General features: G+C 41.5%; 6 protein-coding genes, 2 long non-coding RNA genes and 2 other non-coding genes across 27 annotated transcripts; 2 read left to right on the forward strand and 8 right to left on the reverse strand.

Annotated features, from left to right (window-relative positions):
- Window positions 1-34,116: 34,116 nt before the first annotated feature.
- On the forward strand, window positions 34,117-36,206 carry LOC127531420 (uncharacterized). Of its 2 annotated transcripts, XR_007938542.1 has the most exons (3): window positions 34,117-34,468; window positions 35,197-35,305; window positions 35,465-36,206. It is a non-coding gene; the product is annotated as an uncharacterized LOC127531420 (long non-coding RNA). The 2 variants fall into 2 exon arrangements; XR_007938543.1 differs by having other exon boundaries at window positions 34,117-35,305.
- A 32,358-nt stretch (window positions 36,207-68,564) lies between these two features.
- On the reverse strand, window positions 68,565-125,554 carry znf438 (zinc finger protein 438). Its single transcript, XM_022192199.2, has 4 exons — window positions 125,431-125,554; window positions 93,880-93,975; window positions 72,430-74,205; window positions 68,565-72,322 (listed from the first exon to the last, which is right to left on the reverse strand). Exons 3-4 carry the CDS (start codon window positions 74,175-74,177, stop codon window positions 71,734-71,736), a joined length of 2,337 nt encoding a protein of 778 aa, XP_022047891.1. The 5' UTR covers window positions 74,178-74,205; window positions 93,880-93,975; window positions 125,431-125,554; the 3' UTR covers window positions 68,565-71,733.
- An 11,233-nt stretch (window positions 125,555-136,787) lies between these two features.
- LOC127531422 (uncharacterized) lies at window positions 136,788-144,740 on the reverse strand. 2 transcript variants are annotated; one of them, XR_007938549.1, is made up of 3 exons: window positions 144,620-144,740; window positions 143,415-143,592; window positions 136,788-140,879 (listed from the first exon to the last, which is right to left on the reverse strand). It is a non-coding gene; the product is annotated as an uncharacterized LOC127531422 (long non-coding RNA). The 2 variants fall into 2 exon arrangements; XR_007938548.1 differs by lacking the exon at window positions 144,620-144,740 and having other exon boundaries at window positions 143,415-143,663.
- Window positions 143,655-195,805, forward strand: zeb1b (zinc finger E-box binding homeobox 1b). Of its 2 annotated transcripts, none has more exons than XM_022192197.2 (8): window positions 143,655-143,772; window positions 179,771-179,926; window positions 185,299-185,460; window positions 186,450-186,652; window positions 186,970-187,075; window positions 187,514-189,216; window positions 190,725-190,905; window positions 191,662-195,805. In XM_022192197.2, exons 1-8 carry the CDS (start codon window positions 143,715-143,717, stop codon window positions 192,381-192,383), a joined length of 3,291 nt encoding a protein of 1,096 aa, XP_022047889.1. In that variant the 5' UTR covers window positions 143,655-143,714; the 3' UTR covers window positions 192,384-195,805. The 2 variants fall into 2 exon arrangements, with proteins under 2 accessions (XP_022047889.1, XP_051796776.1); XM_051940816.1 differs by lacking the exon at window positions 143,655-143,772 and adding an exon at window positions 144,533-144,859.
- Window positions 195,806-223,697: 27,892 nt separating this feature from the next.
- On the reverse strand, window positions 223,698-303,826 carry arhgap12b (Rho GTPase activating protein 12b). Of its 9 annotated transcripts, none has more exons than XM_022192187.2 (19): window positions 303,667-303,826; window positions 299,820-300,572; window positions 243,025-243,297; window positions 240,158-240,298; window positions 239,893-239,973; window positions 239,247-239,369; window positions 235,880-235,954; window positions 235,449-235,510; window positions 234,177-234,258; window positions 233,857-233,979; window positions 231,528-231,632; window positions 231,341-231,439; window positions 230,923-231,025; window positions 230,691-230,810; window positions 229,663-229,761; window positions 227,663-227,740; window positions 227,379-227,513; window positions 227,059-227,164; window positions 223,698-225,280 (listed from the first exon to the last, which is right to left on the reverse strand). In XM_022192187.2, the coding sequence occupies exons 2-19, from the start codon at window positions 300,495-300,497 to the stop codon at window positions 225,106-225,108; spliced, it is 2,658 nt and encodes an 885-aa protein (XP_022047879.2). In that variant the 5' UTR covers window positions 300,498-300,572; window positions 303,667-303,826; the 3' UTR covers window positions 223,698-225,105. The 9 variants fall into 9 exon arrangements, with proteins under 9 accessions (XP_022047879.2, XP_022047877.2, XP_022047884.1 ...); XM_022192185.2 differs by having other exon boundaries at window positions 240,158-240,313; XM_022192192.2 differs by lacking the exon at window positions 233,857-233,979 and having other exon boundaries at window positions 231,528-231,629.
- Window positions 303,827-306,829: 3,003 nt separating this feature from the next.
- LOC110949889 (kinesin-1 heavy chain) lies at window positions 306,830-341,766 on the reverse strand. The gene is given in 29 exon segments (XM_051940825.1): window positions 306,830-307,722; window positions 307,913-308,027; window positions 312,548-312,761; window positions 313,416-313,519; window positions 314,512-314,590; window positions 317,606-317,666; window positions 317,763-317,864; window positions 319,504-319,613; window positions 319,701-319,757; window positions 321,012-321,125; window positions 321,316-321,504; window positions 324,016-324,159; window positions 324,251-324,457; window positions 325,248-325,316; window positions 327,886-328,090; window positions 329,354-329,400; window positions 329,402-329,497; window positions 331,609-331,615; window positions 331,911-332,056; window positions 333,405-333,509; window positions 333,975-334,099; window positions 335,744-335,818; window positions 335,821-335,830; window positions 337,721-337,776; window positions 337,866-337,914; window positions 338,015-338,119; window positions 338,225-338,298; window positions 338,416-338,503; window positions 341,534-341,766. Coding segments are annotated over 29 exon segments (2,883 nt in total). The 5' UTR covers window positions 341,660-341,766; the 3' UTR covers window positions 306,830-307,718.
- On the reverse strand, window positions 340,928-340,999 carry trnaa-ugc (transfer RNA alanine (anticodon UGC)). The gene has a single exon. It is a non-coding gene; the product is annotated as a tRNA-Ala (tRNA).
- Window positions 341,767-344,324: 2,558 nt separating the features above from the next.
- Window positions 344,325-344,396, reverse strand: trnaa-ugc (transfer RNA alanine (anticodon UGC)). The gene has a single exon. It is a non-coding gene; the product is annotated as a tRNA-Ala (tRNA).
- Window positions 344,397-352,095: 7,699 nt separating this feature from the next.
- On the reverse strand, window positions 352,096-399,636 carry gfod1 (glucose-fructose oxidoreductase domain containing 1). The gene is made up of 3 exons (XM_022192183.2): window positions 398,816-399,636; window positions 359,514-359,707; window positions 352,096-359,248 (listed from the first exon to the last, which is right to left on the reverse strand). Exons 1-3 carry the CDS (start codon window positions 399,066-399,068, stop codon window positions 358,508-358,510), a joined length of 1,188 nt encoding a protein of 395 aa, XP_022047875.1. The 5' UTR covers window positions 399,069-399,636; the 3' UTR covers window positions 352,096-358,507.
- An 8,213-nt stretch (window positions 399,637-407,849) lies between these two features.
- Window positions 407,850-483,668, reverse strand: slc12a7b (solute carrier family 12 member 7b). 7 transcript variants are annotated; one of them, XM_022192178.2, is made up of 26 exons: window positions 483,332-483,668; window positions 435,622-435,716; window positions 434,714-434,845; window positions 432,889-433,035; window positions 429,796-429,850; window positions 429,315-429,445; window positions 428,774-429,015; window positions 428,378-428,589; window positions 427,012-427,176; window positions 426,786-426,884; window positions 426,432-426,489; window positions 425,537-425,711; window positions 425,324-425,442; window positions 425,046-425,144; window positions 424,483-424,602; window positions 423,958-424,062; window positions 423,162-423,330; window positions 422,229-422,424; window positions 421,830-421,999; window positions 421,491-421,622; window positions 420,972-421,079; window positions 420,420-420,536; window positions 417,625-417,800; window positions 416,810-416,824; window positions 414,179-414,312; window positions 407,850-410,614 (listed from the first exon to the last, which is right to left on the reverse strand). In XM_022192178.2, exons 1-26 carry the CDS (start codon window positions 483,558-483,560, stop codon window positions 410,523-410,525), a joined length of 3,492 nt encoding a protein of 1,163 aa, XP_022047870.1. In that variant the 5' UTR covers window positions 483,561-483,668; the 3' UTR covers window positions 407,850-410,522. The 7 variants fall into 7 exon arrangements, with proteins under 7 accessions (XP_022047870.1, XP_022047872.1, XP_051796774.1 ...); XM_022192180.2 differs by lacking the exon at window positions 483,332-483,668 and adding an exon at window positions 463,548-463,948; XM_051940814.1 differs by lacking the exon at window positions 483,332-483,668 and adding an exon at window positions 447,673-447,943.
- Window positions 483,669-503,875: the final 20,207 nt, after the last annotated feature.

A 503,875-nucleotide genomic window follows, 5' to 3' on the forward strand; every position in this document is an offset into this window, starting at 1 on the left:
TCCATATGGAGACCATACAGAGCTAAAGTTACTGCTTCTCATAGGAGTCACTGACAGAGGTGTTAATAACAGGCTGACATGAACTTAGTCTCTGAATTAACACCAGAAGTAAAGCACTGGCTTCTTTTAAGAACATACACTACCAGTGAAAAGTTTGGACACACCTTCTCATTAAATGGTTTTTCTATATTTTCATAACCATTTACATTGTAGATTCTCACTGAAGGCATCAAAGCTATGAATGAACACATGGAAAATAAGTTATAGAATGTTTTACATTTCAGATTCTTCTAAACAGCCAGCCTTTGCTTTGATCACTGCTTTGCACACTCTTGGCATTCTCTGGATGAGCTTCATGAGGTAGAACCTGAAATAGTTTTCCAACAGTTTTGAAGGAGTTCCAGAGATGCTGAGCACTTGTTGGCCCTTTTGCCTTCACTCTGCAGTCCATCCCAAACTGTCTGGACTGGGTTTAGGTCAGGTGACTGTGGAGGCTAGGTCATCTGATGCAGCACCCCATCATCTACTTCTAGGTCAAATAGCCCTTACACACCTGGATGTGTGCTTGGGGTCATTGTCCTGTTGAAAAATAAATAATGGTCCAACCGGATGGGATGGTATGTCATTGCAGGATGCTGTGCTAGCCATGCCGGTTCCGTGTTACTTCGGTTTAGAATAAATCTTCAACAGTTTCACCGGCAAAGCACCCCACACCATCACACCTCCTCCTCCATGCTTGACAGTGTGAGCCATGCATGTAGAGACCATCCGTTCACCTTTTCTACTTTGCACAAAGACATGGTGGGTGGAACCAAAGGTCTCAGATTTGGTTTCATCAGACAAAAGCGCAGATTTCCACTAGTGTAATGTCCATTCCTGGTGCTTCTTGGCCCAAACAAATCACTTCTACTTGTTGCTTTTCCTTAGTAGTTGTAGGATCCACCAGCCATTATCAACAGTGAAACAGAACCAGGACAGGGTTTTGTTTATTCCAGCACCTATAGCTCTGGAGTCCTAGCACCTCTGCAGCCTCAGGACAGAGACGGGCTCCCCTTTTGATCAGCGAAGCAAGAGGGACTCCAGGACACCACGGCAGATGTGGGACATGTCTGGCATGGGGGCGCGAAGCACCGAGTCAGCAGGAAGCGAGGCCGAGAGCTGAATTGAAAGGATTCCCGCCAATACAGACCTCCAAGATGTGTACTGGACCTGTCTTAGCAAGAGACTGGCTCAAAACCCCCAAGTACCACCAAACCTCCAAGTAACCAAAGTGATGGCAATAAAAATTCTGACTGATTCCTGAACCAGAGAAGGGAAGAAGCTCAGAAACTTGGAGGACCATTTCAAAGACATTCCGTTTACTGAATAAGGAACTCTGGACTCACATCTGAACTAACAAAGACAATCATCCCACAATTCTGGACTCAATTCCTTTATATGTACATTCATTTCACAGAACAAATGAACTTTTCAATAACCTCCTGTTAGAAAATGACTTTTTTTTCTCTCTTAAAGCCTATTTTGGGTGAGAACTATACAGAAAATCAACTGATGAAGTCACAAAAATGTAATCAATTTTGTGAGTAGATCAAATTTTTCAAAATCAAATTAACAACAAAAAAAAAACAACCTGACCTGATGTCATTTTTGGATTTAGCGGTACAAAATGGTCCTAATTCAGTTGAAAAAAAACCTAGACAACTTGCAAAAAAATAAATTTGTAACCCAGTGTTATCATTCATGAATTATAAATGACACGTCTTGTTTCAGTCTAATAAACTGGTCAACAATGATCATATTACTCCTAAGAAACATCTGTCTTACAGCACCTGTTGAAAGTTTGGAAACACTTCCTTGTTTAAGATTTTTATTTTTTACTATTTCCGTCAGTGTAGAATAAGACTGAAGACATCAACATTATGACATAACACCTGTGGAATTATCTGGCAAGAAAAACAAAGCTAAATCTGTTTCCTATTGTAGGTTCCTCAGAGCTTTGTCTTGCTGACAGCTTTAACACTGATGTCAATGCGTTAACCAGCTTCACGAGGTTGTCACCTAGAATGATTTCCTGTCAATCGGTGAGTCTTGTCAGAATGAACTGGAGGAGTTTCTTGCCTTCTGAATGGGACCTTCATTGGGTTGTGCTGAGGTAGTATTGGTATGCAGCAAACAGCAATAGACTATTCAATATTATGGCAAGAACCTCTCAGCAAAACAGTCCATTATTACTTTAAAACACTTTGAAAAACTGTGCAAATTTCTAAAACCATAAAACACTTGTTTGAAAGTGGCTCTCATATGGTCAGCCTCAGGACCAAGAGTTCCCTCTTCTGCAGGACGACTTTATTAGAGCTACAGCCTCAACTGTGGAGGGAGACTGTATGAATCAGGGCTCCATGGTGGAAGTGCTGGAAAGAAACTGCTGCTGAGAGAGACCAAGAACAAGAAGAGAACTGCTTGGGTCCAGAAACACAAGGAATAGACGTTGGACCAGCAGAAACTTTGACTTTGATCTGATGAGTCCTGATGTGAGCTTTATGGTCGTTGTTGCTTTGTGTTTGTGAGACCTGGAGAAGGTGATCTGGGGCCTATTTCACGAAGCAGGTTTTACAAACTCTGAGTTTAATCCTCAACTCTGAGCTGATCTACTCTGAGACAGGAAACTCTGAGTTTTCGGTTTCACAACGGCTGATTTGAGTTGGTTTAATCAACTCGGAGTAGTTTCACTCAGAGTTAAGCGCGTGCACCGCAACTCTGAAAAGACAGCATCAATGGAGCCCCGATTCGACGAGTCACCATGGCAACGGGGAAGCGAAAGGCTGCGTTTTTGAACTGGAAGTTTTTAACGCGCTCATATGGCAAGTTTGAACACGTTTTTAGAAAGAAGTGCAACACCGCTGCAGCTGCAAAAGAGAGGGAGAGCGTGGAGAACATTGCTGCCCGGGTCAATGCGTAAGTTTAAATGTAGTCCTTTGTATTCGTAATAATATTACAGGGAAAAACTGTCTGAATCGTAGAATATTGAGTTATTTCATTTAGGTGAAATCTCGCGGGGGAGAAGTGCACGTGGCAGCAGCTTAAGATGAAATATAAAAACATTGTTCAAACAGGTCAGACCTCGGCATTATCTCATGGAGGTACTTCATGTTGATCATGTTTTACATTGTAAAGTAGCCTAAATATTAAGTGGCTGTTTGACTGTGCAGTTGTTTTATCCACACATAGCCTAAATGTCTGCATCCATATCATGTCCTGTTAAATAATTAAGCCTATTTAAACTAACATAGACTTCTGCTCAGCCAACAGAAAGAAAGCAGATGCCTGTAAAACGGGTGGTATAAAAGGTCATGGATGCATATATATATATATATATATATATATATATATATATATATATATACATATACATATGATTATTTAGTTCTCTTTTGTGTCTTTTTTTGTCTTTTGGCCCCTTCACACCACAGACCTTGTAACTGTAAGTAGGCGACACTCCAAAGATTTATCCAAATGGTAGTTTAAATGTACTGAAACATTTCACTGATCTAGGATGAAGAGGATGAAACTGTGTCTGCTGCCTTTACAGAGGGGGATTCAGAAAGGCATACAGAGGTATGTTACTGATAGTTCTCTTCTCATTCACATTTTGGGTGGAATATAGAGTGTGACATTTAGCCTACACTGAAGTATTGCACATTCTCATCCTTTTTAACAGAGAATGGCTGGACAGCAGCAGGATGGTCCCTCAGCTTCCACTGCACAGACTGACACAGTGAGATGGATGTTCAGGAAACACCAGAGCTTCATTCTGTGGAATTCATGTGCAACTGTATAATTTAATGTCCTCTATGTATTCCCAGTTATCAGTAAAACGGATTTACAAACTGCATTTGCTGAAAAAAAAAAAAAAAAAAAAAAAAAAACAGATTAGGAGGGCAGATCTGGAAATTGAAATACTGGAGCACAAGTTAGAGGTTGGTGATGGTCACAGGTGAATTATGTTAACTACTGGAAAATTAACTGAACTATCTCTTTGATTTGTAGGAAATAAAGAAGACCAAATGAAATGTGTATCATGTCTTTATTTGCTGTGGTGGTGATGATGGGGACTTAAACTCTAAAGTGATTATTGCATACGGTGTCTCTGACTGCTCTGCTGTCCTGGATAGCTGCAGGTGGATGGGCTCATCATCTGGGTCTTCAGTTTGTAGGGCAGGGTGTTGCTCTCCTCTAATAGTGGTAATATTATGAAGAACAACACATGCCACAGTAATATCACAGGCCCTCTCAGGGGTCACCCTGAGGAGATGTAGGCTCTGGAAACGGGCTTTCAGCAGGCCTATGGTCATCTCCACCCGGGCTCTGGTCCTGCAGTGAGTCCGGTTGAAGTTCTGTTGGGGGCCTGGTTCAGGGTCAGGGTATGAGGTCATCAGCCTGGGTTGGCATGGTAACCCCTGTCACCCAGCAGAAGGCCATCAAAGTCTCCTGTAATGTATAGTGGATACATCAGAGTATATTAAAGGAGGGAGACAAGAGAATTCTATTGTGAAAATCTTTAGGCTGCTGACCATGCTGCAGTCTGTTGCTCAGGTTAGACTCTCCATAAATCCTGGAGTCATGAACAGACCCAGGTCACTTGGCCTCCACATTAGAAATGATGTATGCAGCATCATAGGCGTCAGTTTAGGGGGAGACGGTGGGGACGTGTCCCCCCCACTTTTTGTCAGGGGTCATTTTGTCTCCAACACATTCAAATTCTTCACATGTAAGCCGTTGTAAACCCAGTTATTTTCAGTAGTATAGAAAATTCCGATGCTCCTGGACGCACCATCCGCACTCCGCCGAGAGTTACACAGACACGCAGCACACCTTCGTGAGGTTAAAAAACAAACAAAAAAAAAAACGCGCAGATGCTAAATTTGCGCCCGTGCCAAGTGGAAGCTCCGACCAGAGGCGTGCAGGAACAAAATTTCGGCCCGGGAGAATTAGTACTATAGGGGCCCACAGACCCCTATGCCTGCATGTACTGATAGCTCAAGAGCTTGAGCCTCCACCTTTGGTTTGGTGGTTGTGAGTTTGAGCCCAGCTTGTGGCATTTTACCGCCGTTCTTTGACATTTTCTCAAAGTGCTGTGGTCTCCATACCCCCCACTTTTAAAAACAAACTGACGCCCTTGTGCAGCATCACATATGATCTGGACAGTGCAGAGAATGACAGATGTTGAACTATGATGCAGTCTTTAACATTTAGAAACAGTAGTCAGTCTACCTGTAGCCTACCTGCACATTTATGCTGTGAATGGACTTCCTATTCATGAAGTGAGGGAGCTGTGATGGGGATGTGTGTGCATCTATGCAGCCAATCACACTGGGAAATCCTAAAAGAAATTAAAATGACTAATCCCAGTATGAGGCTGCAGCACAATGTCATGAACAGAATATGATTTAAAATGAATTTAACAGATCTCTACATCATTCACCTGCAATCCTGTGGAGCTCCTCCTTGATGCTCTGACAGGTTTATGTCCAGGAAAACCACAATGATGGTAAAAGTCGTTTCAGAGCCCGGAAAACTTTTCTGACTGTCCTGCATACAGTTGCCTTACTCTGCATCGCCGACATTATATAAAAACTTTCATTTGCAAAGAACCGCAGCGCAACACACAATATCTGCTGGATGTGAGAGCATGACTGTGGTTGGCAATGTAAATGTAAGGACGGATTAGGTTGTTTATGTAGATTATGGACTTAAAACGGTTACGAAACGGTACCGCTCAAACCGATAATTGTCCGGAAATGCGAGAACATTTATGCTCGGTCTGATAACAATCTACCAACGAATATTTAATTATCTGTGCAGTAATGCTGCTCCATTATCCACTGGATCGTTAATAAAAGCTGTTCTACGCCAAAACTCGCTCGCTTACTGACTGAATGAATGAGGAAATGAAACAGCGTGTGTGGCTGAAAGAGGGCGGAGACGGAGAGAAACTCGAGGTTTTCTCAGATAAACCTGCTGGCGAGCAGGTTAGAGTCATAGAGTCTGTTACTGCGGTAACTGACCGAGAGTTGAAGTTACCCCTCTTTGTGAAACAGGCTCGAGTTACCCCGCATTCCCTGGTTAGAGTTACCTTGCTTCATGAAACGGAAAACTCTGAGTTTCCCTCATTTCAGGGTTAACAAACTCAGAGTTTTCACTAAACCTGCTTCGTGAAATAGGCCCCAAATCTGCATGTGTGGTTCCCCAAATGAAGAATGGAGGAGCTGTGAAGGTGTGAAGAGATTTATTCACAACTCAGCACAACATTTAACCTGCATGGCTACTACAACATCCTGCAGTGATTCAGTCTGGTTCATGTTCAGTGGGACCAACAGTCTTTTTGTTTGTTTGTTTTTTTGCAGAACACTGAACCAGTGCCTTGAGGTTCTGTAAGGGTTGTCTGAAGAAGGAGCAGATTGATAGATTGCTGCATCACATGACCTGGCCTCCATAATCAGCCACCTCAACCTAACAGAGGTGATTTTTCGAGGAGTGGAGTCACAGAATGAAGAAAAAGCAGCCAACAAATGCTCAGCATATGTGAATGAGTATTCAAGACTGTTGGAGAAGCTCCAGGTGACAACATTATGGAGCTGGTTGGAAAATGAAAACTTTTAAAGCTGTTATCAAAGCAAAAGGAGGCTACAGTGAAGAATTCAACATTTGAAACATGTCTTGTTGTTTACTCTTTTTTGCTGTCCACATAAACTCACAGGTGTTGTTTGATAGTTTTGTTCCATTCAGTTCTGATACGCACTGCAGTAATACTAATGACAAACTCTGTGTCCAGACTTTTAACTAATACTGTAAGCAGCAGGTTTCAGCTGCAAAGCAAAATACTGACAAATTTGTTGATTTTATGTTTTATAATCCAATTATTTATTCATAAAACTGAGACAACAAAAACTGAAAATGAAAAAAATATATATCACAGTTTCACAGAGCATCTCCGAGTGTTTGTTCTAACAACAGTCCACAAGATACTTGATCCTTTCGGGGCTCAGCAAGGCCCGAATTCTCCCTGAGTGGCTTCTATAAAAAACACTAAGGAGCCTGCATGTTGGCATTTGTCTCCTACTTAGTGACTCCAGTGTGTGCATCTTGGTTGGTGTGAGAATTTTGCTCTGAAATTTGGATGGAGGTTCAAAGCAGCAGTCTGGCTCACATTATTCCTCCATCCAGGCTGAAGAAGGCTAACTGCTGCTTGAAGAATCTGACAATCACTGAATCAATCCAAAGTATCTGAGCCTCTTAGAGGAGCTCCCCCACCCTGCTCTTCACCATTAGGTGTGTGTGTGTGTGTGTGTGTGTGTGTGTGTGTGTGTGTGTGTGTGTGTGTGTGTGTGTGTGTGTGTGTTCTTGTACTTGCTACATTGTGAGGACCATTTTCTGCATTTAACTATCAAAGTGAGGACATTTTTACAAAGTGAGGACATTTTGGCCGGTCCTCACTTTGAAACAGCCATGTTTGAGGGTGAAGACTTGTTTTTAGAGAAAGGGTATGAATTGAGGTTTGGTTAGGGTTAGGGTAAGGATTAAGTTTAGGCAATCAGTTGTGATAGTTAAGGTTAGGGTAAGGCTCTAGAAAATGCATTACGCTTATGGATGTCCTCACTAAGATAGAAGTACAAACATGTGTGTGTGTGTGTGTGTGTGTGTGTGTGTGTGTGTGTGTGTGTGTGTGTGTGTGTGTGTGTGTGTGTGTGTGTGTGTGTGTGTGTGTGTGTGTGTGTGTTCTAGCTTTTGCTACATTGTGGGGGACCAAATGTCCCCACAACGGTAGGAAAACCGAAAACTATGTCACTTGTGGGGACCTCATTTCGGGCCCCACAAGTTTAAACAGTGTTTTCTTGGCCATGTTGTTGTTACTGAAAAAAGTAAAAATGCAAAACGTTTCTTTAGGGTTAGCCATTGTTTTGGTTAGGGTTAGGGTTTGGTTAAGGTTAGGGTTAGGGTTAGGGGTTAGATATGAATGGGAGTCAATGGCAAGTCCCCACAATGATAGAAAAACATAATATGTGCGTGTGTGTGTGTCTGTCTCCAAATCGAAGCCTTTGGACCAGAGTCAAGAGACTGCCCTCCCACCGCCACCTGGCATCATTAGAGACTCTGATCCTCTAATCAGCACCAACAAATACTGCTCCTTCCTCCTCCTGCTCCTCCATCCGTTCTCCCCTCAGCCCCTCCATCCTGCGGCCCAACCTCGGGCCTGGCAGCCTCCTGTGGAAAGTTTACCAGTTGATGGGTTATTTTGGAGAGGGGTGGAGGTGGGTGCTGCTAACCAGGTGGGTGATGATGAGAGCGGGCCTGACTGCATGCTGGGAGCTGCTGGAGGATTTAGAGAAGGGGAGCAGTTTACCAAAACTGCAGCGCCGCTCCACTGACATGCACAGCAATTGTGGTTGTTTTCCACTGAGCAGCTCACTGCAGAAGTTATTTTCTGCTGGACTTGTAAGCCAGAGGTGGATTTCTGGGTTTGTAAAGCAGGAAGAGGTTGCTTGTGTCATGAAGAAAACATGCTTGGGTCAGAGCTGAAAGGGGCTTGACATCAAACATTATATGGGGAAAAATAAGAGGAGGGTCAGGTGTATAATTTGAGACGCAAAGGGATCCAAACACAAACACAAAGCGGCGTAACCAAGAGGAGAGAATGACTCAGCCTCAGGACTGTTGTGCTCTCCAAAACCCAGAGCTGGGGAAACAAAAACAGTGACTCCTCTCCTCTCTTTAGTTCAGCTCCAAATGGTGATGTGAGGTATCCTGCTCCAACTGCTCAGCCTCACTGCACAGACTGATGGGAGACAAGCTGAAAACTCAGGACAGCACATTGCCATCACAGTTTACCCTCAGGTGACAAACAGGCTCATTTATATCCCCCTTCTGACCCCCATACAGACACGAACTGTAGAGAGCTGCAGTGTGCAAACAGCTGGCTGCTGTCTGAAGCGTAATTAGTGGTTAATAAAACAGGCTAATAAGGACTTACCTTCAATAGTGAACAGCTAAATGAAATTAGTGTGAGAGGAGGAGAGCATCAGCAATCTGGCAGACTGATAAAATGTTCAACCTTCACCTGTCCTCCAAAACTGCTTGAACTTTTTATTTAAAGCACTGGAAATAACATGTTTGCTTTGGCAGAAAGAAAACTAGAATACTCCTGAATGTTGCGGAGTTGTTGTATAACGCTACATTCAGTGTATAACATTGAAATAAAACCCACAAACAGGTTTCATTTCATCCTCTCGTTTACTTTTTTAGCCGCTCTGCTGCCACAGTTGGATGGTAGCTTATTGGTCAGCCATCTTGATCCAGAGTGAAATATAATAATTTTGCACTCATATACTTTTATACAGACATTTATTGTCAGAGAATGAGTATTAGTGTCTTCTGTGATCCCCTGTAGAGGCACCAGCAGCTGGATATTTGTGGTTTTGATTGAAAGGCCTCAACAAAACAACATTCCCATCCGCAGCCACTAGCCTCATGCTAATACGCTGAGCAAAGGACTTTTTGAGAAATGTAGTTCACTTCATCTGGATGAAACATGTCTGTGCAACATGAAGTTAAAGAAGCTGACAGCAGGTCAGTCTGACTGTAGCTTCATCTATCTCCAGAATGGTCTGACTGAACACTACAGGGGGATACATGTTCTGTCATGTTTGTAATTCTTCGAACCAATCGTGAGCATGTAGGTATCCCTGCCAAACAGGGGAATTATTCTACATGCAGGGAGATGAGAATATTACATTGAAAGAGCAAGCATGACTGCCTGAATATATGATCCAAATGTTCATCAAAACCAAACATTTTCATTGTTGGTTGATTTTCTTTTACAGCTAGCTGTATTTTTCTGTAGCAAAGGAGATTTTAAAAACATTAACTTCTAGATAGTGTAAGGGACAGAGAAAGTTGCCTGAAATCTAGTTGTCAGGGTGATCAGAACTGAAGTCTTTATTATCTATATATTCTCTGGTGTGATAAAGAGCTCACAGATAAGTCCTGATAAGTCCTCAGCGGTGGATTTGTACTAGGATCACAATGTGATCAACAGCAGGCAGCTATTGCAATGTTGTTGTCATAGTTACAGTGATGCCGTGCCGCTATCTCGCAATGATACAGAAATCTTTAACAAATCTGTGGATCCAGACTATAAGCCACATCACTGCCTCTAATCAGGTTGTCCTTGTGTCTTTCCTGACCTTCCCTGAAAATTTCATCCAAATTCATTATTCCCTTTTTGAGTAATGATGAGATCAGTCAGAAAGGCAGATTAACAGGTGGAAGGACAAACGTACGTATAATTATTACTCCAACACGTTTCTTGGTGGAGTAATAATGATACGCAGGTACAGATAACATGTCAATAAAGTGTCTTGTCCAGAGATATTCTGAGATGATGTCTGTAAGATGTCTTTGCAATGGGCTGAATGAACTTTTAAAGTGCACAAAAGACACAGATGCAACAGTATAAATTGCTTTGGCCGTCTCAGCAATCAGATGCTGACACATACATGTGTTACCATGGTTACAATATAAACAATGACAACTGACTCATTATAAGATCCTGAACTGTTCACATTCTATAGGATAGATTAGTTTAATGCAGCTTTTTAAAAATGTAATCCTGTTTAAGTTTTAGTTAATCTTATTTTAGTTGATTTATTTGTTTTTCATTTTTTAAATATTTATTTAATAATTTTGCCTTTTAATATTTTACTGGTATTGATATCCAAGTGATTTGATTTGTGTTCCAACATCTGTTACTGTCTTACTTGACTAAATTATAAGCGAGGCCTCCAGACCTCAGTGTGCCCTGAGTCTAAAAACAGTTGAATTAATTAATGAATGAAAACATGACTGAAACACCTTTCCTGTAGACACAGCTTCAGTCCTGTGTTTCCAACAGATCCTCACAAAATCATAAGAACTGAAACTGATTTTAATAAAATCCCTGTTAGCTATGAACACATTCTGTTGTAGTAACCTGCAGGCTCTCAAAATACCCAAGAGAAACCTTTGTGACTATTCAACACTTCAGATATTTTTCAAACAATATAAATATAGATTTATACATAGACTATAGCAGCATTAAACTACAGTGCAATACTTTCTGTTAACATATGGTAACAATCCCAGCTTCATAAACAGTGTAGTGAAGCTGCTCTCTGTCAGGCTCATGCATGCAGCTAATGGGTGGTCGTGATAGTTTTGCAGGTACCGTACATAATACAGCTGTTGCAAACAGAGAAACAGTATGACACAAACAGAGCATTACATATAAATTTAAATTCACTTATTGTGTGGCTGGCACATCTATAACTACTCTACAGTGTATAGTTCATCATGTTCTGATTAGAGCAACAATCAGACTACTTAATGTTCTCATGATGACTGTCTATAAAAGTTACATCAACTTTATTGACTGTAAAGGTATCAAATGACATCCCATCTTTCAGTTTGTGCACCCGGTGCAGTTCTCTGAAACATATACAGTAAGTCCAACATAAACCTGATCCTGTCCACTCCATGCTGTCCCCGCTGACCCCGTCCTGTTCTGTGTTCAGCTCTACCTGGGTCTTCCTCACAGCCTGATCACTGCTGTGATTTATCCTCAGTAATGAAGGCCAGAACACATGAATATATATTTAAACCTGTAAACTCCCACCACCCATAAAAATGATTAAATTCCCTATTTTGGTTACCTCCATGCCCTCCCACCACAACTGGGTTTGATTTGTCAGTGCAAACCAGATGCAGGTGATGTTCCACACTCACTTCCAGGGAGGCAGTAAATCAAAACCAGGACAGGTCTGAATCTGATGAGCTCTGCGGTGAACCTGATACCCACTCAGGTCTTGGCTGGGACCTGTGGACATACCTACAGCTCAGAACTGTACTTTCCTCAGGGGACTGCACAGTGCCGTTTTCAACCTGAACTCAGTGTTACAGCTCAGAGTTGTTTTATTACCACCTAGTAAGCACTAATTCAGCCAGGGATGCAAAATGATGCAAGCCAAAGCAATCCGCTGAGTGTGGGTAGCTTTCATCGCATTTCCATTTACCAGATAGCTGTGATCCTGCGCTGTCAGCTTTAAAAAGCTTATCAGCTGCAAAGGCACAGGAGCAGTGTTGGACTTGAGACACAGAAAATTAAGATGTTACTCAATTTAATAGTACTGAAGGTTCTTTTTGGGAGCAGTTTATTTGATTCTTGAAATGGAGAATTGGGGGGGGGGGGGCTTTTTTAGCTTCCAAATTTTAGAATGAGTTTATGTTCCTGCCTTTTTCTTTTTAAAATCAGAACAGCAAATAACATTATTACCAAGAGACAGACGGACTGTTTCTGATTTTAACCTTTAAAGCTGCATTCGTCCGCATATGTGTTAGGGCAATGGATCCCATTACTATGTGTAATGTGAAAGGTGTAGCTCATAGTAACAACTCACAGAGAATCATTGCAGACTCTGCAGCTCTGCTCAGGTTTGTGGAGCATTTTTACATCTTTCAGCTCACCGAATGTCAGGAATAAAGGACTAAAGGAACCACTTCCTGTAGTCCTATAGAAGAAGGTTTGGAAGCCAATCATGATCCATTGCACAACCTAAATAAATTTCCTACACACACACACACACACACACACACACACACACACACACACACACACACACACACACACACTATAGCATATCAGACAGATTCTTTTTTTGAAGCATGAAGTATTTTTATATGTTTTAAAACATGCCTGGAGGGTGTTTTTAATGTGTTCTGCTCACCTCTCTCTAAATGGAGACATCCTGTTTCACATGATGGTGTCACCCACAAATCAAACTGCTCACAGGATCAGGAATCTGGCCAGTATCAGCATCCTCAGGTACAGATCATTTTTAAAGCTTTTTTTGTGTGTGTTTCTGACACATTTTGCTCATTGATGTGTTTGTCATTAAAGCTGTCTATTAGTGGTAATTAGATGTTTGCCCTGACAAACATGTGATCATACTTGATGTACTGTAAATGTTCTGCTACAGTGTTATGAAGAGAATAAGTCATGGGGATACAGTTCCACAACATGTCAGTCAGTAGAAAAGCTGTTTAATGAGAAATGACACAGAGAACTCCTCAGGCAATAGAAGCAATAGCATACCCCAAATTAACATAAGTATCATTCCAGTTGTTGAGCCCGCTCACCTCTTTATTGGTATTTTTAAGTCAGGATAAACCTGAGGAATGGAACAACCATTAAAACAAACAATGATTCTGTTTGCTCTGGCAGAGAGCAGCATTTCACAGGGAGAGAGAAGAAAAAGAGAAGAAAAAGAGGGGAAAGAAAACAACCGCGGCTGCTTTTCTGGCAGGGTTGTGAGATGCGGTGGTAGGGAGCCGAGAGCAGCGTCTCGTGCCAGCACATCCACATGTCATCTCTGTTTAGACACACCTTGGAGAATGTGACCTCTTTCCATGCCTGGCCTGGCAAGAGGTCCACAGTGGATGGAGGAAAAGCCCCGGATTGTGGTGAACCTGTGCCAGAAAGCTGCCTCCCACTGTGTGCATGCATGCATGTGTGCTCTCATGACTCACTACATGCATGTAGGTGTGCATTTGCGTGCGAGTTTGTAGCTCATTGACGTTGGCTCAGGCTCACTGGCTCCGTTACTTATGTGGGATCCACTGGTGGGCCTCGTCAGCATCACCACCATCATCTCAGCTAAAAAATCCCTCCTGTCTGCCAATGGAGACTCTCAGCATCTGAGCAGTTTTGTTTGCGGACAGAGTGGGCGTGAGTCAACACATGATACCACTCAGGGCCAAGTGGTTCAATAAGGCTGAGCAAATCCCACTTTACAGCAGCTACTACATGATGGAGGAAACATGGACCCAACTGCTTCACACACAAACCTTTATTATAGATTGGAAATGAATTCATTTGAACATCACAAGGAAGTGATCAGTTCTACTTCCACTCCTCTTTGTGAGGATCTCCAGCTCTCTGAGGTTGAAGACTTCCCCACCGTCACTCCGGCCTTCAGTTCCTCCACAGATCCTTCATGGATTCAGGTCTGGACTCTGGTTGGGCTGCTCCATATTATAATAGCTGTATTGTTTTCTGTGACCATTTCTTCATTACACTGGCTTTGTGTTTCTTCTTGGAAGGTCCAGTGTTGTCCAAGGACAATTTGTTAATATTTAAGCATTTCCAAGTGTTTTGGTCAAATAAATAATTCTCTGTAAATCAAAATTTATCTGCATATTGTGCCTTAAAAAAGAATAGGTCAAATCCAAACCGTGTTTCTGCCTCTCGGAGTTTATATCCTACGTGTCTCTCTATAAGTTGAGTTCCGAATCACTTTGTCTCTTTTCCTCCTTCGTTTTCTTTCAGTCTTCAATCATTTATTTAGTCTCTCTTTGATTATGTCTCTCCTGTTGCACCCTGAGTGTCTCCCTCCCCTCTGTCTCCCCATCGCTTCATTCGCTGTCTGAAAATATAAAAACTCTTTTCATAAAGCCGACAGAGCATCAAGCAGTCCTTGTACACCGTGAATATGGGATATAAGAAGTGGAGGTACTCTGACACTAAATCACAAAGCAGCTGATCAGTTGGATGGTTAAAAATATGTAAAAATTATTCACTTAGGGCTCATAGCTAACCATCTCTGCAGTCTTTCATTTAACCTTGATTAAGATGTTCAATGTGTTTCGACTAAGCTCTTATGCTTTCATGAGTGTAAAACCTATTTGAGAATTTAAGGTTTTAGTCACCGCCCAGCCATAGCCCTGACACCGACGGTAAAACATGGCTAAATCATGTCAGATATTAACCATCACAACAGTGTATTTAAGATGGCAGCTTTGCAGCGAGGGAGCACCCTGGCATCCCGAGGCTGTGGGGAGACAGAGGGGGTGGAGGTGTGGAATAGACAGGCATTCACCTGAGTACAGGAGGGATAAGCAAGCCGGCAGCCACACAAAGTACAGACACAGCAGAATCCTTCTCCCTGCCCACCATTTGGCCTCCGGCAGCGAAGGATAACTGAATTACAGTAGCAGCAAAAAGCTAATCTCACTTCCTCTGTGGGGGTCGCATGTGCACTTGTACACCGGTCTGTGGGGTGTTGTGAGCGTTCGTTTGTCAGTCTGTGTACATTTGTTCAGGCTCAGCGTGACTTTTGGAAAGCATGTTTTCCTGACAGTGAGAGTGTATGTTTACTAGATGAAGATGAAGGCTCACATCCAGCTGTCCTGCAGGGAGCAGAAGGTGAGGAGTAATGGAGGTGAGGTGCATGTAAGTGTGTGTGTGTGTGTGTGTGTGTGTGTGTGTGTGTGTGTGTGTGTGTGTGTGTGTGTGTGTGTGTGTGTGTGTGTGTGTAGCTTGTTTACATATTCTGTGTATGTGTCCACATGTTAAAGCAGCCCTGCAGCTGTCACTCAGCTTGACGAGCTGTCAGCTAACAGTCTGAGTCTGTTGGCATTTGTAAAGGCTCCATAGATTCTCAGGAAACAGATGGAAAACACCAGCAATCTGGAAAAAAAAAAAAAAAGATATGTGGTGTTCATTTGCGTTGCTGTCTTTGTCTCATTGAGCTGTTGATTAGACCGACACGTTCCTGTTTGAAGCAGCCGCCTCAATGACCAGAAATGGACCAAAATGTCCCAGTTCATAGCTGTTTGGTCTAACAAGCAGGGATCAGAATGAAAAGTCTTCTACTCTGCCAGCTGCTTCCTGAGTCTCTGCATTTGAGCTAAATGCTAATGTCAGCATGCTAACTTAAACAATGACAAAAGGTCATTTTCCATTGCTGCTGTTTTAGGTCAGGCCAACCTTTGTTCCAACCACTGGAACCACCCCATAGAAACTGTTCAACGACATTTTCATTTGGGGAAAAACACCTGCTGCAGGGTAGGTGTTTCTAAAAAACTGCTGTGTGGGTGTGAATGCTGATTGGTTTTAGTCAGAGAGGACCACAATCCCTGTTTTTTCTGCTCCCTTTACATCTCCTAAACATCACCAACAATGTAAAGCTCATCATATAATCTAACATAGCAAACTTTCATTGTTCTGTTTCCTTCATGGTCCACTCATTAATGTTGCTGTTGAAGCTGTCTGATAATCCACCACAATAGAAACAGAAGGGCTGAAAGGGCCCATTACAGGGTCCTGAATTCCTGCAGTGGAAAACTACACAATGTTAGCATGCAGCTGTATAGCAGATATATTATCTATGCTAACTGTCAAAGATTACTGTGTGACTTTATAGTCATAGTCATAAACTGAGACAAACTAATATGAACCTCTGTGCAAAATTCCACAGCATTCAAAAGCTGACCATCTGTATATAAAGTGAAAATGACACAAAGGACAACAACCTCCAAAAGAAAAGAAAAAGCGTCCTGAAGTGTCAGATGTACTTTTCAGTAGTGGAATAACCAGAGGCTGTAAGTCCTTCCTTTGAACAAATTTAAAGTTTTTTGAACCACCTCAGGCTAAGCTAACATGACTAGCAAGGCTAAAAAAGAGGGTGTCTGGAAAGCTACGACGACACGACCCTGTTCATACCACAAAGTATGTTTAGAAAGTTCTAATTTACTTAACAAATACACGACCAGCCAAATGTTTGGACACACCTTCTCATTCAATGCTTTTTATTTATTTGTATTATTTTCTGCATTGTAGATAATTACTGAAGATTAACATTTTTTGTTTACAATTTAATTCCATCTGTATTCTTTTATAGTTTTGATGTCTTCAGTATTAATCTATCATGTATAAAATAATTCAATAAAAACCATTGAATGATGAGGTGTGTCCAAACTTTTGACTGGTAGTGTGTGATTCAGAGGCAACCAGAAAATATGACGTTATCTAAAAAAAAAAAAAAAAACTCACAGGGAGGATGCTGGGGTCTGTAGATGGGCGCACAAAAGGCGTGTCAGCAGTTTTGTCCATTTGTTTTGTTTCATTTGAGCTAAAAGCTTGTGATTAAGCTCCAAACGACTAAAATACTGAAAATGATGGATCTCTCATTGTGCTTGTTTATTGTGTCAGCATATGCACATCATCATGTGATTGCAAGGCTTTTATTCTGATCAATCAGAAAATTAAAAGTAATTAAAACAGAGGTATTTTGACTGACTCTGTGTAGTTATGCAGTTCCTCATTAATCAGAAAGTAAAATTAGGCACCAAACAATAACTATCCTCTGTATGATCTTACATGTTTATCGTTATTCAACATCTGAAGTCCAGCTGCAGCTTTTTCTTTATGAGGTCGTTGTAACACAAGAGAACACAAATAAATACACAAGGTTTAGTAAAGTGCAGCATTTACTGTTTGTCTGGAGCATTTTGTTCCGTGATGTGGCCTCATAACGCAGTCTTTGGGGTTGTTCAGTGAATAAGTTATATACATACTTAGACCTCTTGGTTTATTACAAAGCAGAACTAAAGCAAAACATTGTGGAAGTGTCTCATGCTGCCAGAGGCACATTGTGGCTGGATAAAGATTTTACGCAGGGACCTTCTGCACTAACATCCTGCGGGTCAAATGCAGCAGTTGATTTGGAAAAGTTGCATACTGGAGCTGTAACAAACAGGCAGACCTTTCATCACCCTCCCTGGGCATCCAGTCTCACCTTGGAGCCCAAACAGCCTGTTTCCCATCTTCCTCTGGCAGCATGTTCAGAACCGGCTGACCGGGTTAGGCTGGAGCCCAGGTTTCCTTCCAAGCGCCTCAAAAGCATAGCGTGAGTGTGTCGTTCCACCACAGCCTCGCTTAGTTTTATCTCCAGTGTGTGATGTGGTTGTGATGCTGATGTGGAGCTCTCTGTGTTCTCCCCACACAGTGAGCTCGTGTTTGTCTACGCCTGAATGCTTTCTTGTGTGTGTTTACATTTGTGTGAACACTGTAAGCTGTGATGTTTGCTGCTAAATGTCAGCAGCTGGCAGATGTTGGACGCAGTGAGCATCTCCTGCATTCCAAACCATCTGACTGGCACAGAGACAGTTCACCGATGATTTGACTCTGACCAGCGGAAATTATACTGTTTTAGCAGGAATGTGACTGCAGTTGCAAAAAGGTCTAGTAAGAAACTATTTCTGAATAAATGACTGCTTTAAAATCGATTCATCCATTATCTATACACAGCCTAATCACATTAGGGTTGCGAGGAGGCTGGAGTCTATCCCAGCTGACTTAGAGTGATAGCAGGGGACACCTCTATGTGCAGTCTCACAGGACTGCACATAGAGACAAACAATCACACTCACATTCACACCTATGGAAAATTTAGAGTTACCAATTAACGTCAGCATGTTTTTGGATTGTGGGAGGAAGCTGGAGAACCTGGAGAAAACCCACGCATGCACAGGGAGAACATGCAAACTCCATGCAGAAAGATCCCAGGAAGGCTGCAACCAGGGATCTTTTAGCTATGAGGCAAAAGTGCTAACCACCACTGTACAGCTCCTCATTTAACATGCCAAAGCCAATCTACTTCATGGGGGAACTCCGCTACTCAGCTGGTGAGTTAGTAGAATGTGTTCTGTGATTGGAAGCTTTTTGGAGTCAGAGAAAAGCTCTGAAATGATACATTTACAACAGGTTCCAGTGTGGAACATGTAGAACAGTTTAGGATCATGAAGTTTAAAACTACAGTTTGTCTATAAACTGGCCATGTGTTGGGCAGCACAGGGTAAATAGTAAATAGACTTCAAGTGTAGAAATATGGTTCCAATCTTTTTTTTCTGTGGAAAAAGTCAAGCATCAAAAAGTAGTTCTGCCTTCTTTATCAGAAATATACACTACCATTCAAAAGATTGGGGTCACTTAGAGATGTCCTTATTTTGAAGAGGAAAGCAGTTTTTCAATGAAGATAACATTAAATTAATCAGAAATCCAGTCTAGACATTATTAATGTGGTAAGTGACTGTTCTAGCTGCAAACGGCTGATTTTTAATGGAATATCTCTATAGGGGTACAGAGGAACATTTCCAGCAACCATCACTCCTGTGTTCTAATGCTACATTGTGTTAGCTAATAGTGTTGAAAGGCCCATTGATGATTAGAAAACCCTTGTGCAGTTATGTTAGCACATGAACAAAAGTGTGAGTTTTCATGGAAAACATGAAATTGTCTGGATGACCCCAAACTGACCGTTAGTGTGTATTTATGGCCATGTCAGAATTGGGCGGTGGGAATGTTTGATAATTTTTTCTTCAAAATTCCTTCAACTCATGATGGTTGCACATTTTCTTCAAGTGCTCTTTGGTATGATGCAGAATTCATAGTTGAATCTATGACTACAAGCTGCACTGATGCAAACACAACTCACTACATTTACACTTTCAGCCTTCACAGCTGGTCTGAGGCTTTTCTTCAGTTAAGTTGCCAAATATGTCTGCTGTTCCTGTGGTGAACCCACTCTATCTTCAACTCACCTGTCCAGGGCATATTTATATAAAGCCTATGTGCTTGGCCAGGATGTTTACTGATAAACTGTAGTTTTCCAGTGAACATATTGCAAAGGCTTTCTTCTAGGCCAAATTAATACATAGTCCCTCTGATTCCAGATGCAGGTTTTTGTCACCAACAGTTGAAACTATTCGCAGAATCTGAAAAGAAATGCAGCAGTTGTTAGAGATTTTCTTTGCATCAAACTGTCTGCTCTTGGGTCAGTTCTGCGCAAACCGTGTGTCTTCTGTGAGTTAGCAGTTAGGTGACCTTGTACTTGTGAACTTGCTGGGCAGATTTTTTTTCTTCAGATCGTGATCACACTGAACAGATTGCGTTTACACCTGCTGAGGTCTCATTACAATGTGAGCTAAGCCACCTCCAAATGCAGTTTGACTCGTCTGATCTCAATGCAACATACGCTTCCCCTTATCTGACACATATCACATGATAATACAGGAAAGAGCTGAGGGTGGACCAGAACTGAAAGGTGCAGATAAGCTGGGCTCAGTCTCACATTACTGGCAGAACCTGACAGGTTACAAGAATATGCTGTTAAACCTCTATTATGGTGCCATTCTGGACTCTCAGTGCTCTTACTAACGCAGGTTGCTGTTGTGTTAAGCTGTTAGTAAAACATGCTAATGTAGCATCAGCACTGTGAGCCTCTAATGGGATGCAAAAGAGCCACGTTCACTTACTGCAGACGAGACGCTTTCTGTCCTTGTGTGTCCAGCAAAAATATTTCCTTACACAGCTTTTAAAGCATGTAACACACACACACACACACACACACACACACACACACACACACACACACACACACACACACACACACACACACACACACACACACACACACACACACACACATGCAGACACTGTGACCTCCACTTTCCTCATCAGTGGGATCAGACTGTTTATCGTATGGTTCTATCTGAGTCACACTTGTTTGCTCTGCTGGTCATTTGGACGCAGCAGCAGAACTCCAATCTGTTCAACCTGTTCTCGAGCCAGGAGGTTAAAAAAAATGTCTCCAGGTCAACACTCTCTGCTCTAAAGGTCTAACTTGTAATGAAAAAATGAAAGTTAGAGGCATAAAAGACAAAACATATGCTTTCAGTCAGCTAACCTTTAGCTAAACTATGACTTTAAAAAAGCAGTAATAACGAGTTGTGCGTTATTTAAAGAGGAAATGTTTCTAGTTTTGTGCCATAAAGTATATCGCTTTGTGTTATTAAAATCTGTCACCCAGCAGATGATATCACATGCATATAAAAGTAATAAATATTTATGATGACCTGATGTTACTTTCTGCAGCTGTACTGCATCCATTCAAATCAATAAGCACTAACTACAGCTCAGAGCTCTTTTATTCACATCATAGTGGAGTGTTCCTTTATTTTCCTTTGATTTTTATGCTACATCTTTGCAATCTAATTTTATTCATTTATTTCTTTTTAGATAAACAGTTTTCTACATTGGCGGTTGCCTCCTCACTGGTTGATAGTGGGCGCAGAGTGCAGCTCACAGAAGCTTTCTGTGGATTTCAAACAACCAGACTGAAGGCAGTGAAATCACCAAAGGAAGCGAGAGCTAAATCCTGCGCGATAAAAACGTCCTCTTAATCTTACCTTGAAAGCCACGACAGAGGGGAGCCTCCCCTCGGAAAGAAAAACAGGCGGATTATTTCCATTTGAAAGAACATGCCAAATTACACAAACGTGTTTTCAGCCGCTCTTTTCAAAAGTGGCAACAGATGGAGGCCAGTCGGCGTTGTGAGCAGGTTGGAGTTGACGGTCCACCGCCGCTACGTTTCCTGTGTGTGCTGGTGTTTATCAGCACACACAGGTAGTCCAAGAAGCCATTATACAGAGCACAGATCTTATTCAAGCATACACCAAAAGAGATGCTGCCCAGGTGTGTGCTGTCTTTCACTGATTTTTTTCTCTTGTTGTGAATAAATACAGACTATGGACTTAAAATGTAGCAGCTGCTGCATAACTTATCTCTACAGGAGTTTGGAACAAAGTGCAGTGAGTGATTAGACAACTGAGGAAGGAAGTTGGGAGCAAGGTGAGAGCTGGAGGAGATAAATGAAAGCTGGAGGTTTATTTTAGCTGCTGTCAGATGGCCAAAACACGAGCTTTGGAGAGCTCAGGTGCACAACTGACTGAGATGTTTTTCAAAGCAAGAACCCTGCAAAAGTTTGGATAAAGTCCATATTCTGCCTATTTTTTTAGTAAGTAGAAGTAAGCACGACCACAGCCTTTCTCTTCATGCAAACACATGCTACTTTTGATTTGTGTTTGTACTTAAATCACAGCTTGCAAAAGCTTTGTTGTGACCAGCTGAGAGTCTTCATCTTTGCAGTTCTCTTTGAGGCATGTTCAAAATTTCCTCAATGTTTTCATTGATGTTCAGATCACGACCATTCCGAAAGTTGCACATCGTCTTTGTTGCCTTAGTTGACGGTAAATTTTAAGATCCATTTTGAACTCAGTCCTGCTGTTGAAGCCTCTTTTCAACTTCACTCTCTTACCTGACTACATGTTGTTTGCATCCAGAATTTGTTGATATTTAGCAACATCCATCTTCCCTTTTATTTATGTAAATCTTTTCTGTCTGTGGTTGCAACACACCCTGAAGCAAAGATTTCCACCTCCATGTTTAACATGTTCTTCCTTAGTTCATTATAGACCCCTTTCACATGACGTATGCATACTTAATTAGGCAGCTGCGTGTGTAGACCCAGTTCAAAACAAAGCCTGTTTACCTGGCCAAGGCGAGATATTGCAAGCACATATTACACTAAATATGCCTTCTTGTTGTGCTGTCGGCTGTCAGAATCGTAATAAAGCAGATGATATGGCAGCTGTGACAGCGACCAGGTGGAACTTGCTTTGTTACCACGGCTAAACGTTTGGTTTACTTAATACTGATTTCCGCGTTCTCCGGAGCAGTCGTTACGTTGATATTAAAGTTCCTGCTGATATACCGGAGAAGCCCTGAGCCCGTTAGCAGGACAGTGCAGTATGTCAAAGTCGTGCCTGATAACGCATTGAAGGATTACTTTAATACCCAACATGCCGAACCAGGCCAGCAGCAACAGGACAGCACACCATCTGCTGCATCCAAACAGCAAGAGGCCGTGTCCGGCAGGCAGCAGGAGGTGGCTGTCGGCGGCGGCAGCCCCAAAAAACAGCCGCCACCGCCTTCTCAAAGCGAGCCAATTGATGCGGCCAAAGCCGAGACGTGCAATTTCCTAAACGCTATCTTTCTGTTCTTGTTCAGGGAACTCCGAGACACCCCGGTCGTCAGACACTGGCTCACCCATTAAATTAAAGTGGAATGTGGAGGAGCTCCTGCACCGGGTCTGCGCACGCATACCTTGTTGTGTTAGTAAACACTGCAAGGGGTCTATTAAGACATACATTTTGGTAAATGTTCCCAAAGAGCTCAGTTTTACCTTCATCTGTCTACAGCACTTGTTTCCAAACCATTCTGATGACTCTTCCTGTACAGTCTGTCCCTGATCTTGTCTTGACCTCCAGGATTCCTCTGCAAATTGCAATAGGTGATAATGTTGGGTCTCTCCTCTAAGCCTCACCTACCAGACCAGCATGTGATGCAAACATGCAAAGATAGTTGAGCTGAGAATCAACAATAATTTGTGGCTTCACCTGGGACGTGATCCCTGCTCTTCTAATTGGAAGTCCCTTGAACATAGCCAGGAAGGGGTGCAGAAGTGTAGTTTCCTCTCAGTCCACTTGATTTGCAATATGCTGAAAGGTTAGATTGGATTTTTTTTTGCCCAATGACACCATAAAAAATACTTTCACTGCAGTCTTTTCAACAAAATCATGAAAAGTCTGCAAACATCATGTCGTCAGTCCAGAAAGTGAAAATGATAGGAGACTGGCTTCTACAGGACAGTGATCTACAGCAAACCCCAGAATTCACCATCAGACACTCCTGAAACCACAACCTGAAGGTTTTGTAGTGGCCGTCATAGTCCCAGCCTGAACATCCCTGAAATCTGTAGCTCTAAAAAGGATTTGTTTGTAACAACCTTAAAATATATCAGAACTTGAGTTGCTCTCCTCTGAATCGTGCCAAAAAATTAGAAGTCAGAAACAGAAGGACTTAGCTCACCACAAAAGTGTTTGCAGGCTGTAGTATCCGACTCAAGAGGCTGCTCAAATATTTGCATTTTGAACAATTACCACTGCAATTTTTCTTCTACTGTTTTTAACTTCTGGGAAATTAAAGTGTGATGATTCTAGTGCAATAAAACAAAACCCTGTGTTTGAAGAAAATTAGTTTTCTTTAAATTTTATCTACTCATTTTCACTTCAAAAATATACTAAACAAATTTGTGTGACGAGGTAAAATTTTGCACAAAACTGCTTTAATTGGCACAACATTTTGATTTAGAATTTGTCTACTTTTTGATGAAAATGTTTAATTTGGTCACATGTAATTGTATTAAATTTCCAAAAAGTCAGCGCATTTGAGTAGAATCAATGAAAAGTCAGTTTAATTTGTGCATTTTTACTATAGTCTATTATAAGCTTTTTGCTGCACTCATGATTAATGTCATCCTTCTCTTGCATGTACACCCCCTGTCAAAAGTTTTGAGACAGTTTCTCATTCAAATGAATGAGAACCCGTCTCAAAACTTTTGACAGGGGGTGTATATTAGTATGTTGAAGCCTCTGTGCTGGACTGCTGCCTGCACTTGAACCCTGCTCGGCCTCTCTGACTGCTCTTCCTCCCTTTTACTGATTGGATTTTCCTCTTGCTCTGTGCTCCAATCAAGCTGTGCCTGTCATTACTGCAACTTGGCCAAACTGTCACTCTGCAGGGCTGTGATTTAGTGTGAGGAGCTCCTTTGTACCTGCTGCGGTGTTTCTGGTACCTACACAGTGTATCTGTCTCTATGAAACCTTGTCAACTGCTCCAGAATCATTGTGCTACATGTAGGAGATGCTGGAGGCTGGATCAGGTTCAGGGTTTTGTTCCAAGAACATTTTGCTCAACTACTGTTAAGCACTAAAAAAGACATCTGGTCTTTTGTGCTACTTTTGCTTGTAGCTTTTGTTTGGACAGTAACTTCAGACTTCCAGTCCAGCACCAAGTCATATCACTTGCAGAAATTCTCAGATGACACGGCCATAGTAGGCTGAGTGGAGAACGGGGGGCAGGATGAATACGGGAACCGGGTGAGACGGTTTGTGCAATGATGCAAGAACCACCTGCAGCAGAATGTGACAAAGACCAAGGATATGGCGGTGGACTTCATGACAAGTCTCCACCCTCTCCTGTCTGTGTCAAGGGGATTGATGTGGAGATTGTCCAGACTTACAAGTACCTGGGAGTAGGTAGTACAATTGTTTTTAACTATCACTTTATATCCTACTCTATGTTCTGTGTTGTCTTAATGTTTCCCCATTTCTTGAATATCCATGCTGCTGTAGCAACTGAATTTCCCTCCAATGATTAATAAAGTCAGTCTAAGTCTAAGTCTAAGTGCAGGTTTTTTATTTTTCAAAATCAAATCCAATCAAATTAAATCAAATCAAGCTTTATTGGCATCATATCAAATGAGATAGCGTTCCTCCAGTATCCAAAGACCAGATCAGCAGTTTAGTATTCTGACTGCTTGTGGAAGGAAGTTGTTTATCAGTCTGGTGGTTCTTCCTTTGATGTTCCTGAAACGTTTGCTGCAGCAATTCAAAGAGTTTATGGAGAGGGTATGAGGAGTGCCTAACAATATTCAGTACCCTGCTCCTGCAAGGGTTCTGGAAAAGTTCTTGAACAGAGCCCTCTCAGCTCCCCTGACTATCCTCTGCAGGCCTTTTCTGTCGGACATACTGCAGCAGGAGTACCATGTTGAGATGCAGTATGTCAGGACACTCTCGGTCACACCTCTGTAGAAAGTCCTAAGGATGGTGGTGAGGAGAAAGGCTTGTTTCACTCTCCTCGGGAAATGTAGCCTCTGCTGGGACCGTTTTAAGATCACTGAAGTGTTCATATTGCAGTTCAGGTCCTGCGAGATCTGCAATCCAAGGAAGTTGATGTCCTCCACTCTCTCCACTGTGCAACCACTGATGCTGAGGGGAGCATGCTCAGGTCATGACAGGGGAAAGTCAATGATCATCTCCTTGGTTTTGTCCATGCTGAGCAGCAGGTTGCTCTCTCTGCACCAGCCCTACAGGTGTTTCACTTCATCCCTGTACATTGATTCCTCGTTCCCCCAAATGAGTACCACTATGGTGTCGTCAGCGAACTTTATGATCTGGATTCCCGCATGTGTGGCTGCACAGTCATGTGTTAGCAGTGTAAACAACAGTGGACTGAGCACAAAGCCTTGAGGAGATCCAGTGCTCAGCGTGATGGTGCTGGAAAAGTTCTTTCTGACCTGGACAGACTGGGGCCTCTCTGTTAGAAACTCCAGGACCCAGAGACATGTGGTGGTATCCAGGTCGAGTAGGAGGAGTTTCTCCATTAGTCTCTGGGAGATGATGGTATTTAACGCTGAGGTGAAATCAATGCATAGGATTCTGACATATGTGTCTTTATGGTCCAGATGAGTGATGACAGAGTGCAAGGTGGTGGATATTGCGTCCTTTGTGGAGTGGATGGGAAGGGGGTCAAGGGATGCAGGGAGGCTGAATGTGATGTGTGGTTTGATGAGTCGTTCAAAACACTTCCTCACAATTGTGGTCAGTGTGATGGGGCGATAGTCACTGAGCCAGGACACAACTGATTTCTTTGCCACTGGAACTATGGTGGATGTTTTGAAGCATCTGGGGACAATGGTCTGACTGAGGGAGATGTTAAAGTCAGTCAGTACATCTGCCAGCTCGCCAGCGCAGACTCTGAGCACACATCCTGGGCTGCTGTCCAGACCTGTCGCTTGTCGTGGGTGAACCCGAGTTAGCGTCCTCTGTGTGTCTGCTGCCTTGATGGCAAAAGCTGGTCTGACAGATGGAGGAGAAGGATTAGCCCTCTCTCTGGTTGTTGGGTTTGATGCTTCAAAGCGTGCAAAGAAGCTGCTGAGCCTGTCTGGAAGAGAAGCGTCATCGTCAACCCCCTGCCTGGTCTTGTAGTCCGTCAACACTTGGACTCTCTGCCACATCCGTCTGGCGTTTCCTGTGTCACAGAGGTGTGCCTGAATTTTCTCTGTGGAGGTGCCTTTAGCAGCCTTGATCCCTTTTGAGAGTGCAGACCTGGCTGAGTGAAGAGCAGTCTTTAAACTGGTGGGGTTAAAATCCCCTGCAACCACTACAAAGCTATCTGGGTGTTCAGTCAGAACAACATCACTGATGGCGTCATGCAGCCCTCCAAGTGCCTCGTTAGCATTAGCTTTAGCATTAGCACTCTCTTCTTCTTCTTTTTCTTTCGGCTTTTCCCTTCAGGGGTCGCCACAGTGAATCAATTGCCTCCATCTAACCATGTCTTCTGCATCCTCTTCTCTCACACCAACTACCTTCATGTCCTCTTTAACTACATCCATAAACCTCCTCTTTGGTTTTCCTCTAGGCCTCCTGCTTGGCAGTGGGAAACTCAGCATCCTTCTACCAATATATTCACTCTCTCTCCTCTGGACATGTCCGAACTATCTCAGTCTGGCCTCTCTGACTTTATCTCCAAAGCCTATAACATGTGCTGTCCCTCTGATGTACTCATTCCTGATCCTATCCATCCTGGTCACTCCCAGAGAGAACCTCAGCATCTTCAGTTCTGCTACCTCCAGCTCTGCCTCCTGTCTTTTCCTCAGGGACACTGTCTCCAGACCAAACAACATGGCTGGTCTCACCACAGTTTTGCAAACCTTTCCTTTCATTTTAGCTGAAACTCTTCTATCACACATCACACCTGACATTTTTCTCCAGCCGTTCCATCCTGCCTGTACACGCTTTTTCACCTCTTTTCCACACTCTCCATTGCTCTGGACTGTTGACCCTAAGTACTTAAAATCCTCCACCTTCTTGATCTCTTCTCCCTGTAATCTCACTCTTCCACTTGGGTCCCTCTCATTCACACACAGATACTCCGTCTTGCTGCGGCTAACCTTCATTCCTCTCCTTTCCAGAGCAAACCTCCATGCCTCTAGCTTCTCCTCCACCTGTTCCCTGCTCTCACTACAGATCACAATGTCATCTGCAAACATCATAGTCCATGGAGACTCCTGTCTAACCTCGTCTGTCATCCTGTCTATCACCATAGCAAACAAGAAGGGGCTCAGAGCTGATCCCTGATGTAGTCCCACCTCCACCTTGAACTCCTCTGTTACTCCTACAGCACACCTCACCACTGTCTTACAGTCCTCATACATGTCCTGCACCACTCTAACATACTTCTCTGCCACTCCAGACTTCCTCATACAAAACCACAGTTCCTCTCTGGGCACCCTGTCATAAGCTTTCTCCAGATCTACAAAGACACAATGCAGCTCCTTCTGACCATCTCTGTACTTCTCTATCAACATCTTCAAAGCAAATATTGCATCTGTTGTATTCTTTCTTGGCATGAAACCATACTGCTGCTTACAGAGGTTCACCTCTGCCCTTAGTCTAGCTTCAACTACTCTTTCCCATAGCTTCATTGTGTGGCTCATCAGCTTTATTCCTCTGTAGTTGCCACAACTCTGCACATCTCCCTTGTTCTTAAAGATGGGCACCAGCACACTTCTCCTCCATTCCTCGGGCATCTTCTCATTATCTAAGATCCTGTTGAACAACCCAGTCAGAAGCTCTACTGCTACCTCTCCGAGACACTTCCATACCTCCACAGGTATATCATCAGGACCAAGTGCCTTTCCACTCTTCCACGGAGGGCATTGAAAAGGATCTTCAATGCCCTCCTCACTTCATCCTTACTAATCTTTGCTACTTCCTGGTCCACAAAAGTCACCTCATCTACTCTTCGTTCTCTCTCATTTTCCTTATTCATCAACTCTTCAAAGTACTCTTTCCATCTTCCCATCACACTATTGGCACCTGTCAACACACTTCCATCCTTATCCTTTATCACTCTAACCTGCTGCACGTCCTTCCCATCTCTGTCTCTCTGCCTTGCCAACCTGTACAGATCAGTCTCTCCCCCTTACTGTCCAACCTAGCATACAAGTCATCGTAAGCCCCTTGTTTGGCCTTTGCCACCTCTACTTTCACCTTACGCTGCATCTCCCTGTACTCCTGTCTACTGTCTTCAGTCCTCTCAATGTCCCACTTCTTCTTAGCTAACCTCTTTCTCTGGATCCAGTCCTGCACCTCCTCATTCCACCACCAAGTCTCCTGATCTCCTTTCCTTACAGATGACACACCAAGTACTCTCCGACCTGTCTGCCTGATCACATTTGCTGTAGTTGTCCAGTCATCTGGAAGCACCTCCTGACCATCCAAAGCCTGTCTCAACTCTTTCCTGAAAGTCATACAACACTCTTCCTTTTTCAGCTTCCACCATTTGGTCCTCTGCTCTGCCTTTGACTTCCTCATCTTCTTCACCAACAGGGTCATCCTACACACCACCGTCCTATGCTGTCTGGTTACACTCTCACCTACCACTACTTTGCAGTCACTGATCTCTTTCAGATTACACCGTCTACACAAGATGTAGTCTACCTGTGTGCTCCTACCTCCACTCTTATAGGTCACCCTATGTTCCTGCCTCTTCTGGAAGAAAGTATTCACTACAGCCATTTCCATCCTTTTTGCAAAGTCAACCACCATCTGTCTTTCTGCATTCCTCTCCTGGATACCAAACCTGCCCATGACCTCCTCATCATCTCTGTTTCCTGCACCAACATGTCCATTGAAGTCTGCACCAATGACAACTCTCTCACTTCTAGGGATACTCTGCATCACTTCATCAAGGTCCAACCAGAATTTCTCCTTCTCCTCCAACTCACATCCTACCTGTGGAGCATACCCACTAGCAACATTGAACATCACACCTTCAATTTCTAGCTTCAGGCTCATCACTCGATCTGACACTCTTCTTACCTCCAGGACATTCCTAACAAACTCCTCCTTCACGATAATTCCTACTCCATTTCTCTTCCTATCTACACCATGATAGAACAACTTGAACCCTGCTCCTAGACTTCTAGCTTTACTACCTTTCCACCTGGTCTCCTGGACACACAGTATGTCCACCTTCCTCCTCTGCATCATGTCAACCAACTCTCTACCTTTTCCTGTCATAGTTCCAACATTCAAAGTCCCTACTCTCAGTCCTAGACTCTTGGTGTTCCTCTTCTCTCTCTTCCTACGAGCACACCTTCCTCCCCTCCTTCTTCGACCAACAGTCGTCCATTTTCCACCGGCACCCTGTAGGTCGACAGCATCAATAGCGGTCGTTGTTAACCCGGGCCTCGACCGATCCGGTATGGAAGTCATACATTTGATTCGCATGTTTGATTTGGCTAAAGTTTTACGTTGGATGCCCTTCCTGCCACAACCCTCTGTATTTATCCGGGCTTGGGACTGGCACAATAAGACACTGGCTTGTGTCCCCTTGCGGCTACATTCTTTAGCATTAGCACTTTGAGCTATGTAAACAGCAGCTACCATCACGATGGTGAATTCCCTCGGCAGGTAGAATGGCCAGGATTTCACAATGAGGAATTCCGCCAACTGAGAGCAGTGTTTAGAGGCTAACGTGGCATTAACACACCAGTCCTTCTTGATACAGATGCACAGGCCCCCGTCTTGGCTCTTGCCAGAGCTAGCAGCCTCTCTGTCCGCCCGATGTCATCCCCTCCGGCTGAATGGGATGTTCTCATGGAGCCATGTTTCAGTGAAAGCAAACACACAGCAGTCTTTCCACTGTCTGCGGGTTTCTCTCAGCAAACGTAGCTTGTCCAGCTTGTTGTCCAGGGAGCAGACATTGGAGAGTAGGAGCGACGGTACAGCTGATCTGGAGGGGTTAGCCTTTAGTCTTGGCTCTTTCCCCTGTTTTGTTTATGTTCAAACCGCTTTCGCTTCCTCCTCTATTAAGTAACTGCCAGCGTAGACTCCGATAATATTCCGTGCTGGAGTAGTATGTCCAAATCACAGCCAAGAGTCTCAATTTTAGCAACATTCATTGCCCTGATGTTCAGCAAAGTCTCTCAGCTGTAAGGTTTGTGGAATGTGTTGGACAGGCAAGATACTCTAAACTGTCACTCTTGCTGTCTCCTGGAGGGGCTGGTGTGTCCATGTGGGCTGCCATCTCTTTTGTTTTTTGTTTTTTTATTCTATTGTTGTAAAATTGATCAGGTATGTAAGTTTACATCTTCCAGTTAGAAGTCCTCGTTTCGTTTTTGACTTCATCCATCCACCACCCACTGCGATCTGTTACCTCCTTTGGTGACCTGTGCTGATTATTGTTGTTCTTCCAAAAACCTATGACTCATTAATAAGTTCAACTTTGACCATCTGCTTGTTCATATGTTGCTTCTCTTCTCCCTCAACGAGCTGGGTCAGAACACTTTCCCAGGCTATTGCTGTTGCATCTTTAATCTAAGTTACTATAGTTACAGGTTGTAGCTGAACAGCCATGTTTCACTATTTCAGTTTCTACCATACTGGAATAGCTCATGGACACAGAGTACATGTAGCTCTGTTCAGTCTTCTCTTTGTTACTTGGGAACAGCTGTCTTTTCCACACTCACTGTTCTGAGCAGAGCACACTATGATTTATAGCAGTTTTCTGAGCCTGTATCCACTGCAGAGCTCTGCTCTTACACAACCTTGTGTTCACTCACTTGTTCACTAAAATAGTGTCAACTTGACGTAATGTAACACAATCTACCACTGTCCTGCATGGCTGGCTTACAGAATATGGACACTACAGACAAAGAAAATTATAATGTTTATTTTATGAATAATATGTAAGATACAGACTCAGTGGGCAACAGAAAATCATGATCACCACATCTACAGTCCTCAGTACTTTATATTAGCAGGCATACTGTTAGAGTAAAAGTACCCTAATGCTATGCCTGCTCTAGTGATTTGTCTAAACTAACCACATTGCTTTTTCACCAAAAAATATTCTTCATATTCACCATTTTTATTTCTTGAGAAATTAGTCTTGCACTAAAGGCTAACTTCTCATTCACACATACTGTGTTCTTCTGGCTTAGCAAGGCCGATCCCTCTTTGCACCTTCTGGTTTTAATTATTGCAGACACTCACAGTTCCCTCTCCTTCGCCCTCGATCCATTCTCCTCAGCGTCTCAGATGAAGGGTAGTAATCAAGAACTGGGTGGCAGACAAGAGGCCATTTACTCAGGTGAGGAGCAGAGAGATGTGCGCCACTTCAGGAGATGCAAAGCCTAGCCCAAGGGTGCCACTCAATCATCCCCAATCAGGAAAACCCCCGAGAGGTCTCAGAGAAACATACAGAACCCCTGCTTTTGTCTGATATGCTATCTTTCTTTTTTCCCCCCAGAATATGAGACATGGAAGAAAGCAGCCAAGGTGAAATGCACCTTTTCAGTTAAAAGAATTTTATTCACAAAGCTTGTTTTCAGTATTTCCAACAGAGCGGCCCCTGGGCCACAGCAGCAGCATCAGGCCATGCTGATGAAGATACAATCCAAGGGGGGCTCCTCTCTCCTTCTTCTTCTCACTGTGGCATCTGCCAGCAGAGGGAAGAAGAAGAAAGGAAAAAATACAAGCGTTGAAGTAGATTCCTCTGTGAATAAAGCAGCCTCTGAATCCAATCTCAGTGAAAAGAGACGGAGTCAGCACGAAGATGGTGCCATAAAGAGGCAGGTACAAGCAGATGAATCAGGAAGAGGAGAAGCCTTAGGTTGGAGAGATCAAAGATAGTGTTGAAAAGAAGGAGAAGAAGGAGACGCTGTTGAATTATTTTGGAGGTGTTTGAGGGGTATTTTCCATCTAGCGTGTCTAACCTCAGAGGGGCATGTTCTGCCAGCTCTCACCGCATGCAACAGAGACTTTAGCACACGCATGCACACACACACGCACACACGCACACACACACACACACACACACACACACACACACACACACACACACACACACACACACACACACACACACACACACACACACACAGAGAGAGAAAGAGAGAGAGAGAGAGAGAAATGCGCTTTAGCTTCTCGGTCTTATTTGCATCATTCTTCGGGGAGACTTTACCTTTGTCTTTGCAGCAAGTCAAATTTCCTGGATCGGAGAAGAGCCTTTTTTGATATGCACTCTTTTTGGCTGACGTTACTCAGCGTTACAACAAATAGTCAAATCAAATCAAAGCAGCCTGCACAGTGACAGTGGGATGGGAGAAGGGTTGGCTGTCTCTATTTAATCTATTGTCAATGAGAAATGAGGCACATCTGAACCCTAAGAGATCCATGGTGACCATATGACTGTACACAGCACCTATGGCCTGGAGAAGATCCAGCCATCATGATCTTCTGTGTGTGTGTGTGTGTGTGTGTGTGTGTGTGTGTGTGTGTGTGTGTGTGTGTGTGTGTGTGTGTGTGTCTGTATTTGTCCAACTGTTTGTCTCAACTGTGTTAGTATTAAGGTTAGAATTAGGTTACGGTGCTTGTGGATAGGTGAGGGTTTTAGAATAAATCATGTCAATGATATCTTCACAAAAATAGCAGACGTGTGTGTGTGTGTGTGTGTGTGTGTGTGTGTGTGTGTGTGTGTGTGTGTGTGTGTGTGTGTGTGTGTGTGTGTGTGTGTGTGCAGACAGATTAGCTGTAACAGCTGTCTCCTGTGGATTGCTCTGGGGAAAAACTGACCTTCTGCCTTCCAGGTGATCTCAACAAAGTGCAATTTTGTTATCCGTTCCCTCTGAGATGTGATTGCTTTATGTGCATTTGTGCAACCTTTCTTTGCGTAACTTACCACAATCACAGATGTTATTAGCAATCATAGAGCATAACATCTCACCCAAGTAACAGCCTCAGTTGGAAGATAAGAACAGCACTGTGCTACCTGAACTATACAGTCTACATGTACATGTACATAATACTGTGTAATGTACATGCAGACAGAAAATTTGTCATTTTTTTTGTCTGTTTGTTTTCCCATTTTGCCATTCTTACCACACACTACTGTTGAAAAGTTTTTGGTTACTTAGAAATGTACTTATTTTTGAAAGAAAAGCAGTTTTTTTCACTGAAGATAAAATAAAAGCAATCATAAATAAAGTCATATATATATATATATATATATATATATATATATATATATATATATATATATATATATATATATGGCATGCCGTTTAGGAAATTATATATATAATGAAAGTCGATATATATATAATGAAACTTGATATATATATAATGAAACTTGATATATATATAATGAAACTTGATATATATATAATGAAAGTCGATATATATATAATGAAACTTGATATATATATAATGAAAGTCGATATATATATAATGAAACTTGATATATATATAATGAAACTTGATATATATATAATGAAAGTCGATATATATATAATGAAACTTGATATATATATAATGAAAGTTGATATATATATATATCAACTTTCATTATATATATATCGACTTTCATTATATATATATATCAACTTTCATTATATATATATCTCGACTTTCATTATATATATATATATATCGACTTTCATTATATATATATATCGACTTTCACTATATATATATCAACTTTCATTATATATATATCAAGTTTCATTATATATATATATCAACTTTCATTATATATATATCAAGTTTCATTATATATATATCGACTTTCATTATATATATATATCAACTTTCATTATATATATATCAAATCTTTTTTTCCTACCGAGCCCCGGAAGGGACATGTCCGTATGGCGAAGCGACAACGAAGGACACTCACCCGGACGAGAATTTTATTGAGTTTTATTTTAAAATCGGCCTGAAACACACAGACATTCAAGCAGTGCGATGCGCTAAGAGTCTGCCATGCAGACCAGCGATCCTGATAATGGTAAGTTTTATTTCTCCAACATCCTGCTGTTATCCTACTATGAATACGCTAGCTACAACAGTCCCACATCAGTATTATGAACGTTCCGCCAGCTAACGCGGTCCGGACACCGGATCAGTGATTAGAGGTTGGCGTTCAACTATTGTTTGCCAGCCAGTTAGCCGCTGGTAAGCTAACAAGCTATGAAACAACTCCTTATAAAACCGGAGGAAAGCAGCAGCAATATTTCAGTCCAAGACCTGTATTCAGAACCTCCCACGCTGTTACACAATGACCCATTAATCATATTACTGAACTATATGGTTATCATTGAAATTTCCCTTGAAGAACCAGTGAACTCTTTGCGAACACATTTTAATTTATGTGTTGATTATGTTTCGTATCAGTAATACAAGTCTAAAAAACTGATTGAAATGATCAAGTTAACACAATGAAGTAAAGAGTACTGGTAATCTGCAGCTATTTTCATAATTTCAAGGTGAAATTCTGATGTGTGATTTTCTAGCTTTGCAGATGTGGAAATCCAATGCACTGATTTCTTATACACAGATGCTTTTGGTGTTTTTTGTTGTAAAATAAAACAAGGCATTTATCACTGTTGGAAATTATTACAGGTATTATTTGTAACACTTTCTAACATTGTATGGACAAAGCAATAAATCAGTTAATGGATAAAATCATTTGTATTACAGATGCTATCAACAGCATGTCTTGTTCATTTTATTTAGTTGTCGGCCTTGGATGATGAGGTCCAGTTACCAGGAGCACTAGTCTGCAGCTTACTGGTTCCGTCCTGCAGCTCCTCCACGCCGTCCTCCTCTCTACAGACCAAATCAAGTAAGATCTGTTTAGACTATGCAGACATCAACATGATCAGTATGTTATCTTTTGACCCATCCTAAAATCACAAAATAGAACATTTACTTTAAGTTAACTGTGTTTATGAAAATAGAAAATAATTACTGACAACTAGTACTTTTTGGTGCTTTTATGCAGGAAAAGGGAACCAGGAAGCTGCTGTGGATCCTCTGCAGTATCTGGAGAGGTCAGAGGAACGGTTCTTGGAACAGATCGGAAGACACCAAGACGTGACCTCTGCCATGCTCCAGAACATCCAGAAGATGAATGAAAACCTTGGTTGCACTGATGGGACGCATGGTGTCGGTGCTGGAGCAACTGTCCCAGAATTAAACTGCATTGTTGACTATTGGCTTTTCTAGAAAATAAATCTTTTTTAGTACTTCACCTGTTTTGTATTTTACTCATGCACTTTGGATGAATGAACAGAAATTTGTGATGAGAGATGCAAATTTTGTCTATAATCTACAGAGACTTTATTCAGTGTTCAGTGCACACTTTTGTTACACACATTTTGACAGATAAGCAGTTGTGCTTTTCAAGCAGATTTTAGTCAGAAACATCAGTAGCATACGTTGTTGTTTTTTTACTGTTACACCAATCTAGGTAGATAAACTGCACTACTGCAGCAGACATATTATTGAAATGTGCTTCTATTATGTGTCTACATACACTGCTCACAAATAGTTATTCAACTTTTGGGTGAAATTGATGGAAAATATAAAAAGTGCATGCTGTAGTGATATATCATAAAAGTAGGGTATTTAACTAGAAACATGCAATAGTGATTTCCTCATCTCAAAAAAAATTATTGAATCAAAAGCTAACAACAGTGGAGGGTATGTCACAATAAAAATGTCTCAGTTTGGACAGAACAGCAGCCTTCAGCTGAAATCCAGTACAATTGTGTCCCACCAGTGGCGTGATCATGGATGTGTCCAGGCAGCAGCTGACCTCTGCCTCGTAATTAGCCTTAAGACCAACTATAAAGATAAACATAGATATTATCATTATCATCAACATATGGTGCATGTGTTTAACCTTTAAGCTATGTAGGGATGCAAATGTAGTCGAAGCTAAGTAGCTAAGCTAATGCTAACACGTTCAGTGTTCAGAATCAAAACATCTCTAAAAATTACCTGTTTTCTCAAACGTAGTCGCCATTCCCTGTGACAACCATGAAGACAGATAGATAATCACAGAAGAGCTCATCTGAAGAGCAAATGTCCAATAAGGTTCCTGTTTTTGTTTGCCATGTCCTTCCAGGGCTCAGTAGGAAAAAGTCTGAATATATGGAATGAAACTTTGAATAGATGGAATGAAAATCTGAACATTCTATATTCCGACTTTCATTATATATATATCAAGTTTCATTATATATATATCAACTTTCATTATATATATATATCAACTTTCATTATATATATATCAATTTTCATTATATATATATCAAGTTTCATTATATATATATCGACTTTCATTATATATATATCAACTTTCATTATATATATATATATATCAACTTTCATTATATATATATCAACTTTCATTATATATATATCAACTTTCATTATATATATATATCAACTTTCATTATATATATATCAATTTTCATTATATATATATCAAGTTTCATTATATATATATCGAGTTTCATTATATATATATCAAGTTTCATTATATATATATCGAGTTTCATTATATATATATCAAGTTTCATTATATATATAATTTCCTAAACGGCATGCCATATATATATATATATATATATATATAAAGTTCAGTGTCTTGATGAATGGTCAGTTTTTATACTTCCAAAGACTTGGACAGCTTTTCCAACAAACACTCTCTGGTGTTTCTCTTGGGTTTTTTTTTTACAGAATTGGTTCACTGTGGAGTCACAATCGACCACATTGCTGACAACTCAGAAAGTTCCTGGAACATACATCTTACAGTTGTGTTACCTCCAGTTCCAGGAACCTGTCTCCAAATCAAGTGAGAACCTCTCATGAAACCTGTGACAGTGGTTCTGCACATAACTATAAATAAATATACACACATGAATTTGCGTTACTTTGCATCTTCTATGTTACTTAAGTTCCTTCAGTGAAAAGGGATCCTACATTCACACATAGGAACACAAGTTCACAATCACAGAAGTCGAATCTTTCCACTGTTGCAGTCTGATTTTAGTACATTTTCTGGCTGCTTTTTTGGAATAAGCAGTATCCAACCCTGACAGAAACTACCGTCTTTGTGAAAACACGAAGATCTTCAAGGTAGCAGCCTCTTTTTGCTGTAGACAAACCTGTACAATGCTCTCTTCACTCACCTTAGTCATTTAAGCCAACAGTCGTTATTCGCAAGGAATGTAAGACATTTGTGGTATTAGTGTCATACTTCCTGTCGAATTTAATATTTGAGATTGCAAACTGCTGATGAATTATGAGGAATTGAATATGCTTTGTAAATACATTCTTAATGCAACAACTGATTGTATTTTGGTGTCTGTACTAACTCGGGAAACTGTGTTCCAGCTGGGATCTGACTGTGATTTGCCACCACATGGTGTCTCTGTGGTGCAGCCTGGAAAGGTGGGAAACAGAGAAATGCAACTGTAACCGAACCGGTTACATCAAACAGAACACAGCGGGTTAACTGCATGAAAATGCACTTATCTTAAAGCTGTGACAAAAGAAAAAGCAGGGGATAGAGGTGCTTTGTTTTTGACTCATGTGTGATTTGGGAACTGGATCTTGTTTCCCAGCCTGGTAGAAAACAGGTGCTACTGCCAGTTGTTCTTTTGTCCCATTACGCCTCTCACAGATTGAAAGTGGAGCCAGCACCTGTTAACATTCCTCAGTGGTTGTGAAAGGAACAGAAATGAGAGGAAAAAAATACAGTGTGGTGAAATACAAATGTTTCACACAAGCAGCGACATTCCACAAATCTAATTAAAGGGAAGTCATTAGAAACTGATCTTTTTTAACCATGGAGCTGATAAAACTGACTTTGTTTGTGGTTACAAGAATTTAAAGTAACTAAATTTTAAAAATCTTTCTCTAGTTAATGAATCTCAACAGGAATTGGTCTTGATTGGCTTGCCTGGATAAATCCAAATCCGTCCGGTTTGCTACACTCTCAGAGAAAAGACGTCACACAGTGAGGTTAGCAGATTCCAGCTAATCAGAATCCAACAGCGTGATTTTTTACCTGCTTAAACTTTTTGCAAAAGCTCTCTCAAAAGTTACAATTTTGACAAAGCTGTTTTCATCATGAAAGAATATTTTGAACTAAATAAAAAGTAAGAACAAAACCGTCTCCACAGTCAGGATCCCAGTTGCCTGTGTTACTGTTTGGGGATACTGAGGGCGGGATGGGTCCTGGGTGTTGCTCAGCTCTGCTCTGGCCACAGCTGTGCACGGCTGTCGAGAGGCTCTGATGTCATGTATAATGGGAGTCCGCAGGGATGCAGGAATGGAGGGATGAGGGAAGAGTGAGGGCCGAAACCAGATCCCTGTGCTGCGCTTTGCTGTGCTTCTCAGACTGCGGGCCGAAGGTTAATGTGGAGCCACCTGCTGCATGCATACTGCACATCTGATACTGTCCCACAAACAGAGAGGACACAACGTGCACAGACACTAAGTTGAAGTTGATTTCGTTACATTTTGCATACATTAAATGGCAGTTGAATGGAGCTGCTGAGCGTGCTGGTGTGTTTCTGCATGTGTGAGTAGAGGGGGAAACATGAGGAAGGAAGGAGGCTGACAGTTATGGTGACTTAATACCACTTGATATTTCATGGCTGGGGGAATGTGGCGGCACTCCCTGCTTTATAGAGCTGGCCTGGATTATTTAGTTGGATGGAGTCCTGTGCAGAGGAACAGCTGAATGATGTCATACATGCACACTCATACACAGACATACACAAGCGCTTTTTTTATGCAGTCAAGCAGTGGACTCAGAGTTGTTCTGGTTCGCTCTGCAGAGTGGGATGCTGGGTAATTGGGAAGGTGAGCAGAGAGAAGGTGGGCGGGGTTTGCTAATAAGAGTCTGGGTTGATTTGTTGGGGGGAGGTGGTGGGACGCTGAAGAGCAGATGTGTATCTGGAGAGCAAGATGAGAGACTGAGGTGGGTGTTTTTCAGAGGGCTCTCAGTTTGCTGGTAAACTGACCTCACAGGGCATATGACTGTGCAGATGTGTGTGTGTGTGTGTGTGTGTGTGTGTGTGTGTGTGTGTGTGTGTGTGTGTGTGTGTGTGTGTGTGTGTGTGTGTGTGTGTGTGTGTGTGTGTGTGTGTGTGTACATGCATCCATATGCATATTTGTTTGTGCATGCATGTTCCATCTGCCCGAATTAATGTCTGGTTTCACTCTTAATGGATAGAATCAGGTTCTTCCCTGCTCCCCGCTGCTCACAGAGAAGCGTGTTAGCATGCGAGGCCCTCTCTTCTCTCCTCCTTATAAGAACCTAAATATGGAAACAGTGATTGGAAATTGTTTAGACAACCTGAAATGGTTTATCCCGGGGCTGTGCACAGCTCACAGATCAAAGCAGAGGAAACATGAATCATACAGAGTTTCTGTACGGAAACAAACCTTTCGCCTTTCTTCCTTTTGACATACGCACTGGCACAAATAAGAAAGAATGTTAAGGAAAACAAAGAAAAAGAGGCAAAGACATAAGAGAAAAGGCTGCCTCTCTGAGTTCACTGGTAATGACTTCTTTGTTTGATGCTTGACATCATGTTGCCTGCAACTTCACTCCCACCAGTAAATTGTCTCGCATTAATAAAGAGCACACCGTCACCCACTGCCAAAGAGGATCTCAGGAGTTGAAACTCTTCAGAGATACCAGTCATTTCTTTCTAAACTCTTCACCTCTCTGTCTTTCTTTTCCTCCTCCTCACAAAGATCAGCTCCACAGCTCTCATGGGCAGCAGCATCTATCACAGCTTCTCCCTCCTTGGCTCAGCGATAACTGATCCACCGTCTGAAGAGCGTCACTCTCCTTATGTCATCTCCGCTTACTCTCTCCGGGGATGGGCCAGGAGAAATTGTGCACAGTGCCGATGACAAACTGCCAAATGACAAGCCCTCGTAGACAATTCTCGCTGGCCAAACTGTCTGAGAAATTGCCAAAATCTTTCTTTACTTCCCTCTCTGGTAACTTAGAGGGCTCCAAAGAAAACCTTTTCTTCTCTTACGTCTCTCTGTCACCTCTCTAGCAATAGTGATGTGGTCCCCTGCAAAGCCACCCAGGTCTGGACTCAGTCTGTCTGATCTCTACCTGCCAGGTTTTCAGTTTGATTTGCTGCAGTGTTCTTTATATTTTCACTCATTAAGAAGGAGGAGGAGGGAAAAGGGACAAGAGTGATCAAGGGAATTTAAATTTGTGCACAAAAAAGCCTGAATGGAAATGCCGGGAATTAAAAAAATATGTATATCTGAAAAAAAAATCGACAACAGCTTTTACAAATGGCAAATGTGTTGGTATGACCGTAAAAACAAAGTGCAATGGAAGCAGGTTTAGCCAACAAAAAAAATCATGCATATGATCGCACCTCCACGTTTACTTGCACTCTCTTCTTCAGCAGTTATTTAGTGGAACCTGACTGGAGAGTTAGCGCCATGAACTGTAACTGAAGTAGCTCCAAATTCTTACATTGCTGTTTGGATATAAGCATTAAACAGCCTCTTTCTGAAAGATCTTCTGGAGATTCTAATGCAAATTTGGTGCAAATTTGGATTAGAATTGAGCCAAGACTACATGAAATAAAAACATGCTGAGTGTGAAGTGAAAACCGTCCTCTGTTGTCCTTTTCCTAATTTTTCCTCCTCTTTGGTTTTAAAGCCTTTCTGATGAGCACATCGTTTACATCCAAGTCATTTCTATCCACTTGCATCTTTGACTTTTTCTCTCCTCTCCCTCCGTCAGACAGACAGGAGTGGCTGACTCACCGGTTTCAGGGAAGTGAAGCTACGCTGATGTCATCTTGACAGACAGTCCAGTAAACACAGCAGGGATGGCGTCAGACTTCGAACGCATCACTCTCAGCTGACAGAGGTGCGAGGTGATGTCAGCGTGTGATGAAATCATGATGCGGGCACATCATCCAGCATGTGATGTCAGCACAGCCCCGACATGACTGAATTTTTATTGAAAATAGGGTGAAGCTTGAACTTGACTCAGGGTCGGAAACCGGGTGTAAAGCAAAGAAGATCCTGGATTACTAAAATATTCCTCCTCTAAACTACACCACTGTCTTACACTGTATCCCAAAAGTTTGTTCTCCCCAGAAAAACAAAGCTCAAACACTGAATATGCAATGTAATCAATTTATTCACAACCAGTATTTCCCCCTTTCATGTTGATCACGACTTTCAGTCTTTCATGCATGGAGTGTACGAGCCCTAGAGTTGAGCTATTTCATGGTGGGTAGTGGTGGACTGGTAAAGATGCAGCTGTTCAGGACTTCCTAACAGTTCTCAATTGGGTTGAGGTCAAGGGAGTTTGGTGACCATTCCTCCTTACAGCTAGGTAGATCATAAATGCCAACTCTGAATGTCTGTTAAACATTTTCCGTTCAGTCACAGGCTCCAATTTTTTTCCTCCTGACCAAATGTAGAACCTTTTCTAGAATGTTGTTGGTATAAAATTGTGCATTAACACAACAGTGGTACCTTCAGGCACAATATGCAGCTCTGAGACACCGAAAGCGGACATAGCCCGCAATAGCTTTCTTCAGATCCCACCGCAGATTCTCGACTGGGTTTAAGTCTGGAGACTAGCATAACAGCTTGTTAACAGCTCTAAAACAGAGTTATACAGTTGTGCTGAAACTGCCAACCAATCAACAGCCATACTGAAACATCTTTGCTACAGAGTTGCTTGTGTTAATAGCAATGTCAGTTTCAGTCCTTCTGTGGTCAGTGGTTGCTTTGGTTTGTTACATAGAACATCTTGTAAGACTGAATCCATGTTTTTGAGACGGTCACTGCAGTTTCTAGGTACTGATACTGAGCTGTTATGTTTTATGCTTATTTCTCTCATGATGTACCTACCAGTATATACACACGTGGACAAAATTGTTGGTACCCCTCAGTTAAAGAAGGAAAAACCCACATTTCTCACTGAAATCACTTGAAACTCACAAAAGTAACAATAAATAAAAATTTATTGAAAATTAAATAATCAAAATCAGCCATTACTTTTGAATTGTTGATTAACATAATTATTTAAAAAAACAAACTAATGAAATAGGGCTGGACAAAAATGATGGTACCCATAACTTAATATTTTGTTGCACAACCTTTTGAGGCAATCACTGCAATTAAACGATTTCTGTATTTGTCAATGAGCGTTCTGCAGCTGTCAACAGGTATTTTGGCCCACTCCTCATGAGCAAACAGCTCCAGTTGTCTCAGGTTTGATGGGTGTCTTCTCCAAATGGCATGTTTCAGCTCCTTCCACATATGTTCAATGGGATTCAGATCTGGGCTCATAGAAGGCCACTTTAGAATAGTCCAACGCTTTTCTCTCAGCCATTCTTGGGTGTTTTTGGCTGTGTGTTTTGGATGGTTGTCCTGTTGGAAGACCCATGACCTGCGACTGAGACCAAGCTTTCTGACACTAGGCAGCACATTTCTCTCCAGAATGCCTTGATAGTCTTCAGATTTCATCGTACCTTGCACACTTTCAAGACACCCTGTGCCAGATGCAGCAAAGCAGCCCCAAAACATTACTGAGCCTCCTCCATGTTTCACCGTAGGGACAGTGTTCTTTTCTTCGTATGCTTGGTTTTTGAGTCTATGAACATAGAGTTGATGTGCCTTACCAAAAAGCTCCAGTTTGGTCTCATCTGTCCAAAGGACATTCTCCCAGAAGCTTTGTGGCTTGTCAACATGCATTTTTGCAAATTCCAGTCTGGCTTTTTATGACTTTTTTTCAGCAGTGGTGTCCTCCTTGGTCGTCTCCCATGAAGTCCACTTTGGCTCAAACAACGACGAATGGTGCGATCTGACACTGATGTACCTTGGCCTTGGAGTTCACCTTTAATTTCTTTGGAGGTTGCTCTGGGCTCTTTGGATACAATTCCAACGATCCGTCTCTTCAATTTGTCATCAATTTTCCTCTTGCGGCCACGTCCAGGGAGGTTGGCTACTGTCCCGTGGGTCTTGAACTTCTGAATAATATGAGCCACTGTTGTCACAGGAACTTCAAGCTGTTTAGAGATGGTCTTATAGCCTTTACCTTTAAGATGTTTGTCTATCATTTTTTTTCGGATGTCCTGGGACAATTCTCTCCTTCGCTTTCTGTTGTCCATGTTCAGTGTGGTACACACCTTTTCACCAAACAGCAGGGTGACTACTTGTCTCCCTTTAAATAGGCAGACTGACTGATTATGAGTTTGGAAACACCTGTGATGTCAATTAAATGACACACCTGAGTTAATCATGTCACTCTGGTCAAATAGTTTTCAATCTTTTATAGAGGTACCATCATTTTTGTCCAGGCCTGTTTCATTAGTTTGTTTTTTTTAATAATTATGTTAACCAACAATTCAAAAGTGATGGCTGTTTTTGATTATTTAATTTTCAATAAATTTTTATTTATTGTTACTTTTGTGAGTTTCAAGTGATTTCAGTGAGAATTGTGGGTTTTTCCTTCTTTAACTGAGGGGTACCAACAATTTTGTCCACGTGTGTAAAACAACATACAAGACATACTTGATTTTCAGCAGAGAGGATCCTTAAACAGCTGAAGCATCCACACATTATTTTATGTTCACAACATTTTATATATTTGCTTTCAATTTGATCCACAATGTGAAAAGAATTTATGAACGACATACAGTTTTTTTAATTAATGAATATATATTTAAGTAAACCCAGTGAGTACAAAAGGAAAACCAACATTTGTGTATTCCAGTTTTATATGTGTAAGACTTCTGTAACGGGCACAGAGACGATACACTTGTTAACTTCTCTTTCCTTGAGTTCATTGTAGGAATTAACATATCCTTCATATCCTTGTGCACTGAGGTTCATTTCCAGATCACAGACAAGAGTATGTAAAATACGTGTGCTTTATTAATAATATTTCCACCACTTTACCTTGCACTGGGCGGCCCTTTCTGATGGAACTGAAGCAGTTATGACAGCCTTCAAGCACTGGGTCACGTTTTACTGCCACCTGTGTAAAAAAATTCTGTAAGGAATACTTTTCCATACTTAAAAATTATAAAAGTTGTTTCTGGGGTAAAAATTGTCTACTTTCTGATGGAAGCATCATATTTTATCTCAATTGTATGCTTACATCATTTTTGTGGCCATTTATGGCAAAAAAACAGGCAAAAAATGATGATTTTCGGTGACAAAAAATTTTGTACTTTGATATGGAAGCAGTAAATCCTGTGTTAATGCTTCTTTGATAAGGTATTTTAAGGTCCCTTTCCCTTGCTCATGTTGTGTGCTTTAATTTGGAACCCACTTTTAAGGCTTGCAGGTATTCCAAGGTGTTTTTCAGTACCTGTGTTTACAGAGGGTGCAGTGACAAAATCGTTTGCTATATTTCAAGTTTAAGGTAAGAACTTACCATATATTTCATATTATTGGAAGGACTATAACAGTTATATGCAAGTGTTATATACCATTTGATTCTCTAGGACCTGGCAAAAATGATGATGTGCAGCAACAAATATTTTATTAAGTCAGCTAAGAGCACACAAGCAAAATACTAACCCACCCTGTTGAAATTCTTGATTTGTAAAAAAATTATTGATCCTCGTTAAAAAAAACTCACACTTGGGCAATTTTGACCATACAGCTTCAAAAATCAATCCCAGTATACTTTAAAATGTTGTGCAGATGTTGATTACATTATTTTGTTGATTTTGATGCTCAGAAACAAGTGTTAGTTTTTTTAACATGGAATTTTACATCTTTTTTTAAATTTCCGCCTGGCAAATTTTGGGGTATTATGGTGTTTTGTATTCCTTTTGTTACTTTCTCACTGCCTGACTCTACTAAATATAGTTAAGAAATCTTTGTTAAAGGGGAACTTCGGTTTTTTTCAACCTGGGGTCTGTTTTCATATGTCATACAAAATCACATAAAATGCTCATGCTATACCAGGAGGCACTGGCAGATCTGAGAGAGTGACTGATGATTAGTAAATATACACACGTGGACAAAATTGTTGGTACCCCTCAGTTAAAGAAGGAAAAACCCACAATTCTCACTGAAATCACTTGAAACTCACAAAAGTAACAATAAATAAAATTTATTGAAAATTAAATAATCAAAAACAGCCATTACTTTTGAATTGTTGATTAACATAATTATTTAAAAAAACAAACTAATGAAACAGGCCTGGACAAAAATGATGGTACCTCTATAAAAGATTGAAAACTATTTGACCAGAGTGACATGATTAACTCAGGTGTGTCATTTAATTGACATCACAGGTGTTTCCAAACTCATAATCAGTCAGTCTGCCTATTTAAAGGGAGACAAGTAGTCACCCTGCTGTTTGGTGAAAAGGTGTGTACCACACTGAACATGGACAACAGAAAGCGAAGGAGAGAATTGTCCCAGGACATCCGAAAAAAAATGATAGACAAACATCTTAAAGGTAAAGGCTATAAGACCATCTCTAAACAGCTTGAAGTTCCTGTGACAACAGTGGCTCATATTATTCAGAAGTTCAAGACCCACGGGACAGTAGCCAACCTCCCTGGACGTGGCCGCAAGAGGAAAATTGATGACAAATTGAAGAGACGGATCGTTGGAATTGTATCCAAAGAGCCCAGAGCAACCTCCAAAGAAATTAAAGGTGAACTCCAAGGCCAAGGTACATCAGTGTCAGATCGCACCATTCGTCGTTGTTTGAGCCAAAGTGGACTTCATGGGAGACGACCAAGGAGGACACCACTGCTGAAAAAAACTCATAAAAAAGCGAGACTGGAATTTGCAAAAATGCATATTGACAAGCCACAAAGCTTCTGGGAGAATGTCCTTTGGACAGATGAGACCAAACTGGAGCTTTTTGGTAAGGCACATCAACTCTATGTTCATAGACTCAAAAACCAAGCGTACGAAGAAAAGAACACTGTCCCAACGGTGAAACATGGAGGAGGCTCAGTAATGTTTTGGGGCTGCTTTGCTGCATCTGGCACAGGGTGTCTTGAAAGTGTGCAAGGTACGATGAAATCTGAAGACTATCAAGGCATTCTGGAGAGAAATGTGCTGCCTAGTGTCAGAAAGCTTGGTCTCAGTCGCAGGTCATGGGTCTTCCAACAGGACAACGATCCAAAACACACAGCCAAAAACACCCAAGAATGGCTGAGAGAAAAGCGTTGGACTATTCTAAAGTGGCCTTCTATGAGCCCAGATCTGAATCCCATTGAACATATGTGGAAGGAGCTGAAACATGCCATTTGGAGAAGACACCCATCAAACCTGAGACAACTGGAGCTGTTTGCTCATGAGGAGTGGGCCAAAATACCTGTTGACAGCTGCAGAACGCTCATTGACAAATACAGAAATCGTTTAATTGCAGTGATTGCCTCAAAAGGTTGTGCAACAAAATATTAAGTTATGGGTACCATCATTTTTGTCCAGCCCTATTTCATTAGTTTGTTTTTTTAAATAATTATGTTAATCAACAATTCAAAAAGTGATGGCTGATTTTGATTATTCAATTTTCAATAAATTTTTATTTATTGTTACTTTTGTGAGTTTCAAGTGATTTCAGTGAGAATTGTGGGTTTTTCCTTCTTTAACTGAGGGGTACCAACAATTTTGTCCACGTGTGTATATGTCCTTTGTATGGACTCTTTAAGATGTTCAGTCAGTAAATGGTATAGTTAAAGCAACGTTTTCCATGTATTCACAACACAGTACTTATAAATGTCAGGAATATGAATGCTAATGTTTTTGTCAATTTCTGCCTGAAGTGTCTGAGAAAAAATGGCTGTAGCTCAAAAGTGGTTAGAGATTTTGCATTTCTGATTTCAAATCAGAATTCCTGAGAAAATTTTATAATAGAAAATATATGTTTTAAATTTCCAACGGAAAGTCGAAAAAATGGTCATTTTGGCAGCGAAATGTGACTCAAAGCTTGAACCCTGTCTTATGTCTCTCTGTTCTAAACCAGCAGACTGAGTAGACAAAAACAGAGTCGCAACACGAGGCTGCAGGTCGACCACTGCTTCAATCAGTTAGTTTGTTTGTGCCACTGTGTGACTTTTGAAGGTACACTTAAACTGATATTGATTCTTTTAGCCGGGCCTTTTTTGGGGGGTGGTTAAAATAGGTTTTGCAGCTGACCTTGTCCACAGCAGTTCACTGCTGAACTCCTGTGCTGGTGAACCTTTCTGCTTCTCCAAACTGCTCACCACCATCTATTGAGGGTGATACACTGACCATGGATAAATACCTCATGCTAGCCCACTTCATAGAAACCTTTGGCTTCACTGTTTTCCAATAAACACGCTAAACTATATTTACTGGTGGGAATCCAGTGAGTCATCATGTCTTTGTCATTGAACTAGTGACTCCCTTTGATAAAACACTACAAGAGCACTAAACTTACAAATAGAAATAAAAGATAATGTGTACAAGATGCACATATTTACAGTAGTTGTTTAGAAGCAGTCTGAGGATCAGCTACATGAAGCAGCACCTTCCACTAAAGGTAAATGAATCAAATATGGCTGCTGTGTGAATAAGGTGAGTAGGTGAACAGAGCTCCCCTGCTTTGTACTTACTGCCAAACTCAGGCTGCACCTCACAGATGAGCTGCACCTCAGACCATATCGTGTGTCGCTTTAAATATACCTCTGCGGATGGTTCATTTCATGGTCACTTGAACATACAAGGCATGCAGGATTTAGCGCCTGATTGTGTCACTTCCCGTGTTGCTCAACTGAAGCAGGTTGAGCTCTAACCGGCTTAGCGTGGAGAAGAATTTTCCCTTTGTCTCCTCACGGCCAGCAGCTCGGTGTGGCTGAGCCTTTCAGAGTCTCGGTCCTGACCCTGGGCAGGTGTGCAGGCCTCCCCCACCCCGTTGCACTCCACAGTCACACACTCATTGACACACCTACTACACACGCTCGCCGTACGTACTCACAGACGTACTCAAGTTGCTCTGAAATGAGAGACTGGCAAAAGATCTATCAACAGGAAAATCACGAGGTAATGACATACTTAACTCCCTGGTGTGTGTGCATATGTGCTCCTATGAGTGTGCTGGCACATCCATGTGTGCACTCAGTCACTCTTGCATGTGCACAAAATGCAGCAGGGGCAACCCCCTCCCTCCCAGCCACTCGGCAACTTTTGCCTCGCCTCATTTGCTTCATGGTGAAGGAGCTGATTAAATATTTAAAGTATGGAGTACTTTCCCTTGGCATCAGGTGTAACTCACTCCTGTAATCTCAGATAGCCTGGTGCACGGTGCAATAATTATAGTCGAGTTAACAGTGTGAGGCGGAGAGGGTCTACGACAGGCAGGGCTTTGTTGTTTATGTCTGCTTACAAGTGTATAAGTCTGTTCCTGCTTTCACTTGCTCCCGTATTCAGGCATGGAGCATTTTTGCATCCATTCTTGTAAGAGTTATGATACTGTTTTGTTTCCAGAGCTGTGAGGGTGTAATGGTTGTGTGAACATTAGGATAAGGTGTGAACATTAGGATAAGGTTAGATTCTCTACATCTTTATTCCAACGTAAATATGAGTTGCTTCATTAAAATCAAAGAAAGGTCATTGTAGTGGTGTTTGCTAAATGACAGCAAACATGTACACTACCGTTCAGATGTTTGGGGTCACTTAGAAATGTCCTTATTTTTGGAAGAAAAGCATTTTTTCAATGAAAATAACATTAAATTAATCAGAAATACAGTGTAGACGTAGTTAAAGTGGTAAATGACTGTTCTAGGAAATGACTGATTTTAACGGAATATCTCCATAGGGGTACAGAGGAACATTTCCAGCAACCATCACTCCTGTGTTCTAATGCTACATTGTGTTAGCTAATGGTGTTGAAAGGCTCACTGATGATTAGAAAACTCTTGTGCAGTTATGTTAGCACATGGATAAAAGTGTGAGTTTTCATGAAAAACATGAAATTGTCTGGGTGACCCCAAACCTTTGAACGGCAGTGTACGTCGAAGCATTTTGAAGTCAAAAACACTGATGGACAAATGAAATGCAACATGATCTGGCTACAGAAATTGTCAATGAATATCTCACTCTTAAATAAGCCTCCAGCCTGTAGTTCTACAAGTGAGAGAGTCATTTAAAAAGTGGCTTGCATGATGTTCTATCCAGCCTGCAGGGGGAGGTTAAAGGAGCTGTTAGAGTGGTGACCTGATGGACTGAGCTCACTCAAAAGGCAGCGCAAATAGCTCAGGACAAACACTAAGACATTTTTCACAACCTTGCACCCAAAACACTGTACTTGCTAACTGATCTAAGAAGCATTTGAAATGAGTTCATGATCAAAAATAAACCTCTTATAAAAGGTGCATAAATAGAAAGTGGGAGATGATTTGTCCTTCTGAATCTCTTTCTGAATCCACTGGATGATAAGGAAAATGTATCATAATGTATGCATATCATAGGAAAGTTATCTTTGGAAGATTTCCTGACATTTACCGGATGCTGGTCACTTTTTAAAAATGTAATAATAACAGCAGAGAAAATCTTACACACATGGAAAAACAGTGAAAACACTAGAAGACCCAGGTGAGGTGCAGTGTTACATAAAAATACTTTTACTAAACTTTTAGCCTGTGCTGTGAAGCCTCGTGGACAGCCTCTTTTAATCTGTGAAAACAATGCTCTTCCAACTGTGCAGCGCAACCCAAGAGCCTTTAGAAGAAGAACAATAGATGGCAGTGTTATGCACCTCCAAATGTCTGAGCCTAAGCTATGCTGAACAGACAATTCAGCAGCTGTAAGAAAGTCACAGTGGGCGGCTGGTTGAACATCAAAGCATGCAGCCACAAAGATACAGTGAAGAGGATATATGCCTAAACGTCTGTTTTGTACAAGGAATGAATTGTGACTTTAATCCATTTAGGTGCGAACCTCCTCCAAAAAGATCCCTTGAATGTAAGATGAGTAATAAAGCATAAGGAGCCACATCCATGCTTTACCTTAATCCCACACACTCTCATTTTTGTCACTAATCTGACAGATTTACACCCTTTTATTACCTGAATATGCCGCCCTCTACATATTTCACCTCTTGGAGAATCCTATTTGAAAATGTTTAAGTTGTAGGAGCATTTCTTCATGGTTTCTGAGAACACGTTATCGCAGACAACAGCTGAATAGACTCTGAGGGAAAAGGTGAAATGCAACCTCAAGTAACAGCAAAGGCATGTTAACTTTTAGGTAACGCCAGCTGTTGAAGTGCAGTCCTAAATAAAGTTTCTTGGATCCAGTTATTATTCCATCAGGAACTGAAATGTAAGCTCCATAATTACAGTATCCGTCAGAGGAGCTAATATTGTAAATTTGAGAAAGACGACAGTAATAACCTGCTAATGTATGAGCCATACTGGCTTTATACTCACAGGGACCAAAATAAAGGAGAGTGACGAATGGTGGTTGTTCCTGTCATGTTCATAGATGTATTCATGCAGGCATTTCAGTTTAAACGCAACTCAGTTTCCATTACAAACACGGATCGTCCATCTCTGCTGTTGCTGTTCTGCCTTCTGCTTTGTTAATCTGTACTGTTGCCAAGGATATTTATGAGTTTTTGGCTAGTGATGCATTCAAATAAACAAACTCCCTCACTGTTTCCACAGCAGGGAAAGTGCAGCTCCGCAGTGTACTGTAATGATCAATGAGGGCTTCAGTGTCTGACTAAACGCAGGGCCTTGTCATCCTGAGCTGTGTTGCGAGAGCCCTCCACAACCCGTGTGGTCACATTTGGAAACACTCTGATTCCTTACATGTGTCTATGGAGGTGTGAATTGACAAACTGTGATTCTTGTTGGCTCTACCGCTGTAGCTTTTATCTTGTGGATTGATGAACTGATTTTAAGAGAATGAATCTGCTGAGCTGAGACACTTCGGTGATGTAAGTGTTTGACTCCGGATCTTTCCAGCGGGAACAACGAAGTAGCTTTGCTTCATCACTTTAGTTTCACCCTCACTTTTGCATCGCCTCAGATGCACTCAGAGGTGGTTTTTCACATGTGCTTCGAGAAAGATGATAGAAAATCTCCCCGGTTGTATTGAGTGGGCGGAGGTGAGTTTTCGTGAAACGGCTATGTGAGAGGTGCTTGTTTTCCCTCAAGTCTCCAGGGGATTCCCCTCTCATCTCTCTGCTGTAAACCAGCATCACCGCACCACTGATGGACGTCTCTGTTTGGCAGGTGCTCATATACTTGGCGCCTACTGTTGCCCACAGCGATGAGGCTGTCAGGGCAGAATGCCTTCCAAGAGTGCAGGGGAACATTATATTTCACATTATCTCAGAACAATAGGTCATTTCCTGCTTGCTGCAGGCCAGAGAGGCTGATCAGAGGCTGCCAAGCTCCAGGAAGGGAGCACAGACTGCAGGAGAGGTTGGCGTCGAAAGGGGGAGAACTGTATGAAGTTGATGAATTGTTAGGTAGGTGGTTCCAGAGTAGGTACAAGCTGAACTAACCTGCCAGTTAGTGTGAGCTAGAACAGCCGCAGAGTGTATTTCAGGTATGATTTGAGCAGAAACAGCTGTCCAAAACTTTGCTGCCAGATTTATTTAGTTATTTATTTAGTTTGGCCACACTGGTGTGCAGGTGGGGGCTCTGTCGATAGCCATGTCTTTCTGTTGGTTGGTCAGCCCAGACTAACATGTTCAATAGCTCATAAACTGGCATGAATAATCAAACTTGCATGGTGCCCAGAGGCTGAATCCTAATCTCTTTAGTGATCCTCTGACTTTCCCTCTCGTGCCACTAACAGGTCAAAGTAACCCTGACATTTGCAATGTTTGGTGAAATATCTCAGCAGCTATTGATGGATTGCCATGACGTTTATGTCCCCCCCAGGATGGAGAATATGGGTATGGACCAAAACTAAACTAATGGGCTATCGGCCACATACACTGTATACAAAATGGATGAAGCCTCCAGGTCTGAAAAGTGAAGCCAGTGCAGAAGTGCCATAAAGCTGCATTTTTTTTCTAACAGAAAAAAGTCAGATTGTAAAGAAATCTATAAGAAAACAAGCCTACTTCTCTTTTAATTTGTAACTTCAGTAAACATTTTCATATTGAGTTTATGGTCTCAATGGCAATTTTCAAGACTTTTTAAATACAGTATGATGTTCATTTTGTAAATTATAGTCCAATTTAGAGTAAAGGAGATGTTTAAAGAGGATACATTTTAGGGCTGGACTACCTTGTGATTGACAGATTGCTACCATTATGCCATCTGTGCCATCTTTCACTTCTCACTCTCTTCTGAAAGGTTAAATTCCAGACTTGAGGCCTCAGAGGAGTTTGTCCACAAACCTGTGGTTGACATCCCAACTTCAATGTTCACATGTTATAACATAACATGTCTATACACAGCCTATGATTGGCCACAGCTATAGTTTGTGTTAGCAGATACTATCACTCTAACATGCTAAATTTGAACATACTAAGTAATACCTATTAACATTAAGCTCCTAACACTGCTGTATGTGAGTACAGCCTCACAGAGCTGCCTTGGTCTTGCTTTACACTGGACTCTTAGGAGTCTGTTAACCTACTGCAATCATTTTTGGACTGACTGAGCAAGTTGGTAAATCTCACATATTTCAACACTCTGTAATTACATGAAAAACAACTTGGAGGTCAGTTAGGGTCACCAGCTCACCCTCATTCCCACCCAGATCCATCCACCCATTTAGTGCAGGCGCCAAATGCTTCGTAACCTCTGGAAATACCTTTCACTGAGTGTTCTCTCTCCCCTTTCTTTGGGTTGCATAACTGCTCTTGTGTTGTATTATTGAAACGTTTGGCTCTGATTAGTGCAGCAGATGAAACGCTAAATGCTAATGTGTGATTTCCCAGGGGGCCGCCCGGCTTCATGGGTTGCAGGTGTTTGCAGGGGAGGAGGAGGGCTTTTAAAGCGCATCAATGCCAATTACACCCTGCATTGTTTGTATTTTATGTTACTCATCGGGGCAGGTAAACACTCCAGGTTTGCTTCTGAAGTATTTTTGAGGTGCCTGCAGATGCCAGTTGGTATTGAACCCCTCCTCCTCCCCTCTTGCCCATGAGGTGTGTGAGCTATTTAAAATCAGTCAGGCATTAAATATGAGAAATGTAGGGAGCACCAGAACCTCTCCTTGGCTGTGCTCTTGTGAATCACATGGTATTGATTATTTTGATGGACACAAACCCTCCCACATATCAGCCCCAGGTCACAGATGTGCTGTTTTCTTCTCAATAAGGTCTGTGATACCTGAGCAAGTATTTCAACAGCTGAGCCTCGCAGGTCTAAGGTGATTGTGCTTTGCATTGATGTTGAAAGAAGTTTTCACAGTTCTGGCTCAGGAGGAGCACTGAAGTCTTCCAGCTGGATAATATCCTGTGAGCAAACTCAGCTCCCTTCAGGACCATGCATCCAGGGCCCAAGGTGAGTAACTCTCTTTTACTGTCCCGTTTCACTCTGCCACTCCTTTTTTTTTTCAAACCCCCTCCATCTCCATCCTTCTGGGATGGACTGTTCTTTTTTTCTGCTGTGCTGAGCAGGCAGGCAGCCGCGCTGAGCCTCCCGGCTTCCCTTCTCTTCTCCTTCATTTAATTTTTTTCTACAGTACATCGCCGCAGATTTATCACCTTGTGCCGTTTTCCTCCCGAAAGCATCAGAAAAGCAGGGGAATTATTCCTAGGTCCTGACAGGGGGGCCTGAGGGTGGTGGGGGCAGTGAGGGGGGCTGTTGTGAAGAAAGAAGGGAAGGAAAGTGGATGCTTTAGACAGGGTCTGAAAAATGTGACTCATGTAAACGCTGCCGAGGAGAAAAAGGGGGATGAGGATAATTGATTCTGACGACCTGAGTCGGATGGCAGTCTTCCCCAAAGGGGAGACGGTGAGCGGATCCCAGCCAGAGTCCCCATCGTGGGGGGAAGGGACAGAGGATGAGGTGGAGGTGTTGAGAATATCTCTCTGTGTTTCATACGCACATAGCCAACTCACTCACTACATTATCCAACGCATGCTCCCCCTTTTAAAGCTTTGGACAAAATGCATTGAATCCAGACATCTCCTTAAATTGAGTCAATCTTTAGTTAACAGCATAATGCATTACATATGCATGAGCTAATTAACCTATCAAATCAGTGATGGAAATTTCCCCATTTGTCTCCTTCTTGTCTTAATTGCTGGTGGGAGAGAAAGGAAACAATGGGAGGATGATGGGCCTCAGCTCTTAAATCAAAATCTCTCTTTTCCTTACAAACACAATTCTTTGCAGAAGAACCCTCTTCCTCTTATTAGTCCACGCCCACGGATCCGCGGAGCCAGACTAAATAAATTAATTACAGATCCAGATTCCTGCTTACTTGCTAACCTTGTTAGCTTTGTGCTCCAGCAAACAGAAACCTCCTTGTTTGAGTGCGTGTGTCAGGAATGTTTGTATTGATGATGGTTATATCTGTGTGTGTGTGTGTGCGTGTGTGCGTGCGTGCGTGCGCGTGCGTGCGCGTGTGTGCGTGTGTGTGTGTGCGCACGTGCGCGCGTGTGCTCATATAAAGGGTCCGTTCGTCCTCCAGTGGGCCTGATTCATTTAACCTTATGTGTAAGAATGCTCAGTAAATGTAGGTTACTGCTCAGGCAGACGTAATTCCCCAAGGCAAAGAGCGGCATTAGCATGCGGTTATTTCACCACATTCCCCGGAGCTAAGATGACTCCAGAAAGATGCTCTCTGTCTCGTTTGAATTCTGTTGGACACCCACACACACACACACATAGACACACACACACCACACACTCAGGTAGCAGAAATAGAAGCTGAAGTGAGAGTGAGGAATGAGGACAGGACAGGGGTAAAATAGGCCCATCATGATAGAATAAAGGCAACTTTATGAGATCATGGCTGGATGTTGGAGTGAGCTGCACTGGACTGTGTTTACTCATTGATCACAGAGACAGGATGGAATCACACTTTAATCCTGACAGATCTAAGCGTTTACACTGAGTGTGTGGAGGCCTAGAGACTCTGAGTTACATGAGAAGAGAGCAGAGGATTGGAACAGATGGCAGGGGTCCCCCTGGGCGAACGGCGCCTACCCCACTGAACACTGGGAGCTCTTGACCATCTGGACCAAAAGGCAACGAGCAGCATCCCTGTAGCGGATTCCCATCGCAGTGACATGGAAAAGGAGAGGCGGCTCACTTGGAGCAATGTCACCAACACAGTGTCCATCGGCTCCATGTGAGGATAAGGCAGAGTGACCACACCAACCCATTGATCTGATTGTGTTGTTGCCTTGAACAGATAATAATGAAGTGCATGCTGGGTCAAAGGTTGAATGAAAATACATTGTCCACTCTTTCCTGTTCTACCCTTCAACATTTCACAACAGATGATGATTGTTCTAGAGTCTGTGTTGCATTTTCATGTCCAGTCTTGGAGAGAATAGTCCTGTAAAGGCCGTCGGGAGTGAGAAGGGTGGAGAGCTCTTTAAAACTCTGAGCTGTCCATCCTTCCGTGTAAGCACATGCTGGAATGAAGTGTTCAGAGTTGGAGTAGTTGGTTGAACATGCTTCTCTGGCAGAAATAATGTCTCTCCCACAAATCAAAAGCATATTTTTGATTTGGCTCGATTAACTGTGCACTCATGTCTCATGCTGAAGAGCCTGAAACTATTGGATCCAGACTGGTAATGGAACTGGAGAGCAGGGCATGTACTGTTTTCAGTTAAGGTGTTTGATGCGAACCAGTTATTGAAGTCTCAGCACACAAATCTGATCTTCATATGAAGGCTTTAGTCTTAAAGCTGGAGTATGCAATGTATTTCCCAAGCATTTTTTGGTCCATTTTTTAAAAGTCAAAAATGGTCTCTAATCTGACAGCAATCAGTCAATCAATCAAGTGCTCTAATAGTACAATGAAAAGAAAAAAAATTAAAGCCTGCCTGGGTGTCTGCCTGCACCACAAAATCACATCCTTTTTATTTTTCCCTTTCATAGTTTGTACTGTTGCATGCTGTATGAATACAGCTGTGATATGCTATTTTGCCAGAATTCTGAGCCTCAAGCTTTGACCATGTTGCATATGTAACGTCTCTTCCACTGCACAGAGGATCAGGGGTTAGATGGACAGAAAAGCATGCTGGCTTGCAGACATCCTGACATTTTCAGCATAATGCATTTGACACTATGTATTGAAACATACGTGATCTTCCACTGGCATACTGTGTAATATTAACCTGGCAATAGCCAGATTAATAATTGTGTAGTACTTGATAGTACTCCACAATATCAATCTGGGACCGCTCCATGTAAATCCGTTCGGAGGAAAGAGGCACGGATTGGACAATGCAACAGTATGTCCCGCCTCTGACAGGTTTGTTTTTAGCCAATCGCGGGATCTTCACAACGAGCGGAGCCAATTGGTAGATTAAACTCCTACCAAAACCCGTAGGTAAAAAAGCACAAACATCTTTACCATCCAGAAATGCGCAAAGCGCCTCTCGTTGTTCTTCCTTCAAAGAAGCGATAGGAGATTCAGCTAAAACTGACTTAATAGCAGCATCTACACGATCGTTGTCCTCCGTTGCCATGTTTGTTTTGATCTACTGGCGCTTGGTGTCGTCTTCACACCCGAATATCCCACCCCACACACGAATACTGCTGCGTGATTGGCCCGTGCTAACTTGGCTCTGTCCAAACAGTGAATGCGGGAGCGGAGCAAGAAGGTTTCTTGAGAGATTTGTGAACTCACAAATATCGCGAGAAATCAACTTGCTGGCAAGGTTAGTGTAATATGGTTATTGAGAATCAGAAAAATGTTGCCACATCCTCCAGTAAATCTACAAATCATGTACTGCTGAGCATGGCACATGATTGTGTTGTTTATTTATTCATTTTATGTCTATGTTCGCTTTGAATGAGATATTTTGTAAATGTTGTCTATTTGTGTGTTTTGAAACATAAAGTAGTTTTAATTTGCAGCACTCCACTGCCAACTGACACTCTCACTTGGATAGTTATCCATCAGCTGTACTGAGACAGTGAGTGTTAATGTATTTTGGAATCAGTCCTGAAGGGAGCTGGTAGGATTTTTTTCATTACTTGCTTTGAAAATCCAGTTTATTCTTGTTGGTTTCTACAACCCTGCATGCTCGAGACTGAAACGTTTCTAGCTTCACTTTATGTATTTTGTATTTTCATTGTTTTTGACCATAATTACATGTATGAAGAGGGCCTAGAGACCAGCAAAAGAGCAGCTCATCCCCTTGTTTCTTTTCTTTCTCCATACATCAGAGAGTGTCTCTCCAATGGAAAGCCTGTTGTGATGTCAAAACAGGATAAATTCTTCTTTCTGCATGCTCTGCTCTCTATCACTCACCTTACAGAATAGCGCTGCGTCTCCAGCCTTCATCCTGAAAGGGTGAGGACAGCAACAGCTTAGTTGGATTTAAAGCTACAGATGCTGAAACAGAGCTGAAACCAGTCATATTAGAATTAATCATCTGTTTTTCACTCTGCATCACTCTCACTATACTTGATATGCTCTTCTACATATTTTTGAGTTTCCTACTAGCTATATATGTAGTATATTTATTGCCAGAGCCATACATCATAACAGTAAACTATGAATCAGTTTCAATGTTAGCTCCTACTTTGTATGTATCATCTGTCTTATGCATGTATCAAATTGTGTGGTTTATGCTCCCTGTTCCCCTCCCCCTCTCTTCCTCCCCCTCTCTTCCTCTCTTCCTCTACCTCTCTATCTCTTCTGTCCCTCTAACCTGCCCGGCCAGCAGCAGATGGGTCCCTCCACATAAAGAGCCGGGTTCTGCTCAAGGATTTTTTTCCTTGTTAAAAGGGTGTTTTCCTTGCCACTGTCACCTTAGGGCTGCTCTGGGGGTCAGGCATGTGGGTTCTGTAAAGCGTCTTGAGACAATTTGACTGTAATTGGCACTAAATAAATAAACAAATTTGAATTGAATTGTTCAGCATTTTGACCTGAAACTGGCAACACACTTTCTGAGGACATGTGAAACTTATGTTAAGTTTGGTATAATATGGGCCCTTTCATGGCTCCTAAAGGGTCCAGTCCACTAGAAGAGTCTCAAGCAAAATGTAAAAGTCAAGGAAAATCTGATTCACCAGGTCAGGGACGTTTTTGTTTTGTATGCATTTGCTTTCTCTTGTGTACCATGTTTGCGTAATAACCATTGGTTGGAAGATGCTACTCTAAAGTTAATTCTGTTATAGTTATCTAGAAAATTTGGAAACCAGGTCTCTTAGATGACCTTCTTCTACAACTCTGTCAGATCAGGAGGACGGACAAATGAATAAAATGGTGCTTACGTCTTCTCATTCTTTGGCAGCGTCAACAGAGTTTGTGCCAAATGACATTCAAAAGCATCTCCTACGATGATGTCACTGTTCTCCTCTAAGGAAGGCCTGGCAACATGAAGACTGTGGCTTTGTGTGATGGTTGCAGTTAGTGGTTGTCTCATAACACATTTAATTTTTAAAAAATTGTCAATCATCAAAAATATTGTGACATTCATCAAAAATAGTTGAATGAGTCACACCGAAAGAGGGGGGATTTGATATACTGCATAAACTTATCAAAATCTGTTTGTCAGACATAGAATTAGAATTTGGAAAATGTTTTTGCATACAGCTGCTCCAACAGGTGTATGTAATATTAAAGAATGAAGTGAATCATCAGCCCATTTCAAGCCTATGATTACTTGTCTGAGGTTCCCTGGAAGGTTCTGTAAAAATAAAGATATCATCACACTATTAGCTCCACATGCACTTTCTAAAAATACATCAACCCCACATTGGTAACAACAACGCTCCATAATGTGGAATTTGAAACAAAGTTTGATCAATTTGGGGATCCTGCTGTCTAATTCCAGTGGCAGCCCCGCATCACTTTCCTTGGCAAAAACACAGAATGTGAATTCCAATCAGCCCAAACAGCACAGAGTGTTGCAGTGATGTACCTGCGCCTGCTTATCCTCCTGAGGTGTCTCCTTCCCTGCTCCATTTAGAGCCACAGCCCAGCTCGGATCGATGCCTTTCTCCAGTCACTCGTCATCAATTATTCACCTGATCAGCACTGCTGCTCATTAGATGACTAATCTGGGTGGGTGAGGAGAGACGGGATGCTTTGAAACCTGAGACCGAGAGGCAGCAGGGAAGGGAAGGGCGGATCACATCTCCTGATCGAGAGGGAGATGGAGGGAGAGTTCATAGATGTGGGATTACCGATTTGTACATCTAAGTCCTGACATCCAGGAGAGTTTATAAATCTTTGATGAAACCATAGAATCACTTTGATGAATGTGCACATGTATCACCAACACAGTGCACGTGCTGACAGAAGCTTCATGGACGTTAGTGTATTAAGATAGACTGGAGAGAGCATCGACACCGAAAAGTGAGAAAGTAGGAGTGGAGCGTATGCTGGCCAAAAGATTGCATGCTGCACTCACATTACACCCCACCTAAGTTGTTCACAAGAACATCTGTGGTCAGTGTGGGTCACATTTTTACTGTTCGATAAATCTTCCTCAGCAGTCTCCCAGCGACGCCAGTTTTGTTATTCCAAGTCTCCCTGAGTGTTTAGTGGCCTTTTCCCACCCTGTTTGCTCTGCACATGAGGGTCAAATAAAAGAGACGGACAGGTAAACCCACCCAGTAAGTGTGTTTCTTGTGACACAAGTGAATCAACAACGCTCCACGACTGTTTTAATACAGGTTTAAAATATAGTGCAGCTGTTTGTCCCTCATCTTTCTTGCTCAATCTCAGCACTTCCAGGATGTCGGTGGTGTTTCAGGGGTGCAGCTCAAAGACCCAGAGAAGGAAAAGAACAAGAGAAAGAAAGAAAGAGAGCAGCCCCCAGTTCTCCTTCTTTCCCACTGATCATGTACAAGTGAGGTGGGGGAGGGGGGCGTCTTTGATCTCCCCTGTCCCCCTGAGAGCCACAGTGAGGTGGGAGTGCAGTGTGATGGCTGTGCTACACGTTAGCTCTGATTAAAGGGAAATATGCATCACTGTATAGTGCTTTCCTTTTTATCTGCGCCTGCGATGTGGTGCGATGGCGACGCTAGTTGGGCCCCGATATATACCAAAGTCGCAGTTTTATCTGTGTTCCACAAGAGCTGAAAGCCACCTGAAGTTGAGTCACTCTCATTTGAAACCTCTGAGTGCCTGTAAAGTAGTTGGAAGAAGCTGAGCTGGTGGAAGCCTAACGGATGTTGTTTTGTGTCGGAGAGCGAGTGTTGCTTGTTTGAGTAGCAGCAGAAAACACAGAGATGCACTTTAACCTTTGATTCAGGGTCATGTGCCTCCAAATCTATTAGAGCTGAGGACCTGCATTCCACACTGGTGTGGCAATGACTAGCAGGGCTGGGCCTGCAACACAGCACAGAGCGCTGCCTCCTGACAACATGGAAACTAACAAAAAGTGCAGTGCTGTGGGGTGGACCCTTCTGCTGTGTGTGAATTTATAAATCCATCTTGCAAAGCAGAAAGAGACAGGCAGAAGGGGGGACGGAGATCAGTGCTGATGTTATCTTCATTTATTAATGATGAAGCCATCACAAGACACAGCCATTGTTTCTGTGCTCCTCTCAGAACATGTCAACCTCACCTTTCTCTGAACCTCCTTTCTTTCCTTCACCAGTCGTCTTCAACCCACGTTTTCCTGTCATGCTGCATTTTTAATCTAGTTTTTGTAATGTTTAATGTGTTTTATAATTATATGCAGTCTATTTAGCAAAAGAGACAGTGTGACATGCATGAAAGACCACAAGGTAGAAACATTTGCAAACATGTATATGTAGGTCTGAGTATGTTATGATGCTGAAGCAGACAGATGGAAGGTCGGTTGGAGGAGGAGGAGCACTGAGGTGAGGCATATGTAGGCTCCTACAGGCCCTTTGGTTAACCCACTTTACTTGACCCTTCCATACAAATGCACACACCTTTCCAGAGTAAAATATCAATTAATCCCATTCTGTGGACGTCTTCTGATGAGTGCACTGTGACTGTACCCTCCTCCTGTCTGCCTCAGACCTACACTCAGTCTGTTGTTTGTTCTGCACTACACGCCTGCAGGGTCTAAGTGTGCACGTGGCTTCATTCTGTGCTTTTGACTACAGCTGTAAACATGAGCTAATGAATTGCTAGATAGAAAACAAAAAGAAAAAGTATTTGTTTTAGTGTTTTTATTGAGTGCAGCTTTTTAAATTTTTGAAACATGTCGGCCTATGGTTTCTACAGTGACTTGGTGGTTAGCACTTTCACCTTGTGGCTAGAAGATCTCTGGTTCGAGTCCCAGCCTTCCTGGGATCTTTCTGCATGGAGTTTGCATGTTCTCTCTGTGCATGTGTGGGTTTTCTCTGGGCACTCCAGCTTCCTCCCACAGTCCAAAAACATGCTGAGTTTAACTGGTGATTCTAACTTGTCCGTAGGTGTGAGTGTGATTGTTTGCCTCTATACACACATGGACAAAATTGTTGGTACCCCTCAGTTAAAGAAGGAAAAACCCACAATTCTCACTGAAATCACTTGAAACTCACAAAAGTAACAATAAATAAAAATTTATTGAAAATTAAATAATCAAAATCAGCCATCACTTTTGAATCGTTGATTAACATAATTATTTAAATAAAACAAACTAATGAAATAGGGCTGGACAAAAATGATGGTACCCATAACTTAATATTTTGTTGCACAACCTTTTGAGGCAATCACTGCAATTAAACGATTTCTGTATTTGTCAATGAGCGTTCCGCAGCTGTCAACAGGTATTTTGGCCCACTCCTCATGAGCAAACAGCTCCAGTTGTCTCAGGTTTGATGGGTGTCTTCTCCAAATGGCATGTTTCAGCTCCTTCCACATATGTTCAATGGGATTCAGATCTGGGCTCATAGAAGGCCACTTTAGAATAGTCCAACGCTTTTCTCTCAGCCATTCTTGGGTGTTTTTGGCTGTGTGTTTTGGATGGTTGTCCTGTTGGAAGACCCATGACCTGCGACTGAGACCAAGCTTTCTGACACTAGGCAGCACATTTCTCTCCAGAATGCCTTGATAGTCTTCAGATTTCATCGTACCTTGCACACTTTCAAGACACCCTGTGCCAGATGCAGCAAAGCAGCCCCAAAACATTACTGAGCCTCCTCCATGTTTCACCGTAGGGACAGTGTTCTTTTCTTCGTATGCTTGCTTTTTGAGTCTATGAACATAGAGTTGATGTGCCTTACCAAAAAGCTCCAGTTTGGTCTCATCTGTCCAAAGGACATTCTCCCAGAAGCTTTGTGGCTTGTCAACATGCATTTTTGCAAATTCCAGTCTGGCTTTTTTATGAGTTTTTTTCAGCAGTGGTGTCCTCCTTGGTCGTCTCCCATGAAGTCCACTTTGGCTCAAACAACGACGAATGGTGCGATCTGACACTGATGTACCTTGGCCTTGGAGTTCACCTTTAATTTCTTTGGAGGTTGCTCTGGGCTCTTTGGATACAATTCCAACGATCCGTCTCTTCAATTTGTCATCAATTTTCCTCTTGCGGCCACGTCCAGGGAGGTTGGCTACTGTCCCGTGGGTCTTGAACTTCTGAATAATATGAGCCACTGTTGTCACAGGAACTTCAAGCTGTTTAGAGATGGTCTTATAGCCTTTACCTTTAAGATGTTTGTCTATAATTTTTTTTCGGATGTCCTGGGACAATTCTCTCCTTCGCTTTCTGTTGTCCGTGTTCAGTGTGGTACACACCTTTTCACCAAACAGCAGGGTGACTACTTGTCTCCCTTTAAATAGGCAGACTGACTGATTATGAGTTTGGAAACACCTGTGATGTCAATTAAATGACACACCTGAGTTAATCATGTCACTCTGGTCAAATAGTTTTCAATCTTTTATAGAGGTACCATCATTTTTGTCCAGGCCTGTTTCATTAGTTTGTTTTTTAAATAATTATGTTAATCAACAATTCAAAAGTAATGGCTGTTTTTGATTATTTAATTTTCAATAAATTTTTATTTATTGTTACTTTTGTGAGTTTCAAGTGATTTCAGTGAGAATTGTGGGTTTTTCCTTCTTTAACTGAGGGGTACCAACAATTTTGTCCATGTGTGTATAGAGGCAAACAATCACACTCACACCTACGGACAAGTTAGAATCACCAGTTAAACTCAGCATGTTTTTGGACTGTGGGAGGAAGCTGGAGTGCCCAGAGAAAACCCACACATGCACAGAGAGAACATGCAAACTCCATGCAGAAAGATCCCAGGAAGGCTGGGACTCGAACCAGAGATCTTCTAGCCACAAGGTGAAAGTGCTAACCACCAAGTCACTGTAGAAACCATAGGCCGACATGTTTCAAAAATTTAAAAAGCTGCGCTCAATAAAACACTAAAACAAATACTTTTTCTTTTTGTTTTCTATCTAGCAATTCATTAGCTCATGTTTACAGCTGTAGTCAAAAGCACAGAATGAAGCCACGTGCACACTTAACTGGTGATTCTAACTTGTCCGTAGGTGTGAGTGTGATTGTTTGCCTCTATACACACATGGACAAAATTGTTGGTACCCCTCAGTTAAAGAAGGAAAAACCCACAATTCTCACTGAAATCACTTGAAACTCACAAAAGTAACAATAAATAAAAATTTATTGAAAATTAAATAATCAAAAACAGCCATTACTTTTGAATTGTTGATTAACATAATTATTTAAAAAAACAAACTAATGAAACAGGCCTGGACAAAAATGATGGTACCTCTATAAAAGATTGAAAACTATTTGACCAGAGTGACATGATTAACTCAGGTGTGTCATTTAATTGACATCACAGGTGTTTCCAAACTCATAATCAGTCAGTCTGCCTATTTAAAGGGAGACAAGTAGTCACCCTGCTGTTTGGTGAAAAGGTGTGTACCACACTGAACACGGACAACAGAAAGCGAAGGAGAGAATTGTCCCAGGACATCCGAAAAAAAATTATAGACAAACATCTTAAAGGTAAAGGCTATAAGACCATCTCTAAACAGCTTGAAGTTCCTGTGACAACAGTGGCTCATATTATTCAGAAGTTCAAGACCCACGGGACAGTAGCCAACCTCCCTGGACGTGGCTGCAAGAGGAAAATTGATGACAAATTGAAGAGACGGATCGTTCGAATTGTATCCAAAGAGCCCAGAGCAACCTCCAAAGAAATTAAAGGTGAACTCCAAGGCCAAGGTACATCAGTGTCAGATCGCACCATTCGTCGTTGTTTGAGCCAAAGTGGACTTCATGGGAGACGACCAAGGAGGACACCACTGCTGAAAAAAACTCATAAAAAAGCCAGACTGGAATTTGCAAAAATGCATGTTGACAAGCCACAAAGCTTCTGGGAGAATGTCCTTTGGACAGATGAGACCAAACTGGAGCTTTTTGGTAAGGCACATCAACTCTATGTTCATAGACTCAAAAAGCAAGCATACGAAGAAAAGAACACTGTCCCTACGGTGAAACATGGAGGAGGCTCAGTAATGTTTTGGGGCTGCTTTGCTGCATCTGGCACAGGGTGTCTTGAAAGTGTGCAAGGTACGATGAAATCTGAAGACTATCAAGGCATTCTGGAGAGAAATGTGCTGCCTAGTGTCAGAAAGCTTGGTCTCAGTCGCAGGTCATGGGTCTTCCAACAGGACAACCATCCAAAACACACAGCCAAAAACACCCAAGAATGGCTGAGAGAAAAGCGTTGGACTATTCTAAAGTGGCCTTCTATGAGCCCAGATCTGAATCCCATTGAACATATGTGGAAGGAGCTGAAACATGCCATTTGGAGAAGACACCCATCAAACCTGAGACAACTGGAGCTGTTTGCTCATGAGGAGTGGGCCAAAATACCTGTTGACAGCTGCGGAACGCTCATTGACAAATACAGAAATCGTTTAATTGCAGTGATTGCCTCAAAAGGTTGTGCAACAAAATATTAAGTTATGGGTACCATCATTTTTGTCCAGCCCTATTTCATTAGTTTGTTTTATTTAAATAATTATGTTAATCAACGATTCAAAAGTGATGGCTGATTTTGATTATTTAATTTTCAATAAATTTTATTTATTGTTACTTTTGTGAGTTTCAAGTGATTTCAGTGAGAATTGTGGGTTTTTCCTTCTTTAACTGAGGGGTACCAACAATTTTGTCCACGTGTGTATGTAGCCCTGTGACAGACTGGTGACCTGTCCAGGGTGTCCTCTGCCTTTGCTTTCAGTCAGCTGGGATAGACTCCAGCCACCAAGCGACCCTGATGAGGATTAAGCAGCATATAGATAATGAATGGATGGATTTTTCAATTTCATTCAGCTATTTCTGAAACAGGTGCAACAAACAGTCTTGTGACAAATTTTCAGGGACTTCTTTACCTGAGCTGGGCTGAACTGCAGGCTGTGTTTTAAAAAGATATACATGGTGGGCCATCAGTTTTAATACATAGGAAAAATAAACATTTTATGTTGGACAACCGTTTTATTTATGTGTTTCTATATGATTACCATTGTTTTGAAAACACATATGATGAACTTGCATTAGCACAGTTGAAGTTCTGCTTGTAATGGCGTTAGTGATGCATCCCTTGAGAGGATTTATGTCTCGTATCTTCTCCTGATACACCATGACCTTCAAGTGCCCCCAAAGACAGCGTCAAACGCATCTTCTAAGGTATCTGAAACATGAAAAAATATGTTATACATTTTCCTATGTATGGAAACTTATGGCCCACCCTGTAGATAATGATGAATGGATGAATGGATGGCGGTTTATGACCACATACCTGTAAAATTATTGACATTCCCACCAGCCTCAGCTGTATTTTCTGTTTAGTGTTGATCAGATATTAGCATGCCAACATATTTAACGAAGACAGTCAACTTGCCTTCTAAAATGTCATCTAACAACTACGTTTAGTGAGATTATTGAGGTCGATACAAAGAAAAGAAACTTTAAGTGTAAAAACAGTTAAAATAAAGAGTGATTTTGAAATTTGTCTTCTTGACCAGAATTTGCAGGAAAAAAATGATGTGGGGACGCTTCTCAGCAGCAGGCCCTGGAAGGTTGGTAAAGGAAGAGTGGAACATGAATTCTGAAAAACATCGCCAAAACATGGAGGATAATCTGACCCAAGCATACAGCAAAAGCTCCACAAAAAGGGTTCAAAGACAACAAGGTCAAAGTTCTGGAGTGACCACGTCAACACCCAGATCTCAATCCAATCGAGAATTTGTGGCTGGACTTGAAAGTGCTGTTCTCTCCCAATCCCCAAACAGCTGAGCTGTTTTACAAGGAAGAATGAAGAAGAATCGATGCACACGGCGAACTGAGAAATATCCACACAGAATCAGTGCTGTGATTGCAGTCAAATGTGCATCTACTAAATACTGACCTGAAATGGGTGAATATTTATGCATTGACTTTAACTTTTAGATATTTGACATGATCTTGTAAAAAATTGTCTTCATTTAGATATTAGAGTTTTTTTTTTTGCAAATTCTTGTCAAATAAGCCAGATGATATTTACTATGATTTCATGTATAAAAGCAACAAAAGGATGAAACATCCAAGGGTGCTGAACACTTTTTATAGGCATTGTACACTGACAGTCATTAAAAACTTTGAGACCATATTTTTCAACATAATTTTTATTTTGAAGCCCGAAACTGGATTTTCTTCATATGAATCATTTGTTTAGCATATTGGCATACAGAAACAAAAATCTAAAGTTTCAAGAATGATTTCAAAATAAAGAATTTCACAAAAGAAAACGGCACCTGCCAAACACAAAGTCACAACAGTCAATACCGAGTATGGCCTCCATTTGCTTCGATGCAGGCAGCAATCCGTCGGCGCATGCTTTGGACCAGGCTTCTGATTGTGGGTTGGGAACAGCCCATACGCCTGGCTACATCACTGTAGCTCAAACCGGCCTCCACCATACCCAGTGCCCGGAGACGTTGTTCATGTGATAGACGCGGCATGATGCTGTTCACTGGACTAACAATGGTGGCCTTTTTTGGGCCTTTATATCGGCCTTCAAAACCCATTCTCAAATTGTGCAGATACTCACTGAGTATTGCTTGGTGTGTATTTGGTTCACTTTTGCAAAGTGACCAACCCATGTGCAATGAATCATGACAAAATGACAACTCATCATTATCTCAACTACCAGGGCACTAGATCATCAGTAAATCCACAATGAATAATTACAACCCCCCTACAAGTAGAATTCTGCGTACATTTCTACCTCAAAGTTTCTATTGACTGTCAGTATACATTGTTGTTTACCTTGAGGCCAGGATGCCACTTCTTCTACCAACTAAACATCGGAGCAACGTAATTTTTAAAAATCTATCAACTCAAAAAATTTGTTCATAATTGTTGCAATTAGGCGCACACACACAGAGAGCACTTAAAAATCCTTTCAAATAACATACTAAAGAAACATGTTTTCCCCTTTGGAGGGAAGAGTCACTACAAATCAATGCAAAATTGTTCTTGATGATCTTAATCATACGATGAAACATTTCTATCCTCATGGGAGTGCTCTCTTCTAGGATGACAATGTCCCCATCCACAGGACACGGGGAGTCAGTGTGGTTTGATGAGAATCATACGTATGGCCTTAGTCACCATGCCTGAACCTAACTGAACACCTGGCAGCATTCTCCACCTTCTATCCCAGATGACTTAGGGTGAAAGCAGGAGACACCTGGACAGGTCTATCACAGGGCTACATATAGGGACAAACAGTCACACTCACATTCACACTTATGGAAAATTTAGAATCACCAATTAACCTGAACAGGTTTTTGGACTGTGGGAGGAAGCTGGAGAACCTGGAGCAAACCCACACTTGCACAGGAGAACATGCAAACCCCAGAAAGATACCAGGATGGCCAGGACATGAACCTGGGATTTTCTAGCTGTAAGGTGACCGTGCTGACCACCAAGGCACTGTGCAGTCCATGTTTAAATGCAACTGTCCCAAAGAAACATTACAATCACAGTCTCTTGAACAAAGCATATCTTTATTCTCTTAAACATCAGGTTCTTCAGGTACATAAACAGTCACAAGCACGAACACTTTCAGTCTTTTTTTTTTTCTTTTTTGGACACAGTCAACATACCAAGTGAGCCAAACACATTATATCACCTAATGTGGGATTTTTCACTTTCCGACTTGTGCTGACAGTCATGTTTGTTTCTCATGTAGCTGAGGAAAGAAGAGACTGACCCTTAATTCTGTCACTTCCTGGTTTGTGTTGAGGGCTTGAAAACGAAGGACAACTCACTGATGAACACTCAGACCTCAGTGAACGGTACAGGGTCACTGCATCTCAAATCATCACTTTTTTCCAGCTCGGCCATCTCTGATTTGCGCCAGACTTTAACAGAACAAAATATTGATATTTATAAAAGTGTTTGTGAAACTGTAGCTTGAAATATCAAACCTACTACCAGCGTGTTTTTGTGGTACAATTTATTTATTTGGATGAAACAGTGCATATAATGAATGCACAATCTCATACTAGTTTACACAAGGTTGCAGGAAGTACGTCGGATTTAACAAAAGGCTAATTTCCATTAGCTGTCCCACATGTAATTTCTCATCCCTGCTTAATCAGTTATGAAAGTTGAATGAAAATAGCTTTGATTTCTGTGATTATGCTTTTTTTAAAAAAAAATCTGATTTTTTTGTGTTATTGTGACATGCAGCTACATATGGTTCAGAAAACACAATTTGTTTCAGTTTGAAAAAAAAAATTCTGACAAATCAGAGATAGCGGAGCAGAAAATTCCCGATGATTTGAAATGGAATAACCCTGAAGTGTACTGTAGCTGCCTCACTCAGACATGTACACACCAGTGCTTTGTCCTTCATCCACAATCCCACGTTTTGTGTCAGACACATAAGGACAGCTCTACATGGCTTTTGTTGCCAGTGTTGGCAATGATATATGCATCTGGTTGTCCTCCTCCACCGTGATAGAACAAAGCAGCTGATTCACTAGTTACTCTATGTAAATATATATATATATATATATATATATTCTCAATATATCTATACATTCTATCTATAGAATAAGTCTATATAGCATATATATACTTTTGGTAGGTTTTTTTTTTAAACATTCAGGTACATTCACTTGACCCTGTGATTTTTTTTCTTCATATGAAAAGATAAACACAGACAAATGTTAACCAAGCTACTTGCCATTTTGTAATGGCCTCCCAATCAAGAAACAAGACAGTAAGCATCCCTCAAAATCAGAAGAAGCAAATGTAACAAATGTCTCAGTGCCGGTTCTTTAGGGACCAATCACAAGCATAAACATACTAAAAGACCTCTTTATTAATCTAGAGTATAAAATAGCATATTTTTCTGGACTTGACAACAGTTTATATTAACTCTAGTCAGAGCCTGGGTGCACACAATTCCACAGGTGCATTACATGAGCTGGCAACAACAGGTAGGCAATTCAATGGTTTTAACTGCGTATTTACTAAATCAACAAACGGTATTCTGTCAGTGGTTTAAAAAGCTTAAATGCAAAACTCACTTCTACAATCACTAGTGTGAATAGACCCTTGGCATGTCACAGAATACACATGTTGGCATTAATCAACAAGTCAACAGGATAGAACCTGGCCTACAGAGGACCATACTGATGATAAGCCACATTACGCATGAACACCTATTTTTTCAGAAGGCCACAAGGATGTCACTTGGGTGCTGGTTACAAAAGTGTTCCTTCAGTGGTCCAAGTTGAAACAGGACCCTGATACTGCCCCTTAATCGGACTGTGAGGTGGAAGCGTAAATCATAACTGAAAAGTTAGATTTTCTGCTATATGAGCAGTATTATATCAGAGGATTGTACAGATATTGACTTGTAATGTTCCAAGATCTGTGGATCAGCTGTCAGCCTCTGTAAATGTAGATGTTGTACTCCTATTCATATTTCTCAGTACTTTCAAGATTCATTCCACCCTAATTGAACATTTTATCGTTTTCATACAGAGGCATCTAGCCATGCAGATTTGGTAGTTTCAGTGAGGATGACATCTTTGTACTTTCAAACACCATCTCCATAAACATAGGTGAATGGAACTTGTTTGTGCCACTAAATTACAATTTGTCTGACTGAGGGCATTTGTCGCACCTCATCGCTCTGCTATTTAATCAAGGCTTAAAATGCCCCTATAAATAATAATCCATTTGATTCCTCTGGATAATCCACAGAGGGAATGCCTGGATGTACCAAGAATTAAATAGGTGTCAAAAGCACAAATATGTCTCATGAATGAAGTGAAAATATTGTTCCTCTAACACCCAAGCTTAGCTGACAAAGCTCATTAGACCAGACAGCTTTATTTTCACTCTTCAGTAACTTTTTGTTCAAAGAAATTGCATACAGTGGTGAATAAAATGCAGCAATGAATAAACAGTAATAAAGAAGAGAGAAAAAATGGAGAGATGCTCTAGGCGCTCTTGTGGCTTAAAATTAACTTGTAGTTACAGCAGTTCACCACTAATCCTGTACGTAGTCACTGTCACCAAGGTTCTGGCCTCTACCTATTCCACCTGGAAAAGTGAAAGTTTCATCACTGTTACTGCATTCACAGATGATGCATTTTTAAACTTTAAAAATGTATTTTTTTATGGAGTTCTGCTCCCACAACAAGCACATAAAACCAAATTGCCTCCATGGCTAAACAGACTAAAGGGTGAAATGACCCTTTAACAGTTTTACTGTGTCAGTTAGGTTATAAATTATCCTTAATAACATTTAAATAAGCAGTAGAAAAAAATAATCATCTAATTTCTGACAGGATATTAAATACATAGCTCCAAACAAAATGAAATCCAAAAACAAAACAGTGCAATCAAAGTAACATGACAAATTATACTGTTTATAAAACTGGATTCTCTGACCTAGTGAGAATATCTCCTATGACTTTTAACACAAAGGCCAATTTTCATCATTTGTTTGACATTTTGTTCTTCTTTCTTTTCTCTTTTGGATCAAGTTCAATGTCTCAACTGGTGAAATATGAAACGAGTGCTAAAAGACATAAGAGAAACTCTCTATCCCTGTGCTGCTGATTGTTAGGACTGAGTGTATATGAGGAGGAGCCACAGTGAAGGACTCCATGCCCATCCAAGGGCTAGGCTGGCTAGTGTGGGCTTGGAGCTGGAGTGTCCAGATCCCGGTCTGTCTCACCTTCTTCATGGCCGGTGTAGGAGCTCAGGGCATCCCACAGAAGGCCGGGCTGCTCACAGTGGTGGTGACTTCTCCAGTGCTCCAAAACCACCTCTTTAGTGTCCAACACCTCGCTGCAAAGCACACAGTTAAAGGCTGTACCTGCTGCAAGGACCCCGAAGCCTCCACTGCTATCTGGAGATGAGAGGATGCTGCTATCCTCCCCCTCCCTTCCACAGCGGTGGGACATGATGTGCCTCTTCAGCTTGGAGAAGGAAAAGAACTCTTCATCACAACTGCCGCACTTCACCAGATTACGTTTCTCGTTTAACTGTCGCCAATAGTGGGCAGCATGCTTCACGAGCTCGTTCTCAGCCTCACGGCCCCCTCGTAAGGGTTGGCTGTCGTGAAGTCGAATGTGGACCTCCTCCCCGTGCACATACAGCAAATGCATCTTCATGTCGGCAAAGGTGGGAGTGATGGCCTGGCAGCGGCCACATTTAATTTGCAACTCCACAGGATCTTCTCGATCTTGTTCATCAGATGGCTCTGGTGAGTTCGGCCTAGTGAGGAAAATAAGAAATAAAAATTATTGATAACTTGCTATGACTGTTTGGATACAGTTGTTAGGTAGTTGTAAGCTAGTTATCACAATCCATAATAGTCTCACCCCTCCACAGACAGGTCATCCTCATGATGGCTGATTGATGGCTCCACGGTCAACACCACCTTGTGGACCTCTCTCAGATGACTGAAATACACCCCCACATATCCAAAGGCCTTCTCGCAGAACTCACAGCATAAAGACCGACGTGGTCTTACCTCAGAGTGGTGAAGCTTCATGTGGGTGCTCAAGCTGCCTGAGTGAGCGTATGCTTTGCGGCACACGGGGCAAATGTAGGGCCGACTGTTGGTGTGGCTGTTCATGTGGCTCTGGAGGTGATGTTTGAACTGGAAACAGCGGTTGCAGGTGGGGCAACGGTGGAGCGGTCGGCTTCCTATGAACACTCTTGAGTGGGAGCCACCTCTCAGGTGGAGGGTTACAGGGGCTGGCTGGTCCAGGGCCTTGGTTGTGGCAGTAGTAGGAAGCTGACGACCAAGCATAAGTTCCTGCTCTTGGCCATCTGGGGTAATAGCAGGCATACTAACCAGCTGGGGAACTGTCTCCATAACCAACATGGGCTTGGGTCGGATGCTGCGGTACTTCTTTGAAATATCAACTTCCTTTTGTTTGGAACCTGGAACAACGGCTGGTGGTTTCTCAGGAACCCTTCTACGGAAGAAAGACAAGGACCTCTTCTTTCGGGCCTCAAAGGCTAAGATGTCTTCCATTGTCTTTCTCTTCCTTCCTCTCTTCTTGCCAGGTGGTTTCTGGTGGATTCCCAGAACAGGCATGAGTGTGGTCTTGGCCGGGGGCTGTAAAGTGGATTTTTGCACCTGGTTGTTACTCAAGGCTGCAGCTGTCTCGAGAGTCTTGGACGTAGCATCTAAAGGGCTGGTGAGTCCTGGCTGGCTGGAGGAACTTTTTTTCTCTGGGGACAAATTGTTGGGCTTGGCAGCTGGGATGAGGGTGGTCTTCATTTTAGAGTAGGGCAGGATGGGAAGTTTCCCCTTAGGTGGAGATGGGATAATCTGGATTGCTTTACTGAAGATAGCTGGGGACAGGACAGTGATACTACTCTGGGGTTGGGCTGCAGCTGGTTTTGACTGGCACAGCCTCACTGTAGTTCTATTTTCCTCGGGAGATTTACCTGGAGAGCTTTTAACAGCAGCAGGGGGATACTGAAGGTTCTGAATAAGGCCAGTTGTAGCAGTTTGCTCACAGCCATCTGGCACTCGCTCCAACTGAGAACCCTGATAGAGGACAGCATTGTCTGGTAGAAGCGCAGTGACTGAGATGTCAGAGGAGGCTGGGTCAATGACAATTACCTGCTCTGAAGGGTCCTCTTTGGGCCCGGGGGATTCCTTTGTGTGCTTGGTCTCTTGAGGTTTCTTCTTCATTGACGCTGATGCTTGACTCACCAATGACTTGGTCTGCGCTGTCACCGAAACCTTAGGGGCTGTTTTCACCCTGACGGCGAGTGGTGGAGATTTGACCTTATCTGTGGTCCCCTTGCTTCTCACTGGCTGGTACCTGGGAATGGGTAACTTCAGGTTTTTCTGGACTGAATGGGCTTGCTGTTGTGGTGTCTGGGAGGAGACTGAAGGGGGCAGTGCCACCAGCGAGAATGTGCCATCTTGACCTGCTATTTGCATCAGTGCATAGTTTTGGGTGGGCACGATGATTGATTTGGGGCTGGAGGCGGTGGTAGCCTCAGGGAGGGCACACTGAGGCTGGCAGGACATTACTGCAGGGGAGGGGGACGGCACCACAGCCGGGGCCTTAGGGGCAATACTCCGGAACTGAAGGCTCTTCATCTGATAGGCTGGACTCACTTTCTACCAACTGAAACACAAGCACAAAATAAACATGTATATCAGTGATGGCACAGAGGCTACTCAACCTTTTCCTGTTTAACATAACCCTTAAAACCCTAACCTTCAAGCTTCAAGTTTCCATGTCAACATAGCACATTGTGTTTGTCTGCAGGGCTAAAGCTGTGCAATCTAACATATTTAATAACTGAGATAGCTACATGAGTTGTTGCTCTTGTTTGAAGCTGCCAAGATCATTAATATAAATGTGACCTCTTTGCACAAAGTCTGCTTTTATATGGTGCCATTATTCCACAACTCAGGCAGGACAGAGGCAGACATACACTGTCAAAGATACAGGCATTTTCACAAGTGTGACAAGCTGTCCTATTACCCATATCTCTCTGGTCCCAAACAGCAGACTGTCTCTCCCTCAGGCTAAGAACAGACTGCCCCCTTTGATATAGGCTCAGCATGCAGCCGTGGTACATGCTGAGGATCTGCAGGGTGCTCCTTGTAGCCCCCTCACTTCCTGGAAGGATCAGGCAGTAGAGCGTGAAAGCTGCCCAATGGCAGGATCTTTACCAGATGAAGAGGGACTCCCCTCTCATCTCCCCTTCCACTGACCAGCACTGCGGCTGGCTGAAGGCAGCGAGGATGCCCCTGATAGAAGCCCTGGATTTACTTTATCATCCCTTGTTCACAAATAACATTTCATGGTTGCCTAGTGGGAACGAGGCTTTTCCACACTGGGTTTCGCCTTTCTGACTGTGTTGATACAAAATACTGCTGAACTCTATGGGGAAACTATAACCTCAGAGTGAGGTTTTAAACAAGTCTTTATTATCTCAATCTACCGTACAGTTTCCATCTATCAATCAAAAGCCACAGGTATGGCTTTAAAAACAAAGGCAAAATTCCCTTCATTTATATCAATACTGTATCTTTATATCAAAAGGAGGGAAAGATTACAGAGGAATGCTTCAAAGGGCCTAATTGTAAACAGACCCCGAGTTTTGAATTTCACTTTATGACCTGACTTTCAATAGCAGCGTTTGATGCAGGCAACGTTCCAACTCCACTGCAATACTAATCAGCACAAAGTGCAACAATCTGGAGGTGTTGCAAAAGGAAAATATTCAACAAAATCATTTCTCTATACAAAAAACCTCCTCTGTATTCACTTTCAAAGCAAGGAGCTTTATACATTCAAGAGAAGAGAGGAAAAGGGAAAAACTGCAAAGGGCATATTGTTTAACAGCTGGAAGTGTTTCTGTGCGGAGAGATTATTTATACAGTACCCCTACCGCATTACGACTCCATAAAACTGGAGATATTCCTCCTCTGTGTGGATAGTTGATTCCAGTTTGACTGTGACTTTGGCTCAACACAGAGTGGAATAAAATTGTGGGTGCCTCTGGCTGTTTAATGCAGGTATAGAAAGTGGCAGGATGGGGTTGTCAGTGCAGTCAGTGTAGAGGAAGAAGCACTGAGCAAACATATAGCCTGCCCTTACAATTTTTCTCATTAACCCTCTAAACCCCAAACCATCCTGGCAGGTTTAAAATGCATGTTATCTTCAAAAACTTACCACAATTACAGAAGCAGAAAGAATGGTCAAATTTTCAACTTCTTGAACTAATTACCTGTGGCAGACAGTGTAACCAACTGCAAGCTTAAAATTGGCATATTTAGTCAAAGTAATCAATTTTTCTACATCTTACACTGAACAAAAATATAAACGCAACACTTTTGTTTTTGCTCCCATTTTTTATGAGATGAACTCAAAGATCTAAAACTTTTTCCACATACAAAATATCACCATTTCTCTAAAATATTGTTCACAAATCTGTCTAAATCTGTGATAGTGAGCACTTCTCCTTTGCTGAGATAATCCATCCCACCTCACAGGTGTTCCATATCAAGATGCTGATTAGACACCATGATTAGTGCACAGGTGTGCCTTAGACTGCCCACAATAAAAGGCCACTCTGAAAGGTGCAGTTTTATCACACAGCACAATGCCACAGATGTGGCAAGATTTGAGGGAGCGTGCAATTGGCATGCTGACAGCAGGAATGTCAACCAGAGCTGTTGCTCGTGTATTGAATGTTCATTTCTCTACCATAAGCCGTCTCCAAAGGCGTTTCAGAGAATTTGGCAGTACATTCAACCAGCCTCACAACCACAGACCACGTGTAACCACACCAGCCCAGGACCTCCACATCCAGCATGTTCACCTCCAAGATGGTCTGAGACCAGCCACTTGGACAGCTCCTGAAACAATGGGTTTGCATAACCAAAGAATTTCTGCACAAACTGTCAGAAACCGTCACAGGGAAGCTCATCTGCAAGCTCGTCGCCCTCATTGGGGTCTCCACCTGACTCCAGTTTGTCGTCGTAACCGACTTGAGTGGGAAAATGCTCACATTCGATGGCGTCTGGCACGTTGGAGAGGTGTTCTCTTCACGGATGAATCCCGGTTTACACTGTTCAGGGCAGATGGCAGACAGCGTGTGTGGCGTCGTGTGGGTGAGCGGTTTTCTGATGTCAGTGTTGTGGATGGAGTGGCCTATGGTGGCGGTGGGGTTATGGTATGGGCAGGCGTCTGTTATGGACGAAGAACACAGGTGCATTTTATTGATGGCATTTTGAATGCACAGAGATAACGTGACGAGATCCTGAGGCCCATTGTTGTGCCATACATCCAAGAACATCACCTCATGTTGCAGCAGGATAATGCACGGCCCCATGTTGCAAGGATCTGTACACAATTCTTGGAAGCTGAAAACGTCTCAGTTCTTGCATGGCCAGCATACTCACCAGACATGTCACCCATTGAGCATGTTTGGGATGCTCTGGATCGGCGTATACGACACCATGTACCAGTTCCCATCAATATCCAGCAACTTCGCACAGCCATTGAAGAGGAGTGGACCCCCCCCCCCCCCCCCCCCGAATAAAACAAAACTGCACCTTTCAGAGTGGCCTTTTATTGTGGACAGTCTCAGGCACACCTGTGCACTAATCACGGTGTCTAATCAGCATCTTGATATGGCACACCTGTGAGGTGGGATGGATTATCTCAGCAAAGGAGAAATGCTCACTATCACAGATTTAGACAGATTTGTGAACAATATTTTAGAGAAATGGTGATATCGTGTATGTGGAAAAAGTTTCAGATCTTTGAGTTCATCTCATAAAAAATGGGAGCAAAAACAAAAGTGTTGCATTTATATTTTTGTTGAGTGTATATAAAAAAATTGAACATGGAGTCAAGAGCAATCCAATTTCAATCAAGATTCAGGGACATTTTTTAACTTCAGGCCATGTTTACACAGAGCAGATACAGGTCTAGAAACAAACTGGAAACGTGTAGTAAAATATCTCGGCACATGGTGCCTCTATTGTGTTTACAGTATGGTAAAGTCCAAAAGAAACTTTTAGAACAAATATTTTAAGAAATTAAAATTTCATTTATTTCTTTGTGCAAAATAATTGTTATACTGCACCGAGAGCTGTCTTTACTCCCAGCCATGGTTGTGCTGTTTCCATAGACTATACTTTGCAGTGAAACACAAATCCACAGTGAGTGAAAATCTGAAAAAATGTGACAGGAACAAACAATACACAAACACAGCTTGAGGCTCACAGAGTTACATGCAAATATATTAAACAAGATGAAAGCATTTAATTTGCCCATATTTGTTGTTTAAATCTTGTGGTGTTCTGGATTGGCAGTATTTTTACAACACTCTGTACACCGATGTGTTCACACAAACAGACCGACACCACGATGACAAGCATGTGGCAGGAGGAAGTAGTGAGGGAAAGGAACAGGAGGAGGTCGACAGCAGATTAAAATACTTTGTCGCATAGGATTTCATAATGATGACAAATCAACTTGTTTTTGTAAAATGATTTATCCTTGGGCATATGTAGCCATGTACAAAAAGGAGAATCGTTAATAACCCATGAGGAGCAAAAGAAAATGCTTTACAAGCAGTAACCTTCACTTTCTATAATAATAATAACTTTATTTGTACAGCACCTGTCAGAAGAACATTCACAAAGTGCTTTGACAGGTAGAACACAGTGATAAAAGAGAAATAAAAGAGAACTTTACATTAAGGCAAGTCTATAAAAGTGGGTTTAAATCAGTGATTTAGAAGAATCTACTGAATGGGCGAGCCTTATCTCCTCAGGCAGGTCATTCCAAAGCCGTGGGGTCCTGATGGAGAAGTCAAGGTCATCCTTGACTTCTCCATCAGGATCCATCAGGATTTTAGCCTCAACTTTGGAACAACTAGGAGGGACCCACCCAGGGATCTAAGGCTGCGTGAGGGGACGTACGGGGTTAGCATGTCTAAAATATAGCCAGCGGCAAGGCCCTGGTAAGCTTTAAAAGTGATCATTATCACTTAAAAAAAAATCATTATCACTGATAATGAAATTTATCTGTGAAGTAATTTTTTCTTGCTTTCTTTTCTGGTCCTACGTCATTGAAAGATGTAAACAGGATCACAAGTCTTAAGCCAGCTAGCAGCTCCGTAACATGCTCACAATGACAAGAGTATTAATCAAAAGTTCATCCTGTAATGTTTATCACAGACGTTATTAGAATTTAGCATCCTAGCATAGCAACGCTCACTTATCAGCCCCAAACACAAAGCACAGGGCTGACAGGAATATCATTTGTTTTGCTAGTAGTTGGTCAACTTTAAGTATTGGACACATTAAGGTTTGACCAGTAGAGGGAGCTAAATAAAAAGTCAGAAGATCACAAAAGTTATGACAATTCATCTTCGTGTAACAATGAAAAAGTGTAACACACTCAATCGTAGTAAAACATTATACAGTGGCCACTCTATATGAAATATCTGGGGATCACCAAAGTGATTAGGATTCATCATTCAGAAACAATTAATGTCTGAAGACAATGTTGTTCAGACAAAGTCAGTTGATATTTTTCACAAGTTAACAGGTTGAACTTCCGTTGCCACAACACAAAAAGTGAGTAAGTGGGATAAACAACGTTATTAAGATTCATTCTCTGAGGACAGTGAAAGTGCACAAAGTGAATTTTGTCCAATCTGAAGAATAGTTTCATCGAAGGTGCCTATGGTAAACAACAGGTCAGGCAATTACCAAAGTCAGTTGTATCCATCCTTTGAAGACAAAAAATAGCTGCTAAGATATTACAATTAGAACAAAATTGGTTGACTGACTGACTCGTCAACATTTCCATCCTTACACCACAACGTAAGAGCAGCTGAAAGGTAATCGGGATAAGAAATGCACAGGCAAACCTTTTGGATGGAACAAAACTGCCTTGAGCCCAGACTACTGCCCTGTTGTAAAGCAAACCATTTCAGAACTATGACAAAAGCATTCAGTTATCACAGACTGCTCAGATTGTCACACTCCGATTATAAGACAGCTAAACAATAGGCAGAAAAAGCTTCTAAGAAAAACTGTATCTGTAACTGATTCTTCAACATCTGGTATTTTCAGTACAGACAAGCATGGATCTTCAGAGGCCCTACAGTCTCCACATGCACTCTGAGCTGTACCACAGCAAGCATGCTGATACAACAGGTGAGTGTCGGTGATGATGACATGGCCTCAGGCCACGTTTAGTTCTTCACTACAGTGACTGGATCAGTGACATAGTTTCCTTCACTGGTGTAGGTCAAGCAATATTAATATTTGAAAAAACACTCTGGGCTACTTTCATATCTCCCTGTGTTTCGGCTCTCCTTCCCCTTCCATCCTGTCTTTACATTATTCCTCTGTGTGTGTGTGTGTGTGTGTGTGTGTGTGTCTCTGCTCTTTTCGTACTTTGATTCACATTTTGGGATGCTCCTCTTGGCGTGTGCCTCTGTCTGCATAACTAACAATATGACAACTCTCTCCGTATGCAGTTTACCCACATGGGAGAGGGTAGAGCAAAATAAGGAAATATATGAGAGAAGAAAGTGGAGCAGGCAATGGTCTGCTCACTTGTTGATGTAGCAGTAGTGGTCAACTTGCCCTGTAATCATTCTCTAGTCTCCTCAGGTGGTTCAAGCACTAACAGAAAAGAAACACAGTGGAAAAAAGCCAGAGTCACAAATACTTATGAGCCAAACCTGTAAACCTTTGTCAGTTATCGATGATCTGAAAACAGCTGGGAGGACAGAAGAGACACTACAGTCAAAGGCAGACATAAACCCAAAGATAGAATTATATTTGGACACTAACTTCATATTGACTTCCTCCATTATGCATTTTGAATATATTTAAAACAAGAATTTGAGTTCACTTAGTAGCTACACGAGGAGTTTGTCCGCCATCCATTAAAAAACAACAAAATGTTGCAGTGGTTAAAAAAGTTACAATTTTTCTTTAGATAAAGAACTATGAGAGAGGTCAATGCCATTTTGAGTATTTGTCAAAGTCACACAAACGAATGCCCTTTACAGAAAGATTTCAGACCCCTTCACATACTGCTTGATACACGTAAAGAGCATGGCTACCACAATGTTTTATCCATTATGCTATTAGGCACCATAATAAGTCGCACCTGGTTTATGTGTGATGTAGTTTGTGGAGTTCATGCCAAACACATATTTAACTATAAAATTGTAGTTTAGCACAAAAAACAAACAAAAAATAGTACTTGACACATATCCCTTACTTGACATTTCACAAGGAAGTGAGATTTGTGACTGCAGACATCATACTAAGAACTGAAAAGCCAACTCTAGGTATGCTGCTGTAAGTCTTTTACTTAGTCTTACAATCTGTCTATCCATTCCACCATAAGGGTCTAATTGACTAAATGACAAGTGGTCAGAGCAGTTCTTTGTCACCTTCCGGGCAAAGGTCTTTCTTGTGCGATTATGGAATCTGCCTTGATAGTGAGCTCTCTTTCCTCCTCCCTAAACTCTAGGAAAAACACTGACTAAACTGTGGATCTTAACTTATACTCCCCTTGGAATATTCAAAGCTTTAGAATTGTTTTTCTGCCCTTGCCAAGATAAATTCATCAGCAGAATTTGACTTCAAAGATCTATAGAGACACAAGAATGTCCTGACTACATGTCGAGTCAATTAAACTTGCTTCCAATAAGGGATTAGAAGGGGCAGAATCCCTAGGACATTAAATCAAAATTGGGACACTTCAATACAGCTCAAATCAGAGTGGCACAACAAATGATCTAAATACTAGAGGTCGACTGACATGGGTTATTCAGGGCTGGATACTTGTGGGTAATCAAAGAGACCAGCAACTGATATTTGGAAACAATATGCAATAAAAATAAAAATCCTACTGTCACCATTTAGCACAACACAAACTTTGTTGTAATGCCTTTATTTATGTTTCTCTTTCTTTAGTAAAAGGGAATTTTTTAATGTTTATCCTCAATCAGATAGAACTATGGAGAGGACATTGCTCAAGACCACTGAGTGGTGATCACAGATAGAAAGTCAGTTGCATCATAGCCAAAGTAGCACACTTTAACTTCAAGGAATCTTTTTTTAAAAAAAACAAAAACAAAACAGTATTGATAATCAAGACAAATGGTAAGTATCCAATTAGAAAATCTGCCTGGTTATCAAGTCGTCAATCCCTAGTAAACGCTTTGACTTTTATCTAATTAGAAAAGACATGTTTGCTTTGTAATTATGGGTGGTTGTAGACAAATGGGCAAAAAGTTTATGTAACTATTTTAAAGTAAAAGTCTGAATACTTTCCAAACACACTGCAATTCCCCAACACAAATTGATCAACATGGCTTAGAGAACAGTTACCTGAAAAATTTTGTAAGTAAAAACCTGTCATTTTAAATGTCACCATGACCTGCTACGACCATGTCTTAACTTGGAAAGAATAACCCAACAAGGCTAGTGGAGAAATACACAGGGAGGCCACAGATGCTACTCAATCTGCTGCTGGATTTGAAACGCCAACCACTCTAATCTGAGTGGGGTCAGAGATCAGGGCTAGGGTGCAAAAGTCTGGTTTCTGAAGAGAATGTAAGAGACTGAGGAGGAAAAAGAAGAAAAAGGGTGCTTGTGTGTGTAGAGAGGGAGTGATCCACAGAGACAGATTATCAGGTAAAGCCAGAGGGGTGAGAGGTGAGAATCTGCTGTTTATGCTAGAAACAGGTCAGGGTTGAGCAGGAGGGCAGTGTGGGGATGGGCCAGGCATCCACCTGGAATGGAATGGAATGGTATGAAGCGAACTGCAGAAGCTACACTCACACACACACACACACATACACACACAAAAACTTTCAAACCTGGAGCTGGGTCACATGATGAGGCGATCCAGCCAAGACTGATAGGCTGACCAGTCAAAACAACCTACCTATTGTTAGTCAGTAATGCAATTTAGTGTGAGGTGAAAGCGCCGCTCTGTGAAATGTCAAAACACGGTGAGCAGCGTGTTTGGGTAGCATCCCTGGTGCATTCTCTGATTCCGCTTTGCCTCGCTTTTAGCCAAGTACTGTTTAAACTGCAGAGTCCAGCAGTTTGTTTCCCTTATATGCAGACAGTGGCCTGGACCCAAATACAAAACAACCAAGGCAGTTTTTCATAAAGCTAAACTGAAAACACATTCTCATGTGAAAATGTAGCAAACAATAAGAAAAGTGAGGTTGTTTCTTTTTCTCATGTATTTAGTTAAAAAAAAAAAACATATCTAAAGTGTTTTGACGAAAGCAGAGCAGAGTAGTGTGAGGTTTGTTATCTTCCTTGTAGGTGAGAGCAACGCTCATCTGGGACTCACAGATAGAGCCTGGAGAGGGAGGGGGTCTGGAATGAAGTGTCTGTGTGTGTATGTGGGAGGGAGGGCTAAAAACCCAGCAGAGGCCAAGCTCCCCCAGGTTTTACCCCAGATGAAAGGCCAGAATCTGGGCTAGATAAGAGGGCAGATCACGGGGGGTCGGGGCCAGCCGGCTGTGAGAAGCCATGTCCAGCGGCCATCTTTCACCGGCCTCCTCCCTCTTGCTCACTCTTACACTCTTCCAAACACATATACACAGCATGTGGGATTAGTAAATGTGAGAGAGGCAGTTAAAAAGGTAAGAATTTTCTCTCTGGGCTTTTTTTAGCCATTTATTAAAACACAATAAAGGAACACACTGTGAATCTTGCAGTCCAAGAGGAAATTAGATCATTCCAATTTTTTCTTCATGAGTGAATTTAAGAGTTATCTGAGCTCGATTGCTTCTTCCTGCATGCATGCTAACTGCTCATCTTTGCTCTTCATCTTAAGGTGGATGTGTATATAAATGTGCGTGTGCATTCGTGTGTGTGTGTGTGTCTGCATGCAGGGGACTTAGGGTCTGGAGTGAAAGCGGTCATGGGGAAAATGAAATCAGTGTTTGCAGAGGTCCTTGTTTCATCCCAGAGTGCTACTGAATGAGAGACCTAAGGAGTGCACACACACACACACACACACACACACACACACACACACACACACACACACACACACACACACACACACACACACACACACACACACACACACACACACACACGAGAAAATTACATCACTATATGGTATTCACTGCATGCACAAAAATACACACACAGAGGCACACACACAACCATATGTCATCCACTGTCACCTGAGCAAATCAATGCAGGGGAGAAATCCATTCCAATTAGGATCCAGCTGCTCTGTCCTGCATGTGGATGTAGATTAATCAATATAGAAATCCCACTGCTAACCTGCTATTCCTTGTATAGAATGAATCTGAGACTCTGGATGTTTTGCTTTTATTGACTTACATCTTAAGAATAAGGAAATAAATATACTAATGACTTTGATTTGTATCTAAACTATTTTCAAGGGAAAATATTCCAAAGCAAGGCAAAAAAACATTCACTTCATAGCCAGTGGTCACTACAGAGAAGCAGGACCCTCAATAAAAACCGAGGCTCTGCCCTTTGAAGGCAGGATGCTGTAAACCCCCGACAACCGTCGACCTCTGACCTGATGTCCAACAAGGCCATGTGTCATCCCCTGGAAAGCTGTAACATCCTCAATCATCCGTGTTCACAGATGAACCAAATGAACACATGACCCCCCCATTCCCCCCACCACACACACACACACACACACACACACACACACACACACACACACACACACACACACACACACACACACACACACACACACACACACACACACACACACACACACACACACACACACACACACACAGTCACGTGCACACAGATGACATGGCTGCCGGCTCAGAGCTGAGTGGCGTCGATGTGGAGTGGAGGTGACAGCAGTGTGTCCGAGTGTGTGCAGGCGGGTATGGGTGTGTGTTCAAGGTCTCAAGTGTTAATGCACCTCCCCACCACCACCACCCACCACCCCACACCCCCACCACCATGTTAGCCATCCAGACTTTGCTCAACACTAAACCTTTACCTGACCTTTCCCTCAGCTGTGACATTTGGACCCTTCTGAATAGGTCAAACAGCACTAAAGAGTGGTGGAAAAATGGAGCGGAGCTGGAGGAGAAAAAGAAACGAGCAATGAGAGCTGTCAAAATTCAGAGTGAGGAGATGACAAGGAGTGTTTCTAGACACTGATAAGACAGAAAAACTTGAATGATTGAAATTTCCACAATTCTAACTTGTTGCAGGAGGAGCTAGTTTGGACCCTTTTAGCTGTTAAGTTTGCCATTTGTGACTGAAGTCTTTGGTTATATGCAGCAACAGGGCATCATTCAGGGAAAGGCTTGGCAATTTAAAATGCTCAACTGCTGCATTGAAGTCTGTGAAAAAGTACTTGCAGTGACAGATACTTTGTTTCATAAATGTGCAGAGTCACTGATGTCAGGAAGTTGCTGTGAGCTCATTTTGCCTAGCGACCAACAGGAACAGGGTGGGAAATGACGACACTTTGGTATGATGGTACAGGAGGAGATAACAGACAAAAACAAGGATACTAGTGGATGTGTGACAGGACGTTGTCTTCTGTGTCAGTGCGGAAGCAGATAAACATGTGTTGAACTCAAAAATAAGGATTGTAAGATGGGCCAGGAAACAAACATGGACTTAACAGGCAATATGTGTCCTTCTTTATGCCGACACCTCTGTACACACAAGAACACTAGATGGCCACCTACAAGGTTACTGTGAAACTAGATACTTAATAGCTCTTTCTATTTCCTTTGCTGCATTTTAATACACAACTTATACAAAATGGTATTCCGGGAAATAAAATAATGAGTATTGACCAGGGTTTCCTCTACATGTAATTGATTGTGGCGCACCGCCACGGCAAAATAAAAGCCGCCACACCTTCAGAATAATGTTTTTTTTACCTTGTTTTTATGTTGTTTTATGTTTATATTAATGACGATTATTGTATTAAATGTGATTTCGGCACAAAACGTGGTGTTTTTCGTGAAATGTGAGGCTACGCTGCAAATAGCCTACCCTTATTTTGAAAAACCAACACCAGAACACCGGAGTCACTGCCTGGCACCTGCCTCTTCAACTGCTGCACGCGAAATGCGAAGAGAGTAGAGACAACAGTCCGACGTGGAGGGAGAGAAAAGGGTGAAAGAAAGGTACGTAAACTAGGTTGTATTTGATACAGTTTTTTTTCAAACCAGTGAAAACGAAATATAGATGGATTAGGCTACAGAAAAAATCCTGAGTCGTGATAAATGTGTTATTCATTGTTTAATATAGGATACGCATTATCATTATTTCAGAGAGATTCTTATTTTTATTTTTATTTTATTTTTGTACCAATGACACTTGTTAAAGAGAGATTAATCTAGGCCTAATAAAGCATGTCGAGTCTTTGGTTATACAGTAGAGAGATAATATTTTGTTGTAGATTATTTTTTAACTGTAAAATTAAATTTTCTGTTGATAGAGGAAACCCGTTACGTTTCAGATAGACATTTTGAACAGCACAACATAACGTTAGCGTAGGTCATGCCCAGGTAATTTTCTGCCATGACTCTTTTCTGGTCACATTTTCAGATGAGTATATTAAACTATTTTCTCAAGAAGAGAAAGGTTCCAGAGGAAGAGACTCAGGTAACCTTACAAGCTCAATGTTCTTGAGACTTTTGTCATGATGCAATTCCCTCAAGTCAATAGAAATGATAATGAGGAGACAGAAGGGCACAGCTGTATACAGTTCTGCTACAGCCTTTTACTTTTTGCCTCTTTGTTTACTGTTGTTGCCACAGCACTAGGATAAAGCAAAGGCACAAGCTCTGTGGCACTGGCAGATTGACGCCTCTTCTAGATGCTGCTTTAATTTGTCATTGTGTTTGTTGTTACTGCAAAATAGTCTTTTCAGTTATTATTTTCAATTAATGTACTGGAAACCTGATAATAAATAATGTATTTAGAAAAACATTCAGTTTGAAATAGTCATATTTCACATTTCAAAATTTGTCGTCGTCACCCCCCCCCGTCTTCCACTCGGGCAGACCTCCCCCACAGTTTAAAAAAATCCTGGAGGAAACCCTGTTGACCTTAAGACTTACAGGCGGCTTAGAACTAGGAATGTCTCAATCCTAACCCTTAAATTGGGATCTGGACCCATTGTGCCAATCTTTGACTTAATTGTTTCGACATGAACCTAAGCCTGATCCTTTATTTACATCTGCTGTCACACAGACGTAATTTAAAAAAAAAACAATTCCTAATGCATATAGCTGTGTCTATTTATGTTATAACCGATTCATTTATATTACAAATTGAGTACAATGGACATTTAGCCTGTGTTGACATCACTATTTTGGGCCATGAACACATTATATGGGCCACAAAGGCAGCTGTAACATATGCCACAGGGATACAAAATGCGATGCTGGGTAATCTCAGCTGGATTTAAACATATGTATGTTGGCTGAAGGTCATGAAGTGTCACAGAATGTCATGGTCTTGGGGTTACCCTGTTGAGTTCATAGCTTTTGAAAATGTCAAAGAATGACATAATTTAAATGGCCAATTTCCTGTTGTGTTTTGGGCATAGATGCCAATTACATTTTTGTGTGACGTGACGAGTTACACATGCCAAATTTCATAGTTCTACGTGACACGTACTGGCTGCAGTTCCTGTTTGAAATTTTCCAGGTGGCACTATTGAGCCATTTTGTCACATACATGTGCAATTCCCCTACAATATAAAATTGTTCGCCAGTTCTGATGTCTGTGGCAATTTTGGCGAGTGTTTGAGCATTTCTAACCCTGACAAAAGTACTCTGTCACGGCAACGATTCGCTGCCACGGCAACAGCGTTTTATGGATCATCAAAATCTTCACACTGTGGCATCGTCAAGGCGTGAAGACTGAGATGACCAATTTCCAGAATGATAGGACAAGGTTTCAGGCAATGGACCGTTCAAATGTAATGACAATAACTCACTGTTACCAATAGGCAGCCCTATGAGTATTTCTAAATTTATGACTGTGGATGTGTTCAGACCCAAACTGTTGTTCATCAAATGAAGTTTGGTCCAGATTGGATCATGTACAGCTGAGACATAAATAGTAAAATTTTCATTGCGAAACATTGAAATTTGGCACACCACCACAGACACGCCTTTTGAGGATGAGTCACCATTTTCACTGTGAATCATCACCAATGTCTTAAGGCTTACATCACCACATTTGTGATGAATATGGGCAACGAGCTAACAACAGTACATCAAAGTGTAAAAAAAATAGCATTTCCTGTTGCCAGCAGGTGACGCTAAGATTGTGAATGTATTTCATCACATGGAGGTGATCAGGCCAGGACACTGATCATACATGTAAAGTTTGAGGCAGATTGGAGCTGTTCAGGGCATTTACACTGCACCTGATGTTTTATGGCGAAGGATCAAACTTCGACAGGCCGCCATGGCCATGCCCTTTGAGGAACACTTTGTTAACTTTTGATCATTAAGTCCTGTTGTATGCACTGGCCAAATGTGAGGTGATTTGAAGCTACACCCATTGAATTTATAGCTCTTGAAATTGAGCAAAAATCATCACATTTCAAACAGTCAATTCAAAATGGTGGACTTCTTGTTGTGTTTTGGATATGGATGCTGCTGACTTGTTTTGTTCAGCCTGATGGCCTGCATATGCCTACCAAATTTGGTAGCTGTAGGTGAAATGTGCTGCCTGTAATAGATGCTACAAATTTTCCAGGTGGTGCTATGAGCGTTTGACTCACACTTACGCAAGCCCCCTAAGATAGAAAATGTTTCGCCTGTCCTGATGTGTGTGCAGAGTTTCAGGCATTTTTGAGTGTTTCTAGGCCGCCAAATTGGACTTTCAAAAAAATGCGAAAACAATTCACAGTCGGGTTACAATAGGGTCTGAGCACCATCCTCATAGAGCTCTATGGTAAAAAGCCTAACTTTACAGGAAAAATGAAAATGAATGACCTGGTACAAAAACTATTTTGACCTCTATAATAAATTTCCTAGTTCATGAAAGGTGTACAGGGGACAAACATTTCTAAAAAATTAACTTGTATAAATGGTATTAAGACCTACATTTATGCATTATAAAAGGAATGTCTGCTTTGAGTGACAAGTGTATGCTGTCATGACACAGTTCATTGAGCATCTTAGCTCCATTCATGCTTCAGCTCTTTGCTCATTTTTAGATTCATGCCATTCAGTAAACCTATAGGTGACATCATTGAGGATTTATCCACTTTTATATGCAGGAAGTGAATGCATGACAGCTTTAAACTTCTTCCGAAAGGTTTCTTTTTCATTCTAATCTACGTCATTTTTCTTTTAGCTGTTCACCATTAATACCGTTGAGGAGAGACTGCCCAGGTTGTAGGATTCATTGCATTTTACCTTCAGACTTGAGTGGATGACACGTTGTACGGCATAGATCATTTGAAACATACTGAGCCCTCATATCTCATTGGTGATCATTAGCAGATGTATGATATGAGATGTAGGGCACACGACATGAGAGACACAGCTGCAACATGTAGCACGGCTACAATAAAATATGCTGTGCACAAAGGTTGTACAATCACAGGATCTAGTGAATACACAAATGATTAAACCTGCACTGTCTGCAGACGTAATCGACAGGGCCTGTCCATTACTATCTAGCTCTTTCCTCCTCCTTCGTCCTTCATTTATTAATCTGCCTCTTCATCTTTGTGAGATGTACAGTGCGTGGCATATTAGTGCACATATATTCACAAGTAGAAAACCTGCTCAGACACACAAACACTCCCACAGATGAATATTGCAACATATTTTTGTTCAGCCTCGACTGGGACACTAAGAAAACACCTGCGCTCCCAGTCCCACCTTAATGATCACTCAATGCAATGGGAGAACTTTAATGGGGGCCCTGGAAGGAAGGAAGGAAGGAAGGAAGCTGCCAGCTTGCTAATTTTAGGCACTCTGCATCTCAGATGAAACGCTGGAAAAAGCAGAGAGGAGGCGTGGAGAGGCGGGAAAGTTCTCTGTTTCTCACTTTCTCGACTTTCTGCATCATGTCTTTCTAACTATCATTACCCCCTGCATCCGGTATGAGAGAGTCTCATAGCTCTTTGATTCTCTGAATCATTTCTCCCTCTCTTCCTGTTCCCAGCTTTCTCTGTCTCTTTCTCCCTTTTTCCTCCTCTCTCTTTCATTCTCACCTCCCTCCCCTTCTGACGGTACCTGAGTAAATAAACAGTGTTGTGTGGGATGCTAATTAGAGCAGGTTCAGGGACGTGATGAGCCCAGAGACAGATAAACAGCAAGGTAGGGAGGAGAAGAGAGGAGATGGAAGGGGTGGAGGTGGAGGTAACCCACCCCAAGGGCAACACAGCACAGACACAAACACGTCAGCTTAGCGGTGAAGGACAGACAAGAGTGGTTTTGGCTTTCAACCCAACTTAGGGTGGCTTTGAAGCGAAAGGCGGTAGCAGAGTAAAGTACTTTGAAGGGTCTGCGATGGAGTGAAGGGCACCAGCCGAAAACAGTGCACATGGTGGAGCTTCAGCCACAGTGAGAGGAAGAGGAACGCTGTGCAAACTTCCTTAATGACGGCTGCTCCTAGAGACCTGGTGCGAGATCAAAAGAATATGCAGATGATCCCAACAGTTCTCCTGTTGAGGTGAAGCCTGGGCTTCTAAAAGCAGGTCAATGTGAGGCAACTTGTTTTTATTCAACATAAGATGGTCTTTCTGGGGGGAATAAGCTGCTGGATTTGCAGGTAAGAGACTAATGTTACAAAGGAGAGATGAACACAAACAAGTATGTTCACACTTGGTGGGAACTTTTAACTCTACACTGTCGAAGTAAAAATAGAGCTTGTACCATGTAGAGGTACTTGTGTCCGCGTGCAAAAGAATCTTGGCAGTATTATCTCTTAAAATAATTAAAACAAATCTTGAGAGCGAAATTTCAGACCAGATTGAGCCCTGGTCTAAAGTCTGTCTCTTTGGACTGGACATCTGTAGCCCTTCTCCACTGCAAGAACTTTATGTCCTGTAAGATGGACTATTTTCTTGCTTGTCTCTCCACATTTTGGAGAGAGTGACATTAGCTATGTGCCTCATTAAAAGGCTGCAGTGCAGATATATTTATGTGCTGATTGGTAGGGAAATAACGTAACTCAAGGTGGTACAGATGACAACAGGTACATTTATACTAGAGATCAACCAACATGTTTTTCAGGGCCAATACCAGTATCGATTGTTAATAGTGAAGGAGGCTGATAACCAATATTTGGAGCCGATATTCATTTGCAGTAAAAGTGAAAATATTGGCATCAAAATTTTGAAAAATACAAACTAACACTTACCTTCATTTAAATGCCTTTAAGTATATGTTTATTTAAAAGTGCAGGGAGCTCTCAGGCTCAGCAACATGTCTTACAAAGATAAATGAAAAATTAAACAAATAATTAGCACCTGAAAGTTTTATCACTGTATTTATTTATCATATTTAGATTATATCAGTAATCTTGTTTTAGGTGATTTACAGACATCTGAAGGAACTGCTAGGAGCAGAGCTGCCGCTTATGTTCATGTAATGTTATTGGGCTCACAGTAACATTACTAGTAGTTGTAGAGAACTGGGATGTCGTTACAATTTTAAGAGAGTTTGCCACCTTACCTTAGCCTCGAAGCACGTACATTATCAGTCAAAAGTTTGGACACGCCTTCTCATTCAAATTAAAAAACAAGCAAATGCCAATATACATCAAAATGCTGAATATCGGTGCCAATAACTGACCCCTAATTTCTACCTCAGGAACTTGCGCCACAGGTGAACAGGACTCCTTCTTAAATTTAGTTCCTCTATATATGGTTCCATTAGGGGTCCAAAGGGTCTAAATGAAACTCAGTGGAGATGCATATTGCCTTAATGAATGTCACTGACAATGATCAGGATGGAGCAGCCCAAGAGATTTTACAACCAAGTGATTGAAGTCCAGGCTTTGCTGTCCATTTCTGCAGAGTACTGAAGTCAGTGGGAATTTGACTTTTGATACGTCAGCAGTCCAATTTGCTTAATGTATCCAGGGCACAAAATTGTAATCAGCACATCAACCCACTTAGTCATTTTTCATATTGCTAAACTGCATGCATTGTGCTAATTGTTTGGCAGTGCATGGTATCTGAAATTATTCCAGAAACTGTGTGCTGTGATAATCTTTGTTATAATGTAACGGCACATTTGCTTGATCAATCACAATCATCAGCCCAGCCACTAAGCCCTGAAAGTACATGGAACTTGCATGTTTTATCACCTGCTGTACAATACCAAAATTTCATAGCAGAAACTGGATGCCAAAGCAGCCAGAGAACAGTTGGAACAAAAGGAATAGCAGTGAACAGTACTTGTACATATTTCAAATAACATGTTTCACTGTTGCTAAGTTCCTGCAGAAGTAACTAGCAACTGGACTCAAATGTTTCACAAATTAATTTTAAGACATATAATTGAAAGGCCTCGGTGCTCTCTCTGTAAAATACACTCTTTCCCTCTACTGAAAGGAACATGTTTAGGTGCTGCGTAATTTAAACAGTCAGTATTCAGAGAACAGAAATATCTGCAAGTGATTTGAACATTTCTCGTGAAAATGTCTGACTTTACATGAATTTTGACTAAATTATGGGTACTATCCCAGCCTGTAAGTATTCAATGCAAGAAAAATACTTTTTTTCCCCAAACAAAATGCAGCAATTTTGCCCTCTAGATGATTGATGCACACAATAAATATTTCTGAAACTGTAGCACATAGTTATCTGTAATTATTGGTATTCTAATTATTATTGCTGTAGTAGCTGAGCTGCTCCAGTGGAGTATCTCAGTGGCAGACAGTGCTGTGCTTTAGTAGAAATCTTCCAGGAGGGACAAAATATTTAAACAGAAACACAGCTGGACTCAACTGAAAAAAAAAAAAAAACAGTGTGAATACTCTGTTGCCATTATCTGGCTAAATAAACTCCTAAAACATGTCACTCAGCCTCAGTCTTTGTCTAGAGTCCATAAATTGAGCATCTGCTAAGGTGTCTTTGTTGGGTTATTAAAACAGCAGCAAATGCTGTCTGGCAGCATCAAAGCCAGCCTTGGACCGTAATGATCAGTGATGCTGCTGTTAAATTAACTAGACGTGTGCACTGTTCACTCTAATAGGACGGATTTCGCTCCACTTGCAGATGAAGAAAAGAGAGGCAGTGGACCAGGTAGAACAGAGGAGAAGAGACAATATGGAAAAGATGTTAAAATTGCTTGCAGCCACTGCTTTACCAAGAGACAATGTTAGCAGATCATGTAAACGCAATCTTTAATGATGCTCAGAGATGTTTCATGATTAAAAGACATCCCAGATGAGGGCCAGATTGGTAATGACAGGGGCAGGGGAAACCTTGCCGTTACAAGGACTTGCATAAGCTTTTAATCTCACATTAAGTCTGGCACAAACACTGATGGAGAGATGAGAGGGAGGAAGGTAGGAAGGATCACCGTATATCTAAGAGACTGGAGGAGAGGGGAATAGAGGGAAATGTGATGGCTGAATAGATGAGCTATTTTTATAATGAGGTCAGCGTGAGCTGTGGGATTTCATTCTCCTGGGAGATACACACACACTCAGAGGAACTGTGGCGATGCATCACTCCTGCTGAGTAGGGCTGCCTCAGTCCACAGGAGAGACCTACCCAGATGTCAGAGTGAGGATTTCAGGGATTTTTGTCATAACTTGATTGGTCAGGGCATACTTATTTCCTGTCTTTACTATGAAATGAGAGCTCATGGTTAATTATGGAACAAAGCTAGCAGTTTCTCATCTTCCCTTTGCTACAGAACAAACAGATTTGTCCACTATAATGTCTCCTATTGTATGTAATACTGCAAAAAGTAATTCCAGAACACAGCAACAACCTCAATCCACCATCCAATAGCATTTTCTTGGGAGCAATTTCTGATTTAAGGTTTATAGTTGTGCCTTGTGACTATTTTCTGTCAATATGCATGATTATTTATGTTGATACAGCATTACTTACATTGATACTTAGATTTAGTATTTTTCATGCTGCACCTGAATACGGTAGGTATAGTCGAGCGTTAAAGGTTTTTAAGAGATATTTTTAAGTTATCTGCTCTTCTCTTGCTGTGACACTTGAGTTTCTGTGTGAGGGATCAAAAAAGTTTGTCTTATCTAAAAACGACTGACATTCACCCAAAGTGTTTACCGATTGGATGATCCTTCCTCCTCAGCTGCTCCCTCCTCTTCCTCTCTCTGGATGGTGCCCGGGTCGTGGTCCCGTCCCCCTCTCTCCATACACCCCCTGTGAATACATCACACATTAATGATCAAATTGTTGACAAAAACAACAGCAAACACTGCAACTGATTTAATGTAGAATTATTAAAGAGGCCCAAAGCTCCCAGCATTAGCCCTCTGAACCCCAGGCAATTTCTGGCTGTTTTTTGATCCTGTCACATATTTCTTTACTTCAGGTTTGTTTATCACTGCAATCTGAAATCCTGCACCTCTATGGAAGCAGCACAATCCCGATCAGGAGACGGGTGGTGTCAAAAATGGTGACTATGTACTATAGATATACTACTGTTCACTTTTTTAAAACACAGCTTGCAGCTCAGCCCAGTTGAGATAAAAAGACCCTGAATATTTGTCACATGACTGTTGGTTGCAGCTTATTCAGAAACAGTTGAATGAAAGTGAAAAATGATTTCATTAATTATTCAACTATTTAAGTTGACACCAGTGCCCATCACCCAACTTTCAGCCACTGATAGCAAAGTCTGACCAGTCAGCTAACCCCAGTTAAAGCCAAAACCCTGTCAAAGTAATCATTTCTTATAAATACCCCCAAACTGAATTGATCTTAACAAAGCTGACCATGCCACCTGAATGAAAAGCTCATTACCTGGGGCTGGCTTGTGTCTTAAGGACCATTAATCAGCACTCAAGTGGAAAATTAGCTACAGCAGCTAGCAGGTTAGTTCAGCTTCATCTCACAGTGTTGTGATTCTAAAGATGTTCTCAGACAAACACACAACTCTATAAAGAGTTAAAACATGTTTTGGTGCTTTGTGTCACCACTGAGCTCCAGGATGGACAATGAAAGGGAGACCATACATGAGTTGTAACATAAACTGCATGTTTAAAATAAGAGGGAAATTAAGGTAAGTACAACCAAAATCCTACAAGACGGAAGCCAAAAGCAAGACAATGGCTGACTGCCACCACCTTCTTTTTATTTTATTTTTTTGCCAGTCCAGGTGAGCTGAATCCCCATGACTTCACCCAACAGACATCTGCAGGAGTACGCCTGCTCAGAAGGTACTCATGTCTTTGAAGCTTAAGGAATCAAGCTAGCTAGAAATTAGCTGAGCTCATGAGAAGCTGAGGGTGAACGTGACTGAGCGAAAGGTCGGGGCAGCAGGGACAACCCCACTGTCAAGAAAACTACAACTGTAAACTATAAGCAATTAGGGGCAAAGGAGCATTCTGAAATAACAAAAACTGTGATATTAACATAGAAAAATGATGTTAAATGTTTAGAATAATGAGTTGAGCTTTAATATTTTACTAAGTTATTTTATAATTATTATTTCTCCAATATGTTTTACTTTGTGTTTTAATGATCATTTCTCTCTCGACATCTTATTTATTAGTTTAATATGAACTAGTTGAATCTCATTAAAAAGCACCAAAAAGATGGTGTTTACACTCTGTTTCCATGCATTCAATCGAGGAACATTAATATAGTCCATATATTTTAGTAAATAGGAGAGGCGACCTCTCATGTTATCTATCAGCATATAAAGAGTAAAATGATGCGATGGATGCATACAGCAGCGACATGGTTTACACACTCTCTGCATGGCCTGTTTCACAAGCACACACACACACACACACACACACACACACACACACACACACACACACACACACACACACACACACACACACACTATCAACAAACTCTCTCTTTTGCAGTCCCTTGCTCTCTCTAAATGCCTGTCGCTTCGGCCCTCCATTAAGCTGAGCGAGTGCTCGTTTAGCCAACAGTGTCTCGGCAGTTGGGGACGCAGGCTGCCCACTCAGTCAGATCCAGCTGTATTAAATAAATAAGGAGCGCTCTTCTGTGTAAATTATTCATTTAACACGCCTTATCCTCTTCCAACAACCTTGTTAGAGCAACTCAGGAGTGGAGAGGGGGTGAGGACGGCGGGGGGGGGGGGGGGGGGGGGAGCAGAGGGGAAGAGGCAGACACCGCAGCTCATGTGCGACTCAGCAGAACCTGTGGTGCATCTCTAAGCTCTCTGGGCGTTCAGTCGTAGGGGGGCTAATTCGCTCTGACACCTCCTTTGTTTCAGGCGGAAAAGAGCTGCATACACACAGCTACACATTTGCTCACATGCACACATTCTTTGGCACACACTGACATACACAAACTTAGAGGGAAAGAGCACAAGAAAGGAATTTTTAGTGCATATTCATAGAATAATCATTCTAGTTGTCTGGATAAATTATTGAGAAATGGGAGTCCAGGACACGCGATGCTGGAATGTAGGCGCTGTTTTTTGTGCTGCCTGAACTCAAATCAGACAACACAGCAAGTCATCCACTCTAAACAACCTGATTCTAATGAAGCAGGATGGGGACCAATAGAAAAATGCCTATCTTCAACAAAACCGCTGTCGTGGATATTAACCTTGAGAATAAATGCAGGACAGTAAAGAGCACCTAATGTCTGTAGAATATATTCATGGCATGGCTAAAAGAGACATTTATTTAAGCTGAATTAGGGTGTACAATAAGCATCCATAGCTGTGCATATACACACGCTATTTATTTTAATATTGAAGATCACGTTGAGGGAAAGGCTCTTCACTTTCACCTCTGCAAAGTCAGAAACCAAACAGCTTCCAAACTTAATTCCTAATGCCTAAATACCCCATTAATGCTTCAGTACTAAGCTTCAAAGTATATTGTAATTCTTTCCAGGTATGGGGGAATTAAAAGTAAAAGCAGTCTTTCAGTTAACACGATTAACCTGGAACTTCAACTTCTGCTCAGATCATCAATCACAGTGAAGGCAGATTGTACGAAAGGAGGCTTACATTTAAAAATGAAATAAGGCTACCTTTTTTTTTTTATTACCACACACTGCAGGCCAGAACTAGACTGACTTTGGTGACTGCCAGTCGGGCTTAAAGTTCCAAATCTCACGCCAAACCACAGCTGAATCAGACTGGGAATTTCAACAGCGACTTTACAGATCCCAGATCAGCCCTGCACAGACCGACCTGCTCTCTCTCTCCCTCTGACTCCAGTGTTCAGCCCCAGAGCGGGAGGTTGTTATGTCAACTCTGACAGTGCTCATTACCAGCCTCTAAGCTCTGAATTGGAGTTAACAGGCTTTGGCCCAGGCAGAGGCCAGCTAGACCCGGCTGGTACAATAGCATCAGTGTGTGTGTATGTGTGCACGTATGTGCTGAGAGTTAATCACAAAACACTCTTTCATTTCTAAATCACACCCCGAGGCCACAGTACATTACAGAGGCACTGATACGCAATGTGCAATGACATCTACTGCTTATTTTCATTCTCACTCACAACCTCCTCCGTATGAGGACTGATCACAGCATCGCGCTGCCAAAAAGCTTCTGTTTGAGTTTATGCATGTGCTGCTGCTGCTGTGTTGTATTTCTGTTTTATCACAGACAGTTTCTCCGTGAGCGCTCCAAGAGTGTGACACAAGGCAGTTGAATGAAATAAACATTATTCACATACGGTTTTGCATGTCATAAAATAAGTGTACAGAATAATTTTGTATTTTACAATGGAAAGCATGTAACGGAAGTGGCTTTCAACCTACAAGTTTTACATTTGCAGGTTGCAGATTGCGTACAAGTGGGATTATCCAACTGGTTCTACACATGCAAACCTGCATCACCTGCAGGAAAGGAAAACAACAGCAGTCAAGACCTGCAGATTTATATTGGATGGTGTTCACTGACCTTTCCATAAGCATCGGATACTGATATTCATTTACGCCAAGCCAGCGACAAGATTACACTGGTTTTTGATTCTATTAAGATGGTTATGATCAACAAGTTTCAGCTCCTTTTGCATGCAAATTTTACCATTAGACTCCTCTTCAAAACAGTGCAAGCCCCACATGCTCCATATGAATGCTCAGCTGAGAGACAGAGTCCTGCTGAGGAGAGAGCTGAGGGTCATATTTAGTTTTTGACAAATATTAGCAATATACACTACCGTTCAAAAGCTTGGCATCATTTAGAAATGTCCTTAATTTTGAAAGAAAAACTTTTTTTTCAATGACGTTAACACTAAATTAATCAGAAATACAGTCTAGACATTGCTAATGTGGTAAATGACTATTCTAGCTGGAAACAGCTGATGTTTAACGGAATATCTACATAGGAGTACAGAGGAACATTTCCAGCAACCAATGCTGGAAATGGGTCTGCATTTACATGTTCTAATGGCATATTGTGTTAGCTAATGGTGCTGACTGATGATAATTGATAATTGATGATTAGAAAACCCTTGTGCAATTATGTTAGTACATGGAAAACAGGAAATTGCCTGGGCGACCCCAAACTTTTGAACGGTAGTGCAACTGATCACAAAACATGAAGAATTGAACTGATTGCACAGACAGGCGACATTCTCAGTAAACTTGCTGCTTCAGAAAACACTGCAGGCATTACGTTGATGACTGCACAGTCCACCATGCATTAAAAAGTCCACAGAGAGCGCTGTGTTTTCTATTTATGCCACATGGACGTTTATGGGCCTAATGAATGAATTATCTTTATTTACAATGCACTTTTTACAACAGAGCTGCCTTTATGATTCATTGCACATACACTAAAATAGATAATGTTGACAGAACTATGTTATATTTAGGCCACGTTTAAGTCACACACTGTAATTTTACAGTTTATAATATCCTCGAACACTTAAGTACATTTTGACATTGACCAGTTAGGCAAATTTATGTCAACTGCCTGAAAACGCATCTTAATTAAAAAAAAAATTAAAAATGTTGCAATGAAACCTCTTGCAGTAACATAGATGACTTAATAACATATGTATGTTTTTCTACATCACATTTTTTTCTACAGTTTACATGTTTGAGTAACTTTCTCTCGCTTAGTGTGTAACAAAGTGAATGTTGTACCAATTTACTGCTGACAGCTATATAGTACATTAGCAGAAGAAAATAGAGCAGAAAGATGTCACCCAGAAGGAAAGTTAAGATAGTTAGGATATCAACAAATAAACAAAAATAATAAGTATGGTTTAATGCTTCACAACAAAAGTCATGATTGGTCAGGACCGTGTGGGTTAAAACGCACAAGAAGACTTTTTCTCCATTACAATAACGGTCTGCATGTTTACAATTGGGCATGCAAACTCATCACAATATGCATTAATTAATATTAGTGTATAAGATGGAATACTGGCAACAGAGTTTGCAAGGAAATGTTGGGTTTTTGCAGTGAAAATATTTCTACAAGTGGGCATCACACCTGGAGCTTTTCCTACACTGGCTGGCTGTTTCATATTCTTGTAGAAAACTGTTAATGCGTGATCCAAATAAGGATTGGCATAAAAAATATTCACAGCTTAATGTATCAACAAACAAAGACAGTGTATATAATTGTTTTGAAGCATTAGCATTTACCCGAGTCTGTCAGGTTTTCAGAAATGAAAGCAGCACTGAGCGGCCTCTAGAAACAGACTGTAACTGTCAGTGTGTACGGCTGAATGCTGTTCAGTGTCTGCTGGCTCTAATGCTGCAGGTGTCTCAGCAGGCCTTGTTGGTATGCCCCGGCCTCCTCTTCCCCTCCCCTCTCAGGGCAGAAACCACCTCACGATGTCAGTGTGTGATTACACTTGATTAAGGCTTTCCACTTCAAACACTCCTGATGTTTATACAGTCCCTGATATGGCAGATGGGATAAAGAGCAGGTACGGCCTCGTGTTTGTGTCGTGTGCGTGTGTATTTGTGTGTTTGCCTCGATGGGTCAATGGATGTCATTAAATCCAGGCTTTGTGGACATTCAGTACACTAAATTTAATGATATCCTGAATGCCATATAATAGCTGCTTCTTTTCTCTACTTCTACCTGGGCCTACACAAACCATGCAGTGTTGTTTAACATTCAGAACGAGTGCAGCTCATAGGCAGAGGTGGGGAGGAGAATGGATCATTTCTTCAAAGCTTACTTAAAAGCTTTGGTGGTTTTGCTACAGGCACTGGAAAAGCTATTACCAAAACATTTTAAAAGTCCAATTTCTATGTCAGTGTTTTGTTGGACGAGAGGAGCCAAAATCTCATTAGTCATTTATTGATTTGATTTATGCTCTATACCATCAATTCTACTGTATGTCTAAACTTGGGCGGGGCCAAAGACCTTTACCTTGTTTTATAAACAAGCTGCTTTTCAATATTTTCCTAATCTTCAAGCAGAATGAGAAGGACAAAAGTGCGAGGTGTCCCACAGCTGCAGCACTGGAGCCTAAATTAGCCTAGACCACATGAAAAGCTGTCGTCTCTATTCCAGGCCGGGGCGGGAAAATTACAGCCCTTCTCTCTCTACTCTAGCATTAAACCTCAATTAGTGCACAAGTATACTGATGATGTCATCACTGAGGGACCCAAGAGCCTTGGAAATAAGGGGTGCTTCACTTTACAGCAGCAGACGCACACAACGGAGCCACCTCAAACTTCCAGGTCTTTTCTCTCAGCAGCTCAGAAACTCCATCCATCTGGTGAGAAATAAGATGATGTTCTTGCGATATGGCTTGGAAAAAAACAAAAGCACAAGAACTTGTGGCCTGGTTTGGCTAAATTTACCAGGAATTTTAATCCTGAGTCGTGACTGGAGTTTTCCCAAGAGAAAAGAGGTCAGCGAGGTAGGACAAGAAAAACTCTGGTTTGACCCCCAGTGACCTGGCAGGAGACAGAAGAGGAGGAGGATGAGGAGGAGGAGGGTGACGGGGCCTGGCTCCTATCCAAACACTGACATGAGTGTTTCTACTGCCCTGCCCTCAGCAAACCAGTTATATTACACAACAAACTTACAGAATCACCGGAAGAAATTGAACTCACTGCTGCAAAAACTGAGCTACACTTAGGCATTTGAGGTTTACCGACATTTTAGAAACCAAATCAAATGAAGCTTTATTGTCATATCAGTTGAGATAGCGTTTCTCCAGGATTCTAAAACCAGACCAGCAGCTTCGTATTCTGACTGCTTGTGGAATGAAGCTGTTTATCAGTCTGGTGGTTCTTCTATAATATATGTATTTTACCTTATATTACAATTACTCAGCTTTATTTATTATTGTCACCATGAATTTGAGCATAATTTTTATTACTGATACCAACTGGATATGATATTTGAAATCTTAACAGTACAGAGCAATTATTCAAAACTTTTGTGTGCAATTATAAAAAACCTTTATTACCCAGTTCAGTATCTGTTCTGATGAAACTATGACAAAGCATTAGGCTAGCAGGACAGAACGAAATAAAGGACACATCTTCCCTTTGTCTTTCTACACAACAGTGAAACATGCATAAGAAAGAGACAAAAATGGAGGCCAAACTTGAGCAGAAAACATTTACTGAACTGAGACATTTTTGACTGCAATATCTGCAGTCAACTACCACAGCAGATATGATACCACTGCCTCCTTCTTCCAAATGGACACCACACCGTGTGGAGCTCATTGCAATAGTTATTATGAAAGGAAAAGTGGCACCGGGTATTGCTGTAGTTCTGTCATGACAGGATGAATGTAAACGATACCCCCGAAAAGGCTGTTTGCATTTGAAAATGTGGCAAACTCTTGAACTTGCAGAATTTAGAGACAGTCGCCAAAAAAAACAAACTGAAGAGCAGCTACTTATAAATTACTGGATCCCTAAGCAATGATAAGAGCTGTCAAATCCCACTGATATCCAATCCTTCCAAAGCAATATAAAGCAGAAGAAAAGTTCAGAAAAAAACTGTTTTAAGAACTGGCAAAGCTGAAGTGTTTATCATATGACCGCTTGTGTTTCTTGCCCCATCGCAATTTATTGTGGCAATGTTTCCGTGTTTTCAATTACACACTGTGGTGAGAGCAATTTTAGCAAAACCATAAGAAATGATGGCCAAAGCTACTAAAATAAAACTGAGGCTGTAATGAATCAGATTCACCCTCAAATGCGCTCTGTGTTTCCAACAAAAACATCAAATCCCGGACACAGCGCTCTCTGGATGTTATGGTCGTCCCTTTGCTGCAGGGTCACTGTTCCTCCATGTCATACAAAGAGATGTGCGACTTCAACACAAAGTTCAGCATGGGAACGCTCGCAGGCACCACCTCGTACCTTTCTCCTCCTCCTATCGCAGAGCGCTGCTCTCCACACTCTGTGAATAATGCATTGCGGCTCCAAGCAACTTCTCACCAGTTGTTCAAGCAAGCTGCCCGAGGACCACAGGTCCTCTTTGGTGTACCTCCACCTGAAGAGATGGATCGCTCTCACATCTTCAAAGAGAAGTCAATCACGCCATAGATTGTTAGTACCACCCAGTGGGTTTACAAAACTGTTACTCAGTCTCTCACAGGTGCAGAGAAAAGGGGATGGGGCCCACATTTCACAGAAAGTGGAGCAGAATTTTTTTTAGAGCCAAGCTCCGACAAAAACTTGGAGCAGGGGTGGGGGCGATGACGGGGGTGGTTGAGATCAAAAGCCTGCAAGTTCCTGGCGAGCGGACCCAATCAGCCGAGAGGGCCAAGGAGAGGAGGAGAGACAACCGCTTCCCTTTTAAATTGATCCCACTGAGACCCTCAAGGTTTCCCTCGCAGGACTCGCAGAAAAGTGATAAAAATCTGGCCCTGTGGATCTGACGAGGAACTGGGAGGGGAGAAGGCGAAGAAGAAAGGCTGTTTCGGGGGAGAGACACAGAAAGAACAGAGAGGAACTGTGGGGGGAGATCAAGAAGAGACGAAAGGGTGGGCTCGTTCTCTGAGGGCGCATGCAGACATCGATGTGCGCCAGCAAAGAGCAGAGCAGGGAGAACTGGTGCTATCACCTATCAAACCTGTGTTACATGTCGGATAATGGGCTCAACCAATCATCCACGGGTGTATCTTTATTCTGCCCTGGTTCTGGCTGCTGAAACGTTGGATCATTTTGAGCTGGCCTGAGATCAGACTCTGGACGAGGCTGGTGTCGTTATCCACAACATGCTGGGGCCTCAAAGGAACAAACGCTATCAGAGCAACCCAGAGACCCTGCAGCCTGCCAGACACACCGCAGACCTGCCCAGTCGGCAACTCGAAAACACAAATGGACACAATAAGGTGGTGTGTGTGTCCTTTCCAATTCCAAAGACGCATTTTACAATACAATATCAAGAAATTATTAACAGGGATCCACAGTCATCAAAAGAGCAAAACTCAACAACAAATACAGTCTTGTCTTGACCTGCAAGCAAGATGCTATCACCGTTTACATCTAAAAAAAAATTTTTTTTCAGCCTCTTCTATCACAGATCCAACTGCAGAATCAATACTACAAATTCCCCATGACTTTTCATAACAGGGTTGAACCACTTCCATGACCTAAAACCCTGATTTCCCTGTGAATGGTGCCTTCTGAGAACAAACAGGTGAACCTCACCTGGTGTTTGCTACATTTGATCACCGCCTAGACAATGTATGCAAAAAAGCTGAAATATATCTGAATAATATCTTATTTAGTGCATGTGCATAATATGACATTACAAATCACACATTTCTAAAAGGGACAGTCCAGCATTGATACTTTTCAGAAGGAGATCTTAGAATGTTAAATATCCAACATGATGTTTTTGTCTTCAGCCTGTCATAGAAATCTATGGCAGATTTGTCACTCCAGGCTAAAACATGGAAGGTCTCCTCACAGGTCAGGCGGTATGTCTCCTAAGCTGAATCTCCTTATTGAGTGCTTCGATGAAAAGTAGCACAAAAAATACAAGGTTCAGATGCTTTGCAACCATCCGACAAGCACTTCTGTTCTTGGAGGATACCGCTGCCTTTATTTCCATCTCTGTGATTCACTGCATCACAAAGACACACAAAAGACACAGAGGGAGACTAGAGAGGCAGTGGGATGATGCCTGGAGCAGGGTTTCTGCACCACCTTCAACTGTGGACATTCAGAACAGCTATGAACACTTATGCCTTTAGACATGGTCAGACACATTGTAGGAACGAGTTCATTCCAACCATACTGAACCTGTTAGAGGGAGCAAGAGAAACAGGCAAGTGGGAGGCAAAAACATCTAAACTGCTCCACAAAAAACAGCAGGCAGAATTCCTCAAAACCTCAGACCTTGAGGACAAGTAAGAAGCAAGGTGGGTAAAGAGAACAAAACTATTTGTTTGCATTGCAGCACTTGGTCAAAGGGAGAATTGGCAGGCTAATTACCAGCATTTAACTCCAACATCATGATCTGAATGACTAACTAATAAATAGTGCAGAAATAAAGTATGTAATTATAAGACACTCTCCTATTGCACTTCTTAGCTCTGTGTGTGTGTGTGTGTGTGTGTGTGTGTGTGTGTGTGTGTGTGTGTGTGTGTGTGTGTGTGTGTGTGTGTGTGTGTGTAGCAAACTAAAGTAAACCGGCCTAGCTGTGATGGATAGCCCATGCTGAGCATGAATAACTTACAGGCTCATAAATAAGCAGATCTCTACTAATATCATTAAAGTAGCCCTGAGGCTGACACGCCCCCTTATCCCTAAGCACCACTTCCACCAGCCACTTCCCTCTCCCTATGACAAATGCCCTGAAATCCTGTAACTATTCAACATCAATATTTTGACATTTCATTCAGCTGACTCTCTAGAAGAAGCCATTTATTTAATTAGCTGAATAAAAATTGGCAGAAGAGGCAAATTCAAAGTTATGTGACCGAGGTTCAGTTGCCACAGGTAACCTTTTTGGAGGGACTTAGTGTAGCAAATTGATTGCTGAGAGCGCAGACTCATCATGAGTGCTAATTTTCAGAAGCAGCGCACAGCGGAGCGGGGAAATAAGAGGCTCTATTTATAACAGAGGGAAACAGGAGAGGGGGATTAGCTTGTCATTAGAATAAAGAGCGCAGAAGAAGAATCAATTTCAGGGTTTAAAAAGCTGACAAACGCAGTTCACTTATTCTTTCTCTCCTTCCCTCTCTACCTCTGGCTCCGAGATCACCTTTTGACAGACCAGCCTACGGCCTACAAGATATGGAGGAGAGTTTTTTGAGGAGGCAAGCTCAGATTTCAACCTTCAAGACAACTCTTCTATGTCAAGCCTAATTAGGATCTACTCAACCACACAACAGTATGGTTCTGATGGTGAGTAAGTCAGTTATCCTCAGATGGATTAACTTCTTAAAAAATAGATTCCTGTGTTCTGATAAAAAGAACAACTCCTTCATCCTTTTACTCCCTACGGGTTAGACTATGTGAAAAACAAATAAGCACCGATGCCCAGTGATTCTACAGTCAATACAGATTTTTTTCCACAGTCAAAGCAGCCTCAAGAATTTAACAATCGCAGTCAGATAATCCTAGCAAGCCTGTTTTTATCACATTAAATCTCTTTGACATGAGCCACATTGTTTCTAAATATCTGCACAGACATTGTCAGACCATAAAAGAGACAGTGTGGAACTCAACATGCTCGAATTAGAGACAAGTCCAAATGCTAAAGATGGTCAATCAACAAAACTTAAGGACAGTTGAAATGTTCAGGACAACAACTCCTGTACCAAAATCTTGTAATTGTGTTAGGGTGATGACAGCATTGCACTTCTAAAAAGCTGGGGAGTCTCAAGAGAGAAAATAAAACTATGGTTGGAGCTGTAAAGACACCCAGACTGTTAACCTCTATGATATATTCTGTAATGCGACTAAATTCTGTCCTGTATTAAGTACTCATGACTGTCAACAATGAGTTGACTAAGCAGAAGCACAGAAAGTGCCAGAAACGTGACCCTAAACAAACTAATGTGCTTCTATGAGCTTCTCATGTCAGCTTCAGTAATCGTCGCCGTGTATTCTTAACATCATCATCTGCCCAGATCTTAAAAAATATATTCTCTGCCTGACATGTTGCTCCAAAATCCTATAGGTGCTCAGTAATGTCATTATTTTCAAGCTTAGCAAAGCATTAGGGAGCTCTGTGCTTTCAGTGATTGACGGAGTATAGTCATTCACTCCAATCAGGTTTTTCCTTTGTCACTCCTCTGCTGCAAATGTGCTCCCTTTCAGTAATCACCTATTACCGTGTGATATTATCTTTTTCATCACTGGCAGACCACCTGGTCTAACCCCAGGTGTGCACAGTGGAAAAGGCCTTGGAAAACTCCCATCAGCCATCATGGGAAATAGACCAGGAAGGAAGCTTTGGGCCGATTACCAGGCAAGTGAGAGGTGATCCAACCTGTTCGTCGTTCCATCCCCTCACCACAAACCCCCCCACCTCCTGACCCGGACCATCACATGCCCCGTGTTTAACCGAGTCACGTCTCGGGGACAGGAACCGCACAGGAAGGGGCATAACTCGACACGAACAGGAACTTGAGCAAAGGGGGGTGGTGAGAACAAAGCACTAAAATGTAAACTTTTCCACCAACGCCACATTGAGGCATTTTGACACTGAGGCGAGAGGAGCAGGGCGGAGGCGCTGGTGCATTACTTTTTTCGGACCAGGTTAGGCCCACATGGAGGAGCTAAGCTGGCTGTAGGAGGCAGCAGTGGGGAGGGGATTTACCATTCACAAGAGGCTACTCATGCAGGCCTGAATAGCAGGCATGAAATGAAGACAACCTTGCAATGTCGCCTGTAGATGATGCTGCCAAGAATCTTCACATTACTGATGCAGTAGCAAGAAAACATATCCAATTAATACACCACAGCAGACAGCAAAACTGGACCTTTCAAATCAATCTGCTTATAGAACATCTAATAGCATATGAGGAGGAAGCATATTGTGCTAATTTGTCTTGTCTGCGGAGCACTCTGACAGGCCCATTGATGCTGACATCCCTTTAACATGAGGTTAGTGGGTGTTTGGCCTCCCCTTCAGTCGTTTGTGAGCTGCAGAGCCTGGAAATGATTAGGCCTGGGAGGGCAATTAGCCTGAGCATCGCTGGGCTAAATATAGTCCAGCTTGGCCCAGCTCTGCTCCTGGGTCACATCCACACTGCAGCCTCCACGCAGGCATGTTAGTACAATCTGGATCCCGTTTGTTTTATGACTGATGTGAAGGCTGCACTGACTCAGAGGAGATAACATAACTCAGCCGTCGATCAGGTGTCTCAAGAGGGAAGGAACTGAGTGGGAAGGAGTCGAGGAAGAAAAAGCGAAGGGATGACGCTCGAGAGGAAAGCACACGTTAACGTCAAGAGTCAGAAAATAAGTTGGAAATTACTGACGCAAGATGTAAAGTTCACTGACTCTGACTGTACAAGTGGTGCCACAACCAAACTTTCAGCTTTAATTCAGCCTCATTTCACAATAAACACCGTTTTAAATGGACTTCGGCTGGGAAAACATGCTTTCCCACAGTCTTACACCAGCTAAACGGAATGCAAAGAAAGAATGCTTTCCCATCGCACGGCTCTCTGCTCCTCCAGTCCCCGTATCTCCCACCCCCTGTGAAAAAAAAAAAATTGTAGCGATTTTATCCTTAAAAACAGGAGGTTCGCCCACTCGTTCACCTGGGACGGCTCTTGGACGGAGGAGGCAAACTAGAAGGTTATAGGAGCCTGGGAATGTTTAACATCAAGAAAGCAATCAGAACGTAGCTGGCGCTGTGGGAATTAGACAGGAAACATGGAGAGTAACCCCTTCCAGGCTGAGAGGAAAGAGAAGAGGAAGCGATTTAGGTTATGTGACAAGTTTGTACTGTAACCTGAAAGGGAGCATTTGTGAGCATTTATAGGCATACTAGAGTTTTATGAATGCTAAATTTAGTCAGTTCACATCGAGGCTTTTTACGAACTTGAAAAGAACCAGTTTCCGTCTCTTGCAAGTAAAACTTTCTTGCTTTTGTGAGCCTGGTCTCTCTACCTACACCAGCGTTCAGTAGGTTCATGTGTGAGGACCCAGGGCTTAAATGTGATACAAGAAAAGCACTGAAAAAATGGCAGTGGCCTCTAACTCAACATAGACTCTGCTTTAATTTCCCCATCACTGACTTGACCCGGTGTGTCTTTCAGCACAATATGCTGTGTAGACTGAGGTGAAACATAAGTGGAAATGTTCTGGCACTACACTGAGCTCAGCACAAATTGCACAAGACAGTTCAGGAAACAGGGGTTTGCTTTGTAGCCTGAGCAGAGAACACTAATCAACCAGTAAAACCTACAGTAGGAGATCTATTCCTGCACTGTCCTGTGACCAAAGACAGGGATAAGAATCGACAGGAACACAAGCAGCCATGTGACGGTTTGCACATCAAAGGTTAGCTATGATGTTTAGCAGTTTCTAGATTCAAGTCTAATCACTGGAATTACTAAAGCACATTTACAACAACAGCGAAAAATAACACTGGCATAGCAAATTAACCTAATAAGGTTATATATTAAGGTTAAGACTCAACAGTGGGCTGTAGGATACCAGTATATTAAATATTACTGGTAAACCCTGCCAAACTACATAAAGCACTAATTTACCATACCAATTGTACACTCAAGGCCCTACAGTATTATCAATTATGGAGCAACATCTGAGTAACTTAAAAATTAAAGTTAAGACCTTGTAAAACTGTACCTTGAAACTCCAGCAAATCCTAATAAGAAGTAAATGTGTGTTAAAAGGGATGGAGAAAAAGCTGATCTTTAAAGTTGGATTTCCTGAAAAACACACACATCTTCATCTCTTAATTATGCACCATGCATTCAAAAATATAGTAAACTGAATATGCTCAAGTTTGAGACAAAATAACACATTTGAAGATATCACAATGTGCTCTGGGCAATGTTATTAGGTATTTTTCCACAACTTTCAGAGATTAATCAGTGATTAAAACAGTTCCTGCCTCCAATTAGGAACTAAACTCACACAAACAGAAGTCTACAAGTAAAAATACATGTTTTTAAAGCAATCACTGTAATGTATGATCTACACAGTTAACAGACCATGGCTCTAAATGATTAATCAATCATTGATTTTGTCTATAAAACATCACAAAATAATGAGAAATGTCTGCTGCACAAGAAGGCGTATTCTAATGTCCTGTTACGTCTGACCAACAATCCAGAACCCAAAGATATTTAGTTTTCTGAGGTTTACAGCAGACAGTGAGGAAAGCATAAAATGCTAACTAATTGCCATCCCAGGCCTAATCATTTCAGAAGCTGAAACCAGGAACTGATAGACATTATTTGCTTAAAAATGAAAAAAACTGACTTCCAAACAGTCATTGATTCATGTTCTGTACTGCCAAATAGATAACTTGATAATCGTTGAACGTCTAATTTTAGATTAAGTGCATGGATACATACAGACAGCTGATAAATCAAAGGAAAAATAAAGTTCTACATTCCACTAAAACAGCTTCAATGCACTTTAGTGAACATGTAGGTGAACGTTGCTTTACGAAAGCTAAATAAACTTTGACCTGGTGGTATCAGTAATAAAGTTAACAGAATCATTTAGATCAATTCCCTCAGTGTTATGTACTGTTTGTGAAAACAGTTCATGACACTGTGAATTGTGTTATTCCTTCCAATAACTGTCAACAAGAGAAAAGAGGGTGCAGCAGTGGACAGAAGTAATGCAACATTTCCATTCCTAGAACTACAGTACCAGCTAATTTCCTGCAATATACTCTTTTTTTCCCCAAAACTGACTTCAACAGTAACTGAAATAAAAAACGCTGGACGACGACTCTTTTGTGGAAGTCAACCATTCAACCACTGACCAATACACAGAGCTCTTCCCTCAAGTCCCACCAAGCTTTCTGCTTCCTGAAGCAGCTCAGGGAAAAGATTTTGCATTCAGAGTCCACATAGGAGATGATAGCAGCACCTAAATAGCGCCTACCAGAAAAAACCCACTGGACTTAATCCCAGCCATAAATCGTATCCACTCTGTGCCCACTATATGAAATTCCCTGTAAGCCCTAACATTATGTCCATACCCACAGATATTCTTGCAGCTTGTAGCAGCAGAATAAATCTGGAAAATACATCCATCATAAAGAGAGGAGGTTATTTTGGCAGTGTGCAGAGATGATAAAACTGCAGACATGCTCAGTGCCCTGTTTATAAACTGTTTGTTAATCTATCATTTGCCACAAGAGGAATGAGATAACAGTATAGTGTGGCTTAGAGTCAGCATGGCTATGGAAAGATCGAAGCGTGTCCTTGGAGTGACATTATTTATTGAAATAAATTCACTCAAGTTGAAATGTGTATAGCGAATGCATTATGAACAGTGCCTCTGATGGAGCGGAGAGGGCTTTAACTCACCGTAACATTGCCTTGCTCTTTTCAACAGATGTCCCTTGTGTGACACACGGCAGGGATAATAGAGAGGAAAGGGTCTGAACACTTTAATTTACCCCCTTCATGAATGGACGGGAGTTTCCGTTTGATGGCCTATTTGAATGTATAGACAATTCAGAGACCTTTTCTGAGCAGAGATTCTGATCTTAATTACTTCGTTAATTAGCTGTGATTCATGGGGAGAAGCCTTGCCCTATCCAAAGTCCCTCTGCATTGCTGAGGGGGCTCCTCAGAAGCCCTTACATCCTTACTCCCATTTTAAAGCACCAATCCTGCACTTGTGACACTGATTTGCAAGTCTGCCTTTGCTGAAGGTGGGCTTTTTTTCCTCAAATGTCAGCAAACCCCATAGAGCTCAGGCTTTCTAATTCTACTGCCTGAGGAAAGCGAAGCAGATGCCTTTTTCCTCTCCCTGCCTTTCTCTCTGGTCCAGCATAGACTTATGTCACACAAACGCATTCCACAGATTTATGTTTATCGTTTTCCAATGAAAGAGGGACAGCCAGTGCAACATCCTGCATGCTCCACTCACTGTGTGATAAATATGGCTCCCTCGTTCTGGGTTCCTCGACTTGGTGGATCGATGGGGCATTTAGCTAATCACAGAAGAAAGTCACAGAAGGAAGAATAAAAAAGGATTGTCATAAGCAGGAGGCGTTGAGTGAACTCACTGGACAACAATGACACTTCTCATTTGCTTGTGATGTTTTGTCCGACACAAACAAGAATTTATTGCTCATCAAGGTGGATCAGGCTTTTTCTTGAACTGCATTCTGATTACACGCCACCTACAACAGTCGGTATCTCCAACAAGCAGTGAAGGACTTGAGCGTAAGTAGGCGCTTTGGCATGCAGGCTAGCTTGAGAGAACAGCAGGCTGACAGAAAGGAAAGGTAAGGTCCAGCTGAAGCAGCTGCTTGCTATTACTCCGCCCCACCGCCCCCCTCTCTGGCAGGAAATAAGCAATCATTTAGCACTGACAGGTACATGCTGAACCATTGCTATCTCTGCTCTGAAACCAACCAAAAAATGGATTACAGCAGTTTAGTATTAACCTTAAGCCTCTCAAGTATCTTGTGCCAAGGTTAGTCACTTTCATACCTTTCAGAGTGTGAGCGTATATTTTCCTCTGGATAAAACATGAAGTAATACTCTTGTGCTGCCTACACGTGCTTTTAACAGCAAAGAGTATCAGTTTGCACAAGGAATGATATCAGATGTACAAGCATTTTCTGTTTGTGCAGTTACGGTTGAGACAGAAATACACAACAGCAACAAAGAAAAACCTCTCCTCAAACATGTAAGGTGCTTTTCTGCTTGTGAAAAGCAGTAATTTAGAGATCTCTGGTGAGCCGTAGAGGGCTTAGCGTGTCCAACTGGATCTGGAGTGTAGCTGCAGACCTGCCTTAATGCATTGCCAGGTCACCTTACTGTGTGAAAATAGCAATACAGGGCCCATATGGTTGCATGTAGCAAATAAACAAGGTGGCAGTAGAACCAATAAACTCAGAAAATCCGCTATATAAGTGCTGTCACTGCCCTTAGTGTTACAAGCACTGGAGCACTGTGCTCCACTGAGATTACCTTTGTCCTTCACAGTGGCTGTACTGCGAGCTTCTTCCACTGTTCTGAGCCAGATCAACATGTGTTTGAAGGGTTTATTCAAAGTCAGCCACAATTTAATGATGACATAATGATTAGTGATGTAATCCAACAGTCCCTACATGATAAACTGTTCAAGAGCAGAACACTTTCAACTTGATCCAGAGCTGTCAGGCCAAGTGGCTGATCGAGAAGCCCTTAATATACACTGAAATATAACAAATGTGACTGATCCTGGATAAAGTACTGTTATCAGTAGCAGTTTCAAAAAAAGATTGCTCCTCACTATTTTGCAAACGTATTCATTTATTTCGGTTCATTGTCATTCAACTTCTTCGCAAGGATTTTTCATCAACGGTGTCGATGGTGGAGCTCCAGGTTGTGGTCTGCTTTTTCTTTCTTACTAACAAGAGGGGCTTTAACAACGTGCTCCACATTCTTATCAGAGTGTCCACCAGAATGACACTGCTCTGCATTTGTCTAATCTCTTCTACTGTGACATGTCATCCATAAGTAATTTTTTTATCAAGTAGTTGGCATAAATACTCTGAATATAGTTGATGTCTAAACTCTGTAAGCCTGGCTAGGTGCACCAATTCAACTCTGAGGGACTGATATGCTGTTAATTAGCTATTAATTAGGCAGTCTTTGACAATGAATAAAGTCATCGGGTCAGTGACAGTACGTAAAATGTCAGACTCCTGCCTTTCCCTGGGGGTGGAGGCAGGAGGAGTCAAATCAGACACAGTGGTTTGAATTAGGGGTTCCTTCAACTGATGGTTCAACTCTCTAAGGAGACAGGCCTCAAAATTTTTAATCAATCTGCTATATTGGGGAAACCGATAACAGATTTAATTGTGTTTTTCCTTTCCCTATTGTTCTATTAAAACTGTCCACATACAGTATTTGGATGTGACTGGCTGTTGTTTGAATGTATCTATTGTAGCTCCTAGTACAGCATGGCTCATGGGCAAATATGCCTAAATCCCTGTAAAAAAAATGACATCTGCAATGCTCAGCAGGAACATCTCTCTCCTGATAGAATGATATGCATAGTCATTGCATAATCCACCAACTGAGATGTGAAGAGCTTTTTTAGTTAACATGGAGACAATCAGATGTCATATTTTGATGGAAACAGTTAAAAATGGTGACAACAAAGGATTACCACCTTTGTTTTTGAGCACTGTGTGACTCTGAGAAGCAACCAAGCCTCTTAAAACAACAGCTAAAGTACAGGCTGAGAGAGGAAACCACTTTGGGTGAAAAGAGAAAATGATTCTTTTGTATTTTGCTAACAAGGATAGCTGCAATCAGACTGCACAGTGCAACAATGTGGAGGTGTATCTGACCGAGTGACACTCACACTGCACAGTGTGTATTTGTGAGGCATTTGTTCATGGGCCCAAGTGCCCTTAGTATATATTAATATAAAACTTTAAAGTTTTCATAAACAAACTATAGACAACACACTTGACAAAGTCAATTCAGACTAAAATTTCGTCCAAACTTTGCAGCTCTGAAAACTGAAGCAGATCATCCACTTATAGTAATGATAGTGCTAACAGCCCACAGTATCACTGTACTTTAAGTGACAGCATTTATGGTGTAACTATTTCATATCCAGAATAACACACTGCAGATTAGGACAGATGTCAGGAATGTAGGCCTAATATTAGAAGACTCTCTTCTGGGCAAAGAAATGTCCTCCCTTTCCTTTAAATAGCCTTACCCTTGTCCTAAATTTATTTTTCTGTCTAAAGAAATAAATCGAATCCAACATTAACATGGCATATGAAACCGTGCCAAGGCAGTGTTAGGGCAAAATAAATGCCCACATACAGACAGGAGTAAACAAGCAGTCAGCTCTGTTGCTTTGTCTGTGAAAGCCCTACAGGCCCTCGAGCTCAGGAGCCGTTTCTCCCTCTGCAAACAGCTCTGTACCCCGGCCCCAGATGTCTCATTACTGTAAAACAAGCAGAGAGATGAGCGACATACAAGCCACTGGCCCACAACGCTGCCTCCCTTTCAATTAGAAAGGATTAGCCTAGCCTGAGCGGGCCTTCCTGTGCTGTGATATGCTACCTTGCATGGCACAGGACAGCCATATGTCAGACCTAAATAAATTACAGAGGAGCTGAAAGCTTGGTGATAGCAGAAAGGGAGTTATGGCTCCACTAGAGTGCACAACAGGCTTAATAGGAGGAGGATGCTGTAGCCTCTATAAAACTTTACACCCTATGAAAGGGCATGGGCAGAGAAACAGGTATACACCTTCTCTCACTGACTCATAAATTAGACCTATAGGACCCCACAATTCTCAGTAGATTTAGTAGTTTTACTCAGCATGCATTAATCAAGTGGTAAAGCCAAGCCAGTGAAATTTTTGCAGTGTCATGCTTTGGCTAAGCCAACTGGACAGGTCCCATCCAGTCCCATGACTTCTACTGTAGGATGGGAGATCAACCTCAACTGGATAGCAAAGCCCTCATACCACTGCCTGCATCACTCACTTTTATGGGAATAGGGCAGCGTGGGGTTTAACAAGACATTTTACTCGTCAAGGGAACCGACATTACATAACCATAAAACGATGAGGCCCACAAATCACCAGTCGACTTGTGACGCATGGAAGGGCTGGGCTTGTTTTGCAGCTCACAGTCTCGCCACCAAACAGTCTTGTGTTTGTGGGAGTGAGGATAAGAACAACAACAAAGATTTGGAACATAACCTGTTAGTCCTACAGCCACATGAAAGCAGCCTGCATGTCAGAGTTTCTTTAATCCCATATGAAACTGAAAATACAGCTCTAATACTACACTAACCCCTCTGCCCACCGCTCTGCACAATTTTCCAAGGAGTCTGTGCCATAGCTGGAGCAACTCCACTGACCAGGGGCGTCTGTGGTTGAACTGAGCTCGTCTGCAGGTCCGGAGAGGCAGGCAGCGAGCAGGCAGGCAGGCTCCACTACGCCTGACATGGAGCACCCTCGCAGGGGGAACAACTGAGTAATGGCAGGGTAACTTGATCCAGGGTTGGGAGGGAGTGGGAGCAACCCTGACGCCTAAATCATAGCTGTGGGATGGAGAGAGGGAGACACACAACTGTTTTTGGAGGAAAGATATGCCGGAAGATGAGAGGTTGAAGAAACGGTGGGCAGGGCAAGAACAGAAACGAGCAGCGAGAAGGGATGGAGGGTGTGAGGGGGGGAACATGATATTTGGGACATGGCCAAACGACAGGGGATGAAAGTGAACGCCTCTCTGCTGCCTTTCATGCACGTGCCGCACCCACCGCTGGAGTGGGAGGGGCCTCAGAGGAATGACAAGGCGTGGGTTTGGGTTTCAAATTCACAAGCCTGTCTCAAAGAGAATAAACACGCGTAGGCCCAAAATGACTTCTATTTTCCCTGATGTCTGGAGCTAATTGAGATACTTAGACTGGTAGACATAAATACATGTATCCTTCTATATATGGGCCAAAACATTTAACCAGGACTTAACCTGTCCTACAGCACAATAAGTAGAGATTCCTTTAAAAGTCTACTTTTTATTACACTCATTGCTTTTGTTTAAGTTGGTTTCCAGCTTATGCCAGGCCAAGTTTTTTATTTATTTATACTAAATCCAAAACAACTTAAAAAAAAAAAAAAAAAAGCAAGACTGCAAAAAACTAAGTCCACAATCAATGTGTGGTATACCAACTCTTTTAGGACTGGGTCTTAAACTGTCAGACTGAATTAAAACACTCAACTGCTTCATAATTCCAGAGGACCCAAAAGCCCCACGTTTATTGTGTTCAGCTGGTTCTTACTCATTTTACTCCATGAATATGCACCAACAGAGCACAGTATTACTGAGATGATAGATGGCTAGGTTGGGCCAAACTTTACTGCAGAACATGTAGAAAAACTGGACAGACTTTACACAGAAGAGAAGAAAGGGGAGTTTGGGTACGTGTTGGAAGCTTGATAAATTATCATGTCTATTTGAAGAAATTTTACTTTACGTTAGTATTCAACTTTGTCTTATGTTTTAAAAAGAAGGGCCACTCTCAATGATTACTTTCTTTATTAAATTATTTTTGTTTTAATGAATTCAAAGTGTGGTCCGTAATGTTGCAACAAATGCTAGTAACAGCCTCAGAGAACCCAAAGTAAATGTTTGAAATTTTGTTTATTTCATCTGAGCAAAACTCTGAAAAGTCTGAAAAATGGCTGCAGTATTTAGTTTTTCTGCTATATAAATTGCAATATGAAAATATACGAGTATTTCCACAAGAAGGCTTGAATAACTCTAATTGGGCTGTGGAATAATTGGGGTTTTTATGTATTTTGTAGGGAACTGCATCTACTAGTACATAGAAAACACCAAACTATTTACGAAAAGCTGGGAAAGACTGTCCAGAACCTTTTGTATGTGGTGAAACACGGGCAAAGCATTGTGTTCTACTCAGGTAACATTCAGTTTTGGCTGTGCACTCTTCAAACAGAGCTTTGTGGTGCAGATTTAAATGATCAAACCTATTACTGTCTTTGACTTGCGTTACTGTAACAACTGGAAGATGCTGCGAAGAGTGTCTGTTTTTTGTCACATCATCCTTTCTGGAGTAAAATATTTAATTAATACTCACGCTGCGTTTCTTTTGGCAACCAAAACTTCCTTTCAGCATTTCCTTTGTGTTCCTTACTGATTTCGTTGTACAGCATGTCAACAAATTCTGTGTCTTGTAAATAAAGTTAAAAAAAACACTGTATCCAAAAACCTTTAGAGAAAATGTTATTCTCAGTCTCAGAGAGACTCCTCTTGTAGATTAGTCATGGAAAATAAGAACTCTGCTGTGTGTTCTTTTTGCATTAAGCTGCAGAGTTTCAGTGTGAGTTAATGTGCTTTACTTCACAGCGCTGGAAATTCATTTTAAAAGATGTTTTATACATTTTTCTTTTAGCAACTGTTTCTATTTGTGGCAAACAATACACACGGTACATGTCCCTGCAGAGAGAATAGACTGTAAAAGAAACACCCTGCCAAACAACAAAATCCAGTTACTGTTACACACTAAAAAATTCCAATACAAAAATAGTAAATGATGAGAAAACCCCTGATTAAAGGAACTTATAGCAGCTAAAAACCACATTTCCATTATAGTGGCAGAACACAACTTCCTTTTTTTAAGCTTTTACTGGCTGAGCACGACTGAGGTTTTACAGGAACACCCTGCTCCACACTGTCACAGTTCCTTAAACTGTCCTGTACATCCAGTGTCTGGTTGGCTACTCAACAGTTTGGGGGTCAAGGGCATCTTAGTAGCACTAACAAGGGAAGGCAGACTTACTTCCTTGGCAAATTTATAAAGAAACTTTACGGAAGCTCCACATCATTTTTATAAGAACAGCCTTATGATGCATTAAATGACGGATGTAAAAACTAGCAGCCAGTCACTGTCACCATACAGGGTCAATACTGCAGTCCACTCTCATCAAATGTCTTCTGATGGTGCTACAGGACAATATTTTTGACAATGCAAGACGAACAAAATGGTTTGCTAGAAGTGGAACACAGCCAGGAACTATGCTAATGCTCAAAGGAGCAGCCTAATATAATAATATGCCTTCGCTGCCTGCAGCCTACAAATCCTGTAAAAGTCAGTCATTAGGCTTCACATGTAATTTTCATTACCTTTTCTTGGAAACAAGAGTCTAGCAAGACCAACAATTTAGCAGAGAAAGAAATGCTCACCAGACTATTACTGAACCACATCCTCCCTTTTCCATCCACAATATGGTCACCATTCATTATTCAGGCTAGAGATGCACTTTCCTTGTTCTTCAATCCACCACTCCTGACTTCTTTGGGCAGCACTTAACAGATGTGATACCTATCAGCTACTTAGAATTCAGGTAGAACTAAAAAAGTGGGCTAAATAGGCTGATGGAGTTTCTGATTTTGCAACAGAACTTAAGGTTTTTCTTCCAAAACTTATACAAGAGAATTGATTCTCAAGATTCATCACTGAATTAGCCAAAGTATTAGGTTTTAAACAAAGAGCTGCACGTTAATTCAGTCTTGCTGTGCCTATATTGTGTCCATAATATGGAAACATCATAGTGAAAAAGTAGGCCAAGCCTTACAGCAAGATTTATCTCAGAAAAACACAATTATTAACAGCTACACAGGCCAACCTGAAAGCTACTTTATGCAGAATGACTGACTGAATGTTTGGCTGTATTATCATATCCCCCGTGTAAAGTGTCAACAAGGTTTGGGAACGCTCTCAGCTTTTTTTGTTTCTCTACTACTTAAGCTGTTGCTTCAAAGTCTGGCAATGAGTGGCGCCTGAGTGCAAAAAAAATGGTCTCTGTGTGTCTGTGTGTGTGTTGTATGGTAACATGATCTTGGTTATGATTGAGCGGAAATGTTAGACAAGCATCTAAGTTTCCTCTGCCTGCTTCTACCCTCCTCATCTAGCCACATGTGAAACCACATTGAAGCTGCTCGCCGACAAAACTAAACGCTCCAGTCACTCGCACTGGCCTGTGTTAACACTGGATGCCGGGTTTACATACCAGCCCCTCACTCATATTCCAGGGATAGATGATATCACACAGTGTATTTCTTCTTTAACAATCACTGCATGTGATGAACCTTAAAAGTGTGAGACATTTCCCATGGTGAGCTGTGTGATAAAGGAGGCTGCAGCAGCCAAACACTGCTGTGTGTGTAGGAAGGGAGGGTGTTCCTCACACTGACTCATCTATAGGCCGGAGAGCTGCTCTGAGTCGGCAAAAATCTTTAAGAGAAAAATGTGTAGGCTGACCAATTTTCCAAGTGAGCAGAGAGCTGCTCTTTGAAATGAACAATAAAGGTAAATGCAAAGTAATTTCCCAGATGTAGTGGAGCCCGAATCAAAGCTGATTTATGAGTATGTGATTAGCTTTACAACTGGCTATGTCACATAATCTGGCAAACAGCCTAAATGAACTGTACTCACTGTTTGCACTGGGCTGTACTCATTTAACAAAAAGAATCTTGAAAAAGCAAAGAGAAAGCAGCCACTTGAAGCAGAGTGGGGTATTCTGTAAAGTTTAAAGGGACACTTGACTGAATTCAGAAAAAAACACTGCATTCTGCAATTTATCTAGCCATACAGTTAGATTTAGTTTCATTAATACAGATTTTAAAATCTCCACTTCTAAAGTCTCCATTGTGAGTAAAACTTCAGTAGACAGTAATATAGATACACCAACCAGGCATAACATTATGACCACCTGTCTAATGTTGTGCTGGCCTCCTTTAAGCTGCTGGAACTCCTCTGACCCAGTGGTTCATGGATACAGGACCTCTGAGGATGACCGGGATGGTGGCAGTGAATTCTGTGGGTCCTGTGGGTTGCAGGGTGGGACCTACCTAGATCAGACTGATCCTGGACCATCCCACATATGCTCAGTAAGATTTGGATTTAGGGAGTGCCGAACCCGGTGAACATCTTAACTCTGCTGTGTTCCTCTAGCCAATCCTGAGCAGTTTTTGCGGCGTGTCATTGTCCTGCTGAGGGTGGAAACTGGCATCATGGACTGCTGTTACCATGGGGGGTTGTTTGAACTGCAATGTGTACGTGGGTGGTACATGTCAAACATCCACATGAAAGTCAGGACTTAAGGTTTCCCAGCAGAACGTTGCATTATAACAAGATGATCAATGTTATTCACTTCACCTGTCAGTGGTCATAGTGTTGTGGCTGATTGGTGACTCCGTCTCTCTCTTGGCCTATCTTGTTTTGTCCATCAAGTACTTAAAAACATCAAATTTACTGTTATGTTATTACTGTAAGAAAAACTCCCTGGAACTATTGCTTTTATGGAATTATTGTAGCTTGAAAATGTAACTTTAGTGATTTATACATTGTAAAAATTGTGGAACTTATTACAGTTTTGCAGCTCAACTTTTCACAGAGACTTTTTCTGCAGTAGAAAGCAGTTCCTATGAAATCTTTTGATGCTGTCGTCTTTCCAAAGAAAATAAAGTAATAATAATTTCCGGCTTTTAATGGTAGATTTAAGTTAATGATAAATATGTTGTGCCTTGTCCTAGCAGACATATTTCATTTTAATACTATACTTTAAATATGTTGTACATAATATGTGTGCAGTAAACAAGTATATTTTCTTACTGGCAGTTTGTTGCACTTTAGGACATTAAGAGGAAGAATTATGGCTTATAGACACTTTCAAAAGCAACAATTGCTTTCATTGTCGATTAACCTCTCAATTATTTTCTCCATTAGTTGTTTGCTGTCAGAAAATGGTGAAAAATGTAGATGAGTTTTTCCTGAAGCCTAAGATGAGTGTCTTGTGTTGTCCCAGACTTTGTTTTTAATTACTCAGGCCAAATGACTGTTCATTCATTAAAATAGAAATTAATCTAATAGTTGACATCTGATCAATGCATCTTTGCAGCTCCACATTTGAAAGTTCTCTTTTTTGAAATGCAAACATCAAGATCCACACCAAACTGTGGATTTGTAATATTTACTGTTTTGCTGGCTAAAAAGTTTACCTACCCAACTCACAAGTGCTTGTCATGTCCAAGATTTGATGTTACCTCCCACCTTGCTGCTAAAACTACCAAATTTACACGGACACATAATGCAAAATGCCATTGATGTGACTTCAGTGTCCTCAGTGAGGAGTAGGTTTGCCATCACTGTTAGGTTGACGCCGTTTATGTGAGCCAATCAACTACAACAGAAACAAAAAGCAAGATTTCCCAGCATACTTAATCATACTGGAGAGGAACTTAGTGGCAGTGGTTACTGCAATAATAAAAGAGCCATGTGGAGCACGTAGTGTTCATGTTGTAGGAGTTTCTGTATGAACACTATGCCTAATGTGAAAAAGCATTTACTAATTTGAGCACTGTGACATGCTTTCCATCACCGGCACAAAATATTACTGTGACCGCAAATTGAAAATAAAATGGGACCCACTGACAGACTTTTTTCCCTCCCTATAGGTCTTAATGATGTCACCTTAACATGAGTCAGATGAGTTATTTTACAGATCTCAAAGTCTGAATTATGTGACACTGTCATCAGGCCCCAGTGACACAATTCAGCAAAGCAGCAGGTAAAAAAAATGCTTTTTTCCCTAATAAACTGCCACCCAGGTGCTCTTGAGCAAATCACTGCAGCCCCAGCTTCTCTGGAAAAAAATACTGTAAAGAAAATTCTGTTTCCTTTTAAGTTTCCCTGCTGTAAGATCTAAGATGAGCAGAAACCTTTATAGCATCTTTGCTATGTGAAAACTGGGCTGCTGCAGACAGCTACGGTTATAAATCGTATCTGGAAAGGAAAACCAAAGAACACTCACTGGAACATTGTATACCACAGTGAGAGAGATTTCCAGTTCCAATAGCATGGCTCTGACTGGAGGGGAATTTTCTCCTTCACCGAGCTCCAAAATCCATCTTTAAACAACTTTCAGGTGTTTAATTTAAATCTTCACTCTGATCTTTGAGAAGTGACGGGAAAGGGTCTGTGAATTCTATCAGACTGGCTTTAAACCAGTCCCACAGCTTGTTTACGGAGACTATTTCTATAATCTAAGTTATGAAAGCCACACAAAATTGTGATGTCAAAGTTTTCCTATGCAACAGTGTGCCAGAAAAAGACTTTAAGCGGTTTCTGTCAACCTTTCTAGAGAGCTCATGTAGAGCCAAATGGCAATTCAACGACATATGAAAGCAACATATCAATGAACAGCACACAGAAAACCTCCCGCCTGCTCTACACGTGTCCTGACCTTTGGTCTTTCTGCGAAGAAGTAGTCATGTATATATGGAGTTTTGTGCAAACGTTCAAATACATTCAGACTAACGGGTGAAAAGAAGCAAACATAAACCCTGAAACAAACAGCCATACTAAAAAAATCATATTTATACAATCTATTACCTCAATCAATCAAGGGCCATGCCATTCAGCATAGGCAATCATTTCTCTCCAGCTCCTCCGATCTTTTGCTCTCTGAATTGTGACTATTGCCCATTTCCATGTGTAGTCATGATGTCTGTCCGTCTATCATTTTCTGTCTGCCTTGTCTTCTCTTCCCATTCATTTTTCCAGTTGTGACTATTTATTCCAGGGTCTCTTTCCTCATGATGCGTCCAAAAAATGTTGCTTGCCATTTCCTAATTTCGTTCAGTAGCATATAATTTGTGTTTCGTGTTTTTAAAACATCTTCATTGGTTATTTTGGCCATGTAAGAAATACACAGCATGCGTCTGTAAACCCCATCTCTACTGTGGTGACTTTGTTTTGACATTTTATTATTTATGTTCCAGGATTCACATCTGTACATCAGAACTGGTAGGATGTAACGGGTGAGAGTCCTCATACGGATGGTAATTGCTATTTCTTATTTGTTAGCATAATGTTAATTTCCGTTAAAGCTGTTCTTCCCATCGCTGCTCTGCATCTGATTTCATCCATGAACCGAGATATTTGAAATAATGAACCTGCTTCAGTATTTCGTGGTCTACTTCTATGTTATAGGTTGGGATGACATTTTTCTTTGAAATTACCATTACTTTTCGGTTTTCTGTTTAGTTTAAATAGACCCTCCAGAAAAACGCGGCCAAAAATCCTTGATTATGCGGGCTAAAATCCTTGATTATGTGAATAAATATGCGGGGTTTTTACGCCATTTTATGCGGGGAAATTGTGGAAAGTTGCTAAGTATGCGAATAGTTGTGAAATATGCAAAAATATGCGCGATTCACCTGCCGTTCTAGCCGCAGAGGAATGTGTCCTCTAATCAGACACTGGGACTGCTGCGGGGTTACTGGACTGACAGCCTGTGCTTTGGGAGGGGGAGAAGCTCACAGCAGCATCTGCTGCTTGTTGAAAACAGTAACTGCAGAATGATCCCAGTTTTCCTGTCAGTCTCCAAAACGGCAGAAAAAGTCGCTAGATTTGTGGGTCGTCGCTTTTGAAAAAAAAGTCGCTAGGACGCTTTGGAAAGTTGCTAGATTTAGTGAGAAAGTCGCTAAAATGGCAACACTGGCGCCACGCTCCGCATCAGCTCGTGCTTCTAGTGTGTGTGTGAATGTGCGAACTGATGACGTCAGGCCGGGCGTCACATAAAAATTCACTCACAACTCCATTTATATTGGTTATAGTTTTCTCATTTTATGCGGAAATTGTGAAATCAAGCGGGACCCGCATATTTCCCTTTTTTTTCGTGGAAATGTGAGATTCTTGCGGGAATTATGCGCTGTTTTGCGGGGATTATGCGGCCTTTTGGGAAATAATTGACCCCCGCATAATCAGCGGCATTTTGATGATTAAAGCGGGAATTCATGCGATCGCATAATCACGTTTTTCTGGAGGGTCTATTTAAAGACAGACCAAGTTTTTGGCCCTCTGTATTAATCATGGATACTATGGTTTCTAAGTTTTCCTCACTGTTCACTTTCTCAATAGACCTCAATTAACTCATTAGGAGGACATACATAATAGTATAACTATTTATAAATTCCCTGACTCTTCACTTCAAAAATGGGCTCCTGTAAGCAACTGACTGAGGATCTGAAATTAAACCAATCACTGGCTGCAAATTAGGACAAGACTATAAGAAATGTCAGAACTCTACCAGTTTTTATTTTTCACTGTCTGAAATGTCAATGAGAAATGGCAGTTAAGGGGAACAGTGGAAGTCCTGACAAAATGTGAATGAGCAAAAACATTTTCAGATCAAACTGTGCATGTGTTGAGCAGAAAGGAAAAGCAAAACCTCCACCAGACAACAAAGGAGCCACGGGAAGGTTTAGCTGACTCAATGTTCATTTCATCATAGTCAAGGCAAGACAACTTCTGGATCAGCCAGACTGAACTGAAACAAGTTCTGTGGACAGATGAAGGTAAAATTGAGCCCTTTACAGAAAGCCAACAAAGGTACAAAATGAGGAAAAAGGAACAGCAGCTGGAGGTTAAAGTATTGTGCTTTGGGGCTGTTTAGCACCCAGGAGCACAGAGAGAGAGAGAAGAATGGATTCCACTAAATACCAGTATTTCCTGATGCAAACATCAAGTTGTCAGTCTTGTGTGAATATCTGTGAGTAGATCTTAAACAAACTGAGTTTACAAGAAATATCAGAGAACCAAGTAAAGACTGAGCCTAAACCTTTGCACAGAACACAGTTATTGTTTAACTTTCCCTATCTTTATAAGCTCATGTTGAAGTTTAGTAGCATATTAGAATTTCAAGAAAGGCACATTTCTTTAGTTTGAGATGTGGTACACTCAAATACAGAAACAATTAATTTCCCTAATGGCATCGCAAACTGTAGCATGTTTTTGACCCAAATACTAATTTTATTTCTCTCACAACACTGCTTCTAATATTGTTATAAAATATGCATATTACTGTGTGATACATATAAATATTCTGTGCAGGAATACTTCAACTTTGGTTATTTTATAAAATGTTAACAATTTGTTACAATTTTAGACTGTAACTGAGAAACAGTATAGTGACTCATATTGAGTCTAGCTACTTACACTTCTGATAAGGCACAAAAACATGTAGTATTAACAGATGGTAGGTGATTAGACGTGTGACTGTCACACCTGGAGGTTGACATGAATTTGTTAACCACTGATACAACAGTTTGGAAACTTGGTCAGATACACTGCACAACATATATACATAAATCCGCCAATTTGCTAATTTAATAGCTTAAAATTTTAATTCAAAACTGATTAACTGTTCAAAATTAATTGTAAATTAATTTGCAATTATGTGTGCAACCCCTGCACAACCTGAGACAGAGACCTATGGATACATTTGTATGAACAACAAACTCTCTGCCTGCTCATATTTTCATCTCACAGTATGATGCACATCTTTAAGTTGCCTAAACCCTGACCCAGCTGCATATGTCAAGTTAGAGAATGGGTGTGTAGCACAGAGTTCACCACAGATGTGCTCTAAACAGGGAACGGGCATATTGTTGTTATTAAGCCTGTGTATCTACAGCAATCCAAACTAAAATCCATCCAGCTTCATAAACTCCCTCCTCTAGCATTCAGATGTACACTGTACTCCACAGGTACATGTCCAACTGCTGACATTCAGGAAAAGAGTTGAGAACAGAAGCATGGTTACACACAAAGCAGCATTAATGAGTTCAGTGTGTGCTGACACATCCCTCAGGTCTGTTTTGTGTCTGTGTACATCTACTGAAGGGAATCCTAGCCTCGGTGACGTAGTTCTGCGATTCACAGCTGCAGGGTTAGCCGCAGGCCTACTCTGCATTTGCTACACACACTGTATGACATCTGAGTTACACTGTTCTACCCACCGTTTGATGCATATGCATTATTACGCAAAAACCTGCACTTTCTGAAGATTGTTTTTTGAGTTTGAACCCACCATTCCTACTCTAAATCCAAACCAGAGCCACAGATTCTGCTTGCTGCATGTAAAAGCTGCCGTGATAACAGTGCAAACGAGCCGTGTTTGGCCTCATTTTCTCCGTCTAAAAGCAGCGGAGTGGGTGGAAATGTGGAACTAACTTTAAGCATGTCTCACCTGGATCCCCAGTTAGGTGGAGGGAGCGCCTTCAAACTACAGAACGGCTCATTTTTCTTAAAAACCTGGTAAAACCGTCGATCCTCATAACTGTTTCTCTCCAGCCATTTTGAGCCAAACCATTGACTTGAGCCTGCGGGTGTCACAAACCATACCAGGATTGTTCCACAACAACATTCATCGGTGTTTCAACACTAGAATAATATACTGTAAGCTAAACCTACAGTTATAGCAAATATATCAAATTCCACTTAAAATGATGCTTTCCATGTGAACAAGTAACCATATATATGATGTGAATTTCTTGTTACATCCCGCTTGAACAAACGTGGTACGGTCCGTAAAATTCCGGGGACCTACTTTGCTGTGTTCTGTCAGAGCAGCCAATGAGCGGCCGAGTAGTAACCTGTAGCAGCCATAGTGTATGGTAGCAGCACAACACAGAGCTGTCAGTGTCAGACACACAGCAGACATCACACCACAGCGGTGGGCTCACTGCACGTAACGGGACTGTACCGCTGCACACTCAGAGGAAAACGATTTTATGACGTTAAAATAACACAAACAAGCAGGAGTAGAAGAAAAGTTTTAATTCTTAATGTGAGCAAAAGTAGTCTACAAAGCCTACATTAAAGTAGTTGGTCGTGAAGATGGATTTCTAAACATTCTCCACAGTTCTTTTTAAATGTCTCATTTCCTGTATAAAAACAATTGTCATCAATTTAATGTAAAGCTTGACATTCAGTCCACACTGAATTTTTAGAACATGCACATCCATAAAGTCCCTGCTTCTCTCGCCACTCACTGCAGCTCGAGCACACCAGGTCACCTCCAGCTCTGCTCAGACAGCGTGGAACTTCTGTACGCTACACAATGGCAGGCTGCAATTCTGGAGTAATTTAGATAAACATGTTTAAACTGGAAACTGATTTTAAAGAGGGGAAATGATGCAGGAAGTCCCTCCCTGCAAGTTGACAAGACTAGTTTCTCAGATTTCTAACATATGAAGGTCTGGAAGCCTGAATCTGTGTCTCTGAGACTGTCACTAGAATTCTGCAGTTTTAATGTGGACATGTCCAGTCATGCCTTTAACAAATGTGTCTTTCACCATATGAAAACATCATCTGGACATGATGGCAAAGTAAAAAAAAAAAAAAAAGATTTTCAACTCAGGAGGACTTTAAACTCTGTCACTTCACTACATATAAACTATGAGCACCATTTTTATTTAAGGATTGCCATGGCCCTAAAAACAGATCAGGCAACCCATACAAGCAGAATTGTGTAATGACACTGACAAAAGAAACTGTATTTAACGTGAATTGATTATTTATTGACATCGTGACTGATACGCAAACTGACTAATAAGGCCAAAATTGGAATTGACACCAATACAGTATATCATATATATATCTGTGTGTGTGTGTGTGTGTGTGTGTGTGTGCATCAGATATTAGGTATACCTAATATTATTATTACTATTAGTAGTAGTAGTAGCAGTACTAGTAATAATAGTTATAGAATTTTTTTCAAAAACAAAGTTATATTATTGTAAAAACATGTACTTCTGTGTACCAATTCTCAAATAAATGAATAAATAAATAAATGTACCAAGGTTAGAAGATTTAAATATTCAAGTAAAGCCAGGTGCAGTATATGAGTAGAGTATTTTGGGTAATCTTACTTACACCACTGCAAAAAGGTTCAGTAAATGGACTAATATTTTTATTTCTTACTGCAACACTAGAAGACAGAATAGTAAGTACAGTCATAAGTCTCACTGACAACAATATTTCAGTGTTACCCAGTGGTGTGTGTTTGTTTATGCTTCGGGCTGCTGTAAGAATCTTAATGAAGTCCATATTAATTGCTGGATTACATTATAGAATGAATCAGTTATGACACAAATGCATAACCAGAAACATTTAGACACACACATGTACGCACACACGCACGCACGCACGCACGCACGCACACACACACGCACACACAACCTTTCCACTGGTGTTTCACACCGCGTTCTTGGTGCAATGAAGCATGGTGTTGTTAGTTTTGCAATTTGAGTCACCTGGGGCTACACATGTCCTGTTTTGTTAACCACTGTCACAGGTCACAGTGTATAGTTTGTGGCAGGTGGCGATGCTCTCTTTCTCTGTGTGTTTCTGTGTTCTGTGTGTCTGGATGACAGACAGAAAAAGATGCATCATCTACATGCTATTTCACTTTTTATACCGTCTGTCTTTTTGTTTTCGTCTCACACACACACACACACACACACACACACACACACACACACACACACACACACACACACACACACACACACACACACACACACACGTTTGTACTTCTATCTTAGTGAGGACATCCATAGGCGTAATGCATTTCCTAGAGCCTTACCCTAACCTTAACCATCACAACTGATTGCCTAAACTTAATCCTTACCCTAACCCTAACCAAACCTCAATTCATACCTGTTCTCTAAAAACAAGTCTTCACCCTCAAACATGGCTGTTTCAAAGTGAGGACCGGCCAAAATGTCCTCACTTTGTAAAAATGTCCTCACTTTGATAGTTAAATGCAGAAAATGGTACTCACCATGTAGCAAGTACAAGAACACACACACACACACACACACACACACACACACACACACACACACACACACACACACACACACACACACACACACACACACACACACACACACACACACACACACACTGTTGAGGCAGCAGCAGAAGCCTCCAGAACAAAGATGTGTAATCAGGAACTTCAGTACAGGTGTTGTCACTGCTGCTTTACTGAAAGCCTCTGTTTCACGCTGATAGTGCTCGGCAAGTAATATCAATATTTCTCATCTCCCAAAACAGGATATGAAAGAGAGCTGCCTTTTTCTGCAACCCTTGATGACACACCGAGGTGCCACTCACTAGCATTTTTGTCTCAGGACAGTACTGCTTGATTAAATCCTCAGGTATCACTCTGGAACATATGTTTAGACATCCACAGTGGCATTCCGTTCTTCAGCAGTTTGTATGTGGCTGAACATTGAGCTCTGGACTATGTATGTGAGCTGAGGACTTTTTCAACAACACATAGGGGTCTTAACTATAGAAAAAAGTAGTTGTGGCATCCCTACTTTGTGATCAATACCAGGATCTTTAGCTCAGGGCCAAATAGAATTAAGAATTGCTTTAGGATAATGACAGTATCGACCAGCGCTCAGTAAAGCGTTTCAAGCTGTGGCAGGTTAATTCCCATCTATGAAGGTGTACAGGGAGCCAGTCTGAGTCAGGTTTGACGGTCAAAGTAATTCTCTCCAGTGTGGTGGTGCTGCCCTCACTCTGTGCACGGCAACTACTCTTCCCCCCTACCCATACCACACAGCCATCTGAAACCACTGTACGATGATTTATGACATATTCTTTGGAAGCTCATACATTTCAGAGCGTCTGTGCCATCAGAGAAATGGAGAAATTTTGGCAGAAGCTACTTACATAGACCACACTAGTAAAATCCCACTACTGCAAGGTTATGGAATAAGTTATGCTCTTCATTGGCATGTGCATTCAAATCTGTAAACGCAAAAGTCCTGAGGCCAGTCATAGATGACATGTCATGAATTACAGGTCAAAGTGAGTTATAGCCAGATCAGTCTACAGAGCATTAAGGTCGAGTTTGTAATATAATATAATAACACAATTACACTTAAGGAAAAAGGGTTGGGCAAACATTTGTAGGAAAGAATTAGATCTTTATGCAAGTTAAAACAATTAGTTCCTCTAAGGACACAAAGAATTCGGGCAAAATACAAAAATAAGGGGAGTAAGTTCCCTCTCTTCTCCTCTAGCTGATATATTTTTTAAGCAAAGTACTCTAAGTGAGCATTCCTTCTTCCATATTCCCTCTGTGAATAAAAGTAATTTACCTTGCTCATTATGTGAGACGTTGAGGTGTTTTGATGTTTGGAGATGAAAATGCTTTGAGATGAAATATTCATTTTTTTAGTTGGCTTAATTATGTATGTGTCCACTGTCAAGTTGAAAACTGCTGCTCCTGTGAGGGATGTTTCAAGCGTACCTTTTTGCCATTGGCGCAGAATACATTACCTCCTTATTACAGGGACTGCCTGGCATACATTCATATGCAACCTTATGGAAATATTAAATGATGAGGCTGCACACCTCAATGGACACACTGAATAAGCATGAGCGTCTCTGGCTTGTGACTCATAATGTGAGGGTTGGGCTGATTGTCGTTTTTGACTCAAGTGTTCCATTGTGTTAGCTACGACTTCTTGTCATTTCCAAAGCGTATCCCTGTACTGTTTGTTCTTTAATTAAACGAACCTTATTACTTCGAGGGTAAGACGTGTTTGGTATCTAACCTATAAGCAGATAGAGGAGCTGCCCTGGGTGAAAACTGCCTGGCATTCTGAAAGTCATATCCCAGTATGTGCGGCCTTGTGGTCATCTTGCACATCAGCTTGAGGTGTTTTCAAATAAGCCACATCAAAGGAGCAGAGCAACATTTTCGGAAATATTCAAAATTGGAGTGAGATGACAAGATACCACACCTATGTCTGTATAGTAAATGCAAAGCAACAGCTGCAGCTTCATTTTAGCTTTGTTCAAAGACTAGATATGGAAAAACACCTAAATTCCTTAGATTTTCATAGAAGACAAAAATGAAATCTCTAGGTTTAAAAAGTGCCTGAAAATTGCATTCTTTCCAATAGCCAGCAGGGAGCAACACTTCTGGCCACAAATAGAAGTCTGACTGCATAGAAGTCTTTGACAAAATAACCCGACTTCTCACTAGACGTGCTATCTCATTTAACATTTTCAAATTAGTTTATTGTCTCAAATGTAGGGCTGCACAGTGAGTAGTGGTTAGCACTCTCGCCTTGCAGCAAGAAGATCCCCGGTTCAAAGGTGGGTCTGGGATCTTTCTGCATGGAGTTTGCATGTTCTCCCAGTGCATGCGTGGGTTTCCTCCGGGTAGTCCAGCTTCCTCCCACAGTCCAAAAATATGCTGAGGTTAATTGGTTACTCTAAATTGCCCGTAGGTGTGAATGTGAGAGTGATTGTCTGTATATGTAGCCCTGCGACAGACTGGCGACCTGTCCAGGGTGTCCCTTGCCTTCGCCTGAGTCAGCTGGGATAGACTCCAACACCCCCCGCGACCCTCGTGAGGATTAAGTGGTGTATAGAGAATGGATGGATGGATGTCTCAAATGTTAGTTTGAAGACTTTTTAAACAGAGTAATAATTAAATTTTGTAAATTTTAGTCCCATTTTTAAGAAAACAGTGTTACACGAATGTGAACATCTATTCAAAAACCCTTGAGGAACACACTTGTCATGTCCTCCAAGTCCTCGAGCGCCTCCTGCAGAACAGACTTTTAGTCAAGGTGGAAAAGTGTGAATTCAACACCACCACAGTCGCCTTCTTGGACTACATCATCTCCCATGGGGAAATCAAGATGGACCCTCAGAAGGTTTCAAGGACTGGCCCCAACAGACCCACAAAGCGCTTCAAAGATTCTTTGGATTCGCAAATTTCTACCGTCGATTCATCCAGGATCACAGCAAAATCGCCACTCACCGCTCTCACCTCCACCATCAGAACCTTCCTCCGGATCCCTCAGGCCGACCAAGCATTCCATGATCTCAAACAGCGTTTTGTCTCTGGCCCCATTCTAGTAAATCCTGATCCCAGACCCCAGTTTATTGTTGAGGTGGACACTTCAGACATAGTGGTGGGAGCAGTTCTATCCTCACAGTCACTCTCCAACTAGAAACTTCAACCCTGTGCCTCCTTCTCCCGTCACCTCTCCCCTACTGAGACAAATTACAATGTTGGAAATCGAGAGCTACTGGCGGGGAAGTTGACACTGCAAGAATGGCAGCACTGGCTAGAGGGAGCTGAACCCCTCTTCATCAGATGGACAAATCATTGGAACCTGGAATACTTATGTTTGATCAAAAGACTGAATGCATGTCAGGCTTGCTGGATGCTGTTTCTTGGGCGTTTTAACTTCACCCTCACCTATAGATCTGGGTCTCGGAATGTCTAACCAGATGCTTTGTCTTGCCAATTCCCCTCTCAGGAGACGCCACATGAGCGCGAACCCATCCCCCCCAGAACTTGCCTCATCGATTCTCTTACCTGGCAGGTGGAATTCAAGGTCCACCAAGCACAGGTTCTCCAATCAGATCCAGATGATGGTCCTCCAAACCATTTATTTGTGCCAAATTCTGTTTCTCCAGTGGGGGCACTCCTCCAGGGTTGCCTACTATGCTGTAGCAGCTTGAATCTTAGAGGTTATCCATTGCAAGTTTTGGTGACCTTTCATGGAAAAAGACACCCAGGAGGTGGTTGCTGCCTGTTCTATCTGCGCCCCTAAAAAGACCCCTCACAATCCAGTTGTTGCCTCCTGCAGCCATTACCAATCCCTCCGCACCTATGGTCCCATATTACTATAGAGTTTGTTACTGGCCTGTCTCTACCTTCAGGTAAAACCACAATACTCACTATAGTTGATCGCTTCTCCAAAGCAGCCCATTTTGTGGCCCTTCCTAAGTTGCCTTCAGCTAAAGAGACTGCAGAGATGATGATTGACCAAGTCTTCAGGTTGCATGGTATCCCTGCAGATACTGTCTCTGATCATGGGCCACAGTTTATGTCAGAGGTATGGAGAGCTTTTTGTATTGCCCTGGGGGCAACTATGTATCTCATAACTGGATTTCATCCACAGTCGAACGGCCAGATGGAACGGGCAAATCAATCCCTGAAGACCTTCCTCCAGTGCAAGACTTCCGTAAAACCATCAGCATGGAGCAGCCTACTCCATCCAGGAGAGATCAGGGTGGAGTAGGCTGCTGGACAACTCTCTAACTAATGCCTCTTCTGGATTGTCTCCGTTTCAGTGTACTCTTGGCTATCAACCACCCCTGTTTCCCTCCCAGGACCAGGAAATTTCCATTCCTTCAGTCCAGACCTTCATCTGGAAATGTGAGAGATCCTGGAAATGGGCTCATGCCTGCCTGCCCACAGCATATGGAGCACCGGATTCCTGCCCAGCATACACCTCTGGTCAGAGGGTCTGGCTCCAAGCAAAGGATTTGCTCAGAGCCAGCAATGGAAGTGCTGATGAAATGTCTTTTTAAGCATTCCCTTTTCATTGTTAAGCTAGGCTAATGATGCCCATACTTAAAAAATGGCTTTATATTTTGGAAAATACACTTTGCTTTCTTTCAGAGAATTAGATCAGCCTTAGCGGTTAGCTTAGCTTAGTGAGACTTTGTCTCCAGCTGAAGGTTAAAACAATCTGTCTACCAACTCTTGAAGAATTTTAGGAAATCAATGCAGGCACATGGAAAACAGCAGACCTGCAAATCCACAATGTTGTTTTGTGACAATAGCATAAATCACTATGCCACCATGAAAATACCGCGAAAATCTATCTTACTATTAAAAAGTTAGCCAGAAATTAACTGCAAGTTTGTCATAAATCTAATTTGCAAATGAAAATATGACCTTGCTGCAAAATTACTGGCAACATTGACAAAGTTACCTACAAGTGTCTGCCAGAAAAGTGGGAATAATACCATTATTGCCAGAAATGGTGTTCAAATCAATTCTAAATTGACATGTTTACCTGGCAAATTTGTCACTAGAAGTTTCCTAGAAGTATAGCACTATGTACAACTGAGCGGTGGCAAACCTCTTGTTTTTGCCAGGATGTTGCTGCAAGTTAATCAGCAGTCACCAAGACTGACAAACTTGTGACAACATTGTTTGGCAAACTAATGATTTTGTTGCAAATCACCCAGAAATTTGTTGCAAAACATTTTGCTTTTGTAAGATAACATGTCTAAAGCTCAGCAATAAATCTGTTAAATCTCATTTGATTAATCTTTACAAAAACTACATCTCAACATTTTGGTTCTATCAATTTTCACTCTTAAAACGAATAAATATATTATTCATTTATGTCCCAAAATGAATGGGCATGATGGACAAAGAGAAATGAAGGAAAAAAGAGAGCTCAGTGTAAACTGATAGAAGGTACAGTTACATTAGACACTTTCTGTCTCTTTGATGGACTGTCTGGCTGTGTTCAGTGTGTGTGTCCTAGCATTTGTGCATGTGTATTTGTATTTAGTTTCCAATAGTTAAACCTCTGACTGGCTTTGTTGCTCTACTGCTGTCCAAAGCATTGAAGTCAAGGCCCTCACGCTCTTTCCAAAGTTGTAAAACATGAAAATGAAACACTAGTCTATCTTACTTTCAGTGTTGTCCAGATGTCACATTGAGTTTTGATGTGCTGTACTCTCCACATGTTTCTAATAGGGACTTTTGCTGCACGCTTGGCTTACACCTTTGGGGTAAATACTCAAGAGGTGATCAGGGTGAAGAGATAGGTTAAACTACACGTGTTTAAGTATGTACACGTGTGAGTACACCTTAAAGGAGGAAATTCAATACCTTGTAATTTGGTTAGCCCAAGTTCTGTTCATGATAACAACATTTTAATCATATGTCCGTATATATAATTTCTACAGTATGAGCATTATGCTTTTTCTATACAGAGTACTGTCGTTTTGAGTATTGCCAGGAAAGGCTTTAGAGTATCTCAATGTTCAACCAAATCTTGCAATGCATCACTGATAATTTCCATAATAGAACTGCAAAAATCCCACTTGAATTCCTAAAACCTTTCCACATCAGAGTACCGCCTGTATCCAACGCTGAGTAAGTTTCCCCATCCTGAACACTTCATTACAAACATTAAATGAGCACTATCTCTGTACATGTTTATTTCTAAAGCCTTCCTGGTTGTTATGTTATTATTGCAGTCATTTCCTGTGCTGGAATTTCATTTTGGGGCTCCCCTTTGGCTCCTAAAACTTACCAGCAGCCCGTCACCCTTTCAGCACCTCTCGCTGGCTCTTGTAAAGGTGTGGGTGGCCATGGTTGGACCCTGAAGTGGTCGCACGGACGCTGAGCTGTGAAATTACATTAAGCCGCCAGGCTAAGGCCCATGGCAATCCTCCCTTAATGAAAACTGTTTCACAGCGCAGGCTGCTCGGAGCACCGAAGACAATCTGTTTGACAACCAGGGCTTAATGTGGAGAGGTTGAGTAAAGGGACACCATAGTAATTGCTGGAATTTTGGATGTTCATTTATAGTGCTCCGCCGCTATTCATAAGCAGAGAAAAATGTTCTGATGTTCTGTAAGTGTGTGTGGGAAAGGAGTAGGTGTGTGGTATTCATATTCATCCAGTGAAAACAGCAGTGGCCTATAACAGATTGAAACATAAGCACACACACAAACATAAACCACCCACGTACTATTTACTCGTAGAGCTGCACCATTGTACCTATATAACTACGACGTCTCAAATCTATTTCCTTGTAAAGGAAATGTGACATATAGATTCATATCATCAGGTAACAATGACACAGAATAACTGGGTTTGAAAGGTCACACAATATTCATCAATGAATGGTGAGCTCCATTATATTTTTAGAGCTGCCACATTACATTTGAGTAAAGTGGAGAGGAAGAGCAGGAGAAAATTCAAAATGAAAAATATTGCTGCTGTTTGACTGAGATCAATATTTACCCCTTTGTCACTAAAATTGCAGTCTGTGGTTCTCAAAGAGTTGAAAAACTATATCTAAAGCTGCACTGATCAACATTCTATAGCAACAATGGATTAAATAACAATGTGAGGTAGTCAAAAGAGCCACTGTCGATCTCACAAAGATTTTTTTTCCCAACACTGTTACTTCCCTCAATGGCATCTAAAGAGCTTCTTCACTTCCTTTAGCACATTGCTTTGGTGTCGTCAACCCTGTTTCCAGCCATAATAAGCAGCAATTATCTGTGAAGAGGTTCTGATACAGCAACAAAACATTACTTGCCAGAGTCAGATATTGTTCTCAGGATTTGATGGAGACCAAAACAGAGTTCAAAGGAGAATCATTATTGGACTGATGGTGAGAAACACGACCCTAGATGGCTGCTAAACATGCTTCCCTTCTGATGTTTTCTTATTAATGTGTTGTTTTTCACTAATTCATTTCCAGAAACAGAAACTTTCAAATGGTAATGTGTGGTATTATCTGAGTTTTCATATATTTGTAAAAGAAGATATAATGCAAACTTATGAAATATTTTTTTAAAAATCATAAAAAAAGAGAAGAAAAAGCCAACTTTAAAAACAACGAACAAGTCATGTGATAGGGACATGACGAATCAGGGAAGGGCACATAATGGCTGATGAGACCAGAGTTACGAATCAAACACAGCTGTTTGCGTTGTTGTTTTCAGACCTATATTTTCCTGCCTGTCTAGACTAGAATACAATCCCAAAGTTTTCAAACTAAAACGGCGTTAGCAGCATTTCACAAATGTCTATTTTAGAAATGTGAAAAATCTGGAGTGTGGACACTACGCGAAAACGTAGGAGAAGTCATGCATTTTAAAATGAAACTGTACTGATGTGAACATAGCCTCAGAGACACATCTGTACTTGCCTACATGAAATTGAAACTGCCTGCATGGTAGATGTCATACTGCATTTTTTGTTTAGTGCTTCATTTTTGTATTTGAACAGTCCATCTATAATAAAAAGTAACTTCTGAGTCCAGTTTCAAGTCAATCATTTTTAAACAGAGCAGAAAAGACTCCAGCTTGATAAAACTTGTCACTGCAGTACACCTCAGTTCACACACATTATTTCACCACGGACCAGTTTTAACTATAAGAGATGATGCCTCCAAAAATAACACCTTAATAGACCAAGTTTGACGTTTTCGCAGAGAGCACAAATGCTGTTCCAGCCGCAAGGACAAATGAACAGTAAAATGCAACAGGAGCTCCAATAAATACAGTATAAATTTAAACTGGGCTTTCCAGAGGATGGCTGTCTCCGTTTGACAGTCCCAAGAGGAGGAAGAAGGCTGGGGCAAGACTGTCTGGAGCGCTGAGGTGCTGCGAGTGCATTTATGTGTATGTGCATGCATGTGTGAGGATATGTTCACATACGTCTCTCTAGCCAAAACAAGTATATATCTTGGCCTGCTGTGTAGACAGGCAGCGTTACGTTCACCCGCAGGTCAGGAGCTCTCTGCCCCATGGCCACCCACCCCTGTGGAATAATGGCAGTGGGGGAGTCTGAGTCTGCAAGGGGCCCTCTTCACCCTCAGTGCACACTAATCCTCCATGAGAGTTATTATCTAATCCTGATTTTTGAGAAAAAAAGAAATACAATAAGGACATTTTTTTATAGCTCAGTTCATTCCAGTTTCTCCTTAGATTAAAGGTGCACTACAGTGATTTTTCAAGTAAAAATCTGTTTATTTGTAACGGAGAGTAAAATTCAACCCAGAAAAACACTTCTATAATGGTTTCTATGGCTCTGGAGGCACTTTGTAAGTCTGACAGAAGTCTGATAAAATAAGGTTTTACCATGATGGTCACCATGGTCATACAATTATATTTTATCAAAAAGCCTTAAAGCACTAGAAACTGAAATGAAAGACATGGATGTTTATTAAGGAGTGAATTAATGGCACAGGCTTGTCAGACTTTGAGAAACTGTAGTCTGCTGCTACATCAGTTAACGTGCTGATTGGCTTGTTGGTCTGCAGTCCCCATCAGAGCTCCATGTTTGCCTCTCCACGAAGAGTCATTACGAGATCAAAATTAAAGCAGCACAGGCAGAAATACTCTGATTTCTAGGTCTTACATGTCAGAAACAATAAATCCAACACTTCATGTAATACTGTTTGATAGCATCTCAGACCTGTCTGTCTGGTGGAGGAATACATGGCAGAAAAAGTACTCAGATCCTGCTGTAAAAGTAGTCAAATCTCACAATGATAATGTTACTTATTTATGTTTTTGAGAAACTTCAGTATGAAAAGTGAAACTATTCACTGCAGTGAAATGGCCCTGCAGAGTAATAACAACTACAGTATTAGAATTATGTTCAATAATCATTACATTTAGTATTTTCTTAAAGTAGGGCTAGATTTCTTTTGAGCTTGTAATATTTTATTAAATAACAATTCATGATCCTGTCTGAACACATACTGTCTTTTGTGCGTATAATGGTTATCTGCATAGTAAATAGTATCTATAGTTTCTCTAAATGCCTATTGTCTAGCAAACATAGGAAATGTTTTAACATTTCAGTCAGAATGATAACAAAGCACAGATATAAAGTGGCATGAAATGGAATTAAGGTAAAATACTTCCCATGTGTGTCTAAGTCAGTAATTGAGTAAATGTGCCAAGTTAAATGACACCAATAAATGACCAGCTCCTTTAAACCTCATGCCTCCTCTTCTAATCCAGGCACCCTGTTAGAAACCAACTGTAGATCAGTATTCACAGGCTGATTAGCCCTCCTCATGATGAGTGCACTGAGCTGTTTAGAATAAGTGGAGTGGCCCTAATAGAGGAATCTTATTCAAACGTGTGTCTTCTGTGTTTTGCTTCTGTCCTGCTCACCTTTCTCCAAACTCCGATATCTGAGGTGTGGCTCACTCCAACAAGCCTGTCAGCTTCTTCCCGTCTTGAGGAAAAAATCCATGGAGGAAGACGGAAGTGAGTTGAGATTGACATCTAGTCCTCAAAACAGTGCATTGTTAGGTTTCAGAGTGTGACAGCTTGCATTCAGCTCCTGCTGAATACTTGAGCTGTTATTTGTTTTAGGAGTTTCCCCATGGGGCCGACTTGACCTCAAGAGAGAGACATGAGAAAATTCTCAGGCTTGCAGTGAGATCTGTTTATTTGCTGTGAGCCAGACCGTTAAAAGCAGCAGCTTTTATAAATCAAAAACTGGCTTTTCCTCCAAACTCTGCTCGTTCTCTCAGCTCTGACTGCAGTGTGGTGCTTCACTTGGAGGCCAAAATTGATCTTTTCTCATTTCTACAGTATCAGTTGCACTGAAGGCTCCACCTGAGCACTTTTACACTCTGTGTATGTGAGTATCTCTTAGCTGGGTAACAGTGTTGGCTGCAGCCAAGCAGAATGGCAGTGATAGTGTTGTGTGGGGGTTGTTGGTCTGCAAAAAGGGGAGGAGGACCTCACATTTAGCTGCCGTCTCTTGGGAGAGATTAAGCAGTTTAGTCTTTGCTGTGTCTCTCTCTATCACTGCCACTGCCTCCTGCTTCTCCTCTCTATTTGGAGCAGGGCAGGGTGTACCTTTTCTGTCGTCCTCCTTTTTACACTTTCTGTTCCTCTGTTCTGCTCTCATTTCCTCTGCTCCTTTGCTTGGTTCTTTTCTTTCCATCCATCCTGTCTGCCTGTGACACTCTGAACTCTTTCACTTTCCCCTGACTGTTTCTGTTTACACCCTCTCTCGTGGCTTTTTTTTTTTGTTGCACCCCTCCGACCTCTGGACATCCAGCTGATTCTCTTAGCTGACAGCCCAGATGGCACAGTTAGTAGGGATGTGCCCCCTCCTTCTCCACTGCCCCCCAGCCCCTCTGTCCCCACTCACCAATAGGCTGCTCTGGCTCGGCCATCCCACAGAGCTGATCCCCTGCTCCTGCGTGGAGCACCATGGAGCTCAACCACGACTCACATTAATCTCCTAAACGATCCTGGACCTAAGAGGATCAATACTCATTTTCAGGGAGCAGCATGATCCCTTAATGTAGTGGAGGATGGCTGCTTATCCTTCGCTCTTTCCCCTCCTCCTCTGTTTTAACTCCCCATTGGAAGAGCAAGAGTCAGCCTTTCATTTCATGTCATGGTCCATTTTAGTTAAGACAATATCTCACTTTTGTTACTGATGTCATTATTCAGGTGAATAACACCTGTATGTCCTCTTTAAGGGGAATTTGAGGGATCTTCTTGATAAAAAAAAAAATGCTTCTGTCTTCTTAAACCAAGGCATTATTTTTAGTGTGAGCTGGTTGTTTTTATGAAATTCAATCTATGTCTTGTAATTGCCCTCTCTGACCCCACATTCATCCAGATCATAGAGAGGTCAGCAGGGCACCTACATGTGTCTAACAACAGAACCAGCGGCATTTATTTCCCGTTGGTTGCTGTAAGAATTTGCTCCAGTACAAAATACACAAAGATTTGCCAGAGAAAATAAATCACCATTTTACTCCAGTTGCTCTGAAACACATCAGAGATGTCTTCAGGCTATTTTGTATTAGTAGCGGTCGTATAATTGTTATTCTTTGTTTTCCACAGACGCTGAAAAATGACTTCATGCTAATAGCGGCATGATCCAAGGAAAATGGGAAAGGTCTGACTTTCCATTGGATAACAGGCATCCTACTTTTCCAGATTCGGTGTGCAGGGAGCACCGCTACAACCGCACAGTTAGCTGAGCGTCTCATCATTGATCTTTGCTGATGCAGACTGTTTCTGGGGCCTTTTTCATCAGGAAAGGTATAGCAGGAGAGGGAGGGAGAAGGAGGGAGAGAGTTGGGCGCTCTCCCCTCATCGTGGATCTCTCAGGCAGCCTGTCTATTGGTAGAAGAGGCCACCTGGAGCAAGTTTGGAGGTGTTGTTTATGCTAAAGCTATTACTGTGCGTCTGGGCAGCCTGCCCTGAGAGCTGGACCGCTCTGCTGCTACTGAATTATTCACCCCTGAGATCTGCCATCCCATGTATACAAGCTGTCACATGTAGCTGAATGATAAGCTGATTGTCCAGCAATGAGGAGTTTGTTACCTCATGTCTGTAAATACTTTACAGGCAAGATTTATGTCAAGCTAGTGGTAAAAAATTCTGTGTATGGTTCAACGATGAAATCTAGGAAGTGTAATCCAAATACATCTTCCGACGTGGTACTTTCTCCTTGCTACTTGAATCATTTCCAGTGATTACAAGATGTCACCCTCCCATTAAACAGCCTGTCCTTACAAAACAGGACACCCAAATTGAGGCAAAACTGGGTTACACAGTCGAGCTGCTACAATAGGCTGAATGATGACAACACCTTACATACCAGAGATCCAGGCAGTAGAAACCTTACAGTCATCTGCTTCGACAATAGCCACAGCCTTGCAGCAACTGCAGCTCCTCTGACCTATAATTGCAAGTCATGGGACCTCAAGCATCACTTCATCATCTGCCGAGTTTATAAACTTCATCTTTCCCGTCACTACAAGCAGTCCAGAAGAATTCTCCTCAAACATGTGATCTGGGATTTTTCATTTCTATTTCCACAGGGCGTAGTGTGATAAGCGGTGTGTCTGTGAAAGTTGGGGTCTGATTGGACACAGTCTGAACCTGCTGATTGTGCTGGCATGTCTGCATCCTCTTCATCACCACTGCAGTGAGCTCGGCTCAGGAGAACAGCAGGGTCTTTCTTTAGGTGGAGGATTGAATCAGTGATGACAGTCTCATGACCTCTTCCTCTAACACACATGCTCTGTCTGCTGTGCTGCTGCTGTGCTACACACACACACACACACACACACACACACACACACACACACACACACACAGGAATACATACATTAAGACACAATGTTGAAGAAAAAAGTCATATTTCAAGTTGAATATCATGACATCATTTGCACTAATGGTGCTCTGTAATGTGTTTTTGGCTATATATTGGAGTAAAGTATGGTACTTTACCAAAACTTATTTTTTGACAAAAAATCAAACCAAATTAAATAGACTTTTAAAACAAATCCGACCTCTTTCATAAAAGGAACATGAAATGAACGATAAAAATGAGAAAAGTAAAGGTACTAACTTCAAAAATATTTTTTTTTTGCAGTGATGCCATAGAAGAACCATATTTAGTTCCACAAAGAACCCCTTACCCTATAAAACCTATTGAAAGAGCTTCCAAAGGTGCCCTCAAAGAATCATCCAAACATGGTACCTTCAAGCACCAAAAACTAAGATCCAAAGAACTTCTGCAAGAACTAGGTTCTTTAAAGAACCATATACACACGTGGACAAAATTGTTGGTACCCCTCAGTTAAAGAAGGAAAAACCCACAATTCTCACTGAAATCACTTGAAACTCACAAAAGTAACAATAAATAAAAATTTATTGAAAATTAAATAATCAAAATCAGCCATTACTTTTGAATTGTTGATTAACATAATTATTTACAAAAACAAACTAATGAAACAGGCCTGGACAAAAATGATGGTACCTCTATAAAAGATTGAAAACTATTTGACCAGAGTGACATGATTAACTCAGGTGTGTCATTTAATTGACATCACAGGTGTTTCCAAACTCATAATCAGTCAGTCTGCCTATTTAAAGGGAGACAAGTAGTCACCCTGCTGTTTGGTGAAAAGGTGTGTACCACACTGAACATGGACAACAGAAAGCGAAGGAGAGAATTGTCCCAGGACATCTGAAAAAAAGTTATAGACAAACATCTTAAAGGTAAAGGCTATAAGACCATCTCTAAACAGCTTGAAGTTCCTGTGACAACAGTGGCTCATATTATTCAGAAGTTCAAGACCCACGGGACAGTAGCCAACCTCCCTGGACGTGGCCGCAAGAGGAAAATTGATGACAAATTGAAGAGACGGATCGTTGGAATTGTATCCAAAGAGCCCAGAGCAACCTCCAAAGAAATTAAAGGTGAACTCCAAGGCCAAGGTACATCAGTGTCAGATCGCACCATTCGTCGTTGTTTGAGCCAAAGTGGACTTCATGGGAGACGACCAAGGAGGACACCACTGCTGAAAAAAAACTCATAAAAAAGCCAGACTGGAATTTGCAAAAATGCATGTTGACAAGCCACAAAGTTTCTGGGAGAATGTCCTTTGGACAGATGAGACCAAACTGGAGCTTTTTGGTAAGGCACATCAACTCTATGTTCATAGACTCAAAACCAAGCATACGAAGAAAAGAACACTGTCCCTACGGTGAAACATGGAGGAGGCTCAGTAATGTTTTGGGGCTGCTTTGCTGCATCTGGCACAGGGTGTCTTGAAAGTGTGCAAGGTACGATGAAATCTGAAGACTATCAAGGCATTCTGGAGAGAAATGTGCTGACTAGTGTCAGAAAGCTTGGTCTCAGTCGCAGGTCATGGGTCTTCCAACAGGACAACGATCCAAAACACACAGCCAAAAACACCCAAGAATGGCTGAGAGAAAAGCGTTGGACTATTCTAAAGTGGCCTTCTATGAGCCCAGATCTGAATCCCATTGAACATATGTGGAAGGAGCTGAAACATGCCATTTGGAGAAGACACCCATCAAACCTGAGACAACTGGAGCCGTTTGCTCATGAGGAGTGGGCCAAAATACCTGTTGACAGCTGCAGAACGCTCATTGACAAATACAGAAATCGTTTAATTGCAGTGATTGCCTCAAAAGGTTGTGCAACAAAATATTAAGTTATGGGTACCATCATTTTTGTCCAGCCCTATTTCATTAGTTTGTTTTTTTAAATAATTATGTTAATCAACAATTCAAAAGTGATGGCTGATTTTGATTATTTAATTTTCAATAAATTTTTATTTATTGTTACTTTTGTGAGTTTCAAGTGATTTCAGTGAGAATTGTGGGTTTTTCCTTCTTTAACTGAGGGGTACCAACAATTTTGTCCACGTGTGTAGTTCTTTGTCTAACCACCTGGAAATATTTCAGTAACAGCAACTGATAATTGTTTAGCAATTTTTAAGCAAAAAAGTAAAAAGTAAGAATTTGTAGCACTTCTGGGTCTCGTCCATTGTAACACATTCAATATTTTTGGGTTCTGGACTTTTTTTCAGGCAGAACATATTACATGATGCATTTCTCACATTTCCCCCCCTACTCTATGGACCAAATAACAGTTGCAGTTTTAACTTTATGCTAAAACCAACCACCACACCATAACTCCAATAGAAATGAAGAACCTTTGGTTCCAAATAATATTCTTTTACTTTTCTGAGAGTACTTATTTTGTAGTTTGTGACAAACAATTCAAACTAGCACAGTCACTAACACTATCACCTAGGCCCATACCTTTAAATGAGCACTAGAACAGACAGGAACTAACACCAGCGTTCTGCTCTGCAAACACGGTAACAGTAGCAGCGCAGGTACCGCGTAGCTCCGTCCGGTCCTCCCTCTCTCTACCGGCTCTCCGCGCTCGGTTCAGGCAGCGTGGGTCGGGGAGGTGCGGGAAGGTGATGTCGTAAAGCTGTGTGTCGTAAACCAGGTGCGGAGAAGGGGAGGTGAAGGGGAGGGAGGAGGAGGAGGAGGGGGAGAGGGGGTGAGAGAGGAGGTGACTCTCCGGCAGCATTTAGACACAACGAAAGGATCATGGCGGATGGCCCCAGGTGTAAGCGCAGAAAGCAGGCGAACCCGAGGAGGACCAACGGTGAGTAAAACTACTTGTGAAGCGGAGTTTTTCTTTCGGGGAGACGGTCTGGAGGTTGTTTTGTCTGCCGGTAATTTTATCCAAAAGTTTGCCAGCCCAGAAGTCCGGTTTTTAGTAACTGAAAGTGCTGGGAAGTAGCAAGTGAGCGCTGTATTCCAGCCCTATGTGGTGTACCGTTATACCTGGGTCGCGTCTCTCCCTCCGCCTAGCGGTCCGCTGCACCCGAGACCGTTATACGCACCTCACTCCGGTATGAGTGGTGCCGCTTTTGTCTCCACTTTGCACCGCTTTACTTATTTGAATACACTTTGACCTTCTTTATAGACCCAGCATTCATTGATTTAGTTGCATTCTGTCGAGTTTTTGAGCCTCCACTAAACTCGGACCTGTTTCTGAGGGGAAACGGGCTACCTGATTGAGGATTGTAGACCTCGACGGACTATTTTAACTGTTTGGGTCGAAAACACAGTATATACAACTGAGCTTTACTCGAATATGTTGTTTGTGTGTGAAACACGGAGAACACAACTGCTTGTTCTTTCTTTTGCTCACTCGTAGCAGGTAGCGACAGGACAGTGTTGCTACACTACAAGGGCTCACATTTAGAATGATTTAAATCAGTCTGTCATTTGATTTAAGTTAGTTTTGTTTCACTGAATTATGTTTTAAGGAAGAAAAGAGAAGAAGCGCGTCTTGTTGTCTTGAAGCACGTTTTGAACAGTTGCGTTTTTTCCTCCTCTAACTTGTCGGACTGTGTCAGCTGTGCGCTGCTCACACTGTCAGCGGTAAATGTCCGGTGTGACAGAGAGTTAACGGCCCGGTAGAACATGGATGGTGATGAGCTTACCGAGGTTCCGGAGAACGAGGAATATCTCACGCGCTGTTTGTGTGAGCAGCGCGAGCGCAGCCCATATAAGGACAGCGGATCCACTCCTGTCGCGCGCTGGGAATCCTGATTCTTGTCGGACGGTGGACGCGACAGAGTCTCTTCACTGTCTCTGCTCCTCTGTGTCCAAGCGCCTTGTTTTAACCGCATATAACTACATTTTACGTGGCTACAGCATTTTACCTGCGTTTTATGATTTCGGTATGAGAATCTCGGATTTTCGCGCATCTTATTGTGTTGAGAAAATGTTGTTGGTATCGTTACAAAGTGCCGCTACATAGCTGCTTTGTTAACGTTTCTTTTCATTTTCTATCACGCACGTAAATGTTGATTTTGTTAAATATCATGGACTTTTGGGAGTTGTTAACGCCTCATTTCCTACTATATTCGGCCTTTCATTTGTTGCGAATCCGTTGTTTACTCTTAATGACCCTTTTTAAAAAATATTTAAGTGAGAAAACAAGTTGTTTTGTCGTGGTAATGACAACATGTGGTGTCCATATCAACCAGTCCTGCTCATGTGTTAGCCTGTGCCACCCAGTGTAGCTTAAAGGAACTGAGGTAATGCAGGAATTTCGGTGTTATTTCACTTAGTAAGCGTCGATTGCTCATGTGGTGCTAAAAACAGTACTTCGTGGGTGGAAAAATGCGACCAAACGGTGTTGTGTGTTGCGGGCTGGCTGTCGTGTGAATTTTCTGTGGATACCTGATGAGTGATGTGGAGAGTGCCATGTTTTTTCCCCCAATCGGCGATTTTAATTTTTTCCATTGTCACTTTTTAAAATCTTTTTGATAGGGTGTGTTCATCTATGTGAAATATTGACAATGTGGACACAGTAGATAACGGTTCTGCTGGCCAGGTGTGGATATTTCTCTGCCTTGTAGGAGGAAGTCACTCTTTTTATTAGTTTTTTACAGGATATCTATATGTCCTTTGTTACTTTTTCCTCGTCACTTAAACTTAACGGGGTTTTATTAAGCGTTTTTCCGTAATGACATAGCTCTATTGATATTTAAAGTCACATCCGTAACCAAACAGATGTGTTCCCTGTTGCTTTGCCTCATTTGCATTTACTTCAAAGTGCTGTCAAGGTCTGCTTTTAAGTCCTCACTTCCTACCACCTTCTGACAAGACAGGTGATCTGTCATGTAAATACACCTCCCCGCATTTTGAAAGGTATTCCTCAGTGAAGTTAGATGAAGTTGAAGGCTGACGTTGTATGTTGTCACAGCCGTGGTTTCGTTATAACAAGCTTTAGTAAGAGCTGCTGTCTCTCCTTAATTAAAAGAGGCCATTGCCAGTGCTCTTATAATTAAGGAAGCCCTCAAGTTGTGCCCAGCTTGTTATGGTCAGTGACTTTGCCAGGTTCCTGGCTGGCAGGGGGAGCTGAGATCAAGGTGAGCTCCATTCCCTGTTGTAAACAGAGAGGTGTTAACAGCCTGCAGGACGACAGGTGTTTGCAATCGGCGGGATACTATAGCTTCCTTTGTCGCTTCTCACCAGTCAGCTCCCCTCAGGAATAGCAGTCGTTCCCTGCAACGGTAATTTAACACAGCAATTTGGGAATAGAGGAATGCGCCCGGTATTAACATTCTTTGCAAAAATAAACAGGGCTGTGCCGGGACAGCTTTGTACCCATGCTTACGAGGTGCTCTCTATGTTTTCAGAACAGTGCCAGGGAAATACTTTGAAAAGAGTGTGCACACAGGTAGCTGGGATTTCTGTTTATTTGACAATATCTCACGGGTAATTTGTCTCATCCCTTAATCTGTCTTTCCCTCTTCTCTTCAACCGATTCCTCCCTTCCTCTCCCTCTCTCTCCATCTCTCTTTCTGAGGTGTACTCACACTTGCACCTTGATGATTCATCCATCAAATAAGGAGAATGAGGTTGTGGGCCTGCCATTTGGCAGCAAGTCATGTAATGTTGAAGAGCATGTTTATTGGCCTGGTAAAACTATACTTAAACTATACTTAGTGTCCTGGACTCTCTTACCCTGTCTACAAACCATTGAATTCAACCACATGCTGTATGTTTGTGGAAGAACAATTAAAAACAACGGTTTAGCTGTAGCTGCAGTTTGTGCTGTGAAACAAGCAGTGTTTTGAGCTATAGTGAAGGAGGTGGGGTTTGGCTCTGTAGTTCTGCATGCCACTTCTGCATTTTAAAAGACATCTGTTTACATTTAAAAGGTCCACCCCTGTTGTGTGAAGAGTTTAGCAGAAGAGGAAATTTTTCATTTATCTCACTGCTTTTCACCAACTTCCTCAGCAGCTTCATTTGAAAGTGCCAAGTAAGAAGAAAATCCCCCCGCCTCCGCTCTCGCTCTGTCTCTTCTTCACTCCTCCTTTCTAGATTTTGTTCTTTATTTGTGAGGGAGGGGGTTAAGACACAGTAGCCAGGGGTGCTGTTGATTGCCCCCTGACCTAGGCACCCATGCGTGCCTAGAGTATGACTTCACTTTCCCCCCTCTGTGCCATTGTGAGGCTTCCAGCATGTCCAATTGTGTTTGTGTTTAAGTCTGTTCAATGACAGGGGAAGGAGTGGAGGAGGAGGGAGGGTTGGAGCTGCTGCTCTGCTCCCTCCTCTCCTTCCCCTCCTCTCTGACCCCTTAAACTGTGGGCTCCGTGTTCCCTGTGGAGTCGAAAATGGGGTGGTGGGGGTGGGGTGGTAGTGAGAACTGGTGAGAAGTGGCGGAGGTGACTGAAGAATTAGACAACAGGTGACAAGTGAGGGACTGGTGCTGGCAGATGTACAGCATGATGCACATGGCAGCTTTCTCCTACACATCTGTGGATTTCTGGATCAAACCTAAAAAACCCCAAATGATTTTATACCCGATGTAGGTAGAGTTTGCCTGCTTTTCCTTGTTTGCTTTTATTTAAGTGTCTGGAAGAAAAGTTTTGTTTCGGTTAAGCGTAATTTCCATCAGGGTGGGAAGAGGCCTGTCCTCAGCTGACCATTTGGCAGAATTAAAATTATGTGATGTACGACCACACTCCCACCTCTGTTAAGGCAGCTTAATGATTAGCTACTCCCATGGAGGCTGAGAGCATTAGCCTATAAAAAGGTGCTCTCCCTTCATAAAGAAGGAGTTTTAAACCCAGAGTCAGTTTCAGTAACCCCCTTAACTGCGCTTGGATGTGCTTTATTGGGGTTTGTGTGGCTGAATGCTTAAATGAACCATTGTGTGTTCAGGCTTTAGTGAGAAAGACTGAGGAGAAAGAGCCTAGTTACCTTTGCAGTTTGCCTGCTCTACCTCATACACTTTCAGTGGCAGAAGAAAAGGGCCATTCAGCCGGCCCGGCATGGGGAGGGAGAGCCCTTTTCACACTCGGCTTGTGGGAAACTTCTCCTCCATACTGTGCATGCCATTTGCATATGACCCATTCTTTTCCCAAAGGTCCCGGTGAGGGAGGAATCTGTGGAACGTTCGCAGAATTCATCAAATCCCTCTCTCACGCGGCCCTCCGGCTCTCAAGGGCCTGTGTTGCAGCACTCTGTTTGACATTTTTGTCTTGGAAATGTAGCTTACGTCTGCGTCACGCTTGCTAGCTTTAATGTTAACACCAACGCATCCCTGTGGCATTTCTGTCCCATGTATTGTAAAGTGGCAATGTGTGCTAGCCAGTATGCTGTTTTTAATGTCAGGGTGAAGGCTTCATTTGGCACAGCAGGCAGGAGTTTCCCCAAATTCCCAGCATGGGCCATGATCTGCATGACAGCCTCGGAGGCTCCCTAACTGATGATGACGCAGCCATACGCAGATCGCCAACACTGTCCCTGAAAGGACACAAATATCCTGGAGTTACTGTCTTGGGGGTGGGATAATGGAGGTAGTATGGGGGTAATACACGGATGAGGCAGTGGGAGCTTGTAGCACTATGTCAGCTCAGTGAACTGAACAAAAACACAACCGTTGCTATAGAGCAAAATGTGCCCCCCCTTAGACTAGCAGCCTGGGTTGCTTTTCTCCAACATAAAAGATCACTTGGTGCTTGTAGTAACCAGAGCTGCTACCTTGACTCGACACAACATGTGGAACAGCATCCACGCTGGCATGCTTGTTGTTATTGAGTGAGATGTGTTGGTCTGCAACAGCACTAACAGCCTTTGACCCTAATACAGATACTGACACAGAAAGTGGTGTAGGCTGGTATTTGATGCAGCGCAGGGAGGAGAGCTCAGTTAAGTGTATCATGTAAGCTAACTGAGCAGAAAAGCCTCCTTTGCCCTTCTCTCCTGACTCCAAAGCAGTGACTCATGGGCAGACAGGTGTATTTACAACCTTATGAACTCTCCAACTCCTTCTTCTTTTTTCTTTTCTTTTCTTTTCTTTTCTTTCTTTTCTTTTCTTGTCTTTTCTTTTCGTCATTCTTTGTTTCCTCCTACTCTCTCCCTCCATCCCTAAAGGTGTCAAGGTGACAGATAATATTCTCTAGTAGTGTGTATACTTGAAGGAGAGGTAGCCTTTAAATAGTTATCCGGGTGGAGGTAAATATTGTGTATGGTGTGTCTAGTGCTGTCAGTTAATGTGTATTTTTCATCATCTGTTTGATGGCTGCTATTGAGTCCCTTTGGGTCTGTCTGTAGACCCCTCCTTGTCCCCACATCATCACCACCACCACCACCTCCTTCTTTCCCTTCCCGCCCATCTATCCCCACCCCTCCTTGGGATTCTCAGTGGAGCGGTTAATGAAAAAGACTGGACTGACACAATAGGCAGAAGGCGGGCTTGGTAAGGGACTGTTACACCAGCTTGTGTTTGTGGCAAAAACTCATCAAGGCGACCCTCTGCTGTAGCTTCACTTCAGACCACCTGATTGCTACTTTTTGTCTTTTTTTCATGTTTTTTTACACTTGTGTTGAATGTCTAGTCCTTTTTAAATGCGCTTGACCTAATTATCGTCCCACAGTGTCTCTGTCTACAGGGATGAAATTAGATGACATCAGATGAAGAGAAATCCACTGCTATGTATTGTGCTTTGAACACAGCCTAGTGGCTGGCTTTTTGCCAGCCCCTTATGATGACCATATTGATTTTCCTCTCCATAGCACACAGAACTGATAATGGCTCTCCTGAGGGGGTGCGCATTCATATTCACATTCTGATTTCAGTAACACAGCCTAGCTGTGATGTCCCAAGGGCCACAGTGACTAACAAATCGAGTGCCCTTATGTCCCCCAAGCCTGTGCATTGAGCTAGCTTGGCTAGCCTAGCCTTGTGACAGCTCCAGCAGAAAAAAAAAGAAAAACCTTAGTCACCCTGTTTGTTAGTCAGAGAGAAGGCCGGCTGCTATGCTGAATGTCAGCATGGATAAACATCCACACAGGATTAATGAGAGGAGAATGGCCAGCCTGAAAATGGAGGGAGGGCAGAATAGAAGGAGGCATGGAGCATCCACATTGCCCCATTTAACCCATGAGCGTTTCGTTGAGGTCCCCATGACCCCACCAGCATGACCTAACTGAAGGAGGCAGCCAAGCCCAGACACACAAAGTGAGTGTTATCTCAAAGTAAGTACAGTACGTCTTTGTGAATGGAAAAACACAACAGAAAGGCAAATGACAGAATACTGCTACTGATGCTGTCTTTATAGCTGTAAGCATATTAAAACAAGAATATTTTTGTACTTTGTGTAACTATAAAGATTTACTCCATTTATCAGTAATACTGGTGTTCATTGTGTATAGTTGTCCTTTCGCATGAGTTTGCATCATCAAGTTGTCTCTCTACACACTCTACAGAAACACAGATTTGGAAATAATCATTAGACTACAATGATCACCGCTTTTTGCCTCTTCATTTGCAGTTCCTAGACTTGTGTTCTTGCATTTACTGACAATGCATTTAGGCTTTCTACCCCAAAAGCATGTGCAGCATACAAAACAAGACCTTCAACAGCAAAGTACAGAGTACATCTTTTATACTAGGTCTCTCTCACTCTGGGAACTGGAATTAAGCCAGTAACCTTTGACTGGTCTCAGCCCACCTGTCCTGGCTCAACTCAGTGCTACCAGCATTCAGGTGTTTACAGTGAAAACATACTGGGGCCTCCCCAAGCACGTTTCATAAATACCTATGCGCGTGTGTGTGTGTGTGTGTGTGTGTGTGTGTGTGTGTGTGTGTGTGTGTGTGTGTGTGTGTGTGTGTGTGTGTGTGTGTGTGTGTGTGTGTGTGTGTGTAGTGGGTAGTAAAGGGAAGGGAGCAGATACCGTCCTATCGCCATGACCAGGCAATCCTACATCTGTCTCCTTACTCACGCTGACAGGGTCCTCCCCTCTCTCGTTACAGTGGCGCCGGGACTTTTGCCCGCAAGTCAATGAAGCATGGCCTCTAATTGATCGTGTTTGGAGTTGTACAACATTATTAATTAGTTTTTGCTCATCATGTGTTTGTTTGTTTGTTCCTACTGTTCCCATTACAAAGGCCATCATTAGTTGTATGATCTGTTAGCTGCACGCCAGTGCACTTACAACAACAACAAAGCCACACGTTATGCTCTAAACCATAAGCCTTGCTTCAGCAACCTTCTAATTCTTCCTTTCTCTAAAAGTTTCTCACTCATGAGTCCCATGTATTCTCTCCTTTTCTGTCTCTCATTCGACTCTGGCAGCTGTCTTGGCTCTGTTTCTCCAGCACCAGCAGGTGCTGTAGGCATGCAGCAACTCAGCTATACAGCACTCATAAATAACACCTGACAAAAGTATGAGAGAGCCAGAGCTACAGCCAGAGTGAGGGAGGGAGGCAGAGATTGAAAGTTTCCTCTGGCAGGAGAACAGGGTGTGGCTCACGGTCAAATGCTAGCCTTCTCAAGAAGGACATGTTCGGAATAGAGAGTGAAAATATGAGAGGAGCAGAGAAAAGAGGTGGAATGTGAGCATTTTTTTACTGTGAATGTGTTGCCTATTCTTCTGAAGTTTGCACTTCTCCTCAATGCCAACTTTTCAATAAACCCTTTTCATGCAAATTTCTTCTAAATGGATCTTTTTTAACACAAGGCCAGCACTAAGTGACTGGTTAAGTAGGAACTTAAATTTGAAGGAAGGGAGCATTATCTTTTCTGTAATTAGGATGTAAGAGCTTGGAACAATGTTAATTGTGCTCTAAAAGCAAATGAAGAGGTCAGAAAAGAAATTATATGCATACTTTTATAATCATCATCAGTAATGAACCAGCACTCGGAATATATGAACCCATAAATCATCCCTGATCAAGTGCCATTAATGAACACAGCTCAAAATGAAGTCTGCACTGTCTGTCATTTTATGCTCTTCAAACTCACCAACATCGCACACACATCCTGTCTCATCAGAAGCTATCGATCAGCTTCTCAGGGCGAAGGTTAGTTTGTCATTTTCTCCTGCCTCACCGTGAACAAAACCAGGAAGTGTGTGAGAGATTACGGCCCAGGATGCAACCTGAAAGCCCTTTATCTCTGTGAAAACAAGAGGCTTCCTGCGGCCCTGCTCCCATCCAGGCCACCTCCCCCTCCTTCACCCACCCGGCCCCCAGCACCTGTGGCAGCCTATTTAAGGATCCTCATCAGGGGCTGCGCAGACCACAAACCAGGGCAGAAAACATGAAATCCTGGAAAAAGAATCAAATCTGTTGCTAAGACATAGTTCTGCTTGCTTCATGCCTGCCACACAGAGGGCAAAGTAAAACAGCATTGCATATGAGACATATTTGAAAAGATTTGGCTCATCTGCTACACAACATTTCATGGTTGTGCTCGATCTTCTTGTCCTGCTGAGACTTGGAAACAGGGCTGAAAAACACTACGGCTGTATCTTCCTAATGACTCTTAGTGTTTCCAATCACTTCCAGTGTTATACTTTCTCATAATGATGTAATAATTCACTCCTTTTTGCCTATAATGTCAGCGTCTTTCTTTTGATCAAGTTGATTACTTAAATTAGCCCTTTTGTGTGCCTCTTTGTTCAGCTGCAGTGAAACAGTTGCCTGATCCCCTGAAAGATTCCTCTGCTCATTTAGAACTTCAGATTCTGCCTCCCATTCAGTATTTTAGATGAGTGAGCAATGCCACATCAAAGCTGCTTGGTCACCTAATGTTGTGTTGTTCTCCCAAAACCCAGAGCCCTCGAGATGACTTCCTTGCTCCTTTAAGTTGCTGCCACAGCTGGCAAGGGAGGTTTGTCTTGACAGTGGCCTGCACTGAATTTCAATGACCCCCGTCCTCCCCCCAGTCTTATTATGCCATCGCTGCTAACTGGCTGCTATTCACTGCAGTGTCCTGACTTCCCAGAGGGACCTAGATAAACAAGGGCTATTCAGTGACTGAAAAGCCCACCCCCTGCCAGCTTTGGCCTCTCCTTGTTTCAGTGCCAGGCTGCAGCGCGCCTTGCTCGCCACCGACGCCAGCAGCAGTGGGTAGTGTGCCATTGATTCTTCTGCCCCACACTGCACACTTTTAGAAGGATTAAACTTAAGTATGATAACTGATAAATGCAATGCATTAATAATGATGAAGGATGTATTAGAGCAAAGAAGGGGTACAATTTTGTCTTGCTGTGTAGTTGTGTGTGTTTGTGTTAATAAGTACAGTGTGTGAGGGAGGGAGCAGTAATCTGTAGGTGTGGTGTGATGTTGCAGGCCAGGCTGACTTCCTGTTGTTATAGTCCATCAGGGGTGGGGGATGCTCCCATGAGATTACCCCGTGAGAGTCACATGGTCAGGCTGTATTGCATTTAAAGGCCATGTTTTTTGTGTTTTTCCGTGCGTGTGTGGCTCATTGCGTTAGGCATGGTTTGTGAGTGCATTCCTGGCCTCCACCTGAATTCTGACCTGATTGTGAACTGTCTCTGAGTCTCCATCTTTCCTTTCTGTGTCATATTCTGCCCTTCCCTTCATCTTTCCTCTTAATCAGCAGATCTCAGAGGAAAACCACACATCTCACTAGGATGTCTCATCCCTATCTCTGCTAGCCAGATGTTTAAAAGCTGTTTGTTTGTTTACCCTATGCAAGTCACTTTGATTGATGCCTACCATAAAACTGCTTGCAAGCGGAACCCACACATCTCTGTATTACAGTAAAATATTTCAAACAAGGAATTGTACAAATTGACCATTTTAATCATTGAATCAGCAGCCCTTGCAGTTGAAGTGGCAACAGATATGAGTGTGATCGCAGGCGACAGCAGACCATTCGTAAGCAAGAGGAACAGTGTCCCTGAGGCTGTAATGGCCCTCCTGACCGGCCTACTTCCATCACTCCCCGACTCACCAGCTAATTTAAAGCAGTGCCCTTCTAATCGAATGGCTGTCTGATAAATCTATTGAATCAGGACAGATGTCCAGCGGGGTGTGGCAGTGACACAGCGTCTAGACAGGCTGAGAGGTGAGCAGACAACTCCAACGTGATTCAGATCCAAAGGAATCTCACCTCTGCGCCTCTTTTTTACGCCACTGGCTGTGTCTGCTGACGTGGAAAGGCATGTTAACCAAATCAGCATTTGAGGGTTCTCAGGAAGACAGAGAGTTTCTTAGGGCAATGTGGACACACACAATGATTGTAAAGTACACCCTCAGTAATAACACTAGAGTTGGTTGAAGCATGCATTATGGTAGCAAACCAGAAGGCCCATATTAAAGTCAGGCTTTATCGAGCCCTCCTCTTGGAAAGGGCAGAGACCTAGGGCTGAATTCCTAATAATTGTATTGGCCCATGACAGATAACATTGATGTAAAGCTGTTTATTGTTGATGATGAGTCGATTGAAGCCGGGCATACTCTTTCTCTTGTCCTTGGGGAGCTTATCCCTGAGGCTGGGCTGGCTGTGTTTTATTAAAACCCAGGTTTAAATGGGCCGGCCTTCTGATCAACAACCAGATTAACAAACTAATAAAACATACATCACGATATATAGAGAGGCCTCCTCTGAGACTGTTTCTATTAATATACAAATATGGAGGATTACTGTCTGCTTGTCTCCATGGCCGTGGAGAGGGGATTAGGGTCCTGGTCCAGACAGATTGGATTTAATGTGTGTGTAAGACTAAACGATTGCTGTGGTACAAAGCCCTCATGTATGTACAGGCTGATCTCTGCTCTCTGGCTCAGACATCATTACATCCTGTTGTGTTTGTGGATTAGTTACATCCATTACATTTGTGGGTCGATTCTGACCTGTTACGACAGAAACATCTTGTTATTTTTGTATCATCTATTCTGTGTCACACCATGTAGTTAGCCATCTACAGTTCTAAATGTTCATGCTTCACAGCCTGTACTAACCTTATTTGGTATTATGTAACACTTGTTTTTGATGGGCTCTTGCTGGTATTTGTATACCATACTATCAATATGTCTAGATGACTTGACAGAATATATGTATATGTATATGTGTGTGTGTGTGTGTGTGTGTGTGTGTGTGTGTGTGTGTGTGTGTGTGTGTGTGTGTGTGTGTGTGTGTGTGTGTGTGTGTGTGTGTGTGTGTGTATGCATGTTGCACAGTGGTGGCACAACAGTTAAGTCTCTGGACTACTAATCAGAACGTCAGTGGTTCAAACTCCAGTGCGGCCACTGTTGGGCCCTTGAGCAAGGCCCTTAACCCTTCCTGCTCCAGGGGTGCTGTACTGTGGCTGACCCTGCGATCCCGGCCTGGGTCTGGGATCTTTCTGCATGGAGTTTGCATGTTCTCCCTGTGCATGCGTGGGTTTTCTCCGGGCACTCCGGCTTCCTCCCACCGTCCAAAAATATGCTGAGGTTAATTGGTTACTCTAAATTGTCCGTAGGTGTGAGTATGAGTGTGATTGTGTGTCTGTATATGTAGCCCTGTGACAGACTGGTGACCTGTCCAGGGTGTCCCCTGCCTTCGCCCAAGTCAGCTGGGATAGGCTCCAGCACCCCCCGCGACCCTAATGAGGATAAAGCGGTGTATAGAGGATGGATGGATGGATATATATATATATATATATATATATTATATACAGAGAGAGAGAGAGATGCAGTTGCCCTTTTTGACTGGCAATTGAATATTATCAAAATGAACATGCAAGTTACCCATTAATAGTGGGACTGTTTATTGACATCTTATTGACATTTGCATCTGAAGCACAAAGCAAGAAAATATGAACACACACACACACACACACACACACACACACACACACACACACACACACACACACACACACACACACACACACACACACACACGCAGCACAGCATAATACATACAAATCATATTGCTTAACTTACAATCAATAATTTCATAGTCTATGGGATGCTTGACACTGAGAAATTAGTCTCAGTTGCAGTGTGATGCACTACTGAACTGACAAATTACTAGATAATTTAGCTCAAAGTTTGATTTAAACACTTAAATACAGAGTATTCAGATTATGACTTGTCTCTCTCACAGGAGACAGTATGTCCTGCAGAGGGAAGCTTATCCTTCAAGAAATGTCTTTCTATAAGAATGTTACCAGGGAAGTTAACCAAAGCAATGGAAAAAGTCCACAGAGATTTGTTTTAAGTCCCAACTTCCTCTCCTGGAGCCTCTGTTTCAGCTCACTCAGTGTTAAACTGTAGCCTTTTGGGGATCCAGATAACGGATCCCCAACGGGAAGATGGGTTAATGCACAAACAGGTAAATTCTCAGTGGGATATAAATGACTAAAGTGACTGTGGTTGTAATCATTAAAAAAGTGAAAACACATGTAGTATTCTTTCTTACAGATGTCCTAGAGATAGCACTGGGTGTGTATGTGTCCTTTACCTGCTTTAACATGCGGCCCACACACACACACACACTCACACACGCACTGGGCTGTTTATCCCCAAGGGCGCCCAGCTAAAGGAGAGAGCGCCCCTTAATCATGTCCCTGTCCAACGCCCTCGTTATCAGCCACGATTAATGAGCTCTCCATTAATGAAAAAAAAACAGGAGGTGCCGACCCCTCCTGTATGAAAGAGATGGGGGCTGAGTGTAAATGCTCCCCAGGTGCAGTGACATCATCTCCTAGGTAGATATGATAGCTGTCACAGTCTGCTTTTGTTAGCAATGACAGGGTGTATGTGTTTGTTCAAAATGTGTCTGCATGCATGTGTGTGTGCACATGTGGCCTCACACTCAGTACCATGTTTTGATTGTTCAAACTCAACCTCTTGGGTCTAATCCGTTTTGCCTTTGTATATCTGTCTTCCCCTTTTGTCTGTGGCGGCTATATGGTGCAAAAGGGGGTAGGAGGGAGGCAAGGGATAAGAAGAGCCTGATGAGATGGTGGAGGAGGAGGTGGAGTAGAGGGCGGCAGGTGCAACGGACACCCGGCGCAATCACCGGCGCTTGGCGAAAACGGCGACAGGAAATCAAGGTTGTCTTGGCAACCTGGCACTATCGATTAAGCACGGTCGTCTCCGAGCTCACATCAGAGTCCCGGTGGAAATGGTGCTGCCTTGGGTTTCAGGAGAGAAGGAAGATGAAGAGGAGTGGGAGGGGTAAATGGTGTACTAAGAGCAGCAGGAAAGGAAGGTTGGACAGTGATGAGTACAGGTGATTGCATCTCGCTCAGAAGTGGCTCTCCCAAACTTTGACTCCCCTCTACCTCTCTTTCCTCCTGAACTGAACATCCACCCCAGCTTTGTGTTGCTCTCAATCTCTTCTAGATTTATGAATGCGGACTACTTCTCATCACTAAGTCATTTCCATGGCTGAGGCCTTCTCAGAGCCCTGCAAACATTTAACACGCCCATGTCCCTCTGTTTCTGCCTGCTTCTTTTGTACTCTCTCCCTGCATCTGTCACGAAATATGGGTCTATGCAAGCACAGTTCTCTCAGTGTTTCCAGACCATTAGTTCACATTGTGTAGTTTGATTTAAGGACCCCATGGCACACATGAAGAGTTTACTTTTCCGTCTCTGCAGGGCAAGCAGGTTGCTGTGCAAACCCCTGCCTGCACACAGCGATTACGCCATAATTGTACACTGAGGTGGTGATGTTGCATAAGCCCTGCACAGAAGTAATCGATACGCAGTATTGACTTGTTAGGAGGAGTATTTTTGGCTGATACTGCACTCAGTTGGTGTATTTTAGACAGGCCGTGCCTCCTTTACAGTTGCTCCCCCTCTCTTTCTTTCTGTCTGTCTTTCTTTCTGTCTCCTGACAGAAGGTGAAATCACCCAGTCCCAAATCCCTAGCAGATGCGTCCTCTCTCTCTTTCTCTCTCTCTCTGTTGTACACACTCATTCAGACAGTGATGAGCATTCAGCAAAATTAAAGCAGTGCCCCTCTGCTTTTTGTTTTTTTTTAAATTGTTTGTCCATCAAACTTTGGGTCATCCAAGTCCGTTTACTGTCGTAGCTGCATTTATAACCTGAACATTTGTTAGACATGGAAGCTGTGCTGATGGAGGAGATTTACTGCTGACTTTTTTTTGGAAAGACAACAGTACAAAAACTCTCCCTGTCTCCATCCCACCCTCTCACTTCCTCCTACCTCCCATGGTCAGTTGAATACAGAGTACTCCTCTGTCCTGCCATCGTGTGGGTTTTCCAGCCTAGTTAACCCATAGCTATCTGCTGAGCCAGCCTTGTTCTGTGCAGTGTTTTCATTTAGTTGGTGTGGTATCTCATTTTTAATCAGGCACTTGAACGAATAGCTTTACAAAATGCGCTGATTTGTTTCTTTCATTTCTTGCATATACGCTACATATGAGGCTACAACCACTAAGCAATTATCTTAGCATAGTGACAGGAAGTAGGGGGAAATAGCTAGCCTGACATTGCCCAAATTCACCAACCTAGTAGTACCTGTGAAGTTCACTTATTCACTTATTATATTATTATATAAAATATTAGCTGAATATTATCTGATTGCTGCAGCTTGTAATGCCATGCAGTCACCTAAAAATGTGGTACCTTCTCAGCAGAGCAGAAACAAAACAAGTTCAAAAATCTGACAGTGATCACCCACTACATCATGGATGGATTAAATTATATTCAAACTAATCAGAGTTATTTTACACTCTTAATGATTAAGCCCACCCAGTTCAAAGACATATAAACAAGATAAAAAACTCCAAAATCAGCATTTATTGAAAGTGGAAATCAGTTCAGCCCACTTACAGTGTGCTTTTTAAAAGAATTCTTTCATGGCTTAATAATTTGTTATAAGAACATGAAGATATGTCAGTTTCTAACACTAAAACAATGCATCATGGCTCCAAAAAAAATTAAAAATCAGCTTGAGGGGCAAGTAGCTATTAATTTTCATATGTTGACACTGTTTTTCCTGTATTATCCAGCAGTGTCCAGCATCTCAGTGCTTACATCAGATCTACATAGGCTGGACTCAGTAAGCCAACTCCTGAGGTTATCACAACAGTGAGTTTCTAATAAAATTAATCCAAAAGCACAGATATCGTATGTGGCCTACAGTAATGTCTTACAAGACTGTAGGGGCACTGAACATCCCCACTTCCCTCTCATCTCTCTTTATTTGGGGCTATTCTGGGCTGGGCTAATGTGGCGGCAGTGCTGCGTGCTGAGTGAGTCAGCGGTCATTAGGGCGTGCAGACAGCACTCTGCCGGAGGCCACAGGAGCCAGTCAGTCTAATGATGAGGCCAGTGAAGTGCCAGGGACCTAAGCGTTCAGGACGTTCTATAGATCCATCCAATTAGCCTCCCACAGCCCCGCCCATTGTCACCGTTACAGTGAATAAAATTACGAGTGCTTCTCTTTGCCACGTAAGAGTGACAGGTTGCACCAGTGATGTCACGAGTTTCTCATCTTGCATACTTGCATTTCTTTTAGACCTGATTGTTACATGTTTGTATACATGTATTCGTGTTAGGCCAAAACCATATACAAAGAGTCTTGACTGTGTGTTTGCATGTGTCAGCCACGGCAATCTGTAGTAACCATCGTGTAACTGACTGGAGCTATGAGAAAAAGGAGAGAGAGAGAGAGAGAGAGAGAGAGAGAGAGGCTCAGCTACAGTGCTCAGATCCAGTCATCCTCCCCTGGGAGAGGCTGACTGAACAGGAATGTAAACATGGCAGCTAAATAAACTGCTGTGTGGGGCACAGAGAGAGAAAGACACAGAAGAAGAAGACGAAAGAAAACAAGAGAGTGTATTTAGAGATGTCAGGATCACTCAAAGAAAAGGACAGACTATTACAGGGTAGATCTTTGCAATTTCAAGTGGAATATATCTCAGAATAAATGGTCTGGATCAGGACAAATGCAATAAAAGGGATTTTCTTTGACTATTAGTTGGCAGTAGTTATAATCAAAGAATTTAACCTGAGAGGGGAGCTGACATCCACTGCACATGGAGGCTGACAAGGACAGCTCAGCATTCCTCCCCCTCCCCTTTTTTTAACACCTTATCTCAACCTCTCACTCTAAAATAAGATGCACTCACACCATGTCACATGGCACCAGCCATCACCCACAGCTCCTCAAATACTCCTTGGACTTTGAAAGCTGGAAAGTGCAGGAAGCCATGTTCACACTGTTCTGCATTTGTTTGTGGAAAAATTGCTGCCAAATTGGGGTCATCATGAATATTGGCAAACTTTGCACTACGTGACACTGTCTTCCAACTTTTTATGACATGAGGAGTCACTCAACTACCATGCTGCTACCTATCTCTATTTTCAGTATTGTAAAGTGCCAGGTGCTGTATGAAGTGTTAAGCTTTGGCTCTTCTTTGGTGTGACTGGTTAGCTCTTGAAAAGTTGTCTATACTGCTAAAGTTAATTTACTTCTCATATTCATGAAATTGTTAGGCCTTTGCCGCACCTACAGTCCGCATTCCAATGATCTCAGTGCAGGGGAGCACAGCATCATGAAAAATGTCTCTCCATTTGTGGCTTCTTCCAGTATTCTTCAACTCTACCCCCAGTAGTTGTCGAATCCGTCAGGCGCGTTTTGATGTGGTGATCTGACTGTTGAGCACAGGTGCTGCTGGCTGCTGCCATGAGCTCTCTGTAGCTGCCATAACCCAGGGTAGGTGGCAGTCATTATGACAGTGTTTGAGGTAGCAGGCTGGCATCATCAACATTCCAGCGCCTGTTTTGCTCGTTCCCTGCCCACAATGGCAACTGATAGACTACTGTTGACATAGTAAGCGATTAAAGCTTGATTCATACTTCTTCATTGAATGTATGTCATAGGTATTCTGTATACCTGCCTAGAAATATAACTCCTTGTCACGTTGACTCAGACTACAACAACTCTTACAGTGCTCTAGACAAGGATAATGCTTCGGTGAAACTAAATTTAATATTCAATAAATTGTAATTGTATCTGGCTTGCTTATAATATAAATACAGGAACTAGTATTCTGTTGATGTAACTATATTCAGTTATCTCATTTTCATACCTCTACCAGTGTGTCTTTACACACTAGTAGAGCTATGAAAGTGAGATAACTGAATAGGACTGATGTGTTTCTCTTTTCTGCTTTGCAGTAGTTTCTATGAAGGTTATTGTTGCTCAATATTTATGAGCTCAAACTTTAACATTGCTTGTAAGTAGCAGTATTAATCTAAATATTGTGATATGGCCAGGTGCAACAGCAAAACCTAATTATGAGCAATTTTTGATAAAGGATAAATGTGTTACACAATACTACATAAATTAAGCGTTATTGTGGTACAGTGATACCCCTGGCTACAATAATGTTCTCCAAACATAAGGGAATGTGCTTGTCTTGGTGCAAAACTCTTATTGTCCTGTTTTTATTTTTTCAGTGTACAATAAATGAAAAAAGACCATTCCCTCTAAAGTGGTGACTCACATTGCATTTGCGATATCTGTCAAAATAATTGCATTTTGATTTTTTTCTTGCATACATTCAGACCTAGTTTGAAGTCCACAAAGAGCATCAACACAGTGGCATGTTGGCCTCATCATTAACTAGCATTGGGGCGCTGTAATTGCAAAGTGACGAAGACTCAAGAGCACAAGTTTAAATGCTCAAACAATGAAGGCCACATGTGGATACTGTTAGATAGGCTATGAGTACACACAAGGCAAGAGTATAAATCAAGTTTAAGCTAAGCTACCTTGGCACAGTGTCCCACTACTACCTATTTCTTCCAGCCTCCTCCCTATGATCATGGGCACTTTGTCAGAGGCCCTGCTTTACATCCCTCTTCCCAGGTCTTCACCCTTCCCTGTTTTGCTTTTTTCTTTTTACCAGCGTCTTTCATTTTCTCCCAAGGTGGATCAAAGAGAAGAGGTCTGTGGAGGCGTATGGAACCAGACTCAGTGTCAACAAGTAGCTTTCTCTGCTTCCCTGCTTCTTAGTGTGCCGTTTAGAAAAATCCCCTTCAACTTACCAGAGTCAATGAAAACTGGTGCAGCTCTTTTCCATAGGGTCCTTGTTTTACACCACACTACACATACGCCACCAACAGTCTGTCATTCATCAGCTCATCTATTGACCTTGAAATTCATCCTGATGTCTTCTCATTCCTGTCTTTGTCCCCCTTCTACCATCTGTCCCTCCTTTCCTATCCCTGCCTCCAACACCAGGCACTGTGCCAGAGGTGCTAAACTGCATCTTAACCTGGTGTCTGAGCCTTGACTCATCCTTTATTCATTCCCATTAAAGGAGCATGAGAGTTGTTCTTCTGCCTGTAGTCACTTCTGTTTCCCCCTCCATTAGAAAGACAAACGGCCACAGTGCGAGTGTACCCACGTAGTCTTCTGCACAAAGCAAATGGGTGGGCATGAATGAAATATATGTGCTTGGTCTCTGTGAGTCCAGTATGTCACCTGATAGATCATATCATGACGTAAGAAGACACAAATAGAGTACATGGCTTTAAATGTTGTCTGGAATGTTCTGATGTTTCCGTATTCTACACTTCTGTTTTCTTGTTTGTTAAATTTGGTCTTGTGATACTTCAGATTGGCATAAAAAGGTAGTAAAGGCTTTGAAATCCTCATTTGAGGAAGTTTGCAATTACGTTGAAATATTTATACTGGAAAACAGTGGCACAAAGGCACAAAAACCACATGTGCACACAAATACCTCTAGCTGTGGCTTTTAGCTGGCAGTGCGCCAAAATCCTCCCTGGGCTATGAGCCACTAGGTTCTCTTATATATTGTTTCATGTCGAGTACACACACAAGCCAAACAATATCAGCGTCTACCACCTTTACAACCTTGCTTCCCTGTGAGGAGCCTGATTCAGGAAAAAAAAAGCCCAAGATAAGGAGAGAAGGACAGCAGACGATGGGAGGAGCAGAGCGAGATAAAGGTTAAGAATGGCAATGAAAACGGAGAAAAGTGCAAGGCCAGCGACTCCAGCAGGGAGATGGACAGGATTGAGCGTTTCTGCCCTGCTGGTGGAATTTGGAGGATGCAGGGAGGGATGTGTGGAGGAGGGTGTTGTACACGGCAGGTAAATTGAATATCAACATATCCTGTGGACGGCCATCTCCAGCCTCTGGCAGGCTGCATCTCAATCAGTTCACCTAAATGGCACAATTGATCAAAGACCAGGGGGAGCAAAACTCATCGTCTGAACACAGTCTTTTCTTCATGTATTTTGTATGCATTTTTCTACTTGTGTTTGGGTATGTAATGTGTGAGTCATTGCATGTATTTTTGTATGTACACAAAATTTGATTAATGTTGTACAGAGGTAGACAGGGGATTGGGTGAGTACTTGCTCTGTAATCCACCTAGTAAGTTTTGGAGGAGCCATTTAAAGCGAGCATAGGCATTAAAGAGAGGTGGACGAGGAGGTCAGGATTTTCCTTTAATCCTCACACTGCTGTTGGCAGAAGAGAGTGACGAGGGCAGAGAGGCAGCAAACTGCACTACTGTGACAATATGTTGCGGGCAGGGTGAGGCTGGCACTGTGCCACTGTTACACTGTATACCATAAAAAACAAACAAACATATCGTTGGGTGATAACCATAGACCAGATGTATATTAATTTTCTGTCATGAGTAAAAAACAAGAGGCAAACTCACACACACGCGCACACACACACACCAGAGTGTTCCGAAAGCGACCGCGGCCCGCGGGATCACGGATTAGCGCTCATCTGTCCGCGGATTGCTCTCCCACAACCTATACGTGGATCCAAACTTTACTGACTAATGAACACAGTCAGTTTTCTGATATATTGATTATGTTGATACTCCATACATGATTTATATATGTAGTATGATTTTCTCTGATATATAACTTTTATCTATTATATATATAGGTGAATGATGTTGATACTCCATCTATGATTTATATATATTCATTTTCTCTGATATATAACTTCTATCTATTGTTTTATATAGAAATATGTGTTCATTAGTCAGTATTTTGTTTATATATGTATAAATAGCGTAACCATATATTGTCTCTTCAAATTATTAAAATAATTGACTTTACTGCCATTATCTGCTTCTCATTCTCAGTTTAATATTCAGAGTTAAGATGGATTAAATGCACTGTCAAACAGCGCTGAGCGGAGCGGGTGACTGGTCCAAGATGGCAGCCCCACCGCTCGTCAGCCCCAATAGGCAGTTGCGGTCGATGCGGCGTCTACTCTTTATATATGTCTATGGTATCGCACATGTCTGCATCTGCAAACCATAAACAGGAAGTGAATTCGGTGACGTACGTGCATTACGTTTGCGCTGGGAGCTGCTATGATTGGTGAAACTCACGGGAGGCGGCCAAAATTGCGGGAAAGTTGCGGTGATTGGACAAAATTGTAAGGCCACGCAAAATTCGCGGAGATTGGTAGATTTTGCGCGATCGCAACATCGCGAATTCCTAAAAAAACAGAGAACAGGTATTTACCACTTTTTTTGCTTGCAAACTATGATTTGACATTACTAACATTTACTGAAAGTAATCCCATGAATGTAAACATTTCTTAGATTTCATAGATTTGTTCAATTACCTTTTATGAATGAATGAAAAGACAGAATACAGGAAAAATGCTGCCCTTTTTTTTCATTTCTGGACTTAGAAAATATTCTGGGTGCTACCCATATAGATCTAATTTAGCCTTTCTCATTAATGCTCTAAATGATTGTAAATATTTTGTAAGATGAGTGAAATGATAAAATACAGGGGAAGTCCTGGCCAATTTTTTTTCCACATCTGGACTTAGACAAATATTCTGGGCATTTTGACTTTTTAATTTATGGTCTGATCTGCTGTATAATAATCAATGACTTTTTGTTTTCAGAGCTAGCAGTCACTCAGCCAGTCTATGATCCCGTAGTTAAGGTCTCACACATAGTCATTAAATTAGGTTAATTAATATTTTCCCAAAACCAAACATACAGAAAGATGCACAACATCTATGCTAAACATGCAGTTATGTTACAAGCCAGACAGCATACTACAGAGGTTTACTAAGAGACCAGACACACATACTACTGGTGAAAGTGCAGTTTGCATGAAAATTGTGTACTTAAAACTCACATTTTGATTAAATGTACTTAAATACACAAATCACATGACAAAACCAAGTGCTAGAAAAATGTTAAATTACACAAATAAAATGCACCAGAGGCCACCAAATAGCACAAAAAAAATCAAAATTTTCTTGGGGGGGCATGCCCCCAAACCCCCCTACATTTTGCGCGCATTCAGCGCGCTCCATCTCTCTACGCACGCCGCCATTATGCAAAAGTGGTGCAGGCTACTTTATTTCTCGTGCAGGCTACTAATACTTCTTCGGAACACTCTGCGCACACACACACAGACACACACATGCGCGCACACACGCGCGCACACACACACACACACAAACGCATGCACGCACACACACAAACACACACACACACTGTGTTTTCCTATCCTTGTGGGGATCTACCATTGACTCCCATTCATATCTAACCCCTAACCCTTACCCTAACCCTATCCTTAACCCAGACCAAAACAATGTCTAACCCTAAAAAAACATTTTTGCACTTTTACTTTTTCAGTAACAACAACATGGCCAAGAAAACACTGTTTCCCCTCATGGGGACCCAAATGAGGTCCCCACAAATGACATTTCTTTTGGTTTTCCTATGGTTGTGAGGACATTAGGTCCCCACAACCCCTATAATTACCCACCCACACCCACACACACACACTCACACACACAGCCATTTAAACATCCAAGGACTTAAAAAAAAGTCCAACCTGCTCAGATATCACCTGCTGTCCCATTGTTTCCTGGAAACCTTTCTGATTAATGAAAAGCTATTGTGTATACAAGTCCAGATCAGACCCACAGACACACACACACACACATTTCCTGCCCTGATCACCTGCCCAGTGGATAAGGCGCATTGCAGTAAAGTAGCAGGTGCCTGTCCATTGCAGCAGTGCAAGGGCTGATTTGATGGTAATCTATAATCTGTAAGGCTTTGATGCCACCGCCGAGCTTATCAGCTAGGTTTTGTTTGGCCAGGCTCGAAGCGCTGGTTTTAGCTGGATGACAATGTTGCACACTTAGCCTTTGTTGGTTTTTCGGCCCTCCTGTTTTTGTTATTGCTGCTGTTTTCGTTGAGGCGTGAATAGATGGAGGGTTTTTATGGGGTATCTGTGCACAGGCATTTCGGTGTGTGAGTTTGTGTGTTTGATTCCGTAGCAAGATAAAATTGTCTCACAGTGAAAAGAGTTTTGACTTTTCTTAAGGCTCAACTTGAGGATTAAATAATGATTTAACAAGTTTTTCAGTCCTTTCCCCACCCAGTCTGTGCTAGCAATTCTGTGTTAAGCATAAGGTAGACTGCCTCTTATATACTACGCATGAGAACACATTGTTTACACCATTTGTCTCTCAGGCATACTTCCACTGTCTTCCCTCTTTATCTCTCTCACTGTAATCTGGTGTGTGTTTGAGATGTTTGTGTATTCACCACCATAGTGGTATATTAATTCATATTTGTCCATGGGTCTACCATATGTGGAGAAAACTGTGGAAATGCAGCAGACAGTGGGGCTGTTGGCGGTGACATGTACGGCTCACATGGCGCCAACTACTTTTATTGGACAATAATGGGAGGCTGCCATGGATGACTTACAGGGACGCACCCGCAACCCTCCATATGGAGAGATTTTATTTGAACACAAGACCAGTGGTGCAGAAATGTGTAAGGTTGTGTCAGGCATGGGAACCACTGTATGATATATCTTCTGGCCTCTGAGGCTTTATACTGCAACACCTAAAACAGTGTTTGGGTGCGGCTGTTGAGTATATGATTGAATGTGTCTGTGCCTCATGCTGGAAGATTTTAGAGCATGCATCATAGGTGAAGCACAATGGAATATGTGTGGTAGTATACTTTTTGTACGTTTTAAGAGTGCTGTGAATCTACATTGTACTGTAAATTTACATTTTGTTTTAACTTATGTGCCTTTGAATCATACACTGTATGCTTTAGTGATGCTTTTCTCAGTTGCTTCAGTGAGTCATACATTTGCCAGAGTTAAACGGGTTGACATTTAGATCTCACGTTGACTGCTGATGACCTTAGTTTCACTATATGGGGACTCAACCTCAAATTATTGCTGTATCCCGCATGTTGAATCTATTTTAGTTTGGACGGTAAGACAGTCATTGAAGAGGTCAGTCCTCATCAGCTCATTATATGTTCTTGGGAAGAGGTTAGCCAGCTAATGAATTAACAGCATTAAGCTATCAGATTTACAACCTAGATACACACCTCCATAGCATTACCTCATTGTGGTGTTAAAAGCAGATTTATACTGTATCTATATAATATTACACGGCCTGTGATGTACTGTATTGCATTTACACATTGTTAAATATAAATTAATTCACATTCATTCTGCTTTACCAAACTAAATGACTAACTGAACATGTAGACCAAGTTACCCCACATAGACTAAACTCAGCTGATTAATTTGTGTCACCTGCTGTGTTTGTGCGAGCCGCACGCTGTCTGGCATAAGTCACAGCCAGACGAGCTTCCTCTGAAAGTAGTCACCATCCTGTCTTCTCTGGCAGGTACTAGAAGTGTCATGTCAACTTTGTGGTGGACCCTTCCACGTGGTGGAAAACTGAGATATCAAAATGCGTGAGTTAGTTGTACAGTGACGAATGGAAATTTGGGGTAATTATGAACAAGACAAACACCAGTACTTCTACTCCATGAGTGTTTCTTATTCCTCTGAAGAACCAGCCTCTCTCTCTGTTCTCACTTCTTTACTTTCTCCCTCCCTCCCTCTGTTGATGTCCAGTTGGAGCACCTGGGAGGAAGCAGCTGTAGGTGGTGATTACAGTTCAGAGACTCCAAAATAACTTCTCCTCCTCCCTGCTTGCTCCCCCTCTCCATTCTCTTCTTCTCAGCCACCCTTTCCCAGCCTCCCTTACTCTGAATCATTCCATCATCCAAAAAACAAATAAAAGAAGTGCAAAAAGAAGAAAGACAAAAGAAAAAGAACCTAAATGCTCTAAATTGCCTCTATTCTCTGCTCTTAGTCCCACAGGGGCTGCATTAATGTGTGTTCCTGTGTGTGTGTGTGTGTGTGTGTGTGTGTGTGTGTGTGTGTGTGTGTGTGTGTGTGTGTGTGTGTGTGTGTGTGTGTGTGTGTGTGTGTGTTTGTAGTCATGTAAATAAAGTGACTAATACACACCGCCTGGCTCATCAATATGAGGAGCAGTGGGCTCAGCTCATACAGATACAGATGAACACAGGATGAATAATGTTAGCGGAGCATTGCTGCATATGACCACCCTCTCTCCACCCACCTCCAGTGTTGCTTGTGATTCTGTGTGTGTGTGTATGATTCTGTGTGTGTGTGTGTGTGTGTGTGTGTGTGTGTGTGTGTGTGTGTGTGTGTGTGTGTGTGTGTGTGTGTGTGTGTGTGTGTGTACATGCACATGCGTTTACTGTGCTAAAGCTCCCATCAATCACACACCCAGAATCTTTCAGCAAGGTGCACATGCACACTAAGACACTGACACATACACACTACTGCTGGAATTATTAAAAGCCAGAGTGTCATCACTGATCTGTTTGACAGTTTGACAACATTTCCATGGGCACACACACACACACACACACACACACACACACACACACACACACACACACACACACACACACACACACACACACACACACACACACACACACACACACACACGCACACTGTGTTTTCCTATCCTTGTGGGGATCTACCATTGACTCCCATTCATATCTAACCCCTAACCCTTACCCTAACCTTAACCAACACCAAAACAATGCCTAACCCGAAAGAAACGTTTTTGCACTTTTTTCACTTTTTTCAGTAACAACAACATGGCCAAGAAAACACTGTTTCCCCTCATGGGGACCCAAATGAGGTCCCCACAAATGACATTTCTTTTGGTTTTCCTATGGTTGTGAGGACATTAGGTTCCCACAACAATAGCCACCACCTGATCACCCACACACACACACACACACACACACACACACACATATATATATATACATATACTGTATCAGCTCTTACACAGCCATCAGCACAAGTCACACTCATGTCACTGGGGTGACAAAAAGAGCTAGGCTAGTCCTTGGACAGCACTGCCTTTCTTTCCTCTTCCTCTCGGCTACAGAGTCACATCACCGTAGGACAGAAGGCCAGTGTTCAGGGTCACACACTGCCCAGTGGAATTCCCCCTCAACAGCAGGGAGCTCACAGAGGCAAAATACAGCTCTGTTTGACCCTGTTCAGCCTCTGTACTGTCAGACACACAAAGAGCAGGCCCCTCTTCTATTCATGTTGGACTTTTTGCTGAACGATTATTCAAGTCAGAGGGCAGAAAATGTGTCAAGAACCAATAATAGCAGTAATGTGACTGGTTATATCAGAACTGATATTTGCTGCCCTATGCAAGAGTTAGCTCCATGTAAAAACTCCAAAAGGGACATTTTGCCTTTTGGATTAATGTTGGCAGACAAATCACAAGCACAACTCACTGGTTCACTACAAAGTATTAGCAGAAAAGAACAAGAGAAGTTGTTTTGATGAAACTTCATGATGTTTACAGATGTAGTTTTTGCCCTGAGGACCAAACTGTTATCAGATCGAGGTCTTAAATGTTTTTACTTGGGTGTACTTGACGTAAAATTGAGAGCAGACTTTCTCCCAGAAATGTCTCGCTGTTTCACTGCTCAGTGACCTCACATTATGGGTGACATCACATGGGATAGTCCCGAGCGTCCAGTCCAATGATTGCAGTGTGCTCGGGTAATCGAGGTCCCACCCTGTTGGCTGCTGCATGCAAAGAAACCCTGCTCTGGTCTCCATCTTTGAGCCTCAGGGAGCAGCAACCAGCATCTGACAAGAGCAGGAAAGAACATGAGTAAGCTGAATGAAGGACAAGACAGCTGAATGTAACTTGCAAACAGTAACCACATTATTTGGTTGGCAGTGGCATTAGTTTGAACATAACAAATCAATTCTACATCAGTCTGGCTGACTCACTTCTGTTCCTGTTCCATGCTCAAATGCAACAGTTCATTTTTCTTCTGTTTACAGTGGTGGAATACACTAGGTGAGGTGATATAACAGAGTACACAGCAGAAGTGTTTGACTCACTGTAGGCCCATTACCATAGATGGCGGAGGGCAGTGAGAGATCTGTGCCTATTGATTGCCCCAGCTGGACTGTCGATACTCCCCTTCGAATTCTGACACAGCGAACTAATGGTCTCCCCATGCCGGTCACAACCAGACGCATGCCCACGCACCATCCCAGCACCTAAGGGTGTAATGGACAAAAGAGGGCCCATCAATACATCAATACATGATGACCTGCGTTTACCTGCTGCCTCAGCCATTTCACCAATCAGCTCCGTTGAGAGGATGCATTAACAATGGCACTGCTCACTCAGCCTGTGATTTTTCATCTGTCCGCCCATGTTCTGTTAATCATACTTTTTGTGTTAGTCATAGCAAGTACAACCATACAGTAGTGAAGGGAGAGAGTGTAGAGAGGCACAGTGGACTAACCTTCCCCTTTACACGAGGTTTTGCAACATGTATATACAAACAAACATGTACTCAGTCCTTCTCACTTGGTTTAGCAAGACAGATTTTCATAGCTGTTCATCCGACAGTCTGTCTGTAGCCCAACCTCACGGTCATTTAACAGCAGGGTAATGGTGTGAGCAGTACTGGCTGACTGCTCCTCAGCGCTAGTCGCCCTGGAGGCTGGTGTTGGAGGGGGGCAAGCCCTCCTGATCACATGGGGAAAGGCCACTTTGCCTGGGGAAAAAAGAAAAGACATGAACGTTGGCAGGGTGTTGGTGGAGGATTGAGGTGACAAAAGAGCTTTTGTGGACGTAAGTTTATGGTGTTAACCCCTTTCTCTCCCCTCTTCACATGAATAACAAGAAAGCACTGTGACAACTGAGCAATGGCCTCGGGCAGCATGTTTGACGATTCGTTGTGTGTCAGGGGTAGTGCAGGATGTCTGGTCTCTGAAGTCTTGTGACAGAGCTGACATTCTGGAAGTAGGAGATTGGTCAGCTGTTGTCACAAATGCCACAAAGAGGAGGATTTTCTATAAAAAGGAAGAGCTATTGCTGCACTTTTGTGTGTTAGTGTCAGAATTAGTGAAGCCACAGTAGGTTGTCAACAGAGATCTTGGCCATGGCTTCACTGAGGTGTGTTGACCTGCTGATTACTATGAATACGGAACTTGAGAGTGGTGTAAAATGAGATGGAACCAATGAACAAAAAGGCATTTCTGGGTTATTTCTGCACGTCCACCTGTCCATGATTGTGTGCAGCTGTGTCAAAACATGTATGTGTGTGCTGCCTTTTGCCCTACGGCCTCTCCTCTCAATGAGACATCTGTCAGGCAGAGCCACAGCCTCAACACCTGACCTTTACTGAGGCACATACACACTAACCTAATGTTGTCCCTTGTCCTTACTCTTCTAGTTTTATGTCTTTATTTTCTCCTTACGCTGTCTTATTGTCTTTTACTGTCATTTTATTATTTACTTATTTATTCTCTTGTAGCAGCCACCCTTGTTTCCACCTTTTATGCCTCTTTTCCCCGGCCTCGATCTCTCCTCTATGTTCTCGCTCTTTCTTTCTCTCAGTCTCTGACAGTTTGTGACACTCCCTCCCTGGGGCAGCCATCACTTCAGATGAGCATCGTATGTGACAGGCCAGCTTTGTCTTTTTAAGCCATTAGCAGTTCCTCTCCTCCCACCTTGCCATCATTCCCCTCTGTTTACCTTTTCTGCCCTCTTTTTTATGTTGGTCTCTCGCTGCTGACTGCCAGTCTTTGTTATTAATCTACATAACAGACGCATTCTCAACCAGAATGAAGAATTGAGGAGTGTGAGTATCTGACAGTGGTGATGACTGTGATGTTCAGCCTTCTTAATGAACTGAAGTTGGATTTGTGATAAGTCTGTGTAGTATGGTATGCTTTCAGGTAAGCGAGATTTAATGAGACTTGCCAGTTGGAGAATTGTTTGGCTGTGTACCTCCCTCCCTCTTCATAGGCTAGTGTAATTCTCCCTGCTCTGTACTCCCCCACAGTAAACTGTCAAGCCTAATACAGGCAGGAATGCCCAGTCACCTGCTCCTAAAATGCAACAGCCCTGTGCTACACTAACCTAATATAGGCCTGCACTACACAACCTGGCTGGATAACATCGTTATTGCTCATTGCATATATTTAAACACACACCTCAATGTGCCCCAGCTCAGCTTTTAACCAACCGTGTGGAAATTATGCTATGCAGTTTTTAATGATTCTTATTTTTTTAATCAGTAGATTTTCCTTTCCTACATGTTTCTTTTTTTCTCAGTCACAACTGAGTAGTTATGATTTCTCAAATTAATTCTAAATCTGTGAAACTCCTCATTAAAACCCTGCAGTACTAACTGACACAAAGAATGACTAATAGCATTTTTTTGCATGTTAGCCATAGATTAGAAGTAGTGAGCTATCTGACCCATGTGTATGTCCATGACAATAGGATGGATCGAGTTGTGAAACTGGATTCTATTGTCTGACAATAGAACAGTTTGGCTGGCCACTTGTTGATGACGAATGATTATCATTGCTCTGAATACGTTTGACCATTGTCCTGCCCTAATGTTAATGCATGATTGAATGATTTTCATATGTGTGGCCTCAAACAGTATCTGCTGACCCAGTCATGTTGCTGTCATTAGTGCTGAAGTGGCTGGAGAAAAAGGAAACAAGCTATGTAATGAAGTTTGATGCTACTGATGTAACTGGCTACATTTAAACAGGCTGAATACCTTTAGGCGGTCACTCTAATAATATCCTCACAGAGTCTCTGCTCAAAATGTCAACCCCAGACACAAATTGGCAAAATCAAAGGAGAAGAACACCATTATACTACTGTGCAGCTTTCAAATCCCATCAGTCTGTAAATGCAGCCCGAATAGAGTCTGACAGCAGAGGTGACAGGGACGTTTTATTTTGCCTGCAACACTCCAATGAGATCTGACGGAGGCTAACGCAACATTAGCCAGGTTTGGTTCCCTGCTGCTATTGCAGATGTGTTGCACTTAACAGCAGCTAGCAGAAGGGAAACAACTGTTTACCCAGGTGTGTGCTGAGGGCGTTCTGTGCAGGATAAATATTTATGTGGCTGTTTTGGTGTTGTTTCTGTGTTGGAGGTGATTTTCAGTGCAGTGGGAAGAGAAAGGAAATATGATAAAGCTCAGGTGGCATAGTTTGTTATTTAGTGTGTAGGCCTGATAACATGTAGTTGATAAAGGGGAAAAACAAAGACAGATCAAGCGTGAAGAGCTTAAAAAAGGAGCAGAGAGGTAAAAGAGAGCAGAAGGAAGGTGGTTGCCGGAAGCATGACTGCAGGTTCTCTGGCTTACCAGAAGTTACAGCAGATGTTTCCTCTCCTCACCTCTCTTTTTTCCTCCCCCTGTTAACCCACCTCCTACATCACAGTGTTCTCAGTCACCTGTCTGTACTGTATATAGCTGGGCTAGTTGACTGGGTGGGCAATCTCTCACCACAGACCTGCTGAGTGTTTGAGAACTAGAGCAGGCCTCTTCTCGGATGGACAGAGGGAGGGATGTAGGAAGGGAGGGTTTGTCCAAAGATACTCTAAGTAGGTAACACACTATGTACATGTTTGCAGGAGTTTTCTAGGGTACCGTCAGTTTTTGATGACTTTTTGTGTCACTTGAATGTATTACCCTACAGAACCCCAACTAGTTTCCAGGTGTTTTTGCTGCTGTCAGATTTCATACACACAACCCGCTGTTCAGCCAAAAGTCTGTAAATTGTTGTCATGTCATTTTTAGTCACAGCTGAGTCAATCATGGCTTCTAATAGCACTGAAAGTCCAAGATTTTTGAAGAAATTAAAATGGCTGAGAATGTATCACTATATTTAGCTTAGATTTGGTTGTTTTTCCTGATGAAACGGAAAGCTGCATCACCACTAGAGACTTGAAAATGTGATTATTCTTTCTCCTTTTCTATTTCTAGCTCTGATAAATGGAGTTCATTCAAAAAATGACAGACCTGTCAAACCTACCAGCAGGTTTTGGGATTTAGATTGTTAATCATCTGATAGTTCATCATGGACTTATATGATACGATGTTATGGTAATGTGACCATCCATAATGATAAATGATCCCAAGCATGTCTTTTAGCAGCTTAACATACAGAACACACACACACACACACACACACACACACACACACACACACACACACACACTCTCTCTCTCTCTCTCCCACTTAGGTGTACCAGTGTTATTACCTTGGATGGGCTGTCTCACCTCCAACATAAACATAGATTGGGATATGTGTAAACTTGGTGGCCAGGGCATTGCTGTGGATTGTGTGTGTGTGGTGTGAAGACACCCGCCGGTCCCTAACAGCCCACCTGGCCTTATTTAGAAGAGCTAAGAGGAGCCAGAAGCAGCAACTCTCAGAGGACGGCCAATGTAACAGAATGTGTGTGGCTCATCACCATGCTCATTAGCCCCGAAGAGAAATACCATCGCCAGCCACTGTGATTCGTACCTGGAACAGCCTGTGACTCCCCCTCGGTAGAAATACACTCTGTTATCTAGGTTTCATTTAAGTACAGCAGCACTAGTAGGACTAACCCTGAGTAATAAAAGCATGTAGCCTAACAAGCAAAGCACATAACAGGCACGCTTTAGTAATTTTCTTTTTGAAGAGCATTCCACACTCTCTGAGGTGCAGTTTAGTCTTTTTTTTTTTTTGCTTTTTTCTCCACTCATTAACACCCACTGACTTCCTTTACACTTCGAAGTGTCATCATGCAGATTAAGAGAACAATAGCCTCCATTAGCATTAGTGTTATCATGGAAAGTGCTCATCAGATGGGAGAAGAGTGACCCGCGGAGGCTCATTAGCTCATGTGCTAAAACCTTGATCAGTGCCATTAGGAAGACAAGAGCCCATTGTCTTCTAGCTCACCTCTGAAATGATTCCTATGAAAAGCTCTGCTCCACAGGTTGTTGAAGTGATTTGACTTTGATGCTGTGATCTTAATAAATTGTATATGTTATGCTTGTTTTGTTATTCGCCTAGTTGAATTCATCAGCACAACATTTTGACATCACTCGCGGTTATGCCACATAAAATAAAGTACTGCATTAAAAGTGACTAATTTGCAGGAGTGCTAGGTGCAGTGCCATTTTTACCTCAGGCCTATACTAGTGCTTCTGCTTTTTTGCCTTCCCAGCTGAAGTTAGAACAGTGAGTAAGAGTCATTTGATGTTGCTTGGGGAGTTTTTAGAACGGCGTGTTGTGCTGTGTGTATCTATGGAGAAACAAGCCAGGATGTGAGGGGTCCTAGCTGTGACTAGGCTCATCTTACTAGGAAACAGTCTCTTGGGACCTCTAGTGCCCTCTACAACTATGTGAGGGAATACTCTTATGTGTTCACAGTTATATCTCTAGAACCAAACCGCCTTTGCCTGGCCTAAATGGCCTGTGAACAAGCTAACCATGAAAATCCCCAATTCTTTTGCTTTGTTATCGGTACTTGAGTTGACCTTCCTGACTCTGTGGGAGGAAGGCTGTTGTTTTAACAAAACCAGCAGCGTTTACCTCAGCGCTGAATGAGGCGCCTCACCTTGAGACGGCATACTTGAGGTTTTGAATGGCACTGCTTTGTTTTACTTTGGTTCGAGTTGGGTTTTTTTGTAGTGGTTGGCTTCCCTGAGAAAATGGCATTGCAGAGCCGCAAGGGCAGACTTTGTGACGGCAGAGTTTGTCCTCTTTGAGGATGCCTGTGGTAGTTTCACCGCTGCCTGCTTGGCCCTGAGCTCCGAATGAGATAAGTGGCGTACCTCAATGAGGGAGCCTGTACCAAGGCTAAATATAGAGACAAAAGAGGAGTAGAAGGGCAGACAAAGAGTTGCTGCTGGTTGCAATGAGTCAATCTATCTAATCACAAGCAGAACAACAGCAGACCTCACAATATGTGTCAGTCAGTAGAGTGAAATTAGTAGCAGGGAGAGAGCAAACCCTTTGATCTGTCTCTTTAAGAGCCAAACTCAGAGAAAAGTGTTTTGGTTGGACATTCCAGACATACCTCCTACACATTCTGGTCGACTCTTGGCCTGCACATGAGAGGTATAGGTTTTAGGTTCCTTTCAGATGTCCTCATAGGTAATGAATCAAGATAAAAGCTTAGTTCAGCTGGTAATGTGTTTGTTCACAGGCTATATATGTTTCTCTGTGCCCAAATCTACAGCTCTGTTATTAAGCCAGTCACTCACACCTTGAGGGCCTCAAAGCACAGAGATAGTTTACTCCCACAGAGGTTGAGATACTGCCATTCCTATCTGACACACCTCAGTGTAGGAAAGTACAAACTGAGCAATCTGCTGCTGTATGAGTACTCCCTTGCAGTGATATTTAAGTTCTTGAAATTACTCATCAGTCAAGCCTAGATTGAACACCAATAATCTTAAATGAGTGCCAGCATGTTTACACGGTAATTCGGTTATTCAGAATTTACAAAAGGAACCGGTGTAAGGGACATATGGCCCCTCATGTTCTGTGCTTCTGACAGATCAGTGACAACATGTCTGCCAAGGTGAGGCCCTCCTGTGGAGTAACACTGGACCTGTTTTGGGAGTAACCCACCCAGTCACCCATTCCTTTGCAAGTAATTGATACAGGCTGGCAGGTGTCATAACAACACAGGCGTCTCTGTCCAGCAGGCTTGTTTAAGTGTGGCTGACATTGTCTGTCTGGCACCATCTTTCAAAGGACTCTTGGAACTTGGAAGGGAGTACTAGGGTGGCAAGTCAAGATAAGGGTGAGGAAATTCAGTTGCATTTACTTAATCTTTTACCAAGGTATAACTGAGGGATTGCAGTCATTGCCAGCCGTGGTGTATATCTGTAGCATGTTGGAAGGATGTGTAGGTGAAAAATAAACAGCATATTGAGACGCTTTTAGTTGTATCAGCTTGTCTGCTACTGTAAGTGACACCTAAACTGTTTCTTTAGGGGAATGCCTGGCCTGTCATGTGAAGTGATGGATAATTAAGGAAAGTTACAGGGTGAGGCTATTGAGTTTGCACTGACATTGTCTTATTACCCACCTTCACAAAGTGTGTCTGTGTAGGAGGCTTTTGTAAAGTTGTGATCTACAGCTATGGGTTACAGACCTTACAGATCTTGAAGCCAAAGCCATCTTACCGGCTATTATTTCCTCAGGTGTTCAACAGATTGCAACCTGTGTAGAAAAGCAAACTTTCAGAAGTAAGCTCTTCACCTCCTCCACCTACCAGTGCTTTCTCCCTAAGATGCGTAGGAGTCGTCCTCCTGTTGTGTGCTAGCATGCTAGTGCTAATGAGGCCAGCTGTCCAAACGCTCAGCCGGTCAGCCAGAAGGGACCGCAGCCTTTGTTGATGCTAGGTGTTATATCTCCTGTTGGAACACACACTTTTGTTTCAACACCGCCAACCATTTGGCACAGGAAGGCCGTCTCTGTTCACCCCCACACACCACCAGCACTACCCGCCGTCCTTTACTCTTTCTCTCACCCTCTTTGCTGTACTTTGCAGCTCCCACTTTTATTGTCCCGCTCGCCGTTGCGACCTCCCGTCTGCACACACCAGCACATTGATTTTCTCTCTACAGCTTTATAGTTGATCATTTTCTCTTGACACTGCTGGCGGAGAGTGTTGCCTTTGTAATCGCTGACCTCAGCTCCACACCTGAGTGGCTGTGGCCCTAAACAGCCTCTCAGACTCATCCTAAAGTACCTTCTGTTTCAGAATGAAGTGTTGCACCCTGTTTTGGGCTGTTGCTTGGACAATACATCACCTGGCAGAGCTACTCTTACAGAAGAGAGCGTTAGACATAGGGAGAGAGAGAGACAGTGTAAGGAAGACAGGAAAGAGGGGAGATAGGAATAAGTACAGACTAGTTCATACAGTCTTACAAAACAATGTAAATCTAATTAATTAGCAGTTTATAAGCTTTGTTCTATTGGCTTCCCTGTTGGGAACCTTGTACAGATATTAACATGTTGTCTAGATAGCAATCCAGGGACAAAGGATGTGCATAACCCAGTGACTGAGCTGAATGTATCCCTTGAAAAGTACAATGACATTCACATCATGGTAAAGAAAAAACAGATAATAGTGTGGAGTGAAACAGCGGGAGGAGGTTGCGAATGAAATAGCTCTCATGATGAACCCCGATAGGATTTCGCAGCTGCGGCACAGCAGTGATGACCCTGTGAACGACTCGCCAAATAACAGTGTTTCTCCCTCCTCCTCCGCCACCTTTCATCCCTCCCGCCCCCACACCTCCTTCCTCCCGCCTCCCCTCAGCCTGAACTTGCATGTCTACCGAGTGTGTATGAATACCAACTGGTTGTAATGACCTGCACAATGCAGAGAGAAAGGGAGAGACCTCAACGAAACAATTCTCATTGATTGAAACCGAGTCTCACGATTCTCCCAGATACGCCTCCTTCCGACAAAAAACATTTGCAGCCACTTCAGAAAGAGGTGGGCGAGTGGGGTTGGGGAGAGTGAAGATAGAGTGGAAAAAATGTTCAGGTGCTTTGTACTGGCAGTGCATATTCAGCGAGTGAATGCAGGTGGTGTGTGTTTGTGCAAGTGTTGCGTGCAGCATGTGTGTGATGTGAGATAAAGTAGCCGGAGAGGTAGTTTCAGTGCTGCAGCCCGGGCCCTCTGCTGACTGGGCTGCTCTCACTGGAGAATTGATTTGGCCTCTGAGAGGATCTGTAGCTCTCTCGGTGGAACAGAGGGATGCAGGAGGGGAGGGGAGAGAGAAATGGAAGGAGAGTGGGTGGAAGCAACACAGGTGGAATTGAGAGATGGAAGAACACGGTGAAAATGAAAAGAAGACGCAGGAACACACACTCAGCGCACACTCACGTCTGAAACAGTCGGTCAGGAAAATTTACTCCCCGTAATAACCCTCTCTGTAGGCTGGCTGTCTCAGTGTCTCCTGGCTCCTTCAGCCCATAACACAACCGACCAGGTCACATCGACTCCCACACAGCGCACACACCACTTCAGCCTGCAATCTAATGACCTCACACACCAGTTCAGTATGTGTGTCTGCACGTCTAAGTGTGAATTTTCTCTGTTTCTCTGCAACATGAAGCCTGTTGTTCCGGAGTTAGTTTTCACTCTTGGAGTCATATCTTCCTTCGATTTTGCTACATTTGAAACATCAAAAACGTCGGCAGCAGTATTTTTAACAGCCCCCGTTCACCGTGTTAGTGCTACAGCCATTTTATTCTCTCCTGCTTTAACAACCATTTTTTTCCCATGGGGTCATTTCAAGTTTCATCTCATCTATTTAAGTTGGGCTGTGGTTTGTTTAATTGCTGTTTCCAGCTCCCTGCCCCCTCCTCCTTCAACCATTCCCTTTAATAGTTTTGACATTTAAACGACATAGTACATATATTTAACCTCACCAGCTCATAGCCTTTCACATTCAAGTGCTCATAATCAAGAAGCACATACAGTACACCTCCCATTGTTTTGATAACAGATAAAAATACTAAATGTGTGTAGCTTCTTCACTCTCCTTCAAAGATGAATAAAAAAATAGACCAGTCATTCTAATCTCTGTCCCTCGTATCTTGTCTTGTGCAGTGACTAACTACAATAATGTGGTGGAGGCCGGTTCAGACTCAGATGATGAGGACAAGCTGCACATCGTGGAGGAGGAAGGCAGCCTGGCGGATGGGGCCGACTGCGACAGCACCCTGCCAGACGAAGAGCATCCTAGAGAGCACTGCTGGGACCGAGGTGAGAGCGTAGGGCGTGTTATTATTATCACATATTGAATCACAAAAATACGCACCTCTTCATCGTACCCACCACTTCCATATTGTTCTGAAACATGCTGAACTTTTTCACCATGTAGAAAAGTTCAGCTCAAGCACTCATTTAATCTTATTTTCTGCTTTGAAATCAAATTTTCATAGATTATGACAAATTATGCCAGTAGGACATAACAACAATTGAATCACTAGTTGCCAGAATTACCTTTAGACAAATGCCAGTTTATTGAGTAAAGGTAAAGCAATGTCTTTGATGCCACTTGTATCCTCAAAATGACACTAGCAGATTGTTCACTTCATTTTAAGTATCAGAGCACATCACATTTAGATATTTTTATAACGTGTGTCTTTTCACTGTCAGTCCCATCGTCATCATCAGGCTGCCAAAGTATCTTTGAATGTCTTACTTATTCTTATCTGCTCAAAATAAGAGCATTACTTACCAGCAGATAAATGCAAATGTGCCATATCGCCTCTTTATTTTTTGTTCAGTTTGGCTGCTGCTTCATTTTGACCTCAGTTAAGAAATATCTCTGTGACATCTGTACACGGTAAAGTACCAGGCTTTGTCTCATTGTGAAACAGAGTGTAAGGAAACAGGTACTACATGCAGAGGGTTTCCAACTAAGGCAGGAAGCATGATATTAAACAAAGACAATGCCAACAGAGAAAGAGACCTTCAAGTACAGAAAATAGCCTCGTGACCAAAGAGTCAGCAGAGAGCTTTACGGCACGGGTGGGCATTGAAGGGGCCGCCGTGAACTCCTTTTTACCTCAAGCCATGTGGAAGTGACACCAGAGGCAGCTCACCGCCACAGGAAGGGCTGACGTCACCCCTCCTCCTCCCTCCAAAACAACAATTGCAGGTGCTGAAGGATGTTGGTGTTTCAACCTGGGCTCAAGGCCTCTGCTGTGCTGCTGACCTCATACAGCATGTGCATATAAATCTGTGTGACACTGTTAGTTTCGAGCTGGTGCCAAGTATGCTCAACACTATGACAAGCATATATGAAAGGTAATTAGATATTCAGCTGCAGGAGTATTTGTTTTTGGGTGTTTCTGCTTGCGGATTTTGGCTGAATTTTTCAGATGTGAGACTGTAGGGATTTTAATTTAGCAAGAGGTCAGGTTAGCACATGTGAAAATGTCCAGTGACATATCACTTTCAGTTTAGGGAGGGATTTTTGGAAATTCCTCTTCAATTAGTGCCTTCAGTTTCAGTTGCACGGTTTCGGTTGCACAGGCTCACATGCATGTACACAGTCAAACCACAGACCTGTGCTGAGTGCAGTCACCTATTCCCCAGACTATGCTGTCATTTTCATCAGTGATGTCCAGCTGTACCTCCTTGCAAAAAGGGAAAGTTGAAGGAAGAATAATGTCATTGGTTTTGGCCAGGACTTTTGAACATTAAACACTTCAAAAGCACGAGTTACACTGAAACTGCTCAGTGAGCTGGCTGTGCTCCACAGTTATGCCTGATCAGGCATATTTTCTTTTGGCTTCACTACTCACGCACACACGCACGCACGCACGCACACACGCACGCACGCACGCACGCACGCACGCACGCACGCACGCACGCACGCACACACACACACACACACACACACACACACACACACACACACACCTCTTTCTCACACTCTCTCTCTAGCCCTCATCTAATACATCAATCAGCATCATAGCTGTCACTCTGTATTGGACTGATGAAACACGGGAAAGCCACAGTCTTTTAAACAAACACACGTCTTTCGTCTCTCATCCCTTCATCCCTCCCTCTGTTGGTTTCACTCCTGAGAAGAGAGTGTCTGGTGTAGCCTTGAAAAGTGACCACCACCCACTAATCTTCTCTTCAGTGTAGCCCGGTTTGCTTCAAATTAAGGCCTTGACACCCCTTCTCATGAGACTTCTGTGCTCCAAAAGCATATAGGTGGTTTTTCAGCACTTTGCCATTTCTCTTTTACTTTTCTTCCCTCGCCTCTCTTTCTTTTTTTGTACTCCCTCACTGTTTCTCTTGTTCTGAATCATTCCTCTTGATTATATGGTATCATGGGCCCCCTGCTTGCTGTCATTACTCATTCACTCCTAAATGATTATGTAGTGGTGGGGCAGCCCAGTGTTGGTGCAGTAAACTGCAGCCTGCTCTCCTCTAAGAACAGGCTGTCTAACTCCAGGGGAGGAAAAGGTAGCGAGAGTGTTGACCTGGGAGGGCTGCTGCTTTACATTTAATGAGTTGTAGAGCATGATTACATCTCAGAGAATGGGCAGGGTGGAGTTGGAGAGCTTTGATATCATGAGGTTCCAGTGGCACTAAATGACAGTGAAATGCTGAGGTTCACTGTGAGGAAATATGTTGAATCTGTATGGCGTGCACTTCTGCTATTATGCTTTACTGCTCATTCCAGCCTGCAGTAAAGTTGCAGGGGTTTCACTTACAATGACGCTTACTGTATACATACTGTTTCCTCACTGTTGGCCTGACGTACAGTAATGAGGTTTGATGTGCCATGAAATTTGCCTCAAATCCATTTTAGGCATTTTTGCAGCTCTGTGGAAGCACAGGAGCACATTAAATTCCTGTGTGACTTTTGTCAGGCTGTGATGGTAAAACTGAGCCACTCCTCTGCACAGGAAAGGAAAACTCTCCAGAGGATTGGAAAGATTGTCCAGTGAAGACACACAGCACAAATATTTGATAGCTCTAATCCAAAAATAAGCAAATCATCCTGGATGTGGAGATACCTCACATGTCTTCTCTGACTGGCCTCCTGTTGATTTGTGGTACCTTTTCTAGTCACTGTGGAATATTTGAATTGTTTGTACGAATCCTGATTGCTGATTTATGTCTCCCATCCAAGATAGAATCTGCAAATGCATCTGGATGCACAACCACAGGAAACAGTGGGGGCAAAGGTTGGCCAGGGCAGGAAATGCATGATGGGATACGTTTGTATCAGGTTGCAGAGATGTGGGCAGAGAAGGATGAGAAAGGAGCAAGGGAAAGAGAACAGGAGAGACTGGGTGGTCTGCCTGGTGATATTGTTCGATGACATGCTGTAGTTGGGTTACGCTGTGCAATAAATACAGAACAAACTACTTTTTTAGGTCAGAGTTGCAACAGAACGTCCTGCTACAACCTCAGAGGACATGAGTTCTGCAGCTTTTTAGACTGATTTTCTACTTATGAAGTGGTGCATTCACTTCCCTACGTCAGCACATAAATGGCCCGTGTGATGTTTCATGTCAGGGGAGCAGACTGATAACAGGGAGCCGCCTCAGCAAGGCTGTGAACCCTTTTGGCCTGGCTCTGCACTTAACAGAGAGCCGAGACACACACACTCACACAGAGTGAAAACAACAGCTTGTCATACCTTTGCACCACAGACCCCCAACTGGGACTCTACTTCACACATATGCTCAACATTTAGTAGCCCAGAGGTGTGTTTGCGTGTTTGGATGTTGCCTTTGAGCACAGAGTTGGAGCTAAACACAGTCGGATCAGCACTTCCCCACATGCAACACGTTTTTTAGTATTTTTCTTGTCAACAACCATCATGTCTGTGAAAAAAGACTGTTAATTTAAAGGAAAGGTTTGACATTTTGGTAAATATGTTGGTTTGCGGTCTTCTTCACTACCTTCAATACATTCATATCTGTCAGTTAGGTACAAGCTTACAGCCAGCAGGCGGCTTGTTTCCCGCAGTGTGAAGTCTGAAAACATGGGAAACAGCTAGCTGGTACACTTTTTGAACCCAACAGGCACCGGCTAGATATTGAATTTCCCATCTAAACCTTAGCCAGAAAGCACATCAGCATATTCCCCAAAAGTATTTCTTTTAAGATCGGGTGAAAAATGTAGTAAACATGTCTACGGGTGTAACTGATGCTGATGAGGTCATGGTAAAAAAAAAAAAAGTGATATGTGAGGATTGTCAGACTCATATGTCGGATGAGAATTTCATAATCTGACTTCCTCAGCAACTGCTGCTGGCTCCTGCTTTGCATACACATGTTCACCAACAGACAGCTTCTTTCTCTGTATTATCTCCCCTGGGCTTGTTACAGGGCGGGAGGTTTCTTCAAATCGTCTTTAATAATCATAGCAACTAATGACAGCTTTCTTATTGTTTTGTGGCTTTGTAAAGGTGCACCAGAGAAAGCCAGAGTAAGGCTGTGTGTAAGAGTACTGGTATTCACTGTGCCTCGGTGACTCATGAAGTACTACACCTGTTCCCATCTCCGAGGAGAGCACAGCTGGCCCTGTCCTTCAGCACACACAATTCACAAAACACAGTTCTCAAGCCTCTACTAAGCAGGGGGAAAGTTTAAATCAATCTATAAAGCGTCTGCCAAGTAAACACCACCACAGTATCCACAATAGGCTAACTTTGCTTTTAGCTGATAGCTCACCCTTGTAATTATTCTCTGAAATGATACACGTAGGCACACTAACATATCCATAGAGGAATAATGCTCTGTTTAATTGCCGACATGCTATACCTGGTTCCGGCAGCCACTTCAGGAAGCTCTGGGAGAGCAGAGATAGAACGAAGGAAGGAAGCTTTCATGCATCCCAAAGTCCATCCTCAGGTTACACTTCCTATAAGCAGCAGCTTGGTAATTAGTGATCGTTACTAGCTAGCCAGGTTCATGTGATGTGGAAGAAGAACACACTCGGCTCCCACATGCAGGTTCTCATTTACTGGGATATTAAGCACAGACTGAAGGCCAAGCCCCTTCAGAGAACAAAGTGAGGTGTATGTGCATGTCTGTGTGTGTGTGTGTGTGTGTGTGTGTGTGTGTGTGTGTGTGTGTGTGTGTGTGTGTGTGTGTGTGTGTGTGTGTGTGTGTGTGTGTGTAAGAGCATTTATTCCTGCATCATATATCTATCTACTGCAATACATCAGGACAAGATTCATCACCTAATTATTAATCCCAGTCTCACCAAGTACCTTACCTAACATTGTGAATAGAGGCTTGTCATTCAGATTCTACAAAGAGTGCAATGCTCATACAGCAGCCTCTGGCCTCTGATGCTAATTAGTTTTCTCATCCTATTGTGAACAACAGCATTCAGGATGTTTTTTTTTCCCCTTGACGCTGCACACCTTGTTCTACACTGGTAAACATTTAATGATCAAGAGCAGAGACTGTAAGATCCGGTTCAGCAATGACACTTGCTGGACCATTATTGGATTATCGCATTTCATATACAAAGGTTAAGGTTTCATATGTACAGCCTGCATCAATAGAAAACGTGTTGAAATAACAAGGTAATCAATATTACCTTTTTGCAGGCATGACTGTAATCAGTGTGTGTTTGTCCCTTCACAGTGAAGGAGGATTGTGTTTCAGATGGTGAGGATGACGTGAGCACAGACGCCCTGGTAGAGGAGATGCTCCAGCAAGGGGACACAGCCGTGATCTACCCAGAGGCTCCGGATGACGAGCCTCACCGTCAGGGCACCCCTGACACCAGTGCCCACGATGAAAACGGTACAGCACATCACTACACAGCATCTTTAACTAGGGCACACAAACAAGGGACAGTATCCCTAAATCACACGTACACATGTTAAAACACACATCACTGTTTCCACTCACAGTCACTGAGCTCTCACACTATTACTGTACCTACCCAATAATTACTCGCCCCTGGGGATGGCTCTACCTGCTCCCTGTCTCACCTCAGGTGTTAACTCCACCCCATTAGCGCCACTCACCGACATCATTACACACAGTACTATTTGTTAAGGGCGGCACACAGGGGCCTTTATGGCTCCCAGGCTTTTGGCTTTTACCTGATACAACTGAGGGGAAAAAAGAGAGGGAGGAGGAGGAGGGTGTCAGGGGAGGAAAAGAAACAGTAACACCTGAGTAAATTTGTCACGTCTGTGTGAGCTCTGACTCACAGCTACCTGGCCGATAATGTGTGTGCATTCCCATCTCGAGGCCCTCACCTGTCCCACAGGGGAACTTAATACATCACCTGTTAACACAGTAATGCTTTACCTGTGTGGGAGCCAGGCAAATGAGACCCTCTGTTAAACAAGTTTGATCCAAGCGGGTAGCTGGTATTTACCAAGCTCACTTTTCCTTCCATGCGTAGGTGTTTGTGAAATGCTTTTTACGCACAATAGGCAATCAAATTATGGAATTTAAACCATGTGAAAGCTATAATCGCTGGGCTTTGTGTCAGGAAGAAGTACAAAAGAAAAAAATGAAATGCGGTAGTGCACTAGTAAGCCAGTGTGCTATTTCTTTTTACAAAAGAAAGAGCAGTAATCAGTTTTTATTCATCTGGTTACCTGTTTGCTATTTGCCAGTGAGGAAGGATCTGTCGGCGGTTGGTAACAGCAGAGGAGGTCCAAGTGTAACATCAAAGAGCTCTCCCTATTGACTGTGTTTTTAACCCCGTCTTCTCCTCCTCCCACTTCATTCTCACATGTGTCATTACAGCTCTTTTCTTTTTTTTTTCCAACCAGGAACTCCTGATTCGTTCTCTCAGCTGCTCACCTGCCCATACTGTGCACGGGGCTACAAGCGTTACAGCTCCCTGAAGGAGCACATCAAGTATCGACACGAGAAGACCGAAGAGAGCTTCAGCTGCCCTGAGTGCAGCTACAGCTTTGCATACCGCGCTCAACTGGAGAGACATATGACAGTCCACAAGAGTGGACGGGATCAGGTAAAATCTGATTGAGCCACTAGTCCCGACTGGACACTGTCACCTTAAATACTGTAAATAGCAGTCTAGAGTTTTTGTTGTCAAATATTTTTAGTTTAAGTAGAATACTATTCATATATTGCTGTAGTGATAAAGTCAGTAAACGCAACCCGTCATTGCTTAATCCAGCTTCTTAAGCAGTGTCCAAACATGATAGATAAACATGAACTTTTTGCCCTTGATTGATTAATGACACTGCAACATGAGTTAGTAGCAGTTCAAAGGTTGTGTTTTCATTGTGTATCTCATTGAATGACCCTTCTCTCATCGTCTGACAGAGACACATCACACCGTCGGGAGGCAATCGTAAATTCAAGTGCACTGAATGTGGCAAAGCATTTAAATACAAGCACCATCTGAAGGAGCACCTACGCATTCACAGTGGTGAGTGGACGACCCCTGTCACCATGGCAGCATATTGTGTGCATATGGGTGTGTGCATGCACGTGAGCAGGTCTGTGCTGTGCGTCTGTTGGTCACAGACGTTTCTTTTTCCACTGAACCAATATTTATGTTTTATTTATGTTTTAGTCAATTTCTGTATTTAGATATCCTTCATTGTGTTTCAGTCCATTGTGTGCTCTTCCTTAATGTGCCATAATTGTGTTTCTTTTGGCATTATGGGACAGCAATTAGAGAAGGGCATTTCCCAATGGTGCCATTACATCAGCGTTTAAGCATCATTGAAATGCATTAGAGCTTTTTCCTGTCATACTGCTCATAGCCTAGCTTGTTCATTTAGCTTCATTCACTAATGGAAATCTGTTTCTCTCCCTCTACCTCTATCTTTCTCTCTGTTATACACATTGCGGCTTTATTCAGGAGAGAAGCCCTATGAGTGCTCCAACTGCAAGAAACGGTTCTCCCACTCAGGCTCATACAGCTCCCACATCAGTAGTAAGAAGTGCATCAGCGTCATCTCAGTTAACGGCAGACCGCGCTTGGGGAATGCCAAAACACAGACCCAGGGTCCATCGCCAGTACTGCCCACACCACCCTCAGTCCTCCGCACCCAGATTAGGGAGAAGCTGGAGCACAGCAAGCCCCTACAGGAGCAGCTGCCTCTCAATCAGATCAAGACTGAGCCCGTGGACTACGAGTACAAGCCAACAGTGTTAACATCCCCAACTGTGACTGCCATGAATGGTGGGGTTTTCAACGGAGGAGCTACAGCTCCTCTGCAAGGCACAGTCCAGGCCGTGGTCCTGCCCACTGTGGGACTGGTGTCACCCATAAGCATCAACCTGGCAGACCTGCAGAATGCTCTCAAAGTGGCAGTAGATGGGAACGTCATTCGTCAGGTGCTGGAAAATAATGCCAAAGGCCAGGTGAACTCGGGGTTAACCACTGGAACGCTCCATACCCCACAGCAGCAACTCATCTCAGCCATCAGTCTGCCTATTGTGGGTCAGGATGGAAATGCAAAAATCATTATAAACTACAGTTTGGACCCCAACCAAGGCCAGCTCACAGCCCATAACCTAAAGAAAGAGCCAGAGCTAATGTCACCCAGTCAGACCACAGCCGACACATTCAAGTCCCAGAAACTTCCAGAAGATCTCACTGTCAGAGGCAACAGGACCGATGAGACTAAAGAAAAAGAGGAAAAGACCACTAAAACTTGTCTCCTGTGTGATAACTGTCCTGGCGGGCTAGAAGCGCTTCACGCCCTGAAGCACTGCAAGAAGGACGGTCTCAGGCTGAATGGAGCAGGTCTGGATAAGTCAGAGTCTGCTGTTGCTGCTTTGCTGTCAGAGGGAGGACTCTGCAACCAACCCAAGAACCTCTTGTCACTGCTGAAGGCCTATTTTGCCTTAAATGCAGAGCCCACCAAGGATGAGCTGGCCAAAATTTCCGACTCAGTCAGCTTGCCAATCCATGTGGTAAAGAAGTGGTTCGACAAAATGCAGGAAGGTCAGATATCATTGGGTGCTCCAACACCTCCCTCAGAGGAAGAGGACACCTGTGAAGCTAACCATGTGGTGTCTCTGGGCCCAGGGAAGGACATAGCCACTATAAGCTCTTCTGTGACCCAGGACAGCCCTACAGAAGCTACTCCAGCAGAGGTCAACGGCACTCACAGTTCGCCAACTTCCCCTTCGCCACTAAACCTGACAGCTGGAGGTCCCATCCCAGCCGAACCCCCCCAGAGCACTGAGGGACCTCTAGACCTGTCGCTGCCAAAGCCAGTCAGAGAGGAAGCAGAGAAAGTGGTACCTAAAGCTCGCGTTTACCCTTCTCCTCCCTCTGGCTCTGCCAATGAGGACGAACCCCTAAACTTAACTTGCACAAAGAAAGAGGCTTCGCCACTCTCAGCCATGGGCACTAGCCCCATTGCACTGTACGCCAGCCAGCCAAGTGCCAAACCTGTTGACATTGTGACCACAATGCAATGCTTAAGAGCACTAGCCACCAACAACAAACAGACTATCCTGATCCCCCAGCTGGCTTACACCTATACCACTACAGCAAACAGCCCTGCAGGGACCGAGACACACGAAACCATCCACCTGAACGGAATCAAGGTGTGCTGCCATTTATTTACCCCAACTTCAGCAACAGCTGAGCATTTCTTTCTTTGTTAAAGTAGAATATGACATTTTGGGATGTAATATCATTCATAGTTTGATAAATATCAGGCTACTATCAGCAGCCAGTTAGCTTAGCTTAGCACAAAGACTTGAAATGGGGAAAAACGATGCACTGTCTGAAAGTAACAAAATTAATCAGGCTCACTAATTAACATGCTACAACTACTTTGTGTACTGAAGCATAAAAAGTACATTGAGGTTTTATGTGTGGTCTTGAGGTAGACTAATATTTCACATTTGATCACTAAATTTACAAGGCAGTGCTAATATAACTTGCAAGATTTAGATGCTGGTGGGTTGTATATAGTTACTTTGTGACAGAGGCAGAGTAGCTGTTTCCCCTGTTTCCAGTGTTATTGTAGGCCATGCTAAGGGGCTGAGGATAACTTTATATTCTCCATAGACACAAGACTGGTAAAACATCTTTTCTTACCTAAACTCTAACTCTGGCCATGACAGTTTTTAAACATTTTTCTCACCATGCCAAATTATGACTTTAGTTAGCACTGTGTGCTTTCCAATTGCTTTGTTCCACTGCATATGGAGGACAGTATTTTTAAATTGTTTGTAGTTTTATTGCTTTTCTCAGCAATTAAGTTTTTGTTCTTCTGTTTATGCGGTGGTCAGCCTCAGCGAAAAGATTTCACTCTAAAGCAACTGATAGCGTAGAGAAGGATTCAGTGTCTGATCCAGTCATTTCAAGAAGCAAGTGGATTGAAATCAAGTTGGTTTTTATCCTTGTGGAGAGATCAGTCAAACCATTCAGTCCAGACATGGTCCAGATCATTGCTTCTTATTGTTCAGAACCACTAAAACATGATGGATCGTCTGAAACCATCCAAAATCTAATCAATAAGTCATATATAGAAATGTCAAAATTCAGCTCTTTGTAAAAATGATAGCCCTTAATAGTTCTTCATTGTGCAGACACCTAATGGGCCTGTAATGATGGATGTAGATCTCTGGGTGTGTGAGTGATCTTCCTGGGCTGTCACCCAGAGGACATGAGGCTGCACTTTACTGCACAGTCCTTATTGATCTGTTGGAATCTGTTTAAACGCCGCACCTCTGCCTGCCATATTGATTTATTGTTGTTGTATTATACTTTTGTGTTAAGTGGATTGGCATAGACCTGCCTTATAAAAAAGAGTCCAATGTATATATCTGCTCCTTTATAATGCCAAACATCCTCTTTGACTGTAGCAGCTTATGAGCTTTAGCAGTCCGGGGACAACAGGACAAACCTGTAGGTGTGTTTGGTGTGTCTGGTCAAGGAAAACATTGATAGATGTTTCAGTGAGTAGGGTATGATTCAGAATCATTTCCTGCAAAGTATGCATTCACTGGTCACTGGTATTCTGAGTCATTAACTGTGTTGTTTCGTTTAAAAAATAATTTGGCATTCCTAGCAGCGTGTTAATGTGACTTCTCATATTTCCCAGGAGGAGAGGCAGGACACGGGCTCAGAGGGTGTTTCCACGATGGAGGAACAGAATGACTCAGACTCAGGCCCTCCGAGGAAGAAGATGAAGAAGACGGACAGCGGCATGTACGCCTGCGACCTGTGTGACAAGATCTTCCAGAAGAGCAGCTCACTGCTGAGACACAAATACGAACACACAGGTATTTACAAACTCGCATGTGTTTCCCAGGCCTACACATGAACACAGCCAGAAATCACAGATGGGATAAAAAAAGAAAAGAAAAAAAACTAACTCGGAACCGGAACTTGTCTCACCGTCTCTCACTGTTGGGTCTTGGGTAAGATGAGTCACAGTGCGAGAGAAAGGGGGATTTTAGGTTTCAGCGTAAAGAAGGGTGGACACCTCCATTCCAGCAGGTATTACTCAACATGCACAGAAGAGGTCTGAGAATTTCTTTCCGCCAACTCCCCACCTCTGCACTGCCAGCTTCTCATGTGAAGTACCAAATGTTGCAAGAAGTGCGCTCTGGTAGTGATTTGGACTGCTTGAAGATGATGATTCTGTGGCCAAGCTCAGGTCAACGCTCTCAGAGGCGTTTTAGATTTTTTTTCTTTATTACTCTGATACCTGGCTTAGAACTACAGTTTTCAGCTCCAAATGACCTCATCCTAGGTGAAACTAGCTGCTCCCTGCTTGGATGTAGTTTCCTTGAAAGTTTTGAAGCACGATTGTTGTGATTTTGTTGTACTGTTTTGAAATGTTCTCCTTGGATACATTGATGATAGATAATGTTTTCAGTTTTCAGGCTTTGGCAGCTTTCACACAACAATGTGGGGGATTTGCTGTGATTGCGCTGAAGTGTTTGTTTTCTTTCTATGCCTATGCTTTTTTACTCAACACAAATTCAGTTTTTAATAAATGTGTTGATGCATATGTATTTTCTTTTTGTCTGCAGGGAAGCGACCTCACGAGTGTGGCATCTGCAGCAAGGCCTTCAAACACAAACACCACTTGATCGAACATATGCGGCTCCACTCGGGGGAGAAACCGTACCAGTGCGACAAGTGTGGCAAGCGTTTCTCCCACTCGGGCTCCTACTCCCAGCACATGAACCACCGCTATTCTTACTGCAAGAAGGAGACACAGAGTCAAGCAGGGGGTCAGGAGAGCCCTGAGGAGGACAGCGAGGCCCAGGCCGAGATGGAGGCCCTGAGCCGATTGGAGAAGCTCCTGGCCAACCCCCAGCTGGACTTGGACGAGCGAGGGAGCAGCACTAGGGAGGACGAGGAGAGCGAAGAGGAGGAGGAGGAAGGCGTGGTGGACATGGACGATATCCAAGTGGTGCAGATAGGGGATGAAGGAGGGGATGAGGAGGAGGAGGTAGAGCAAGAGGAGAGGAATGAGGAGGAGATGGAGAGAGTAGTGGTAGACGGGGAAAGAGAGGAGGAGAAAACAGAGGTAGAAGAGAGAGAGGAGGCTGATACAAGGCAGGAGGAGGTGCTCGTGAGTGTTCAGGAAGAGGAGGTCAACATGATGGAAGAGGAGGCAACGGATACAGAGGGAGGGATGACTGAAGAAACAGAGAGGGAGGTCACAGAGGAGAGCGGAGGCGAGAACAGGAACACATTTTCTGAAGACGAGAACCAGACGCCGCAGGAGAAAGGAGATACTGACTAAAAGAGGAACCAGACTCCTCCATGAGACACAATCCTCCTCCTCTCCCTGCACAGAGGAAGAACACAGGAGATGAAGTCTGGTCACTCTGACAGTTCGTTTCAGTTCACTACTGTGTAGAAATCCAGGTGTGCCTGAAAAAATACTAGTGACTTTTCCACAGGAGAACGATTTCTCACTGTTAGAAAAATCCATTTGTAAAGAAAAAGATGAAGACGAACACAAATTTTAACAGACGAAGGACATGCATTATACAGACTTTGGAAGCTAGAGCCGACATGTTTTAGATAATGTTTTATTACTAAAACACCTTGGGTCATTTCTTTTTATCAGTGTTACTAATTTTATCACTCATATTTTAACCTTTAAAAGCTGTACAGTTGGGAGATATTTCTATATCTTTTTATTGCCAATGAACAAAAAAAGTCAGTATTTTGTTAAGTTGGAAGGAAAATAAGAAAATCCTGTGCACTACAAGTGGCTTGGTTTACCTATGGATTGAGCAGTTGAGTTGTGTTGTCTACCCTTCAGTATTACCATGCTAGATACACCATGCCATCACGCTAGCAGACGTTAGCATTGCAATTATTTTTCTGTCGTTTTGATTGGACTGTGAGCCTTAAGAAGAAAAACACTGAAGAATAGGCAGATCTCAGCGTTTAGTTCCTATTAGACTTCAGATACTTTTTTTAAAAAACAAATCAGTGTTTAGTAGGAATCATTTGACATTTTGGGGAATAAACTTATTCATTTCTTGGTGACAGCTTAATCAAAAAGGTCATAAACAATTCCGTATGTCTGTCTGGTAAATGTACAGCTAAAACCAGCAGCTTTTTAACTTGCTATTGCTGAAACCTGGGGAACAGCTTAGCTTGGCATAAATATTGGAAACCTAGCAGCACTACTAAAGCTCACCAACTCACGTTATTTCTTATTTGTATGTAATCTGTACTGTAAAATAGTTCGGCACATAACCCCCATAAAACTGCAACCCAGAATTTTTACAAATCTAAACAGATAAAACAAGTTATAATGTGTACATTTTTGAGCTTTGGAGGTGTTTGCAGGTTGCATTTCCTGTCTTTATGCCTCATTTCCACATAGCTCTGTCTACATATTTCATTTTAGCGTCCCTCTAGTGGGATGGATCATGTGAGCTCTGGTGTGTGTGCAAACTCTCTCCGATCGCTGTGGAGGAGTTTCGAGCCACCTGTAAAGAAATGTCATTTCTTGCATTTGGACAATAGAGGGCGTAGTTTGTATATCACGTAGAATTATGAGCGTAAAACAAAGCTCGTGTGGAACCAAGGAGTAATGTCACTTTTCCAACACAGCTCTCTGGATGTATTTGTGAAAAATGCAAACCCTGCGGAGGATTTCATACCAATGTATAATCGGAAAAACTAATCGGCTAACAGATGAGCAGGCTGTTCAGTCTTTTGCCTACGTTTCCAGTCAAATTCTGTAAATGTAACCTATAATTATCGAGAAACTAGTTTACCTAGTTTAGCGCAAGCTAGCTGTGTAGCATGTGCGAACAGTGGTTCTCATGCGTCTTTGAACAAAATATTCCAAGAAAATGGCTTCTCAACTGGAAGGCCAGCCTCCGGTGCCCCATGCCAAATGATCAACAAAAGTGGACGGTAAAAATTGAAAATCATGAATCTCATCCAAAAAAAAAAAACATTTCTTGCATTGAGCACGAGGGGGCGTGGTGTTCATATCATACAGAATTAGTGTCGGTGTACATACGAGTTCTGTATTTTCTGATCCAGAATTTGCCTTGCGAACATTTAAAAAGTTGTTACTTTTGCTTTGAACATCTGATAGACTGGACTGTATGTCAAAACATGTGGGTGGGGGTTATTTAAATCAAATTGTAACTGGTTTACCATGTCCTACCAGTTCTTACATCTTTAACCATTAAAATTGGCTCCATAGCTGGTAGTCCTTCTTCACCATGCAACATTGGTCGTGTTTATGTCATAGTAATGCTCTATGCACATATCCAGTAAACGTGGATAGTAAAGTACCTTCTACTGAACTGTGGACACCAAACAAAGCTATGTAGAGATGAGGTGTTTGACCGAGCCCAGCTTGCTGTTTCCCCTCATATCCAGTATTTAAGCTAGGCTAACTGTCAACTGTCAGCAAGAAAATGAATATGCAAAAATGTCAAACAAATGCTTTAAATGTTCAGAGCGAGCATAAAGGGGATGTAGAAAACTGTTTGTCCTTTCCTCTACCTACCCCCCTCAGAGCCTTATGCAAAAAAACGAACTAAACAAGAGAAGCATGCATATCAAAGTGCCATTGAATATTGCTGTTGAAACTTAGCAGCTTTTATCAGGTATTGCCGGGTCCCAGATCAACCAACAAGCCGGAATACTGTTGACTTTGTCTGGCCACAACACCTGAGAGAGTAGAACTTTCCACATACTCATGTCATAGATTTTAAATGAGTTGCTTTCATTTCTAGTCTGAGCAACTAAAATAATTACAATGCACATTTTTTTTTTAAATGAATGATGAAGAATTTCTAATTGTTAACTGTGTCCTGCCTTTTCAAAGCTTATTCAGTGCACTTGTTTAACACACCATGAAATGCTCAGATGTCTCTTCAGGTAACAAATATAGGCAGATCCCAGGAGTTTAATTCACAATGTTTTACCTGTCAGTATTATTATTTGTCTTTTTATGTTGTTTTATGTTCTGTTTCAGTGTGTGTACTGTATGTTTTCAGCAATGGCAGTATTATCCCACCCCCAACGAGTTGGGTATGTCTGTTTAGTCATAGAGAACTTTTATATTTATGTGTCTTATTTTTTATATTTCTTTATGGTTATTTATTACACTATGTAGTGTACAATACTGTAGTTTGTATTAATACGATAATATATTTTAGTATGGAAAAAAAAAAGAATCAAAGGCAAATAACTGCAAGCCTGGAAAAATAAGACTCCGGCATACTGAAGTATGTTTTTCGAACAAATGAAAGATGTTTTTCTTCAAGAAAAAATGAGAAACTCGCACCCTGCAAGCCTGAAAATTGGAACCTGTGACCTCTCTGCATCCATTCTCATGTTAGTTTAGTTTTCTTTCCCCTCTCTAATATGAAGCTACTGAACTTTTGAAAACTAATTGTATGTCTAATAGCATGAGTGTGTGCTGTTGTATTGAAGGATGATCCTTAACCACGCAAATTGTCCTTTTTGCCAAGCCAAAATAATATTGACGTATGTTCTTATGTTTTTATTTGTGCCAATTTGTTACTTTATATGTCAGTGTCACAACCATGCCCAGTTTTATATGCCCCTCCCCTTTTAACACCCTCATCTTTTTTTATTGTGATTGTTTTTGTTCTTGTTTTTGTTGATTTTTTTATGACTCCCCATCTCACAATAAAATACATCAATTACAAGCTGCTCAGTTTGTCATGATGTTTAAAAATCATGTTTGTGTCTCTATGCAAGTCAGGGACCACTCAAAAAATAAAAAAAGACAAATAAAGCAGATTGAGAACATAACTTATTGCTTACACACTTATTAAATTATAATTTAATAATAATCATTGTTAAATAACTAATTAAATTAAAATATTTTAGTGCAGTGCATAGATAGATAGATAGATAGAAAGATAGATAGATAGATAGATAGATAGATGATAACAATGAAGATAACATGAAATGAATGATAAATCCAGTCTAGACATTGTTAATGTGGTAAATGACTATTCTAGCTGGAAACAGCTGATTTTTAATGGAATATCTCCATAGGGGTACAGAGGAACATTTCCAGCAACCATCACTCCTGTGTTCTAATGCTACATTGTGTTAGCTAATGGTGTTGAAAGGCTCATTGATGATTAGAAAACACTTGTGCAGTTATGTTAGGAAGGGTGAGTTTTCATGGAAATCATGAAATTGTCTGGGTGACCTCAAACTTTTGAACCATATTGTATCGCCCTCTAAATCAGAAGAACTGATGCTGTGTGTAATACTGAATTATTCAAATATAATTACTCACAATGGTGGCTTTGCAGCCCATGTCTTCAAGCACTCCTGGTACTCGTATGTAGCATTTTGCAAAATATTATTTGGTTGGCGTAGCTCTTTTCTCTTTATCTCTCATAATGAAACAGTTAATAATAATAGAACAGAAATCTGTACAAATTTCTTTTTTTACTGGAATGTGGATATGCCGTTTTATCACTCCAGGCATCAGACAGTACCATCCACAGACAGAATAAATAAATATTTGTCATATTTTCGGGAATAAAATGTTCAGTAAATTGGATGGGAATGATATACACTGCTCCAAAAATTAAGGGAACACTTAATCATCACAGTAAAACACCAAATCAGCTAAACTTCTGGAATATCGATTTGTCCAGTTAGAAAGTACAAGTGCTTGTGAATCTGCCCCTCTGTGGGTTAATAATTTGGGTTTCCACTGTTAATCCTTAAATCATTTTGTTTTCCATAAATGGCACAGTGTATATCAGTGAATTAAGTGTTTCCTTAGTTTTTTGGGGCAGCATATGTGCAAACTTAGTAGGAACCTTCAGAACACACACTGAATAAAAGTGTAAAGTGTGGTGTATGTAAATGCTGCTGAAGTGGAGATTTCTGTCTCACAGTGGGAAAAGGAAAAGGCTTTAACTAATGGATGTCACCATGAAACCTCCCAGAGTTTTTACTTACATTTTTCTACTGTGCAGTGTGCACAATAATTCATAGTTAAGATTCTATATGTTATGAGATAATTACATCAAAACATTAATTAATGTTTTCCCTGATCATCAGAATAGAACTATGACATTGAAAGAAAAACAAAAAAAGTCAAATGGATTGTGCAGGTGTTCCCGGGATACAGCTGCTCAGAGAATATCTTTGTTTCTGTAGAACAAAAGTTTTCTATAGATATTCCACAGGTGACAGACACATTTCCTCCACCATACAACAATTTTGGATTTATGATGCAGAATTTGAAATAATAATAAAAACAATGATCATAGAGAAATACAGAGGAGGCTTGGGAGACTGTTCCTTGCAGGTTTGAAGAAACGTGTGAGTGTTGTTGTTTTACCTACAATTTGAATACCTGCCTAATAACTTCCATGGAATGGTTATATGTTTGGCTATTACAAAGGTCACCTGCTTCTCACAGCTAGTTAGCCAGTGGTTACAATAAGGAATTAAAAAGGATTAGGAATTTTTTACAAAATGTTACTTAAATCTACAGTTTTACACCAAATTGTGTAAATATATATAAATAAAGGCCCTGTACAGACCCTCAGCGATTAGTCCTTCCAGTCCAGTCTGTCTGGTAACAGCCCTGTCCAAGGTCAACTCTATTGATCCAGATCAGGTTTCCAGGAGGGTCGACCCTCCTCCTGCCCCTCCAGCCCCGGCCCCTCCACCAGCATGAATTAGTAATGGAATGGACTAAAAATCCATAGTCAGTGGAGGAGCTGAAAATGATACAATAGCTGGTGAACATATTTGATAGTTCTCTGCTTCACTGTTTTCTTTTCTCTTCCCAGAAGCTGGTCTCACTCTGTATTGAAAAGAGAACTTTGGTGCCATGTTTGGGAAAGTCCATAAGTCAAAAAAAGTTTAAAGGGGTGGCAGGTGGAGGTAGGAGGGAGTTCAGCTTCTCTTTGTCTGTGGTGCAGCCTGTGTGGTTGTACTACAGCTACCTGAGCATGCAGGAGAGTTTGTGAGAGTGTTGGAGGAAGACAGAGAAAGACAGAATAATCTGTCAGAGCTTTCACTCCGCCATCATGTTAAAGGGGCCCCTGGGGACATTTAGAGGGGGGGCTGCTGGTGGAATAATGGTTTATAGGACAGCTCACACTGTAACATTATGGTGTCAAAGCGTCCAGCAGCATCTTGTAATTGTACCTATTATAAATGTCTTTAACAGTGGTCATAGCAGCGCACAGCTCCGCTCTGAAACCCAACACAAAGGTCAGCCAATGTGCAGCCTGTGGCTCCATGTTCAGGATGCAGGGACGTTTTACAGGCTTTCAGGCCAATCCACGACTTAAAGCCAAGATATTGCCATATGTTCTGCTGGGCTCAGCATTTCAAAGGAAAATTGAAAAGCTATAACTGCTAAGAGGATATGGAGTGCTCTTGCCAATAATGGTGCAGAAGCCTGATGAAGTATCATGGCTGCCGGGACTCTGACACCGAGCCAAACCCGGGGGGCTGAAGCTCCCCAGGGAAATTTAGAGAAAAGCCGTGAGGAGGAGGAGGAAAGAAAAACCGGTGCTCAGGAAATAGCAGTCACTTAAATATCATGTTCATTTACTCAGCCACTAAATAGCAGAACGTACACAGAGACATTATGTGTGTGTGAGTGTGCGGATATGTGTAAAGGGGCAGGTTAATATGCCACTTCATGTGACAAATTGCTGTTTCAGAGCTCCGATTTAACACTCTGGTCAGCAGAAGCTCATACATAACTGAAAATCTGTTTATCAGCCCCCGGTATGAGACACACAGGAAGACAAAGGAAATGTATTTATTGTCTTCACAGGCCAGCACATCTCTCAAACAATTACACATTCAGCTCAAGATCACACCTCAACTTTCTCTTAACCACTATTTAGCAGCACTTTATTAGCATAGTTGGTGTTATAATTTGGTACTAACATAAAACAGAGCTAAATATATGGTGACAGCAACCTGAAGAAAAGTCCTAATTTTTCAAAAGTCAAAGGCGAGATGAGTTCACGTGCAGCAGATGAATCAGCTGTCAATCACAGCTGTCAATCAGAAAGGACAAAGCAGACTTGTGGCCTTCACACCTCAAAAACAGAGCAATCGTCTACAACTACTCATCAACGCATTTATCAGGCTATTGAGGCCATAATCAGTCATTCAAAGAAATGATTCAGCATTTCTAGAGATATTGACTCTTTAAATGATCAGTTGAAGTCAGCATCTAGCAACAGGTACTTTGTGTTGGACTACATAGTTGTATCTGTGTAGGGGCACATAAAATAAAGCAACCTAACATAATGGAATGACAGTAGAGTGATATGACAATAGAAGCTAACATTAGACATCATAAAATTAGACATAATGACGGATCATTTAGGACAGCTTAGTAATGCAGGATGTAATGAGATGACGCACAACACAGGCCAACATTAAGACATTTCATACATATATATATTACACTATGTGTTAAAAAAAACATGACAAAGATGAATAAGAAGACCCAATAAAGCATAATGACTTCATACAAAACATGCTTGTAGATGTTGTATTCATAGTTTTATTCAACTATGTGAGCACATTATGTTTTTCTGGCCCAATGACCCCTCTGTTGTTCTGATTTGCTCTTTCACAGGGCAGGCAGTCCTGGACCCACAATATGCTGCCATGTACTGACAATTATACTAATGCTGATATCACCTCTCCCTCTCAGTAATCCTCACTTAACCACAGCTGTGACATTTGTTTTACAGCTCGCTGTATGTCTTGTAAAAATAATACTGCTTAAGATGGAATTTATTTAGCCTTGATATAACATTATATAACAGTGACATAGCAAAATATAACATAGTAATAAACATAAACAAACATAAATATAACACAGATGTACCAAAACAGCACAGTAATGTAATAATGTTAAATAACATAATGTAAAGTAGGTGCTACATATAACATAGCGTAACATAACTCAACATAACATAATGTGACTTGTTCAACAGGGACAGTTGGAAACTGATTTCTTGAAACTGGTCTGAGGTCACACAGGGCAGGAAGAAGCCCTTGATCAACGAAAGGACAATAACAATTATTTGTCACAAATACATTACAGCACTGTGAAATGTTGGATTTTACATATCCCAATCGGGGTCAGAGTGCAGGGTCAGCCATAGTACAGCACCCCTGGAGATGGAAGGGTTAAGGGCCTTGTTCAAGGGCCCGTCAGTGGCTGCATCGGGGTTTGAACCACTGACTTGCACCACCAATGCCCACGCACCAGCTTGAAAACAGTCTTCTTTTGCTCAATCACCAGATCTAAATCCAAAGGAAAACCTGTGTTTTCATAATGCCATAGTTATTGATGGAACAACTGAAGTGATTTTGGTTATTATCAAGAAAACCATGAAAAATGTCTTCATATCAGCTCTTAAATTAAACACTTATGAGCTATTTTTGTTGTTATCATTATATTTTTCCAAACAAATGTACCTTTAGTTGTAGCAGACATTAAAATGAATAAGAAATTGAAGAAAACAAGGGTGGTATAATAATTTTTTCCATATCTGTATAGACACAAACAATCACACTCACATTCACACCTACGGACGATTTAGAGTTGCCAATTAACCTCAGCATATTTTTGGACTCTGGGAGAAAGCCAGAGTATCTGGAGAAACCCCCCCATGCCCAGGGAGAACATACAAACTCCATGCAGAATCATTCCAGGCCCAGCCTGGTACGTGAACCAGGGATCTTCTCAGCGACGGTGCGAACCACTAAACCACTGTGGCGCAGCCATAGTAAAACATATAACAAAACATAACTTGATATTCTGAACAACACTGAACACTACTGTAAACTTCAATATATTGTGACCTATCAACAGTAAGTAATCAGGAAATTGTGGATGTGTTGCATGTTTTCTACTCTGAAAAGTCACTATCCTGTAAAATCCTGTGTGTGATTTGTATCCTGATTTACACTTGTACAGATAAGAACTGCATCTGAGACACTATCATAAGTAGATAATCCAGCTTTTAAAAAGCATAACATACAGTACGACTGCATATGATGAGAGACGCAGAGACAAACATGTGACTGGTCAGTTTATGTGACTGCACATTATGAAAGGTATTCACTTATTCACCCCGTTTAGTGAAAATTAAGGAAACAATCGGCAACATCTGCACACAGGAATGTGTCCAGCTGCAGCGGTCAAAGGATGGCAGGGTCACCAGGAAGGAGGTCAGTGTGTGTGTGTGTGTGTGTGTGTGTGTGTGTGTGTGTGTGTGTGTGTGTGTGTGTGTGTGTGTGTGTGTAGTAAGGGTTGATTGGATTGTTCTGTATTTAGCTTGTACCTCAAACATCTCCCTGGAGAATTACCCTTCAGCTACAGTAATATGAAACCAATCGTTAACCATGTTGAGATCCACTACGGTTTTCTGTGTCCTTGTTTAACAGAGAGTCATTATCCTGGATCCTGGTCACCTTTTACCAATCACCTTAATCACAAATAAAGCTTTATGTCTCCTCATCGCACACACACACAGACACACACACACACACACACAGACACACAGACACACACACACACACACACAGACACACAGACACACACACACACACACACACACACACACACACACACACACACACACACACACACACACACACACTTTTCTGCTCTTGCCTTCCAGCTGAATCCTATTACAGTGTTTCTCAGAGATAAGCCCTGGTGAAATCTATCTATAAATGAAATTTATGCATCATCGTTTAAGCTTGTAATTGCTCAGAGACTCTATTCATTTTATTAGGCATCATATCTTCTCTATTCCTGAACAGAACGTGTGTTAGGAACTGTGTTGTTTTGTCCTCTTTTCAGCAGTTTGGGTTGCTTTGTAATAAGGACAATGAGTTAAAAGCTGTACATGCACTCATTCTCAAATCTCTCACTTTCACTCTCTCTCTTTTGTTCACACACACACACACACACACACACACACACACACACACACACACACACACACACACACACACACACACACACACACACACACACACACACACGTATATTTAGTATTAATGCTCTGGCAGTTTCATGCTTTCTTTTCAGGGTGAGGTTCAGGGCTGACTTTCACCACTTCCCCTCCTCGTTACCACATCGGGACTCAAGTTGCGCTAGAAAAACACCAGCGCAACCACAAGCACCTCACAACTCCTGCGTCTACACACACACACACACACACACACGATATATAATTACATATATATATTTCTACACACATTCATACACACACTGACAGAGAGTGCAAACTATCCAGTGTTTGCAGGTACGGCTGGCCCTCCCACACTGCCGGGACAACATGGAGCAGCTCTCAGTCATGACTAGAATAACAAGGAGCTGCACAGAATTCAATTAAATGGTCTGCTCTTTGAAAAGCTACCACCCACCTGCCACGCACACACACACACACACACACACACACACACACACACACACACACACACACACACACACACACACACACACACACACACACACACACACTGCACCATGCTGGAAGTAACACACCTCCACCCAACTACCCACTCTTGTGTGCTTTGGTCCTCCCACGCATACAGGAAACACACACAAGCAAATATCCATTTCTGCTCTCTCCTGAGTCTCGGCTGTGTGTGTTGTGTGTAATCCCATTGTCCTGTCCTCCTCAGAGGAGCCTGGACCTTCAAGTGTCGCCTCCAAAGCTGCCACCTGATTGGCTGCTGGAGGTCAGTGGATAAGCACATAAAAAAGGCGTGACATCTCTTTACACTGCCTTAAATGTTCACCTTTTTGTCCTTACAGGGCCCGTGTGCTTCAAGGACTACAGTGTGTCTTACTGCCTTTGTGTTCCTCCATTACTGATGGTAAGTGGCTACACTGATATAACTAAAGAAGCTCGTAGCAGCTCTTCTACCTGCTCACCTCAGAGATGAATCCTCATCTGTTTCCTGATGAGATTCTGACACCTTGTCTTCATTGTCACCATCGCAGTCTTCAGAGAGCCTCCTCCTCCTCCTCTCAGCTGTCGGCTCACAGAAGGCCTCACTGTGGATGTTCCTCCCACCACAAAAGCACAGAAGTATCAAACAAATTTGGAGAGTCTCTCTAAGGAAAAATCCTCCAGCACAAAGGAAAGAATACACTCTCTTGTTTGAAGAAGACTACAAATTAAACATGCTCTCCTGCAAATGTTCACATTCATTTTGTGACTGTTTTGTACTTAGAATTGCACGTTCATGTGTCCAGTTCAGAACCAATGTCCCCAGGAAGCGATATGTAGATGTAGGAGGCGCGTAGGTCTCTTCTCCACACTCAGGCCACACTAGCAGCTCAGGTCTCAATATAAGTTATTTGTTCTAAAATATCTCTGAAAGCTGTTAGATGGATTGACATGAAATTTGGTACAAGTGTTAATCTAGCACCATCATGTGTTCAAAAGGTCACTAATCAGTTTACTGAGGTCACAGAGGTCTGTTATTATCATTACTATTACTGTGAAAGCTAGCAGAAATGCATTCAACATGCCACTGGTTAAAGTTAGTCAGTTTGTAAAACACATGATGTGAAAATGTTTTTGTCTTTCCTCTTTGACAATATATACATCAATGTAAAAACAGTGCAATATCATCTAAATGTCAATTTAAGTGATAATCTAATAACGAGAAAAGCACTCAGAGAGTGCAGTACCTCTTTTTAAATTTTTTTTTTTTTAGAAATACAGAATTTGTTTACTAGTTATTGATGGTCAGAATGGCAACATAGAATGCGGTCGTTTAATTTAGATATACCCACAAACAAAATGACCTTGAGCTGAGCACAGGGGTGTGTTATGTATGTGTACGATACTGAATCACGTGACCTAAATATGTAGCTGGCGACGTGAATTGATGGGACTCAGAAACACCCCCATAATTTAATCAGTCACTGTATCATTTCCAACGGATAAGTACCGATAAGTCCTCAGCGGTTGATTTGTAGTAGGATCACAATCTTGATCGTCAGCAGGCAGGTCACGTAGTGTTCACTTGTTGCCATGGTTACAGTGACACCGTGCCACTAACTTGCAATTATACAGAAATTTTTAACAAATCTGTGGATCCAGACTATAAGCCTCATCACTGTCAAAATCTAATCACTTGGTCTTTGTGTCATTTCTGACCTTCCCTGAAAATTTCATCCAAATCTGTTTTAGAGCAATGTTGCTAACAGACAGACAGACAGACAGACAGACTGATGCCAATCGTCACAGAACTCATACCTTAGTGGAGGTAATAACTGCTTTACTTCGAAGCTGAACACTAAATATCTGCTTTGATTTAAAGTCAAAAACTAACTGTTTAGATTTGCTGTGTTAAAATACAGATCCTTCAGTAGGAGCTCAGTACATCTTTTGCAACTAAAAATCTTTCATTTTTTTTAAGTGCTTCATATTTTCACCTTCATTTTAAATCACAGAATCAATCCACCTCTACATGGACAATAACACATTTCTGGAGAGATATTCTGCCATTCTTCAGGTTTTGTTTTCAGCTGCTCTTTGCTGGACTAGTTGTGTGTTTTCTCTTTAAAATACCCCAAATGTGTTCAGTTGGATCCAGGTCACATGACACTTTTGCCATTATTGTCACTTTTTTCCTCTTTAGAAACTCTTATGTGATTTTGGCAGCATGTTTCATAATGTTATCATGCTGGAATACTTCTCTTCTGCCAAGCTTCTGCAGACTGGGAGTCACCTACTCAGTGAGTATTTTGTTATATTCACAAACATTCATGGTCCCATCTATAAAAGTAATCTCCCTAACATCCTTTAGAATCATGCAGCTCCATATCATCATCCTCCATCCTTCACTGCTTGGACCATTTGTCTGTTTTCTGTAAATCTTACAGTTTTGTGCCAAAGACCAAGCGAGGTGGACACCTTCCACAGAGGTATAGGTACAGTCCTTCTCACTGTCTGAGCTGTCACAGAAACTCTGATTTCCATTGATAATGCCTGTGAAAAGTCTGATGCACTGTGACTAGTTCAGCCTCTTCTGATTATTCCTGCAAATGTGTTTTCAGTGATTTTTAGTTGGTGTCTGACTTTTACACAGTCTGACAGTCAGATTTCAGCTGCTCTGGTAGTTCTTTTCCATATGGAGAAGGTTCTGGTGTTCATTAATCATTTTATATATGTATATATATGTTCATGCAGTTTCAGCAACTGGAAATCACAGGTGTGCTCAGTTTAATTTCAGTGATGACAGACGAATGAATAAATATAACAGTTCACAACTGTTCATCCACCAGAAAAAGAACATAGCACCCTTAGAAATAATTTTAGAGCATTAAGTAAAAAAAAAAAAAATCTGGAGAATTCTAATATTAAAGATAAATTAACAAGTAGAACAGATACACTACCACTTAGAAATGTCCTTATTTTGGAAGAAAGGCATTTTTTTCAGTGAAGATAACATTAAATTAATCAGAAATAGAGTCTAGACATTGGTAATGTGGTAAATGACTATTCTAGCTGGAAACGACTGATTTTTAATGGAATATCTCCATAGGGGTACAGAGGAACATTTCCAGCAACCATCACTCCTGTGTTCTAATGCTACACTGTGTTAGCTAATGGTGTTGAAAGGGTGACTGATGATTAGAAAACTCTTATGTAGTTATGTTAACACATGAATAAAAGTTTGAGTTTTGATGAAAAACATGAAATTGTCTGGGTGACCCCAAGTGTAGATTTATTAAACATTTACCCTCAGCCCTTCAAAATGACCTGAGAGTGGAAAGCCACATGGGTTTATGGAGAATTTCTAAAGTGATACCCACAGCCGTGTCTCTGAGGGTGGAAGCGCTCTGTTGACCAGTAGGAGAGGAGAAAAGTCATGCAGTAATCGTCCAGATGTGATAGCGCGCTGTGAGTCACTCAGCAGCCGACAGCTGAACCCAGATAAAGCAGCTCTCAGCCCTCTCACGTTCAGGTCGCCTCACCACTGAGAGCTTTTCTCTCTTCTGCACTTTTTTCTCGCTCCTCATCCATCGCTCTTGTTAGGAATGTGTCCGGTATCGCCGTCCCGCTGTGCCCGACCTTTGGCTCCTCCCCAGGTGTACACGCACCGGCAGAGGTGGCCTTTCACCTCGGCCTTTCTCTGACTCCGCTGGGAGATGTCGCTGTGTGTGCGTGTGCATGTTTCATGGGAGTGTGAGCAGAGGTTAAAAGACGGGATGTTCTGTGCATTAGCAACCTTGGTCATCACCGCTCCTCCTCTCCACCAATATCTGCCCTTCTGCCCACCTTCCACCTCCCACATAGCTGCATCACTTCCTCATAGTCTGTGTCCATTCACTCCTCTCCTCCTCAGTGCATGTTTCACCCCCACATATGTGGTTTTCCTGCTATTCCTCCAGTTAATCGGTCCGAGAGGCTTGGACAGCACCTGTTGTTTTGAATCCAGTGATTATCAACAGTTTGGTCTTCCTCCCCTCTGCTAACAGCAGAGACTAACAGCTCTGGCTGAGCTGGTGTTGTGTCTAATACTCAGGCTCCAGAGACTCCACGGATTTTACATAACAGTGTAAAAAGTGCAAATAATGAAAGGACTCCCTGTTTGCTAATTACAAACCAAGAAGGTTGTTAGTGATTATTTCATATCATCACTTCTGCATTAATTCCTTGCAACAAAAAAAGAGCAGAATCTAAGAGCCACAGTGGGTTTTTACTGATGATGATGTTTTCTCACACAACAGATGAACAGCATAGAGAAAGCAATTTAAATCCTTATAAGTTATGGAATTCATTAGCTGTGTGTCCTCTATTGACACATGACTGTGATGAAGCAGAGCGTATCGGTGGTGGACATGCAGTTTCTTTAGGGGGATTCTGACCAAGCAGTGAATTGTTGGAATGAATTTTGCACTAGAAGATGAATATTATTTAGGAGGACATGAGGCTCAAAGTGTCTCACTCCTCTGATTATGATGATGATGATTACTGTGTTCTGATTAGTGTTTATACTAATCATGACTGTTGACAGAAGTGAGCATTTTGGTTTCAAAACATTTAAATTAGGTAAAGCAGATTCTAAAAAAATACATTTAAATTTTAAAGAACTTGCTAAAATAAATTAAAAATAAAACAATCTGAGCTTTAATTTCCCTACGTTATGGCTTTTAATTGAATAAAACAATAAAGATGAACAGACAGACAGTCTTAAATTGAGCTTAAACTGTATGTTGAATAAGAACATTTACAGTTTGTAGTGTGGTGTATTAGCAGGTCAAATGTTGCACTGCATGTTCACTGCTTTACACAGCAGACTACAATGAAGCCTAAAATTCCTGAGAGCAATTTCCTGATATGGTTCAAAAACATGACTTGTATACTCTGTATCATACAAGTTGTCAGTGCAGTGATGTGAAAACAGGTATGATGGTTTCCTCTTTTTTTTTTTTTTTTTTTTGATTTTGTAGCATTGGACCTGCCAATACCAGGTACAGAGAGTTACACTAATCCAACCTTAAAGAAGGGCAGTGGTTATAGTTTTCATGTCATTCAGGATAGATTTCATATTGGCAGTGTCCCTCAGGTTAAAGTAGCATGTTTTTCCCACATAGTTTACATGTTTGTCACATGTCGGTGCTCAGTCAAAGATGACACCAGGACTCCTGTAGCTTAGCCGCGCTAGACAACCCATGGCAACAAATTTAATTCTCTGCCAGGGTGGGTCTACTTACCCTCGGTAAGCCTCGAGGTTGGATGCTTCTAAAACTGGCCGACGAATCACCATGAAGTGTAGAGTCAGAAGGCGGGTGTAACTAAGTGACGACAGAGGCGCGACGATCCTGACAGAAACAATCGGAAAAAACTAGCCTAGCTGCGCGAGACAACCCACGGCAACAAATTTAATTCTCTGCCAGGGTCGACAACAAAAACGACAACAGTCGTTGAGCTCCATTAGCACCGACTCTGAATAATCTTTCTGTTAACATGTCTGTAATATACTTGAGCTTCACCCATTGACTGTATAAATAAGGCTTCACCAAACTACCGTATCCTCTGATTTCCGGCGCTCTAGGAACTACGTCAGCCTATTCGTTGCGCTGATTGGTTGTATACCTACCCAGTTGCTGCAGAGTGATTTGAAAGACAGCCTTTTAGCCCGCCTCCCTCCCTGTCGAGAGTTCCTAGACCCTTGTGTCTTCAGACCTGGGTCTAGCGCAGCTAGGCTCGGACTCCTGCACTGGATTGAAGGTAGTTGGCTGATTCTGCTTGTTGTGCTGCTGGAGGGAACAAACACTATCAGTTTGTTTTGCTTTCAGCCGAGAAAGCTTAGGATGGATGTTAGGCAGGTACCACATTAGTGTAACTGTGGAGGGACATGTTACATTGTGGAAGATGGATCTTAAAAAAAGAAGGGAAAAAATTGGCCCTAAGATGCAACCTTGAGGTACTCCACAGGTGAGTGGGAGCAGTAGAGGAGGAACAACTTCTGTTATCAGAAAACCAACTGTCTATACAGAAAGAGGCAAACCATTAGAGCACATTGCCCTGAATGCCATCCTGGTCCCTGAAATGCTAATATGAAAATATCTTTAGAAATGCCTGTGATTTTTCTAATCAAGGATGGTCAGTGTGATACAAACGCTTATTAAATACCCTCTATAAGAAGATATTTCTGACTATCAATTTAAAGTCACACTGAACAGTATTTCTATATGTTTGGGGGCAAAACTCAAAACCAAGCTACAAGTCCAACATGTTTGACATGTTTGAGTTTGAGTTTGTTGTAACGTGTTAGAAAACTGTGTTTATACACATCCATCAGATTTGTAGTATCATTTATTTAGAGTCATATTTGTAATTATCTGATGCTGTAAGTCCAATAAAAACTCTTAGACACAAGAGTGATTGGACCCTACACTCTTCCATAAGTGGTCAAAAATGTCCCGTATCAGAATCAGTGTGTTGTTATGCCATTTTTGTCATTTTCAATAAGAATGATAATTTGTATTATTGTTTATATCATTTTTTTTGTCCACACACGAATGATTTCATGTTTGAAATCTGTCTATTTATTACTTCATGATGGATTTTGAATATTTTAACAATTGAAAAAGAAGAGTATTGCACAGAACAACAATAGAAGTATGTCGGCATCCTTTTTTTTTTTTTTTACATTTTTCCACTATGTTCCTCCAGCTGTTGCTGCTCTTCCATCCCTCCAAGTTTGTGTACTTCATCACCTCTTGTATGATATTATCAGTGATAAAGAGTTTGAGGTAGTACTATAAATATTGCAATTTCTTTAAAGTTGTCAAAGGAAACGTAAATATTTAAATGGAATGATATCAAAAAGATGTTTTTGAGGAATAGCTGGAATATGAAATGATAAAATCTTTTCATTAAAAAGATATTGCAAAAAAAAAAACAAAAAAAACAACCTCACTGGGTCATTTTTGACCTATGTATGCTTCTAAGGGTTAAGCAAAATAGTGAGTTTGAAAATGGTAAAACGCTCCATAGAGTTGAGATAAAGTTGATGAATCACTGGGTTTATCAGTGAGACCTACATGCATATGTTGCACAGCCATTTGAATTGATTACATAAAAAATATTGATCGGTGAGGCTTTAAAGAGCCGTCAGTTTCAGAAGAAGACAACTCTTGTAGCAGGTTTTGGGTTTGGAAGCAAGTAAAAGATTAAAAGCTCAAACTGTTTACTTCCAATAGACATCTGACTGCGGTTTCGTGAAATTTTCTGTGTGTAGTCGTATGTCAGTCTATGATTTCAAAGCAATTTCTGCCTCGGCTACACTTCCCCCTCATCTTGGGCAACTTGAAAGTGTTTATTTTAGAAATAATCTGAAGATTTCCAAATCTTACTTGGAGACATCATCACCTCGCCCCGGGGATGCCAAAGTGGCTCGTCTCACCTCTGTTCCTTAAACTGAAGTGAAAAGTGCCAAAATTCGAATTATGAGGTTTCTACATGTCAGTGTTCTGTCAGTATCAAGAGATTGTGAGAGTGATTTTTGCACTGAGGCTCTGGCTGAGGCTAATTCCTATCATTTCTCAAAGTATCAATCATATGGACACACTTTCATTTGCTCTTCTTATCATAACCTTAAAATGACACTAGAAATGAGACTCCGAGTCAGATCAGAGGGTGACAGAGGGAAATGAAGAGAAGAAGGGCTGGGGGTGGGGGGTAAAATGAAATGATGAGGAGGGATACTAATCAGTGCAGGCAGTACCTATTCTCTCCTTCTGTCTCTGTCTGTCCCCATTTCCTTCAGCTCTTTTCATTAAGACACCGAAGGCCTCGTTTCTGTGCCAGTGTCCAGCTGCACCTCTGACCTTCTGATCCCCCACCGGGGCCCCCCCGTGTGATGGTTAAGGGATGTTTGTATTTCCTTTTGGCCGACAGTCCACCCCTCCAGGCTCTGTCAGGCCTTCTGTCTCTGTCATCATTCACAGACTGTGTGCAGGGGAGAGGAGGGGAGGGAGGGGGAGACATGAGGGACAGCAGCAGTGTTGGATGGGTGTAATTGATCCAGAATGAAGAGCACTTTGTCCTCAAAGGTGAGTGCACGAGTGACAAAATAAGACAAAGAGATATCATAAAATCCCAAAGAGTGCATGTGTCATGTGTGTGTAATCTAAGCCGCCTCCCCCCTTCCTCCCACCTCAGAAAGGAGAACAGGTTGGAGCCCCATCTTTCTGTGCCAGATGGCTCCACATTGACAAATCAATTAGGCTCCACCTCATCACTGGGGGGACCAGGGGGCTACAAACCTACCCGCCCCGCCCCCACCACCCTGGAGTCCTCGGTCAACCACTCCTCCATCTCTCTTCGCCTTAATCACCCCCCTGATCCCCAGAAAGCCTTGCCTGGGTAAAGGGGGCGAGGAGGCAGGGGAAAAAAAAGATAAAACAAAGAGGCTGGCAGCACATGAATCACCTAGCATCAATATGGATGACTTCCATGCTAATGCAGAGGGGACCAGAAACAGTGGCAAAAGCTTGATTTTGTCAGTCTCTGTCTCCCTGTGTGTGTGTGTGTGTGTGTGTGTGTGTGTGTGTGTGTGTGTGTGTGTGTGTGTGTGTGTGTGTGTGTGTGTGTGTGTGTTTACAAGCTCAGTCGGAGCAGATTTGCCATGTGTTGAAGAGCCAAGTGTCTCTAGTTGTTTTTCCGTCGCTGTGTGGAGGTGGGAGAGGAGGAGGAAGATGAGGAGGAGGAGGAGGGAGGGTGGACATTTGGGGAAGTTAATCCAAGGAGAACAAACAGCACAGCCTGGAGCAGGTATGCATCTGGGTCGCTGAGCGGAGGCGCAATCCATGTTCTTCACTACACCCTAGTGGGAGAGGAGCGACACTGCAGGGAGGAAGACGGACCGGTCAGCTCCAAATCTGCATGGGAACCTCTTAATGAAGTTCATCCATGTGTGATCTGAGACTCAGCAGTCTCAGATCACACAAAGTTTGAAAACGTTTCCTTGTTCCTTTATTTTCCAGCAGACTGTAATGTTTTGTGTGTTCGCATCGATCTGTTGCCTCTTCGGCATCTGCAGCTGCTACAAAACGCAGCTGCTCATCCCCTGACAGGAAAAAAAAGGAAAGAACATAACTCCAGTACCAGCCTCCCTCCTCTGGTTTTGTGGAGCGTAACATTTTGTTTGTTTGTTTGTTTGTCAGGTATTAAAATGATGAATGCCGCCTTTTTCATAGCAGAACTCTTACACCTTCATGCCTTGGTAAGAGCACTGCAATCGACCAACCAGATGCTCTTGAATGTTCCATAATTTTAGCATAAAATCAGAATAAAACAGAGAGAAAATTTCTTAATCCAACCTCTTCTCTTTGGCGTTTGCCTCAAGTAGAGTTGGACTCCCTGACTCTATCTCCTATTGTGTTCCTTATTTACATTCTTATCTTATTTTACTGTCATTTTCTTTCCAGGTTTTTCTTTTCATTGGGCTATATTGTCTTTTTTTGGTTCCACCCCAACCTTTAAAATGACAAAACAAAATAATTCATAGGGTTCAGGTTAAAGTTGTGATTTAACATTTTAAGAGTATCCACAAATAGTTTCATAAGGCCTTGGAAAGACTTCTGAGACAACTCACAGCTAGAGGGAAAATAAAGCACTAGATGAGACATTAAATTTAGTTTTCTGTTTGTCACCAGGTTTCTAAAATTAGATTTGGCATCCTTTAGCATAATCAATGCAATACTTCAAAGTGTGTAGCAAATGTGTGGTTCTGAGGAACTAAATCTCCACATCGAGGGACTTTCAGCGCATTCAGCAAACAGGCCTCCATCCAGAGCAACATTCATATGAAGCTGTGTTTCTGGCCACTGTTTCTATATAAGTTACATTCTCATTCTACTTTGTCGTGCTCTTGAGCTGCTTATAATGAAGACAAATGAGTTTGATTTTAAAATGTTCCACTATGTTCATGAGCTGGTTGGTCCTGGATTAGATGCATGCAGTTGGTTTGAGGCATGTTTGGATAAAGGTGCAGCAGGTAAAATCAAAACAACGAGCTGAAAGACGATAAAAGTTAACCTCAAAGGACCTTCCTCATTACATATTTGAACCAGAGCTAATAAAACAGCAGTGATGGATAGCTCGCGAAGCTTGCAGTCCTGAACAGACAGAAGAGGAGGATGGTGAGTGTGTGAGGTAAGAGGTTATGAAAGCAGCAACAGAAAGACTGGATTCTGACGGTGCTGGCAAATTTTTCCCAGTGTGTCATCTACATCACCGAGTGGAGGCCTGATGAAGGAGTGAGGGGAAGGTGGGAGGTAGGTTTACAGGTTGGGAGGGGCAGTGGGGTGATGGAGAGATGTGTGGGTGCCCTCCTGGCTCGGCTCAGTCCCTGCGTCCCTTTACTCATACGATCTGGGGGCAGCGACGAGAAAGAGAGAGAGCGAGCTGATGCTGAGACCCCTGGGGAGAGATTAGCGCTGACAGCACAACAAAGAAGAATTATGCCACGGGCCCTCAGCTCTTCGACAAATTCAAATGTAATGTATGGCTTTAACTGCGCCAAAGGAGGATCAGCATAATATATGATCGACCCACTTTGCGGTGCGCTCCGTTGGCAGTGATGTAAAAGCGATTTATGCCCGTAAAAATGTGCAGGCTAATTAAGTAAGACGTTGGCACGGGAGCAAATCCAATGAGCTTATGGGAGAGCTGGCAAACTGGTGCGGCGCTCCCTCTGAAAGGTCTACCTGCGGTGAGAGCTAAAAACTTCTACTGGGTTTCAAATGGGAGGCAGAAGGGGTCACAATCGAGAACTACCTGATCATATGTAGACGTCCACGTGTGAGGCTGTTGATCCTTTAATTAAATTCTTGTTTGTGATTTGTTTAGGGTCCCCCTCCTTCAGTGTCAGGGGCCCAGGGCCTCTGTAATTACGCAAGGCCTTTCCACCAATCAGACAGCTGTGTTGAAAAGGCTGTGGATGAAATGTCCTAATTACAGCCTCAGTGGAGAACAGCTCCACCAGGGGAATACATGCGCTGTTAGCTAACAGATTCCAGAGCCAGCAGTGTTAATGAGACTGAGAGGAAAAACATCAAGCCGTCATCCCCCCTTTTCACATTAATCAGAGCACCTAGTTCTTCCTTTGTCTCACTGTCAGTACTTATCACAGCCAACCTCCACCTCACATCTCCATCCAGGTTGGAGGATCACTGCTGCCCTTATTTTCCAAACAAGACATTTCTCTCTGTGCAGTCGACTGCACCTCGTTCCTCCATCAATTAGAAGAGATACACAGAACATTTTCTGAGTGTAATCATCACTTAATGGCCCCAAGAAGCCATACATGCCACTAACACATAATCTCTGGGTCTCCAGGGGAGCGTTGCTGCAGAGCCAGCTCAGCCCATTCCTCTAATGAGCTGCTGAACAGGCCGTGTCACAGACTTACAGAGGCTGACACCTCCGGCCAGTGTTCCTCCACCTCATGAAGCGGCTCACACTGTATTTAATATAAAGATCTGAGCTTAGAGGAAGACGTTTTAACCACTAGTTGATAAAGCTAAAGGAGAAACGTGTTTTTTTCCCGCAGTACTGAGTTGATTGAAGTCCCACTCCACCTCTGCATACATACAGCGCTGTCTTTGTGTTCTCACTCTCTATCTACAGTTAATTTCCCCAGACCCCCATAGCAGCAGCTGCAGGTAGACCTCAGAGAGGTGTAACATGGGGCCTCATCTCCATTCTGCTACTCAGGCTCCTTTTCTAAGAGCCGCCTCGTTTCACTGACAACGGGAGAAAATACTACAGCAGCAGAGGCTGTCAGATGCTGTCTAGCAGGTGAGGAAGAAGGAAGGAGGCTTGCTCAGACTGTCGAGGTGTGTGTCTGCTACAACAGCAGTTGTAACTGTCCAAGGGTAAATAAATAGATATTCTGGAGAGGGGCCATTATCTGTCATGGAGCGCTGATACAGTCTTGCTTTGTATTTATTGCCTACTTAATGGACTTGATTGTATTACTGAAGGTAAGGAGGAAAAAAAATCCATCGCCAGCTAGAAGGTGCTTTCAGCATCCTGCAATTACCTTATGTAAATCCTGGCCTGGAATGTTGATCCACTGCTATTTAAAATGCATTGAATTTCCATGGAAAATGATCCACTCCTGCCGCCTGAAGCTCATTAATAACAACGACGAGCCGGGCTGACATTTGGAATACTTACACGCTTACTTAGCATTGCCATGCATGTGAGAACACAGCCCAGTGTGCCACGCGCTGCAGCTATGACAGCACATTCAGAAAAAGGATGGCTTTGAATTAAAGTACCGCCAAATGAGTTATTCCTGCGACAGGAAGTGGTTCTTCTTCTCGCACATGATGTTATGCTTGTAGTTGTTTACGCAACCTTTGATCACACACAGAAGTGTGTAGGAACCATGTATAGGTGGAAATAGCTTTATTCCGCTGCATTTTATCATTACAGTAACACATTGTACCGGATTTCATATTGTTCATCAAATGAGTTGTAATGAGTTTGTCTCAAACAGTGCTAATCTATGAATGAATGTTTGGCTTTATGTGTGCAGGTACTGAGATATGGCTGGCTGAGAGTTCTGCCTGGACCCTAATATAATGCACATTAATGGAATTAGATCAGCTCTGAAGCATTTAAAGGCCTTAACCATTTTACACATGAAGAGCAGCTTTCATGTCACACAGCGCACTGCTCAATTCTCTAACAGCGCTGAAAGAGTTTTGTAATTCCTGATCAAGTCAGTAGGGTTACCTCTGATTGGGTTTAAAACATCATAGACTCTGGTGGGTGGGTGGGGAGGGGGTTGTCACTCAAATGTGACAATCACTGTTTATTCTATATTTGTAGGCCTCGTGCTGTATATCACACTGTCTAAAATGTTCACAATGCTCTATAAATAAAGTTGTAAAATACTCTAAATGATGGCCATAGCCACTGTGAAGTCCAATACTGGTTTGCGGATTATTGTTTGGAAGTTTGGAAATGGTCCATTGTGTTGTTTTTCTTGAAACCAGATGTGACATGTGAGAGGTGGATATGAGTGAGAACTTGAGGACACTCTGCACACCAGTACAGTCCCAACCAATCAATCACAAGGTAGAACTTTAGTATCTACCTACCTCTGAATGGGACCATAATTTACCAACTGAACATTGTGCTGTTTTTCACAAAGTCTTGAAATTGATACCATAAACTCATTATGAAAATCTTAACTCTGGTAACAAATCAAGGGAAAAATAGGGTCATTTTCTCATAGATTGTATACAATCTGACTTCTTTTTGCAACTAGATGAGTCGTCCTCTGCTGGCTGTGAGACAGAATGCAGCTTTAAGTAGCATCTGTGTGGCGTCACTTCTCTCTAATCCAATAAAAAACTATTTATCTGTAGTTTTATGAGTGAGACACATACTAGGGATTCAAAATAAATGTTCTCAGATGCTGCTGCTTCTAGTTTGTCTGTTCTTTTTCTCTATTCTGTCACCCATCTCTATTCTGTCACCCATCAGTCTTCAAACTTAGGAGCTGCAAGGGTAAATTTCTGGAAAGCAATGCTCCAGAAATAGTGCCCACGTTTGCCTGAATAGTCCACAAACACAAGCAACTACTGCTTCAGGAGAAACATTTTTCCACTCATCTAAATAATACGACTCCCGCATCTGTTTCCTATAAGGCCGATAGCCCTGCTAAGTGAACGAGAGGCAACAGAGGGACCTGGTGCCTCCAGAGACCAACAACAGAAGGTCAGTGCTTCAGCTATGTCCACAACATCACTGTATCTGTGGTGCAGCAGAGAGGATGGTGAGATGGATGCACAGGAGCCAGTAAAGCATCAGTCCTCCTGTCAGGCTGGCTGTCTGGACTGGAGTTCATTTGTCAAATTAAATACCACACCAAGTCTCTCCCATATGCAAATGATCTATTAGAATCTCAGACAAGCATTTGGGGGTGCACAGATATAAGGTTGAACCTGCAGTTCAAATCTCAACAATAAAACGATGACTCAGATTCTGTTTAGAGCTGCACTACTGTATATTATTGCATTAATGATGTATTAAATGTATAATGCTGAAGTTGTGACAAATCCACACAGAATTATTAGCAAACTGGAGGTTTTACAGAACGTTAAGCATCTTTCCAGCTGAGGATTTTAGTCTGACAGTTTAAAATTTCAACATTTTTTTTAATCCTTTTTCTTTATCTGCTCTTAAGTATATTTTGCTTTGTCAATTCTTTCTATTATGTTTGTTCTATAATATAGAATATATACCCTACCAGTCCAAAGTTTGGACACACCTTCTCATTCAGTGGTTTTTATTGAAGCATTGTATACATTGTAGATTAATACTGAAGATATCAAAAGTATAAAAGAATACAGATGGGATTATACGTATAGGAAATAATACAAATAAATATAAACCATTGAATGACAAGATGTGTCCAAACCTTTGGTGGGTAGTGACTCTCTTACAGTGATACCAGTCAGTATTTAGTACATTGTTACAATGAGATGACTGGTGCAGACCAGCTGTAGGAAGGGAATAACAAAGGTTCACTACTGACTGTTAGGATTCTAGACATGTATATTTTATATATTTGTATTTTGTATATTTTACATGAGACAATTAGATCATTTCTAAAAACAACAAAAACTGTTGAATGTGGAACTTAAACATACTGAACACAGGCATAAATGCAGTTTGTAATTGTACACTGCTCAAAAAAATTAAAGGAACACTTTTTAATCTAAGTACTGCATCAAATCAGTGAAACATGTGGGATACTGATCTGGTCAAGTAAGTAACTGAGGGGCTTTTTAGTCAGTTTCAGCTGCTTTGGTGTTCATAAAATTAACAACAGATGCACTAGAGGGGTAACAATGAGACAACCCCCAAAACAGGAATCCGTTTACAGGTGAAGGCCACTGACAGTTTTTTCCTTCCTAATATTGTCTGACTGTTTTTCACTAGTTTTGCATTAGGCTAGGGTAAGTGTCATTTCTGGTAGCATGAGGCGATACCTGGACCCTACAGAGGTTCCACAGACAGTCCAACTCCTCCAGGATGAAACATCAATGCGTGCCATTGCCAGAAGGTTTGCTGTGTCTCCCAGCACATTCTCAAGCGCATGGAGGAGATTCCAGGAGACTGGCAGTTAGTCTGGAAGAGCTTGCCAGGGCTGCCGAAGGTCCTCAACCGATCAGCAGGACAGGTATCTGCTCCTTTGTGCAAGAACGAACAGGATGAGCACTGCAATAGCTCTACAAAATGACCTCCAGCAGACCACTGGTGTGAATGTCTCTGATCAAACAATTAGAAAGAGATGTAATGAGAGTGGTCGGAGGGCCCAGCGTCCTCTAGTGTCCGCTGTGCTCGCTGATCGGCACCGTGGAGCTCGGCTGGCATTTGCCATAGAACACAGGAATTTGCAAGTCCACCACTGGTGCCCTGTGCTTTTCACAGATGAGAGCAGGTTCACCCTGAGCACATGTGACAGGCATGAAAGGGTCTGGAGAAGCCGTGGAGAACGTTATGCTGCCTGTAACATTGTTCAGCATGACCGGTTTGGTGGTGGGTCAGTGATGGTGTGGGGAGGCATATCCATGGAGGGACGCACAGACCTCTATAGGCTGGACAATGGCATTCTGACTGTCATTAGGTATCAGGATGAAATCCTTTGACCCATTGTCAGACCCTACATTGGTGCAGTGGTCCTGGATTCCTTCTGGTGCACGGCAATGCCCAGTCTTATGTAGTAGGAGAACTCATGCAGTTCCTGGAGGATGAAGGAACTGATACCATTAGCTGGCCCCCACGCTCACCTGACCTGAATCCAATAGAACACCTTTGGAACATTATGTTTTGTTCCATCCGACACCATCAGGTTGCTCCTCAGACTGTCCAGGAGCTCAGCGATGCCCTGGTCCAGTTCTGGAAGGAGATACCCCAGGACACCATCTGTCGTCTCATTCAGAGCTTGTCCCGGCATCGTCAGTCATGCATACAAGCATATGGAGGCCATACAAACTACTGAATACCATTTTGAGTTGCTGCCAAGGAATTTCAGCAAGATGGACTAGTCTGCCACATCAGTTTTTCACTTTGATTTTGGGGTGTCTTGAATTTAGCCCTCCTGGGGGGTTAATAATTTTCATTCCCATCAAACAATGTGGCACTTTTCATTCCTAACACATTATCCAGTCCATATCAATGCTAATATCCAGTTAGTTTTTTTCCCCATATTGAGATATGATGTATTTTCAAAGTGTTCCTTTAATTTTTTTGAGCAGTGAATAATAAATTCTATCCATCTTGATGCACCACACAGTATAGTGGTAATGATAAATTGGTCGCTTGAGTGGAGAGTCACCGACATTTTGGTGGACAAGATCACGTTGTCAGACATCCAGACAGAATGTAGCCGTGGTCGGACTGGAACAACTTCAGCTTAAATAAGACGACACATAATCTAGAGGTATTGGGATGTGTGTTGTCCTATCAAAACATCAAGTGATGATGCTGAATGAATGGGATATTAATGGATGTGAGAATTTCATGTCGATAATGCTTTGACACTGAGATTCTCATTGATAAAATGTGTTCTTTGCCCACACCTTCACTCCTTCATGGGCTGCTCTCCATAGAACACAAACACATTGACATTCCCCGGTACTATAGCAAATGCTGTGAAAGGAGCTGTCCTCTGTCTTTCTGGTAAAGTGTCTGCCCAATGGAGCTGGTTATGATGCCGTTCTGTCGTTAAATCGAGGCCTCAGTGAGGAGATCACAAAGCTGATCTAGTAGTGGAGCAGCTCAGAAACCTTTGGTGCACAATTAGTTCACACTGTCTGTTCTAACACCACAGAAATTAGAGTTTTAATTTTTTCTCAAAGTCAGCGAAGAAGCATGCTGCACTGTATTTTAGTTTAGTCTCATTTAATAAGGTGGACTCTACCTGCAACGCTGCAAAAAAGGGTAGTCCAAATGTAAAATAAGCTGAAAATGCTGATTTTCAGGTCAAAATACTCGAAATTAGACTTGATGTTGCCCAATAATAAGAGAAAAATACTAAATATGAGCATATAATTCTTTTTTTTGTTTTTTCTAGCAAGCCATGTAAAGGGCCATGAACGGGAATCAAACCCAGGTTATTCATGGGTTGCTCACTCAACCAGCAGAGCTGTCTGAAAACCCATAAACCCAAAAACTTATACAGATATATAACTGACTAATTTTAGTAATAACTCATTTTAAGATTTACAAACTAAGTAAGAAATAAAAGACAAATAATCTTAAAACAAGATTAATAATCTTACAAATTCTGCTCTTGCATGTTAAGTTATTCTCAAAACAAGATCAAAAAGACTTTTTGGCTGGATGTAAGATTATAAGTCTGGGTTAGACAGTTAATTTTTAGTTACAACCCACCTGGTGAACATGATGGCGCATTTAGCAGCTAAAGAAGTAGCTGGAGATCACAATAGCGTAACAAAGATGAGGACCTACATTAACTGGGGGGTAAGCGCTTAATCCAGTCCAAATGCTGCTCTGTAAGTGCTGGTTAAAAAAAGAACGCTTGTCCACATGGGATCTGATGGATAAATTTTGGTATCTATGGCTTCTTCAAAGTGTCTCTAATGCTGTTGCTGCACTCCATCTCTATGAGGTCTTTGCTCTCTGGGCTCCTGGTAAAAAGCAGTGGGTAAAGTACAGAGGTCTTTACCACAGAGCTACAAAACCTCCCAACCATTTTGTTCCTGCAGCCACTTTGCTGACAGCCCACCTGCAAATAAAGAGGGGGGGGAAGCACTGAAGATCCATAAATCTTTTATGCGCCATAATGGCTTGTTCACATTACCTGCCCACACCTCAGCCTCCACGGAGTGAGCTGGGCCAGCGCCGAGCAGATCAGGTCTGAAAACCGCTGTGAGCATATGGAGCACTTCAAACACTCAGAGCCTCCCCGGACCTGAGCTGTGGTCGCACCCATGAATTATAGAAATGATCTAATTGTTTTCTCATTTGGAAATACTGGGGGCCCTCTTCTATGCGTCTCAGTTTTAACAGCCTGTGGTTTCCAGCGGGGCACATGATTCAGTGCTGCCTACCTCCGACACGTTTGTTGAATCCAAGGTGGTCCGTCCTGTCAAAACAGAGCCAGAGCCGAGGCAGAACCTGAACCTGTTGCAATAAATTAACACGTAGGCAGAGAGAGTGGAGGGGGCCAAACTGGAGTTCAAAGCAGTGGTTTCAATCAGAGGAGGGCTGAGAGCACATCTCACAGTAAATACACATAAATCAAAGCTGGGGATTGAATGAAAAGTTCCATTTCAGCTCCGTAGAGAAGCTTTGGAAGACATTTACTGCCAGGAATTGGTAAAAACTAGAAGTTTGGAATGACAAAAGCAAAATACTGTGTCAGAGTTTGGACCAGTACTATTAATGGTTGTCTCTGTGACATATCGAGTTAAAACTATGAGATTAATCAAAAAGCTGATTTTATAGGTCCAATTAATATGAAATCAAATGACACCCTATATGTCACATAGTATTTACAAAATAAGATGCAATATCAGTATCTTGGAAGTGCTAGAACACACTGCTGCAGAGAAGCGCTTCATTCCTGAATGAAGCTATTTTACACACAGGACAGGTGAGGTTCCTCCCCTCATCTATCAAAATGAAAGCTTGTTATCGTTCAGTTTCACATAGGTGACTTTATGTTAATGTTTCTTACAGTGTCATAAAAGGAGCTCCAGTGCTTGTGCTGTTTGTCACATGAGAGGAAGCAGAGAGATATAATGGATAATACTAAGGGGAAAAAGGGTGTCTGATAGTATTTCGGGCTGCATTATTGATGGATTCTTATCTCCTGACAATGTGTCATGTGGATTGTTTCTTGAAAGACTTGCTGCTACTGAATTTTTGAAGCAGACTTTTTCTAATCTGTGAGCACCACAAACAACATCCATGACATTAGAGAGATGCATGACATGAAACAACAGACAAGGATGAAATGGAAAAATACGCAAATAGAAACGAGAGACTAAAAGGTTAAATTAATGATACTATTTAATAGCGAAAGTCTCACTGAAAGGTGCAGAGGTTCAAAAAGTCTGAAGGATGCTTCTACAAGTGTGACTGTGCAGTTTGTATAGGATAGAACAGTGACAGGGCTGCAGCACCATGTCAGTGATCGTTCCTGAGGAGTGTCGAGCACAGTGAACACAACACAAGATATCTGGAGAAGTCAGAGTTTTCTACTGGGTCCGAGCACCATTAATGGAAAGCTTGAAGAAACCGAAGCACCTCCAAAGTCCAGCTACGACACCTTCAATAACGGTTATTTCAAAGATGTGGATAGCTGAGAATCCCCTGGTCTCTCCTCATAACAAGAAACCTGTTTCCAGCACCATTTGTTTTCATGATCAGGCTGCACAGTGGATTGGTGGCGAGCACTTCCGCTTTGCAGTTAGAAAATCCCCATGATCTTTCTGCATGGAGTTTACACGTTCTCTCCCGGCTGCCTCCCAAAGTCCAAGAACATCCATCCATCTATTATCTACACACCACTTAATCCTCAATAGGGTCATGGGGGGCTGGAGTCTATCCCAGCTGGACAGGTAACAGTCTATCACAGGACTGCACATAGAGACAATCACACTCACATTCACTCCTACGGACAATTTAGAACCACCAGCATGTTTTTGGACTGTGAGAGGAAGCTGGAGAAAAAACTCACATGTACAGAGAAAACATGGAAACTCTGTGCAGAAAGATGCCAGGGATCTTCTAGCTGCAAGGTGAAAACACGAACCACCAATCCACTGTGCAGCTCTAGTCCAAAAACATGCTGAAGTTAATTGGTGATTCTAAATTGTAAGTGTGGATGCGAGTGTGATAGACTGTTACCTGTCCAGGTGTCCCCTGCCTTCACTCTGTCAGCTGGGATAGAGTCCAGCCCCCATGACCCTAATGAGGATTAAGTGGTACATAGATGATGGATAGATGAATGTTCAGGTTGTCTGCACAGTCACTCATTTTCAAAATCACAGAGGGGGACGCTTAAAAATTTAAATACATGATAACAAATATGTCATGTCTATCCTTGTGGGCATGTTCAAAGAAAGAACTGGCTTTTAAACATGATTTGTACATTTTGGAACCTCAGATGTGACAAAATCTTGTTTTAAGTTTAACTTATGGCATAAAGTTCATAAATTTAAATCAAAATGAAAGCCCAATTGTTTCTTAATCCTGATTATGGCTTTAGAAGACTACAATAATTGTACTACTAATAATATTTTCCCTTCTCATCAAAATGATGACTTTGTATCTTCATAAATTCTAACAAATGTTTTATTTTGCTCATAATTTTGACTAAAAACAACAAATCAAATGTCCGTTATTTTGACCCACAGCTATTCTTATTCCAACCTTTTTGGATCTATTTACCTCCTCTCCGTGGCAGAAACGGGCTACACAGAATCGCACCACCACCAGCTGACACACACTCACTCACACCTGCAGGAGAACCAAGCTAAATGAAACCTCAGAGTGGCTCCCAGCAAGCAGCTTTGCTCAGCACTCGCTCCGCCTCGTGCTTCTTAATCAAAACTGGCACTGTGGCAATTACCTAATTAGACATCAATTAATCCACACCCTTCAGGTCTGCAGCCACGTTTGACCTGAGGAGTAATGACAAAACCGCCTTCGAAGAACGGAGAAATCAGATTAATGGAAGTGGAGTGGCAGAGGTTGTGCTGCATTCGAGAAATCTCCAGAAATACACCGCAGTTCATTTCATAATTAACAGGTAGGAATATAATTGATTGAGACGTGAAAGCTTAATCACTCAATTCCAATAAGCAGGATATCAGTGTTGAGTAGATTAATTCAATTATGTAATTAAAGCCGAAGGAAGAGGAAGCTTTAGAGTTGATTGAAGGTTAAACAGCGGACTCACCTTTTCTTTCTTTACTGTCTCCATCCAACAGTTAACTTCACACTCAGACGGTGAAAACACACCCACACTTAGTTTCTTTTTTTATTAGACATAGCAATTTCACAAACAGCAGTTAGCCTGAAAATTACATTCAAAATGTGCAGCTGACCATGCGCAAACACTCCAGATACACCTGCAAACAAAAGTAACAGTCAATCGTGTTGTTTTTTTCTCACAATCTGTATATTCTCATGTCTTAATTCAAATTTACAAAATCAAATCGTTCACTGGTTCACCATCAAAGCATACATACCTCAGTCACTATAACACATCTGAACAGCTAGTTTCTGTCACCGTACATATGCTCTGAAAGGGTTTAAAGGCTCTTTTTTGCATTCTAACACCCATACACTCCCATACAACAACATTTTCAGTACTGCTCCTCTTCTCTGAATACTCTTTAATATTAGCTTAAGTGAGGAGAAGGGTCAACAATTCATATGAAATGGTCACATCACAGTTCCTCGAAATCCACTTTGCTGTTTTTCCAGTAACACCAGAGGTTCAACGATGTCTCCTGCCACTGAGGAAACCGACAACGAAGTTCATGAATTAGCACAGACGACGAGCCCTGGGCAGCTTAACGGAAACTTTACCAAAGCACGTTAGACTACACGACACACAGTTTGTACAGAGTGGTAAGACGAGGATGCTTCTGCTCAGCTTTAGTTCCATTTAGGCTAATTCACTCGCACACACAGCAGGAGGGTTCGTCCTCCGTCGTTCAAGTCACGAGGTTAATGGCGAACACTGGCTGAAAAGGGAAAGTGCAGGTGTGGAGAGGGGGTGTCACTAAGGTGAGTGGGACTGTGGGAAGTTGAGGGACACGATCTGTAACTCCACTTCATTCAAGTGCCAAAAAGACAGTCTGTTAACACTGATTATTTTTTCCACCTGATCCAAAAGCACAAAGGGCTTACACATCACAGACAAAGCTCCACGACACAGAAAGCGTCTCCAGTTCAGATTCAGCGGGGTGAGGAGATCGCCGGCTCGGCCTTTTAATGCCACAGAAGCAGCAGGATTCCCGCCGCCGTCCACAAAGTCCGCCCAGGAGGCAGAGGGTGCCGCCGGCTCTGCTCCGACGTTTGAATTACTGACCACAGGGATCCAGTGTATGAAAACACCTGAATACTCAAATCCACCACATCACACGGACGTCCACACATCATCACGGTGCCACTTGAGAAACCATCCATCATCCGGCCCGCTACTCGCAGCAGGAATGGAAACTGAAAAGGCGGGTGAGATCTATACACCTTGTTTTTAAATTCATCTCCAAAACTTCTGTAAGTGCAATACTTTCGTAAACTGTCAATGAAAGGAACTTAGATTTGCTTGGTCCACAGCAATGCTCAGTTCAGTCAAAGAAAAAAGGGGAAAGTGGAAAGAAGTCATGTTTGAAAAGCCCAGCGTCCTCCTCTGAGTGGGCGCCTCTACCTACCAAAAATACTTTCATACTCGAGCAGTATGAGCTCCACTATCTGGTTCTGGTACACCATGTGGACCGCGATGTTTCCCGTCTCGGTCTCAGGCCGGAGCAGCGTGGGTCCAAACACTATGGCCACGCTCTGGGTGGTCATACGGTTGGCCTCTCCATGGTCTATCACCCTGAGGGGAAGGAGAAGTGGAACAGGAGGAGATTTAGAGAACAAATTTGTCATAAATGGCTTTGGATGAATGCATTTGTTTGACAGTCCTTTGGTTTCAGTGCAGCTTCAGGGTTTCATCTAGAAAAACAACATTACTGTGCTCACACACATCTTCAGGGCTGGAGATGGAGCGTAGAGGCAAGCCTCTCGACACACACTCTGTAACACTACAGAACGCTCCAGGCGAGAGCATAACAACCTTTTTAAATAGAATCTACATCCTTGCATGCAGATGCACAAAACAATAACATATTCATGGAGGGGAGGAAAAAAGGAAGATTAAATCCGCCTGTGATACACGTAGACCTCCATACACTGAATGTCACGCTATAAATTTCCTCAAACACCACTTCATAGGTACTGAATTACAGCAAACCCAGCGCCATATAAATGCAAATTGGAAACCTAGGCAAATGTCATTGTGAACATATGATATTGCCCCTGGCTCCAGTGGGCTAAGAATACACGCTGGCTTTAGTTTGTGTTTACCCACAGGCTGATCAGTCTGAGGAAAGGTAAACACAGAGTCAAACAGCTGAACGGGTCCGTCCTCACTTTGATCCACATGCATGGAACTCATTTAAGTGTGTGTGTGGTTTAAATCTGAACATCAGATGTGCTGTTGGGGTGGAATAGACGGAGGTAGTGCCATGTTACAAAAAAGCTTCCACTGAAGTCACCAAATAGAGTGAAGTAGTGCTGGATATCAAAGGTGCAACTGTGAGAATGAAGGAAACATAATGAAGCTCAGTATAGGAACAGACAGAAGGAATGCACAGACTAATGAGGCAGTCTTTAGGATTTTCTTTTCTTGGTGTCATCAGACAATTCCTGCAGTTCAGCATTTGATTATTTTATATTTGCAGTATAGCAGACAACCATAAAGGAATATTTAGAAATGTGCCTCTTCTGAGTTAACTTTCAAAATGTATTATTAAACAATATATTATTACTGTCATTATACACTAGCTTGGAAAATATAAAACCCCTTTTCAGCAATTCATTAAAAAAAAAAAAAAAAAAAAAAAAACCTACCTCTGTGTTTGAATTAAGAATCAAACATGAAACGTAATTTTAAAAAAGCTCCTGCTTTAATGGATGAAATCTCTGATTTAACCATCCAAACTCCAAAGCACACTTATAAAATGGAAAAAAAATAAACCATTTGTCAGAGCTAGTGGCTGTAAAAACAGACGGACTCATCAGCTTTTCAACAGTCCTTCATTTCTGTCTATAAAATTAACTAAATCTAAGCTTAAAAACAATGTCTTTTTAAGCTCACTTTGTTCTACAGGTGTCTTTTAAAAACTGAACCATTTGCACCAGATCTTGTAAAAAACTAAAACCTCTGTGCTCCACGGCACAACTTACAACAATCAGTGACAAATATTCATAAACGTTTCTGATTCAGTGCAGACATATGGTGATATATTAGAGACTGAAAGGGAAATAAAGCAGAGTGAGCAGCTTTCGCTATTCACTTGTATATTTCCATGTGATACACACATTTCAGTTTGTGCTCAAAAGTACTGAGGATAAGCAGCAATAAAAGGTCACAAAATATGACTAGCAGGAACATCAGTCTCCCTGAACATCTTGTCATCATTTATTACCTCCAAACTGAAGAATTAAGCTGCAGAAAACAGAAGAATTCCACTGGTAAGCATTCTGTATTTATGGTTTTTCTGTCCTTAGTAAATGACAGTGAGTGATAAAGCGTCTCTGCACAGCTCTTACCTCCGCAGGTGTTTGAACAGGACTTGCATTGTGTCGTGGTTGGGTTTTGGCAACTTCTTGATTAAGTCTTTGATTGAATTCACTCGCTGCTTGTAGTCGGAGCATTCTGCAGCAGAGAAACAGTCAGTGAATGCACAAGCATACGCTGCCATCTTGAGGCCACATTGAGAATAAAAACACCATCTGTGTCAAGGTAAAGAGGATTTTAACTTCTATAGTTAGGTCAGCATTTAAATCATCCTAGTGCATTGTAATAGTGTCCAGCTGTGCTATAGTGTATATGTTTAGGAGTCCCTGCATGCAGTGAATCAGTTACTTACTGATGGCGTTCACAAAGTCATTGAAGGATCCGTAAGTGAAGAGAGGCTCAGGAAGCTCCCTGAAGAACATTTTCAGAGCTCCGGTGGTGACGTGGATGTCCTCCCACTTACTGTCATTCAGATCCACCTTCTCATCTGACAGAAGGAGATGAACCAAGCGAGACAGGGAGACGGGAAAGAGACAGTAAATTGTTAATACAAACGTTAATCCCAGTGAGGTGACCGCTGACGTCACACACAGAGGCTACACAGTTAGTGGTGGTCAGATAAAGCTGCAGTCGTACCGTGATTCACAGCAAAGCGGAGCTTCTGGATCACCGCCAGGTTCCCGCTCACTCTGTACAAACCGTCAATACTGAGGCCTGCAGGGGAAGGATGAGAAGAAGGGTGGACAGACAAAAGCAGTGAGTGTAAATGACAGGACTGTGTTTGTGCTTCCTGAAATGCCAAGTTGATCTCAAAGAGAGAGAACTAACAGAGGCAGACTGATCAAACACTTCACCTTGCATTACCTCATACCTTCTGCTGCTCCTCTACACACTGCAAGAAGTCAGTACGAAAACAGTGTGGTTGATGCTTGAAAGACGGATTGATTATGTCGGATACAGAAAGCTGAAGCACCCAAAGCAAAAAATACGTAGAAACTGGAACAAATTCCTGATTCAGGCTAAACGTGATTCAAGGTGGACCAACACACGGAACTGTGGGAAGTGTCATTCATGAGTTCCCCACATCACATGGCATAAAGGTGTACCACAAATGGTCATACAGTTTCTAATCACAAACTTCAGCTTTGTGTCACGAGTAGTCATTGATGATTGTGTAATTAACTAAGAGGGGCAAAGCTACAAAGATTTTTAGTTTAACCTCATCAGAAAGGATTTTCAGTTATTTAATCTCAAAAATGTGTTGTTTTTATACATTTGATGTGAGCTGATGTACAGCTACAGGTAAATCATCCTTTACTGATGCAGTGAAACACTCAGCTGTCACTGTATTAGCCCTGTGCTACTTCAACTGTTTGTTTTTTGGAGGATGCAGTTTGTAGTAGGGTTGAACTAGATCACATTACAAGTTTTAATCAAAAGTTCAATGTTCCTTAAAAATCAAACACTGTGCCTGTTTTACAACTGCCTGCAACCCCTGTCAAAGTCATTTCCCGGAGCAGCGATACTCTGCTCCCAGTACGTCTGAAACACTCCCTAGTCCAGTTCTGTAACATGTCAGGCACTATATGTGACTTTTGGTTTTATTTTGGTGAACAGGAAGAAGTCACAGAGAGATAAATCTAAAGAGTAAGCTGGGTGTGGAGCACCTGAATAATCTGTGCTAACCCACTGTTGGTGTGTTAAAGTATGTTGTTAGGTTAAGAGCGACACATCAAACAAAACCCTCCAAACCATCCTCTGTATTAGAATCATGTCCTAAATGAACCCTGCTGTCAAATTCAACTTCAGTTCATTCAAATAGACAAAAATGCTTTTCATTTATTTTGAATACCACATGTAAGGGTTTTCTGTGTTTTTCAAGAAGTCCTATTAGAAAGTCCCAAACAGTTTCTCTTCTCAGTCAAACCTGTTGCCTCCAAATGAAGTTTAGGATTAGACTGCAGTTAATATTGGTAGTTTTCCACGGCAGGAACTGAGGGGCTGTTTTATTGTTGCCTCTGTAGAAGTTCTCTACTTCTGAGCAGCCCTGAAAACCTGCTGTGTGCGGACCGACACCGATTTGTTTTAACTGCTGATAACACAGCCCGGTGCGCACGAAACCGAAACAAAAACTGACGTGACAGTTTCACGAATCCCCGTGAGACCGTGTTGGCATAATTAAACCCTCTTGATGTCCACATGGAGTAGACATCTTCTCAACTCTAACATTACCATCTTTAAAGTCAAATTTGTCAAATCGGCTGTTATTACAAGCCCTCCCTTCTTCTCTTTCCTATGTAGTTGTAGAACTGGAATTCTATCCAGTAACTACTACTGTCGTTGGATGGTGTACTAGGAGTCAATCTTGTGGTCAAAGCTGTTGGATGCTACACTGCAACGAAAACAGGAAGGTTGAAGGGGCAGATTAGGGGGCTTTTAACATTCATGGCACCTTGTGCAGTGGAAAGCTGTCTAATGCATCAATATGTGATAATGTTGGGCACATTTGTCAATCAGTGTGAAATTCAGAAACATTATTGTGACTTAAAAATTAGCAGGGTGTTAATCTACGCAAGACAATGCATCACTGTCAGACTAATTAAAGAGAATGAGGCTCTGATAGTTGCTGCTCATACCTGTGTTCTCCACATGGTCGATGCACATTTTAACAAAGTTGGGCACTGATGTGTTCTCCCGCTGGCACAGGCTGGTCAGACTGCAGCCAAACACCTGATCTGTGAATAGACAAACACATTTATTTCTAATTTCATCTGTCCACTGGAAGGTGACCAGAGACATACTGCACTGAAGCTCTAGCACACATTAACTCCTTTCAGACATGGGTTCTGTAGCATTGCAGCTTTGGCGGTTTCCTAAAATGACTATGAGGACGGTTAAAATACAACAAAGGTTTAACTGCATTTTATAAACGGTGATTCTGTTCGACAGCTCACCTGTCTGAGATGAAGAGAAGTACTGAGTGACTTGTTCTTAGTTTTTGATCCATCCTGTCTCCACATTGTGAATAATAAATAATTATAACCAACTAACGTAGTTACTGTTGTTGTTCTGTGTGTAAATACATTAAAGTCTCTGAATCCTGGACGGATCCTGCTTGCTGTCTGTCGCTGCAGGTATTTAATAAAATCAGAGGAAAAATTCAATCAAGCAACTTCAGCTCTTGTTAACTTGTGCTGGGGGAAAATGATGTTAATTTTTGGTAAGTATAATTAATCTAAGTGCTCATTGTGTGTTTAATTGATATGGACATCACTGGATAGATTTGAAATTAAAAGGCAAAGCGGGTGGAAAAGGTATGTAGTGATTTTACCACATCACTGTTACTTTTGCTCTCTGGGATGTTTATGGATGAACATCAGTACTGAACTGTTGAAACAGTCTTCCCTAATTTGATCCACACACTCAAAGAATTATTTCTTATGATTGCCAAACCGTTACAGTGACTAGACACAGTTCAAACTCAATGAAATGAATGTGGAAATGTTAGTAACATTTCCAGTGTGGCTTCCACAGTGAGTGAACATGCTGCTCATTCAGACATGAAGCCAGGACATTCGTGCCTTCAGATTAACAGAGTGCAAGTCTGAAAGGAGCTTTTCACACGTCTCTTCTGGAGCTACTGAACTGGATTCTGGCCGACTACCTTTGATATAGCCTTTGTCTCGGACAGCCTGATATGTGGGACGACGTGTCAGGAACTTCTTGAGTTTCATCCTGGTTTTCTTCTGGTCGGATGAGTCCATGCTCACAGAGGTCTTCATCACTGAAAGAACCAGGCAGGATCTGAGTGCTTCTCCTTTAGCCAATTAAACAAACAGATTTATGTCCCATTCAAACAGCAGCGTAGGGACATTAGCAGTCTCAGCTCGTCTCACCTCTGTTCTTCTTGGAGTCCCGGTGGTCTTTCTCCTTGTCCTGTTTCTCTGCTCCTGGAGACTCCGGCATGTCCTCCTCAATGGCTTCATCCGACTCCCATGCCTGGACGAGAGAAGACACAAATATATACTGTGAGCTTAAGTCAGCTCAGATTGGATTTGCTCTTAGATCCCATTCATTCCATCCAACTTTGTAGTGGCTTATTCACACTGCTGAGTATTTACCCTTCACTGTGGTTTGTTTAAACAGGTGTGAAGTGTGATTTCAGCTCTGGTGGCACTAAACTGAGAAAAAGCTTGTACTCATATCCCAGAGATGAGAAGTGGCTGAATCACAGGTAAAGCTTCTGTCTCATCCAAACAGTGTATTGATGAAAGCCAACATGAAAGGTGGCAGAACATGAAGACGCCCACTCACATGTGTGTTGATGGTCTCTGTGAGAGCCCGGTACCAGTCATTGATGACGCTGTCGATCTCTGACTGGATCAGCAGCTCTGTGCCCTGACGGGTCTTCAGCTGGGAAAGGTGAGGATCAAGAGTTGAAATTGCACAACTAAATAATGTAAAAATGTGAAATGTGATTTAGGTCCACTGAATCCAATACCTCGATGACATGTTTCTTGCTCGACTTGTCCTTGGAGGCCCACTCCACCGACCCCCCACGCAGATCAACAGTGAACTCTGGCTTCGACTGATTGCTGCCGAACTTCTGGAATCAATAATTGAGATACAGCATGAGAGCCAGCTTCACAACATGATGGAACACAAAAATACATTTTAGGAGAATCTGTGAGTGAATCAGAGGATGTAGCCATGTAAAAAACAAGAAAGACAAAAGAGTTTCATTCCAAAATGTTATTTTTGCAATTTTTTTGGGATGCAAATTTCTGCAGAGTGTAATATCTTATCGGAATCAGAATAGACACTGAACCTTTTAGAATATAAAATTAAGCAATAAAATATATAAAAAACATTGGTTATATTCATTCTTATTTGCAGCGCCTTGGAGACTCCTGCTGCCATCAGCTGTCAGGACTTTGCAGAGGCTTGTGGGTAACTGCAATTATTCTTAAGGAATCTAATGACGCATCCATAAATGATATGCTTGTGTTTCTTCTGTGCTGACTGCTGTGCTGGGCTAATTTAGCCTCTGGAGGGGCTGGAGGTCAAAATGTATGTCTGCTTCTAAGCACACATGACTGCAGAGCAGCTCAGGTGTCTTCTTTGCTGAAAACAGGAGCCACCACATTTTCTGCTGTGTTATGTTTTAATATCATCTTTCCTCCTGTGGAATGGAGCTTCAGGTCAGCAGTCAAATGGTCAACGTGCAGGTGACGCTGTTTCAACATTTTAAGCTAATCTCACAATGTTCAGGGGAAGACATTTGATTTCTAGTTTGGTAGTTCTAATGAAGGAATAAAAATCTGATGTCAGGAGGTGAGGCTCTGCTGCACTGGGTTCTGGTCCAACTAAACCCCAGGAGTCCCATTCATAAAACCTGTGAAAACGGTTTTGAAACTCTTTATGTGCAGTCAAACATTTTTAGTACTGTGCAACAAGAAAGGCAAAAAACATTATTAGTTCTTGTTATTAATATGTGCACATTAATAAACACAGATGATTTTGAACTTAACTACTTTAAGCATTTTAGACACCAAATTAAAGCCTTTTTTAAAAGCAAATTTCATCAGTGTGGTGATTAAATTGTATTTTATATAATGTAATTTAGTGCTACAGAGAAAAGTGATATTCACAGTGGGACTCGTGCCAAAATATTTTCGTATTGTTACTCTAATTCTCTCTTGTGTTCCACGTCAGATTCAACAAACCCTCAGAACTGCAAAATGTGCAGCCAGTTCTGATCAGACACGACCTCTGACAGGCTGCTGCATGAAACCTTTCTCTAAATTGCAATACAAGGCCTTCATTTGTGCTCTGGGAGGTTTCCTCCTGGAACGTTAAGTCAGATGTCATAATATAACTAAACACAATTTGTTAAATTGATGAACCTTGACATGTGAGGAGGGGGTAATAAAGACATGTCACAGTGACAAAAAGAAGAGAGAAAAGTGTGTCACACATCTGCATTATATACTCAAGGCAGCTGTTCAATGTTTTGACTTCTTTTTATCTTTGGAATTGCAGATGTCAGTCACTCATTACAATGAATTCATTTAGATTTTTTTAACTCTTGTTCGTTTCTAAATGTTCATTATACAGTGTTTAACAAAAGTGAGTCCAACTAAGTCCACTAACTGTTAAATGATTCTGAATTGCACATTTTCTCTATAATTGCACTGGTTCTTCATTGAGCAGCAGGGTATCTGCTCCTATATAAAGTTAGAATGAACAGTTTAGATTCTATTAAAATACAGGCACTACAGTAAGAGCTCAATACAACAAACTTTGTTTGTCAGTGCTACTTTGTGCATGGAGCACACAATGTTGTTTGTGTCAAAGAGAAGAATCTACAATGAGTAAACCAGTGAATGCAGAAAAAATAAGTTATTAGGATCTCTTTTGTTTGTATAAGTGCTTCTTGCAGTCCCAGTGTTTTTGCTTGTGTTTCCAAATGCATTTCCAAACAACAAGCAGAATGTAGAAGTTTAGTATCATTAGTGCAACAAGAATGCACAGCTGAATTGTCATAGGACTTAAAAATATCATAGTTAGGAGTAAGGCATTGGTTAGAATAAAACATTAACTTTTTATACGTTTTCTTGCAAATTCAAGAAAATAAAATTACAAACACCTCATTTAATCTGTCTAACCAAGTGCTTTTGTCTCAGGATTGAAATTTCAATCAGAATCAGGTGAATCAAGCTTCACAAACACACATCAGTCAGTCTCCTGGTCAGTCAAAACGGGTGAATAATAATAATAATAAAAAAGACAGGCAGGAGCAGCAACACATGCAAAGAGAGGGGACATACAGCAGCAGCCTGCACAGGCCTACAGTTCACATAGGAGACAGCAGGACGGGGCTTGACTGAGCGCTTCCAGTTGCTAAGAAGAGTGAGGAGCAGCTCTGGGATAGAGCCGCTACGGAAGTATGACTTCAGGGAGGAGAGGAAAGAAGAGGAGAAAAGCAAAAAAAACAGAAGATGACAAACTTCACAGCACAGATGACATGAAGACAGGTGACTATGCAGAGATACAGAAGAGAGAAATGTCATAGAAATGAAAGGAATGCTCATAAAAGTTTAGAAATTCTGCCGAAGCATGAGCCTCTGGGTGCTGATGGGATACGTACCCAGGTGGTGCTGCCCCCCTGACCCTTTGCAAAGAGCAAAGAGGAGCCCTGCAGCACGGTCCACGAAGAGGTCCAGTTCTTTCTGTTAGGATCAAAAATAACGAAGACATTCAGGCTCCATGAATTCAGAAAAATCTCTATACAGGGTGGGGAAGCAAAAATGTCCTATTGACAAATTTGAATGTCCTGCCCAAACGGTGAGGGCAATCAAAACAATAATTAAAATCAAAGTTCCTTACCTTTAACCAATCTTTTTAGTATTGGTCAGACCTTGGTGCATTGTGAAGTGAGCAAGCAAAACGCAATAGAGTTTGTGATCTCCTGGATGTCCAAATCCCTCAGAAGGACATTGCCAAGATTGTTGGCATCACTGAGAGGACCATTCTCCACATCCAGCATGCCAGACAATCCAGTTTGGGCACCAAGAGATCTCCAGATGGTCCTGGGAGTCTTGGGCTCAGATGGCAATAAGATGCCCCCCTACTTCTTCAAGCCAGGTCAGAAAATTGGGGCTGATGTGTACTACAAATTTCTGAGCTACACGGTTTTGCCCTGACAACAACTATGTGTGGCAGCAAGATGGGGCTCCTGCTCACACATCAATCAAGGTTCAAAAGTTCTGTGAGTAGAATATGGCAAACTTCTGGCCCAAAGGCATTTGGCCCCCAGCTCACCTGATCTAAAGCCCCTGGATTTTTTCTGATGGGGTGCCATTGAGTTGAGGACTAATGCCACCCCTCATGCCAATATGGATTTACTTAAGGCTGCATTCTCCAGGGAATGGGAGGCCTACCCCAAGGAGGATATCAGGAGGGCCTGTGCCTCTTTCAGAGGCTGCATCGAGGCCTTCATCATGGCTGATGGAGGACATATTGAATAAACATGTTCTGAAAGCTTTAAATTTGTGTTCTTCAAGAAATCAGTTCAAAATTCCAAAGAATAAAAAAGGTTTACCCATTTATAGTTCTTTTTACTTGACAGGACATTTTTGCTTCCCCACCCTGTAAAGTACAGGGTGTCCCTAAAGTTTGGATACGGAGGCAAAAATACATATTTTCAAGAAATGAAAATTTTAAAAACAGCTTATTTCATTATATTATTTTTTAGGTACTAAAATTAATACATATTTGACCATTTCTAAAATACATATTTAACATAATAGCCATATTTAATCTGTGGAGGCAAAAAAAAACAGAACTAATGAGATTTCCTATATGTCCAGACTTTGGGGACACCCTGTATATCAAGCATTAAAAAGGTAATAAAACTAACCTGACTTTCTTTCCATTCTCTGTGATTTTGGTGACATTGAGGACTCCACACTTCTCTGAAGGCTGAGGACAGAGAGAGATGATGGCAGGAAAAACCTGATGTAAGCATTAAAATATGAAAACACACACTGAAGCTTGACAAGCAAGTGGGACTTTGCTGAGGTTAAAAGCTGCTGTGGTTACTGATGCTATGTCAAAAATCACCAGCAGATGGCATACTAATACTGCAGCAATGTGTTAAAATTGTTGTATTGTATTAAGATAAAAGTTTTAGCATGGTGGTAGGTTTGATGCACTTAGAATGTAGCATGCAGCAGATGAGAGAAACTAGGCAGAGTGTTCAGAAGGTGAGAGATGAAAAGTGTTATCTGAATGCAGTGAAAGCAGGGGGAGAAGTGCGATATGGTGCGCAGTGCAAGCTGGAATACTAACGGTTGAGGGGTGCTTAGGAGATGAGGGGCAGGAGTCAGAGTCTGGAGAGCTCTGTTTGGGCGCTGGAGCACACTCCTACCAACAAGAGGCACAATATGATGAGTTGCTAATAACTACCAGCTAACTACAAGAAGATACATGAAGACAGTCAGTCTGAGGTTAGAGAGGAGAAGAAAATGAATACGGAACCTGGAGTGAAATCAAAAGATCGTGTCATTGTTAATTCAGGCCATCAGAAGATTAAAGGTGGGTTAGGTTTCAGTAGCAAACAACATGCTTTTCAGCATCTAAGAGAAGTGCATTAATTCACAGAGTTTTAGTCCAAGATGCTGCTTCTTTCCATCCTGCTGTAACTAGAATCCATGACAGGAAAAAAAAAATCTTTGATTGGGTGAGCTACTGGCCTGACTGAATCTTGCACAGATGCTTATTCTAAAGGTCACGCTGACATAGAATCAGAACAAATCAGCTTCTGATTAGAGAGAGGCTGTAGACGGTACCAACTTCATCACGATACAGAGAGAGACGGAGTCTCTTCTTTTGTGGGTCTGAAGCAAATCGCCAGAGTTTGAAGGAGAACTGCAACAAAACCGCCACAAAGTTAGCCTCTGATACACTGTTTTTAATCTTATAAGTGAAAAGGTCTGGCTGATATATAAAATCTTTCATCGCATTCTTTGAATGAAGAGTTTGAATGAAGACTGACAGACAGATAACGTCTGTCAATCTAACATTTGCAGTTTTGCCTGTTACACATAAATAAAACACTTGAAATAAAGAATGACAGTAAAGGTCGAGGTGACATATTTTTGAAGACTGTGAGGTAACTGGCTAACTGCAGATCACGATGTAACTTCACCTCACAATTAACTACATAAAGTTTCAGTAATTTAAGACTTGGTATTTGTAAAATCTTAACCTGAGGTCAAGTTAATTTTATCTTCAGTATATTTCACTGAGGTTGTTTGATATCATTCCTATAAAATGGAAACAGGCTGACGTCCTCACTTGCTGAACATCTGCACATTGATAATCCCACATGTAGTACACTCTAGCTCGCAGCTAGCAGTGGGCTGCTCACAGAGATGCCTCTAGTTTCTCCACACAGTTAATGCAGCTCACACAACTCAGAAAGATATGAAATAAGTGGTGGAAAGTGATTTTGAAATAGTGAAATAAGGCATCTGAATGTCAAATATACCTAAAACGAGTCCAAATGATTTCACATGGATTACATGTACTGTTTTCTAAAGGGGAGCATATTAAATGTCGAACATGTTCATTTATTTTGTGAAGAGAAAACAGTGATTAATATTTGATTAACTGTGCTGCTCTAACACTTGGTCAGCCATTGTGATTAAACATAGTGCTCCTTCTTCTTCACTGACTCAGTCGGTGTCTGAGTCAGAACTTCTCTCTGAACCAGCCTCCTCCCGTCTCTCTTCATCTTGTCTTTTAAAACAATCAGCTATAGATGTTTCACCTTTAGAACATGGTAACAGAGACATGGATTGCGCTTCAAATCAGCCAGAGAGAGACAAAATGAGCCAGGGAAGACGAAAAAGTCCTACTTTAGACCGCAATGGCTGGTGCAGAAGCTACCTGAGGTGGTGGGAGCTGACATAACTGCCTAATGATCATCATGTATTTTCACAAATGGGAACACGTGAAATTTTAACTGGCACTCTCTGACTAGAGTTATGTCAGTCTAGGGCCATTAGGTATCAAACTCGGAAAAGTCCCAGTATATAACACTAAGTCATTTTTTTGCTAGCGTGAATTTAAAGTGGGTTTTCACTGTCTGATAACATTCACAATGACCTGGGGCCTCATTTATAAAACATTGCGTAGGATTCATACTAAAGTTTGCGTACGCCGATAATACGAAATTGGCGTATGCCCTTCGCCCCTGATTTATAAAACTTTGCATAAGCACAGCTGCATGCAATTTCTTGATAAATCAGACACCAGCTGGAAGATTGCACAGGTGGATCCACCTCACATTCCGCCCACAACACACCCACATTTTACCATGGATGGTCAATGCAGAGTAACTCATGAATGTATCTGTATATAAATAAGCTGCTGATCCACGGCATTTCACGCAGCGCCGGCCGGCAGTGTTTTCACTGCTGTGCATCAGGATGAATGAATCATGTGTTGACCCAGGCCACCCTGCCACTAAATTTGTTATGATCATGTCCGATGTACAAATAATTTGCACACTGATTGAATGTGCATTTTTTCGGTTCACATAGACAAATTCATTTTCACTAGGGGGTTGTGGTGTGAAGCATGTGTGCCTGCCTGCCTGTACAGGGCTGATTAATGGTTGGACGCTCATCCCATTCAGCCGCATATGGATAAATAAACAAAATTCTTTACTTTTTTTTGCCTTTTTACTGTGATAGTTGCAGTGAAGAGTGACAGGAAATGGGGAGAAGAGTAGGGGGAAGACATGCATAAAAGGGCCGCAGGCAGGAATCGAACCCGAGCCACTGCGTCGGAGACGACCCCTGTAAATGGATGAGCCATACAGGCGCCGGGTGATCAGTAAACAAAATTATTTAATAAAGATCACCGCACCGGCCCCAGACGTGGACCGGCCCTTCGGTCAAACGACCGAATGAAATAACGTTCAATCCGCCCCTGTTGATATATGAACATAGTTCTGCAAATACAGTCGTCGGCCGAATGATGCACTATATGAACATCTACAACAATGAGGGTTTATGATTATCCGGCTCTACAAGTCTAATATGTGATAACAATAAAGGTTTGAGATCAATCTGGTTTCAATTTGCCACTTCACCCTCCGGCACTGCCGTTCCCTCTGTCTCCAAAATGTGCTTAAGCAAGCATCAAAGTTGGCGCACCGGTGCGCACATTCTCACGCCAAGTTTGTTTTAGAAATCACAACGAACACTGGGTACGCCACTTTCTACGCAAAGTTTGTGATTTACGCCCTGTTTTGTGCGTAAGCAAGCATCAAGAATCAAGGTTGGCGAACTGGTGCGCACATTCTCACGCCAAGTTTGTTTTTATAAATCACAACCTTTGCGTACGCCACTTTCTAGCCCTGTTTTGTGCGTACGCAAGCTTTATAAATGAGGCCCCTGCTCTTTTACTACACATGGTAGACCTTCCTTTCACTTGAATAATTACCCACCAGATAAAAAAAGAGCCAGATTAAGCCATTGTAAGCCTTTCCCTCTGTTTAGCACTTAGGGATTAAACTCACTGCAAGTGCTGATAAGAGAGACCACATGAAAAAGTTACAGCAACAGGACAGCTCGTTTCCATCAGCCTAACACTTTGTTTAACCCACATCGGCTCTCAGATTTTAATTCGTTGATAACCCTCCTACCTTATCGTTGAGGTCTAACACATAGGTGCTATGCCTCCACTTGGTGAGGACGATGGGATCCTGCTGCTTCCTCTCCAGACTGCGACTCTTCGGAACCTCACCGGACTGAGGGGAGATATTGTACTGCAGACACAGAGAACAAAACTCAAGTTTGCTGTCCACGAAGGTATTCTAGCAGATCCTTCAGTATCCTTTCTCCCCTACCTCTCCTTTTACTGTCCACAGAACCATTTGACAGAGGAACTTCCCTCACACAGCAGGCATTGTTTTCTACAGCCACCTGTAAAGTCCACTGAATGAATGCGTGTCTGCACTAGACTCAGGTTCATTCACTCTGAGAATGGAGCGGTCTATTCTGATCTGCTCTAAAGCCTCCAGATTAGTGCAGAAGGAGCCACTAATAGTCCGTCACTGAGAGTTCTACACAAACTTGGCTCCTCTATAGCTCCTCAGACACTCATCCACTTACAATAGCAGGACCTGTCTTAAGGTTACAATTAAAGTGTGTAGCAGGGTAGTGGTGTTAGGTGATGTAATGAGAGAAGGTTTTCCTTTTTCACAATAAGCTTTAAATGGGACACTGCTGACGTAACAGGGAAGACAAAAGCTCACGCCCAGAAAGGTAATAATCAAAAGGTAATCTTACCTTAGGCAGTTCCCATTCTGACCTGGATCCATCAGCACTGTAGTAGTAGGGTCGACCTTGTTCATCCACATGCTTTATCCACTGTAAACACAAACACTGGTCAGCATCAAAGAAGAAAATAAAAGATGCATATTTGATGAGAGTGTCATTACTAGGGGTGACTGAGGAATAATGTGATAATGCTGAGATGGAGCTGAATCATTTAAACTCTTCAAAATGCAAACCCCCCCCCAAAAAAAAAAAAAAAAAAAAAAATAGATTCCACCTTCTCCTGTGTGTATTCAGACACGTAGAGGGTGTGTCCATGTTCATCCAGTTCCTCAGACCAGCCTCTAGGGGGCGATCCATACTGGCTGTCAGACTGGCTGGAGTGGGTGCTGTGGCAGTTCTCCTCAGAGGACAGCGGCTGTGGAGAAGGAGGCTGAATGAGATGGAGGCTTTATGACACAGCAACAAGTGAAGCATCAACAGAACATACACAACAAAAAACACAGATGACAACATTACAACAGCAAAATCTATATTTGCTCTGGTGCTCAGTACACATTTTGTGGTATTTTCTAATCTCCTGTGGGACACCAGGGAAATACACATTTGGTTTACCAGAACATTTACTACTTCATCATTACTGTTCAGAGACAACTGTTGCCCTTGTCACATATACTTGATAGTAGCTTAACCTACTCTTTAATATTAAGCTTTTATACACAGAAACAAATACTTTGCATGGATACAGAAACGGATGGAAAGGGGAGAACATGCTAGCCGAGTAGTTAGGGTGGATATTACAATGGTGTAAATGCACTTAAACAGTGAGTTCTGGTTTGATTTCCAAATAGTCCGGACCCATGCTGAATGTCATTTCCCTCTTCTCCTTCCTCACATTTCTCTCTCATTGTAACCATTAAATAAAGCTGAGAATGCAAAAAAAAAAAAACATGAGAAACCTGTTAATCTTAGATAGAAATAGACAACATTTTAAAAGACAAGCTGAAAATCGAGGAAAGTCATGGTATTAGCTGTTTGTCTGAGATTAAGACAAGAAGATCGATACCACTCTCGATGTGGGAAATACAAAGCTCCAGTTAGCTTTGCAGTTTTGCTATACAAAGTATGAAAAACAGCTAGCACTTGTCTGTTTTTTTTTACACATGAAACAAACATGGAACAGTGTAAAGTGTTGATTTTGTTAATAAAGTGACTTACTGGCACATTATTCTACCTTTTGACAGAGTTAAGCTAGCCGTTTGTCTCGTTTGACAGATTTTATGCTAATCCAAACTTGGTTGACCAGCTGCTAGTCATTGCTTTGTACTTAGCACACATGCATGAGAGTCAAATCAGTCTCTATATAAATTCAAAAAAAGTAAATAGAAGTATTTCAAATGACCAAATGCATAAAATCTTACTTCACAAGGTAGCTAGTAGCTGTACCACTAGTATTAGTGGCTATTAATAGCCACTACTATTGGTAGAAGTGGCTACCATTCCCTTAAACTGACTCTCCAGTTGTTGATTTACCAGCAAAAATCTTACATCCACATATACTTATCTTTTTAACATGAAAATAATCTCCTGCTACCTTTAAATGCCTCAGATGTAGGGGTCAACGTATATGGGTTTTTCATGGTTTGTACCCATACTGATTATTTGTAATCAAGGTGAGCAATAACCAATATTTGAAGCAATAATGAAAATATTGGCGTCAAAATTGAGAATAACCAACTCTGACATAAAATTTTGTTGAAATGCACTGAAGATTCCACCATCCCAGTTTCTGCTTATTTGGGCAGATCGATCGAAATATCGAAAATATCGATAACAGCGTTGGTATCGATACTGAATAATTCTAGTGTAATGATAGCGATACTTTAGTTTCAGTTTCTGTCCTGTATGTCTGAATGGCTGCGACTTCATCAAAGATTCGACCTGACTGATTGTCACAGCTCCTCCTGTCACAGAGCAGAGCAGACTGCATACACTACAGTTCAAAAGTTTGGAGTTACTTAGAAACGTCCTTAGTTTTGAAAGAAAAGCAGTTTCAATGAAGACAACATTAAATTAATCAGAAATAATGTCTAGACATAGTTAATGTGCTAAAGGACTACTGTAGCTGGAAACGGCAGATTTTTAATGGAATATCTCCATAGGGGTACAGAGGAACATTTCCAGCAACCATCACTCCTGTGTTCTAATGCTACATTGTGTTAGCTAATGGTGTTGAAAGGCTCATTGATGATTAGAAAACCCTTGTGCAATTATGTTAGCACATCAATAAAAGTGTGAGTTTTCATGGAAAACATGAAATTGTCTGAGGAACTCAACAGTAGTGTATATATATATATATAGAGGAAGCTTATCTGAGCCAAAAAATCTGATGTTTGTATTAGTTTATTTTATCTGGCATTTCAAATAATTTCAAACAGTAACAATGCTGTTAATTGCCCATGCGGATAAATACATGCACATTACTTAGATGTAAGTCTAAACTCTTGCTTCCTCTACAATGTGTGGTTTAATTACACCAACTCACCTGTGACTGTTCATAGAAATTTTAAAAACTACTCTGTGCTATTTTACGGGATGTTATTGGAGTAATGCAGCCATACTTGTTCAAACCAGTTCTGCAAAGGTGACACTGCAGTAAATAGAAGCACCACATGGAGGCAGTGTTGGACAGTTAGTGAGGAAACGGCACCCTGACAGGAAACCATGATTTCCTTATATCAAAGGCACTCCTGTTTCCTACCTTCAACAACCACAACAGCATTTTAAAAGTCCTTTGAGGTTCGCCACACCTTCACCACAACCAGTTTATTTAACATGAGCTACCAGAGAGTCCTTTTACAGACCATTTACATTCTCAACAAAAGACTTCTGTCAACACCTGATTCCTGTGTTTCAGGCATCTGATTGCAACTACTGCTTTCTTTGGCCAAACAGGAGTGGATATGGTGAGGGTGTTATTTTGTGTATGCTTCATTCTTAGTAAGAAGTCAGTGTGGAGCATATAATCAGGAGTCAGGAGCCCTCACATGACTTTCTATGATGTTTATGACAAGATTGCATACAGAAATGGTTGAATTTTACCATCCCTTCAGTCTCTGGTATGACACTAATCTGGACACTCACCTCACTCTCTGCTGTGCCGTGGCTGTCTGCTCGGATACTGCTGGTGCTGCTGCTGGTGTCTCGAGTGCGTGGTGGCTTCCAGGTCCGCTCCCCCGTGGCTCGGTTGTAGTAGAAATGCCTGCCGCTCAGGTCTTTGTGGGTCTCCCAGTCGCCCAGGATGTGGAGTGGGGAGCCTGATGGGACGGGCGGCAGGCTGGACTGGGAGATCTTCAGCTCCTGGAGGTTGGTGTAAACCGGCGAGTCGGACCGGCCCTGACCTGTAGGTGATGTAGTCTGGAGGGAGAAGAGGGGAAAGCGGGGGTCAAATCAGCAAATCTCAGGTATTATTCGTTCAAGATTTAAAGGCATTAGAGGAGATTTAATTTCCTACGACTTTGAACGTAGCATGCGCACATACAACCTCTCCCTCACCCCCCTCTAACCTCCCCCCTCTTAACATTTATGAAGAAACGCCCCCCTCCAGAAACTTGCGTAGGACTTGTGAAGTTGTCTTTTACGGCTAGGTCCCCCTGGATCTTTATCTGCCATTATGTAAAAAAAGATGAGCAAAACAAGTCGCCAGCTAACTACGAAGCTATACCAAAGCAACACATACAGAAAACACGTAAGTCCAAGGCGTACGTAATCTACGTAACTAGGCCTGAGCCGGAAGATTTTTGATTGACAGGAAAGAGAGCAAACCAAACGCCTCGGTCCGAGCGCGTTGATTGGCTGATGTTTTTCAGGTCCTGCCATGTCCACAGTTATTTTTTTATTTTTTTTATTCTTTTAGAGACCATACATACAAGTCCACTAAAGGTCAGTATATTCATTTTATGTGAATCAGACAAATTAAACAAAAAAAACATCCTCCATAATGCCTTTAATGTAAGATCTGCATGGTCTATGTTTTCCTGTTTTCAAGCTGACATTCTCCGACTTCTGCAGGAATTTTTTGTGTTCTGACTTACTTCTGAAAATTCTGTGATTTTCCAGGAATTCCATAACCAGAAGGAACCACGAAAACACTCGAGTGTCTCCTGAGATTTGTTGGAATGTTCAGTAAAGCACAAAAACCAGCAGCTATCACATCCTGAACTCAACTGTGTAATGTGATCAGTTGAGATGTTTGTCGCATCAAAATTTGAATCAAAAACAAACATAACTGTATTTAGCTGCAAAGACATAAAACTGTAGCACAACAAATCAACTCCTCTACATCAGAGAATGAGAGGGAGGTGAGTGAGCGAGTGTCTCTGACAGTCTGCATGGCAGGATGCAGCTGCTGATCAAATCAGGTGCCACATGTGGTGTGCAGATACTTTAAATCCATATCAGTCTCAGTCTAACTGGGTGCTCAAACCACAAGGACTCAATAAAGTTACATAATCATTTATCTGGCAGCTCAGAGGACAGAGAGAAACGCTAAGCTAATAAAGTGCCACTGGTATTTTAATGTAAGCCATACAAGAACAGACAAAAGATGAAGATTAAAGTGTTCTTCAATGCTTTGACTTCTCAAAGGAGGGTGGAATAGCAAATATCTGGATTTCTGAGGATGTTTGGGACTACAAGTAGTTGAGGTATATACGTTTAAAGGTGACTTATTCTAATATTCTAATATTCAACATGGAGCATTAAAATTTATCCCAGCCTCTATTATTAATTCCACCGCATCTATATGTTTGGTATATTGACATCCTTTCTAAACTAACAGATAAGTGAACAATGCTTGTTAAACAAGGCATTCCTATGTTATACAGCACTAAAACAGAAAAATAGATTCAGGTACTTGCCTGCTGCAAGGATTATACCAGTCTCTTTTCTTTAAACAGAACAAGCATCCTCTTAGCAACCATGGCGCCACAAATATTGCTCAAAGTTGCGCAACAAAGGATTAGTTAAAATAAAAACGATGGGGAAGCAAGCAAAGATATGCATGCTGCACAGCAAAGGCCAGAGGAAGCAGAAGCAGAGATAAGATACAACCTGACTTCTGTGCAAAACGCTGGTGTGAAGTGTTGATAAGGGAAAAAAAGACTTTAATCAAACTGCTAGCGAAGACGATTAATAAACACCATGTTTTGCATCGAGAGCATTACTCCATTTTATAAATTCAGAGGGGTGATTTGTAAATATCCATCCATCAGTAGCAACAGCTTAAACCCAGGAAACTATGGGCAGGTCACCACATCACAGGGCTAAAACAAGGACACATTCACACTAATTGCCTCCCATGCATATCTTTGGAATAGGAAAGGAAACTGGAGCACCAGCACAAAACCCACAGAAAGAACATGCAAACTCCACACAGAAAAGGTGCAGCCTTCAAACCCAGGTCTTTTTGTTGTGAGGCAACAGTAGTGACCACTGCTCACCATGCCACCCGATTTGTGAATATACTTGACAGATATTCGAGATTCGATTTCTTTTCTAAGCAACCACTAACCACAGCCAATTCAAGAAAATAAACACTACATGGCCCCACAGTGTCAGTGCAAACAATCATCAAACACAGCTTTTAGGTGGTCTTTTAAAACTTGGCAACAACCGAAGGTCACTCCACAAAAGGCAGAAAGCCATGTTTCCATGGCTACAGCTCAGGGCATTTAACGCTCTGCATTCTCTGAAAATATTTTGGGGTTTTGGAGCTGAGTCCTACAGACCAATGCCAGCCTCGTGTCTCTCCAGAGAAGATCCAGCACCACACATACAGAAAAGAATTAGATATCAGAGGCTGTGCCAGCACTGCATCTCTCCTCTGTTTGTTACAGGTGAGGAATGTGAGGGGAGACACACTTCAGTTAGCAGGATTTGAACCGCTTTCAGGACACAGATGGGACTTCCTGCCGGTCTTGGAATAACAGGAATATTTTTCACATAAATTATTATTTAATATCCTGCACACATGCTGCAGCAAAGCAAAGGTTTCAGCGGCGTCCTGCTGTTTTCAGTTAGGTTTGCCCACTGATTCTCTGTTTCAGTCCAACACACAAGCAAGTGGTTCAAGCAACGAGACAAACCACAGAGATGATGGTTTGGCTGAACTCAGACTCATTCCTCACAAGCAGAAAAGGGTCAGAATGCTGCAGCTTTAATTGGGTTTTATGGAATAATGTGCTAATGATCAAGTCTAAATGCAAATGATTGAGTGCAGCTAAAAAGCAAGGCTGGAGTCAAAACTATTTAGATTCCACTCAGCCCAAACAAACCCAATTGTGTCCGGTGGAGAAGTAATTAACATGCTTTAACGTCCATTCTGACAGAAGATAAGTCAAAACATTTTTCAGCGGTTTCTACTTTCAGAGAGTAATTCAACAATCACTGCGGACAGAGAGGAGTGTGCACACAGTTTATTGCTGTGAAAAGCAATCCGGGTCCACTGACATGCATACCACACGTCACAATCGTTTATTGTCAGATTATTCATGCTGTCTTCAACTGCAATTTTAAAGGCTATTTTGTGTTTCACCAACATAAAAATACTGCATGATTTAAATAGAATGATCAAAATGTCAGTAGTAGTGGCTGACATATGCTGTACTGTCATTAGATCAAGCTCCAAAATCACCACATTCAACACAACCAAGTGCAGTTCACATGAGTTATAATCTGAGACTTGACAAAGCTCTGTCTCTGTTTCCACAGGCTGAGTAGGACTCTCTATAGCAGAAAAAGTAATCAGAAGGTGTAAAATAGACAGCTTATTAAGAGAACCCAACCAATAAGAATTCAGAAATGTCTGATTAGGTTAAAGACCACTCCAGTGAAAATCATTGCCACCTTGTTCAGCAGAGCAGAGTTGTGGATGAGCTGGTGTGCTCGAGCTGTGGAGCAGATGAGAGGTGGTGGAAAAAGGGGATCTGCACATTCTAAAGGATACAGTGGTGTAGAGTAGGGCCAAACGATTTGAAGACAATACATATCTGCCATTTTTCTGACAGATAATGCACACAGTGTGCAGCCTGAACCATACACTGATCACTGAGCACCATGAACAAACCTGAAAGCTTGCTGCTTGAATTTAATATGCAGTGAAGACTTACATCTAAATCACGTGAAGCAGGAAGAGAGGATTTTCATGGAAAAAACATCGGAATATGCAACACTGGAACACAGAGACCGTTCTTGAATAAAAATGTTATTCATCTCATTTATGACAAAAACCTGCTCATATTTTCTACTCATTCACACTTGCACTTCGTTATATAGCATGCTAATTACTGCTGTTATGCACTTATGTTACAGAATGAAATTAAATGAACCTGTGTTATAACCTTTACCAACTCCATGAGCATAAACGAAGCCAAACTACTACAACAAAACTAAACCCGACCGAAAACGATGACATCAGTATATCAGTTAGAGAGTCACATTTTTATTAAAAGAAAAAAAGAGATGACTAACAGCTCCATTAAAACTAAACACCAGTTCTGAATAGAAGTGATGTCAAGAGACAATATTAGCTCTCTAGTATTCAAATAGGCTGTTGTGTATCAGAGAGAATTGTGCACCATATGCTGAGACACAAGTCTAACATTGCTGGAATAGCAGTAGACAGCAGAGGCACTCTTAAATGGCTCACTGAAGTCAGCATGAAGTGTTTCCTTGGCACACTGCAGTCAGAGTATCTGCTAATTTCAGACTGGCAAACCTTTGTTAGGACATTATTAATGGTACCTGGAATCTAATTTAACAGTGTAAAGAGAACAAAGCTGGTGGTGGCTGCCAGTGCTGATGGAAAGTTCTCCAGGAAGAAATGGGCAGTCTGAGCAACAGGACAGAGAAATTAATTGTTACACAAGACATGAAATCCATTTGTGCTGGCAGAGCAGACACCCTGTTCTATATTAATCTAGTGGACACAGTGCAAAGAAACCTGACACAACCAAACTATCACTGCTTTAGACTAGCAGAGTGCACATATTTCCAAGTCCATCATGTCTCATTTCTGTCACCTTGTATCCAGGGCTGCACACAAACACGTCGTCGTCATCCTCCCCGGCTCTCCTGTAGCCTCTGAACACACTGAATGCACGACGCATGGCAATGCACGGCGGCCATCAACTGTGACAGCACAGGCACTGTGGTTTACCCCCCAACACTTCTTTCTTTCTGTTGTTCTCGCTTTGTAATGTTCCAGTTGAAGGTAAGAGGAAATCTGAGACCTGACTGTGACAGAGGCAAAGGGGAACATGATCTCTCCACCTCACAAACGCGCACAGACACACACAGCAAAGTACACAAACTCATCTGACACAACAGGAAATGTACTGAAAAAGTCTGAGCTTCCCCTATTGCACTGTATTTCTCTTTGTTTAAGTCAAACTGGGTGCTGACAGACATACACACACACAGAACTGGGAGTTGGGACTGTTTCACCAAAGGCCAGCGTCTATATTTAACCTGACCAGAGCAGACGGGCTCAGTGTGTCGAGGAAAGACAAAACCACTGATCTCTACTACTGCGCAACTCTGGTCTGCACTCATCTTTCACCTGAACAAATGAGTGCTATGTGGCCATTCTGGCAGCAATGTAGTGAAAAAAATGTCGAAGGGCAATACAAAAGACTATGACAGAAAAGAGGAAGCAAAAGAAAGCAAGAGTGAGAAACAAAGAGGTGTAGTGAGAAGTCTGAAAAAAATCTGTGTAAGGCGACATCCATACAAATACTGTATACAACAGCATGTGGTAGCAAGTTTCAGAAACATTCTCTGTGCATACTAGCACACCTGAAAACATAGACTGGGCATGCATGTGCTGGTCTAATTAGGATTCAAATGCATAATTAAATGCATTAGGGTTGCTAGAATACATAACACGGTCAGCAACGGCATGTTCTCCATGCCGAACTACAGGGAGTCAAGGTTTAGATCATGTGATGGATAAATGACGACACACACTTTATGATGACATTTATGATGTGGGGGTGGAGGGGTTGTTGTTGTTGTTGGCGGCGGTGACGGCGGCTTGTGGTGGAGAAGGCCCGAATATTCGGATCCGTTCGTCTGGTCTCCCGGGTCTAAATTTTGCCTTCGTTTTGTCTTCAGTTAAACTGCAGAATTCCCAAACAGTGGAGGTCTTCATCATCTTGTCTTGTGTTTATGCAACGAAGTGAAGCGTGACGTCAGAGTTGGCAGCCACCCGGCCATTCGGGTGGTGGTAAGAAACACAAATGGAGGAGCCGAGATGAGCTGAACACGACGGGATGAGCCGAATATTCGGATACCAAAATTAATATCCGGATACCGCAGTAGCGAACAAATATTCGGATATTCGGGTCCAGCCTTAGTAAAGATACTTGTGTGGATGCAGTCAAATATCTTTCACCTGCAGAAAAGTAGTGTTGAGGCTGAGACAGGTGAGAAGTGTCAATCACATAATGAAAAGATGGCTATTCCCCAAACATTCTTCAATCAGGTAGCAATGCAGTGAAGACCTTAAAAATTAAAGCACTGGGATGTCATCTTTGAAACATGCTTCACACACAGTCTGTCTAATTTTTTGTTGTATTGTTTCCTATTGTTTTTATGCCTGCAGCAAGGGACTTTAATCTTCAACTTCAGTAAAAGTCCATGAGTATTACACATTTCATAACCATAAAAACACATCTCCTCTCATACAGACTGCAGAAAGTAAATGCCAGTTGCAGCGTTTCAGGGTTTTAACAATCCGGTCATGATATCACCACATTGTTAGTGTGTTTTCATGTTGACACCAATCCGACAATCAAATGCTGTGTTCTGAAAAGTCATCAGGGTTGCAGAAAATGCACAGAGAATAAAAAGGCACAAATAAGGTTCCAAAGACATGAAAAAATGCAAAGTGAACTACAATTATCCTTAAATGCCATCATATTTCAGAACTGCAGCCTACCTGGAGTGTCCAGAAGAACAAGCTGCTCAGAGACATGGGCAAGTTAAAGAAGGATGAAACACAACCACCACTGAGTAAGACTGAGTTTTAAACATCAAGAATTTCTGAAGACAGCTTTCCAAAAGTTTTATGGACGGATGATACAAGGGTGGCTCTAGATGAAGTCGACTTTTGCCTGTGGTTGGATCCCTGAAGGACATTAGGGTTATAACTTTTTAAACTTTTTTTTCCAAAATCAAAGTCCTGCATCATGATTGGATTAACTTTTTGGTATAACTGAAGAAACCAAACTCCATTTTCAACACTCTTTTAAAAAAGTCCCCCCGAAACAAAAAAGTATTAAATACACATTACAGCCAATGACATGAAATGCGAAACCGTGCTAAGTTATCACAAGGGCCATTACAAGTCAATATGACTGATAATGGATCAATGATAAGTTGTACTGCCATCATAATATACTGGAGTATCAGTTTCTATTCTTGCTTTCACTTTATAAGCCATGTAAATTTGGGGAAATCTCTCTCGTTTAGCAGTGATACACACGTGGACAAAATTGTTGGTACCCCTCAGTTAAAGAAGGAAAAACCCACAATTCTCACTGAAATCACTTGAAACTCACAAAAGTAACAATAAATAAAAATTTATTGAAAATTAAATAATCAAAATCAGCCATCACTTTTGAATTGTTGATTAACATAATTATTTAAAAAAAACAAACTAATGAAATAGGGCTGGACAAAAATGATGGTACCCATAACTTAATATTTTGTTGCACAACCTTTTGAGGGAATCACTGCAATTAAACGATTTCTGTATTTGTCAATGAGCGTTCTGCAGCTGTCAACAGGTATTTTGGCCCACTCCTCATGAGCAAACAGCTCCAGTTGTCTCAGGTTTGATGGGTGTCTTCTCCAAATGGCATGTTTCAGCTCCTTCCACATATGTTCAATGGGATTCAGATCTGGGCTCATAGAAGGCCACTTTAGAATAGTCCAACGCTTTTCTCTCAGCCATTCTTGGGTGTTTTTGGCTGTGTGTTTTGGATCGTTGTCCTGTTGGAAGACCCATGACCTGCGACTGAGACCAAGCTTTCTGACACTAGGCAGCACATTTCTCTCCAGAATGCCTTGATAGTCTTCAGATTTCATCGTACCTTGCACACTTTCAAGACACCCTGTGCCAGATGCAGCAAAGCAGCCCCAAAACATTACTGAGCCTCCTCCATGTTTCACCGTAGGGACAGTGTTCTTTTCTTTGTATGCTTGGTTTTTGAGTCTATGAACATAGAGTTGATGTGCCTTACCAAAAAGCTCCAGTTTGGTCTCATCTGTCCAAAGGACATTCTCCCAGAAGCTTTGTGGCTTGTCAACATGCATTTTTGCAAATTCCAGTCTCGCTTTTTTATGAGTTTTTTTCAGCAGTGGTGTCCTCCTTGGTCGTCTCCCATGAAGTCCACTTTGGCTCAAACAACGACGAATGGTGCGATCTGACACTGATGTACCTTGGCCTTGGAGTTCACCTTTAATTTCTTTGGAGGTTGCTCTGGGCTCTTTGGATACAATTCCAACGATCCGTCTCTTCAATTTGTCATCAATTTTCCTCTTGCGGCCACGTCCAGGGAGGTTGGCTACTGTCCCGTGGGTCTTGAACTTCTGAATAATATGAGCCACTGTTGTCACAGGAACTTCAAGCTGTTTAGAGATGGTCTTATAGCCGTTACCTTTAAGATGTTTGTCTATCATTTTTTTTCGGATGTCCTGGGACAATTCTCTCCTTCGCTTTCTGTTGTCCATGTTCAGTGTGGTACACACCTTTTCACCAAACAGCAGGGTGACTACTTGTCTCCCTTTAAATAGGCAGACTGACTGATTATGAGTTTGGAAACACCTGTGATGTCAATTAAATGACACACCTGAGTTAATCATGTCACTCTGGTCAAATAGTTTTCAATCTTTTATAGAGGTACCATCATTTTTGTCCAGGCCTGTTTCATTAGTTTGTTTTTTTAAATAATTATGTTAATCAACAATTCAAAAGTAATGGCTGTTTTTGATTATTTAATTTTCAATAAATTTTTATTTATTGTTACTTTTGTGAGTTTCAAGTGATTTCAGTGAGAATTGTGGGTTTTTCCTTCTTTAACTGAGGGGTACCAACAATTTTGTCCACGTGTGTATATTGTAGCCTACAGCTTTCCCAGAATCCTGGAGTCTCAGTTTCACTGTATAAGCCATGTAGAGTCTACATGGCTTATACAGTGAAAAGTTATAACCCTAATGGACACTTAGTGTCAGTGTCATAACTGGACTTTTTCAGGAAGAAGATGAACAGAAAATCTGAATCCAATCTTACTGTCAGTTTCTGGATGACACTTTCCTGGAGGCTGTGGTTGCTGCTTAAGCTAAAGTTGATTGTTAACGGATCAAGAAATTGGCCGACTGTGGGGAAAACTCATGATAACTATTCAAATGGAGGTCGCTACTTGTCACTGAATATTTCTGGAAAGCCATAAATGTTATTTGTCACTTAAATAGTTCACTGAAAAATACAAATCTCACTTTGTCTTTGTTAGACTTTCAAGTTTAAAGTGTAGTAACATTTTGTGAGTGACTGAGATCACTGTATTTCTAAAACAATTACCGTACATAAATCCTGTTGAATACGATTTAAATACTAATTGTGAACACAGTGTACAAGTAAATATGATAAAATAACATTTAATGATGAACCTGCAGACAATTATTATAGTGCCTGTTTTAATATTCATTAGCTCCTTGTTTTTTTTCCCCTTTTTTCAGCGCTCAGCCACTGTTTTAGTTCTGAACCAGAGACTGACCCTCAGGAGCTGCTCGGGACCAAAACACAATAACAGCAGAGTCAATATTGGATGTATTTATCATCAGCTTGCCACACATGACTCCAGATGAATGCTAATATTGCTCTGTACTAATGGATAAAAAAGTGTGTGTTTACTGACTCTGTAAGATGCTAAAATGTCAATGTTGTGTGTACAGTGCTGTCCTGAAGAACATTACAAATATTACATAGTATTTAGAGTGTGATTACAAATATTACAAAATATAAAACAATGCTTCAGTCAGTTAAAACATTTATCATTTTTCAAATGTTCTTCATTTATGGGTACTCCTATTACTAATATACATGTATTTCTGTAGGCCAGAAAAACTATAAACTATACCAGGCAGCGGTAATGGAGAACTCTGGTCAGTTATTAAATGTTCACTTCTGTGGTCACAGAACGAGAGTTCTTCTCACGATTCACTGCAAGTAGTCACAATGACTGCCTGACCAGAACTCTCAGCTCACTGTTCATGCTGTACTCTCACGGGCAGCAGAGTCCTGGTTGAAGCGAATGAGATGTGGCAGAGAGCTGGGAGTCCTGGGATCAAGACCCGGGGTCTCTGACAGGTAATTAAAATGGAAAGGACCTGAGGGGGCGGAAGCAGATCGCTCATACAGCTCGGGCGAGGGAGGTGTTAATGAGGGATGGAGGGAGTGAGAGATAGAGGGTTGGAATGAGGAGAGAGGGAGAGATGTGCTGCTGAATACAGAGTGGCCTTCACAGCAGCACAGCAGCAGCCTGTCTGCACCGCCGTGATAAATGAGTTTCAGACTACAGGCCAGTACAGTATAGGATCCCCACAAACTGCATTAGAATGCATTATGCAGGCTGGAGAGTGTGTAGGCACACTCAGCATGGAAATGTGTCATTAATTCAACTCAGACGTCTAATGGAGAATGTGAAGGCAGACAAGAAGAGACGCACATAGCAAAAACAAAGGAACTGATGAGAACTGGCTTGCTAATGGAGCCCAATGAGATTATGCTGTGTTACAGCTCACTGTAGCCCCTGTATTTATCACCATGCTAGGAAAAGCTTTCCATGATTATCCTCTCCTGTACCTCCCCTCACTCCCTCTAGCCTCCTCTCCTACTGTGCTTGTACAATCACTACAAAATGACTGTGCCTGGCAGTGCGCTGTAAATTAAACCATAAATAATTCTGTGTGTAAAGAAGTGCAGGTCAGGGTGAGGGCAGTGAGGATGCAGGGCTGCAGTTACACGTAGAGTCCACTAGGTGTCTGTCTTGGGTTGGAAGGGCAGGCAGGGAGCAGGGGCGCTGGTGAGTGGGTGGGAGTCTCCATCAAATGTATCTGGCCATGAGGAGAGTAGCGTGGGGGGGAGGGGTTTCTCAGTGCACATGGCAACCCACTCTGCAGCATCTCCACACTGCACTGAGACACATCAGGGGAATCAGTACAGCAGAGCCTTGCTCCAGTTCAAAACACCGCTTTACTATGTGTTAAATCTCTATTGCTGAGCTGCAGCTGATTCACAAAGTGCACCAGATTCGGAAACTGGAGTTGATTCAGAATCTATAGCGGACACAGAGAGCTGCAGCTGCCCAGATCCTCACGGAGACAAAGAAACTAGAACACACTCCATCAGTTCTCCAGACTTTTACACTTGCTTCCAGTGTAACAGAACAGCAAATCTGACTACCTGCTCTGTGCATAAATTACTGAACGGCTTAGTCCAAAAATACACCTGCTTATACAAAATGAACCTGCCATAATCTTAAGGGGTCAGTACACATTTACACTTCAGAGGGGCAAAAATGAAGGTGAAAAACCTGTCGTCATAGTCTGCTCCTGCCTGCATCACACTGCCTCTCACATCTCTCTCCAAGAACTCTGCCTTTTTTCTGTCTTTATAGTCTGCATGTGGAGCATTGTACAAAAAAAGTTGAACGGAAACGCCAATAACAGCGCATGCTTTTGTACATTCTCCTGTTTTAGACACTCATGTTGTTGCACTTGTGCAAGTAGCTGTGTGAAGATGAAAGTAGACAGCTTGAAAGGAATCCTCAAACCTGGACAGCTAGGTAGAGATTTTGCAAGAGGGCATGATTGCTAGATTTTCTTTATCTTGGGTTCACCTCCCATTTCTGATTCTTACGTCAGAGTTTCTGTTAAACAGTCTGACAGCACTTGATTTTAAGCATACTGCTGCTATTTGGTCTTCAAGAACAAAAACTGGTGCTTCTTCAGCTAGCAGAGCCTGACCAGGAAGATATATCACCCAAAATGAGTTTACTGCAGCAGTGGGATAGCTCACTGAGGTGTTGATTCAAATGTATGGAAGCTGTGTGAGTTGTGCTGCATTTTACTGACAGGTATGTCGAATATTTACATTTAAATATATTGATGAGGGTAGATTTTTGTTCATAATAATTCTGTTTGTATAGCACTTTGCTGCTTTATACACGTAGTAGCATTAGTCAGACCTCAATACTTTCACAGATCTAATCTAAAGGTGACTATTTTAAAACTGAAGGCTGCACACACAAAGGAATAAAACACAAGCTGTAACGTGTGACTGCCTTGACACAGCAGTAATGTTAAAATAATTATTCTGTTTTGTTTAAAAGGTCTTCCTCTGATCTGTCACAGATGGCGAGCGTGTCAGTGTCACACCTCAAAGCGACGTGCATTTCCCCTATAACTGCCTTACATAATGCGATTGTGTAATTGAATTAGATGAAAGCAGGTTAAAGGAAGTGCATTGAGGCGGGGTGGAGGGGAGAGGCAGCATGGTGACGGACAGAGCTGCATCCGTGACCATGACGACTTACAGCCAATCAAGCAGTCACGCTGAGGAACGTGTGAAGCTGGGCCGCGAGGGTTAGAGGGGGAGGGTGGGTGGAGGGTGCACCACCTCAGAGCTGATGCATCAATCCAATCCCCCTGTTCTTTTGTTCTCTCATCTTTCTGCGCTGACCTCTTCCCCCGCCGCCTTCATCTCTCGCTTCTGTTTCCCCTCTCTTGTCCACTTTTCCCTCCACACACACACAGCTTACACTCTTTGCCTCTCGCTGCATCCTCTGATAATCATGCACTCAACCTCTTTGGCTATTCTTTACTCTTTTTTCCCTGCCAACGCCCCACTGCTCCCTCCCACAGTCACCTCCTTTCCCTCTGCTCCAGGAGCTAGGATGCTGCTGCTGATGGTTGCGTCCATATGATCAGATTAACCTACATTTCCGCATCGCTGGCCATCAGTCAGACCACATTCGCCCACTCCCTCATCATCACATTTGTGACATTTCACAAGCCAAAACCCCCGTCTCACTTCACAAGCACACACTGACATGCAGCAGGAATGTATCAACATGAACATGAGAAAAAATGCGTACAAGCACATACACTCACACGCTGCTCCTCATTTTCCTTAGCAACCAGTTCCAACCTTGCACTGCAGTTCAGAAAGGCATTCTGTTCGAAAAGACCTGAAATTCAGCTTAGGAGAGAAGCTGCAATAGTGAAGGCAGGAAAAAAAAATGTTAATAGAATCCTATTAGAATATTGACTTCACTGAGAAATGCAACTCTCACACAAGTCAGCAAAACATGACCAGGGTTTGTGAGTGTAAGGGAGGAAAAAATTAAGAAACCCTGAGATGAAAGTGAGTCAGCATCTTTTCAGTCGTGGGGACGATGACAGCTACTTTCATTTCACGGATCAGAGGATTCAGTGTGGCTCACAACCTGACAGAGATGCGAGCAATTAACCTTTTGGACCTGAGCTGATAGAGCTCAGCTAAAATGTCAGTTTGTGTCTGTGGAAAGACATCCCAGTTCTGATAAAGCACTAGAAGCTTGTTGGAGAAAAACTGGTCTAACAGACACTGTTGCTGCCTGTATACTGCAGACAAAGGAGCTTCAAGGCTGCAAAAATGGTTTAATCGTGTGGAAAACAAGCTGCCATTGACAGATGATTTAGAGCTTTTGTGTCAAAATGATCTGTTTTACATCATTTAAGATGATTTTACAAACTCTGTGAATTGTTCAAACAAGATTTCTGCAAAGCGCCTGCCTTCTGTGAGAGTAACAGAGGGGGTTTACTGTGCCATGCACTTCCTCTCCAATCAGATTTCCTCTTGAAATGTTAATGAGCAGCAGGGAGAGGGTGGATTTTGAGGACGGGTGAAGCCTGCAGCCATGTTCAGTCTCATGTGCATATGGAGAGACGCTGTCGTTGGCCCAGAACCAGTCTGCAGCACTGCACTGCACATTCTACAGCATGAGAGCACCTGTAAATAAGCGTAACTAGAACACGGAATCAAACAATTCATATCTGGGACAAGATGTCTATGGTTATTTTATAGGCACCTAATATTTTACAGAGTTTTCCTTGTATTTGAGACTAAACACTAGTCATAATGTAAAAGCAAACACAGAGGAGTCAGAATCAGCCTGACATCTCCTTTTTGTAATCCCAATCCTTTCTTTAAAGCATATGGAGACATTCCTGCTCTGTTTAAGAATGTGTGTGTGTGTGTCTGGGTATGTATTTGAAATATCACCAGGTCAGTGCATACAGCTGCATGATTGTTTTTGTGAGTGTGAGTGAGAGTGAGTGAGTGAGTGAGTGAGTGAGTGAGTGAGTGAGTGAGTGAGTGAGTGAGTGAGTGAGTGAGTGAGTGAGTGAGTGAGTGAGAGAGAATTGTAAACCATGGTTTTGCATCTGTTGCTTTCTGTTAGCGTGTATGATATGATTTGTGTAACAAGCAGCTTCTCTCTCTCTCTGCCCCTTGGTGTGTGTTTCTTTGTTATGTTTTTTTACTCAGAACGGTCATCAGATCTGTTCACCGTGGGTGCATCAAGATTTTTATGGCCCAGTGACACCAAAAAAATAAATAAAATCAATCTGTGCTTTTTTGGGGGGTTTTTGGTTCTAAATACTTTTTGCAGTTACAATAGAGTTATTCAGTGAACTGCAGTGGGTGACAGCTACCTACCATAGGCTGTGTACAAAAGATGGATACAGCAATCATCACATCACCTAGTCGTTTGTGAACAACTACTTTGAGGCCTCAAATCTGGCATTTGGACATTTTTTAAAATTAAACATGACAACAAAGTATTTCATGGTCTATTTCTTTTACAGGGGACAACAAATTACTAAACAACAATCACGCTACACTGACAAAGTCATGAAACTAGTGGTTGAGCACATAAAGTCATTAACTCATAAGAAAGAAAAAGGTCTCCAAGCTCATGAGATTTCTGACAGAAATTGTTAATTTAGCTTGTTTGCTAAAGTTTGTTCAAATAATGAATCTGTACCACCAACAGGCCACTTCTCTGACAGCAGCGGTTAAATAGAAGAGGATGGTGAGGCACAGATTATAAACTACAACAGGTTTCTTCATTCTGGACTCATTGACTCACCACTCTGTTAAAGGTCAATACTGCCAAGATAGCTTGTTATTGGTCAACAGGACAAACTCACAGGTCAAACTACTCCAGTTGCACTTTAAGCTAAAAACTCATGCACACTTACTTCACTCCTGCGAACAGCTTTGACTGGAATAATTAAATTCACCACAAAGTTCACCATTTTGAATGCTGGTGTGACCTGGCCTTTACTCTGAGAAATACTGAGAGAAAAGGACTATGGGAAACATGGTGAAACAAAGAGAATGCATGTGCACATGTGCATGCTGTGCAGAACCCTACGTTTCTCCTATCTTTGAGGGGTCAAAGGTCACAGATCTGCAAAGCAGGAGTGACTCCCAGACCCCCAGCAGTCTGTCCAGTCTGGGTGCTGCTCTCCCACTCTTCCTCTGCCTCTTGACCTCCTCTTTCTTTTCATTTCATGCCAAACCTGGACTCAGACACAGTACTTTCACTATAAGCTGAGAGCCAGCGTCTGTGCTCTCCGATCAAAGTGTGAGACACACAGCCAGGCTTGTGGGTCGAGATGACAGAGCTGCGCTGCAATCTGTTACCCACACAACCATCCAATAAAAAGCAAGAACAGGATGTGATGGATTCTGCGTACACTCCTGAGAGAGAAGACAGAACGGGAAGGGGTCTGATAAATGAATTCTGGCTGCAGAAGTCAAACGACCTGCCAGCACCCTGACAGCATCAATTTGTTCTGTTTAGTTGCAGAGAGGTTTTCGGGAAAAAATATCGATGACGCGCCGAAGGAAAATTCAATTTCTTTAATGGAACCAGCATTGCTAAATCTTACTCTTATTACTCATTTTGAGTGGTGTTTTCGACACAAAGACTGTGTGTTCAAACTCACTGCTCTTGGGTTTTCTCCCACTGCAGGGCCAGAACAAACAGAGGGGCTGTTCTGACAACACTAAACATTACACATTACATTCTGACACCTTTGACTGTGAAAACTTGGTTAATTAATGCCAACACAGACGCTGCACCTGTTTCACGTCAGTTTTTAATTTCTGCACTAACATCTCTAGGACATGAAAAGACCAGCACCCAGGCTACACATGAAACAGAGACATTTACAGCTGGTGTCTGATCCATTCACCCATGGCTCTGGCTATTAACAGAGCAGAGCAGCAGGCAGGGCCGCTGTATTTTAAGAACTATTTTGCTTCCAGAATTTTTATTTTCTCTCCATTTCTTGGTGGCAGGGAACACGGGGCTGAAGCAGAAGCTTAGCAGCATTCCTGTGTGGCTGACAGCTGACAACTAAGCCCCCAGTTAATAACTAATCCTGCACTAATGCCTTCAGCGTGATTGGTTCAAGCTAATTACACCAGCTCCCTTCCCTGGGCGCTGAATGGCTGAGCGGGCAGGGCGGGGCCGAGATAAACACTGTGTAGACCTAAACTGGAGGTTTTGGTCAGAGAACTGAAAGGTAAATAAGTATTTTGAGAATCAATTAAGTTATTTTTTAAACAGATATTCCAGATATTTGATGGTTTGAGCTTCTTAAACGTGACCCTTTGTTTTACAAACATTAATTCACATTATTTGCTGCAGCCATATGATACGTTATAAAACATTTGAATATGGGAAAAAGTTAATCTACAATGATCCGAAAAAATTAAGATTCACAGCATATTATTGCAGCAAGTCATCACTTGTACAAAGTGTTGATACTCGGACCCCATTTGCCATGTGAGACCATTAGAATGGCCACTTTGCTGCAGCAGAAGGAATCCCCATCAGGGACAAGGTGCCAGCTGTCCAAATAGCCCTGCATCAGGTGAACCAGATTTATCCTTCAATTAAGACAATGAAACAACTTTGTTGGGCATTACAGATAGCAACAGCAGAGACAACAGGAAGCGATGGACTGATGGGCGCAGTCAAGGAGTCATGGTGTTCTAACTCCTAACCCACATGGATTTCCTATACTTTGGGAAGAAAACAGCCCTAGTTAGTTTCAGATTAGATCTGTGAAGACCTCCACTCTACTGCTATGCAGAAGGGAGCAGCACAGAGTCAGTGTTGCACCACTAACTTAAATGCAGCCATCAAAAACAGACATTTACACTTGATGGTTGGACGTGGACTGGACACAATCAGAAAACCTCCAACCACACGGAGGAGAGCGTTACTGGAGAAGCCTACACGGATCAACCCAGATGCAGTATTCTGCTGGTTGCTAATTTGGTGTGAAAGGCCTATTAGCTACCCATATCAGTTCTCAAAAGCAACACTGGAATAGCACCAGAGGAGACAAGTCTCCAGCTACACACAACACCAGTCCCAGTCTCGTCAACTGACACTTCAAATCCATTTACGTCTTCAGCCAAAGACAGGACTATTTTTTAGTTTAACATTACTTCACACTGGATACAATACATGTTATTGTACCTAAGTGAATGTATTACCAGGCAGCACAAACGACATCATACAAGCACATAATCACTCTGTGACAGCTCATTATGCTTTGGAACCAGATCATACAAAAAAATTTAAAAAGCCTCTAGCAGCTTTCTCACTCTCTCTGCCTTTAGCACTGGTCTGGGAGGCAGCTGGCTGTGGGTTATAGAAGGTTATTAATATTCCCTAAAATCTTCCTGCTAATCTGCTGTGTTTATATAGAAACAGAGAGATTCAGTGGGTTTCTGAGGGCTGAAGGAGGGGCAGAGTGACTCACTACTGTAACACAGATAGAACAATTATGAGTCCAAAATATTTAAAATTAGGAAAAGTACAGCACATGAAAACATTAAAACCATCTTTAAACATACTTACAATGTTTATATGAATACACTAAATGAGCATGAAGTAAATAGACAGACAAATAAAATACCTAATGTGAATGTTTAACATCTCAATGCCAAACCATGGGGCACTAATCTGCTGCCAGAACAGCTCTCACTCTTCTGGTTTTAGGATTTTCACCACATGTTGGATTCTGGCTGCAGGGATTTGCTCCCATTTACCCTCAAGACATTTATTGAGGTTTGTCATTGATGATGATAAGGGCAGAGTTCCAATAATTTTCTGATTTAATGATTTACTCCGATAACACTGTCAGACTCACAGAAATTGTTTAAACTGAGTTTAAAACAGTTTGTCTTTCATGTAACAATCAGGTGCCTGCATTGTCCACACTGCAATTTGTCTGCTGATAGTGCAAGGTGTGGGATAAGGCTAACGTCTGTGTAAGACTTTTCTTCCATATCAGCTTGGAGCATAATTTTCATCATGGGCTGGTTTGTACAAGGGAAACATGGATTAACCCTATCTACTTCTACCTATGGAGTTTTAATAAATAAAACTATTTATTGGGTCTGTCTGTGTAGGTTCTCATTCAGCCAGGTCATGGTTATCCAAAGTTGTTTAAATCAATCCACTGGACTTTAAGAAAGTCCCTTGAAGATGTTTCATCTCTCATCCAAGAGGCTTCTTCAGTTCTGGTGGTGTCTGGTGTTGCCTCAGCTTTTAAACCTCTGTGAGGTGTGTCCAGGGCTGTTATTCCAACGACCAATACCAAATATTTATTGGGTCTGTTTTGGTCATCCCAATTTAAAATATTACTATCATGGAGAAAAGGCGTGTCCTGTCAGTCATTCTCTAATTTTTCTATTTCTCCGACAATGTCCCGAAATACCGCTCGCTCTTTCTACGATAACTTGCCATTCAAAGTTAGAAACACAATGCATAAATGCATGACACAATCAAATGAAATGTCTTGGTTCCATTGTACAAGACAAGACTAAAACAGTGTGGCAAGCATATTACTGACAGTCAGAGCACACACAACCACTGACAAGAACAAGAGCTATGCAAGATGAAACTTTTCAGAAGGTTTACTCTGTTTTTCAGTGCTCAAACATGCATTTGGCTGTAATAAATGTAGAACTTAGTTTTATAGTGTTGGTTCTTTTGGCAACAACAGCAGGCAGATCAGAAGACGCATGAATATTTTAAGACCAGGCTTAAAACGTTCCTTTTTGACAAATCTTATAGTTAGGGCTGACTGGGTGACCCACAGGGGTTCGGCTTGTGTCTTCATTGCACAGCTGACTCCCTCTTGGACGTCCCTTCGTTCTGCCCCTAGTCATGCTGCTATAGGCCTAGGCTGCTGGGGGACTTTTCTTGACGCACTGAGCCCTTCTCTATCTACCTTTACATTTAATATGTACACACGTGGACAAAATTGTTGGTACCCCTCAGTTAAAGAAGGAAAAACCCACAATTCTCACTGAAATCACTTGAAACTCACAAAAGTAACAATAAATAAAAATTTATTGAAAATTAAATAATCAAAAACAGCCATTACTTTTGAATTGTTGATTAACATAATTATTTTAAAAAACAAACTAATGAAACAGGCCTGGACAAAAATGATGGTACCTCTATAAAAGATTGAAAACTATTTGACCAGAGTGACATGATTAACTCAGGTGTGTCATTTAATTGACATCACAGGTGTTTCCAAACTCATAATCAGTCAGTCTGCCTATTTAAAGGGAGACAAGTAGTCACCCTGCTGTTTGGTGAAAAGGTGTGTACCACACTGAACATGGACAACAGAAAGTGAAGGAGAGAATTGTCCCAGGACATCCGAAAAAAAATTATAGACAAACATCTTAAAGGTAACGGCTATAAGACCATCTCTAAACAGCTTGAAGTTCCTGTGACAACAGTGGCTCATATTATTCAGAAGTTCAAGACCCACGGGACAGTAGCCAACCTCCCTGGACGTGGCCGCAAGAGGAAAATTGATGACAAATTGAAGAGACGGATCGTTGGAATTGTATCCAAAGAGCCCAGAGCAACCTCCAAAGAAATTAAAGGTGAACTCCAAGGCCAAGGTACATCAGTGTCAGATCGCACCATTCGTCGTTGTTTGAGCCAAAGTGGACTTCATGGGAGACGACCAAGGAGGACACCACTGCTGAAAAAAACTCATAAAAAAGCCAGACTGGAATTTGCAAAAATGCATGTTGACAAGCCACAAAGCTTCTGGGAGAATGTCCTTTGGACAGATGAGACCAAACTGGAGCTTTTTGGTAAGGCACATCAACTCTATGTTCATAGACTCAAAAACCAAGCATACGAAGAAAAGAACACTGTCCCTACGGTGAAACATGGAGGAGGCTCAGTAATGTTTTGGGGCTGCTTTGCTGCATCTGGCACAGGGTGTCTTGAAAGTGTGCAAGGTACGATGAAATCTGAAGACTATCAAGGCATTCTGGAGAGAAATGTGCTGCCTAGTGTCAGAAAGCTTGGTCTCAGTCGCAGGTCATGGGCCTTCCAACAGGACAACCATCCAAAACACACAGCCAAAAACACCCAAGAATGGCTGAGAGAAAAGCGTTGGACTATTCTAAAGTGGCCTTCTATGAGCCCAGATCTGAATCCCATTGAACATATGTGGAAGGAGCTGAAACATGCCATTTGGAGAAGACACCCATCAAACCTGAGACAACTGGAGCTGTTTGCTCATGAGGAGTGGGCCAAAATACCTGTTGACAGCTGCAGAACGCTCATTGACAAATACAGAAATCGTTTAATTGCAGTGATTGCCTCAAAAGGTTGTGCAACAAAATATTAAGTTATGGGTACCATCATTTTTGTCCAGCCCTATTTCATTAGTTTGTTTTTTTAAATAATTATGTTAATCAACAATTCAAAAGTGATGGCTGATTTTGATTATTTAATTTTCAATAAATTTTTATTTATTGTTACTTTTGTGAGTTTCAAGTGATTTCAGTGAGAATTGTGGGTTTTTCCTTCTTTAACTGAGGGGTACCAACAATTTTGTCCACGTGTGTATACCGTTATTGCAGTACATTCACTCTGTTTCCCCCTGTGCTATTTCTCCGAGTTTCCCTGGTCCCAGAGCTGGATGCTTCAGATCTGCGGTCGATGTTCCACCAGCTGGTCCAGTCTCCATCATGTCCACTGTGGGATGCTGCTGCTGACCTTCCTCCAGCCCTCTGCTTCCAACTCCCCTTTTTCACCAGTCAACTCTGCATCGCCCTCACTATACTTGTTATGCTAACTTTCATACTGTTTGAATTTTACTGCTAGCTATATATGGAGTATATTTAATGTCAGAGCCATACATCATAAGAGTAAACTATGAGTCAGTTTTCAATGTTAGCTTATACTTTGTTTGTGTCACATATCCTGTCATGCATGTATCCAAATGTGTGTTGTGTTTTCCTTGCTTTCCCACCCCTCCCTCTTCTCCCATCCCTCCCCCTTGCCCTCCTCTGTCCTTCTCAACCCGCCCGGCCAGCAGGCAGATGGGTCCCCCCTATAGAGAGCTGGGTTCTGCTTGAGGTTTCTTCCCTGTTAAAAGGGTGTTTTTCCTTGCCACTGTCGCCTTTGGGCTTGCTCTGGGGGTCAGGCATATGGGTTCTGTAAAGCGTCTTGAGACAATTTGACTGTAATTGACGCTATATAAATAAAATTGAATTGAATGGAATATAACACTAATAATAGTTTCTAGAAATTTCTGAAAACACCTGCTACTAAAAATAAAAGATGGCAAATAAGCTTTCAACAACTAATTGTGGGTGGTAATTGAAATAAAAATGAAATTTTTACTAAGGAACAAGTTTGACTAGATATTTTCATTATATAAGGCATGCAAATGAACTGTAGCTTTCCTAAAATACTAATCATCTTTTTTCCAGATGTCATGAATTATATAATTAATATGTATTTTTTTAAAGTATAAAATAAAATAATTAAAAAAAAACAAACAAACCTGAAGTACACCATCATCTAAATTATCATCCTTTGCTTGAGCAGCAAAGTGTTTGCTCTGTGGGCACCAAGGCCAAACCAAACGCTCATTTCCAGTGCACTGGCATGTTCTGTTCATTAGTTCTTAAACAGCCCAACATGTTTTTCATTTAATTGCACTATTATGAGTGGGTTAAACTGTTCATGTCTTTGTGTGCAGCATCATCAGCAGGCAGCGTTTATTTCTAATGAACATGACCAGAACATGAACCAGAGGTCACTTCCACTGTGCAGCAGAACAAAGCTGGAACATTTGCACTGTTACACTTTGTGTATATTTTCTCCTCAGACTGTCTACCTTGCCAAGTCTCTTGTCTCCACACATCAAACACACTTCCCGTGAGCCTTTGTGGTTGCAAGGGATGATGAGAATGTCCACATATCCCTTGTTGACACATCTACAACACACTCACAAACACACAGTGTTTATAAAAAACACTCTGCGCACAAAGGACTCAACATGTAGCTGAAAAATATCACTGATACGAGGAATAGTCACTCAGTTTTCAGAAGAAGCAGATTACCATCTCATTAGTGACTGCAATAAACATGGTGATATACTAACACTTTATAGTACAGCTTGTGTTTGTGTGTGTGTGTGTGTGTGTGTGTGTGTGTGTGTGTGTGTGTGTGTGTGTGTGTGTGTGTGTGTGTGTGTGTGTGTGTGTGTGTGTGTGTGGTTGAGTCCTTAGCAGCTGAGAAGAAAATAATGGGATGTGTCATGCAGTTCACTGCAGTCATGATTATTTGACAGTTTCTCAGCTGAAACTAAACCAATGTTTCAAACTCTTCAACTAAACACATTAATATGTTTACAAAAAAGCAAAACTAGCTGTCACTAGTCAACTCTTGCAAGAACACTGCAGGTACACAGATCTAAAAACTCTCGTGCTGCATACACGTGAGCACATCAAGCTGGGACTGTGACAAAAACAGATCATGTTACTGTCTTCACAGTGCAGATGCCAAATGTATCGAGAGTCAGCTGCAGTCTGAGCTGAGATATCAACATGTTAGATAACTCTGACTCCCCACTGACATTTCCCCTCTGGTGATAACTATTTGACAGATTACTAAAGCCTGTATGTCCGTTGATACCACACTGATCCCATGTCTTCATTTTACAGAAGATACGCATAGTCAAACAGTGCAAGATGAATATACTGTCATTGATCTACACCAGAGTTCAGAGGTCAGGGTTTCCTACAGAACACTTCACATTCTATGTTCTGTTCAAGGACACTTTGGCAAGGTGACAGGTTGACATGAGGGTTTCAGATTCAGCATTGCTTCTTATATAGTTTAATTACACTGCTGCAGGACATTCAAGACATCCAGTATTTACTTTTTACTAAACAAGACAGATAAACTGCAAAGGCGTTTTTTTTTGTTTTTTTAAATGACACCATTTCAGGAAGAAGCTGTGAAACAGACAGAGCCACTGGACTTTCAACTTGCTGACAGACCTTCTGACGATGTGTGATGTGCCTTTTTGTTGACAAATTAATCAAACTTAAGCTAAAAACCATATTTGATCAACATCACTCTGTTCTTATACCTCATTTTAAAATGTGCACAAAAAAATGTTTGCACCAGATTTTGAAAGACAAAACAAACAAACAAAAAAATCTGCATCCCTCGGTGCAACCAAAGAGACAATAAACTAACTCAACTGTGACCAACAGTCACAGGACAAAAATTCAGAGACTTTATGGGCGAACTGCTGGCTATGTTCACAAAATGTAGATGGGAGATAAGGAAGGAAACAAACTACAAGTACAAAAATATCTAAAGCCCAGAAACTCTTTGGGGTTGTCAGAGTTAATTTACCATTTCATCTCTGGATTGGGTTCATGTACTGAAAGTAGAAATATATGCATAGAAATAGAAATAAACTCAAACATGTGTACCAAGGACAAAAACACATCAGCCTCAGTTTTAACTACAACAGCACGAGGGAGACATTATTTCTACTGTTTAGTAAGGTGAAAAAATACTACAACAAACAGACCAATTAGGACGACAGAGCAGATTGCAAAGGCACTTATATCACTCATTATTTTGGTAGTTGTTGTTTTGCTGTTGCTATGTTTGGGGTTATCGCTTCAATTTTTAACCAAAGGACAAACAGATGTATATCAGTTCAAACACAAATCTGCCAAAACAAATCTACCTGTTTCTACATGTGTCAAATGATCACAGGAAAAATAAATCAGGAATAACCTTTATAAACACCTAATAAAATTATAATCCTATGAAAAAAAATATCCATTCTGGACTGATCACGCTGATGTCTCATTAATTCACCCTGATGACAAAGGTGTTAGCTGTGGTCTCTGTTGGTCAACATTCACAGAACATAGGGGACAAATTAAAAGAGTGCAGAACAGGTTTGTCAGGGCTGCTAGCTTTCCAAACAGATGGCAAATTTGGATTTGCATGTCAATAATAGCACCGTAAAATGCACTCATGGTTTGAATCACATTACAATACTGTCACAATACACTGCCCACAGTAATGGAGGTGTCTTCCATATTTTTCATGCTAGACTAACTAATTGCATTGATAATGGCTGCATTATATTTATGCATGCGTGTTCTGGGTGCTGCTGTAATCCTTTTAGCAGCAGACAGTTTGGGTTGTCACAATAGGAAAAGCACAGGTGTTACTAATAACACTACTGAGGGCTCTGTTCCATTCAGGTGTTGCAGTAAGTCAGCAGCAGGCAAAGCAGATTTTCTTCATGGCAGACATCTTTACATCACAGCAAGAAAAGCACAGGTGTTGGTTTATAACGTTAAAATAACAGTAATGATGGCTGCACTCCATCTAGAGGAGGTCCTGGTTTACTGATTTCTGACATATTAAATGGAACTGAGTCACTGTAAATGTTTTAATTTCCAGCTCTGCTTTCTTAGTTATATCAAGTCGTACTGTCTGCTGCGAAAAATGCTTTACCGGGACGTAAAACAGAATTCAGTCAAGTTTACCATTTACACATGCTTTTCCTGCTGGGAAATGCAAAATGAAAAAGGTCCTCACTGTAGCTGCAATCACTCTACTCTGCAGCATTTTATTTGAGTGATTGAAAAAAAAAACCTGTACAGTGCTTTCTTTTAACACTCCCACAATGCAAGGCGTCAATATTTACCACCGTGCTGCTCCTACCACAGCTGTCAATTATTCATAAACGCCACTCAAAATGAATTGCCTTTTACGGGGTGATTTATTGAATGTCTGTATTATATAGGGAGCAGTAAACAAGTGGATGAAGGAGACAATTAGGACACAATCCTATTGTGCATTCAGGAGCTAAATGGAACAGAGATATCATTCATGATATCGCCTACAACTTCTATGATAAGTCTTCATGATAACATTGTGACTGAAATGGAAAACACACTTGTTAGAATTACTGTAGTGCGTTGATATTTACAAAGATTTCTAAGTAATGGTGATGAACAATTGTATAACATTTAGAACAGACTCTGGCATGAACCTGAAGAGTCAGAAAAGGTGACTTACTGGTACAAAATTAAGAGATGTTTTGAGGACATGTGAACATACGCTGAAATGGGTGCCATGATACCAACAGCACATGTACAGGTAAAAGCCAGAAAATTAGAATATTTTCATAAACTTGATTTATTTCCGTAATTGCGAACAAAAGGTATAACTTTTACATTATATGTAATCATTGCACGCAGACTGATGCACTTCAAATGTTTATTTATTTAATTTTGATGATCATAGGTGGCAACAAATGAAAATCCGACATTCCGTGGGTCAGAAAATTAGAATATTACCTGAGGCCAATACAAAAACAGGATTTGTAGAAATGTTGGCCAACTGAAAAGTATGAACGTGAAAAATATGAGCATGTACAGTACTCAATACTTGGTTGGAGCTCCTTTTGCCTCAATGACTGCATTAATGCGGCGTGGCATGGAGTCGATCAGTTTCTGGCACTGCTCAGGTGTTATGAGAGCCCAGGTTGCTTTGATAGTGGCCTTCAGCTCTTCTGCATTTTTGGGTCTGGCATTCTGCATCTTCCTCTTAACAATACCCCACAGATTTTCGATGGGGCTAAGGTCGGGCGAGTTGGCTGGCCAATTGAGTACAGAAATATCATGGTCCTTAAACCAGGCACTGGTAGATTTGGCACTGTGTGCAGGCGCCAAGTCCTGTTGGAACATAAAATCCCCACCTCCATAAAGCAGGTCAGCAGCAGGAAGCATGAAGTGCTCTAAAACTTGCTGGTAGACGGCTGCGTTGACCTTGGATCTCAGGAAACAGAGTGGACCGACACCAGCAGATGACATGGCACCCCAAACCATCACTGATGGTGGAAACTTCACACTACTTCAGGCAACGTGGATCCTGTGCCTCTCCTGTCCTCCTCCAGACTCTGGGACCTCGATTTCCAAAGGCAATGCAAAATTTGCTTTCATCAGAAAACATAACTTTGGACCACTCAGCTGCAGTCCAGCTCTTTTTTTCCTTAGCCCAGGTGAGACGCTTTGCGCGCTGTTTCTTGTTCAAAAGAGGCTTGACACGAGGTATGCGGCAGTTGAAACCCATGTCTTTCATGCGTCTCTTGGTGGTGGATTTTGAAGCACTGACTCCTGCAGCAGTCCAGTCCTTGTGAATCTCCCCCACATTTTTGAATGGGTTTTTTTTCCACAATCTTCACCAGGGCGCGGTGATCCCTGTCGCTTGTACACTTTTTCCTACCACAGTTTTTCCTACCCTTTGCCTCTCCATTAATGTGTTTGGACACAGAGCTTTGAGAACAGCCAACCTTTTCAGCAATAACCTTTTGAGTCTTGCCCTCCTTGTGCAATGTGTCAATGGTTGCCTTTTGGACAGCTGTCAAATCTGAAGTCTTCCCCATGTTTGTGTAAGCTTCAGAACTGGACTGAGAGACCATTTAAAGCCCTTTGCAGGTGTTTTGAGTTAATCAGCTGGTTAGTGGGTGGCACCAGGTGTCTTCAAACTTGACCCATTTCACAATATTCTAATTTTCTGACCCACGGAATGTCGGATTTTCATTTGTTGCCACCTATGATCATCAAAATTAAATAAATAAACATTTGAAGTGCATCAGTCTGCGTGCAATGATTACATATAATGTAAAAGTTATACCTTTTGTTCGCAATTACGGAAATAAATCAAGTTTATGAAAATATTCTAATTTTCTGGCTTTTACCTGTATGTACCATGTATTAAATTTAAGATGCCAAAACTCTGGTATAGCAGCAATAGGTTTACACCAATATGCTTTTGTCCATTTGCTGTTTTATTCTATAAAATAGTTTGCACTAAAACAACAAAGGAGTCCAGGGAAGAGGACATTTTAATTGTATTTTGGGAGAAGTGAGTCCTGATTTATTTGCATTTTGACAGATTGTGACAGAGGTTGATGGGCTTGACGGGGCAAGCTCAGGGGGCTGGTGGCAGTCGGTCTGAGGTCTATTGATGCTGTGCCACATGAAGTGCAGAGACAGCACGGGAAACAACGGGTCCTGGTACAGACGAAACAATGGCCAGTCAGTCTTCAGTCACTGCAGCTGAGCAGCTGACAATGACAGGGGGGAAAGGAGACGTGGAGGAGAAAGGACAGAAAAATGGTGGGAGTTTAAAGAGAGGTGTGAAGTGTCACGTGGGTTATTTGGTTCCTCCAGAAGGGAGGGAACCGGCAGAAATATTGTAACGCAGAAAGACTGAAAGGCCGGCAACAACGGAGCATAATGATGCCAGAGTAGGTAGACTCGACAACTGTGGTTACCGTGGAGAAGTTGGGGGGTGGAGGGGGGTTAAACCAACATGGCTGCTATTATTAGAGAATAAGGGACGTCTTTTCTCTTTTTTGTGCTCTCCGAGGGCAGGTGTGTCAGAGACAGGGCTGTGGAGAAAAAGCAGTTATTCTCTGTCGAAGAAAAGCTTTAATCCTGAATACAATCACCTGTGTGCGCAGACATGAGCGCATATACGCAGCCTGAAGGCACTGTCACATCTCACAATATCAACTGTGTTCACTGACAGAGTCAATCCTTATCAGCAGGCCATTCAAGTTGAACTGCATTTGCCCTGCAGTTAAGTGAAGGTCAGATGCTCTTCATACTCTCTTTAAATCAGTAACGGACTTCTTTTGATGCTGAGAGAAGATACTGCAAACAACTATCAACCTCTTCTCTCTTATGTAACCCCAGACCTTAATAATAGACAGCCCAGGTTTACTAGTTTCCATGAGGACACTGAGCATATACAGTGCCTTGTGAAAGTATTCGGCCCCCTTGAACTTTTCAACCTTTCACCACATTTCAGGCTTCAAACATAAAGATATAAAATTTTAATTTTTTGTCAAGAATCAACAACAAGTGGGACACAATCGTGAAGTGGAACGAAATTTATTGGATATTTTATACTTTTTTAACAAATAAAAACCTGAAAAGTGGGGCGTGCAATATTATTCGGCCCCCTTGCATTAATACTTTGTAGCGCCAGCTTTTGCTGCAATTACAGCTGCAAGTCGCTTGGGGTATGTCTCTATCAGTTTTGCACATCAAGAGACTGAAATTCTTGCCCATTCTTCTTTGCAAAACAGCTCGAGCTCAGTGAGGTTGGATGGAGAGCGTTTGTGAACAGCAGTCTTCAGCTCTGCCCACAGATTCTCGATTGGATTCAGGTCTGGACTTTGACTTGGCCATTCTAACACCTGGATACGTTTATTTGTGAACCATTCCATTGTAGATTTGGCTTTATGTTTTGGATCATTGTCCTGTTGGAAGATAAATCTCCGTCCCAGTCTCAGGTCTTTTGCAGACTCCAACAGGTTTTCTTCCAGAATGCTCCTGTATTTGGCTCCATTCATCTTCCCATCAATTTTAACCATCTTCCCTGTCCCTGCTGAAGAAAAGCAGGCCCAAACCATGAGGTTGCCACCACCATGTTTGACAGGCGGGATGGTGTGTTCAGGGTGATGAGCTGTGTTGCTTTTACGCCAAACATATCATTTTGCATTGTGGCCAAAAAGTTCCATTTTGGTTTCATCTGACCAGAGCACCTTCTTCCACATGTTTGGTGTGTCTCCCAGGTGGCTTGTGGCAAACTTTAAACGAGACTTTTTATGGATATCTTTGAGAAATGGCTTTCTTCTAGCCACTCTTCCATAAAGGCCAGATTTGTGCAGTGTACGACTGATTGTTGTCCTATGGACAGACTCTCCCACCTCAGCTGTAGATCTCTGCAGTTCATCCAGAGTGATCATGGGCCTCTTGGCTGCATCTCTGATCAGTCTTCTCCTTGTTCGAGGTGAAAGTTTAGAGGGATGGCCGGGTCTTGGTAGATTTGCAGTGGTCTGATACTCCTTCCATTTCAATATGGTTGCTTGCACAGTGCTCCTTGAGATGTTTAAAGCTTGGGAAATCTTTTTGTTTCCAAATCCGGCTTTAAACTTCTCCACAACAGTATCTGGGACCTGCCTGGTGTGTTCCTTGGTCTTCATGATGCTCTCTGCACTTTAAACAGAACCCTGAGACTATCACAGAGCAGGTGCATTTATACGGAGACTTGATTACACACAGGTGGATTCTATTTATCATCATCAGTCATTTAGGACAACATTGGATCATTCAGAGATCCTCACTGAACTTCTGGAGTGAGTTTGCTGCACTGAAAGTAAAGGGGCCGAATAATATTGCACACCCCACTTTTCAGTTTTTTATTTGTTAAAAAAGTATAAAATATCCAATAAATTTCATTCCACTTCACGATTGTGTCCCAATTGTTGTTGATTCTTGACAAAAAATTAAAATTTTATATCTTTATGTTTGAAGCCTGAAATGTGGCGAAAAGTTGAAAAGTTCAAGGGGGCCGAATACTTTCACAAGGCACTGTATCTTTCTATGATCTAGTATACAACTAGCATTAGCCAAGCTTTGTTGTCATCAATGAAATCCAGATGGGTGACAACTTAAAGGAAAAACCTGAGCCTTTGACTGCTGCAGTGAGTGGATCTGGTGGCTCTTAGATGCTATGAAAGGTGTTACGCCGCCATGGTTTGGGCTCATTGAAAGGTTACTGCAAGTCAATGGAAAGCTCTTCTGACTGATAATGTTTACCATATGATGAAACATTTCTATCCTGATGGGAGGGTCTGCTACAGGATGACAACGTCCCCTGTAGTCTAGGTACTGAATGGTTTGATGATAATTCAAACCCATCAAATCTCAACACAACACAACGCCCATGGGAGATTTTGGACTGACGTGTTAGACAGTACTCTCCACCACCATTGTGGTTGCTTTACACATTACAGAGACACTTATGATTGCTTGTCTTATTATCTTATTATATAACCCTAACTGTCTCCTGTCTGCATGTATTCAGACTTTACACCAGCAGATGAAGTCTTTAGGGTTTTTAGTGCAGTAAACCACAAAGTAAAAACATAACATTTTACATTTTAGACTAAATAGATGCAGCAAAACATACACTAACGTTCAAAAGTTTGGGGTCACCCAGGCAATTTCATGTTTCCTACGAAAACACACTTTTATTCCTGTGCTAACATCATTGCACAAGGGTTTTCTAATCATCTCAGTTAACACAATGTAGCATTAGAACACAGGAGTGATGGTTGCTGGAAATGTTCCTCTGTACCCCTATGGAGATATTCATTAAAAATCAGCCGTTTGCAGCTAGAACAGTCATTTACTACATTAACAATGCCTAGACTGTATTTCTGATTAATTTAATGATATCTTCATTGAAAAAAATGCTTTTCTTTCAAAAATAAGGTTCTAAGTGTCTCCAAACTTTTGAATGATACTTTATGTAATAGTTCATCAAGGACTGCAGTGTCAAACTACATGGATCACCAAATTATTGTGCCAGCAGTCTTCAGTCATTCAGGTAGGATCAACCCACTTTTAGAGTGGAAGATGCAATTAGTGTTGACAAAATCAAGCTTTATTCATACAGCACAAGTCAAGCAGTAAGTGCAACTTCAAGTGCTGCACATAAAGAATGTATGCTCACATCTTGGTTTATAGCCTGGTGCTTGGGACTTAGTACCAGTGACTTCAGTTCAGGTTCAGTTTCTCTGCTCTAGTGATGGAAAACTCTGTTTTAGCCTGGATGAGCTGGATGAAGTTCTGAGTCATCTAAGAATGGATCTAAACTACACTTGTGAATGACATTGAGGCAGCTTCTGTCTTCAGGAAAGACAGTGAATGTAGAATTGAGTATTATCTGCATAAATAAAGTTGATGACACTGTCCTGGGGCAGCATATAAAGAGGACAAGTCCTAGGATTGATGCTTACGGTTTTGATAAGTGTTTTTTATTAGCAGCAGTGGTAATGTGACGGAGTCTGGGTTAGTGTTATGACTGCTTGTGGCTGTTGTTTAACGTCAAAATTTCATGCATCATGTGAGCTAGCTAGAGCCATCGGGTGAACAGTACGTAGATTTGCAATAAAAAAATAATTGTAGTCGTTTCAAGTAAGCTGTTTTATGACAATGTGTACGTATTAACCTTCATGACAATATTACATCAAGTTTTTTTAGTGAAAAAATTGCACAAATGGTTGATTAGTTACTCTGTAACAATGCAGAATATTTTATAAGGTGACTAAATTTTGGAAGAAATGTTTAAAGGTTAGCCTTTAAATACAATTACTAAATATTTATATTTAAACATTTGTCCCTGAAAATAAGGTGAAACAAGTTTAAATTGGCATAAAAAATACCATGTAAAGAACAAGAATCTTTAACCTATATGTTGCAGAAGTCTCAAAAAAACAATTAAATATCTCCAGAGCTGATGAAAAACTGTACTAATCACATGAAATTCACATGGTTAAATTATAGTCTATCAGTGCAACTCTTCTGTGATTATAAGGGACCATGACAAGAACCAAGATGCAGTCGCACCTGCTCTACTTTTCCCTCAGCCAAGTAGCCTAAGCCTTAACACATCCAGTCACTCACTAAGCCATTCTTTTGGACAGTGCAGAACAACTGCTACTCACAATATAGTGTGGGCTCTTCAGGTATGAAAACATGATCCGAAAAGATGAGTCCAATCGGGGTGAGGAGGATCCTGAGGAGGTATGTGGAAATGGCAGGTAGTAGCTACTGTAACAACCTCACTGCATCCAGACTGTCGTCATACTGACCAGAAGAGGTCTCAGCGGCCGATTAAAGGATCTTAAGAGCTCTATTTAGGGCCATGGTGCTGTCCTTAAATAGGAGCACTCATTAGCTGAATGACCCGAGTCTCTCTGAGAGGGAGGGAGGGAGAGACAGCGATGGAGGAAGGAAGAATGACAGAACATACAGAGTCAGATGAAGGAGAAGAAAGACAGAAAAAGACAGAGTGGATTGCTTGAAGGGTGGTCATGCTCGAAGGCCATAAAAGGTCAGAGTTCATGATCCTGAGGTCATAAAATCTGTGGTTCACACGCTCCACGTGCAGTGAAATCTGCATTCAGAACTGAAACAAACCAAAAGCAAGTCTAAGGGTCTTATCTCAACAGTGGCTGAGCAACATAAAAACAGCTCAACAAAAGCCATGAGAATCCCAGTGTTACATAGCAAATGACATCCAACAGCCTGCAATCGTCAAATTGCCAAAATCCACTGCATTTGTTCTTCTTTGTCGGGTGTTGGAAGAAGATTATCAAGATTAGATTTTGGAGTTGTGGTGAGTCTGCCACCAGCTGTGTGTGAAAACAAAGTAATCAGAGCTGATCCCAACACCCCTTTCAATGCTTCCTCCCAGTCTGTCAATGGAAAGGTCAGCCAAAACAGATGAGGATGATGACAGATTAGAGTCATTATCTACCTCGTTAGCTAAACGGCAGGTTGGTGGGAGGAGCTGTCTGTCACGTGAACGTCACCATTTTGTTGTGATGAGCCAGGTGACGGAAAGTTTCAATGAGAGTGTTTGTACTGTGGTGTTTGTCGCAGGTGGAAATCCTTAAAGGTGTCAAACAGTCAGGCACTGCTGCAATAAGGGCACACGGACAGCCACAGAAATGTATACTGTGCTGGAACAGATGCAATGTTAAGAATGTTAAAGTTAGAGGTTGACCAACATGGTTTTTCCAGGGACGACACAGATTATCACTACTGGAATAGGTTGTCAATTGACATTTGGAACGGATATATTTGACGTAAAAATGAAAATCTTTGCCAACATTTAAGTTGAGAAGCTTCAATGCAAAACTTAGTTGAAATGCCTTTGTTTATGTGTGTTGAATTAGAAAAGAACATTTCAGCACATAACCGTCAATGTTGATTGGTTAATATTTGTCATGTGCACCCAATCAGACGGTGCTGTGGGCAGGACAAGATCACAGTGTGGTGACTACAGATAGAGAGGTGGCTGCAACAGAATCGAATTAGCATGTTTTTTAGATTAACCCATTTGATCTGGAATCAGGAGGAAAAAAACGTTAAATCATCTGAAAAATGCTGAATATCAGATCCAATCATTGGCCAAGACAATAATCAGTCGACCCCTAATTAAAATACAGGCTGTTTGAGTTTCATCCTAATTATGTGCCAAAAATCCTCTAGTGCAGAAAACGAGTACTAAATGCCAAAAATCATGTCATATTTTATTTTGCCAATGTTATTGCATATTTGTTTATGCAAATACGACACTGGGCACCAATGAACTCAATGGACTAGTTTTGGAAAATGAAAAAACATTTAGTATGTTTAGCAAGTGAAATTTTGTACTAATTAGTCATGGATAATAAGGACTGAATGATTTGGGGAAAATATTTAATCGCATTTTGTCTAACAAATACTTTGACTGTGGTGTGACCTGCGACATAATTACCTAAAATCTATTTCAGTTTACATTTGGCTATGTAAAACATTTAAAACATGATGGAGCATTACCACAGAGATACTATCAAAAGTTTGACTGTCTCAGAAGGAGGATGCCGTGAATTTGTAAAACCACCGACATCAGCTGGGTCAGATGTGCTGCATAGTTTATATTCTAAGGGACAGGCACTGTGATTTGCTAATTGCATTGTGTGGAACTGCGACTTAGATTTGAAATCAATTTATTGTTCAGCCCCATTTTGAGTGGCAATTTCTTTTCCTTTGCTCTGTTTTACTGCCTGTTGTCACCTCCTCACACAATGAGCAGACAGCGGAGTGACTTCAGTGGCCTCAGTGGGGAGGATGAAGCCGACATTGGGTCAGAGTTCACTGGGGCTGACACAAGCAGAGCTACTTATTCATACATCTAACAAAGTCCGTCACCAAGCGAGTCCAAATGAAAAACACCTGTTGATGGAGCAGTATAGTACAAACCTGCTCAAGTGCAATGTCTTCCACTGTTCTCCTCACGGAAAATTCATTGTCCCATTCTCAAAATCTCACATATTCCACTGCAATTAGCCACAAAAAGCATATTATGCTCAGCGCAAATTACTATGAACAAGCTAAAAACCAGCACTAATAATTGAGGTTGTAACTTACTGGACATGTACTAGTATTTGTCCTGACTGGTTCAGTACAGGACATTCAGTTCACACATTTCTCCTCAGTAATCTGAGCAATTACTGTTGCAGGTCTATTTAATGACATACTCCTGAAAGAGAAATTGCAGAATATTTTGGCAGTGCACCAGTTATTTTCTGACACCTGCCAGCGCTAGCACTGAATGTTTGGCATACACAGTCATTTCTATGAATCATGTAAAATGTGTTAACTCACATTACACATTTTAATCAGCCTTCATGCATGCTTAGAACCTGTGCCTTTTCTACAAACGATTGACGCATCACTCAACAATGCAAAACAGTGGAGTTTAGTAGCCTTCAGTAAGTATTAATTTGTCCAAAAATATGTAAGTTATGCTAATGTTGTAAAGGTTTTAACTATAACAAATAATTATTAGAAACAATGAATGCATCCTTTATTCCAGAGATGGTTAAGACTCTTCAAATATTGAAATTTTATTAGAAATATAAACTTGTCAATCTTAAGATATCAGCATTTTCCACTTCATATTTTTGCATTGCATCAGGAAAAGCAAATAGATAATTATCGGTTGTCGTTATTGACTTTGCAATGTCTTCCTGGTGCATGTCTAGGACTACTAGTGGAATCTAGTTACCAAATAATGCGAAGAAAAAGAACAACTATCAATCACAATTTATTGGTGTCCCAGAAGGTAACATCTTGGAACCAGTGAATGTTTAGCATCCTTTCTTAATTTTTCCTAAAGTCATCATTTCGGCACTCGAGTAGACTCATTTGGGAATGTAAGGAGACCGCAGTATATGGTGTCACAATGCTTGTAAATGTGCCATGGTCTATATAAAGAGCCACTTTGTCTGCATTTCAGAAAGCTAAATAAGATGAACTTGTCCAAAGATGACAGCAGCACTGGCTTTCTTTAGTCAAGATTCTGTTGTGATACTGTCATGACAAAAACGTTTATTTCAATCAGTGAATGGAAGATATTATCATGTGATGCCAGGTAGCATAATTCTGTTAAGCTAACAAATAATAAGTAAATCTGGTTGTGATGTGTTATGATATGTGTATTAATTTTAATATAAGCAGTACAAATAGAATCAAAAAGCCTTGGATCTATCAGAATTCATACTGAAACAGTTTAATCAACATTTACTGCCTTTCTACATTTTCTATCCTTAGAAACTGGGTTTTGGACTTAAGCTAAGACATGGTATGGCAAACTAGGAACCAAAGATAGACATGTTTTACTCCTGTCCAACTTTTAAAAACAAAAACAGTTAATCAGTTGTTAAGAATACAACTGGTATATCAGTAATGAAAACAATCTGTCAGTTTTGAGTTTTACTGCACTGTTTGATCTTCATTTAGTCCCAGAGCACCAAACCTGACAGCACAGCTAAGCCTACTTTGAGTCTGAGTTGAGTTTTCATTATCTTCATGTTTGTACTTTAGTTGCTGCTTTATTCCTTCAGAGAAGCCTCGCAGCAGAGACAAAGACGAGTATGTCTGTCAAACACATGATGACTCAGTGGTAAGAACAGAGTGGGAGCGGCTTGCAACCGCTGAGCACGCAGGTTGCAGCGCATCAGGGTATTAACCCCAGTGAATCAGGTTAATTGAAAATCAAACACGCAGCGAGGAGTTCTTTTATCTCACAATACCATTTCAGCTTTAGGTGCAGCAGCAAAATAAGGAAAGGAACGGCAAGCTGTGGTGTGAGTCAGTGTGCAGCTTACACTCTGTGTCACTGTGTGAGATTGTGTTTGCATTATGCATATATATCAGTGTGTTTGCGCTCATGTAGCTGATTTCTAATGCTCCGAATTTAATGATCCTCCTCTCCAGAATGTGACCCAGATAAGCGCCACCCTGCCACCCTGGAGGTTCAAGTGGCATAATTCCACGCATCTCCCTCTCTCTTCGCCTCTGTTGCCACACTCCAGCATGTCCCTGTAACCCTTTGTGGAGGGCTATAGGGTGCAAGAGGTGTGATGGTGTGCAGGCATGCATGTTAGCATGTGACCACGGGCTGAATTATTAAGGCTGCTATCACCCTCAAGAACGCCGACCAAGTGGTGGTGTGTGCCACTTCAACATGCGACAGCCACCCACAAGGGAAATGGAAACTTCCTCTCAGACGAAACCCTCAAAACCGCAGTCTGTGGTAAACACACACACACACGAACAACTAACCTACAAACACTGACAGATAAATGGGAAGTGTGTGTTGTGCTTCAGCCTAAGGTGAAAGACAGGTTTCTTAGAACAGGGGATGGAAGGTGTTGAATTTTTAATGACAATTTGAACAACTACTACTCCACATAGGTTCAAATGTGTTCAGGAAAATATAAACAGACTGAAAATGCTTTGTTGCTACGTGTTTTTTTTCAGTTGCTACGTAAAACATCTTATCATTAAAATATCACACAGGATCTGCATGATTTAACTGATACCCAAAGAACAGAAGCAGTTCTTCTTTCAAAGATTATGACAGATAAAAATCACAGCAGTCGTGGCATTTACAGATTAGCGAGAGAGAAGTGCTGAAAGAGGAGGGACGGAGAAAAGAGCGAGGGTAAAAAGACGACAGGAAAAAAGGAGGTGATGGAGGTAGGGGGTTGTTTTTAGGGTACAGCAGACAGAAACGGCGCATCTGGGCTGGGAGAGGCTGACAGCAGGGACCCCCGCTGAGGGGACCGCTACACTCACAGCTCGTCCAGAATGAGGAAATGAAATTACCTTAACAGAGCAAAAAAAAAAACCCAGAGCACAGCAGGAGGTTTGGACAACTCATTCTATTCCTCTCCCTGAAGTACAGCACAGGAAGAGATTTTGAGGAAAGTAATAACAAAACTGCACAGCTATAACACTGATCTGTATTCTAGTAGTCTTCAGGACAAGCGTAATCTAACACTCAAATGCGTGTAGCGTTTATGAATGATTAAATACCTGTTGAACTAATTATATGGATTTCATGCAGTTAAGTACTGGTAAAGGATATGCAATAATTCATTAAATAAAACACATCACCCACATTATCAAGATGTACCAAAAACAAGCCAGTAATTTTGATAGATTTCAATGATACAGACATTATTATTATTATTACATTAGTTGGACAAAACAAACAATTCAAAGATGTCTCCTTGGGCTCTGGCATTGTAATCAGCTCAAAGCAAAGTATCGCAAAATGCAAAAGCCCAAAATGACATCTTTAAATTGCTTTATTTATATAATTATCTGTCCAAATTTCAAAGATTTTCATGTTACTTCCTGGCAAAAAAGGACATTTTTACTGTCACCAAACCGGAACAATGCACTAAATACGAGCCAGATGTTCGTCAATAATTGGTCCCGAACTTCCGGAGCCCAGAAATTGTTATTCAGACCAGTCCTAATTAGCTGATAATTAAAATAACCCTCAAAAAAGCATGTGCAATCTTTCTTGCTTGCTCGGCCTGTTTTTGTAGGGACAGCTTTCTCAAGGCTGTGTGTGTCCACTGCACATTCTCAGACATCATTTGTGGTCTGTGACCTCCCTGGTTATGAAACAGTGAATGTATTGATTGGTAGTCACTGTTTGAATTCATACATCAAGCAAGGATACCAAACATGTAATGTCTTCTCAAACAAGAAAACATATTTGTTTTCTATCTTTCATCATGACAAACTGCATTTGCTGATTTCTTCCATTAACAGATGAAATAAGGGGTAGACATTGTTATGGGCTCTAGTAACTTGATGGGCATTTGTCACTGTAGATTAATTAACAATGAGCAACACAGCCTGTGGTGATAGGGACAAGGAAAGTGGGCTACTAGGCTACACACACAATTAAAAGGACATATTTAAACCTCCAACCCTCTACCCATTGGCCCACATACCATGACTCAGGATGTTCGGCTGTGTGTGTTTGGAGGAGATGCAGTGACAGAAAGATGCATTGTGTCCCGTTCACACAGGTCATGGGTCACTCAACCCACAACTCAGAGGCTGCCAGGCCAGGCGGCTTCCCCTCTTCGTGCCCCCGTCCCTCTGTATATCCATCCAGAGAAAAGTTCCAGTAGGGGACCAGCCACTGTAAAAGCCATTGTTGTGCACAGTCCCTGCCAGAGAGAGGGCTGCCTTGTCATTTATGCTGCACAGTCACATGCTCAGGGTCTTTAGAAAAGTGACTTACATCATCAGCTAGCCACTGGCCTGCATGTCACACTGAAAACATGACCACCAGATTTACACGTCAACATATTCTTCCTGATCAGACAGCCACCTGCTGCCATGTGCTACCTGCCTCCAGACACATTTATTCATCTCAGATTTGACAGAATTTCACTGGCTTTATTTAAGTCCAGAAATAAGAAATGAATCACTCAAAAATTACCTGCTTTAATTTTTCTCAATAAAACACAGGTAAGATCCAAATAGATAAACATATTGCTCTTGTATACAATTGCAGAATCAGATATATCTCTTTCCCAGGCTCTAATATGTCCAAGCAAATAGGCTTGTTCTCTTTTGGCCTCTGGGTGACCCATAAATCGGTCTTGGTTGGGTAATTGATCGTCACAGGGCTGCTTCTGTAGAAAGCAATTCAATTTCTGCTGGGCATGTTTTGCCACATTAACGAGAATGGTGCTTTTGTTTTGCCGAGCCAGCAATGGCACGTAAAGGCAACTCTGTCCGCCAAATCCTGTGTGAACCATTGACAGAATGCGCATCGGGCAGGGCAGGAACTGGGGCAGTTGGTAACTTTGAGCCATGAGGTGGTCCTCTCCTGCTGAGTGATGCTGACAGGGATCTGGAGCATGGCTGCCATTGGGTTGGATAGGAGTAGCAGTCAGGGTCAGTGGGTTTGTTTCAGAGCAACAAAGAGACACTGGAAACGGGCTCTGGAGAACCAATGAGATTCCTCGGAGGAGCTGTGCCTGCTGCCTGTTCAGGACAGGGAGCCGCAAATGCAGAAAAGTAATGAGCTCAGGATTTTAAAATGTTAGTGTAGCAGCTGTGGAAGCAAGAATATGTTGGATTACAGAAATAAGGACAAAAAGGACTACAAGGAGAATATAGCACATGCTCCTCAAACATGTAGATGTTCAATTTGCTGATATGCAGGTAGACAGTATAAGGATAGAGGGTGTGGTAAGTTCTGCTGATCCTCAGGCCTTTGGAACTTAAGTGACATGTAATTTACACTGTATAAATAAAACTGATTTAGGAAGTCAAGTGATATTTCCAAAAATTTGACAACTGATCTAATAATTCAGTAATGAGCACTGCTAACAATTATATGTACATTCTGGAAAACTGAGATGTAGTTACAGTGAAACTAGTTCAGATTCTGGGACAGTTTTGGTTGATTTTGTCAACTGCATCACCATATTTTGCTTATAATAGCCACACCCAAGCATCTTTAATTTGCTACTGCTCCGATTCACTTTTATTCTCCAACTGGCTTCTAAGTTGCAACAGTAGACGGGAATAATGTGTTTTGTCGTATTTTGAAGCAGATAACATAGAAATTAGGTTAAGACATTTGTCATGATGAAGAACTACAAAAACAAATCTTTGAAATAATACCTCTAGAGGAGAAAAACACTTTGCACGGCTCCTTTTTTAAAGAGCAGGTCTCCTTATCTTTTTACAGCACATATTTAAATATATTCTAACAAAGACCTTAGCATTACTAGTTTCCCTTTGATGCCTTTTTAATTATTCTCTAATTTAAGGGCCTTTGTGTGACATGGCTTTCCACTGACATCATCTCAAACAGAGCATGTTAAACATATCTAAAGCACTACAACCCAATGAGCAGTGGAGTGGCTGCCGTCGGATTTGAATATGTCTCCATGGTTGCAAACACCCACTCATTTCAGATCAATAGGGGCTCAAGGGCCTGGGGATTGGCTGGCAGATCAACAACAAGCCTCTCTACTGGCCACCAGGAGGGGGTCCTGGCCCAGGCCACATAGCAGCCACATAACCCCCTACTCCAAGAAAGACAGATTATTCGCCTTTCAATTACCTCCAAGGGTTTCAAGCGAGAGACACAAGCAAGAAGAATGAATTCACGAATGAGGCGACAACAAAGACGTGGAACCAAAACCCTCTCCATCCCCCTGGAACGTGGAGGGAACCAAGAGTATGGCGCACGTGGTGCTGGACAGGGCAGGTTTTGTAATTTGCCACACCACAATGACAAGAGAACAGAGCAGATAAACACACTGTTCTACAAGATGAGAATTGTTGGAACATGCTGGTGTGGGATGAACAGGAGTTTGGGGGAGGGTGGGGGTTTTAACCCAGGAATGTACTGCACACAACCCCTTAATCCAAATATGTAAGAAGATTGCATTCTAGTACGTGTGAAGAGGCGGGGGCGGTGTGTCCAGGCTGACCTGTAAGCCCCTCTGTCCCACAGTTGCTGGTGCTTGAAGCTTACTCAGTGAAGCCTACTACACTTTTCAGATGATTATGGCACTCTGGCCTGGTCTGTCTCTGTTTAATCCATACAAAACAATGTTCCAGTAGCAGCCCCTTTACTGGGGAAAAATCCAGATGCAAACACTTTAGGGTACCATATATACTGCATTATGTAAAAGCTTATTCCCTGCTTCACCCAAACAGTCATACTGAAAATACACCAGAGGGAAGTAAATCCACTGCACTCAGACCGCTGACCTTAGTCATTCACACTGCTAAAACTATGAGTTTATGATTAAATCAATTATATATTTGGCTATGTATCCGCTATTTTTCAATATTTATATTGATTCTGTAAAAGCTCAGATTAAAATGTATTTTAAAAATCCCACTAGTTCTTGTAGCTTAGTATAATCAAACTCCAAACAAGCGGAGTGAAAAGATGTAAACAGTCACTAATGAGGTATGCCCGTCTGAGCAGATGGTTAGCAGGACTGGGGTCAAATGAGCTCTGCTATCTGATGCTCCTTCACTGAGAAAACACACAGAATGGATTTAGTCTGTTGAACCTCTATCAGTGGTAAACAACCAAGTCATGTGACTGTGGAATAACAGACAGAAATTACAGAAGTGAACGAAGCTTTGCCAAATATATTATAAACAAATTACTGATTGTGTTGCATAATCCACGTAACATTTTAAAAAATTGTATTTTTGTAGCCCAAACTGTTGTGTTTATAATTGTTATGTTATGTAAAACTATCTACTAACTATCCAAGACTAGTTCTTACAGCAGCCCAATGCTCTTCTCTTCAACCTTCTGAATGCCAAAACCCACTGGTGGGTTTTAAAGACGTATCGTCTTTAAGAAAGAAAAAAAAGAAAAAACAGTATTTATTAGAGCCTTAAACAGTAAAAGCTAAAAGCATTATTGCATTTTCAACTTCCCTACAGTTCTTGAACTACTCGTCTGGTTCTGTCAGGAAACATAGTCAAATGCGAACTTAAAATAATGATATTTCATCCAAATCAATTTGTTCTATGTTTCATTGAAAAAAAAATGCACTGTTTGCACCATTTCCTGAATTATTTTTTAAATCTGCTCACCTCAGCAGAACTGAGAAGCCACCAGTGACTCAGCTACTGGTTATGTGTCAAGATTTCTGAGACATTTCAGCTGAACTGCAGGCTGTGTGCTTTGTTGTGTTTTAAAAGGAGAAGAGACATGTACGGAAACAAATTGAAAATGCAAGTAGTAAAATATCAAGTCAACTTTTTTCCAGTATTAGTAACATCTCTGCGGGTTTATTGAATCCAGGCTGATTAATTTTTTTGTAAAACATGTAATCAAAGTAGTCTATTATGTTTATATGTTTCATAATACACAGAATATATTCTTCTCTCTACATCAAGCTATAGTCTCACTGTTTGAAATAAAGCTCTTTGGTTTGTATTCTTCAGAATTTGTACCATTTCCAGATTAAATGATTTTGGAGAACTGGTGTATTAAAGCCTCAAAAGACGTGGAAAAGGGAATTGAAGCTTTATGTCAACATAAAAAGGTGCACAAGGCTGGAAAACAGCATTAGAACTCAAACTCCCAATCACTCGTTTGTTTTGTTGGTTTCCATTGTAGAGAATTCTGACCTGAACAAGGTTCACCATAATTTAGAGGGGAAAAAAGATGTCAGTCTTTGAAAATGCGATTGTAGGGAGAGAAAAATAAACTGAAGACAGGTTTTGTAAAGTTAAGCAGGTTAAACAATGACTGACATTTTGCAGGATCGCAGTTGTTGAAGTCTCCTAGCTCCTCAGCTTTAAACATTAGCTAGTCTATATGTTTATGACTGAAACTCTGCAATCCTTCCTTGACAGAATAATCAACGAGTTGTCATTCAACTATACAAAGAGGTGATCAAACTGGCCAATGGTACTGCAGACCCAGCAGAGCATGGAGGGAACACTGAGACATCCCTTACTGCTGGCATATCCATTTCATTAATGGACGCTGGGAGTGCCTCTCTGCCAATCAAACACAAGGGCAATGAAAGGTTGCTGGCTATGGAAGTTTCTTCCTTGTACTAGAGAGAATGCTGATCATCCTCTCAGTGTCTGTGTTTTGCTGTTGAGTTATTTATGACCGGCTTTGAGGAAATGTACAGAGACTCATATTGTGTCCCCGAATGGCAGAGTTTGGTTAGAAGACTCCCCACTGAACTGAGAACCCATCTGAGTGCAATTACAGGACGTGTGTTGATGCTGTGTTAAAATTGGATTTGCTGTTTGAATTGGTTGTTTGGGTACAGAGCTGTAAAGCTGGCAGACGGATCCAGACTGATCCACAGTAGTATAGTGTGCACTCTCTCTATATCCCCTTTGTTTTTCTGTGTAGCATCTCTGTTCAGCAACAGCTGCGGGTGGAAAGTTCTGCGGACAAAAACCCAGAGTTTCTAGAAAGTCAATTCAGCGATAAATGACTGTATGAGCAGCTCGTCCTTGACTACAAGTGCACAAATGACCTGCACTACGAGAACTGACAAAAAAAACAAAAAACACAATAACACGCCCACTAGTAGAACAAAATGTCCATCAATCAACTGCCAAGGAAAAATTTTAAAAATGAGCAGCGCAATGTGATACCATGCATCAGTAACTCCTCTACACCTTTCCACAAGCCTGTACATTCAACTAACAGCTGCTGGGTGACGGTGACAGACCAATCATCTTCTAACAGCAAATGACCTTTGGCAAGACTCGCGGAGCTACTGCAGTACTCATTGATTCAAAGCTCATCCTTTGTCTCTTTGGCAGCCTCGTCAAGTAATTAATGACAGCAGTGGCACATGACAGAGACAATACGTGCCCCTTGATGCCTCAAGACTCCTACGCTCCGATGCTTCTACCAGTCCTCCCACACACTGGCAACCAGTAACCAGCTGTACCTCTCCTGAGGAAAGCAGCAGGAGTAGAGAAACAGCGGATGGCTCACAAATATTGTCTTTAATCTACAGTAATGTGCTGTAGTGTTGCACTAAATCACTGATAAATACAAGCTGTTATACAGAAAGGTACAGCACAACAAGTCAGAGAGCACCAAACCATGTGGAAGAGTACAGGAAGGGGGCAAGACGAGAAAAAGATACTTTGATTACACAACAGAACTGATTTGCCCCTACAGTGAACTGAGCTACAGCTTGATATGTGCCAAAAGGAGAGTAATTTCATGGAGAACAAACTGTGCAGAATCCTCTCCAACTTTACAAGCAACATCCTTAATCACATTGCTTCTTGAGTTCTGTAAATGAATAGAAAAGATGTGAAATAAAAGACAGCACTGCCTAAAAGGCATGACAATAATTTTGACAAGATTTGCAACAACTTTAAACTTTCAGTGAGTTCTTCTGCAGGCAAAACACTAGTGTGAGCAAATGGAAGAGTAGAGGATAGACTTCAGTGGTATCAGTGTATTTAAGTATACCATGACAGTTAGAAATCTCAATGGAACATTTTTCAATATAAGACATAGGCTCTTTTTGTCTATTAAACTGATTAGGGGATTCTGTATAGAGGCAGCTGGGCTGAACAAAATAGTGACTGTAAGTGGAGACCAAGAATACTATTAATTAATTGCATGAATAACAATATTTTTTAAAAGTACTTAAAAATATATCAACTGGTAAGGCAGAAGACAAGGTACATGCTTGTCAGAAAAGGTACTGTAGATTAGTTGTACTACCTGGTTGTTCCAGCTGTTCAGTACTGCAGCAACCTGATGAGGCGGTCGCTGAGAATACAAGTAATTCATGTTGGCAAGCAGATAGCCTTGTGTGGGTTTAGTTATTAAAGGGGTGCTGTGACAAAGATTTATGAGGTGGTTAATGGGTACCAGCCAGAAGTCACATTTACTGAACAAGTCAAAGCAAGAGCAAACAGATTTTCTATAGCGCAATGGTATATCTAAGTAAATTGTATTGCTGTATGTTACATATTTATTGTCAAAAATAATGATTAAGAAAACTGTGTCCAGTTGGTAGAAAATGTTCTGGGACTAACAGAATTGAATAAGGAATGAAATGGGCACTGTGATGCATATGTCAGGGGTTTTAGTAGACAGCTAACTCACATTGCCCAACCACCACAACTTGCAATGCCAAAGCAGGGACTGCCAGATGTTTGTTCAGGATTAATACCAATACTAATTAGCATTCAAGGAATCTGATAATAAAGTAGCACAAAGTAGTACATTCAGAAATTAACTGCTTTTATCGGGAGGTGGTTAAAAAATACCACTAATTATAAAAAAGTTAAACAGAGGGGGGATGAAAAGGTGGAAGAGTATTTATAAAGTATTTGTAGCGCTGCTTTGTCTCTTTTTGACTCACCCAAACTTGTGATATTTTTTATTAAGCCTTCCCAAACCCACAGAGTATGGGGTCGACTCAGTGAAGCTATGGGTGTTAAACTGCCACATGTAACTTCATCTTGAGGTGATTCCTTCCATCTACAACAGCAGTTCATTCGCCATGCGATTATATTTTTTCATTTGCCTGTCTGTCTCTACCACCCACACATTGTCTCCGATTAGCTCACATGATGTTTTAGTTTCCGCTGCAGCAACAAGTGTCATCAGGTCCTCCAGCAAGAGTCTGTGTTTGCTTATCATCATGCATGCTAAAATGACTATCAACAGCAGCCCAGCTTTTAAAAGTTAGACCATTTTATATATCGCATACCCTGGTGAAATGTCAGGAAGGTATGAAAAATAGATACCACTCAAGCCTCGAGCAATACAAGCACAAAGTCAAGCACTGTGGGGAGTGATGATGCTCTACTTCAGCTCTGCGCTCACTGTGATCCCCCACGGTGCATTCAGGTGAAGCACAAGAACCTGGAAACGAGGCCAAACCAGACAGAAAGTGTTGCTTGATACAGCAGTGGCCAAAAATGCTTTTACACATGGAAATTGATATCTAAAGCCTTTACTGCCATTGTGCTAATAGCGATGTACACCTCACACAGGCAGCTACTGACAGACATACGAATGGAAACAGTTCCCCAGACTGTGATCACTGTCCTTAGACAGTTAAGCAGAAGCATAGCTTGACCTGTTCGCTCATCCGGAGCAGGAGGCCGCTGGGGGGAAAATGACTAGCAGCTGTTTCAAAGGCTCAGGACACAGCCAGCATCAGTTATGTAACTGTGCACTGAGATCCCAGCGCCCTGAGCATCATCACTTGTATGCAAACACAGACCTCTGTGGATAACACAGTGGGGGGGCGGTCAAGTTACTCGCTAAATAAATCCCACACAAGAACACCCACACGTGCCCAACACCATATCAAACACAAAATAGTACACTGAGCAGTTGGTGCTGTCAGTCTGAATGTTTCAAGGTGAAATGCCACAGGCAGAAAGAGCTGCAGGGGTTTAAATCACACCAATGTGTACACAGGCAGGACGGGGAAGACCCACAGCTAGGGAGGGAAGTAGAGAAATAAGTCAGCCAGGTCATCAAAAGCAGGCTAGCTTGGCCTCCTTACCTTCTCTGGGTACATGCTGTCCCAATCCACCGAGCTACAGCAGCGAACCAGGCCCAGAGAGAGGAACAGTGAGCGACAGATGAGGGACTGAATAAAGCACAGTGAGCAGTGGAGTGAGGAGAAGAAGAGGGAGAGAGGGGGCTGAGCAAATTAAATAGGTGATGTACCCCCGTCATCCGCTATGTGAATAAGCAGCACGCTGCATCATAGGCTGACAGGCAGAGCAGCTTTATGGATGCTGGAGCGAAGAGAACTGCAACTAACAGGGCAGACAGAGGAAGAGAGAAGCCTCTACTGTGTCACCTGTGTTCTACAGTTAAATGAACACTCTTGCACTTTATAAACATCTATTCTCATATTATCACCTCACCTTGGTATAGCTGGAGCCCTGTGACAGGCTTTTCTGTCTTAATTGTGTCTGTGTTCTTTACATCAATCTATTACAGGGAAGAGTAGTCAAACAGATTTAGTGCTCAAACACGCCACAAAGGGAAACAGCATTTATTTGCAATCTTTGCACAATGAGTGCTGCAGGAAGCTTGGTGACGCTTTGGCTACAAGCAGGCTCTACCTTGTCTAATAACTAAAATGAGTGAACTGCTGTCATTTTATAACTGTCAACCATTGTGTAGGGCAAAGTCAATCTCATTTGAAAGAGAAACTGTGGACATGATAGTGAGGAGCAGTTAATGGTTTTCACAAATAAGGAACACATCACATCAAACTGTACAGCTGCAGCAATTATACTTATGCTTGACACCATTTTTCTGTCCCTGTTCTTCAGCAGTTTCATGGGGTTGGTCTGGGTCTTGCACAGGATGACTGAAGCTCTCAATCCCTCTCACAAATTTCTGATGGGTCAGGTGCAGAAAACCATAAGTATAGTCTGGAATGAGAATACTGAACTTTCCAGTGTTTTCTTAACTTATGACCACTATTGGTAATTATTGTAAACTCAAGTTAAAAGTGTTCTTTGTCAGCTCACACAGTCAGCTACAGATTTCTCAAAACTTGAAACGGTTTCAGAAGGCCTGAAGTTTTGAGGTCAACTGGTCAGTTACTTTGCTAACATGCTGTCATCTGATCACATTTTTTTTGGTCAGACTATCGCCATTGTTATTTTCATAAGGAGAGATGCACCACATCAACAGCCTTCCAGGAATAATCCATCGTTTTAGGCAATAGAAGGAACAGACAAGCTGTGAAAATCCCTGCATTTTCACAAGCGTGAACTGGCCCAACCTAATAGAGACTGTAAGGTTCGACTCATTTAATGTTTACTGAATGTTTACGTAGAGTTGGCTCCAAACTAATTGACTCCATGTCAAATAAATCATCTTCGTAGCTGCATTTAGACAAAAACTGATGGCCAAAATGTTGAGTGTAAACGTTACAAACAGCAGTTTGTATACCTCAGCTCAAATGACATGGTAGGTCATTTAGAAACAACAGCTTGTCTGTGTAACATTTCTGAATAGTTCTTGTGCTGAATCACCAGTTAATGTAATTCTGGTTTCAGAAACGGCATGAATATGGGCAGGTGCACTTTCACTATAAAATACTGTGGGTTCAAATATGTTTATGAGCTGTATAATACTAGCTTTTTAAAATTTATGCTAATAATGCCAGCAGGTAAATTACACTTAGGACTCTTTGGCCCACTGAGTTCCTCTAAAGATAATGTGTGGGTGTTTGTTTTTGCCTTGCTACCAATCAAACAGTTGAAGAGCAGATATGACTTCAGTCGACCAAAACTTTTTTTGGTTGTCTCCAGCTCTACATTTTACAGGATTCACATGGTTGGAATAAAACACTTTAACTGTACTCATCTAACCTTGCCAGCAAGTTGATTTCTCGCGATATTTGTGAGTTCACAAATCTCTCAAGAAACCATCTTGCACCGCTCCCGCTTTCACCGTTCGGACAGAGCCAAGTTGGCACGGGCCAATCACGCAGCAGTATTCGTGTGTGGTGCGGGATATTCGGGTGTGAAGACGACAGCACTCCAGACGACACCAAGCGCCAGTAGATCAAAACACACATGGCAACGGAGGACAATGATCGTGTAGATGCTGCTATTAAGTCAGTGTCAGCTGAATCTCCTATCGCTTCTCTGAAGGAAGAACAACGAGAGGCGCTTTGCGCATTTCTGGATGGTAAAGATGTTTGTGCTTTTTTACCTACGGGTTTTGGTAAGAGTTTAATCTACCAATTGGCTCCGCTCGTTGTGAAGATCCCGCGATTGGCTAAAAACAAACCTGTCAGAGGCGGGACATACTGTTGCATTGTCCAATCCGTGCCTCTTTCCTCCGAACGGATTTACATGGAGCGGTCCCAGATTGATATTGTGGAGTACTATCAAGTACTACACAATTATTAATCTGGCTATTGCCAGGTTAGTACTCATCAGTTACTCAAGATTTCATTATTTTCTATTGACAGTCAAGAGGTGATGAATACAGGTCTTTACTACTTTAACCGGTGCTTCAGTGCTGTTTGTTTGAAACTACAAAGCATGTTCCTGGCTGTTCAGGCCATCTTGTGTCCATATGGTATGCACCCTAACCACTCAGGAATCAACTCATCCTAAAAAGAATATTTTACAACTCAGTGAGTTTCTCCTTTTAAAATATTAATTAAATTTAAAGAAAAGAAAGTTTTGCATTGCAAAAGACGATCCTTAGCGAAAAGCTACCAATAGCACTGATTTGGTATTGAAACAGACTGGGAATGAAAAATGTTATATGTATTTCACAGATAAGAAAGCTTGGACTTATTAACTTGCTAAGCATTAATAAGGCTATGTCATGGAAACAGGCTTTGTGTAAGATGGAAACTGACACAAAGTGAGTCTCCGTTGTGACTGTGTTTAGGAAGAAGCCCTTCCTGAGAACTTCCTTCTTCTGCAGAAGGTCGATAAACTCATAATGGTTGTAACTGGTGTTATTTGTGGCAACATGGACAGAATGAGGAAAGAAGGATGGGTGTAGCTTCTTGTTGTAGGTGTTGTCCCAGTTTTACATAGCTTCCCAGTCTTGTTCATGTGAAAACACCACATAATTTTACCTGCATCAGCTGATCCACTCGTCAGAGTGATTCCACTAAAATGATGTGATTTTTAGGGCTCCCCCTCCACTGTGAGGAACATCAGTTCAGCTTTTAGTTTGCCCCTAATCCAGAGCATGGCCTGAGTAATCATTGCACTTTGGAGTAGGTGTAAGGGAAGAATTTAATCAGCAATGGCAGTGATTGCCCAGATTGAACAGTGTCATTGGTGTATCAAATACTGTTGCAAGTGATGATTCTTTTCATTGTCCATTATTTCCTTAAAGAATTAATTAGTGGCTTGGTGTAAAACAGAATTCAGAAAAATGTGAAAGACGTCCATCAGTGCTTCTTACTGCCCTAGATGATGATGATCCTGAAATGTCTTGTTTTGTCCACAACCCAGCTAATCCATAAATTGTGGCAGCTCTAGTGTGAACTGATGATCTGTTTGCACTGCATGTACAGAATAAAACACTGAAGTAAACACTGAACACTATTACATTTTGCAGGCATCACTGGCTGCTTTAATCAACAGTCTCTGCTCGGAAAAATCTAAATCTCTTAAACCTAAACATACACACAATGAGAAAAAAATGGGATGTAAATATGTCTTTCTTTCCATCTCACCTTTAACGCAAACTTGATGTAAAGAATTCAAAAGACACAACAGACACAATTCCTCTTAACCCCAAGACTAATGTCAACATCAGATCTTGTGGTAGAATTCAATTCTCAGCCCCTTGTGACTGGTGGGTTTAATCCTCTTGTTATATCACAGAGGCACGATTAGGATGGATGTGAAAAAACAAAAACAGTGGTGTGGACCAGGATCCATCACTGAAACCACATCTGAACTCCAGAGACAGGTGGGCAGAGGGGAATACGAGGCTGACAGGAGAAGAGGAAGCAACACAGACAGAGCGAACAAAAAAAGTAGAAGAGAAACTGAAAAGCCCCAACAGAGCAGAGAAAAGAGAAAGAATGCAGACAAACACAGAGGAAGACTCTCACACGAACATAGCCGATGCACTATTTGCTCAAGTTTAATATTAGATTACTGGAAGGCCGGGCGCTTCACTTTTGAGGGAAAAGCAGACCTTCGCTGACTTAGTTCGCCTGCTGCCTCACTGCATGTGAGTGTGTGTGTAGGCACTGAGGCAGGAATGTCAAGTATGCGCTGGATAACAAGCAGGGGCCTCCTTTTCAGTCGGTCCAGGAGTAAGACACGGCACAGTTCCAGATTACGGGGCGCAACAGACAGGAGATGGTTACAGCACCGCACATATCTGCAGGTATTCACTAAGCACTCATGTAACAGGAGCATGTACTTTCTTGTGTGTACTTCAAAACATTTGGCTGTAAAGACTTTCTGCAGCAAATTGTAGACTCTGCAGTCAAAGAATCCATTTAGCAAAACATGTAATTAGCAGGTTATTGTGGTATTGGTTGTTTAGGAACAGGTTGTTTCTGTACAGTAAATCCAAGAGGTTCCCAGGACCCTCAAACACACAGAAAGGCTTTCTCAGCAGCCACCCTGCTGTTCTTTATATGAACAATACACACATTCTGCTTCACGTGGGAGAAAATTCACGTCACTGGGCAATAATGACCCAATTCACTGCACCAAAATAGCAGGAGTACATTGATCAAACCTTTCTGGGAGTGAATGCATTTTCAAAGTGCACTTAGGAGTCCCAACCAAGCCTACATAGCAGTAGATTTCATTACACTGCTGAGCACCTGATACACAGTCCCAGCCTTTGCTCTGTTGCACAAGTCAGCAAACACACAGCTGAGCAGAAACAACTCAAAGAGCGCCTGTTCTCCCACCGTTTCATTCACAGATGGAAAGGAACAATGAGCAATCCATCTACATCTCACCAGATGCTCAGACATTTGTGACATCCAGTTTTAATGCTCTCTTCCATCTTTAATGGTGACCTTGTAAAGTTGCTGTTTCAAGTCGTTCATCTCTCCGTGGCAGCCATTGGGAGGTTCACGGCTCACAGGCTGCAACTAATCTCCAGATTCACCCAAACATGAAAACATATCTGTCTGGCCTCCTGTCCCCGGCTCTCTGACATCCCACGGGGGGCTACAAGCGACTGTGCCGGGGCCCAGGGTCCTCGTGCTTTGTCCCTGTCTCACTACACCCTCAGCCACCTCCCTCCCTCCCTCCCTCCCCCTCCTTCTTCTCCCGGCAGTGCCAGCAAGCAAGAGGACCACACAGCAGGCTGAAGGCAGACAGACTCTGGCCTCGACTCAGCTGTTTCCTTTTGTTTTTAAACCCTTTGAGAATCTGTCCGGATGCATTTAGAAGGCAGTTATGTCATTGTGGCTACAGGGATCCTTAGAGCAGGCCTTCCAGGAGATTTCTCTGAAACAAGACATGCAATGCTGAAAGACGGCTTATTTTAAAGGGAGTGACTGATCCAGCTTGTAATCTCAGAGAATTACTGGTTTCATTACTGACACTGAGCACACAGACGACGAGGAGATACTTTACAGCTAAATGTGCTGGTACTGTAAAAGACAGGGAGGGTCCAGCAGTGGGTGATACCTTGTTTGCAGTGTGACTGCGTGAAATGATAGAAAGGTTGGGGGGTGGGGGCCTCTCAAGGTCTTTCTAATCAGACAGTGAGTGAGCGCAAGGCAGTCCACTGTCTCCACGATGCAAAGCCACAGACACAAACACTTCCAGAGCCGCCACATCTTCCATTGGTGACACATCTCTTTAGAAAGAAAACAACAATCTGGCCATTCACACAATCCCACAGAGCAGCCCTCATCCCCTCATTAAGCCGCTGCACTTTAAGAGCCGCTTCCTACCAAAAAGAGAGGACTCGGCTTTCTCCAGTTTTAAGGAGTGTGAGTAAAAGTATTCCAAAGTTACTCAACTCAAAATAACTTTCTTTGTGGTGATGAAGAGTGTGTGGTCATGTTTTTCTCTAGAATTCTAAAATAAGCAAAGCAGCAGTGTCTGAAAAACAGAATAGCTACAGAGCAAGTCAATATGTTCATGTGAAAAACAAGCTTTAAATCATATGGTTTGCCACATTCTTTTAGGAAAATAAATACACTACCCTGCTGCCAGGCTCCTGAGAAGTGAGGAAAAGAGGTTTATTTTGCCAATCCCTTAAGAGCATAGGAGCTGTGCTCTTAGAGGAGAGGGGGGAGGACTGGGAAACTAAACTGTGTTCAGGAGGACGGGGCTGTGTGACCATCAATCCAAGCAAACCCTTGTGGAGCTGAGGAGGGGGGTGGACTGACAGCCCCTGCTGCTGTCAGAGCGTCAGAGATAAGCAAATTACACATGGAAAGCATGGAGAGACACGGAGGCGTTAATCACCACTCTGACATCAAATCAAATCAATTAGAGGTGGCCAGCTGGCACCTGAATGGAGCTGTGTCAGTGATGCATCCTTCAGATGGATCCATATATCCTCCCATCCATTCATCCAGTGGCCCCTTCTGAGTGAATGTGCACAGCAGGGTGGAGGGGAAACTGAATCGATGGCGGAAGAGCAAACTGAGCAACATGACGCAGCTTCTACATTTTATTCTGTTTAGTTATCAACATCTCTACATTTTTTAACTTGATTGCAGGTAAACTGTCACTAATCTCCTCCAATCATGCCTATAAGAAACACCAAACTACTGTTCATGGTGCACATAAACGATAGCCCACATTCAGTAGTGTCCAACATTCAGTGTGTCTGGTTGTACTTGGAAGCCTCACATTCTAGCACAGAAATAGAAAGTGTGCATCCTAATCATAGTTCAGTAACACAATCCTCACACTTAAAGGATCTCTGCTGTGTGGCTCTCAACAGCACTGTCTGCTAAAATGACAATCACACTGGACAGTAGGAGGGGAAGCTACTGGCACCAGGGCCTGGTCTCTCCAAGCTGAATGCTGTTTGAGTCATCAGTGGCAACATTCAACACCAGCTAGAGATGCAGTGATCTAACCCTATGGATGAGTACAGTCACTTTATTAAGATGATCGAGTATCAGTCAAATGTGACCGATCAAGTTAAAATACAGTTTCGTGGTCATGTTATTAGAAAAACCAGGGATTCTATTCATTCATTCAGTCAGTCACAGCAAGCTGCCAACCCATGCAGTTTTTCATCACAATATATGGATCTATAATTCAAAGCTAATGGTTGTAGTTGCTTTGACAGTTTCTGGCTCTGGTAAATGAAAGGATCTTTTTCAGATAATATATGTTTCAATCTTGATGGTGGTTGTTGGTAGCCTAGCTGCGCTAGACAACCCATGGCAACGAATTTAATTCTCTGCCAGGGTGGGTCTAGTTACCCTCCATAAGGCTCGAGGCTGGATTCTCCTAAAACTGGCCGGACCAATCACCATGAAGTGTAGAGTAAGAAGGCGGGCGTAACGAAGTGACGACAGAGGCGTGACAATTCTGACAGAAACAACCAGCACACAATAAACAGTTATCTTTCCACTCAGCTTTGGCCACAGCTGTTAAAGATTTGAAGCTAAAATTCAACTTGAAAGATAAACAAAGGACGGCACTTAAGTGTTTCATTGAGAAGAAAGACGTATTTGGACTTATGCCGACGGGATATGGCAAATCCTTAATATACCAGTTGGCTCCGCGGCTCTGCGGCACCGCTGGTTGGGAAGCTAATGGGACTTAGCAACAATCCGCCGGTGCTTTCGGAACTACGTCAGCCTATTCGTTGCGTTGATTGGTTGTATACCTACCCAATTGCTGCAGAGGGATTTGATAGACAACCTTTTAGCCCGCCTCCCTCCCTGTCGAGCTTCCCTAGACCCTTGTGCCTTCAGAAACATGGGTGTAGCATGGCGAGGCTAGGTTGTTGGGGTTCAGAGGGCTAATCAGAGGGACATTTCGTTGCCACTGCCTACTTTTTAGAAGGTTAATGTAATATGCCCATAAATAGGCAATGGGTGAACTGCCTTGGAAAAGTTTCATTATAAAACCATTAGTAGTAATGGGAGAAAAAACACTTGGTGGATCTCTAGAAACAATTAAAATTGAAAGCATAAGAATGGCAAGCAGAAATGTGGGTCAGTGACAGGACAAGTGTCACATTACTTTGACATCTCTCTGTATTTCAATTACAAATAGTGGGATAGCAGGTTAATTTTGAAACAAGGTGTGTTATCCTAAGAAGATGTGTCTAAGTTAATCATTTAATGTCATGCAAAGATTGTGGCTTAGAAATAACAAAAAAAAATCAATTTGCTCTCAGCGGTGTATTATTCCACTATATAAAGTCCTGCTCAATGTAAATCTTGGACACAATTCTTTAGTAATTATACAATAGAGATACTGTATATTAAATCTGTCGATCTGTCAGTTTTTTTAAAACTCTGAAACATGTATCAGTGCAAGAATCTCGCATCCATCAGCACTAATAAGTCTGTAAACTCAATTCTTACAATGCAGTATTATCACAGCAGGATCCTCTTTCTCTCTCTCGCAGGGCCAGTTTGCCTGCAATGACAGGAAGCTGTGGAAGTAGGGAGTTGAAAGAATTGGGTTTTCTGCAGGGTCATTCACCGGCCTGGCAACAAGCCAAACAGGACAAACTAACACAACACCACAAAGGCACAAAGAGAGAGGGAGTGGGTTCCACCTGCCCCGGCGACCACAGACAGCGCTGGGCTTGACAGGGAGCTCTGGCTGAATCCTGTCTGCTGTCTGTTTCTTATCCGCCCGGCCAGCTCTACTGTAGCCGGACAAAAAACCCTCCAAAGACCTGCCCATGCAAATGTAAATGGCTGAGAATGAAATGTGTGTTTATTTTGGCCCGTTTCATTTGACAAGCGTGAAATGAATTCTAAAAGTATGGTGAAGGCCTGCAGCTACACAGAAAACAACCCTTTTCTTGCCCTGATTGGGCCTGATGAGGTATGTCAGCTCTGAACCACAAACCTTTTAGCAGTCCTACATTTGGGGCTCTGAAGTTGTACACGACAGTAGTGTGCTGCCATTCTCACTTTTCTTTCCTTCACATGGCGCGTCACACATGGCGTTCACACTCACACATGCTCGCGCTCACACAGTGGTCTCCACTGCAGGGTGACTGGGGGCTACAGACTGATCCTCAGCAGATATGACCTACTTTCTATTCAAGCCAGTGTCTCTTTGTTCACTCCACGTTGGAGGAGGCTGCTGCAGCTTGTGGAACAAAGAACACAAGCAGCACTTGGAGGCTTCAAACAAGCTGACCCTGCCTAGATACAGCCGCCCCAAAAATGGCACATGAAGGCAGCACTGCTTGGAATCCCACTGTCTTCAGATCTCCTCCTTTTCCTACTTTGATCTAGCACCGCTGCAGACGAGGGAGGATAAACCCCAGTTCCTGCAGTCTTGCAGCCATCCGACTGGCTCAGAGTGATGAGACAGATAGCATGAAGGCGGAGGAGGCCTGAGTTATCAGTCTGGGGACTGGAAGGACAGGGGGAGGGAGGAAATTAATTTTATGTTTTCACTGGGGGGGCTCAGGAAGACTGGATCTTCACAGATACCATACCCCTTGCAGAGATAATCTGTCTCAAATTAGCTTTGGGTACAATGATACCTTTACACACCTTCCTGCAGTACAACATCAGCAAGTTGAAAAAGTGACAGCAGCATGACAAACCTACACAACCAACAGTTGTGTTTAGCATTTCCGTACATTAAATGTACCTGAAGACTCTCAATTACAGAACCCTCCATTTAACAGCGAACTGTGAACAGACCATTTAGTCTTTAATGGAGTAACTGGAACAGCTGCCCCTCCAAAAAACATACCCATCTGTACGAGCCAGGCAATTTACGCTTCAAGGGCAGCAGCAGAAGATTTTAATAAGCACGTGCAACTGTTGATGCTTTCATCAGATCTGCCAAATGATGCACAAAATTGTTTGAGGTAGAGAGGAGCAGTGGCTGATGAACGAAGACAACTCTGTAAGAGACAATAAGTAGAGAACCTGCAACCTGTAACATCCAATATGACAGAATCTGATGGGAACAGGGGCAGTTATTTGAAGCTGGACTAGAGAATAAATGAGCAGAGGGTGAGAAATAAACCAGGGAGAATTGAAGAAAAGGAGAGGAAAGCACTTATGGGAGTACAAAGAAGTACAAAACAAAAGGGAGTCACAAGAGAGAGTAGTTTCTGTTTCGAGAGACTGTCTGCAGTGACAGAACTACAGCTGTGACCTTGCATGGATACTGTTTGATGCCCAAACACTGAGATTTGTGTAGATTATATCATTAAACTACCAAAGAATACACAAAATCAAGACTCACAGATGTAGATCTGAGACCAAAGGCATTTTTAAATAAAGCAGCATCTTACCTGCATATGTTCTGTGGAGCTGCTGCTCAGCTCGTCTCCAGACTCCGAGTCATTGCGGAGCTTGCTGAGCCCCTCTCCTGGCAGCTCGCTCGGAGGAGAGGTCTTGTCAGCATCTGGACTTTTGTTGTGGTTGTTCCCCACTTTGAGAGGAGGAGAATCAGCCCGTGTCCGTGGCAATGTGGAACTGTTGGCGTGGTGATGGTTGTTGTTGTTGTGAAGAAGTACCAACTCAGCTACCAACTTGCAGTGATGAGGACTCCCCACATTCTGGTTAGCATCCTTGGCCAGAGCGGGTGGTGTGACCCGGTCAGAGGATGGCGAGGGGGTGGAGGAGGGGGACGGGCGCCCAAAGCTGGACATTTCTGGCTGAGGCCTGTTCAGGTTCTCATTGGAGGCCCGGCAGATATCCAAAACGGTGGGCTTGGCCCTTAAAGCGGGTTTCTGGGGCGGCATGAGCGCTCGGCGCACCTCCTTCACATACTGCGCTGGCACGTAAAATGCCTTTGTACCCTCCTCCTTCCTCACCTGCCACCAGTCCTCGTTGGTCTTCTTCACCAGCATGTAACACTCTCCCTGGCGAATAGTCACCATCTTGTCTTTGGCCTTGTACTCGTAGTCATACTCCACCTCGATGTAGACCTGGCCCGGGGCAATGGGCAGCCCTTCTCTGTCAGCCATGACTGCTGGAACAAGCGCTTGAACTCTGACCTCAGCTGCTCAGCGACCCAGACCTGGAGGGCTCCTCATGTCTGTCTGCAGGAGATAACACACAAGCTTTTTTTCAGCTAAATATCACAAGCTATATGTTTAAAGGGCATGGGACATAAAAATACACCCACCAAACCACACAAAGACTCTCATATTTCATGCTCCAGACCTCCCAGCCTGTCACACTCCAGCTTATTACTCACCTGATAACCACAACCACAAATTGCTGCTGCTGTAACACACTCACATCCACCACCAGACAGACATAAAGTACCAGTGAGTCAAGTAAAGATCACTGCAGGGAAACTCCTCCTCCTGATCATCAAAAGCCACAACAGACAGTCAGCACTGATTGCTCTGGTAACCGATATGACCACTAAGGATATCCAGCCTGTAACCTGATCAGCCTCTGCGGAGCTGAAGGTGACGACAACATGACCCCACACACTGATCCTGCATGCGATTCAGTGACTACAATGAGGCCACACTCTCTCATCCAAAAATAAACTTTTATTGGAGTCCTGCGCTGCATTTTGGCATCATTACTCATTAATGCAGCAACAGAGCACAGTCAGGATCCTTTTAAAAGCTTGAGGTGATCTTCTCACTATATCCTACGCAGTCGGTGTGTGAGTCAGAGGACAGCTGGGGCCCTTGTCATTCCTGCAGGGTTTGTTTTGGGATGAGGACTGTCATTGATCCGTCTGTCAGAGAGTATCCCTTCATTGGTTAACCTAAATAAAAAGCGAGGCCGCCGAGCCGCAGCTCCCCTCATATCAAATTCTCCTTCTTCCTCCCTGAAATAGCAGCCGCCGTGGACTGACATCCTGGAAGTGCAGGCGGTAAAAGCAGGTGCTTTTAGTGAGGCGTGAGAACATGCTGCTGAATCTACCAGGGGCCCATCCTTATGTAAAGGAATACATCTACACACTGTGCAGCTCAGACCGACAGCTACACACCCAGAATAGATTTACAGAGCTGAGAGGCGTCTGGTCCAGACTGGGAGCCCTCAGAGATGTTCATAATGAGCTCAAATTGTTTCAGTTTTATCTGTTTCAACACTATGAAGCACACATGTATGTTACATCATTTTGTGTGTGTGTGTAACAGCAGTCCAGTCCAGGCCCGTCTCAACACAAGCTCCAGTCATGATGTCAACACACACATGCCCAGGCCTTTATGAATGAATGAGTGTCTCTGGAGTAGCAGCCTCTGTCTGTTGTAAATATGGTGTGTTTGAATGAGTGCTGTGCACAAACCCTCATGTGACCCCCTCCACCCCCTTTCAAACAGCACACAGACACGATCTACAGTTCACACCATCAGCAGAGGTGCCAGAGATGTAGTCAGGACCCCGTCAGAGCTTTCAGTCATGCACATGATAGCAGCTTATCAGTGCTGGTTGTATGACAGCAACCATTCTGACCTCCTCACAGCGAGCTCACCGTGCAGATTGTGTCAGCAGTGTGAGATTTAACTGGGTCTCTGATCCAGGATGTAATAAGGTGATGTGATGGTGCTGGAGTGAGGAAATGTCACACTGTTAGTTTGTCAAAGATAACTTATCCAATAGATTATGGCTTCCAGTAGAACCAAAGCATCTTCCAGACTGTGTCAAACAGGTGATTACTAAAGTGGCAACAAGACAAAGCAAGAAAATGAAACTAAATATTCAAATGTGGACTAACGGAGGCATAACAAAACCCAGAGAGACCACAAAAACCCGACAGGATCTGGCTGGAGATCAAGCATGACATCAGTCACCTTGGCAGGAGCCCAGAGCTCCACTACAGCGAGTCACTTCTGTTAACCATGAATTAAAAGTGACTCCTCAGACAGCAGAAACTTACAGTTCCCTGTCTCTGTTCTCCACTGCTGTGGTGTGTCACAGTTTTGGCAGAGAACCCGGGAGAGTAAATTTTGTTGGAAATGAATCCTCATCACCATGAGTACGGTGAAGTCTCATAGTAGTGTGCCAGCCAACTTGTTGCTCTGTGTAGATTTAAAATGATGTTGTAAACCTGCTTTATTTGGACCTCTACAATCAAAAGACATTGTTTTTTCTATGTGTGGTTTCAAAAGTGGGGCCATAAGATTTCAAACCTGCAATTCCGCACACATCTTCAACCAGAATTAATAATCTGAGGTGATTCCCCGTTAAAAATGAGCTATTCTGGAAGGAAACGCGAATAAAAAGAGTATCCAAGCCCGATTGCCATGGTCCTGCAGTGCTGCACACCAAACATGAGGAAATCAGTGTCATTAAGTTACAAACATCCACCTGTATAAGTGGCAGACCACTGCAATATGAATGTGGGGTGTAGATGGCAGAGCATGAAGCTGCGCATCAAGAGGGAGATCACGACCTGAGCTTTCATCTGCATACATCTGCAGACCAGTCAGTGCAGCAGCAAAACACCCTGAGACTGCCTTTGTCCCTGTGCTTCATTCAAAACAGATGTGGCCGAGCAGCATCCACTCCAACATGTGCTGCTGCTGCTGCTGCTGCTGCTGCTGCTGCATTTTAATCCATCTCTGCGGCATATGTGAACTCGCACCGCATGGGAATGAAAGCAGTGGAAAAGCCCCCAAAACAAGCAGCCCGGGTCTCCAAATTGTAGGGGGACTGAGAGGGGACAGCATGCCTGGGGCGGGTGGTGGAGAGGGGGACATAGGTGGGGGCAGGGTCCCTTCCAGACTGCAGAAATACAGCACAAAGGAGTTTAATCCATTCATGACAAAGGGCTCCTAGTCGGCATCACCAAGGTTTCCCAGGAGCGAGGGCAGGGCAGGAACGTGACTGCCGGAGAACCCCCCACCCCGCCGGACAAACAGTCCAACACACCGCGAGGAGAGAAGCTCCGGAGCCCCGCACACTGATGCTATCACGTGGATGGTTTAATTACCCACCTGGCTGTGTGTCTAAACGGTGAAATAACGGAGGAGTCGGTGTTATTGTCCTACTGGGAAACGTTTCTGTGACAGTTTCCAGAGGCTTCGTGTGCGGACAAAAGCACTGCAGGTTCACTCGGATACGAAGCTCCGCTCTGCAACAGCGTGCATAGCAACAAAGTAACTCCGCTGCAAGCCAATAGCCGCTCACTGACCGCAGCGCCGCGCACAAACCAGCCACACTTACCTTCACAAACTCTGCTGCTGTCTCTCTGTGTTTCGTCTCCACCGCAGACCGACTCAGGAGGAACTTTTCCACCTATTTCAGTGTCTGCTCCTCACTCTGAGTCCGCCGCAGACCTCTGCTCTGTCGCTCTGTTCGCAATCCCCCGCCTCTCTGCGCGCTGTCAAGCTGCCACAGACAGCTTCCGGGCTCACCTGTCAAAATAAAAGCCCCAACCTGCCTGGAGGATTTCTATCTAGGTGAAGCCAAGAGTAAAATAAATACATTTCTTTTTTTTATGTCTTCATTATCAGTACTTTCCCCTTTAACCTGAGAGTATTTTTCCAGACAACGGAAGACATTCTTCATTTAATTCTTACTACAATGCAGTTTATTTCATAAAAGCATAAAGCCAATTAATGCAATTTTTCACTGCTGTATATTTTTGCACATCTTGACTTTTGCATATGCTTTTTTACACTGTTCTTTGTATTGTCAATGTTTATATACCTCAGTAAGTATGAGTAGATGCAAATGATGTTTAAATAAGTGCCTTCATTAATTAAGTTAATCACAACACTAGGTCGAGTGACAGCAAGCTAAGAATTTCCTTACACTGATAACTTGTTGCTGCATCTCGATAAAAGTCTTCAAATCTTGTAAATAAATGTTCTCATTTAATTTGGGTTTTTTGTTTTGTTCTTTTTTTTTCATTGAACTGCAGCATTATTTCGATGCCATAACTTTCCCAGACTGTCGATTAGTGCAAACATGATCTCCATTTTAAATCCTTTTGTCACCCTTTATTATGGTCCTATAAGGCAAATTACATTCTCATATTAATTACGCACAATTACCATCTTAAGGAAGGCCTCACATAAATCCATAAGCATGGAGGATGCTAGGTGGTCAACAATTCTGATCAGAAATTAAAACTTATAAGCATCCCCAAGACTTATTAAATGACACATTGTGCAGAATAATAAATTACACAGTATGGCAATTTTCAGTTTGTTTTGTCTAGATTAAATCTGACGACAGGATCAAATGATTATGCATTTTCTGTTAATTTTCTGTTCTGTAGTGTTTTATTTTGACACAGAAATTGACTTAGTTTTGGTTGTTTAACTTCAGCTTGATGCAGTAGAGTCTTTCATCCAGCAGACTGCTCTGTCTCTCTCACCCCGCCCGTCTGTCAGCGCTGATAGACGGCGTCCAGAGCCCCGCGGCCGGCCTGCCCTCTCCCGGTGCAACACTTCACTGTACGCTGCTTCCCAACCCAAGGTCCGCGGACACCCAGAGGGCCGCTCTGTTAAATCAGGAATAATTTAAATCACACTTTCTAGGCCACGATTGCCACTATAAGAATAACAGTCGGCCCTGTTAGGACTCACCCTCAGAACCAGTATTTTGGATCCTGAGGTTAAGTCATATAGCAAATAACAACCAAATGTAGTGCAATTAATGTGTAAAGATCCCCTCCCTCTCCTCAACTGATCTGGCAATCCCAGCTGGGAGTTTCACTATGCAGGCAGGATCATGAATGATTTAGTGCTCGGATGATCCAGGAACACAGCAAATCTTCAATGAAGACCACTCACAGAAGCACTGAAATTAGCCTCAGGCAATAAAACTACAAGTTTACATTACCACACAGTTATGTATGAATGTCTATGTAAAAAGCAGAGTGCTGTGTAAAAGCACAGCCTGTTGGTGTAAGGAGGGAAGTGAAGGACGTATAAATTCAGTGAACTCAGTCTGGTTTGTCAAACCCAGATGGTAATGTGTATGATTGGAAACATGAAAATGATCATGACATCATAAAGAATTCAGTGTGACTATTATTTAAGGTGCTTAACTTTTTTTTTTTTACCCATTTTAATTAAAAAAATATCTGTTTACAGTATGTTTAAAAAGCACATTTTTACACTGATTAGAGTTTTTTGAATGGAAAATATACATCAATCAGGTATAACATTCTGACCACTGACAGGTGGAGCGAGTAACATTGATTATTATTTTATCATGGAATCTGTTAGTGGGTTGGATATATTGGGAAGCAAGTGAACATTTTGTCCTCATAGTTGATGTGTTAGAAGCAGAAAAAAATGGGCAAGCATAATGGTTTGAGTGAGTTTGACAAGGACCAAAATGTGATTGCTAGACTACTGGGTCAGAGTATCTCCAGAACTGCAGCTCTTGTGGGTGTTCCTGGTCTGCAGTGGTCAGGATCTATCAAAAGTGGTCCAAGGAAGGAACAGTGGTGAACCAGAGACAGGGTCATGGACGACCAAGACTCATTGATAGGGAGGAAGGCTGGTCCATGTGGTCCAATCCGATAGACGAGCTACTGTTGTTCAAATTCCTGAAGAAGTTAAAGCTGGTTCTAATAGAAAGGTGTCAAAATACATAGAGCATTACAGTTTGTTGTGTATGGGGCTGAATAGCTGCAGACCAGTCAGGGTGTTCATACTGACTCCTGTGCTCCGCCGAAATCACCAACAATGGACACATGAGAATTAGAACTGGACCACCAGGCAATGGAAGAAGGTGGTCTGGTTTGATGAATCACATTTTCTTTGACATCAAATTAATTTGCCGGGTGCTCATGCATTGCTTATCTGGGGAACACATGGCAGCAGGATACCCTATTGGAAGAAGACAAGCCAGCAGAGGCAATGTCATGCTTTAGAAGTGTTCTGCTGGGAAACCTTTGGTCCTGCCATCCATGTAGACGTTACTTTGACATGAACCACCTACTTAAGCATTGCTACAGACCATGTAAACGGTATTCCCTAATGGCCGTGGCCTCTTTCATCAGGATAATGCCCTGTACCACAAAGCAAAAATGGCTCAGGAATGGTTTGAGGAGCACAACAAGTTTTAGGTGTTCATTTGGCCTCCAGATTCCTCAGATCTTAATTCAATCAAACATCTGTGGAATGGAAAAACAGGTCCAACCCATGGAGGCCCAACCTCACAACTTTAAGGACTTAAAGTGTCTGCTGCTAACATCTTCGTGCTAGATGCCACAAAACACCTTCAGGGTCTAGTGGAGTCCACGCCTCCATGAGTCAGGGATGTTTTGGCAGCAAAAGGAGGACCCAAACAATAGTCATGATGTCATGTCTGATTTGTGTATATGCTATTGATATGCTTTCATGCTAGAAAAAAAAAATCATTAAAGTGAGCTTTGAAGTTTCAATTTATTAGATTTTTGCAAACCAGCAGACTTAAATCACCAAAAATAATGAAAGGGCCTTCCATTTAAATGATAAATACAACTGTCCTTCTTGCCCTGAAAGATGTCAATGCTGTTCAAGTTTCAGATCATTAGTGAATTCTTAAGATAATTGTAAATAGAGGAAAAAAGTCAGGCAAAGACAAGATAGACTGCGCAGAAAAAAAAGCTTGTTTTAGGTCTACATGTGTAGTGTCTGTGTCAACTCTTACACTCTCTGCAAAAAACAAAAACAAGCAAAAACAAACAAACAAACAAACAAACAAAAACTGCAGCAGCATTTTGACCCATCAGGATGTGGTTAAATGGGTTACAGATACATCTTCACAACACTCTAAACATGATAACAATAATCCTAATTGACAGACAGATGAGGGAACAGCTCCACATTCTGCTGTCTGCAGCAGCAGGTTGCAAAGGAACTGTGGAACTTCCAAAACAATTACAGTTCATTATTCCAAACTGACTGAATACTTGATTCAATCTTAAAATGGGTTTTCTTTGCAACTAGTGCATCAAAATATTATATATTGACTAATCAGATGAGAAAAACAAGGACAGTTTCAGCCTTAATGTCCGTTAAGGTCTGATAAGTGTACTCATGTTGGTACAGTGCCGGCTAATGTCTTAGTATGTTGCTGACATGAGTGCATGTGACAGAAATCACCAGTAATGCAAGTTTTGACTACTTGAAAGCTTAGCGGTCTTAAAGTTTAACAGAGTAACTGCACAGCTTAGGCTGTACCTATATACATTATGTACACATTTTGGCATTGGAAGAATGGTGCCATGATTCCAGTCCAGTGTGTCGGTCTGGGTCTTTGGCTTCATGTCCTCAGCTGAAAACACAAAAAGAAGAAATCAAATGTACATTTTATCTTTCTGGATTAGAAAAATACAAGAAAAATGAAGGGAAAATCTAAATCTCAGGATGTCTAGCCTGGCTGAGTACAACTGGGTAACAATGTACATTTATTCAGCTATCATACAGTAGAGACTGTGAAGGAACATGATGTCTTCTTGTCTTGCCTGTTATTGCCTCCTCCCTTAATGCCAGTAGGCTGGTTGTTCTGGATGAGGTTGGACCTGTTGACGCTGGTGTTTATGGGAGCTCCTGGCAGCTGGCCTGGTCTGATGGGTTTAGCTGTTTAGGACACAGACAGGCAGAATGGGTCATTTACACAGCGAAGTCTGAGAGGCTTATGTTAAAATATTGAATATAATATTAAATATTAAAAGCATTTGTTTTCTTTTTGAAAGTTAGATGAGAAGTTGTACACCACTCTTACATCTGTGGGGGAAGGTCTCTCTCAAGTTTGTATTTTTAACCTCCCTGTCTATCAAAGTTGCATATATGCACCTTTTCATGAAAATCATTTTCATTTTCTTTCTTACAATGGTTTAGATGTAGCTTTGCATGGTTGCTTAATCTAAAATGTGCAGATCTGTGAAGTCCGTGCCTCTCTTTTTACTCATCTCCCCACAGCCACTGCATCTTGAGCACGCCAGCTCACCTACAACTCAGCTCAAACACTTTACAACTACTCATGTTATGATAAGCTGTGATATTGCAGTAATATGACCATACATGTTCTAACTGGAAACTAATGCTAAAGGACAGTAATGACACAGAAAGCCCCATCCTGGTTGGTTCTTTATTTTGTTAAGTATGAAAACCTTGAAGTCAAAGTTTTTCGAGATTGTCATGAGTAAACTGCAGTTTCAAAGTGGAAATTCTTATATCTTGAAGTTCTGTTGGAACAAAGTATTATTCTGTACATTTAACTTTTGCCAAGTTTTATTTTTTATACTAATGTATGTCAGGGATCGCATAAAACACTATTCTCAAAAGAGATGCTATTATGTAGTCTCAAAGCAGCAGCCTTCTAATTGCTATTCCACTTCTTTCACCTCTGGTCCACCCTGGACACGCAGCTATTATTCCTACCAGCCCGCCGTAACGCAGCAGCCTACAATCAGCACCTTTTTTAGCCTCTAAAGCTGCTAATTTACATGATGCATGTTCTTTTTTTTAAATATGCACATAAATGTAAAAATGACAATTAGTTTTTTTAGTGGGAGTTTTCTGCCTGATATAATACAAGAAAATCTTTGTACTCAGCTATTGTTTCCAAGAAGTAGTTATGATATGGAACTCTGATTTGTGAAAGGATTCAGAAACAGAACAGAACATGCTAATTACTCAGTTTTTGAGTTTTTTTGTGCTTGTGTTATTGACATTTGGACAGAGCTATGCTAGCTGTTCCCATGCATCCAGGATTTATACTAAACTCAGTTACAGTGCCAATCATAAGTATTCACCCCCTTTGATGGTTTACCCTTTTATTGCTTTCATAAATCAATCATGGTCAATAAAATTTGGCTCTCTTAACAAAAAAATATTGGAAAAACTCTTTAATGTCAAAGTGAAAACAGATTTCTATAAAGTAATGTTAATGAAAGAAAATTATATAATTAAAAATAATTGTTTGCATAATTATTCACCCCCTACCTGTGAAGCTTCAGTCAATTTTCGCCTGAAATTTCGACAGAAGATGTATGGAAAGTAAATTGAATGCTGTTCTTGAACTGTTTGGAGTACAGGCATGGTTGGGGTCTCCTTTGAAAGCTGACAACCTGAATTTTCACCCAGTGCAGTCAGAATTACTCTAGGTGCTACTGGCACAGAGCATTTTATGTTGGAACACACTGAATTAGGATGAATTTTATTCTCGCCTAAATTTTTTCCCTAACAAAACACCTGAAAATAAGTGTGGCAGCACTGTGAGAGATTGAAAACACAAAAAGGCTACAGCCTGGGGTCTTACATAGTTCAGGTCAAAATTTCAGAGCAATACTACAAGAAATGAGTGTTTCACACAAGTATTTGTACTGCTATGGCTAGGCGCTTTCAATTTTGGACACCCTCTGTACACCCTCTGCACACCCTGGGCAAAAATGGTATATGTTCATTTTTCAGCCCGTTTTCACATTATTTTCACTCCAAAAACTCATAAGAACTCAAAAAAAGCACTTCAGAGCAGCTCCAGTGTGGATCAGACAAAGAGACTGGGAGGGAGACAGAGAGGCTGAATCCCAAACCGCCCCCTACACACTCCCCTCCACTACCGAGTGTCACTCCAAAAGAAGTCACACTCGCAGCTGTGGAGGGCACCTATTATTGAAGGGGAGGGTATAAATACGATCGTCAGGAATGGGATGCCCTGTCGCCTCACCGGAAAATGGAAGACGTCATCGCCATGGTAACACAAAGACGCCTACTGTCATGACTGTAGCGCTGTGGCACAGGTTGCAACTAACAAGGATCGCTGCTGCTTCCAGAAGACGAAAGCATCCCACTTTTTTTTCACTCACATGTTTTCCAATCCTATTACCTGGCATTTCAAATCCAACAAATGAATGAATGAATAAATGAATTCTGTCAGTTGTGTTCAAATTTTAAGGTGTCAGGGGGTGCACAATTAAATCAAACGTCAGCAGAGAAGAAGATTTGTTTCTTTTGATTTATATTTTTACACCACTCTTTTTGTGATGTTCTGTCAGTGTGAAAAGGCGTGGGAGAAATAATGGACGCATGTGGAACTTACATCGATATGTTGTTTCCTCCTCCATTTCGACGTTGCACTTTCTGAAAAAGTTGTCCAGAGTGAGCATCGATGCAGACTCGCTGTTTAAGGGCTGAACAGTTCACTCCCCCTCCGCACTACGTGGTTTGGGACGCCCCTTAATATGGAGGACCCTTCGCGGGAACGCGCAAACGGAGAGGTAGTGTGTAGGGATAGTGTGTAGGGGGCGGTTTGGGATTCAGCCAGAGGCTGCAGCTGCAGCCCGCAGCCGAGGTGTGAAAAGTCACACAACCCTGCTGGCAGAGGCTCTGTTTATATCCTGCTATTCAGCAGGCTCATTGGCTACAAGCCCTGTCAGTCAAACGTTTCCTCCGACATGATTTGCTCAGAATTTACTGACGAAATGAGGTAGGTTCAGTCAGTCTCGTTACGGTTGGCCCGTTTAGGCCTGGGAGGCAGGCCAGAGTCACTTGATTGGTTGAAAATGCGGTGTAAACCAAAAGGATAGAGTTCAGTCACCATTTTGAGTGCAAGCTTGCATGGATATGTGTATGCTGTATAAAAATATGGACAGAAATACAATGAATATGAAACGAGCAGTGCCATCATGCGCCGCGTGTGTGCCCACGGAGCTGAGCTATTTGTGGATTATTTTACTTGTTTCAAGACATGTTTTGGACAAAAATTATACTTCCTAGTTTTGTCTGGATGCGTAAGCTTGGATTCTGGACGGTTTTGGTGTGGAGTATTTTCATCTTTGACCAGTAAAAGAGCGTCCAAAGGTGAGTTGTGCCCTTTAAATGTTTTGTTGTTTGTCGGACAAATGTGTTTATATTTACCCGCTTGTGGTAATCACATCTGAAAGTGGTTTATACCTGGCGGATTCATGAGAATCTAAGCGTTCCATGTGGTTTATAGTGTTTGTATAGTCCGCGTTTGCAGCTTCGGGAATTTAGTAAAATGCTTATGCAGATCTAAAAGTGTTCCGCAGGTGGAACACTGAAGCGCAACGGGTCTAATTCAATAGAGGTCCATCAAATTGTTGCCAATAGTCTCACAATTATGAAATGAAGATCACCTGAGTGGTGTGGGTGTGTTTCAAGTGACTGAGTTGTAAAACACCTGTGTCTGAAGGGTCCAGAGAGTGGTTGATTCAGTATTCCTGGCTACCATTACACCATGAAGACAGAAGAACACTCTAAGCAACTCAGGGAAAGGGTTATTGAGAAGTACAATTCAAGGGATGGTTACAAAACATTTCCAAGGCACTGAACATCCCCAGAGTTTCAGTGAAATCAATTATCAAGAAATGCTGGATGGAATATGGCACTTGTGTGAATCTGCCTAGATCAGGCCGCCCTCGTAAACTGAGTGACCGTGCAAGTAGGAGACCAGTGAGAGAAGCCACCAAGACCCCTACAACTACTCTGAAGGAGTTTACAAGCTTCAGCTGCTGAGATGGGAGAGACTGTGCATGTAGCAACTGCTGCCCCAGGTTCTTCACCGGTCAAAGCTTTATGGGAGAGTGGCAATGAGAAAGCCACTGTTGAAGAAAAGTCATATTAGATCTCGACTAGAGTTTGCCAAAAAGCACGTGGAAGACTCCATGGTCAAGCGGAAGAAGATTCTTGGTCTGATGAGACCAAAATTGATGCTTTTTGGCCATCAAACAAGACGTCATGTTGGCGGAAACCAAACACTGCAACATCACCAAAAACACAACATCCCCACTGGTGAAGAGTTTTTTCCAATTAATTTTTTGTTAAAAGCTAAATTTATTGACCATGATTGATTTATGAAAGCAATAAAAGGTAAAACATCAAAGGGGGTGAATCTTATGATAGGCACTGTAACTGCACACTTTTTTACTTACTTAAACCACAGATAACTAATAAATGTGAAACAGCTCCGTGTAACATACGATGTCTTTTGACTCAAAGGTTTCTTGGCTTTGGACTCATTAAAAAAAAACTCACAGACTAATTTACTTCATTTGTACTTTACAGTTACTCAATATAATCAACTTGTATAGTTACTGCAGGTGTAGACGTAGATAGAAATAAATAATATAATCTACCTATCACAGCTGAGGCTCTCCTGCCCATGTTTTGGGCTTAACGGTGTTCCTTGATGCGCTCCACTTCCTGCTGGTAGCGCTTATGGTCGCGGGCTGCGTTCTCTTTGGCCTCCTTCAGGGCAGCCTCCAGGCCTTTGACCCGCTCAGCTGTGGCCCGCAGACGCTTCTCCAGTTTGGGGATCTCACAGCGAAGATCAGCGTTGTCTCGTACCAGCTGCAGACAGTAGAACAGAAAGACAAAGAGTAAGAAAACAGAGCTTTAGCAGATACTAATGTGGTGAGATTCACTTCTGTGATTAGCTTAAAGGCATTAAAGGAGATTTAATTTCCTATGACTTTGAACGTAGCATGCGCATGCGCACATACAACCTCTCCCTCACCCCCTCTAACCTCCCCCCTCTGAACATTTATGAAGAAACGCCCCCCTCCAGAAACTTGCGTAGGACTTGTGAAGCTTTCTTTACGGCTGGGTCCCCTGGATCTTAGCTGCCATTACGTAAAAAAGATGAGCAAAACAAGTCGCCAGCTAACTACGAAGCTATACAAAAGCAACACATACAGAAACACGTAAGTCCAAGGCGTACGTAATCTATGTACTTGGCCTGAGCCGGAAGATTTTTGATTGACAGGAAGGGAGCAACCAAACGCCTCGGTCCGGCGCATTCATTGGCTGATGTTTTTCAGGTCCTGCCATGTCCACAGTTGTTTTTTTTTTAAATTCTTTTACAGACCATACATACAAGCCCACTAAAGGTCAGTATATTCATTTTATGTGAATCAGACAAATTAAAACAAAAAAAACAACATCCTCCATAATGCCTTTAAGGAAGAATCACTGTGGTGACTGTGTGTTTGCACAGATTTTTACCTGCTTGTGAACTTTGGTGAGCTGCTCCAGGTTGCTCTCCAGGAATGAGATCTTTTGTTTCTGTGCAGTGCTGCCTTCTGTGTCCTCTGAATCCATCTGACGTTCTGTCCAAGCACAGCAAACACCTTTATCTCTACATTGATATCTACACATTGTATTTCTTCCCCAGTCCAAAACACCTAATTTGTGATTGAAATGAGGTGGTAAGAATCAGATTTTGGATGAGTACAACACCACAGTTCTATTCTCGTATTCTCGGTGTCTTCCAGGAAAGCCTGCTCTGCCTCTGTTTATCTCACCAAGCCCCAGCCTGAAGGCTGCAGATGAGTGCCATGCTGAGGGCCCAGATCCCTAATTTACAGCTGCTACCTTTGAAGAATCAGATGGCCTACTTATTGCACACACTTTCTGTTGTGTTCCCTGGATTCATTAAAATTTCATCATGGTGCAAATTAAATGGAGTGCAGCCGGTGCATGAGCGAAATATGGAGCTGTTCGCCTCGTTCCAGGTAAACGCCGTGGTCTGGGCAACAGGAGCTCCTGTGATATTATACCAGACAGGAGACTAAAGCACACACAAAACCAGAGCACAGGATGATGATGATTACACTGATAATGAGGCATGGCAACCTTCAGAGAACACAACAATACAGAACTACTGTAAAACATGGAGTGTACCTCATCACAGGTCTCATTCACATCTGCTTTAAACATGTGTCTCAGTCTAACATCCAAATAATCCAAATAATTTCTGTTCACAAAGACTCGTTGTGTTGTTGCTAATTGGCAGAAGGCAGCAATATATTTCTAGTGTCTTTGCCACACAAAGAGTATGTTTACTTAAAGGGTGTTAGTTCAGTAGGTATCCTTCACTGTGGTTCACGACACTTCCATATATTCACTGCTAAAATAATATGTATATAGATATATGCGGCCATACACCACCTCTGAATTTAATGAACCATATATCAGTGTGTCCTCATGCATCTTGGGTGCATCCACACATTTACTTAGAGCTTCCCACTTGGTATTAACATTCACCTAAGATAAATTTTAATACCAGGTAAAAAGAAGACGGCAGAAACTCTGTGAGGACATTTTACCTTTTTCAGTCTAGTGGCCAAGTCTTGGACAAAGAGCCTCCTCAGGTTGTGGAGTGTCTGTAGCTCCCGGGCCTGAAAGAAGGAAAGAAAACCAAGCTGAGAGGAGGAAAAGCTATGTTTGTGTGCACTAAAGCATCCAAGTCTTCCAGGATATGTCTACTTCTAATCAAATGATAGGAGCTGTTGGGTCTTGTTGCAGGCAAATTAGTGATTTATATAGTGAAAAGACTCCAATCTATGGGGCTCACAGCTCACAGCAAGTCATGGTAGAGAAACTATTGCTTGTTACTTTATAGAAAGCAAAAGATAAAGCGATTCAAATACATACAGGTAATACTTAGAAATACTGCTAATTCAAAGTGAAACTTCTTAGAATTTGGAGTCAACTTTGCTGTTATTATGGCAATCATTCAGCAGGACCTCCTTATTAAACCATCATAAATAATAAAAGACAAAAATATGGTGAGCTATAACATGACATGACATGTAAGAACTTAAAGCTGCACACTACATCATGTGAACCTAATCTAACTCTGAGATTTTCTGTTAATTTACTCTTTGATACTGAGTCGTCCTTTTTTGGTCTAGTTCATATAACTCAGTAATATACAGTAAGTCATTGTCTATGAAATTACAATCCATCTATGTTTTCATACAGGTTTCAACTTATCTTCACTATGCTGACTTCCTCATGCTACCATGCTGATGTTTAGCAGGCATATTATTTACAATGTTCTCTATCTTAAAGTGCTAGCATTGTAATATGTGCTTTGGAAACATCATTACATGCAGGTGACTGATCCTGAAAAAACATTTTAAAATCTGACTTCATGACGAGTTAATGGAGCACAGTTTGAAACACGTCTGACAGAAATCCATCCAACACCAAAGTAGTTCTTTCACTCAAAAACTCAAATGTTAACTCCATGGTGGAGCTGCAGGAAGAACTCCAATGTCATTTTCCCACAGGCCATGGAAATCTGGACATTATTTTGTGGCAATTCATCCGAATGGGACATTTTAGTTTGGACCACAGTAGTCTGGACTGACTAAACCACTGACCTTCTGCCAGAAAAATTGAACCACAACATCTCAGGTCATTTGGTGATGCAGCTCTGCTGAATCATCTGCAGACCTCACTATGACTAGTCTGCATGGGGACTGTTGTTTGTAACATTAAAAAATCAGTGTCTGCAGTGAGGCTTAGTAACCAGGGGCCTCATTTATAAAACATTGCGTAGGATTCATACTAAAGTTTGCGTACGCCGATAATACGAAAAGGGCGTATGCCCTTCGCCCCTGATTTATAAAACTGTGCGTAAGCACAGCTGCATGCAATTTCTTGATAAATCAGACACCAGCTGGAAGATTGCACAGGTGGATCCACCCCACATTCCGCCCACAAAACACCCACATTTTACCATGAATGGTCAATGCAAAGTAACTCATGAATGTATCTGTATATAAATAAACTGCTGATCCACGGCATTTCACGCAGCGCCGGCCGGCAGTCTTCACTGCTGTGCGTCAGGATGAATGAATCATGTGTTGACCCAGGCCACCCTGCCACTAAATTTGTTATGATCATGTCCGATGTACAAATAATTTGTAAACTGATTGAATGTACATTTTTTCGGTTCACATAGACAAATTCATTTTCACTAGGGGGTTGTGGTGTGAAGCATGTGGGCCTGCCTGCCTGTACAGGGCTGATTAATGGTTGGAGGCTCATCCCATTCAGCCGCATATGGATAAATAAACAAAATTATTTACTTTTTTTTGCCTTTTTACTGTGATAGTTGCAGTGAAGAGTGACAGGAAATGGGGAGAAGAGTAGGGGGAAGACATGCATAAAAGTGCCGCAGGCAGGAATCGAAGCCGGGCCACTGAGTCGGAGACGACCCCTGTAAATGGGTCTTCTGCTTTCCCCGATGAGCCATATGGTCGCCGGGTGATCAATAAACAAAATTATTTAATAAAGATGACCGCACCGGCCCCAGATGTGGCCCTTCGGTCAAACGACCGAATGAAATAACATTCAATCCACTCCTGTTGATATATGAACATAGTTCTGCAAATACAGTCGTCGGCCGAATGACGCACTATATGAACATCTACAACAATGAGGGTTTATGATTATCCGGCTCTACAAGTCTAATATGTGATAACAATAAAGGTTTGAGATCAATCTGGTTTCAATTTGCCACTTCACCCTCCGGCACTGCCGTTCCCTCTGTCTCCAAAATGTGCTTAAGCAAGCATCAAAGTTGGCGCACCGGTGCGCACATTCTCACGCCAAGTTTGTTTTAGAAATCACAATGAACACAGCGTACGCCACTTTCTACGCAAAGTTTGTGATTTAAGCCCTGTTTTGTGCGTAAGCAAGCATCAAGAATCAAGGTTGGCGCACCGGTGCGCACATTCTCACGCCAAGTTTGTTTTTATAAATCACAACCTTTGCGTAGAAACTTTCTAGCCCTGTTTTGTGTGTACGCAAGTTTTATAAATGAGGCCCCAGGACTGGATCAAGATGTTTCAGTAGTTTTATGATGCAAAAATTACATTGAAATAAAATTCTATTTTCCTCTGTTATATTAAACTCTTTCTATGGCCAGATACTGCACAGTGAGATAGTGTTTAACCCTTTGGCCTCGCAGCAAGATGATCCCCAGTTCAAATCCTGGCTTGGGCCTGGAATCTTTCTGCATGGAGTTTGCATGTTCTCCCTGTGCATGCGTGGGTTTTCTCCGGGCACTCCAGCTTCCTCCCACAGTCCAAAATATGCTGAGGTTAATTGATAACTCTAAATTGCCCGTAGGTGTGAATGTGAGTGTGATTGTTTGTCTGTATATGTAGCCCTGTGACAGACTGGTGACCTGTCCAGGGTGTCCCCTGCCTTCGCCCGAGTCAGCTGGGATAGGCTCCAGCACTCCCGCGACCCTAGTGAGGATAAAGCGGTGTATAGAGAAAGGATGGATGGATATAGCCAGATACTAAGTAACTAGAAAAAAGGAGGCTTTTTTATAGTCTGGGTGAACTCACTCTTTAACTGAACACAAATTTTAGAAACTCATGCTACTAACTGACCACAGTCTCCTCCAGTCCTTTCAGGTCCTGTCTGGCCTGCTCCCGTCTGTCTTGCATCACACTGCAGGACATGAGATGGGTGATAATAAGAGTGAATACTGGCTATGACAAGAAAATAAATACAAGATTCCCCCTGACTAAAGCATGGAGGCATTACGTGAGCTCCTGCAGCTGGCGGCTCTTCTCCTGGTCAGTTGTCTTGAGCTTCTCGTGCTCCACTTTCAGGGTCTCCTGCTCCAGTATGATCTTCTGGTTCAGACTGCACACATGTGAGAGACACAATCAGCACAGCGAAAGAAGTTCAATTCAAGATAAATCTGGTGCAACAAGGAGGCAAGAGGAAGCTTTCCCATTGCCTTTTTATATTCAATGTATATTATATTAAGGTCCCAAAGTTTACATTTTATCTAGGTTGAGTTACCCTTTTAAAAAATGGAAAAAAATAAAGACATTGACCTACAAACAACAGTATTGACAAAAATGTTTCTATGAGGAAAAGCTTATCTAGCTCAGCTTCTTTTCAACTGTAAAAACAGCATTCAAAAATGGTTCTGAACAGTGGACATCAGAGTTTGTTGTACAATGTTCAGAGATGTGTTTAATTTGAATCTCAGACACGCTGTACGGCATGTGATAACAGCTTTCTTGCACACTGAATAGTTTGTTCAACTTTCACAATTTTCAACTTTCAGTAAAAGCAAAGATGGACATCATAAGCTGCACCTTCAGTCCTTTCACACTGGGAAGTTTAGCAATATCTTAAAAACCTTGTAGTGGCCGAGCTGGTTTGAAGGAAGCACCTGGAACATTCAGAAAGCTAGTTGATGATGCCGCTTTTTGCTTTCCATGTTGGATGCTTGGTACTGGGTCTAGTGCTAATGCCAGTTTCTCTTACTAGAAAACAGTTATTTGGTTTTAAAACGGTAGTCTTGTGTTGCTAGTTTGCTTTTCAGAGGTTCCTGGATGAAAAAGGGCCACAAGCAGGACAATACCTTCACTTGCTGTTTAACTGTATAAAAAGATCTACAGCCATTTCTAAACCTCAGTAACGTTCTGCAGCCTCACAGCCTGATTTACAGACAGAGGCATAGGTGTCAGTTTTGGGGGGTGGGGGTGGGGATGTGTCCCCCCCCCACACACACTTTTTGTCAGGGGTCATTTTATCTCCAACACATTCAAATTCTTCACATGTAAGCCGTTGTAAACCCAGTTATTTTCAGCAGTATAGAAAATTCCGACGCTCCTGAACGCACCATCTGCACTCCGCTGAGAGTTACACAGACATGCAGCACACCTTCGTGAGGTTAAAAAAAAAGTGCAGATGCTAAATTTGCGCCCGTGCCAAGTGGAAGCTCCGACCAGAGGCATGCAGGGGCAAACTTTCGGCCCGGGAGAATTAGTACTATAGCGGCCCACAGACCCCTCTACCTTCCTGTACCAATAGCTCAACAGGTTGAGCCTCTGCCCTTGGTGTGGTGGTTATGAGTTCGAGCCCAGCTTGTGGCATTTTGCCGCCATTCTTCGACATTTTCTCAAAGTGCTGTCTGACCAACGACACGGAAGCATATGAGAAAAGCAGGCGTGCCGCACCAATGCTAAACTTTGATCTCAAGTAGAGGGCCACAAAATATCATCCCACAATCCGCAGTTGGCCCGCGAGTTTGAGACCCATGATTTAAAGCATTATTATTATTATTATTATTATTATTATTATTATTTTATGACTGAAGTGGCCCAACAATAAAGCGGCCCACCGGGGATATCCCCGGTGTTCCCGATTACCCAGCACGCCGCCCAGGGTGTGCATTTCCATCTGACAATGGCTGTGGTCTCCATCCCCCCACTTTTAAAAACAAACTGACGCCCTTGGACAGAGGTGTTTGGTGATGTCGTCTTACTCCTGCAGCTCGGTGATGAGCTTCTCCTTGTTGTCCAGCTCGTCTCTCAGGCTGCTGACCTGCTTCTGATGAGCCTCTCTGTGGGACAAGATCTGCTTTTCCACAGCATCCTGAACACAAACCAACACAGAGCCAGCCTCTGACTGAAACAGTCACCTAAAACACACTTTGTAAATATCAGACTTGGTGTACGGTACCTTGACTTCATTGGCAGACTGGATCTCGTTCTCCTTCTCCATGGTATTAACCTTTCTCTGGAAGGACATAGAAGAAGTCAGTTAAGGATCGTAAAACAATGGATCTGTTTTAGGTTCTAATGGTGCAGTAACAGCAGGCAATATTTTTTCTTCAATGCACATTTTTTAACATCCATCAGTTAGTAAATAAACTCTAATAAAGTCAAATTTTATATACCAATTTCTTTTAAAGAAGAGGAAACACCTACAGCTCAATAAATGAAAAAAAAATCCTATTAGTCAAATGTCTAATGCAGATTTGGCATTCATTTGGCCAACAAAGTAAACTAGAAGTCACACAGGAACATGCCTCAGTGGGCCAGCTAAAGTTGCCTAATTGTTTGTTTTTTTATCAGAGATGATCCAGTATACAATTTATAGTTTTTCATAATGTGATGTCTGAGAAGTTGAACTGTTCATACAAAGTTTTACACATATTTGAGAAAGAAGTTTACAAGATATGAGAGAAGTTAGAGTCTTTTAATAAATAAATGTATAGCAGTGACTGTCTGTGTAGGTTCTCATTCATTCCAGGTCATGGTTATCCAAAGTAGTTTAAATCAATCCACTGGACTTTAAGAAAGTCCTTGAAGACGTTTCACCTCTCATCCAAGAGGTCTTCTCAGTTCTGGTTGTTGGCGTGCCTCAGCTTTTTAAAACTCTGCGAGGTGTGTTCAAGGCTATTATCCACAACCGATACCAAGACCCGTTTGGCTCCTCAACGATGGTCGTTGGGATGGGGGTCTTTGAAATGCACAGATGTTACTGAGCCCTCGTGTGCTAATGGTGGTCATTAGCATGAGTCTGCTGAGTAGTTCTTTTGGGGAGTTTGAAAGGACCTGACTGTAAATTGGCGAAAGATGATGTCACAGACCACCACCCCTGTTCAGAGATGGCTCTTTGAGTCCAGTGAATTGATTTAAACAGCTTGGATATAGCAGTGATCTAACGCCAAATAGAAAGAATTATTTTGTTGTTGTCAGAGTTGTCACTAGATCAGCAGTCTCGCTAGAAAGCAACATTAACTTAACTATGTTGAATGAGAGTGCAGAGCTACACAGATTTATGTCATTTTTTGTGACCAGTGATGCTCCATGTACATTTAAACTTAACTTAATCAGTTACAAAGAGAGAACAGATTTTTTAACTCCGCATGTTGTGCTACATGTGTTCAGTCGTTTTCTCATAAAGTCAACAAAAGAGATTTACATACAAAGAAAAGAAAAGCTCCACCCAGGGTTTAGTTTTGGGCCTGACGGCTCTCCAGCTCACCTTGGGCTTTGATCCGAACTATTTCCTCATGAGAGAGTCCATTTCCTCCAGCTGTCTTTTCTTCTGCTCCACATTCTGCAAGCAGTCTGTCAGGGACTTGATTTTAGCTTCATGCTGACCAACAACAGGGGAATTAAAGGACAAGAAAAGACTCAGACATGACAGCTCTTTTTAGACACTGTTTAGACCTACAGAAACATAGCAACTTGTTATCTGTCGATTATAACCACATGATCTGGCATTTACCTAACGGCCACATTTGTCACTATGGTGACAGGATGGCACGGTGTGAGGCAGCGGTTACCTGGGAGATGCGGAGCTGGCAGGCAGTCAGCTCCCTCTCAGTCTCATCCAGCTTCTGAGAGCTCTCAGCCTGGGTGCTCTCCAGCTGCTTGCTGCGCTTCACCATCGTCTTCACCTCAGACTTCATCTTACTGATGTACAGACGAGCCACAGTGAACTCCTCATCAATCAGGCCGCTGCTTTCTTGTTGCTAAGTAATCAGACAAAACAGTTAGACTGCAGAAGTTTGTTTCTTTCATTTTATCATGTGCTGCTTTCAGTGATGGTATATTATGGTCCAAGCAGTAAAGATAATGTTGAGATTGTTCTTGTTCTTCCTGTGCTTTTTTTCAAACTAATTTTTTTTTCTGCTAAAGGTGTTTCTGTAGCAGGAATCTATAAGATCTGGGAACACCAAAACAGATGGGTTACCATTTCTGCCAACAACTTAGGATTATAAACAAGATTCTGATCATATCACAAGACATTTTTGCAGTTATCTCAAAGATGGCTTGGCCTGGAGTTCAAGTTCTTTCATCAATATATTCTCTCAATTCATCTATATCTTTGCTCATTTGATCTTCTGCTTAAAACATTTAAAATTTGCAAACTATTTCTCCATTTTTAAAACACTTTTTTCTATATACCATCAGAAACCATTGAATCGATTGTCCCAAAACATCACAGGATGATTTACACACTTTGCTGATCTGAAGTTGTTGCATGTCAGTTCATTTGGATTAAACAAGCCAGTTGGAATTAATCAAAATAGGTCATTTACAAAAATTTGCAATAAATCAAAAACACTTTGAGATGTCAAATTGAAATTTGAGACAAAAAATGTAGTGCCACCAACAGAAAAACAAGAAATATACAAGACATATACATAACGAAAGAAAGAAAGAAAGAAAGAAAGAAAGAAAGAACGTCCACTGATAAGTAGCAGCTCAACTCTTTCTTCTTCGACAAAGCCATATTTATTCTATGGAGGCAAAAAAATATAGTTCATGAGATTTCCTTTACGTTCAGACTTTAGGGACACCCTGTAGTTCAAACACCTGCAATCTGCTTGGACCCCAACAAGTAGTGCTTTCTGCTCAACTTAGATAATACTTTTGATTACATTATACAGCAAAATAAAGACAAAAAAGACTGAAACAATGGATGTATCCCTGTAAAAGGTATTTTGTTTATCCAAGTTCCTCCTGCATCAACTGACATGTTTGTTAATTACCATGTACACACACATGCACACACTGATTTATTTTCATTAAATCCCACATATACCGCCCTACTGCCCCAAAAACTCACTAGGGTATGAAATGAGTATTGATTCGCCACTAAAAACACCAACAAAACACTATTTCGCCCTGTTCGAGTACTTTCTCGCAGAGACCTGCCTCCTTTTCTGCCTGTTAATTTATGTTTTAGTTTTTAATATCATAGATTTGCTATTAACTAAAACAGACAATAATGTTCATGATCTTTATCTGGAGCTCTACTAATCTAATCTTAATTATTAAATCTGTCTGACAGCGTTCTACAAGGAGTAAATCCTCACTCTTGTGGAGCTGGACGAGTAAATGTTGTTCTGCTGTCAATTCATTTCCTGTTAATGGACTGTGTGGTCAATCATTTAGCTGTACTAGCAACACATTTTAGCCAACAAGTGATTTTTGACATGTGCAGTGCATAAATCAGATCAATAATAAATCCAGGAGACATTAAAAGATAACCATTCTAGTCAGGGTTAACTCCCTCTCAGATCTTCAGCGCTGTGAGGCAGCAGCCGTTTACTGAATTGCAGAACTGAATGTTCTCACAAGAGCTGTTCCAGCTATCACTTCTACAGTACAGACACATTCAGTTTAAAATAGACCAGGCATGTTTCAAAGTCTCTTCAAAGACCTACAGCTGGAAACACACTGGGAACCAAAACCTGTGCAACATTAAGGTGATACAATCTACAATATGGGGGCTACTGTCAGATAAAAGCAGCCACTAATACTTCTTACTTGCAGCATTATAGAACTGCTTAAAACAATCAGCCAGTGAGTCAACCCACAGAAAAGAGCTTTTGTGATAATTGCCTGTCATTTCATATGCAAATATGGTTACCATTTGCTTGGTTTTGGGGTTTGAGGCTATTGATCGAACAAGACAATAAGCAAGTCCATTTTGACAAGTGATTAACAGTGAGTTTATGTCACTGTATGCAAAAATGCAACACCTCTCCTGGTTTCTGTCTCTTAATTGTGAAGCTCCTATGCTGATCTTTGTGTTGTGTGATAATAAACTGAATATTTTTCAAACTGTTCTTTGGACAAAAACATTTAAGAAGACATCTTAGTTGGAACATTGTACAGTGGTGTGTTTCATTAGATTTCAACATATTAGCAATCAAATGAATCCAATAAATTAACTGAATGAATTAACAACGTAAATAATTTTCTGCTGCTGATCTTTGTAAAGCCACCCGCAATTTGAAGAAATATTGCCTGGATACTCGGTGAATCTACATGAACTGCAAATAAACAGGCCAAAGGGCTGTAGCTCTCCATGAGAGGAGTTCCATGAAAAGACAATAAACTGGATCCCTGTGGTTCAAAGCACACATGTAATGCAGGGAGCAGAAAACAGCCGCTAATGCCATTTTTAACAAACCTTTATCCCTGAGCCAGAATGTGAACTCTTAGTTTCAAACACTATGTCAGAGCCAAACCTTGATGTCATTGCTTCCCACAGCGATGCCGATCTCAGCTAGGTCTTTGAGTAACGACGACATCATCTCAGTGACCCTCTTCTTCTGGTGGTTGGTCATCTCCTTCAGCTTCTGCAGCTCAGAGTCGATGGAGGCCAAGGAGCTCTGGTGGTGGACGATAACACACACGACAGCATGACTCTCAGTACCGTTGCCTCCCGTAGGTTCAGAAAGCCTCAAGCTTTAACCTTCTTACTGATTTCTCATTCAGCTCCTCACTGAGAGCCTCGAATTCCTTTGTTTTGATCTCGACTTCCTGACTCTTCTGGTCGTAGTTGACGGCCAGCTCCTCCAGGGCCTGCAGCACCTCCTTCACCTCCTCTTTGGAGGCTTCGTTCTCCGCCAGCAGCCGGTTTAACTCGGTCTGCAGGGTGTTGTGGTCACGGCGAGAGGAGGCCAGTAGCTGTGAGAGGAGAAGAAAAGGATGATCAGTCTGAAAGGTTTTAAAAGTGGTGAAATGGTGTACACAGCTAAGCCAAAAATTATTCATGCCTGTGACCGTTTTTTTTTTTTTTTTTGAGAAGTAGGTTTCTTCTGGTTGGAAATTACATAAACAAGTGATGAAACACAGACTACGCTTTTACTAAAAAGTTCTGACTAATGTCTTTTGTGATGACCTTCAGATCTTTGAGATTGACAGTTTTATCACAATCACTCTGGCCTTCTGGTCCCTCTATTGATTCTCAATAAGGTTCAGGTCTGGACTCTGACTGAGTTGCTCAAAAATATTGGTAATGTTTTCTGTTCACCATTTCTTTGCCATGTTGGCTGTATGTTTCAGATCAATGTCTTGTTAGAAGATCGAGTTCTTCTTAAGGCCAAGTTTTTGTGCAGATGTCTGCAGAGTTTTAATTTAACATTACATCTCTAACACAATGTCTAATCGTCTTTTGTGTCATTTCCAGCTATACAAATACTATTATTCAAAAAAAATCCTCTATAAAATTGGCATGAATATGGTCATATTGGGGCTTACCTGTATAACAGGACCTATAAATACATTTTAGTACAGTGAATAACACCTACGTACAATCTGGTAAGATCCTTGTGGTTGCTAGGGGTGAGTTACAGTCTGACTCTCCTACAGAGCAACTAATGGTCCGCTATCAGCTGTCAGACTGGGTTTGTGCCAAAGGACAACTAAGGGGTGAGACACAGTGGGGAGGAAGGGGGACAGAGGGGTGTTGTGTCACCTCTTCCTGGTCCAACATCTGCTCCTTCAGCTTCTCCACCAACTGAGACTGCTGGTTGATCTCATCATCCTGGAGGAAGGTAAGGAAAGGAGGATAGAGAGAGGAGAAGGAAATGTCATACGTCACTCCTTTATTTTTCACAATCTGAGGCAGCAGTCAACCACGACCGCCTACTGGTGAAAGGAATACTACATGTAAGAAAGACTGCACCGAGAGAGCTTCAGATTCTGTAGAAATTTTGTTACTGCTAGCAATATTAGCAACAATAAAAAAATAACTACAATATTACTCCTCAGTATAAATTTTAATATTAAATGATCAACTATGCTATCATAATGGTCATAATTATTTCACATTATTAATACATCGATAAAATGAGAGGATCTGGCTCTGGAATATAGTTTTCCATCCAGGAGTATTGATATAAACCCATTAAAAGCTGTTGTGTAAAGCCTCATGAGAAGTTGAATTTAACTCATTAAGTATATGCATATATTCCATCATGTAAGCTAAAAACTAAAAATCCCTGTTTGTTCTGTTGCAAGCAGTGTATTTGGTGGACAGATGGGACAGATCATTGTGATGACTGACAATCATTTGTCACGTCTGAAACAAATGTTTGGCGTGTTGCTGTTTGTCTTTTACTGAGCAGAGCAAGCTGATTGTCTGACATGCAATGTGACAATAGGCTGGCTGTGTGGTATGATGATGATGATGATGATAACAAAAATAGCACAGAAATGATTCACATTTCTTATTTTTATACATTAACAACAACATTAACTTTCCTTGTCTAAACTGATATGTAGCTAGGCATATTATTTATCTGTTTTGACTTTCATCAATCCTGTTCAGAATCACAATTCCTGCCATAACTTTTCATCTGCATGGACTAAAACTAGCAACATAATAAAGCAGGCAGCAGTCAGGTTCAGGTATGAGACAGCCTTTTCTCAACATTCAGCAGTGGGCATAAATGTAAAATATAGTGGAGACATCCAGGATGTGCCTTGCCTTCGTCCTAAGTCAGCTGGGATCAGAGGCTACAACCTTGTTAAAAAATTCAAGTTAAACTGCTTGCTTCAGATCTGGTGAAAAACTAAAAGTCTGTCCCCCCGGCAAACTTCTGAAGCCATGAGTGATTCAACTGTGACCAACAATCACAGAGCAAAAATCCGACTGACTTTTCACTTTTTGAGTAGTTGAATGATACATTTAGCCGGGCGAAATATCATTCTAGAGTACTGTAGTATTGTTTACAGAGTCACCAATTCCAGAGAAAACTAGAAAAGCACTCGGAGAGCGCATACCTACGCCATGCCGTTTGTCTGTCCGTCTGTGTATGTGTCTTTCTTTTCTTTTCTTTTCTCTTTATTTGTTTCGGAGGGACACTGCACATTAATAAACATTTTATATACATAAAAAAAATGTAAATGCACCCGAATTAGCCAAAAGGCTAGTTTGCATCGGCTGTCCCCCCTGCCAGAATTTAAAAGGCCAGTGCCTAGTAGGGAAAGAGATAAAATAATAGACAATATACAAATGCAAAGTACGGATACCATGCAAATCAACGATAAAAATACAAGAAACCCATATAAAATAACAGAAACCCATAATAAAATACAAGAACCCATGTGTGTCCGTGTGTGTGTGTGTGTCTGTTGTGTCTGTTAACAGCATAACTCAAAAGTCATGGACGGATTTTCACCAAATTTTTACAGGATGTCCGGAAGAGCAAGAGTAAGAATTGTCCAATTGAGAGATGGCCTGGCGGCCATCTCTCAATTGTCCTTCGACCTTCAAAAAATTCCTGGATCCAGACGGTGATTCAGATCACCTCCCAAAATCTAATCGATTCTTACTCTTGCTCTTCCGGACATCCTGTAAAATTTGGTGAAATCCATCATGACTTTTTGAGTTATGCTGTTAACAGACAAACAGACACACACACACACGGACACACACAGACGGACAGACAAACAAACTCCGATGATTACATAACCTCCTGGCGGAGGTAAAAAGTGGATTAAACAAGCCTGGAAATTTACCTACAGCAAATTTGTGAAAAGACAAATGCAGCTATGTTTGATACAAATTATGGAAGTGGAGATTTCAAATATTTCTAGCAGAGGGCTGCATTTTGCCTACAGCACAGATGTAGCCTGAAGTCATATATCACTTGAGTTTTAACAACATAAACTCGTTGTAAATTCCTGTCATGAACAGCAAACTAAAACATTCTCATAAGCACACTGAATGATAATTATCAATGTCTAGACATAGTTTGTGCTATTTTCTGTATGTGATATGTTCATGATGATGATGTGAATTCAATGGTACTATTCAATTCTACTCAGTAGTGACATAGTTTTGGACTGCACTGATGTGTGTTAACCTTTCATATTTTCAGGTAGTTTTAATTTGATAGCTTGTCATCACCTGTGATCTTCTGACATTCTCACATTCTCACATTCTTTCTGAATGATCAGATCACACTCCAGGGATAAACTCTAAATGTCACACTGTTAGAAGCATGTTTTGGTGTGCACATAACCAGCTTGCACAAAAAGACTGGATTCGTCAGAGGCTGTAAGAGAGGAAATATAAGAGACACTCCAAACGTGTGTCGTCTCATCACCTTGTCGTCCATCTCTTTGTAGAGCTTGGCCATCTCTTCTTCATACTTCCCCTTCTCTGCATCAGTGAGTTGGACTCCAGGAGGATGTTGAGGGCCGGTTTGGGTGCTGCTGCCTTGTCATTTGTTAGCAACAGTGTCCAGGGCCTGCACCTCTGCTTTGGCCTTCTCTTTGTCAAACTGCTCCTCCACTGGTACACTCTCTCCTGCAGGAGGTAGCAGAAATGTGAAAGATTCCAGCCTGCCTTAGGCCCAGTATTATACTGGGCTAAGGCAGGCTGGATCTTTCACATTTTTGAAGTGGACTACAGTAATATTCTTTGTGGTGTTGCTAAAATGGAAACAAAGGTCTCTTTCTTTTAAAGCTTAAAATAGGTGTGTGTGACTGTGTGTGACTCAGCTTTAACAAGAAAAGAGAAGATTACTTTGGAGCATGACTGAATGAGTCTATGTAGATTCTCAGTCCTGCAGGTCATAAGGTCCTCTGAACAGGAGCAGCAGACATGAAAACACTGTCACCCTGTATGGGGCTGGTGTGTTTGAGAAACTCTGGTGCACTTCAGAACCAGCAACACTTTTAGACAACAACTGGGATAGAAAAACACCCAAATCCAAGCTGTACAGTGTTGCATATGCAGTCTGATGCAGCGAGGGGTGCATCGACCTACACTGATCAAGTATAATATTATGACCACCTGCCTAATACTGTGTTGGTCCCCTTTATGTTGCTACAACTCCTCTGACCCAGTGGTTCATGGACACAGGATCTCTAGGGATGACCGGGATGCGTGACAGTGAATTCTGTGGGTCCTGTGGGTTACAGGGTGGGGCCTAACTAAATCAGGCCTATCCCGGACCATCCACAGATCCTCAATAAGATTGTGATCTGGGGAGTATGGGAACCTGAGTGAACAGCTTAGATGAATAAAGGACACTCCTTTGTGGACAATAAGTCCACTTCTGGAAAGGGAAGACAGATTGGTTGAGAGATGAGGGAAGGAAGCCGTCTATGTGAAGCTGGAGCAACCACTTCTAAACAGAGAGGGGTCTACAACACCACTTTAGTACTCATAACACTGTCCTGATGTTCTTCCCCAGGCAGTTTCATCATCATTTACATCTTGAGTCATGTAAGTTGGGAACAGAATAAATACTTAGGACTAAACCCCACATGCACTTAAGACTGAATGAACAATTTCAAAGATTTTGAAGCTTTACATCAAGGAGACAACTATAAACCAAAATTTGTTTAACCCATTCCTTTTATGAAGGATTCTAATTTCCTGGTAACTACATTTGGTCACCATAAAATATTCATTTTTTCGTGGGTTGTCAGATAAGGCTAGGGGTTCCTTCAAGCTCATCTTGCCTCTGTTTAATAAACCCACACCAATGATCACCATGCAGCACAGAAAGCAGCCATTAGTGAGGCAGAGTGAGGCTTGTGCTGCAGCCTGTGGTACTCGCCATTTCCTCCAGCCGATTTGAGCTCGTTTCCAGCCAGGTGACGGTGGTTCTTTAAGCTTCTTGTTTTCTCCTTCCTTCTCCCACTTGCTCTGTCCACTTGCTCTGCGGTCAGCTCCAATATTCGAAGGCTCACTGTGTTCTTAATGGTCTCGCTCTTGGTGACACAGAGGAAAAACGGAATGAGCTGGTTTGGAATATCAACAGCGCCACTTTTAAGATTGGTTTCACTGTAGGACCAGCTGACAGGTGGGCAGCTTGACAGTTCTGTTCTGAATATGTTCTTCTTTATGTTTATTGTCCTGTTGTTTCTTACTGCTTACATTTCTCTCCCCTCACCTCAAGGCGAGTCAGATGGCCACCCTCCCTGAGCCTGGTTCTGTCAGAGGTCAAATATTATGTTCAAAGTTTGGTATCACCCAGGCAATTTTATGTTTTCCATGAAAACTCACCACTTTCATTCATGTTCTTAACATAACTGCACAAGAGTTTTCTAATCATCAATGAGTCTTTCAGCACCATTAGCTAACACAATGTAGCATTAGAACACAGGAGTGATGGGTTGCTGGAAATGTTCCTCTGTACCCCTATGGAGATATTCCATTAAAAATCAGCTGCTTCCAGCTAGAATAGATTTACCACATTAACTATGTCTACACTGTATTTCTGATTAATTTAACATGTCTTCTTTGAAAAAAAATGCTTTTTATTTTCAAAAAGAAGGACATTTTTAAGTGGGGCGGCTGTGGATCAGGTGGTTAGAGCGGATCATCCAATGATCAAAGGGGCGGCGGTTTGATTCCTGCTGTTGTGTCCTTGGCAAGACACTTTACCCACCTTGCCTCCAGTGCTGCTCTCACACTGGTGTGTGAATGTTGGTGGTGGTCAGAGGGGCCGTAGGTGCAGATTGGCAGCCATGCTTCCATCAGTCTGCCCCATGGCAACTGTGGCTATGAATGTAGCTTACCACCACCAGAGTGAGAATGTGTGAGTGAATGAATAATGGATCCATTGTACATGCTTTGAGTGTCCAAAAAAGTGCTATATACAGTAAATCTAATCCATTATTATTATGACTCCAAACTTTTGAACAGTAGTGGAAATAAAGGTGAATTGAATCAAACTGATTTTATTTTTTTATTTATTTGCTTTGCTTTTCATTTTAAAAAAAAAATCACAAATAAATGGGTTTATGGCTAAAAAACAGATTAAAAAATATTAGGAAAGTAGCAAAGTGTGTTTGTTACAGCATCCTGGTAATCTTTTGTATGTCAGTGACATCTGTGTTTCACTGTACATCTCATGTTTTTAAACAACTGACAACCATAAACTTGAACTGTGCAAACTTGTAGATTTTGCCACATTATTACATGTAGGTACTGCAGTTTTATAAATGTTCCAAAACTAAATTGCCACTATGATCAGCTCAGTTTTATTAAGCTCTACAAGAGATACATGTCCATGTTAAGGTAGAATATCTGATAGATAGCAATTGACTTGAATGTACAGAGTTTTTTTATTTTATTTTACTGGATGTTGAAAACCACAAATAGCTTCCAGACTGAACCAAACCTTTGCTGGTTTGCAGCAGCGTACATTTTCTGAAACCAGCGAGAAAATTTTCCTAAATAACACATCTGGCAAGTTGCAGCATTACTGAATTTTTTATGGTTATGTTTTATGGTTACACTGAGTCTTGTGTTTAGTAAGATTTATCAGAAAGCTACACTGGTTTCCTAATTAAAGTCCTCTTGGTGCCTAAACACAACCAAAGACAGGCTGGTGTCAAAGTCCTGTGGTTTGTATGTGTCACAATCCTCCTGTGCCAGTGCGGATTCAGCTGATTAGGAGCAGCTGTGCATAATGACAATCAGCCTAGTATAAAGCCAGGCGCTCCACTCAACTCCTCACTGCGTCATTGAGATACATCTGCCTCTTACCAACCACATGCCGGTCGCATACCTGCCACACTCCTGCTGCATCATGTTCTGGCTAGAGACTCTCTACTCTCTGCTCACCACCTGCTTCAATCTGCCGTGAGCGCTCCGCTCTCTTGTTCCACGGATACTCGGATGGTTCATCACTACTCCTCTGCTCAATTACCTCCGGTGTCTACTTCCAGCCCGTCTGCCCCACCGTTCACACCCTACCTCCGACACTGGCTCCTCTGCTCCGCCTTCGCCCAGTCTCCCGACCCCCCTGGACAGTTTGAGTTGCGTTTCCCCGTTTAGTTTAGTTATCCTCTACGTCACGGTCCCGCACCGTCGCCCTTAGTTAATTTCAGTTTCGTTTTTTCCTCTTCCTGATTTATTTCCCTACACCTCCCTTATGGAGTGCCTCTTTGTTTTATTATTCATTTAAGAAATTCTCACTATCTCATACTGCCTGTCTGTAGCCTGCTGCATGGGTTCATTCCAGTCCAGTTTGTGACAGTATGCCCACTGTCAACCCCAGCTCCGTGTAACTTTGGTGGAGTGGATAAATCTAACGTGAAAGACATATATGAATGCTGTTTGTAAGATAAAGTTAATCACAGATTGTAAGGTTGTGTGTGTTTTGTGTACCTCTGTCCAAACAGCAGTGTAGACCTGGTCTCTGCATCATTAAAAGCAGACGGTGAGCAGCAGATCACCATGGTCGTCCTACAGTTTCCTCCCAGGGAGTCTTGCAGGATCCTGGTCATCTTACTGTCTCTGTATGGCACGTAGGTCTGACGAAGGAAACGATCGCAAATTACATTTGAAGGTGTATTTTTATGCTCTTCATGATGTTTCACTTGTCACAAGCTGCACTGACAATAATTGAGCCTTTTATGAGGATGTGTAATGGAGCAATTAAAACTCTGGATCACAACATTGTCTTGCACTTACAAAGTTAAATAAGTTTTAGTCATTTCAGTAATATTAAACTGATACACTACCGTTCAAAGGTTTGGGATCATCCAGGCACAAGGGTTTTCTAATCATCAATGAGCCTTTCAACACCATTAGCTAACACAATGTAGCATTAGAACACAGGAGTGATGGTTGCTGGAAATGTTCCTCTGTACCCCTATGGAGATATTCCATTAAAAATCAGCCGTTTGCAGCTAGAATAGATTTACCACATTAACAATGTCTACACTGTATTTCTGATTAATTTAATGTTATCTGTAATGAAAAAATGGCTTGTCTTTCATTTCATTTAGAAATGTCACTTGGCATTTCTAAGTGACCCCAAACTTTTGAATGGTAGTGTACAAATGCTTCAATAAATAGACTCAGGAACTCAGACAGATGGTGGTTCGTCTCAGAGTTTCTGGTTCAGTGACACCAGGTGCAAATACTAACAATTGTAAGGTGCCTTTTAGTAGATGGTAATCTGTACCCACATTTAAGATCAAGAAGGAAACATGACTGGAATCCTTTAAAACTCAAATAGTAAAATATGCACATGCTCTATTGGACAGGCATGTGTACATTATGTACGGACTTCGAATCGTGTGACCTCAACATGTAGCAGGCAACTGGAATTAATAGGACTTGGAACACCCCCATAATTTAATCAATTGTTCCTTGATTCAGTTCCGACAGATAGTCCTGATAAGTCCAGAATGGTGGATTTGTAGGAGAATTCCAATCATGTGATCATCAGCAGACAGCTGATGTAGTGTTCACTGTTGTCATAGTTACAGTGATGTCGTGCCGCTATCTGGCAATGATACAGAAAGCTATAACAGATCTGTGGATCCAGACTATAAGCCACATCGCTGCCAAAATCTAGTCAGTTGGTCCTTGTGTCATTTCTGACCTTCACTGAAAATTTCATTCAAATCCATTAGTCTGTTTTGAGTAATGTTGCTGACAGACACACAGATGGACAAACTTACAGACAAACAGACTAATAAATCCTTGGCTGATTTATTCTAAGCTTCTTGCACATACAGCCTGTGAGGTCCTTTTTTGTTTTGATAGTTTCTATTCAACATCATTTTCTCCATGTTTTCACATTTCCTTTGCAGAGACACTATTTAAAAACTTGGGATCACATGTTCCATGTTTAACTGACAGTTGGCTCACCGAGCCCTCTGCCAGAGCTGAGATGACATTTCCCAGCGAAGACAAGGACTTGTTGATCATCTTGGCTTCATCCAGCACTGTGCCCTCTGCTCCAGTTTTACCCACCTTTGAAACACAAAAACACCAGAATTCTCATTATCCTCACAATGAAGCTGGAACCAAACTGTGTCTTCAGGCTGTTGATATTGGCTGAAGAACTTTTCTAAAACAAAATTATAAGTAATAAATAAGAGGTGTGAAGACTGACAAAGCATGCTAAAGACTTTGATGAAGCTGAGGGCCATCATTGACTTGCTAACAGCTGACAGTACACTGATGAAAGGTTCCTGTAGTGTCCCTGAAAGGAAGCAGCAGCTGCAAGAATATGTCATTAACCTTCGTGATATAAGTCCAGTCAATTCACATAAATACACTGTGGCCCTTGGGAAATGGGGAATCAGAGGAAAAGACCTGTGCACTCCTAGACAGTAGCAAAGTGTTTGTGAATTTGGAAATAAATACATTTACAGTAACTAAAGAGACACAGAAGGGAGCAGGGAGATGTGGAGAAGGAGTGAGATGGAGTCGTACTTTTTCACTTCCAGCCAGATCGACCAGGTAGAGCTTTCCAGTAAGTTTCTGTTCAGTCTGACTGTTTTCCTGCTTGATGTTGATGAGGAAGATGCTGTGACTCCTGGAACTGTGTTCATTCATGTCTGAGATTAACATGTGTGCACAAACAAAAGCATCAATAATGTTGCAAAACATGAAAATCACTATGACACTGTTACACAGCACATTTACACAAACTGTTATTTATCAATGATTTTCAGTGGATGCAAAAGGTTTATGAATACATTTCCAGGCTGGATTAAGTCAGTTCTGTGTTTAAATCAGTCCATGAATAATCCTCATTTTTGTACACATTGAAATATTAGTTTTGCAATATAAAAACTTAACTTATTCTTTATAGAATAAACTTGATGCTAGGAATCTTCTTAGGATCTCTGAAATAAAAAGGGTAGGTTACTATACTAAATAAAAAAGTAAACTTCTGAATATTTTAAAGGTGTAGACAGTGGATCCACTTGCAGTAACACATGTATCACTTTGCATGTACCAGGATGAATGTGAAATGATGTGAAAACAAACACAGCCTCATAATAATCCCACCTAAAGCTGACAGAACAACTGGTTACTTATTTTCATGTCTTGCAGCTACAAGAGCAGGCATTAGTTTGTAAAGTCCAATATTCACTCTCTTTAGCTCTGGTTTTGGTCTCTACCAGCTGCTGAGGGAATAATTCTCTCTTCAGCTGATAAATACTCTGCTATGTTCACCAGCTAGTTTTCTAACCTGTGTCTGTCTGTTGTGGAACAATGAGCTAAAAGACATCAATCGTCCCCGTAAAGCTGGGGAGGACTGCAGATCAGGTGATAATTCTCTGTGGATTTTTCACCACCAGCAACATTTTTTCATAAACAAATAGCCAACGTGATTCTATTGTTTCAATAAATATAGGATTATAGCAGATTTCAAGTGCCTCTCTGGCCATTGGAACCACTAAAGAACCCCAACCTCTAACAACTCACCTCTGTATATCAAAATTTACATATTTTAAAAGTTTTTATCCATTAAACATGATCCATTTAGGCATAAAATGTCTTAAATTTAACTCTACACCATTGTTTTCTCTAGAATATGTAGATCTATGAGTCCCTGAGACTTGTTTCCTGTTCACATGTGCATATAGCCCAAAGTTGTGGTCAAAGTAAACTGTTTGCATAGAGGATTTCTAGAAGTTCTGAATCTGTGTTTTTGAGACTTTCTTGCTGCAGCTCCGTATTTGAATGAAAGTGAATCCATGACGTTGAATCCTTCTTTCATTAATTGTATGTCCCTGGAAGTCCAAGGAATGACTGAGGTAAGCTATTTGATCAGGGTTTCTAAGCAAAAATAGCTTTAAACACCAACTCAGTAATTTATACTCATATGCTAACAAAAGAAACCCTTTTTTGTGACTTTGATAAATGCAAGTGTAGAAAACTGCAGGCTAATGTTCTACGCACACCAACAAGCACGATTTAGGCACTAGATAACCACAAATATTTAAGTTCAGGGAATATTAGACACATGATTGTAAAGCAAAGGCAGTAATTAAGTTAGTTAGCTACAGCTTTAGCCAAAATCCCTGATTAAAATAGTTAACAACCTTGACCATTTTCACAACTGTTTAATCTCATTTGAGCGTGTGTTTAGCACAGACAGTGTCTTAGCTGAGTGCGGTGACGATCAGGAGACTCGCTGAGGTTGAACCCATGAGAGGCTGCAGCACTGAGGCTCTCAGTAATGAACTCACTTGTGACAGCCACGTGTCTGTTGCTTTTGCCTTCGTCTATGGCATCCATGACTTCTTCAGGACTGCACACAAACGCTCGGTACAGCCCTGGGGACAAACACACATCACAAGGAATGCTGTGTTCAAGAGCTCCACAGCAGGACAGTTTTACAGAGACACTGTTATTAGAGGAGACCATGATACGCTGTCTCAGGCTGACTTGCTACTTTCATTTTTCAGTGTTTTAAATATCTGCCTGATTTCTCCACCTAGTTCTATAAAGTTAGTCTACAATGGCGTACAGCCATGCAATCCTGCATCTAAGATATAGACCTGATCAAATCTTAAGACCAGTTGAAATTTGCTAGAATTTACCTTTGCACATTTGGATCTTAATGAGGTTTAAGTAGAGCTACAATACGCAAAAGCAAGAAGGGGGACTGTGACAAAAGCACTTTGAAAAGCAATTTATTGAAAACAAGTAAACTGAAATAGGCTGTTATCAGCTGATCAAAAGTTTAAGACCATCGCTCAAAATTACAAAAAACTCTCCAACCAGAATAAAATTTCCTCAGTAGGACTCAGTAATAAGTAGCTCCACCGTCTTGTTAATTACTTCAAATATCCGTTTGGGCATGCTTGATGCCAGTGTTTCCAGGAAGCTTTTGGGGAACATTGCTCAAAGTGGTGAAGATGGCTTCATGAAGGGCATCAACTGTCTGGAACTGATGGCCATTTTTATAAACTTCCCTTGCTATCCATCCCTAAATGTTCTCTATGGGATTTAAATCAGGGGAACATGCAGAATGGTCCAAAAGAGTGATGTTGTTCTCCCTGAAGAAGTCCTCGGTCAAGTGAGCATTGTGAACTGCAGCGTTGTCCTGTTGAAAAACCCAGCTGTTACCACACAGAGGAGGGCCCTCAGTCATGAGGGATGCCCGCTGCAACATCTGCACATAACCAGCCGCCGTTTGACAACCCTGCACCACTGAAGCTCCAGTGTTCCACTGAATGAAAAGCACCCAGATCATGATACATCCCCTCCACTGTGCCGCGTAAAAACATCTCAGGTGGGATCTCCTTGTCATGCCAGTAACGTTGGAGCCACCTGGACAGTCAAGGTTACATTCTTTCTCATCAGAGAATAAAACTTTTTTCCACCTTTCAATGTCCCATGTTTGATGTTCCCTGGCAAGTCCTAAAAGGGCAGTTTTGTGGAGTTGAAGGAGACGAGGCCTTTGAATTCATTTTTTGTTTTAGAAACCCTTTTCCCGCAGATGCTGTCTGATGGTTACTGCGGCTGCAGTCGGCACCAGTAAGGGCCTTATTTGGGTCGAGGACCGCCCTGTATGTTGACGGACAGCCAATCGGATCCTCCAGCTCAGCGCAGGTGTAATTTTTTTGGGTCTACCACTTGACTTTTTTTGTTCCATAATGCTCAGGATCTTTCAGAAAATTTAGAATGACCGTCTTACTGCGTCCAACCTCAGCAGCAATGGCACGCTGTGAGAGGCCTTGCTTATGCAGCTCGACGATCCAACCACGTTCAACAAGAGAAAGCTTCTTAGCTTTAGCCATCAGGAGGGCATGACCGTGTGAATGACTGACAGAAAATGAGAATTTTGAGCAGATTTTGACTTTTACAGCCTGTGGTCTTAAACTTTTGATCAGCTGACAAACAGCCTATTTCAGTTTACTTGTTGTTTTCAATAAATTACTTTTTCAAAGTGCTTTTTGTCTCACTCCCCCTTCTTGCTTTTGCGTATTGTAGCTCTACTTAAAACCTCATTAAGATCCAAATGTGCAAAAGGTAAATTCTATCAATTTTTCAACTGGTCTTAAATTTTGATCAGGTCTGTATGTCAATGTTTTTCCCTTTCATTTTAAGATCATTCATGGCAGAGATGAACTTGTGGGAGACCGCTTGTGGAACTTGGGGTTAATCAGAACCAATATTACATTAAAAAAATGGGAAAATTAAATCAGTAAGTGTCTCACCTTGACAAAAGGCACCCTGTTTTTGTCCTCATGTACAGAGAGGTTGGTCTTTGATACTGTAGAGGGAAATGACAGATTATATCTGAATTAGCTGTGCTGTCTGTATCAGGATCTGAAAGACAATAAGAAGAAACCCAATACATACCATCCAACAAGTCCTTAATTTTGTCCAGATAGATTTCAAAATATGAAACCTGCAAAACAAAACCTTGCAGTGAGATTTAACCAAATCTGTGACATCTAACTGCTGACATTTAGAAACATTTAAACACCAGATTATGAAGGAAGACATACTTTAATGTGAAACTCCAGGTTCTCATCCATGGAATAAATGTAGTTAAAGATATCTTGCACAATTCTCGGAATGATTCCCATCATATCAGTGTCGTGAAGTTTCCCCTTAGGAGATAATAATAAAAAGGTACAAGTCTGACAGACCAGAATCTTACACTGTTTTAGTACTTTTGTCAAGCAGATAATTTGAGAGCTAAAGATTTCTATTACCTCCATTGTGTGTGTTTTACCAGACGACGTCTGCCCATATGCAAATATTGTTCCATTGTATCCATCCAGCACATCTGTTCATATCAAGACAAAAAAAAAAGTATTGGTATTGTGGTTTGGCCTTATTGCTAGGGTTTCAGTGAGTCAGGCATTGACGCTATATCTGTACTGTGTTCTACTGCACAGCTTACCTTTGACAATCTTCTGGGCCACAGCGTTGTAGAACTGCACCTGAGTCGTGTTGGACTGGAACACACGGTCAAAGTAGTACGGTTTCTCCTGTGAAGAAGCGGCAACGATAATTCATGCTGTCAAGATTTTCCATTTTAGCTAAATGGAAATAGGCCTGCTTACCACCATAAACTTTCACAGCAGCTTAACAAGTTATTAAGTTTTCATTACTGGTTCCAGAAAAATTCTATCACCATATATTGTGTATACATACACTACCGTTCAAAGGTTGGGGTCACTCAGAAATGTCCTTATTCTTGAAAGAAAGGACATTTTTTCAATGAAGATGACATTAAATGAATGATAAATCCAGTCTACACATTGTTAATGTGGTACACCCACATTAGTAAACAGGTGGTTTAATGTTATGGCAGATCATCCATCCATCCATCCATCCATCTATGCATTGCTTAATACTCATTAGGGTCGTAGGGGGGCTGGAGTCTATCCCAGCTGGCTTAGGGTGAAGGCAGGGAACACTATGGACAGGTCACCAGTCGATTACAGGGCTATATATACAGACAATCAATCACACTCATATTCATACCTACTGACAAGAGTTACCAGTCAACCTCAGCATATTTTGGACTGTGGGAAGAAGCTGGAGTACGAGGAGAAAACCCACACATGCACAGGGAGAACATGCAAACTCCATGCAGAAAGATCCCAGGAAGGCCGGGATCTTCTAGCTGCTAGGTGAAAGTGCTAACCATCGAGCCACTGTGCAGCCCTATGCTAGATCAGTGTTTGATCAACAACCAAATGAGGGAAACTCAAGCTGATCAATGTCCAAAACGGCAACACTTATTAGAGACCTGAATGCAGAAGGGATGAGGATTAAAACTCAACTAAGTTCAGTGTTGAACCGAGACAACTCAGCAATATCAGAGAGAGTCAAGGCCGTTATATTGCTGTCCAACCAGCTGCTACACACAACAAAACAAAAGGTTATAAAATGCACTCAAAGAAGTGATTATAATGCTAAAGACACTGGCCCATCTGTAATAAATGACTCATCATACTGGTACAGTGCAATGTAAAAACTGCAGTGTCTGCTGTTTCATATACTGCACATACGAACTGTTAAATCTGCCTCCAAACAGTAACCAAATTAAGAAATATGATACAAAATAAACAACCTGAAACACCAAAGTGATTTTGCCAGCCTTTCATACAGACTCTGCTTTCAGACGCTGCAGCAACCAGAAGCTGCTGCTGGCAGACAATCAACCTGTTGATGCCATTAGCTGAGGAGCAGTGACCTGCAGGTTGCTGTCAGTGAGATAAACTGTTCACTCTGCCTCTGCACAGTCCAATTATTACACGACTCCTGGGCTCTGGGTTGAAAAAGCTGGACTGTGAAGTGAATGGCAGGATGATTAGAGACTGAATGTAAAGAAGCACAAATACCCATTCAAAGTTTCTCCACAAAATAAGTGTGCAGTTTTGTATAATAATACAAGCTATGTTGTGAAATGAAAAGATTAAAAACTGACTGATGAAGTTTAAAACAGTAAATGCAAAATGACCGTTGTTGGAGAGATGTTTCTTAATGTTTTCTCATGACCCATAAATACAAACAGATATTAAACAGGATTCTTTGAAGCGATTAGAGGCAGAGTGGTCTAAACCACAAAAACTCCAAACTGAGTTTTATATAATTTCTGTAAAATTTTATGGTCTAGATTTTAGTGGCAAAGCAGTCTAACCCACAACCCAAATATAGCATTACAGTGATACTTTAAATGTTAGAACACTCTTGAAAACACAAAACTTTGAACCCATTTTTCTGAAAAACTACAGAAAGTGGATTTGACCACTCTGCTTCCAAGGCCTTCATTTTATTTCAACATTCTGAGGAAAACATTTTCTACGCTTCTCAGTCTTGTCATCAGTGCTGGATGGAGCGTGCTGCAGTACATTCACACATTGTCACATGCAGAGATGGTTTATCAGACCTATGACTGGTAGTCAGCAAAACAGCTGAACAAAGCTGAACAAAGATTCTTTTCAGTGGTGAGTGGGTTAAAAAATGGGTAATTTGTCTATTTATAGAGCCATGACGACCATGAAAGTGCTGACCTAACAATTGGTATGCTGTTTAGAATAGAATAGAATAGAATAGAATTTAATAGAATCATTTTATTCATCCCCGAAGGGAAATTCAGCAAATATAGTATATTATATTATTAATATAGGATATTATATATATATATAAATTCTGTTTATATATATATATATATATATATATATATATATATATATATATATATATATGTATATATATATATATATATATATATATATATATATATATATATGCTTTTTCATGTAAAATAAGAATGTGAATTAACTGATGCTTATGGAGAGTGCTTTCTATTAAACTTGCCAAGATCTCCCTTTTTAGTTGGGTGCAAGTCTGTTGAGATGTGGATACAAACTTCATTTAACACAGACAATAGCTATAAACTTTGGAGATGCCGGGGATTGAACCCGGGGCCTCATACATGCAAAGCATGCGCTCCACCACTGAGCTACATCCCCTACCGATGTATCAGCGGCATGTCATACTATTTCTGCATTGTTTCAGTCATATATACCCATATCTATGTCTTTATAGATATAGATGTATAATGTTTTTGGTCTCAATTGGAATTTTTGTACTTGCTCGTTCATCTTTCTATCTATTCAAGCAGATTCACTGGCTCGCATCTAAAGAAGTTTAAGCCATGTGCGTCCTACCCGACTGATTTCGGGAGTTATATTTCATTTATTATCAGATTTGTTAATATGTAATAGATGTATTAAAGGGACCTACTACTATGTAAGAGACACAGAACAAGCTGTCAGCTTCAGCATGTTATCACGATGGTATCAGTCTCACATGCAAATACATTAGCATGCTAAACCCAGCACTGAGTTTAAACCGGTGAACCTGAGGCTGAGAATGTACAGCTGAAACTAATGAAGTTTAATCAAAGCAAAGTAAAACGTCTTTATGAGCTCTGACAGAGAGCTCAGGGTTCCCAGGCTGCTGCTAGCATCCAGACGTCGGTGCGTAAAAGCGCAAACACTCACCGCGATCACCACACAGTCCTCGCCCTTGAACTTGGGGATGTACTGGTCTCCTCGGGCCACCTCCGCGCTGTTCAGCGGCCTGAAGCGACACACAACCTTGATAGTGCATTCCGCCGGGTCCGCCATGTGTGCCGCTGTGGATGGATCTATAGAGCCGTCCTCCCTTCACAGCCTCACGAACTGGAGTGAGCAGGGAGCCGGAGGAGGCTGCACCTCTGACAGGACAACTCAGCTGCTCTTCAGCTGACTGGAACACTGGGTAGTGTTCACTCCCCGAAAATCTTAACATAGACGCACTTGAAACTGACAGTCAAGTGAGGCGCTTTTGTCTCCAAAGTAAAAAAAGAATTTTTTTTTTTAAATAAATAAACTGAAATAGATGTTATTCTGAATTGATATTGTTCCAAAAAATCAAAATGAGGTAGAAGAATGAACAGAATCATAAATCTAAGAGGAAAAACTGAGGAAACTAGCAGGATGTTCCCTTCATGAAAAGGATAAACAAATACAGGGCTATTCTAAAAACGGCTCTTTCATATGATCAGAACAGTCACATGCTTTTCCAGGATGTGAGAAACAATTGATCAGTGCAGGCAAAGCTCTTATTTGTCATGCCCAGTAAGGACCAAAATAATAATATATGAATATTGTCTTGGAGATTACTTTTATTTCTTCTTTTTGAAGCATTCCTTGGTGGATCAGCTGTGTGTTTATGATCATCATCCTGTTGAAAGGTCCACATCTGGACTTACTGTATGAAGTCTATTATTTCAGATCTGTAGCATGATGACACGCTTGGCTGTTGATGTCAGAGGTTAAAACAGAACAGGCTCCACCAGTCACTCTCTAATTGGCATCTAATCTGGAATTCATTGTTCTCATGTCAATATTAAAATGCTGTGATAGAACTTAATAGAGACTGTGCCTCAAAGGAAGCCATCAAACATCCTTTAGGTAGATATTTGACCTGGAAGAATGGTCACATTACTTTACACATCACATAACAGTTCAGAAACTGGTGGACAATTATACAACATGCCTACAAGAAGTTATTTCATCTAAGAGGGCAGCACTACCTTATGAGGGCATTGCTGTAGTTACTTTTTTCAAAATCACATCTATAAAATTTTTTGTCGAACAAATGACAGACAAGGTTATTTTTCCTTGTGATTTTATTCAGATATACCAGTGTTAGTTGTGGGATAAAGAGGTTCGAATATACTGTTCAAAAGTTTGGGATCACTTAGAAATGCCCTTTAAAAAATAAAAATAAAAGAAGCATTTTTTTCAATGAAGATAACATTAAATTAATCAGAAATCCAGTCTAGACATTGTTAATGTGGTAAATGACTATGCTAGCTGCAAACAGCTGATTTTTAATGGAATATCTCCATAGGGGTACAGAGGAACATTTCCAGCAACCATCACTCCTGTGTTCTAATGCTACATTGTGTTAGCTAATGGTGTTGAAAGGCTCATTGATGATTAAAAAACCTTGTGCAGTTATGTTAGCACATGAATAAAAGTGTGAATTTTCATGGAAAACATGGAATTGCCTGGGTGACACAAACTTTTGAACATTAGTGTAGGCAGTATAACATCCAGTGGAAGTTTAACTTCATGAAACTGTAGACTTCTTCTTTATCCATCTTTCAGGCTATGAAAAAACTAGTCAAGCCTATGTTCAAGTGTACTCTCAAGAGGCACTGATGTCTGTACTGTAGCACAGGTGTTCTCTGTGGAAATCATCTCTCTGACTATCTTACAGACATCACTATAGCCGGCTTTAGGAGGCAGCACCAACACATTGAACTGTTGAGATATGTGTCGTCATGCTGAATAATGTTTCCTCTAAGTCCAACAGCCCTGTCAGAGATTGTTGTCATGAAAATCTTTTCTCATCGAATTTAATTGCCAGAATGAATCATCTGAAAGTCTCTACTTCTAGTGTGTTTTTGGGAAATGACACTTGAGCTTTATCAGCTTGGTGATTTGATGAAGCTAAAGATACTTTATTAATCCCCAGGGGTGAAATTCAGGTGTCCACACACATACATTCAGACTCATCCATGCAAAGTAAAAAAGACAAATAGTGACGTGTGGGTCACTGGAGGACATTTTACATCCCACTCGTCAAACTTCATCCATGAATAAAATAAAGTACTAAAACTTGTAGTTGTTGTGTAAATTTACTTGTCCTGAGATCAAATATTTAAAAAAAAAATAGGAAAAAGAATTCTTGAAAATATTTTTTAAAATACACCAAATAAGTCTGGAGTTTCCCCTAAATGACATATTTCGCTTGTCCCACCCCCTGATGACCAAATTAAATCTCAAATAAAACTATCCAATTTTTTTTTCATTTATATCTCTCATAATTGTGGGAAAGAAAAATTTTTAAATAAACATAATATTTTAAATAATAATTATTATGCATGGAACATGTGTCCCACAACAACTCTGTTAGCATAACCTTTTAGCTGGTAGAAGAAGAAAACCATGAATCACATGAAACACTGGGATAAACATCATCAAGCAATTTTTCCAAAAGAATGGCTGGAGCAAAGGTCTCTTCTATATTTCATATTTTCATAGCACTGTCAGCCTTGATTGAATGTCTCTCTACCTCACATTATCAGGATAAGACAAATTCTTTTTACTTTTTTTTTTTCAGTTTTCCATCAGTCAGTTTTCAAATAAACTTTCCAAGATCTCTCTTTCGAGTTGGGTGCAGTTCTGTTGAGACGTGGATACAAGCTTCATTTAACATATTCAAAGGTAACATAAATTGTGGAGATGCCAGGGATTGAACCCAGGGCCTCATACATGCAAAGCATGCACTCTACCACTGAGCTACATCCCCTATTTGATTTCTAGTGGCATGTCATACTCCTTCTCCATTGCTTCAGTCATATATATACCCATATCTATGTCTTTATAGATGTAGATGTATAATGTTTTTGGTCTCAATTGGAATTTTTTTCACTTGCTCGTTCATCTTTCTGTCTATTCAAGCAGATTCACTGGCTCGCATCTAGAGAAGTTTAAGCCATGTGCATCCTACCCGACTGATTTCGGGAGTTATATTTCATTCATTATCAGATTTATTAAGATTTAACAGATGTATTAAAGGGACCCACTAATATGTAAGGGACACAGAACAAGCTGTCAGCTTCAGCATGTTATCGCGATGGTATCAGTCTCACATGCAAATACATTAGCATGCTAAACTTAGCACTGAGTTTAAACCAGTACCGAGGGTGAAATATAGGTGAACCTGAGGCTGAGAACATACAGCTGAAACTAATGAAGTTTAATCAAAGCTAAGTAAAACGTCTTTATGAGCTCTGATGGAGAGCTCAGAGTTCTCAGGCTGCTGCTGGCATCCAGACGTCGGTGCGTAAAAGCGCAAAAGACTTCGTTATGCATGACTTGATCATCCCTGAGAAGCTCTCATATACATGAGTTACCTATTAGTGGAGGCACAAGAGCTTCAAAATGCGTTGTAATGCAAATAAACGCCATGAGAAGCTGGAGACTGAGAAGACAGAAGATACTTGCAGGTCTGTTTCCCTCTATCCATCCATCCATTCTCTATACACCGCTTTATCCTCATTAGGGTCGCGGGGGGTGCTGGAGTCTATCCCAGCTGACTCGGGCGAAGGCAGGGGACACCATGGACAGGTCGCCAGTCTGTCACAGGGCTACATATACAGACAATCACACTCATATTCACACCTACGGACAATTTAGAGTAATCAATTGACCTCAGTGTAGTGGGTTTACATAATTCACCCACAGAACGTTGACTGTTGTGGTTGTGTTTACACACGGACTGTTGAGGTTGTTGCACTTCCTATTTCCCATGTGCGTTTCCACGTTTACTGTGAGTATTGCATTCATTCTTTAATGTGAGTAAAGAGGTTAGCACCTGCGTTTGATACTCCGCCTCCGACTCCTATTCTTCGACGCTACATTGGTGACCCCAACGTCAGTCCCGCTGAAGTTTCAGAGACTGAGCAGAACTCCGAACAGAGCGGCATGGCAAATTCCGCTGTTCTGAAGCTGCTGGAGTTTTGGGAGACATCCGCAGCTACGTGGTTCGTGCAGGCCGAGGCTCAGTTTGCCCTCCGTGGGATTACGGACGACGACACACGCTATTACCACATTGTGTCGGCACTCGGGAGCTCCACTGCAGCCAGAGCGGTGAGTTTCATCACGGCTCCCCCCACCCAAGATAAATATGCCTGGCTCAAAGCTTACCTCCTGAGGATTTTCGAACTGTCACGCTCGGAACGAGCCCGACGTCTCCTCGCTATCCAGGGCCTGGGAGACCAAAACCGGACTCCATGTGCGGTTTTGGCACATGTCCACATCTCCATGTGCTCCGTGAGCACATGGAGATGATGCTTAACCTGCTGGGTGCAGAGGAGCCGAATTTCCTCTTCATCGAACTGTTTCTGAGACACATGCTGCCACACATCCAGACGGCGCTCGCTAACACAGCTATCGCACAGCGCCCTGGCAGAGGTGGCGGACCGAGGTACTGGCCCCTACGCGCGGCTACTCGCCTCCGAGCGCCGGCGTGCCCGACCGTAAGAGCCACACCGCCACTGACAGCCGTGTCGGCGCAGGCTTGTGCTACTTCAGAACGCACGGCCCGCCATTAACATCTGCCAACGACGCCCCCATCCGGACATATGGTTTGAGATCTGTGGACTTATGTTTCAATGGTCAGTGTTTTGCATGGGACTTTGTGACAGCGGACGTCTCCTTTCCATTCCTCAGCACTGATTTTTTTTGCTCCCACGGGTTGCTAGTGGATGTGAAGAACAAGCGCCTGGTGGACGCGCTGACCTTCTCCTCCCTGAAGTGCGTCCGTGACATGGGAACGTACGACGGTCTCTCCGGCTCGCTCTCCGAAGGGGACAAGTACCAACGGCTGCTGGGGGAGTTCCCCGGCCTGACTTGGCCCACCTTTTCCGCCGTTGCGACTAGACACAGTGTTGAACACCACATCGATACCAAGGGGCCCCCATTCACGCTAGGCCCCCTGCGGCTCAACCCGGAGAGGCTGACGGTGATCAAGTCAGAGTTCGCCAACATGGAACGCCTCGGAATCATTCGCCTTTCGGACAGCCCGTGGGCCTCGCCGCTCCACATGGTCCCGAAGTCAGATGGTGGCTGGCGACCGTGCGGTGATTACCGCCGTCTCAACGACGCCACCACGCCCAACCGTTACCCGGTCCCCCACATTCAGGACTTCTCCAGGCACCTGGCGGGGAAATCCAAGGTGGACCTGGTACGGGGGTACCACCAGGTTCCCATTCGCACTGCAGACATTCTGAAAACAGCGGTGGTGACACCTTTCGGTCTGTTCGAGTTTCTGAGGATGCCTTTTGGTCTTAAGAACGCGGCCCAGTCGTTCCAGCGGCTGATGGACTCGGTATTGGGGGACATGCCTTTTGTTTTCGTTTACTTGGACGATATCCTCGTCGCCAGCTCCTCGGAGGAGGCGCACATGGCACATCTCCGGGACCTCTTCACGAGGCTTGGCCAGCACGGCCTCATTATTAACCCGGCGAAGTGTGTTTTCGGGGTGCCGTCCATCCAGTTCCTCGAACACCTCATCAACAAGGATGGGGCCGCCCCCCTTCTGTCGAAGGTGGAGGCTGTGTCGGCTTTTACCCGCCCACATTTGGCCCGGGGGCTCTGAGAGTTTCTCGGGATGGTCACGTTTTATCACCGGTTCATCCGCCAGGCTGCGCATATCATGCACCCGCTGTACGAGGCCCTCAGGCACAAGAGCCCGAACCAGGACGTCGACTGGACGGTTGAGAGGTCGAGAGCGTTCGAGGACATGAAGACTGCGCTGTGTCGGGCCGCCATGTTGGTCCACCCGTCTCCTGGCGCCCCGGTCGCTCTCATGATGGATGCGTCTGACTTTGTCATTGGTGCTGTGCTGGAGCAGCTGGTCCCGAGAGAGCGCAAATACAGCACGTTCGACAGGGAGCTGCTCGGCATCTGGCTGGCGGTCCGCCACTTCCATTTCCTTCTGGAGGGCCGTGAGTTTACGGTCTTCGTCGACCACAAGCCCCTCGCGTTCTCCATGTCCAAGGCTGCCGAGCCATGGTCCGCCCGCCAGCAGCGCCAGCTGTCGTTCATTTCTGAGTACACCACAGACATCCGTCACATCTCGGGCAAGTCCAACATGGTCGCGGACTGCCTCTCCAGGGCGATCGTCGGCACGGTCCATGTGGGGCTTGACTCCCCTGATATGGGGGCGGAGCAGGCCTCAGACCACGAGGTTCGGAGCCTCAGAGCTTTGGACTCGGGACTGCGCCTGGAGGAGGTCGCGGTCGGTGACTCGGGTGTCCGGTTGTGGTGTGACCTTTCCACTGGCCAGCCTGGGCCGCTGGTCCCCGTTGGCTGGCGGTGGGCTGTTTTCGAGGCCGTGCACGGCCTCTCCCATCCCGGCAGGAAGGCGTCGATGCGTTTGGTGGCTCAGAAGTTCATCTGGAGGGGGCTGAAGAAGGACGTGAGGACTTGGGTTGATTCATGTGTTGCTTGTCAGCGTGCAAAAGTGCACCACCACACCAAAGCCCCGTTGGAGCCGTTTGCTGTCCCTGAGAGGAGGTTCGACCATGTTAATGTCGACTTGGTGAGTCCTCTGCCCCCCTCCCATGGTTTCACCTACCTCCTCACCATGGTGGACAGGACGACCCGTTGGCCTGAAGCCGTACCCCTCACTTCGACTTTGTCCACGGACGTGGCCCGGGCATTCGTCGGTACGTGGGTCGCACGCTTCAGGACCCCCTCCAACCTCTCCTCAGACCGGGGTGTGCAGTTCACCTCGGAAATCTGGAACACGGTCGCTGACAGCCTGGGGGTCAAGCTGCACCACACGACGGCCTATCACCCCCAGGCTAACGGGCTGTGCGAGCGGTTCCATCGCTCGATGAAGACTGCCCTGCGTGCCAGTTTGACGGGTAGCGATTGGGTGGACAAACTCCCCTGGGTCATGCTCGGCCTCAGGACTGCCCCCAAGGAGGACCTGCAGGCCTCGTCGGCCGAGCTCATCTATGGACAGGTGCTGTGGGTCCCGGGGGACTTCATTCCGGAGGCCACGGCCCCTTGGTCAGCGGCCGGGCAGCGGTCCTCCCTGCTGGAAGGCCGCGGGTGCTTTCGCCCCTGTCCCCACGTCGCAGCACGGCACCCCTGACGGCCGATCAGGGTCCTACAGCATAGGGATAAGAACCTGGTCGTAGATATTGGTGGTAGGGCCGAGACTGTGTTCGTTGACAGGGTTAAACCTGCCCATGTGGACGTTTCCTGGCTGTTGGAGTTGGCTCGGGCCCCGCACAGGGGCTGCCCCTCTCTCCCCCCGCCCCGCCCTGGTCCCTGTTTCCCCTTCCAGCCCGTTGGACTGTTCTGTTTCGCCCGCCGCCCCCTCCCCGCCTCTGCCGTCTGTACCCGTCGGGGTCGGGCCGTCGTCCCTCCCCGGCGCATGGACTTTGACTATGGGTGAATTCTGGGGGGCTTGTGTAGTGGGTTTACATAATTCACCCACAGAACGTTGACTGTTGTGGTTGTGTTTACACATGGACTGTTGAGGTTGTTGCACTTCCTGTTTCCCATGTGCGTTTCCACGTTTACTGTTAGTATTGTATTCATTCTTTAATGTCAGTAAAGAGGTTAGCACCTGCGTTTGATACTCCGCCTCCGACTGCTATTCTTCTGCGCTACATCTGCATATTTTTGAACTGTGGGAGGAAGCCGGAGTGCCCGGAGAAAACCCACGCATGCACAAAGATGCAGAAAGATCCCAGGCCCACCCTGGGATTTGAATCGGGACCTTCTTGCTGCAAGGCAAAAGTGCTAACCACTACTCCACTGTGCAGCCCCGTCTCCCTCGAGTATGAAAGATTTCTGCAACACTGGAAAAACTGCAGCTGAGGAGCAGGGTGCTGTCCAGTCACCGTTGTTGAATTTTAAGGGACAATATCAGGCTGGAAACTGGCAGGATTTGTGTTAGCTGCATGAATGACTGTTTGGAGGCTAGTAAGCTGGAGGTCAGTCAACTGGGAAACTGGATACAGTTGATGCAGGCTCTGCTTAACTACCTTGGGGGGCAGCTGGATGCATGGTTGCCTCAGAACCTGGGTCAGACAGGAGGCTAGCATTCAATTCAATTCAATTCAATTCAATTCAATTCAATTCAATTCAATTCAATTCAGTTTTATTTATATAGCGCCAATTACAGTCAAATTGTCTCAAGGAGCTTTACAGAACCCATATGCCTGACCCCCAGAGCAGCTCAAAGGCGACAGTGGCAAAGAAAACACCCTTTTAACAGGGAAAAAACCTTGAGAAGAACCCCTCTAGCATGATGGCAGCTAGCCAACCCAGGGAGCAGGACAGAGGGTGGCTGACCGGAAAGACAACTAAAGGCTGGCTGACTGCTTGCAGGCTGAAGTCTAGCAGACCCTAGGCTTATCTTTGGGTTTACTTCACTAATAGAGGGAGGCCTATGCAGTCCTCCAAAGATTTGTGGTTTTAATCACAATCTTTTCATCTTCCCATAATCTTCATGAGCCAGAGCTCTGATGAAATTATCCTCTCCATGCTCCCACCTTGTGTGTTTAGTGATTGTGTGCAGATCCTCAAGTCATCCCCTCTGACCTCCAAGAATACTCCTGTGTCTGATCAGTCCATGCTGGCCACAATGTACTGACACATTTAAAATCAGAGAACCCAAACACTGCACACAGGAAAGAGCAGGTAGGAAATAACAGTTTTAATCATAGCTGTAAAGAGTTCCTTACAACGCTTTATAACCAGGCAGAGTCCAAACACAGGCAGGTATAATATCCTGCAGGGCCACGATAAACTGGGAGCCTTAGGCAGCAGTCTGAAACACTGAGGACATCTGGTGGACAGTGATGGACAGAGAAACTGACACAGCTCATAGCAGAACTGTGATAGAGAGAAGACAGTTTCTTTAAATGGGTCACATGAAGACCGATGGTACAGCTTGTGACATTTATTGTGCCAGAAATAAATACCAGATACTTCTGTCACCAGTGCTCTCCCCTGCGGTGCATGTTTAACCAGCAGTAAATGTTACATTTCATCTATTTATGACTGAAATTAATCCCATGCATAGAGGATTTGTTTTCCCCAGTGAGATCACGTCAGGTGGTTGAAAAACAGAATAAAAATAGAAACACAAATGGTAGCAGTGTGGAACCCGGTCAGCAGCAGCATGCTTTTTGTTGCACCAGTCCTTTTATTGGGGGGGGGGGGTCCACTGCAAGTTAACAAAATACCGTTTCACTGTCGGCTGACTGCAAGTTAGAGCCCATTCGTAGGAGTTTCAGTAGAAATCAGCTGGAATTCTCTTGTAGGTTCTTGATGATGTTTCACCTCTCCATAGACTCAGCAGTCCATCTGCATCTGAAGAATAAGGACATTCCCTTGAGGACAGTCATGTATACAGTTTCATATCTTTTATTGTGTTAACTGGTAGTTCCACCCACATGGCTGCTGTTGTTTGTGGATTACCAGGTTTCAGAACAATTCACACCTGTAGACAGGTGAGTCCTGGTCTTAATAGGCCATTAGCCATGTAAGCTTAGGTGACTGTAAACGCTGAACCTACCCATCAGTCAGCTAGAACTGTAGAAGCCTCTTAGATGAAAGCTGAAACGTCTTCAAGAAGTTACATCGCCTTTGGGTAAATACTCTAAATATTTACACTACCGTTCAAAAGTTTGGGGTCACTTAGAAATGTCTTTATTTCTTAAAAGAAAAGCATTTTTTTCAATGAAAATGACATTAAATTAATAATAGAGTCTAGACATTGTTAATGTGGTAAATAACTATTCTAGCTGGAAATGGCGGATTTTTAATGGAATATCTCCATAGGGGTACAGAGGAACATTTCCAGCAACCATCACTCCTGTGTTCTAATGCTACATTGTGTTAGCTAATGGTGTTGAAAGGCTCATTGATGATTAGAAAACCCTTGTGCAGTTATGTTAACACATGAATAAAAGTGTGAATTTTCATGGAAAACATGAAATTGTCTGGATGACCCCAAACTTTTGAACATTAGTGTATTTTACCATAACTGAATACAGTTTAATTCACAAATGTTCTTCTCACGTGATTCTAATTGTATGTGCTAAACCTGACCATACTGGGCTGAACTAATGCTACTGATTAATGAACCATCACTATTACACTTATAATAGTCACATGTACACATGTAATGTACTCCACATAGACTCCAAAAACAATGTTTGAGCTAAACAAAATAATAATACAACATTTTGCAACTGTCTTTTCAAATGAAACTATATTTAACCAACAAACTACGTTTGGAATTAATTTTTCCATTACAATCAAATGTAGTGTAGCATCTACTACAGCCAGCAGAGGCCAGCAGAGGCCTTCGAAAAATGTTACTATAGTAACACAACATTTATATTGATTATCATGATAAATTTTGTGACCTTTCATCAAAAGATATGACACACATTAATAAAAAGAAGATTCACTGAGGATGTACATATTTTTTATTCCATAGAAACTGCAGCATTTGACAAGTGCTGAAGCTGTAAACCATGACGCAAATGCACACAAACACAATCATACTTCTTCCCCCCCCACTCACACACTCACACACACCCAAAATCGTGCAGGGAGATGAGACAATGAAACACAGAAACAGCAGAGTCACACAGTCAATCAATCAACCAAAAGAAGGAAAAAAAAAACAGGGAGGGAGAGGGGTCATTTAATGGAAGTGCACCATCACACTTTACAGCAGGCGAGAACTCAGAGGGACTTTCATTTCCGTGACACTGACTGACCTCCTAAAAATGGCATATCATCCTTAACGGATTAAAAATATAAATTATTCCTACAGTAAGTACATTCTATTGAGTGTGACCCATAAATATGCGTTTGAGAGGTCAAATTACAGTATGTACAGAGGTCCATGCGTCCACAATATACATACATGACAATAAATATTGGATATAATCACAATACAGCATCAAAATGGATATTTGTCCATGTGGAGGGTAAGCAAGCAGGACATGGCAGAGCCAGCATTCATCAATCAGCTGAGGAAAGGCATTCACAACCTGCAGGTGACTCCTAATGGTTACTATGGAAGAGGGTTGTCTTGGTTACTTGTAAAGCACGTGAAGGCAAGAGAGGAGGAAATCCTCTGGGGGAAGGTCTGCAGAAGCACCAGTGAGCTTGTCCTCCAGGCTTCAACCTGACTCACGATAGAGAGATAGAGAAAAAAAAGGAACGCTAAAGAGTCACTGTGTGAGAAATGTGAAAGGACAGATCAATGAAAAGCTGATCAGGAACCGTTACCTTCCTCAACACGGATTGTAAAAACCCCTGATGGGTGTTAATCCTTTGACCAGTCAGTTAGAGAAAAGAGGGGGATAAGACATAACGAGGAGTGAGTGAAAATGAGAGTGAGAGAGGGGAAAAAAATCTAAGACAAGATTTAGTTTTGGCAATGTGGCACTCGGTTGCTAAGTAGCGGACTCTGAGGGCAGAAGAAGCACCTCTTTGAGGTTCTTCGTCTCCAAAATGAACAATTCCCCCTCCTCCACCTCCTTTCCCCCTCAGTGAGTGAAGGCCTTTCCTGAACCGTTTGTGAATGCTGCCGAAGCAAAGACAAGCAATTCATAGTCACACTGTCAGCTAACAAGGCAGTCAAAGTGCAAAGTTAGAACCAGAGCACCTCCTGTGTTTATTCTTCGACAGTGTCTCTTTCTGAAGCTCAGTCCCATCATCCTTGTCAGGCCACAAGCAGCAGGAAAAAAATCACACAAACACACACACAAAAACAAACAAACAGAAAAAACAGTTCTTGCCAACAAAAATCCAGACCAGTGAATCCTCAGAGAACACAGTTTGATGTCTGCACATCAGCTGTAACAACCTTTACACCAGCATGAAAAACTTAAATACTGAACAGATAAAAGCAAAAACAGTCAAGAGATGTATGAAATCTTCATACTGAACTGTATCGGCTCATTAAAATTCCATTCATTAAAAATTCAGTGCTTCAGATCCCAGATATTGCCTCATGAGTTTCAGAGTGCAGCTCCATACAGAGATCACTGGGAGTCTAATGAGCAGTACAGTGGAGACAGTACTGCAGCCTCTGCATCAGCATCATCAGTGTCTTAATGACTTCACAGCAAAGACAGGAATCAGAAAAAAAATGATGTGGTGTTTTGAAGAACATCTGCAGTGGCTGAAGTGAAAAGCTTTCTGGTTTCTAATGATACATTTAGCACAGAGCTGAAGGTCTGGTTAGGAGTCACTGCAGGTTCTTCTGCATCTCCTCACCCCTGGGACACTAAATATAGCTGATTTAATCTCAACATGAGACACAGTCTAATTTAAACACATGTGGGTCTATTGTGAGTGGATCTTTACTCACAGACAACAAGCCTTGTGCACTACTGAGAAACTACAATCTGAGTCAAGCTGCTTGCTTCAAAACAGATTTTGAATCAGAAGACACAAGGGACCAAACACAGCAGAAGCAAGAAACATAACAGAAACTGTGTTAAACTACTACTGAATTTCTGCAGCTTACTCTGCACAGAGAGCTTTTCAGTTTAGTCTGCAGATTATTCTAAATGACTCATAGTGGAGTGTGACAGCAGCAATGGTGCAGCAGTAGGAACTTCTGTCATATGGGACTGCAATTCTTTTTATTTTAAATTTCCAAATGAAGTCACGAGGGAACACTTTATTTTACAGATTCATAAACTCCCAATCATTTCCAGTTGTCTGGGAGGTTTCCCGGAAAGAATAATGTTACTAATTACAAGGAAAGTGAAAGGTGGGAACACTAATTAATTCCAAATTCGATGGTAGACTGAATGTGGGGAAAATACAAGTCAGATGCTATTGTTAAATGCTTCTTCTGTTTGTTTTATTGTTCTTTGGATGTTCCATTGAGATCTGTCCTGAACTGAGATGTCTGAGAGCTGTTTCCAGATGAAATATGTATATATTTATATGAGTTGAAATGGGACACTTCTTTCATGTAAATATATGTAAATTAATCAAAACCACAGAATGGTTACATGAAAATATGTAACAGTCTGATCGAATGCATTAGGAACCAACAGATCTGTAAATAAAGTCTTATCCAAAACTGGTGCTGGTATCTATTAAAACTTAGAGCAAAAGTTGTAAGTTCCTTGATTCAATAATTTGAAAGCAAACACACGTTTCTGTTTGCCTGCAGTGGCAGTGAACAGAAGAGAGCTGCTGCCGTTATTGTGCTGCAGATGTCATCTCTGGTCTCTCACCTTAGATTCCCTGTGAACATCTGTGCAGTTAACCACAGAGAAAGGGAAATCATTCACCTCTAAATTGAGCTCAACTGGGATAAACATCCAAGGCTACACCAGTGCAGCTATAAATCAGACGGTAATAAAGTGAGTTTACAGGCCTGATGAGGGAGAGGAAACAGCTCCTCTATTGCTTTTTTCCACATCCAGGGCCTACATGACAGACCAAAGTCCAAGTTTGTCTTACAAAATCCAGGCAAAACACAGAACTAAGCACAAAAGACAAATTCAACCCTGGAGAGAAAAGTTAACATCTGTTCTCTGACAAAGGGGGAAAGTCTATATGCAGATTTGATAAGGTGTTTAGTACACTACAGTCAATAATTTAACTTGAGTTATCCTGTAGGGAGATAGCTTATCAGTGTTGGACTCAAAGGTTTTTTCAGGCAGATTACTGGGCAAGGGAGGTTTTTTTTTGGCTAAACTTTACAACCAAGTAGGTGTTAAAAACTGTGATCACAGCGGGAGCAATAATGTGTCCTGACCTTAGCTAAGCATAGTGTGTTATGACAAATCAAAACACTGAACAATACAACATCTATGAACTGCTGATTTTTCACATCAGAGTTTGCACTGCAGTCGACAGTGGAGTCATGTTGGACTCTGCCTGGGGTCTATGATGCATCTTCAGAGCAAACATAAAGCTTTTCACAAGAGTGTGTTTGAAAAGAGACTATTTTGGTCGATATCTGATAAACGGGGAACTAAAGACGCTCCAAAGGCCTCAGCCTGCTGTCAATCTAACAAATACACTGCAGGTCAGTCCACACAATGTCAACAGTAAAAACACAGAATAAATACCTTAACACTCATCGAAACATGTTCCAGTTCCTTGGTTCTTACAAATAAAATACATACAGTACTTGTTTATTTCTTTAGACAAACGCATATTGTTGTTTTATAATATTTTCATATGTACATTTTCAGTAGTTGTTACATAGAGAGTATTTCAGCACAGCTTAAGAACTCGAAACTGCACAGGGGAACAGAGATGCATAAAAAAATCAATCTTTTGGCTTGTAGGTCAGTGTTGCTTCTTCATATGTGCTAACTGATCCTAAACTTGAAGTTCAACTATACTGAAAATGACTTTATGATGGTTTGCTGTGGCTTTCTCAGCACTGGACAGGAAGTAATGCACAGCGACGACTTCAGTTTTTTGAGTCTGATGTGATTTTGTATCTTTAACAGGAATTACACATCGCAACTTGTTTAAAACTGATATGCTTCTATCAGATCACTCCTGTTTTCCTCGCTCTTGCTCATGTTCTTCCTCAGCGGCTCTCTTTACTGATACACTCCTCTAATTAAGTCATGGTACACTGCGGCTCTGAAGAGCTGCTGATGCTTGTGAATTACAACTTGAAGGATAATGGTGGTGCTATTCCATATTTTTCTTCTATGTGTGTCTGTCAATAGCAGCAAACAGTCCCAAATAAGAAATACAATAGACTTATAAGCTTTAATATGCAACTGTTTCTGACAGCTAGTGTATGAGCAAAAAGTTGCCATTACACATCCAGAATTTGACACACAGCAAATATAATTCCAGTACTCATTTCATTTTAGCTCTGTTTTGGTTTTCACCAACTCTCTCTTTAGCTGTAAAATGCTCCACATTGTTCATCAGCTACTGAGTCTATCTGCTGTGTGGTGCTGGGCAGAGATCTTACTGTGGGTTTATCAAAGCTTTATCACCAAAACAGCTGTCTGCTGCCACTGCTAGGACCAGGGTTAATAAGATAGGTGAAAGTGATGCAAAACTAGAACTGAAAAACATGAGCTGATAAATGCTAAAGAGTTGAATAGATCAGTAGAGTCAGGTATCTCCTCACACATTACACATATTAGACCCACTGTTATTAAATCATTCACCAGCACAGCTTCAATAATTTAAATCTTCACTAAGAATCAGTTTATTTTTCTACTTTATGTGTCTGTGAGGATCCATGAGATGCAAGCCTTGTCAGCTCAAATCCAAGATCTGACACAGACCTGTTCATATACGACTGTGTGCAGTCCACAGTGTGTCCCTGTGTCTACTATGCTGCAAGGACAGCAGCCTGCAGGCTCTGCAGCAGTATGTGTGTATGTGTAGAATAAGAAGATACAACGTTCTCTGTACCATGTATGGAACTGAGTCCACTAACGAGACTCCAGTGGACTAATACGGTAGGTATAAGGACGGTATTTTACTTTCTGCTTGCTTTCTGCATGACACAGTCTGCACAAATGCACTGACAGACAGACTGACTATGTTGGTTTAGGCTGTTACATAAGAAAAATATAGAATACCACCAGACCTTTAATAGAACACGAAGACTTTTTGCCGTCCACTCTCCCCCTTACTGTGCTACACTATTAACTGGCTGCAAGTATTCAGTCTATCTGTAGGTCTGACATGTTAAACAGGCTTACATTAGCCTGCACCAGAGGTGACCCATTGCATCATAATATGAGGAGAAAACCCTCACACTCTGTAGATTAACATTTATTTGCATCTCTACATGCAGGACTCTCCACACTTAAGGCTCAGTACAGATATGTACTAACATGCCACACAGGATTCAGTGTGCCTCGTGGCAACACTTCATGATGATAGAAAAAGCATAAAATAAATAATAAGCATCACTACACTGGCCACTCATACAGGACTAACAGGCTGAGAAACAGCTGACTGTAACTGCATAAAGGCATACCATAGTGTGTTCTAACCCTTCATTTCAGGCTTCAAGAGAAACAGCCTGTGTAATATTGCATACAGAAAGCAGGAGGTAAAGCCCTCTATAGAACCCACCAGCCAAACTATTGATTTTTTGTCTCTTGTTTCACACATAGAGAGAAGCATAAAGAGTAGACACAGATTGACTATCAAGTGCACTGACTTTTTGTTTTTGTTAACATTCACTTGGTAAAACTAGCAAGTACAGCAAGAACAGAGCGGCACAATTTGAGAAGACTATCGTTCTTCCTTGGCTGTCCTTGTTCGGACCCACAGTGTAAGGTGCTGTCTTTCCAGACCCAGTCATATAGAAGAGAAGCAGATAGGAGACGCAATAACTGTTTGTTTGATCAAGCAGCAGCGTAGGGGTGAAAAATGTTTCAAATCACAGGCATCAGTTTGTAAAATGGGGACTCAGAAGCAAATCAGATGCCTGCTACTGATCAACCAGCCAACCAGAAGTAGTCTGACTCCCTGATATACCTCCACTGTAGGTCGTTCTGTTGCATGAATCAGTTTGATTTGCAAGTGCATCACCTGGAAGGACTCAAGTCCCATGTCAAAATGAAAAAAGAAACAAGCTGAGAAAGCTTCCTTATTATAAATAAAGGTTTCACCAATAATCACATTTCTTTTCCTCTACAGCTTAGGCTGAGAAACCACAACTCTCTGTATTAAAGTGGTGTAAACTGTCTGTAACAGTAACCCTACAGATTTAAAAGTATTAAAACAGGAGATGAATTTAACTGAATTCAGTAGCTCTATTAAAAAAACGTTTTTTATCAATACTGAGGTGCCCCCCTCAAGTTTCCGTGATGACACAGGCGTTCAAACATCAGCCGGATGTTAACAGTAGAGTGACATCCTACTCCGTCGCATGGCCTCACTGATTAAATAGGCCGGGCTGACCTCTGGTTCTTCTGTCATCACTACAATGTTCTGCCACTCTCCACACTGGTTGGACTTCTTGATTGTATCCACCACGCAAAGAGCATAAAGACAATCCTCGAAGGTTGCGGCCATCGTCAGGGGCCTCCCGTCCCACGTCCGCCTGTCCTCCTGGTCTTGGAAGGCCTGCCGCACGGCCTGGATCATGCGGATCGTCCCGGTAAGATAAGGGGATGGAATGTCACTAAAGGCCTTTTCTGGCAAGGAGGCCTTCTCAAGAGGGGTGGTGTCTTTGAGTAGAAGTTCAGGACCACCACCACTTCCTCCACCACCACTATTTTTCTGTCCATACAGGTCCGTCCCCGTGACAGTCAACCTCCCGACAGTCCCCACCACTATCACCTCCTGCCGAAACTCTCCAGGGACGTTGAAGTTCAGCGTGACAGTGCAGCAGGCGCCTCCCTCCAGTACCATCTGAAAAGTGCAGAAGTCGTCACTGGTGATCTGACGGATGCCCCGGATGTGGTCTGTCTGTTTGACGAAGGTCTTGAGGAAGCCGTGGACTTTTGCTGCACGCTGCCCAGTCAGAAACGTAAGCAGGTCGATGATGTAGCTGCCCACCGAATGCAGGCCACCACCTCCCATCAGATCATCGCAGCTCCAGTTGTATTTCTTTCCCAGGAGACTACCACTGTGGACCTTTAGGACAAAGAGAAAGTGTCTCGATTAGATCTGTCTTGATTGTTATTAGAACACTGTTGAGACAGTTGAGGTATGTTCTAGGGGCAAATCTTGTCTCAGAAAGTATCCACGCTCCTAGTCATCCTGATTCCTTGTCATGTCTGTGGGCCCTGGTTTAACTCAATCTAACTTTGAGAGAATGTATTTAAATATTAAATCGTTGTTATTATAATAAACAACTGAGAATGTTGTATTTTAAACAACAAGCAGTTGTAAGTCATACCTGGGCCTCACAGACCAGGAGTTCTCCGATGTACCCTTCCTCCAGTAGCTCCTTCATTCGAACAAAGGCAGGCAAGAAACGCAGCACATTTCCCATAATGCTCAGCAATTTGGGGTAGTACTGGGCAGCTGACATCATTCGGAAGGCATCCAGAGGCGTGGCGGTCCTGTCACAGATGACATTCTTGCCAATACCTTTAAAAGAGAGGAGAGACAATAGGGAATGAGCCATGTGGACTTCATTGTTTTTCTTTTCTGAAAAATCTTGTTTAGATGTTGCTGCATTCTTTTTTTTACTGACAATGTTAAGATGATGTGAGAAGGTAAAGAAGAATAAACAAAAACAAAAGAGAGAGAATTAATGTGGTCAGCCTTAGTAACATTTACAGACATAATATCCTCTTGAGCACAAAAACATCCCCTCCTCTGAAGAAACAATGCAGTGGTACAAAATGTGGCAACTCCCACAATAGCTGACTGAAGATTTCCTTTACATTCTTGGCTTTCTCCTCTGAGTCATGGGAACTGCATGGAAATGTAGACATTTTGCAAAAAGTCACAGCATGCATGTTTTGCATATGAACTGTCCACAAGCCATGACTAACAGGAGGGGTGCTCCTCTAAAGTCCTTTCAAAGTCTGAGTCCTTGAATGCAATTTCAAAGGGTTTTAATGTTGGCAGGCCTCAAGATGTTGCAGTCATATCTGTGGTGTATGGTAAGACTGCACAGCTCTGAGAGCTTTAGACAGGCTTCACTGGCATTACCGGAGGCCTGATGGAAGGTTGATAAAAAGACGAGTACAGGCGGTGCAGAGGAGAGAAAGAGCCTGTAGACACTGTATGAAACCTAATTAAAATCATTTCCAGCACATCAAAAGGCCCACTGGTGCCAGCAACACCCAAACACAACTGAGCAGAGAGGCTGAACAGTAATGCGAGGATAGACAGGCAAAAACTGTTACTCTGTTATGGCTGGAAGAAAAAAAATTGGGAGCAGGCAAATGGATGACATACGAAATAGATTGTTGACTAGCTTAAGCCTTGTGTTTTTATTGATGTATTGTTCAGTTTCAAGCAGATAAATGACTGTTTGCAAATGTTTTGTAGTTTGGTGGATGAAGTACTTAAACAGTGAGTCAATAAACATTTCCTGAATTATGCTAAAAAGGAAAGAGTGTAATATGAAATCTGAAAGGACGTGTTTGTCCATACTCTGTTACAAAAAGTTTTTTCTGACTTTCTCATGGCCCTAACTGACCTATTATGATAAATAATACCATTTAAGGTTCTCTGTGCAGAAACACTGTCCACAAAGCACTAGTTCAAAACAAACGGGCAAGTCAGCCACACCTCCCGTTCAGTTTCATTTATGAGAAAGGTTGTGTACATGAGAGACAACCAAAAATAATCCAGTAAAATGCATTAGCCGACACTAGCATTGTAAAGTACAGTAAATGACCAAAGAAAATTGCTTTAAACTTAAGTAACGCTATTTCTATTTCTCTCCGCTCATGTTTGATTTCCTCTGGTTCAGTGGTCTGTCGGACTGGAACGGTCCCATGAGTGGACACAGACAAACAGTGAAAGAGTAGTCCTGGATGGAGGTCGTACAGCATCACAGAAAACTTTGTCACAGTACAGCTTTACAAGCTAAACCCCCCAACACTCTGTGCACGCCAACATGGAACTGCACACCTCCTCAGGTCGCTACAGTAATAAATAATAAGAGACTCTACCCAGTGGATCAATCAATTATGTACCACTGGCAATATACGATACTGTATCAGGTGTTTTATTAGGACAATATGCTGGACTTACATGCAGTAACATGCATGCACAGGTGCACTGAGATTTTCAGATAACAACACACACAAAGGAAGTGTGGCTTCAGTGTCTCCTCAGGACACCATTAATCTACAGTATCTTTACATAGCAGATAGGTGCTTGCTGTTATATTTATGCTTTACTTAAGTTTAAAATCTTGTATGTTGCATCTCTATCATAGTGGTACTGTTGTCTATAACACCTTTTGCAAAAAGACAGAAAGCAATATTGATAACCCCAAGCAATTTCAGTACTGTATATACTTAGGGGTATATACAGTACTGAATAAAATAAAAAAAAATAAAAAAAAAAAATAAAATAAAATTCAAAGACGCACGAAATAAAAGCACGAAACAAAAAATGCGAAGGGGCGCCGTGCACCACTGAGACTGATGACTTTTGACCCTTCTCACCTACCGTAGCAAAACACTCGCTTCAAAATGGAGGAAGACGAGGTTGAGAAATTAGTTGACGCTCCTTTGTAAAATAAATCAGTTGTGTGGACCTATTTTGGCTTCCTATGTAAACGACGAGAGAATGGTCAGAATTGCGGATAAAACAAAAACCGTCTGCAAAATTTTTTTTCTTCAAAGAGCATTTCTTTTGTACTGATGCAGCATTATTTTTTGTATGTCTGCATAACGAAAAAATAAAGAAAATTAGATTTTGCATAGCTTCCTATTGTTGGGTATTTTCTTTAATCTTTACTTCATATCGTGAGTATTTCGTATCGTGAGCCCTGTTTCGTATTTCGTATCGTTTCGTGAGTTGACCATTTTGTTACACCCCTAGTATCTACAACTCTACAGCATTAGGGTACCTGGAATCCTACAGTCTCTCCAAATTATTTAAAGATTTTGTTCTTACAACTAGGGCTGGCCCGAATAGTGGTTTCTGGCCTCCGAATATTCGGATATTCGGATACCAAAATTAATATCCGGATACCGCCGTAGCGAACGAATATTTGGGATATTCGGGTCCAGCCCTACTTACAACAATGTATCAAACTAATGCTTAGCAGATCCTAACATTAGCCTTGCTCTGTTTGTTGTTTAGTGTCACACAACATAGGGGGGAACAATCCTGGGTGGTTCCTAAAAGCCCTAAAGAATTGGGATGTACTGCTCTTTATTAAAGATGGGGAATTTCACTAATGCACTTCCTCTATCAAACAGACGGCCTTCATCCTTTAAGCCTGTTCCCTTGTAAAGCAGAAAAATACAAAGCAATGAATGGTCTATTCCACATTAGAAAACAAACTCTGATTGGGTTTGTTTTGGTGTGATGAAAGTAAAGAACTCAAAAACTAACTGTCTGATTTGGCAAATGTGTTTTCTCACATATTAAGAGCAGGATGCAAAATCCATAGGTGCACTGAAGTAAGCAAAAGGTAACTGTTTTTGCTTTTCAATTCTACTTTGTATTTGTAAAATGAAGAATGTGTTATTCCCTCTGCATTGTCATACTTTAAATCTGAATATACTGGACTGAATAAATAAAACAACTGGTTGCTTAAACCTCTCAGCAGTGTCAAGCTGTTTCTCTGAACAATTTATTTCTTTTTCTTTGAACATCTGTGTTCCCTTGGTTGCGTCCGCAGCTGAGAGCTGAAACCTAAATAATGTGGTCTTACATGGTCAGTGGGAAGTCAAATATAAATGATATGCACTCCACAATATAGGAGCATCACTCCACACACACCTTCTGTGAGTCCACGGAGTGTGAAAAGCAGCAGAGCGCTTCTCTTCCAGTCCTGGCTGAGGGGTTGTGTGTGGACAAGCAGTTTTGGAAGTGAACTTCCCATGCTAATCTGCCATTAGCTCCAATTGGCCAGGCCAGGAAATTAATCTCTCTGACCCAGTTCTGAAGAGCGCAGAGGGAGCCCCCCCCCCTCCCCCCTCACTACCCAACCCCTGCAGACATACAAAGCCAAGAAACAACAGTTCACCCCCATCCCCTTTATTTTTGGCATTAACACAAATACGGGAAAAATAGACTGCCTTGGGGAAGACCCCTCCGGATAAATGTGAAGTGCTTGTAACTGACTTTGTTGGCATTAACATCAAGCTCAGTGCCTTTACAAAGCAGTAGCTTGACTCGCTACAAAAAACAAAGAACTGGCAAATATACATACATACATGTATATATATATATATATATATATATATACATATACACACACACACACATATATATATATATATATATACAGAGACAATTCGACTCAAGCATGTTTCTGCAGTGTCATTCTGCCTCTGATCTGTGCTTACAGGTCACCTCAGGCTCTAAGTGTGACCTTTATAGAGATAAAAACGGCTCCTCTTCAGCTCAGTGTGACCTTTTGCTCCTCAAGTACAAAGCTCTGAAAGGTCGAGGCTTAGACAAGTGAGCCTGTAGAGTCAGCAGATCTCTCTCAGACAGTGAGAGGATGTATTGTGTGTGTGCCCAACAGATCATGGATGCACCCAAGCACAACGTACTATCATACTAGCTGATGTACGAAACCTACAGGAGATAAAGTGAGACTGGATTAAAGTGGCAGCAAGATGATCCATCAATTTGAGAATTCATGCAGAAAACGCTTTGAGAGAAAAGACAGATAGTGTCATCATCAGAACAGGTAGAATGACAGTCAGGATTTTAGTATTCCAGGACAGAGGAGTGAAATGCAAAACAGAATATGGATCTAAAGGTGGACGCCTGCAGTGTCAGCAGCTGTGGAGCAGCTACTGGATGGTCATAATGAAAGGAGAGCTAAAGATAGTGGGTGGTCCATGTTCAACTCTCACCTATGATCATCAGATTTGGGGAGTGAGCAAAGCACCACACTGTAGATACTAGTGGCCAAAATGAGTTACTTTTGAGTGGCTGGGTGAACTCTAAAGATATCTTTACATTTAAGTTGATGAGTCAGATGGTTGAAGTGTGTCTGCAAACCTCTCCCCCTCTGCTCCTGACATTTTGATTTCATTCTAAAAAAAAGACTGGGCAGGGTTTGATGATCTCTCTCTAGGTCTTCTCTATTCCTCACACTCTTTCAGTTTCTTTATGCCAAGCCAGTGCACCCAACAGATTGATTTTCAACAAAGATTATCCAGAAGTTTGACTATTTATAATCACAAACAGAAATTAACATGCTTTGCCTCCACATGTTTGCCATCCAACGTGTTTGGACAACATGCTGGATGAATTAGCTTGTTTCAATCCAGCCCCAGCCTAAAGGGATGATTGAGAATGGGTGGATCAAGCATCTGATAAGAATGCTTCCTGAACTCTTCCTAAGGCATGGCATGGACAAATCCAGATGTTTGAGGGATTACATATCATGTCTGGCACAGGAACAAGGAGTGGGTGGGGTAAGGATCATTTGGGCCACCTTACATCATGTGCTTATATAGGCTGGTCCCTGGCAGGTGGCAGAAAATGGAAAAATGGACAGACAACATTAACTGTTTTACTCATGTTGTTCTGATACATATTTACGACAATGCTGACCATTTCCTCTGTTTCCTGTTCAGTGCAGACGTTTCCAAAGATCCAAGGTTTCAAAAGTACAGGAAGACCTCCAATAGTTACAAAACAAAAAGATGCTTTGTACACTGTGTAAAGTTTCAGTGGCATATGGCAGCAGTACAGCAACACCTGAGGGTTAACACATAGGTGTAATATAGGAGGAGCACCACCAGAAAATAAAGGATGTCAAGTGGAAAATAAATCATTTACATCAATCGAACTGATAGGTCTATAGATTAATGTTTGAATAGATAGTCCGTAGTGGTCTCAGCCAACCAGATGTTCCAGTAGTGGTTCTGTAATGGCTGCTTCTCTCTTGGTCACATTCCTGGGATTTAATGCTAGCAAATAACACCAACTTACATGTATGAAATGTACCATGAAATAGTAAAATACATGGGGCTTGGTCTATTTTGTTTGTAGTAAAACCTTTGCCTTTGTCAAAATGTATGGCTGATATTCCAGTAATCCATCCATCCATCCTCTATACACCGCTTTATCCTCACTAGGGTCGCAGGGGTGCTGGAGTCTATCCCAGCTGACTCGGGCGAAGGCAGGGGACACCCTGGACAGGTCACCAGTCTGTCACAGGGCTACATATACAGACAAACAATCACACTCACATTCACACCTACGGACAATTTAGAGTAATCAATTAACCTCAGCATATTTTTGGACCGTGGGAGGAAGACGGAGTACCCGGAGAAAACCCTCGCATGCACAGGGAGAACATGCAAACTCCATGCAGAAAGATCCCAGGCCGGGATTTGAACCGAGGATCTTCTTGCTGCATGGCAAAAGTGCTAACCACTACTCCACTATGCAGCCCTATTCCAGTAATGCTAATGTGAATTGCACTGATTGTAACCCTAGTGTCATCCAGACCTGCATTAACAGATAGAGCAGCAGCAGTTTTACCGTAAGGGCCTGACACTGGCAGCTGCGGTTAGTGAAATAGCTTCAGTTATTTTGGATCGGCAGAGTGAAGTGTGGGTCAATTCGCAGGTAAAGCTCCTAGCCCAGCGGGAGAGCAGTAATGGAGCAGAAAAAACCTCCAGCACAGTAGCTCAGTCCCTCAACATCAATAATTCATGTCCAGGACATAGAGAGAGATGAAGCGAGAGACCCCGCAGAGGAAGTGAGAAAGACTACAGCAAACCTGGAGATAGTGCACAAGTATTACAACTAAAGTATAACTAACAAAGGGATAAAATTGTATATTTTATTATCATAATTACTACCTTTACTGTGCACTGCTGCTGTAACATGGGAAATTTCCCCTGACCTGGGGAGTGATAAAGGATTATCTTATCTTATCTTACAATAGAGGCGGGCTGAGCATTAAGTAATACATTAAGAGTCATAATAATCTTTGATAATACAGAAGTCAAGAAATTTTACTATAAAGCTGTTATTGAACCAGGTCTACTGTGCAGGAGAGTTTTCTGTGAGGGAGCAGCAGCAGGCTTGCATAGCAGGTGACACCTGAATATAGTTCACATCACTTTCACTTTCTTTTTTTTTTTCTTTTTTTTTTATTATTATTATTACAACAGTGAACATTAAAGACATACAAACAGGTCACTTTTACAATATAGAAGATAGTGTTAAACAAAGTAGAGAGCAAACAATAATAATGAGTAATAACGATTATATATGCAACAAAGACGAAACAGGGAGAAAAGAAAGGTAAAAAATAAATGGAAATGAAAGCAGAAATAGCTGTTCTCTGTGTGTATGAAGGAGGGAGTGTGTGTGTGTGTGTGTGTGTGTGTGTGTGTGTGTGTGTGTGTGTGTGTGTGTGTGTGTGTGTGTGTGTGTGTGTGTGTGTGTGTGTGTGTGTGCGAGTGTGTTCGCGCATATTCCATATATGATGTATAATATATATGCTGATAATGATAGTGATATAAATAAGGAGATCAATGAATAATAACAGTTATTTACCTCATTACAATAATAATAGAAAACATAACAATTGTCAAAACAAGTGATTGAAACCGGACAATCCCCACATACAGAAACCACACGGGGGGCCAGGGCAGAGGGGCACGACCACCCCACCGCAAGGCCGTGCCCAAACCTAGCACCTTTTTTTTTTTTTTTTCCCCCTTTATTTCCCTTCCTCCTTTTCCCCTTTATATATTTTTTATTTTATTTATTTATTCATTCATTCATTCCCTCTTCCCCTTTCCTTTTCCTCCTTCTCATCTTCTCTCTCTTTTTTTTCTTTTCCTTTTCTTTTTCCTCCTTTCCTTTCCCTCTTTTCCCTTTTCCTCTTTTCCTTTCCTCCCCCTTTCTTTCTTCCCTCCCTCTTTTTCCTTCCCTTCCCTCTCCCTTCTTCGTAGGCCCTCCCCCCCTCTCTCCTTCCCTCCCTTTGAGTGTGTGTGTGTTATTATGATAATGTGGTGCATTAAAAACAGGGCATATGAGGTGCATTAAAAAGCGAAGGGAAGGCAGGCAAGGAGTTTGCTCCATCAGCAATAACCCAAGACCCGGACACGGCCCCGCGACAAGGCAGGCGCGCCCCACCACCCAGGCCCCACCGCACCCACTGCGCGCGAAGACAGCCCAGCCCATAAGCATTGCATTCAATCAAAAAGAGAAAAAAATAAAAATAAAAAATAAACAAATAAAACAAACCATAAAGAAAAAGAAAAAAAAGAAGCAGATACATATCTTATTGACAGAAATGCAAAATAATAAATGCATAAAAAAAATAAAAGCACAAGAGAAGCAGATTAATGAAACAAACAAACAAACAAAGGGGTATTTACATAGATGAAAACAATACTAGTGAATGTGTCTATTGGAAAATGCGCTTCTGTATGTGTAGGTATCTGTGTTCTAGGAAGTTTCTGTTGAGTTTTATATTGAGGTTATTGGTGGACAGGCAATTCACTTTCACTTTCTAAGATTAGAAGAAGTGCTTCACTCAGCAGCAGTGAATGGTGGCAGGCTGCTTGCCTTCAGGTGCCTTTAGGTGTCTTTGATGTTCCGACTCTTGGCATCCTGTCACAGCGAATCAGCTAACCTCACAGACTGAAATCACATCCTGGCGTCTCACAGACCTAAGGCCCAAAACGCCACAAGAAAAAAAATCCAAAACCCAGTGGTTAACGTAGAAACGTACTGTCACTACCAGCAAAGCTGTTTTTCTTAGAGAGAGAGGCAGAATGAGGAGCAGAGCAGCAGTTTTCTTTCTCAGTTCACATGTCGACTGTTTATTAATGTCTTAGCACCGATTCTACTCATGATCAGAAATTAATTCCTTCATCTCATTGAAAGTAGAGGACAATGAGGCAGAGAGACGCATTGTAGTTAATTGGATAGAACCGATGACTCACTGAGTCGTCAGTGAATGTGCCACGTGCAGCGTGTTAACATCCTTCAAGCGTTAAGTGTCAGTTACTGTACAATAATGTCAAACAGTGGAGCCCCTGTTAGCAGCACTTTGCACTAGTGTGACGAGTATGATTTGTTGGGAAAACCACAAAACTATGCTTATTATTCACATAAGGCACTGCCAAAGTTTTGTAGGGACTACTAGTAATTGCACATGTATTTTTGTCACTGTGAGGATGACTGAGACATCATTGCTGATGGTAGCAGCTACAAGTGATGAATAATGGTAATATGGACACAGTAAAAAGCCACAGGAATGGTTAACGACGGCCTGAGACTCTCACTTAAGCAACATAAACAGCAAAATTGCACTATTTCTTTTCTATCTACTCTTGAATTTCATTTCATTTCTTTAAAATACTCATGCAAAAATGTGAGTAAATGACCTAATTAGCTATTTGAACATTCTTCTGTGTGAAGAAAGAAAATCAGTGATTCTGTTCAGACTCAAAATGAGTCTATTAGGAGGAAAACGGGCCATTTGTTGGAGTAAGTACTTCATTTTATGGTTCGGCAGAAGCTGATGTTAATATTCAGTTTGATCTTTTTCTACCATGTTGCTCGTGTTAACCATTTCTTCTTCAGAATTGTTTGTTAGGGTCCAGCATTTACAAGCATCGTGGAAACACTTTCTAGAATGTTTTCTGTATGGATTTTAATTAATTAGGGCAGTACAGGCATTCAGATAGGCCAAATTATATTATTTACCTGTCAGCTTCATTGCACAAATTTATTAGGCTTAATAGGCGAGTCTGTGTAATACATTTAAAATATGTGATGGTCCATTACCACAAAAGACACCATGAAAAGTGTGACAGTCACAGAAGTAGGACAGCATGAATTTATAAAACCAATGGCCATTCCACAGTTTAAACTCTGGGTCAGATGAGGTGTGGCAGTTAAAGAATGGGACTGGAGTCATGTTAGATGGACCACAGCGTGAAGCCAGAACCACGTTATGGTTAGAGTGATCAATGTGCAACATAAACAACCTCTGAAAGACGTGCTTGAATTAAAAAAAAATCAATTCCATTAATCTCATTATTTTACCATCACACCTTAAATATACCAAATGACAGTTTTTGAGATTTGCTAAATGCATCGTTTCAAATTGCAACTTCAATTTGACGTTGTTTATTTATGTATTTATTCATCATTAATATCAACTTCAGCTATTGTCAGGGAGCCAAATATTTTAGTTGAAGGGATTTGCAAAGGCAAGCACAGGTAGATTGTGAGGTTTGTACATCTGACAAGGAGTACTGGGACGCACATTTTCTTCATGCCACTGACATATAGACATGAACCTACACTTCTACACTCTGAAGTGATGGTCGTGTGAAACAGAATCGACTGTTTGTCTTATATCTCATTTTGTTATTTGACAGTCTAAATCTTGTCTTGAGGGTTTTGATGACTGTAAGGCCTCTAACTCACGTGTTTATTTTATCATTACACCATTTTGCTAAGACAACAGCAGGAAAAACAAGTTACACTACTTTCTGGAAAAACACAGCAACAGAGAAAGGGGGAATGAGAGACATGCAGAGACAAAGAAAGGCCAAGAGGGAGAGCAGCTGTGTCATTACAAGTGAAGGCCTGCTCTCTCCAGTCCACTGCTCCTCTCGACTCGCTGCCACAATCATCATCATCTGGGTCGCTCCATGACTCATTATGTGTCCTACTGAACACCAATATTCACTGCAACACACACCCACACACACCCACACACACACACACACACACACACACACACACACACACACACACACACACACACACACACACACACACACACACACACACACACACACACACACACACACAGGGCAAGGCCTTCAAAGGAGGGAGGTAGATAGGCTTTGTGTGTGGCAGAAGGAACGTAATCATGGCAGGAGATTTCACACCTCCACTGAGGAAGGAAAGGCTGGAAGTGGCGGCTGTGCAGGAAGGTCAGGTTTGGTGCAAGTGAGGGTGTGGCTCACAGATTTCGTCTTAACAGCAAAGTCATGTCAGGGAGTGTGTAACTACTTATTGTTTTGTTGTTGCACTGCATCGTGACAGTGTGGAAACATGCCATGGTGACAGAGATCCAACAAACTGGACTCAAAGGCTAATGAAATGACACTCCTGATCACATCTGATGCACTTAGAGAAACATGGTTCCATGAATTGTCTTCAAGGAACAAATCACAAATGTTCACAGTGGCACACAAGACCACGAGTTTGGGTGCAAGAAATTAAATCAATTTCTAAGGTGGCTCAGTGGCAACAGCTGGAAATTACTACAAAGGAAATCCAGGTGGATTAAGTAGGATGCTGAACACATCACGTCCTACACAATAGGCCCATTGCCTGAAGAAGCCACAAATAGAAAAGCTCGGGGAACCGGTCAGGAGTGGAGCCATCTGCCACGCTGCAGCATGTATGTTCTCCTGCAGGGCGGAGGTCAGGAGAGGGAGACAAGTCAGGGAGGAGCCTCCCAGATTCCTCCACACTGATGAAACCATACGCACTTCCGGAACTGAATGGAATCATGTTGTGTTTAAGTACACTTAGCAGTTTATTAATGCCTGGATTTATGCTCAGACAATGTTTGAAATTAAAATTATTAATGAAATTATTCTGAACTTCCGACAGTTCTGCCAATGACTTATTAGTTCAAGTCATTTTAAAGTATAGATAAATATTTTCTGGCTTCAATTAGCTTCACTTTTTTCAGTCCTTCATATCACTGTCAACTAAAGTCTTTTTGAGTTCCAGTTTAATTGTAGTGACTTATGATTGGCGCTTGTCTTTATGTTTGTTTCTTACATTTTTGTATAAAAAGCTTATAAATGGGTAAATTAACGACTACAGCAGGGTCAGTGTAACACTCCTTTGTAGGGGTCAACTGATTATCAGACATAATAGTCAGTATTTGTCTAATTATCAGTATTATGTTTTTTAAAAGGTTACAGACAAAACAGATCTGTTTAAAAATGACAGCTGCATCTCTCTCTCTCTCTCTCTCTCTGTAGCTACTCTATAGTCTACAGCAAAAACTTGTTCACTGTAAGAGTTGATCAACACTGAAGAATGAATCTTCTCTTGTAACTAAACCTGCATGAAATATAGATTTAAAAAAACATTTGAACTGAATTTTGACATCAAGATTTTCATTTTATTCCAAATGTATATTGTTCCAAATGACAGTATTGGTCTCCCTGATTACCAATAATGGGTATCTTATATTATCTACCATCGCTATTGGATTACTGACTATTAGTATTACTCTACAGATTACTTTGAACATGCAGTGTGCAGCATGCTGCATGTGTTGTAAATGGCTAATTTTCCAAACAACAAAACAAGAGTGCTGTAAGTTAAAAAAAAAAAATTATACATTTACATCAAATCTGTACATGCATTTCCACTCAGGTTTAAAATATTAAGGCCAACCGAGTGCATCTGCATGATTACACAAGTGTATAATGCTGCGAGCACTGCTTTGACCAGACAAAGGGGAGTGAGCAGGCCTGAAAGATCTTACAGCATCCTTCACCACCGAAGCACTGGAAAACTAATTAGCTTTGTCTAGTAGGCCTGGAGGTGGAAAAGTGCTGAAAATCAGACACAAACACACACGCAGTGGGAGTGCAATCAAAGTGAGCAGTTTGCAAATGTTCAAAGAAAGACGACTGACTCACCCTGGAAAACTGGTGCTGCTTAGTGTTCAGCTGAAACTAAAAATCATATATTCTGGACCAACAAGGTGTGCAAGAAAAACCTGGAAAGCATGTGATGTCTTGTACATGAGAAAACATTGGTTTAGGGAAAACAAAAGCTGCTGGTTTGAGCAAAACACAGGGGCATACACTCAGGGAGACAGACTAGGCTCGTCTTTCTGCTGATTATCCCAAATTTAATTTAGTTTAAAGCAATTACAAAGCAGAGAGGGGAAGCAGGACTAACAGACATGAAGACTATGCATCATAATCACTGGATATGTATGTTTATTACTGCATGTAAATCAAGAGAAAACAGGCTTCCTGGTGACTAAATTGTCCTGATTGTGTGACTGACATGCGTTCCTAGCCTGGTATTAGCATGTAAATGGAAACCTTGATGGCAGTGATGGATGAAGCCAGCAGTGTCTGACTCTGCTACAGCTGAAGTAAAAGCAGACCCTCAACCCAGCGCTGCTATTCAGGAACACAAAGTCAACGTACGGGACTGAATTGTACCATCTGCTTCTGTTTAATGGGATTTAATTTATTTCAGTAAAGTCAGGAGGTGGACTGCCTGTAATGGAAAGACAAGCTGGTGACAGTCGAGTGGAGAGGCCATGAGCAGAACATCAATAATTTATTAAGATCTTTATTTAGGTGAATCAAGCCACTGACTGATCTGTTGTCACTGTGACTTTAGATTGTGCTAAAGGACAGAAGGTGAATTTGAAGTCAAGCTAACTTGCATACAGACAGCAGCTGTTTTTCTGTCAAAATCACAATCTTTTGACAAGATAGAAATCTCCAAAATACAAAATTTTAGTCATACCTAAATAAACAACTTTATTCCTATGCACCAATTATCAAAACTGATTCTGATTCTAACAGATTGTCACTGATAACTAAGCTAGCTGTAATAAATTATTTATGAACAGTTTGTGATTGTTGTCTGGTTAACATGTTCTCTGGAAATCAGTGTCTGTCAAAGGTAGGTTTTGAATAAACACAATTCTGTGTCATTTTGAAGTCTGAAACAATAAGCACTCTAGCAAAAGCAAAACATCCCTGGCTGATTTGCAGCAAAGTTGTGGTTGATCTGCAGAAAAGAAATTATTCAGAACTGTTGCCACAGACTTGCTATTATTAGCTACTAGTGACTTCTAGCAACATGTTCACTGGTGGTTTGCTTAAATACCGAGTAACTTTCTGGAAGCAAATTTGGGATTAAAATATGTCAGTTTATTTTTGCCATTGACTGCATTTCTGGCAATAATAGTTTCAGGAAGACAGCTGCAGTCATCCTTTAGCAATGCTGATGTGAATTTGCAGCAAAGTCCTATTTTCATATGTAAATTAGATTTGTGGAAAACATGGTGAACCTCTGGCTATCGTGGAAAACACAGGGCTTGCTGGAATGTTTACTGTTTGCTTACGTAGTTGTTATATAATCTAAAGATAGTATACTGATTTTCATGGTGCTTGAACGGTGTTGCCGGGTTATTCTCACATTTGGATCCACCTCTGGTTCTTATTTGCAAATGCTTCCAGATTAAAAATATTGTATTTCCTGTATACATGACTGATTTTATTTTTATATTTTCATGGTAAAGGCATGCCTGATGGGTGAAATGGTAATTCTGAAGAGGTCATTGTTGCTTAGTGTTAGCTGAGATGGGCTTCAGCTGCAGTGACTCTGTGAGGGATAAAGTGGATAAAGCTAATGGATTGGACTGTGTTTCCACAAGGTTAAACAGCAATGTGCTGCAGCTTTGACACAATTTCAAGATAAAAATATGAACTTGTTGTAAATTTTCAAAGAGAAATGGGCAATGTGCTTTTATTGTCCAAAACAACTGCAATCACTCTTTATGCCAATTCCAGACAAGCAGCTCGTAGCCCTATGGTAAGCTTTTTAAAATCTAAGACGTAGCTTGGACATGTATGACAAATCAGTAATTCAGTTTTTCACTTCAGGACCAATGACATCATCTTAAACATTAATGTTTCTCAATTACAATTTAGCTACACTTATATCTACAGCTAATTCCAGTTTCACACATCTGACTGTATTTCGATAAATGTTTAATTAACCTCAAGTCAAAAGATCTCCATTTTCATTTCTAGATAACTTACAGTTTGAACGAGTCAGAATGATGCTGCAGATATCTTCAACAGGAACCATGACTTACTAAAATTAAATTATAGATATCTTGAATTGTCATCTGTGGTTTTGCAAGTAGGAGGCAACTTGGATTTCAACACTCTATGGCACTGTAACCATAACCGCTTATGACACGTTGTTTTAATGCCACCACAGAGCAGCCTGAAGTTGACATTCTAGTCAATGTCAACTACAAGTCTCTGAAAAACAAAGCTTTCACAACATTTTCTAATGACTTTATCTTCCACAATAGTCACTTTTAATTCTCCTAACACTGTTCAAATGCTTTTCTGAACTAATATCAGATAGGAAGCCTTGCATGAGCAACTTCATGGACCACAAGACTGGTCATGATAACTGGTCTGGAACTGGTATTTTGATGAATCCAAACTGAATCACAGATATCTTTAACTCTCACTTTGACAGTTCAGGAAGAATTCTGGTGGTAATATGTTTCCTTCGGTTCAAATACTGAATTAATTATACCACACAGTCCTAAGAGTCTGGCTGAGGATGCACCCAGATGGACTACATCTAACGCACTGATAGGAATGATAAAACAGCACATTGTGTATGGTCTGTAATGTAGTTGCAGGTCCATTAGCGCACAGGAGAACTATGAATGATGACAAGCATTAGCCCCACTCAGCTGGTTTTACCCCTCAGCTAATGCTCTTGAATTGCAAGGAGTTTAGCATTCCTAAATGTGTTTAAGTGCTGCCATTAACCCCAGCACCAGAGTGGCTCGCTGGCTACTATGGAGATGAATGGTAACCAAAGGAGTGGCCTGCACTAAAAGCACATGCACCAAGGCATGCACTAAGGAGACTGCTCCATCAGAACACTGCAAAAACCTGTTATCTGCATTCAGCAAATATTCAGTATTTTCATTGTATACCACTGAAATGATAAAAAGACACAAAGCACACTGACAGCTGTTATGATTGGATCAAACTATCAACATAGTATATGTCACATTTTATATATATATATATATATATATATATATATATACACACACACAAAGAAGTGAAGTTAAGGTTGTACATTCACTAACACAGACTGATTAGCTAGCATTACCTCTAAATCACCTGAACAGCACCCAACTTGGAGCACAAAGCTGACTTCCGGCTTCAATTTGAACACAACTCACACAAAGACAAATGTGTATGTGTGTGAGCGTGTGTGATCAGGCCTCCACCTGCACCCCCCTGTGCTCCTCCAGGGTCTAATTAACTGCTACCCATTCTCTCTAATCAGACACACACACACACACACACAGAGCATCCTAATCAGCACACTTCCCTTCACAGCTCTTATGGTAACACACACAAGCGAGACAAATAAACATGGCTACCAATGACAGAGCTGTCTGCCACCCCACAAAGAACCACTTCACACGCTCCTGGTGAAATTTGCATTTTACTACGCAAACAGCCGTTATTTGCTTTTGTCAGGTATAGGTCAAGCAGAAAACACTGTCCAGACACCCTTCATGTTTTTGCTTGTATAATTGCCAAATGAAGGTGATTCAAAGAGCAGTTTAGCTTGTTTACATACTAATGAATAGTCTTTCAATGATTAGACCAACTCATTAATTACAGTAGCATGGTGAAATGAACCTCACACCATAACAAGTTGCTTTGCAAAGTCCTGCAGCGTGTGAGCAGTTCACTACAAGGCTGCACACACACCTGAGTAAACCTGCAGGGAGCAGTGCAGTGAGACTGCCAGCTGTCATCACTAATATATACTGCAGGTGATTGATTCTTTGTCCCACAGAAACTGCTCCTAATGTTATGGTGACAGAGTCTGGCCACAGCAACTTACATTAAAAGTAGAATGGAGGAAGGCTGTAAATAACAGATGATGACAGAAAAACACTGATGATGTTGTCAGTATACATGAATATACAGCCATGAAGATCCAGGACTGATCCCGAAAGAGACAAGTCAAAATAGAAACAAAATGTTGGTAAGCATCTGCTATACACTAACCATGCTCACTACTAGTAATGTCCTCATCATTTTTTTTTTTGCCGTGGAGTCATTTAATATTAATATGGTCCCAAGGCAATACATTTGACTAGATAATGCAAACTTCAAGTAGCCTAGCCGCGCTAGCCCCATGTTTCTGAAGGCACAAGGGTCTAGGGCCGCTCAACAGGGAGGGAGGCGGGCTAAAAGGTTGTCTTTCAAATCACTCTGCAGCAATTAGGTAGGTATACAACCAATCAGTGCAACGAATAGGCTGACGTAGTTCCTAGAGCGCCGGCGGATTGTGGCTAAGTCCCATTAGCTTCCCAACCAGCGGAGCCAACTGGTATATTAAGGATTTGCCATATCCCGTCGGCATAAGTCCAAATACGTCTTTCTTCTCAATGAAACACTTCAGTGCCGTCCTTTGTTTATCTTTCAAGTTGAATTTTAGCTTCAAATCTTTAAGGGCTGTGCCAAAGCCGAGTCGAAAGATAACTGTTTATTGTGCGCCAGTTGTTTCTGTCAGAATCGTCACGCCTCTGTCGTCACTTAGTTACGCCCGCCTTCTGACTCTACACTTCATGGTGATTGGTCCGGTCAGTTTTAGGAGAATCCACCCTCGAGCCTTATGGAGGGTAACTAGACCCACCCTGGCAGAGAATTAAATTCGTTGCCGTGGGTTGTCTAGCGCGGCTAGGCTACCATTGCTGCTCTTAATCACCTGTAGTATGTTTCCCACCCATCTCTCACCAGCATGTGTGTTGTTCTATTGTCCTGTGTCTAACTGTTCATGATATGTCTATTTTTTGTGTACCTGACAGTGCCTGTGACAACGAATATCCCCTTGGGGACAATAAAAGTCTATCTGTTTGTCTGAAAAACGGACCAACGGATTTGGAGGAAATTTTCAGGGAAGGTCGGAAATGACACAAGGACCAAGTGATTAGATTTTGACAGTGATGTAGCTTATAGTCTGGATCCACAGATTTGATAAAGATTTCTGTATCATTGTGAGATAGCGGCACGGCATCACTGTAACCATGACAACAAGTGAACATTGCCACAGCTGCCTGCTGATGATCACATGATTGTGATCCTAGTACAAATCCAACGTTGCGGATTACAATTTTTTTTAAAGATTTCTTTCGTCATAACTCATCCAACGACTGAGCAGTCTTGGTGCAGTACTGCGCTCTCTGACTGCTTTTCTTGTTGGTCATATTTCACTACAGCAACTGATCTGCCTCCATTTCCAATTTTTCACACAAGCGCCAATTTTTAATGCCAGATGTTTACATTTTTATGGTAGATATTGTGACTTGATTTGTGATGTAAAAAGTGAGGCTTTAGTTAATATTTACTGTGTAATACATTTCAACACGTTAGCACGAAGACATGAGATACGACAAAAAGTGTGACTGTCACACAGAGAGGAAGGCATGTGTGTAACTGGTAAGATGATCATACACCATACTGTAGTATTTACAATTTGCTAACTGTATTGTTTCAAATTGAGATTTAATAATAACAGAAACGGATTCGTTTATTAGTTTTCAAGTGGACAGTGCCTGAAGGCTTGAGTTGGCTTTACCAGAAACAAAGAAAAATAACTGGAAGCATAAAGCTTGCACATTATTTCTTTCTCTGTCCTTCTGTGAATGAACATTTGTTTGAAATGTGCTAAAATCATGGAATTAACGCACATGTTAATGCTTTAAAAATGGAAGCAGCTGTAGCTTTGTTGCCTGAAGGTATCTTGTTGTAGTTTGGCATCATCCATTATTGCACAGAGACTCAAGCTTACCACTGAACTATCCCACCTCATTTGTGTATTCTACCATCTCATCTATAATCAGGAGCAATAAAGAAAGACAGTGAGCCGTTTCAATTGATCCCAGTAAGAGGGAAACATTTTCGAGCTGCTGTTTGGGAAAGGTCTTTGACAAAACAAGAGGTGAGCTGACTCGTCTTTCCTGGCAGCTTCTGTCAGGGCCATGAAGAGCATCTTTGTGCCAGATAAAGCTGCTGAGAAGTGAATGAAGGAGAAGGAAGCTCAGAATGCTAATGCGCAGCAGTGAGCTAATAGTTATTACTTCAAAGTCCTGAACTTTTTACACACACACACACAGCTGTCTGCTCAAATACACATCTACACACTGCTCTTGTACGGAGCACATGACTTACGACACGTGATGGTTAATAAGTTGATTCCTAAGCTTATTATCTCCACACTAGGGGCTGGCAAAGAGCACAAGGAGGGAAACAAACAGAGAAATGCTGCCTTAAGTTAACAATTTCTTGTTCTAAATGCGACAGGAAATTTGTCTCACTGAGAAAATTCTTAAGAACCAAAAATGACATGATACATGTCAGCCAGTACTCATTAATAACAATTAATGTCCTGAGATGCACAGACTGTTGAGTGACTTCAGACACAAACTAATGGATAGAGACATCTTTATTGGATTTCATTCACCGTGAAGCGAAGACGCTCCTGCTGAACAGCTGTGTGCCACTGAAGCTCTGTTATGATCCATCTCAGTGTCAGGAGAGGGACGGCCACACATTAACTTCCCTCTTTAATTCAATGAAAGAGAGGACGGAGGGAGGAGACAAAACACAGCGATGCTCGGCTGAATCTGGACTGTTGCCATGGTGATGGCGCACCCTGACACCCCTCGCTCTCTGCCTGCCACCGAGGTCAGCAGAAGAAAAGAGTAACAGAAGGACAGGAGGGAAATGGAGGACAGATTGAATTTTATGAGAGAGTGTTCACAATAAATAGAAGCATTTTTACCACCGTCAACTGCTGGTTTTTTCCCCTAATTTATTAACTGAACATTTACTTTGTAAAAATTGTGAGAAATGAGAGATTATAGTTGCCCACACTCCAAAATGACATATTTTTTGTCCAACATGCAGTACAAGGCTAAAAATAATTCAAGATACATTTTACTACAGATTAAACTACCTCACAGAAAATACTTATATATACAGCTGGACTACAGAAAACTGTCCTGAAAGCATTAATTGCTTTTAATTATGTCCATTATTTTGACATATTTTATAAGGTGTTCATAAGGCTTTGAAAATACACATTTACATATAGCAATACTGAATTATAAGTACCTCAAATTTCTACTACAAATTACTTAAGCAATACTAAAGTAAATACGCTTAAATGCATTCCACCACCGCACCTATCTTTCCATTCATCCATTAGCTGAGGTCCCAGAGGAGCCTGTTCTAGCTGTCAGTGGTGGGGAGGTGGGCTACACCCTGGACACAGCGAACATAAAGAGAAGCCAGAGCTGGTGAAAGAGGCTTCTGGTCATTTTACAAAATATGTACTTTCCCTCACATCAGTCTGACAAGTAGATCACATAACAAAGTCCAATGTATTCTTCAGGGTCACTGATATCACAGCTAAGAGGAAAACAATGTTTTCTGTTTCTATAAACAATTTTTGGTGGGAACAGCGTCTATGTGACTGCAGACATGACACATCCCAGTGTGAAGAGCCTGCAGTCTCCAGCTCTGAATCACTAACATGACACTGAAATCAACACTGATGTTACATAAATCAACCAAGACGACCTCCATCTAATACTGACACATTCCTGCCTTTTGAGACAGCGTGACAAGCTAAAATAATGCCTTTCATACCTTTTTTTTTGGCATTTGTTTCTCCCACAATTGGATTTAGCAGTGTGTCTGCTGCTGCTTTGGAGGATGTAGCTCACTTTGGCTGCAGAACAGCAGGCAGGGCACCGACACAATGCTTCATTTATATGCAGCTCTTCTGGGGTTGTGAGATAAACAAGGTGAAAAATGCAAAGCACTTCTGCAATGATTGTGCAGAGAACAGAGAAGCATAAACACCAGCAAAAACTATCAACATTCCCAATGTACAGTAGAATAAGTTCCAGGGTCTTCAAACACGCATGGCAGAAATAATGCTGCAGAAAGATTGTGAAATGAAGTCTGACCTGCTTCATGGTCAACTCATCAAAGTCTCCTCAGCGATCCACATGTAGCCACTATTGACACGTACAATGACACATCTGTCATTCTAAGAAATCCACTACAGTTGGAGCCGCCTGTGTGGATTTGAATAGCTACGGGCAGATAAAGTAAATGTGGTCTTCAACTGAATGCAAAACCACCCATTTGCATCTTTCCATGTTAGTCTGTTTCCACCGCCTATTATCAGACTGTGACAGAGGACCGTGGATGTCTGCCAAACAGACTGACCACAGCTTGATTTCCAGGATTTTCATGAAAAATTTCTGAACTGTTTACTTATTGTCAGTCATTTTAGATTCCCAGTGTATTGTCGCATAGCCCTAAAGGACACGTCCCTATTCTCCCCCGTAGCATTATGCTGAAGAGAGGAGGGCAGATGCAGATGAACATCAGATTATTCATCTGCCCAGTACTCATGTGCAATGTCTCCTGCTCCATGCCAGAAGAAACATTCTACCAAAGTAAAAGTACATGTACTAATATCAGCAGTGAAACGTAGTTCAAATGTTAGCCAGGTTAAACGTTATGCTTTGATCCCTCTGATTGAAATATTAAATGTGACAGCATTAGATTATTAACCATGTGTGTGTCAGCAGCATGTTACTGATGCAGCTGTGGCAGGCTGAAACCGCTTCATATACATTTTTATGTGCAGGGTCAGCAGATAAATCTGAGGTCTCCAAACATGGTTAATGGAAGAGGAAAGAGGAAAAGAGACTCATTCCTGATAGAGTATATTTTCAGTTTTTGTACTTTTTCTCTAATCTTTACTCTTGGGTGAAATACTGATTATCTAAATATGTACTGAATGAAATCCTGTGAGAATTTGAGGCAGAAAAATCACTATTTCGTTGAGCTGTAAATAACTCACAGACATCCAAGGTGTGACCCTGACTACAAGATGTCAACAAGTTTGTAAACCATTAGTTTCATCTGTAACAATGTGATATATTTTAAACTCTAGTTCTACTTTTCATGGTGTAAAATCTTTAAAGTAACTATCAGATAATTGTCATGGAGTAGGAAGTACAATAATTGCATTTAAAATGTGGTGGAATAGAAGTATAAAACAGAAAAAAAAGGCACGTACACATGTACAAGTACCTCAAAATTGAACATAAGTACCATAGTTGGAAGATTTACTGAGTTACTTTCTACTACTGTTCATTAGTGACCTTGAGGAGTCTTTTTTCACGTATGATTTTGATCCTCCCACTAAGAAAGGCATGTCCAGACTCCACATCCACATTTAAATCTGCAACAATTTGGTGTGTTAGGATTTAAACTTTTGGGGTCATCCAGACAATTTCATGTTTTCCATGAAAACTCACATTTTTATTCATGTGCTAACATAACTGCACAAGGGTTTTCTAGTCATCAATGAGCCTTCCAACACCATTAGCTAACACAATGTAGCATTAGAAGACAGGAGTGATGGTTGCTGGAAATGTTCCTCTGTACCCCTATGGAGATATTCCATTAAAAATCAGCCGTTTCCAGCTAGAATAGTCATTTAACACATTAACAATGTCTACACTGGATTTATGTTATCTACATAAAAACGCTTTTTTTTCAAGATAAAGGACATTTCTAAGTGACCAAAAAGTTTTGAACAGTAGTGTATGACCAGCATCATGGTTTAAAACAACACTGGTAACACTCTGCTGCATCTCTTCAAAGTGTAAATAAGCAATTGTTACCTAGCTAACATGTTCTTTAGGGTTGTTACAAATGAAAGCCTGGATGTCTGAATGTGTGTTTTCAGACTATTATCGGTACATTGCATTTTCAAGGCCCTGCGACACACTGGCGACCTGTCCAGGGTGTCCCCTGCCTTCACCCGAGTCAGCTGACATAGGCTCCAGCACCCCCCTAATGAGGATAAAGCGGTGTATAGAGAATGGATGGATGGATGCATTTTCAAGGAGGAAATGCTGAACCATGTTGACTGCTTATTTCACTCATGTCATCTCTTTCAGCATATACAAAAAACATTACATGGATATGCTAATCACACTAATCACATGCTTTTCATCACACTGTGACCTTTAAATGTAGATAGCTGCTTCTTGTAACTGCAGAATCTGATCATTCCCTTCAACAGGGAGATGCACCTTTATGTTTCTGGTCATACACTGTCTCTGTGGCTGCTTGAGTCAGGGGAAGACTGCAGCTGAGGACAAGCTGGAAGCTTTTTTAGGGCAAAGACGAGAAGTATGGAAAGAGATATGAGTCATATATAGTAACATGAATCCAAAAGCAAGAGAATATTGTTGATATAAGGAGAGGGATGGGGTCTGGTCTCTCTTTGGGAACAAAAGCTGACCTGTGTTTTATCCATCTTTCCATCGTTCCATTTCTTGGGCTGTGCATCGTATTCACTGTCTCTTACACATGAGCACAGAATAAAAGCTGAAGGTGAAGCGTTGCAGTTCTGCTTGCTGTTAGCAGGAAGTGATTGAGAACAATCCTCAACGTCACACAAACACACAGTTTCCACCCAGAGTGCAACAGGAAGTGAGACACACTTTGCTGCGGTATATCAACATATCACTTCCTTCTGCAGCTATTCGACTGTAAAGCTGCGCAATGATTTACTCTACAAGGGGAAGGGTTGTCCTTTTCTTATTATTTAAGTTTAATCTAAACAAGTATCCTTTGGACATGAAAATATAGCCAAAACAAAGGAAATAACAAGCTAAAAACTATCTGTAGTAACCATATCAGCCCCAGAGGAACCACTGGATCAGAGGCTGTGTCTGACAGCAGTGCCGCCTCTCTGCTGTCATATCTGCAGCTGCCTCTTGTCCTCAGTCCCCATCGGCCAATTAAGAAACACAGACAGGTGTATTCCTGAACACTGGCACATAAAGGACATCTGAGCGAGCCTATAAAGGAACAGCTTCACCTTGAGAACACAGCATAGAAAACCGAGGACAGGAATTAAAGAGCTGCACAAAGTTAGTGGCACAGTGCACCAGGCAGCAAACACATTATAGACAATCATCACAAGTGTGGCAGAAGAGGACAGAGACCACGGCTCAACGTGTTGGTGTAAGACAGAAATATTACACAAGTAATTTCCCAATGCTGCAGCTGATTACACAGGTATCTCTGTTTTGGCATGCCACAGTTAGCTCCGTCAGCACACGAACAGTGAGAGGGAGTGTTTTCACCGGCTCATCAGTGAGGTATTTTAGGGTGGAAAAGTATTAAGTTTGTAAGTTAATGCAGCTGCATGTCATAACATGATGCTTTACTGCCGCTCCACTACAAGATCACTGAGTGGAAAATTTCTGCAGCTTATCCCCTGGTCCTCATTTTGCTTTAGTTCATATTGTGACTACGATTGGTATTTCAGTCAAATGATAACAGGTGGTCTCATATGACCTCACTACCACACATATTACACATGATACTATGTGAACCATGGCACCGGATCAAACAGGAAATGTGGCTGAAAGTTCTGGAAATTTTTCACCTCAAGTATTTTTAGTCAAATAACCACTTATCAAATCTTGATTTCCATCTGTACCACTTCGATCTGACTTTATCATGACATTCCTCTGCCAAGTTCCACAAATATAAAGACTTTGGTGAAATATAATATGACAGTGAAAAACACTTCATTACTTTGAGCATCAGTTTGATTGTTTTAGTGAATATTTTAAATGATGTGTAGTACATAGAGATGCTAAAATGACATGTTGCAGTGCTACTATCACAATACTGTGGAGACTTCGCAAAGAGGTATGCAAGACAGCACACTTGAACCCAATCATTTGCCGCTTAATGTACAGAGGTATGGTAATGGCAAGTAGAAAACCCACAGAAATGAAAAATGAACACAGTGCAGAGGTACCGAAATCTGCAGTTCCTCAAATGGCCACTTGAGACTGTATCTTAAAGAGAGTCAATCTCCATAGAGAGCTCTGTTAGCATGTCCAACTTAACAGCAGAAATAAAAGTGTTTACAGCCCACTACAAAAATAGTTTGTCACTATAGCTAATTTCACAGTTCACGACAACTGTAAACCAGGTGATTTTTTGTACGTCACCCATTTAAATAGTTTTAAGTCTTAATATAATTAGCACGCTACATCCACACCTACCCTAATTTTTGAATTTACCACAACTTAGGAAGTCATGTACCACCAGGATGGCTGGAGTCACCACGCTGAGCCTCAAACGTATGGGCATAGAGGATGATTGGAGAGTTTATCTATCTTTATGTATCATCTATGGGCATTCTGCAAGGTTATACCATAGTTATGTGGTATAAGCAACCTGGTAGAGTCCCCTTAGAAGGGATGCCCTGGTAACTCTAAATTGTCACTTTCAACATAAAATTCTGAATAGAAGCAGTAAGGCAGAAAGGCAACCACATGATTACAATGTACTGACCAAAGACATTTTTTCTACAATCACCAAAGCTAAGGGAGTGATCATTTGGAAAGGTCAGGTCTGACTGCAAAGAGGAATTCTTTTGGATTTTTTTGTAAACACAAGTAAAAGTATTTCCCCAAAATGGCTTTCCTTTAATCAGAGAGCTGCTGGACAAGAAAAACCAGCAGTTGAGGGGTCTCTTACATTATACACATTCTCCTCTAGAGTCTAATCTTGCATGTTAGACACCAACTATGACATGTGCACCATTAATCTTTTTGTAATGGTTCTGGTATGTCTGAATAAAACCTCAAAGAAACGTTTACGCAAAAGTCACCCAGGTCTCAGTAACACAAAGCTATGTCTTTAACTGCCGAACAAAGCCAGCAACATTATGCATAGCATGTCTGAAAAGGGCTTGTGATTTACGACATGCTACATGGATTAAAACAAGCTGACACTGTGTTTGTTCACACGCCCTGCATCTGTTGGCTGCTATCGGATTGCTTCAGTTTGATATCAGAATTGCACAACACCAAATAATGGATTCTCTTGTAAGAGTGGTTTTCGTGCTTTTAGGAATGTTCCACAGACACAGATAATTTATGACAAGAAACTCTGAAGCTGTTCAGCACTTGTGGTGGACTAACACCTTACTACACATAAGACACAGTACTTTTGTCTTTGTAATTATCATTGCACCTATATGGACACTGATATCAGAAAATGTGCTTGCTGATGTGAATGAATTCAACCATGATGTCCAGCCCTAATTGCTGGCAATGAATGCAATCTCAGTGGGTTCAACTTGTGGAGGAATCATCATTGATTTCTGTAGTTTTTTCTGTCTTGAGGTTTAAAAATAGTGGAAAACATCAACTGCAAAAATATGCAGGCTGTTTTATGACGATCCAAACCTGTGTGTGAGTGTTGCGACTGCAAGAAGTAGCCTTATAGATCCTCTACCTACTCCAGGGTAGGTATACTACCAGTAAAAAGTTCGGACACACTTTCTTTTTCATGAGCAGCCCCTAAAAAAACTACTGTAGGATGCTCAACATAGATTTGTTAAATTCAGAGAGGACGAGTGCCACTTTTCAGCCATCTTGATGTCCTCTTTGACATCTCCATCAGCATCCATGAAAAACTCACCACATCCTCCATCATTCTATTTCTTATGTGCTCATAGAACTGGAGCCACTGGAGACACGTTTGAAGCCTCCACCATTGATGTCATACAATGGATAAAGTAGGACTTAAAAAGCAGATTATGTGGCTGTTCCTGGAAACATTCTCACCACCTCTCACCTGCCCTGAAGTGGAACGCTACCAGTGTTGCATGTCCTCCTTTCATTCTCTCTCCAGTTGCTTCCTGTCACCTCTCTACTGTCCACCATCAAAATAAAGGCAAAGGGTAAAGGAAACGTCCTCCTCATCTTACAGATTAACCCTCTGATGCTAAGCTGTAAATCTCTGAAAGCCTGTTCTCCACTGCTTGAATCAAATTTAATAATGGAGGAAAAATCCTCATTAAGACCCCAGCAGAATAATACAGAGATATTCCATATAGAAAACCTTCCTCGATCCGGTTCTATATGAACAGCTCGCCCTCTCTCCTGCCCTCGGATTTAATAACACAATGTGATTCCTCATTCAAAGTCTGAACCCCAAGTTCACCGCCACACAACAGTTCCTTATGGGTCCATGCAGAAGAAAGACGGGACTTTGAAGGGGCGGGGACGAGGAGGTTTTCTACTTTACCCATTTTCTACAGGAATGCTCACTTGTCAGCGGCGGGCTGAAAGAGCCCCCCCCCCCATCCAGCCATTCATCTGACACACAAAGGCAATTTCACAGGAAGACAAGCTTTCTCTCTGCCATTCTTCCTCACTGCTCCTCATCGTCTCTCCATCCAGTCCTCTCTCACACACACTCATTCACACACACACTCTCAGGCCGTCATTAGCATGTTAATGGACGTCCAGGAGAACATGAACGTGAACCAGTGGGAAACTTGTGCTGAAAAAAACAAGCACAGATACTGAGAAAGAAGGCATGGGAATGGCAGCACACCTCTCTCGCTGAGTAATTCTCCTGCCGTCTGAGAGGGTAGTTGATTGGTCTGGATCTAAACCACTTGCAAACAGCTCAACCTAAAGGCCCCTAATCCATCAGAGTGATGAATACAAGAGAAGCCACCATGGCAAAAATGGAGCTATGTTTTCTGAATTGAAAAGTGTTTCCAAGCCTGGCTACATTCATAATTTAATTGTTGTTCAACTTTAAGGCTTTTTGTAAATATAACTCTGGCTAGTTGAATGACTATAATAAATCAGAAATAGCCTGTGCATGACATAAAGTCTTCTCAAAAGTTAACAATGCATATTCTTGCATTTGTCTATGTTTATATTTCTTATTAAACTCAAGAAAATTAATAATAATACAATAAAATCAGTAGATACTTTATCATTGGTGTTTTTAACTGCATACTTCAGAATTTAGGTACAAAACCGTTCTTTTTTTGCTGTGATTCCACCATTTATGTCAATGTCCAAGAGAAACTGATGTTTGTGTGTCGGCAACCATTCAAATAATTGTAGCCATCTTCAAAGAATACATCTATGTCAAAAGACCACTGCTGGAAAGACAAGCGGTAAACAGAGGAGCTGGTCTGTGACAGCATTCATCAGACACTCACTGTGCAGTCCTGAGACCCCTGCTCAGACAGTTTAAGGCCTCTCCATAGGTGGACTCATGAGAAAACAACAACTGACATGATGACAGGTGGGTCAGTGACTTGTATGTGAAAATCCAAGGTGGCTAACAACCCGACAAGAGTGTAAAGAGTGCATATTACCCTCATTTACGGGTGTGTGATATTATTTTTGGGGTCTGCTAAAACACGTTCTCTTATTTTATCATTACAAAAACACATCTTTACTCAGTCAGCACATCGCTGAAGTACCTCTACTTGGCCTGTTTCTACAACACTTTAGCTCTTGTGTCTTTAAAGGTCCCTAAACGGGGCGCCCATATAGCTCAATGGGCTAAGCAGGTCAACCATGTATAGGGGCTGGTCTCCGACGCAGCGGCTTGGGTTCGATTCCTGCTTACGGCCCTTTGCTGCATGTCTTCTCCCCTGTTTCCTGTCACTCTCTCACTTCACATGTCAAAAAAGGCCCAAAAATAAAATATATATTAAAAAAAGGTCCCTAAACTTCCTCCTTGGCAGACAATATATTACGTGGTGATGTAGGAAGGGAAGAAAAACCTTAATTTCAAATGAGGTCCTTCAGTCAAGTAAGAAGCAGAGGTTTCTGTGGAAAAAAACTGCAGAAGGTTGACATGCACAAAAACAACAGATACATAAGAAACCGAAGAAAAGGGAAAAACCCAAAAAGCAGAATATTGCCTCTTCAGATGCCTGGGAAATCCCCCTTGTCATTTTGAACTTAAGTAACCTTTCAATGAGTGGCGACACATCTTCAACAAGCTCTAGCTTACTAGCTAACATTTTCAAAGTGGAATTCAATCTGCACAGCACAATTTATCTTTCCAAATGTTCAATGTTGTAAAGATGAGAGCTTTTGAATAACTAACAGCTTAATAAGATTATAGTTTGTCTTAAATGCTGTTGATGAAACTAATCCCGGCTAGGCTAACTGGCCTGGATTTTTTGAAAGCAAACGAGTTAACCCACTTGCTAGCTGTCATTTTCTTAGTGAAAAGAAAATTAGCTTACCAGCACAACATACCTTTCTCACAGCAGCCATTTTAACATTACACAGTAGGTAAACACAGGAGTTCATAATGACAATAATTACAGCTCTATACCCACACATTACTGTCATCAGTAACACCTCTGTTTACCTGCTCTTTAATGTCAAAATGACTCCTGTGACTGAGATCTGATTTTGTTAATGTGATGTTAATTGTTGAATGTCATAAAGGGACAGATTCTTTTATTTAAAGTACATAACGTACATAACACTAGGAGGGCATAACCACCATATTGCCATGTCAGTTCTTTTAGCTGCTAGTGATGAAGTTTGTTTATTCAGGTTCTGGAAGTATTTCCACAAGTCCAGTCCAGAAATAGCTTAATGTCCATTTTAAAAATGAAAAAACATCCAAAAAAGAACACCACATAGAATTAGCATTTCTCTAAGATTTCTGCTTCAACAGACACCAGCTGGGAACAGTATCCCTTTCTATATAGTCTGTAAATTTTGGGTCTACTAGCCCTTTAAACAAGCTCAATGGGCAGCAAAAGACCTCATCACTGGTCAGAAGTGCAGTTGCATAAGTGCATCAGTGGTGGAACATGTATTTATGATGACGCCCGCTTGCCCTTTGCAGAAGGGTTATAAATAGCGCTGTGCCTTTGGGTGGCCCTTCAGAGCAGGTGTCTGAGGGCTCATCACAGTGCTGACAAACCAATGCTATGATTCGCTGCATGCCAATAATAATAAAAATAAAACTCACACTGATGTCACATGCTGTTTATGATGAGCTCTCATATGATGATGGCAGCTTACTAAAACATTCATACCTATGTGCACATATCTGTAGGGGTTACTAAATCATTCACAACACCCCAGCCTGCTCACTGCTGGGTTTCAGTCTGCATGGTGTCTCATGGTTATCCTCCATCATGTGCTCATGGCTGACATGTTAAGACATTTAAACAGCACACAGACTGTGACAGAATTTGATGTGAATTCAACACTTTAGAAGAATTATTTAATAGCTGTCAACAGGTCTTAAAACAGTGTATCTGTGACACATCATCCTGCATGTGACAGACATGTGACAGATCATCTCTTTCCATTAAGGTTGCAGGTAAAATACTGGGTTTCATAATCTAATTTAAATTTTCATGATTGTCAATCTGTCCAAAAAACAGTCATACTAAGGAGGCCAGTAATGAATCAACCTCACGACATACTCTCCTATATCTCATTAATACTTCAACAATTATTTCATTCTCTCCTGTCTGTGTGAAATAATGGGAAACTATATTAAGCAACAGGACACTCCTATTGTGTTACAGTCAGTCTTGAGGCAACTTAAAGGAACACTCCCCGATTGTGTTACAGCTCCAAGTGGTGCTCAAGTTAAGTCCCAGCTCTGTATCACAGCTAGTTGTTGTTGTTTTGGCTCCTTGCAGGCAGTGCAACAGAGTACAATTATTTTTAATCTGATTTATTTTTAGATGATGTATCACTTCCTTAGACCTTGTAGTCTTGTAGTGTTGCACACTGAGAACTGTAACACAACATAGGTGTGTTAGCTACTGCTGACAGTGACCCTGATGAAAACCTATGTTAATTGTGTATTACAACGTGAAATAAAAGCATTTTAACTCAAACTGTATGCTTTGGATGGTTTAGTAAGAGACATGCATTTAAATTTTTGGTATTAAGGTCATATTTCACTCAAGCAAAGAGCCTTCCACAGGACAGTCTACATGATTGTTTCTTCACTGTGAAGACAGAATATCCAGTATATTAAGTACATGTCATAAAATAATTGATCAAATAAATAAGGTTATAAACATTTAAGGCTACTAAGCTAATTCAGCTTTGACATATATTAAGCCGACACAGAGCAATATTAGCCTTTACTTAGGGGTTTGTGTCCAACATATGCTCTACTTCTAGCTCTGTTTTTGGTCTCCACCACCAGCCAAAGGAAATATCTGACTCCGTAGCCGCTTCACACTGTTAACTAGAAAAGCAATCAGACAGCACAGCACTCCACCAAGCCTGCTCAGTCATCGTATCATTTCTGATGGCTGAAGTATTTAAAAAAAATGAGGATCCTGGCTATCAGCTGCATCACTGTCAAAATGTACTCAATTGATCCTCGTGTCATTTCTGACCTTCCCTGAAAATGTCCTCTCAGTTTATTAACCCATTTTTGAGTAATGTTGTTAACAGACAGACAGACAGATGCCGGTCGTCACATAACTCCACTGAGACTCCGCACCAACTGAACCCAAATAGTACATCTGTGGACAGTAAAACCAAACCAATGAGCTCAAAGATGCTAAAATGTTCCACAGCCCTCAGAGGAGCTGACTGTCTGCCGGTTTGTCATTGTGAGCAACATCTTTCCTGTTGTACATAATCATTTGACCTACTGCTCACATAAAAATACAGGTTAGAGAGTTGAGTAAATGCCCAATCTGCCCCTCTATGAGCATTAGATGCTATTCTTAGTGCGGTCCAGTCGGCAGCAATGAGCAAGCGTCTGGCTGTGCAGCTCAATACACACTGAGCAGATATCTGATGCCTTCTATCACTGGCATGAGAGTTCAGACTAAGGCTGGATATATTTTAAAAAAGGACAGAGGAAGCTTTTCAACAGTTCTTTTGATTTCACTGTGCTCAGCATGATATGGGATCAGACAGTATATCAGCATGCAGGGCTGCCTGACCTTTTCAACTGACTCGTGGTTTGTGTTTCATATTTACTTGATGATTTTGTTTCCAATTCATATAAATTATGAAACAAAGCAATAAAGGGGATTTTACACACGTCACGAGCTGCCTGAACCTCTACGCCTGTTGCTCATTGTGGTAAAACTTCCGTGGTGATGCAAAGCTGAGCTGAAGGACTCCTCTCCCACCACTTCCTCCTCCCACCCTCAAAACCAAACTGCACAAAGGGACAGAAAGTGCACCTGAAACTCTCGCTCATGTTACATTTCAGTTCAGCTCTCAGATTCCCTCCCAGCATTTGGCCCACAACCACACAACCTGCTGCACAAAAGCAAGAAAACTCACTAGAAGAACTGAAACAACTTGGTTCATCAGTTATTTTTTCACTGATTAAGTACAAGGATTAATTATTTAAGGAAAAATGAGCCCAGAGAGTAATCAATTGAAAATAGTTATTAGTTTGGATGTAGTAATTCAAAATTATGTGGAACTCTTTCAGTGTTTTGACAGAAAAAGGACGACTTACAAACTTTTTCCTAGAGCTTTAAAGCACATCATAAACTCATATGTACATTAACTATGGTGCATTAAAGCTGGGCGGTTTCATGTGGGGACACCTGAGAAGCTTTTCACAGCCTTTTGACTGATGCCTTAAAACAGAAACAAGCGTGTAAATTGTAAACCTATAAGTTATAAAACCAGGGCAGCAGCCTTCTCATTTTTCTTGCATCACCATCTTCACAAGCCTTAAACCCAAGATGAGGTTAAAGGTCCAGGAACAATAAACACTTGAAAAGACAGAAGTAATTCTACTGCAACCCCTACAATCTACCATACTACTCTGTAGCTCATAGAATGCTCTGAATACTGCAGTATGTTGGGAATTATGATGTAGGCGCCAATCTCTTCTGGTTTGTGAAATCACACTTTTTTCAACCATAAATAGTGGCCATAAAATGCTCCAAGCTCACAGAAGTCTGTTTCTGAAGGCAGCTCAGTGTTTGTGTGAATTTCCCTCCACTGCTGCTGCCTCCTGCTCACTGAAAGCCTGAGTGACATCAGACGCCTCAGGAATGCCATAGTAGTAAGAAAGAGAAACAAGGGGGGAAAAACAGTGTAAGAAATCCTTATGGAAGGAGAGATGCTGCTCAACAAGAATGGCTGGTTTGCTGTAATGAGCCCAAGTTTGCTTATCTATGCAGGTAAAACCTGCAGAGCAGTGTCTTATTGACTCATACTGTTGTTTTTCCATTTTCCTCATCGTTCCAAGTCCCTGCGGTTAACATAAGCATTTAATCACCCAGGTCTGAGTGAGTGGAGGAGCCAGACTGAGAACATAATCCAGAGAAGGGTGGCTGGTTAATGTAAACTGTACATAATTAATAGTTACATTCAGTGTATTCAGTGCAATAACTGAATGAAAAATAAACAACCTGATATATTGTGAGGTGAAATAATACTAATACATGACTGCTATTTGTGACTGCAAAACCGTACAGCTGTGGACAAGTGATGAGACAACAGGGACACATGGCCCCCTAAACCTGGTACATAGACTACCAGTCAAAGTTTGGACACACCTTCTCATTTCATGTTTTTTCTTTATTTTCATGACTATTTACATTGTAGATTCTCACTGAAGGCATCAAAACTATGAACGAACACATATGGAATTATGCAGTCAACAAAAAAGTGTGAAATAAGTCAAAACATGTTTTATATTTTAGATTCTACCACAGAAGTAGCCACCCTTTGCTTTGATTACAGCTTTGCACACTCTTGGCATTGAAAGAAAAACCATTAAATGAAAAGGCGTGTCCAAACCTTTGGCTGGTAGTGAATGTGGAAGACACCCACATCTTCTCATCTCTTTCTCATCACTTTCCATCCATTTAGATTCAGTTTACATCTCTTTTCACTGAATGTTTAAATGTGACTTGAATACTTGAATGTTTTTATTTGTAGCAGTTTGATAGTTAACAATCAGTCTAGAGCTGGAGCCCTCAGTCTGGTAGGCCTGCTCAGCAATCAGTCAACAGCGGTGGAAGTAACATGGATCATACAGCCTATTTATCAGCTCAATAATAATAATATATATATATATATATATATATATATATATTTTTTTTTTTTTTTTAATTTATGTACAAGAACTTTTAGGTTGTTGGTGTAATTTAGGGATGTTCCTAATGAGCTGACACAGCCTCATTTCACTTTCAAAGTTTAAGCAATATTCAGTATTCAGATAGACCCTTCAAGGAGCAGCTTCATGTCAAACTAACATGAGCTGAAAGGCAAATAACAAACTACTGGTGACAGTCTTCACATTCTTCTGTAGTAAGAGTGTGATCACACTTACTAACTGAGCTCGTGAGGTAAGCAATAATCCAGCCACAGGGTGATTACTATCAGCTCCCACACTCCAACAGAACGGGAAGTGAGTTCTGCAGCCTCACACAGCAGTCTCTGATTAAGACTTCAGTTGTCACAGTGACACTGAAAGTTTGGCTGACGTCTGCTAGTGACACTCTGTCAGTCGACTGATGTTAACGCACATGAATTTTCATCAGTTTCTATGAAGTGGACTTTCCCCACTGCTTTCTACAATCAGACATTTTGGCTGAGATCCTGTTACTACCTTCCACGTGTGTTCATTTCAATAAATGTTAAGCTCCATATTAATGAACACCACTCATACAAAAGCATAAAAACACAGTGATCTAAGAACTGACAAAGGTTAGATTCAGTCTGTTTCTGACTTGTTTTGTAGCTTTGCTTAAATCTATGTCTTCACCTCACACTGTGTATAAAAGCCAGATGCAGCCACTGTGACATCCCCATGTCCACTGTGAATTATTCTGTTGATTAGGTTCTCAATTAATCAATTAGTCGTTTGGTCTATAAGATGCCAGAAAATGCTGTTTTTAAAAAACAGACTGAATAAAAAAGGAGTGGATCTGACTGAGACCTTGAGGTAGAGTGATACAGTAGCAGGTTGCCATTTACAAGACAGCTTCACCCTAAAACATACCCTGCTTTATCGCCTATTTGACTCCAAATTGGACCGTCCTTTTCTAAAAGAGCCTGATGATGCATTAAAGGAGACTTGAAACTAGTGATTGAGACCATAAACTCATTAGGAAACCCTTTACTGAGGTAATAAATTAAGTGATAAGTAGGGCCATTTTCTCATAGACTTTAATACAATCAGACTTCTCTCTGCAACCACAGGAGTCACCCCCTGTTAGCTGGTAGAAGTAATGCAGGCTACGGCCATCTTTTGCATACAGCCACCACTTAAATTAGCATTCTGACGGTCTTCTTAGCCATCTGGTGCAGCTTCATTGACAACAAGTAGTTTTTCCGACAGATATTGCATTCTAATTTTTGATTCACAAGCTTCACTTCAATATTCAGATTTAGAACATTTGATGGAGCAGGACCACGTACCATCAACAGTGTGGCTGTCATAAGGAGGACAGAATGAATTTATGAAACCATTGACCGAACAGCTTAAACTTTGGGTCATATGCTGCATAATTTATATCCTAAATTGCATCCTTTGTAATTTGTTAATTGTATTGTTTGAAACTGTGACTTTGATTTGAAGCCGACTCATTTTTTAGACCTATTTTTACTCACTCTTCTTAGCATGTTAGCATATAGTTGGTAGTTTATTGCTTAGCTGCACAAGAAGTACAATAAAGACTAGTATCACATGAATCTTGAATGTTTTTGTGTCCTTATTAAACATGTCCACACAAATATGTGGATTTTTAATCTGTTTCATTTAACCTGTATTGAAACTGATAAACCGATGAGCTAATTTTTTGAGCATAAATGCAAACATTGTCTGAATGCTGCTTCTACAGTGAAAGGTTTTGTTAAATTTTTAGTAGTTTTCAGCTGTTGGTCAGAAAAAACAAGCAACTTAAAGATGTCAGCTTGGACCGTAGGAAAGTTTTTTCTTACACTTTAAAGACATGTGCTTTAAAACAAATAACAGCCTAATCCACACTGAAAATAATTAGTAACTACAACAATTAATAATTGTACATGGCTGTTGTCCTGTAAATTGACCTGCCTGCCTTAAACACAGTGAACTCCAAAACTACACATTCTGAAAAGCCCTAATTCTGTCTAATTACTGAGCCTGAGTTCAACAGAATTTGCAAACACTGTTCTGCGCTTGGCATCCAACAGAGCACAAACAGGACCGGACCCAGACTTGGCTGGGTGGCCGAGGAAGAGAGGTGGGAGGGAAGGAACAGGCAGCGCTCACACAATGAAGCTATGAGGAAATGAGCAGAGAGGAAAGAGAGGAAGAATGGCCACTGACAGGCCTGCAGCGGCTGGCGTTCAGGTTGAGTCACGTTCACTGGGACATGATCAGTGATTCTGGCTTTGGATCAGCTGGCTGGTAAAACCTTCATACTTTGGTCATGTCTGGACCTCACAGAACTCCGTTAATGCATCAGTGTGGAGACAAAGTCATGTCTTTTGTTTGTACCTGTGTGTGTGCAGCATGTGATTCAGTGTGTGCAGGTACAGTACATACTGAGATGTGTGCAGTCATGGTATGAACAAACTGTATCTACTGCAGATCAGGCCCGGCCCTCCTGTTAGTTATCGCTGCCACTCCACAGGCTTCAGTGAAGCCAACGAGCAAACAAGGCAGCAGTGTGAGAATGAATGGAGCCACAGAGGCCTTATCTTGATGCTGGGATGCCGAGGTAGACCTTTTACAATGGGACTCATCAACCACACCGACATGAGGAAGTCTAATATGCACACACCTGTTTTAGCCAGGCTGTCTGTGCGACTAAATGTGCCGGCTGTAAGGAAACATTTCTAACAGTTGACAGCATCTTGTCTGATAACACAACCAAGACATTCACCTGAAGGAAAAGAAGCATCTCTGAACATGAGTTTAGTCAGAAGACCTGCTTCAAACACAGCCACACAGCGCTGCCCTTCATGCCAGTCCTTCACCCTTACAGCTAACGGGACGCTCAGTCAACTCCCTGCTTGTCTGATCCATAGCCACTACAGTAATATAATATATTATGGGACAACTGGGTCAGATAGACCGAGTGTATCAAGAGGAAGTTTTGGATGCTTATTCTTCAGTACACTGACTTCCAGACGTTTGCAGTAGGAGTCAATTATCAGATGCCTTCCAATTAGTAACATCACAGTTTTTTAAAACCATCCATCCATTCTCTACACACCGCTTAATCCTTATCAGAGTCATGGGGGACTGGAGTCTATCCTATCCCAGCTGATTTAGGGTGAAGGCAGGGGACACCTGGACGGGTAGCAAGGCTACATATACAGACAAATAATAACACTCACATTCACACCTATGGACAATTAAGAATCACCAATTAACCTCAGCATGTTTTTAGAATGTGGGAACAAGCTGGAGAAAACCCACACGGACAACATGTAAACTCCATGCAGAAAGATCCCAGGCCAGGACGTGAACCAGGGATCTTCTAGCTCCAAGATGAAAGTGCTAACCACCAAGCTACTGTGTAGCCCCTGATGAACTCATTTTAAATTTAAAAGAAATGTGTCTGATGCAGCTGCCTCTCTCTGTCCAGAGTCACTCTGGGGTCTCACCCACAGACAAGATGAATAACAGCCAGACAATAATGTTGAGTTCATTTTCAGATTAAGCATATGGAAAACTGAAATGAACAAAGGCATTACTGTGGAGTTTCTGTTTTACAAAATTTTGACAGCAAGATTTTAATTTGTACTGCAAATGTATATACCCGTTGTTGTATTTCTTGATAACTAATAATCGGTATCAGCCCCACTAGATGATCCCTGGTTAACCATCTGTACTCTGATACCACTTGGAAGACAAATGACCACTCTATGCTACAGATGTTACAGCTACAACATGAATTGCACTTTCAGGACCGTTAAGGAGCTTTTCTGGAGTTTCTGATCACTGTATCACATGATCTTCATGAGCAGAGGGATTTTTCCAAGTTGTCATGGAACGGTTGATGTTCAGACTTTCACATTTGTCACATCTGCTCATGAAGATCACGTGATGTGATCAAAAGCTTCAATAAATCACGGGTTTCAACAGGTTGAACAGGTGACCCATAAACAGGGGCTATTGTCCCTGAAGCAGGAGTTAAGGGTTCAAGTCTGACTCATGGTCATTTCCTACATGTTTTCTGCCCATGTTTCCTGTCTCTCTCTCCAAAAAGCCCCAAAAATGACTGAAAAATAAAAAAGCTTCACTAAATCAGAAGGAAATTCTGATTTGGTTCCAAGCAAATAAGGGATTTCTGCTTTTGGCACAATGCCTTTTTGTTGCAGTGTTCACCTTCTTAACCAATGTGGTGATGATTCTTTTACTTCACTTATCATCTATTAGTCTGTTAAATGTACATTTAATGATTGATTATTCTGTTCACCTGGATTTCCCTCGTGGCATAGAGGTGATCAAACTCACTTACCTGTTTTTTGTTCCAGGAAAAAATGGGAGATTTGTACAGAAAGACAGGGAGATAATTTTCTAAATATTTCATAGATATTTTCAGGTTGATAACTACTGAGAATAAATGCCAGTAAAATACCACAAATTTGCTTCTGGTCTGTTTCATGTCAGCATTAATGTCTGGATCTGAGACTGTTGATCAAACAAACAGTCTGAAGATTCTTATCAATCACAGTCCTGCATGTTTTCCCTCCTCCAGCTCTTCTGTAGCAAAGATGCAATACGTGCATCCAGACAGAACCCATTTCCTCCCTGGATGTTTTGCATCTTTGTTTTTCACTCACAAACCTGACCTATTAGAGCTCAGTGCCAGCTGAGCTCAGTGCCAAACTGCAGGGAGAAATAAAGCCTGTGTGGAGTAGAGCTCAGTGGTCCTTGCCACCGTTCTTTCACAGCAGCTCTGAATGTGATCTCCAAAATAAGCTGCATTGCTCCAGATTTAAACTAGAACAGCCTCTCTCTGTGTGCCTGCATTCAGGCTGCCTCCTCTCTGAGGGCTGCTATAGCTGACAGTTTCACTAACACAGGTCAAGTCTGCTGTTTGACCAAGCACATTGTTTCTCAGAGAGTCTGCATATATTCCCATTTAACCCCCATCACCTCCACAGTCAGGCTATTACACAACATCTGCACCATACAGGAGCAGCATGATGGAGATGGATAATCACTGATAATAATCTCTTCAGTGTGCTGTCAGAGAAGGTCACAAGGTCAAACTTCATGTTCTGTGCACAAACACTACCGTTCAAAAGTTTGGGGTAATTTCATGTTTTCCATGACGACTCATGCTTTTATTCAAGTGCTATCATAACTGCACAAGGGTTTTCTAATCTTCAGTGAGCCTTTCAACACTGGAAATGTTCCTCTGTATGCCTATGGAGATATTCCATTAAAAATCAGCTGTTTCCAGCTACAATAGTCATTTACCACATTAACAATGTCTACAAAATGCTTTTCTTTGAAAAATAAGGACATTTCTAAGTGACCCCAAGCTTTTGAGCAGTAGTGTAGATAATCACTAATACTGCATCTCATCAGTGTGCTGTCAGAGAAGGTCACAAGGTCAAGCTACATGTTCTGTGCAGAGATTAAACAATAAACCACCTGTACAGGCTCACACCATGTTTAGACCTGTCAGCTGCTGCTCCATCAACCCTCATTCACAACCACACCTGTTACCTACACTCTGCTGCAGTACGCTAAGAGTTGGCAGAGCTGGTGTGTCTGTGGCTCAGCAGCTACCAGGCCTCCAGCATCCTGCAGCATCATCATCAACATCATCATCATCAGCAGCAGCAGCAGCAGCAGCAGCAGCAGCAGCAGCAGGACTCACCCAGTGTTTTCACTGCGATCTGCCTCGTCAGAGGCGGCGGCAGGTTGATGCAGACCAGATCCACGTCCTGATGCAGCAGCACGTCGTCGATCCGGTTGGTGTAAAACGGTACGTTCATCTCCTTGGCCAGCTCCTCCGCCTCCTCCTGCGTCCGGCCCCACAGCGCTTTGACGGCGAAGCCCTCGTTCTTGAGTAGCGGGATGATCACCCTGGCGGTCAGGCTGGTGCCGAACACGCCGACCCCGGGAAGCATGGCGGGGGTTTTGTTCGTCCGATTTGGTTCTGTCTGGTTTCAGTTCGTCTCTGCAGCTCCGGATGAAGCCAGAGCTGCCGCTGCAGCGGCTGAACGGAGGCAAGCGGCGGCTGGGACCGTCAGGTTGGCCATCCACCTGCAGTCCAACAGCCGCTCTGCTGCATTCTCCCGGAGCTCCTGATATACGGTCCGGCCTGAACTGCCGCTGTTCCCCCGTAAAATAATCCGGAGACAGACGGGGACGAAGTCAGGCGTTAAAAAGAAGAATTCAAATGCACCATTCCGGTCTGAGCCTCGTCCACTGACAGCGAGCGGCGCACCGACTGCGCCAAGCGGCGGAGAGCATGTCACCTCCTCCCTCCGTCCCGTTGTTCTGCTCCGGCCGGACTCCCCTCCAGCAGCGGCAAGAAGGACCCTGAGAGCCCCGGTGTGCTGGATGTGATGGCTGGGTGACAGAAGCAGCGCCGTCGGCCTGAGTTCGCTCCCCGGAGGATCCCGCAGCAGCAGCAGCGTTATTATACTGAAGGAGACTATTGATGTTCAGCTCAGACAGACCTGCTGTCAATGTACACACTGTGACCGGAAGAGCTACCGGCAGCGTCCTTTCAACATAAAAGCTTTACTGACGCAGCTATGCATCAGAAAGTAAACTCACTGTGATCATTTATTTATCCCCAAACACAACATGCCATATTTATACGTTTTGAAGATAATTTATTTGTGTCTTAAAATATATTAGATGTAACTCTGGACTGTTGCACTAGATTAGGGGATCAAACTCATTTTAGTTCAGCTCAATCTGATCTCAAGTGGGTCGGAGCAGTAAAATCACAGCATAATAACCTATAAATAACAATTCCAGTTGTTTCCCTTTTTGTTTCTCAATTTGTTTTGTTCTTTTATTATATTCTACGCTGTTTATAGTCCTTCTAACCTTTGATACCTCACTGTTCCTTATTGTAGTGTAGTGTAATATGGATAGTCTGGATACCTCAATTTCCTTCAGGATTCATAAAGTATATCTTGATTTTGATTTGTTTTTTTTTACTGCAAAAAAAATTACAAGTACATTCTGAAAATGTTCACATTTAATGAGCTTTTTTCTTTCTTTCTTTCTTTCTTTTTTTTTTTTTTACAAAATATTGTGAACAACTTGAACACTCTTAAGAAAAATAAGTTCAGTTTCAACAATATTCTGCCTCAGTTTATCATTTAAACACATGCATCACAACTCACAGATCACAGTGCTTCTACAAAGGGGCAAAACATTTAGTCACAGGTATCTGGAACTGAACAATCTAGTATTTTACTTTATGATGAAAACAACTTGTCAAGACCTAAAAATGATTTTAAATTTACAGGTTGTAGTTCATGCCCACTGCAATTTTTATGCTTTGCAAAGTCCTCCATATGTTTGACACCCCTGTTCTGGAATGTGAAGATTTACAGAGCAGAATAAATAAATGAATAAACAAAAGTATCCAATAATGACTAGCAAAATCCCAGGAAAAATGTTTTCTTTTTAAAAAAATGAAAAAAGACCAAACCTGTAAAAAAACATTTACTTTATAAATCAGTATTTTTGGTAAATAATAATTAGTTATTTTACAAAATTTGATGGTAAAATTACACTTTTTTTTTAAAACTGGACAAAAAGATGCAAAAATGTCTTCTTTTTTTTTTTTTACAAATATTTGCTATTATTTTAAAGAAATAATATGGACATTAGGGATTAAAAATGATAAATATTTTTTAAGTCTATTATTTTATGGATTTTTCCTGTTGAATTGAATTCACAATCCTAGAAGAAAATCATGAATTTACATGCTGACCTCCACAGGTATGCAACGCAACTAATCTGCTCCATGATTTAAATCATCTTGACGAAACCTCAACAAAAACTTATTCAAGTCATTTGCTGAAAATTTCTGTAATTATTCTTATTGCAATTTATAGTGCAGAAAAACAAAACATCTTAATGCCATTTGTCCACGTATCATGCAGTGTTAGTTTGAAATGTGTTGGAGCAACAAAACCAGTTCTTTCAGGGTTCAGGGACAATAGATACGCAAACTCAGATTCTTCTTTTCCTTGTTATTATTTAGTTTTTGGTGAAAAAGTCCCCTTTTGTCCTCCAAATCATATAATTTAATTTACGAACACTGACGGTCAGTGAACCTGTGGTTCCTGTATTGAGCTGTTTGGACTCTGTTATACTTGCATGCAAGTATAATTCTGATGAATATGGTAATGATGGCTACGGTTATTTTGATTATTTGTATTATTTGTAGTAGTACTGCCTTGGTATAAGAGAAGTGGTGACCAGAGCTATTATGCGCTTTTATTTTAGTCGGACTTCCGGTCTCTTTCTGTGTATTTGTGTGACTTGACGCCTCTCACTCTGAGCTCTCCGCCCCAGTTTAACTCTTTCGCTTCTGGACGCAGTCATGAAGCCAGGCCTACTAAGTGGAGGCACACCGACTAAGCTCCACTGTTTGATGGAGTTGTTCTGTAAACTCATGTTGCATTCTGCTTACAGTCATTACTGACATTTTATGCTGTATGTTTGTCATGGGCTGTAATTTTGTTAAAGGAAATTGCCACTAGAGTATTTTAAAGGCGCTACATCAGATTGGAAATGCTACAGGTATCATCTAAAGAAATTTCTGTCAACCTCTACATAGAAAAAATCTATTTACACACCGCTTTTACAGGAACATCTCATTAAGGATCGACTTTCACATCTACCAAGCTCCACTGACCAGCTTTTCTCACTCAGCTGCACAGACAACTGAGCATCTAACCCTGCAGGACACCTCAGTCTTTATGCTTCACAGAACCAAACAACACAGCCTAACACATGCTGCAAGACAGATGCTGTCAGCAGGAAAAACATCATTTTCCAGGTTTCAGATGTGATGGAGCAGAGACTGTTCAGCAGCGATCTGGAGCCTCTGAAGTGAACAGAGGATTTAAATTTCATCAAGAGTCCACAGTGGGCTGCTCTTCTCCATGCAGCGTCTAGTTCTGGGTTTATTAAAAGAGACATATAACACACTTTGGACTCATGAATGATTTTACTGCAGGAGTTGATTATACTGACTTTTAGATCTATTAATATAAATGTTAATAATAAATATAGAAGTTTTAGACATAGATTTTACTGCAGGAACCAACTGAAGTGACTTTTAGGTCAGGGTTAGAGTTTGTTCTGATGCTAGTGATGTGAGGTGTGAGGTCCATAGTACGTGTTTTTAAAATTAGTTATTTCATTATGACATTTTGTGATGTTGAGACATTCAGGATGTCCTTCATTGAATTCTAGGATTAGATCTAATTCAGGTTTATTGATGTTTACACAATGATCTAATAAAGGTTCTGACTCACACTGAACAAATATACCACATGCTACCAACACTACCACTGACCATTCTGTTGCTTGACTTGGTTAAAACTTTCTAAAAATAATATATATTTGTTAAAGCAAAAAGTAAGCTATGTGCTGTTTAGGGCTGCACAGTGGGTCGGTGATTAGCACCGTCGCCTTGCAGCTGGAAGATCCCCAGTTTGCGTCCCGTCCTGAACCTGGCATCTTTCTGCATGGAGTTTGCACATTCTCCCAGCGCATGTCCAACAACATGTTGAGGTTAAATGGTGTCTAAGTTGTCTGTAGGTGTGAGTGTGATTGTCTCTCTGAGTAGCCCTATGATAGACTATTACCTGTTCAGGTGTCCCCTGCCTTCACCATAAGTCAGCTGGGATAGACTCCAGCCCTCCATAAAATCAATCAAAGGAGGATTTTAAGTGAACTCATTCTTTAAAATCTCAGTTTATGCACTTTAGTTATCATCCTTGGGTGGTGTTATCTAGAATCAAAGGCTGTAAGCGTGCAGCCCCAGAAGTGTCGTCCTAATGGTGCAGGTCCTCCGGCTCTGCAGACACGTACTATTGCTTCATGTTGGTTTTACAGTCCAGATCCGGAGGGTACATCCATCAGTAATGAAGTGTTAAATGACACAAGACTGCACCAAACACCTGACACAGTATAATTAAAGTCAATAAAATAAGTCTAGTTTAAAGCTATTCTGCTGCTGTTTTTAATAGATAATATCGAACCATGTTTGTTTGTAGTTAGTTACTGAATTTGGTCCATGCCTCAGGTGTCATGATGGTTTGACTAGTCAGTGTACAAATGTAGCCGCAAGGGGACACAAGCCAATGTCTTATTGTGCCAGTCCCAAGCCCAGATAAATACAGAGGGTTGTGTCAGGAAGGGCATCTGACGTAAAAACTTTGGCCAAATCAAACATGCGAATCAAATGTATGACTTCCATACCGGATCGGTCGAGGCTCGGGTTAACAACGACCACCATCGGTGCTGTCGACCTACAGGGTGCTGGTGGAAAATGGACGACAGTTGGTCGAAGAAGGAGGGGAGGAAGGTGTGCTCGTAGGAAGAGAGAGAAGAGGAACACCAAGAGTATAGGACTGAGAGTAGGGACTTTGAATGTTGGAAGGAGCTGCATTGTGTCTTTGTAGATCTGGAGAAAGCTTATGACAGGGTGCCCAGAGAGGAACTGTGGTTTTGTATGAGGAAGTCTGGAGTGGCAGAGAAGTATGTTAGAGTGGTGCAGGACATGTATGAGGACTGTAAGACAGTGGTGAGATGTGCTGTAGGAGTAACAGAGGAGTTCAAGGTGGAGGTGGGACTACATCAGGGATCAGCTCTGAGCCCCTTCTTGTTTGCTATGGTGATGGACAGGATGACAGACGAGGTTAGACAGGAGTCTCCATGGACTATGATGTTTGCAGATGACATTGTGATCTCTAGTGAGAGCATGGGAACAGGTGGAGGAGAAGATAGAGGCGTGGAGGTTTGCTCTGGAAAGGAGAGGAATGAAGGTTAGCCGCAGCAAGACGGAGTATCTGTGTGTGAATGAGAGGGAGCCAAGTGGAAGAGTGAGTTTACAGGGAGAAGAGATCAAGAAGGTGGAGGATTTTAAGTACTTAGGGTCAACAGTCCAGAGCAATGGAGAGTGTGGAAAAGAGGTGAAGAAGCATGTACAGACAGGATGGAACGGCTGGAGAAAAGTGTCAGGTGTGATGTGTGATAGAAGAGTTTCAGCTAAAATGAAAGGAAAGGTTTGCAAAACTGTGGTGAGACCAGCCATGTTGTTTGGTCTGGAGACAGTGTCCCTGAGGAAAAGACAGGAGGCAGAGCTGGAGGTAGCAGAACTGAAGATGCTGAGGTTCTCTTTGGGAGTGACCAGGATGGATAGGATCAGGAATGAGGACATCAGAGGAACAGCACATGTTATAGGCTTTGGAGATAAAGTCAGAGAGGCCAGACTGAGATGGTTCGGACATGTCCACAGGAGAGAGAGTGAATATATTGGTAGAAGGATGCTGAGTTTCCCACTGCCAAGCAGGAGGCCTAGAGGAAGACCAAAGAGGAGGTTTATGGATGTGGTTAAAGAGGACATGAAGGTAGTTGGTGTGAGAGAAGAGGATGCAGAAGACAGGGTTAGATGGAGGCAATTGATTCGCTGTGGCGACCCCTGAAGGGAAAAGCCGAAAGGAAAAGAAGGAGACTAGTCAGTGTACAGTTTACTCGTGTCACTTGTTCAGCTTGAGTTATCTTGCACAATCTTCCATTTAGCGACCAAGATGTAAGTTTGCTTCCCTTTCTGCTTGTATTTTGAGATCTAAAGCCTGCATGAAGGAGCCATCAGGAGCTCTGCTGATTGGATGAATCACCAACATTTCAACAGATGGAAAAAGCCCAACGTCATAGTTTGAATACAGGCAGAAGCATACGATATTCCAGTGGAGAGCACACATCACTTAGCTGTTATTTCTGTCCATGGTCGTAGAGAAAATGTCAATGAGACTTCTTTGTCTGTCAATCACATATTTTTACTCGATGTCTCTGGCTGATTTGGTCGACAACATACAGAGCAAACAAAGAGAGACAGTCAGGACTTTGTACATGTAGATTACACACAAAGTGATGAAAGACAACTGCAGGCTGTCAAAGGTCAAAACTGAGTGGTGTTCATGTCAGAGAGCTTTGATTAGAATATGTGATTGTTGGAAACATACCCTAAATAAAACATGTGGTTAGGGTTAGGGTTGCTGAAATCAAAGTAACCAGCAGCATTTCTGTGCACTGGGTTCTTCAGTCAGATGATTCAGATTCATTGTGTTGCTACAGACAACAGCTTCCTCCTCAAGTTATACCAACAGAGCTCAGGAGAAACTGAGGAGTGTTTTAAAAAGTCTCTGCCATTCTCTATTCTGTGCATCATTATTGCCAACAGAAAACCTTGATAGCAATGCCAGTAACAGTTGCTCTGATTTGGATGGGGAGGGATGAAACATGACGCTCTCACTCAGTCTCTGGTATTCTCTCCCTCCTTCTCTCCCTCATGGTCACGCTCTGATTGAATCAGATGTCGGTAGGGATGCTTGTGTGATGGGGCCATGTGATCAGCTGGGGTCAGGCCTGTCAGTGCTGGATAGCTGATTGTCCAGTTAGATAGGAGGGGAGGCGCTGATGGGGCAGGAGGAGCTCACGCCTCCCACAGCAGAGGACAACCTGACATCCTGCTGCACACAGGGAGTACAGTGAACGGTTAACCTGTCACTGCACTGGCATGCATCTAGGGCTGTATCTGTGGATGTCAGGTGACACAAAAATGTGCTCATGCCTGATTTGGCTCACAGATATCAGCCTATCAGCTTCTTCATCAAGATGCAGCATGAGGAGTTTCAAGTGAAGACAAGGGTGCCCTCTAGTGGTGGAATGTGGCCTGACCAGTCTTCAAGAGATTTAATTTGTCACTTGTTCATACGGAATGTGCAGTGAAGTGCAAAGTGGCTGTTTCCAAGGCTGTGCAAAAACAAGACGACATTATAAGGAACAAACTTTATAAAAAAGATAGAAAATTTGAAAAAAGTCACGTCAGTTATAACAAAGTGGATTTTAAATTTAAATGCTGGGTATGTTGAGAAAGAGTGCAGTTGTGTGTGCGCGCAGAATGCAAATTCTTATTTACATTAGTCCAGTGTACAGATGAAGGTGCTGTATTTTTGTTCTCAGTCCTGGCTGCATGAGAACAGAAGCTCCTCCTGAGTCTTTCTGAGTGTAACTGTTAGTCTACACACCCACCACTGTCCTGAATACTCCAAACATATCTGCTGCCATTTCTAATCATGCTTTTGTCATGTTCTGAAAACCTCCAAAGGAAGTCTCCCTGGAGACATCTGAATCAGATGTCCAAACCACTTCAACTGGTTCCTTTCAAGGTGAAGGAGCAGCAGCTCTACTCTGAGCTCCTTCCGGGTGTCTGAGCTTCTCACCATCTAAGGCTGAGTCCAGCCTCCCTGCAAAGGAAGCTCATTTCAGCCGCTTGCATCCAGGATCTTGTTCTTTCGGTCATGACCCAGAGCTCATGACCATAGGTGAGGGTTGGAACGCAGATGGATGGTAAATCAAGACCTTCGCTTTGTGGCTCAGTTCTCTCCTCACCTGTTCAGAAACTACTTCACATAAGACTTTGAAGTGGAAAATTGCAGTATTCAAAAGAAAGAAACTAAACGTTAAAGAAGTAATCATCATTTGGGGCATTAGAATTTACTGCTGTCATCTCACAACCCATAATTTTCAGAGTCCTGACCCAGTTTTACTGCTGTTTGAAGGTACCATAATGTACCACCTTTGAAGTGTCACATGCACAGGTTGTTAATTGTAACATGGCTGTAATACTTCTGGCTCCATATCTGTTTCAAACGCGCTGTTCCAATGGAGCTTTAAGTCCAGAGGAGTAGGAGGAGTCAGCCACGATTACAACAGGGTGCAAATGTGACTGACTCACTCAAAGACACAGGTACTGGTATATAGAGAAAAATAACTTGTTTTGTCAGGTTCTGTAGACACCATGTGAACACACAATTATGTTCAACAACAATGAAAAACTGAGTTTTGTACAACATGGCCCCATTAAGAGCATAAACATTAATGGATAATAGAGCCTGTCTATGAGACAAGGCCTCAAGATTAGGTTGAAATGTGGGAACCATCTGTCAGGGCCCCCATGGCTCAGTTGGAGGTTTTGCTCAGCCTTGTTCCAAGTATACTGAGGACTGAATTTGATGATTTTATAACATTTCCTCTTGCATCACCATGTGTTCCATGACTGCGGTTTAAAGTGTTTTGTAAAGTTTTGTCAGCTTTTGGATGACATTAGGTGGTGTTTCATAGTGCTCAGAAGACTTCTGTTCCTCCTGACTTGTCTTGTAGTGCCATCATTAGGTCAGGATCATGTATTTAACTCTAACCAGGGACATCATTTACTAAATGAAAAAGTTTTACAACTAGTGATTGAGATCATAAAGTCATTAGGAAAATGTTTACTGAGGTAACATATCAAGTTAGAAGTAGGATTCATTTCTCCAGACTTCTTATTCCAACCAGAGAAGTCACCCCCCGTTGGAAGTTAGAAAGAATGCAGAATCAAAGTGCTTCCTGTTGGTTTCAGACTCGTGTCGTATACAGTCCACGGTACGGACTGTTCCAGATGACAAATGCTAGCATGCTAACATGCTCCACTATGCTTTTGGCTCTTTGATAAATCCTGTCTTTCTCAAGTAGTCACCATCGCAAACACAAGTCTTAGACTGAGACCTTTGGAAACAATATTTTTGGTAAAACATTATAATAATGAGGCTTCACTCAACCAACTATGATGTGAGTAGAATAAGCACACAGGCATCTGTTGGTTTATTTCAGCATTTTTAATAATTACTTAGAGAGGCACAAATACGATTTACAGGGCTACCTTCTTCTACATGTGCGCCCACAAGTGACTCCAGCCTAAGAGGCCTGCCAGCTGAATCGGACTACAGCAGAAACACACAGCCTCACCTCCCAACGGTTTGCACAGTAACATGCTGGGTATACACTCTCATACACACACCCACACATACACAATATTCTGCTGGTCCTCTCACATAGCTGAGGCTATTATCCTTTCACAAATCCATGTGACAGATGTGATTCAACAAGTTTCTTTCTTCAGCTGAGCCTCAGTGACACCTTGAGGTAGATAACAATCTCCAGTCACATTAGAAACACACACTGCTGACAGCTCTATTTACCTCCAGAAACGTGTCTGTATATTTAGCATCCTCTTTAAGGTTTTTTGTATTTTATGCTTTCTGTATGCACAGCTACCACTACTCAGCTCAGTAACCAGGTTAAAACAACAAAAAAAACTTCTTTAATAATTTATTTTTACAATTTTCAATCATTGAAATGTCTTAAAACTAAGCAATTTATTTATTTATACTGTGTTTTATCTTTGGTGGCTAAAATGGAAAACAGTAACATTGAACTTCATGTAGTAATTGACAGATTTCATCAGTCCTGTGTGTTCTGCATGTTGTGTGTATGGTGGGTTTTAAACAAAATGCAAAAAGTTGACGAGTGCCTTCTTCACGCAAACTGCTCCTCCCTGCCTCCTCCTCGCTGAAAATTAACACTTAAAGTAACAGAAGATCAATTATAATGTAACAAACACTACATAGATGGTAACTACAGTTATACAGGCATACATCAACAACTGAACAAAACACAACAAAACACACACGTTGCATAACTGATGATCAGAAGTTCACTTTTTCCCTGTATGGGAAAATTTGACTTTCTGCTTTACAAAATACTGCACAGCTAATTTTAAAAAGAAACTGTGGAGGTATTCATGAGGAGGGCTACAGTCCTTTTCTCCTGTTTCTCTGACCACAAATGGTTCTTTTTACAGCATGTATCAGATGCTTTGAAATGCCCTTGAAATTGTGCTATTAATTGCATTACCTCATTTATTCATAAGTGAGGACTTTCATAATTAAAAAAAATATCACATTTGTGCTTTTTAAAAATGTTTCCAAAGACGAAAGATTGCCAATGTAAAAATCAGTTGCTACAGTATGGCCATGCTCTGAGCTGCATGAATAATACTTCCACAGTTTCTTTTATAGTGATTTTGGCACTTTTTCTCCTACAAAACAATTCATCTACTCAGTCTGGGACTCAAAGCGAAAGGTTTTTGTTTGATAAAATATAAAAACATTGAAACATGAGTACTAAATAGCATGGAATTGCTCTCTGTCTGCATCCTTTTGTCTTTAGTTCAGAATGTACTTGTGTAGACCAACAGAAAGTCACTGTAGGTGAAAGAAGTGAGTGCAAGTACACAATGAGTTAAGTGCTGAAAGGTTGGTAGTGCAAAGACAAGTGCTGGAACTATGTCAGCATGGGAAAATCACACTAATACACGTCAGTTTGTGCTTTTACATTTTGATTGTATATTTTGTTAAAAGCCAAAAAGTATGAGGACAAACTATAGACTAAATATGAGAACCTATGAATCTACTCCTTTATTAAGCTACTGTCTGCTGTCAAACAGCTCTTGGATTAAAAACGTTAAAAAAAAAATCTGTTTGTTTCCAACCAAGCACTACCTCAAACACCATGACTGTGCATGTCAATGTAAAGCGCACTATTAGCTATGGCTATTTTCCCTATTAAAACTTCTTCAAGGGTAGAAAATGAAGTAGCAGTACCCATAATGTGAGAGTCTTCCACCCACCTAACAGGACATCTAGAACACACTCAGCATCCTCCTGGCTGTTCCCTTTCTACTACAATGACACACTGTCAGCTGAGTCCTCCCTCTGCTCTGCAGTATGAATGCTCTACAACCTAACAAAGATGTTTTAGACTAGTTCAGACTGAAAAAGGTTATGAGAAGTTCATGTAAATGAAAACACCGGTTGAAAATAATGATGCAGACCATAAAAATCACCAGAGCGTGTCTGATATCAATTAATTTAGTATGTATGAGTGACCTTCCAGCTGTAGAACTTTAAAAAGGGTGACTTTTTACTACATACTTCCTTACCTAAATCCATTCTGTAACATTCATCTCTGTGCCCGTTTTTCTCAGGTCCAGCGGGTCTCTGCACCTCCCAGAGTCAATACACCAAACAACATAAAAACTATGAGGTTCAGATTGACAACATTCACTTCTTTGCTTATCTTTACATAGTGAGTGCCAGGAACTTGACAACATCAACACAAGAGGGAAAAATAAGAAGACTCAACAGAACAGAACAAAGTTTTCAGAGTTAAATGAAAGATATAAAGTGTCTCTATGCTCAGTCCTCGCTCAGTGCAGAGGTTCTGTGGCCCAGCGTGGACTCTCTCTCAGCCATTTGACCAATTCAATGTTAATCCTTCATTCTGATGTCTGTCTGGCAATCACAAGTTGTCCCGCCTTCCAACAAACCCCGCCCTTCATAAAAACCAAATTAGGCTTCTTTCCCCCAAAATGTCCGGTGACCGGTGTCCATGGCAACATGCCTGTGTGTGCAGGATGGGGAGAGAGAGTGTTTTTAAGAGTAGATGGTGATGACTTCACGGCCACCGCCTCGCACCAGGAGGGCCCGGTTCAGACCCTCGAGGAGAACCTCCAGGAACTCCATGTCTGAGACAACAGCAGTCAAGGTAGAAGGCACACAGCGACTAAATCAGACAGCACAGTACACTCTACTCAACAACTCAACACTAGATGTGTTTCCAATTAATGGATAAGCAAACTTGAACTGAACTTTATAAATGCTGAAAAAAAAGAAAATGTAAATTAGGGTTGTTTCCATTTACTGCCCTTGGGCAAATGAACTAGGCTGTATTGTTGTCAGAAGGAAGAAATACAGGCTCTGCAACACGTAGCTGTAATCACTATAGAGAAGTCAGAAACCAATGTTTTCAACTGGGAAAGTTGTAAATATTATCTTTTATCAGAGAGCTGGACATGGACATGGTGTCTGTAGGTGAAGAAAATGAAGTGAAAACAACTAATCAGCTGACTATAGAGTTAAATGTTGGTCACATCAAAACTTACTTGAAAAAGGACTTTCCATCTTCTAAATGAAAACATCTCAAGTGAGCGTAAAAACTACAGCTATTGACATACACACTCACTGATCATTTTACTAGGTACACCTGTTAAATTGCTTGATAACAAAAATAGCTAATCAGCCAATCACATGGCTGCAACTCAATGCAAGCAGGCATGCAGATGTGGTCAAGACAACTTGCTGAAGTTCAAACCGAGCATCAGAATGGGAAAGAAAGAGGATTTAAGTGGCGTCAAATGTAGCATGGTTGTTGGTACCAGATGGGCTGGTCTGAGTATTTCAGAAACTGCTGATCTACTGGGATTTTCATGCACAACCATCTCTAGTTTCCAGACAATGGTCAGAAAAAGAGAAAACATCCAGTGAGCTGCAGTTGTGTGGACCAAAATGTCTTGTTGATGTGAGAGGTCAGAAGAGAGTGGACAGACTGGTTGGAGATGACAAAAAAAGCAACAGGAACTCAGCTAATCACTTGTTACAACCAAGGAATGCAGAATAGCATCTCTGAACATGTCCAACCTTGGAGAAGACGTTCTACAGCAGCAGAAGATCACACCGGGTTCCTGTCAGCTAAGAATAGGAAACGGAGGCTACAGTTCACACAGACTCACCAAAACTGGATAACAGAAACTGGCTGGAAAAATGTTGACTGGTCTGATGAGTCTCCATTTCAGCTGCAGCATTCAGATGGTCAGAATTTGGTGCAAACAACATAAAGCATGAATCCATCCTGCCTTGTATTAACAGTTCAAGCTGCTGGTGGTGTAATGGTGTGGGGGATATTTCCTTGGCATGCTATGGGCCTCTTAGTACCAATTAAGCATCATTTTAATGCCACAGCCTACCTGAGTATTGTTGCTGACCATGTCCATCCCTTTATGACCCCATTGTACCCATCTTCCAATGGCTACTTCCAGCAGGATAATGCTCCATGTCACAAAGCTCACATCATCTGATTTCTTGAACATGACAATGAGTTCACTGTACTCCAACGGCCTCCACAGTCACCAGATCTCAATCCAGTAGAAGCTTTGGGATGTGACGGAACGGGAGGTTCTCATCATGGTTCTACAGTCGACAAATCTGCAGCAACTGTGTGATGCTATCATGTCAATAGGGACCAAAATCTCTGAGGAATATTTACAACACCTTGCTGAAAGTATGCCATGAAGACTTAAGGCAGTTCTGAAGGCCAAAGGGGGTCCACCCTTTGACCAGCAAGGAGTATCTAATAAAGTGGCCAGTGAGTGTAATCTCCTCCAGCAGGTTCTCATTTCAGCTAAAACTGATGGCATGCAGATGAGATGGGAACAAGAACAGCAAAGTTGCAGCTTCAGAGCTGAATGAGCTAAAACGCACTATAAAACCAAGAGGAGCTATAGATCTAGCTGATAACTCTCAGTATTGCGACCTCTCATACACACGTGGACAAAATTGTTGGTACCCCTCAGTTAAAGAAGGAAAAACCCACAATTCTCACTGAAATCACTTGAAACTCACAAAAGTAACAATAAATAAAAATTTATTGAAAATTAAATAATCAAAATCAGCCATCACTTTTGAATTGTTGATTAACATAATTATTTAAAAAAACAAACTAATGAAATAGGGCTGGACAAAAATGCTGGTACCCATAACTTAATATTTTGTTGCACAACCTTTTGAGGCAATCACTGCAATTAAACGATTTCTGTATTTGTCAATGAGCGTTCTGCAGCTGTCAACAGGTATTTTGGCCCACTCCTCATGAGCAAACAGCTCCAGTTGTCTCAGGTTTGATGGGTGTCTTCTCCAAATGGCATGTTTCAGCTCCTTCCACATATGTTCAATGGGATTCAGATCTGGGCTCATAGAAGGCCACTTTAGAATAGTCCAACGCTTTTCTCTCAGCCATTCTTGGGTGTTTTTGGCTGTGTGTTTTGGATCGTTGTCCTGTTGGAAGACCCATGACCTGCGACTGAGACCAAGCTTTCTGACACTAGGCAGCACATTTCTCTTCAGAATGCCTTGATAGTCTTCAGATTTCATCGTACCTTGCACACTTTCAAGACACCCTGTGCCAGATGCAGCAAAGCAGCCCCAAAACATTACTGAGCCTCCTCCATGTTTCACCGTAGGGACAGTGTTCTTTTCTTCGTATGCTTGGTTTTTGAGTCTATGAACATAGAGTTGATGTGCCTTACCAAAAAGCTCCAGTTTGGTCTCATCTGTCCAAAGGACATTCTCCCAGAAGCTTTGTGGCTTGTCAACATGCATTTTTGCAAATTCCAGTCTGGCTTTTTTATGAGTTTTTTTCAGCAGTGGTGTCCTCCTTGGTCGTCTCCCATGAAGTCCACTTTGGCTCAAACAACGACGAATGGTGCGATCTGACACTGATGTACCTTGGCCTTGGAGTTCACCTTTAATTTCTTTGGAGGTTGCTCTGGGCTCTTTGGATACAATTCCAACGATCCGTCTCTTCAATTTGTCATCAATTTTCCTCTTGCGGCCACGTCCAGGGAGGTTGGCTACTGTCCCGTGGGTCTTGAACTTCTGAATAATATGAGCCACTGTTGTCACAGGAACTTCAAGCTGTTTAGAGATGGTCTTATAGCCTTTACCTTTAAGATGTTTGTCTATAATTTTTTTTCGGATGTCCTGGGACAATTCTCTCCTTCGCTTTCTGTTGTCCATGTTCAGTGTGGTACACACCTTTTCACCAAACAGCAGGGTGACTACTTGTCTCCCTTTAAATAGGCAGACTGACTGATTATGAGTTTAGAAACACCTGTGATGTCAATTAAATGACACACCTGAGTTAATCATGTCACTCTGGTCAAATAGTTTTCAATCTTTTATAGAGGTACCATCATTTTTGTCCAGGCCTGTTTCATTAGTTTGTTTTTTTAAAATAATTATGTTAATCAACAATTCAAAAGTAATGGCTGTTTTTGATTATTTACTTTTCAATAAATTTTTATTTATTGTTACTTTTGTGAGTTTCAAGTGATTTCAGTGAGAATTGTGGGTTTTTCCTTCTTTAACTGAGGGGTACCAACAATTTTGTCCACGTGTGTACAGTAGTGCTGTTTCCACACTGTAATCTGATAAACTGATATGACAGAAATCAGCTAGCGCCACTGTAAGGATACAGTTTTCATCTCCCCCTCTGTTCTTTGGAGGTCCAGGCATGTTGAGCAGAACCAGATGAGCTCCCTGCGACTTGTTGACCACCACCTCATTCAGCTTGATAGCTGTGTGCATACGGCGAACATTTGACTGGTTCCTAGTTTAACAAAAAGTTGACAGTGAGAAAATGCAGCACTGGAGAAAACATTAATAGCCATACTTACGTAAACCTTGGCTTTCATCTGACTGGTTATAAAACCCTTATTTAGTACTCATAAAACCAGTGTGAAAACAGAAGACATTTTCTATCTGGACACTGACATTTTGATTCAAGTGTTCGATGGGACACCGAGTCACAGCACGTAGTTTCCCACAGACTTGCCAGTTCCATGCTACATATTACTTCTAGCCTTTGAATATTCTGAGTATGCACTGTGTTCACAATAGAGCAGTGTAAAAAATGATATTTTCTATCAAGCTGCTCTCAGTCTTCTTAGTCACTTTATAGAATGTAGTCTATGCACTTTTTGAGTGTGGTGTCAGTACACAATATGAGCATGAAAATATGTGAATAACTTCTGGATAGTGGTGAACAAACTTGAGTTGATAATTTTGTATACCAATTGCTAAAACAGTACACTGTGACGATTTGTATGTAGTGTGTACATACTAAAATGAATTGGTATGTACTATGAATTTGGGACACAGCTTCTAACTTACTACAGCAGGAAAAGCACAGATGTTACTAGTAACATTAAGTTCTATGTTTATGTGGGCTTGAATATTCTGGTTATGATCAGGTTTTTTTAAGTCCCAATTTCAGCAACCTGCATCAGCCCTTACACTAGTTTTGGGTGTTAAAAAAAAAGAGATACTGTTACATTTAGTAACAGGCATCGCTTTTGTAAAGACTTCTGAAAGCTACATAGTTTGTACAAGACAATGGCAATTCTCATCTGTAACGGAACTGGTGCTCGTACTGTTGTTCCCTTTGGTCTCCTGAATGTTTTAACTGAGTCACACTGTCAGTAAAAGGATGTTCTACAAATATGGAGCATTTTTTTCATCCATCCAGACGCTATCCTACCAGTCATGGCTGCACATCCTCAAGCACCACTCCCTTGTCCTTTATGATAGCAATGACAGCCTGACACTAGTCAAAGTGAGAAGTCACTATTATCTCTCATTGCTGGCGAGAGAAACCAAATTTACACCTTGATGGTGCTTAGCTGGCTGCAAGCCCCATTCCCAATGGCTACAGTCAATAAAAGTCAGGGCTAACAGTTGCAGAAATGTCACAATAAATTGCTGGTTTGGCTTGTAAAATCAGAGATGTCTGCACAGACAGCACACACTAACCAGTAAACACAACAATAGCATTTATCATCAATACAGGGATACGAATAACCAGATTTCTGTGTGCTCCATGAAAATGCCACATCCTGAATATGATCAAAACTAGGACAAATCTCTTAAAAGAGGCACTGGTGCAACTGTAAACATAATCAATCAGTTATGCTACGTATCCCAGTAAGCCATGGCAGTGTGACAGCATGAACAATACTGGTTCCTTCATAAGGACTTAGTCAGCTGGAATTCAGTCATGGTGTGATTATTTTAACCTGTGCTTTTCCTGCTGTGACAAGTCCAAATGTCTGTTCTAAAAAAAAAATAAAAAAAAAACAAAACGCTGCATGCTGGAAAATTCTTTTAGAAATGTCAACTTCAGAGGCAGCTCTTATGCACCCTCTCCTACAGATGGAAAACTTACTGTGAAGTCTCATGTTTGCAAACTTAATACAACAGAAAAACTGATGTACGCTTTTCTGACTTGAAAATGAATTAACACTAATATACTATGTACTTGTAGAGAAAACACTATCACACACATAATTACATGAATAATAACAATAATAACATGTCAAGGAAAAATGCACATTTTACTTAAAGCACGTTATGTTAGCTGCAAACACAAATGAGAAAAAAAAAGGCTCAGTTAGGGGGCTGAAGCATTTTGAATTCCAATAAAGAGGCATCATTTTAAGACCATGGGACATGCAGTATCAAACTCCAAACACGGTGTCATCACTTACTGTTAAAATGTACTGTTTTTAAATAGTGAACACATGCTCTAGTTGTTTAAGTGTTTATTAACAACAACCATGGTCAAAAAGCATCTCCTGGCTCTTTACATGTTGCCTCTTTATCACCAACGTCACAATCTCAGATCACAGGTAATACAGCACATCAAGATGCCAGAACTGTCAACTGCCAGAAGCTCCATTAAAGTAGAAAATGCCACAATTCTGCTTTCCATTTCAGCTCAGTGAGAGCTCTTAGAATTCAATGTGTAGGCCAAATTAACGTTTTTGCTTTTGCCTATTGTTTTTAAGGTAAATGGAAAGCACACATTTTTTCTTGCATATGAACAGTGTTATAAATTGTACATGCAGGTTAAAGCAGCAGAGGCATTTCACACCAATGTGCTGTTTGAAGCTGGAAGATGAAGTCCATGCACATTAGGGCATGCAAACAAGGACATCACAGATATACACAGACGCACGAGCACATGACCAGGAGGACACTGAACAAAGCTACAGTCACCACAGCAGCAGAACACACATAGGGCCTAGGGCAAAGAGAATGCGACTTACAGACTCTCCCACTCTCTAGAAGGAGGAAAATGGGACAGAACAACAGAAACAGGCTTAGATGCTTCTACATCAGCTGTGCAGCTCACCCCACCACTCTGCATGCTTCCAAGTGTCCCACACAACTTGTTGTGACACCCCAAGGTGACTCGAGTAAACCCCAGATCGTGACATAGAGCCATTTGGTGTGTTTTGTGAGGCTTTGTAAAAAAGGTGGCCTCCAGTTCTTCCTGTCCTGTAAGACTTTGGATTGACAAATTTGAATGACAAACTTTAGAAACAAATATGAGTGGACTGGGACACACCTGATGACGTCCACACACTGACAGTATGGACAGTATGGGATGAGAAGGTGTTAGTCTATAAGGTGTGTGCGTGGTACGGCCATGCACTACGACTGAAATGGCTGAACGTGTACACACATGCGCACACACACTCCAAATACAGCCTGAATGCACACACCATGCACACAGTTGTCCCATTTCACCCTGTCAGTACTACCACTACAACTACACATGCTGCCCCCTGCACTGAGGCTTTGGCACCATCCTGAAGTGACCTCAGCACTGAGCTACAGATCACTGTAATGCTTTCTATAGTTAAACTTGTGAAAAGTAATTCAAAATGGTGCAAATGTCTCTCACAAGGCACATGCAATAACACCATGTCACTTAAGCAGTCTATTTCACTTGAAAGTGCTCTAACCTGGCCCTTAAAGTAACAGATCCACAGGGCAAAACTGCTATTTTTCTTTCTTTTTAGTTTTTCAGCTACAAATATACAGAGGTAGTTGGTTTTGTAAAAAAACATATACTTACGGTTTCATGTTAAACAGGTCGCGTACAGCCACATTGGTGTTGCACTCACGGTTACGGTTACGCTCCGTGAAGAGCTTGTCCTTGGTCCAGGTCATGTGAACCCGCTCGGGCCCACTGTCAGCCTTGTCATTTATTGTGGCGTGAGACGCCGTGTTCCTGTCATGGATGAGCTGGGCCTGGAACAAATGCAGAGAGAGGAATAAGGAAAACAATAAAGGATATGTGGATATGAGAAAAACCACGAGATGTCTGAGGGGAAACGTGAAATGAAACAGAATGGAAGAAAGAAGTAGAATATGATACAAAAAGAGAAATGCAGTATAACAAAGTGTAGTGAAGATATTCAGGGATAAAGAAAAGACGAGGATGATGGAAGTGATGAGATTTGAGAGGCCGAGATAATTCCAGAGAGACAAAACAAAGGAGCGATATAGGGGGAAAATGGGGACGGTAAGGAATCAAAAACAGAGGTGAATAAATGTTGCAAAAAGCAACAGAATGCCAGCAGGCAAAGGAAGTACAACAAACAATTACAAACTGGGGCCAAGGAATGAAGAGGATCCAACAACTGTCTTTCTACAAGATGTGAAAAGTTGGGTAAAACCGCCCCAATGAATAACGAAACTAATACAAACCTGTACAACAACACACATGGACCTGCAGGTCCCAGCAAGGACTGAAACATTTATGGGTGGCTGACGAGAACAGAGCTGTGGTGGTGGTGAAGGTATAGTATCAAGTCAACTAACAGTTCATATTAGACACAGGGCTTCCAAATATTAACACATGCTCAAAATATACAACTTATACAAATATATAGCAGGTTTATGAAGCATTAACGCAGGTGTAGTAGAGCAGTGATGCAGCACAGCACGGCATGGCAGAGCAGGACTAAAATAAATCAGCATTAGAATTCAATTTTAGATTCCTTACATTTGACGGCAGCTTTGTTCACTTCCGTCTTTGTGCTACAGCGCACAACGTCAACAGTAACACAACTACTATCAACATGGATCAGAATGAATTATATGTTTATTATCATGCACCAGAAAGATATGAGTAAAGGTCTCTGTGTTGACTGGTGCCAGTTCATATTTGATAAATGTATTTTCATCAACAGAGTGTACTCGTCTGTCAGCAGGTTATACGGCAACATGTTAGGGCTTCTTAATTTAAACATTCAATTTAAGAGGAGTTTATGCAATAATTACATTTTCAGTGTCTAGTTCTTAAATTCATTTAGATAGATTTATGTATGACAAAAAAAGTGATGTTTTTGAAAGATGGGTGTTCCCTGAAGATATTTTCTGCCTGTCACTACCGGCTGTGTCTGAAAGGTATGGAGTCTGGGTCGAGGTATGAATGTCAGGAAAGCGGGAGGTGTCAAAAGATGTCAAAATGACGAGGATTGTGGGGAAGGTAAAAGGAGAAAAAAAGAGAGGACAGTGCTGTCATGCCACAGTTAAGACAATGGAGGGAATCATCATCACTATGTAGTCAGTGGGATCAAAGTAAAGTTTGTCCAGAACAAACACATTCTAAATTACCATCTGTACAGACTCAGCTTAGATTGTTTTAACATAAACCACATGCATGACTTCAAGAGTATCAAAAAATTGTGAAGGCCAATTATGCTCACTTTTCAGTTTTCTGAGACAATACTGTCCATTTTTTCCATTCACAGTTTTGGGGGAGTGGGGATGAGGTGGGGTCATGGAGGTGATGGGAGGCTGGGCAGCAGTTTCAGGATGTGACTGGCTGGTATTCACAAAGCAGCTCTTCATGACTACACTGTAAGTAGCACTACTGCTGCGCCAATCTGCTTGTGCAGTTAAAAAGCTGTACAAGATGCATGCTATCTGTAATGATCAAACTGATACTTTTTCTTGGATATTAATAAGGTGATTATAATGGAATGTTACTAAAAGCACTTTTCAGACTTCCCAATGCTCAATGGCTAACCATCGCTTCACGATGCTGCATCCTACAGTGGAACAACTGGTTTCAGCCAGATTGAACTGCTCTAGTAGCAGCAAAGTCTGTGATGAAACATGGTTATCTGTCATCTCAGTGTCCTGGAATAGTCCCCGTACACTGCATGAACATGGTAAATCAGCCATGAGCTTATGTGTGTTATGAATAAGCCCACGCTGAAAAGGTTTAAAAGCACAATGGATTATCCAAAGAACATTTTTCCTCACAGACAGCCCCTAATGTGAGACTAAAAATATGTTTCAGACCTTTATTTTAAGAGAAGCATGGGAAAGACTGCTACAGCTCTTTCAGCTGGTCAGAAAATGCTCTAATCTAAATCACTGCTTGAGAAACTTGGTGGAAACCTCAGTAAAAGTCAACTATCAGCAAACAACAGCGTGACCCTTTCCAACGTGATGACTGATTTTTGACTGTCACCGCTGTTCTATGCTTATATTTGTCATGCCGCACAAATGCTTTAGATTAGAAAGATCAATGTGTACATAAATCTGTGTCTATGCTAACATTCAGATGAAAATACACTACCTACATTACCACTAATGTTTAACCAACACTGGGTATATGTACCATAATCTCACATCTACATTAGAATGAGCTCTCAAAACTGACCATCCATTTTTGACATCTGGTAAACATGACAGTTAAAGTAGATTTTCTAGATCCAGATGTTAAACCATGATTGCAATAAATGTGATTAAAAACTGTCAAATGGCTAGCAACAACTGTAGCCAAAGATGCTTTGTGAAGACGGGCCTGTGTGTCTAACAATGAGGGATAGTGGGTTGACAAAATTTGGCTACCTCATCCTCCTGAGTGTCCTCCGCTGCTGAGGACTGCCGGCTGAGGTTTGAGTTCTCGGCATCGCCCTGGTTCTTCCTCCGGATCGAGCTACGCGATTCGTCAGTGATACTCTGAATCTGAGCGGTGCGGCACGGCCCAGAAAGGTGGTGGTAGGTGAACAGGGAAAGGGGCCAATTGTCATATAGCTTAATGTTTGGCCAGGTATTACTTAAATGATGTTGTCATTTAACTATGTAGACTGGTGTTTATATAAATGACCTACAGATTCACTTTTTTATTACCTACTGTATCATCTTATTTGTAGGCAACAGCTTACTAAATGGGTTATGATGATATTCATGCTAGTCATTACTTTGCATGTACACATACACGAAAAGTAAGATACGAAAATGACTTCAGCATCAACAATGTCATCTTGGCTCTGGGAGTGTTTATTTAACTCATTAATATCTGCTCTAAGACACAAATAGAAAGATATGGCATTCACTGATTTGGAAGGCAGTTACAGACAAACTGACTGCGGGACAGGGTTGTGTTCAAGTATACTTTACCTCTCTCTCCCTCTCAGTTCTGGAAAGGTGCATCTGTTTCAGCATCTGAGACCTCTGCTCCATCATCAACGTCTTCTCATAGGTGAAGGCTGAGATGTCATTATCTTGCTGAAATGGAGAGGACAGAAAAACTGTAACCAACATGAGCTGGAGAAACAAGAAACTTCCAAACCTTAAATAGATTAATTTGCAAAGCTGCACAGAAGTTTGTAAACACTGTCTATCTTTAAGGTTTATCTGTCTGTCTGACTGTCATTTTGAAAAGTACATATGTGTCATTAGCATCACCACAAAGTTCCACATTTGAACAACTGTCATTCAAATTTAACACAGTGAATCTGTAAATCTGCGTGTCCTACGTGACAGTATGCAGTTCCCTGAACAAGGTTCCTGCTGAACCTCTTTATGATTTAAAAAAACCCAGCACCCTCCACATATGAAAAATTGTGACTGAGGACTATTACAGGAGGTCCCACTACAGAATGTAATGCTGTGCTCTTCTGTCAGTCAAAACCTCACCATTTCCACTACTTCCACCTCGGCATCCAGTCGCAGGTGATAAAGGAACATCTGGAGGTCTTTCTTCATTTGAATGCTGTTGTCATCCATCTGGGCTACAGTGAAGATACGCATCTTACACTTTCTCCACACCTGGAGGAGGGAAAGACAGTTAATGTGGAAGAAAAGGAAAAGCAACAGTCAAACAGGGAAAGATGGATGGATTAGTGTGGTAAAGTATGATCAAGGAGAAGGACAGTACGAGGACAGAGAGAATGGAGGGAGTCAAAGGATTCTGAATGTGTCTGTAAAGAAATATTTGCTGGGGTTGAGGAGATTCCAGGGATAAACACAACCGACCTTGTGCTGTCGCAGCAGGAATGGTAGCAGCATTAGCATGCCTCCATCGTGAACCACCCACCACACATCAATAGTGCCCTCCCCTAGACGGTCCTGGTTGGTGGGAAAACTGTCCACATTCTTAGCCACAAGTAAGGCCTGATGGGCTGCTGTGGTCTCCCGTATCGTCTCTGGATGGACAGAAAGAGAGAGCGTCTGTGAGAGACATGGCCTATCGATCAGTATGAGTCTATGAGACAATAAGTCACTGCCATCTTGATGGAATTATTTCACAAACAGTTATTTAAATATGCAAAAGATAAAGTGTTGTTGTAACTTTCACTGTGTGTTTAGATCTAACTCTCTCTATATATATTTATATACACTCCAGTTCAGTTTGAACTGTCTTCTGCACTATACCAATGAAGTTCCTCCACGACTGTGGGTCATTGGACTGTTTCCACGTTCCAGGCCAGGCCATCAGGACTGAATTGTGCTTCATGCCTCCCAAGCCTGCAGACTGAATGAGGTGGGAGAAGCCATCTCTGAGGTTTGAAGACACCACAACATGACAGAAACCCTTGGTTCGCTCTGCTGACATGGAAGACTTGATGTTCTGGACAGAGAAAGAGAGCAAAACAGCAGAGGAAAGGATATTTAACCCTAAGTACTAAGGAGGTGGAACAGAAAGTTATTGCATTACTAATGCTGAACTGATTTCTGAGAAAATAGGTCTTTCTGGAGAAGATGCTCTAGCTCCTCAATACCAAATATTCATTGCTCCTTTGTTTTTACCTGAAAATGTACAGTCAGACTCTCTTTAGTATCCATCCAGGACAATTCATACTGATGGACTAAACGATAAGCACGGATATTTTGCTTCTGCACAAGATTGCTTTTGCAGAAAAAGTAATCCAAAGATTAAAAGCGGTTTTGAGGACACTTGTCAAATCAGGAAGCAAGAATAATTTTATTTGCTCAATATGGCCAGTAGGGGGCAGAGTTTATCTGCAGTTTGGCTCTAAGCTGCTTCTGCTAAGTCTGCAAACCCTGATCGCCACACCAGATTTGCTGGTGGGTCTACTGGTGGGTATGAATCACTTCTGAGGACAAAACATAAAATTTAGTTTTCAGTAAACATGCTTCATCACCAATGAACAGATAATAAAACAGACAGTACAAAACAGAAGTGGTAAATCATTAGCAACTGTCCCTATGGCATCACAGTTTCAATCGAACTGAGTCCAGAATGAGGAGTTGAAAATTGTGGGCAAAAGCAGTATCAATGATAATATACTTGTGCCTGCATTTAAAAAGCCTGTTTTTCCACTTGTGTGTGCATTTCCACTGTACCTGCTCAGCTTTCTTGGCTTCTGCCTCTTTAGTAAGATAGGTTCCCTCTATAACATTCCCGACAATTGTCAGGCCTTTTCCCGCCTTCAGCTGAGTGGTGAAGGACAGCAGACGAGGGTGTTTAACTCCTTGATCTGAGTCCAGGTTCAGGAGCACCAACAACTGCGGTCTGGACACATTACATACAAGAGGAAAAAGGAGAATGGAGGGACAAAAATCAGATTTCATTTTTTTCCTGGGGGGAGGGGTAGAAGACATCAGCTTATCCTGACATTTTCAAATGTTTAGGAACAACAACTAATATTGCTGTCTGACAAAAATGACAGAATTACTAGGTAAAATCAAAATGATTTTATAAGGCCAACAATTTGTGAGTATAACCGAGTCATGAAATAAGAGCTCTGTCTGAAGGACCTCAAGTGTAGTGGATTAACACATCGAGAACAGAAACTTAGAAGGACACAAAAAGGAAAAGTCACCTATTGTAGCTTATCTCTATAAATGGAAATATCAAACCCCTAAATAAAGTATTCACACTGAGCACTCCAAAAAAGTGAGAGGGTTTAACTTTTGAAGAGACAGTTCACAAGGTCAGCCAATGTGGGCCTCGGTACAGCACGAGGCTTATCAGCCTTTTTGTGTCAGATTAGGTAGAGAACCAAGAGATTAATCAAATTTACCCTCTGTGTCTATTCCTGTCTCTCTATTGTCCACTCCAGCAGTGACAGGTGGCACTATGTCAACTGTAACCAGATGCGACACACACCTAGTGAAAGACAGGCAAATCATCCCATACCTCCAGTTCTTGGTGTGTGGTGGAGCCTCCTCAAGGCGAATGAGGGCGTAGCGGGCTGCATTCAGGGAGAGGCCTCGGATGCCATCACCCCACTCCTTCTCCGCCCTGGTAAGGCAAACACATAAAAGGAAAAAAAATCAACTGTAGAGAAAAAGACACAAAAATATAAATGGAAAAAACATATTCATTAAAAACAGGGCAATGAATGGACTTAATAAGTTTTCCACTGTAATTACAGCTGGACTGTTTGGCAGTTAAAATCATATCTGATGTTTTTCATGGAAGTACAGTTCATTTGGTGATATATACACAATTTATCTGTACTAACATGAGTACACTATTAATAATTAACTTACTGTAACACGAAACATTCAACACAAAATCAAAATGCTGGCAAATCTGTTCACTGTTCACTAAGTGGCTGCATGGTAGTCTTCACACCTCTCTGATTCTTCCTTTACTGTTTTTTTGCTCACTCAACCATCTCTAAACCAATGGAAGTTTTGTAAATAAAGTCAGTCTTACCCTCGATATTCAATGTATTTGTAGATGCAGCCAGCGATGGCCATGGCAACAATGGCATAATACCAGGAGGAGATGAACATGAGAGCAAGACACAAGCTCATTCCTAGGAAGGATAAAGCCCTGTCGAAGAAAAAACAAGGTTTACAACTCTCGTCCACTCTTTACATGCTCATCCACTTAAAGAATTGATTTACATCGTTTTGTGAATTCATGGAAATGTCTTAAAGGAGTGAAACAGGTTACAATGGATACATAAGAGGCTTTGAACTTAATAATCACAATCCACAGCTAACAATAGTGCTGTTCTGCATTGTCCTGAGCTTGTGCTGTGGAACTCATCTCAGTACGACCATTGCATAAACCACATTAAATGAATGTGCTTGCGGTTGTGAAGGCGTTTGTTTTTGTCATTCTTGGTAAGTGTCCTAAAATTTAAAAAAGTCATCTCAACAGTAGGATTCCTAACGGAAAAAGAAGGATTTCAACAACCTTTTAATATCTCATTCTTTCACTGTCAAAAAGAAAATTTTAGTACCTGCAATCGTATATAATTTTTTACCCACCAGTGGTAATACTTGAAGCGTGGTCTCCAGTTGGGTGTTCGCAGCAGAGTCTGAACAGCACAGGCCAGGTTGACAAACAGGTAGCACATGAGGAAAAACCTGTGGAGAGGAAGACAACAAGCCAAAACAAACTACTCACTCATCATCTAAATCTCCACTTTATGACCTACTGTAAATGGCTTTAAGAAGTGAATACTCGAGGGATCACAGTCTTCATCTGGTGAGCTGTTTTTATGGAAAGTGAGCATAGTAATATTGTTATGAAAACAGATACTGACATGGAAAGGATAGGAGCCACAGCGTCCAGGGAGGCAATGAGGATACCGATCTCACAGATCCCAGCAGTCAGCAGAAGAGCCCAGGTAGGCTCGCCGTTAGCTTTCCCATGACCAAATACCTATGAAGCGATACACACAATCAAGCATGAAACTTGAAGCACATTAAGATGAAGGCTGTCTTGAAAGTATTTGTGCTAGTTTGTTGTGTCTAACCTGTAAGAAAGGTACAATGCCATCTCTTGCGATAGCCTGAAGCAGGCGAGGGGCTCCTGTCAAACTCTGCAAACCTGCCCCACAACAGGAGAAGAACGAGCCAATAACAATAACCCAGGGTGAGGGCCATGATAGTGTACCTATAACAAGGTTCCCTTTCACCGAGTCACCAAACCTGCAACACAAAAACAACCATATGCATAATTAATTATCACATATGCGTCAGGTTTCCTTATTTACAATGAACACGCAAACTGTTCATGCAGAATCCTACAGCAGAGATCCAATGGGGGATTAATTCTCTTCTGAAAAAAGTTTAACAAATTTCCTCCAGTTTGAGTGATGTATGCTAACATCTGTAAGTACACAGCTGTTTTAGGAAATTGTGTATACAGTGACAAGCATGACCCTTTTGTTAACATTGTTAAATTATAACTATTGAAAGAAAAACTCTTGATCCTGAGATTACTTAAAGTGACTATAAATTTTTATCCATAGCATCATCTCACACCATAACAAAATTTGCACAGCAAGTTTTTGCACTTTTACATTTAAGCCACTTGCATTGTTATTGTCTACTGTGTAATAATACTGTATTCTTCATTTTCATTTTTCCATCTTTGTACATATGATTATTATTATTGTTATTAATACAATTATTATTATTACTATCATTATTATTATACATGTTTAATGTTGCTATAACAATGTAAATTTTCCTTGGCTTTGTAGCAATAAGGAATGATCTTATCTTACAAGTGATACTAGAAGAGAAATTGAAAAACAAAATGAAATAAAACAGACACAATTTCTTTCCCAATTCCTTATTAAAAGATATCGATTTAGCATACTTTGCACTACACATGTACAGTATTCTAAAGTGTTAAACTCTTACTTGTCTCGAAGCAGAACTCCCTCAATACAGGCTCCAAACAGAACCACACAGGTGACGTCTGAGAAACACTACTTAGGAAGATAAAATGAATCAACTGGCAAAGCGTTATACAGTTTAGTCATGGTTTACCTTCTGCTCTAAGGGCTCCCAAACTAAAGGTTCCCACCAACAGCCCATAAACCTGGCAGCTGTGGGCTGCACTTTTAGGGAAATCTAGTAAACTTAGCTGTGAATAAAAAGCTCATGGAGGACTTAGTCAATCAATCTGTAATACCATTGTTTAAAATCAGTGCCCTGTGTGCTTCGTAGCTAGATTGTCTAGTACTTATGTCACAGTAAAAGGTATAAGGATACAGATGAAGGACGTGGTAGCAATAGCCAGGATGGTCCCAATAGGGATGGACTTCTGGGCATCTCTCAGGTCACCTGAGCGGTTTGAACCAGCCATGATCCCTAAAGCAGAACAGAAAATCGACAATCTTTACAAGTGAAACCAAACTCCAAGCTGAAAAATTCTTCATAAATATGTTAATATCTACATTATGATGTGTGCTGGATGCGTTGCTTTTATCAATCTCACCAGTGACAGAAGGGAAGTAGATGCCGACCAGCAGTGTGAAGAAGGTCGTGATGTCATTGGCTACATAGGGTAGGTAAACGTCCTGGGAAGGGTCATGTCCCCCATAAGACGTCAACTTGTTTTCTACCAACATGCCCAGAGGGCCATACTTTGACCACATGTTTTCTACAAGAGAGACAGAAACAGTAATTAATATTCAAAAAATAAAATGTGTTGTACAGAGTTGTGTGTTATGAAGAAGGAAGGAGAAAAAAAAAAAATCGGGTTTTGTCCTGGGCTCCATGTGGGTCCATAAGAGTACTGAGACCTTATTTATTGCCTATGGTCCAGTCACTGGTCGGCAAGGGAGGCATTCGATTTTATGAGTGAAAAATACTCAACCAACGAGACATAAAATGATCAACCAGTCCACTGCAGAGCAAGATTAGGCTTGGTATGACACAAACTGTTACAACAATTTTTTCAATTATGTTGGTAGATTGATCAGGAAAACAGAGAGAAACCCAACATGGACCCAACAGGCACAAAAGATTTCTACAAATTAAGTTCAAGCCTTTTTAGACACAAACTAACTTTTTGATATTAAAACCATTCAGGAAAAAAAGATTCTGACAAAAAAGCTTACAGTTATTTGTAACTGCTCAATCATCAATAACCTTTGCTTCCATAATACTGGAAATGAAGTCATCCTTGAACTGAACTGCTCGTAAGAACACACTGATTTCTAAATGACGAATTATGAAATATGGTACAGAATTTTCACTAGTAAGTGTAGTGGTCTTAATGCACAAAAAGGAAAACCAATCTAAACCAGTGTTTAGAAGGACAAACATTTTAGAGAAAGAAGACGAGGACCTAGGAAGGAGTTATTTATGCAGACAGTAAAATCATCACAAATGAAATCATGACACCTGTACATGTTTGCTCCGCTTGCTTCACAAGAAATAAGAAAAGAATGCATTTGCACTGAGGGCCAGCAGTAAAACTAGTCTGTCATGGCCAGCAGTTACATAACCATGAGGAATTCTTGGAGTTTGCACTGTATTTAAACCACTACAATCATGTCTGTGTACATTCCTACTGATAATTACCAAACATTGTCCAGGCCTCTTCATTTAGCTTTTGTATCACTTTCAAAGTGTGTTTTGCCAGGCTGAGTTTGCGAGGTATGTGAGGTTGAAGGCGACAAACCATGTGTGGATGATTTTGACAAATTTATACATATGTTGTGCATTAGACAGTGGAAAGGTAACAGACAGTAATAAAACCAGATATTATAATAGAAAATAAATCAAAGGCTTATTTTAAGCCTTCCACATCTACACACTGCAACCAATGTCTGCAAAGAAAAACACAGTGCTCCAACCTGAAATGACTCCACTGGTCAGTCCGGGGATGCCCTGCACCATGGTCACATTATTTTCATCAAAATACTTGTTGCAGGTGGCATTGAGCCCAGTTCCATCACAGAACAGCTTCCACAGCTGGGTAGTGACTGTCAGGTTATCTACAATGTCAGTCTTAAGACACTTGTCGAAGTTGTGGTTCTGCAAAGTACGATTCCCCAACATACAAACACTGTGTGGAGGGAAAAAAATGGACATCTTAAAATGACACTAGGTTAACTGATAAGAAAAACTATTGCTGCACATCTAAATTAAATGCTCACAAACCACTGTGGCTCACTAAGAGATCCACTCCGATGCTATTCTTAAATAATTAGTTCACTACAACATTGAAGGTAATTATAAACTGAACTTACGGAAAGTATGGTGGCTCAAAAATGGTCTTGATGACTCCAGCATAGATGGCAAGGATGGAAAGAATAACACAAGCCAGAAAGACTAATGCTAGCTTGTTGACGTATTTGACACCGACAAAGACAACCACGGCCATCAGGGCGAGGCAGCATGTGCCATAAACACGCATGTTGTTAAGCAGGGCATCCACCTCATCCTCCTTTCTCTCTGCCACAAAGATGGCTGCTTTAGGCACAATGTAGGTCTGGATGGTCGGGGAGCAGACAGAACAATATATTTTTTAAAAACATACACTTAACATCTTAAAAACAAGAAGACCGAAAAGCTGAATACAAGCCAGCTCATTTTGGTTTGGTTTTGCATGTACTCATATTTTCATCCTGGCATTTAAAGCCAGCTGTCACATTGTAGCAATAAATGTAGATAACTAATGACAAACTGAAGTTGGCAACATTTTTAGATGTTATTTTGCTTAAACTTGAAGTAGGCATCTAAAGGTAGATGCCATAGAGAGGTAACCAAGTACAAACTCATTTGACTCACCAGTAGAATTTCAATGGTACCTAGGATGTACATGGAGCCAGCAAAGGTGGTCCCCAGATAGAAGCAGAGACCCACAGCTCCGCCAAACTCTGGACCCAGAGATCTGGATATCATATAGTACGAGCCTCCAGCTGCAAAGGACAAACAGTGGAAATGATTTTTATGAGAAAGAAAATACTACCTCGTGTTACACCAACATTTCAGTTCATCATTTTCACTGTTTTGGTCATAACCGACGGTTTAAAAATGTCCTGCATTGCTGAAATCCTTAGAGGACAGTATCTTTTAACAATTATCATATAGCCATTGGATTATGGAAAGAAAATTAGGATTCTGTGCTATACACATGTGTAAAGGTGAGAAATGAAATACTAAGACTCTAGCTGGAGCTAAAGCACAATAAAATCAGCATTCAGACAGTAAGAACACAAATCAACATCTTACTGCTTCATCATTGCCATCTATTGATAAAGCATCCTACCTGGTACAACGCCATTAGTAGCGATTGCACTCATGGAAATGGCTGTCAGCATGGTCTGTGGAGAGATGAGGGCAAGGAACAAAGGTTTGAAGATTAAATTCTGAAAGCTGAAGACGTTACAAAAAGATATATCAGAGCTTGAATTGGTGACAAAGTTATTACAAAGTCAAGAAATGATAAAAGCAGAACAGGTCTTAAAATAAAGCTATAATAATAGAGCTCTCATAGTGACAATATACCAGGCATGATGAATCTACAAATGATATGTACATAAATGACATAGTGACATACATGGCATAGTTGAGATGCACCGTGTTGTAAGAGTGCTATTGATGACATGTTCAAAATCAAACATGGAAAAAAAAAATCTCCTTGCCCACCCAGCAGTTCTTTATTTCCATAACGGTTTCGGATGTTCTGAACAATGGGGTCCGTGGTGGGTTAATCTAGCATTTAGTCCGTCAAAACACTTCTTATGGGCTTATGCCCTAAATCTTTTGGATTGGTAATGGATACGAGCTTTTCCGTGAAATCAGTCATTGTGGCTGAGGATATTTCCATCAGCCTGTTACCTAACAGTGCTTCCGGATGAGAGGAAGGACAGAGCAGAGACAAGGACAGAGTGAGACAGGATAAGAAGGACAAAGACAAGAAGAGAAAAGACATGAAAGTTAAAACTTTAAGGGAAAAAGACAGAGGGATTGGGATAAGCATGAAGGTGAGCAAAGAAAGGGTAAAGAGAGAGGGAAGAAGAGGAGGAGGGGAGGAAGGACAAGGACACGACTAAGATAAACCTTGTGCTCTTTGCTGGGCATCCGATTTAAAGTGGCAGACAAGTTGGAGTAAAGCCAATTAGCTGACAGTTTTACTTCTCACTTCCACTGAATCCCTAAGCAGCTACGAGGTAGATAGGACGAGACCACAAGCGAATGAAAGAACTTAAAGCAAAGTGCAGCACTGCTATTCACAATTCCCATGTGGACTCATTTGCCAATGTACAGGTAGCTGGTAATGGTTTGGAAATTCACCAGCAGTGATGCTTTAAGCCCTCTCAAGGCGAACCAATTATTAAGCTCTTTGAAATTCAAGGTTTAACACACAGGATTTTTGCTGAAAGTGTCATGACCAAAAAAAATTAAACAACATTCTTCAATGGACTGTGGTAACTGCGACACACTGACAAAAATCCCAATAACTGAAACCACATTAACTCAATTTCAATTATGTAAAAATTTTGCCGTGGGTGCTTTCATCCTTCATCCTTTAAACCTTAAGCTGTGATATTCAGAGAACCATATCACCAAAAAAAATGCAGATTTTAATACTAAGATCTCTTTTACCAAAATCACACATGCCACCCGAACCAGTCTTGTTTTTATTGTGTCACATGGGGATTAAGATGCTGATTTGTTACATTTCGGGAACCCATATGCTGGCAGAGAGTTATAAACACAAAGCTCCTACTGTGTACCTGTGACTGAGCCATACACAGAGACCACTCATGACATGATGGAAAATATTCTGTATGCTGTGCTGTGTAGCGGGCTAATGAAGTTTGCTTGTACTCTCCATATGTTAGCGTGCGGCCTGGTCATCAGATCCAGTCTGACTCACTGAGCCTCTGTTTTCATTGTATAGCCCGTGTCTTTCCCTTTCCACAGTTATTTGTGCTGAAATAAGACAGAAATCTTTTTTCAGCACACGCATTATAAGATATTAGTAGAATAAGATTAAATCTGAACTTTTTCATGTTGAATGAAATACCCTCAGTGTATTTTTAGATATTTCTGGTGTTGGGTCTAGAGCACACAGAATATGACCTATAAGCAGCTGGTTGATGTGGAACCAGCAGCACAAAGTCAGATGTGGTCTAAGCAGTGAAAATGAACATTAATCTGTTTGTCTTCGCTTGGCTCTGGCATTATGTAACTGCAGTGATGTGGGGTAGAGTAAACCCTGCCTACGCACTTTGGCGAGATTATAATATATGAAATGGAGTTCCCATCTTTCGAGGCACACGGTTCATAAGCCATGAAATTTAATATGAAATCATTGCATTACACATGGTTGACACTGTGGTTTCGGAGCATTTACAATAAATGTGCAAGTAATTCCAGTACATTCAAATATAAATATGTCTTGATATATGGCTTTTACTGTGTATTACAGTTATAACAGAACAAAGTCAAACTTCGTGGCTGCATAGTTATGTGAACTTTGCCGCTCTTGGTCACTGTGAGTGAAATTGATCTTGTTATGCCAAGAAAGCACTAAATAACAGGGCAAAAAGCACTGAATTGAGGCTGTACTTGAGGTTTTTTGTACTTTCCCTGATTAAGAAGAAATAGTCCATTGTCTGCTGTGGGACTGGCAAATACAGCCTCTGTGTGGGTGTGCATGCTGCCACTACGTTTCTGACAGTTTGCAGATGGATGGATTACACGTCAAGCCAGGTACCATTAAGGGCCAGCAGCGCATGAGAAACACAGTCACAGTGGCTAAATATAGCAGGGATCAGTGCAACTGAGTCAACTTGCTGGTCGTCAGTCCAACATTTGGCTCTGTCTGCCATTAGAAGCCGAAGCAGTATCTGCCCCCAAAATCAGCAAAAACACTCAACCACATAGGCACATTCATATTATGTCATGTGCTAATGTATTCATAATGCATTAAAGAGCTCGGTATGTAGATTAAGTTCACTCTTACATAATCTTGCGCATCATTGCTCTAATGACTTAATGCTAAATCCCTTGCTAAAGAACAAATAATATTCATGTCAAGAGTCAGACCAGCTCCTCTCACTTTCTACTCATGTATCATTTAGCCAAACATAAACATGTTTTACATGTTAAGAATGACGTGGAAGCATACACAAGGGGGTACAAAGCCAAACATTTAAATTAACTGTGCAAATAAGAAATTACGCTAAAATCGGCGTGTTTTCCATAATAATGATAACAAATCCTCTATTAACCTCTCCGATAGTAACTGATAGTAACTGATAGACTGCAAGTAGCCTAAGAGGCAACACTGTGGGCAATAAAACACAGTAAGACAGCCAAACCCAAACTGGAAGAGAGTTTAAGTACTTACACATGAGCAGCACAAGCCAACAATAGCCAAGGACTCCAAGATGCCAGCAGTGCCGACAATCCAGGTAAGGCGCAGAAACAGGATGACCCCCAAAATATTCTGGAGGCATGGGAGGTAGACGCCCATGAAGGTCCCCATCTGAGGGCTCTGTAGTGGGAGGTAGGATGGGGGATGACAGAGGAGTGAAAAGACAACAAGGGTTAAAAGTGTGCACATGTATGCTGGAGGAGGTGAATGAGAAAGAAGGGAGACATGAAGGAGAATTACAGCAATGCTGGCAGAGAAGCTAAAACCAGACAGGCAGACAAAAACAGAAGGAGGGGGAGGCTAACATAAACCTGTATACACTGTAATATACTGTATCAGTCAATTCAGTCAGGATTGTACTAACAAAAATATCTCCTTTGAGAGTTGCAATAAAAATTATTCCTAAAATAAGAGAAGTAAATACAAAATTAGCTATACTACACCAAATACTGCATCTGATCCACATACTTAGACATAATTCATATGCAACTTATTTCCCATGCTATACAATGACAGTTCTTTGATATGGCAGCATCATGCACAGGGATCCACAGTGTACAAAGCAAAAGACGTCACTATCAGCAATGTGAGGACCGTATTTCTAAAGAGAAATGTTAGTTAAAAATGAGCCAACGTTCAAAATGGATTTTACATGTCGGTGACAAAGGCACAACTTATGTAACGGCACTGTGCTACGCAGTAACTAGTATCAAAATGTGTCAAAAATCCTTCAATGCTTCCGTTCCGAAATACAGCATTCCTCTTAAGAAACTGTAGTTTCGCAACAACATGTAAAAAAGCAAAAGCAACAGGAATATATTAAACTTTCTGACATAAACACAAAATATCGAAAATATCAAGTGAATTAAGAAACAGCTACCTTTTTAGCCATCTCCAAATGTAAAGGTCTAATCCTGCTATTCCAGACAAAGAGGAGCGACGATGGTGCCAGCTTCATCTACTTATTTCTTTAGTAAGATGTTCCTGCAAGCAGTGGGAGGTACCCAAGGCCTATTTCCATACAGTGGACAAGATGGGGCAACTGGCATGGGACTGAAGTTGTGGTTACAAAAGCATCTATGTGCCGCATGGCAGCAGTGTGGAAACTTTTCTTTTCTAAGAAAGTCAAAACATGAGCATCGAAAGACCCTCAAGTAGAGAACATACAAATGAACCATTGGACAAGGGCAACAAAAAAAAGGCCCAGAAATATGAGACGGTAGATTCCATCTTTATAACGTCTGATCCAACCAACAGACTATAGATCATACAGGACTTCAAGAACAAGAGATATGTGCTTCTTCCAAAATATAGCCTTCCTAAAGCATGAGTGTATTTGTCTACAATCCTTGCTCCTATATAAGTGATTATAAAGAGTCACTATAATAAGCTTTTTGAAAATTTCTATTAAAATTTCTCTTTGTCAATGTGTATTTTCTGACTGTCTTGCGAAAATAAGTATTTCTGTACCAGACATTAACTGCGTGACTTGACAGCCTCCCTCTAAGCAGTAATACATTCATAATACTAGTTTTTTGTGTCAAAAGTGACACCAATTTGTAGGTTAAGCATTAAAGATAAACAAGCAAACAGAAGGTGGCAGAAAAAGACAATAAGGTTTGTACCCACAGAAAGATTTGAGAATAAAACAAACATCTGGGAGACCCTGTTATGTAATGATAGCTAAGCAAATTTTAAAGTTAATATGGAACTGTACAGTACCATACATGCCATGGATGTAAACATCACCGTAAAGCTCTGGTACAGACACTGGAAGAAACAAGGCTTTCTGTTTCACCTTAATAGTTTTTTTCTTTGGCCCCTCGTCATCATCGGCCTCCTCGTGCTCCTGGGCCCCCTGGGTGAGATTGGTGTAGTTTGCCAGTTTGTTGAGGAGTGATGACACCATGGGATTGCTGTCCATTTCCTCCTGCAATAAAGATTTTTTTTTCTTTTTTTACATTTTTTCCCAACAACAGCATTAGACATTTTATCTTTAAAGCTTGAGAACTGACTTAAATGCCTGGTCTGTCATTTCGTGTTTATAATCAAAAATGTCTATAATAATAATAAAATATCCTCAAATACTTCTTCAGTTTTGATTAGGCTTTGGATGAGAAGACGGATGAACTACTCCAGGAACAAAATGAACAGTGTGATCTTCAGCTCACTAACTGTTCAAAGCATCTCAGAATAGCTTGGTTGGATCAGCTTGCTGCAGAGTGCTGAAAACAGAAGCCACTGTGCCTAATTGATTCTGTGCAAGGGCCACTGACCACAGAGCACGAAGGTCGGCCAAATGGCAGAGTGAAGCACCTGGCAAAGGTTCAGCTGAATGAACTTCAAGGAATGCGCCGGCTTTGGTGGTAAATCAACTCTTGGACTGATGCACTGTTGAGCCAGGAGATCGGTATTTTTATCTCTGTGTGTTCTACGTGAATAGTTAACCAAACTCTTGCCTGCTGCTTAAGTATACTGTGCATTAATGAATGGTTTGAGCCTCATAGGGCAGTTCTAAATTTAACTGCAAATATTGGTCTGGCCTGGCAGTGAATGTTTATTTAAAGTACAGTTTTTACTCCACAGTTCAAAGTTTCTCCTTCATCACGTGACCACATAATCACATTTCATTGCGTAGAATAGCCTGCCGCTTGTTGTATAATGACTCCATCCAGTTCAAGCTGATAGAAATGATCGTACAGTTACCTCAAAAAGCGCCATGTTGGTGCCATCATAGCTGTTGCCTTTGTCATTGTCTGTGTTGTTGATAAAAGGACTGTTTTCCTTTGGAACGCCATCACCTGTGAAAACACAGCAGAGTTTTTCTTTAGAAGCAATGCAGTGCATGGTTGGCGACTAAGAAACACAATATTTAAGAAAATTCCATGCTTTTCCAGAATCACATTTCCAGACTTTTTGGTGGATTTTTTTAAACCATATTTGACATTGGAGAACAAATAAATGATGATTATTTGGATGTTCATAATGTAAACAATTGTTTTTAAAATCTGTTATGTTACATCCTGACTGTGTTCAGCTCAACATGAGGAAATGTGATGTGGAACAACATTGTTCCAGTGGGCATGTTGGTTAACAGTTCCTGTCTTTTTGCTGTAATGCACATGTTGGTAACATTGACCCCAAACAATGAACAGCCTCTTCTCTGTGAGCAAAGAATTCTTTTTATTTTCAAACATGTTCTTATCAAACAAATTGCAAATTAATACTCAATAAACTACATGGAACACTGAATTCATCAAGACATTGTTAGAATAAGAACTGAAAGTCTAATTTCCTCTTCTTCCTTTAAAATACTTTCCTCCAAACCTAGAAGAAACATCGTGTTACATTGTGCTAGCTACGCTCACCAAAATGACAATTAATCTAAGGGAAGCTATCAGCCAGCCGTGGCTCAGTCCGATTATCAAAAGGCTGTGAATGCCTGGCTGATGCATCCAGGCCCATCACAGTGACCACAGCCAGAAAGGTATGGCTTCCATGTGCAGAAGAGACAGTTCATAACTACCTCACTGCATAGCTCATAAGCCTGTGATAATCCGTCTAGATGCTTTTCAAATGAATTTTCTACATTTTCTTAAGAAGTAATTTGGACATGGATGTTTGGGTGTGGTACAGCTATAAGGCACTTAGGGCAGAGCTGTGTTGTCCAGATGTAGAAGCTGTGGTGCATTGCAGTGTGTGCTCCTTGCTTTTGAAGACACCAAGCTTGTTCTTATCTGTGCTTTCTAACATAATTGTGAACATTTTAGCAGCACTGCCTGGTTTGTGATCGATTTATTTTTAGAAATTCAGATTTTTTTAAGGAAATGGGGTAAAACGCAATTGTTTTTATACTCTTCTTTTTACTTTTTTTTTTTTTTTTTTTAACCAAGACCTAGAAATTACTCTAATCAAATTCTATACTGTTTTGTGCAGCACAGGAACTCTATCAGAACCGGCTTTCTCAAGGAGTTGAAATGGTTTTAGGTCTACAAGTATGCTTCATTAGTAGTGTCTTCTGCATTACTGATTAAGTGACGCTTGCGTTTTTCTCTGAAGCGTACACACAAGCAGTGAGTAGCATTTTATTCATAGGGTGTATCTGATCTTTTCTTTGATAATTTAGTTTTGCATTACCCATCAGTGTTGACCTGTTGTAACAATAAGTTTTGAACAGGATCCTGCCAAAAATGAAACATCAAAAAAATCATACCTGGACGAAGCTTTGTACAGACAATATGATCCATTAGAAAATGTCTGGATCATATCCAATCAAAATCATGTAGTAAGGTTCATGCAATTCCCAGTTTCTTAATTTAGCCCACAGAAAAAATGCAGGAGGCAGAGACAAATAACTAAAACAACAATAACTCGCGGCCAGTGTAAGTAACTCCTGCTAACAATTCTGTAAAACTTCTATAAGAAAATCTAACAGACTTTTTTTTTTAAAACTGTGGACATGAGACATCAAAGCCACTTTAGATCCTGCCTCACTCATAAGCATCTGAGTTTTATGTTCTTACATTTATATAAATGTTTAATAATCTAGGGCATGATGACTTCTCATAATATGTATAAATAATTAATACCAAAAATGAAAAAACAACAACAAATGGCCTATTGAAAGCCTCAGTATTTGAGACTTTCTGGCAAAAGACTAAAGACAATGATTCAGATTTCACCAAAGATACAGTTAGTCACCTTAAACATAAACAGCACAACAAACGAAACAAATAATGCAGAAAATAAAGGCAATCTGATAAATTTCCAGTCTTGTATTCGTGAAAGACAACAGAAGAGATCACGCAGCTAAATAAAATGATCACAAGGACATGTTTACCAATAGGTGAAAGCTGCCTTGTGTGTTTCGTTTATTATTGTAAGTCAATAGCCATAAAGTGATGAAAATGCTTTAAACTTATAGTGTGCATTTGTATTTTCACATCTAACCTGTTTGGTTCAGTTAAAATGAAGCCAGGTGTGTTTCTCTGGTTCATTTTGGCTGCTGTGAGCAGCAGTCGGCATCTTCAGCGGTCATGTCTGCATCTCAGAGCAGAGAGAAAAGCTTATTTATTCACCATTTTTTACCGAATTTTGCCTATTTGGTTTTTTAATATTATTTAACTTTGGTGGTTAAAAACACAGTTTTCTGTAGTGTGATAAAGTCAGAACACATACTTATTACTGCTTTACACAAACTTTAATAACAGGCAGCACTGAGCCACGAGATCACCGATGTGCTGCTTGCCTGCCATATTTTTGCTTTTTATGAGAGATATGTGTCACGTTCTTATGTCCTGACCACTACATTCTTTATCTTTCTAAAGCACAAGCTCAAAACTTGCCCATGATCAAGATAATTTGCTGTATCTACATGGACGAACAACAGTTGTTTTTTTTGTTTTTTTTTACTTTGTGGTGAAATCCACATCAAATACAGTTCCATCTGACAGTAGTTGTGACTGTTTACTTTTCTTCCTTTTCAATCTCCTCTTTAAGGAGATATTTTCTCCCCTCACATTGCCATCAACAATGCAAAATTCACAAAGTAGGCTAACACAGGAAACACTCCATTGTTGCATTTTGGATTGCTCCTAGAACTGCAGTTATGTCCAGTCACTACTATTTATGAACCATTTGTTATTTTGCTGCACTTGGAATCGAGGCCATGGTTGAAACTGTCATATAACTGGAAACACACTGGTTGAAAGCACTGATGGAGGCCGTTTCTGTAAACGCTCACATCATCTAACACTTGCCTCACATTCATGTAGAAACCATCTAATCATACAAAGATTTAAACTCACATGTTTATTATGTTTGGAAAAGCATGGAGAACCCGCTAAAAACAGAGAACAACTGGATCTCATGAGAAGTAAAGCAGACACACAACTTTAAAGGCTTCATATTTAAACCTCACAGTGGTTCTTACAGTCTGTAACAGTAATTTGGAAACAAACTGTGTTTTGTGAATTTCATCTTTGTGAACCACGGCAGACAGCTGGTCCATGTGACACAAAAACTAAACTGTCTTCAGAGAAAGCATTCTGGCACCAAACTGTGAATCATGTTGTGTCTTTGATGCTGGGGCTGACAACGTACACAGAAAGGCACTAAGTAAACATTTCGGGCTAAGATACCCGACAAGCTGCCGTCAAGTCCAAGTGTGAACTCTGAGAGATGTGTTAGCTAAAGGTTATCTTTGTGAGTGTGTGCTTCCCATTGCCCCACCATCAGTCTATTTCACAGGTAATTATGTGATGGTGTCCATACCGACACCACATATGCAGTAATAAATACAAATGTATGATGCAATTGTCAAACACTAATACATTTTCTTTGATTTAGAGAAGAAAGAAATGTTCAAACTAAGCAGGAGGAAGTTAAACTCATTTATTTCAGCAAATCAGATTCACCAAATTTTCTTTCTCCTTCTAAGGTTCAAAAAGAAGGGACAACAAAACAATCCTCAGGCTGTTGTCTCAAAGCTATGACTGTGAGTGAGGAGGAGTGAGATAAAGTGTCAGCAGCTCAAGTAGATCCCACTTCTGCCGTGCAACAAGGGCAATAATAAAACTCTGCTGGCGTAAGCCTTTGCAAAACAAACACGTAGTCAAAAATGTCACATAGTGCTTTATAGACTATAAAACACTATAAATAAAAGCCAACAAGACAAACAGTAACACAATAAATATGACATTTAAATGGAATTCAAGAGGAAAATACAACAGGAAACAAAACAGATTTGGTGACTACAGAGAAAGTTCATACCAGAGCACCCATAAAAGACTGAAGGAAGAACAGAGGACAGAAAATCAAATGGATAACATTTTTACCCAGACAATGAATGCAGCAAGTCCAGAGGTAAACTTTGTATTAAGTAAATGAAGTACTAACAGCATCTAGTGGTTTTAACAACTCAAAACCATTACAAATATTTAGGGGAGGAGAAGCTGTTTTGCAAGCATTAGATGTGTGCAGTAAAGAGCAGTTTACTAGTGTCTGGAAAACTACTTTTATCTTTTAACCTCCTACTTTCAGAGGTTAAAGCTTGTAAAAGGGCTGCAGAGTGAAGGTGATGAATGCAGTGTTTATCTGTGCAAGCCGTCTGGTTCTCTGAATTTTGCTAACCCTCAAACTCAACCTGAGGGGCCTTCAACGAGCTGTGTACCAGCGACAGAAATGCAGTTGAGGCTACAACTAATTATGTATATTTCTGCTTAATCTGTTCATTATTTGATCAATCAATCATTTTTTCCAGAAGAGTTCAAAATCCAAAAGACAGTCATTTTACAAGAAACACGATAAAATCTTTCCATTGTCATCTGAACCCAGCGAATGTTTGGCATTTCTAAGTAAAAAGCAGATGAAATTATTTTCCCAAATTATTTTCTGCCAAGTACTGTGAGGGATTGTATTATTATCCTTAAATTTTAATTTAATAAAATAATTAACATCCTCACAATCAACTTTTGATTGACGGATCTAACAGTCAGACTGAGCCAATCGAGTGTAACGATTGAGGGCTTTATCTTGTTTTATTTTAATAATAATCCATATTGTCAGAGGGTGATCTCTTCATGTCAGTTCTACGGGAATATCTGCTGTGATTGTTTTTGTATTTATGACTTGTTTAAACCAAATTATGTCACTGACCGATTAAAGTACTCTAGTTGAAAGTCATTTTTAATGTTTGTGTTTTAGGCCATTTGTTCCTTTTCATTCATCACTGCAGTGCATTCAAGGTAGCACAGGAAACATTTCTAATCAGAAATCAGTATTTTTTCCTACTCTCCACCCCAGTTACACCAATTTTCCTTCGGCCCTCCATTTATCAAAGGAGCTGCCTATGGTGAACTCTGCCTGCAGTGAGGATTTCATGGGTAACTTTTACTGCCTGATCCAGCTGCAGGGGGAATAAGAGGCTTGCAGCGTGGCTTAGCCTGGTGGTAATCACAGAGAAAGTCATTATGTCCTTGTGCTGTGTAGCTCTTTAAAACACAGCCTGTGTGAGATAGTGAAACATATTAGGTGAGGACAGTGTTTCAGTACGTGTGGATAACTGCGAGTGAATTTAAGACACCATACAGTGAGTGTACAGTGAGGATGCAGCTAAGGGTGAATCATCCTGTCAGTCAGCACTTCGTCCACAGGTAATCATTGTCTTAAGTGACACTTGATAAATCCTCTTTGAGACAAGGCAGCAGGCTAAAACTGGCAGTACTGTTTCCAAATCAGGTGCATTTTCACCTGTAGAACATGTCCACATGTAAAGTGGTTTAGACATCAGTCAAGAACTGAACAGAAACATCCACCCAACCCTCAAGGGCGGCTGTGGATCAGGTGGTAGTGCGGTTCGTCCAATGATGGAAGGGTCGGTGGTTCGATTCCTGCTCTCGCCTAGTCATGTGCTGTTGTGTCCTTTGGCAAGACACTTTACCCGCCTCTTTACCAGTGCTGCTCTCACACTGGTGTATGAATGCGTGTGGTGGTCAGAGGGGCTGTAGGTGTGGATTCTGTAGGCCACGCTTCCATCAGTCTGCCCCAGGGCAGCTGCTGCTACAAATGTAGCTTACCACCACCAGAGTGAGAATGTGTGAGTGAATGAATAATGGATCCATTGTGAAGCGCTTTGAGTGCCTAGAAAAGCGCTATAGCCATTATTGTTATTATTATTTATTGTCAAGGAAGGTGGGCCGGTGGAAATACAGTCCCATGCAGCAGTTAAAACACAGAGACAGAGGTTCCAACTGCATCTTACAGTCTTTTTACAAGCAGATGGAATTTCTTTAAATAAGTGAGCATTGAGTTAGGATTATTTTGTCAATCCGTTTTCAAGGTCAGGACTGAGCATTCACGTAAGAAATGTTCTGTGATGTACTTATCAAATATCAGATTTCTGCTTTCTGAGTTGAAAAACTCCCACTGCTCAAAAAAAAAGCCAGTAAATCAAAAATTTTGAAACTTCATGTTGATTGATTATCCGGCCCGGCTGATTACCGGATCCAATATGTAGCATTTTGGTGAAAATCAGTATTTTTAGTATCAGTTATTATTTAAAACACAGTTGATTTGTTACTAGACATCAAAACAAATGCAACAGCAAAAAGGAACTTTGCATTTGGATTTATCGCATCTGGAAAAAAAATGCTGGTATGATACTTTTATTTCTTTGCTGCTTTATTTGCATCATGAGCAAAATGTGATCTTATTCCTTTTTAAGCTAAAAATATCCTGTGGCAACAAATTTGCCCAACCTCCATGTCATTAAATCCTCCACTGACCTCAAGTTGCACTTACACATCACCATCACAAGCAAGAAAAAAGTACCAAGTGCCACAAATCTCTTTAGATGATGCATGTACTGAAGCAATTGTTACAGCAGATTATCTACTGAAGAAAATACATAAGGACAGAAACAGGAGATGGCAATGGAAGGTGAAGATTATATGTCTGTCATTCTGTCTTACATATAATCTGAAGTGCTGGAGTGGAAATGTCAACATTGTGTGTGAGCGTGCTTTTGTGTGCTGTGGCAAACAGTCCAGCGGGACATGGTCTACATTCATATACAGTAGCAGTGACAAGACACTGGCCTAGTTAACAGATGTTGGCCTCTGTTCACATTACACATGTTACCTTGGACAAACTCGCAGTGGTTCTTGGAAATTTTTGTTTATTTCTAAACATGATCAAGATACTTTGATGGCAGTTTCTCACAAAAGCAGGACCTCAGTTATGTGTGCTTTTGACATTATCATGAAATAACTGAATGAAAAGTAGTCTGGTTAAGATTACCAAAAGTGTCAGAAACATCCCTTTGTGTGGGTCTGAAAATTTGGAAGAAACCAGTTCAGCTATGATGACTGACCAGGTACATTCTGCTCCTTGACACAGTCCTGCTTTCCATCAAACCTTTCCATCATCTTTTCTCATGTCAGCTCGGGAATGCTGACGACACGCTGCACATATACACTAGTTCAAATAGAGCAATTGATGTAAATGTTGGCAAATGTGCACCTGGGTATGAGAGGAGAATGAGAGTGAAAGAGCACAAGGCTGAAAAAAGCTACACCAAGTGTGTGTGTATATGCAATCCCTCTCGCTTGCTCAGACTAAAGCAGATGCACAAAACAGCCTGTCTTTAAAAAGGCAATGATTCCAGCTAAAGGGATAAATAACTGTCAAATAAAGGGCATATATGGTGGCAGTTTGTCTATTTAATTACTCTCTCTTCATGACTTTGCAGTTATTTCAATGTACATGCGCAAATACAAAACAACACAACCAACAACAGAGGACAAAAAAACTGACAACAGGGTTGTGAATCTGAAACATGACGTCCAATGAGGCTGCAGCTTCTGCCGGCTGTTCCAGTCCGTTTCTTAATTATTGTGGTCATCACAGCAGTTAGGAGTGAACACATTTTGCCCCATGAGCTTCTCTATTTTTCAAACAAATATTTAACTTTCAGTACTTTTAAATCAACACACAGCCCTAACCAACAACAGAGGACCAAACAGAAGTGTTCCATTTGTCATGTCCATGTTTGTTTTTGTAATTATCTGCGCAATTTTGTCATGCACTGTCACCAACATTATTTAGACCATCCAGAAAACGCGATTATGCGATCGCATGAATTCCCGCATTAATCACCAAAATGCCACTGATTATTTTCCCAAAAGGCCACATAATCCCCACAAAACAGCACATAATTCCCGCAAGAATCTCACATTTCCACGAAAAAAAAGAGAAATATACGGGTCCCGCTTGATTTCACAATTTCCGCATAAAATGAGAAAACTATAACCAATATAAATGGAGTTGTCAGTGTGTTTTTATGTGACGCCCGGCCTGACGTCATCAGTTCACACACACACACACACACACACACACACACACACACACACACACACACACACACACACACACACACACACACACACACACACACACACACACACACACACACACACACACACACACACACACACACACACACACACCATAGACATATATAAAGAGTAGACGCCGCATCGACCGCTACTGTCCATTGGGGCTGACGAGCGGTGGGGCTGCCATCTTGGTCCGGTCACCCGCTCCACTCAGCGCTGTTTGACAGCGCATTTTATCCATCTTAACTCTGAATATTAAACTGATTTTCACGCATTTTTTATTTTTATTTCTTTGCTGCAAACGTCATACATGTAGCTATGATACAGGACAAATGGTTCGGCGTATTTTAATATTCATAGCGGGAATAATAGATAATAATAATAATAGGTAATAGAATATTCTGATATTAAGCTCGACTGTAGACAGGTATTTTGCAAACACTGTAAACACACACACACTAATATATGTTAGAGAAGCAGATAATGGCAGTAAAGTCAATTATTTTTAATAATTTGAAGAGACAATATATGATTACGCTATAGATACATATAAAAACAAAATACTGACTAATGAACACATTTCCATATAAAACAATATATATATATATATATATATATATATATATATATATATATATATATACACACACACACACATATAATTTTCTGATATATCTTTTTTTAATATATATGTATGAATTATATTGATAGTCTATATATGATTTATATAATAATTTTCTCTGATATACTGATTATATTAATATTCCACATATAATTTATATATATTATGTTTTCTGATATATTGATTATATTGATACTCCATACATGATTTATATATCTAGTATGATTTTCTCTGATATATAACTTTTACCTATTTATATATATATATATTTATATATATATATATATGTGTGTGTGTGTGTGTGTGTGTGTGTGTGTGTGTGTGTGTGTGTGTGTGTGTGTGTGTGTGTGTGTGTGTGTGAATGAAGTTGATACTCCATCTATGATTTATATATATTCATTTTCTCTGATATATAATTTCTATTTATTGTATTTATCGTATTTCTCGCTGCGCAGCACCCCGAGCGGCGTCTACTCTTTATTATGTCTATAAGAAGCACGAGCCAGTGTTGCCAACTTAGCGACGTTCTCGCTAAATCTAGCGACTTTCCAAAGCGTCCTAGCGACTTTTTTTTTTTTTAAAAGCAACTAGCCACAAATCTAGCGACTTTTTCTGCCGTTTTGGAGACTGACAGGAAAACTCGGATCATTCTGCAGTTACTGTTTTCAACAAGCAGCAGATGCTGCTGTGAGCTTCTCCCCCTCCCAAAGCACAGGCTGTCAGTCCAGTAACCCCGCAGCAGTCTCAGTGTCTGATTAGAGGACACATCCCTCCGCGGCCAGACGGCAGGTGAATCGCGCATATTTTTGCATATTTCACAACTATTCGCATACTTTGCAACTTTCCGACATTTCCCTGCATAAAATGGCATAAAAACCCCGCATATTTATTCGCATAATCAAGGATTTTTGCCCGTGTTTTTCTGGAGGGTCTAATTATTAGAACTTAAACATCAGAAGCCGACGACTAAGGGTAATAAAAAGAGGGAAAAGGTAGAAGAGTGAGAAACCTCTTGTGTAATTGTTGATGAATGAATGCAGGTGTGTTTGATGGTGAGGGCTATGTCTGTGTGTGTATGTGTATACATGTTCCACTTCTGCAGGTGGTGAGGACACACTCACTGCGCTATAGCACATTAGGTGACCCCTAAAACTGTACCACTGCTAAAGGGTATATAGCATGTAATTACCATGTACAAATGAACACAGCTTAAATTAATTCCTCTCGGGTAAAACCACAACCAACCTTTTCTCTCATAATTTCAAAAGGTAGATAGGAAGAATGCCTTAGTATGGCTAAAGGGATGACAGCAATGCAAACTGTGATGCAAAGTTTAAATCAGTTCACTTTTTCAGATCGAGTTTTTGATGACTACACGTATCTATTTACTTTTGTCAGCGTTTTAAATATTTTATATTTAGACTTGTTTCCTGTATTAATGCACTGACTTTTCATTTCATTAAATTCATTTGCAAATACTGCAGTCCCTGAGCCAGAAAGTGCATATTTGAGTGCCACAAACATCTAAGCAGTTTGATCAGAAATAACTACGATGTGTGTCGAACATCATTCTGCAATTTTTTAAGAACTTAATCTATAATTGAAGGCACACAAAATAGCATGAATTATTCTTTTGATGAAAACTGTTAGAGACAATTTTAGACTCTGTGCTAACTAAAAAAAAATGTGCATGCTGTTATTAGAAAAGGTAGAAAATATCATTCTGGCAATTGCCTAAACATGCATTCACGCTGTACAGCATTATCATTTTGAGAAATTACAGTGCTACTTTGACGTGGTACATTTATCTCTTAAAACATTTTAAATGTTGTTTTATCTGAAGTATTACAAATTTCCTGTATTAAACACTTTTACAAAACATTATGTATATGTGGGCAAGTATCCTGACTCATTTCCTAAATGTTACAGTTCCATCCAGCCTACAATGATAATCCATTTGTGAGTACTTCAAATTAGTTTTTGCTTTTTGAAATGGTGCACATGCACATATGTAAGAGAAAGCCTCTTGACACCTTTAGAATATCCTTTTTTTCTTCAAATTCATGGTAACATGGCAGGATTAGCAAGAGTGCAGATGGCTATGAGAATCCTCAGCGTTGGTACACGCTTGACCTCGCCATCTGAGATTTAAATTGCATTCTTTTTATCACAGCCAGTGTTGTTACATAAGGGGATGGGATTCCCTGACACTGCTACAGTGCAGTGCAAAATGGAAGATGGTTATGAGTCTAGACAGCAGTTTGTCATTTGTCAAAAGCTGTTTATTAGCCAGTCTTTTCTGCTAGTGTTTCTTTTCTAAATTCTTCTCAGTATTTTGTGCTTGTGATGATATTACTGGTTACAGATGATGTTCAGAAGCTGGGGTCAAAGTCAGATTTCATCAGCACTCTGCTTACTGACTGGTACAAATGTACCAGCAGGTACTAAAGATGTGCTAATGGTCGTGGTAATAAATGACCATGCATCCTATTTATAACCACTAATCTCCACACCGTGATGACGCTGTAAGCTGCCTAACACTGCCAATGTTAGCCAACGAGTAACAAAAAAAGGACAGAGACAGAGGTTAAAAAAAAATAGACATGCAACCTATCACAAGTGCAAATGGTAGGACAAAAGGGAAAAAAAACCCTCGTCCTACAGCTCAAGGTTAACGTGAAAGGAAACCAGTCATTATAAGCTTCAATATTAAGAAGCAAAAGAAACAAGAAAGATAATTGCTTTCATTTTCATGCATTTTAGCAAGGTGCTTGACATCAGTGAACACATTTTTGTGTCCCTGTCCAGTGACTCACACTGGATCACATTTCTTTCAAGCAGCATGACTTTTGATTTTATAATTCCCAAACATCAGACTCACAGCAGTTGCTTCTCAATCACTTAAAAAATAAATAAATAAATAAATAAATAATAATAATAATCACGCCAAATATGGACAGAAAACACTGAAACATTTTAAAGGCTAAAGTTAGCTTAAGGACAGTATTACACAAGAAGAAATGTAATTTCTACCCCAGGTGAGCTACAGAAAGCAACTCATCAATAACACAGCTGTCCTTAGAAACCAATTTTTATGAAGAAGAAATTAACTTATGGTTGAAGTAGTAAATATTAAAAACTTAACCAGATACCTCCACAATAATCACAGTTTATTGTATCACACTATAATGTTGCTAAGCAAAGAGCAATTCAAGCAGTACTTCAATCAAGAAAACTTACCCTTCCGTCGAGAGGCTCCCCTGTGCTCCATTCTGGGGAGCGGGGCTGAAAAGGGAGGTGAAAGGGAGGGGGTCCAAGCAGAAGTTCCTAGAGAACTCCAGTAATGGGGGTTCAAAGTATCGAGACACTGCTAGTGAGGTGCAGAAGTCAGGAATGCTGGCTGTGCTGTGTGGATAATGTGAGGATCAGCTATTTCTGTGACAGTGCGCGTGTGTGTGTGTGTGTGTGTGTGTGTGTGTGTGTGTGTGTGTGTGTGTGTGTGTGTGTGTGTGTGTGTGTGTGTGTGTGTGAGAAAAGTGGCCTGTGACGACGTTGTCAGCGACATCAGCCATGCATCACAAAGCACTCTCACCCTCCCACCGAAAGACCTGCAATCTCACACACACACACACACACACATAGCGCCCTTCCCTTAACCTCCCTGAGCTACTGATCCCCGCCACACTTGTGTGTGCATGTGTGAATGCACACACAAAGGGGAGGAGCAAAGAAAGCCAGGGAAACAGAAAGTGGTAGTAAAAACAGACAGATTGCTTTAGTTGAATGTTGCAGCAGGAAGAGGGATGGATATGTACGCATGCAGGACAAACAAGGAAAAAGCAAAATTTTTTCTTCCCAGAAAGCACATTTTTACAAGCTAGTGGTACTGACAGAGCAGAGACAATGCTTGCCATCCTAAGTAAAAGCTGAGCAGTTTATCACTTTGAATCAATAAGTGTTTACTATTTAAAACTGCAGGTGCTGCCTGAGTGAGCAGTTTCATTTATGATGTGACCTCCTGTCCAACCTCCAGGGTGTCATAGGTGGAGATGGTCAATCGATGAGCACAGCACAGAAACACAGAATAATGCCACTTGGAACTGTGATGACACCTAAACGCTACATCTTGCTAACCCCTCATATACATCAGTGTTTTTGAGTGATGACAACTACTAATGAAATTACAGTGAGGTCCATAAATATCGGGACATTGACACCATTTGCAGTATTTTGACTCTGTACCACCAGAGCGGATTGGAAATGAAACAGTCCAGATGTGCTTTGAGTGCAGACTGTCAGCTTTAATTTGACGGTCTTGATTCCAAATCAGGTGGAGGAATTACAACACATTTTATGTGTGCCCTCCACCTTTTGAAGGGACCAAAAGTAATTGGACAAGCTTACATAACCATAAATCAAACTGTCATTTTTAAGATTTGTTTGGAAATCCTTTGCGGTCATAGACATCACCAAACACTGAGTTCAGCCCCTGGTGATGCTCTGTCAGGCCTCTACTGCTGCTGTCTTCAGTTCCTGCTCATTCTTGGGGCATTTTCCCTTCAGTTTTGTCTTCGGCGAGTGAAATACAGCTCAACTGGATTCAGGTCAGGTGACTGACTTTGCCATTGCAGAACATTCCACTTCTTCACCTTTGGTTGCTTTCGTGGCATTCTGCAGGTCACTGTCCGTCTGCACCATGAAGCATCATCCAATGAGTTCTGAAGTATTTGGCTGAATATGAGCAGATAATATTACCAAAAACACTTCAGAATTCATTCTGCTGCTTTTATCAGCAGTCACATCATCAATAAATATAAAAGAACCAGTTCCACTGGCAGCCATACTGTACATGCTCACAACATTATACTATCACCACCATGCTTCACTGATAAGCTGGTATCTTTACATCTTGAACAGTTCCTTCCCTTCTGCAGACTCTTCTCTTCCCTTCATTCTGGTACAAGCTGATCTTTGTCTCATCTGTCCATAGGATGTTGTTCCACAACTGCACAGGCTCTTTTAGATGTTTTTTGGCATACTGTAATCTGGCCTTTCAGTTTCTGATGTTCACCAATGGTTTATACTTGTGGTGAACCCTCTGTTATCACTCTGGTAAAGTCTCCTCTGAATTGTTGACTTTAACCTCCTGTAAAGTGTTCTTGATCTGGCCAAGAGATGTGAAGGAGTTTTTCTTGACCAGGGAAGGGATTCTTCTGTCATCCACCACAGATGTTTTCTGTGGTCTTCCAGGTCTTTTGGTGTTGCTGAGCTCACCAGTGCACTCTCTCTTTTTAAGAATGTACCAAACAGTTGATTTGGCCACACCTAATGTTTTTGCTATCTCTCTGATGGGTTTGTTTTGACTTTTCAGCCTAATAACAGCTTGTTTCACTGATAGTGACAGCTCTTTCGACTTCATATTGAAAGTTGACCTCGCCAGATTCCAAAGGCAAATACCACACTTGAAATGAACTCTAGACCTTTTATCTGCTTCTTGTAAATTAAATAATAAGGGATTAACACACCTGGCTGTAGAACAGCTGAGCAGCCAAATGTCCAATTACTTTTGGCCCCTTAAAAAAATGTTGTAATTCCTACACCATTCACCTGATTCGGATGTAAACACCCTTTTGAGGGTACAGAGACACATGTGTACAGCTGTACTTTGAATAAAATGAATGAACAAACTTATGTCCCTTCCCAGTGTGTATACGCAAGTGTCTCTCTGTGGTAATAAGGCTTTGGAGTCTGAACAATGAATGATTTGAACACCATTTTGAAATTTGTTTTTAGTTAGTATTATTATTTAAACTATTAAAACCTTTGACATACAGCATCACAACATTCACTTCACTTCTATATTTGATTTTTCTTGGCACAACAATATTTGTTCGACATTGCCAGAGAATAACAAACTTCTAATTATAGATTATATATAAATATAAAATAAACATTTATTCATATTTACTTATTTACAAGATATTTTCCTACTTAGTGGACATCAGTATAGCAGTATTGTCGAGGCATCATCCTTCAGTCTGTGCCATACACACCTAATCTGAGCTCAGGTTGAGCTAAATGTTAGCTGAAAACAGCCAAAGATGTGCTACAGCTCCACAAACTGGATAGACAATGGCAGACCAGTCTCTGCCCCAGCCACTGAGGCTTTGGTGAACCTGGCACACTGCTGTCCTCCTCTGTAATGGCTGCCCATTAATCTGTCCGTCTAAGAGCGTGTCAGGTGGACACTAATCACTTAACCAGATTAGGCTAATCCTGAACTTTTTATAAAACACAGAAGCAACGCTGAGGCTCCAGGGTTGAGGAATACATTGCTTTAAAGCCCCGCAGACAAAGTGCAGCTCAATTTCTGCTGCCGTCTTCTGGCCACCAGCCACATCAGTCAGATGAGTGTTCTTCGTCAGCCCAAGACATGCTGGTCTCTTAGGAAGTCGTGCAGACTCATCAGGCTATCTACACAGAGAGAGCGTCAATTGGGACATAATCTTTGATTTTTTTTGCAGTTTATGACCAATACTTCACAAAAAGACTTGCAGACTACTTCAATTCACAACCTGTCACAGCAGTTTTTAACCAGCTTCCACCAGCCCACGTGAAGACAAAACTGAACATCTGCTGTAAGCATCAGGAAATTGACAGATGTGTGAAGGCAGAGCTTAAAGAGGGGCTATCAACTCACACAGTAAGAAGGATTTAGTCGTATCAAGCTCCACTTGGTTTGATGTCAGATGGCTGCTGCTATAGTTATTTTTGCTTGTGTACGTATGTGTGTGTGCACATACATGTCTGTGTGCTGCATTTAATGATGTCCTAAGCCTTTAAACCTGTCAGGTAAACAACGTAGCCCGTTATGCAACACAAGGCACAGAAAGATAAGGGATAGTGACACTCTGTATCAGTGTCTGCATAGAGAGTGATTTACTGGATACTTTAAACATCCATACTAGGATGGGGAAAATTACTGTAAGTCGATCAGACTGTCATAAGTTTAATGGCTTTTGAATGAGGGAAAAAAACATAATTCAGACATAAAAGTCAAAGAGTGATTTAGGAACTGGGTATGGAAACAGCATGTAGGACAAAAAATATTTTATTCTATAGTGGTGTAATTTTACATAGATCGGTAACTGGAAGTAGTTAAGAATGCATGGGTGCTAGTCAAAAAAAAGAGGAGGACAATGGGAGTCAGCCAAGGTTAGTGGGATCAATGTTACTTAGTGCTGCTTACACTTGAATCCTCATTGCCTTGAGTAAACACTAACCATGAGATAGGTGAGAAAAAATAGTACATTAGTGATTGCAGGTACAGAGAAGGTGCTTTTATAAAATGTCACTCAATTTTCACTCCTAAATTATTAAGAAAACACAACATTTATGTTTTTGAGCATAGCATTTTTTCCTTTACAAGAAGAATCCTCGACTAAATTAAATAAACAAATTTCAAAATATTTCAGGACTTGATAGGACCAGCAAGAGTAATGAATGAAATTAACGTTTTTAAATGAACCATGCTTTGTCTACATGAGATGGAACTGAGCAAGTAACTATTTAGTTGTTTTGCACATGTCTGATATCACTTCAGTCAGTCTTATGTTTTCTTATGATCATGCTGTGGCAAAAGGCTCAATAAAAACTCTCCTGATGTTCTGCTAAATAGATGCTAAGACATCTCAAAGAGAGCTGCAAGAATTATTTCATAAGCTTTTAGCGGTAAATTAATCAGCAGCTATTTTAAAGTTGAATAAATCAGTTTAAGCTATTATTTAAGAAGAAATGCCAAATCTCTTTGGACAAAAGAAGACAATTTGGGGAGGTCATCCTGGGCCTTGGAAATGCTGATTGACATTTTTAACCATTTTCTGGAATAGTATATATATATATATATATATATATATATAACAAATAATTCATGAATTGAGAAAATAATCAACAGATTTACCAACAATTGACCCTTCGCTAAGCCCCACTCCCCTTGGTTACTGTTGCTACGCCTGTCAAGCTTTCCCTCCGAGCATGAAATATGGAGTTTTTAGCGGTACCGGTGAGTGACATTTCTCAGGAGATATGTGCAAATTTCTGGACATATTCTACAGCGATATCAGAGAGAAGCAGACAGAAGGGTCTCCAATATGCTTTTGAGAACTATATTCACCAAATTAAATGTTGGCGGAGTGCAAATGAAGAGGACGTTAAAATAGAGGGAAAAGCGCACAGATCTCAGTGTAAGCACCAAACACCCCATGTATTGTCACTTCACGTCAAAAATAATCATATACAAGAACAACAATGTTCTTGTACAGCAGGGTAAGCCGATATGCATTATATACATTTAAATTAATGTTATGTCAACTGTCATTATCATGTGTCTGCCCATTTCTTGCTAAGCTAAATTTGTGTTTGTTTACAGCGCACCAGGATATTGCTCACATATAGTGGGGCTGATCTATACACTTGATCTCATTAAGGCACAGCAAAGCCCAGCAATATCTTGCACAAGTTTGCCACAACAGTGGCACAAGCCAAGGGGTTACAACATTAATGCAGTACCGATCTCATCTGTTGTTGTCGCCAAAGTCAGACGTGAGCGTAGGTGGAGACCCGTAGATTGCTGCTACAAAAGAAGCAGGTAGAATCATATTTAGGAAGATGAGGTACTGTACAATGAGCTCTATGTTGCATACTTTTGCCCTTCCGCCCCACGGGAGGTTTCTGTCCTTCCGCTGAGACGTCTTTCTTTGCTAATGTCATCTGACCTAACACACAGAGCTACGGTTAGCTAATGTTAGCTAGCAACTTAAGTTAGAACAGACGTAGGTGTTCTTATCGATTTTGGAGGGATTCAGCTGATCATGCGGTCTCCCACACTGCTTAATCCACACGCAGCACCTTTCTTCTTGTGTCTTTGGCTTGGGGAATGCAAAAAAATCAACACCACCCTCCAAGCTTTGCGGATAACGAGTGTCGGACTTGCAAGTAAAGTACGCACACCGCTTTGGCATATTGTCTTCTGCTGAAAACTTGACAGACCTCTCGTGCCTAGTTACAGTTGCTAAGGTAGGATTGGACAGTAGCCATTTGTGGGAGGGGCTTAGCGAAGGGTCAATTACACCGATTGTTAGTTGCAGCCCCAGTCTGAAACATTATACACTGATGCATTTAGTGCAAACACAAAGCAGTGTGTTTATTCCTTGTATTCCATTTTTTTGGTTTTAATTAATTTTTACATAAAATCTTCAATGTATTAAAATTTGCATATTGCTTTTATTTTTGCATTGCTATGGCTAGTTAATTACATGTCATAATGCAACAAACAAAACTGGATGTTCAACAATTCAAGGCAAGTACACATCTGTACTGTAATTTGAGCTACACCCTGCAAAAATAAATGAACAGGTGGAAAAGCAGCAAAATTAAGTCTGTCACGCTAAAAAACAAGTTTATGTATTTACTGAAATGTACTGACTTTTGAATCCATTTGCATTTTTCAAAACAAAAGACATCGTGCATTGTTTCCTTAAAAGGTTTCTGCATAATCCTGGTCAAATTTTCCCCAGTCGTTTTCCCCACTTGGAATTTTACTGTTAATGACAATCACAGCGTTACTGAATCTGAGCCTCCTGGATGCACAATACTAATGGGTCACCTTGTGGCTGTTGCTTGTAAATGTTTCAAATCTTTTTTTAAGAAATCATGTGATGTAAAAATCACACGAAATACTACTGCTACTGCATGAGAAATGCTGTTCAATTGACGGAATTTTAGTTATTTGTTTCACTTACTAGTTTGTTCTTTCAAAAATAATTGAATTACTTTGGCAATTACATCATAAAAAATGAATTAGTTTACTAGTTATTTTTAAATGTCTACTTCGGTTCTCTAATGAATACGTACACAGTCTAGCCATTTGGCATTTGGTTATTTTGCCTAGTTCTTCCTGTTTATTCTGACCAAAATAGCAAATGATTCAGTCATGTGAGAACAACAATAAATTCATGTGGCTTCTCACACACAGTCAAGCCTTATAATCTAATCCTAAGAATTCTCTATCCATAGAAAGCAAAACAATATCCTTTTATTGTGACATTAGATAGAAAAACAACAACAGAAACCACACGCACACACTTATCCAGAAGGTGTCACTATCTCACATTGTTGAAGCAACGGTGTGTGGGTATAAACACCCATTAGGCACACTTTACAATAAACTGTAGCTGCAGCTTGCAAGTCACATTCTAGGATTTCATCTAGAATCACATTAGCCTCTAACCCCTCTCTAATAACTCCCAGTGTCCACTTTAAATAGAACCAAGGCAATTCAGAAGGATATGATGGCCTCCAGGAACCAGATGGCGGTTGGACTACCAACATCTGGTTTCTAGATTATGAGAATATTTAATATAAGGGATTGTGAGAGGTGTTTAAACAGCTGAACTACAGGGGAGTGTCCACACACTATTTCAGTACTTCCAAAAAAAATGCTATTTATTATATTAGTATATCTTGCATATAGATGTCTAATACTTAAATTACTTTCTTTAAGAAGCTAAAACAAGTAAGAGGACTGAAATGCTGTGAGTCTCCACAGGAGGCAGAGCTCAGCTAGAAGATGATGTTAGATTATTATTAGTCAGCACGAGGACATTGCCTTGTGAGGTCAGAGGTCATCTTTGAAGCTGGCAGAAATTCAGTGTCACACTAGCACATTTCAGGATTCAGCAGAGGTTATTATTAGGGATGTGCGCGACTCGTCGTTTAATCGTTTAACCGCCTACTCATTTATTAAACGTTTAGTATTTTACTAGTTGGTTAAACGCTGCATTAAGCATCATGCACCTTGTCCCCGACCGGGCGCCGCCATGCAGCTCCACGCTCAGGCGTGCGCTGCACGCTCGTCCCGTCTGGGCTACCTGGTTGATCCTGCCAGTAGCATATGCTTGTCTCTTTTTTCAACCCCCGCTATCCCCCTCATCACCAGCTACACCCACCACGTCCCTTCCTGCCACCCCGAAGCAAAGCATCGGCTCCAGTATGTGCTGCTCGTGGACTGTCATGGCGCACCGACCCGCTGCCATTACGCACAGACGCAGCGGCACTTTCTGTCTCAGTGGACGACTGAACATCTTCATCAGAGTGTGAATATTCCTCTTCAGAATATGAGTAAGCCATTACTTGACAAAGTACTTTGTCAGCGTTGAGCAGACCTCTCGGTGAGTTTTCTCACTCTAAAATGTGCCGTCTTGCGCTCTGATACGCTCCGACGGCGAGTCTCGTCTCCTCGGTTTTCAAACTCTGTAAACTCCAAAACTTTGAATGAAAACACGCCCACAACTGATGCTCAGATTAAAGTTCCAGATGTCCACCATCTCCTGGTGTACAGTACATGAGGCACACCAGGCAGTATATTTGAAGCTATGGCTTGTTATGTTCAGCAATGTTGCTTGTCGCAATATTGCGACTTTGGCGCTTAAAGGGTTAAATTGCAAGTTTTCCAAACCGACTAGTCGCCAATAAAATTAGCGACTAGTCGGTTTGGAAATTAGTCGAAATTCCCATCCCTAGTTATTATTGCCAACAGAGAGCTTGAATGTGGTTACCACATGACTTTTTGGCTATGTATGTTGTATCAAATTATTGTGACGTCATCATAAGCATCATTTTCCACATTACATAACTCTTGGCTTAAAGCCAGTAATGTAGCTATTACATAATTAGTAAAGAAACAATCATTTCCTAGAAAATGAGTGCAGATTTCTTGCTATACTCAAAACAGGTGTAACCAGAAAAACAAATGTTTGTTTATTGTCCCAAACCAAAACTGTGCATGTTTGTGGCTGCATGTAAAATTCCTAAATTAGTGGTGCAATGAATATGTTAGTGGCAATGTAGCCAAATCAATAATAATGGCCCAGTAATACACTTGATAGTATTGCGAGTGACCACATCTTAGAGTGGGAACACTTTAATAGCCATTACTGTGAGGCTTGGTTCTAACCTGACTATTCCCTACTTAAGTTTTTATTGCTTCATTATGATTGGAACAACAAAGCCACAGCATGTCTGTTGACATGTATCAACAATGTCACACTCACAATGTCCAGAATTTAAGCTGATAAAGCAGAGTTTATCAGTAAATAAGTGATAAAGCTGAAGTGCAAGATCATACAGAGCAGAACATGTCACAAGAAACACACACAAAACACAAAGTAAGGCTAAGAAGCCAACAAATGTTGCACTTATTCATTCTGTAAAGATGGTAAAAGATAATTCATTTTTTCTGGACATCAGACTTAGAGATATCCGATTTGTTAGGCTTGTAATCATGGTAAAAGAAAAGCAGCTGAAGGAGTTTATACAGTCTATGACTCTATGTAAACCAAAGCCAAGTGACCCCGAGAGCATTACACAAACTACAGTTGACAATGAAAGGAGAGTGGGAAAACAGACAGCCATAAAAACATGAGCATACTTACTGGCTAAGGGCTTATCAGAGACAGCACATTTAGAGCAGTGGGCTGGTGAGAACAAGATCACTAAGCAGGAAATAGGAAATAGCAGTTGGAGAGGGTAGGACTGTCTGTCTGAACAACCAGTGCACAAAATGATAAATTCCACTTGGTTTCAATAATGATGATTATCACCTACCAGGGGATAGTCTAAAAATGTTTATAAAGGGAGCACTCCTATGACAGAAAATTATGTTATGTCTCATTTTCTTACTCACTACATTTCGAAGTAATACTATTTTCACTCCCTCCCTCCCTCTTTTCTATGCATCATTCCTCCTTTAGAGCATACGTCGGCCAGCAAACCACACCACAATGATAAAGGATTTAACTAAACATCCGTACACTAGACACAAACTGGAATGTGTGAGTACAATTGTTTCTGCTAAACAGTTGTTCGTATGTGACGGCCTGAATTGATACCCTAAATTTTTAGAAGTGCATTAGGCAACTATGCACATCTGCAATTCATGATGCAATATTTCTAAAGAAATACTGGGGGTCCATTTCAATCATATTTCCATGACCCATTGATAGGGTAGAAGTACAGACACTGAATAATGGTGTCTGACTGTTTTGCTGTGAAACAGATAAAACCACCAAAGCTAAGAGATATGGCCAACGCAAACACGCCGCTGAGAGTTGGGCAACGTTGTAGGGTCAGGTTGGACACATGCTGCAGTATAAATAAACTAAAAAAGAGTTTCCTAACTGGTAGTAGAGGTCTTTAAAATGATACCAAGACCAGGTCTGTATATGCATCTTTAAGATGCGACACAAATGCAAGTAATCTGTGTTATTGTTATATGTTGTCCTTTTTCAAAAAAGTAAAATATACACTACTGGTAAAAGGTTTCAGAACGCCCCAACTTTTCCATGTTTTTATCTAAATTCAAGTAGTTCAAGTCCAATAAATAGCTTGAAATGGTACAAAGTTAAGTGGTGAACTGCCAGAGGTAAAAAAAAATGTTTACTCAAAACTGAAAAATAATGTACATTTCAGAGTTATACAAAAAGGCCTTATTCAGGGAACAAGAAATGGGTTTACAACTTGAATTTATTCTGCAGAAATGGAGGTTGATCAAGCTTTGAAAGTTGGTGCTGCCAAATCCTACCGGAGTCCCAGCTTTTTTTTGATTACTTCCAACCCACTCTTTCTGCAAAAAAAGTAGTGTTGGAACACACTGTGGCACCAAACCCTCCAGAGCATTATTTGAACATATTGTAATGCAGAAAGTAGTGTGTTGCTGTAAAAATGGTGAAGAAAAGGGAATTAACAATAGAAGAGAGACAGACCATCATAACAATTAAAAATGCTGGTCTTTCCTACAGAGAAATTGCCAAAGTCAAGGTGTCAGTGAGTACAGTTTTCTTCACCATCAAAAGGCTCAGAAACTGGAGGAAACCCTGGCAAGAAGAGTGTGGAAGACCCACAGTCACAACAGAAGTTTCTGAGAGTCAACAGCTTGGTGATAGGCGGCTCACAAGACAAAAGGTTCAAGCACAACTTCATAGTGGTCGTAGTAAGCAAGTTTCAGGTTCAAGTGTGAAGAGAAGACTTGGAGTTACAAGTTTGACAGATCGAGTTGCAGCAAGCAAGTCATTGCTAAGATGTCAGAATAGGAAAAAGAGGCTTGTCTGGGCCATGAAACACTGTCAATAGACTACTGAAGTAGTAGTTGAAATCTTTGTTTCATCACATAGGATTTTTGTATGCCGTCGAGTAGGAGAAAGGATGGTTCCTCAAGTGTGTGACAACTGCCAAACATGGAGGAGGAAGTGTGATGATCTGGGGCTGTTTTACTGGATCCAGGGTCGGTGACTTGTACAGAGTGAGACGAACCCTGAACCTAAACATCTACCACAGCATTCTGCAGCTCCATGCAGTGCCCTCTGGTATGTTCCTAGTTGGTCAGGAGTTCATCCTACAGCAAGATAGTGACCCAAAACATAAGTCCAAGATATGCCAGAAGTACCTTATTAAAAAGAACAAGATGGTAAGCTTGGAAACATGGAGTGGCAGCACAGTCTCCAGACCTGAACCCCAAGGAGCTGGTTTGGCATGAACTGGACAGAAGAATGAAAGCAAAGCAATCTACAAGAGCCACACATTTATGGGAACTTTTGCAACGGTTTGAGAACTTTCTGAAGAATATTTGATTTCCATTGTGGAAAGAATGCCACGAGTGTATTTGGCTGTTACACTTGCGAAAGGTGGCTACTTTGATGAGTCAAATGTATGGAATACATTTTGGGTTTCTAAACTGATTATTTTTTAACTTAATTTATTTGTTGAATGCTTTCATGTCAGAGCACAATGATACATTAACGTAATTAAGCATAGTTATTAATTTCCAATTTTAAAAAAACGGAAAAATCGGGGTGTTCACACTTTCGACCGGTAGTGTATGTTTGCTTTTCTGCTTCTTCTTGTCTGACATTACAGTACCTTTGGAATTTGAACTGCTGGTCAAACAGTCCAAGACATTTGAAGGCATCACTGTGAGAGGGGGATTTATCACAGGTTTTTAATATATTTTAAACCAAACGATAAATTGATTAATCAAGAATATATTTGGCAGATTGTTTGGTTTAGAAAAGTGATTAGATGTGACATGATCTGATCTTAAACAATTTGTGGATTAACAGAGTAACAAAAGTGTCAGGATGTTTGTTTTAGTGAACAAAATGTAATTACTCTAGTATGACTGTTTTAAAGACTAAATAAAGTAAACATAAAATGATGCAGTTACAGCTGACAATGCCATACTTGACTAGAATGGAAGAAACTACTTTTCCAGTCCAGTCATATTCAACACTACATTACAGGCAATACTGTCTGCTTACATGACAGTTTGCTGAAAGCATATTGAATGTGTTGCTTGTGAAATTCATCTAGCAATATAAGTACTGTGCAAAAGCATAGGCAATTAGAGAGTTAACAACATAATAAGGGGAGACAGAGAGGCAAAAATACAGACTGCCACATACAGCTTTAAACAGAACCAGACCTGCCTGAGAAATAAACAGGAAACACATGTCCAGGACAGATGGGCAAACAGACCAACGGACAACGACAGAAATACTCCAATCACCTGCTTAGTTTCAGCTTCAACACAACAGTAAAAAGGCTGTATTTTACTACAGCAGCTTTACACTGCCTGTAAGCAAGCAGTTTATTAGTGGGTCACAACTAACTACTACAATATTTGTTCTCCTAATACTACTGAAGCCACAAGCTTCAGACCATACCTAGTCTGTCGTTTATCCATGAGGTGCGGCTTGGCCATAAGTTCTGAGTAAGATACCCAGTGTCTCACAAGGAAAACAGTGAGGAAGTAAGGAAGCCCTATTCATTCTTGAGGAGTCCATACTCCGCACTGCACTCCCACTGATTATTTGACCAGTATGACTTTCTAGCTCACACATCATCCTACTCCACCCACTGCCACAGAGATTCTGCTCACTCCCCTCTGGAACACAGTGTTCTGTCCAAAATCTGTATGCCCTATAGCAAGCAAATGTATATATGTACTTAGGTTCTTTATTCTGAACTAATTTTACTATTGTGCTACTACATGTGTAGGAAGACTTTGGGAAATGGAAAATAATCTTTAATAAAAAAACTAAAAAGTAAACATAATCAGTGTAATCCAATTTTTATGGATTGAGTCCCTCGATTGAAAAGCTTTCGCGTTCGTATGAACAATTTGCTGGATTCAGGTGACATTCTTGGTTCCAAAGTGTTATCAGTGGAAAAAAATGAGGGATACAATAAGGTGATTAAAGGGTTTTTAAGTCAGACATAGCATATCATACACTTATTATATATACATTTTCAGAGAAGCTATCAGATGCTGATTACAGGTTTTAGCAGTATGTGGTCAAACAGAGACTTTCAGTTGAGACCAGTTACACATAGCAACAGCTACAGTTCAATAGCATTATCACACCCATGCAACAACAATAAGAAGTGTGGCAAATGTTTATCCTGAGGTCCTGAGGCGTATTTCACTGACAAAAGACAGGTCAATGTCTACTTTTGTGTTTCAATGTGGAGCCACATTTAAGAGCTGAATATAATAGATACGTGATAAAGCATCGTCACAACAAAAAGTTCAAGAGTTCAAAAATGGCACAAAGGGATGATTGTTGACGGTATAAGTGACTTGTCTTTCAAAGGGGTAACTTAAGGTACAATGTAGACACGAGACACAAAGGCAAATGCTGTGTTTTCAAATGAGGCCAGTAGTTGAGCTCCTCTAATGGTATTTGGTGAAATTTGCATTTGTTCAGGTGACTTAGGAGGACTGAAACAACTTCTATTTAACTTTAACAGAAGACCAAGGTCAAAAATATTTTTTCTTTACATCATCTCCTTTATTTTTCACTCATCTGTTAAAGCGAGAATCAAAAGGGTATAAAGCAAATGTGTCAAAGGTAAAGCTGGACCTCCAAATGATGGGTTCATGAGAAGCAGAGTGAGGGGGACATCAGTATCAATTTCAGGAAGGAATAAGCAATGAGATTATGATATAAAGAAACAGGGAGGGAGAAAAGGACAAAGGAGAAAGAGCGAATGAGGAAAAACTGGATTCCATTACATTACAGCATGGGGGTGGGGTCTCACCTCCCCTCATTCAGCCAACGGGAAGCAAGCCAGAAGCATAATCAATAACAGGGACTGCTATTTGACTCTGTCCTCACTACACATGTTCATAAGACAACAACATTTATGCTATCAAGAACCCTCCCTAGCAAAAAACACAAGACTAACTCCTTCAGGGCGTCTCTCTTTCCAGTGTGCAGAGTCTGCTAGTATCAATTGATGATACCTTAGTCATCACGTTCTCACTGAGACAACAAAAATGTACAAAATGATACCGTTTGCATCCTTTGTTCTAGCATATGCATCTATGGAAGAGGACCTGTGGGTTTGTGTTAACAATAGAATGAATCTCTTTAAAACAGTCTCATTACAAACAAAATAACGTGTGTGGTCCTGATGCTTTCACAAGCCAAATTACAGCATATAATCTTGTGGCTTTAGAACAGATCAATGGCCTCATCCCCTGCTCACCCACAGTTGTTGCCCCTACAGCCTTTGTCAGAGACAAATGATTTGCATTCGTACAAACAAGTACAGGGGAAGCCAATACGGTATGATATTCTGTATAACCATCATCATAAAAAGCCATTCTCTCTCCCACAGTCTGTAAAATCTTACCCAGCATGCAGCCGTAATTGCAGCTCAACAGCAGAAATTAAACACTGGGAACTGATTCGCTCAGCACCATGTAAAGTGCTGTAAAAGCAGTAACTTTACAACAATCTGAAGAAACATGGAGTGTCAAACAGGAGTGTGTTAAATATGTACTCCATGACCTCTCCATGTTGAATGGTATGAAAACCAGGGTTGTTGCATTGGCAGCATGCCTTCAGACAGGTTGATGTTAATACTGTATGCAGAGGCCACAGGGAAAGGACGACACTATGTTCTAATACCAAATCTATAGTGTTATATTGATCTGTGTGTCCAGGTGCAAGATGAAGTCTGGGTGTTGGGAAAATGTATTCAAAGTTAACCAAACTGTTATTAAGTTCAATAAGCTGGCCCTGTTCTGTTCTAACTATCAGCTAAAAAAAAAAAAAATGCAGGATATGAGTCAGGCTTCTCAAAACACAGTCCTGTTTTGTTCACCTAAATGACACATATTTGCTGACTTTTACACGCAATACAAATGCTAGGGCTATTTAAGTTCAAGTATTCTGCCTTGTGTTCTGTCTTGGTCAGGGGTCCTCGAGGAAATATGTCATGTCTGAGCCAAGGCATTGTGTAAAAGTTCTGTTATCCTGTTGTTTGTAACACCATGAGGTTCATTGCAAGGTCTTCAGAGCATGAGTCATGGTGGAGGTTGCATGTCAATGGTAATCAACACACAGAGAGATGTTAAGAGATGTGAAAGTCATTGGTGTTCCAATTAGACCATAGGTGTTGGTCTTGTATTTGTTACAACAGCACTAGGAAACGTGGCAATAGATGGAAATTAAAAAATGGAGAAAACAGATAAACAATACGCTGGTTGTTGATGAAGAAGCAAGACAAAATACACTGAAAACAAGAGCACATGAGAAATCTAAAAACATCACACACCCCTCCATACCACCAGTTGTGCTGGGGGATAAAAGGAAATAGAAAGGGGATTCTGTCATGCAACAAAATCCAAGTCAAACTCCTTTCAGTGGCAGTAGCGTGTGAGGAAAACCATCATCTCACGCAGCTTCTGGAAAATGAACAAGCTTTCCCTAAAATTCCGACTTCCCTGCACATTATCCACCCACACACTGCCATAAACAGTTTTTTTTAAACATAGGCAACAGTAGCCCTTGCAATAAAGCCAAATTATCAGCTTGCACTGGACTCTGTAAGCAAAGTCTGGAACTCTCCAGAGCTATTTCTCAATCTACAATCTCAACAGAAAAATAAAGACGCATTCCAGCTTTAAAATGGTGTAAAGATTGTTTGAGTATAGAAGTGTAAACATTTGCTGCCTGCGAGATGGAGATGAATAAAACAGTATCTGATCTCACCTGTGGTGCCCTCGTCTTCCTCTTTCAGCACATTGTTGTCATCCACATCTTCTTCCTCATTGCTTTCGTCTGCCTTTCTTGTGTTGTCCTTCACCGGGACCACAGTGAAGTTGGTGGGCATTTTTACACCATGTGCTTCCTCTCGATGTCTCCTGTTTGTCACACTCTTATCTCTCCCTGCTTTCTCCTCCCTCTCTCTCTGTTCAGCTGCTTCTCGTTCTCTCCTTTTGTTCAACTACTGTCACTCTTCTTTCTTGCTCTTGCTCTTAGTTGTTTGCTTTTGTTGCTCAGATTCACTGCCTTGGTGTACTTTAGCCTCCTGGGCAGACCCTCAGTCTTACTTCTCAGTTTTTGTTCCTATCGCTAGGATTCTGCTGTCCACCCATGTGACCCCGACCCCCACCGCACCAACTATCCAAATAAGGAAGAAGAGGACTGCCCCGCCCAAAGGGGGCAGTACAACAAACACACACTCTTGCAGAAAACATGACATGCATTTGTGTTCATCAGTGTGTGAGAGCATATGTACAGCGCTTTCTGTGCCTGAGGGCATGTCCTCTGCCCAGGAATGTCGCTCTGTCACACACAGAACAAAAGCCAGCAATGTAAGCTTTTGTTCAGTGAAAGGAGGAAGTCCAGAGCTGCTCCATTCAGGAAAATCATAAAACATGCAAATACATGCATATACATTTGCTCACTTCCTGTGCAGTGTTATTTGACCCTGTGTGCATCCTCCAAAGTGGGCAGTGCTGTTTTTAAGACGCATACAAGCCATCTAAAAACAATCCTACAAAGAGTTAGCACATACAGTTGGACATGCTAACATGGTCAGCTTCTGCTTTACAGGCATATCTGATTATCAGTGTACTGTAATGTTAATGGAAAAATACACAAAGAAAGGTTAATAAAAAACTGAAGGAGGTATAGTGTAGAGGTGCAAGTTTTTTGACATAGTTTATGAGGCAGTTAAGAAGAATGAAAATGTCTCCTCATTTGTCTCCTTCTTCAAAAAACATATCACCCAAAGAAAAGGAAAGAATAAAGACACCATTTCCTTATCACAAGCCTCCTTTTCCTTATTCAGTTTTCTACTGTCTCATTGTTCTCCATTTAATTGAGCAGTTGTATTGCTGCTTATATTCAAATCTATGAGCTAAACTTATCACTATCTCAAAAACAATGAGTCATCTCCTCACAGTATGGAGTTTACTGGAAGTGATATGATATTAGGAATCACACCAAGCATCCAACACCCCTGTGTGATGGGAAACACTAAGAGAAACTCTGAGAAAGCAAAGAGAAACCAAAAACCCACAAAATGTAACTCGGATGACCAGTTGTTTTGTAATGTTTCAGCCCTAGACCTTAGTCTGGCTGCTCAACACATGGAGACCCACCCAGAACAAAAGCCTCCTCATTTATTTCCCCAACATGACGACATACCAGATCAATATAGTGAAGGGAAGGGTGGGGGCTACAGGAAACAGGAAAGGAGGTGGTTGAACAGAGGGTTAGAAAATCAAAGAGACAGAGATGGGTAGGCAGTGTGAACAAGACTCAGGAAAGCACTTCCTCTTTTTAGCACTATGACTTATGGAGACTGAGAGTTCATTTCTGTAGAGTGAACTAGAGGAAAATTCCCTCTGGCATTACAGCACTCAAGATTACTCCTGAATATGGGCTTTGATGCCGCCAACATCTTGAGGGAAATCTGAATTATCTAGGCACTCTGTCTGTTAGACTGACATTTCCCTTGTCTGCAGTAGTGACATATAAAAATGACATAACATTTTCTATTACATAACTGTTCATGTTTGTCAGTTTTGTCTACAAAAAACAGTCCACTTTCAATAAACATCTCACAATTTCAGTAAGTGGGTGTGGTTGCAAATATAGTGCTGGAACCAGACTACACACAAATCAAAACTTCCAGTAAACAGACTGGCAGCTATAGCACAGTTGAAATCAGCTACTATTTATGCTATTCCAGGGAACGGCTTTATGCATGCTGAAAGGGAAGGAATAATCAATACCGTGATCTGATAACTTAATGCTCACAAAGAATTATGGTGCTGCTAAGGTAACAAACACTGCACTTATCTACTCACTGCTGAATGGATGAGAAGTGATGTAACTGACATCTCCTGATTAATTGGTCAGACAGTCAGACTTTTTCTCAGGGACAGTCGGAGCACCCAGACCAGGAGGACAATGTACTTTTTGTGAGAAAGTTCACAACACATGACATGGACTGACCACTAGGGTAACAGACTGTGACATAAGTAGCTCTCACACAATTTTTCTCCACATCATAATTGATTCAAAGCATAATATGAAGACACGTGAACACAAGTGTATGCACTACATAACTTTATTCTAGACACATCTTTGAAAAACTCACAGGGGGAGAAAATAATAAAACTAACCAATACTGCATCAACAGAAAACACAAGTTCACTTCAGTTCAAACCGTTTCAGATGGCCCCTAAATACATGCAATATGTATCCTTATCAAATAAATGATGGTCAATTTGGAGTGTTTTCAGAGTGTTTTCTTACTAACAAGCTATTTGAAATATAACCTTCCATTTATGATAAGGAGATGAGTTGTTAAAACCATCCCTAATCTACACATTGTATTATTTCTGTGGCATGACAAAACAGCAGTTCACTTCTGTATGGGAAGTCTGCATAAGTGGTACAGGGCATATGCACAGTCCATGACCCTGGCTAACTTCACAGACAGTGAAGAATTTGACTGCCCAGAAAATGACAACATTTAAACTGTGCTGAACTTTTTCTCTGTGGGCTCAGATTTCTCACCTCAAAATAGAAGCATTCATTGATTCTGGAGGGGGAGAGACTGGATTTGGGACACAAGGACAGGCAAAGGACACAAATCATACAGAGGAGCTCCGCTCTCTCTTCTCACAGACGTTAGATTATTTTAACCAAAAGGTTAAAACCAAAATTCCATCTCTTGTTTGATCTTGAAATTCCTTGCTTTTTATTTTCTTTATTAAATCGACATTTTTTTCTCTGACATGTTTTGAGCATCCATGATATACTGAACTACAAAGACATGTTTAGGGACCCAAAATGATAAACTGAATATCACTGTTTGTGTAAGAAGAAACAAAATGTACTTAATACAGTTGTTTGTCTTGATTCAATTCATGTAATTTAAAAGCACAACAAAAGGTTTCTGTAATCGATAGAACTTTTAGTGTAACATGATGAACGCAAGATAATAATCAGATATCAGCAAAAAATGTTTGTCCAATATTGAGATGCATTTTTAAAAACTAAATACAGAGCGAGCCTAAGAATAAGCTAATATTGTTCTTCAGGACATGAACACAGCAAAAATAAAATAATTTGTACATCCTGATTGCACTTGCGAAATCAGAACACATCACTTCATACGTCAGTGACATTCTACAGCCCCCTGGCAGCCCAACCAGGGACTGACAGCGCCCCCTCGAGGGGAGACAAGGAAGATGAGGATCATTCTACTGAAAAGCACGAGGTAAAACACACTACAAACATAAAAGACATGACGGTGGTTACAAATTAGACTATCAGCACTTTATCATGTCATGTGAGTTTAAGTCATGGCCTTTTTTAAATGTCATCTTTCGCTTTCTTTATTTATTCTTCCTCTTTTCAGGGTTTATTTTCTCAGAATCCAGCTTCTTAAATTTGATTTTAAATTTGGTTTCTTTCCTCCTCTGTGACAACAAACTTTAGGGTATGGACAAAACAAGATATTTGAGGCAATGTCAACAATGATCCACATTGTTCACCACTCTCTGACATTGTATAGTCCAAACAAGTAATCAACTAATAGAGAAAATAATAGACCAAAAATGAAAATAATTGTAGTACCATACTATAAGTTGCTAAGGCTCAAGTGTTAGCAGAAACATGATATATACATTGAGAAGAAAAAAAAGCAGCAAATGATTCAACGGAGTCTTTTTGCTTATCTCTTGTTGAGTACAACAACAATTCTATAAAGAATGCCAGCTCCCATTAATGCTTTCTGTTGCACTAGTTTCTTCTCATTATGTAGCAGATAGAGACAGATGACAAAATAAATATTTTTTTTTTAAAAACTAACAAAGTGTGATGCCACAGCAGCTTTAATGCACTTTGGCATTAGTTCTCCAAGTTTCTAGAACATCACTGGAGGGAAAAACACCATTCTTACAAAGAATATTCACTTTTTTGATGGTGCCGTATAACACATCAGTGCAAAATCCACCACAAGAATTAAATTTGGTTGAGATTTGGTGACTGAGGCCATAGCAGTTTTGTCAAACTATTCATTGGGCTCTGGTGTCCTATGAATGAAGGCATTGCCATTCTAGGCAAGGAGGAGACCACTCCCGTCAGGATAGAAATATTTCATTTAAGTACAAAGGTGGTCACTAGAACAAGTGTAGATGAACCTTTGTTCAAAGTCACTTCCTCATTTTCACTTGCCAATTTGATACTATATTCCAATCAATTGTACATGCGCAGCGATTTTATTTTACATGTCAGAGCAGGACTGCAGGTCAATTGTTGGATTTCACCATCTGTATTTATTATGTTTCTCTACTTGTTTTGTTCAGATTTTTTCTTTAATTTCTCAGTCATCTGTAGTTGAAGACTAATGATGACACTCTATTGCCCCCAATTGATCACAAATGGAAATACACTAGTACAAACCCCAACAACAGAAATTTTAGAAGCATATTTTTTCTGTATTTCTTCACTCATACACCACTATCAATCAACATACCTAGTAGTGTTATCAGGAAACTATGTAATTAGCTGCAAATTGACAAATGGAAAACATTTTTTATATGCACTGGGGAAATAATGGCAGCCGTCACATTCAGTCAGACTTTCCTAATGTCTGACTATGAAGTGTTGACTGAATCATTTAGTTTCCTTTCTAAAACATTTCCATTACATGGAACTCAAGTCAATGGCAAGAATTACTATATGAATAAATGTATCTGTTTATAAATCTATATAATCACGAGTTGAGTTGATAATCATGGAAAAAGGTCACATTACAATCAGTTATTCAAGGTGAAGCTTAAGCACATTATTTCTAATTGAAAAAGAAATAAAGACCACTGTCTGCATCATTTAAGCCACACCTAAACCATCTCAGGTAACGGCACACTTGCCCATCCATTAAACACTGTATTTAGCACAATAGGCTCAGGTGACACTGTTCTCTCATCTGAAGCTTAAGGTGTTTCCTCTTCATATTGCTGTGTCCTCTAAAATCAGATGTAATGTTCAAGACTACAACTGCAACTCAACCCTTGCTACAACTTAAACTAACATGCCATAGCATAGCAGCCATATTTTAAATTAATATAAGCTAAAAGTAAGTCTTATTAAAATTACAAAGCACAATGACACATTGCCTTCAAGACGTTTCATTTACATCCTGATTGAATAACAGCCGCAAATTCTTTTTTAGTTTGGACAGGCAACATTCAAGAGAGTTAGCAAATTAAAAATGCTTTGTCACATAACTGCCGATATCACTTCTTAACATAAGATATAATATGTTCATTTGTGAGCTTTACGCAGGCTTACACTAGTCATTGTATGAATGTCAGACTATTCCTTTAAGTAAGTGACGTTACAGAGAATAATTGATAATTCTTTGTAAAAGGACTATGAAGTTATCTATACAATCAGGGAGGACCAATACTCCATCAGTGTTTGCAAAATATAACCAGAAAAAATACAACCAGAAAAAATACAGTCTTCGTTCTCAGTCCAGTCTTTATCTCCCTTGATATGCCACTTAGCTGACAGAAATACTGGCCAATGAGTAAGTTCAGCAAAAAACAGAAGTTGACTCAAGTGCTTTGGCAGCTCGGTTCCTTTTTGGGAAGACAGCTCAGTACAAGTCATAAGAGAGGCTGGAAATGACTGAAACTTCCACTATATCATTTTAATCTCTGGCGTCTTACTGGACCGTAGTCACATAGACTGCTTGCAACAGGGGTGGGGTTAAGAAGGTTATCCTTAGTCTCTTCATTCAGAGACAAGCAGAACATGACACTCGTCCAATGCATCTCTCTACACATTTCTGACATTTGATATCCACCATGTAACTCTGAATGTGCCAAGCTGAATTTTCTCTCTGCATATACCTGAGGCGGACACAATAATCTGAACACCTGATCAATATAACTCAGAAATGAATCACTACATCTTTGCTGAAATTGTGTCAGAACTGTTGCTTGTTCCCGTTATTTGCAAAAACATAAAAATAAAAGACAAAGCATTAGTTACAGAGCTAAATAAACATTTTTGTCAAGTAGAATAGGTATTACTTCACGCTGGACTATTTTGTCCACTCCACATTTGTGCTTTAGAGTCTACACAATAAATCTTGGCCAGCTCCTGTTGTAATGAGGCATAAGGCCTCATTTGGCAGTATTTTGTCCTACACCAGTATTTACTGCAATAGCAAAGACGACAATGCCAAAATGACTCATAGTAAATGCTTTACTTATCCTTGCACATACTACTGCCCAAGAGATGGAAAACCCCATGACTACTAACCCCAATTGCAGAGAAACTCCAGCGGAAAAACACACTGTGCACTTTTTCCCATAACGTCTGTTCGGTGTCGGTTCAGCAGCTTTCAGGTGATGCTATCAGTCTGACCACTTGCATTGTCTGCCTGAACTAAACAAAAGCTGCACTTTTATGTACAGAGCCAGAAGTGATAAGAGCAGGAAATCAGTTGATTGCATTACTGCTTCCATTTTCAGTAAGTACAGTGCATTGAATTGGCAGATATTTTGTGCATTTATAGCAGCAAGGAATATCCCAATTAGGGCTGCAACTAACAATGACTTTCATTGTCGATTGATCTGATGATTATTTTCTCAATGAACTGATTAGTTGCCTGGTATACAATATCAGTAAATCATTAAAAATGTCAATCAGTGTTTCTCAAAGCCCAAGATGACATCTTCAAATGTCTTGTTTTCCTTATAACACAAAAATATCCAGTTTACTTTAATAGATGAGGAAAGACCAGAATGAATAAATAAATAAAGTCAAATAAATTAATCAACGATAAAAATAGTTGCTGATTAATTTAACAGGAGACAATAAATCGTTTCATAGCAGCAGCTTTTGTCAGTTGCAGTTTTTTTTTTTGCCATGATCCCAAATCAATTGGGTGTCTGCTGATATTGAGTCTGATCTGAAACTTATATGTACTAACACTGGAAAAAACTAATAAAAACTAAATAGCCAGCCAGGTAATACTGTCAAATGGTCAAACCTCCAGTTCTGACCATGGCTAATTGGTGATGTCAAAGGAGGTCTTACAGTATTTCAAAGTTGGGTAAATGCAGTGGGTACAGAAAGTATTCAGACCCCTTGAAATGTTTCACTCTCTCTGTCATTGCAGCCATTTGCCAAAATCAAAAAAGTTCATTTTATTTCTCATTTATGTACACTCAGCACCCCATCTTGACAGAAAAAACAGAAATGTAGAAATTTTTGCAAATGTATTAAAAAAGAAAAACTGAAATATCACATGGTCAGAAGTATTCAGACCCTTTGCAGCGACATTCATATTTAACTCACATGCTGTCCATTTCTTCTGATCCTCCTCGAGATGGTTCTGCTTCTTTATTGGAGTCCAGCTGTGTTTAATTGAACTGATTGGACTTGATTAGGAAAGGCACACATCTGTCTATATAAGAACTTACAGCTCACAGTGCATGTCAGAGCAAATGAGAATCATGAGGTCGAATGACCTGCCCAAAGAGGTCAGAGACAGAATTGTGTCAAGGCACAGATCTGGCCAAGGTTACAAAAGAATTTCTGTAGCACTCAAGGTTCTAAAGAGCACAGTGGCCTCCATAATCCTCAAATGGAAGAAGTTTGGGACGACCACAACTCTTCCTAGACCTGGCCGTCCAGCCAAACTGAGCAATCGTGGGAGAAGAGCCTTGGTGAGGGAGATAAAGAAGAACCCAAAGATCACTGTGGCTGAACTCCAGAGATGCAGTCGGGAGATAGGAGAAAGTTCCACAAAGTCAACTATCACTGCAGCTAGGGCTGGGCGATATGACCAAAATTTTATATTCCGATATAGCTTATTTTATATCCCGATACGATATACATCAAGATATAGGATATTTTTCAGGTGATAAAAACCTAAAAGTCACTAGAAGTCGCTAAATGATGTCATCTCCTAATTTGCATATTTCCCAGTTTGCATGTAATTGCAATCAACGTTGTAGGAGAGAGGAATAACGTTGTGGAAGAGACCAAAAAGTGATTATAAAACACCCAAAATATGTTTTTGTACTAGAGGATAAATGCTGTGGTTTATTTTAGTATGACAGTGAAGAAACATTTTCATTTATATCTCACTCCGTAAGTCTGGATGGGCTCTGTAGTGACTTTGCGCATGCGCGATTCATCTGCTGTCTGAGTGATGTGTCCCAGGGTTCTCGCCAGTGCATTTCAGCGTAACGGCCCATTACGCTGTCATAACGGCCCGTTACGCTGTCTAACGGGCCGTTACGCAGTCGCAACGGCCCGTTACGCTGTCAGTTTAAAAGATTACGCTGTGATTAGGGCCACTAAGCCAGCGCATTTCAAAGATTATGCTGTTATGAGAGTGTGTGGCTCCGTCATGAGAGAGGGAGAGAGAGCAGTGTGTGTGTGTGGGAGAGAGGGGGAGAGCGAGATGTCCGAGCGACCCTGAATGCAGCACGAGCAAGAGAGCCGGCAGTCCGTTCAGTCGGTGCAGTCGGTTCGGTAGAGGAGGAGAGAAGGTGTGTAGTTGCTAGGTTGGCGGTACTGTGCGGTTCAGCCACTGTTGATAGACAATAAAGGCTGCAGTGTTCTTCGATGCGGCTGGGCTCCTGTGTCTTTGCCTCTACGGCTGCTGAGGAAGTGAAGGGGGTTAACCCCAGGCTTCCTGACCACAGTCGGGGGCCGAACAGGAAGGGTTAACACTGTGATTAGGGCCGCTGTGCTGTTATTTTGACAGATAAATGCCATGTGCATTTGTTTTTAATCAACTGGGTGCCTATCTAGGTTAATTTATGTCTCCCCACCTCAGCCGTACTTTCCTGTCGATTGACCCGTTCCCGTCTATTGTGCATGCACGCGCGCATGCGCATTCCAGATTGTTGTGCGTGCGCGCGCGCGCGTGCGTGTGCAGGAGGACCTGCCGTTACGCTGAAAAAAATCCTGGTGAGAACCCTGTGTCCTCTAATCAGACACTGGGACTGCTGCGGGGTTACTAGACTGACAGCCTGTGCTTTGAGACGGGGAGGAGCTCACAGCAGCACCTTGTTGAAAACAGTAACTGCAGAATGATCCGAGTTTTCCTGTCAGTGGCTCCAAAACGGCAGAAAAAGTTGCTAGATTTGTCGCTAGTCGCTTTTGACAAAAAAAGTTGCTAGGACGCTTTGGAAAGTCACTAGATTTAGCGAGAAAGTCACTAAGTTGGCAACACTGGCCGCATGCCTGGGCTTGCCTTAAGGCACGTCGGTGACGTAAAATACTGCTGTAAAGCGCGTTTTGCGACACTGCGATATAAACGATAGGATCTTCACATAAAACGATAGACATTTTCTATCGTCCAGACGATATCTATCGTCATATCGCCCAGCCCTAACTGCAGCCCTCCACCAGTCGGGGCTTTATGGCAGAGTGGCCCGACGGAAGCCTCTCCTCAGTGCAAGACACATGAAAGCCCGCATAGAGTTTGCCAAAAAAACACATGAAGGACTCCCAGACTATGAGAAATAAGATTCTCTGGTCTGATGAGAACAAGATGGAACTTTTTGGTGTTAATTCTAAGCGGTATGTGTGGAGAAAACCAGGCACTGCTCATCACCTGCCCAATACAATCCCTACGGTGAAACATGGTGGTGGCAGCATCATGTTGTGGGGGGTGTTTTTCAGCTGCAGGGACAGGATGACTGGTTGCAATTGAAGGAAGGATCAATGCGGCCAAGTACAGAGGCATCCTGGAGGAAAACCTCTTCCAGAGTGCTCAGGATCTCAGACTGGGCCGAAGGTTCACCTTTCAACAGGACAATGACCCTAAGCACACAGCTAAAATAACAAAGGAGTGGCTTCAGAACAACTCTGTGACAATTCTTGACTGGCCCAGCCAGAGCCCTGACCTAAACCCAATTGAGCATCTCTGGAGAGGCCTCAAAATGACTGTCCACCAACATTCACCATCCAACCTGACAGAACTGGAGAGGATCTGCAAGGAAGAATGGCAGAGGATCCCCAAATTCAGGTGTGAAAAACTTGTTGCGTCATTCCCAAGAAGACTCATGGCTGTACTAGCTGAAAAGGGTGCTTCTACTCAATACTGAGCACAGGGTCTGAATACTTATGACCATGTGATATTTCAGTTTTTCTTTTTTAATAAATTTGCAAAATTTTCTACATTTCTGTTTTTTTCTGTCAAGATGGGGTGCTGAGTGTACATTAATGAGAAATAAAATGAACTTTTTGATTTTGGCAAATGGCTGCAATGACACAGAGAGTGAAACATTTCAAGGGGTCTGAATACTTTCTGTACCCACTGTATATTTAACTGCTAGATGGGATAATGTTTTTATTTTCTTTAGCAAATAACTGTAATACTTCAAATAACTTCAATAACTGTAAGACAAGAAGGATGGGATCTTGCATGCCTTGCGGTCAGGATCGAGTAAAAGTGTATTTGCAACTCAAACTGACACCAGCGGCTCTCACCATCGATTCACCCCAGGTTAACTAAATGTGCACCATCACAAAGTTGTATTACTGCACTTGTAAAATACTCCAGTATTATATTGCACTTGGATTATTATTATTATTGTACTATAAAATTGGTATAACACCCTTGAATGAAGGAATGGCACGAGTGCTGACCTTTGAAAAGAAATGTCCAGTTCAAAGAAACGACTTGATGAAATGGACATTTTGAAGATTGGATAAGATTATACCAAAGGAAGACGGAAAGTTCTCTGAAAACCCCACTGTGTGACGAGGGAAGAACACACCCTCCTCGTGAGTGTTGCATGTAAACAAGGAGCAACTGGAACAAACATCCCACACAGGACTGGCAGGGGAGGCAGCGGATTGTGAGGCCACACAGGAGCAGCAGCAGATACAGTGGATGCCAGGGCCCAGTTGGTGCTCATGTGCTGACTGCTGGGCTCCAAATAAAGCTGAGGGCAGCACATGACACCCAAGGTGCATTCCTTTTGAAACATGAATACATGTGCTTGCAAACACAATGCTACATGATGACAAGAATCTGAAGACTCATATTCATTTACTAAACCTATCCCATTCATGCTTTTCAAATTATAATCAGTGTCGACAATTATTAGACGGTCTGCTACTACCCGCCCTTCAAAAAATAATCCCATCTTCTGAAGTATCCTTATCCTAACATGAGTTGAACGGACGTATACAGTATGTATGTTAACATCAAGGAGACCTCAATACCTTTGACATGTAGTCAATTGTCTATGTATATCAGCGATGATGTTCCAGAAAAGGATGTTCAAACACCATCTTGATTTAAGAGGTTTTGCATTTAACAGACCTACCACACAGTATGTACATGGCAAAAATAGCTCGTGATTGATTTTGCAACGGCTTCTAATGGTGTAGGAGTACTTGGGCTCTTTCATATTAAACTTTACTAAGACCGGGGAACCTGTGAGAAACACATTTCTAAAAAATATGCCAAAATCAAAGTAGAACCAACATTTTGACTTTCAGAATGACTCTTGGAACTTTCCTGTCTGTGCAATGCCACCATTTTCACCAATTACATATCCCCAGGTCATAGTGCAGCCTTTTTTTATCCCCCGCCGGCCGTAGGCACGGAGGGGGATATTGGCGTGGGCACGTCCGTCCGTCCGTCCGTCCGTCCGTCCGTCTGTCCGTACGTCCGTACGTCCACATTTCGTTTCCGGAGCATATCTCAGAAACTACTTGAGGGATTTCATGCATATTGCACCCAGGCCATCTCTATATAGTATAGATGTGCCTTTTGGGGTGCATGACCTTGACCTGATTTTCAAGGTCATACTGATGCACTTCAAATATTTTTTGGTTTCCGGAGCATATCTGAGAAACCAGTTGAAGGTTTTCCTTCATATTGCACACACTTAGCCTGTTGGTAATGTAGATGTGCTTTTTCGGGTGCATGACCTTGACCTTATTTTCAAGGTCATTGTGAGGCACTTCAAATATTTTTTGATTCTGTTTCTGGAGCATATGTCAGAAACTACCTGAAGGATTTCATGCATATTGCACCAACGCCACCTATGGATAATGTAGATCTGCCTTTTTTGGTGTATGACCTTGACCTGATTGGTTTTATTGTAGTGAAGATGTATCATTTTGTAGGTGTATCGTCCAGTATATATTATTTCTTGCACTTAGAGGCACTATATATAAGGCGGGGGATGTTTTAAGCGGAGCGTGTTTATTATTAAAAGAAATGCTCTGTCCAAGCCCCAAGTCAGAATAACCCATATGACATCATTAGACTAACTTTGTTAGATTTGATTTGGAAAAGAATTCTCAGTAGTCACAGAAGCAATACACAAAAAATTGTTGTGGTGAATTGATCTTGATAAGAGTTGTATGGCTCCCTTTGGAGAAAACAGGAGAACTCAACAGCACTAGTACTGAACAAAGAAATGACTTATTTCTAGAAAAGTGCCTATGTTGCAACATGTATCCTTCTGTGCTGCTGTTCAGCAAGAGTGTGGTGTGACAAGCAGGTCTGTCATAACCAGGGATTCTCTGTGTTAGCCAGCTTAACAAAACCTCAAACCTCAAAAAGAGACAGTGGTTAACAACATCCTTTGTTAAAAAAAAAAAGGTTTTCTTCAACAGGCTCTGTGTGTGCTCCTTGAAAAAGAGATGAACGACAAGTCATTTGACTCTTCTTCAGCACAAACTGGACCGATTCCTGGCTACCTCAAGAGGAACAATTATTCCAATAAAGAGCTATAATGACTATAAAAATGTATTATGGTATAAAGTGATGTTACTGCAAGTGATGCAAGAGAGGAATGGTGGTAGAATATTTTGTATGACCCACAAATTCTGTATCATTGATAACGGCACGGAGTCACTGTAACTCTGACAACAACTGAACACTACGTCAGCTGCCTGCTGACGATCTCATGATTGTGATCCTACAACAAATCTTGGGACTTATCTGTCAGATATGATACAAGGAATGAGTAGTCTTGATGGAGTACTGCACTCTCTGAGTGCTTCAGGGTTCTCGCCAGTGCATTTCAGCATAACGGCCCGTTTCAGTTTAAAAGATTACGCTGTGATTAGGGCCGCTACGCTGTTATTTTGACAGATAACACCAGGTGCGTTTGTTTTTTTCGACTGGGTGCCTATCTAGGTTAATTTATGTCTCTCCACCTCAGTCGTACTTTCCTGTCGACTGACCCGTTCCCGTCTAAAATTAAGAGTCGCTTCCAATCTCAGGGTTACAATTAGCATGTCTCGGTTGTTTCCGTGATGCCATGTATGGTGAATAGTGACCTACATCACGAGCATTTGGAACATCTGCGTGACACTCATTGGCTGACATCTGGGCCGGCCGCTCACGAGATTTAATGAAGGCTATTGCACATGCGGGAGGACCTGCCGTTACGCCGTAAAAAAAAATCCTGGTGAGAACCCTGTGCTTTTCTAGTTTCCAATGAGACAGCTGCACATTGGAGTAACTAATCTTTAATATGTATACATTTAAAGAGATACTTAAGAAGAGCATCTAGGTTTATCTCTGTCCCACAAAGAAAGATAGGTGGAAATCCTTTTAGTGTTTCAACCAAATTAAAGTGAAATTAATTGTATTGATTGAATATTCTCAGTGATAAATAGCAATTGACTGATCAGTTTTCTAATCTGTGTTCCATTAACTGTAGTACCAGCAGTGAAAAGTGGGCTTGGTACCATAACAAGACTAAGCATAGAAATATGTTTATACAATTTTTGCATCATCAACTGAATGCAAGTAGGTTCCTGTAACGATGCAACACATGCAGCACGTACTACTGCAATGGAACAGCTTCATACTGCGACATTACTAACATATGGCTCAACAGGTTCGCAAACATAATGTAATCTCTTAGCTAAGAATCTGTATCACTTACAGGTAATGTGGTCAGGAAAGACTTAGTCAAAGAGTGGTGCTTCTGACATCCAAGCCTCTGAACAGAATCGCCTTTGGGGCAGGTTAAATGTACAGCAACAGTTACCATGGTGATCTAGCAAGTATAAAGACAGTCCCCTTCATCACACTGAAAACTCTCGCTCAAGGCTCAACATGCTGTGCTACACACGTGGACAAAATTGTTGGTACCCCTCAGTTAAAGAAGGAAAAACCCACAATTCTCACTGAAATCACTTGAAACTCACAAAAGTAACAATAAATAAAAATTTATTGAAAATTAAATAATCAAAAACAGCCATTACTTTTGAATTGTTGATTAACATAATTATTTAAAAAAACAAACTAATGAAACAGGCCTGGACAAAAATGATGGTACCTCTATAAAAGATTGAAAACTATTTGACCAGAGTGACATGATTAACTCAGGTGTGTCATTTAATTGACATCACAGGTGTTTCCAAACTCATAATCAGTCAGTCTGCCTATTTAAAGGGAGACAAGTAGTCACCCTGCTGTTTGGTGAAAAGGTGTGTACCACACTGAACATGGACAACAGAAAGCGAAGGAGAGAATTGTCCCAGGACATCCGAAAAAAAATTATAGACAAACATCTTAAAGGTAAAGGCTATAAGACCATCTCTAAACAGCTTGAAGTTCCTGTGACAACAGTGGCTCATATTATTCAGAAGTTCAAGACCCACAGGACAGTAGCCAACCTCCCTGGACGTGGCCGCAAGAGGAAAATTGATGACAAATTGAAGAGACGGATCGTTGGAATTGTATCCAAAGAGCCCAGAGCAACCTCCAAAGAAATTAAAGGTGAACTCCAAGGCCAAGGTACATCAGTGTCAGATCGCACCATTCGTCGTTGTTTGAGCCAAAGTGGACTTCATGGGAGACGACCAAGGAGGACACCACTGCTGAAAAAAACTCATAAAAAAGCCAGACTGGAATTTGCAAAAATGCATGTTGACAAGCCACAAAGCTTCTGGGAGAATGTCCTTTGGACAGATGAGACCAAACTGGAGCTTTTTGGTAAGGCATATCAACTCTATGTTCGTAGACTCAAAAACCAAGCATACGAAGAAAAGAACACTGTCCCTACGGTGAAACATGGAGGAGGCTCAGTAATGTTTTGGGGCTGCTTTGCTGCATCTGGCACAGGGTGTCTTGAAAGCGTGCAAGGTACGATGAAATCTGAAGACTATCAAGGCATTCTGGAGAGAAATGTGCTGCCTAGTGTCAGAAAGCTTGGTCTCAGTCGCAGGTCATGGGTCTTCCAACAGGACAACGATCCAAAACACACAGCCAAAAACACCCAAGAATGGCTGAGAGAAAAGCGTTGGACTATTCTAAAGTGGCCTTCTATGAGCCCAGATCTGAATCCCATTGAACATATGTGGAAGGAGCTGAAACATGCCATTTGGAGAAGACACCCATCAAACCTGAGACAACTGGAGCTGTTTGCTCATGAGGAGTGGGCCAAAATACCTGTTGACAGCTGCAGAACGCTCATTGACAAATACAGAAATCGTTTAATTGCAGTGATTGCCTCAAAAGGTTGTGCAACAAAATATTAAGTTATGGGTACCATCATTTTTGTCCAGCCCTATTTCATTAGTTTGTTTTTTTAAATAATTATGTTAATCAACAATTCAAAAGTGATGGCTGATTTTGATTATTTAATTTTCAATACATTTTTATTTATTGTTACTTTTGTGAGTTTCAAGTGATTTCAGTGAGAATTGTGGGTTTTTCCTTCTTTAACTGAGGGGTACCAACAATTTTGTCCACGTGTTTAACACATTAAACTCCCTTCGTAGTACAGCCCTCAGGTCGTCACAGTGTTTCCCAAGCACACAGCTCTTCCAGTGAGTGAAATGTCAGTGCTGAGAGATTGACAGTCTCTCCCTGCGTAATGTTACATCAAGTTTAAATGTGACACCTTTTGGAGACCCTTAACCCTGCAGAACCCATTTATCTTTCACTGCCTGCTTAATGTCTCATAAACACAAATGAAATATTAGTTGTTCTCAGCCTCTGTGACAACCACAGGATGCATCCTCTCTTGCACCCTAAAGCCGCTTCATGTCATTTCATTAACTATCAATATAGTAACTGCATTTCTGGCTAAGACACTGTCTGTCGTGTATTCTTAAATAGAAATAATCCATCATTAAAAATATGCACAAAAATACAGTTGATTTCAATGACAATTTTAACATACTTACTTTTGTCATGGATTACCTTTTCCGTCACACAGTCAGGAGGACTGTACAAACGGCAAGCTAAAACACACTTTTACATTGCTTGGAGGGCATTAAGAGGAGGGCTAGACAGTGTAACAAACAGCCGCTATCATTAACGCAACAGCATGTTCCACTCTATCATTTTCATTTCTTCATAGCCACTGCTTCCTCTTTACAGTATTTATTACTTAATCACCCTCTGAACATCTGCTTTGCAACCTTGAGGAGAAGTAAAAAACAGTGTTCCACTTCAGCTATACTTACAAATGTATTAACACTGTGTTTGAGCTTATTAACGAAGTTTTATAAAGGCCAAATTTAGTCCCCGTTATTGACGAATGGAAAAATCAAACGTACTCTCGGAGGAGAGTTTAACAATCAACAGTGCTTTTCTCTGAGACAAATAAAAACATAAACTCATGAAGGAAGAAACCTTAAAGTAGTCTCTTTTTATATGACCTCTAAAATGCCAGGTAAAAATTCCTTTCTTCATGTATTAAATAACCTGCCTACTTTAGTCAGAGTCATTAGGTACTTTCAGTTTGGACAACAAAGTAAAAAAACAGACTTTTCCTAAGAGCATACTGGTATGTACAAGTTGCTCCGAGTTACTAAAAATACAATAAGGTGGTGCCACTGTAATGGAAAATGTCAGACCATCCACTATCCAAGCATTATCTAAACTCATTATCTGCTGCGGTTATCAGCTTTATCATCCAGGAATTTAATTTAGCAGAAGCACCCGCACATCAGTAAACAGATTACAATAAAAAAAGCAAGTATCCTCTACTATTTGTCATGTACTGATCGCAATACAGTGTCTGTCACACATGAAGTAACTGAGGAAATTGTAATTTAAATAACTCACAATAAAAATTCAATATGTAAATGATAATACGTAAATGATGCATGATACCGCATCAGCTGCCAAAGGCTTTAGACAACACCACATTTAAAACTTAACCAGTATCAAACCTACTGTTCTTTATCTAATTCATTTTTGCCATCACCTAAAGATGTTAAAATTAGTTCAAATACAAGTAGAAGGTAGTGTAATTAGTCTACAATATGTAAAAATGCAATAAGGATTCATCATCAAAGTGTTTTTTTTTCGCTAACAAATCTTACTGCAGCAAACCCCTGAGAAGCGCATGAAGTTTATATGCTCCTGAATACAACCATAAACATTTAACAGCCACATTCTCTGATTTTGACGCCGATCAGTTGAATGTGTCCACAGAGGAGCCAGAATCATATCACAAACACTCAGGAGAACAACATGTTTGATAATGATAGCTAACACAAAATGCAGTTTACTGTAGTCTAGCTAAGACAAATGCATGGTAAAGGCCACAACAAGCCCAAACACTGCACACACATGCTATCCCAAGTGCAAAAACGCACACCCATCTTCTTACTAAGGCAATCCGATTTAGAATGAAATTTAATCTGTGCATTTAAATGGCATAGACAGGTCCCAACTTGTCATTGTATTATAGAAGAGAAATCATGTGGAAAACATTTTCATGGCTCTGCAGTTCTGTGCTGGCTCAGCCTCCAGATGGACATGCCTACCACTCTCATGAGGTCTATTATGTCTAAAAAAAAAAAAAAACAACCTTACTAAATAAATAAAACATCTCTATGCTCCAAATTGAGTGACAGACATGAATATACTAAAATTTATACCCAGATTACATAATGTTTGTGCATCTGTGCTGTCTATCAGCCTTTGGTCCTGAAATCCATTCACTTGTTTTTTACACAATCTCTATCTCATGCTCCCATCTGCTCTTATAATTTAGTTCTCTAAAGTATCTTCATCAGTTTAACTAGGACTAGAGTTTGACTTGTTACCCACCCAGCATCTTGCGCAGGCTTCAGGCCCACGGAACATGTTTTCATTGGACCCAACATACCAATCTGACATGCTATGTCAGTAGCAACACTCTCCTCTGTCACTGTGGCTCATCTCCAACAGAAAATAACCACTAATGTGATCTTTCAAAATTTTCATGTATATTTTTCCTTATTTATAAAACTCTCAACCTCAATTACTCTATTTCTACTGTGACAAATGACAAACCCCGCGAGAAGCGAAAAATAAGCTGTGTCAGTGAAAAACATGTAAAGTTAAATTGGTATTTAGCTATAGAAGTCACAAGAAGACTCCACTGTAAGTCCCTGGTACACGAGAACATATTACACTCAAAAGAAACCACAAATACTGTCCCATTTTGGCTCGTCTGCACAGTTCAACAAACCTGTGTGTGCTCGACCGATCACCAATCAATATACTCAACAGATTGTCTATGCACACACTAAGCCATCAGCACACTGTCATTTAGCGTGCTTGCTCGGCCTGTGTGCCAAGCAATTACTCCTCCACCTTCTAAACACCAACCTGTTGCTATAGAAGCACCGTGTTTGCCAGCAACTGACTGAATGAGATGTGAGAATAAAGCGTAGAGCCAAATTATGGTTCAGAGCTGAAGGATCATTCTGTACAATAAAGCAGCCACAGCAGCTATACAGTGGAGTTTTAAAAACACCATGGACATATCAAGATTTGTTTTATAATAGCTTCAAATTAGGCTTTCCACAGTGAGTTAATGACATTATTTTGTAGCATAGAAGCATCTTATTTCTTATGCAGGATCATTGTTTTATTATTATCATTATCTTGTGCGATCCATTTTTCATGATGGATAGCACTAAAACTCATTTTTACATAATACCAGGGTGTCAAAACCCAGTCATATCAACCGAGGTTAATACTATTTTATGTTTGGCAGCAAAAAAAACTAAGACAAACTAAGACTTAACTGCTTTAACTCTTATATAAACAGAGAAAATTGATGGCTCTTTAGAGTCAGAGAGGTTGTAATGCACAGGGAGTTCAGCATAGGCTGCTCTGAGTCGCTCTTAATTAGTTGAGATTCATTTTAATGTAGTACTAATTGTAATTTCCTATTCGTTGAAAGGGACAGTTTTTGCTAGAAAATCTCCCCAAGCACTGTACATCCTAAAATAAAGTACTCATGTTCTCAGTGGACCGTTTGGTGACATTCTGGTTAAACTTTGGCACAAACTAAACAAAAATGTTTCACAGCACTTAAAACTTTTTGTTGCCCATGTTTTTATCACCAGGTGCTGGTTCCCTCAGCTTTGGGGTCCTGTCCCCCCGACTTCATTACATAACTGCAGGACAGTCAGAGACCCGGCGAAATGCGACGGCTAATCCTCTGTTAGAGAGGTGAGATAAGAAGTGGGACACGGAGTCTGTCCCTCAGCTGTCTTACCGTACTTGTTCGGCTCCCTGTTGTACTCCAGGATAGGAACTACCGCGTTGGGGTCCTGCGCCTCGAACACCGAGTCCTCCAATGTCTCTTGACCCTCCCCTGTGGCAGCGCTGCGGCTACTGCTGCCGCCGGTGTCCGGTGCCGGGTCAGCCTCAACCGTGTCCAAGTTCTCTCCCTCCCCAGCGACCACTCCTCCGTCTACGGGGACCACCACAAATCTTTCGCCCATGTCCCTGCTCTTGTGTTGCCGTACTATGAGTGGAGGAGCAGCAGCTTCCCTCTGCGGTCTGCAGACGGTGAGAGCTGCCACACGAGACAGCGTACAACAGACACAAGCTCACACGCTGATCAGAGGATTGATTACAGTATAGATGAACCCGCCCTCAGCTGTCGCTGATTGGCTGAAAGCGCCGAGGAGCGCTGTCAATCCACACCGGGAACCAATCAGAGCTGCTGAAATGTTTTCATGGTGAAATGAACGAGTAACATTTGCATCAACTTTATCGTATTCTCCTTATATGACAAAATGTCTGGCGTTAATTAAGATGCAAAATAGGCTCCAAAGTCTAGCAATTAAAAAAGGAAAAAGAAATTAGCCATGAATGCATTTTCAAATTTGTCTTCCTCAGTAGTTATGATAAACTTTAAACACACTCGTTGGTATACCCGAAATATATTTATTTTTTCTTTAAACTTAATGTAGCCCAAATAGCTGAACAATGCAGCTGAATAGAACACTCCTTAGTGCATGTGAGACAGTGCTGCTCTGCTGTCAAAGTGGAGCACATGTACTGGCATGTCACACTGAACTCATTACAAACTTCTTTAATGATCTCAAAACGATGGGTCAATTAACACTCACTCTGCACATCCTCTGATATCAATAACCACAAACAGAAGATCGACATATCATTCTAAATTAAAAAGTAATGAAGGTTCAGTCATTTGCCAACATCTTGCCATAATAACTTTGGTATGTTACAGCTAAGAATAAATGGTTTGTCAATACCTCAGAATAGAGTGACTTCTTGTTTTCCAGACATTGACACATAGTCTCCATACAGAAACAGATTTCAAAAGTCTCCTGGGCAAATATTTGTTGTCAATGTTTTAAATTTGACCCACTTGCACATAAAGAAACCTTACTTCAATCGTTCTGGAAAGCATAGATTTTTTTTTTTTTTTTTTTTTACATTTATGCTTTTTCTTTTTTTTTGTTTGTCAACCATTAGATTCACTTTAACTCTGGAGCTTTTAAATCAAGTTTCCGTGGATTTCAGAGAAAACAGACTGTCATCTGGTGCTGCAAGTCCCAGCCCAAGATCGTCAACCTAACTCAATTAATTGTTCTCTGGGCAAAGACCCATCTGTTTACTCAGTTAAAGGAAAATCCATTCACACGTCACTCTGATGAAAAAGACGTAGAGAGCACAAAACATAACCCCTTCATTGAGATTACATAAACAGCTGCTACGTAAAAAGCAACAGGTTTCTTCACTGAGTGACTGGAACGCACCATAGGAAAATGGTTTATGAAGCCTGGAAAGTTCAGGTCAGTAAGCCAGAAAGAAGACCTTTTGTGGTTGTGTTCTTATAAAGCACAGTCCTAGCAATGACGTCAACTAAAATATCATGCCTGTGACCTTTTTAGACAAAAGTTCTAATGTTTATGAGAATGTGGCAAATCAATAAACTATTCAATAAAAACTGATGGAAGGTGAAAGGTCAAAAATATGACGCTCTACTTACTTGTCAGGAAGGCAGATGAGGGGTTGGGGATGGCATGAGCCCTGCGCCTCGAGCCTTTATTTAAAGGTCTGGTAATGTTTCATGCTGGAGAGTCAACCAAATGACTACAAAGTAATCCAAAATACTTAAATTCAGATGCAAAACAAACACAAAAGACACAAAACAACCAAAAGAAGATGAAAAACTGCTACTATGGTGGACAAATCTACCATGGAGAGATGAAAAAAAACAAAGAAGAGAGGCAGCAAATCTACACCGGGACACAAATCAGGAAAAGACACACAAAATGATGAAAGAGGGACTAAAGGACACAAAAGATGACAAATGACTGAAATGACACAGAAAATAAGCAAAAATGACTAAGAATGACAAGAAAGGCATGCAAACTAACTGGAAAGAGATGCAAAATGACTACGATATCCAAAATAATAAAAAAGAGAGGCAAAGTGACTACAAAGACTGGGGGAGATCAACCAAAAAGAGATGCAAGACTGCTACAAAGGGACATAAAATAACCAGGGAGGCAAACAACATAGAGACACACAATAACCAAATATATAAAATGACTACAAAGATACACAGCTTGACTTGGTAGTCATTTAATGATTGTGTCTGGTGTGTTGCTCCTGTGTAGCAGAGTCACCTCTTACACACTTATGTGTAGTGACCTATCGCTCTGTGTTTTGTTCTAACAAATATGTATATTTACAGCTGTTTTTGTGACATTTATTTACTGCAGTAAATAAACTGTTTTACTGTCATAACTGTACAGTTTATTAAGGTGGAGAACCAGGTCTTTAAACTTGTGTCTTATCACATTATTACTCATTTTTCAAACCTATCCTCCCCCTTTAAAGCTGTGCCCAGTTCTGCCCCCATTGAAAAATTTCTAAACTTGCCCTTGATTGTTGTCTATATCCCTTTTCTAATGGACTTTGACCACGATTGTTTTCTACTAAATCATCTCTTAAATAAGGCACAATTTTCTGTCATTTACTTCTCAGCTATTCAGAACATGTGAGGAGGGAATTTTCTGGATGAACTCCAGGGGACCACTCAGACAGTGACTGCATGAAGGGCGGTGTGTGGACAAAAATAGACAGCTGGCAGAACAGTTGGATGACCGAGGGGTGAGTGGGGGTGGAGTGGTGGGCTCGGGGTGGCTGTGTTCAGCTTACACAAGTAGTTAAAGTCCGTTCAGTCTGTGATTAAAATGACAAAAAAAGAATCACAAGAAACCGTTTCGTTACACGCAGAGTGTGTGTAACGTATTTTTATGCTTCCTTGGGTGGAAGTTCTTGGCTTTGACGGTGTGAGGCTGAAATACAGGGCTGACGAAGTAACTTGTAATCCTCCACATCCATGCTGTTTTACTCATCCGCGACTAAACTCATCACCTCGATTCAGAATGATTTACAGGCGGGACAAAATGAAATGCAGATTACTTTTTTAAGCTGGGTGAGATGTGGCAGATGTGGCCTTTGCAGCACAATCACAGCTACAAGTGTCTAGGGTGACAAATGTCAGGCTTCTTTAGACAACATTAGTTAATGAACGTCCAGTAAAACACATATGTGATGCTGTTCTTTCAGTAAATGAAATGCCTGCTCTGATGTGATCAAGGTTCATCTATGATTCTTCTATATAATATGAATGTGTGAAGGGGAAAATACATTTGAAGACTGTTTTAAAGGTGAAATCTGTGATCCTGTAGAACGACTAATATTTAGCTAGTTAGCATGTTTCGATAGTTAGCATGTAACAGATTTACTGTTTCTCTTAGCCCCTCTCCTTTGCCTTCTGACCTGGAATATTGTTGTGTGGATCAGTTCAAGCAGCTTTGCTCCCTATTTACAGACATTTGGTCTGTGTTTAAATGTCAGGTTTTTCTTCGGTGTATACAGAGAACAGACAGGTAGCACACAGTGAGAAAATGTGTACTGACTTTTACTGACCTACTGATCTTCTTACCTTTACAGTATACTGCGGTAGCATTTTTCTGCAGGAGAAACATATAAAATACAGTTGCATTATCAAATTAAATGACTTTAAAATCAAAATTTTGACATAAATGACTTACAAATGTATAAAATAACTTATTCATTCAGATTTTTGATTACCACCTCATTATTTTTTGACTTAGTGCATCATTCTTTGAACTTATCGTGTCATAATTAGACAGATTTATCATTGTGATTAAGTAGATCAAAAAAAAAGTGACTATTATTTTGTCTTTTCTGGTAAAAATGGGCTTCTGTAGTATGCTGAACAGTAACCAGGCTTTATTATTGTTGGAACAGAGACCTTGTTAAGGGCTACACAGTGAAATCGTGGTTAGCACTTTCACCTTGCAGCAAGAAGATCCCCGGTTCAAATTCCGGCCTGGGCCTGGGATCATTCTGCATGGCATTTATATGTTCTCCCTGTGCATGCGTGGGTTTTCTCCGGGCACTCCAGCTTCCTCCCACAGTCTAAAAATATGCTGAGGTTTATTGGTTACTTTAAATTGCCCGTAGGTGTGAATGCAAGAGTGATTGTTTGTCTGTAAATGTAGCCCTGCGACAGACTGGTGACCTGTCCAGGGTGTCCCCTGCCTTTGTCCGAGTCAGCTGGGATAGGCTCCAGCACCCCTGCAACCCTAGTAAGGATAAAGCAGTGTATGGAGGACGGATGGATGGATGGACACCTGTGACCCTAGTAAGGATCTGGAGTGAAGTATTTTCTTTATTCAATTAAAATATATTTAATGTTATTATTATATCAAATTCATACTGTATGTTCAACTCCTGCATGATTCCTATTTGGACTTGTGCCTGACCAGCAGAGCGACAGTAAAGAGCAGGTTTGTGCAGCTGACTGTGATACACATGAATAGTCTCATTAGTCCACAAACAGCCTCCTGTCCTGCTCTGTTGTCATAGAGCTGCTCCCCCAGGAAGGAACCAAACTAACTGGCTGCTGAGGTGAAGTTGGTGTTGTCAGGGTGCTTCAGTGGGACACATTTATCCCTGCTGACCTGGCTTTTTGTTTTTCATGGCAGGATAGGAAAAATCCAGCTGTGTATTCTTATTGTCACAGCCCTGTAATGCACAATGAGAGAAAAAGAACATCTTATGTTATCTTTCTATTTGTACCAAGTTTGTTTCATTCTGGTTTAGTCTCTTTCCACTATGTCTTCTGTTGGCATTACTTAGCCTCACCTTATCTTTAAATCCAGTTTTTACAAAGTACTGTACTACGGTTTATTCACAATTAATGTCACATGCAAACTTGTTAATGTCAAAGTCAGCAAACATCACTAACTACTTAAGGAGTTTCCTCTGGATTTCTGAAGTGGGCAGTGCAGATTGAGTCCTCTATAAGATTTTCTTCATATTTGCGATCACAGTCATTTGCCGTAAAGCGGCCTCTCACCAGCCCTCCACAGACTGCTGCTGATATTAGTGGACCTGGCGATGCGTGATGCATGTGTGGAGTGTATATGGGTCAGTGATATGGTAGGAAAAGAAGCTTTCATTCTGAAATAGGTCCCCCACTGCTGTGTCACTGTGCTGCCCTGTCACAGCAGACAGCGGTGGTCATCAGCAGCACATCCTCGGCTGTGTTCTCTGAACAAATCTCGGAGGGGAATATGACGTAAGACTGAGCAGAGATGCTGTGAGGAGCACAGACCCAGCTGCCACGCCTCGATGTGTTTTGGAGAACACCTCAGTAACCAAGAGTCAAACAGCGTTTCCCTCCTACACTTTAACATGAGAAAGGGTTTTCATAGCACACAGTCTACATATCATAGGATACTGATACCAAATATAGACGTGGGAATGTAGTACTTCAGGAAAACGAATTGCTCCTGCATACAATAAATCAATACTTTTAAGATCTGATACAATAAACCAGAAAAATATACAAAAACAGCAGGCATTTTACATTTGTAAGAGCCAAAATAAACAATTATGAAATTGTTTAGAGGACTGTCTTGCCGGTGTCAGCTTATATTAGGTTATTTTAAAGTATTTAATAATGTATATGCCAACAATTACTACTTTTCTTGTTTCTCATGAGGCTTCTGGACGTAGTGCTTAAACAGACATTGACTGTAATATTGCAACCTTAGTTATTGTGCATACAAGTTTTTGCATTAATGTCAATTTTTAAGTTTGCATTATTATTTTTAAATTTATTTTTAAACTGCACAATCAAGTTTTTTGTATAATGAAATATTTAATCGTCATTTGCAGAACTTTCTTAATTTATGTATATATTTAGCCTCTATTTGTGATATCTGAGCATCATATTAACAAGCCAAATGCCTCCAGCAATTCTGGGTTCCACCTGCCATCGTGTATGGTGAGACAGATGGGAATGTAACAGTCGCACTTCTACTATTTATACTGTCTTACTGTGTTTGTGTTGATTAATGAAGAGGATTCAAAGAGAAACCGGAAATCATGTTGATAAAGACAAAAGCCTTTGTCAGTTGGTTCATAATTTTGTAGGCTGATCCACAGCTTAAAAAATTGGACACAGTTTCGATAATCTGTAAATCATTAAATTTTTGAGTCCAAATTAGTTTAAAGGGGCACACTTTTTGTTTTGACTCCAGCTCATCAGATGAAGAATTTGTTACTTTTGTTGGTCATATAAACTACCATTCAAAAGTTTGGGGTCACCCAGACAATTTCATGTTTTCCATGAAAACTCACACTTTTATCCATGCGCTAACATAACTGCACAAGGGTTTTCTGATCATCAGTGAGCCTTTCAACAGCATTAGCTAACACAATGTAGCATTAGAACACAGGAGTGATGGTTGCTGGAAATGTTCCTCTGTACCCCTATGGAGATATTCCATTAAAAATCAGCTGTTTCCAGCTACAATAGTCATTTACCACATTAACAATGTCTAGACTGTATTTCTGATTAATTTAATGGTAACTTCACTGAAAAAAAATGCTTTTCTATCAAAAACAAGGACATTTCTAAGTGACTCCAAACTTTTGAACGGTAGTGTATGAATGCAACAAAAAAAACAACTTGACATTTATAGACATCATGTTTGGCAGGGCTGAGACTAAAGCTGAAAAATAGTGATTATGGACGCTTTACGAGACGTTCACGGGGCATGTTTTTGTCTGCATGCAGATGGCACACTGCTGTAACAAGATCCCACTGGGCTGCGCTATTCAAAAGGGACAGATGTGTGTGTGTGTGTGTGTGTGTACTTGTACTTGCTACATTGTGAGAACCATTTTCTGCATTTAACTATCAATGTGAGGACATTTTTACAAAGTGAGGACATTTTGGCCGGTCCTCACTTTGAAACAGCCATGTTTGAGGGTGAAGACTTGTTTTTAGAGAACAGGTATGAATTGAGGTTTGCTTAGGGTTAGGGTAAGGATTAAGTTTAGGCAATCAGTTGTGATGGTTAAGGTTAGGGTAAGGCTCTAGGAAATGCATTACGCCTATGGATGTCCTCACTAAGATAGAAGTACAAACATGTGTGTGTGTGTGTGTGTGTGTGTGTGTGTGTGTGTGTGTGTGTGTGTGTGTGTGTGTGTGTGTGTGTGTGTGTGTGTGTGTGTGTGTGTGTGTGTGTGTGTGTGTGTGTGTGAGGGAGAGAGAGAGAGTAATAGAAACAAAGAGAATATGACTCCACTTTACATCTGGACTTGTGTCAGAAAGCCAGTGTGTGTGTTTGTGTCTGTGAGACAGAAACAATGTTAACCACAGCTGGGGGAGTCTGACATTAGTGACAGCTAGGCAGAACCAGATAGAAAAACACTCCAGATCCACTTTATTCTAAATGCTTAAATCACAAAACAGATGAAGATTGGATTAACTAGTGGTCAATTATATGGTTTGATTGTGAAGGTTGCTCTGCCCCCCACTAAACACTTAGATCATGTTTCTAGATACATTCCTTGGATTTATGCTTACGGCCTTAATAACATTGGACCTGTGACAGTTTTTTTTTGTTGAACGTAATATTGTTACTTCTACAGGAACCTTATAGCTTTATTTCAATTTATTTTATTTTAAGAAAATTATTTTATTTCTGCTGACACCAAAGGAGGAGAAGTCACATTTTCAAGGCAGGTTTCAGATTGTTTGGTGACCCAGATCAGGCATAAAGGGACCCATTCATAAAGAAAAGTGTATATTTGCTCATTAGGTCTAGCATTTTGACAGTTACACTTTTTTTCTTGGTCCTTAAGTCTCTGTGCTTCAGCACATTCAGTCTGATATAAAATAACAGATACCACATTGAAGTGCCATCGTACGTTTAAGATGAGTAACATACAGTGCCTTGCGAAAGTATTCGGCCCCCTTGAACTTTTCAACCTTTCGCCACATTTCAGGCTTCAAACATAAAGATATAAAATTTTAATTTTTTGTCAAGAATCAACAACAATTGGGACACAATTGTGAAGTGGAATGAAATTTATTGGATATTTTATACTTTTTTAACAAATAAAAAACTGAAAAGTGGGGTGTGCAATATTATGAATGGAACCAAATACAGGACCATTCTGGAAGAAAACCTGTTGGAGTCTACAAAAGACCTGAGACTGGGATGGAGATTTATCTTCCAACAGGACAATGATCCAAAACATAAAGCCAAATCTACAATGGAATGGCTCACAAATAAATGTATCCAGGTGTCAGAATGGCCAAGTCAAAGTCCAGACCTGAATCCAATGGAGAATCTGTGGACAGAGCTGAAGACTGCTGTTCACAAACGCTCTCCATCCAACCTCACTGAGCTCGAGCTGTTTTGCAAGGAAGAATGGGCAAGAATTTCAGTCTCTCGATGTGCAAAACTGATAGAGACATACCCCAAGCGACTTGCAGCTGTAATTGCAGCAAAAGGTGGCGCTACAAAGTATTAATGCAAGGGGGCCGAATAATATTGCACGCCCCACTTTTCAGTGTTAAAGTTTAAAATATCCAATAAATTTCATTCCACTTCACGATTGTGTCCCACTTGTTGTTGATTCTTGACAAAAAATTAAAATTTTATCTTTATGTTTGAAGCCTGAAATGTGGCGAAAGGTTGAAAAGTTCAAGGGGGCCGAATACTTTGGCAAGGCGCTGTATATGTCCTTTCAAGATACAGTGCTCAAAGTTTATGGATTCAGAAGTAACTGAATATTTATGAATATTGTAAAAGCATAAACATCTTCTCACTGATGCTCTGCCACATCTTCACCTTCAGCTCTTGCTTTACTGTTCTGGGTTTCAGCAATAAGATTGCAGCTCCATCAGACTGAGATCAAGAATATTCCACCTGTTCACCCTGAGAAGCTCTCTGATTTGGCCAATTATTATGGATTGTTGTCCCGCTGAACGGCTAAAGGTCGCCCTATGAGTTTTAAAGAATTTCTCTGAATATGAGGGTACAGAATGTTCCTGTCATCCACAGTCATCCTGTTGCTTCCATCAGCAGCGATATCATAAATTAATAACAGTGTGTCAGTTCCACTGGGAGTCATAAATGCCCAAACCACACCAAAAGCTGCACCCTGTTTTACAGATGAGCTGGTGCTTTGCATTGTGAGTTGCTTCCTTTTCTCTCCACACTATCAACGCTCCTTCATGTTAACAGAGCTTGAGTTTGTTTTATCAGTTAGAACTCTCCTCCACAACTCAACTGGTGTTCTTTTTTTTTCTGTGACCTGCCCTTTCTGTTTCTGAGTCCTACCAGGGGTTTGCATCTTGGGCTTCTAGATGGCAGGCAGCTGTCTATTTAGTATAGAACAATGTCTGATGTAATTTGCCCATTATGTGTTAAAGGAGCTATACTGTAGCTCCACCGTTCTTCTTTCTATATCGACATAAACTTACTCAGAGAAAACTTACTCTGAGACTTAGTGCTTTGGTGTAAAATTCATTATTGTCTTTCAAAAGCACAGCCTCTGAAGGGGAAACAAATGTGTAACTTTCCAAGTACTTACAGTCTGGACTGTAACTTGTTATACACACCTTATTCAAATTTATCTTAGATGCTATTGCCTTATGTTCAACTGCATTTATCTAATATAGGTCACATCTTGCAAATAGATTCTCCAAATAGTGCAGACCTGAGCTGAAATGAGGTATGTGAGCTACAGATTTACTGCACTAAACATGGTTGAAATGCAGCTCAGTAAACACTAGGGGATATTGCATTATGTTGATGTTTGGTCCCCCATCAATATTTTTAATTCTACAGAATTTACTAAGCACATTCACCACTACATACAGATTCAACACAACAAATTTCAAATCTGCCAAACAGCAAATACCTGACATGCTTCATGGTCGGATGCTGCCCTCTAATGGACAATTGAAATATATCCATCCATCCATTCTGTACACACCGCATTATCCTCATTAGGGTCACGGGGGGGTGCTGGAGTCTATCCCAGCTGACTCGGGCAAAGGCAGGGAACACCCTGGACAGGTCGCCAGTCTATCGCAGGGCCACATATACAGACAAACAATCACACTCACATTCACACCTACGGGCAATTTAGAGTTGTCAATTAACCTCAGCATGTTTTTGGACTGTGGGAGGAAGCTGGACTACTCAGAGAAAACCCACGCATGCACAGGGAAAACATGCAAACTCCATGCAGAAAGATCCCAGGCCCACCCCGGGATTTGAACCGAGGATATTCTTGCTGCAAGGCAAAAGTGCTAACCACTACACCACTGTGCAGCCCACAATTGAAATATGGATAACATTAAATTTATCGGAAATACAGTGTAGGCCTTTTTAATGTGATAAATCACTATTCTCGCTGGAATTGGCTGATTTTTAATGGAATATCTACATCAATCAATCAATCAATCAATCTTTATTTGTATAGCACTTTTCATCCGATGAAATCGCACCACAAAGTGCTTCACAAGATTAAAACATTGAAAAACTTTGAAATAAAAACAAGAAAATTTTTCCCTCCCACCTTAAGTATCAAGGGCGTAGGTTTGCATAGGGATGGTAGGGACATAACACTACCAACTTATCAAGAGGGTCAAATTGTCCCCACCAACTTTTAAGCAACCTTATTTGCATTATATAATGAGTTCAGTTATATAAGTCATTTTGATTGTCTTCCCATATGTTGTAAGGATACAATTGACCCTACCATTATTAAGTGAATTATTTTCATTATGTTCAGACCAGGTTCAGACTTACACTTACCCCTTTTCACTTGCTGAATGTGCCGGTCCAAACAAACGTGCGTTTGATTGGCTGATGACTTGACCCCCCCCCCCCCCCCCCCCCCCCGCCACCCACCCCACCCCACTCACACAGCCCCGACAGAAATACACAAGAAATAAACATGCCGCCTTCTCCGCCCCCTTCGAAGAGGAGGGATATTAGAAGTTTTTTTCGGCCAGCAGCAGCAGACACTGTAAGTAATGTAAAAAGACGTTAATGTTGCGGACGTGGGGAACACACCACTAATGTTGCTACTGAAAGTCCGACCTGCATCAGAGTTAGCATAACATTAAACCGTGTGAACTTGCTAACCTGCTAAACTCGAGTAGGAAGCTGCTTAGAGAGAATTGTCCTCCTGTATGTGTTTTCTACTGTTAACGTTAATTAAACTGTGAGAAATGTAGTGAACTCTGCTGGAAAACATAGAACCAGAAAAACGTCAGCAAGAAGCTGCTTAGAGAGAGAGGTCCCAGTCTGTGTTTCACAGGAAAGTGTTGACAGTCAAAAAAAAAAAAAAACATGCTGCTGCTTTTCTTCTTGTAAACGGCCTGGTTTAGAAGGAAAGAAGGCTAGAGCATGTTGTGACTTTACACTTTTGAAATCAAATACCTATAGACCCTTTAATGACCCACGTCACTAATGACGTCACAGCTTTAGCTGGAGGCAAAAGAGGAAGCCCGCGGCCGGACAGAAAGGCGAAAGACTGAGGGACTAGGCTCTATTAACTTTTCTAAAATGTCGTCCTGCTGTGTTTTTGGATGCCAGAATAGGAGGAATGACATTGGCGAACGCAAATTAAAGTTTTATAGGATTCCACCGAACACTCGTGCTCAGAGGGAACGAAGACAGTTGTGGTTAAATGCACTGAGGCGAAAAGACTGGACAGAGACGATCAGCTGCAGTCAATTCCAGCCATTTTCAGTACAAAAAATCGCTAATATTCTATTTGTAAATAAAAAATATTCAATTCAATTCAGCTTTATTCCAGACACTGGGTCCAAATACACACACCATAAAAACAAGGACACAACAAGACAGAAAAAAATACAATCAAAAACAATAACCCGTTAAATATGACGAGAAATACAGGGAATATTGGACGCGCATCGCGAGGTACATTTCCTTGAAAACGACCGATTCGTGGATTATATACCGACTTCAAGACATGTTTTGGACAAAATAGTTTACTGGCTTGGGTCGTCTGGATGTCCAAGGTTAGATTATGGCCGTTTTTTGTGGAATATTTTCATCTGTGTGTAATAATGAACCCGGAAATGTGAGTCGCGCTGTGTACGTTAAAGCCGTGTACAGAGAAAGGATGTTGTTTGTCAGACAAATGTGTTTCTATTACCTGCTGTGGTAATCACATCTGAAAGTGATTTATACCGGCGGATTCATGAGAATCTAAGCTTTCCATCGGCGTATAGTGTTTATATAATCGCGTTTGCAGCCTTCGGACATTCTTTAAATTCCTATGCAAATTAGGAAGTGTACCGCCAGTGGTACACTTAAGTTTTACGGGTTAAAAATGCTCGAGTTTGCAGCTCCCAGCGCAAACTAAATACTCCCATTCCTGCTTGACTTCTCGCTCCGCTTTTGCCTCCAGCATAAGCCCCGCCCACAAAAAAACGTCACAATGTTTGTAAACAAATAAAGGGTCTATTAGTGCATTTATTTATTAATTAAAATGTACATGTTCAAATATTGCAATTTAAATTTGCTAATAAAATCGAGACATTTATTCTTGAAGTTTTCAAAATGTTTTAGTAGTTTTTGAAAACAAAGATTTGAATCGAATGGTGTATCACCTGAACCAATACACATGAAAGTTAGTATAAGTCAATACAGATTTATTTTGCATTGATCATTTAGCTTATCAATTAATTAGGTTCATATTCGTGAGAAATGTAGCCCTGACCCCCGTTCACCCAATCTGTTTGGTCTTATTAATGTCCCGTCCCCAGCAAAAAGTGTACATGCAGGTTATGCTGTTATATCGTCCCTACCAATGTTGAAACCAAACCTACGCCCTTGCTAAGTATGTACATATATATCTACACATGCACGCACACACGCACACACACGCACACACACGCACACACACACACACACACACACACACATGCACACACATACACACACTCACCAACCCGGTCTCACAAGGATTCATGAAACTGTCACGTAAATTAATCTATGGTTTCGTGCGCACCAACACGATTTTCTCATGTTTTTCGTGCTGCGTACAACGAAATTCAAATCAATGTATTTCAAGCGGAGGATACTTCGTGCCACTCAGAACGTATTTCAAACGGATATGCTACAACCGGAAAATCTACTGCAACGACGGGTTTGATTTTATTTTCGTATCTGAATCTTAATCACACCCAGTGGTGTAGTCTACGTGATACGCAGGTATACGCCGCATACCCACTATAAATTTTCCAAATTTCCGTATACCCACTTAAAAATGCGCAAAGATACGCATACCCAGGGGTGTAAACACGCAGGTATACGCCTTATACCCACTAAAAAAAGTCCTGAATTTCCGTATAACCACTTAAAAATGCGCAAACATATGTATCAGTATGTTTTTTAACATAACGTTCACTTTCCCGTTCATAAATTCGTCTTCTCTGTGTCAGGAAGCGGTGAAGCTGTATGGGGCGGGGGAAGGTGTCTGGCTGAGAACAGGGCTCACTGAAGGCCGACCGCGGTCCGAATCCGGACCCAGACGCCGTCTATACGGGTGTAAATTTGACAGGTCGCTTCTATTTTACCGGTGCAGCTTTCCTGTGTTTATCATTGGTCTGTCAGCTCAGAAACGCACGGACCAATTATGTATGAGTTCAGGCATCCCATGTGACGCTACTCAGCCAATGACGTTGCTGAATGGCATCGCCACTCTGCCTTCAAAAACCAGCTGAGAGATGAACGACAAAGAGGACAGTAGTGATGGAAGTTTGGCACTTTTCAGAGAGCTTTAGGCACGGATTCCAAAGAAAAGCCGGCTCTTTCGACTCCCAATTTATTATTGTTTTTAGCCTCATTTTAGCCTAACCAGGCAAATATGAATCATTTGTGTTTTGACAAACACTTTTTCATTCAGTGTTTTTATGAGAAGCCTTATAATTGACTCATTTTGTGCATTTGTTTTCTTACAAAAACAGGCATTCTTACTTTTGTTTAATATTTCAATCAAAATTTTTTGCACAAAAACAAATGAACAAAACTCTGCACATGAACCCACAGAACCAGAACAGAAACAGAACCAGACTCAGTATTCAAACAGTATAAATGTCCTCAGAGCTGGCTGACATTTAAAAAAATCAGAAGCCCGAGCTTGGATGGGCTGATACATTTCTTCTTTCAGTGAATATCTGCCGTGTTTTTGAGAAGATTCTCTCAGATGGAAGAAGTTGTCTCTCCTCCATCACCTTCACCAGGTGGGGCAGACTGAGGCCTTGTCCTGCTCCAGCTCAGTGGGTCGTCTGCTGGTTGATGAGGGGTTCCTCTAGATATGATCCTCCATTACCACATCAGCTGTAGGATTTCTCCTTGCAGCATCTCCTGTAGCTCTTCCATCAAAGAGCCTCCACACAGCAGAAGTTTGAGGTTCCTCCTCCACTTAGTCCTCTAATGGTGGAGGTGTCAGGCTGCTGCTGCTGCTGCTGCTCTTATTCTCTGAAGTTTCTCATCAACAGCTCTGTTGTCACTGAAGGCAAGCTTCTTTAATCTAGGATCCAGTAACATGTTTTCTGCGAGGACGGTGTTAAACTCCATACTCCATTAAATACGTTAGGAGTCAGCTCTTCAAATTCACTACAAAGCATCGACTCTTAGAGTTGTATCTTTTGCACATTATACATCAGTGGAGGACAGACTGTGGTCACATGCTGAACATGTTTGGCTCAACATACAGCTGTAAGGCAGTTTTCTCAACTATGAACATAATCAAAACTAAATATTGTTCCAGACTCACCAATGAGCTCCTCTAAATATGTTTGAGAACAGCTCTGACACCATTCAGGCCATGATTCAAAACACTGGCAGGACAAGCAGCAGCTCAGCTCTCCCATTAAGCAGCAGAGATATAAGGGGAGTGATAGAAGACAGGAAAACAATCTGAAAGGGTTCAAATGTTTACATTTATGAGATTTAGGTATTGTTAAAGATGTTAATAAGTTGGTTCAGGTTGTTCAGCCACTTTTTTTTTTAAAGTTCTACACTTTATTTTAAGATATACAGTTACATAAAAAGTTATTTATTAATAAATGTCTAAATGTTTTTGAACCGTACTGAATTTATTTGACAGTCAGTTTATGATTACATGCAGACCCTAATGTAACTACCAGGTTACATCAACATATATCACACTAATTCAAGTTAGACATTATGATGTTCTGGACCTTTGCTTTAATACATTTTCTTTGACAACCCAGTCTCATGGCCAAATGTGAAATACCTACGTTTGTCCACAGAACAAAACGTAACAGTCTCACAATAAAGGTCTGAAAATTGTAAAATGTTTACCTTTTTTTTCTCCCTATTATTTTCTGTTGGCCTGACAACGGGTCACGTGACTGCTTGCTGCGTGCCTTGCAGTGTGAGAACATTAATCAAAGTGCACCAAAGTGCATAAAGTCATAGCACAGGGTGTGCTGAATGCTCTGGGAGCAAGACTGCAGTGAAAACACCTTTGATGGGGTCAAGGGTCACTAAATCTGAAGACTTCAAATGAAGGAGACATTTTGTGCAACATATCAAGTATCATAAAAGTCATTCCCAGTGGAATTCAAGTCTGATATTGTGTGGGAGTATTCAGAGCAGTCACATGAAGCACTGTATCTGTTTTCAAGGGTCTAACCCCATGGGAACCTGCTTTTTTCAGCAGTGAGGCCTAGTAGTAGTAATGAAGCCTGAGGCCTTCAAACATGTAAAAAAATTCCTGCTCGGTCATTTTTTGGTCTGGTGACACCAAATCGGACACACTCCTACTAGACCACCCCCTGACTTTGCATATATTTTTTTCCTAACATGAACACTTGGTCAGATTTTTCTACTGGGACCCTGGGGCTGATCTTTTAGTATGTTATACTAGACTATATTTGGAGCTGAACTGTGGTGGTTTGGTGTCTCTATGACCTTCCTGTGTCCCCTGGCACAGGGTCAAAATGTCACATTTTTGGACTATGAAGCCCCATAAACTAGTCATTTTGCATCAAATGAGCTGAAACTTTTAGGGGTGATTCAGGTGACCTTGGTGAACAATTGATTTGAAGCACAAGTCTCTAGGTCGTTCCTGGAGCTACTTCCGGTTTGGGAGGGGCTAGCAAAACAGTTCCAGTGGATTTCGATTTTAGATGTTTCAGAGGTACGAGATCCCAGGTTTCAGCTCTCTGAGTGTTACAGAAGTGAAATGAGAGCAAAAGAGGGACATTTATGAAAAAACGTGTTTTTTTTTGGCCCTCATTCCTTCTTCAGGGCCCCTGGAGGTGTGAAACGTGCATGAGCATTCACATTAGCCTCTTTATATAGAACCTGTGCAGTTTGGTCCAAATTGGTTAAGGAATGTGTGAGATTTTGACCTTTTTAGCCCATTTTGAAGCATTTGGACATTAAATAGTTAATCATTGAGTAAGAAACAGGCCCGTGCTCAGGCCCCTTTTGAGCTAACTCTCTGAAAAAAAATATGCAAGGTCAGGGGGTGGTCTAGTAGGAGTGTGTCCGATTTGGTGTCACTAGACCAAAAATGACCGAGCAGGAATTTTTTTTACATGTTTGAAGGCCTCAGGCTTCATTACTACTACTAGGCCTCACTGCTGAAAAAAGCGGGTTCCCATGGGGCTAGACCCTTGAAAACAGATACAGTGCTTCATGTGACTGCTCTGAATAGTCCCACACAATATCAGACTTGAATTCCACTGGGAATGACTTTTATGATACTTGATATGTTGCACAAAATGTCTCCTTCATTTGAAGTCTTCTTCCCCGAAGCTGTCAGGCTACTGAACAGGTCTCTGCAGACTCTGTTTTCATATCATCACCACCTCTCCCCCGCAAATACACACACATGCACACATCCTCACACACACACACAAGCATACACACATTCATACACACGCTGCACTACTGGACTAGGCTTTTTATTCATTTATCTACTAAATATTGCACAAACTGTTGGTTCACTGCACATATATCTATGTTGCAGATTTGTATATATTAGTGTGTCTCTTTATAGACCCTTTAATGACCCACGTCACGAATGACGTCACACCTTTAGCTGGAGGCAAAAGAGGAAGCCCGCGGCCGGACAGAAAGGCGAAAGACTGAGGGACTAGGCTCTATCAACTTTTCTAAAATGTTGTCCTACTGTGTTTTTGGATGCCAGAATAGGAGGAATGACATTGGCGAACGCAAATTAAAGTTTTATAGGATTCCACCGAACACTCGTGCTCAGAGGGAACGAAGACAGTTGTGGTTAAATGCACTGAGGCGAAAAGACTGGACAGAGACGATCAGCTGCAGTCAATTCCAGCCATTTTCAGTACAAAAATCGCTAATATTCTATTTGTAAATAAAAAATATTCAATTCAGTTCAATTCAATTCAGCTTTATTCCAGACACTGGGTCCAAATACACACCATAAGAACAAGGACACAACAAGACACAGAAAAAAATACAATCAAAAACAATAACCCGTTAAATATGACGAGAAATGCAGGGAATATTGGATGCGCATCGCGAGGTACATTTCCTTGAAAACGACCGATTCGTGGATTATATACTGACTTCAAGACATGTTATGGACAAAATAGTTTACTGGCTTGTGTCGTCTGGATGTCCAAGGTTGGATTATGGCCGTTTTTTGTGGAATATTTTCATCTGTGTGTAATAATGAACCCGGAAATGTGAGTCGCGCTGTGTACGTTAAAGCCGTGTACAGAGAAAGGATGGATGGATATTCATTGTTTGTTGGACAAATGTGTTTATATTACCCGCTGTGGTAATCACATCTGAAAGTGGTTTATACCGGCGGATTCATGAGAATCTAAGCTTTCCATCGGCGTATAGTGTTTATATAATCGCGTTTGCAGCCTTCGGACATTCTTTAAATTCCTATGCAAATTAGTAAGTGTACTGCCGGTGGTACACTGAAGTTTAATGGGTTAAAAATGCTCGAGTTTGCAGCGCAAACTCCCAGCGCAAACTATATACTCCCAGTCCCGCTTGACTTCTCGCTCCGCTTTTGCCTCCAGCATAAGCCCTGCCCACAAAAAAAGGTCACAATGTTTGTAAACAAATAAAGGGTCGATACTTATATTGTCTTTATGAGAGTGTTTTTATATTTTTTTGATGGCTGAAACCGGGACCAGGGTCAAATTTCGTATTGTTTCATGTGCAAATGTGGAATGATACGACAATAAAGTGAACCTTTGAACCTTGATTTAGTGACCCTTGACCCCTTCAAAAGTGTTTTCACTGCAGACTTGCTCACAGAGTATTCAGCACCATAGACATAATAAAGAGTTGACGCCGCATCGACCGCTACTGCCTATTGGGGCTGACGAGCGGTGGGGCCGCCATCTTGGACCAGTCACCTGCTCCACTAGAGCGCTGTTTGACAGCGCATTTAATCCATCTTAACTCCGAATATTAAACTGATTTTCACGCGTTTTTTATTTTTTTGCTGCAAACGTCATACATGTAGCTATGATACAGGACAAATGGTTCGGCGTATTTTAATATTCATAGTGGGAAAAATAGATAATAATAATAATAGGTAATAGAATATTCTGATATTAAGCTCGACTGTAGACAGGTATTTTGCAAACATTGTAAACACACACACACGAATATATGTTAGAGAAGCAGATAATGGCAGTAAAGTCAATTATTTTAATAATTTGAAGAGACAATATATGATTAGGCTATATATACATATATAAACAAAATACTGACTAATGAACACATATTTTTATACAAAACAAGAGATAGAAGTGATATAAATCATAGAGTATCAACATCATTCACACATATATATATATATATAATAGATAAAAGTTATATATCAGAGAAAATTATTATATAAATCACATATAGACTATCAATATAATTCATACATATATATTGAAAAAGATATGTCAGAAAATGATATTATATATATATATATATAGTTTTATATAGAAATATGTGTTCATTAGTCAGTATTTTGTTTATCTATGTATATATAGCGTAATAATGTCTCTTCAAATTATTAAAATAATTGACTTTACTGCTATTATCTGCTTCTCTAACATATATTAGTGTGTGTGTGTTTACAGTGTTTGCAAAATACCTGTCTACAGTCGAGCTTAATTTCAGAATATTCCATTACCTATTATTATTATTATTATTATCTATTATTTCCGCTATGAATATTACTATGTTCAGCACCCCATTGATTTACACCTGCATTTTGTGCTTCATGATGCTAGGTGTGCTGTTTGCTTGTTGGACATTGTTTTACACAGACACCACCAAAGAAGAAAGGTGCCGAAGTGCTGCACGTTTTTTTTGGTTTTGTTTTTTAAAATTGAAACAGGAGTCTGTCCGCATGAATGTCCAATGGGTTAGGGGTTGTCCATGAGTTTGATATCTTCAATCATGTTAAAAAGTTTTACAGCAGTCTGTTTTTTCATATGTTTCAGTGATGAGAAGAACAGAGACATTTCTTTATGAAACATATTAAAAATAGGTTTACATTTTAGAAATCTGCATTTGTGTATGAAAAATTTCCCTAATATTGTAATACACCAGACCAGAATCAAACCCACATTGGAGACCAGCTCCTGTACATGAGTCACCTGCTTAACATGCTGAGCTATAAGAGCATCGGATACCCACTATACAAAATTATTTAATAAATACCAGCGCACCGGCCCTTCAGTCAAACGGCCGAATGATGTTTACACAAGTTTTGGCCCGAAGCCACATCTAATTGCCGACCCCTGCATTATATCAACATCAACACATTATAAATATGGGACGATGTAATGCAAAATATAGCGTTGGATTCGCAAGGCTCTTACATTAAAAACATAATATACCCATTCGTTTGAAATACTTTCTGAGTGGCACAAAAAGTCCTCCGCTTGAAATACATTGGTGGGAATTTCGTTGTGAGCAACACGAAAAACATTGGTTTCAATTTCATTGTGAGCAACACAAAAAAACATGAGAAAATCGTGTTGGTGCGCACGAAACCATAGATTAATTTAAGTGACACTTTCACAAATCCTTGTGAGACCGGGTTGCACCACAACAGGAGACCAAGGAAAAGAAGAGAACGAGGACCTGCTTGGCCTGTGGGCAACCAAAGTCCCGTTATCTTGGAGATGGATCAACCATTCACTTTTTTATCAGAGTGCCACAGTGAAGTACTTTTATTGTTCTACAAAAGTGCATCAAAAGTACTCCAGTGAAGGCCTGACCAACCCAAGGATGACCTTTGAAGAGTTTTCTGATTCCCCCTTCTTTGAGAGGGAGTTGGAACGTGCAAGGGACAGAGGAGATGAATGGAAGAGGGTGAAAAGTGAGAGAGAAAAGAA

Source organism: Acanthochromis polyacanthus, chromosome 20, assembly GCF_021347895.1.
Source record: "Acanthochromis polyacanthus isolate Apoly-LR-REF ecotype Palm Island chromosome 20, KAUST_Apoly_ChrSc, whole genome shotgun sequence".
Taxonomy (NCBI): domain Eukaryota; kingdom Metazoa; phylum Chordata; class Actinopteri; family Pomacentridae; genus Acanthochromis; species Acanthochromis polyacanthus.

Bases quoted from the DNA above. Each gene is read 5' to 3' on its own strand.
- gfod1 (XM_022192183.2), bottom strand. From the start codon at position 399,068: ATGCTTCCCGGGGTCGGCGTGTTCGGCACCAGCCTGACCGCCAGGGTG. The intron at 359,708-398,815 runs GTGAGTCCTGCT...TCTCTTTTAAAG, and splicing joins GATCGCAGTGAAAACACTGG to GTATTGGCAAGAATGTCATC. The intron at 359,249-359,513 runs GTATGACTTACA...TTTGTCCTAAAG, and splicing joins TCCTGGTCTGTGAGGCCCAG to GTCCACAGTGGTAGTCTCCT.
- arhgap12b (XM_022192185.2), bottom strand. From the start codon at position 300,497: ATGGCTGACAGAGAAGGGCTGCCCATTGCCCCGGGCCAGGTCTACATC. The intron at 235,955-239,246 runs GTAGGAGGGTTA...TCTTGTTGGTAG, and splicing joins TGTTAGACCTCAACGATAAG to GAGTGTGCTCCAGCGCCCAA. The intron at 235,511-235,879 runs GTTAGTATTCCA...CTCTGTCCTCAG, and splicing joins CTCCTAAGCACCCCTCAACC to CCTTCAGAGAAGTGTGGAGT.
- zeb1b (XM_051940816.1), top strand. From the start codon at position 144,604: ATGGTGATGAGCTTACCGAGGTTCCGGAGAACGAGGAATATCTCACGC. The intron at 186,653-186,969 runs GTAAAATCTGAT...ATCGTCTGACAG, and splicing joins ACAAGAGTGGACGGGATCAG to AGACACATCACACCGTCGGG. The intron at 189,217-190,724 runs GTGTGCTGCCAT...CATATTTCCCAG, and splicing joins TCCACCTGAACGGAATCAAG to GAGGAGAGGCAGGACACGGG.
- slc12a7b (XM_022192178.2), bottom strand. From the start codon at position 483,560: ATGGGCGAAAGATTTGTGGTGGTCCCCGTAGACGGAGGAGTGGTCGCT. The intron at 434,846-435,621 runs GTAACTGTACGA...TCTTTATTGCAG, and splicing joins CCAACATGGCGCTTTTTGAG to GAGGAAATGGACAGCAATCC. The intron at 425,443-425,536 runs GTTAGACACAAC...ATCGCTTCATAG, and splicing joins GCATTGTACCTTTCTTACAG to GTATTTGGTCATGGGAAAGC.
- znf438 (XM_022192199.2), bottom strand. From the start codon at position 74,177: ATGAAGAGCCTTCAGTTCCGGAGTATTGCCCCTAAGGCCCCGGCTGTG. The intron at 72,323-72,429 runs GTGAGACTATTA...TTTCCTCACTAG, and splicing joins GATGACCTGTCTGTGGAGGG to GCCGAACTCACCAGAGCCAT.